We start from the raw sequence: 487,587 nt of genomic DNA, 5'->3' as shown, positions 1-487,587 counted from the left end.
CTTTATCGAGTAATCTATCTCTCCGATCCGCGTCTATCTAATAAATTTAGTTAAGATTCCTATCTAGCTAAAGAATAATCTTTAGTATTAGTACTATAATCTTATTTATTACTTTATTAAAGATAGATCTCTCCTTAGGCTAGATTATCTAATATCGTTTATAATCTAGTAGGATATTATATATAACGAACTATATTCTCCCAAGAATTATATTATACTATCTAAGATTAGCTATAAGTATTAGGGCTTAACGTAAAACCCTTCTATCGACGATAAGAGAGAGAAAGATAATATATATAATAAGCGCTATAAGTTTTTTATTAAAACCCTTTACTAGATATTCCTTTAGTAACTATTCGACTCGGATTCTAAAACGCTTACCTAATAGTGGGATTATCGCTTTATTTATAAATATATAACTATTAGTTCCTATATTACCTAGAGTAGAAATATAAAAGGATTATTCGTTATATATTAATTATATATTAAAAACTAAACTATCTCTAGGGCTACTTACTAGCTTCTATAAGTTTAATAAATAAAGTAATATAGTATTACCGCTTAGGAGGGAGACTTATCCTAAGTATAAGCTTTTCCTTAGTTAGTATCTAATTTAAAAGCTTTAATCTCGTTAGTAATAGGTATAACTTTTATAGTAGTTATAGCTAAATTTACTTTCTTTTTTAGATATTTATAAGTTATATATCCTTACTTCTTATAGTAGAAGTATTATCCTTCCTTTATTAATATCTCTTACTTAGTAGTAGATATTAATCTAGTTATAATAGTATTTAATTCTTACTTAATACGGGTTCCCTAAGACTAAGTAGCTATAGTAGTTATAATACTTCTACTTCCGGTAGTTAAAATTCTAGTTCGGTTCGACTTAGCTTCCTATTATAGATTAATCTCGTACGATATACTCTAATAATACTAAGTAAAGATTTTAAATAGTATATTATCTAAGTTAACTACCTATATAACTTATCTTTAAAGGAGATAAAGAAGCTTTAAGTATAAATTACGCTTCCTATTTTCTTCTATAATAATAGCTTCCTCTACTAACTATATAAATTCCGTAAGGAAATTAGTAAAACTCTTCTTAGACTTTATCTTAAGCTTATAGTATATAGTATATACCTCTACTTATTAATTTAGGTTTATAAAAATACTTCGTAGATAGTTAATTATATTATTTACGTTAATATAAAGGTTTATAAAGTTAGTATTTATCTAAAGAGTAATATATAGCTAAGTCTTTCCTTTATAGTAACTCTATATATAGAGTTTATAGTAGATAGGTAAAGGGTAATAATCCGCGTTAGCTTCTAGTTTCTAATAGATAATAGTTTCCTAAGTCTTAAATCGGACTTCCTTTCTATTACTAAATATTAGAGTATTAGGTATCTTAGTAGTCTTATAAGTAGAAGTCTCTATAGTTAGTATACTCTACTATATATTAATAAAGTAAAAAGTAAAGTCTCCCCGTTTACGGATAGTAAGGTCTTTATAAATAATAGCTTTATCTCGTTCCTATACTACTTATTCTAAGCGGAGCTTTAAGTTAATCTTATTAGCTTAGAGGAAAGAAACTTTCTCTTTAAGTTATTTATATACCCTCGCTAGTTCTATAAAGCGATCCTTAGTAGAAGTCCTCTATAAATATATATATATAGAGGAACCTTCTCTAAGATCGCCTTCTTTTTCTTTAGTATCTTTAAGTCGGATCGTATTATTAATCGGGGTCGTTAGTTAAGGAATATTCTCCTCCTCGGGTTCTTTATTAGAGTTATTTATAGTAGCTTACTACTTACTACGATCTTCGGTTTATCGGGTACCTACTATCTTAATAAGTAGGTCTAGTTTTTAGTTAGGGTTTAGGATCTAATCGGGATTAAAGGTTAGTGCTAAGAGGCGGAAAGTAGGGATAAGGCGGAGCCGGGATTAATTATAATAATAATCCGTATAGCTATGCCGTCTTAAGAAATTAAAGAGTGGTCTTAGTATTATGTTACGAGCTAGATCTTTAATAAAAGAGTGCAATTCAACGAAAAATACTAAGATAGAGAAGGAAAGGAAAAGAGGAAAAGGAAACTCACTATCGCCGAGTTTTGGAGAGTCTTTGGGTTATAAACTTCACAAACCTCGGACCCACTCTGCGATAGCGACAGATACGTGACTCAGTTTCCTGTCCACGATCGTCACATAGCCCAATCATTTATAAAATCTATTACTAGCTCTTTAGTGGTTCCGGGTGTAGTGGAGTTAAATAGGGGTATAGCATCGGTAAGGGATAGCTCTAGCTCGGGGGCTTAAGGGGGCTTAATTTAGACGATTTCGGGGGGGGTCTATAGCTATAAAGAAGTAGAAAGGTATAAAAATAAAGTATAGATAGGAGCACTAGAGGTTAGGAGCGCGGTAGGCTAAGATCTATCGATTAAGTATATCTCCCAAAACAGAGGCTGTTTTGTGATCATATGACTAGTCAAACCCTATATCACCAAACCCCCTTTTTCGGTAGAAAAAAACTCTATTTTTGCACTAGAACTTGATCAAATCAGCATCTGGGAATAGCTTCATTTTTGTACTAAACCCCCTTTTCAGTAGGAAAAAACTCGATCAAATCAGTATCTAGGAATAGCTTCATTTTTGCACCAAACCCCCTTTTCAGTAGGAAAAAACTCGATCAAATTAGCATCTAGGAATAGCTTCATTTTTGCACTAAACCCCCTTTTCAGTAGGAAAAAACTCGATTAAATCAGCATCTGGGAATAGCTTCATTTTTGCATGATAGTATAGATGGCGTGTAAGATTCTACATTCGCGATAGGGTGCCCTAATAAGATTCGGGTACTGTCCGAAATACTAAGGGAGTACCATATTAAATACGATAGTCTATGAATAAATTATGGCCAGCGGGAAATATCCCAAAACGGGTTAGTCAATAGTGTGCCGGTAGTAAAAACAGTATGCCCGTAGTCGGTCTCTTTTTATTAAGAGACTAATATTATTTAGATACTATTCTTTTAGTCCTTTAGGTAATTCTATCTTAATAGGCTCTTTTAGTTTAGTATAAAGAAAAGCTATTATAATATTAATAGAGTATATATTCTAATCTTTAGAGATAGTAATTATAGTAAAGATTTTAAACGATATAGGTTTTATAATAATAGTATAGACCTTATAGAAATTAAGGTCCTTAATCTACTAAAAACTATAGATAACTAGCTAAGCTTTATAGGTTCTATTATACTTAATCTTAAGAGGCCGACTACGGGTATACTATTTTTACTACCGGCACACTATTAACTAAACTCTTTTTAGATATTTCCCGCTAGCTATAATCTATTTATAGGCTATCGTATTTAATATAGTACTCCCTTAGTATTTTGGATAGTACCCGAATCTTATCTAAGTACCCTATCGCGAATATAGAATCTTATACGCTATCTACACTATTATATAAAAATGAAGCTATTCCTAGATATTGATTTAATCGAGTTTTTTTCTACCGAAAAGGGGTTTAGTGCGAAAATAAGGCTATTCCTGGATACTAATTTAATTAAGTTTTTTCTTACTAAAAAAGGGGGTTTAGTGTAAAAATGAGGCTATTCCTAGATGCTGATTTAATCGAGTTTTTTCCTACTGAAAAAGGGGGTTTTATAATTACATGATTAGTTAAACCCTATATTACTAAGCCCCCTTTTTCGGTAGGAAAAAACTCTATTTTTATATAAGAACTCGATCAAATTAGTATCTAGGAATAGCTTCATTTTCGCACTAAACCCCTTTTCGGTAGGAAAAAACTCTATTTGTATAAGAACTCGATTAAATTAGTATCTAGGAATAGCTTTATTTTTACATAATAGTGTAGATAGCGTGTAAGATTCTATATTCGCGATAGGGTACCTAGATAAGATTCGGGTACTATCTAAACTACTAAGGGAGTACTATATTAAATACGATAGCCTATAAATAAATTATAGCTAGCGGGAAATATCCTAAAACGGGTTAGTTAATAGTGTGCCGGTAGTAAAAATAGTGTGCCCGTAGTCGGTCTCTAATCTTAAATACCTATCGTAATATTAGAGATCGATAATCTTTTTTTAATAATCGAGGGATATACCGTTATATACCGTTTTTAAGTTATCGAGCTAGTTCTTTATATACTACTACTAACTATTTATCTTTTTTAATATAAGATATAGCTTTCTTCTAGCTATTTAGTTTAAAGCCTACGTCCTTAGATATTAGGTTAGAGGGAGTATATTAATCTTCTTTAATTATTACTATAGTAAAAAGATTAATTAAGATATTAAGAGAACTCGCTAGATATTATAAGATATTTATATTAAAAAATAATCGACTAGCTAGGTTTTTAATATATACCTAACTAGGTTTCCTAAGTCTTATTAAATATAGTACCCTATCTTAACTAGACTTAGTCTATCGAGTCTTAGTCGGGGGGATAAAATTTAGATCGTCTATATCTTCTAAGAGAGTACCTAAATATAAAAAATCTATAATAAACTACTAGAAAGTAGTCTATAACTCTATAGGAGCCCTAACCCTACTTACGTTAAAGTAGGGACTATTTTCCTACTTTTATCTCCCTATACTACTATCTAGACTACCTACTATTTTATTATTCCTATTATTAAAAGGTAACTTAAAAGAATTAGGGTTCGGAAGGAGATTATTAAGGAAGATATCGAGAGAGATATTATAAGAGATATTATAGGAGGTATCGTATAATTAAATATTAGGCTCTAAGATATAAGGACTAGTAGTATCTAGTAAAGGACTTATTAGAGAATATAAACTAGCTTCTAGGTAGTCTTCTACTACTAGAAGAGATAATATAGAACTAATATAAATCTTAAAAGAATTAATAAATTATAGTATATTATTCTCTAAGAGATCCTTATTTTTCTATATTTTAGTATCTAATAGATCTTTAGTATCTAGTAGATTTTTATATTCGTTATAAATAAAGTTACTTAGAATATATTACTCTTAAGACTAAAATCTAGATTAAGATTAAGATTAACCTTAAGATAGTATCTATAGATTATAAGATAGTATAGATAGTATCTTTAGCGTTAGATTTTTATTAAAAATAATATTTTAAGAACGCTTAATCTTCTTAGTATATATATTATATAGTATATAATTATCTCCTTTATTATAAGTAATTAATCTCGCTTCCTTTATATATATATCTAGCTTTATAGGGCGTTTTTCCTTTAGAATTAAGAACTAATATTAATAACCGAGTATACGTAAATTACTAAGATTAGGCTTCTTCCTATAAAGGGTCTTATAAGGGGATATACTAATCTTTAAAGTAAAAGGTCGATTTATAGTATAGTTAATTCCCCTTAGTAGATAATCCTAAAGGTATTCTAGAAGCTAGCATTTAGATATAATAATAATAAGATATTTAATAAGATATTAATTTTTAATCGTAGTAATACTATTTAGCTATTTTATATAAGGCGGAGTAGGGTCCTAAATAATACTATTTTATAAGAGATATATACTTAAAGGCTAATACTCTAAGATATTATTACTATAAACCCTCTTAACTTAATAGCTAAATTAAGTTTAGATATAATTTTTTAGTTAAATAAACGTCTCTATTATCTACGACTAAGATTTAAGTAGAAAAAGCTAATAAAAGTATATAGCGTTATTAATAAAGATAATAAAGTATTTTTCTCTACTAGCGATCCGACGGCCGTAGGCCGTCGGATAATGGTTGCGGAGCGAAGCGACTAGGTCCGAGGTCATATAGACTAAATGTAAATTAAAGTGGTTACTACTATCCTCTATATAGCTTCTACTCTTTCTCTTTTAAAAGGTTAGTATTTCCTAGTTAAGAAATCTAAATTATACCCTCTATCCGGAGGGGGTTCCGCGCTAGGTATAGTACGACTTAGCCCGCTATCCTTACTCTTAGTAGATCACGTGATCCGATACACCCTAACCCGCTCTCCCTTACTCTAAGTGGATCACGTGACCTTCGAACTTTAAGATATTATACTCTTTTCGGATTAGGCCTAATAGATATCACCTAACATTATTTGCTATAGATTTAGGACCCATTAGAAGGGTCTAGTCACGTGACATACGAAGCCTATAATTTAATTGCGGAGCGAAGCGAAGCAATTATATAATATAATTAAGATTAGACTTTAGATATTAATATATAAATATTCGCCTAGCTTAGATCTAATAGATCTTTCTTTTCTATAACCCTTACTTTTTATATATAGAGTATAGGGAAAAGTAACGTTAGTACTTTTCTTTAATTTAATATCTTTAGTATAGGTCTATATCTTATTATTGAAAGAGAAAGTATTTCTACCTTTTTTATAATTTCCGCTAGACTTCTTATTCTTAGAAGTATTCTTAGTAATAGCCTTCTTAAACTAATATAGCTTAAGTATTTAAGAAGGTATATTATTTATCGAAGTAATATTACGAAGCGCCTCTTTAAACTTCTTTATAAAGTCCGAGGGATATCTATTTTTATACCGTAGGTTAACCTACTTCGAATAGTAGGTATAGGCTTATTAATAAGACTTTATAGTATAGTCGGACCGCAAAAGTTTCTGCGGACCCGCCCGACCATAAATATATATATATCCAACCTACATATCTAAAATATTTACTACCTTAGTAATTATAATGGTAAAATTTCATAAAAATATGTATTTTATAGGGAATTGATAGGTTTATCAAATATATATAGGGGAATACTACCACCACCCCCCCCCTCGGATAAGGCCACCCCCCCTTGGATCTGACCACCCCCCTCTAACCCGATTTAGTAGAAATCCTAACTGCCTTTCTCACCGCCTTTATCTTTGATTGACCGCTTTCGTTAGTCATTTATAGTAATACTAACGGTGCCTCTATTTACTATATAAAACCACCACTAAATGTAAGTACCCCTTATATAACTATATAAAAATTAATTTCGATATCAATTTTATATCTTCTAACCTTAGGGACTACCTCTCTCTCTATTAACTTCTACTTCTTTTCTCCTTTATATCTCCTCTACTCACTATAGGGATTTAATATATAATGAGCACTTATATACGAATAAAACTTTAGTTATATAAGAATTAGTATCTTTTTCTAATATTAAAGGTATGTTTTTTACTATATAAATTAATATTTAAAGAAATAGATATTTAGGTAGTAGAAAACGCGGTAGAAAAAAAAGGTTTCTACCAGAATGTTTAGTTAGACACCCAAAAAATTAGGTAGGGGGGTGGTCAGATCTAAGGGGGGGGTGGCCTCATCCGAGGGGGGGGGTGGTAGTAGTATTCCCCTAACTATAATAGATTCTCGATTTATAACTAATCTATTAAAAAGCTTTTTCCGAGGCTTTATTATAATAATCTATTAATTATATCCGACTCTAATTTAGAACCTAGTTTTATCGAAATTATAGATATCTTTAGATTAGATAGTATACTTAGTAATAACCTTTTTATAGTCGTTAAACTAATATTATACTACCGATTTATCTATTACTTTTCGATATTCGATATTAATTACGCGTTTCCGATAATAGTAATATTAAAGGTTTCGTTAAAGAAAGCGTTTTACCTAATACCCGCTAACTTAGGGGGGCTAGATTATAGGATCGGTATATATAGATATAAGAATAGAATTAGTAGATTTTTTAATCTACTAAGATTTTAGTAGAATACCTACTTTATTAAGGGTTTCGATAAACCTTTTTAAAGTAGCTTCTTACTTATTATTCAGTTTCCGACTATTTAGTGTCCGAGAAAATAATAAATTTCCACTAAAGAAGCGACGCCGGAGGGTTCTTTTAGGAACCACGAACTCTCGCGTAGTTTCGCGAAATCGGGGTTTTTCTTATTGGTTTAAGACGTCGATAGCCTTTTCTAGTTAATCCTTAATAAGTCGAGAGTTACGCGGCATTTTTAGGATGGAAAAATAATAAAAATTAGAAGGGAGTTATAAAAGTGCTAGTTTTTGATAAATAGGGGGGTTTTGATAGCTAGGCGGAGGACCCTCGTTAGCGAGGGTCCGTAATTTTGGGAAAAAATTTTAGGGGCCGGTTAATCTTTAGTATATCATTTATATTATATATAATCTAATAATAGTTTTATTAAACCTTTATATTCTAAGCTAAGTTCTATTTAAACTTACTTTTCTAACTAAAGTTAGTTTATAGCTATTAATCTACCTATTTAGTATATATTATTTAGTTATAAAGGATAAATACTTTCTTTTAATCTAAACTAATATATTAAAGGGAAGATAGAATTAGAGATAGTTTAATCAGATATCTAAAGCTTTTATTAATTATAAAATAGGTTAAGAAGGGAGTAAGTAGTTAAACTAATAGATATAAGATATTATTAGCCTCTTCCTTATAAAAGAATAATACGAAATTAGATTATTAGCTTTAAGATATAATTTAATTATACTAAATAGGATAAGGGTATAGCGAAGGAAGTAAAAGAGAGAGATTATAACTTATAATTAAGAATAGTAGGTAGAGATTAAGGGTAATAGATTAAATAGACTAGGATATTAGTTTTATATTAATTAGCTTATAGAGTATAAAGTAAGTAGGTATTTACATAAAATCTAATTCCTATATTAATTTAGAAAATCACTTAAGAATTTTCTACCTTAAATACTTAGTCTTAACTAAATACTTTGGAATTAGGGGATTATTAAGTAAATATAATAATATCTAGGCACTAATAATATTTATTTTTACTAGAAACTACTTTTTAATAAAGAAGATTTATAAAATTAGACTAATTTACTATTATTCTACTTATTTCTTTAGTATCAGGAAGTCTATACTAAAACTATATATTATAAATATATATTTCTACTACTTAAACATATAAGTTTTCTAACCCTATTAATTATAGTATTATTTTATAAGAAATTTTATATTCTATTAAGTAATTAATATATTACTACAGGGCTTCCAAGAAACAAACGTAGTTCTCCACTATTATTCTGCCAGCAATTTGTCATTTATCGCTGTATTGAATTGTAAGATTTTATACTGTACAGCCCGTCCATATTTCTCAATCACTTCTTGTACCCGCCGCGGTATTGAACATAATAGGCTTTCTAGAATACTAAATGGTAACATGTCCCATCCTTGTTGTATATTACATATTAGATTATGATTTCGAGAATCAGAGGGGCATCGGTCCGATACATATTCTTTCAGCCAGTTCCAGAGGTTCTCCTGTAATGTATAGTAATAACAGGGGGCGGTGTATAATTTAATTGATAGGCGGTGAAAAAGAACTACGTTTGTTTCTTGGAAGCCCTGTAGACCTTAAATACTAATAAATAAGGATATTTTATCAAGTTTAACTTACTATATTACTAAATATTAAAGTCTTTCTCAATATAACTAAAACAAGGAAGAATTATAATGGTTAATTTAGATAAGTAAGGCACTTTATATAGAGAATTATATAAAAGTTAGGTCTAATTAGGTTTTTATTAGGTTATCCGGTGAACCTAACGTTAGGTCCGGTATAGGCCCGGGTCGGGATATTCGACCCAATTCCGGTGCGTGCGGAAGTCTACATTGGGGTGAGTCCTTCAGTTTTTCGCCCTTTGTGGCGGAGAGAATTATTGATGCTTCCATTGTTAGGGTTGGGTGCTGTATAGCCTTAGGGGGCTATTATGCAGCTTCGGAGGTTGCTGTGCAGCTTCAGGCGCTGATAGGCGCTATATCTTGTGAATAGTAGCCTTATTTCGTGCGAACCGGGCTCATAACTGTCAACTGACGTGGTATTCAGTATAATAGGGTCCAATCAATGATGTTGAAATCTAAAGATTATACATCGGAAAGTCAGGTTGTAAAAAATGAACCTTTTCGCTGACTAATACCCGCTCGAGCTTCTTCGAAGGCCGCAGACTATGCGGCCAAATCGACTTGTCTCTGTATTTCTGTATCCACTATTCTAGCAGGAAATATGACTTTCTGACTAATCTCACAGATACTGGATAAACTAAACTTCCGGTATGCCGATCTCTTGCTCCGACATCTCAACAGGGCGGGTCCGTAGAAACTTTCGCGGTCCGACTGTATTTATTAAGGAATAGGCCCCTAATAGGCTCCTACGATAGGCTATGGGCATAAAAAAAAGCCCAAAGCCTATGCGGAAGCCTAGTCCTGACACTCTCTTATCCGCGGAGTTTGACCCTAATAATAATCTAGATAATATACGAAAGATGACAGAAACGAAGCTTAAAATCCTATAGAGATAATAAATGACTTATCGAAAGACTGTATTCTACACTTGAATCTCTGCAAAAATTCCTAGCCACCGAAGAGACCCGGTGTTGTTATAGCGCCTAGAAGAAACCGATCCGATCGGCCCCGTAAGTCACGCTATCAGAAATGTCAAGTTTTAGATTCCCATGATTCTTTCACTGACATTATTTCAAGAACCAGAGGAGTATTCAACAAAACTCCTTTAGCTGCCTCATCACCTGCAGCTGCTTTACTCAAGCCCTGACCTGAACCTAGATACCGTTTGACCCATCCCCACCCAGTCAGATATAAAGCAATGGAAAAAGTCTGTGTGCCACCTTTCTGCTGGGTCGATGGACGCTCCTCGATGTACTCAAGTTTGACATTTTTCCCCATGATCTTCTTAGCAAGTGTCTCCTTGGAGCGCAATTCTCCTTTCTGGTGCCCCAGGTCCTTAATTATCGGCATCCACAGGTCCACCAACCACTGCTCGGCTCTCTCATAGCCACAAACAGGATCGGAGAGTATGATTGCAGCCACGTAGGCTTCGAAAACATCACCCTTGATTTTGGTCCAGCGCTTGGACGGGGTATTGTAGGTTGATGGTACCGAAACCTTAGAGTCAAAACCACAGATTTCTGTGAAGCCGGAGAGAGTCTCGTTCTTGACGAGAATCTCCCGAATCTGTGATATCCGACCTGCCGGTAAGTCTGGAAAGCGTTCCCAGACGAGCTTGGTTGCCATCAGTTCAATGTATGCGTCGCCTAGAATCTCAAGCCGGTCGTAGCTCGCGTTGTTGTTCTTGTTGTTGCTAAGAGCTGGGTGGGTAAAAACGGCGAATTCTAGCTTATCATCCATGATAGGGGGTACCAAAGGGCTAGATGATCCCTTGGGCTCCTTTGAACTGCTGTTTGAGTGGTGTGGTTTTGGGAGTTCATCAGCCATAGGGGATTCTGTGGAAAGCCGTGGGTTTTTTGCCCCATGAAATATGTCATTTAATCTCGAAATTGCCTTCGCGAGTTCTGGCTCAGCGCTCGTGAGACCGGGATTGGTCGATATCTCCCGGACAATACTTTGTAAGAGAAGGAGACGAGAATTGTTGCAGGCCTTGGCCATACTGCGACTAACATCAGCGGATGATCTAGTATTCGATGGATCATCTGAGGGTTGGACCTTCATATTATGGGTCAGCAATGTACTTGAGCCAAGCGCAAAGTGCGTGGTGTGACAAGAACGAGATGTAGATGCACTCACCCTGGGCCGCTTTTGTGACTTGGGCGTGACATCTGAACTCAAGACAGATGCCGATCTTTTCGAATTCATCACTAATCCTTTTAGAGCGCCCACATCTGCCGCCTCTTTGTCTCGAGGCATTTCAATTGATGGATCCAGCTTTAAGTCCGGTCCAGTCCCATCGAGCTCTTTTCTGCCTCCAAGCTTGAAGGTAAGATAATGGATGCACGTAGGCGGTATCCATACTCGGAGATCACATGACTACATGGGCAAACTTGATCTGGTTCCAGATATTTCTCGACCCTCGTTTACCTTCGTTTCGTGCGCTGCTGTGACAGTTGCTCTAGTTATTTCTGGATTACTGAACACGGAAAATGGCGCAAACTCGCATATTGGATCTAGTGAAGGTCCGACAACCCTTCTCATTGCACCCCTGGCAATTGCTAATCAGCAAATCTCTAGACCCAATGCCGCATATTCTCCCTTAATTTTAACCCACAGCGCCTTCGGCTCGGAAATAAGGTCTTGAGACAGCGACTGCGGGGACCGGCGCTTGCAGCCTGGTATCCTAAGAAGACCGTGTCATTCCGAGATTTGCAAAATACATATAAACCGCTTGGATTGACAACATTTGACGAAGCTGAAGACGATAGAGAGGAGGCTATTCAGATGTAAGCACTCATCTTTTATACCAGATGTCGTCGGTTTCCAACTCTAACCTGCTACATAGTGCCAAACTACGAGGGAAGGGCCGACCCAAGAAGAAACGAACTGCTGCAGGTAATTCGCCCTCCACTTGATTGCTCTCTATTTGTTTTAATCTAAAATACCCCAGAATCGAGATCCGCAAAGAAGAAGAAATAATCTCCTACCAAACTTGGCTTTGCTGAGATATTACTCCATCAACATCAGCAAACATTACGTATCACCGATCCACCTCAACTTTCTATGCCCTGGCTGCATCATGGGCCCCGGCCGTGGGTTTGTTTGGTATTTGATTTGTTATTTGAACTTTCGCCGATAATCTAGCCATCAGATTCGACAGCTCTTTTTCTAAATTTTGTACAATACTATCATTTTTTGCTCTCTTTGATTTTCCTCCTTTTTTTTTACAAAAAAAAAAACGCTTAGATGGGAAACTCTGCCCGCAATTTTTCATTGAAGAGTCTTACCAATCCTTTTCCTGTAAATGTAAATGTGTAGCTAAAGCCTAGATGTATGATGTTGTGCACTCCGGATAGATTGCCTAGAAAGCTTGCCTAGGTGGGCGGTAAGGGGGCCCTAGGTTGTCGCACGTGATGGCAATTGAAATGCAATCTATTGTTGGTTTTATTTTACATCCCGAGCTCATCAAGTCTATTCCTCCTCGCGCTTGACCCAACTTGTTAATGCAACATCGCACTTTCCACCCCCCGACTTGGACAAAATTTCCAACTTGACATAGCACTGTATCAGCGCCTGTAAGCCTCCCCGTTCACCATGAAAATGGGCAAAAATCAGCTCAGAAGAGCAAAGAAAAAGGCCCAAAAAGCAGAGGTAAGGCAGTCATGCCCATTTATTTTTCAGCCAAAGATATTCAATCACTGACAGCAACTTATAGAACAACGGTCCCCACATTGACGAAAAGGCGTCACTGCAAACGTTGCCACCGCCAGTGGTCACTTCTCAAGATGCATTGGCTGAAACCGACACCGATCTCTTTCCCGAACCAAATGATCCGCTTTGGGAAATGTACAAGGGAGTTGCTGGAAAGTTTGATGACACGGGGGTTGAGAATCTGCCAACCAAGGAGTCTGATAAACCTGAGGTCTTTTTCGATGATGGCGACGAAATACCCGACGAGGAGCAAGAAAGCGAACCAAAGATCTCCAAAAAGAAACGAAAAGCGATGAACAAGTTGTCAGTTGCCGAGCTCAAAGCAATGGTCCGAAAGCCTGAAATTGTTGAATGGACCGATACATCCGCCCCTGATCCCCGACTACTCATTCACATTAAAGCTCATCGGAATGTGGTTCCAGTTCCCTCTCACTGGTCGCTCAAACGGGAATATCTCTCATCTAAACGTGGTGTAGAGAAGGCGCCCTTTGCTTTACCAAAATTCATACAGGAGACGGGCATATCTGAAATGCGCGACGCTGCTTTAGAGAAGCAGGAACAGGCGAGTTTGAAACAGAAGCAAAGGGAACGAGTGCAACCAAAGATGGGAAAACTGGACATTGACTACCAGAAGCTTTACGAGGCATTCTTTCGCTTCCAAACCAAACCAGAGTTGACTCGCTACGGTGAGATCTACTACGAGGGCAAAGAATATGAAACAAATCTCAAACATCTCCGACCCGGAGAGCTGAGCGACGAGCTAATGGATGCTCTTGGTATGTCATCAGGAGGCCCTACCCCGTGGCTCGTCAACCAGCAACGATTTGGTCCCCCGTCTTCCTATCCAGCATTGAAAGTCCCCGGTCTTAATGCGCCTCCCCCGCCAGGTGCCACGTGGGGTTACCACCCCGGGGGATATGGCAAGCCACCCGTTGATGAACATAATCGTCCACTGTATGGCGGTGATATCTTTGGTGTTTTACAACCACAGCAACACGCTCAGCAAGGAGAGCCGGTCGAAAAAGACCTCTGGGGAGAATTGCAGGAATCAGATGAGTCTGAAGCGGAGAGTGAAGAAGAAGAGGATGGCCATGATGACGACGATGAACAGGATACCGATGAGGATAGCCATGGCGGTGGTGTTCATTCGCCTAGTGGCCGGGAACTCCCAAGTGGAATGGATTCAACAATGCCATCTGAGTTCGTTGGCGCTGAGGATGTCTCTGGGGAGTTTGACGTGCGCAAGCATCATCGCGGTATTGATACAGAGGAGTCTGTTCACCCTCGGAGTGCTTATCAGGTGATACCTGAGAAATCAACCAATGTTGAAGGCTTTTTTGGGGGCGATAGGGCATACGATCTTAGTGTCTCCTCGAGCAAACCCCCTATTCTCGGTGCCGATGATCAGACCCGGAAACGCAAAAAGCCTGGGGATGTTGAAGTGTCAGTCGACTTGGATGAAATTCAATCTGGCGACGGTCTTAGCAAAGAGAACCTTCGGACCATGTACGAGTCGCAGAGGCAGCAGCAGAACCCACCCAGTTGGGGTTTCCAGGAGGACTTGAGTGACATGATTGCACAGGAAAGTCGCAAAAGGTTGCGAAAGGAAGAAGAAAGACGAGGCAAGGCATAAATGCTTCCTCCGATTCTATGTCCACATGTTTCTCCCACATGTTATTTGCCTCTACTTTTTCTCTTTCCTCCTCATGAGCATTGGAGTTTGGCTGCTTTTGTGTGTAAGGTAGGTAGGGTCAGTCAGTTCTTGCTTTTCAGATCATCAATGAAACCTCGAAGTTATAATCATGCCAAGCGCGTAACATTACTCCTGTATATTGGTGCACCCTCAATGGCTAGAGTATCATGCTTTTTGGTAATTTGTGAGATCAAGTATGGACATTAGGTAGGTGACTTTCATGGCACTCCAACACAAGGTACAATTTCTATACCTTAACGTTTCTCAATCTTCTAGGTCGCTCAAGGAGATATAATACTCTTAGTATTAATTTATATGTGATTTTTGATCAATCTGCTATTGTAAACATTCGAACTGATTTGGCCTTCAACATCAGAAGCAGTTAACAAACGACATGGGTAACCTTTGGAAACTTGAGTGTACTGTTTCCTTTAGTGTAGACAATGCAACCAGATTAATCGAGCTTTTTTCATTATACACAAAAGACCTAAAACAGATTATTCTAGTCGTTAGGGAGTTAAGAAAAATGTGTGTTATTGACTTTCATGTGTCGTGTACCGTTTGTACCAGCGTGCCATATGAAAGCTACCTACTCCTAAAAATATGATACTCCACAGCGCATCAAACTATGAAATTAGTGCTCGTCGCTTGTAGTTTGCCCTCTAGATGAATTCTAGAATTGTAAATTCTTGATCCATGTTCCATTTAGAGGTATGTTCTAGGCCCAATCTGGTACAAAGAATACTTGCCTCATGTAGTAAGGTCGCTTCCAAAACAGGTTTAGCTCATATCCTATCTATCACCCTGGGGTCCGTGGACAATCCAACCCTTCAACCTTACCTACATGTAGGTACTTCCCTCGGAAACTAGAAAAAATAGCACTGGATAATTGTGTGCTCCTGTCCATTGTCTTACATTTATAACCTGGGGAGATTTGACCTCATTCCCCCCCCCCATACTTTCTCCTTTGGACTTAGCCAGAATGGACTGGGATCGCAGAAGGTCTGTAGGCGCAAACATGCACGTCCGAGAATTGTCTAACATTTCCTTCGCAGATTTGAGGATCGAAGAGGCGGAGAGAGTTATCGTCCAGCTGAAAGAATTGGCCGTTCCCCTTCCCGTGGATATGATATTCGTCACCGGCATTCACCACCAAGAACCCGAAGCCCTCCTCGACAACGAGCCGACACATGGGTGCCATCATCGAATAGAGGATATGGAAGGGCGCGCAGCCGGTCCCCGCCACCCTTTAGGCGTCGATCACGCACTCCTCCGGCGAGAAATTTTGGTCCAACACCGTACGAACGAAGACGATCCCCACCAAGAAGATTTTCGCCTAGAAGAGATGAAAGGATCAGGTCGCCGCCCCCTCCCCAAACCTGGCGCTCAAAATCTCCCTACAGTGATGGTAGGTCACGCGACGCATCCCGCGCTCGTAAAAGCCCACGAAGAACTCGCGACACGACTCCTAGCAGCCAGGTCTTTCGGTCGCTGAGACGAGATGGTCATGGAGTTTCGACCATTGATAAGCCTCCCGGGGATCCTTCACCAGTGATACAGCCAGAGATATTGCAGCCAAAAAGTCCATCCCATCCCTCTCACCGAGATCATCTGCGTGATGAGATAAAAAAAGATCCAAGTTCATCGCCATCAAGGCACGCTCCACCCACACAAACATCGGGCTCACAACCCGTGGCGATATCTCGGTGCTCGCCTCCACCCACAGAAAAGTTTCTAGTTTCCCACAGAGTTCGCAGCCGGTCGCCGGTTCACTCTTCGGTACCCATCGCACGTTTGTCAAAACTCCCAGTCCCATCTCCGAGCCGGGATCACAGCTATGATATGGAGCCTTCTCGGCCTCAAAGGAGGCTAGAGCACGAAGATCGAGTATCTTTCGGTGGCCATTCATCTTTCTTGATTCCAGAAAAGGGGCTATCCGACCCTCAGACAAGCGGGGCCAGAATTGGTGGCAATATTCCAACTCAGCCGAAAAACCATGGGGCTTGCCCGCTGCCGCCATCAGGACCTTACCAGGGATCGAGACCACCATCTAATCACCATCACGGTGCTCAGAATGTCTCTTTACTAGCAGCACCGACACGCCCTCGCCGCGGACCTGGCCCACGAGAATCTTGGATGGGGACTCCCCCGGCACGCCGCGGACTGCTTGCAACTTCACAAGTCCCACCAGCAGGCCCTCGTGCTTCTTTCTCATCTCCTATATCGAGTAGCGGTTACCGACATCCAACTTCCCGGCAACTTAGTACTCCGTCTATAAATCAGCCCTTGGCTCAGAAGGGGACAAATCATCTTGCAGGGCTTTGTACTGTCATATTGGAAGGCCGGAGTCTTCCATCTCTTCTGGATCCTGCTGCGGAGAAGCGGCTTATTCAACTTGATGTGGACAAAGAGAAACTCCTGGAGCAAATGGCGGAGACACAACGATCTAAGCGAGCGGGGCTTCGGGATTGGGACAAACTTGATCGTGAAAGCTCAATCTGTGCTCTCAAGAGCGAGCTGGCTGAGGGTCATCTTCAGCGAATGGCCGATGAGAGCATTGGATCTGCAACTTTGTTTTAAAGAGATGAATGTAGCCAACGTTAGGTTCTTCTCGCAGTCGGTGGTTGATTGCCAGCCCTTAATCTTGTTTGACATACCTGCACCGACTCACTAAGGTAGTTTGTATCAATATGATGACTTGACGACATTCCGGGCTATAGCCTAGGTACATAGTACTACCCCGATATGCACTCCGTACAGAGTATATGTAATCAGTATGTACCTATATAATACATATGTTCGTACATGTATTCAGATACAAATGTATATACGTATAGAAAGGTATGTAGGGCCATTATCTTTTCAGTGGGTTAGAATTATTGATCGTGGGATCCTCTACACATCTATATATGTAGCATATATACATGTTTCAATAGCTATAAGCCTACATACACTACATGTAGATGGATTGAAAAGTACAATAGTTTAAGGTTTAGATAAGATAATCTATACCTAACATAGGCACCTGGACCATACTCTACATCATGTGAATAAATATAACTATAGATTGTGTATGATCGATGTATAGCCTTGATATCAATTGTACGCCTAGATATTAAATTGCTCATTAGAGATAATGAAATTCAAGGTACGTCTCAGGTACGTGCATCGTACCAAGGTACATATCGCCAGTCATTCTGCGGTATATCGGTAGGTACCTGTAAGTACCGTACACGTCGCGTACATACATAAGTGATCTGCAAGTAATTTAAGTTTCCCTTCCATTTGCCTTCGTGTCAACAACTCAGGTGTTTGTTCCTGATCATCCAACGCGCTTGTCCTTTTTCTTTCACTCGTTTTTCTCTTCTCCTGGTCCAATCTGCAACCTACACACCTTGCACATCCTCCTACCTCTCGACACAATGAATCTTTTTAGGTTATTAGGTACAACACCAAGTCACACACCTTACTGCAACCTACTAACATGACAATATAGGCGACTTCTCTCATTTAGCGTCGATCCTTATGCTGTTGCAAAAGATGAAGACATCAAGCGTATGTTCCTCTATTGTCAAGGTCATTTGCGTCTTGCGACTAACAGGCAGTGCAGAGTTGCTCTGGGTTATCATTTAAGTCGCAGGTGCTATACCTCCTTGTTTTTGTCACTCGGTATCTTGGTAGGTTTTTGATGTCACTGTCAGCTCCTATAGTCCATCATAATCGCTCATGCTCCTTAGATCTGTTCTGGACATTCACAGAGTCCCTCTACCTCACCATATTCAAGCTTCTGTTTATCGGTTCCTCGGCCTACGTCATCTATCTTATGCTTAATGACTATAAACCTACGCGTGATCCCAACATTGATACTTTCAAGGTTCAATACCTCCTTGGAATCAGCGCGGTGCTTGCAATTCTCTTTCCTCGTGATTATCGCATCTCTGAAGTCAGTAGCACAATGGTGGGAGAGATAAAAAGCCCAGGACTGACGTGATCTAGATCCTCTGGACTTTTTCTATTTGGTTGGAGTCAGTTGCAATTTTACCCCAATTATTCATGCTTCAACGTACGGGAGAAGCAGACGCTATCACTACCCACTATCTGTTTGCCCTGGGACTTTACAGGGGACTCTATATCCCGAACTGGATCTTCCGCTACCTCACCGAAGCCTCCTTCCAACGTTCCTTCCAGCCTGTGACTGTTATTGCTGGCATCGTCCAGACATTGCTCTACTCCGATTTCTTCTACATTTACTACAACAAGTGAGCTTGATCATATTCCAAAATCGGCTATCTGCTGATACTGACATCCCACGCTCTATTTAGGGTTTTGAAAGGCAAGAAGTTCTCGCTTCCCGTCTAAAACATCCCCTTCATGCTGCGTGGACCGAGGAATTGATGATATCTCGGATCCGTCCTCCCCTCCAGACCTCATGCGACACGGAGTTATGGGATCCACTAGTTCATTATATTTGCCAGGGCGCTCTGAATATCCAGTCATCTCGAGCAGAGGGCATCCGCCTTGAGCTCACCCAAAGTGCACTGAGCCCGATATTTTCAGGGACCTGTTGACTACGAGTTAATGTTTTCATGTCAATTTCTTATGCATTTCAAAATTGAGTAAGATGAGACTTGAATCTGGTGCAAGACAACCGATTACGAGGGTTGCCACTCAACCCTGATCGATGGATTCTGTGGCAATCTGCCGGGCGACACGACAATGTCACGTGGAGTTGTTGATTATCTTTTCTCATGTGCTGATGAAGCGCTAGACATGGAGTTTTCCTAACTTGCTAGAGAGGAAAGGAAAAGATGGGATTGCCTTTTAAAATCTCCAATATTAACTAGTCTTCCCCGTAACCCAACCCGCCACATCTACATGCATATATGTAGCAGTACCCATGTGTACGGAGTACTCAAGATACTGTTCAAGATTTCGATCCCCAGACCATTTGTTATGATATTGTTCTTTTGAATTGTCGCTCAGTATTATCTTCTTGTTGTTCTCCCCCCTTTCCTCCATTTATTCCTGTCCTAGAGAAACACTGTTTTTTTTTTCTTTTTCCTTTGGCTTTCTTTCTTTCTTTCCTATTGCAACGCCTTGTCCCTTCATACGTTCAAATCACTAGGCAAGGAACATTTTCTCAGCTTGTCCATGTAGGCTTCCTGTAAGGCCCTCGACTGACAGCTAGGAAGCAACCTAGAGGTTTTTGACAAGCTAAACTTTTGCAGAGCACACAATATGTGCACTTCGGTTGATTATATCACATAAAGCAAGATCGCAAGTTGACCAGGGCAGACCATTAGAAGTCTCGGGGTGCAGCTCCATGTGTCGGTACGTATCCCGTTGCATAACTCAACTGGGATGGGGGGATGGATAAATCGCTAGAGAAGGGATCCAGGGTACTGGGAATCGAGTGTGAAAGGTTACCCATAGCACCTTGAAATGACCGAATTCCACCACTTAGGCTTGGACGACCTTGCACATTTTGGTGACTGTCCAGCCAGCCATTGTGACCATGCATATGGCCAAAATAGTCAGGCTGCGTCCTGTCAAGGGACATTTGGCCAAATGTGGATTCCCGTCGCGAGATCGGTGGCGACGGGAGTTTTGGAGATCGAGGAACCATCTCCAGTCTAGGAGAACTTCTTCGCGAATTGGGCGGCGTCAGACGCGAACCCCCACGGCGCACCTGGCAGGTTGGACAAATCTTGACAAAACGAGAGATTAGTTCCTTAGGAACCCTAGTGAGATGGTCAGTGGGTACAAGCCCAACATATCATGTACATGGAATTGCTTGGATTTGCCTACCATGAATAGATCCGCCGGACCTGAGCAGATGTCTTGTCTCGGCCACCATGCTGACATTGTTGATGGGCCCTGGTGAGGATTTTGAATAACTTTTCTCGGATGGCAACGGGCTTTCCCTCATGACAGATCATCTTTTTGTGCTGTAAATTGAGAGAGATTCATTTATCAGCATCAATGGACTCAATAATCGGGATAAGAAAGCTTACATCTGATCCCACAGCTTGCAACTTGAACATTTTCTTGACCCAGAACCTAGTTTGGTTAGTAGGAACATACAAATACCATTTGAATCAAAGTGTTGCATACCGAAATTGAGCCGACTCCACTGCAGTGTCCTTGGGGTCAATCAACACGGTTTTGATATTACGTGCTCGTTTCGCATAAATCAATGCTTTGTCTTGCTTCTTGACGGATAGGTCCTCAACATAGCTATAAAGACGCCATGTCAGTCTCGATAAGTCTGCATAGCTTACTGCAAGCACTCACTTCTGCATCAGCTGATCAAACTCCTTCACATCGGGAAAGCCGCTGGGTGCAGGGATCACAGCCTCCGACAGCAATGTGGCCTCGTTGTGAGACTCTTGGCTTTCAATCTCCGTTTCACCCAGTGGATCGCGGGGCAGGTACCTCGGTCCCTGAAGATAGCGCGATTGGGACATGAATTGCGGCGGGTGGTGCAGCCTGGGATCATCTGGAGTTGTCATTGACGGGATGGAATGCTCCGAGGTATATTGGAGATGTTGTAACCCCGAAGACAGACTTGACTGTGGGCCATAGGGCTGTCCAAATTGAGGCCCATAAGGATTGAAGGAATGTTGAGGGAAGTGATATGAACCAGATCCATGTGGGCTGAAGTCATGGCTCTCTTGCTTGAAATCATGGCTCTCTGGCTGACCATATGAGCCGGGCATTGCCATTTGATGATTCATGATATAAGCGTCGTTCCCATCGCTGCGCCTTGCAAAGCTGCTCATGATTGAAGCCTCGCAGCGTTGAAAAGCCGTTGATTATTCGATCCAAGCCGGTTTACTTCAAACAGATGGGGTAAGGGCAAGAACAATGTCAGTACACGAAGAGTATCTGATGACGGAGAACAGTGTAGGTGACAAATATCGATGGCAATGACAACAAAATGCAGACAGCCACGAGGAAAGCGAGAAGGAAATTGTTCGCATGTACCCCGAGGAAGAATCGCCACGACACCTCCGGTACAACACAGCAAGTACAACAAGTATCACGAAGATGATAGAGCCGTGCCTAGAAGATCACAGTTCAAGAGCAAGGTAGGGAAGGAGAGGAAGAGGGATAGACCACTGGAAGACCATCTAGAGATGGGGTAGTGATTCTATTAAAAAGACCCCAAATGGACGAATGTTGAAGGACTAACATGGCTGACGCCCATGAGGAAGCGCACGAGACCATGTCGAAACAGACATGGACAGAGACAACAGAGGGCATCCCTGGAAGACGAACAGCAAATATTCCACAGAGAAAAAGAAACGATGGAGCCAGGCGAGTCAAGCAGAGCTCTGTAAGGTACGGAAGCATAGGTATTACCAAAGCTTGCAGGGAACAGAGCAGCATGGGTCGAGCAAAAAAGGACTGGGGTTCGTGGTCAATTCCTTCCGACCCACCGAAGGTATCGAAAAGTGGAAGCAGGCTGATACGACAGCGCACAGGAGTCATGGTGATACGGATTCCTGCCTTCGATGCCCTGGAGGTCAACCAGCGCCACCATTTGCCTCAGAGCCACGTTGAGGATATGAGAGTGGACAGCCTATTTGAGGCATCCTATCGGAGACAAATGAAGACAAGGGGTGGACTCATTCGACTCTTCTGATTTGACCGAAGTACAGCGGGGGGCGAGAGCATCATCTCCCCGATTTCGTTCATTTCCCTATACTTAGACCGCGGAACCACTCGACTTCCGCATGGAATGTCCCGACTCGAATCAAGACAAATGGGAATTCCCTTTTTGGCTCTGCAGGTTTGCCTCACGGTCAAACAAATCTGGCAGGAGATTCGGTATAAAGGGATTTGTCCATGCAAGTAGCCGTGCAAATTGGCAAGGAACATGGATTGGGCAAGTCCCACTCCTCTGGGAATTTCTGCATGCTCAAGCTCTTGCCCGTCAAGTTCATTCGGCGAAGAGAGGGAGAATGAGTGCGAGAGAGGGCATCAATAGGGTGTACGAACAACTCTATGGCCATTAACATGAATCGGGTCGAGATTTGATCCTCTAGTGGCAATCCTGGTCACATCGATGTTGTGTGTCTGGGCCATGCTGTCCCACTGGTCTCTCTCTCTCTTGGTTCCCCCTTTCATTTTTCCTTTTCACTTTCCAGGACACATATGCAAGTCAGCTCCCGTTGGAAGATCGGTGTTTCAACATCATTCTTTCGACGTGGCGGTTTCCAAAGCCTCGGGACCTTGGGAAGGACTTTGGGAAAGATCTCAGCCAAGAGCCCGAAACAACGCATTTGGATTGGGTTGACGCATACGGGGCAATCAAATGCAATGCGGGACGGCAGGATTGCATGCGTTTGGCTCCGAGAGTGAGACACACATCTCGGACTTGAAGGCCCAACATGATTTTGCTGATTTCAAGGTTCGGACCCTCGCAGGTCAAAAAGCAATGTCGAAAACAAACCCAAAAAATCCCCAGCAGAAGACAATCTGGCCGGTGTTACTCTGTTGCTTCCCGAGTTTCGATGTTCCCGGAAATTGCGTTCGACTGGACTCTCTGTATTCCCCTGAGTTGGAAGGGGGTTTCCCTTCCCCCCGGAGATATTCACATATAAAAGAATACTCTACGGCGTTGATAAATTGCATAGAACGGATCGGAAAAAGAGGCTAACTCGCCCCATGGATATTAAACAGTATGTACAAAGTACTCGAACAAGATATAGTTACATAGGAGCATCCCAAGATGCTGTCTGAAAGAGAAACCGTGAACTTCATGACATCGACTGGATCATCACAGTCAATGTGGGTCGTAAATTCGTGTTGGACCGTTTTGCCAGTAGAAAAGGAAGGGCGGACATCTGAGGCTATGCTGGTTCTCCTCGATTATTGTCAAAGGCCACTAAATCGCGTATGATCCATCTCCAATGATTTTCATGATCGCCTCGGTTGAAGCCAACCCATTTGTCAACCTTGCGCCTCCACTTGTCCTCCTCGGCACGCTGTCGTCGAATGAATTCTGGACCGACATCGAATTCCTCTGTCATGGGTCCTTCGTCGGACGATTCACCGGCACTTACATCCTCCCCTATTGCTGGGAATTGGTGGTCTTCCAATGCCCCGGATTTTCGTCCATTGATCGTGCTGCTTGTAATCCGATCATCCAAGTCATCCAGGCCGGCAAAAACATCATCTTCATCCGCACCAGATCCAAGGGTGGCAGCCTTGAGCCAACACATCCGATGCGGATCGAAGATCATTCCACCAACGGTCTGAACGTTCTGCATCGCGCCAACATTGGTGATCAGAGCCGGGGCAGGTTTGGGGGATTTTGGAGTAGTGGTGTCAAATTCTTGCACCAAGTTTTCATTTCCTTCCCACCGGAAGTTGACAGGGTTGTAACGCATACCCCTCACAGCTAAAAATAAGGGACGGTAAGCATGGGCAAATAATTCAATCGGAAAACAGAAAGAAAGGCTTACATTTGGCGTCCTGCACGCCAGACCCTAAAGGTTTGATCAAGTGTGGCTTGGGCGTGGACTTGGAGTTTAGCTTACCCTTCCGGCTTCTGATCGTTGCAGAAGCCGGAGGAATCCGTGAGATAGGCTGGGGCTTCCAGTTTGAGCTGAAAGCAGAAAGAGGATTGGTTTCACGACCCTTGGAATTCAGAGCCATGGATGCAATGCGTTGCTCCCTTGCGTTTCGAGAGGCGTTTGTATCTTGAGCAAATCTGGGTGTTGGACTGCGCAATTTGGAGCTTGAGGGAGACGTGAGGGATTGGGCGGTTGATTCATCATGCGATGGATCAATTCGGCCCTGGCTGAGTCGGGCGCGAATGGATCTCGGAGCACCTCGACCGGTAGGGGTTTTGACAAACTTGCTCTCTGCTAAGACTGATGTAGATAAGTCATCAAAGGACTCCAACTCAGTTCCATCTCCGAAATTGCGTCTTTTGGTAGGTCGTGTGATCGTACGTTTTGCTGAGGACCCAAGAGAGTCTGCGTTGATGTCGCCAATTCCACCACGGAAGGTTTCACTACGAGTCGGTCGCGAGAGTCGCGAGGATGTGCCCTGTGGACTCACAAGGCCACTAGAGCTGTCTGAATTGGTGCGACGCGAGGAGCGATACCCCTTCAGACTGGCATGGTGGGACTGAGGTTCCGACACAGTAGCTTGCATGAAAGGTGCTTGTGCCTGGGGCTGTGTCTTACGACCCAACGACCTTCCATCTGTCATGGGGTGGTCCACCGGGGTTTTAGGTCTGGTAGAGGGGAGCCGGACTGGACGATCGGAAAGTGGGCGCTGGGAAATGGACACTGAAGAGGTTGATCCTACGCCGCGAATTGATGGCAGGGAGCGCTTGGGTTTCAATCGTCTCGCCGCGGGGTTCGCCTCGCCTGCCGAGGCAGTGTCCCTAGGATTCCGGGGTCCAAGAAGCCGCCGACTAGAGAGTGTAGGAGTCGGCGATGTTGTATTATTGCTAGAAGCCGGGAGACTTGAAGTCGACGATTGAGAGGAATGCCCCAGACGTGATTGCGATGTCCGAAATTTGGAAAGGGGTGCACCGCTTTCCGACACAGTTTCAAGGTGGGTTGAATGGGTCCGATCATGACCGGACAAGCGTGGGATGCGAGTTCGCGGGGATCCTGTCGCATTTGTGAATGTGAGTGTTGTAGCTGATCGACGAGTCGGGCTAGTTGGCCGCTCTGTTTTGCACTTTATGTTGGGATTGAGAGCTGGCTTCCCGAAAGAGAAGGCCTTCTCATTGTCGATATCAATGCCAGAGAAGAAGTCATCAACCTCAGAGGGAATCTTTGGTGCGTCTATATTTTCAGTTTGCGCTGTCTGTCGCTTCTGAAGAGAAGCGCTAAAATCAAGGGGACCTTCGGGGATAATGAGACCGTCAAGACCGTCGTCCTCACTCTCTGCCGTGAGGCAGCTTGAAACGCTGGGACTGGCGATGGATATAGAAGAACTGGGAACCGAGCGACTATCCCTTGCGGTACCACCGACTCGTACACCAATACTTCCTTCGGACCATTCAAGATCAAAATCCTCCAGAGTGGGGCTAGAAACATAGAAACTATCTTTTCGTTGAGATAATTCGAGAGGTTGATGATTTGCGGGGAGCTCAAAATCCCGGTGGAAGTCATCCTCTGCTTCCTGCTCAATAATGAAACCACTGCCGACATTCACTGTGTTTAATTTCTTCGGAGATCGGGGGTTTGGAGCTTTGAGAGTAGGAATATCTCGGATTTCCGGACCGTCCCTTTCCCTTTCATCTTGAAAAGTGTCAAAAGCTCCCAAGGTGGATTGAAAACGCGTCGAGAATTCGTCATCCCAAGATGGCGAGGCCGTGGATTTCACTGGACTTGTAGTAACAGAGCTTAAATGCCGAAGGGTATCAGGGAAAGTTGTTTCGCGAGTAGTTTTGAGTTGTAATATTGTTTCAGGGTCCGGGAGCTCGACATCTTCTGACCAGTCGTCAACAAAAGTTTGCTTGGTCTTTCGAGTTGACAGGCGCTTGATTGTGCCCCCGATAAGAGCTGATTTGGGAATATCTGGGGGAATAGGAATACCCGCAGTCTTGGCCGAAGCAATGGCATCTTCTTTTGCAAATTCATCGTTGTCATAGAGCGGGACCTGCCAGTCCTCATCACCAGCATTTGAGTCAATATCCGAGCGAGCAGAGCGTCGAGAGGAGATCGAGTCTCGGTGTCCGGAGGGCCGGAATGACGAGTTTGTTATGGATCCGGCACTAGATGCGGTACGAAATTGAATATCCTCGCTAAACTGCAAGTCGTCATCATCGTCCCAGCATTCAATCGGCTCATCGGTCCCCGGTTGTAGGTGGATTGGTACAGATTCCATGATCAGGGAGGCGAGCTGGTTCGGGGCGCACAAAGAACACGGCAGTCATGGGACTATTATAGGCGTCTTGGAGCGTTTGTGCTTAAAGTGACAGGCTCAGAGCTTTGCGACACTGGTGAGGATTCAGGAGGTGCGAACATGAGCGTCATTCCGTGCCGGTCGAGAGACAAAAGATAGGAGCGAGAAAGTAACAAGACTTCACTGACTTCAATATTGATCGGTGATTAGTGAGTTTAGGGAGCGCGAGCTGGGTGCTTGGAGGTGAATAAAGACCGATTTTGCTCTAGAGTCAATTGCGCCGAACGAGCGGGTTTCTAGGTGACCTGATAAATGCCAGGCCCTCACCCAAAAACATTCGTTTGAAGGGGACACGCAAGCATGGGGGACACCCGAAGACAATGTGTTGTCGACCCCTGATAGCTATGTGAGTCGAAAGTTTCAAAGGACGTTAGTACACAGGCGAAAAGGAGACAGGAGAAGATGATGTGTCGGTTGTGGCTGGATCTTACCTAGATTCCTCGTGGAGGAGAGGAGTCTTGAACGTGACGGCCACTCGTATCGGTAACATATTCAGGGATATCGGTATGTACCAGTATGTATTTTACCCGGATGTTTGCTGGGCAGGCATGTCAACAAGTGTTAAATACGCGGTCAGTACGACGTCAATACATGTACTTCTCTCGTAACAGGGAAGATTCAATGTTCTGTCTCCTCAGCGCCTAGTTCCATGTACATGTACTTGGTACGTATGGCTGAAGTATATGTCACATATGTACTCCGACCACTGTGATAATGTCTAAGCCTCGATGCTCTATCAACTCTCCACTATCTCAATCGAATAGCCCACATTATCTCTATATAGAGTGCTGCAGTTTCATACGGAATACAAGTTTGACAACTATTGCCAGTGGTGGTAATCAAAATTCGACCTAAATGTAAGGTAGCCAGTACCTGAAGAACTTAGCGTCCAATATGTGGAGCCCTTGTATCCACTACCTTCAAGGGAGGTACCTGAATTATAATACACCAAGGTGCTTGTGTACTTGTACCTTCAAGCTCTCCCATAATGGTGTAATTGAAGCCAATAACAGATGGGTCCATTAGGTAGGTCCAGTCGATTTCATTTCAGTTGTATCGGTACTCCCTCTCCGTAGGCAGCAAAGCACCTGGGCACTAGGAGTATGAAGTTTGTGCCTTTAATCTCGCTTCGCACCGAGCCGTCTTTTTCTTCCGTTCAAGTTCTCCTACATCCGTGCCTTCATTCCAAAAATGCCTCTCGATTTAACAGAACCCCGGGTCTTGCGGTTTCCCAGATCTGACGAAATTGGAGCCTTTGTACTTGTTCATGTCTCACGTACTAGCCCTGCTCCGCTGGATCTGACTCTGACAGCTACTGAGGGGGAATCGCCGTATATTAGCTTATGTGGGTCTTCGTCAAGTGAGGCCTGATGGTCATGAACTCATATCGCGCAGTGAAACAAACACGGTTGAAAGAACTCAGAGCCAAAAACTATCAAGGATCGAATAATGAATGGATTAAGATCGTCTCTTTCATCTTAGGACAAAGTTCTGCGCCTCCTGACGAATCAGATTGGGGCACTGTTCTTGAGGCCTCTGCCAACGTCTCGGGTTCTGATGAAGACAACAAAGAACTCGTGATAACGATACGGAAACGAGTACAAACTATTACAGTTCGTGTCCCACTCATGAGATTCATTGCCACCCGGACTCCGACTGACTCGGATATAGCAACGCCTCGGTACTTTGATCCTCAAACAAAATGATGAACAAGCTGTCGAGCTCTTCGAATGGACAGGACTTACTGCGGTCAGAGCTCATAGGCTAGAAGAACAGGTATCTAGACTGACAAGTCGCCATCAAATCGCCGAGGAGACTATACATAGGTTGAATGAACAACTCGAAGAGCTCATGCGTGCGAAAGCGCAGCATGAAAATCGGCTGATGGCGAATTTTGTGCAAGTCCTGAATGAGAAAAAGCTCAAGATCCGCAATCAACAACGTCTTCTGACATCAGCGACTGTGGATGCCACCAAGGGTACGTGGGAAATGACAACGGAACTTGGAGATCTTTGGGGTCTTGGATTGACTGACCAAATAGTATATAGTCTCTGAGATTCAAGCTAGCATTCCCAAGGAGTCGTATGGACTTGCTGAGAAATCCTCTTCAATACAGAAAAGCGCGCGCAAGCTGAGCGACACAGAAGATTCTAATGGGTTCGAGGATATTGATCTAATACAAGCTGGTCAAGATGCTATCAACGACCAGGCCACTGGTGATGAAGAGCGTTCGACCCCTCATTTTTTGGGCGATGAACAAGACAATAGCACGACAGATGATGACCTGTTACAGGATGACTCTGCTCGGTTAGGACGATCCTCCACAGCAAGAGACACCGGTCCGCCTCGAAGAAATTTGCCGTTTGTTAGACGAACCAGTCGGGCTATCCAGAAGACAGCGCCGGTCATGGACGAGGAAGATGCTGAAGAGACTGCGGGAGAGACGGATGACGATGAGCTTTAAACTAGTTTCCGAAACAATTCATAAGAAGCAGGTCCATGGACCAGGGTATGAAACTTTCATATTAAATGGATGCATAATGCAGCCTACTTCAGCTAGAATTTCATCGTTTCTCTTGACTTTTTAGGTCTGTAAGACACATGTAGAGCTAAGTATAGGGACCTGCGCACTGATTTTATGAGACATGGACCTGTTTGCCAAGGCAGGCTTGTGCCATTTCCCCTCACTCTTCCCTCCATTGATACTTTATCCTTGCTTCCTCAACGAAATGATCCTCTCCCTTTGAAATGATGGGTTCCATAGCTCCAAGTAGTCTGATATAATTATATCTTAGCAGGCCTATAGACCTCTTCATTTACACCTGTGGACATAGGTATTGATGCACAAGTGAGCTTGAACTCTAAATGGTACCAGCGGCCATAATACGAAAGTAGCACGTATTGATCATCTCCAACACCCATGAACTCGAAATTTTGGAGGTTCAGTCTTTTATGTACAAGGCAATCACTACCGATTAATCCCAGGCGACACCGGAGAATGGCGAAGAGGTCAACAGGAACCGGAAGGGTGTTCAAGATGATAGGGAGAAACACAGAAGATGGAAAGGAAACAGTACATCAAGAGGGAAATTTAAGATGTGGTACAATAAAACGCCTGCAACCATTAGAGAAACACAGAATGGGACCGAAATGGAGCCCGATCTAGCCATACAAAGCCTGAGGAGACATTTCTCCTGCGGCCATAAAGTTAGTCTCAGGGTTTCCAGTGGCCTTGGCAGCGGAGGCGCGGGCCATGGTGGGCGAACTACAGTAGCGGTTAGCAATGCAAATTGAGCATAGATGGATGGCTGGGACATGCAACTAACCTTCTAGAAATAGCGTCAGTGAAGAAGAAGTCTTCGATCACCTTTTTGAAAGGTGCACCAGTAGCGGAAGAACCCTTGTTCTGGTCCACGAGTTGAACTTTGCTCAATGAGCCGACGGAGGTGGGCTCAACAACATCGTAGCGACGCATGACCGGGCTGATTTCTTCCATGCGGTCGCGCAGAGCCTCGATATCATCATAAGGAAGAGGCGCACCAAGGAATTCACTAGCTGCGCGAATAATCTTCCAGTCATCACGAGCCGCGCCAGGGAGAGAAGTGGCAGCGCGGGTAACCTGCACACGACCTTCTGTGTTGATGTATGTACCAGACTTCTCAGTGTATGCCGCACCAGGGAGAACGACATCGGCAAGTTCAGCGCCGCGATCACCATGGTGTCCCTGGTAGACGACAAATGCATCCTTGGGGATCTCGCTTTGGGCAATCTCATCTGCTCCCAAAAGCCACACCATCTTAGGGACGGTCTGAGAAACCTGGGAAGACGGTGCAGTGAAGCCAACTTCATAGGCACCGGCCCGAGACGCCGCACGCTGAAGCACATTGTAACCCTGCCACTCGGGGGTAATGAAGTTGCTTGCATGCTTCTCAACGAAACTGCCCACGGCTTCGAAGATTGCCTTGGAATCAGGGTGCTCTGCAGCAGCGCTGCCGACAACAATCATTGGCCGTTGAGCCGCAGCAAGCTTCTTGCCAAATTCTCCGGACAGAGCGGTTTTCAAGGCAGAGACATCGGAGCCCAGGTGGTTGAAGTCGAAAGTGCTTTCAAATTCCTCGCCGACAAGTCCAATTTCCAAGTCAGATCTGAGATATTGCTTTCGGATACGGGCATTGAGGACGGCAGCTTCGTGGCGAGGGTTTGTTGCAACTAGAAGGATTGCATCTGCCTCTTCAATTCCGTAGATCTTGGAGTTGAACAGGTAGTTGGAACGAACATCAATACCATGAGCAATGGGGGCACCGCCTCCAGGTTGATCGAGGGCAAGGTTATCAGAGCCAAGCTTGTTGGCCAGGTCCTTCATAGCAACGAGCGACTCAGCATCAACCAAGTGCCCAGAAACAGCCTTGAACTCATTGGCCTGTGGCTGCAGTTTCTGGTGAGCTGATGAGATCTCCAGCAGAGCCTGTTCCCAAGTGGCGGGCACAAACTTTCCCTCCCTGCGAATGAGCGGCGTCGTGAGACGCTGGGTCTTCAGCCCATCGCACGCGAACCGTGACTTATCATTGATCCATTCCTCGTTGATATCATCATTCAGCCGCGGAACGACCCGCATCACTTCCAACCCTCTACTGTCAATTCGGATATTAGAGCCAAGAGCGTCGAGGACGTCAATCGATTCGGTGTGTTTGAGTTCCCAAGGACGTGCTCTGAATGCATAGGGCTTCGAAGTAAGTGCGCCGACGGGGCAAAGGTCAATGACGTTGCCCGAAAGTTCTGAGCTGAGGTTCTGCTCCAGGTAGGTTCCAATCTGCATGTCGTTTCCACGACCGGCGGTACCTAGTTCTGGGGCACCGGCAACATCGTTCATGAACCGAACACAACGAGTACAGTGGATGCATCGATTCATCGAGGTCTTGACTAGGGGCCCGATGTTCTTATCCTCCACGGCACGCTTTCCTCCAGTTTCGTGGAATCGACCACGATCGGCGCCGTAACGCATCGACTGGTCTTGAAGATCACACTCTCCTCCTTGGTCGCAGACAGGGCAGTCGAGAGGATGATTGGCGAGAAGGAATTCCATAACACCCTCCCTTGCCTTGTGGACTAGTGGTGAATTCGTCTTGACCACCATGCCGGGCTGTACCGGCCAAGCACAGGAGGCCACCGGCTTCGGGGCACGTTCGACTTCGACAAGGCACATACGACCTTTGTTCTCGATTAATAAATGCATCCATAAAGTATAAATGGGAGGTATGGGTTGCACGTACAGTTTCCTGCAACCAAAAGTTTTCTTGAGGGCTATGGTTAGCAAAAACGACACGCATGTCTCGACTGAATAGACATACTCATGATAACAATATCTGTCCAAGGTTAGTATTGCAAACAAATGTTAAGATTGGCTGGGTCTTATCATACCTAGGGACTGTTGCGCCTGCTTTCTCACAGGCCTGAATAAGAGCCGAACCAGCTATGATGAAAGAGCATGAGTGAAGGCTCAATGGATCATTCCAACGGAAAATTTACCTTCTACCGACACCTTCTTTCCATCTAAAGAGCCATTTGTCAGCTGTCAATCAATTGAGATGAACCAGAGCAAAAGAGGACATACCAATGGTGAGTTCCACCTCGGCCGCGCGAGGGGCTGTCGTCGCAAAGGTCCTGGGGGTGACCTTAGGAACCCGGAGAGACCGGGCGGCCGCACGAAACAGCTGCGGCCGCATCATTAAGAAACAAGCAGAAGTATGAGAGTGGGAGATAGGGTGAAGGAGGGCGAGGGGGATGAGATCCTGGTGACGGCTGGGAGTTCAGAGAGTACTTTGCATCGGAATCTGCGGTTACATAATGAGAGTGCTGACCATCACATTTGCTGACTAAGAATACAGCAAATGGGCTCACGGTAATTGGCTCAATTGGCTCGGTTAGGCGGATAAACCTCCGCTCCGAGTTTCCTTAAAAAGCCAGCCGTCCCTGCGCCTGAACCCCTTCTTTCTCCAAAAAAAATTGTTTTTCAAGGGCATCATTTATTGTAGGAGACAGGTTATTTACTGTTCCTCTTTCCTCTACAGCATGTCCCAAGAGCAGAATCTGCGCCGTAGCTGGAGCTGTCAAGGGTTCGCCTGATGATGACCTTGTTCCTTACCGACGGTAGCTACATCATTCTCATTCTACATATCATTCCCACATTTCCAATGGATTTCAGTTCAATCTTCACATTCTTGAGTTTGTCTATATGCATACATGTGTGTGTAGGTTACGTGATTTTGACTCTCTATTCATGAATTGAGACTTCGGTTTGTAAAACTCAGCTGTGCACCTAGATCCATACGCTACGGGATGACAGAAGAATGCCTGTCTGTCTTGGGGCAGAATGGACACAACAGGGGAAAAATATTAATGTAAAAGCCCTCCAGGCAACACCGCGCTGCCATGATATCGTACACTGAAATAATAAAATACATAAGCTAGGTTGTGGTTGGGGGATCACTAACTTGCCAAGTGGATTCTTGTCTGGTTCCGGGTAACCAAGCAGGAGAAACACTGGCTCCTCTTGGCCGAACGTGCCCAGGCCCATCGTCTTCTTTTTTGGAATTATTGGGTGCAGTATTGGAGTTGTTAGGGGCTCCTTCAAAGACTCCCCTACCCGCAGGAAAGGCATAGCCATTGGAATCCCATGGCTTGCTTGGGTGCCGCACGTTCAACGGAAGAATGGACTTTTGCATGCGGAAATGGTCGGTGTTTGCCCTTTGATCAGCTACATCATCGTGGCTATTGCGATCATAGAGGTAAAGGCCCACGAACGTAAGCCCAATGCCAAATGCTTGGATCAGAGTGGTTGAGCTTCCAAACCATACAATCGCAACCACAATCACAAACACACGCTTGACCAATGATGCAACTGAATATGACACAGGGGAAATCATTGACAGTAACACAAACGCCAGGATGTTTTGGGCGAAGTGTGATACTCCGTTGAACAGAAACTCAAGAGAAAGAGCACCGTGATCCAATGATCCTTGCTTACCCGAGAGTGAGATTACACCATCGTGAATAAAATCAGATACTAGAGGGTATCCCTCAGTGACAAACCAAATAGGCAGGGTGAGAAAAAAAGCCAGGCCGGAGCAATAACAAAGTAAGTTAAGTTTGTCCAACTTACGTCGCCCAGGGTTTTGCAGATCTAATTCTGCGCGATCTGCTTCATTGAACAGCTTCTTCGAGAATATGTTCTGCGAGACGAACACAAGAGCTGCACCGAATGCACAAAATATTCCAAATAAATTTGTAGATACTCCGGTCGAACAGGCAAGCATCACACCCAGGGTGAGAGGGATCAGTGATAGGTAGGTTGCCCGAGCATATCGAATGCGAAACAGAACTCGGTATGCCAAAACAGTGAAAAGAGGCGAAAGACCCTTGATAGTGTGGACCAAGGAGACGGGGATTTGTGCAGTGGCCATGGAGCTGAGAATGTGGCCAGCTAATTGAAATACAGCCAGAGGCAGGGCTGTGGAAATCACGTCACGAGATGGGTAGCGAATTCCATGTTGAAGTATTGGAATACTTTGTCGCAACTGGGGTATCACTGTGGAAAGATACACCAATAGTAAACACCAGAAGGAGACGAATGCAAATTGAATCATTGTCAGTGTGATCGGCATTGGAAGGGCATTCAGTATCGATTTTGAGGACGTATTTGTGAGAGCAGATGTCAGATACCAAACGATACAGAGAGCCTTCAGACACTAGATTAGCAAGCAACCCCAAAAAACTTCAATATTCATCGCTTGCAACATGGATCAACATACAGTCAGTCGGTAGGAGACTGGAGCACGGAGTGCTTCAGCCAATTCATGAGCGTTAGCGCTCATACTGCCATTGCGTGTTCTGATTGTCGTGATGGCTTCACTGATGCTCTTCCGTGGGCGGTGTTTGGGGGTTCTTAATGATCCATTCCCATAGTCTCGAGAGTAGAAGCTTGCTTTTCGAGGATTCCAGAACTCATTCGGGTTATATTTGACCGAAGCACTTCGGTTTGGACGAGTTGACCCCGCGACGGTGTCGAGCGTGTCCTCGTAAGGTGGGAACTTATCGACTGGGCTGCTCGTTGATTGAGGGATGGAGGATTTGGTTGGAATCTGCAATTCAGCCTGACGCATGGAGGAGCGTCGCCCATGACCCGTCACTGTGGTTGTAGCCATATTGCACGGGATCGCCTTAATTATTCTCATAAACGTCAATTCCCCGGGGCTCCTTGGAATAAAACCTGCACTTGTGTCACTCACCCGAAAAGAACGAGGAAGCAGCTGCGGAGAGACAATCCGCTCAGTGATCCCCGGTGAGGATTATGTGTCCGCTTCACAAGACTGAAGAAAAAGGACGGGTTAGTTCGCCGACTTATCGATGACGAATCCCCTTGGGCGAATGAGCGTCGAGTATGGAAAACACACGCTTTCTGTGAATTCAAACAATAACAAGAGGGTATACGAATAATGTAGTGATGCGCAGCTATAATATCGGACTAAGAGAATCGTTGGACCCCGAAATCATTTTAAAACCAAAAAAACAAAAAGAAAAAAAAATTCCACCTTAATCGACACGACCATGGCGATGCACTTAGAATTCCATGTACCGCCACCGGCGATTATTATGCTCACCATTATTTTACATTACAGAGAACCACTAATACCTCCTGCTCCGTACACATTTACCGATTGGATCCATATTATGGATATCCTTATATATATACTTAAGTAAGTAAGTAGTAGTACGGAATCCATGTACCACACAGAAGCGGCTTTTCTCTGCCACCTCTTGGCATTCCCTTTCCGGGGTTGGGCTCACTGGTCGCCGCTTTGGGCTGATTACGGAGTATATGTAGATCAATGGTGTTCTATCGAACCTCTTTATTGGAAGAAAAGAAACATAGAAATCAACGGACACGATCCTCGATCGTCGCCCCTGCAGAACTTTACGGTATGTACTCTGTAGAGTCGTAGGCATCGAAACGGTACCTATGTAATTTCTCAAGGATGACATCGACCCGTTCCCTCTTTCCCTCTACAGGTTCCCTATATATCTTCCCACGTGCCAACCGTGTAGCTGGGCTATTCTGATGGGCATTTTGTGCGTGTGTGGGTCATAGCATAGTATGATTGGTTTTGTGAATAAAAAATATACTAAAGAATGTACTCACTTTTTTCTAATGACCTCACATGGGAAACATTGGAAGGGATAGGTATAAAGAGGAACAAAGCACTAGATAGACCCTCCTACTATGAAGAGGCTAACTTTCTCTCCAGAGGAAAATAATTTCTCCGTGCTCTCAAGGGGCTTCTGCTGTACTCTGGTAATCTATTTGCGATATCTGCGACTGTATGTTGCCTTTGGGCGAAAAAAAAAACGAAAAAGAACTTGGTTTCTTCCAAAAAACAGAGAGATTTTTTGCGGGTTGTAAATATAGCTTGTTGATCCAGCTGATGAGAGATCGATGTTGTAAGTAGCGCCTTGAAATCTTTGAAGCACATGAACCCAGTGTTGACTATGCAGCGCAACTGTAGAATGCTTTGTGGGTAATTCCATCACTCTCCATTCCCCTAGTGTGTACGGAGTACTCCGTACCCCTGCCAAAGATGCAAGGTCACCTCAAGCCCTCATCCTCTGCAATAAGTTTCGATCTCATTTGGTTGTTAAATTTTCAGGTTGAAAAAGCGTGGTTTCTAGACTACACAGGCACACAAGCTATAGACATCGCTTGGAAATCTAGGAGTAGCATGTAGCCAGATTCCCCTTTTATCTAAATGCTTTTTTGATATTCGAATCTTCGCAGGAACAGAAATGACCCCTCTAGGCTCTTCTATTTTGATTGGCCCATCTCGGCCTATCAAGTTTCCCCGGAGAACTGCCACAGTGGCTGTGGTGAGAGGTTCTAGCAAGGGATGTTCCATATGTATATTGGACTATCTTCTTGATGACGAATAACAAAGACTGGTGAAGTCTAAAAATACTAGGACAATGGAAGTGCGAGTTCAACTTTAGCCATCTACATGGGTTTAATTCTGTGTATACATGTAGCGCTCAGTGCTCATCTAGATTTCTGAATATCCAGTATAATGGTATCTCGACCAACTATACTTGATCGGGTAGTCCGCAACGAGCCTGATATAGATGCTTCCAGATTACCCAAGTTGGGAAGGCTTCGTTGCTCCAAGGTCTACATAGGTACATTGCTCCTTCCTGACTTCACAACGTTGTCTCTTTCTGATCCCTTGTATCCCCATCATTCCATTTTCTCTTTTGATCCCAGTTTTCTCTTCTCATCCCTCAAATTAAAATCTTGTTTCTTCTCACAGTCCACTCAGCTTCCTCATCTTCAGAAGATCCTTATGTTTACCGTCATCTCGCAAGAATCTGCTCGGAATCCTTTTCGTTGCATGTAAACTCACTTGGTTTCCAACGAGCGTGTTTTTCCCCACCTCCACGCAGCGACATCATTTCTTTCCTTTCCTTCTTTCCCCCCCCCAGTCTCTATTTGTGTTTCTGTTCGGATCTTTGCTAGTTGATGACATGGCTACCCTAAGTGGACCTTCATCACTTGGCCGCATGGGAAATGGAGGAAGGTTTACCCCCAACGATGGCATTGATATGCGAACTATTTCTTTTGGACATGAATCTTCGGTAAGCTTCCTGAAAAATGGTACCCACATCGACTGTCTAGTCTACTAAATACATCCATCACACTAGAGCCCTCAGAACTCGGCTGCTCATTACGGGTCCTCCGATGCGGCGGAGGCTTCCCGACATGGAAAGTTACAAGTCTTGTCTGGTGAAGGAGCCGAACACTCGTCAAGCAAGGTGTGTCTCTCCCGTGGCATTGATCTATATATACACCTTTATGTGTATATGCATGTGTGTGTGATCTCACAATCCCAGAAGCAGAAGCTAGATCATATCAAAGTTGAAACTTTGAACGGACAAACGTCGGATCTTGACAGAATACTAGCAAAGCTTTCTCCCAAGATGATTCCGCCCACACGTTCTGACATCGATCGTTCCTCTGCGTCATCCCAGAACACACCAGCTACAACACTGCCAGCTTCAACCCTCCCCGAAGGTACTAATTCATACACACAGGAAGACAGAGCGGTAGAACTACTTCGTCTCAAACAGGAGCTAATCGCTGCAAATTCCAAGATTGCTTTACAGGAGCAAGAGCTTGCTCAGACACGTGTGATAAAACATACGTTGGATCAAACCATTGGGCCTTCATCTGAGAGTGATTTCGGCAGCCGTGAGATCACGGAGCAAACAATCAGCCATTTGCAGAATGCTTTTAACGCATCTAGTTCTGCATTTGGTCACTTTCAAGATGCCTGGGGTGGCCAAGATGATTCGCAATCTGACATTTCGGACCCATTGTCTACAGGACCCTACAACAGATCTCGCGGGCTCTGGGTCCAGAACGAGCCTGTGATTGAAAGGGAATACGGAGAGAGCCTTTCAGGCACCAGCAGCTCTGCAAGCCAGGACCCAAATCGGTTTTGGGGAGCCTCAAATGTTTATCCCCCCTTTGGCGGCCCATCGTCTTTGCAATCCCAAAGAGTACACTCGGGATCTTCGACTGGTCCATGTGGATTTTACACTCGTCCCATTGGTGAACAGATGGCGTATCCACCAGGATCAGTTCCTGGGTCTCGTCGCTCCATTCCTCAGAGTAGTAGAGGTGGATCTCTATTCCCAATCCAATCGACTCCTTGGGGTGAATTTGTTTCTGGGTCGTCCAACGAGCCGACTCCTAAGTCCCCTACTTCGCCAGAGAAGCGGCCGCCAAGTACCTTCCAACAGGTTGGGCTTTACTCTGTGCCCTCTTACCTTCCTCGACCAATTGGCAGTCCCCTTTCGCCTACTGCTACTGAGTTTACAGGCGCCAATACGAATGAGAGCACATGGACCAACTCGGTGAGACCTGATTTCGTACCTCGTGTTGTATTTATTCTAATCTCGGACAGATGAGCGGCAATTCCATCCAAACGTACGTGTCACCGCTCGAACCGCTTAACTATCGACGTCTCCTGGACAAAAATGTGTCGTGTGATTGGAAGTACATTGTAGATAAGATCATCTGCAACAACGACCAACAAGCTTCAATTTTCTTACAGCAAAAGCTCAAGGTCGGCACAGCCGAGCAAAAATACGACATTATCGAGTCAATTGTGCATCAAGCCTATCCCCTCATGGTCAATCGCTTTGGAAACTTCCTTATACAGCGTTGTTTTGAACATGGAACGTCAGAGCAAGTTGTCGCCATCGCCGATGCAATCAGAGGGAACACACTGACTCTCAGCATGGATGCATTTGGTTGCCATGTCATTCAAAAGGCGTTTGACTGTGTTTCAGAGGAACATAAGGCTATCATGGTACATGAGCTTCTCCGCAGAATTCCTGAGACAGTGGTTCATCGATATGCGTGTCATGTTTGGCAAAAACTCTTTGAACTCCGATGGAGTGGCGAGCCTCCCCAAGTGATGACCAAAGTAAACGAGGCACTACGTGGAATGTGGCATGAAGTTGCTCTTGGAGAGACAGGAAGTCTGGTCGTCCAAAACATCTTTGAAAATTGTGTCGAGGAGGAAAAGGTGAGCTTCTCCATTATCCTAAGCTTCTGCCATACGCACGCAATCGCTTTCTTTGCTGTCTTGCCTTCCTGTTTGGTTATTTTCTGGATCATGCAAATGCTAACGTTACAAAGCGACCAGCAATCGAAGAAGTACTAGCGAAGATCGATGTGCTCGCCCATGGTCAATTTGGGAACTGGTGCATCCAGCACATTTGCGAGCATGGCGCTCCCCATGATAAGAGCCGTGCTGTCGAGCATGTTATTCGATGGGCTGTGGATTACAGCATGGATCAGTTTGCGTCTAAGATTGTGGAGAAGTGCCTCAAGATTGGTGGTACCGAGTTCATGGACCATTATCTCTCTCGAGTCTGCACGGGTCGTTCTGACCGACCCCGTATGCCGTTGATCGATAGTAAGTTGATCACACTTCATCACAAGGATGACTTCGCTAATTCAAGTTTAGTAGCGGGGGACCAGTATGGGAACTATCTTATACAATGGATTCTGATGAATGCTGCGTCTCATCAGCGAGAACTTGTGGCCACTCACATTCGGTACCATTCACTCGGTTTCCATTTTCAATCCAAATGACTTGAAGACTAACCATTCTTCGAGTAGGAAACATATGGTCTCCCTTCGTGGTTCTAAATTCGGCTCTCGTGTGGCCATGCTTTGTTGTAACCCGTCTCATGCTACACGTCCTGGCCCGGGGGCTGGGATGCAAATCGGCCGTTTCAACAATTTCAATGAAGAAAAATACACCACTGCGAGCCAATCCAGTGGTCGTTTTGGGCGCGGACATCAATGGGGTCCCAATTATGCGCCACTCCATTGAGCCTGTCTATTGATATTTCATCTTCAGTTTTGGCACTGCGCCGAAACCCCAGAGACGACAACGAAAAGCAAGAAAACAGAAAGACAACCGCAAAATAGGAAAGACCAATTGTACCAAGCATTTTTATGTCTTTGCTTCCAGGCATCTGCCTTGCCAGTTTGTTTCACTGCGTTCAGCAACATCTGTCCACCAATCCAAACGTCCGGATTATCCCATCATTTTCGTGTTCCATTATTTCGAGTTATCACTGCTTGTCAAATTATTCTTCCGAGTTTTCAACGTCAATGACTAGCGTTTTATTCAATCTTATGGACTAGAGACTCCATGTTAATTACAAGCCAAATGATATTGTTAGTATTCAATTCCTATTCCATCTCCACCATGTACCTGGTGTAGAAAGGATTTGTTTCAAGGTGTAACACTTGCAGCCTCATCGGAAGCAGTTTTCACTTCATCACTCTCCCATGGTTTCCGGCGCCGTGGTTTCTCACTGGACATATCATGGCCAGTAAGCACTGTGTCTGGTATGTTTTGGATGCCGGGTATTGGTTGACCCGTGGTGATGAGTTCCACAATGTGCGCAAACGACGACGGGTAAGCAGGCTCAGGGTGTATAGAGCTCTCAGGCCCAGGGGTAATTTGCTCTGACAATGATCCAGTTGGAATTTGCGATGAGTCTTCTTTGTTGCCTGTTACTCGGGGGTCCGTTTCCCGCGATGCCAACCACGACTTGAATGTTACAAAGTCAATAGCAGGAGTAAGTCTTTCTTTTCTGTGGGTCATTGACAGATTAGTACTAAACATTCCTATGTTTACACTGCGCAGATTTCCCCGGCATACCGTGAGAAAAAAAAACACTTTGCTTGCAAGACAAGGTCGTCATCCCGATTTATCTCCTCCTCGGTGGCGGGGGTATCGGGGTGACCAAGTATTATTGAGAGGCCATTTGCAAACTCGGGATCCAGACTGAAAGAGTAAGACTGTAATCTCTGAAAGACTTGAGCTTCTGAAGTCGCCATTTTCTGATCTTCAACTGTGATGCTTGGATGAAAGAATCCACATACGCAAGGCTTGGGGTGGGGAGAGTCCAACGTGGGGCCAAGCTAACGACTAACCGAGGCTCATGTCCCCTGTTCTCCAATTCTCCAACTGTGTATGGGATGATTCATCTGAACGTTCTCTAGCTCTTTTGCCTGAGTTGGCGTGTGAAAACTGTGACAAATTTTGCGTATTATGTATACATATATGCCTGTGCCCAATACTACCTTGTGACCGAACGAAAATTCTAAGGATATCTTGCGAGCGACGCCAAACCATGCAATGGTGGTATGATTCCATGGCCCTAACCTGCAGTATCCATTCCCTCTGCCGTTTGCCTGGCTAGGTCAGAATGCAAAAGCGCTGTTTTACTTTGACAACCGGGACAGTTGTGCACGACCTCATGGGCAAAGAGATCACAGTCGATACAGAAGTGGTTATGACAAGCGGTACATTCGTACCGACTGCTCACGCTCATCCCCTTAGTTTGGCTCTCTGTCATTGGCCATTGATCTTGCGAGGGCACGGATGGAAAAGTTAGACCGCAGGCAAAGCAAGCCGAACTTCGTGAGGCCCGACGCCATGGCACCTCGACCCAATTGATTAAGGGAAACAGATGGTGATAAGACCGTGCCAGATGAGTTGAAAGAATCAGTGTAAGCCCGCAGGATGGGCATTCAGCAGGAAGACTACACACTTTGCTGTTGCATCGTGAGCAAAGATAGCCTCCTCGTGAGGGCTTTGAATGACACGCGCAGAGAGAAGGGCTGGATTCCACTGTACGAGAGGGAAACCCCATCATCAGCAGTGAGCTTGCAGATTCTTTCTGTGAATAGGTAGCTGGTGGCGTAGTCACATCCATCATCAGCTCCCGAAAATGTTGCTCATTCAGTGCTACTCCATATGTTGTTTCATCGCCACCGTTGGTTTTCGCACAAAGTTCTCGGCAAATGGCCACCTGGGCTGCGAGGCCCACGATCCCAATCCGAATTTTGTCGCTTATGAGGGTACCTATGGTTTGATGGATATCTCCGGGGTCGGAGGAAAGGAGGGAGCCATATATAATTAATACTTCTCGGGTGCCATGGCTAGGCGTATGGCTAAGTCGATAGGTTAGCTTCGATCAAGGTTTCGGCACTTTATGTAATTGCCACAAGCACATACAAAAGAGCAGCCTGTGCCATTTCCAATCCATTCTGAAGACTAGGTAGACCTTTTGGATCTTGTGTTTTGAGGGCTTGGATGGCTGTGAGATGTTCTGTGGGATTGCCACTTAGATCACTGACTCGGAGCGCGAGACCATCTCTCAGGCCGAGGACACCGAGCTGGGAGATTGGGTTTTGTTCAAAGAATTCTCTGACAAATTCTTGAGCATATCGGAGAGTCAACAAATATCTTGTTGGCCGGAGGTCCTTCTCAGACATAGATTGCGAAAGATCCAGGATTAGGATGAGGTGTCGAATGATTCCGCGCTGTAGAGGTGTCGTGTCTTTCAAGAGCCTGCCGCAACAGAAAAAATTCAGCTAGAGAACATGAAGGGCCCAAATGAAGAAAAAGTCACCTTTTTCGTTTCCCGGCCTCTAGTAGCCCCTCGACAGTCGAGTTGATGGTACCATCTGCACCTTCCACGAGTGTCTCCCAGGTTCTGGATAGCTCCCACTCTGCGCCTCCACGCTGTTTTCTCTTTTTGGCTCGCGTACTATCGCCTCGATTTACCTGTAAATCATCTTCATCTTCCGTCACCTCTCCCACATATTCTTCGTCAGAGTCAGCCATCCTGTTTGTTGATCGGAGCGGAGAGAGACTGAGGATCCAAGGCGGAAGCGTTGAAAATGGTCCAAGCTTCCGACGGAGCTCCGATGGAAACTATGAAGAACCCTTTGCTTTTTCCCTCCTTTCCACTTGCGATTTGTTGTTCGACTGGAATTCACTGGAATCACTAAATTCCCGACGATAGCCGTAGACGGTTTAGCTAGGTCCCGCCGATGTGGGGAAGAAGATCCATTGCGCGAGCTGGCGTAGCAATTGAAGCCCTCGGTCTCCCTGTCCGCCCTACCCCTCCTCTTTCTCGCGCACTACACCAACTTTCTCTCTCGCACTCCTCCCCTCGACTGCGACCTCGACTGCCAACACCTGCTGCTACACTAGATCTGAGTTTCCCGCCAATTAGACATTGTTCCGCCGAAGTCCGCATGATGGCGTCTCAGGACAGAGAGACACTTCCTGACGTGTAAGTGATGCCCCGCTTCGGCTTGTCACGCATTTTTCGCCCTTCTTTTGTCTTCGTTCTTTGCCTTTACTGGGGCTTTCCCTCCATTATATTTTGAAACATTGGAACCTGACACAGGAATAGGGCGAAGCCTGTTAACTACCATGTCTCTCTTTTCGACCTGCAGTTTGGTGGTTCATGGGAATACAAGGGTGCATTAAAAATCGATCTCAAAGTCACCCATGCTTCCAGCAAGATTGTGTTGAACTCGAAGGAGATTGAGGTACACGATGCTGAAATCTTGGGGAAAGACGGTACGTAGAGACCATGCCTTTGATTTGCTATGGAGTCAAAAAAAACCACAAGAAAAACTAACGACCATCCTCACATAGGGAGTCAACTGGCCCGAGCATCCGGCATCACTTACGACAAGCAATCTGAGCGTGTATCTCTCGCTTTTCCCAAAGAGATTGTGCCGGGAGACGTTGTGCTTTCTATCAATTTTACGGGTACCATGAACAACGCCATGGCCGGCTTTTACCGGTCAAAATACAAGCCCGTTGGACAGCCATCTCCCGACACCCCAAAAGAAGATGACTTTTACTACATGCTCAGCACTCAATTCGAGTCTTGCGATGCACGACGGGCCTTCCCTTGTTTCGATGAGCCAAACTTGAAGTCCACTTTCGTTTTTGAAATCGAAGTTCCCAAGGGACAGACAGCACTGAGCAACATGCCTGTCAAATCTGAAAGAGACGGCAACAAGCCCGGCTTGAAGTTTGTTACGTTCGAGCAGACGCCGGTCATGAGCACCTATCTCCTGGCATGGGCAGTTGGTGACTTTGAATACGTTGAGGCTATGACTCAGCGCAAATATCAGGGCAAAAGTATTCCTGTTCGAGTTTACACCACACGAGGCCTGCAAGATCAAGCGCGATTTGCACTGGAGTGTGCTCACCGCACCGTTGACTATTTCTCGGAAGTCTTTGAAATTGAGTACCCACTCCCCAAGGCTGATCTCCTGGCCGTCCATGAATTTGTAAGTCCTCATTCGTTTCCTATAGCTCCCAATTATTTCGATGGAGCTAATCAGGATGTGCTAGGCCATGGGAGCGATGGAAAATTGGGGTCTTGTGACCTACCGAACGACTGCTGTTCTCTTCGATGAAGGAAAATCGGACAACCGTTACAAGAATCGCATTGCCTATGTTGTAGCCCATGGTTAGTTCCCGCGATCAATCGCAAGACCCACGTATGTCAGAATGGCATTAATACCTGATTCGCATGATAGAGCTCGCTCACCAGTGGTTTGGTAATCTCGTCACCATGGACTGGTGGAATGAGTTGTGGTTGAATGAAGGGTTCGCTACATGGGTCGGTTGGTTGGCCGTTGATCATTTCTATCCCGGTGAGCTTCCCCCCACCTCTCTTTCTTCTTTTGATCGATGAAGGTATATTCATACAGTGACTAATACGCAAGCAGAGTGGAACGTCTGGTCCCAGTTTGTCGTACGCAATTCTCGAGGTAACATCCAACATCTCAATACCAATATTGACATTATCACAGGCTGAAGGTGTGCAACAAGCGTTTCACCTCGACTCGCTCCGCGCTTCTCATCCCATCGAAGTACCTGTTCGGAACGCTCTTGAAGTCGACCAGATTTTCGACCATATCAGCTACCTGAAGGGAAGCTCCGTCATTCGCATGCTGAGTGTCCATCTCGGCAGGGAGACTTTCTTGCGTGGAGTTGCAGACTATCTCAAGTCACATGCATATGGTGGGACACCAAATCGGATATCCATTAGAAACACTTGCTGATGGTCTCTAGGCAATGCAACCACTAATGATCTGTGGTCCGCCTTGAGCAAAGCTTCCGGCCAAGACGTGCATTCTTTCATGGTAAGTGAATGCCCAATATGTGGATCTTGATTTGGAATTCCAAGTCTAACTGACCTGCTCAAGGACCCCTGGATTCGAAAGATTGGTTTCCCGGTTGTCACTGTAGCAGAAGAACCTAGCCAGATCAGCGTTAGCCAGAATCGATTCCTATCTACTGGGGATGCAAAGCCAGAGGAAGATGAGACGAAATGGTGGATCCCTCTTGGTATCAAATCCGGATCAAAATTGGCTGATGTTGACACCCGTGCTCTCACCGCGAAATCCGATACTATTGGAGGAATTGGCGAGGACACTTTCTATAAGATCAACAAGGATTTGTCTGGGTTCTACCGCACCAACTATCCTCCTAAGCATTTGGAAAAACTGGGCCAGTCGCTTGATCTTCTGAGCACCGAGGATAAGATCGGTCTGTTAGGTGATGCCGCTGCTCTTGCAGTATCTGGCGAAGGCACCACACCAGCCTTGTTGACTCTTCTGGAAGGGTTCAAGGATGAAAGAAATTACCTGTGAGCAAAAATCACCCATGGCGCTTTTCTAGTATTTTTAACATCTCATGTTGCAGTGTCTGGTCCCAAATCTCTGCGTCTCTGGCCAATCTGCGTTCGGTATTCTCCCAAAACGAAAAGGTTGCCGAGGGGCTAAAGCAGTTTACACGCAAATTGGCTTCCCCGGCTGCAGAACAGATTGGCTGGAAATTCCAACCCAATGAAGATTATCTCGTTGTGCAGCTTCGGAAGCTACTGGTTGGGATGGCCTGCAATGCGGGTCATGAAGAGTGAGCTCATATTCCTCGTCTCTGGATTTTGTGGAACACTCTCTGATATATTCTCAATCATAGATTTGCCTTGGAGGCTAAGCGTCTCTTCGATCTTTGGGCGACTGGAAAAGATACTAATGCCATCCATACGAATTTGCGGTCAGTGATTTTCAGCATCAATGTGTCAGAGGGCGGTCGTAAAGAATATGACGCCGTTAAAGAGGAGTATCTACGGACTGACTCCGTGGACGGCAAAGAAATTTGCCTATCTGCACTTGGACGCACGAAGGATGCTGCACTGGTGACGGACTACTTGGACTTCGTGTTTTCGGATAACGTTGCTATCCAGGACATCCACAGCGGTGCCGCATCTTTGGCCGCCAATTCGAAGGTCCGACACCTACTGTGGCAGTACATCAAGGACAATTGGACTGCTGTCGAAACACGGCTGTCATTTAACAACGTTGTGTTTGAGCGCTTTGTCCGCGTGGGTCTGTCCAAGTTTGCCGATCACCAGATCAGTGACGACATTGCAGCCTTCTTCAAGGATAAGGACACCGGTGCCTATGACCGCGCACTCGTTATTGTCTCGGATAACATTCGAACTAATGCATCCTACAAAGTGCGCGAGGAGACCGTGGTTCTGGAATGGCTACAGGCTCATGGTTATGCTTGAGAGATGTGTGCTAGAACCATTACTTTCTCTTACATTTACAACAATGTATTTGTTTTTGTTCCCTAACTAGGTCCTCATTGTTTCTCTTTCTTTTCTCACTTTTGTTTCCTTTCTCTTTATGCAAATTTCGTTCGAGAGAAAACTACCTAGGTAGTTCATCGTACCGACGAGGTTGAGTCTTTGCACGGGACAAAATCAGTTGGAGGAGCAGGTGATCTTCGGATATCTTGAGAGGCTAGGCGTAATTACAGTAACTACAATCCAACCCTCGTGATATAGATGTTTAGGCAAGTAATGCCCGCGCTCGAGATCATAAGAAATTAAAACCGAGACTATATACATGTAGACACGGCATATGAGAGAAATCTGAAAGAAGCGGTGGGTTGTGACGTGAAACAAAGCTGCGCATCAGGTGCGTCTGCCTTCCTGCACCTCCTATCATTTCAGGCGACTGTTCCATCATTGTCCCCTCCCCCGACTTTCCTAGGAACTTCGACTCTCACTCTTCATCAACTTGCTTTTTTCTTTTTATAATCCTTTGAAGTTGTGTGTCTACGACTGTACTTTCGATATCACCTCTTTGACCATTCCCCTCGTCTCATCATGAATCCCGAGTGGTAAGCGTTCGCCATTTCCCATTCCCAAATTCCTTCCACGTTGCGCCCTGCTCTGATCGACTGTAAAACGTCTCTTTCATTAAGGATTCAAACTGACCTGATGTTGAAATCTAGAGTATCGTCGCGTCGCTGCTTGATTTTACCTTCATCCGACGAAACCCCCGAACTTGCGCATCCCACGGTTCTGGCCTAACCACCGAGATAGATACGATTATCTTTTCAAACTTCTCCTCATCGGTGACTCCGGTGTTGGAAAATCCTGTCTGTTGCTTCGTTTTGCAGATGATACCTACACGGAAAGCTACATCTCGACAATCGGTGTTGACTTCGTACGTCCTGGAATCTGCGGGACATTTAGCTCGAGGAGAAGGGTAGCGCTGATATCTCGACCAATATAGAAAATCCGCACAATCGAACTCGATGGCAAGACCGTGAAACTTCAGATTGTATGACAATCTTCAATACTAATCATTTGAGGCAAAGCTGATGGTATATACAGTGGGACACTGCCGGCCAGGAACGATTCCGTACCATTACATCTTCTTACTACCGAGGTGCTCATGGAATTTGCGTGGTGTACGATGTCACCGACATGGATTCTTTCAACAACGTGAAGCAGTGGCTTCAGGAAATTGACCGGTACGCTACTGAGGGTGTTAACAAGCTGCTCGTTGGCAACAAGAGCGATATGGAGGACAAGAAGGTCGTGGAATACACCGTTGCCAAGGTAAGCTCCATCATAGAACTAACCCTGTCAGTACAGTTGTTGAAAATCAGACCGCTAACATTTGTTGATTCCACCCTCATAGGAGTTTGCTGACAGCCTCGGGATTCCTTTCCTTGAGACTTCAGCCAAAAATGCATCCAATGTCGAGCAGGCATTCTTGACAATGGCACGACAAATCAAGGAACGCATGGGAACGGCCACAGTCAACAACAAGCCGACCGTGCAGGTTGGCCAGGGCCAGGGTGTCCAGTCTGGATCAGCAGGAGGCTGCTGCTAAACGACACAATGTTCTCTCTGTATGATGCGGTGCTTTAATTTGGCGCAATGTTACATCATGAATTGAGGGTTTTCCAGTGGCGTGCTATCTAATCGGCAGAGTCAGACTTGTCCGAAAGTCAGCATAGCTCTGATGACCAAGAAGAAAGTTTCTTCGCGGAGCTGGCAATAGTTACGACAGTGCCGTTAAGGTCCTTTCTTGCCTTCAAGGTGCTTTAGATAGCCTGCGTTTCATCCTCGTTTCTGCGTTTGCTTATGCGATTACCGCTGGTTTTTGCGTTCCCATGATTTCCTGGTCATGTTTCTGACCTTTTACCTTGGCCCATCATTCTGTGTCTTGTTTCTTTTTCCTTCCTTGCTTGCTCGCTTTTTTTTCGTTTTCTATTTTCGCTTTTTTTTCTGTAGGTTGGATCTCTCTTGTGAATGGACTAATGGCGAAACCCTTAAGACTTTTGAGACATATGGCCTCACAAGGAGGCTCTTTATTTTTCCCCCTCTCCTTTTCAAGTCACTCTGTACATTGTAATAGGTACCCATCCTTGCTCAGGATCCCTCTAAAATACTTGGTATTAAATACGTTCATTGCGGTAGATGAATATAGATCTATATACTGAGGTCCGTACGTCAAGCCGAAACCCTGATGCATATAATCACATGCAAATCACAGGTGCCGACCTCAGAACAATACGATGTACTCCGTACTCTATATGGAATATGCTGATCACTATCAGGAGCATGGGTTAGAATAATCCAGATATATTCCTTAGATTGGGTAATAATACCTCTTAGGTACATCCCTGATACTCCGAGATCCCAACTGTCTTGTTTGGTGACATGCAGGTACCGAGGATAGGGATAAGGAAAGGCAGCAAATAATCAAAATTAAATTAAATAAAAAAAAACAGGGGAAAAGGAAACCTCATGTTGAAACTATTGATCTTCACGCGCAACCCTGTCACGGGTTGTATAAGGTGAATATGCATATGGACGTTTCGGAATGTAGTGGAGTTGAGTAGGAGCCGAGGCAGCACTTCGGCAAAACGTCATAAATATCATCCCCCTTCAAGCCGACTCATTATCGCTTTAGTTCTTAGGTTTTGAATTCCCTGAGCTATTTCATTTCTTTCATTCCCTTCACTTATTCGCTCCTTACATGTTACAGCTGAACGTTCACTAGTTGCCAACTCTTCCCCTTCATTATGTCCCAACCCGGAGCCGAGCAGAGAAAGGCGGCATCTGCTACCGTCCAGCAGAGTGATAACATCGCACATGCGCTGGCGGGTGCCGGAGGAGGTGTCTTGTCGATGGTCTTGACGTGCGTTTCCACCGTTTCGTCCTATGAACTGCCGCCACTAACCCCATGTCCACCCCAGATACCCTCTGATCACTTTGTCGACAAGAGCCCAAGTAGAGTCGAAGCGTGCGCACTCAACCACCCTTGATGCCATACGTCGCATTGTACAGAGAGAAGGTATCTCGGGGCTTTACTCCGGACTGGAATCGGCACTGTTTGGAATTAGCGTCACCAACTTCGTGTATTACTATTGGTATGAATTCACTCGTTCGGCCTTCGAGAAGGCCGCTATTCAGGGAGGTCGAGCCTCAAAAAAACTCACGACTATTGAGTCTATGATTGCGGGCGCCATTGCAGGCAGCGCAACGGTGCTGATCACCAACCCGATCTGGGTCATCAACACTCGCATGACTGCCCGCAAGTCTGAGGCGGAGGAAAGCTTGCCCGGTGCCAAGAAGGCAAGGGCATCGACTCTCAGCACTCTGATGGATCTGCTCCGCCAAGAGGGACCCAAGGCCCTATTCGCCGGAGTCCTCCCGGCATTGGTCTTGGTGATCAACCCAATCTTGCAATACACTATCTTTGAGCAATTGAAAAACATAGTGGAGCGCCGCCGGCGTATGACCCCTAAAGATGCGTTTTATCTGGGTGCGCTAGGCAAGATCCTGGCTACCAGCATCACCTACCCCTATATCACCATCAAGAGTCGCGCACATGTTGCCAGCAGAGATGGTCCTAAGGAGAGCTTGAACGGAAGCTTGAAGAGGATCATCCAGGAGGAGGGCTGGAGGGGACTCTACAAGGGTAAGTATTCTTACAGGTCATATTGGGTGACTGTTCACTGACAACATGTTTCAATAAGGTATTGGACCGAAGGTCACTCAGAGCGCCATCACTGCTGCATTCCTCTTTGCATTCAAGGATGTACTGTATGATATGATGGTCTCTGCCCGTAGAAAGGGCCGCATCTCCAAATAAACAGGAATGGTTCCTAGCTCGTCATACCTATATGGCAACTCATATGGTCACGATCTTTGATGGGAACCTGATATTTGGACCTTCAATGCTGTCCATTATACTTGTCTAATTGTGGGCATACTCACTTGACCCTGGAAGTCTCCCGCCCACTTGTACCTCCAGGGCTACCTCCATGTACATGGCCACATGTAAGCAGAGTCATCTCAAAGGTTGGCAAAGGTGATCCCTACGAGTCTCGCAAATATGTAGTTTAATTATGTACTGAAACTCATTTATATCTCTGTATTCACCCTTGCCTAAAGCCCGCTGATCTGTCAGCTCATGCACGTAGCTAGCTAACATGTAGACACTGTGATTCTTGTTGAACTTGCTAGAAAGATTCAAGGTCACTGCATGTGTAGGCTTTTTGGCCCAATGGGATTCTCAACAATTCTTACGTCTTTTGCGACCTAGATACTATATGATCACGTTAATTACTTGGACTTACTTTAGATTCTTCTAACTCGATTTCTATTCCCATCTTGATATTTATTTGATATTTTGATGCTATTTCCAGGGCTCTAGGAGGCCCTAGGCCCAAGGGCTACCAGCATTGATGTCGTAATCCAGACCTGACCGCCTTGCCTTGGTCCACCGCCTACCGCCACTCTTACCCGCGTTATCGCGTTCTCGACGCGATTCTGCTCCATTTCTCCACTCTTTCTCCTATATCTTTTGCAAGCTGCAGATGAGGTATGCTCGATTTCAGCATCGATACCTCTACCCGCCGTCCGGTATTTCTTTGAGCTCCCCAAGGTTGCTTATGCCAGGTATGCTTCCTTTCAATCTCCTTGGGTGTCTATTCGTATTCAAGATAGCATTCAAGCTTGCCTTACCCCATCACATCCCCTCCATTGACTCTTCTAACGTTTGCCTTGATAGATTTGCGCCTCTCAACACGCATAACTCATCCTCTCCACTCAAAACTATTGCTCTGAACGGCTCTATCGCATCTGACCCGAGATACCTAGAGCTCGGGCTGCACCGGCACACTTTGTTTCCCCTCGGGGCTATCTAAGGGCAGAGGCCTGCTTCTGCCGAGTAGAGAGCAGAATTAGACCGAGAAAGCTCGACGGGCTAGGGAGAAACAACACAAATCTCGAGCTCAACTTAAACAAACTGAAAGCGGGTCCGATGTTATGTCTTTCTCACTCTGCGATCGTCCGATAACAGAGCTGAGCGAGTCAAGGTTCACATTAACCGAGTGAAATTTGTGAGTGCTCTTTCTTTCTCGTCCTCTTTTTTTCCCCCTTCTTTCTCAATGTTTATTACTAACTAAAATCACCCTAAGCTCAGAGCATTAGTAGTGCTGCTCAGATGTCTCACGGCTTCTCGAGCATCAATGGCCAGGGTATAGTTCCTGCATTCCCTGGTCTATCAGCTCAAAGTATTCCTGAAAACCCGGATGTTCAAAGAGAAACCCTACGCTTGCTACTACAATATTCTGCGGGTTCTTCTCTGCCAAAGAAAAAAACAAGTCTTGCCATTTCTGGCCATACCAAGCTTGACGAGGTCGAAAATAAGACGAGAGATGCTCAGTCATGGCAGGCTCCACGAACTGAGGCCCTGCGCCCTGAGGTGTCTCTACAAATATCATCTCCACCCCCTCCTTCCCCATGTGGCAGTCAGATCACTCGACTTTCTACCCCTTCCCAATCTGTCGCTCCTTTCTCTGGCAATCAAGTTCGGGTTTCCCCTCGCGCTACTCCTCGTCCTCCCTCCCGCGCTTCTTCTCGACTCAAATCCCCTCAATCTGTTGTTTCTGTTTCTTCTCCCCACGGTATCTCTCCCAGTCATCATGATCGTCAACGGACTCTCAGGGAGAGTGTGGCAATATCAAATGCGAGTAGGAATGATGAATTAGCCGCTCCTTTGGCAAAACAAACTTTCTCTGTACCATCAAACATCATGTCCTCTGGCCCTGTATCTTCTCGATCCTCGCGGTCAATCTCGCCGACCGTTGAACAGAATTTTATTCGTCGCTCTAATCGAAATAGAGCACAGCCGGTCAACTATTATGCCGATCCTTGGGGCAGAGCGCGCCTTGAATCTGAGGAACTTGACACGAATGTTGAAGCCACTCAGGACTCAAACGCATTTCTGCCACAGGAGCCATGTCGTGTCCAGCCTCGTCGTGCCAATGTCCATAAACTCCTCTATAGCCGTGAGCTTGGAGTCGGAAATAATCGGCCCATTGTCAGCGACGTGATTTCAGATCTGAGACCATGGAAGTCATGGCAAGGCGCTTCAGGCGACCTACTCGTTCTGGCCTGGTCGCCTGATGGCACCCAGTTTGCAGCAGGCGCCGCAGCTAAATCCGACGAGCACAATATGATGTACAACAAACCCAACAATCTCCTATTAGGCGATCTTCAGAGCAATGTCCTGAAGGAAATACCGGACCATTGGATTGAGAGGCCGGCATCGTCAACTGTTGATGATCCCCGACTTTTCATGACTGTCAATAATATGCAGTGGATTGACAACCGACTTTACACTGCTAGTTTCGACAAGACCGTCAAAATTTGGGAGGTTGATTCCATTAGCAATATATCGTGTACTCATACTTTGCAGCATGAGTCCCGAGTGGCAACGATGTCTGTCTCGGGGTTTGATCCCAGTATATTGGCCACGGGAACAGAATCAATATTGGTCTGGGATACCCGAAATCCAGAGGATCCGACATCGACCCTCCTTCCTCTTGACCGCGATGCACGATATAAACCCAATATTGGGTTTTCATCGACGGCCTTAGCCTGGGGACATGCTCCGTCAACGAAGGAATTTCTAGCCGGAGGTCTTGCTGAGCTAGGGGAGGATCCAATATACAAAGGTCACCTAGGCATGTGGCGAGCCCGTGAATCTGCCTTCGAGACAATCAGGATTTTATCCAATTCCCAAAATATTTTTGACATCAAGTGGCACTCTTCATTGCCCATTTTTGCAACGGCTAGTCCCGAAGACCCCCACCAGGCACGAATCAAAGGCATCGGTACCGCCATAAAATCTCTTGTGAGAGTTTTCAGCCTTAATTACGATCTTCAAAAGCGTGTGCCGTCGGTCATGGAATTCTCCTGTCCAGCTTTGGATGTCAATGAAGTCAGTTTCTGTCCACTAGATTCCAATGGCACGTACATCACGGCTAGTTGCACAGATGGGAAAACCTATGTTTGGGACAACCGGAAGGGTGATAAAATTCTTCATGAACTTCGACATGGAAAGTCCCTGAACCCACTCGATGACCAACGAACCCGGGAGGCGGCAGATGTGGGAGTCAGGGTAGCTCTCTGGGGTTCGTCCCTAGACCAATTCTACACCGGTGCCTCTGATGGTGTTCTCAAGCGATGGGATATTCGCCGATCGCCGGAAGATGTCCTTGTTGAGAATGTCGCTACTTTCGACGAGGAGATAATGTGCGCTGCCTTCACCGAGGATCATTCCCATCTCCTCATTGGGGGTTCTGGAGGAGGTGTGCATGTGCTGTCATCAGGAACTTGTTCGGATCCTAACAGAACAAGTTTTGACTTTGAACACGCTCCAGAACCCGAAAATCCTGCTGAAAGTGGTGTCGCCGCAGGAACTGAACTCATCTCATCCGGTCAAGTTGTCGAACATGAAGTATTCGGCATGGGTCAAGGTCCATCCTATACAGGGCCATTTGCTTCATGGGCTCGGGACGTCGGAAAAGACGTTTCCGCGGATCGAATCGGGGAACTTCCTTTGCTGAAAGAGTATCAAGACCAGCAACTAGACGGACCACCCCCAGAAGATCGCCATGACCTCGATGTCAATCAACGACGAGAATTAGCAAGACAAATTCAAATTGCAGCGATACGAAATCGAGGTTCAAGGAAGAGAAAACGCCCGATGCCTGATGATGCTTCTAGTGTCCCCCTCCGAGGCCCCACGCCTTTGTCTTCCTTTGACTATTACCGCTTAGAGAAGGAGAGGCGGAGAAGGAAAAAAGCTGAGAGGAGAGAAGTGAAAAAAGAAGCGAAGCGAGAAGATAACGGACAAGATAAAGTGAGAACGAAGACTCGGAAGAAGAAAGTTCGAAAGACTCCGCGTCCAATAATCAGCAACACCGAAAACGTTGATCTCACGCTATTGGATTCGGATACAGAAACGGAGCTGAGAAGTCGATATAGGTTCGATCTCGATGAGCTTCTCGAGGTTCTCGAGGAAGATAACTGGTTCCCAGCCAGTGGAGAAATCAATCCTAACTTCCAAGATGAGATCGTCTGACTTCCTGGATTGGTACTTTTGATGTGTTATGCATACTATGGAAGCGTGGAGTTTTGGTTTATCATCACGTCAAGCGAAGGTGCTGGTATGATGTACTCATGCATATTATTGAATTTGGCTGGTAGTCAATCGAAAGCTTGCATATTCCTATGTATTACCTCGATGTAGTGATGAATGTACGGAGTGTGAAGGTACATTGGATGTAGTAGTTTAAGGTGACATCAGGGCACCGCCACCGAGGCGCAGTCATCATGTTGCCTGAGGCCATCGATCTCCGCTTATTCCTGCCGAGAGTATATATCCATGGAAAGACCGAGAACCTGTTGGCTTCTGTCTAAAATTTAACTTCTTGTTTATTCCTAACGTCTGAGTTATTCTCATCTCTAACTCTTTTGAGTCACTTCAAAATTCCAAGTCTTTCAACATCTTCAGCCTCGTCATACCTATCAGATCATGTCGTTCGCCCCGCCTTCGGGGCCTCCCCCGCCTTCGGTACCCGAGGGGTGGAAAGCTCAGTATGACGACCGGTATCATACTTGGTATGTACATAGGTATTCACATTTTGGTAAGAAGTACTGACAATCACCTAGGTTCTATGTGGACCTTGCTACTGGTAAATCGCAATGGGACCGCCCTGAAGCTCTCCCGCCGCGCGAGGATGGCAACCTTCAGAATTCTCCCCCGCCATCATACAACAATACTGGGCCCGGTGACCCGGCAGTGATAGCCAGCACCGGGGACAAAAAGCAGCACATGGGGTCAAACAACCCCTACAATCCGACAATTACCGGTTCAAGTAACCTCAGCCCTAACACAATAGACGAAGACGCACGACTTGCCGCCAAGCTCCAAGCCGAGGAAGACGCCCGAGCCAGCACACGAGCAAGCGGGGCCGGAACCGGGGATCGCGGCACCTCATCAGACTACTACAATGATGCTTTGCAGCCGCCGTCCTCCGGCCTAAGCGGGTCTGCAGCTAGCCCGGCGTCGCATAGCCCAATACCCGAGCAGGAACAGAAGCGCAGCAAGGGTGGCTTTTTCAGCAAGCTAATGGGAAAGAGCTCAAACTCAAGCAGCAAACCGCCTCGGCCGCAGCAACAATACGCCTCATATGCTCAGCAGGGTCCCCCGCCTGGTCCCTACTACAGTGGTGGTGGCTATCCTGCGCAGCCTGGCCCCCAGCCTGGATACGGATACCCTGGACCAGGGTATGGAGGAGGATATGGCGGATATCCGCAGCAAGGTGGATATTACCAACAGCGACCGCCTCGCAGGCAAGGTGGGGGCATGGGCACTGCGGGTGCCGCTGCTCTGGGTGTTGGCGGTGGTTTGCTTGGCGGTATGCTGATTGCTGATGCTATCAATGATTCTGACCATGACGATTGCGGTGGTGATGACTTTGGAGACGACTTTTAGGCTCGGTTACGTTTCGATTTCTTCTATTGTTCTGCTTTTTCTTTTGTTTTTTACTACCATGTACTTCGGCATAGGAGAAATGTCGCTGTACAGCTGACTTCTAGGCGCTTTGAAACCGGCGGGAATCTGGGAGGATTGCTTTCGTTTCGCCCAAATAACTCTAGTCATTTGGCGACATTGAGCTCCAATTATATGATCCACGAGGAGGTTCGGATGAGCTTGTATCATACAGCTAGTCACAGGACAACGATAAGATTTGATACCACAATTCGGTGTTACAATCCGTAATAATTTCCTATGCACGCCTCCGGGCAGGGCCACTGGTCTCTCGACCAGTTGAACCAGCCTGAGATGCGACATTGGGTGTGGAGTTAGGAGCACCAGTACCTGCCATCCAACCAGCCAGATCAAATCCGCCACCGGCCATAGCATTAGTAGTGGCGCCAGTAATGGGCGAGGAGCGGGAATGCTGCTCAAACTCCGCGCGCATCTCGGGATCCACTAGAAAATCAAGTTAGACGCCAAACACCCAACTGAGGCAAAAAGGGATCAAGCCATAAGACATACTGTTCTCCATGAGCTTGGGCATGGCAAACATGAGACCCAGCGCGACAACTGCAAGTAAGACCATTGGGCTCTTGACAAGACTCAAGGGAGAGACTGCAATTCAGTCTCAGATTAGCGCAATTCCAAGGATTTACAGCAGATCGAGTCTGCGGATAGAAAAAGAAAGAGGTCAAGCTCACATTTAGCACGCTGCTCATAGAAGACCTTCCGTCCGACAACCTTGGCCTCAACTACCACATCAATCTTGTTCTTTCCTGTAACATCCACGATGTATTTCTCTGCGCCACGGTTGTCCCATGGGTTCCCGCGGAAAGTCTCCCAAATCCCAAGGATGGATCCATCAGCCGCAACATCAACACGGTAGGGGGCGAAGATGTAGTCGCCAGTAGAGCGAATATCGAGCAAGTAGGACTCAGGCTGGGCATCTAACCCGTAGGATGGGATATCATGGAACACAAATGTCGCTGAGCGGGTCAGCGATGCAGTCAGGGTGTGGTCTTTCCCAGCGGAGGGGAGAGTAGTGAGAGTGGCATGGCTAGTTGCGGGAAGGACGTGGGGATTTGGGAGGGGACTAGAGGCCGGGATGGTGATAGTTAAAGAACTGGCAGATACCAGGCTACTAGCACCTAGCAGGAGAAGTGATGAAAGCGAAAAATGCATGGCGGCGATATGTTTCTGGAAGACCTCTGGACAGAGGTGGTGAATTACCCAATCGGCAAGCAACGATATAATCACGTGATGCATATCCTCGAGCTCTTTGGATGAACAAGATGCGTATCTTGAAACACCAAGACTATCTTCTGCTCTCCAATTAGACCACTATGCCTGTCTATCTTATTTCCAGGTAAGATATTCCTCCTAAATCACCTCCATTTCAAACGAATCCTCTCATATGACAGACCTAATGTTTAATAGGATCGCAGATCCCCTCTTCGCCTTGGGCATGGGTGTCTCTGCTGCCCTCACTCGCATCCGCCGTGACCAGCGTGATAAGTACCCCGAGCGCGCATCAGAAATCACATACGGAAGCATTGTACAAACGAGTGGCCAGCGGTTGCAGCGGTGGTGGAACGGAGACTTCCAGAGTGTTTAAAAGCGCAACTTGCAATATACCATCTGGAGGTTTGGGGAGTTGGTTTTTGTTGGGCTTGGGGATTCTCATGAAGTGAATCCATATTTATTATTGGGCTCTCGTCTTTTACTTATACATATCACTACGAACCTATCCTTCAGTTGCATGTACCGTTCAACCTCTTCTCAAAGCACTCACTCGCGAGGCGCAGATTGCCAGTCCTGTAGACGTGTTTTTAATTATGAGTTTAGAAATGTGCTAGCAATGAAGGAGGATAACTTCATGTCAATGACATACTAGACCCAAAGGTAGTGCAAGCTATTATGGGTACGTGCTACTGCAATGTACAAGCTAAAGAGGGAAGAAGCATTGAATTAAGAAAGAATTTTGATTCACTGGGGATCATCCCAGGAGAGATAGCCTTGTATCTATGCAATCATGCGCAAAAAGAAACCTTAATACCCCATAAGTTCGTAAAACAAGACGTGAAGGGAAACGAGAGCCAAACGGCAAGAAAAGAATCAATCAGAGCGACATTTAGTCAAGCTCCTCGGGCTTCTCCTCAACCTCATCGGCGGAGCGGGCACCACCCTCAGGGGCAGCGCCAGGGGGAGCCTGGCCACCGTAGGCAGCGGAAATGATGGGGTTGGCAACAGCCTCGAGCTCCTTCTGCTGGGACTCGTACTCGTCCTTCTCAGCAGTCTGGTTGTTGTCGAGCCAGCTGATGACCTCGGAGATCTTGTCCTCGACCTTCTTCTTGTCATCCTCGGAGATCTGGAGCTTGCCCTCAGAAAGGGTGTTCTTGAGGGAGTAGGCGTAGGACTCAAGGCCGTTCTTGGCCTGAATACGGGAGGACTCAGCCTCATCCTCCTCCTTGTACTTCTCGGCCTCAGCAAGCATGCGCTCGATCTCCTCCTTCGAGAGACGGCCCTTGTCGTTGGTGATGGTAATCTTGTTGGACTTGCCGGTACCCTTCTCGAGAGCGGAGACGTTCATGATACCGTTGGCATCAACATCGAAAGTAACCTCAACCTGGGGAACACCGCGGGGGGCGGGGGGAATGCCAGTAAGCTCGAACTTTCCGAGGAGGTTGTTGTCCTTGGTGCGAGCACGCTCACCCTCGAAGACCTGGATCAGAACACCGGGCTGGTTGTCGGAGTAGGTGGAGAAGGTCTCAGACTTCTTGGTAGGGATAGTGGTGTTGCGCTTGATCAGAGGAGTCATGACACCACCGGCAGTCTCAATACCGAGGGAGAGAGGGGCAACATCGAGAAGCAGGATCTCGTTGGTAGACTTAGAAGACTGGTCACCGGACAGGATAGCAGCCTGGACGGCAGCACCGTAGGCAACGGCCTCATCGGGGTTGATGGACTTGTTGGCGTCCTTGTTGAAGAAGTCGGAGACGAGCTTCTGGATCTTAGGGATACGGGTGGAACCACCAACGAGGACAATCTCGTGAACGGAAGACTTATCAATCTTGGCATCACGCAGAACACGCTCAACGGGCTCCATGGTGCCGCGGAAGAGGTCCTGGCAAAGCTCCTCGAAACGGGCACGGGTAATGGAGGTGTAGAAGTCAATACCCTCGAACAGAGAATCAATCTCGATGGAGGTCTGGGCAGCAGAGGACAGGGTGCGCTTAGCACGCTCGCAAGCAGTGCGGAGACGACGGAGGGCACGAGCGTTGGTGGTCAAGTCCTTCTTGTGCTTACGCTTGAACTCGTTGACGAAGTGGTTGACCAGACGGTTGTCGAAGTCCTCACCACCCAAGTGAGTGTCACCAGCAGTGGACTTAACTTCAAAGATACCCTCCTCGATGGTCAGGAGGGAGACATCGAAAGTACCACCACCCAGATCGAAGATCAGGACGTTGCGCTCACCCTCAACCTTCTTGTCGAGACCGTAAGCAATGGCGGCAGCGGTAGGCTCGTTGATGATACGAAGGACGTTAAGGCCGGCAATGAGACCGGCATCCTTGGTGGCCTGACGCTGAGAGTCGTTGAAGTAGGCAGGAACAGTGATGACGGCGTTGTTGACGGTGCCACCGAGGTAGGCCTCAGCGGTCTCACGCATCTTGACGAGGATCATAGCGGAAATCTCCTCAGGGGTGAACTGCTTGGCCTCACCCTTGAACTCGATCTCGATAATGGGCTTGGTGGCCTTATCGACGATCTTGAAAGGCCAGTGCTTCATATCAGCCTGAACCTCAGCATCCTGGAAACGGCGACCAATGAGACGCTTGGCATCGAAGACAGTGTTGTGGGGGTTCATGGCGACTTGGTTCTTGGCGGCATCACCGATGAGACGCTCGCTGTCGGTGAAACCGACGAACGAGGGGGTGGTACGGTTACCCTGGTCGTTGGCGATGATCTCAATGCGGTCATCACGGAAGACACCCACGCAGGAGTAGGTGGTTCCAAGATCGATACCGACAGCGGGAGCCATGGTGAATGTGTGTAATCGTTAAAAAGGTGGGGTGGAAAAAGAAATTCGTGGGTCAAAAAGTGGAAGAAGTAGTGTACAGAGATGTCAAGAGGATTTGGGGTATTTGTAAGTGAGAAAAAAGAAGAAGAAGAAGGGTTGCGGGCAGCGAAAACCTGCTATATAGTGAGCGGTGTATTGTTCAGAAGCTTCTAGAGAGGACTTCCACGGGGATCCATGAGATTCCATAGGCTTCGATGCCCCAGCAACACATCACTACGCCCTTCACCAAGCGCCTAGTAGGTTCCAGATGAGCCCAGTGGAGTTTTCATGCTTACAGATTACTTCATTGTCTCTGGTTTTGTTCAGAACAGTGTCAATTCCTCATTCTTTGCTCTGATTCAGCTTTTCTTTGTCCTGGTCGTTTTTTTATGGCGGGGCTGTATGACGTAATAGTGGGATGACTCCTCAGCACAAAGGGACTGTCACATGATGGTATCAATACCGAATAATACCGTCGCCCCAAGAGACCACCTGTCTGTAGGCTGTATGCAGGGCCTGTCTTGTCCGTATTGGTATGGTCACCCAGATCCCCCAAATTTGGGCAAACTTTGGGCGTCATGATGAATTCATGTCTCTAGAGAATTCTATATCTTAAGAGGATTTCAATTTGAGGTGATAATCCACTCATGGTACATGCTCTACATTGTACGTGTTTCAATTTACTCCGTACTGGATTCTGTTGTATATCGTACAATGTACAATGCCCAGGTGTAGGCTCGCCTATAGCTATAAGCATTCCAACATTCTAAGATAGAATATGGACTACCCTCGCCATCACACATGTAGATATTAGCCATGATGTATTAAATCTTGAGTCTACTAGAAGTGTGTGCATACGCTATGGTTCTATATCTGTACTCCGTATATATATGGCCTACAAGTATAGGGTCAAAAAGGTCGGCATACTTATGCCTTGCCTTACTCGGTCCCTAGTAGCCCGAGTCGTTCAGTTTATCATTCTACTTAGAAAAAAGTTGTATCTAAGGAGTTTAACAGTCTCGCAGTGTGAAAAAGTTATTAAAAAAACTCCGAAGTGGAGTGAAGCGTTCATTGCCAGCCTCAGCACCGCCTCAACTTCATCCTAGGATAGCGCAAAGACATGACCCGGTGATGGTGTGTTGTATTCGTGATAGCCTTTGTTATTCTGATTATTTTCCTCGCACTTAATCCTCTCCCCATTCTAACCTTCAATATTATTTATGGCACTCGTTAGTGCTTCTACTCTTTCATTTTCCATCCCCAACCACGAGCTTAAAACTGGCTCTTTCAACGAAGTCCTCTATATCTATATTCCCTGATCATATAATCCCTATGTACCTATACAAGGTGTACGTGGTTGTCCCCTTATTATCCCCTATTCCTATTGATTATTCTCATGGGTTCAAATTGATTGGCCAACTGTCAAGTATATTTTCTGAAAAGGTTTCTAGCAATTTTCCGCGATAGCAATGCTATCGAAGATATGTCTCCATAAATAGGGACTTTCCATGTTGTGAGATATCTTATGACATGGGGGATAGCCCGGGATAGAGAATCGAGATGAAGGGACCTCGGGAGGTGGGAGGTGGGCAATCCTAACACGATTGTGAAGGTATTGCCACTGGTACTCCGTACTCCGGAGTAATAGTATACTTGGGAATTCCCAACATAATTAAACCAAATAACATTCATTGTCTGTGCAATCAGCTTAAAACACCTTTCTGCCCAAACCGACGTACATGTAGGAACAGATATACGTGTATATATGATACACGGCGCCTTTCTACGCAGTACACCTGGATACTATAAAGGCTTGACAGAACCAGGTAGTTTATCATATCCATATATCAGGATATAATCGTCCATTTCCTTATACTCAGGGCTGATTTCGTCACGGGGATTGATCACCCGCGACAGCCAATCAGACGGCTGGATCTCGCCCTTGCTGGTTGTTTTGGTTCGAGGGGAAGACCTTGCTTGCAGACCGTCTTTTAAACTCCCCTCATCCCCCTTTCATCAACCATTCCTCCTACCAATCTATTCAACTACAATCGTCAACATGAGTGACCAGACAACTTTTTCCAATAACGAGGCGGCTTTTGCCAAGGGAAAGGGCAAGGCCGATCCCGCGCAAGAGATGAGCATGGACGAGGACAGTGAGTCGGAGAGCGAGATCGAGATTGTGAGTCTGCAATTCCCACAGTAATCTACTTATTTTATACTAACTTTGATGCGCTTGTCCAGGCCGACAATGGTGTGTAACCCCGCTATTCCCAAGCAACCCATGTTTGAACAACCCTGTGCGCTATGACCACTATCAATTGCAACCATACTGATCATCTTTCACTCCCAGATGAGGAGGACGATGGACAAGACAACCTCAACGATCCCATCGACCAAAGCAACATTATCCAAGGTGGCCGCCGCACACGCGGCAAGGTCATTGACTACTCAAAGATCTCCACCGATGAGATGGAAGATGACGATGACGATGATGAGGAATATCAGAGCCGCGAGGACATAAATACCAACGACGATGACCAGATGCGCGACTAAGTGGCCTCGATGAATATAAAAATTCCGGTGGCATTGCTTCAATGATAGATGCTACGGACTAGGCGAGGGTCTTCGACGCTTATCTCATAACATGTTACGCAATGCGGTGATGACTATGAATCAATGAATATTTCTTTGGGCGTCTCTATCCAAACTATTATCAATATATTCCCTCACTTCACCGACTGCATGTGTATTGATTGGCCGACGTTGGAGCTATGATGGTATAATTTGTAGATCCAATAAATCCATAGACAATCTAAATTGAAGTCAGGCACTGTTGCATACCGAGCTGACTCTAGCGCAGTCAAAGAATCAAGTTGACCGTATTGGATCTAAAACAGATTCCCACGCGAGCCATACAACTCTCCCGCATGTTGATTTCCAGTACATACCTGAACTATCACGTGTTCAGAGAACGATAACGCTATGGCCACCTTGATGTTTTTATTATCTCCAACACTAGGACTCATACATGGATGGGCTGAAATTTGAATCTTGAACAATGCCACTAAAACACCGCTGAACAGATCATTCACCTGAGACTTACGCTTTTCCTTTCGCTTCACCACGAATCCTAGCTAAATCTCACAGCTGTCATGGCTTCACGGTATAGTTCCATCTTCTATCATTCTCTTGTCGATTTATTCTCGGCCGTCTTTCAGCCAGCTCATCAGTGGAGATATAAACAGATTTCCACGCCAGCGTGATCCCCGTGCCTCATCCTCTCTCTTCGATCAATATGGTGGCGACTCCCGCCAAGCCAGCAGGTCGCCTGCTCAACAACCTGGTGGATACGGGTATGGTGGCTACTCCAGCCCAGGATCCAATGGTTTAGCGAGCAACGGTGCAGCTGGCGCAAGATATCAAACAGCCTCGCCCGATAAGAAGTGCGTTAAGTGGCCCGTCAGCTCGTTGATATTGTCCTAGGGTCTTCCGATGATGTGTCTAGGCTGCTGACACGAGCTTTGCTACAGGGGACACTACTCCGACGCAGTTCTCTCGTCTCTTGAGTCACAAAATGACGCTGAAGTTGAGGGCATCAGTGCCAAGGTCAAAATGTTGAAGGATGTAAGAAGCCCCAGTCTCGTACTTCCAGCGCCAGCAACAGCCGCAGCCCGTTTCTTTAGACAAACTGTTGACATGAGGGTATTTAGATCACACTAGCCATTGGCGATGAAATTCGAGACACTGCACACATAACCGATCTCAACGACTCTTTTGACAATACCCGGGTCCGACTCCGTGGGAATATGACCCGTATGCTTCGCATGGCTGAAAGCACCGGCATCGGCTGGCGAGTCTGGCTCGGTTTCTTCTTCGTTGTCTTCCTCTTGTTCTTCTACGTCTGGATATTCTGATCGTGTACCTCCGCTCTCACTTTACGATATGCACTCGCGCACTACCATGTCGAATCCGCCCGTCCTGCTCGACTGTACGTCTTTACACCGTTTAATCCATCGTCTTATTTCAAGCGAAACTCAGCGACTTCATCTTTTACTTGATTTTATATGAACCGAGTCATGCACAAAATTTATCTTATCATATTCAGTACGCGAACTTTGGGTTGGGCGCTATGAGGCGTTCTGGTTATGAATCCTTCGAGCTATGTATATGAGGAACCCCGAAATTTGCTCAATGTTGTCGATGAACGATTTGTTTTCATAGGGGGACGGGGCATTATATTTGAGTGACGTGAACTCCAGGAAGGGCTCTAGGGCTCGTTTCTTTGGTTACCCAATATACTGAGATTCCAATCCCATGTGTTTACTCGTTAAGTTATCTCGGAAAACCTGATCAATTCATTATAACTTGACGAGGATTTCGCTGTCGAATGCATTATACACACAGCCTACATAGGTAGTGTGTAATATTATATATACACAGGTATCACCCCGAGGAAAGAGGCCTTTGGCCATAGGCCTACATAGGTACTTATAGGGATCGTGGAAGTTCAGTCAACAATACATTATGTATGTATGTTTCTGGGCAGTGTGATGAGCTCGCCCATCGAGCATCTCATAAGTACATATAGGTATCGTAAATCTCCATCAAAACCCCAAGATGATCCTCTAGCTTTCTGTTCTGATACAAAATGCCATAAAAAAGGGCATTTGGAATGGGCTCTCTAGTTCAAGCTATCCCGGGGACCACCAATGTGCCGAGGAAATCTTCGTGCAAACCCGCTTTGTCGACTGCCATGACTGGTTATGGAGGCGCGCAGGTCATCATCGCTGTATAACATGCTACTGGAATCGAACGCATCGCCACCACCACTCCAGCGATTGATGAAACGGCGCTGGGCTTCAGTCTCGGGCTCGCGGCGCAGAGTCGGAGGGGGAGGCAACCCACCGCGACTGTTCGGTGTGCTGGTACGAAAGTTTTCTGCGAACCTGGCCTGCATGACACTGGGTTCGTCTTCCTCCTCATCATCGCTCAAATCCTCCTCGCTGTCCGTGTGCTGCCATTCCCCTTCTTCCTCCGGCCCATGTTCCGCAGCATCGGGAATGTCGTCATCCAAGTCACGCGTCATGCCTTCAATCATGCTTTCACCATCCGCAGAAGGTATGTCCGCATCCAGATCAGGCTGATTGTCAAAATCTTCGTCTTCGTCTTCGTCTTCGTCTTCTTCGTCATCATCATACAGCCCAGAGCCCTCGTAGTCATCATCAGGGAACCCTTCAGGGATGTCATCATCCAAGTCGCGCTCCATGTATCCCTCGTCATCGCCGATATCATCCTCCTCAAGTCCCTCCTCGCCTTCTTCAACGAGCCCCGACGCTTCATCCTCGGCGTTCGGGATATCGTCATCCAGGTCGCGCTCCATGCCTTCGTCCTCTTCTTCACCTTCCCCTCTTTGCATACCCAAATCATCATCCATGATACCTTCTCCCTCAACAGCTTCCATCTCAGCAGCAGCCGCCTGCAATGCCTCTTCACGCTCCGCTTCCTCCTCTTTCATGCCGAGCATTGTCTTCGAACACCCCGCCGGTCTGATCCATGAGTATCCAAACGATGCGATGTTTAATTTGCGAGCACGGAGTAAGCGTTCTTCTGCAGCTAAGGAGGCGACTGTGGTAGCAGAGGATCGAGATGGCATAAACGCGCGATGGCTACTGGGCACGCCGTTGGCATTGCGGCGAGCAAGATGGGTTGCAGCGGCATTGTCGCCGCCTTGTTGATCGGGAAATGAGCCATATGATTGGGTAGATCCAAACCAAAGTTCATGAGACTATCGAGTTGTTAATATCCCAGGTAGTTCAATAGCGGACCTCAGTCAGGGCCTCAGCACTTACGTCACGCGGCGTGATGGACAAAAGTGTTTGCATCATTACGACGACCGTTGTCTTGATTTCAAAATTGCAGATCCTCTGATGACTTGGCCGAGATGTTGGATATTGGGTCTTTGCGGGGATGTCCTGCGACTTGGAGATACAACGCCTTGCAGCTAATGGCGGCGTGCTTGGCACTTTAATGACCGAGGCAGGAGGTGAAGTGGAAATCCAAGGCTCTTAAAGATCCAACGCACTTTGGAATTTAGATAATCAAACAGGCGCAGCAATTGGAAATGCCCAGGTATCTATTCGCGTATGATCCGATCATTGCGGTCAACGGGCAGGCGCGCAGAGAAAAAGCGGCGGGAGCTTCGCAGCCAATCAGAAGCTCGGCTGCTCATAGATGCGGGGAGCCCATCAAGCCTATCCGATGCTTCTATTTACTCCAGTCCACATTTGTACTTAGTTTATAGGTATTCTGGATATTATATATACGAAAATGACATGTATTGGTTGGCTCGGGCTTCAAATACTTTAATACTGCCTCCTGTGTGCGAATTGAAATTGCCAACCTTATCCCTAGCGCGGTCGTTAGTAACATTCAACCCCCAGGGTTATTACTCATATGTATGCAGTCTATGACATTCAATGCTCAGTTTGTGCTTCTCGAGAAGCTGTTATTTCGAAACAGATGTTGACTTCGTGACAAATCTACCAAGAGTCGTTATTGGAAACCTCCAGGGCTTTCATGATCCAGCATGTAATACATCAGCTCTAGTCTTACCTGTTGGTTTACCTACCTATTGTACGTTGAGTAATGTGTACATTTTTGGAGGCTCTGGTTTTTCATAGGGTAATATGATGTGTATGGATGCTGGACAAGCCTAGGACAATGCACCGAGGAAAGATGTAGAAAAGGGGCTACCTAGTCAGTCAGATATGCCCGGTATTGGAACGGACATACATCCTACCTCAGCTGATTGCCCACCGACCAGGACCCAGAGATCTAATGCCTCCGAGATTGAGCAGGGCTTCACCGGTAGTTTGACCGCGACGCTGAGTTTCCGAACCCACCCGAGGTTGAAAGTACCTCGCTCCGCTAGCCGGTGAACCTACCTAGGTAAAGTCGACAACGTGGGAAGAGAATACACGTATGTGATATATCTTGTGAGATACTCGGAAAAAGTCGGGTGGATACCATTAGAGCTTTCCCCAAACTCATGACGTTTGATGTCTACACTGCCAGGACAGCTCGGGCGAGAACGCCACTAGCGCCTTGGCTACACCATGCCTATTTAAGGACTAGCCTTATCGTAATACCAATACCAGCGCAGTCTTATCCCAGTGAGTTCATATAAGAACCTTTGTATCAGCATGAAACATTTTACTAGTGCAGACAGTGGGGTAGTGGAGACTCTCGCCCGAGCTGTCCTGGCAGTGTAGGTACCTATGTTGTAGGTACTCCGTTTATTATTTTCATTTTGCCTTTGATTGGCCTAGGAAAGGCGGGGATCATGTGATATCCACCTTGGTCGTAAATCTGAAAGACAATACGGTAACCATCTGTATATTATACATATGGGGCAACCTTGGAACTTTAGGTGTGATGTATGTGAAGTGTCCACCAGTAACTACGGAGTACAGAGTACTCCGTAGGGAGGTTGAACGATGCATGGAAAAACGCTGCCTATTCCATCCGATCGTGATATACATCTCCGTACTCCGTACCTGAAGAAGAAGAAGAAGAAGAAGAAGAAGGAAAAAATAATGATGGCACGAGGTGATGCCACTTGTGTACAACTAGACAGCTCGGCAAAAAAAAAAAAAGGGCAAGGAATCCTTCAAGTGCAGAAAACCAAGACATTGTTATGTATTCTCATTAGCATCATCTGGCTTATCTACTGATTCTTCACCTGTCGTGGCGGATCACTTTCGCCAAAGTTTTAATCCCGTCCTCGCCGTATCCGTGTGGACATGGTACATTAAACGGAGTAAGCCCTGGAGGTCGTCAGAATAGGTACTAGGAAGATAAAGGACGGGAGAGACATGCAAGTCTATGACTACCCAAGTATTCAGATGACTTTGTTATTCAATTGAGAGTGGAGGTGATTTCCCAATGTTCTGGTTCTGGGTGTGGTGATACTTCAACAGGACTGCGATAAGCAGCTTGGATGACTGTAGAGAATGAGGGGGAAATGGTTGGGGCCAATCCGTAAACAGTTCAAGAATGCTAGGCTAGCCCGAAATCGGGGATCATGTCTATTGACACCTACAGAGCCAATGGAGAACTGATAGAGGGAGAGGAAGATCCCGGAAGGACAGGGGGACTTGGCCGTTGTCGGATGTCACCATTTAAGACGAGCACGGAATATCGGGATGCTTTTTCTTTGTGCTTTTCTTTTCCTTTTTCTTTTCCGTTCTTTCCCCCGTTCTTCCTGTACACGTTTCATAGGCAATTAATACGCACATGCTCGTTTTCTTTCTTTTTCAATAAAAATACATGTACCGAGATTCTCCGTACTCGTATCTACAGTCAGTAGACATAAGTATTTGCACCCCCGCCCCACACCTGTAGTATTACATAATATCCTGCCGGCATAAAAACAATCGCATATATCATGATTGTCTCTAATAACCAGATATCAATGCAGGGAATGGTGCCAGGAGGTAAAAAGATGATAATCTGGGCTATCGATCTCGAAAAAGCAGTTTTATCTACGGTTTGAGGGCGCCCTACTCATAAACACTATCCGTGTCAAGAAGGCGGTGTAGGCGGTGAATGGTGTGGGGCCGATGGGGGTGCAAATACTTATGTCCAGTCACTGTACTTGGAGGTACATGTATCCGTCTACATGTACGGAGTACCCTTGCTGAAATTATTAGGGCTTTTATTCCACCCAGGTACTTTTGGTGTCTCCAGTACTTTGTTCTCCCACTTTCGCCCCCCCTACCCCTGCAAGGTATGTACCAGACTGGATGCAAACCAGCGGCTTGAAACCAAATGGAATAAGCACTGCATCTTGCCCCACTAGGAAGTGCGCCCACTTACTTGGTTCTCCAACATGTGAGGATTGCCTTTCGTTCTGTCCGAGGATAAGTATAGACTGTCCAGTGGGTACTTCGTAGGGCCTATGAGGCCCATCGTATGAGGAAACCAAAAAAAGAGGGCAAAAGGAAGTGAAATACATCTAGATCCAAGAAATCCATACAAGACGTATACACGTATCTATACATGCCACATCGCCTACCTATACATAGACCCATAGGTACCTCGGTACATGGTATAACATACCCAAGATCTTGACGTAGTCGCAAAGCTAACCTTGGCGCAGAAGGTCGTAAAGGGTGGCCTCTGATTGGCCGGGGGATGCTTATCTTGCAATGATTTGCACTCCGTAATCATAATGATTATCATTACTCCGGGGGAACTTTCATCTCATGTCCATCTGTTGACTGTTTCCGGCGTGACCTTTCGAATTGTTTGAATTGTTCGAATGTTCACAGTGTGTCCAAAGCTCTAGGTGGTGTTGGTGGTATTTCCTTTTTTTTCCCTTTCCCCTATTTCTTTATTTTAATAGAGATCCTGTCTCGTTTCTTTTTACCTCCAATCAAAGGAAAACTCCCCTTGCTGTGAAATCCTCTTGGCTGCTTGCACTCTCAAAGCAATTTGCCACGGTAGACTCCCCACCATTGTATTTTTCCCCTTTTGGGTACATCGGGGCTTGCAATTCCCCGGACCTGCTGTCCCGCCGTAATCACCCATCTTCCTTCCTCCCCTCCTTTTATTCTGTTTCTTATTTCTCTTTTCACCTTTGCCTCTCCATTTTTCAACTCTGTTGCAGAAGTCGGGTGACCATTGACACCTTTACTCTTACCCTGCTCACGCTGCGACCTGTGACGACATCACTGCCAACTCCCAAATCAGTGGGGACTTCCTGAAGACAATCAACCCTCGGTTAACATTCCATTCTCTGTCGGCTCCCGGCGGAAGAATGGGTCTTAACTTGGAGGAGCTCTATGGCAAAGATCTAAGTGAAGAACAGACCCAGGAGTATTCTCAATACCAACCCAAACAGGGATATGGCTGGGCCAATACTCTGCCGGAGCGGCAAGGTCTGTATGACCCTGAATATGAGAAGGATGCCTGCGGTGTAGGCTTTGCAGCGTGAGTGAGCTCTCATAATTGGATTAACTGGAGATTGAGGGACCCGTCAAATCCTAACTGATGAATTAGTCACATCAAGGGTAAACCAAGCCATAAGATTGTGAGCGATGGTGAGTGCCAGATGGCGGCTTTGTGGTTCAATATCAGAAGAGATAGAGGAAGCTGACTGGCAAATGGAATAGCTCGCAATCTTCTATGCAATATGACCCACCGAGGAGCCGTTGGCTCCGACGCACGGGACGGTGACGGTGCTGGGGTGATGACCAGCATTCCCCACAAGTTCTTCATTAAGAACTTCGCCCGCGAGGTGGGCGTGGATCTCCCCCCATTGGGTCAATATGCGGTCGGCAACCTGTTCTTTAAGCCCGATGAGGAGGCACTCAAGCAGTCTATAACGAGCTTTGAGGAATTGGCCACAACCCTGGGCCTGCGCGTTCTTGGATGGCGCGAGGTACCACGAGATTCGACCATTCTCGGCCCCGCTGCTCTGTCCCGGGAACCTATTATTATGCAGCCATTTGTGGTGTTGAAATCGGCATACGGCGAAGGCAACGAGCCGGAGATCACTGACACTGACAAATTCGACGCGAGAACCTTCGAGCTTCAGTTGTATGTTCTACGAAAGCGATCAACCCATGTCATTGGCCTCGGAAATTGGTTCTATCTATGCTCTCTCAGTAACCGAAATATCGTGTATAAGGGTCAACTCTCCCCCGTTCAGGTGTACACCTACTATCACGATTTGGTGAACGTGGACTATGAGGGCCACTTTGCCCTGGTGCATTCTCGGTTCTCTACCAACACATTTCCGTCCTGGGACCGTGCCCAACCCTTACGGTGGGCTGCACACAACGGTGAAATTAATACCCTGCGAGGAAACAAAAACTGGATGCGCGCACGAGAGGGTGTTCTGCGGTCCGAGGTCTTTGGCGATGAGCTTGATCAGCTTTATCCCATTGTTGAGGATGGTGGTTCTGACTCGGCTGCCTTTGATAACGTACTTGAACTACTGATGATCAACGGAGTCCTATCTCTTCCCGAGGCAGTAATGATTATGATTCCGGAGGCCTGGCAGGATAACCCAGCAATGGATCCAGCCAAGTCCGCTTTTTATGAGTGGGCTGCCTGTCAGATGGAACCATGGGATGGACCGGCGCTATTCACTTTCTCCGATGGACGCTACTGCGGTGCTAATCTTGATCGGAACGGTCTGCGTCCTTGTCGTTTCTATGTCATGGACGATGACCGTATAGTCTGTGCCTCCGAGGTCGGTGCTATCGATATCGACCCCGAGAGAGTTATTCAAAAGGGTCGCCTACAGCCTGGGAAGATGCTGTTGGTTGACACCGTGGCTGGGCGCATCATTGACGATGCTGAGCTCAAGCAGACAGTTGCTCGCCGCCAAGACTTCGCCGGTTGGCTGGACAAGGAGCTTCTCAAGCTTCCTGCTATTAACAAGACGCTACTTGACTCAAATGTTGACCTATCTTTTGCTTTGGACAACAATACAATTCAAAATGATCCTCGCCTCCGAGTGTTCGGGTACTCTTTTGAACAGGTTAGCTTGATTCTTGGTCCTATGGCCGCTGACTCCAAGGAGGCTTTGGGCTCGATGGGCAATGATGCCCCTCTTGCTTGTATCGCTCAACAGCCCCGTCTGCTGTATGAGTACTTTCGCCAGCTCTTTGCCCAGGTCACCAATCCTCCTATTGATCCTATTAGAGAGGCTGTTGTCATGTCCCTCGAATGTTACGTCGGCCCCCAGGGAAACCTGCTGGAAATGGATCCTACACAATGTCATCGCCTGCTTTTGCCTTCCCCAATCTTGAGTATTCCCGAGTTCAATGCTTTGAAGAATGTCAACCTGGCCCACAAGGATTGGACCGTGCGTATTATCGATATCACATTCGAAAAGCGGAAAGGCACTGCTGGCTACATTGAAGCACTTGATTGCATCTGTGATGATGCCACTGAAGCCATTCAGAATGGCGACAAGGTCATCATTCTCTCCGATCGTGCTACATCAGCCGACCGTGTTCCAGTCTCTGCCTTGTTGGCTACCGGTCTAGTGCATCACCATCTCGTCCGTAACAAGTGGAGATCGCTTGCCGCCTTGGCAGTCGAGACCGCTGAGGCTCGTGAGGTTCACCACCACTGTGTTTTGCTGGGATATGGTGCCGATGCCATCAATCCATACCTGGCCCTGGAATGTATCCTCAAGATGAATCGGGAAAAGTTGATCCGCAAAGATATCCCCGATGAGAAGGTTATCCAGAACTACAAGTCGTCTTGTGATGGTGGTATCCTCAAGGTCATGAGTAAAATGGGTATCTCTACTCTCCAGTCCTACAAGGGGGCACAGATTTTTGAAGCCCTTGGTATTGATGACAGTGTTATCGACCGCTGCTTCTCTGGCACCGCTAGTCGTATCCGTGGTATCACGTTTGATTTGATTGCCCAGGATGCTTTCGCCTTCCATGAGCGCGGTTATCCTTCGCGTCCAATTGTCGAAGTTCCTGGTCTACCCGAATCCGGCGAATATCACTGGCGTGATGGAGGCGAAGCTCATATCAACGATCCAACTAGCATTGCCAATGTGCAAGATGCCGTTCGCACCAAGAATGACAAGTCTTACGAGGCCTATGCTAAGTCTGCCCACGAGCAGATCAAAAACTGCACACTACGAGGGATGCTTGACTTCGATTTCGACCAGCGGACTCCTATCCCTATTGACCAGGTCGAGCCTTGGACCGAAATTGTTCGTCGTTTTGTGACCGGTGCCATGTCCTATGGATCTATCTCCATGGAATCCCATTCTACACTGGCCATTGCCATGAACCGCCTGGGCGGCAAGTCCAACACTGGTGAGGGTGGTGAAGATGCCGAGCGCAGCAAGAGAATGGAGAACGGAGACACAATGCGGTCATCCATCAAGCAGATTGCCTCTGGTCGCTTCGGTGTTACATCAAACTATCTGGCTGACGCTGATGAGCTGCAGATCAAGATGGCTCAGGGTGCCAAGCCAGGAGAGGGTGGTGAATTACCCGGCCACAAGGTCGTCGGCCCCATTGCTCGCACTCGGTTCTCGACGCCGGGTGTCGGTCTTATCTCTCCACCCCCGCACCACGACATTTACTCCATTGAAGACCTGAAACAACTCATCTATGATCTCAAATGCTCTAATCCCCGAGCTCGTGTCTCTGTTAAGCTCGTGTCCGAGGTTGGCGTTGGAATCGTTGCATCTGGTGTGGCTAAAGCCAAGGCTGATCATATCTTAATCTCTGGTCATGACGGTGGTACCGGTGCCTCACGCTGGACTGGTATCAAATATGCTGGTCTTCCTTGGGAACTGGGACTTGCAGAGACCCATCAAACTCTTGTCTTGAATGATCTTCGTGGTCGTGTTGTGGTTCAGACTGATGGTCAAATTCGCACTGGTCGTGATCTCGCCATTGCATGTCTGCTTGGAGCCGAAGAATATGGCTTTGCCACAACCCCTTTGATCGCCTTGGGATGTATAATGATGAGGGTGAGTACATGCAACATCTGTTTTATCTCTGATCTTTTGTCCTTCTTTCTTCTTCTTTATCTTTATCTCATTATTCTGTCTAACAAGACATCTACTAATCATGAATTGCACCTAGAAATGTCATCTGAACACTTGCCCTGTTGGTATCGCCACTCAAGACCCTGAACTGAGAAAGAAATTCAAGGGTACCCCGGAGCATGTCATCAACTTCTTCTACTATGTCGCCAACGAGATGCGTGCTATCATGGCCAAACTGGGCGTTCGCTCTGTGAACGAGATGGTCGGTCGTGCTGAACTGCTCAAGGTCCGGGATGATATTCGCAATGTCAAGCAGGAGCGCATTGACCTGTCGCTCATCTTGACTCCTGCTCACTCACTCCGCCCTGGAGTTGCTACCTACAATGTTCGCAAGCAGGACCATCGCCTTCATACCCGCTTGGACAACAAGTTGATTGCTGAATCGGAGCTCGCTCTTGAGAAGGGCCTTCCCTGTCGAATTGAGTGTGACATCGTAAACACCGACCGCGCTCTGGGTGCAACCCTCTCATACCAAATCAGCAGACGTTATGGGGAAGCTGGTCTTCCGCAGGACACCATTCACGCAAACATCAAGGGCTCTGCGGGTCAATCTTTTGGTGCCTACCTCGCCCCTGGTGTGACTCTTGAACTTGAAGGCGACGCCAACGACTATGTCGGCAAAGGTCTGTCTGGTGGCCGTCTCATTGTCTACCCCCGCGGGGAGCCGCTTTCAAGGCCGAAGAGAACGTCATCGTTGGCAACACCTGTCTCTACGGCGCCACCCGCGGAACTTGCTACTTCCGTGGTATGGCTGCAGAGCGCTTTGCCGTCCGTAACTCTGGCGCCACTGTCGTTGTTGAGGGTGTTGGAGACCACGGATGTGAATATATGACTGGCGGTCGTGTACTCAACCTTGGACCTACTGGCCGCAACTTCGCTGCTGGTATGTCTGGTGGCATTGCATATGTTCTGGATAAGAACCAAGACTTCCATTCCAAGGTCAACTTGGAGATGGTTGAAGTCTCAAGTATTGAGGATCCCTCGGAGATTGCCTTTGTTCGTGGCTTGGTTGAAGATCACCACCATTATACAGGCTCCGAGTTGGCTGCTCGTATCTTGCTTGACTTTACTCGTGCTCTTCCCCACTTTGTCAAGGTTCTACCAACTGACTACAAGCGTGTCATGGAGGAAGAAGCTGCTAAGGCTGAGACCGCGAAGAAGGCTGAGTTCACTCTTCCTCAGCTTCCTAGCGCCCCTGTTAAAGCCGAGAAGGTCAAAGCCGACGACTCCAAGAAGACTGATCTGCTGGACATCGAAGACAGTATTAGTGATTCCAAGACCGAGAAGAAGCGGTCCGCGTTGATTTTGGACAAAACCAGAGGTTTCATGAAATACAGTCGCCGTAGTGAGAAGTATCGCAACGCAACAACCCGTACCCGTGACTGGGGCGAGATATCTAACCGCCTCAGCGAGGACGAGCTCAAATACCAGTCTGCTCGTTGCATGGACTGTGGCGTGCCTTTTTGCCAATCCGACACTGGTTGCCCCATCTCCAACATCATTCCTAAATGGAATGAGTTGGTCTTCCAAAACCAGTGGCAGGACGCTTTGAACCGTCTCCTCATGACCAATAACTTCCCCGAATTCACTGGTCGTGTCTGTCCTGCACCTTGCGAGGGATCCTGTGTGTTAGGCATCAACGAAGACCCCGTTGGTATCAAGTCCATCGAGTGCGCGATCATTGACCGTGGATTTGAGATGGGCTGGATGGTTCCCCGTCCGCCCAAGACCCGGTCCGGCAAGAGTATTGCTATCATTGGATCCGGGCCTGCTGGCCTGGCTGCTGCTGATCAGCTTAACCGTGCTGGCCACAGCGTTACTGTTTACGAGCGTGCCGACCGAATGGGCGGTCTCCTCATGTACGGTATTCCCAACATGAAGCTTGACAAAAAGGTTGTGCAGCGCCGTATCGACCTAATGGCCGCCGAAGGTATAAAATTTATTGCTGGCACTTCTGTTGGCCCCGATTGCGAGGTATCGCTGCAGTCTCTCCGTACCACTAACGATGCTGTCATCATTGCCACCGGTGCAACTGTCGCGCGTGACCTCAAGGTCGCCGGTCGTGAATTGGATGGCGTGCACTTCGCCATGCAGTTCTTGCACAAGAACACGAAGTCCCTCCTTGACTCTGGTTTGTCAGATGGTGAGTATATTTCTGCTAAAGACAAGCACGTTGTCGTCATTGGTGGTGGTGATACTGGCAATGATTGTATCGGTACCTCAGTCCGCCACGGTGCCAAGTCAGTAACCAACTTTGAGTTATTGCCCCAGCCTCCTCCAGAACGGGCTCGTGATAACCCCTGGCCCCAGTGGCCCCGTATCTACCGTGTCGACTATGGTCACACTGAAGTGAAGACGCACATGGGCAAGGACCCACGTGAGTACTGTGTTATGTCGACCGAGTTTGTCGACGATGGCAACAATCACGTCAAGGGTATCAACACCGTCCGTGTTGAGTGGACCAAAAGCGCTACTGGTGGTTGGGATATGAAGACCGTTGAGGGTAGCGAGCAGTTCTTCCCTGCTGACCTTGTCCTTCTCTCCATGGGATTTTTGGGCCCTGAAGATCGTCTCCTTGGAGATGAAATTGACCGTGACCCTCGCAAGAACGTTAAGACTCCTCCTGGTCACTATTCGACCAACCTTCCCGGTGTTTATGCGGCAGGTGATTGCCGCCGTGGACAGTCCTTGATTGTCTGGTAAGTTTGTATCCGGGTTTGACCACCACTTGAGAATGTGTTTACTGATCTCGTCCCAGGGGTATCAACGAAGGTCGCCAATGTGCTCGCGAGGTGGATGCTTTCCTCATCGGAACCAGCTCTCAGCTCCCAGTCACCGGCGGTATTGTCCGTCGTCCTGCCATCGACTCCGTTCCTCAGCCCACTGAGGTTGCTGTTTAATCTGGCGACTATGCGGGAAACTTTTACGACTGTGACGGCCATTACCACGATCAAAATTACATAATGATGCGAAAAGGATCATCAAATGGAACATGTCAGTGACCTCTGATTTAGACCGGATACCATGAGCTTGCAGGGTTCTTTGCGTGACTTAAAAGATCCCAGTACTGCGCTCCGTTGATTTTCCTTGGATTCTTTCATTCTCGATTTTCGTCTTATGCTTTTTTGCCTCAGCGGCTTCTTCTGACTTCCCCCCCTCTGGTTTGTGAGGTGTTTAGAGCGTCTGCCATTCGCTGATCTCTCTTTTTCCACTGTATATAGCCTTTCTGCAAATCTGACATTTTTCCATTCATATTTGAAGCCTGTCAATTAATTCGAGTCCTTCGCCGTTTTCTTTGAAGAAATCTACCTTTGTATGAAGCGACAAGTAAACCGTGAAGAATGAACAATATCTTTATGCGACTATTTTTTGGTTGCTGGTCCTTGTTAGACCTACATGACACGACCGGCTTTGATAGCTGAACTACATAACCATTCTCATATCCCTTGCTTTTCGGACTAATTCCATTCACCCAATTCATCTAATCGAAGCCATCTAGTTCAATCGATCTAATCAATACAAATTGCCAATTTCCCAGACCCACGGATTTTATTTATCGCAAGCATGGCAAATGAGTCGAACCAGACAACTGATGCCGCGAGCGAAGTCAATCCTAATGGCTTCATCACTGATCGCGCAATCGATGGCGAGCGACGTTCTATTCGCCGCTTCAACAACGGTCGAATATCGGCGCGCGGTACAAGTGTTGAACATAGCCTCCGAACAAGAGCCTGCACAATGGACAGCACAATGGACAGCACGAGGGACAGCACGAGGGACAGCACGAGAAACAACACGAGAAACAACACAAGGAGCAACACAAGGAGCAACACAAGGCCTCCGAGTCGTGTCAAATTTCCCATCTCCCTCCGCCAGAATCCGGTTGATCATTCGACTTCAGCTCTTGAGCACAAGCGAGATCCTACTGTGGCTGAGATATCTGCCGCCATGGCTAAGCTCTCTGCTGATCACCCCGCTTGCTCAAAGGTAAAGAAGTCCCGCGAGAAATTGGATTTCGATACCATCTCAAAGACTGAGACAACGGCATTGAAAAACGGCAGCTACTCGTGTGGAGCTAGTGTGACCAGCTCCAATCGTAGCACGAGAACAAACAATTCGGTTAATGCTAGGATAGCGGAGATTGAAGGCAAACTAAGGAGGCATAATACTTCCAAGCTCGAATCCGTGGAGGAGACAGGTTAGGCAGTATAGGAGAAAAAGGAATTGGGCAACTAGAGAATTGCCTAATATCCCTTTCGTGTGATCGGAATACTGTACGCTAACTTGTCGAATTGCTTACGACTATATGTAGTATGTCTCAGAGGCTCATCTCGCAGTCTAGCTTTGATATACGCACCAGCTATCCATCTCTTCCCAGCTTGTTCTGTACTCAATACCATAAAAATAACATTGATTCTAGTCGGGTTGGGTCCCGACTCTTCATTGTTATTGCAATCCGTGTCTCTTCTGTCTGCCGGTTTTTGACATTGTTAAAGAACTACCTAGGTACAAAATATCCCGACCTTCATTCTCGGACTTTGAAGCAATTCTTGAGCAACTCTAGGTGCATGATATCCTTTGTTTCGAATTGGTAGTATAATCAATAACTTGTATACCTACCTGCGAATTGGCGCAGCGAAATTCAACAAATCTTATGAACTGGATCTAACCCACTAGGACACAGACGTAGAAATTTAGCAAGGCAGAGCAAGACGACAACACATCACTAATAAATTCTAGAGTGCTATATGCGAGAATGCGAGGTCCTCCACATGATCATCGAGCAAACGACCAGACACAGGGGAAACGGAGAGAATCCTATTATACATGAGTAAATGAAACAAGAAGGTGGATATCTACATATCAAAACATAAAGAGAACAGAGACCCAAGCAACATCATGAGACCTGTTGTTGCTTCGCTGCTTCCTCTTCGGCCTTTATTTCCCGCCATAGTGCAGCAAAGTCCCCTTTGAATGACTCTTTGGCTGGTTCCAGTCGAACATCCCAGACATCCTCGCTGCTGGGGCCTGTTTTGTACTTGATCGACTTCTTCCGGTTGTGATCTCGGATCGCCTTTTTGCGCAGATCTTCGGGCCAAGTGCGTGTCTTCATGCACAGCCATAGATTATCCCAATGATCGCTGCATGATCGAAGTTCTCCATATCGATAAACATTCACAAATTGCCCCCCGAAAGACTGGCAGAAGAAGGCGTAGTCGAAGGCATTGCGGCAGGACATGGTATCTTGGTAAAGAGATTCGGGAGAGATGGGTGATGAAGGTGTTTCGGATTCCGGCAATACATTGCCATCGGGGGTGAGCCCTGTTCTTTTTGAAAGAGACGCATTTTCAGCTCTGAGATCGGCCAGGATTTGGTTGAATTCCAAGTCGGCTTGTTCATCGGGGGTCAAGGTCTTCGGTGGTGCATTCTGCTGTGCCGGCTCCGCAGGAATTGTGGACGGAACATCTCCAGGGATGTCCTTAGTACTTGAGCCCCACAGCCAGCCCATTGTGTTTTGTGCGAGGGGTTGATTGGTTAATTTGTTGGAACATGTTGACATCGCGAGGTTCTCTTTTTCGCGGCAATGAAGATGTCATGTGACTCGGATAACCGGTGATCACCATGGCACGACGTCATTAATCTGGCTCGATTGATTTAACCAAGTTGATCTCCCTTCCGCTTTTTGAGTTCTCTCTTTGTGAAGTGCCCCTGTAACCAGTATGAGACCGGCACCCTCATCAAAAGCCCCGTTGGCCGTTTGGTCTCCGACACGCTCTCATATCAGCGCCAATGCGTACCGCGGGTGGAGACCTCCACTTTGGGGACGCTCGGCAATACGATGCACATCTTCTATCAAGCTGGGACATATTCCAGTAGGGAGAAATGAAGGGATTATCTACATCAACAGTGAGCGTGGGGCTATTGCAAGCTATGCTCATCCACTAACTAGCTCTAGATATTTTCCCGCACCGCTTACAATGGCTGCTGCGGGGACCGCTCAGCCATATTCAACCTCTCGAGGGGATTTTGGCACGAGTCAACAAACCCGAAATAGCGGCCGCTGATCCAACTCGCATAGTTCACCGAGTCTTGCCCAAAGAATTGGATCTGGAGATCAAAGATGTCGTCACAAGGTATAAAGAGGGTGGTGCATTTGTGAAATATGCCCTCAAGTCAGACATGAGCGAGGAACGTATTCGTGATGCAATTAAGGACCAATTGAAAAACAATCCTATCAAGCCCTGGTTCAATCCGATCCTGAAAGTTGATGCGGACCTTGTTCGCGGAACACCGTGGATCGAAGACCTCTATCGAATTCCAAGCCAGACCTTAAAGGTGGAATTCCTGTCAACATCTCCAGATACCTCAGCGGCCGAATTGACTCAAGAGTCCCTGTACTCGCTGTTCAGACCTTACGGCAAAATTATGGATATTCAAACACAGCCCTCGGATTCGAAGATTGAACCACGATATGCAGTTCTGCGGTTCGAGCGCCCTCGGTACGCTGTCATGGCAAGAAACTGTATGCACGGATTTATTGTTTCAGAAGAAGCAGGAGGTGGCAAGTCCGGTACAAGGTTCAAGATCAATTATGAACGCAGGATTAAGTTGTTTATGATCAAAGATTGGATTCTGAACCATCCAAGACTGGTCATTCCCGCTATAGCAGCATTGATAGCTACGATCACAGTTATCGTTTTCGATCCAATACGCACGTTTTTCATCACATTAAAAATCAAATCGTCTTTCCAGAGTGAAGAGAATCCGGTGCTGCACTGGGTTCGCAAACAGGCCAGCAAAGCGAACATGTTCTCTTTTGGGAAGCGAAAGTCAGATCCGCGAGGTCTGGCGGCTATCTGGGAAGACCGACAAAGCGACATTGCGCAACTGCGAGCCTGGTTGACGGAGACTGCGGAAACTTTCATTGTTGTTTATGGACCTCGAGGCTCAGGAAAACGCGAGTTAGTTTTGGAGCAATCGCTAAAAGAGCACAAATATAAGGTCATAATTGACTGCAAGCAAATCCAAGATGCTCGGGGCGACACGGCCAAGATCTCGCGAGCAGCCGCTCAGGTTGGCTACAGACCGATATTCTCTTGGATGAACAGCATCAGCAGCTTTATCGATCTTGCTGCACAAGGCATTATTGGCACCAAAGCTGGATTTTCCGAGACGCTAGATGCACAGCTGAGCAAGATATGGCAGAATGCCGGTGTCGCCATGAAGCGAGTCGCTTTGGAAGGTAGGCGAAAGGAAGACAAAGATTTCAATATGTCTGAAGATGAATATTTGGAGGCACATCCCGAAAACAGACCTGTTGTGGTAATTGAAAATTTTGTCTACGATGTGGACGACAGTGTCGTACTTGACAAGCTTACTGAGTGGGCAGCCGGTCTTACCTCAGCAAACATTGCCCATGTTGTCTTCTTGACGACCGATTCCTCTTTTGCGAAACCGTTGAGTAAGGCCATGCCCAATCAAGTCTTCCGCACCATTGCCCTGGGTGATTGCTCGCTCGAGGTTGGTCGCCGTTTCGTATTGAGCCATCTGGATGTAGAGACAGGAGGTTCTGAAAATGAACAGAGCGCAAGGTACAAAGAAACGCTTCGTGGCTTGGATGGCTGTATCAAGGTGCTGGGTGGTCGGGTCACTGACTTGGAGTTCATGGCTCATCGGATCGAAGCTGGTGAAACTCCGGAAGGCAAGTTGTATCTTTGAATCTACCTCGAGAATAGTATTAACATGTGTATAGCTGCCGTGAATCGTATCGTTGAGCAGTCGGCGTCGGAAATTCTGAAGATATTCATTATCGGGACAGATTCAACGGCCCCTCAATGGACCCGTGAACAGGCATGGCATCTAATCAAGTCCATAGCCCACTCCAAGGAGGGCACCCTATTGTACAACAAAGTCCTCCTTGGAGATTTGTTCAAAGACAACGGGGAGGCAACTCTTCGGGCTCTGGAGCAAGCAGAGCTCATTTCTGTCGGGACTGACAAAGGATTCCCACGATACATCAAGCCAGGCAAACCTGTGTATCGTGCTGCTTTCCAACGTCTGGTTGAGAACAAGACCTTGCAAGGCCGCCTTGATCTGTTGGTCCTCTCACAACTTATCGGCAACGAAAATACAAGTATCACAAAATATGAGGAAGAGCTGCAGGTCCTCGGCTCGCTGCCCAAATATCCATGGGAGCTCACGTCACGGATTGAATGGCTTCTGCGCAAAATTCACGGATCGCAATCGAAGATCCTCAAGTATGAGGGCGAGAGTGCCACCCTTTCCAAGGCCTTGCAGAAAGAGAACTGAGGATTTAGCTACTGTATATCAATCTTATTCCAATTTCACTCCACTATTGAAATTGTTCCAGCCATCCCAGGGGCAACATAGATAATAGACGTGAACCAAGTCGTTACATCAACTGCCACCCCGACCCTCCATATTGATATTCGCATGAGAATTTCCCACCAGTTATCTCGACATCATAATATACATTGATTGGCAAAATGTTGAAAACCAACCATTTCCAATCGAGAAGACTTCTACTTCGACACCGATCCGTTGGACCCGACCAGACTCGGGCTTAGTAAGCAAGATGGATCCTGCTCAAGTGGATGGATCTCCTCGGTTCACCGTGTCCCTTCGCCCTCCTGGCTCAATGCATATTGGACCGGGAATACCTGGGGTTTTTTTCACATTGGGATCTTCTTTTCTGTCCTTCTATATACCCCAAGCCCCTGTACGGGTGCTGACGCTGTAATACCCGTGTCATCTTGCATGGCATTTGTTTGGGGCAATTCATACTGATTCGCACCCACCATGGAGAGGTACGACACCTCGTCAGGTCTTATACAGACTGCCCGTGGTCTGTTTTTCAATATAAGTTGGTCAAACTTTTTTGCCCTTGTGGTTTTTGTATGTATCATCACCCGGGTTATCTCAGGGTTTCAAAGTCGACCCCGTGAGCAAGACCCTACCAAATCACAAACAGTACGGCTGGCACCTTACTGGTTTCCCTGGATCGGACATGGCCCTGCATTCCTATGGAATCATGTCACTTTCTTCACAAGAACGCGGTTTGTCGTCTGTTACTCTACTATTCTACCCCGTGGCTAATAAGCCTATAGAGAATCTATGAATGAGCCTGTCTTTGGCATCTACCTCCGTGGTGTGAAATACAATGCTGTGGTTTCCCCATCTATGATGAAAACTGTTTTTTCTACCAAAGCTGTTCCCCCGAACAATCAGATGCTTGATCAGGCTCTACAGAACGTCTTTGGTGATCGCAGTCTCATCCACAATCTTGGGTTGGAGCGTAACCAAGGGATCAGCGACAACGCTGCTACCATTCTTAGCGACGAATCCTTCATTGCCGAAGCGTCATCTGCTATCATCCGCTTGGTGCGACGCGACATGCCAAATCTGGTAAGCTTTTGTCGCAGCCTTGTTGACCAAAACTCTTGGGAGCGCGGAATCAGTGGAGTGGAGGTGCCCGATGAAAACGACCAAACGGTTTGCGAGGCCAATTTGTTTGCCCTCACGAGCAACTTTATTGGCCACATCATGACTACCTTCCTGATGGGTGAAGCGTTTGTGGATAACTTTCCCAATCTTTCAGAGGATCTTGGAAGACTTGACCAGTGCTTCGTGACACTATTTGCCGGTATTGCTCGCTGGGCCCCGCATCCCGCGGCTTCAGCAGGGCATGCGGCGAGTGGTCGACTTCGTCATATCATGTCAGTCTTTCACCGAGCGTTCACTGCTTGGGATGATGGGATTGACCCGGGAATTGAATTTCGTGATCTCGACGATGTCTCTGAACTAGTCAAGGATCGGATGCGTACTTTCCGCAAATTAGGGCTATCTCACGGTGCCAGTGCTGCCGGGCACTTGTCTCTATATTACGAGTTGATTGAGTACACAACCAAGATCACTTTTTGGACAGTCACCCATCTCTTTGCCGATCCTACCCTTCTCGGTCAAGTTCGCAAGGAGATAGCCTCGTATGCGGTGGCTTCTAGACTAAGTCGCCAGGAGACTGGTTTCCCCTTCGATGAACCTGCTCGGCTTTCTCTTGATATCGATCGAGTTCTCACGTCTTGCCCGCTGTTCAAATCGTGTTATTATGAGACTGTGCGCCTGCATTCAGCAGGAATCTCAGTCAGGAAGCTGGCATCCAATGTGACACTTTCCGAGTCGGCAGAAGAAGCCGCCTACGGTCTGACGAATCCCCGTACATACAAGATTGCAAAGGGGGAAAATATTATCTTGCCCCATGGCGCCTATCACCATGATGCTCGATACTTCTCAAACCCGGAGCAGTATGATCCCCTACGATTCCTTGTGACCGATCCTGCAACGGGAGCACAACGAGCTGATCCAAGTATCCTTGCTCCGTTTGCGGACGGGCTGTATGGATCGACGAACAATGGCTTCGCCGAGAGAGCTATCTTAACATTCACTGCTGGCATTGTAGCCTTGTGGGAGATTGAGCCGACAAATGGTCAATTCCTTTCAGTTCCAGGGCACAAGACCAGCTGGGGGGCTTTCCGACCGACAAAGGAGTTGAGGGTGAAGATGAAGCAGAGGGTATAATTACATTGGAGCATTGCATATTTCTATAGAAAGCCTTGTTTTTTATCTCATACAGATGCGAATTTAGCAGAATAATACGATTGACATATATGTCCATTTGTGCTGGCCTCGGCTCGGATTAATATCCAGCCTACATCGATGACACCATCCACTAAGAGGAGGGGGATATATAAGTCGCGCGGAGGGGTTTGTACTTATTGTATGTCGAATTGCTCTCCGAATTGTAGAAAATGAACGAACAGCATCCCAACAGGGATTACGACCTCTCAACACCAATCACTTCCACATCTGGACTTCGTCAAGGTCTCACATCATATGGAGATGCTCATTTCTCACTCTTTCTCCGCAAAGTATTTATAAAGGCACTTGGATATTCAGAAGATGCTCTTTCACGTCCAATTGTGGGGATTATCAACACCTTCTCGGGGTTCAATCCCTGCCATGCCAATGTGCCCCAGCTCATTGAAGCCGCCAAGCGCGGTGTGCAACTCAATGGAGGGCTGGCAATAGAATTTCCTACCATTAGTGTTGCTGAGTCTTTCTCGCATCCGACTAGCATGTTCTTGCGGAATCTCATGAGCATGGACACCGAGGAGATGATTCGGGCCCAGCCATTAGATGCATGTATAATGATTGGGGGTGAGTTTCAACACTTCTGCGCTGACGCTGGGGTTTTTTAGTTGACAGATTCTAGGATGTGATAAAACTGTCCCGGCTCAGTTGATGGGTGGCATCTCTGCCAATAAGCCAATCCTGCCACTGATCACTGGCCCGATGCTGCCAGGGAGCCACCGTGGACAGCGTATTGGGGCCTGTACTGACTGTCGGAACAATTGGGCGGCCTTTCGAGCGGGAGAGATTGAAGTTGAGGAGATCTCAGCGATTAACGAAGAGCTTGCCCCGACAGTATGTACAGTGCTCTCTTCAACCACGGAATTATCTAAGTCGCTAATGGCAATCGCAGATAGGGACATGTGGCGTCATGGGAACTGCTAGTACAATGGCATGTATCGCTGCTGCGCTGGGAATGATGCCACTTCGGGGCGCATCTGCGCCGGCAATATCATCCGCGAGATTGCGAATTGCCGAGGAGACTGGCGCAAACGCAGTTGCAATTGCCAAGTCTCAGAGAAAGCCACAAGAGATACTGACTAAGGAGTCATTCTGGAATGCCATCACAGTGCTCCAGGCCATCGGCGGATCCACAAATGCCATTGTACACTTGCTAGCTATTGCAAATAGACACCCAGAATTGCAGGGCGTCATCACTTTGGATACCATCGAGGAGATTGGGCGCAAGACTCCCCTATTGATTGACTTGAAGCCGAGTGGGGATAACTATATGAATGATTTTCACAATGCAGGAGGCATGATGGCACTGCTGCAGGTGCTTCGACCCCTGCTCCATTTATCTGCAGTCACGATCACTGGGCAAACGCTGGGTGAGGTCCTTGATGCGTCTCATTCCAAGCGACTTTCTTTTGCACAACAAATTATTCGGCCAATGTCGGACCCCTTATTCCCCGCATCATCTCTGGCTGTCCTGCGCGGTAACATTGCCCCAGACGGCGCAGTCCTCAAAGCCTCAGCTTCGAAATATCGAGAACTACTTTCCCACACCGGACCGGCTGTAGTCTTTGAGAATTCAGCCGACCTTGCTCGGCGGATCGATGATCCAGCCCTTGTCGTGACGAAGGATAGTGTGTTGGTCTTGAAAAACATCGGCCCAATTGGTAATCCAGGTATGCCAGAAGCTGGTCTCATACCGATTCCAAAGAAACTAGCAAAGGAAGGAGTCAAGGACATGTTGCGGCTTTCTGATGGTCGAATGTCAGGGACCGCAGGCGGAACCATTATACTTCATATTTCGCCTGAAGCCGCATTGCCGGAGTCCCTATTTGGCGTGGTGGAGACAGGTGACCTGATCACATGCAATATTGAGGCTCGTAAATTGCATTTGGAAGTGTCGGAGCCAGTACTGCAGGCCCGAGTCGATAAACGCAAGCAGATCCTTGCAGGAGAGACGCAGGCAAGAAAGCAGAGGCGAGGATACCGAGGATTATATGAACGGTCGGTCAACCAGGCGCAAGACGGAGCAGACTTTGATTTCTTGACAGCTAGAGGTGCCAGCGCGTAGCTTTCACCTCAGAGGACGTTATGGAGCACTCTGTATTAAGTAGTCTATCGTAACTTTGAAGGGGGGAGGCCCTTACCCTGAGCCCTGAGCCCTATTTTATCACCCAATCGGGTTAAATCGATCAAGGCGCGTACCGCGGACGCGTCTGACCTTGTAGATCCCTGGCTGTTGGCGATCCACCAGATTAAGACTGAACGATGACCGAGGCCTTCCAATTGCGACTTGATTGAATATTGAACTTTCTACAACAATCCTAGTCGCAATGAGTTTTGACCCTCTTCGCCCACGGGGGCGGCCAGCCCGTAAGTCATGCTGATGACCTCGGGAGATCATAAGACTTACATATTGCCAACGCGGCTTCTACATAGACACACCCGGCACCACAATTCTAGCATACACGCCTGATGGACGACGGATCATAACTGGTGGCTCCAACTCGGCAATTCGGATTTACACGGTTGGCGAGGATGGAGAGCCCAAGACCATTGACGAAGGTGTTGACGCGCATTTCGGCATTGGTGCTACGGTATGTCGAAGCAGAGAATTCAATGCTTGCCCTGGGAACTAATAAAGTTTTTAGAATCGGACTTTCATCATGGGTGCTGAGGACGGAACGGTCTGGAAGTACGATATTATGTCGGGCAAGATGCAGAACTTGCTTGTACGATGCGCTTTGCCGGTCAGGGATATCGCAGTGACAAGGGACGGAGAATGGGTTGCGGTAGCCAGCGAGTATGTTTTGCATGAATCATGCTGGACGCAGCGTTGAATGCTAATACAAGTGGATAAGTGAGCTCACAGTCAAGATTGTCAAAGTCGACGACATGACACAAGTCAAGTATCTCCGGGAACAATCCAAGGGCACAAAGCACGTCACGTTCGATCCTAGTGGTCGATACGCAACGGTCTCCGGAACAGACGGAATCTTGTACGTCTACTCCATGCACGAAGAAGAGCCGGAGCTAGTTCGCAAACTCGATGGAGTGATCCGGCGACTGGAGCCAGATGCCGAGGCGACATCAAGAGCAGTATGGCACCCTGATGGAACTGCATTTGCTTCTGCGGAAGTGACCAGAGATATCTCTATCTACTCAGTCTCGGAATGGAAAAAAGAAAAAACATTTGCTGGCGGTCATACCGGCGATATCACAGCCTTGAGCTGGGCGCCGAACGGATCCCTCTTAGCATCTGCAGGAGCAGATGGGTATATTGTGCTCTGGGAAGCAAACACACAAAAGGTTTTGCAGCGTTACGAGTTTGGAAATGTCATGAACCTTTCCTGGCACCCGACCAAGAATTCGCTTTCATTCACCACTTCGGACGGAGAGCTTTTTATTTACGATAACTTCGTGCCAAAGGATCACGAGTCCCTGTTGCAAAAACAACTACAGGCCGCTCCTATATTGCCGGGGCCATTAGGCGAAATCTCTAACAATGTTGGGCGAACCACACTGGCGGATCGGTCTAAGCAGGCCATCCAACGAGCGGCGAGAAGAGGAACGCCAGACTCGCTGGATGATATCCTAGGTGGAGATGAAGATATGATAGATTTTGTGGAGGATGATGATGGGGCTGGTTATGCCGATGAGGAGCTCAATCTCTATGGCAAACGGCCTAACGGACACCTCGATGATATTGCCGGTTCCAATAATAAGCGCATTTACTCTGGCGCTGAAAAGCCCAAGGCCCACCCGCCTCTTCAGCCCGGTAGCACTCCTTGGGCCGGCAGCCGAAGATATCTTTGTATGTTCTCGTCTCTACTTGGTTTAAGTGGAATCACTAACATGCCTAGGCCTGAACTTGACTGGAGCTGTGTGGACAGTCGACCAGGAGACGCATCACACTGTTACGGTGGAGTTCTATGATCGGGAAGCTCATCGGGATTTCCATTTCACAGATCCATACATGTACGACAAAGCTTGTCTGAGTGAGTTTCTTGCTGATTTTATATGTGTGCCCGGACTTCTCGCTGATCAAGCATAGATGACAACGGTGCCCTTTTCGCCAATAACCCTTCAGATGGTAGTCTCACCACTATCTTCTACCGTCCACATGAAACATGGACTGCGCGAGCAGACTGGCGGACCCAATTGCCCGAGGGAGAACAAGTCCGAGGTGAGTCTTCACATAACTACATCGAATCTTATCATTCTACTAATGTCTGTTGTCAGCTCTGGCACTCAGTGATTCATACATTGTCGCTGTGACCTCAAACAATTATGTTCGGGTATACACACTCTTTGGGACTCCATTCAAAGTGTATAGACAGAAGAGCCAAGCCGTGACTTGCGCGGCCTGGCGCGATTACATCATGAGTATAGGGAATGGGCCTGTCGGGCCTGATGGTATCTATACGACATTAAAATATACGGTGGAGAACGTCAAACGCGATGAGGTCTGCCAGAACGAAGATACTGTTGCTCTACCGGAAGGGGCGTCGCTCCAGAGTGTTTTCTTCTCTAATAATGGAGTATGTGCCACCCAACCTCACAGTTCAACAATGGAGCTAATTATGTTCTTAGGATCCTTGCATTTACGACTCGACTGGTGTCCTACTGGTCTTACAACACTGGCGTACACCTGGCCAGGCCAAATGGGTTCCTCTCCTGGACACGAAGCAGATGGAACGTCTTGCGGGAGGGCGAAAGGAAGAGACATATTGGCCGGTGGCTGTTGCGGAAAACAAGTTCCACTGCATCATTCTCAAGGGTGGCGACAAGCATCCTTATTTCCCGCGGCCACTGCTCAGTGAATTCGACTTCCAGGTACCGGTAGCCAGTGCTCCTCCCAATGGTTCCAGTGAATCCGAAGACACGGCAGCAGAGAGTGCCCGCTTTGAGGAATCATTCGTACGTGGAAATGTACTTTTGTCGCTTTTCCGTGATCTTCTATCTGCAACCAATGCGACGGCCAGTCAGCGCTCTGATCTGGCGCGGAGAGAGCTCGATTTGGATAAGAACTTGCTGCAGATGCTGGCCATCGAATGCAGAGAGGGCGAGGAACGTGGAATGAAAGCGCTAGAGCTAGTAGCCTTGATGACAGATCGCAATGGTAAGATGCTTGAGGCGGCTGCTAAGATTGCACAACGATACGGACGCGGTGTTCTAGAGGACAAGATTCGCGAGCTGGCAGACCGACGTGTCATGGGAATGGATGATGATGAATTGGCTTAAGTATATTAGCATTTGGGTCTTTTTAGGGTGAAATCGTATTTCTTATTAGTCTACATAATTCTTTGTGATACGGTGAAGATCCGTACAGAGTGCATACTTAGCTGTTAGCTATGAGTATACTTCGTGGGCAAGTTGATACCACAGCCATGTGATTGGCTCCTGCAACGTCATTTTTCCCCCGAACTCCAATTTCCAACTTGCGGTAGAGCAACCTATCTACATCCTACATGGCTTGACGTTCTGTCATCGGCTCACGGCTCGTGAAACGCAGCATGCCGAAGCGGCTATTTCTACACACGTTTCCCCCTAATCGGCTGAAGAATCCTGTCTCTGCGGGGCGGTGCTTTGGTTCAGGTTCGCGACGGCGACTGGCGCAACCCCGGCATGGCCTTCTCAACGAGCCTTGGCTACCTCTGGCTTCAGTATCTACCTTGCCAACTACCCACTTTTCACCAACTGGGATACGGAGGGAGCTGGCTGGGGAAGGCCCTCGGAGAAACGACCACAAATTGCCAGACGAACGAACATTGAAGCTTGGAAAGAGTGAGTACTCCCTTATACATTCCCCTCAACCTGCTAAACTGATTGATAAAAGCTCTACGGATTTTGTCACCTCTCTTGCCAACCCTTCTGTATAACACCTTACCCACCAACATCCTCTCCCCGAGTGTCAATCTCCACCTATTCCCATCCACACATCCACACCTTCCCACAGTCAAGGGGCGCACACTCTACCGTGCAGCGCTATGGACCGTTCCGGTGGCATGGAGCAGTGTGCCACTCGTCGGTAACGTCAAACTGCAAATCCTGAGCGAGCGTATCGTACGCGCCGGCACGCTACTCGACCCGACTCACCACGGCGATCACCACGACTGCGGCGATGAACGCCTGATAGTACGGTGGAACACCGAGGCACGAACAGACAGCCGTCCTTTCCATAGATCGACCTTGTCGAATACCAATTCCGCAACTTTGCCACAAAACACCCCTTCGTCCAACAACCATCTCTCGGGTTCTACGGAAAGCACCAACAAAGGCTTGAGTGTCCTTCTCGGTGGTGACGAGCCTATTTTCAAGCTATCAAAGGAAGAGCAATTTACCGGTCTCTTTATATTCTCTTTCGACGAGGAAGGTCGCATTCTGACTCATACTATTGAACATGCCGATGAAGCTGACGGCTGGGACCGAACTGCTAAATTTGTGACTTTGACTGACTGGCTCATTGGCAAAGCGCGTGGCTCGTTGGAACCAACTTCCAATCCTGGACTTGCCATAGAAAATTGCCAAAACCATGGGTTTGCTCCTGGCAATGACCGGGGCTCCTGAGTCTATCCTGCAGCCTGCTGGCAGATTACAGCGAATGGCCTACTGCATTGAACCTGTCAAGGTAATGGGAGAAGCAGGGGAAAAATTAGAATCACTCTGCTACCTACATGGGTTTCATTCCTTGATATATTCCCGATCTCCGCCTTTTGCTTGTGTTAATCTTTCTGATCTAGGACGCAACGGCGTCGGATTGCTGTCGAATAATGACATTCCCAGCCTTTCCGATATCGAATTGCCCCCTTCATTTAGCCTTGTCGCTTGGCAAGACCATTTAAATGTACACCATCGCTACTCTTCTGTGTATTATACCCTGTCTTCAATGACCTAAAAAGAAATATGAAACAAACAGAAATGATTGAATTGGTCTAATCTACAATTGGAATATGTAATAACCCCAGGCGCCAGGCTTCAAGGCTTCGATTCCTTCCGTTCCAACGCCAATGAACACGATGCAATATGAACCAAGCCAATTACTCGGTCTTTTTGTGCACAGCCGGTGACTTCAAGAATCCAAAAGCTACAACTGCAACGACACACATGGCAAAGCCACCTGCAGTGTATGCAGTCTCACGACCCGCCCACCAAAACAGAGAGCAGAACAAGATGGGACCAGTTGCCCTTCCAGCCTGGCCCCACCCACGTAAGCGACCCATGACCGCACCACGATCTGCGTCTCGCGCCTCGAAGCTACCCAAGCTGTTGAGTGATGTGACAACAGTAGCTGTTGTCACGGCCAGCAGAGCGCCGGCAGCATAGAGACCCATGGGCGAAGAAACATGGGCAAGACAAAAGAAAGAGATGGCACAGGCTACAACACCGGCGCGAAGAGACATCAGCGGTGGGAGACGGCGCACCAGCGTACCCTGAAGGAGGGAGGCGATCAAGCCCATCAGGGACAGGAGGCGTCCATTTAATGCGGCAGGGCTAGTTGTCGTGGCTGTCCCCGCATAGAGGGTCGTGGTCAAGAAGGGGAGAGAGAATTCGAGACCAGAGAAGGGGAGGAGGAAGAGGAAATGGAGGGCATTGAGCAAGGCCGGGCTGTTTGTATAGGCCCGCTTAGCGGCAGCGTTGTCCTTCACTCGGATTTTCGTACTAGACCCATCACGTTTCTCCGTAGCGGTGTCTTCACTCTCAATCTGAAGCTTCGTCAAGCGGGGATGCGTTTCCGGCAAACAAGCCCAGAGATACACAGTCTCGATAACGGTCAGGACCAAAGACACAATGGCAGCGACGATGAAAGGATTCTCGGCAACTAAATGAATGGTACTGAGCGCTGCGCCTAGGGCTGGGCCGAAAGTAAATGCGACACTGAAGCAAGCCCCGACCAATGCCATGGAGGACCCGCGGTGCTTCTCGTCTGTGATATCCGCCACGATGGCGTTGGCCATCTGTACATTTGCCTCGCTCAGGCCACCGACGATGCGGCTGGCAAGGAAAGTCCGAAAGTCCTTGGCTGACACCCAAAGTGCAACGCTCAACAGGTTTCCCAGCATAGAGATGAGCAGGGCGCGACGGCGGCCATGGCGGTCGGAGAGGCGGCCTATGGCGGGCGCGGCAAAAGCTTGGAGGAGAGAGAACAAAGACCCGAGGGCTCCGCCGAGTAGTACAATATCATATCGGGAGTCAATGGGGCGCGCGAACGAGTTCTTATAGGCGTTTAGATAGTGGAAGATGCGGTTAAGGAGGGAATGCGGGGATGGATCTTGCGCGCGATAAAATGATAACAGGGACGGGAAGAGCGGTAAAATAAATGTGAAGGAAATCTAGAGTCATTGTTAAATTTCGACAGGGTGATTAGCTCAAGACGAGTCTTTGATCTTACCAGATCTATCACCAGCGAGAGCATCAACACCTTCAACACCTGCTTCCGTTGGGCTCCAGCAATAGCCATGCCGGCGCCGTATGCACAGTTGAATAGGCAATTGACGGGGAAGAGACGAAGGGTCAGAGAGGATAATAAGAATAACAGAGGTATCGAGAAGTTGACACTTATACAAGAGTCCAAGATCATTTAATCAGATTGAAAGCGCCTCCACTACTCGGCATGTCTTTCCTATCGCGGTTAGTGCCACTGTTATGTATCAGGGTCCGCTGGCAATACGCATTTCCACGTTTCCAATACGCCGCATACATGTACTAGGTACAAGTCAGGTGACAATACGCGCACGTGATCAGCTCCCATCTTGATATCTACCTGTATTGGCCAGGTACGGAATACATACTTTGGATACATAATGTACATACATAAATGAATTACACGTTACCTTCCGCTGACGGGGAGAAGTACCTACCTGTACCTAGGTACCTGGTAACTCCGACAGCCCCGTTTGTTACGACGATACTGTATCATGTGATGACAGGGGTATATCGGTTTAGGTATGTTGTATAGACCTTCATGGTGATCTACTGTTAAATTTGGGCTGTATTCTCACCGTGTCTCATATACCAAAATAAGCGAATAGCTAAGGTCGAACGCTTTTTGTAACTGCATGATCGGATTTTGAGAACAGGTTCAATTCAGAGAGCCGTGCTTAATCATAAGTAGAAGAGCAAGTCCAATCTGCATTTGTATCTAGAGTGCCGATTGAAGACTACCATAATTTACAGCTTTAAGAAACTGTTTGAAGAGTATTGAGGCCACTCAGTTAACACAGTAATGCACATCATAGGCATACAAGATCATGGAAAAACTGGTGCACTCATTATGATCAATTTCGATCTATGCCCCGACCTAAGCCTGTCCACCGGTCCATTCATAAGCGCCGATAAAACAATAGCCATAGAATACATATGTATGTCGTGAGAGAAACTCTCGGAGGATCGGGAATATGCACGCTAAAAAATTGCAGGATATGGTCAACATGACTTTGGCAAAGCCAGACGAAGAATGACTCTCCGTGAAAAAAATTCGTTGCGTTCGTGAGCCATCACATTGGACCGGGGATTGTTGAGATGAGTCTTGAGGCGACAAACTCAGAAGCCCCTCGTTAGAACGCCGGTCCTGAGAGCAAACTTCAAAGCCAGCAGGTTCCAACTGAAATCCTAGGATTGCCACTCCTACTCGCTGGAAACAGGAGCTTCCACCGAGCCAGAGCCATTTCCGTTCCCACTTGCACCACCACGTCCACGACCGTTTCGTCCGCCACGTCCGCCACGTCCACGGCCCTCGCCAGTACGGCCCTCGCCAGTACGACCCTCGCCAGTACGACCCTCGCCAGTACGACTCTCGCTAGAACGCTTAGTATCACCTCGGGCTCGGCCGTTGCGGGTTCCATGTCCACGGCGACGGCGTCCACCAGACTTAGCTGCATTATCCCCTTGGGTTGAAACCTCAGCGCCGGCGGAGCCGTTATTCAGGCCCGCATCAGCACTCGCTGGGGTAGCCTGAAGCCCATTTTCAGTCTCAGCGGGGTTGCGAGGAAGCTTGGCCCATTCGCTCTCATCAGGAGGAGGGGCCCAGCTGTTCTCCGCAATAGTGTTGGCAGCATCAGAAACCAGGGTCTGAGCAGGAGGGGCCAACTGATCAGCCTGAGAGGTTGAAAGCTCGGCCTGAGCATCGAGAGGGGTGTCTTGAACCTCAGTAAGACCAGCGTTGGCCATGGTAGGGTCGGTAGTGGGGTTGGTCTCCGGGGCGACTTCAGCGTTCTCCTCGGGAGGGGCATACTTGTCAGATGCCAACTTCAAATCGCCATCTGACGAGATCCAATGTCAGCAAACAAAAACATATTCGGTGGTTTGTGGCCCATCACTCACAGGTAAAATCGAGTGTATCGCCCTCGACAGCATTGACCTTCTCATCGACACCCTCAGCAATCTTCAGCAGCGAATTGACTGCAGCTTGATTGCCAGCATAGACCTCAAACAGGACACCCTCAAAAGCACGGCTCTCAGTGGTGGTGGCATCACCATCGCGTCGATGGATGGCCGCGGCGCACAGGAACTTGGTCACGTTATAGAACTGCTGGCGCAGTGCCGCCTTGGAGGCCTCGGTCGCATCAGCAATCGCGTTGTTACGGACAGCTTCGAGCTCTGCATCTTGCGCCTTGACAAGCGCAGCCTTTTGGGCAACCAAACGGTCCTCGCACTGAGCAACGACTTGCTTGTAGTGGCCGATCTGCTCTTCGGTCTGGGAGATAGTGGCCTGGAGGGTAGGCTTCTTGAGAACCTGAGCCTTCTGGTCGCTGTTGATCTTCTTCTCTTCAACCAGTTCATCAAGCGATTTATTGGGGTTTTCGGCGATGATTGCGTCGACCTTGGCGAGAGAGTTCTATTGACAAGAGAAAAGTGTCAGATATATCTCCAAGAATTGAAAAGTGTCGCTCAGTTTGATTTCTGAGATAATGACTTACCAGCTTTTTGACGGCATTACGGAGGCTCCTAAATGAGGCTTACGGTTAGCTCACTTTTCAAGAATCCATGCGCAAAAGTGATAGCCAGGCGAGCAGGTTCACAAGATTGCACACATACTTCTGCAGCTCCCTCAAGTAGTTACTCTCATGGCTATCAGAACTAGGGCTCTCTGGTTCAGCCTTCGAGACACTTGAAGCTCGGGAGTTGCCTTTAGTATCCTTGAGCTTCTGGGTAGCGGAAGCGGGAGCCATGATGGAACGTAGGTAACACAGATATTAAGGTATTTGCGGAAAAGCCTGTACAGGTTGAAAAGAAACAAAAGTGAGAATCGTTTGGGGAAAGCTGGGGGTTATGAAGGAAGAATCAACATGCGGGTCGGGAACCCTTTCTTGGTCGGTGAGTCCCACTGGCTTCAAGCGGCCCCAAGTATACTGCTCTACTATGTATTCTACACCTTGCTAAGAGCTTCCACGCAGAAATTGCGGCTGCTACATCTGAATATGTGGAGCTCAGAGATACGATATTCACTCACTAAAATATCTCTTCAATTATATTGTTCAAGGGTATCCTATTCATATTCGCCCAATGCGCCAACGCCGAAATATCACAAAACCCACTCTTGCATCCTTTATCTTTCATACTCACTGATGAGCGCCAGATATGTATTCGCCATAGTGAGGAATTGGGGTTATATCCCAGGGTTGTCTATCCTTGGAATTTGCGCAACGTTTTCTGAAGGAGGCTCTGTGTATTAGCTCTGCGTTCTCATCTTCCAAAGAAGCTTCTAGATCAACACAAAGTAACGCACCTCAGTGACTTTGCGCACCGTGTTAGCCGAGATGTTCTTCTCGCCAGACTTACGCGATCGGATCGATGCCTCGCGCATTAATCTATGAGGTATTAGCTCACCACTGTTTCAAATCAGGTGTCCAGGTGTTGGCGAGAACGCGGATCGAAGGTATGCAACCGGTCAAGCCACAAGAGGATATGAAGACGCACTCTTGCATGAATAGCATGTAGTCTAAAAAAACCTATAGAGCCAGTGAGAGTTAGCAACTCGGAAATGGAGACAGGCTTCATATCGGAGCGACCGCGTACCAAGATGTCAGCGTTCTTGCTCACACTCCGATTGGAGTGGGCTTTGACAATACGCTTAACTGTTCCTCGTGGATAAAGCTTCTGAGCTGCTGCCATGACGAGGAGAACAGCAGAGAGGGTAAAGTTGAAGAAGGTGAGTTCAATCCTCAATGTTTACAGGAAAAAAGGATGCGGGGAGCTCCGGACTCTCATATGACCAAATACCGTAATGATTTGTATGTAATTTGGTAATTCTATTTCCATCTGTAATATTCGTCCAGCTCATAAGATGGACTATGCCTCTAAGTACAATTAATGATGCTTCTTGCTTATGTATATCGCTAATGTGCACTTCAATATGATCGTTGGAAAAGTCGCCACGCAGACACTCCAACAACTGAGCCAACGGCCACACGCCAGGCCAAAAAAATCCAGATGGCCAGGCGCAACCGGTCATAGTACCCATGGAGCATGATTCCCACAGCATAGGAAGTCCCATCTGTCGCTTGATCCGTGGGGCCATAATATCTTCCCACGCCAAGACCACCAATGCCCACTTCGTTATTATCATGTTTGATGTCTGTCTCTTGCACGACGGGGAGGGCAGCCGTTTCGGTGTCAGAGGCTGTGTCACTGGGACGGGCACCAGACATCACTTTGAGCGCGTTGCGCTTCCGTAGATGGTATGTTACAATGCTAACAATCAGCCGCAGATCGGGCACGGTAAATGTCGGATATTTCCACAGCTGTACAGCCTGGTGGGGAGGCAGCATGTCCAAGAAATCAGCTAGAATGCCAAGTGTGAGGCCCCAGAGAAGCAGCGGATGGGCAGTGTCACTCGAATCCGCTTGGCCACTTAAACACCACTCCTTAAAGCGCTGAACCATAGAGGATTTTGATGGGTTCTCCTGGGGAATGAATCCTGGGATCGTAGTGCATTGGTGGGTCTCTGACGGGAGAAGCTTCACAGCCGAGAACTGCATCCAGCCCATCAGAGACCTAACAGCAAGGCGGGCCAGAAATCCACTTTGCCGAGCAAATCGCTGTGACATATCCACGTATTCCACGGTCCGCAGCGATGGTGATAGGAGGGCGCGTAGAGGAATCCAGTGTGTCGATGCTACTTCTGTAGGCTGCAATCTGAGGGTCGGGGAGTCACTGCGAGTTATGAGGAAGACGAAGGGACATAGGACCATCAATCTATCATTTATTAGTGATCAATTGAGTAACAAAAGCGAATGGTACTCATACGGCTGAGATCCCCAGCTTGTGGTGACCACTCGCTCAGGGAGATTGCCCACACTAATGGTGTCCTCTGTTGTTAAATCTAAGCCGATCTCTTCAGAAGCTTCCCTAATGGCTGCATGTCTGTCATCTGCATCCTCCGGATCTCGCTTTCCACCCGGTAATGCAACATGGCCAGTCCATCGGTCCCCCACGCGCGAGGCACGCTTGATGAACAGAACCTCTGGTTCGCCATGTTTGACCCATGACTGCGAAAAGAAACCATCTAGGCGTTCAGGGACTGGCTGAGAGACATCATTTGTGTGGTTGGAGCTAGGCCAATGGTCGTAGGTTGGTCGTACCCGAATGATCAGGGCGACCGAGGCACGTTTCTTGCAGGTTGGGGGATTTGGAACATGAGGATATGGCTGACGATATAGCTCTGCTAAAACGCCATGCAAATGATTTGACAGGCCCAATGTTGGCGCCGAGTTGGGCTCCATCAAGATGTATATCTAGTATGTGCTTTGAGAAGTCAAAAGACCCACGGATACCTTGTACCTGAGTACCTATGGGGAAGGTCGGTATCAGAGAGTCCCCGTGTGCACGTCCCTCTCTCTGGTCCCGACGGGGCGGTATCGGTCTGGTCACAATATCGGAACATCAATTGTCCGGGGGGCTAGTCAGCCCTGGGAGGTCCCGAGGTCCTGGGCTGTGATTGGTCTCGTCCTGAGAGCACGTGCGCCTATCGCTGGCTATCGAATGCTTTCGGTCTGAAGCTACGACATACCTAGGCGCTCATCGCTTAATTTCGAACGGAGAGGCTATTTGGTAGGTGCCTGCACATGTTTTTTTTGCTGGTCAGTTCTTGCATGGTTCCTCTAACTGAAAACCCAGCCTGTTTTTAGGAATTCATCAACTTCCTCTCTTATCTTTTCCTCCCTTCCGAGCCCCCAATCAGAGGTACTACATCACCCAGCCGTGCCTGAGTAACAGCTACACAACACCCTTCACAACTGGACTGGTCAAAAATGCGGTTTGGAAAAACCCTCCGCGCTGCGGTGTATCCTCCCTGGAAAGGGAAATACATTGATTACACCAAGCTTAAGACCTTGTTGAGAGAGAATGATGTCACTGGGAATGGAGAGGATGCCAGCGACTCTGATGACGATCAATGGACCGAGCAAGACGAAGAAGCCTTTGTGCAGGAACTACTGAATGTTCAATTGGATAAAGTGAATTCTTTCCAAGCAGAGACATCGCAGCAACTCCGGCAACGTACAACCGCTTGTGAAGCGAAACTTCGACCCTTGGCGTCTGACCCGGAGCAAGAAACACCGGCCCTTAATGAACAGGAGAAGAGGACAATTGCCTCGGAAGTCCTGCAGGAACTTGATAACATCACCAAGGAGGTCAGTGCCTTGGAAAAATACAGCCGAATCAACTTCACTGGCTTTCTTAAAGCTGCAAAGAAGCATGACCGCAAACGAGGAGCCCGATACCGTGTGAAACCTTTGCTCCAAGTGCGACTGTCACAATTGCCATTCAACTCGGAGGACTATTCGCCATTGGTGCATCAACTCTCGGTGATGTACTCCTTTGTTCGAGAGACTCTAAGCCAAGACATTGTGCAGCCAAAGGAGACAGAGCATGGGTTTGGCCGTGAGACATATTCATCTTACAAATTCTGGGTACACTCAGAGAATATTTTAGAGGTCAAGACTCACATCCTCCGTCGTTTGCCTGTTCTTATATATAGACCGGGAACTTCCAAAGACCTCGATACCATTACCGAAGACCCCACGATTACCTCTCTCTACTTTGATACCCCCCAGTTTGATCTCTATAACCAAAAGGTCGCACGAGCACCCGAAACCGGATCCTTGCGACTGCGCTGGACAGGGTCCCTGAAAGACAAACCTGCAATTCATCTGGAAAAGAAAACTGTCACTGACGACGACGAAAGTCGACAAGTCAAGGTACAACTCAAAGACAAGCACATCAAAGAGTTCTTGGATGGTGAATACCGCTTCGACAAAAAGCTTCACCGCATGGAGGATTCAAACAACGGAGAGTCTCTGGCCGCCGAGGCTTTGAAGAAGGATGTGGATGAGCTCCAGTCCTTTATCAAGGACAATGACATGCAACCCATGCTCCGAGCCAACTACACGCGCACGGCCTTCCAAATCCCTGGCGATGATCGTATTCGCATTTCACTTGATACCAACCTTGCACTCATTCGGGAAGATTCCCTCGACAGCGAACGCCCATGTCGTGACCCAGCTGAGTGGCACCGTGCCGATTTGGACAATGCCGACATGACCTACCCCTTTAGCGCCATCAGAACCGGAGAAATTACTCGCTTTCCTCACGCCTTGCTCGAGATCCAGCTTCGAGGGAAGGCTCATAATACCGAGTGGGTGAAAGACCTGATGGTCTCCCACCTTGTCAAAGATGCTCCCCGTTTCTCCAAGTTCGTCCATGGAGTCGCCTTGCTATTTGAGGACCACGTCAACAGCTTCCCCTTCTGGCTTGGTGCACTTGAAAATGACATTCGCCGTGACCCCGAGACTGCTTTCCATGAAGAGCAAGAGCGACTAGCTCGACGAGCGGAGGAGGACATGGCAGTTGGCAGCTTCATGGGAGGCGCAGGCAGCCCAAGTGTTCGCCAACTGGTGGGATCATCTTACCACCATCCCTCAAGCGCAGGTTCTCCGTCCGCCGTGCGGAGATCCTCGGGGGCCACCGAACTTACAACAGCGCGCCCCTCACGCCCCTCAATTCCAGAGCCCCAGCGCCATGATACTGAGCCCATCCCTGAGATCGAGAGAGAACTTGAGCCACCCACTCGCCTTGAATCCATCTTTCAATCCTTGGGGCTGTCTCCTCAACGCTGGCTTGGGGCAGAATCTGTCTCCCTGCCGCCCGGTGTTCGACACCCCGGCGTCTGGATCAAGGATGCCGGCCCCGTTCGCGTGGAAAGCAAGGTTTACCTTGCTAATCAGCGAACATTCATCAAGTGGCTACACATCAGTATCCTTTTGTCGAGTTTGTCATTGGGTCTTTACAACGCTGCCGGCAAGCACAACCAGGTAGCTCAGACACTGGCTGTAGTCTACACATTCTTTGCCATCTTCGCCGCGGTGTGGGGATGGTTCATGTACGAGAGACGGGCCCGGCTTATTCGTCAACGAAGCGGAAAGGACCTCGATAACACATTTGGTCCTATTGTCGTCTGCACTGGGTTGGCTGTAGCTTTGGTCTTGAACTTCGTTTTTAAGGTTTGATTTCCTTCTCATTCTACTTCGCTCGGCCTTTCTGCTAACCCAGATAATAGTACTCCTCGGCACTAGATCAAAGCCGCAACCACCCGCTTCCTGATGTGCCAGCTCACTCTAATTCCTCTATTGTATCTGACGGCACCTCGGGAGCTTTGTGGAGCAGCCTGAATCAGGTGCAGCAGGTGCTGTAGTAATCTTTCTCTTGATTTCGGTGTAATTATGTTTGTTTGGACTATAGCGTGTACTTCAAATAACATGGTCTTTCGGGGAGTGTTAGTGTGACCCATTCGTCAGTTTCTACTTGGACTTTTTTCTTCAACGTATCGGGGTCCCAATTAACCTAGCGACAACAGAGGGAATGGTTCGATATAAAAAGTACAAAATTATGAAAAATGACCATTCCCCCACTTGGCAAATTGGATCGAAATCGCAAGATCCGCGAGAGAAAGCGAGTATCCTCCATCTCCAACCTGCTTACAAATCGCCTGCCATCCTGGGAATCAAAAGGACGAGGCACGAAAAAGTACCAAAAACAGAATAAAAAACTTACTAAACTCAAACTTCTCTCTGGCATCCCTGATACCATGACGAACTTCCAAATCCAGATAATCTCAGACACCATCTGTCCTGTAAGTATACATGAACATCTATATCAATCTGTTTAACCATCACACTCCACCAAGTCCACATATTAACATAACCAAAACCACAAAACAGTGGTGCTATGTCGGCTACCGGCGCCTTTCGCGGGCAATAATCGCCCATCAAGCTACCTACCCGACAGACACATTCAGTCTGCATTGGAAAGCGTTCTACTTGAACCCCGCGGCCGCCGAGTATCCCGGCGCGAACAAGGCCGAGCTGTACAGCCAGAAATTCGGGGCTGAGCGCATGGCCGCGATATTTGCGCGATTGTCCGCCGTGGGCGAGGGTGAAGGAATCAAGTTTAGTTTTGGCGGGAATACGGGCTCCACGCGGGACTCGCATCGATTGCTTTGGTTTGCTGGGCAAAAGGAGGCTGAAGAGAGGACTACGAAGGGGACGGAGCAAGATGTGGCTGTTGTGGGTGGGCTGCAGACGAGGGTTGCGGAGCAGCTGTTTCGAGCCTATTTTGAGGAAGAGAAGAATATCACTGACTTGAAGGTTCTTGTCGAAGCGGCTGTTGGAGCGGGCTTGAACCGGGATGTCGTGAAGAGCATGCTGGATGAAGATGTTGGCGCTGAGGAGGTTGATTTGGAGGCGAAGATGGCGGCCCAGAGGTTGGTGACTGGTGTCCCATATATCTCGGTGCAGGGAAAATATCATGTTGAAGGGGCTGATGAGCCCGAAGCCTTCTTAGAGATCTTCGAGAAGGTAAAGGCCGAGCAGAAGGAATAAAGATGAGGAGGTTTCTATATGTCTAGTTTCAAGACCCAGACGTTACGTTGCACAATTTCAGTAAGGTTAGACTGGATGGGTCCAATGGTATTTTGCAAGTTAAGCTGTCCTGACGATCGAGCAAAAGCGTCGTAGGTGGTTCTATCCTGATACTCTTGTATAGCAAAAGACGTGTGAGCGAACATGGAATAGAAGTGGAAAGTGGAAAGCCGATGAGTGAGTCACTTCCGAAACCATGCACAAAGCCGGCGAGCATCATGAAAGTACACAAATTAAAACGCCTGAGATGCAACGAAAGTCTGGGTTATCCATGAAAGAAAAAGAAAGAAAAGAAAAGAAAAGAAAAGAGAGAAGAGAAGAGAAGAAGCAAGGACAAAAAGTGGAGAGCAGAGGGCATAAATAATACATGATCAAAATGCAAATGAAATAGAAAATGAGAACTGGGAAGACCCAAAAGAAAAAAAAAGTGAACGTTGATGCAAGGTCAATAATGGCGACTAAACAATGACCGGAGTCTTGGACCCCAGCCAAGGCATGCCGCCAAAAAAAAGGGTCATGATAAATCGTAGCGAGTCAAAGACCTATGAAGCAATCATATTCAGACCCCAGGGGTTCGAATTTACTGGAGCTGGGCTTTGACTTGATGCAGTTCGTAGTCGGGAAGATAATCGAACCAATCCTTCTCGGGATTGTAGCGGTAAGCCTTGAACTCGACCCCATATGGTTTGGGCTCAAGCATGTACAGCACACCCATCGGGACATCGAGGTCGGCAACCTCGTCGCGCTTCAGACCACGGAAGTAGGCCAAGAGTACACGTGCAACGGATCGGTGTCCAACTAGAAGCACATGGTCTGTGGTGCGCTCGATCTCGACGATAACTGTGCGGGACCGGTTGATGATGTCAAGGTAACTTTCCCCTCCAGGTCCGGGATATCGGTAGAAGAGCTTATCCCGCTTGCGGTGGGCATACTCCTCGGGATACTGTTCTTGGATTTCCTTGTATGTCATGCCTTCCATCTTGCCGGAGTGGATTTCATCCAACATTCTCATCTGCTTGACATCATAATCATCTTCGTTGAAATATTCGGCAGTTTGTACGGAACGTTGCATCATTGAAGACCAAACACAGAAGTTGCGCGGTCCTTCCCGAGGAAGATAAGATGGATTGGGGGGTGTGCTGTCACCAGGTCGGGGTGGGAAATGCTTAAGAAGGTCCTTCTGCCGCTGGTATGACTCCCACTGCTGCCGCTGGTGGTCAACGAAACGAGCCAACGCCTTGGCATATCTTTTGCCGTTCTCGCTGAGGTCAGAGTCACCGCCGATGCGGCCGGCGGCATCGTCCAAACTTTCGCCGTGTCGAGTGATCCAAATTTGGCGTGGGGAAAGGTTGAAGTTGAGCAAATAATATACGACCTGAGAGGCAAGGAAGCCATGAGTTTGATGGGCGACAACCTTACGGCCGACATCAATCATCTGAATATAAGCCATGCGATGCCTCTCCTCGTATTCACCAAGAGGCACATAGGACTTTTCATAAAGAGCAACACGTTTCTTGAAGTCGGCAAGTGCCTCGGTTGGGTCCTGGCCTTTATAGTCGGGTCCGGAAAGCTTCAGGCGCATATTAGCCTCGAGCAAATCCTGGTCGACGCAACTACTTTCAAGGAATAAGATATTGAGCTCGGGACCAGCGCGATTGCGAATGTGATCAACAATTGCTTTGCGTCGTTCCATGGTGCTGTTGGTCGCATCAAGGATACCAATGCTGCCGCCTTCATCTAGAATATAGTCAAGCAGCTCATCGAGAGTATCCAGGGCAACTTGCTCTCTCATCTTGACAGCACGTTGGTTCTGCGGGTCAAAGAAACTAGCGGTCTGGTCCATCGGCTCAGGGGATGCCTCGTTGATGGCTTCCTCGTTCTCACAGGATTGTGCAGGGCCCGCGTCAACTGAGGGTACAACTGTGCTCCCATTCTGAGAGGTTTGTTCAGGCTCCTCCCCATTCACTAGGATTTTTGTTGGTACCACTGGAGGAAGTGCAGCCTCATTCTCTGGTGGAGAAGCCTCGGAGTGATTCAACGTGGTGCCGACGCTGACACTCAACCGACGCACTGAGTCAACGAGATCCTTGTGGACAGTGCTTCGTTTCCGATGATGGCCAACACCGAGCGTAGGTGTCGGGGATTTCCCAGCAGCCACACGGCGACGCTGTCCGACATTAAAGATTTCGGTATCATGTTGGAGCCAATTTAAGTAGCGGGCCAACTTCTTGGTAATGTAACTTTTACCCCGGGCGGGGAGACCGACCATGACAATGACAAGTTTTGCGCCAACATCTCGCTGGGCAATTCGGCCATCCGGAGAGACCTTGGACTTGGTCAGTCCGGGAATATCGAGGGTAGTTGCCCTTACTCGACTGGGGGTACCGGCAGGGTGATAAATGCCCGATCTGCGAGAATCATATTAGTAAACCTTCGAACGGGGCAAGCGTTTCAAACTAATCAGAAGACAGCCATGATAGGACAACCGTTGAGGGTCTGGGGTAAATGGGTAAAAACGCTTGGAATAAGGCTTCAACCCATAAAACCGGACTTGTCCCGAGGTGCATAACATTGCCGATCATGCTGGCCTGTTTCTGATAGGCTCAAGGGAAATAAGTCCCCCAAAAAAGAAGGATCCAGGCGTTCTAAACAAAGAAACAATACTCACATCTGTGGAGACGGGGGTGCGGTAGAAACCGGAGTGTCTGTGAGAGTCGTTCCGACTCCGCCCTTGGGCGGCAGTGAAGATTTGTGGGAATCGGAATGCAGGTCATTACCTAGCGCTCGGTTGACCACAGTTTTCGGGGGATGCATAAGAGCTCCTTCTTCTCCCGATCCCGAGCCATCCCCGTTAGATGTGGCGCCGTTGAATCGATTAATATTATTCCTCTGATCCCCCATCAACTCAGGTGCAGTGGCCGACGTCATGATAGCCGACCGGGCGATGTTAGAATGTTGCGCCATCCCCGGCAGGGGATCTGTGTTTTATTAAGAGAAGATACTGTTGCTCTCTCTTGGAGCCAGCAAAAGTTGGTTTGAGATAAGTGTCGAGGACTCTGTTTGAAATCGAGAACAAAGGGTGGTGTGAGCCCTGGAGAGGGGGGGAAAAAGAAAGTGCCCAAGTGGGAGGATTGGATGAGTCAACCACAACGGGACGTCACTGGATGTCTTTCAACCACAAGATTCTTTCTGGAGGTATCCAAGGAGCTCTAGGAGCTTAAGGAGTGGAGGCCAGGGGTCTGTTCTGGTGAGAAGAATATTATTTTGGGTGCTTTTTTACCAAGCCCAGCACTCGATAGCTCGCGCCAAGGACGTCAAACCACGTAAAGGGGATCATTCGTAACCCTACGTGGGAAATGCTGGGGAATGATGAAACCACGCAGCTGTACGAAGTACGGAGTACTGTAAATGCACTGAATCCACTCGGTGGATCGATGGCTTGAAGATCGCCCATATATGATGTCAAAGTGTACTCCGTAGTCCCTGGACGATGTCCCAAGCGCACTCCGTCCAGACTGGGGAGCAAAGTAAGAAGCTACATAGGCTATATAGATGCGATATCCAGGACTTTAGCTCTCCAATTTCACATAGCTTTCAGCTTTCGGGATACATGTATCTTCTACATATGGTTGACAAGAATGGGAGGTCTCACAAAATCATGCGAGATGCATCTGTCCTACCTCTACTCCGTACGGAGTACTCCGTACTCGGTAATAGAGAATGCCTGGCTGCAGCAAACAGATTGGAAGAGAAAAAAAAAAAAAAAAAGAAACTAGAAACATGCCGAAGTACATATCAGAAAGCGTATAATCATACCCCGTGCTTCTCTCTACTCCGTACTTGGCCAACCCTGCTAGATCCGTTGGTTTCTCTGTCTTGGTAGACCCCGGAGAATGCAGATACCCTAGTTGATTTCGGATATGACCAACTCTCAACAAAAAAGCAATTGGAATTGATCCCGGCCTCCCAGTGAACTGAACACCAATTATTGGAACGCCTTGTGATACCCAAGTCTCACCGCTCGAGCTGATCTTTCTTCTCAACGGAGCACACTCGGCTTTCTTGGCGGCTCTAGGCCCTCGACACAGTACTCCCTACTCCGTATATTGATCTCCGACCAACTGTGGGTGTTCGCTGCTGCACACTGATCTCCGCTGCCGTAAGCCCAAAAGTATGACCCATACGCCGTAGTCTGATGCGGAATCTTGGCGCTTGGCGGTATGCAGGGGGTTATCACAAATAGCATATCTGGAAGATAGCGTCCAGGGATATTGGCTACGGTGTGAATGGACGGCATGGAACCATTCACGCAGAATGTTCGTTATCAGTTCCTCAGATTCAAGGTCAAGCCAATCAAGCATGCGTATGCTGCAATACTGAGTGCTGTCAGGACCAATACCGCATTCCCACTGGTGCGGAATTTATGCCGATGGATCCCATCCTCCCCTACTTCGGAAAAGAATTGTTTATTTCCTTGGGAGCGGCGGAAGAGCCCAATAATGAGGACACCCGTGCCATAGATTGCAAACAAGGCCCCAATACTGTAGAACTCGGCGGTGAAGATCTTGAGTACAACGAGGGCGAAGGAGAACTGAGAAAGAGCGGTTCGGACATAGGCACCCTCGAAAGTACGTTGGGCCGCGCGCACTTCGACGATCTCATCTGAGGTCAGTACTGCTGAGCGAGCCCGGTGCATTCGCAGGCGATAGCGATCCCCTGCACGACGCTGAGATAGTCAGACTACATGGTAAGGTAGGACGGGAGAGGTGAGGAATATGAGTTCGGAAGCCCCAGTGGCTTATAGGCAAACATACCTCAAACATGATAAATATCTTGAATAAAAGCTCGAAGGAGGTTTATTAGCACTTGGGATGATGTTTCAACTGCGAAGAAGCAGAAGGGAACTGATTCCGGGGGAGAAAAACACTGAGGGGAAAACATGCGGGTAACACCAGCCTCACGTGGCACACTCATGACCTTGATGACCTTGAGCTTCATGGACTTTTCTACGATACTCTGAATGACTTCCGAGCTTGGGTTATAATGACCAAGAACTACCTAGAGTCCCAATCTTCCACCAATAATGTGGATTCATTTCCAATTTCTTTTGGTCGGCAATCGAAAAGACTCCCAACGAGGAAAAAGCGGCCACCGACGTTCCCCACACTCTCCAATATGGTGTCCGGTATCGTCTCCGATCATTTCTCTCTCCCTTTTCCCCTTTCCTCTCTTTCACATCTCTAATACTCTCCCTGTGTTGATCGCCGATTTTAAATCGCAAGTTTTCCTTTTACGTGCGCCGTGATTGAGTATGGCGAAGCTATTTGACGCAACAGAAGGTATTGGTTCTCCGCACAGGTCCCAGTGACCCCCACGCGGGATGTTGCGACGCTGACTTGAAGAAATAGTCGCGAAACACAACACTCGTGAGAGCTGTTGGGTGATTCTCTATGGCAAGGTCTATGATGTACAGTCCCTTACAGTGTCTCCAATGTGCAGTGCGCATAGCTCATCCAGTAACCGACATCTGACTCTGATCTAGGTCACCGATTTTTTGGGCAGCCATCCTGGCGGTGCAAAAATAATTTTGAAACTTGCAGGCCAAGATGCCACCGAGGAGTATGATCCTATCCACCCGCCGGGCATCTTAGAGGAAGAACTAAAGCCCGGAGCATGTCTGGGGACAGTCGATCCCAGCACATTACCGAAGGAGGAGGCATCCTCCGAATCCCAAGAAGAAGTTGAGGGTCCGCCACCTATGGAGAATCTCCTCAATTTGGATGAGATTGAGGAAGTAGCGACAAAACAAGTGAGCAAGAAAGCTTGGGCTTATTACTACTCCGCATCCGATGACAAAGCCAGCAAACGCTTCAACAATGAAGTTTACCGATCCATTCTCCTGCGACCTAGAGTCTTTGTGGACTGTACAACCTGCGAATTGGACACAGCGGTCCTTGGCCATCAACTCAAAACCCCGATTTACGTGTCTCCTGCGGCCATGGCACGTCTAGGTCATCCGTCCGGCGAGGCTGGCATTGCTGAAGCGTGTCGTAGTTTTGGAGCCATGCAAATCATTTCCAATAACGCTTCCATGACACCGGAACAGATTGTCAAAGACGCCGCGCCAGATCAGATATTTGGTTGGCAACTGTACGTTCAGGTTGACCGTAAGAAGAGCGAGGTTATGCTTGCTCGCATCAACAAGCTCAAGGCGATCAAGTTCATTGTCCTTACCCTCGATGCCCCGGTTCCAGGGAAACGTGAGGATGATGAACGAACTGGGATGACCGGACGGACCACCACTGTGCCAAGTGGCGTCAAGGCGGCTGAGCGCTCGTCAGACGGCACTCCCAATCCAACCGAAGGTTCTGGCGGTGTTGGTCAGCAATTGTTCGCAGGCACCGATCCTTCCTTAACATGGACGAAGACATTGGCTTGGCTTGCCACGCAGACAGATCTCCCCATTGTCTTGAAAGGTTTGCAGACTCACGAAGATGCATACCTCGCGTCACTCCACGCACCTCAGGTCAAAGGTATCATCCTCTCTAATCACGGAGGACGTGCCATGGACACTGCCCCTCCGGCGGTTCACACTCTCTTGGAGATTCGGAGATACTGCCCCGAGGTCTTTGACAAGATTGAGGTATACGTGGATGGAGGTATCCGTCGTGGCACCGATGCGGTCAAAGCTCTCTGCCTGGGTGCGAAAGCAGTTGGCCTTGGACGCTCAGCTCTGTGGGGCCTAGCAGCTGGTGGAGCTGACGGTGTTCGTCGTACTTTACAGAGTAGGTTTAGCTCGTTTTTCGAGCCGATCAGCTTACTAACTCTATGGCAGTTCTGAATGATGAGATGAAGACATGTATGCGGTTACTTGGAGTGGAGCGGGTTGATCAACTAGGGCCCCAACATGTCAGTGTCTTTCCATCATTTTGTTTGACATGCTAACCCTTCTTAGATCAACACCCGAGTGACTGAGCAACAGATCTACGATGGTCCTGCTGGCCTGGAGCCTTTACGCCGCGTATTCCGTGCGAGACTGTAGTTGGAATCAATTACATAATATAAATTGTCTACGGAGTCCGGAATACTTTGTATTGCAATCCATACCTATTTCCATTTCATATACTCCGTACTTCGTACTTCGTCCTCCGTATGGGATCCCGTTTTCTGTCAGAAATGCACAGCCCACACTCTTCTCCACTTCAACGCATCTCCACCTAATCACAAAAAAAAAAAGCCATCATTTCAAAAGGCACAAAAAATAGTTTCCCTGGGAATCGAACCCAGAACCTTTCCGGAACACTTGCTTGAAGCAATTGTTAACGGAAAATCATAACCGCTAGACCAGGAAACTGTTTGATGGAAGAAATGTCCTTATAATACATGGTGATCCAAAACTATCTAAGCCCACCTAAGCAGTCAGCATGTCAACGTAAGAATATCGTACTATTTACGCTCAATGCATGTGGTTTGTTGACCAATGGAACAAATTACCGCGGTATCATCTAAGAGCTGGTTTATCTCACCTAAGAATGTCACAGTCTACAACATAGGTACCTGTACTCCGTACGGAGGACTCCGTAGGGGTCTGTTCATGAGCGGGGTATATAGCCCTGGAGTAATCACAATAAACATATAGGACATCCCTCTCATCCTAGGACTCTTTCATATCCAGATACTTTATCAATTGTACAATGGCCGCAAATATCCTGCAATGGTTTCCCCATACTATTGCTCCGTTTATTGCCTGTGCGCCTATGTATGGATGCACTGACGCCAACTTGGCAACGGCCGTTACAAAGGCCGGGGGATTTGGTACAACAGTCCTACTCACCTACGAATCCGAACACTGACCCTTGACAGGGTTTATTGCCGGGGGTTTTGATTTTCGATCCGGCTCATCCCATCTTTCAGGCCTAGACACCCAGTTGGCAAATGCCCGCTCAATTCTCGGTGTGGATGATGGACAACCATTACCGCTTGGTGTTGGCTTGATTACATTTGGACTAGATGGAATTGTTGAAAACGCTATTCCGATCCTCCAAAAGCACCGCGTAGCAGCTATCTGGCTGTCCTTTCCCGGAGCTGATTCGGATCACCTTCCTATTATACGAGCCATTCGACAGGCTCAAGAAAGCTCTGGATGGGACATCAAGATCTTTGTCCAAGTAGGAACCATCGGTGCTGCAGAGGAAGCAATTCAGCAGGAGGCAGATGTCTTAGTGATTCAAGGATCCGATGCAGGAGGGCATCAGAGGGCCCAGGGTGCTAGTCTGATCGCCCTCTTGCCGGAAGTGCGAGATCTTCTTTCGAAGACTGGGAATACAAGAACTTCGATTCTTGCAGCTGGTGGCATTGTGGATGGGAGGGGCTGTTTGGCTGCTCTCGGCCTTGGTGAGTGCATTCATGTTTGGTTTGTTGCAATTTGTTGACAGATTTAGGCGCCGATGGGATTGCTATGGGTACAAAGGTAAGTGTTGGTTCTTTCGCCATACCTATATTCTTGCTCACCGAATCTAGTTCGTTGCTACCTCGGAATGCCCGGCACCGTCTACGATCAAACAGACCATTATATCGAGCAGGGATGGAGGAGTCTCAACCATCAAATCCATTCGACATGATGTATTCCAGTGCACCGATCTCTTTCCAAGGCAGTATGATGGCAGGGCTGTTATCGGGGTGAATTACCGGGATTCTCAAGAAGGGGTTCCCGACGAGGAAATCATCCGACGATACAATGAAGCCAAGGAGGCTGGTGATCATCAAAGGAGGACTGTGTGGGCGTGAGTATTCCGATTCCGGACCTTTGAACCTCTCACGGACTCCATGTTAATGTCGGGTTCTAATAGGAGTACGAGTATTGGAAGTATCAATGCGATCGTCCCTGCTGAAGATGTTATAAAGACAACTCAACAAGAGGTGAGGGCGATATTGGAGCGAATGAAGGTCGAGCTGTAGGTATGTGTGTTTGGTATCATTATGTGGATGATTTTTTTATCCTATATTCAGGCACATTCTTGTTCAAAAGGAAATAGGAAATCAATGGCTCGCAGATTCGTGTGAAATATAAGCTAGATAGGGGCTTAATATACATCGAGTCATTGACGCCGAGTATATTTAAACAATCAGAGCCGCACGGACAATTTCAAGTCAAGTGAAATAAAATCAATAATATTCCCAAAAATATCTATAACACAAAGATCGTGACTTTTTTCTTTTGAACACCGGAGACATTGAAACCAGCAAGATCGTTGACTGGCAACAGGCCGAATTGAGCACCCCCCCCCCCCCTTCTCCCCCCCCCTTCTCCCCGCCTCTTCAATCCCAATTCTTGATTCTCTCGACCTTCGAACTGGCCTTCTTTCCCTATTGGCTTTCTCTCCCACGTATACTACCTGTTCAAGCGATATCAAGATTCACGGGCGTGTTTGGTCAGTCTTGAAGCTGGGACCTTGGTGTTCCCTTCTGAGCTGCCCGCGATTTAACCCGCGATCTTTTCCTGTCCGCCAAGGCACACATACAGCATCAAATCGCAAATCCTTAACACCTAGGACCTGCGGTGGCCATTTATCTACCCTCAGCAACCCCAAAATACCCGATTCTACTCCCTGCGACGATCAATCTGTTGCGATGAACCAAACTACGCCCTCGCCGAGTCCCGTCCCCAATGCTTCGCCTGGCTCAAAACCCACCCCCTCGCCGACCGCGGGCGCAAAGCGCAAAAGAACTGCCGCTGTCAAATACTATGCCGTCAAAGCAGGTCACAAGCCAGGCATCTACTATGGGTGGAATGACTGCCTGGCTCAAATAACGGGTTTCAAGGGAGCAATCTGTGAGTGCGCACTCTCATGGTGGTTAATGGCGTACCGATTTGGTCAGCGACTGATACATAAACTCCCTAGTCCAATCGTTTCCCTCGCAAGAAGCAGCCAACGCGTTTTTAAATGGTACTAAGCCCCCAGCGGCCGCATCACAGAGCTCGGAGAACACACGATTCTATGGCATCCAAAGGGGCCGGGTTACTGGAGTATACACAGATTGGACGACAGCGCAGGAACAGATCCGTGGGTTCCCACGGCCGCGGTATCGCAAGTTCTCTACCCGCGAAGAGGCAGAGGAATTTGTACGGGAAGGACAGGCCCAACCCCCAGTCGGGTTTGGCGTAGCAACGGCGCCTGCCGGCACAATGATTGAAGAACTAAAGGACGCAGAGGGGGTAGAGTTTGCGCCAGGCGAAGGTCCATTGCCGACAGGAGCTGAGGATGGCTTTGACCCCAACGTCATTTTAGACCCAACTACTGGCAAGGTGGTGTACAAGACTGTGCCCCAGATGGCAGCGACAAAAACACAATCAACAGGTATCCCGGGGATGCTTCGGATATACACCGATGGAAGTTCGTTAAGGAATGGCACCCCATTCGCGTCGGCCGGTGTTGGGGTATACTTCGGGCCTGGCGATTCAAGGTTCGTATACCCGGGGGATACTGTCTGTTGGCTATCAAGTATTCTAACTTCCGTCCCTTACCCCAGCAGAAATGTCTCGGAGCCACTCAAAGGCAGTCGCCAAACGAACCAACGTGCCGAGTTGACAGCCATCCTTCGGGCGATTGATATTGCTCCTCGGCATCGAGATGTCACCATTATCACCGACAGCCGATACTCGATTGATTGTGTCACCGTATGGTTTGTCAACTGGCGACGCAACAATTGGATGACTCGGGACAAGAAACCAGTTGAGAACAAGGACCTGGTTGAGTCAATTCTGGTCAAAATCGAGGAACGCAATGAACTCAAGGTCAAGACCTTATTTGAATGGGTTAAAGGTCATAATAAAGACCCAGGCAATGAAGAGGCTGATAAACTAGCAGTCAATGGAGCCCAGAAGGGAGTTTCTGCTAAGGCAGAGGCGCTCCAAGCCGCCCAAGAGGTGCCCGACGAAGTGTTTGATGAAGATTTTTAGGCATTTCCATCTCTTACACCAATAATGAAACATTTGAAGAGACATATTCGACGGTGTATTCATATATTCTGTTGAAGTAGACCGTACAAACTACATATAGATATGGCCAATGTAACTAGTTGGTGGCCATTCGACCGCGCCAAGAGCGATGTTTTTGGTTGAGAGCTTTTTTTCCCTTCACTTCATATCGACTCATTTCCCCCAGGTCCTGTGAATATCCCCTGTGATCAAGTTATTCCAATTGACCCAGATGATCTCGTCTATCTCATCCAAGGAAATCCGAATTATGATTCAATAACACTTGCCTGTACCGTTCTCCGAATTTGCTGCCAGACTCATCTCAAATGAGACTGCGTCTTGATCGGACTTCATTCAATCCAGGATACAAGATATAGGCTACAGGATACATTTCGACCTTCATCATCCTGTAAATCCGAACATCCTACGAAGTGGGAAAGTACAGGTAAAAATGCCGACACTCTCCCTCATCAACTTCAACATCGTCTGCGCGACCCTGGGAGGTTTCATATCCCTTTTCGGCCTGGTATCTTACCTCTGCAAAGAGCAATTCTACCTTTCTGAAGCCTGTATGTTCCCCGACTCTCAACCGTAGCACCAGAAAACATGTTAATACCAAATCAGTGATTTCTCTGCTAGCCGGAGTGCTTTTCTCTCCCCACGCAGCTAACTTCATCAGACCGGAAGACTATGCACTTCACTCTGAGCAGAACCTCGAGGCAATTACACTGCATTTCACCCGCCTAGTTTTAGGCGTGCAATTAGTCCTAGCCGGAGTCCAACTCCCAAAGCGGTACCTCCAGATCGAATGGAGGAGCTTAGGGCTACTCCTCGGTCCAGGCATGGCTGCCATGTGGATGTGCAGCAGTCTCATCGTCTGGGCAATGGTTCCAAACTTCAAGTTCCTTCATGCCCTGATTGTGGGAGCTTGCGTGACTCCAACCGACCCTGTTCTGTCCAACTCTATCGTCAAGGGCAAGTTCGCCGATAAACATGTTCCCCGTGAATTGCAGAGGATCATTATTGCTGAATCTGGCGCCAACGATGGCCTTGGATACCCGTTCCTCTTCTTTGGAATTTATCTCCTGCAGTATACCGGGATGGGAGGCCAAGCGTATAGCGGTGGCGCGGGCAAGGCCATGGCGTTGTGGTTTTATGAGACTTGGGCCTATGTCATTCTTTTGAGTGTTGTCTATGGGACCTTGATTGGTTGGATTGCAAGAAAACTGCTGCATTGGGCAGAGGAGAAGCGCTATGTGGACCGAGAAAGCTTTTTGGTGTTTGCCATTGCCCTTGCAGTGAGTTTAACTCAAAACCATAGCGATGAGCTTTGCTGATCTCTGGAAATAGCTGTTCATCGTAGGAACCTGCGGCATGATCGGGACAGATGATCTACTTGCTTGTTTTATTGCTGGAAACGTATTCACGCAAGAGTACGTTACTCCATCACAGGCCACATAAAAACGACACCACAAGTGCTAACAGAGAGAACAGTGACTGGTTCCGCCTGGAAACTATCGACGATTCCCTCCAACCGACAATCGACATGCTTCTCAACCTGTCCGTCTTCATGTGGTTTGGAGCGGTTTGCCCATGGTCATCATTCTTGAACAACAGTGTGGTGCCCATCCATCGGCTCATCTTCCTAGGGATTTTAATCCTGTTGGTCCGCCGCCTTCCGGTCGTCTTGGCCATGCATAAATGGATCAAACAGATCGAGCTCGTTTCCCAGGCTGCATTTGTCGGCTTTTTCGGTCCCATCGGAGTCGGCGCCATCTTCTACCTATCAATCAGTCTTGAATTTCTGCGCAAGATCAAAGTCGACGGCGAAATCCCAGAGGACGTAAAGCAAGTTATGGAGACCGTCCAAGTCGTGGTCTGGTTCTTGGTAGTCTGCAGTATCGTAAGTCTTCCACCCAAATAACCGAATCCCTCCCCTCTCCCAGCTGTCTTCTGACCCAACCTAGGTCGTGCACGGTCTCTCAGTTCCCCTTGGAAAAGCCGGATATCATCTCCCGGCAACCATCTCCAGCGTGATCAGCACCAGTACATACGATGAGCAGGAACCGATCCCCATTTCGAACATCCGTCACACGCACAGCACGGCCACACCTCTCACTACAGGAGAAGATGCGAGCTACCGGAGCCGCAAGCGTGGCTTTCGAAGCGGAATCCCGCGCCCGCCAGTCTTCGGCATTGGCCATTCGGTGATCCCTCATTCACCTTCGAACCAGCTTGGAGTGGGCGAGCCCGGGGAGCCGGAGAGACCTATCAATCTGATTATTCACCAGATCAGGAGTGGCGAGGATAAACTTTAGTCTTATTTGGGGGTTGAATGACTGATTGCAAGGATTTAGTCACAGACGCTACACTTTGCGCTGTCTTGAGCTATCCTCTCTATGTAAGGTAACGGCCCAAGTATTGCACGGGTCACTATATCTTTCACGGCTTTCCCTGATTTATTGCTGATGTGGATAGCATCTAGAAGCACATTGTCTCTACCTATATAGTGATGTCGACATCTGCTTTGCATCTTGCACGACTCATATACACAAATATATCAATTAGTTTTTGCAATTGCAATTAATTACGTGCCAATAAGGTTCATCATGACTCGTAAACGACCATGTTGAATATGAGTCTACCGCGGGCACAAGAAGTAGATTTGTACAAGTGAGCACCAGAGATGCAAAGAACAAAACTTTACGCCTGGATCCTTAACAAGTTGCGGTAATATCCATAGATGCCCAATAATCGTCTCATAAAACGCACTCTCCAGCCGCCTGATCATGACAACAAATAGTAAAAAACAAAACAAAAAAAACAAGAGGGTACTGCATTGGGGATTAAAAATGCTTGAATGTCCGTTTCCCTCGCCCCAAAGGCAACTTGATGACTTGGTCAAAATGTTTCCATCTGATAGCCAAGAAAACTGTTTCACACATCCGTAAAGCTAGGGTATCGGACTCCATTTCCTGATAGTCGATTCGTCATGTTTTTTTGTCATTCCCTCGATATCGTTACACGTCATACTAAAAAGCAAAATGATAACATGGTTGATGGGCCGGCACCCAGATCATGAAATCATCGTGATTCTGGATTATTGACCCTGCAAAAATGGGAGAAAGAACAGGCCATTCAAGCCAAGCCGGCGTGCAGTTCGCGGGCACGGCGAGAAAGGGGTGCAATAAGCCGCAGGATGTGGTCGTGTGGGTTGCGATCAACAACTGACATGTACAAGGTGTTGAGGCGCTGGTTCATGATGTCTAGAATGCGTGGTGCGACCTCGCGGAGGTCGGTATCCTATTGAGCCATAATGTTAATGAAAATAGTCCCAAAATGTAAAGTAAGATAATAACATACCCTGGGGTTGACGTTTTGGAGAACCACCTCAAGCCAGTGGAGACGCTGACCAATGTTGGTCTGCAGAGTAGATGTGACAGCAACGGCTACGGATAGCATAACGATCGCAGAAAGTCGAGACAGATAGGCGGGAGACACATGGACAAAGAACTTGTCAAACAAGTCAGCTTGCTGGTTAGATTGGAGCCACTAGAAAATTACATGTTAGCAGGAGGGTTTTGAAAAGCGAATGTTGTAAAACTCACTCTAATGGTGCCCTCCTCAAAGTGGCCAGCATTGATAAGCTGTGCGATATCGCCTAGTTCAGTTTCTTCGGGAGATCGTGCGACATGGGCAGGAGCTGGAACCGGGGCCGAAACCTGAACAGGAGTAGATTGGGACTGAAGCTGAAGCACGGCCTGAGACACCGGCTGTGGCATGCGTACGTGATTTTCGCTTGGGCGTCCGACAGAGCGTTGATGAGTATTCGGGACCTCGCGTTGAGCGATCTCACGCTGCGGGCTCTGAGTCTGCTGGATTGGGTGGCCCTGGTTCGCGGCCAGCAAGGAGACAGTCTTCGACAAGCCACGTAGAATGGCTGACATCTCCTCAATCTTTGCATTGTCATTCAGGCGCTGAGCCTCATAGTGCTTGATCTGTGCCTGGAAATGACGTTCCATATCTGACTCCACTTTCTTCGTGGTACGTGCCAAGCTCTCAATCATAGGAGCAATTGAAGACTGCATGACTCGCGTAACTTCGGTCTCAATGTGGGGCGCGAGCTTCTGTGCGACTGAATCGGAGACAGCCTTCACTACGGGTGGCTGCTGCATAGCATTGATGACCGCCTTGGGAAGAGCGTGTCGCAACTCCTCATTGAATGCACCTCCAAGCTGTTGGGAGACAGCGCCATGCAGTTGCTTGTTGACTGCTGCTGAGGTGGCATCAGTGAGTACAGGAATCACATCGGCTTGGATGCTGCTTGAAACAATGCGGGCCAGGTTCTTCTCGACGTTGTCGGAGAGCGTGCTAGAGACCAAGCGCAATACTTGATCTTGCTTGGCGGACGAGGCAGCATCCCAGCTGCGACGTTCCTCGTCAAAGCGACGGTGAAGGGTTTCAAATTCTTGGCCAAGGCTCTTGTTGAACTCGTTCGATACATGGCCCTGCAGGGTTTGAATGTGCTTGTTGAAGGCTTCACTCGAGACGCCAAGGCCAGACAGGCCGGATTGAAGCCCAACAGGCACTGCGTGATCGGAAGCTTGAGTCGCACCCATAGTAGCAGTGGAAGAGGCAAGAGTCTCGAACTCCCTAGCAGCGGTTGACGGAACGGAAAGAGGTTCGACACCACTAGTAGTGGGGGGCTCCTTTGCCCTGGCGACTTCAGCGGCAGTCTTCTTCTTCTTCTTCTTTTCCGCCCTGTCAGCCACAATGGGTGCCGGTGCTAGCTCAATGGGCTCCTCTTTCTTCTTGGACAACTTGATAGGCGAAGGATTACGCGAGGGAGCGACGCCAGAAGCAGAATCTCCAATCTCTGGTTTCTTCGCAGATTCCTTGGGACCAACACGAGATTGAATAGAGGCAGTGTCACCGTTGACAGATGGCTCATCGGTGGCATACGTGGGGAAAGTTTGAAGATCGCTAATCTCAATCAAACCATGCTCCATCGCATCGATAGGGCGAATGACTTTGTTATCCGCAGTCCAGCCCAAATCCTCTTTCTTGATGTTCAAGCAGGTCACACCACGCGAGTGCATCACGTACAGCTCAAACAGGGAGGAGTCCTCGGTGCCACGCTTGTCAGTAGCGGATTTGGTGATAGGAAGAAGCTCCAGGCTTCTCAGCTGACCCTTAGATCCGAGAGAGATCTCCCGAATTCCACTCAAGCAAGCCGTAGACTCAGGCTTGGGTAGGGTGTTGTCCTTATCATTGAGCTCTCGGATGTAGGCTGCCTGCGACATTTGAGGCAAATTGTACCGAGGAGCCGAAAGATGAGCAAAGTAGATTGAGTTGCGCGTGGGGTGGCCAACAACGATGACCCCTGATGATGGGTGATAAGCCACGCTGCAGATAGCATCCGACTCGTTCTCATGGGGGAACTTCAACTCTTGCACGGCCTTACCCAGCCCAATATCCCAGAGCTGCAAGGTGTGGTTCTGCTTAAGTCCAACCAACACATAACGGAGCGCCATGGATCGCGAATAAGCGCGGAGCTTATCGAGGAAAAGAACCGACGTGGGCCAAGACTTTTCGGTTGGTGAGCCAGTGACAAAGGTAGTCAAGGGAACCCGGATCTCGACAGGAGCAGGGCCCTCCACCAAACTTGCGTCACTAAGCATGTCATTTATATCCCAAAAGCGCAGTCGGCCGGTCTTATCCAGGGAGGCGATGACAGAATCATCATCGCTGAAAGCAAAATCTTTGCCGGCTTTACCAGTGGAGATCTTCAATGCGCGCTCCTTGAAGAATTTCTCGGTATTGACTGTGCGCTGAGTACCGGAAACACCGTAAACAGGGTTCATTGCCGCCTTGGGCGAGATAAGGTAGATGTTTTTACCCCGACCAATGGCAAACAAGTTAGTGTGACGAGTGCTCCGTTTGGCCCGCGTTTTCAGCTGGCCACCAGAGGTGTTCTCGTCTGAGGCTGGGAAAGGCGGGAAGATCAAACTCTCGCTTTCCAGGGCATCCACATCAAAGAAATCCTTCCCTGAGCGTGAGATCAAAGCCCAGTAGACAGAACCACTGACTCCAATACCGAGTATGGCCTGAACTTCAGAGTCACCGGCTGCAGAAGGAGCTGTACACAGGGCGACATTGAACACCCGATCACGGGTGGAGCGGAATACCTGTCGGTCGCTGCCATCGTCCTGTCGAATGATCCTAATTCCACCAGTTTTGGCAAGTGCGTACACGATGTACTCAGATGTTGCCGCAGTCAATGAACGGTCAAGCTGATCGAATTCCTTCTTTAGACGAGCAATATCCATGACATCATCATCACGGAAAGTCGTAAGTTTTCCACATGCAGGTTTCACAGCAATGGAGATAAAAGGCCGCATAGGGAAGTTGTGAACAGAGACAACTCGTTCTTCCTCCTTTTCGGCACTGTCCTCTGCACTCTCCCAGCTGTCTGCCAGAGCCTCGGTATGCTCGGTTACCTTTTGAGCGGCCGGAACTGCAGAAACAACTGTCTCATTCACCAGATCATCGACCTGGGCCACACTAGCTGCTTCTTTAGCTTCAACAGAAGTCTCGCGCAGATGACTAGTAGTTGATGAAATGACTGCCTCAGAGGATTCCTCCTGGACAGTAGAGACTGCTGCTGCTGCTTCCGTAGTGACCTGAGGTTCATTGCCACTGAGAGAGCGGCCGATCTCATCTACGAGTCGACCGACAACTTCATTCACGGCTTCTCGCTGACCGTCACTCAGAATTGGCGATTGAACTCTCTCCTGAGGAGCTGCAGCCTGGGGCACATGCGCAGGCTCCGGTTTGGCGGAAACACTGATCTTTTGCTTCGGCGTGACTTCGACAGTTGGGCTGTGGATGCTAGAAGTAGTCTGCGGAGACTTGTTACGAGGGGAAATGGCGGCCAATTGGTCAAACGGATTAACATAGGTGAACATCGAGTCTTTCGAGCTGGGCGATACGACCGTTTCCGGGTGCGCAGGCGCATTGGGACTTTCATCCACAACTTCCATGAAGACGTTCTGGGACGTCTGATCCCGAGGTTCGTTGACAACAGCCTGCATATACGGCCCCTGCTGAGATGAAGCCAGTGCAGAAGATTCGGAGACACCAGGACCCGGCTGAGAACGGTTGAGCAGGCGGAGCAACATGTCCTGTGTGTTCTCATTAGGGCCCTCGGGTTGTCCAGATTGGAATACCCGGTGAGGGCCAACCGGCGCAGGTGCATGGACCACTGCAGGGGCTGCAGGGGCTTGTGGGCCAAACAAAGTAGCAACTAAGTCAGACGCGGAAATGTTTCGCCCATGCGACGGGGAGGCACCCTGGGCTGGCGGAGACTGCAAGTGCTCGGGGCCTGCAGCAGGGGCCTGTGGCTGGGGGGAAGCACCTGGACGCTGGCTGAATTTAAGGAGGTTCAGGAGATCTACAGAGCCTGGGTTGGTATGCTGCGGTTGCGGCTGTTGGTGCCATTCGCCCCGGGGAGAAGACGTGTTAGGGCTCAGGATATCAGAGCCCTGATGAGGGGGAATATTCATCGGGGAAGGACTCTGGATGGTCGAGGATACTGATGGCTGTTGGTATCCATGCGACTGAGGATGAGGGTAGCTCTGGCCATCGTAGGGTTGCTGCTGAGGGTGCGGCGGGAAAAGACCGGGCTGATAATACGATTGGCGCTGGGCCTGAGAGTTGTCCTGACCAGCAGTATTCGAAGGAGAAGGACGGGGTCGAATGCTGGCCAGGAGAGCCTGGAGATCGGTGGGGGTGGACATTTCTGCCGTCACGCCGTGGTTACAGGCGACCTCCGCCGATAGATTCCAAGCTTTGCAGAGCTCTCAGAAGCTCTCTTTCGAGAGGGACAAAGTGCGAGAATGAAAATCACAGAAACTAGAAAGGGCAACAAAAGAGCAAATCAGAGATAAATGCGAGAAAAGAGAGATGAAATTGAAGAATGTGGTGCAGTAGAGAGGAAGGGTGAAGGAGAGAAGAACTCTCGGTAATATTGTTCAGGCCGTGGGTGTGGCTGAGGCTGCCGAGTTGTGGCGTAGTGTGGCTAGTGTGGCTCTTGCCCGACTCGCGTCATTAGAGAACCCCATTACTGTTACTTCGAAATTCCTCCTATCCCGCTCACTTTTAAGTCGCACATTTTAAAGGTGTTGGACTTATTGGACTATCAAAAGATACCAATATCACCAAACAACACCCGTTGTTCACCTGTCTCTGCGCCCTTCCGCCAGAAGGCAAGCGCCCGCAAACCCCATCATGTTCTGTCTACGAAGGTAAGAGAAACATTTGAACATGGAGGCAACAAAATTAGTGGCTGCAAGCTAATGAAATTGTATCAAACTGCAGCTGGCTACCTCTCTTATTCATACCAACCAACGCCTCACCACTCTTCATCATCTCGTTTGTTGCCTTAACGTACATCATCCACCGGCCATGTATCTACTGCTCAGCACTACTCCTGATTCTCTTCGTCTCGTCATGCCATTGGTCTGATCGCTGCATCTTTGACCTACGGAGCAACTGGTTCGCTCCACGATACAGCTCTGAACCTAGTAACTATGGTGTTGTCTCAGGAAACGCAACCTCTGAAGCAACAGTGCCCGGTGAGGGCTTGACGGAGTTCGTCTTCGATACTATGAATTCCACCGCAAAAGCCCTAGCTAGTGCGGCACTGGAGAGCGTGCAGCAGCGACTTTCCCCCGGTGGCTTGGAGTCAAAACCCGAGGAGTGGACGGGAGTCGGGTTGGAATGGATGCGCAGCCTCTTGGGGAGACGGGAGTGGACTCTTCCCTGTGTGGATGTCAAGGTTCGGCTGTAAAAAGCCCAAAAGTTTTGATTAGACATGTTTCTCCTATTGTTACGACTCTAGTTGCTGTTATTCTTATTATTTTTGAGACTGCAGAACTCAATATCCCCCTCAAGAACTGATGAATAACTGATGTACATATCAAACTCAATGCATATTAATCAATGGATCATTGAAAATAGCCTTGTCAGTAAAGAGAATTATCGAACTGTTGATCCCTCACCTCGATATATACGGTAGATCCCTTGGATAGAAAAACATCAGCTCAGCATCACAGACCGCAAGCTTTCCTCTTTCCTTTTGCATGTATCTATGAAGAACTACAAGGCGACATCTGCGTTGTGAGTCAAACATCGACTTGTAGGGAGCGAGTGAAGTTTCTTCTACTGAGTAACGATGATTCCACGAAGTCTGCTTCTACCCGCAAGTCCACGAGCCCACGAAGTTTAGGGCTAACTAGGTCAGACAGGAAAAGTATAGAATGGGTTGGATTCTTTTAGTCACAGTCCTCATTTGCTATATATGCGTTGGGATTAGGTATGAATGAATCCCTCAGTATAACATGTAATGGCAGGATCCCCAATTTATGTTGTATAGCAGGGTCGCGTGGAAATCACCTCGAAGCAGACTCGGAATTATCGTCGTCATTATTTGATACCGGACAGACACCGAGGGCAATAAGCACGTTGTCAAGCATCGGAACACAAGCGACACACGAGCAGATCTAGACTCAGATCTTAGTGTTTCCCTCGAAACAAATTTAATGAAGGCAGGACAATATATACCTGACTCATAGAAGTTGTCAAGCACTTCTGCAGAGCAGCCGGATCGCCATTGGTGATAGCATTAGCAATGCAAGTAAGCTGGGCAGCCAAGTTAAGACAAGCAGCAAGGCTGCAGGCCTCTGGAAGCTGCCGGACGATATCTAGATTTTGTTGCAGTACTATTTGTGTGCTAAATATTAGTACCTTATCTTCTATACATTCGAAGAATCGAGGCTATAGGGATAGATCTGTACAAGCCTGATGAGTATGATTAATATTAGTTACAGGGGTCATTCCTGCAACTGAGGTCAACCCCGAAGTGCAGAGGAGAGCGATAGTATGAAAACGCATGATCGAGGAGTTTGAGAAAGAACTGACGATAGTAGCTTCGACTTCAGTATCTACAAGGTCGCGGAGGTATCACCTAGGCAGGCCTGCCACAGTTGAATTAATTGGCTGCTTATATACTACCGGCAACTTTTTTTGATCTCAAGTTGCAAAAGAAACACAGATCCAGCTCGAAGCCCGAGCGTCCTCGCCCGGATGTCACATTAGTGGCTAGATGACAGATAGACATAGAGACACTAGCAGATTCGGGTGGTGACACCGGGTCGCATTAGAAGGCTTGTCTCTCCCCAATGTCCATGATGGGCCAGGTATGTCGCATCGGATACTAACAACCTACCTAGCATAAGAGACTTAGGCAGGCGGAGGGGCTAGATGACCGATTCTTTCTGGAAGGAGGGGGTTTTGTGTGGAGATCGGCGAGTTTAAGATATTTGATGAAGTTGGGAAAGGGACATAGCTCAAGCTGATTATTTGATATGAATTACACTAAGTACATTGCGAGAAGGTATCTGACAATAGAGCAAAACAACATGACTGCTAAAAACGGAATGCCCAAATTTTGGGATCTGGCAGAATGAAACTCCCGCAAGTATTTGCAAAAAAAAAAAACAAAGGAAGATAAAACATAGATTTTGGCTGGAACAAGTCACAACACTAGACATAATGGCCACCATGTAAGCAAAGGATGGCAGATGGGTCGTGAAACATAACTCAGAGAAATGGGGTATCACAACGTCGACAGTCCCAGTCCAAGATAAGTCCAAGATATAGACTCGTAACAAGCATGAAGAAAGTAATGTGTCGTAAAGGGAAAAGATTAGAGATGCTAAAATCCGCACGCAAGAAACCGACGAGGCAAAGTCATAGATATCGCACATGGCATAATTATCAGTTGTAACCCCCGCCGCCCACAGGCAGAGGCCAGTCATCTTCGGTGATACTGCTCCAGAAGGTCCAGACCCCAGAGACAGCAAGAAGGGTGAAGAGAGTCTCGAATAGTGCTCCATTAATCTTGCCACCAGAGGCCTGGCACAGGTGGGTACTGATCACATAATTGAAGATCTGACCAATCGCGAACAATACGCCGGCTCCTGTGAGATACACTGTTGCATCATTAACACATGTGGGCATTTTTCAATTTAAGGGGGATAGACTTACACATTGGACGGAACTCGCCTAGAATTCGCAGCACCAGCACGGCTTCCAGGGCATAGAATAAGACAATGCAGATGAGTGGGAAGAGTTGGTACAGGACATAGAGAGCAATGTTGCGATTTGGGGATTGATGACTTGACTGGAAATGACCAGTCCAGTCAAACCCGGTGTCCAAGGCAATATAGCACGTTCCGATAAAGAGGGCTGCAGCAGATGCGCAGATGAGACCGATGGAAGCTGGAGTGCCGTCATCGAGCAACTGGAAACCGACAAGTGCGTTCATCAGAAGAACCCAGCAAGTAGCAGTGATTGCGGCGATATGGACCGCAGAAAATCCCTAGGTAATTCTGTAAGTCGACGCCTTTAGTCAATCGAGTGGAACTTCTTACCTTTCGAACTGCGTCGCTCAGCGGGAAGCCGCCCACGGTGAAGATCTCGCAGATCTCGACGAGGATGAAGCCTAACAAAAACAATTGCATCTCCCTACCCCGTATTGTCAGTCGATATTTCCATGTAGGAACAAGCTATCCATACCTTCGACCGACAGCAGCGTGCTTCTTGTCCGATCTCCATATCATACCCACAGTCAACACAATAGCAATGAACGCTAGCAGAATCGAACCTATCACAAATTAGCAACCCTCCTCGCATCCCGTTCCCCATCGGCCCTCGCTTTGTTGCTCGTACCTAAGTTCCGAAGGTGTCTATTCCCACTCAGAGGGATGCCGGTCAGATCGCACGCGCCGAAGGCAACAATCGCAGTATCATTGGTGAAAAGCTATACACAAGAAAGAACATCAGTGGAAATTCCATGAGAATCATCATAGGAACTGAAACGAATATCACTTACATTGCAGACTGGGAGTGTTGAGTCGCGACAGAAGTCCTGTCATACCCATATGGGTGTGCGGTCAGTATCTGCCCATTGGGCGGAGGTCGGTCTCCAGGTCGACCAGCTCTGCACCTACGTGGAAATTCCCGAATTGAGTTGACCCCATTGTGAATTGAGGCGCGGTTTGAACGAGAGGGGCAGAAAAATAAAAGCCCAGACACCGTTGACTCGCAGAGACTGTTGGGTCTTAACGACTAGGCTCAAGGTGGAAAGTGCCCTAGCCGTCGCGGAGGACTGGTCAAGAGCGACAGCAAATCTCAAGAGGGTAAAACTGGGGAGATGGCAGTAGCGAGAGAGGCGAAGCCGCGTGGATCAGAAGCAAGCTGTACGGAGAGAATCAAGAGGTGATTCCCAGCCGCGGGTTACTCGAACTGGAGGCGCTAGTGTGGCTTAGTCGAGTCAAAACATCTGAACTCTTCGAGACAATGATCCAAACAGGGGAAATATTCAGGTTCCATGGAGTGGCAACGGTGAGTCCTTGGATCCTGACACTAAGAATAGACAATCTTCTCCGCCTACATACTTATCTCATGTTCACACTATTGAATGTATGGAGATGGAGCACAGACCGATTTCTTTTCTACCATGTATGTTGTAGGTATCTCAGTGGATACTGATGTACTCCGTATCCCTAGAGGGCTAAGGTTGTTTTATTATCTTTTCTTTTTTTTTTTTTCCTTTTTTCCGTTTCGTTTGGCTTTGTTGGCTCAACCCTTGCTGGGGGACAACCTGGTCGCCAGGTCGACCAGGCCCAACACTGCGGAGTAGTCTGCCCACACTACATATACACCACCTGTTGGAGCACCCTTGATCACAAGATTTCACACTCATGTTCACTACTCATATAATGTATTATTCCTTCAAAGTCTTTGATCGAGTGAAATTTATTTAGTTTTTTTTTTTTTTTTGAAAAAAAGTAATGCCCGGCAATGTTGAGCCCCTTCGTACACTGTTCCATGCGACCTTGGAATTAGGCAAGACTTGAATATCCCAACGGTTTAGCAAACATCCTCAATCACCAACTTTTGCCCATCATGCTCGCCCAGATCAAGTTTCAATGTACGCCCAAATAGTTCTAGAAGCATTTCGAAGCAAACCTTGGTGATAGCTGGATCGTACCTACCCTTGCTAAGTTCATCACGAATAAAGGCATCTGATGAAGGAGTTTTTTATCAGCATATTGGTGCCTACAATAGTAGCTGTCAATGATGTATTCAACGTACGCTGAGCCCATGCAACTTCGTAAAAGCCGAATAACACACCCTTCTCATGGAGGGTCTTGCGGATGAGATCGCGTCCCTCGGGCGGAACGTGGTTGTCATTTTTACCAAAGATCTAGTCATTATGTTTAGCGGTCGATCGAAACGCAAACAGCACACAGTGATTGCACGATAGCAACAAGGATCAAGATTGAGACATACCATCAGCATCTCACCCTTGATATCTCCAGCTCTGTCCAAGCTATCATCATTTTTGCCCAGGGCAAGGGTTTTGCTGTGGATATCGGTAGCGAAGTAACACACGCTTGCCTTAACCCGGCTATCCAGCGCACAACGGTAGGCCAGATGGCCACCCAGACACATGCCCGTGGCACCAATTTGGCCATTGCATGTTGCCAGTGAGAGCAGATAATCTACACTGATACGAGCGTCTTCATCATAAGCTGCTAGTTTCTGATGGACAGTCAGCGTCGGAAATCAGAGAAAACAGTAAACATGCAAGTGATGCATGAACAGCATATATATTGCCTACCTTGCCAATCTTCCATGCGTTACCCTTGTCCGTGTCCTCTGCGTCATACTTCAGAGGTTCCGGGCCAGTGAATTCATGGTAGCTCGAGGGAGCAGCACATATGTACCCCTGACCTGCAATCTGACGTGCAAAACGTGCCACAGGACCGGTTACTGCAGACAGCATTATGAGTTGAGGTGCTTGGACATGATTCCAATAGAGGGGCATACAAACCCTGATAGATCTCACTAAAGACTACGACGCCAGGGAATCGCGCTTTGGGGTAACCTGGGATTGTCGGATGAAAGACATAGATGCCTACATGTAGCAGTTCGTTAGAAGGATATTGCCAAGTAGCAATGGCTCTTTAGAGAGCAGGTGCAAGTTTCACAGTAGGAATCATAATGTACATACGCATCGTCCCCTGTCCATCCGCTTTAGTAGGAACATCATAGTAGGATTCCTGGATTAGCATGATGTCTTTCTTTTGTTTCCAAAGATGTGATTATGTCGTAACAGAACAGAAAATTCAATTGGTACGAACACAGTGCTATGACCGAACGGCGAAGCCATGACCGATAACACGATAACAGGCGGGGCAGTCATGTGCTGATACTGGCTATTGTCTCAACGCATGTGCTTTATGTAGGCATATCCATTTCTTCTAGAAAATGCAAGTTATGAGTTCAGAAATGCAGCTCAATGGGCTATTTAATATCCTAAGGGTTTCAAATCTGGGTGGCCAATCGCATAGTTGCAACAGAGAGTGGGAATAAAATGGATGGCCGCGGTTTTAGGATCATCAACAAAAATCTACTGCATTATTGGTGCAGGAATTAAGAATCTATTTAACATTTTGTACATAGAATATTCTAAAGTTCTGCCGTTGAACGAGAGTCTGATCGGACCTCAAAAGAAAGAGAGAGAGAAAAACTTGGAAGCGCCTGGGGATTGAACTCTCGAGCCCCCGACAAGCCGAATGGAAAGCAGCGGGCTGCGATTAAAAGACGTACTATATAGCATACATAGTCAGCCACAAGTCCTGGCAAAAACCAAAAAAAAATTGAATCACTCACAGGGATAAACAGGTAAGGCACCTGTCGTTCATATTCAAGCCAGGTCTCCCCGTACTTGATGCGACACCGCTGAATATCACGAAGAGCACGGTGGCTGATCATGCAGGCGAAGAAGACGGGGTAGAACCAGGGGAACGGGCTTGAGAATCCGGTAATCAAGCCCCAGTTCAAGGCGAAGTAGAGATCACACGTGTAGTGAATCTTGCGGGCCTTGCCGTCTGTAAAGCTGTTAATATCGGGGCTTGTACAGTTTGGGATTTGTTGGATACACATACACCACCCATCAATAAGAATCTTGGAGCCATCAGCGGCAGTGAGAGTCTTGGGGTTCTTGACTGTTTGCCAGGGAAGCTGGGGGAACGTGTTGCGGGTAACCATGGTGCCACGTTCCTGTTGACGGAAACGATTCTTCTGGCTGTTGGTGGTATCCCACACCCAGTAGACAAAGAGATAGGCGACGTAAAGGAAGGCAAGGAAGTAGCGGTTCCACCGGTATTCGGCAGGGTCGTGGTTAGCGAGATAAATGGTACAGTGGCAGTAGCTCAGAGGCACACCCGCCAAGTTCCAGAAGATCAGCATGAAGCCCCACTTCTCGTAGTACATGTCCCTGCGAGATGTTAGAAAGTAAAGCTTTGATTGGAAGCATGGAGTAATCCTACCAGGTGGATACAATGCATTCCTCACCCTTGGAGCAAGCATTGGCGTAAAGGAAATGAGCCATAACGAGGAACATAACTTCACCGGACACATAACCGTACATCTCCCACTGGCGCGCAGCGGCACCCATAGACAGACCTAGCAGGATGTACCAGGGCAGGCGAACCTCGAAGAACATTTTGAAGTCAAGGATCTTGAACATGCGGGGGTTAAGTTCAGCGCCCATGAAAAAGTCATAGATCGGATAGCCGGTCATACGGTGCTCCGCACCACGCGCCAATGCAGAGAAGTAGGCAATGAAGGAGACGATGTATCCGGACAGGATGGCAACGCTAAGCAAAGGGCCAAACTCATCAATGATAGTGTACAGCTTGAAGAACCCAGTTACATGCGCAAGGAGTGCCAGCCCAATGCTAGTGTAGAAAGACCACACACCAGAGCAGTAATATGGCAGCTGCTTGCCACCCATATGCGGCAGCGGGCGTCCCGAGACCGACACACCGGGAAGTAGTACGTAACAGGCGCCCTCGAAGATGAAGAAAACCCAGTAAATAGTCCATGCCTTGACTGAGGGGAAAGCACCGGTGTATACCAGGTTGACCAAGTGTGCCAAAAAGTCGCCATAGCTCTCGTTCGCGGCGGGGCGAGGGAACTTGCCATCATAGTAGGTGGCACCAATCCACATGTAGTACATGAGCATGGGGAATCCGATCATCATGGATAACACACCCCACGATCCACCAAATTCGAAATGCCCGCTGTAATCTACCTTGGGATCAAGACCCTCCTCCCAGCCGTCCACTATACGCGACTGAGACTGAGGTGCGGACTTGGGGGGTATGTTCTTGCCATTGACCGCGGTCTTCGCCGGAGTACCATTCTCCTCGGTCTTGGATTTGCCTGAGGCGCGACGACGGGTGCTGGACTTAGATCCCTCTAGGGAGGGGGTATTGGAGGCCTCGTTCTCGCTGCTGCCATCCACGACAGAGGTATTGCGGGTGGTGCGGCGGCCAGGGGTCTCAATGAAGCCGGGGCGGTCCATTTTCCTAATGGAAGAAAGAAATTCGAATTAGCTTTACAAAACCTTACACTGGAGACGTCGAGGGATTGGCAAAATATAACCCTAGGGAACCCAGGATGTGGATACGTCGCAACTGAAATGAGGTGGGAACTACTCACTTGGGGGTCTTCCCCGTTTGAGAGCGGGTTAAAGTCATGGTCGCTTAATCCCAAGACCAAGGTCCCGATTGCAATTGAGGGTAAGGCGAGCAAGTGAAGAGGGTAAAAAGGAGTGAAGGCGAAAAAACAAGAGTGTCCTGAATGTTTACTTTGCGCTCCATTTGATTACATAATAATTAATTTTGAAATCATCTGCAACAACTACGCCCATGAACAGCCAACGTGCATAGATATGTATGGATATTTGTACTCTGCACTTAAACAGGGAAATACCTATCCAATCTCTACAATGCAGATGGTATTCATATCGCAAGAAAAGCAAGGAAATGTGATAGTTTGTACGGAGTAAATATCCTAGAGAAACGTGGAGGAAAGCTTCCGTTCTCTTTACGGAGTATGGAGTATACATTATGTACCTAGATAAAGGGGCTAAATAGGTAGTTCCCCTGTTTTCCTTCACAATCACCCTACATCGATAGATACAACTACTGCCCAGGTGACATTAGTCCTAATTACCGCAAATTACACCTAGGATCCCAACAAATAAGGCGATCTACAACTAATTTACAACCGATGTCCGAAAGGGCGTTCGGTTTATCCACAGATGGCTGCGTGGCTGTGTCCCTGTGAGGGGAACACTCGGCATCAACTGCCCTAAAGAGAGACAATTTACCCCTATCTTGATACCTAGGTAATCTGCTTTTATTGGGTCTATATCGGGTCGGAATTAGATTCTTTCTGCCAATTATTTCCCGATCCCTTCAGATTATGGCAGTGCTATGTTGCCGACTGTGTAAACAACTTCCCTTATATACATGTTCCTATGTTGTAGGTACATCCATGGACACCTTGGTAGCCTTCGGTAATAAGAAATGTTAGTAATAGAGATAATAACGATGTATTTATTTTGATTCAAATATGACAGAAAATCCAACAGCATATAGAATGCGGACACAACCGAGAACAGTAGGCACTAAAACAACCCGATGAACCGCTGGTGAACTGAAAGATATATGATAATATAGTAGTACATAATTGGGAAAACAAAACTCCAGATACATGCTCTTTCATACGCCAAACCTCGGGCACGGTGTAAACAATGAGGGTGAACCCTCTTGATCAAGACCTATGCCCCTCTTTGGCTGCTAGTGGCCATCAATGTAATTTTCGTCTTGTTTTTCTTTTTTTTCTTGCCTCCACTGGCCGACGGTCCATTATGTTGGTCTCCAGATGCTGTTTGAGCGAGTAGATCAGACTCCTGCTGGGCAAACAGTTCATCTTCCCAGTCCAGCCTCCATCCATCGCTGGGAGTGGCTCGTTGAGCTCCAAGGCTTGGTGACAGTGAACCCACTGCCGTTGTGCCCCAGACGGTGCGAGTTCCCGGAGGGCTTGTGGAAGGAGAGGCCAAAGCACTGAAACCAGAAGATGGGCGTGGGGGAGAGGCCGAGGAAATGCTGGCGTCGAATACCGTCGATTCAACATGGTTAGGCAGTGGTTGGAAATCACGAGCAGAAAACGGAGCTTCACTAGCGCTTCCAATGCTTGGTCGCTTGCGCCGAGCAGCAGCCCAACGTTTGTCATCCTCCTCCTTCTCCGCGCGAATGCGATCCTTTTCTTCCCGGGCTTCTTTTTCCCGATTGCGCTTTCTCCGTCTATCGGTTTCTGTGCGGAAACGCGCCAAAACCTCGGGAACAACCACGTCTCTCCAGTCGCACTCTAGAAAATTTACCTCACAACCCTGCGGAAGGTGTCCGAGATATTTCACACGCTTGCGTAGCTCATTATCCACGATATGGCCCGTTGATATGTGTTCCACTCGCGGTAGAATGGTTGCAGGGAATAGAGAATATTCTCCAAATGCAGCCTTGAGGATACGAATATCCAAAGACGAGAGATAGAACTGAGGCAAAGCCTGATAAAAATGATATGGATGGTCTGATCCGGAAGACGCCGGGGTTTGTTTGCTGCGGCCCTTCCCTTCAGATTTGGCACTAGATCCGGGATCAAGTTGGACTTCATCCATAGCTTCGGAGAGATGATCCGCTTGGTGTGGGGTAGCCGCTATCACCGTGGAGGGCGAAGAGGAGCTACTGGTGGCAATAATTGTGGCAATGCGTTCCTTGACCGGGCGGATCTCAGGCGGATTGCCAATGCCTTTCAGCTTTTCTTTGGCATCCGTGATAGAACAAATAGCCTTTCGAGTCCAAGTGTTCTCATCACCAAAAAGAAGCTCGTCTTCAACTTCCTGTCTGCTAAGGTCTTCGATTTCAGCATCATACTGAGCAGTCATATATTCTTCGCCGCCTTTCATGATTCGAGCATAGTCAGCGACTTCTGGCACATGATACCATGGGACGTCCTCGCCAGCGCCAAGCGTTTCAGATACATCACGAGGCAGAGCAAGGGTGCTACCTGACTCTCGCTTTACAAGTCTCAATACAACATCACCACCTTCGACGGGAAGATCGCCTTCTTGACCACGGAACCATCTAACAGGTCGAGTCTCGGAGATGTACACGGAGTCCCAACAGATAGGACATTTCTTCCAACGGTGCCGTTTTTCAGGGACCAGATTTTCGTCGTCAGATGAGTGCATGTATCGTATAAGGCACGGGAGACAAAAAATGTGACCACACCGTGCCATTCGAGGCGCAACCGGAGTAGACAGACAAATGGGACAGCTGGCAGCTTGGGTTTGAGCAGATACCAACACCTGAAGAACCGAGGCCCAATCGAGATGGACGTCAGCATTGGCTGCCTGGGCATGGAAATTTTGATTTGGCATCACAATGAATCGGTAATTTGCATGGACATATCGCGATTTGTCTACTGGGCCTGTTCCCCAGGATGTATAACGTCGAATGGTGCGAGATGGCGCTTGGTATTGCGGGCGAGGCGGGAGTGAAAAGTTCATTAAGTGAGTGATGGACGTCTGTCCCTTCCGACTGGTAGTTGATTTCATGGCGGCCTAGATAACGGCTTCAGGATCAGCAGGTGGCTCTTGAGCAAGATAAACCTGTTAACCCACCGATTCGTTGTACTCGTCATCATCTAAAAGCCGAGGTTTTCTCTGGCGGTTATGCTGACTCTTCCGAGCTTGATTATTCCTTGGACTCGCCGAAGTCTTCGATGGTAACCCTGGCCGAGAACTCCCAGAGCCGCCTACGCGTCTTTGGGAGCTGTTATCCGCCGGGGCCGTTGAATGAAACGGAGCAGATGGTGTTGTATTCGAAATGTTCACCGCTTTGGAAGGAGGCGGGTTTTGTCCTGCATTGGATGACATATCCCTGTAACACTTGTCGCGTATTACAGCACTTATGCTTTGCCGGATACAAAAAGGAAGATAGATGAGACAAGCCCAGTGGGTGGCTGAATGCAAGACGAGGGGGTACTATGGGGACTGGATGAACCCAGGACTGATAAGATGTCAATCAGCAAGCGGGCACCGGATCGAGCGATCCACCAGATACTTCAATTCGGATCGAAGACGTTTGCGCAGTCTGAGCAAAAGAAAGAGAACAGAACAGCGGCCATAAAGGCCATGTAAAAATAGAGTGAGGTCGAGGGACGGCCCTCAAGGTGCCAGTTGATGTAAGTGAAGGCCAATTCGCCCCTCTCTGGTTACAAATCGCAAGGTCACGTGATCCAACAGTCCCGATCCAATTCGGTCCCTTCAGCTTCATTTCACTTGATGGTGGATCGAGGCCTCCTGCACTTTTATCTTTTATTTCCCTCCATTTCTCTTCATTAGCCTCTCATTCAACTTGTTGACTCTCTCCGCCTAGAGAGTGACTTGTACAGCAATCTTTTCCTCTCCTGCCCCCAACTTGCTTTGCCAGTCTCCTTCGACCACCTAGTCACAGCAACCCAACAGCTCTCCCGACCCGGTCCTCCCTCAACTCTCTCTCTTCAACACATTCAAAAGCTCCCATTGAAGCCACGATGGCTGCCTAAATGCGCCAGCAGCTCCAGATCTTTTCTTACTCTTGACTGCTATCGCGCATGGCGCTCATTTGAGGCAACGCGTGACCGAACGTCAAGACAACTTTTCCCTCCAGCCAAGTCAAGATGAATCACCACCTACCTGCCATGCCTCATGGGCAGCCGCCTATGCCTTCCTCGAGACGCCAGCAAGAATTTTCTTACAACTCGGTGCCTCCTAACATGCGCTCCCCACAGTACATGGGGTACCCTCCTCACATGAATGGCCACATGCCTCAACCCTTTCCACCGCAGCAATATCCTTACTGGTATCCGCCTTATGGACATATGCAGGTCCCTCCACGTCCATATCAGCCAAACTATGGACCGATGATTGTATCTTCTTACCCTCACTCGCAGCCTGTCATGGCGCCCACCCATCTTCCTCATTCAATGCCCATGCATCAAAGAACTCCGACACCACTGCAACCAATTATGTCGCCATCTATCTTGCATCCATCGATACAGCCGATTCAGCCCGAAATTCAGGAGTACCCCGTGGCTCTGCCTCACTCGACTCAAGGATATCCTATCGCTTCTCCACCACCACGATGGGAGCCAAAAGCTAGCCTGCCGCCGAAGCCCACATTTACCCCACCAGTAAGTACTCATCCTTATTATAAGTTAAGCCCGAATGATTTTTTGACCGCGGATCTAGCTTCCTTGGCTCTCTGTTCCAGAGCAGACCTTCCCGGCCAGAATCCCGCGCAGACCTCGCAAGGACCGTGTTATGCAATCGGCGGTCGAACTTCCTACCAAAGACACAAAAAAGGTCGCCGAAAAAGATGAAGCTCTACCGTCGTGTTCATCTGTCCAAGAATCTTCGGAACCCCAAACCCCAACGACTACATTCCAACAGTCAGATACAGACTCGACACAGCCTACCACTCCTTCGTCAGTTGCGAAATCACAAGCCCACTCGAAAAGCTCGAAGCCTGCTCCGGTTGTTCCAGTTGTGCCCAATGTTCCATCCACCCCACGCCGCCATGCCAAAGATGGCAGTGTTGCATCTGGAACCCCCAAATCAACCGCACCTGCTACTCCTGCCCAGGTGCTAGAATCGGACAAAGCTTCTTCCATTGAAGTCAAAGCAAGCTCGCCTATTTCTGCTGCACCCAAGTCTTGGGCCGATTTGGTCCGCTCCAAGGCGTCAGCAAAAGCTGCAAGTGCTGCTGCTGCTGCTGCTGCTGCTGCTCTGGCCGAGCCAAACGGAGTACCTGCACAGAAGAATGAATCTCTTGCGCATGTTCTGAGCACCTTGGGAGAAGATGTTACACAATACAGTGATAGGATCGCATTCCTTGAACCTCGGGGGCTGGTCAACACTGGAAATATGTGCTACATGAATTCTGTGTTACAAATTCTTGTTTCTTGTACCCCATTCTACCAGTTCCTTGATCATCTTGGCCGACGTGCTGCCCACACCTTCCACAGTGATCTTCCCTTGATTGATGCAATGATCATGTTCATGAAAGAATTCCGTGTTATCGATGCGGCCACATCGGAAGATCAACTTCGTCTCAGATTGAAGCCCAATGAGTTGGAACAATATGGCGACGCCTTTGTTCCTGAGTTTGTTTATGAAATGGTCCGACAACTACCCCGGTTCAGAGATATGCGACGCGGACATCAACAGGATGCTCAAGAGTTTTTAGGATTCCTTCTTGAGGAGATGCACGAGGAGTGCGCTCGTGCTGAAAAGCATACTCTCACAAAGGAAGGTGGTGAATCTTCTGTCGATGGCTGGTTAGAGGTTGGCCATAAGCAAAAACCGGCTGTCACCCAACTTTCTGGCTCTCTTGCCGCTGAGTCGCCAGTCACTCGAATCTTTGGGGGCAAGCTTCGATCGGAATTCAAAGTACCTGGAAACAAGACTTCTGTCACGTTGGAACCCTATCAACCTTTGCAGCTTGACATCGGGTCACATGATGTTCACAACATTCTTGATGCGCTTAAAGGATTAACGAAGCCGGAAAGCATCCAGGGTGATTTCAACTCGTCACGCGGTCCTAACATCACTGCGACCAAACAAATTTTCATTGAGACCTTGCCGCCTGTCCTCATTCTTCACCTCAAGCGCTTCCAGTACGATAATGTTACAGGAGCTACCCAGAAGATATGGAAGAAGGTTGGATACCCTCTGGATTTGGAGCTTCCGCGGGAAGTTTTCCCAGCTCATCGGCGTAATGCCATGGCGGCCCAAGGAGGCCCCCCCAAATATCGCCTCATGGGTGTCATTTATCACCACGGAAAGAATGCTAGCGGCGGACACTACACTGTTGATGTCCGACGCCAGGAAGGTCTGGAATGGATCCGTATGGATGATACTGTTATTCGTCGCGTTCGCAGCGAGGATGTGGCTGAAGCTGGTGGCGAGGAAGATCCTAAGGTTCTCGCTGCTGCCCTTGAACAACACAAGCACAGCAAGATCCCCAACGGCAATATTTTCGACCACATCGATCAGGATGAGATGGATTCAACTGACAGCGACAAGGGATGGAGCCAGGTCAATGGCAATGGCACTAGCGGGCATTCAAGCAAGAAGTCTGTGAACGGAGTCACTCCATCCCCCGGTCATTCCTCAGGCATCCGAACTCCACTGGGCCGCTACGGCTCGCGTGACAACAAAGTTGCCTATCTATTGTTCTACCAGCGAATGGATTGAGACTTCTCGTCCAAAAGCTTCGCCATTGGGCTGGGCGTCCGCTCTTCACCGACGCATTGAAAAAGCTCCTTATCCATACATCACCAGACACATCAAGTCTTGTGTCTTTCACAAATTCATGCATTTTGACCCTCATTTGCAAGGATTTCCTCCTGCATGCATCGCAGGCCATACATAACGTCCATGGACCCCAGAGTCTGGTCCATTTTCGTGTTTACAGCTCACGTTTGCACATGAAACACACATCAAGCTGAAGTCATCTTGGAGAGAGGATTACAGTCTAGGGGATGGCGGTCCCTTGATATGCACCTCTTGCCAAATGCTCGTTCATCATATCCCACTTATCCCACTTCTACTTCAAAAAAGGCATTTACCCAGGCCCCGTTTTGACATCTTTGCTTTCCCCCCTCCCCCTCGGTGTCACGAACAAAGTCATTTGATATTCCATAACTCCTTGTCTTTGGGCCACTTGTTTTTTTCTTTTCCCCGCCCATTTTTCTATCTATCTCTGGGCTGTATTCTATGGGGTGTCAACGCGGTTTATACCCTTCTCCGTTTGCTCATGGATACATTCTTCAAAGCCATCTCAGTTCTGTCACCATCCACAGACAGAAAAGAATTGGTCTCCGCGGGCTATTCCTAGCAAATTCACTTTTCATGTGCTTTGCCATGTCGTTCGACTAATGGCGTGGACACAGGAGATATTGTGATGAAGTCACGAATTTCCTTGTCTTGATCTTGATCTCTTTGTCTGCATAGAAGGCGGGGTGTTGATGAAGGCTGTGGATTCAGCCTGGTGCGTCGAGGCATTATTGCTCTTGGGGGGAAAGAGGGAGGAGTTGAACAGCGAAGTCGGGGATGAAGGGAGGAGTGGTGGATATTGGCTTGTGCGAGAATAGTACCAGGTGTGGTATGTCCAAAAAGCCTGATTTTACCAAAAAAAAAATTTCAAATGAAGTTTCTCTCAAGTCCCTTCTTTCATCATAAGACATAGTTTGATTTGCTTTAGGACCTACATACCTAACTCTGTCTAGTAGTATGTTATTCATACACGGTATCACATAAAATGACCTACAAAACTGGACATTTAAAATCAAGCATGGAAGACAGGCATTGTAGCCTCATCTGGTATTTCCACGGCCTCATCCTCCACAAATTCAAACCCGAGAGCCCTCCAATTAAGCTCCTTTCTCCAATGCAGCCCATAGTATTCCCTCTCATGCTGTCCATCAACTATGCAAGTCCCCGCTGATGCAGCTTGACCAAGCTCGTCGACTACAGGAGCAACAACTGGCTCAGAAGCAAGCCCGCCACTTTTCAATCTCCCGCGTCTGGGGAAGATAACAGCCCGGAACCGGGATAGAAGCAGGCCCATAGAGCAGCATAGACAGGGTTCATGGGAGAGATAGACGTCGAGGTCTGTGCAAAGGTAACCGCCTTGCGAACGGGTGCGGATACGCCGAGTATCAGGAGTTGTAGCCGAGATTGGAGGCTCTGCAAGAACCGTGGTGGATGGGGGAGGACCCGGAAGCGGTGCGTGGTAGAGTTGAGATTTGGAAGGATCTGCGGAGGGGTCGATAGCTAAGTCGGATTCGGGGTTTGGATCTTCGTGCTTTCTTTTCAACGGAGAAGATGGGGACTGAGAAGGGTTGGGGGGATCGGGACGGTAGCGATATAGAAAGTATGATTCGAGGGCACTCAGTTTGGCGAGTGTCTCTGGCTGTTGCTGTTCTTGTTCTGACTTCAACGATTCTGACGCAGATGTCGATACGGGTATGCCATCAAGAGGATCATGTTCCCGTCGCCAGCGAGCAACCAGGTCAACTGCACGCATTAGTGCGTGCAGCTCAGGCCCACCTTCGACATCCGCATTGTAAGTCTTGCTCGCTGGGTTTGGCGCCACCTCACCATGCAGCTGTGCTTGGGATGGCGCCCCCGCCTCGGGGCGGGAATACCGCGCATCACCGGCAACTGCGATAACAGCCTCGTCCCATTCAGCTGTAGTGTCCTCATACCCGGCCTCATAGCTTGCCTCGACCATTTCTTCTTCAATGGCAGGGTCAACTATCACTGCGCCTACGCCGCGGCCGAGTCCAGATTGCTCTGCTTCATCTGCTACTTTGCGTGCGAGGGAAAGATAGTACCCTGCCCGCGGTTCAATTGATTCCTGCGCGCGTTTCAGGGTCTGAGGGGGAGGCGCGACAGTTGAGCGGGGTGCGGCCGGATTGAAGACGACAGGCCAGAGTGTCTTGGTCCATGTTTCAGCTTGAGTTAGGTTGAAGGGGGGATAGAGGGGGATTTTTATGGAGTGAAGATGAATGTTCGGTGCTGAGGAATCGGAAGACGATGTCTCATCTGATATTTTTTCTGTGATGGGAGAATCGCTTGTAGCGGCCGGCGTTGTGTTCGGCGCAAACGGAGCGAGCAGGGCTTTGAGTGTGGCGAGATCAGGTAAAGGTGGTGAGATGAGAACGAAGATAGTCTGTGCTGGGGCTGATGAATTTATGCTGAGGCTTTCAATTGTTGTCCTCAACGGTAGTGGGAGTATCTCTTTTTTGGCGAAGCGACGGAGGTGGGCTAGCGGAAGAGAAGGATCTCTAGGGAAAGCCGAGTCGAGAGCCCTAAACAAGGACTTAGGACAGTGTCCAAATCAGTGAAGCACCAGAGATCATAACTTACTTGATCACTTTGGAGGCAGACTTCACATTAACTTCTGCGACAAACGCATCGGCTATCTCGTTGGTCAATCAATCGTGCCGCAAGAAATTGATGATGTGGGCCATACCGAATTCTTCTTGGGGTCTTGTCTCTTGGACTGTTCGAATTGGGACCACTTCTCCAGCTAGAGGCTTCAAATCCCTGATTGCTTCTTCGATATCCATCTTTGCCATCCCAATTGGTGCACTCTCCGCGCGGGGTTGAGATAAAGTATTGGTATGCTGGACAGGTATAAGCAATGGCACCAGAGAAGTAACTGCAATTGACAATGCCTTTGAACTGAACGCGTAGACCCCAAAATCACACATTGACCTCAATCATTCCGCAAAAGAGAAGGTATTCCGGCGAGGACATGAAGAAAAGCAAGAACGTTATACAAAGTTGGAAGCAAACAGTGCAAATCCTGCCTTATATTGCCGCTAGACCGCTTTGGGTCATTATAGCCCATACATTTTCAGCCTTTTTACATGTGCGCAATGTCTAGATGTGCTTCGAGGAAAAGAAAATGGCCCTCTGAGATAAAGAGTCACCGGTGAGTAAGACATTAGACGAGAGGCTTGATCACTGGAAATGGATATGAGCATGTAGCAATGGCAATTGCTGTAGTTGTACCCCACACTCTCAGCCCTATAGAACAAAGAATGAACATGAGAGCAAATCTACGGCAGAGAAAGCCTTTTCTAATTAAATGCTCGGGTTTTGAGTATTAGTGTCCATGTGGAAATTTTATATGTATCTAGAAGCAGAAGAAGAAGAATGTGAAGACGACTGGTAATTAGCTCATAGATATCACCCCATCATCCCACAAGACATCAAACGCCGGATGCGCTGGTGAGAAAAAAAAAAAGAAAAACATTCGCTGAAAACAAGGAACAAGAAATTGCCCATCAACCTTTAGTATGTTTAGATAGACCCCTGTTCTAAAGCGCCATATCCGATGCGTGTGCTCCTCGATATTAGGATAAAGAAAAGCAATGGTGCATCAAAAGCTAACACCATCACCCCCCCTTAATGCAAGTGGTATGTATTAAATGACACCGCCAATGGCTCGGCGGGCAACGGACAGAAAAATCCATTCATCTATGGCTGACTCGAGACCGGCCCGAGTGGTCCAGGGTAGAATGTAATTTGTGCAGATTCCGCAACGGCATTGTCATTGCGGCGCATTGAAACCAGCCTTACGCTGGAACAGGACCGGCTGCTGGGGCGATACCAGTTACACCGGATTTAGCACTGCCATTTTCACAGATGCCTTCGATTTCGAACCCGTCGCATCGATCAACGAGGCTCTGATAGTAGTCCACCAACACTTCTGGCTGTGGAACTATGCGCCATTCGACCCGGAACAAGAAATCAAGTTCGAGCATGGCTAATTCCGCCATGCCAATTCCGCCAACTCGAGCATAGGTCTTGTTCGTCCAAAAACTATCGCTGAGTCCCTTGCTAGCAACTGTGGCGCTGGTAATTAGGAACCGATGGATAGTCAAACTGGAAACGGTGAAAGCGGGATACAAAGCGCAGAGCCGATCGATATAGTACACCATGCTGAGGAGAATCGGAGGCGAGAGAGTGGCGTGCGTCGTCAAGCGCTGCAAGTAGTCTAGCACGGAGATTCGGGGAGGAGAGCGCGAGTGGAATCGAGTCAAACGACCCTGATGCAGTGGGATCTTATCGTTGAATCGAATCAACTCCATGAGCATGCTGGAGATCAGCACCACCATGTCACGGGGATCGGCTAGTTCGTATTGGGTGGGCAACATCTTTACATCCGGTCTAGAGGGTCGCAGGCGCTTGGACTGCGACCTCTCTAGATCGTGACCATCGTAGTTCGCCGGCGTCGCATCGGATGAGTGATGGTCGCTTTGGCTGTTGCGCTTATTGGAACCCGAAGTAGGGGCGGGCATCGTAGGGGCGGAGGAAACTGGGGGTGGATTTGTAGGGGCGGCAGTCACCGTTGTGACCGCAGCAGGGGTGGAAATAATGGCTGATTGGGGTACGGAAGCCAAGGCCGGATTGTTGGCAACTGTCTTCAGGGTGTCGGTAGATGTAGATGCGCGTCTGCGTTGAAGATCCCCTGAAGTCTCAGGAGAAGTGGGATCGACAGTGTGCCGATTCAAGGCCGAACGAAGTTCCTCAATGGCCAAACGTGAGGATCGAGGACTATTGAATTGTGGAGCACCAGTAGGCTCATAGTGGGAATGCGAATGCGTCCCCGAGGTTGAGGGAAGTGGGGAGCGCAATGCGGCCGCTGAAGGCGAGGGCGAAGATGCCAACATGATTTTGGGGTGATTAAGTTAGTAAGGAATGCTGGGAATCCGAGCATTCACAGTGTAAGGTTAGACCACGTGGGTGCACAGTCAACGGGGCGCTGACGCTGTGTATGGTATGGGTGCACGGCCGGCCTCATCCTCAGAGGCTTAAAGGTCGAGAGGAAAGTAAAGCAAAAGAGCAGGGTTGTTGGGGTAGATGTAAAGAAAGAGGAGAAGAGGGGGTGTGGCCTGGGAATATTACTCCGAATGACCTTGGACAAAAGAAAACCAGAAAGGGGGCGAATGCCTTGAAAATCTTGTTCGTTGGTGAGGTAATTACGCTCATGTTGTCAGTGGCTGGATTGCTTTCGGTGACCATACCGTTACAGTACAAATGTATTTTTGTTATAAATCGCTCTTACAGTCAGTAGACATAAGTATTTGCACCCCCGCCCCACACCTGTAGTATTACATAATATTCTGCCGGCATAAAAACAATCGCACATATCATGATTGTCTCTAATAACCAGATATAAATGCAGGGAATTGTGCCAGGAGGTAAAAAGATGATAATCTGGGCTATCGATCTCGAAAAAGCAGTTTTATCTACAGTTTGAGGGCGCTCTACTCATAAACACTATCCGTGTCAAGAAGGCGGTGTAGGCGGTGAATGGTGTGGGGCCGATGGGGGTGCAAATACTTATGTCCAGTCACTGTATATTAAATGTATTGCACAGTACGGAGTACCTGCTCTGTACATGTAAATGCATACACGATAGGTATTCAATATTAGTCCTATGTGTAATAAGAAATCTACATAGCTGACCCATTGGGGTAAGTTGGTCTATATGGCTGCTGGAAAGATCCCAATGACCCAAATCATACCTAGGTAGTTCTGAATCTCTGTTTAACCTGTGCTTTTTCTCCTTGAGTACGGAGTAAATGCATCGTTAATACAAGGTGTACCCTTTTTTTAAAATCTCTTTGGGCAAGAAAACAGTAATCAGTCGTACTATCGAGAGAGAGCTTAGCTAGCTCCATAGTTTAATATGTAACTGTATTGGGTACTCGACCATCTTAGGTATGCACCTAGGTACTTCTAGCAGATTGAGGATCTCACGACAAGCGGGAGTGCCTTGGGCTATCATACTCTAGCTGCATCTAGTTAGACTGCCAAGGATTTTCATTTATCAAATCCTGGTCCCTCCGATGGATGTATATACACTGTACGGAGTACTTCAAGTAGCACCTACATGCAGGTAGGTATGTACGGAATATGTGAAGAGGAGTTTCTGATCTATGATGGCTGATAATCCTCTCCATGTGTCTCATTAGCCACATAAAACTTGAATAGAAACATGAGATAACAACCTCAACACATATGGTGTGCACTGTGCGGTGTATATCTACTCCTTATGGAGTACATGGCATGCAAATATTGGGGGAGTACATACTCCATATTCACTATATATGTAGAACATAGGAAGAAAGAGTGTGTAATCAAAGTAGAGAAGCCTGGTGAGACCAGAAAATCAAAACATTGCGAGGTATCGGAGTACAACAAAGTGTATAGGTGCAAAGGTGAATGTGTGGAAGGAAATCTGGGGACCGCTTTTCGAGGCGGTGTCAGGCAGCAGAACCAAAGTGCGGAGTACCTTAGGCCCCGGTCTACAGTTCCGGCTTGCCACCAGACACCCTGTTCTACATAATCTTCATATTGACGCATTCAATATTCTTTACCATTCAATCATAACTTGCCAACCTCGATTAACGCAAAAGGTGCAACGCTGAGAACTCCCAGTCGGGAGGGGGTGATCGCCGGATGATGACGCGAGCTGCCGTACCGCCCATTCTGCTGGAACTACAGAGCGCTGAATCGGCCTGCTCTCAGATTGTAGCTTTGCGAACACTGAAGAATGAATTAATTGGTCATGATCAACGCAAGGAAGCCTACATTGCCGGGGGAATCATCCCGGCTCTGGCACACGTGCTGAGCTCGAGATGGCCAGGAACGGGAGACTTTGATGAATCAATATTGCATCAAGACCAGTTCACACCAAAAACCGCAGATGATTATGAAGCATGCCTACAGGCAATTCTAATTATCGGAAGCTTAGCACAAGGTATGTCAACGCCAGGTTCACATTCGAAGAAGCTTGCTGAGACATTGACTTTACTGAGCAGGTGGCCCGACATTTCTCACCCCACTATTTGCCAGCGATATACCCCCCAACCCTACTTACAGTTCTCTCGTCCTCCGATTGCCCAGATTCATTTTGTCTGCCCATTTTGCGACTTTTGAACACAATTGCGGATCGGATACCGCTACAGAGCCAGGAACAGTGGCCCCGGGATACACAGCTTGCGGATCTTGTTTTTGCTCCTGCAAATATCACCTCTCTCAAACGTATCATCTCGCAGGAGTACAAGAGCTTGCGTAGCCAGACTGCCATCGAATTTGCAGCTGCCCTGATCGGCAAGCTATGCACGGAGGAAACTCACAAGACTGCATTAGCAGAATCTGGGGTGCTAGACGCTTTGGCGCTCAAAATCGCCTCCTTCGTTGTGGCCAAGGGTTTCGTTCTGCCTGGCGCGGAGGATCATCTTCGAGAACCCGGTGCATTGGAAAATCTGCCACTCCCGGCTCCTGAATCTGCCCAACTAGCACCGATCCTGCGCGCAGTTGCTGTCATTATTGAACAGTCTAAATGGAGAGCCGAGCACTTCTTGTCATCACCTGGTATTGTAACTGTGTTCCCGAAACAAATTCCTGGGTTTGCCCCATCAGACATCAAGAAAGGTCCATGGGGATCCACATATTTATCGGGCTCCGCAGTACCCCGTCATCTTGGCGCCAACCCCATGGAACAGCTTCTGCCTTCGGTGCCTTTGGCACACACAAAATCCTCATCCAACTCTGCCAACTTTCCACCTTTGGGACATGGGGGCTCACAGCGCCGACACAGCCATTCTTACCCCACGCCCTTTTCGCTGCCTGAGACTCCTATTCCAGAAGATGAAGAGAATCCTATTGTTCCATGGCTTCTCTGTATTCTCCGCTCAGAAAGTGGAATGGTACGGTTGGTGTCTGCGCGTCTTGTCACAGTGCTTTTCCGGTTAGGATTGGCGAAGAAACACCGCATCCCAATGTTCAGTTATTTGTTGATCCCTATCTTGATTCGCATGCTTGACAAGGACTTTCGACTGCCAGATGAAGAGGGGGCTAATTACGATGGGCTACTCTCGCCGACCCAGCGCTTAAAGGAAGAGGCGCCTGCCGTGTTAGCAAACTTGGTCATGGACGACCAGGAGTTGCAGAGACATGCAGTAGAAGGCAATGCGCTCAAGCGACTGTCACAACTTCTCAAGGAGACATACAACCCAATCACGGAGCATTCGCGGCCGATGTGGCATGCCGAGGATGCCCCAGCCCGGGATCCCGAGTCCCTGTCACCGGAATGCCGACTCGGGCCTTCCGGTTATTCCCCGACCCTTTGCCATGTAATGCGCTATCGAGAGAATATTCTCAAGGCTTTGGCAGCACTTGTCCCATTCAAGGACGAGTACCGCAAAGCAATTTGCGAGCATGGTGTAGTTCCTTACATCATTGATGCTCTTAAGCCAAGACCTAGTGATGCATTGGCTAATGCTTCAATGCCCAGAAATACTGCGGAGGACGGGAATCCAATTCCAACAATCCTGGCTGCTTGCGGTACAGCCCGAATGCTGACCAGATCTGTGAGCGTGCTGAGAACCAGTCTCATTGATGCTGGGGTGGCCAAACCGCTGTTTGCTCTTCTTAGCCATTCTGACTTGGAGGTGCAAATTGCAGCGACGGCTGCGATCTGTAATTTGGCTTTGGACTTTAGTCCCATGAAAGAGGTTTGTCGATGCCTGTTATTTTGTCCACGAACTTGGTAACTAACATCATTTTCTTAGGCCATCATCTCCTGCAATATCATCCCCATTCTTTGTGAACACGCCCATTCATCAAACATCAAGTTACAGATTGAATCACTATGGGCTCTTAAGCATATGGTTTATGACACCGCAAATGATATCAGAATGAACATCATCGAGACTTTAGGTCCTGACTGGATCATGGGGATCATCTCTCAAAATCCGGTCCAGGCAGTGGCTCGACGGGAAGAGGAAACAGAAACCGAAACAGACCTCAATTCGGGGTTCGCCATGGGACGCTCTAACTCAGCAGGTGAACAGGTAGATATTCTCAATCCCATGAGTGATGCAGTGAAGTGGGACGAAGACCTCAAAATGACCGATACGATGCCCCCATCCAAGATGAGCCTGGATATGTTCCTTCCCGATGCAAGGCGTAGACGCAAGCTCGCCCTACACGGCACTTTGGCCCAAACTACCCAGTCTCGACAAGACGATATTGCCGTCCAAGAGCAGACGTTCGATTTGCTGCGCAACATGATCTGCGGCCGGGATGCGCCTGAGATGATTGAATATCTCTTCCAAAAGCTCGGTCAAAATGACTTCCTCGATACCATCGCAGATACTCTGCGGCCACGCACCATCCAACTTCCTCATCGTCGGGATTCCGGTAGTCAAACCGTCCAGGTCCCCAATGAGATCATCAATGCAGCCGCCGCTCTTATTATTCACTTGGCAGCCGGACACCCCCGCCACCGGCGTATTGTTACATTCCACCGCGACTTATTGCTGTCCTTGAGCAACTATTTCAATCATTCTCACAAAGATATTCGGTCGAACTGTGTCTGGGTGGTTATCAATCTCATCTATGAAGAAGACCAGAGTGACCATGAAGGTTGTCGGGAACGCGCAGCTAGACTTCGTTCTCTTGGTTTTGCAGAACGCTTGGCTAGTCTTGAAGATGACGCGGAGTTGGACACGAAGGAGCGCACAAAGACTGCACTGCATTTGTTGAACAAACTATCCCCTGCTTAGTTAATATTGTTGCCATTCGGGGGAAGTTCTGGGTGGGTGGAGTATTTCGTGGAACAGATGGGCCTTTCTTTTACTGTGACTAACATGTCTCATAATACAAATGAGGATAGGATTTAGTAAGGTTTCAAATGCATATTTGTCCGAAAGCCGTGGGAATTCTCTCTCGAGGGACGACGCACGTTGCAGGGCCTTTAAGATTTACTCATTTCCTCGATCGTTCCAATTCTAGTGCCTCCTGCTCGCCTAGCATTCCCGAGACCAATCTCCTCTTCCCTTCGCTTGTCGAGTATAAGAAAGAGCCTTTAAAGTTCCCCTTGCAAGCTCCACCCATATTGGCAGATATTAAGTCATTCCTAAAGCAAAGCATGCCAGGATACTGAAAGTGAGTGCTGCCATCTCCTTGGCTCTCACGTCTAGATGGGTCCGGGATTATTCCAAGCTAGCTGGATACATCTATGTAGAAAACGTTTGAACCAATCTCGTTTTCTCTTTGAGATCCGTAATATTCACCATTTTGGTGTTTTGATTGGCCCTAGCAATCAGGTCTACCATCCGTAGTTGTGTCATTATGAAGTATCAGGTACATATGGGTTGTATTTCAAAGCCAACCTTCATATGGGGTGTCTTTCTTGATCCTCTTCCCCTTCTTCCACCAGCCATCCGACAACTTCGAGCATTGCTTCCAGAATAGTCTTCAGCTTTTATCTCAGTCTCACCAAGATGGCGAAACAGCAAGAAATCCGCAGCATGGATTGTGATCGTGATAGCAACCACAACCTTGATTTTGATGGCACTTTCCTTGAAAGCCTACCACCTTCCATCACAAGACATACGTACTACAACGAGGAGCAATTGTTTGATACTTTGGAATATGAATTCGCTCGCTTCGAAGCCTCATCAACTGAAGCGAGTTCATCCTTTTCCATGCAAGCAAAAATACCATCGAAGCCCTTTTCAATCCGCCAAACGAAGAAAGTCCTATTTCCAAACTTTGTACCTCATTTGATACCAATGAACAGCTGTTCCTTATCAGGATGCCTTTGACACCACATGGTGCAGCAACCACTGTTGTACACACTATGCTAACCCACTCCCTGATACCAATGGGACTTTCTCTTTCTCTCCAAGGATATCCAGGCGTGACCGTTAGAGGAGGTAGCCGAGGAAAACAACCCGACCATGGCTGGGCCCCAAAAAGAAGAGCGCGTGGTGCATTTAATTCGCCCTCGGTTGTTCTGGAGGTTGCATACTCAGAATCGGACGCGAAATTGAAATCGGATGTCCGATTTTGGCTCAATCCTAACGAGTGCAGGGCCAACCTATGCTTAACACTCCGGATTCACAAGTCGCGCCGGGAAATCCGTATTGAATCCTGGACTACACAGAATAATAGAATCCACCGCTCTCATGTCACTTATATCACAAAAAAAGGGAGACACACCAATGTCAGTGTCACCCATCATCCCTTCACCATCCCATTCGAAAGCCTCTTCTGTCACCGACCATCTCGTCCCGGTGAGAAGGATATTGAGTTCTCACAAATACAACTTGAGGAAATCGCAGACTCGATTTGGCAAGCCCAGGGCTGGTAGATGACAAAAAATATAACAAGTTTGGCTAGCTCTTGAGGAGAAAAAGATCCCACATCCGGGATTACTAGGTAACCTCCCGTATCATCCCATCCTTTCATTGTTTCTTGCAGTAACAGGCTGCAGACGATAGTGCGCCAGATACACATGCAGGGTTGGATCAGGCTCGGCAAGAACTTCTGAATCATCCCAAAGGCACTGCACCCGTGGGTGTTTGACGAGTTTAAGCATGGTGGACTGGGAATACCTGGGAAGGGAGATGGTCAACATGAAGCAATCTGGAACCGCTGGAGAATCTAGCTGATTGCTATAGAGAGCAGAAAAAGTATCAAGGAGACCACCAGTGATTTGAGCATTATCTTCTCATCTATAAGAGATCTGCGGACAACACGGCTCAAACCGAGCTGGCTAAGGCAACAAGGGGTAGTCGCGGGGTTCCCCAAAGCACCAGTAAAACCATAGATTACCAGAGAAAGACAGCAATTCTATGCTATTTGTGTCTCTTTCATACAATCAAATCGTTTATGATTTCTCGTTCAGCGCGTAGGTACTAGGTACACTTCGGGATACGGGACAATGCATTTCCGATAGGTTGGCACGTGACCCAGCATCCCCAGCTTAGCACGTGATCGCGATATCGATTCAATCACTTGTTGCGCATCTTCTGCTTGCAACTTCCAAGAACGTTGCTCAATAATCTCATCTACCTAGCAGTGTCGAAAAGCTATCATGGCACGAAAACTGAGGGATGAATCTCCCCGTGGGGGCTCAATGCTGGAATCCCACTTGGCACCTCCAGCCATCCATCCGTCTTTTATACAGGTGGCCAACCCATATATCTTCGAACAAACAGTTGAAAATTGTATCGAAGCGATGGGTGTCAATCCTATTCGTGAGACTTCACTTCGCCTGCAGGGCGTCGCATGGATCGACGGCGTGCGGAGAGCACTCAATCTGTAAGTTGACTCCAAGCCAAGCAAAAGGCATCATTGGACTGACTGAACACTTAGGCCCATTCGAACTTTTGATACGGCGGTAGGATACTACCACCGCTTTCGGTTGGTACACCCAGATAACGAGTATAACTTCACAGTGAGTTTCCCTCAGAGTCTCCCCAAGTACATTTATCTAACCAAGCAAATAGGATGCTGCTGCAGCTGCTCTATTTACAGCATGCAAGATCGAAGATACGCTCAAAAAGTCACGAGACATCGTTTGCGCAGCCTACAACTTAAAATTAGCACCCTCAGAGCACTTGTCGGCTGATGATCCTGTAAGTCATGATGCCCGATCTGACCAGACAGGGGATTAACGCTTGTCATAAGATGTTTGAAGCCAGTGCGCGTGGCATCATCGGCCTTGAACGACTCATGTTAGAAGCATCCGGCTTTGATTTTCGAACACGACATCCCCAGAAGACTCTCATGAAGTTGGGTCGGCACTATGGACTTCCCCAGAATTCGGAGGTCTCCAATCTTGCCTACCGTATTTCGTCAGATCTCTATCGTACATTCTCACCTATCAAGCAAAATTCATCGACGATGGCTTTTAGCTGCCTTGAGCTTGCAGGTCGACTCTTGGATCAGCGTATTGAACAAGTGGAGTCCGGAGTGGATTATGCACAATGGAACACAGGCCGTGCAGAGATTATGGGTATGTTCCGCTCTACACTTGCCTTGAAGATCCCACTTGCTGATAATGCTCTAGAAACTCTCTTCGATATTCTAGAGCTTTATACCCATCATCGGTCACAAACCACCGTGGGCTCCGAGTTCCCAGCAGATCGGTTCCTAACAGTCCGCATCCCACTCAATCAAGAAGCCAGCGAACAACATATTCCACGATATAGTCCGTGGATTGAGCAGCCGCAAAAACAAGCGAACGGCACCGATGGCACACACCAGGAGGCCCCGCGACTAGCTCATCCTTTAACACCAGTTGCGGCGAATGGGGACCGCCAGGGAACAGGTGAGCGAGGTCGTGATGCGGCTGTGCGATTCATGCTCGATCCTGCATGTGCAGACGAGGAGAGACGACAGGTAGCAACATATTTCAATGTGGAAATGGAAGAATATGAAGTCGAGGGGGTAAGAAAATGGTCTTTGAATGTGCGTTTCCCGGCACCTGGCGTGCCAAATGCAGCGAATCGAAGCCCCACGAATATCTTGCTTGTTTTTCTGAATCAACATCATGGAATGCCAGAAGGAGCTTGGTATGCAATGAGTTGGGACGATACCTGAAACTTCTATATATTCTATGCATTATTGGATTTCACTGAAGACACCCCGGCAATAGTGACTCGGTATCCTCCGATCACCTAGCTTGGCGTTGGGATATGGCATTTTCGCTACTCCCAGATGGAGATCTTATCCGCTCTACTCCAAACAGACGGGCGAAACCTTCGAACTTTTGTTCAACAATTTCGGACCTGATCTGTGTCGGAGATCCCAGAAAAATGGTCAGGATCTGGAACAACATGCCCATCTGTCTCCATATGCTACACGAATTCCTGATACCCCAACCATCTATGACCCGCGACGAAATATCAATGGCCACTTATGTATGTAGTGCAATGACAATAAATACCTATTACTGATAATTTACGTCTTTCTGTGCTCGACATAGGGTATCAGAAGCATTACAAAGAGAGTTTTATTATATTATTACAACGAACTTAAGGGTTCTTATCAGCCTTGAAAATAGAGCTATATAGCATCTGGCCAGACTAACACGAACCATAAAACACCCTTTATACAATACCTAGACAGAGGAAATGACGACATAAATGAGCAAGATGTCAGAATATCCGCGGTTAAAAGCAAAAGAAAAAGGATTTATATTATACAAGAGACGACTATGCCATCGGTATCATATGATCAGCTTCAACATGTGAATTGACAGCTATGTACAAATCTACACTCTGTCCCCTCCACGCATCCAAAAATAGCGAAGGTAGAGACGAGAGTGCTGGGGCAAAACACAGACATGCCCCCGACATCTCCGTTTTTCTACCGCTCCTGTAGAGAGATGATTCCATTCCACACACCAAAAAATATAGCAGAGCTCCAGGTCAAGATCGACCGAGCGGCACACGAGTCATCAAAGTTGGGTTCGGTCCAGGGCCCGGCATAATCAGAAAGAGAAAAGAAGAGAAGAGAAATAGTACTAAACAAAGGTACAAGAACACAAACTAGGACACGAAGAGAAAGAGAAAAAGTCGTCCCCGTGCCTCCGGCGTGGAAGACTTTCGGTCTTGACAGTAATTAGGGTCCTTGCCATAGATCATTTTATTGAGGGTTGATGCCGTGTTGAAAGGCGAGTAAGGCGGGCGGGGCGCATATATGTACATGACATGCATGCGATATCGAGGCTTGCATGCATATTCGGTGAACCCAAATCAAGTCCCGAATGAAGCAAGAAGAAAGAGGAGTGAGGAGAGTCGACACGACAGAAACAATCAAAGGAGGAAATGCAAGGGGAAGCACGGGGTTGAAGGGTCGTCCTCGGATAGGGAAGTTGAAAGTAAAAGAACAGTGTCATAAAGTTGGGTGGTTTTTTTTCGGTCTGAATGCCGGACAGCCTTTTCAAGCTCATCGACGCTTAAGCTCGGTGACAAGGCACTCCAAAATCTAGGGGAAGTTAGCCACACGATCAATCAGTTGTAGCCGGTGCGAAAACATACCGATTCCGAGACGGCACCTTGATTGTACAAATATTTGCCCAAGCCACGGACGACCTCAAGCTGCTCGTCAACCGTGAGGCCGTTGATGGCTGTCTCGATAATGTCACCAACACTGGCCTTGTAGATAGCAATGAAGCTGTGGAAGTACATGTAAGAGAAAAAGCCCATGATGAACTGGCAGTCCATGCGGTCAGTGATACCGCCGTGGCCCGGAATGGACTCGCCGAAGTCCTTAATCTTGAAGGTACGCTTCAGGCCGGATGCAAAGAATCCACCGAACGGAGCGATCAGCGAAGCAAATGTGGCGAAAGCCAGGATGTGGAACTGAATGGGCTCCACCCAGAAGGTCTTGTCCAAGCCAAAGAAATCAAGAGAGTAGGGTTGCGCCGTAAAGACAGGGTTAGGAACACACTCCAGACCGGTCAGAACGTTTGAGCCCAGGTCATTGACAGGGCAAATGAAGTACTTATAGCGGATGAGCAGGTTAGTCATGAAGTAACCAAAGCCAACGGTGCAAATCCACGCGCCCACGAAACCCTCGACGGTTTTCTTGGGGGAAAGCTGAATGAGCTGGGTTCGCCCAAAGCTGATACCGCACACGTAGGCAAAGATATCGTTGGTGATGACTAGTGCAGCAGGGAGGAAGAACCAGATCATGCCCTCGAAAATGTTGTTCATCACAAAATGGGCTTGGACAATAATCAGATACAAAGCCATATGAGTCCAAGCAAATTGAGTGAATTGGAATCGATAGTGTCCCTTCTGTAGAGATCCGACAAAGAACACGAATCCTATCCAGCGATGTTAGCAGAGAAAAAAAAGGGGGGGGGGGGGAGGGGGGGGGAAGGTCGAGACACTTACCCATGACGTAAAGCGTGAAGCTGATGAAGCGGTGGTGGTTCGCTAACGGAAGCAGCACCTTATCAACAAGCAAAATGTGCTTGAAGTAGTAAATCACACTCTCTCCGTACAGAAAGTACATGGTTGTCGCCAAGAAATACCAATTTAACGATTTTGTGAACCGCAAGTTCTTCTCCTTATTGGGGATATTGGCGATAGCGATGACTTCCTTGAATGAGATGATCTGAATCCCAGTAATGAGAGCAATGATATAGATGTGACCAGAGAACAAAGCAACGAAGAAACCGGCAATCATCACAAAAGTCCATATCGTTCGAGTGATGAAAGTCTGCTTCTTCTTCTCATATTCAGACTGAGGAGCCTTCTAGACATAAACATTGTGTCAGACATGTACTTTAAGGCCATATATCGAGCGCCACTCAAAACTGACCTCTTCAGCAACAGTGGGTGATTTGGCCCCATTGCCATTTTTGCTGGGGCTAGTGGGCTCTGAGGGTGCATCGCTGATGTCGGAGGATACACTGAGGCGTCGCTCATCATTTGACCGGTGTTGGAACCGGACATTGCGGCGGGATTTCGACATGGTGCGAAAAGGGGGGCCAGAAACTGAATCTGGAAAGGAGAGTGGAGAGTGCAGAGAGCGAGAGAGGACCGTCGGATTAGAAGTTGATGAGCTCATGTGAAGTGCTCCGAAAGCGGTCAGTTCCAGCTTGCCCCGTGTTTACTTGATTTCTTTCTTTCTATTTTTTTTAAGCCCCGAGTAGTCCTTGGATAATAAGATTCCATACCCGTTGTCTTTTTTTTTCTTTTCAATCTTTCTCGAGAAAAATCAGTACTGTGTATTTGGACACTATTAGGTGCATAGAAATTGAAATTGAACGCGCAGGGGGTTTGGCGTCGGCCTTGAACTGCCGTGCCTCTCTCCAAACCACGGAACCACGCGAGATCAAGAACCTTCCTCGAAACACATAATTGAACACCTCCCAGTACTCCATTCATGGCGGGGGCATGGAAGACGACGACGACGAATACGGCTCCGATGAGTTCGACTCCCTGCCAGCGAGGACGTTGTATGAGCTGGAACAGAAAGCCTTTCAGGCAACCCAGGCACCAGCCTCACAGTACCACGCACAACCGATAAACAGCAACCCTGTACTGCGCTCCCAACCCAGGCAATTACTCGGCAATGTTGGATCCTTGAGACCGCCGCCTCGGTTACACACCGGATTGACGAATGACTATAATACACTGGAGGTGGGGGAATTGGAGGCCGAGGTGTACGATAATGCCGATGGGCAGCATATAATTCCGCATGGTCACCATGTGCTCGCCGCAGATCCTAGTTGGGCTACCGATGGGCAGCTAGACGATGCAATGGATGTCGACGAGCACTATGGGCAAGCGGACACTGCTGTGGAGATTAATGCACGTCTAGTACAGGTTAGTTGGTTGGAAATTTCCTCTGGATTAATTCTAATAGCCCATCTAGTTGGAGGAAGAAAGAAACCAAATGATACAGGAGTTGGCTGAAGCCAGGATGCAAGTGGAAACGAAAGCCGGGGAAATCTCCATCATTCGCAAGAAACAGGCCATGATGGCACAAGACTATGACCAACAACTGGCGACTCTACGTGAAACGATGGCCGATGAAATCGAAAAACACCAACAAGAGGTTGAACGAGCCATGTCCGAAGGCAAGGCCCTGGCGATGGAAAATGTGTTTCTTCAACAAGATCTCGTGGATGAATCTTACCAGTCTCGGCACTATAAATCAAAGTATCGCGAAAGGGAACCCCCGGTCACTCCTAGAAAGTCCCGCGTGCTTCCCTTTCGCGATGGATTTGACGACGATGAGATCGTTATGGTATCGCCCAGCAAGTCAGCCGCGCGTTCCAAGCGAGCCACGCCAACAGTTCCTGGAAAGCGCAAACGAGAATCGAGCCAAGATGGCTCTGTGCCATTAGAACTAAATCCTGCTGGTGCAGAGCTCGTTGAGACCGATGCTCCGGCCAAAATCGCTGAGGTGGAGCGCAAAGCTGCAGAGTCCAGTCGAAACCAGCGGTTCATGATGCGGCTGTTGAGCCATCGTACGCATCTCGACCAAGACTCCGATTTCGAGGCAATGGCCAAGCTTGCATTTCCTTCAGATCCTCATCGACATATGTCCAGCATTATCATGGATGATATGGCTCGTGTTGGCACAGGTAGTTACATACTAGAATATACGCAAACGATCGCCTCACTATGGCAGCGCGCCATCAACGAGAAGTTCTACGAACCGATCCCCCGATTTGAAGCTATCATTCGATGCAGCCTGATGTCGGATGACGTCCGACCCTCGGAGCTGATCGCACCCTTGGTTGCACTCCTACAGGACACAGTCGAAGTGAATGCGGTTCCTCGCTTCAAATATGCCCCAGCATCACGAGATAAACGGGTGACTCGACAGACACCACAATCAGATCTGCAGCCGTTAATTGACTCGACTGGGGCCATGAGTCTACTTTATCAAATCGCCTGTGGAGTGTTGCACATCAAGAGTGCGATGGAAACATTCTGGCAAAACATTCGGATCTCTTTCATACTCGTGATGCTCCACCCGTCACACCCACTAGGTGACATTGTGCTCTTGATGAATCTTCTGTCAACGAGTATCCGGTCAAACTCCTTTGGGCCAATTAGATCATCCGACCAAGATCAACTGGACGTTCAAAAATGGATTGTGGATCGTCTCACACACATGTTGAGCGAGCCTGCAATACCCGATGAAGGCGTAGAGCCATATACTGCATATGACATTTGCGCTATGCGACTCGAAGTCCTGCTACTGCTGGAGTCGTTAGCGTTCAACCCTATTCCCCCAACTCAGAAACATGCAAGTACAATTCTTGCGTTGCATCCAAATGCACTTGCTCGCTTATTCAGATCAATGCACGACGAGCTGGATGCACTGTACTCCTCCCCACCCGAGTCAGAACTCCGTGTTGCACTTGTCAATGGACTCATGCGGCTTATTTTCGGGGTTATGCGGCAACATGGACATTTGATTAACATGCAGGAGAAATTGGAGTGTGTCCCCGGTAGCAAACAGAAGCATCTAGTTGTGTTGACTCGACTGGCATTTTGCGATGGAACCGTGCTGGAGGCGGGTATTGATGATGAGACTGTCGATATGGCACACGAGCTACTTGAGGAATGGACCAATCCTCAAGAAGCAGAGTCATTAGCAGAGGCGTTTCCAAGTTCTAGGCGAGAGTAATGGGTGGGGATATAACCTTATCAATGTTGTATGACTAAAGATTCTGTATGCATTTAAAACGGCGTGGTAGGTGGTCCTTGGAGTTTATCCACTTGTTTGTTTATACTAAATATCAAAACATTTAATTTCATGACCCAATAATGTGAATTTGAGAAACAAACACTGCACATACATAGCACGATTGGGACAGGTGTGCTCTGTAGGCGTCGCTGGACTGCTAGCCCCAGATATATCCATGGGTGGTTGGGAGAGGGTTGAAAAGCCATATCACGAAGACAGAAAAGAGATGGAATACGATTCTGCAAGACCAAGCTTTATATGTATGTCTGCGGGCTTCAAACAAACTAGTCCGTACATGTCCGGAATATTGAGATCACAATCATCAATGGAATTACATCGTCAACACGAGTGAAGGGTAAACAACAAGTGTAGAGATCAAATTATGTGATGGGTGCTGACAAGACACAAGCTTGAGGTATTACCGGCATCATGGCACTAAAGATACATACGCCGAAATGATTCCCTTCTCCAAGCCCGAGCCACTGGCCCAGGGATTGATGAAAAGAAATTCCACAAGAGTGGGGGGTGCCAAAGAATACGCCTGTCAATGACCCGAAAGCCATTGAACAGCTTGTTCCGCCGCGATGTGCAATGCAGGGACCAGACTGTGGTGAACCGCCTTCATGATCGCAGTCACCCAAACAAGGTAAGTATGAAGAAGAAAAAAAAGAAGAGGAAGAAGTGGGGGAGGAAGGGATATTTATATAAATGATCAATGGCGGTGAAGGCAGGTACTGCCACTAGGTCAATTTGGCATACAGACCAAACAAGTCAAATAAAGCAAACCAAGCACATGATCAGACATCCTTAGGATTCAGGCACCTGATTACACATCACGTGCCCTGAAGTTTTGAGACTCGGCCAATTTAGACTGGGTACCATATTATTCGCTACAGCATTGTGTCTACATAGTCGCCACGATGAGAAACAGGGCTAGCAACACGTTGTCTAAAGGCGTATGTCCCCATCACTGTACTTGATTCACCCAATTTCACCGAACTAACAGAACACCCTGCTAGAAAATCCGTCAATCATGGAGCAAATACAATCTCTATAACCTCCAACGATTCCGCAGCCCACCTACCGCCAATCGCACTTTCTTCCAGCAGAAATGGTCTGCAAAGGCTGCCTCTCGTGCTTATCACGGCGAGCAGGTCCGTGAGGGACAATGGAAACGCATGTTCAACCATCGCATCCGTAGTGTCATCCCTATGAATGCCTCCGATTTGGCTGCCGATGACGGATCCCTGGTTTCAGCCGGCCGAGGCTCTGGACTCGATCAGGATGGAAAGCCCACGCATCAGACCCGTCCTACACCTTACACCCACATGGCCTTTGCGCCCTTGGAACGCCGTTTGGATGTGGCCATCTTCCGGGCTCTATTTGCTAGCAGTGCGAGACAGGCAAGACAGTTTGTCATCCACGGAGCAGTCACTGTGAACGGACAAAAGGTATGACATGATTATAATAACAACTAGGTTCTTACTGATTGTCACTAGATGAGACACCCCAGCTACCTCCTTAACCCTGGTGACCTCTTCCAGGTTGAGCCGGATCGTGTCATGTTCGCTACCGGTACCCCGAAGAATAAGCTTGAGCGACGTGAAGGCCGATTAGCCCAAAGAAAGGAGCCAGAGCAAGCCGAGGACACCGAAGCCGCCGAAGCCGCCGAAGCCGCCCCAGAAGTCGAAGCAAAGCCGAAAGAGACTGTGAAGGAAGATAAGAAGGAGACCCTCAAAGCACTTATGGCGCAGGCTAAGTCTGTCATGTCGAATGACAAGGACAGTCTTCCGGCCAAGCGCAAGCAGGAGCTCCGTGGCTTCCAAAAGGCCGTCCGCCGTGTGCTATCTCGCTCTGAGTCTAGCACCGTCCTCACAGACAGCCTGGAGGCACAATTCTCCCAGCTGACGCTACTCCTCAACGCCAAGCGTGCCGAGCAGAAGCCGGAAAAGAAGGAGCAGAAGGATGGAAAGGATGCGACGCGCCGTCCAGATGACGCCTCCGCATCCAACACAGGAGAGAAAGATGTGGCAGCTAGCGATAAGCTCTCTGAAGCCTTCGCACAAGCAACACAAGGCAACGAGGTCGACGCGTCGGAGCTTAGCGATGAAGAGTTTGACACGCTCAAGCGTGCTCTCACACAAATGCGCGACAACCCCATCGACAACACTAAGTCCTATGCCACCCCCTGGCGCCCACGCGATTACATGTCCGCCTTTGCCTTCATCCCGCGCTACCTTGAGGTCAACCAGAACATTTGTGCAGCCGTCTACCTCCGCCACCCTGTGGCCCGCCCTGGCTCCGCCGAGGTTCCCACTCCCTTCGGCGAGTCTATTGCTACCCCGGCCTATGGCTGGTACCTGAGGAGACGGTGGTAGAGGATGCGACTGACGCTATATCTTTCTGCCTACTCTGCCCCTTCCTCATTTGTCTTTCCTATCCTACTATTTCCCCCCTAACTTCCCATCTGTGTATTAGTGGGCGCTTAGATTTCCCTCCTCCCTTCCTGCATATTTCTGGATCATGTTGACCATGGTGTTGGTTCCTGTTTTGCTTGTCTTCGGGGCTTTTTTTTGAGTCAGCTCCATCCCCTGTACCACCATAGCCATGATGTGTTGTAAATGGATATATTATTGATGCTATTCTCTTTCTGCTGTAGTTTTATATGATCATTATTCATCCTACTGCAAGATGGCAAGTGACCAACCAAAGAAAGCCCAGGGGCGGTCTCAGATATACTGCTTTGAGGTGGTGCCTATAAAGATGTTGGTGAGAGAGGCCAGTGAAGTGGCTTATACTCCATCGGCCCTGGAATATATGGTGGGCGCACGGACCGCCCGTAGAAAACCCTCTGGGAAATCCATCGCAGCTTTATCTTTATCCCCGCAGATCGACAAGGACATTGTGGATTAGTCTGCTGGATTACTGAACCCATTGATGGCCATTTCAACTTACGGAGGTTATTCCCTGGGTCCATAGACCACCCAACTTGCAATCGCTGTTGGTTTCTCCATCCCGACGGCTACAACTACCGCGCAAGCAATCGTCCTCATGCCGCGCATTCAAACTCACGACTACAGCCACCCTTCATATCACCCTGCTTCAAATTCCACAGCAATACCATCATCTCTGCGCTCAGGTTTCAGCTCAGCTTCCCGATCCGTGTCCGTGGTAGTAAGGAATCGACCTGCGGCAACCGATAACGTATCAGCGAGCAGCGTGGAGACACCGGGGGGAGCAGACATACGCGGAAACGATCCACAAGAATCAGGAGATATCATAGGCAGCGACCTTTATTATGCGCCGATGCCAATGGGCGTAGCTCAACCCAGCGAAAGAAATGATACGTCGGCGCTGATGTCGGGATCAACTAACAGAGGCACTAAGCGCGGCCACAGCGGGGATGATGAACTTGATGGCGACAATTCACGACAACACAGGCGCCTTACGACCAAGGAAGAAGTAGCGCTCTTTGATATTTGCAACCAAAACGCAGACACATTTGGTAGTCGCAGTAATCTGTGCAAGTGGTGGATATCCATCGCCGCTGAGTTCAAACGCACCCATGACGGCCGCTCATACTCATGGCACTCGGTGCGGCGCAAAGTCGAAATGGTCACGAGACAGCGCATCAAGTTTCTGGAAGATCAACGACAGCGGGGTTCAAACGCACCCGGCTCTACCGCCGAGGAACTGATGAACCCTCAATGGCTTGCCGCTGTCGATGCCTGGATCCCAACATGGCAGCGGTGGGAAGAGGCGGAGAACCGACGAATTGCAAAACGAGATGAACTTAAGAAACGCAGACAGCCACAGCCTTGGCGCCAGAACCCAAAGAACGGCGACCAGGATCCATGGCGGAACCTGCCTAGGTCGTCTGTCACCAGTCCGACGGATGCCGGGACAGCAATGATGGGCGTTCTCCACCAACCTGGCGCGAGCTCCGTCGTTGATGCCACTGTCACAGCTAGCCCGACACCCTCGCCCTCGGTCACCGGCCCTGGAACACATGTGCATTTCCTTGAACCACCATCCACCCCCATCTCTACCCCCACATCGATGAAACTACCGCCGGGTTTTGAAAATATGTTCTCCATTCCACAAGTTCCCCCACAAGCCACACCTGTTACCACCGTATCCGCACCACCAGTCTCCCAATCCGACGGCCGTATGGTTTCGGCCGTTCTCGAAACCCTGGGCAAGCTCAACAAACACCTCGATGCCGCATCTGGGGGTGATGCTGATACCAGTACCACCTCGCCTGTGATTTCGGCTTTAGTTCAGGCGGCTTCGGAATCATCCACTCTGGCTTCTCCCGGGCAATCAAAACATCCGTCGCAGCCACCGTCACCTCAGAGTCCTACTGCCGCTCAAATCGAGCAAATGAAGGAAGAGCTTCGCAACGAGATGCAAGCCCAATTCCGCCGTGAATTGGAACGGGAACGTACCGCAATGGAAGAGAAGCTGGATGCTTTACAGCGGACCCAGGACCTGATTCTGGAAATGTTGAGACAGGAACCTGCTTGATGGAGATATCTGATTTTGATTATGATGCTTTTTTACTCTAGACATGGCTCGGTGTTCTTTTGCTATCTTTCTTGCCTGTATATTTCACTTTTTCCCCCGATATGATACCCACTATCGATTGCCAAGGATGGCGTGCCAACGTACAATCAAGAGGATCGATATTGCTACCTAAAAAAAGAAGAAGAAAATTAAAAAAAAGAACTAGCTGCTTTCTTGATACTCAAAACATTGCAAAAATGGTTTTTATTATTTTGATGCAATGAACTTGGACAGGATCCAGACGATGGCAATTGCTCTCTACTCTAGAACAGGAAACAAGTAAACAAACATAAGAGGAAATAGTCATCGGGCTAAATTACAGATAAATACTAGGATGACCCAAGAACGTATTCCTGGACCTTTCACACAACGATTAAGGCGCTTCTAAGGGCTTTCACAAGAGGACCTATAGCGAGACATGATCTAGTAGTAGAAAGTCTCATCAACGGTACGGCCACGCATCCACTTGGGCTCGGAGCCACGGACGTAGATGTCCTCGAAGAGAATGCGAGCAGTGTTATCGGGGACGGGCATCTGCTCAGCCTCGGCAACCTCAGCATCGACGTTGGCACGGGCAGTCTTGTCGAGACCCTTGAGCTCCTCCTCGGAGGTAACGCCCCACTCGAGCATCTTCTGCTTGAGACCAGCAATGGGGTCGTTGGTGCTGCGCATGCGCTGGATCTCCTCACGGCTACGGTAGGTGGTACCGGGATCGGACATGGAGTGACCACCGTAGCGGTAGGTGACGTACTCAAGGACAAGGGGTCCGTTGCCGGAGATGGCGTAGTTCTTGCTGTACTGAACGGCGGCCTTGGTGGCGAGGACGTCCATGCCGTTGACCTTCAGACCGGGAATGTACTGGCCACGCTTGTAGTACTCGGTCAGAGCGGAGGAGCGGGAGGCGGAGGTACCCATGCCGTACTTGTTGTCTAGAGAAAAAAGATTAGCACTCTTGCGCTGGAAATGAGTCGCAAAGGAAGAAGAGAGACGTGGCACATACTCTCACAACCGAAGAGAACGGGAAGATTCCATAGCTTGGCCATGTTGAAGGCCTCGAAGACCTGGCCCTGGTTGGAAGCACCGTCACCGTAGAGAACGATGGAGGTGTTGGGCTGCTCGTTGTACTGCTGGGCGAAAGCCAGACCGGCGCCGACAGGCACCTGGGCACCGACGATACCGTTGCCACCGTAGAAGTTTTCGGCGAACATGTGCATAGAACCACCCTTGCCGTACGCGATACCCTCGCGGCGGCCGAGAAGCTCACCAATGATGGACTTGACGGTACCACCGCGCATCATAGCAAAACCGTGGCAACGGTAAGCAGTGATAATCTTGTCCATGCGAGTAATAGCGTGCTCAATACCGACGGCAACGGCCTCCTGTCCGGTCGACAGATGGCAGAAACCCCGGATCTTCTTCTCCTTGTACAAACGATCGGCGGCCATCTCCATACGTCTGTAAGATAGCAAGCATACAATCAGCTCATATTCAGGATATTAAATTTCAAGATGATTTATTATCATACCTCATGGCGACCATGTCGTAGTACATCTGCTTGAGCTCCTTCTTAGAGGTCTCGAGGGTGTACGGAGGTGGGTCGAGCTCATAGGTCTCGAAGCTCTCATCGGAGAGACGGACAGTAAAGAGCTTGTCATCTTCCTATTAGAGTGCAAGTAAAATCATCAGCATTGATACTCCGGAAGCTCTCCAGCGCGAACTTTTAGTTTTCCGGGCAGGGTTCAACAAACCTGGGGGATTGGGCTCTCGACGTTGGCGGAAGCGGCATCGGTAGTGACAGTACGACGGGCAAGAGGAGTGAAGGCCTGTCGCCGCAAAGGCGCAGACTGACGAACTGCAGCACGGAAGAGCATTTTGTGAAAGAATTGAAGATGGAACGATGAAGGAGCCCAGGTGCTATGCACCTTTTTCCCAACAACTTCATTTTTGCCGTCTTAGTCAGCTTCCAGATCGGGGCCGCCCGGTGAGGAACTTAGGCCGGCTCCGTTGACTTCATATTTACTGCTTGTGCAGTCTGAACTTGCTACTATATACGGAGTATCTAGATGGTTTCTATTGAACTATATATGTTATCCAGAGATGCAAAGGTTGCCTCAGTGAGAAAATCAAACATCTGTCTCTCAAACCGTTATGGTTTGTCTCCATGAGCTCTGTGATGACACACCGGTGTATACTCCGTACTCCGGTTTCCATCTCCGACCCACCTACAACATACGGGGTAGCTTTTGTCCATAGCAACCTCAGTCCTTTGGCTTTTCCGGTGAGAGAACAACGACAAGCCTTTCATTTTTCTCTATGTTGTAGAAGCCTTGCACTGCTCTTCAAGACATCTAATACACAAGAAGTCTAAAAAAGAAGTCTCAAAAGTAGTTGAAAATAACGGTGTGGGTATCTATAACTATCAGCCTAAACATGGGACTTAGTATAGCCAAAATTGAAAAAGAGCAACATACCTAATTGAACTAATGCTCAAACGGGTAAACATTGAAAATGGTAATAAAATTATGAAGCCACAGCATCAATTGTCAAAATCAAGCCCAAGTCTTGAGCAGCTATTGAGGCCTAGATATAGCATGGTCAGGAGTGACCACCCTGTTGTACTTCAATGCAGCAGAATCAAGGCAGCACACATTGATAGCCATGTGAATAAAAGCTGAAAAGAACCATCTATTGTGCCAGATATAATAATAGTACACTTGACAATACCAGGCAGGCTATTCTGAAAGGCAAGTGCTTTATTGACGAGTTTCCAAATTCGGAAATGCAGTTTGCTGTGTGTCAATATGTTGATCACTGAACCTCACTGTTCTCCGTGTCCCGCTTTTTTCTTCCTCTCAGTAACCATATTTCTTTTATTCGTTTGATTTGCCCTCTTGCGCAGCTTTCGAACCACTGTGATCAAGGTAATGCTGTCTATACCTCCTCTCCCCTCAAAAGGCACTTAGAGATCTAATAAATCAAGAAGCAGCATCAACGTCAACATGGACGAGCCACGGCTGATTGTCATCAGGGAACCTGCTGACCCCAACGCACCTCCCCCTCCAGGGCCTCTTGTTGTGTTTGTTGCTCGCGGCGCTCCGGCTCCTACAATCTCCAGTCTGGGCCAGCAGAAGTACTGGCTCGAACCCGCCATGAAGGAAGTCCAAGAAGCATTTGAGCGCATGTACGGCAGGGTGGGAACTCGGCCCTACCACTGCTGCCCATTGATACACAAATACTCCACCCCCCTGGATCCAACGAGCGATTCGTTCCGGTCTATGACCGATATGCTCAATTGGGGTCGAGGACTCGGTAGCGATATCATTCTTGTCCTCGCCCATTGGGACTCCATTACCACTCATGGCCCGACATTTGCCAATATTTTCAAGGACTTCAAAGATGTCAAGGTCACCATTCGCGTCTTCGGCGTGGTTTCGGCTACCAGCATGCGCAGGTTCTATGAATTCGACGCCCACCGAGTCAGTGACCATTTCCAGGGCTTGATCAAACTCGAGAATGAGCCTGTTATCGACGAATCGCTGTGTTTTGTGAACAAACTCAAGGATATCTATGAAGTCAGGCTTAGCGTGGAGAACTCAATCGGTATGATGGCACGAATGACAGGCCAGCCAGAGGCAGAGTTGAGCGAAAATGTACTGTGGGCACTTTGATTCGGGGAAAGGAAGAGAAATTTTCATGATGAGGTGATAGTCCTCAGTGATGAATGTTGTCCCCTCGACGCACATTGGACTTTGTCTCTATGTTTATTTGCTCGAGATCTAAAGCATTGATGTATCTTTCTCTCGGTTGATGAAACATCTGAACCTAGTTGTTTGGCTTTCACATTGATAAGAGAAGGTTTGAATGCTTCGTGCTTGTCTTTGGGGTCAGGGGTTGAGTGATAATGAAATCAATGAAAGGATGCACTCCATTGTTACTGATATGTATGCGTTAGTATATTTTGAGCACAGTTGGAGGCATGTTGTTTGTTTGACACGCCTCCTTCTCTAGTAGTCCACAGTTTTCATTCCTAAATTATAAATCACATCGGTAATAGCATATAAAGAGCGTAAAGCACTCTTTTGGGCACCGTGCTAGAGTGCGGTGTCTGGTGGACGATTGCTCTAACATCACCCGTCCTAGGTGCAGTTAGTACTATGAGGGCTGCATGATATGATGGTGTACATATGTTTATAACGACAACTTAGTGTGTTCAATGTCCATGAAAGCCGATCAAATAATCGATACCCCAGATAAAAGTCTCGTCATTGGAGTTCTTCAAGCGCTAAGGAGGTTGACTTGGGAACATGGTGGTCTGTTGTCAATGCGCCTATGAGTTTGTTCAAGAAAACACAAATCAGATTCTCATATCAGATAAGTTGGTTACTCCACCATATGCCGAATTCAACCAAGAAGATCAAAGCAGCTCAGAATTCATCCAGATTTTGTCCTACAAACCAATCGGACGACACCCGTTCATCAAGCATTTATGCGCTGTTACGCCAAGCTATGCACAACGAGCTCAGCAGAAACCTACATTCAACTCTGTGTATCAGGTTATGGAGTACGGAGTAGCCATTTGCGAGCAATGTGCCAACTTGATACATCACAATGGCGCAATCGGACGTGGAGCAGATGCAAATCATCCCGTACTCCGTAGATTAAACAAATCCGTCGTGCATATCAATTTGACATGTCAAAAGTAGGACTTTGGAAATCAAGGTAGACACAACCTAAGGATACCCCATGGATGCGGATGCACAAGACGATCATGTCTCAAGACCTGACACCAGTCGTCAGCTCTATCAGGTTGAAGCGATGAGAGCTTCCAGCGTAGAGTAGTCTCTGGAGTAAAGCTCTAGGGAATGGTCCGATCTCCATAAGTTCGCGCACTGGCTCAAATTTGTCTAGCAATTAGATTGATTTTTTCAGCCATGGATGCTACGCCTCATGTGTATCTAATAAACCCGAAACACCGAATCGATCCAAAATGGCTGAGATCGGTTGTCGGAGGCCCCCAGTGGCCCGGGCTGAGGGTTCCAACAGGTCGGGGTTACGGACTACCGTGTCCTAGTTGAGGTGTTTTGCCTACCCCTACGGAGTACGGAGTACATCTTAATGTTCTGCGAAATAAAGAGAAGATCAGAGTTGTTTCAGGGGGGTTCAGGGGTTGCTGGTGTGTGACGAGATACTTACGGAGTACAGGCCTGATAAAAACGTAAGGGGGTTAATTCGCCTTTGACACAATGTCCACTTTGAACCTGACTAGTATTGGATAGGATCCTTCTCGACCGGTATCTTTAATGCCATTGGACCCAAATCCTGAATTGGCTTGTGATAAAAGTCTGCCGGTCAATAAGCCCGAAAAGGAGCTAGTCTACTCCGTACGCAGTACTGCATCTACGGAGTATTGAACATTGATTATTCCCGAGTCATTCCATGCAGTTAAACGACGAGTCTCGGGGACCAATGGGACTTCCCTTTAAATGCACTCGGTTGCATCCAGAAACTAGAGGGTTGCATCGAGGAAATTTTTGTAGGTGAACAGACCGCAGGTATGCGTTTCTGTCGTTTCCAACGGTCAATTCTGTAAGAGGGATCAGTTCACATCCTGAAACACTGGTTTGAAGAGATGCTCCATGACTGCAGGGTTAAAAGCATGAAAAAAAAATCACTCCGATAAATGGAGGTTCTGGTATTGTAATATCTGTTTTAGAAAGTCTCAACGGCGATCATTAGACGCGATGTATGCAGATAATGCACACATCGATCCGAAAAACGAGGCGAGCAATGATCCACAAAGAGATGCCCCGGAGGATTAGTGCGAAGGTTGCGGAAGGATATCCAGCGACTCTGTCGGTGAGGTCAATACATGATCTAGGCCAGGATAGCCAGCCACTGGGCTGTCACTTAGAGTTGCCACACGTACGGAGTAGATGTCTCCATATGACAGCTCCAGAGATGAGCAGTATCAAGGCTTTGTTCCCAGTCGACTCCGACTCTGTTCATTTTTTTCTGACACTGGAATCAATCTTGGTTTTAGTTTGCATTAATTCCCCCACGATTGACGTGCAGACAAGCATGGGGGCAAATAGCGTTTGCGATAGATCCAATATCAAACCTCAAACCTCCGTCCACATCAAAAGGGGGAGGCGCTACTAATTCTCACCTGCCAAGCTTGCGTGGGCAGGTTTCCAGGATTTCACCATTGGCAACCGTTGGCGAGTCCGGTAGCAAGAAATTTGAGACCTTGGAAGGAGCTAAAGCTGACACGGACACTCTGCAGCACCCGACAAGCAGGATCACGTTGATCACAACGTAACAACAATTGACACTGACCCCAGCAACGGCACGGTGTGATCCATAAACGGGGGTATGGGGTCAATGATGTGCAAAATAAATTTCTCCTAGGTTCGCCTGTCTCTTATTATTCCCAGGACAAAGGAGGTTGAGCGCTGATAAGTGGGACAGACAGACCCGCTGGGTTGAATGTAGCTGCGACGAGGAAGATCAGGAGTTGAAGGTGAGCCAAAGACCTATGGGGCTATAGCAGAAAATCTCCGTTGCAAGGGGCGATCGTCACTACAGAAATGCCAACGCAACTCCAAAATCTCCGACAACGTCGACTAAAACGGGTCCCGCTGACCTGGACTTACTGGGGTTCCAATCCGGGGGGGGGATAACCTTGAAAATAGATGAAGAGAAACTGCGTCATTGCAGAATAGTTGCCCCAAAAAATGGCACCAAAATTTCCCGAACTCTTCTCCCGAACTCTTCTCCAGACCCAACTTCTCTCCTGACAGCAATGTGGGCAGCAATGTGGGCCGTTTAGAGGATCGGCAGTCGGCAGTGGAAATTGCCACTGGTCGTGGTTTTTAGCACATTTAGGCGGTGGGTTTAGGTTGGGTAAATGAGCCGCGCGAGAGCCCAGAACCTTACGGGCAAACCGAGACACGGGAGATTCAGTTCGCCCGATCCGAACTAAATCCCACGGGAGCACCTTGTTATCACCACTCACTAATCCGGGGTTTCCCATGTTGCTTCGAACCTTGGCTCGTCTGGATCCCAAATTCAAGATCCGGAATCCATGGAAGAGCAGTCGCTGGTACAGATCGAAAATGACAATGAACGAGTTCTGGACGTCGGTTTAAGCAGAAGGGCCAATAGGCCGATAGAATTATTAAATTAACCATAATTTCCACTTCGATCTCAGAAGCAGATCCTCTCCGAGTTATCAATGTCCATTTATCTTACTTGGATCACGAATGCGAGGTACATACTCCGAACGGAGGACAACATACGAAGTACATCCATGTGGTTACGTAGTGGTATACATATGGTAGTATGTATCCATGGATCGGTACTCCATAGCTGTCGGTACCTGCCTTTGTTATTTTAGGTACCTAAGGTACTCCGTACTCCTTGTTCTGCCGAGCTCCGTAATATAATCAAGATAGATTGCAATGGCACACGTTTTTGATCCACCTCTTCAAGGTTACTATGTATAGGGCGGATCATCAGGGATCTCATGCCATACAGCATACAATATACGCTAGTTCTCCGGCAAGATTTTCCTTTTTCTTTTCTTTTTTTCTTTTTTTTTTTTTATTTATTTCAGGGGATCTCCACCTCCTGATCCATGGCTCGCAGTGGAACTATCGAGATCTGACCCTTTTGAGCTTTTTGATCTTTTTGACCTTTCTGACCTTTTTGATGCGACCTTTTTTCTTCAAACTTTTCCCCCTTTAGCGTCTCTTAGTCTCCCCCCTGTTCATCTCCAGGACCCCGTATGGAGTATACTCTCCATCCTCGAACTGGTTTTACAACATAATTATTATTCTGATTTGGGCTTAATTAATTGTTTTATTGTTCTATTATCTTCCTTTCTCTTTTGGCTATTCTCCTTTCTTTTTTTCCCTTTTTTTCTATTTTTTTTTCCTTTTTCTTCACCCCCACCTCTTTGTTCCCTTTGAGTCGATGTGGAAACGTTCACCTAGATCGGAGGACAGCTCTGGGAACGACTCAACTCATCACCATCTATCTGAGCTGGGTTTCCTAGGCCGCTCCAAAAAGTCCAAAAGTAAGTCGCGTTCGTATCTGGTCTGCTTCCGGACCCGATGTCCTAGATCTGAGACTCTTGTGGCCTGTTCTAGATGCCTCATGGAGAGAAGTTGGAAGCCAACCTTACTCCCCTGAGTGTCTCTTGACCCTTTCCCTACCCTCCTGCAAGACTTCTTGCGAACATCTGATATTAACCCGCCAGTTACCGATATTGAAGAGGCTCCCCACCTTGCTAACCAGCTATCTCTGACGTACAGAATTCCAATCGCAGCCGGAATCATCCTCTCGTTCGCCTCTCCGTTCATTTCGTTCATTTACCCGTGGCGTGGTAGACCGGCCCGGTAGCAGTGTTTCCAACCAGACCGATCCCACCCGGCCACGAACAACCTCAACTGTCGCCGGCTCCATTCACTCTGCCTACCCCGAATCCGCCGATCAGCCTGCCCATTCAAATCGTTCGCGGGTATCGGTTCATTCAAGATCGGGACAGACCACCGGTGCAATGGAGATTGATCGCACCCGCACTCGGAGGGAGAGGACCTTTGTCGGCAGTGAATGCGCCGTCTGCGAGGAACCATTAGAGCATACCCTGCGCGGCGAACGTGTTCTTCAGCTCTCGTGCTCCCATGTCTCCCACGAGGCCTGTTTTTATGAATATCTACGGGAATTCGAATCACAAGACTGCCCAACATGCAATGCGCCATTGGCTTTGGAGACAAGTCGCGGCGGCAATGTTCTGGATATTGGTGTGTCTCTCGTCTCTCGTGCGGGGCTCAGCGCGGCCAAAAAAGCTAACTTTACGTTTTCCCCTTCAGAGAAAATCAGTAACATCGTTCGCTCAGTGACTTCCAATGATACCGCTACAGTGCGTAGTGGTTTGACAAACCCGACTCCATGGGAGCAATCGTCGGGTCGACGACCACCGAGCGATGCTGGGAGTCGGTACACGTCCGGTACCCGGGAGCCACCCTACACACCTTCGAGGGAGCCATCCTACAACCCTTCAGCAAGGGATTCGACCTATAACCGAAGAGATAGTCGTGATGCCAGTAGCCAACGCGAACGCGTAGAACGATTGACCGTGGGCTCCAATCCTCGTCAACCCCACTCCCGGAGTGGCAGCGCGGCCGGTTCGTCGGGCGATTACAATGAAGGCCAACACATCAGCAGTGGGCGACGCCACGATTATGATGTTCAGGCTATGGAATCGGATGTCGGATCACGGCCCGGAGTCGCCAAAAACCCTATTCCTGCACCGATAGTTACTGTTCGAAGCGAGTTTCCTACTATGAACCGATCCCGTCAACAGCAGACCCTCACCTGTCTAATCACGGTTGAGGTGCCAGACGCCGATTGGCGTCCTGATGCAGATGACCTGCGCCACACATCTTCCAGACAGTCGCAGCCGGATGAGCCATACCCCGGGCGATTCAGCGGTGGCGGGCGGGATGCTCGATCGATCCAGTACGAACCAACGGAGAATATGGAAGAAATTGCTGAGGAACTACGAAACAGGGTGGACAACTGGCACGGCCTTGAATTCCAACGGTTTGGCAAGCTGCGCCTCCATGGACAAATGCGCGTGGGCAAGGATCGGGATTCCTGGCAGGAGCTGGAATGCTACCTCTTCGGAGAGATGCTTATCTGCGTCAAAGAAAAGAAGTCATCCGACCCGAATCACTTCGACGCGAACGGGCGACGCAAGCCTGTCCGTTGCAGTCTGAAGGGCTCAATCTTGATCAAAAAGCATCTCAAGTCGCTAGAAGTGTCACCAGATGAACCCATTCTTTCCCTGAATCTTTCTGTTAGCGAGCTTCCATGCTTCTATCTTCGCTTCCAGAGCCGTAACCAGCTTGAGACTTGGCGGCGCTCTCTGATCGATTTGCATCCGGAGGCCATTTCGCGCCACAGTGACTATGAGTATGACAACTCGGGGGCGGAGGAGGATGACTACCGTGGCAGCCGTGGGATTCAGCGACAGGCTTCTATCAACTCTTCGTATGGTGCAGGCAAATCTATCAACACCGCCATTACAGACTACACCAACCCCGACGCAGACTATCCTTCAATCAACACTATTCACATCCCCCTCGACCTTGTCGTGGTCATTCCGGTATCCTCCTCCATGCAAGGATTGAAAATCACTCTTCTGCGTGATGCCCTCAAATTCCTCGTGCAGAATCTAGGCCCTCGGGATCGGATGGGCCTAGTGACTTTGGTTCGAGTGGTGGAGGTGTCCCTCTTGTTGGCATGACCACTAAGTCCTGGGCCGGGTGGCCCAAGATTCTCGAATCAATCCGGCCGGTAGGCCAAAAGAGTCTCCGTGCGGACGTGGTCGAGGGTGCCAATGTTGCCATGGATCTTCTGATGCAGCGAAAAGTCAATAACCCCGTCTCGACCATTCTGCTGATCAGCGACTCATCCATCTCAGACCCCGAAAGCGTCGATTTTGTGGTCTCTCGCGCAGAAGCTGCCAAAGTTAGCATTCACTCGTTTGGTCTTGGTCTGACTCACAAACCCGATACCATGATTGAGCTGTCCACCCGCACAAAAGGTTCTTATTCATACGTGAAGGATTGGATGATGTTGCGGGAATGCGTTGCTGGATGTCTGGGTGCATTGCAGACAACGTCCCACCAAAACGTCAAGTTAAAGCTCCGCCTACCTGAAGGCTCACCAGCCAAATTTGTTAAGATCAGTGGGGCTCTCCACACCACGAAGCGTGCGACTGGCAAAGACGCTGAAGCCGCCCTAGGGGATCTCCGGTTCGGTGACAAGCGCGACGTCTTGGTTCAATTGGTGATTCAGCCCGACAATGCCACGCAGGAAAACATGCCCCAGGATCCGTGGGAGAGTCTGGTATCTGGATTGGAAGCTCTCGGTGGTGGCTCGGATGGAGACGAGGCACGAGTGTCGAGTGTCGAGGAGGTACCATTGATCCAAGCCGATCTAACTTACGGCGACTTGCTCCGTGATGGGCATCTTACCCATTCTCCCCGCCCTTCTCTTCTAGCGATTACAATGCTTCCTCCTAATCCTAGGGCCAAGGGCCAGCGGCCCTCAACTCCTCCAATTCCTCCCCATCCTTCGATTGTGCAGCGCCGCATGGAGCTACTCACTTCCGATATGTTGACCCGGGCTCTCACCCTGATTTCTCGGGGCCAGAATGATCGCGCTATGCATCTCCTCAATGAAACCCGCAGCATCCTCAAGGGCTTGGGCAAGGGTGGCCTACCGCCTCTGCCCCCAGGTGCTTCTCGGGCTGAGAGCGACGCCGACAGCCGTGGTGATACCCCGGTCTCTGCTTCCTCTCCCAAATCTTCTATGTTTGGTGGAACCCATTCATCTACATCTGATACCAACACCATAACATCACCCTCGGCAGTTGATGCTCAGACCTTGCTTGCTCTCAACGCAGATCTCGAATCGGCATTGGAGTGGATCAATCACCCGGCTGTCTTCGGCCGTGATTCACGCAAGGCAGTGCTGCAGAGCATTGGCGTCATCTCCTCCCAGCGAGCCTACACCTTCCGCACCCCATCAGAAGCTCACTGGGCTCAGCGCGTGTCTGGGGTTCGTCGTTTAACGGAGCGGTCCCAAGACTGGCGTGAGACGGGTGACGATGCTTTGACCGAGGAGTAGAGTCAGCTCTACGCCACGGTTTAGTCTTCCTTGGTTCTTTTCTTTTTGTCCTCTTCATGTTTCCTCTTTATGCAACGTTCTCCTTTTGTATTTCAGACTTGTACATATCGAGTCGATGTGTTATCTTGCCTTTTTTTCCTTTTTCGCGGTCTCCTTTTTCCATCCTATGATACCATTTTGTTCCCACCATGACTACGCATCATGATACCAGGGGCTTTGTTCTTGATATGTTTCCGCTCATCCAGTTGGATTTATGCTGTATTTGGACATAACATCTCTGTTTCTATGTAATTGCTCTAACGGTCTCGGCTATGACGCGCAGGTTGGATGGGGGGGGTTTGTTGGATATTTGCTTGTTTGAACATATGATGATTACCCAACTTGATTTTTCTATAAACATAGCCTTGCATAATTTACTTGGGCCTATTCTTTGTCTTGAATTAGTACGCTGTAGATGATTAGTTAGGTTGATACATATATGTATGTAGGGACTTTTGTTCTTTCATCTTGCTTGCTATGTTTGCTTCCTAAAGAACCAGGCTATTATGTATATTTAGCTTATGCACATGTATCTGGTGTCTTACCTCAGAAATCACTTGTGTCTTTGTCTTTGTTTAGTTCTCCTTTGATCAGCTTTCAGCATTGGTCTCGAAGTTGCCAGTTGAGGTTCCCGAGGTCGGAGAAGTGCTTGCTTATCTCCGCGGCCTCAGATCAACCTTCCCACCTTGCAACATCCCGACAAACGTCTGAACTTTTTCTTTGACTTCTGCATACCTCCTTCTATCTCATAACATTTGCATAGCATCATCAACTGCTTCTGACTATGCTCCGTCGCGCGACAGGCGCGTTGCGCAGCGCATGCGCATACCCTTTCTTATCGCCGATGCCCTCCACTCACATCAAGACCGTCTCACTGGCTGCTCAAATGTCGCGCCCGTACAGTACACCAGGACCCTGGTTACTTTCTCGCAGGACTACCTCCCTGTCCTCTCAGCCCGTACCTCCGCGACAACCCAAACCCCAGCTCATCTCATCCCGCACTCCTTCCCCAACCAGCCGATGCACCTTCTCCAGTCACCACTACCGCCAGAGGCAAAGCCAGTACAACCGATTCCGAGGCGGCGCTCGTCAGGATTTCGTATATCGTTTGGTGCAAAATGCGAAACCGCGCCACTTCGTGATCATTGGTGTGGGGATATCTGGGGTTTATCTATACAACACGGAGAAAGTGGAGATGACCGGGCGACGACAATTCATCTGCATCTCTCGCGATCAAGAGCTAAAAATGGGTGAAGAGAGCTACCGTGAGGTTCTCAGGTCCGAGCGTGGGAAGGTCCTACCTGATAACCATCCTCTTACTCGCATGGTTGATGGTGTGTTGCAAAGGCTGATCCCGCAAGCGCCCCTTGAGGGTGCTAATTGGAGAGTTCATGTTATCAATGATGATAGAATGGTGAATGCTTTTGTACTTCCTGGGTAATATCTAACCTTCTGGCCTCAATGTTTTGTAATAGACTAGTTGTGGACATCACTGACATTGTTTCTTTTGCTTCTAGGGGAAAGGTATTTGTCTATACCGGCATCTTGCCCATTTGCAAAGACGAAGATGGCCTAGCTGCTGTGCTGGGACATGAGATTGCTCATGTCGTGGCCCACCACCCTGCAGAGCGCGTGAGCACCAGCTTCATTCAGTTGGGAGCTATCTTCGCAGTATCGTTCTTGTTCGATGTCTCCGGACATTTTCCCTCTTTCCTCTTGAATCTTATGTACAGCTTGCCAAACTCCCGGACACAAGAGGTAGGGCTGCCACTATATCTATTGTTTGATGGAGTCGTTAACTCTCACTACAGGCTGAAGCAGATAATATCGGGCTAAGTATGGGATCGAAGTTGGATCTGGGGAACAACTTGTGATTGTGCCGCTAACAGTTGCTCTTTAGTGATGATGTCCAAAGCCTGTTTTAAACCTCAAGCGGCCGTTCAACTGTGAGTCGATAAGACTGAATGGGTCGCCCAGGTGGTCTATTGGACTTTGCTAATCATTGCTAGATGGGCTCGCATGCATGAACAAGAGAAACAGGCACCTCCACAGTTCATGTCGACTCACCCATCGGTAAGTTCGGGGAAGTTTTCGATCAATATGATGACTAACTAGCAGCAGAGTTACAATCGAATGGAAGCCATTCAAGGATGGTACGAACACTCCTATTGCATCGGATTATCTGTTACTGACATCAAATACCAGGCTCGACAAGGCCGAAGCAATCTACGAGGAGAATGGATGCAATGATATTAAAGGATACAGTAAGAGCTTGTCCCCCTTCATTATCGATACCACTTCATTGACCCCTTTAGTGCCTGGCTTCCTAAGTGCTTACAATTCAATTCGCAAGTCTCCTTATAGTTGAGGCGCACATGGGCAGAGCATTCAGGTCGATAGCGCATTGCTTGCAACTGTACAATATCAGCTATGAATTAGCGAGTGTATCATCAAATCCAAAAGACCTCTCCTATGATAAATGAAAAGAATAAACCAATAAATTAGAATGTTCAGCCTCTGAGATTCACCCATAGCATCGTTGATCTATAAACACACAGCGTGGCTGCCAAGCAACTGGCGGGCTCCCCCCTCGTGCAAACGGAGCAAACCCACCACCGCAGCTCCAAAAATTGCCCGGCACAACAGCTCCATCCACTCCCTTACATCAACCACTTTGATATCCAGTCGCATTTCTCTCGGACGCGACCTAATATCATGTCACTATCAATTCCAGGTCCCTCCCAAGCGGGGCTCTTCAAGCCCGGGTACCAGAGGTGAGTTCGAAAAGTCGGGAAGCCCGAAAACCCACCGCAATAGGGACCTCCTTATCTCGCGCTACTCTAAAAAGAACCAAATCAATTGACTGACTTGTTGTTTTGTCACTATCTAGCCACGATGCCGAAGATGGAGCCGTCATCCGTAACATCGAAGCCTGCCAGGCTATCTCAGGCACCGTCCAGACTTCCCTGGGCCCCTATGGCCGCAACAAGATCGTCATCAACCACTTGCAGAAGATGATCCTGACCTCCGATGCTGCCACTATCCTCCGTGAGCTGGATGTTGTTCACCCCGCTGCCAAACTGCTTGTTATGGCGAGTCAGCAGCAAGATGCGGAGATGGGCGATGGCACCAACTTGGTTATTGTTCTGGCCGGCGAGCTGTTGAAGAAGGCAGAGGAGTTGATCCGTATGGGTCTTAAGACGAGTGATATTGTTTCTGGATATGAGAAGGCTCAGAACTTTGCCTTGTCCGTTCTAGAGGGTATGTACTTCCCCTGATGGGTTATCGATACACAGGCGGGGAACTGTTTCTGACTTCGTCTAGAGCTCGAGGTCGACAGACTCCAGGATATGCGATCGGCAACAGAATTGAGCAAGGCTCTCCGCACAGTGGTGGCTTCTAAGCAGTCCGGCACAGAGGATACTCTGGCTGCGTTGGTTGCGGAGGCAGTTCTGACTGTGTTGCCCAAGAACCCCGCTAACTTTAACGTCGACAATGTGCGAGTCGTTAAGATCATGGGCGGTGGCTTGGAACAATCGAAAGTGGTGAAGGGTATGGTCTTCCCCGGGAACCGGATGGAATTATCAAGAAGGCCAGCAAGGCCAAGGTTGGTGTTTTCAGCTGTCCCATCGATATCAGCCAGACCGAGACCAAGGGCACAGTTCTGCTGAAGAACGCCCAGGAGATGATGGACTTCACCACAGGCGAGGAGGATCGTTTGGAGACTGCTATTAAGGAGCTCTACGACTCCGGCCTCCGTGTGGTTGTTGCTGGCTCCACTGTTGGTGATCTGGCCATGCACTACCTTAACCGTTTCAACATTCTGGTTATCAAGATTCTTTCTAAGTTCGAGCTCCGTCGCTTGTGCCGCGTTGTCGGTGCCACACCTTTGGCCCGTCTGGGTGCCCCCATGCCCGATGAGATGGGACAGATCGACGTGGTCGAGACAACCGAGATTGGCGGTGACCGAGTCACTGTCTTCCGTCAGGAGGATTCCAACGCCATCACCCGCACAGCTACCATTGTCTTGCGCGGTGCCACTCAGAACCACCTGGAGGATGTCGAGCGTGCCATCGATGACGGTGTCAATGTCGTCAAGGCCATCACCAAGGACCCCCGTCTCGTGCCCGGTGCCGGTGCCACGGAGATCCAACTTGTCGAGCGCATTTCCAACTTTGCTGACCGAACTCCCGGTCTGCCCCAGCACGCCATCCGCAAGTTCGCTGAGGCCTTCGAGGTCGTCCCCCGCACACTCGCCGAGTCTGCTGGTCTCGATGCCACCGAAGTGCTCTCGCGTCTGTACACCGCACACCACCGCGCTCCTGTTGCCGGTGAGACCTCTTCCGAAGATGACGAGGAGGGTAGCTCTTCTGAAGAGGAGGAACCTTATTGGACTACAGGTGTGGATCTTGAGATTGGCAATTCTGACGGAACTCTTGACACTGTCGAGGAAGGTATCCTGGATCTGTTGGCCTCTAAGATGTCTGCAATCCGCCTGGCCAGTGAGTCTGCTCGGACAGTGTTGAGCGTTGACCAAATCATTGTCTCGAGACAGGCTGGAGGTCCTAAGCCTCCGCAGGGTGGAGGTGATTGGGATCAGGACTAAATTTATTAAAAAAAGGAGCAGGGTCTGGATGCTATTTGATAATATGAGGCCTGATAGATCTTCGTACGATGATACGCTTTTTGAGAACCATTGTAAATTGGACTACTTTTCTCTTCCAGTAACTAAATTGGCTGTTACACCATCTAGAATGTACAAATATCTTTTCTATATACATAATGTGTCCAAAAAAAATTGAATCGATCATGTTATATCCAAAATGCGTCGAGCGAGCATCCATGATGTTTGCTTGATAGATAAACATAAATGCCTGAGGCCCTAATTGTCACGTGCCATTCCCAGATTTTCCTCGAGTGTTTCCCTTCGGTCTTGATATCAACGAGCCGCGATTCCAATCCCCACCACTTTCCTCTAATTTCCCTTTCTCTGGAACTTCCCACCCCATCCTACCTCCGCCATGTCCTTCACCACTCAGGCCGCAGCCCGCTGCGCCAGACAGCTCTCCGGCTCCGTCCGCCCGTCTTCCCTGCGCATCGCGACCTCCGCTACATACCTCACAGCCCGTCGCACACCCAGCAGCCGGCGATGCGAATCCACCCAGGCAGCCCCTGCTGCTACCAACCCCAAGATCTCCCAGATTGTCGACCAGATCAGCACATTGACCCTGCTTGAGACTGCCGACCTGGTGTCCAGCTTGAAGGTAGGTTTTGACAATCTGCATAATCGATGAATGTCTAAACAGGGCATGCGATCTTGCATATTCCCCTGGATTCATCAATATTTTATCCAATTGAGTCCTTCAATTCAAACCAATGCTGATTATATCCTTGCACAGACCCGCCTGAACATCCCCGACCTTCCCGTTGGCGGCTTCGCCGTGGCCGCCGGTGGTGCCCCCGGTGCCGCTGCTGCTGTCGAGGAGGAGGAGGCCGCTCCTGCCGCCGCTGAGAAGACTCTGTTCAACCTGAAGCTCGAGTCTTTCGAGCCTACCTCCAAGCCCAAGGTCATCAAGGAGATCAAGACCATGCTCGGCCTGTCGCTTGTGGACAGCAAGAAGTTCGTCGAGTCCGCACCCAAGGTCCTGAAGGAGTCTGTGCCCAAGGAGGAGGCGGAGAAGATCATCGAGACATTCAAGGCGCTCGGTGCTAAGGCTACCATGGAGTAAAAACTGTTTATTATTAGGAAACGGGGAGGGAATAGATTGGGAAAACAGCGAAGGGGAGAGATGTCGTCCTTGTCTTTTCCGCTTTTCTCTTTTGATTTCTTGCTTTGAGGGATCTTGTTGAGCATTTATTGTGTTTGGCCTGGCAGATCAAGGCAAAATGTACATTATACGCATTGTGTTCTGGGACCGTCTGGTACAGAGGGCTCGTTTGGTTAATTGATGCATTTAGCATACTGATGCTTTCCCTCCCTAATTACTCTAGATCTAGTAATCCGTAGATGGCTCTTTAATTCCTGGTATGACTGTAGAGAGGCTGGCATGTCAACGTGGTGGCAGATCTGAATGTCGGAGCTGCTTCGCGGATTTCCCGATTTCCAGAACTTCAACCAAGCAAACGTCCCCTCACCTCCAACCCCCACCAGCTCCCCTCGACGCCCTCTTTTATGGCTAGGTCATCAGTTGCCTCATCACAATGGCGCCAATTGTGTCAAGCCGTCTCCCCGAAAGCCCATACGCTGCGTTACCAAGGCGCCCAAGCCTGCACCACTCGCGCTATCACCCACAATAGCAACACAACTTTATTGAAACGACCCTTCCATACCACCCAAAGTCGATCGGTAATTAGGCCCACTCGCCGATCACCGTCTGTCCAAAGAAGCCAGAGAATCCCTGCTACTCCGGATGTGTATAATATTAAGGGTGGATTGATACTGGACCGCGATGGGTTCTTCAACTATTATCTCAAGCCCGATCGTCTCGATGGGGTGCTAGCTCAATTTGACGAATCAAAAGTGATATTATATGAGACTGCTGGGCCCATGATGCCGCCGGGTGTCAACCTCGCGACGTTCGAGGATGTATCTATACAGTTGATTAAACTATCGCACTCGGTGTTTCCTTCGGCCAGTGCTGTCCGCAGTATCTCAGTAGGCAAGTTTCAAAAATGTGCACGATTACAGAGATCTTAATACTAACAATCCACTTTGTTGTAGATGTTGACGCCGTCTATCGAATCTCGCTTAGTCTTTTCAGGCTGCCTCGTAACGGCGCAGGCATCTACGAATGGGCGTTGACCAGCTGCGCCAAAGCCAATTCGCGTCGAGCACTTGTCCAACTCGTGAACCGGTACCTCAATCTGGAAGGCGTGGATATACACCGGAATACCGAGTGGATCGCGATGATCAAAGATCTCGCTCTCGTAGACGAATTCCCTCCAGCGATCCTTACCTACGTCAAGCTACTCAGTTGGCGCGGCGAGAACGCAGCCGCGGCCGAGCTTTTGGAGCAGAAGATTCTCCCGTATATCAAACCGACCCGTATACGCCCTGTGCCATATGAGGATCTAACGATGGGGGGCGCTATGGACTCGCCTCTGCGCATGTACGGTCTTGCTATTGCGGAGACGCAGGGAGTCGAGGGTGTGAAGAATGCCATGCGCCGAGCGGCGTTGGAATTCCACGAACCAATCGCTCTGACCGAATTGGCCATCATTCAATTGGAATCAGAAGACTGGGACTTGTACGAACAATATATGAGTCTGGCTGCGGTGAGCGCATACATCCCGGCCTGCTTTTATCTTGCCAACTTCTATTACCGCATCTCCCAGGGTGAAATTCCCAGCCGAGAAGAGAGGGTCAAAAAGAGACTGGAAGAGAAAAGTGCTGCCAAACCCTGGACGCGACTATTTGAACCTCTGTCCAAGTGGATCGATAGGACGGCCAACAAGCCCATGGATCGTCAGACATACCGCAAGCTCGCTATGGATTGGTATGAGCTTGCTTTTGAACTGGGGAAAAACGATGCCGGATTTATCCTGGCCATGCTCTTCCGCGAGGATGGTCAGATGGAACTGAGCCGTGCAATCTATGACAACGTTATCCAGCAGGGTCTTCCGACCTCCGTGTCGAAAAAGGGCTTACTGGAGATGGAGAGCAAGTGGAATGACCCGACCTTCAACCCTGGCCTGCCGCCTCAGCTCTTGAAGATGAGCTAACTGGGCTGATGCTGTTGGTGGTACTGATATATCTAATGTAAAGCAACTGGTTGGATCCCCACCTTGTATCATAAAAATGTGTCTCTTCTGGGCCTTGATCGATTCCTTTTGTTCTTTTTGTTCTATATTCCCCCTTTTTCATCAGACATTCATATCTCATATCGCATCGTGTACCATGTAAGATTTGACAGCAAGAAATCAAAATAAGAAATCAAATCCGTCATGAATGAACAAACATCAAATGCCAACATTGCATCCCAATCGCTGAACGGGATACCCATGCCAAATCCCCACAGACAAAAACCCTATGCAGACTCCAAACTGACAATCATAATATTTGAAGGATGATATCAACACAACAGAAGAAGGGAATAAAGAACATAACAAAAGAGAGAGAGAGAGAGAGAGAGAGAAAATAACTCGCAATAGATCATTGTCGCTTCTTCCCCTTCCCTTTCCCATGTCCTCTCGTTTTCAACTCCACAAACCCAAGCTCCTTCAACCCCTCAGCAAGCAGCGACGAGTCCTTCATTCCAGGAAAATCCTTTGCAGGATACACACGGAATGGAGCAGACCACGCCTCGGCAAGAATCGGCATCGATTGTCCCGTATCTTCAACAGAGCCCCAATTCATCAATCGGAATTGAAGTCGGTAGAGACCCGCCGAACGGATGGAAAGGTCTGCAAAGATGAAGAAGGTAGCGGGTTGGTGGAGGCGTGAAGCGGCGTCGCTATAGTGGGAAGGGCTGGAGAGAGTTAGGGAGGATGGATGGGAGGGGGCAGAGTTTGGATCTGGGTCGGCCTCGACATAGAAGGGGGACATGAAAGCTTTGCCGGATAATAATGGGATTGATAAGTCGTCGTCTGTGCGAGCGATGCCGTCTGTTTCTCTTTCTCTTTCTCTTTCTTTATCGCGATTTCGGTCCCGGTCTCGGTCTCGCGGACCGGTTTCTGTTTCGGTCCATGAGGTTGAGACGGGGAAGAGTAGACAGCCTACTGTGAAGCGTGGGTCTTGGAGGAGATCTCGGTCTTCTTGGGAATTGGAGTCGAAATCGGTGAGAAGGATCTGTACGATTGGGGGTGGGTCGACGGGTCGACGATCCCGATCACCTGCGCCGCAGGCTCTTGCGGCGATCGGCTGTTGCCGGATGTGAAGATGATATCGAGACTGGGCGGATGGTCGCCGGGATTGTGGTTGTATAGGGGGAGATTCAGGTTCTGGTTCGTGGTGGAGGAGCTTGTCGAAGCCATGTGGCATTCTGTAGCTCGCACTCCGAGATTGGGGTTTCAGTTCTTGATGAGTGCTGGGTAGTATAGGGTTGAATGGATGGGTAGCTGTGCTTTTATCTGACCAGACGGGACTAGACATGGTTGTGGAACTGTTGCTGTGTCTATATGGAGGTTCTTGGTCAGAATATGGTTCTTTGCATCAATCTCTCTCTCTATACGTTGTGTAACCTGTCACCGATGTGACATGAGAGGGCTGTGTGCAAGAATCTCCAGCCAAAAAAAAAACACCATCAGGACCACTGACAAATTGAGATGGTTCGGATCGACAAAAAACGAAAAAGAGAGGGACTTTACTGGGACTCCACGTCGTACGTCCGGCTCCGGTGACTATCATAGCCCCGAGCATGGCCCAGAGATGGGTTGACTCTCTCATCATAAGCGTTGTAATAGCCACGGGTATCATGGCTTGCCTGGGGTTGATAGGATGGCAGCGGGAGGGCTTGCGGCACGGGTTGGCTCATGTATACATTATCGGAGGAAAGCATATAGCGTGGGTCTGCGCTTCTTTCGGGAACCAAGGCCGGAAGCCGAGGACCAAGGGGCGCGAGTATAGGGCGCTCATAGTCTGTGCCCTGGGAAAGGATCTGTCGAGGCTCATGTCGGTACGGATACGGCATGGGTATCGGACCGCGATGTTGAGAGCGGGGGACCGAGTCAATGTACGGCCGTTCCGGTGTGGGATGCCCACATTGTTGTGGCGGTGGCCTCGACATCGATTCCACTTCCAGAGCTGTTATAGTTTAGATATTGCGTCCGGATTTTGGGGCATTGAACACAAGCGGTCAAGTAGTCCGAGTCAATGCCCCTCTTCGGGTAGAATTATATATATGCCCCAAGAGAAATTGCGCTGAACAAACACGTCAAGCTTGAATGCATATCCTGGATCTGCCTGCGCTCAAAACGAAGGCATCTGATAAGCCGCATGTGAATGCAGACACCAAGTCATGACACTTAGGACTGTTGTTTTTTTTGTTTTTTTTGTTTTGTTTTGTTTTTTGTTTTTTTTCTTTTGCCTCTGTTGAATCTATACTTCCCTCGGGAGATTCCCTGACCACAGCTGTTCTCCAAAAGAAAAAAAAGTCCGCAAATTTAGTAGTGTGCCCGAGATATCCAATCGCTCAAAAACTGGAATATAACCGAGACTGAAGGGAAGAGCATCAGTACTTTTTTTTTTAATTATAATTCCACCCTCTCTACGATTGGCGTATCCACCGGTAAAAAAAAGGGAAGAGCCGGGGGAATAGGCCGAGCTTTGGAAAAGACGTGGGTTGTGGGCTGTGCGTGTAGTGCGAGGGATGAACCCACTACGTCTGTTCCTGACAGAAATTGGCGTCCGGGTGTCTGATCTCTCGAAAGACGGTCAGGAAATCGGATGTGAGTGGAAGTCAGGGTGCATTGACTTGAGGGTTTCTTAAGTATCTCGTGTTATCATCTTCCGAGGTTTTCGACCTATCAGGAGAATGTAAAATGAGTACTCCCTACAAACTTCTGGTCATAATTTTGTGCTTTTTTGCGAATCGGTCTGGCCGAAATCGGATCCTGCCTCTTACTCGACTTAAGAGTAAGCCGGAGTACGGTGAAACACGTTTCGCAGCAAACTCAAGAGATCTGCTTCATAGGGAGTAATTTTGTGGACATTCGTCGATTTTTCAGGTGCTGACCGACAAGCCTTCGAGCAGTACGGCGTACTCCGTACGGAATACGTTGATGTACAACGCAGGGCTACCAGCTGGTACTCCGTACCCTGTCTTCGAAGCCGTAAGCTGCGATGATTGGCGTTCAACCATTGCTTGGCAATCATTCAGAGAAATGATCTTCCCCCTACTCCAGACAGAGTCGGATGCAGTATGGGGTGCAATGGGGGGAATCACGATAGCACACTTCATCGCGAGAGCTTGGATTGTATACGATGTACGAGATGCTTCGGAGCATAGGCTTGGGTGACAAATAACAAGCAGAAGATATTCCTCAGTCCGGAGTAGCTTTTCCCGGAATTCAAAGTCAATTGGCGTTGCTTCATACGCCATTGTTGCTTCATACGCCATTGTCTCTTAATTCCAATCGGGAAGACAATGTCAGATCGATCGGTATCAGGCAGCATTTGGCAGAGTGGGGTTAAGTTTGGATAGACGAGTTCGAATGGGCCCAAGCGCAAGAAGCAATCTATTCGAATAAGAATGCTGCGCTATACTCCCATATCCCGGACAACGTACTCCGTAGTACGGAGTACATACATTGCATCCGAAAATTGGGCATTTGTGGCGCTCTGCCGATGTGGGCCGTGCTTTTCTCCATTTTGAATTGAAACTAAGAAATACGGAGTAAGTATTTCTCATCGGGAAAAGAACCAGTCCAATCATCGACTGGGAATTCCATGAGTTGCAGCAAGTCGGGTGGCTCAGGGCGGGTTGAGCTCCTCTTCTCGGCTGTCACCGTACAGCATTCATGCCCTGAACATGTATCGAGGTTTCTAGCCAATCCTTCTTTTTCTTTTCTGTTTCTTTTCTGTTTCTCTTCTTTTTCTTTCCCCTCGGTATGCACTGTCAAAGGATGTGGCTGCGCTGCATTTTCCCAACAAGGTGATTGTCTCGTTGCGGAGCTGTACGGAGTACAGAGTACTAGGTAGTTGCTGTAGGTGTGCTCGTCGCGCCTCAAATAGGAAGAGATATTCCGATAGACTGCCGTTCGTAGTCAGGCCCATCCAAGATCTCAAAGGGACTCGTTTCTCTGTCGATCCGGGACCTGCCAATTGCGTGGGTGGCTTGACCGATCTGTGGTGTGGAAACTTCATTTCAGTACGTGTCGCTGGCAGGCAGGGAATGGGAACAAATGAAGTGAGGATCAACATCCCAGATGATCGGGCATGTTGATCAATAGCACTTCAGATTTATCAATCAAAGATAATAGCAATCTTGAACTGTCATGGTCATATAGAAAACCCACCCTATTCAATGCACCCGATTTGGAACGGCTGTGGGCGCGACGCCCTGCATACAACCGCCCATGACCACAGGCAATGGATTGGTTATCCCGCATTTGATATTTAATAGACTGTATGGAGATGGACTTGAACTCTCAGGGCTCGGAACCCTCATTCTTTCCACCATATCCTCAGGGTGAACCTGAAGTAGCTAGAGGAAATGAAATCCTCTCCTGTCAAGTCAATTCCCACTCAGGAGGGCCCTGGAGAGTCAGAACTTGGGATAAGTGGCAGGTTGTCGACATTACTTTGAGGAATACTGACCATTCCACTGCTATTTAGAAGCGGATCTTCCTTGGAAACCGGAGGATCGCACAGTTTGCCGCTTTCAGCGCATTGCGTCTTACAATTGTCATGTGAACTCACCATTGCGGGCAGGTGGCGAAATGCTGATCTTCGAAGTGGATTATGCACCATGTACACTTAATAGTTCGCAGCGGAATGAAGCCGTGTTTGGTGGCAAGACACGGCTACCTGGTTTAGTTTGGTCGGGGCCTTTCAAGCCGAAATATCCAGCTCTTCTGCATAGGCTGGGATCGACTGTATATTAGGTCCATGCTCTGTTGGACTTACACTCGTGATACAGGCCCAGCTCCGATAAAAGTGAATGAGAGCTTCCTTTTCTAGTGAGAGAGCGGTTGATAGTGGGATTAGATTTATAACTCGGTAATGCAGACACAAGTTTCTGTTTATACAAAAGTAAAAGTATCACCTCCCTTCTCACGTAGCATGTTTCCAATACGAGACGTGCCAACAATGCGTTCCAACTTCAGCGCATCCCACTTGGAGAACAGCGCACGCACACCACCTTCAGCTGCCTCAATCAATGCTGCTGGATCAAGACCAAGGAATCCAACAATCTCACTGTAGAACAACGCATTATCTGGAAGTCCGTACATGACCACACGCTTGACGCCGCGGACCTGGTAACGACGGAAGTGGTGCGCACGCTCGGTATAGAGCAACACGGAGTGGCGGCCGGACACGAAATGACTGCGGGCACGGTTGGCCTCCTTTGGCTCGGTGTACTCAGAGATCGCGCCGAAGGACACGTTTGTTGTCTGCATGGAGGTGGCGAAGTGGTTACGCACGCGGACGAAGTCGAGGTAAGAAGGGATGAAGATGAGAGTGCCAGCGCCGCCCTTGCCGCGGCCGTGGGTGATGTTCTTCACCAATGTGGACAAGATGGTTGTGATGAAGTGCTTGAAGCGCGCGTCGGGGTCTTTAATAGGCGACAGACTGTCGATGCGAGTGAAGGTCTGCTTGACGGAGACTGGGAGCGGCAGCTCGGTGATGGCGCCGGCGTAGGTTGGGGTGGCTTTAAGGCGGCCGGAGGCGTTCTGCATTTGAGATGAGAAGAGGGCGTTGATCTCCGGGGTGATGCATGATGACAGCACGACAGTTTGTCGAACGTGGCGGGCTTGATTGTCCAGATACCAGTTGCGGACGCGGCCGAAGTCGCAGCCGTGCGCTTCTTTCGGTTGCAAGTTTAGGTGCTGGAAGATGAAGTCCATGTGGTCCCAGTTTTGCATGAGCAGGGCGTCGGCGTGGTCGACAATCACCACCTCAATCGAGGAGAGGAAGTCATGATCGCGTTTCTTGGCGTCAGATTGGTCCATGATCGTTCGCAGACCAAGAGGACTAGCCAGAATGATGTCGGAGCTGTAGAATTGCGCGAAATATTTGACCGTCTTGCGAGTGAATTTGAGACCTAGTCGGAACATGTCGTCGTCATTGCCACCAAAAAGCTCCCGAAAATCTTCAGTCTTGTGCTCCCACGCATCGTCTTCTGGCGCCGAGAAGGAGTCGGTGAAGCGCTTTTTGTTTTCTTGCTGCTCAGGCTGATAAATTCGAGTGATTGCATCGAGAACCTTCACACACGCCTGTCGGGTCGGCAAAATATAAAGCACCTTGGGTCGAGTGAATCCCTGGTCACGGCACTCGATGTCGGTGTCCGGGTCCTTGGCTAGACGGGCATTGTTCTTCAGGACCTGGTCTCGGGTCTTCAGAAGATGGTTGACGGCGTGCAGCGCCATAATGTCACGCATCTCGTTTGCGTTCGAAACAGATCGGGCACCATAGAGAACATCTTGGTAGTCGAACACATATGGCGCAATCGTCTGGGCTTGGCCGGTGATTTTAGGTAGGATGTCAGCCGCACGAGATTTCAATTTTTGTTTAAGCTGCGCGATTGAAGGTCAGTACTGGAACCAGCACAGAGATTCAAAGGTGCGATATGTACCTTAATGTTGGCTGTGCTCTTCATTGGTGGAAGGAATGATGCGTTGTTGGCTCCAGTGTCGGGAATAGAATGTACTAGCCGCAGCCCATCGATCTCTTTCTTAGTGGATGCCCATTGGTTCGACTGAATGATCTCGATCTGCTTGGTTAGGTCGGCACTCTGGGGGAGATTGAAGTGCTTTTCGAAAGCAGCAGTTGGGTCCTCATCCTCGTCTGCCTCCTCTTCTTCGTCGTCGGAGGGCGCTTGAGCTTCTAAATCGTCATCGCCCTGCTCCGGTTCCTGCGCAGTACTTGCTATTTGTATTTCCTCATTCGAGTCGAAGACAATCCTGCGCTTCTTCCGAGCTGGCCCATTGGACTCATTGGATTCATTGGTGTGAAGTAGCTGAAGGAGTTCGTTATATGGGCGTTCGGTGTTCTCTTCTTCTTCGTCGCTGCTGGACGAACCCTCGTCCATAAGGGAATCATCACCCAGTTCCTCTTGGGATTGCTCGCTAGCATCATCTTCTCCGCTAGAAGAATCATCTGACCTAGTGATTATTAGATAGAGTGATTAAGGATTAGAGGGTAAGCAGAAAAGAACTCACTCAGACTCGTTCAGTCGGGAAGTAGCAAAGGAGTTGCGACCACCACGACCACGACCCCCATGAGCTCCGCGACCACGGCCACGGCCACGACCACCGCGGCCTCGAGCTCCTCTAAAAGAACCACCACGAGGACCAGGCATCTTTTGGTCGGGTTAAAGGAGGTTTGTAGTTTCCAATTAGTTTGTTCTGGCCGAAATGAGAATTTCGGGCTTATCTTATCTTAGCGCGAAATTTCCCACACACAAAGAATCGGAACAATCAGAGCGGCTCACTCCACTTCAAGGAAAAATTGAACCTCCGAGAAAGGTTGAGTTTGGCTTGATCTTGAACCTGCAAGATATTCATCCCCAAATTAATCATGGCCGAAGATTCTTTCCTTCATCTTGCTCGCCCCCTGGGCCCCGTCAGCGTGGGGACCGCTCCCACTACTGCCCCTCTTAACGTGGTCATTCAACCCCAGGTATGTTATATGTCGGCTATGATCTGAGGGGTAAAGCTCATCATTCTCCCAAGGCAATCTTCTCCGTTCTCGACCACTCTCTTCGCCGTAATGCCGACCAGGAACGAGTCATCGGTACACTGTTGGGAACACGCTCCGAGGACGGAAGCGAGGTTGAGGTCCGCTCCGCCTTCGCCGTCGGCCACTCCGAGGCTGAGGACCAGGTCGAGGTCGACATGGAATATCACAAGCAGATGCTCGCTCTGCACCTGAAGGCCAACCCCCGCGAGGTCCTGGTTGGTTGGTACGCCACTGCCTCCGAGCTCAACACTTTCTCCGCCTTGATCCAGAACTTCTACAGCGGCCAGGGTGATGGTACCTGGCCTCACCCCGCCGTCCACCTGACTGTCTCCACCGAGGCTGGCAAGGACCTCGAGACCCGCGCCTATATCTCCGCCCCCGTTGGTGTCACCGCCGAGCGTGCCGCTGACAGCGCCGCTTTCATTCCCGTTCCCTACGAACTTCGATACGGCGAGGCCGACAAGAGCGGTCTTGAGTCTATCGCTAACGCCAAGGATGCCGAGGACCGTTCCGCCACTATCACTTCCGATATTGAATCATTGGAGCGCGCTGTTGAGGAGGTTCTTTCCATGGTTGACCGTGTCTCGCGCTACGTCGAGTCTGTGATCGATGAGGAGACCCCCGCATCGACCGCCATGGGCCAGTTCCTGCTTAACGCTCTCGCTCTCGCTCCCAAGGTCGAGCCTGCCGACATTGAGCGTGACTTGTATGTTGAATATAAATTCTTCCTTGTGTTATATCTAGTCACTAATTATCTACAGCAACAACCACATCCAGGACGTCCTGGTCGTTTCTTACCTCGCCAACACCGTTCGCACACAGATGGAGCTTTCTACTCGACTAGCAACCGCCCAGCTTACTCTCGGTGGCGGCGATGGCCCCGCCACCGGCGAGGGCAACCAGCGCAACCAGCGCGGTGGAAAGGGCAACAACCAAGGCGGCCGCCAGCGCCAGGATCGCACCGAGGAGGCCCGCGCATGAGAGCTTCCCACAGCATATAATGCTGATGCATAATGTGACCAATTGCGAGAGGACTTCCCCCACCCTTCAAGGGAACGTGGATATCTCATCTCACGTTCTCTTTCCTTTCTATCCCATTCCTCCTTGACGTTATTACTTTTGGGTCTTTCGCTGCTTTGTTAACTCTCCCTCAACCGCCTTCATCCCTTTTCCTTTTTCCCCCTCGGTTCCCTCCTTTTTTTTCTCTCTCTCTCTCTTTCTCTCTTGCGAGACTTGCATGTTCTCTCCGGAGCCTACGAACTGCGGGCTGGTCACAGAATCACGCCCCCAACAACAGCGTCTGGGCTCGGGTTGTCTCAAGGACCAAACACTGTCTCCAATACGAGGTGTTGTGGGGTTGTGACGATTTAACATCATTATGATTGATATATCGAGTGGTGCCAGTTGTAAACGAGGCTGGTGAGGACGGATCGTTCTGCGATAGAGAAAATCGGGGGTGATGAGTCTAGACAGTTTGAAGACGAGAGATGGATTCGCTGTGAGCCGATCTCTCCAGGTTACGAAGTCGCATCATTCTAGGCGCGGCGTTTTCAGTTATGATGAAATGGACATAAAAGTTCTAGAGCTTCTTCGTATTGTTCAGCATATTGACATGATCATTTCCATCCGTCTCCGCCAGCAGTGCCCCCGGAGGAGATAGATACAATCGGATAGACAGGATCCCTCTCATGGCGTCACCAGTGGAAGAGAGATGGATGATACGGGCCAACAGTATCGAATCCAACCACGCAGATATAGACTCTGATGGGCAATTCCGTAGGAAAGGAAGGAAACATGAAATCGAAGAAAAGAAGGGGGGGGGGGTTTTATACCGCGGAAAATTGGGAAATTGAAAAGAGCCGAACAAGGAAGGAACGATGAATCCAGCGAGTAGAGGAGGAACGACCGGGCTGGGCGACCAGGACTGAAGACACCAGTGCCCGCCAGAAGCAGGTCATTCATACACCATTCGGCCGTGGCGCGAATACATAGGGCGAACGCCCCGTTGAGAACCACGGCAGCGGATCCCAATCAGTCAAGGTATCATCGGGAAATGCATGCAACAGCATCGGATGTGGTTAGAGAATCTCCCAGTTAACCTGTCCATGGAAGTATCAGCAAGAACATTGGAAAATCCTAACGTGGCCATAATATTCTTGTTATGTGTATGCAAATCACGCTGTCGGAAAGGATGATTTGACCGGATTGTTGATGATTGTGTACAGTCTTCAGTATCAGGTGTCGAATGGCTATAACGGTAGGGATCTAGCTATCTGAGTTTGCTGCCAGAGGAATTGATCCTTCTCCATATCTTCAATACTTCAACGATATCCACTTCCATCAACCTACATATCTATACCATATCAAAATTCTATACTCCAGGGTGCTTATATATTACACCTTCATCTTTCTGGTCTTCTATGCTATACCACTACCCACCGAGATCATGCACATCTCATTATGATTGTATTGCAATCGCCAACCCGCATGATACCGTGGATTGATAAAGCGTGGACTGCTCTTGAAAACAATACAGTCAGCGGAATCCGAAATGTTGGACAGCGGCAGCTCGGATTAAGTGGGAGCATATCATCGCTCAGGACATGTCGTGTCCCTTGCTGGATTACGAACGTAGGCGAAGTAAATTACCTTCCCAACCATCTCCGGCAATTTATTAGGGCTGGGGTACTTCCCCATCGCCAAATCGATCCAGCACCAGCGTGGTGAAAGGCTCCCTTGTCTGAGAGGAAGTGGAGTTGGGTCCTCTTACTCTTTCTCGCTCGGTGGTGGTAAGTTCTTCCATTCAGAGATAGATGTAGACAACAATGTGATCTGAAATACATAGTGCTGCAGAGAGAAAGACCAAGAACAACACTGTAAGCAACGAAGAGAGCTTTCAAGGTCCTTCCCTGTCTGGGAATACACATGAGCCCCGAAGGAATTGTTCAGTTGTATTGAATATAACGAGAATTTTCGGTGGCAGTCATCAATAGCATATACGGGATTGCCTTTCCTCGTCTGCACATGCTACTGATGCGCTGGATAGTCTCATGCTTGACTATTCTCGATAAGACATGCTGAGCCAGGATGTGAAAATCAATCAGCCAATGCAGGGTTCTCTTTTTTTTTGAATGACAAATTCATTGATTGATCAAATGGATGCCGAGTTCAGTGTCGAGTTCATATTCACACGTTTTTGGATTATGAGAACGGTGCTCCGTACTTATAAACTGTTAATTTGCGGGGTGACTTGATGGATTTACTTGCCATGAAAGGCAGACAGACCTGGGCTGAGATGCTGTCGCATGGGACAAAGGTGATGTCGAGGAAGTTGACACAAAAATCGCACTCGTTGCTTCTTTTTTTGAAAAAAAAAAAAAAAAAAAAAAAAACCAAGGTTCCCGAAAGACCCAACATGCCTAAGAAACACATCACGGTGCAGTCGCGTAGAGAGAGATTGGAGAGTAGGTATTGTGTTCAATTGTATGGAGTAATCCCAAGGGATCTCGGATCTCCCAAGATTTATTATCCAGTGCCTCACTATATTGTAAACGGATTATTGGGTCATGCTAAAACTCCAAAGGAAGGTATAATTGTAAATCGGCATCTTGTACGGAGTAATGGACTAAGGATAACAGGAGCGAGGGGTGGAAATTTCCAGGCGTAAAAATACCTAGGCAGCAGGGCTGTTTGAGATCAGATGCAAGTCAAAGGAGTGGGCTATAAAGGGGGATTGAGGAAATAGACTGTGGGATGACGAGTGAGACTCTAGAGACAACAAAGGGAAAGCTGAGGGCCGATGCTCAAGGTCACGATCGATGCCCCGGTGCCTCCAGGGCGTTTCCCAAGTGGGGGCTGACGGCGCCAAAGCTTATTTACTTTAATTTGACTGGGGACTACTTCCAGGGCGAGTGACCATTCTTGTTCCCAGGGGCAGTTCGGTAAAACTTCAATGTGTCTCATGTTTGGTAATGCCGTCGATATTTGTGGGCAAATCATGGGGAAAAAAAAAGAGAAAAAGAACGCAGGCCTAGCGCCATGACAAGTAAATTACACAGACAAGAAAGAAATAAAAAGTCGTATCTCATGATCCCATTCATATTCAGCCAATGGTCTTGCGCTTCTTTGGAACCGACTCCTCGGTCGCATCAGATCCACGGCGGGTCGCAGCACCCCTTTTTCCTTTACCTTTGCTCTTCTTGGTAACATTGGCTGTAGCGGCGGCTTCAGCAGCCTCCGGATCCTCGCCAGCGGCTGCGGCTGCGGCTGCAGCAGCAGCACCCTTCTTTCCAGCTTCCTTAGCAACCTGGTCATCATTCTGATCAAATGCCTTGCGGGCCTCCTTCAGCTCGCGCTCCATACGCAGCAGCTCCTGGACACGGCCGAGCTTGTTCGGGTCGCGGCGCAGTGCGAAACGGAAGTCCTCAACTTTGATCTTCTGGCGGCGGGCGTGATGCGCGACTTGTGCGGCGCCGTGGCTAACTTCCAGCACAAAATCGGTGACAATTTCATCCAAGACACGGATTGTTTCGGGGAGGGGCTCATTTGGGAAACTTGGGTGTGGGCTTGGGTCGCCATAGGCAAGAAGGAGCAGGCGGACTATGTAAGATATTGTGGTTAGTCTTGCGCTTGCTTTGGTTGCACCCGTGAGGGAATAAATGCGCATAGGTTGTCGGAACTTACGCTCGTTTTGAAAGTTCATTTGGCCTTTGTGGCGGGCCATGCGGGCGCGTGGTTCGGCCATGGTGGATTGGGTTGCTGGGTTTTTCTTGCTCTTTTCTGTTGCAATCGAGGTTGGGTCGGGTGGTTTAGGGGTCCACTGGGGTTCGTATCCCGCGCGGATCAATGCTGTGTCTTGCTCATTGAAGTACCAATTAGGCGAGAGAGCGGAGGAGAGATTTCTGGTGCTAGGCTGCCGAGTCGGAGTGCGAGTCGCAGTGGGCAAGCCAGTATTCGGACTTGGTGAGGAGTGAGGCGGAGCTTGAAAACGAGCGTTCGAAGTCGATGAGCAGTTGTTTGAGGGTTGCGAGCGAGAATTTAAGAATAGCGAAGATCTGATCGGAATTCGAGGGCCACTGATTGGAGTTGGCAAGTAACGTGTCGGAGTTGGTGAGGGAGTTGGCGGAGCTGCTGCGACCTCCGGCTGAAACGATATCCGCCTGGGCGTTTGGACCGTGCGTTTGGCGGACATGGCGGGCAGAATACAGTGGACTGGGGTTGATTAGACTGACCTGGCAACATCAACTGTTGCAATTTTGCTCTGCCCCAAGCAACGGGCGGGGATTCGACAGCTGCTCAAAATGGTGAGTCCATGGACATGGCATGACTGATGCCTGTGTTTACTTGTCGCTGTTGCGGGGTACGAACCCAATGGCAATAGGATTGCAATGCGCTGACCGTCACACTTGCCTAGTCTGCTCTTTTCAACTTTCAGTCTTTGCTCCTCGTGATTCTTCTCATAATCTGCACCAGCAGTTATGCGCACTCGATAATGCCAGGGATTATGGACCGGAACCAGACTGGGTAGGTACTCACTTTAAAATGCGGACCCGGGCATCGAGTTAGTTGGCAAGGAGACTAACAATTGGTCGATGTAGCATTTTTGGGATCTTCTGGAAGTGCGCACGGGTCGGAGAGCGACTTAGTCCATATGTCAGCATATGCTGTGTCTTGATGGCAGTGAGTATCCTCTTCTACAAATAGAGAGAGAGATGTATGAAGAGAGATACTAATGCTGCTTTATAGGTCTCGATCTTTTTCGGTGGTTGAATAGCTCAATGGACTCAATAGTAATCTGAATGGGAGTTACAATGGGAATTATCATTTGACCAGTTGCATTGTGACAACTCAATGGAACCCATGAGTTGACAATAGAAGTTCACGTAATTCCCAAGTGAGCATCACAATATCGAAGAGCCCTACTTACTACGATGGACTCTAGATGCAATGAGCTTTTAAAATGAACAATAAGTTCATGGTGATGCAATGTATTGTACATGATATCCAAATTTACAAAAAAAAGTTCAAAGTCCACTTCGTCAAACACCGATCCGTCCAAAATGCTTCAAGGTTGCTTGGCCCACAAGAGGCAACAATAAAAGACAAAAGGGTATCCTATCTTACATTTAAGGCGCTCACATTTTAGGTTTGAACTTTGACTCCAGCTTCTCGAGCCCACTGTCAATCAGCTTGTCACGCTCCTTCTGGTCACTGTGCACATCAGAAGTGGGCCCCAGAGCAAGGGACAATTGGGCCCCATCTGAGTCAGACCTCTGATCCATCTCCTCAATCGCTACCCAAAGGCGTTCGGGGTCGCGGAGATAGCGCAGACTTTTCATCGTATAATGGTCAATTGAAAAGCCTTCCCTTTCCATCATCGTGATTGCAGCAGCGGTTTCGGGGATATCTTGTGCGTTTGCGAAACCGTTGATAATAGTGTTCCAGGTCACCTGGTTGTATTCCACGTTGTGCTTAGACATCATCTCCTTCACCTTCTGAGCGGCTTCGGGTTGGCGACTATAATTGAAGGCACTGAGGAGGATGGTCCAAGTGCGAGGCGTGGGTGAGATGTGCTTGAGAGGCTTGCCATCGGTAGTCTCTTTCGGCAGGAGGGATGCGTCAAGCATATCTTCGACTAGACGCACGCTCGACCGCAGTCCATGACTGCTTTTGCGGAAGGCGATGAGGAATTCATTGTAAACGTGGTCGGTTTCGACTAGAGGAGCGATGGATGGATGGCCTTGCTGAACAAGCTCGCGGAATCTGTCATACATGTGATGCACTTGTGCTATCCGATTTCTGCAGCGGAAAAATGTTGCAATCATGAGGAACAAAGATACTGGAGAAGGCGGAGATTTGAGCTCCGGTCTTTGGGTTGTCGGTGGAGTATATTGTGGAGGGAGGAGAAGAAGTTCTTTGAGAGGAGTGACGTCGTGGATTCTGGTGTACATGTCAAGCATGGAGTAGAAGACCCCCGAGGGATCGCTCTCGGGATCGATATGCTTGGCGGTGAAGGTGAAATGGGCATGGAAGATTTTGCTGAAAATGTATGGGTTCTTCCGTAGTTCCTCTTGCATCTCGACTTCTTGTACTAGCTCATCCACGCGACCCCGATCACCTCGAGATACGGCATCAGTGAGGAGGGTCAGATAGGTATAGGAGTCGAATTGGTGGTGATGATTCTTCATGAATTGAAGCATATCCGACCCAAGCTGGGGATCTCCGGTTTTATAAGCATTAGCAAGCACGAGATTCATCATGTCCCTATCCGGCTGGACACCCATCTTGAGAAGCCGTGGAAGAATCCGGAAATTGCGTCCTTCTGGTTTATCCTCGACTGTATCCAAGGTCAGGAGCTTGCAACAATGCCGCAGGACACCTTCAGAATCCATGGAAAATTCAGGGGCATTAATCTTGCGAACATATGCCAGGGCTTTGAAAGCATATTCCACGTCATTGAGGTGTATGAATTGGTTCATGTAGCAAAGTGCAGTTTGCGCTTCCATTGTAGTGCCTCGTTCGCCCATTAACCGAAAACTCTCGTAGACGCCCAGGAAGCCTGCTCGGCGAATATATAACCGTATGCCCTTTTGTGGTGGGGAAATAATTGGCCAATCCTTTGGATCCAGGGAAGTCGCAACCACCGATTCGAAGGTGTGGGCACCACTCTTCCAACCCTGGAGCTCGTCATAATGAAATTTCTCCAAGTATGCCAAGCAATCAACGACCATAGTCATGTCTGGCTTCTCCTGAGGCTCAGTTGTGACGATTAGAAACTCCAAGACAAGTGCCGGATTGTTTTGCAACAGCCAAATGGCCAGGCGTTGCCAGGCCCAGGCCCTGGAAGCTCGATTCATTGCAAGCCATGCCTCCCGGAATTTGCCTTGACAGTCATCAAGAAGCACAGCTAGCAGTTGTTCCCCATCTTCTTTCAGTTTCGGCAATGCAGACAGGTGCAAGACCTCGCGTCGATATGTCTTGGCGTTATAGATCGCTCCATATGCCTCCTTCCATTGACGAAGTCCCAGCTCACGCGTGTAAATCGAATTTAATCGTGTCGCAAGCGCCAAGTATAACCCTCGATCGGTCAGGTATTTACCCTTTCTTAAAATTTCGCGGTTGACTCTCTCGGCCGCCATGGCCACAAGCTTGGGGTCAGCATGTCGCACATATGCAACCTTTTTCATTTTGTCCTTCGTTATAATCGGCGTGGACGAATTTTTTCGTGGCTGTGATGTTCGTGGCTGGGTGGAAAGCTGCGAATGCCCATTGTCCATACCATACTGATCTGTTGCGATTTGATCTGATTGTTGACTTGCTGCGGGTTGTGAAGTGTTGAGTTTATGGCTGGCGTTTCGAGATAGCGTAGGGTTTGGAGTATCAGGTGTCATTCCAGGTTCTAGTATTGCCGGGGCATGGTGCGTTGAAAGGAGCGCTCTATGGCCAACGTTCGCCGTTCCTGGCTCCCGATACCATCGGCCTGGGCTTCGACATTGCGGCGAGAGCAACCCGTTCAAACGGGACCGAACGAGTTGGTGTGGACACGATGACATTCAGGAATATATGGTCGGATACATCTGGCGAAAACGACGAAGACAAAGACAATGGACTCAATGGCTCGTGGAAAAGAGAGTCGAAGTCCAATGCCGGACCGAAAGTTGAATTCCGCCCGATTTTGCCGTGGCTAGTGTGTGGCGCACCAAACCTACTTTTATCACTCTATCGTCTTCAACTTCCATGGAGCAGAGGAGCTTAGGTTTCCTTCAGGTCACTTCAGTCACGATTCTTTCTGCCCCCTGGGATCGGATATTCTCCTAGCACCCCATTCAATCTTTGCTTGAAAATATGTCATCAAACCACGCCAATCTTGATGCGGCGTCCACCGACCGCAAAGCCCGCCTCGCCAAGCTCGCAGCTCTAAAGCGCAAGCAACCCGAGCCAGACACAAATGAGGCTGCCGCAAAAGACATTGAGCTTCCTGATGCCGATGCTACGCCAGATGTAACCACAAAATTCCTGTCTGGTCGCAACTACGACGCCGAAACTCGCGGGCCGAAGCTGGGCTTCGAACAAGGTCCGCAGGAGGGCCAGGTGACGTTGGAAGCCCAGGCGGCAGAAATCGCACAGGCCACAGCCGAGCAAGGGAAGAAAGATGCAGATGGTGATGAGCCGCTCAATCTATACAACCTACGACCAAAGAAACCCAACTGGGATTTGAAGCGGGATCTGGACGAAAAGCTCAAGATTCTCAATGTACGGACGGACAATGCAATCGCCCGGCTCGTGCGACAACGGATAGATGACGCGAAACGGGCTGCGAAGGAACGTGGGACTACACTCACTGGGGATGAACAGGGTGAGGAATTGGGTATCGAGGGTGAGGCGCTCGTTGAGGGCATCCATATGCGTGAACGAGAGGAAGAAAAAAGCGATGAAGAAACGATCTGAACATGATACCCTTTGTTGCAGGACTGCGCGCTGTTTGGCTTTTCTGCCTTCCCTTTTACTATCTGTATTCTGTCTTTCCTATCTTTCCTATCTTCATTTTTATGTTGGTTGAGGGCGTCCAATTGATGCCAAGAGCATATTGCACACAAAATCAGGTGTTGAGGCGTTTTCAGATAACATTTTTCAATTCGTATTCCTGTCTTATTGTATGTTGAGAATCATCATTGACGATGTTTCCCCTTGAATTGTTCGGGGAGACATGTGTTCTGTTCAACATCCCGAGGGAATTAAATGCTAATAATACACTTGTTCGTATTTCGATGGAATATGAGTTGGCACTGTGCAGAGACTTGCGCCGTAAAAATCTCCAATTGTAAAGAACAATTTTTTTTAGTTCAATTTACCTTCCATGGTTCATGGCTTCGGTCAAACGAAGCCGCTTGCTGAAAGGACTCAGGCTTCGCTCTCGGGGAGGCTGGTTCTGTGTTCTGGTGTCAGTCCTAGACCGTCCGGGCTGAGACTGGCGTGGTGGGCTGGCTCGATCCCGGTATGAGCGGTCACGAGGAACATCTGGAGTCATAGAACGCATGTCTTTCGCTCGCTCTTGGTCCATACTCTTGCTTCGGCGGTCTCGTCGGTCACTATGCCTTCCTGCGCCACGGTGCCGACCTCGTTCTTCGGGGCTAGACTCTCGACGTCGTCGCCGTGTGTTTCGGTCATCAGTTCGCTCCCGGGACGGCGAACGATTCTTTGGTCTTGTTTGAGCCGGACTAGATCGGCCCTCTGTGGAATCACTATAGCGTCTCTTTCGGGACTTGGTAGGTGAGGATGAGTCGGCTCGGCGGCCACTATCGATTGCGCCGTATTTGTTATGACGGGGAGAGGAGTCACAAGATCGATTGGTGGATATCGTTGCCACTGAGATCGACCTAGATCGCTTCGGAGAGTGGGAACGGCGGTCTGTCATATCCCCAGGTCTCTTCCGACCACGCTCTTCCTCCCGGTTGGCAAGTAACTCATCCGCCAAACCCTCTCTGTAAACAAGTCAGCGAGTATTTCTAATTGAATGTACAGAGATCATAGATGGCTCAATGGGTGGCTTACGTCCGTAAAAGCTCGTTTGGGTTATCACTGGAGAGCTTGGGTATCAATTCTGGGTTCTGTAGCTGTTGAGTCCTTGAAGGTCGCGGGATGTATGGGCGCTCTTGCGCAGGTGCCTTGCAATCAAAACTGTAGTGCCGTGAACCGGAGTTAGTCAGATATCTGGATAGCATACAGAGAATTGTACGTATCTCGTTTGAGGCATTTCTGACACAGTGTGTTCGCGGTGGCTTTGTCGGAGCGTCGGAGCGTCGGGGCGTTTCGATATCGGTTCATTGTAGCTCGCGATGCTCCGGATTTATGTGTAAATCTGAAATTATGGATTCTCAATTCTCAGATCAAGGGTTTTGGTACGATCGCAATCAGAAACACAGGCGACATCCGACGTAAAGTAGACCGGCGCAAAGTTGGCGGCTGTTAGCATCGCAAGCCCAAGGGACTATGGTAGGCGCGCGCCAGGGGCGGTCGGGCGCGGCATAATGCACCCACGAATCTTCAGGCAATCAAGAATCAGACTTCGGATTCCCAACGCTCCTTCTGGATCTCGGGCTTCATTGTCAACGCTCACGTCATCCATTTCCGGTGATCTCGAGTTGATCGGATACCAAAAAGCCCATCAGATCTGGAGTTCTCCCCCAAACTCTGTACGAGGCCTTCATCTCCCTATGAGCCAGCTTTGATATCATGTAAGGCACCGCTGCCTGGTCTGTCTGGGATTTCTGCTTCCTTGAAGTGGAGTCTCTCCCCATTGACCCTGCTTGTTCTGTTCTACTCCGCATGGTACTAATGCACATTGTCCGCAGCTTTCTCCATGGCGATCGCCCTCTCCCAGAGATATGTCTTTCGTTTTGGGCTTGTGTGAAACGAAATTACGCAGCGACCTACCGTTCAATCAAACAACCTTCAACATTTTTCACATTTGCGAATCCGTGGCGCGTTGAGTGCAGTTGTGTCTATCTTGATCTCGGAATTTCAGTTTTTTGTCCTTTTGTGAAATCTAAGCAATTTCGACGACCATCCGGCAGGGCATCGTCATGGCGTCAAAAAGTCCCCCGGGCGGAGATGGTCCTCTCTCGTTTGCAAAGGTAAGCGAAACTCTTCGAAATTCCGTGGCTCATCGCTGACTTGGCCATCAGATTGCCGCTATGCCAGCACCACCCAACCAACAAGCTTCCTCGGTATCTAGTGAGAACGAAATATGCCAGTCAGAAGAACAGTCACCTTGCTCGGAAACAAATGGCTCCGGGGCAGCCTTATCTAGCCAGCACAATCTCGATAAAACACCGGAGGCTCATTCCATCGATCTAGCTGTCGATGATCTTGGTAGAGGCGTGCAAGATATCAGTCTCGCCCTGAAGAAACAAAACGATGGCTCAGAGTCATTCCTTGGTGGTCAAAATAATAAGGGCTTGCTCAAGCGGGAGAACTCTTTTGAAGATGATCGCACTCATCTATCTACTTCGTCCACAAAAATGACCAGTTTTGATTCCAAAAGTCTTGCCTCAGTGACTACTTTCGCGATGGATGAAAAGGATTCTGTACGTCCCGATGACAGTGCTAGTGTTCAAGCCATTGATGAAGAGGAGTCGCTTTCCGGACATGCTTCTGGGACTGCAAACTCCGTGGCAGGCTCTGAGGCTGGCAGTCGCGTATTTCGCGACCAGTACCGAGATGGTGTTCCTACACGGCCACGCGGGATTCTGCCTGTACCTCCTCTCTTCAACGGTGCTCAACCAGTGAATGGCGCAATTCCTCTAGATGCAGTCGCGAACAATTTTGTGATTCCAGCCAATTCTGATGGCATTGAAGATGCTCAGAACTTGCATGGCTTTCCTTTAGAGCCGGACGAAAAGCTCTTGGAGGCAATGAAGTCACCAAAAGATCGGCTCCTGATTCTTCAGCTGGAGGAAAAAATCCGGTATTTTATCAAGGACTGTAATGGGCAGTCTCTAGAATTGCCTCCCTCAAACGCCTTTGGACGACTTCTTGCCCACAAGCTAGGAGACTACTATCATTTAACACACTTCGTCGACAATAATGTGACCTCAGTCAGGCTCCATCGAACACCATTTTGCCGGCTACCCACTCCTTTGTCTGCTGTGCATGCTGCTTGCAATAGCACTCCGCCTCCAGCTGTTCCAGCGATGAAAATCATGCGTCGAAACGATGGGGGACAGTTTGAAGGAAGTATCGGTGGCTCCACGAACCCTTCCAAGGCTAATTCGGAGGCTGGTGATAGTGGATTCGATGGAGAACGCCATGGGTCTTCATCTGGCGCTACGCCTGCCAAAGATCGAATGGCATTGACAAGGGAGGAACGGGAAGCGAAATACCATGAAGTACGTGAACGAATCTTCCGTGATTTCCCTGATTCGGCCAAATCGGACCCGGCCAGCGGCGACTCAAATCCCAACATGTCGCGCTCCAGCTCCGCGAACGGCCGCAAGAAGAATCAGAGGCAGCGGACTCCTCATGATGACAGTTTTGAGGTTCGCTCGCAGTTTAATGCCTATTACCCAGGAACGCAGTACGGGAATGGTCCTGCTCCGTACAATGCTCCTGTCAATGACAGCTCCTATCCAAGTCAAGTACCTTACTTGGTCGGACCTGGCGTGCCGCCACCCACTGGTGGTTATTTACCATCTGGTCAAAATGGTTCTTTCCACTCGGGACAAATGAATATGAACATGAATGGTGTCTCCCAGTACTCGGTGGCAATGCCGCCCCAGATGGCCTCCAATGGCTCGTGGCAAGGAGGAAACATAACCCAGCAGTCTCCATATTCCGGTTATGCTTCAATGAACCAGCAAGGAATTATGAATCAGCCATCCTCGAATTCATCCTCGCCGGCAATGAACAACTACGCCGTGCCCAATCCCACCACATACCAACCACAGAACACCAGTTGGAACTCACCTCCATTCCCCACAAACTTTCAGCCGCCTCCACATCAGCGAAATGGACCGCCTGTCCATTGGCCCAACTATCCCCAGCAGTCAATCGCTTCCAATATGCCGTCTAATATGGCCCCCAACATGCCACCTAACGTGAACTCTAACATGAACTCCAACATGAATGGATATCCTTGTTTTCCTGGGCAGCATTTGAATTCCGCTCTCCAAAGCTCCGCTGGATCCCATGCAGCAATGCAAGCAAACTATGCCAGGTCACACTTCAACCCGCAGACACGCTCATTCATCCCTGGAGGTGGTTCTCTCAGTCGCCACCCGAACAAAGGCCAGCACACAATGCAGCCTTATGGTAATATGCAACCTGGTTCGCAGCCACAGTGGAATGGGTATCCCGACCCCGTTCCTACCCGTACCATAGACTCAACCCCAGCTATGATTCCCAATCGAATCCCCACTGGTCCTCGGGATTCCATTGCCAAGTGGGGCACGCCGTCTCATCTTCCGCCAAAACCCCCACCATCCGAAGTCCCCTCCGACTTTGAGCTGAAGAATCGCCCTGTTCCATCCTCGGTCCCTGCAGCAACATATGGCAGCAACGGAGTTCCCACTGTTGGCAGTGGGCCTCTTGTGATCTCGGGAGGCACGACACTCCCCAAACAAAACTAAGGCCTATTGATGATTGAGTCACGTACTATGATTCAGTAGTGTCTGTATGTGATGTGATGCTTGCAGCTTTAATAGTGAAAATAGGACGGATTTCCCTTGAACTACATTCATCTGTCCACGTGTGGCAGCTGTGTTTCAAGGTTGCATGTACACTCAGTGCTATGCGTGACGAGATGAGTTATTGGGTGTGTATCTTGCTCTCAGCTAGACATGGATCTGCATTTCCAACCGGTTTTTTTCTCTTCGATATTAGTATTCCAACTGGTATGATCTTGTACTCAGAATGAAATATTATAGTGGACAGCTTGACTTGTATAGGTAAACAAATAGAGGCAATAGTACTTCCGACATCAGAGCCTAGTGAAGACATATCAAATGTTCAACCCATTCACTTAGATCATTCACGGTCTTTACCTGTCAATTGGCGTAGTCCAGACATTAGATTGCCAATCAGGTACTTGCGTTAGAAGCCATCAAATCACATATATTTCAAATTAAGGTATTAAACCGGAGGAAAACCCAACATATAACTCCTCTTATTACACACCAATTCTCCTGGCTGTCAGTCCATATATCCAGATCACGTCATATACAAACTCCCACCATCTCATGGAGTATACGGATTCGGAGGCGGCTTGTGCTGAGGTCTGGAATGACGAATCCCAAATATAACAGAGGGAACAATGATCACAACAAGAAGGACAACGGCACCAAGAGCTGAACCAAGGATAATCCACTCCCGTCGACGAGACTTGTGACTTTTGACCGTCCCCGTCACAGACTCCAACTCCGGATCTTGTTTCCCGTCTGCTGTAGACTGTCGCCCATTTCCATCTTCCTGATCTTCAATTCCAAGCCCAGCCTCGGCCTGCTTGTCTGTGTGTTCGTTGTCGGTGTATTGGTGAAGATCCAGGTTGTAGTCCCGATCACTGAACTCTAATGTACATTCCTTGTCGCTGACTTGCAGGGTGCATTCATCATTGAGGTTATCTTCGGTGATTGTTTCGGGTGAATATGGTGCTGCGACTTCTTTGTATGCATCGGCGTTCGGGACGGTCTGCCCAGCTTGATGCGACTTATGCGTTTCGAGTGACATATCTGGAGCCTGAGACTGTTTCCCTGGCTATATCTTTATTCTGGCCTGGTAGAATGTTAGCAAACATTGAGCTATATCGAACATAGTCGGATATCAGGTGTCACATACTTCACATAAGAAGATCTTAGCGTGGTAAGAACAGTATTTCCAAATTCTGGGTAGTAGGTAATTCAATTTTCAATCTCATTGATCAGAGTATAGGATCCATCAAGCACTGGAGTATTGCAAGAAGGAAAATCGAAGCCTCGAGTATCTACCTAGGACTGAGCCAAATGACCCCTTTGGTAAGACTGGCTTAGCCAGTAATAGTGTTCACGTAGATCATATGCTAGAGACCTTGACTATCGATAATTCTGCATTGAAACCTAGTGTCCCTTGATTATGACTGTCGTGTGCGGCACTAGTCTTTACGTCGAAGCCAGAAGTGATATGTCAGATCTTGCCTTCCACTGCAGGGGATAACCGTCAAGGGCCTACGGGAAATCTTTGATCATTATTTATGGATATGGGACAGTCAAGGGAGGCTTTGGATATCATGTCAATTTGAAGTCTAGCTAGCTAGAGATAAAAATTATATTAGCAGAGAAAACACTGTATATCATATATATACGTAGGTAGTTGCTTGGTTTCGCACCAAGATTGGCAGCATGACCATTAGCCCATGCAAAAAGCCTCTAGTACGATGATAAAATGCAATAAGTACACCTATTAATTGCGGTGAGCTTGGTGAATTGACCTACATTGCAGTTCATAGCGTTTTCGTGAAGAGTGTTGAGGTTCATATACTGATACAGCCTGAACCAGGAAGATTGTCAAAGACACCTCCAGTTCTGTTAAAACACGATGTACCTATCCGTATACAAGTACTTATCAAAAAAATACTGACCACCTTATGATTCCTCGTTTAGCAAGGTAGTGAGGTTAAGGGTTGGAGGGCTAGCCCTTCTTCTACCACGATCGTCACCAGTATGATTTGACACATGCATTTAATTTACCCAAATGCCAAAGAAAGCTTATAAAGAGGTATCAAAATCTTTTATACAGAGGCTATGTCACATGCGCGAGTGCAAACGAAGACGAGATGCCATAATAAACAGGAAGAAGACAGAACTCCTGGTACAAAAACAACCTTGTAAGCAAATTACAATGGAGTCGACCTCGAGGACCAGATAGGATGGTGCCGACATGAAGCACGCTCATCAAGCTCAGGAAAAAGAACTTCTGCGCCCAATTAGATCCCGGAGCCCACTCCCATACCGAGGATTCTAATACAGAAATCCCCACGAAAGAGAGTTAACCCTCCCCACATTTAATCACTCGACTCCTTCTTGGCGAGCTTGTCACTCTCCTTCTTGGCAAGACTGAGCTTAGCGATTGCCCGCTCCAAAACCTCAACACCATCCTTTCGGAACTGTGTAACTTTCTTCACATTCAATCGCGTGAGCGAGTGCACCAAATCCCGGCCCTGCTCGCGCTCACGTGCCACTGTACGTGCAGTCATGGCAAAACGCATGTCCTTCGGGCCATCGACTAGCTCGAGGATGGCGGTGGGAGCCTTGACCTGAGGTTTGCGCTCGGGAACGGCATTTTTGTCGCCCTTCTTGACGGAAAAGTACTCGTTCTTTTCGCGGGGTTCTACGCGAAGAACTCGTGTGTAACCGCCGGGTCGGTCTGCGTAGCGTTCGCGGAGGGGACCGAACAGTTTGGGAATCATTTCGTGTGGTGTCTGGGCAATGTTAGTTTGGTATTGATTTATTGATTCCCCCCTGCGAGGAATGAGGAATTGAGGGATTGATGAGATTATCCAGAATCAACGAGCATAAGGTGTCTTGTGGCTAGACTGGATCTCATTCTCTTGATTGCAATCGACGTAGGCTTCTTCCTCAGAAATTGAACATACATAGAAAATCTCCAATGCACGTCGCCGACTCGCTTCGGTATTCTTCTTGCCCAAAGTAATCAACTTTTCAGCCAAACGCTGGGCCTCTTTGGCCTTAGGCCACGTCGTTGTGATGGTCTCATGCTGGAAGAGGGAGGTCACCAGGTTTCGGAGCAGGGCTTGTCGATGCGCGGAGTCGCGGCTCAAGTGTCGGTATTTGCCTCCTCCGCCGGCCATGGTGAATTTTTCTGAGAGGGAAAAATAGAAGGGGGTATAGAGAGTAGAGTGGGAATTGCGAGGTCAATTGCTAAACCCAGATGATTAAGTTGTTGAACGTGAAGGAGACAGGATGTTCGGCCCAGAAGAATTGTCCCGACCTCCCGGCCAATCGGAGCGCTTCCACTGTCCGTCCGACTTCGGTTTTCCGCGTTCACTTTGCAAGTTGCTGAGGACAATCAGCTTTTTGACATACCTTTCGATTTGGACACTTTCCACTTGCAGGAGAAACAATACGTCCATAATCAAGAATCACTTGGGTGTTTTGCGGTTTCCCTCACAATCTTCTACACACAGATAAGCAATTCTGTGACTCCAAACACCGCAATCAACATGGGTTTCTTGACGGGCTTTGTACGGTTCAGTCCCAGATCTAGAACAGCAACATATGGCTAACATCTATCTGCACTGGAATAGCTTGGCGGCTTTGCCCTCACCTCCTCCGCCCTCTACATTACCATCCAAGTCCACCGCTCAACACGCATATCGCAACGCAAAGCCATCCACGAAGAAGTCGCGCAAATAGATTGGCTGACCTCCTCTGCTGGTGCTTATGATCGACGTTTCCTGCCAGAAGATATACCGCGATGGCGGCGCGAAGAATTACAGGCACAGAATCGAGCTGAGCCAACTATGAAAGAGATTCTCAAGCATAAATGGAATAAAGAAGTTGAAATCTTGACAAGGAAGGCTTACGAAGTGACGTGGGAGGATATGAGGAATACTGCTGCAGGTGGTTGGAAAACCATTGTGCAAGTAGTGAAGCGGGAATGAAATATTGTCTTTGGGACTATAGCAATTGCTTTGGATCCAAGATACCTTTGGATGCATTATCATGTCAGCTTATTTGGGTTTGGGTTTGAGTAGCGGAGTTTGGATACCCTTGATTTAGTGATGTCATAATGTACATGTATTAGTATATCGATTTCCCCGAGGGTTTGTAGATGCGCTCAGCGCACCCTCTGGCCGGATGGAGGTATCAATGCGCCCTGGGAAGACCGAGTCATAACTCGGTCAATCCTGGGTCCTTCACAATGGCCCGCTGAAAATGAGAAAAATGATGGATTGCAGCGATGACTTCGGAATTCAATTTGTATGAGTCGATGATGGCGCCGTTGTCGTCACACTCCCTGTATCACTCCAGATATCTTTGCTTTCCCGCTCAACAGTGCGCATGGCCTGGGCGACCTCTTCCAATTTAGCAACAACGTCCAAGACGCCCTGGTTGACCCGATCGAAGTACCGGTCATTAGCCTCGCGGCGTTTGCGCGCAAGGCGAATGTCTTGCTCAGTTTCCTCATCCAGCGTAGGATGCGAGACAGAACCGCGGCCTGCGCTATGTTCAGTGGCTGCATCAGCCGGGGGATTCACTTCTCCAGCACCTTGCCGCGGGGAGCTGGCCTTTCCACCAGCTCCATCTGCACCGGTATGGCTGGGATCCACGACTTCATCGTCTGCCTCACTGCGTGCCCAAGCCTGGGCAAGTTTTAACTGCTTCATACGTAAATCTTCTAATGCCTCTGAATGTTTCGCGCCGAAGACATTCTCGCTCGTCACAGCGCTGAGCTCCACTTCTGACAAGGCGCTCTGCATCTCCTGCCAGATGGCATCGGATCCATCAACATCATTTTTGGATGGATGACGCGATACAAATGGTGACAACAAGCTTGAATTCGCAAATTTGTCGCCCTCAGCTCCTCGCGGTGACCGGTTTCGATTCAGAGGCGGAGGCTGGCTGCCAGATGGTGTTGCTAAGGTTGAGGCTGGTGGTGGTACAGATAAGGAAAGATTAGAAGCATTATGCGATGGTGGGCCTTGGAAAAGAGCAGGGGGAGGCAATCGCTGAGGATTAGGATTTGTCAATTTTCTTGACAAGTCCATGTTCAAGAGGTATTGGCAAGAACAATACGGGATACACTCGGAATGTTCGATTGGGGCTACTTGATGCAGTTGACTGATAACGTTATCGGCCTTATCAGCATGATAACATAATCGCATGTGGGGGCTACAGATGATCCCGTGACTCGCTTAGGGCTAAGCCGCACAAAGTCACCTGAGGTACGTCCAAAGCGTGTGGTCAAGGGAAATCCGGAACTCTTCGACTTTTCGACATTCGACCCTCAGCCCCTTTGGCCGACAACACCCCTCCCAGTCGGTACGTATTCGATTTCCTGCTCTGTCTCCTGCATTGTTTGTGCTTTCCGGAAATATTTGATTTGTGGCACTGCGAGATTCCTCAAACGATCGCATCTATCTGCACGCACAAAAAAATCGACCTTAGCCAAACCTCGAACAACCATCGAAACACCAACACCAACGTTGCACTCAACACGAGGCTAACTTTTCTTTTTCTCGCTCAGTTGACCGTCGAACACATAAATCGCCAACATGGGTAAAGGACAACCCCGTGGTTTGAACGCCGCCCGCAAGCTCCAGTCGCACCGCAAGGATCAGCGCTGGGCTGATGACCACTTCAAGAAGCGCCTCCTCGGAACCGCCTACAAGTCCTCTCCCTTCGGTGGTGCTTCCCACGCCAAGGGTATCGTTCTCGAGAAGGTCGGTGTTGAGGCCAAGCAGCCCAACTCCGCCATTCGCAAGTGTGTCAAGGTCCAGCTCATCAAGAACGGCAAGAAGGTCGCTGCTTTCGGTGGGTAACCCATTCCGTTTTTCTATCGCTGTGTTCGTGGTGGAGAAGGTCTATACGAGTTGGAATTGAGACTAGATGGAAACCGCCACACATCAACATAACACCATCATACAACATGTGCTAACCAGGCATCTTACTACAGTCCCCAATGACGGTTGCTTGAACTTCATCGATGAGAACGACGAGGTTCTCCTCGCCGGTTTCGGTCGCAAGGGTAAGGCCAAGGGTGATATTCCCGGTGTCCGTTTCAAGGTCGTCAAGGTCTCCGGTGTCGGTCTCGCCGCTCTGTGGAAGGAGAAGAAGGAGAAGCCCCGCTCTTAAACAACTCGACGCGTTCTGTTCGAAATCAAAAATGCAGCGACCGGGAGCCTTGGAGTGTGGGAACGGTACCGGACGGAAAGCCCGCCTCATCAGCGCCTTGATTTCATGAGATCTTTTCTTTTTGGGGAGTCCCCCGGCGGGCTTTCGTCCGGAACGTGGTGGATACGCTTATTTGCGAATTAAACACGATTGATACAACCTCCAAAAGATTATGGCGCCATGACTTTCTATCTCTCCTCCGGGTCTCAACCCTTATCGTATACTGCTCCTTTATCATTGTACGCTTTAGCAAGCTACGCCTGTACGGGGATGCAAAGTACATGTAAATTTTAGGATTGTAGGACATAATGTTACTATTACACATAGTAGGTATGTATGGGGCACGTGGGTCGATCTTTCATGTGGCTGTGGAGTTGTGCCATAAAGATTTGCTATAGAAGACTACAATGGATGGGCGCATTACTCTAGACCTCCGGGTATTATCGTGGAATACATGTCATACTCAAGTGGAGTTTCCATAAATTCAAGATTCACTAAGCACCTGCTTGTAAATGGTATGACTTACTTTGCACATCTAAATGTACATAACCCACGTGGTTTGCTCAATCTTCACGCCAAAAATCGACTCAGTACTGATAAATACATTGTTGAAATGAGAAGGTTGTTTGCCTCCAGTCCTTTTGGGCCATATAGGGTTGGAGGACCTTTGAAGCTTAAGAGGAAACTACAGACAGTGTACATAGGTATATTCATCAGTGCTATGCCCGGAAAGTGATTTCTCCACTAGGAATTAGGTACCTAAGATCCATACACCTACATGTAGGTATGTATCTAGAGCGTATGTTACGCTTATAAGTTTCTATGTGGTGTCTTCATGTCAATCTTTATATACCTATACACTGTAGGCAATATGAAAACATTTTACACCAAATTCGATAGAAGGCATAGCCCTAGTGGAGCTATTATGCTACATACTCTATAAATTGGCATAAGAGAAAATCGAAGACTTTTTTTTTTGGAAAATTCATTACTCCCGTGCATCAATCATCAAAGTAATTCCTCGGGTATCGTTCATGCACATGTCCCTCAAAGATCCTTTTTTTCTTTTTCAAAAGTTTTTTGTTAACCTGTTTGACACGATTGCCTGAAGCAATCTCATCTTAGAAGCTAATATCTTCCTTACGATAATGGTCCGACACAATGCGGTAGAGGTATGATGGGGCATGACCACCGCTGGAGAGAGAGAGTTAAGTTAGTATTGCAAACCGAGATAGGTGAATATAGTAGGGTGGCTGATTTGAACTTACAGGTTAGTGATGTAGAGATCGACGAGCTCTGCGGGCACGTAATCATAGATGGGGTTCTGAACATCGATCTGATCGACGAGGTCACCATCTTCGTATGGAAGAACCTTGCTCGGGTCACCGTATTCAATGAGAGAGTCGAAGTCGAATGGGTAGACAGGACTGAGCTTGTAGACACCACTCACAACCACCACAGGGGTCTGGTGGACCTTGGCGGCACGGGCAATGACACGGGTACCAGCTGCGGCAACAAGGCCGCCGTTAGCGAGAACAGAGTGTGTACCGAGGATGACCTTGTTGACTCGCGACATGAGAGCGAAGACAGCAGAGTCTGGGATGAGAATGACGGTGATGCCGTGCTCGATTAATGGCTTCTGGAATGCCTCCAGGCCGAGGTTGTCATCGTCGCCGATAGCACTGCCACTAACGGTGGCATGTGTGGCCTCGTGGTTATTCGGGTACGACTCAGCATGGATAACGGTGAACTTGCGCTTCGCAGCGGCTTTGAGCAGGAATTTTTGAACAGTGGTAGAGGATGTGTGCGTGAGAATAATTTCGTTGGAGTGAATGTGGTCCAAAGCGTAGGCGGCAATCTGGTCGTCAACTTGACCTAGCTCATCAATAATCTCGCCAATGCCCTCTAGCACTTCAGCCCGTACATCTTTGGATGGGGTGTAACCGAGGAGGCGTCCACTCGGAGAAGCCGATCCCGGGGTGCTAGGAAGTGAGTGCTCGGGTTCGGGGTGGGAGAGGAGACTGAACATGGAAGTCAGAGGAGGTCGAGAGGATCTGTCATCGGAACGAAGGCCAAGCGCATCGCGATCCAAGGGCACTGATGAATCTATGAATCTGTGAGTCACCGCCGTGTGGACTTTTGGAGAGAGCTCGAACTCACCATCATAAGCCCGGGGTGTCTGTGGCTGACTCTCCGAACCCACGTCACTAAGAGCGAACTCGGCATCTCGATCATCTTCTGCTTCGTCACGAATAAGACCTAGGACTCGGCGCACAATATTACCCACAACCATCTCGCGCGGTTGCGCAGCCATCAGACGCCTTCCCACACTCTGCACCCGCTCAATAAGCTTTGCTGAATCGGTTGTACGGCATGCCGAGATTACACTCCGTAGCAAGTAGGCAGTTGCTGTGGCACATGAGCGCGAATGGCGGATTTGACGTCGCTTGAGCAATCTGATCAAAACATACTCTGTTAGCGGTCGAATTGTCAACGGGAGTAGCCGGCTATGACAGGCACCAATATACGCACGAGATCAAAGTCTCAATAGAAGTATCGATCGGATTTGTCTTGAGGTACTTGAGGAACGACCCCAAGCCCGGTGTAAGGGCCAGCGAAGTAGACGGCATGAGGAAGGTGGGATGAAGGAAATCTGCATGATATCAGCGGGGTTCAAGGGACAGAAATGTGCAGTCCCCGATAATCAGCATACCAGGTCTCAAATCTAATGCACGCCGATCAGGTTGTAATCAGGAAGTTTTTGTGATTCAGAGGCTCGCGGACGAAGAGCAAAAGAGTGGGAGACAAAGAATGATTTTCTGCCGTTTGATCCTGTCCGCTTCCCCACACTCTCTATTGATTCTCATTCTATTGTTTCAGCTTCGGCGGTCTTTTTTTGGGTATCTTTCTTTTAGTTTCGCATCTATGTCATTCGAGTTTCTCTTTTGAAGTGGTTTGCATTGTTCTCCGGCGTTGGACTTGTGACATATACCGGATTTTGGAGTTGCGGAAGTAGTTCCGAGGCAACGGGTGACTGGCGCATTGAGGTTAGAACGACAGCTTACACCTCCTTGCGATTCCCCTCTTTCCCCCAGACAGCCCCCATACTCTATACTCCCATCTCATGGGCCGCTCCAAGTGGGTTTGATGATTTGCTCACGATCCATTTGTCTATAGATCCCTGTCTCCCGTGGCGCTTCGAGGGAAGATGAACTCGCTGAATATCCTGTCCTCGCGAGTCATTGGCCAGTCTTCCAGCTCTTCACGCCATCGATCGCAGTCCCAAGGCGACAAGAAGCGCACACCTCTACCACCAGACTTCTCGAAACTTCGGTCCTACAGTGAGGATAATTTCCGGTCCCTCGACTCCACCGAGAAGAGCTATGACGGATCATCACTTGTGGACGAACGTGGAGAGGCGGATGGGGGATACGACTTAGATGAGAAAACACCATTACTGCATGAAGTTCACAAAAATGGAACGCTTACTGCTCGAAGCACTTGGTGGCTACTTACCCAACGGCTTTTTGATGCTATCACGGAAACCATCAAATTCATCATGTCTACACTTGCTGCACCCGGTGTGTACCTGGCCCAATGTTTTCAGGCTGCCGACGGTGACTATTCTCTCCTTGAGCCTATTCGAAAGTTACGGCGCTCATCTGCCGACGCAACGACCCGGTCGGACAAAGGAGCCACCAGGGTAGAGGGTAGGCGTCGCAGTGGTTCCACCCGGAAGCTCCGATCTCAAATCTCCAACGAATCCATAGTGTCAACAACGTCAGACTCGGACACAGATCGACGACACATCAGAAATTTGACAAGCGCGAAGAATCGGTCGACCAAATCAAAAGGGCACGATCCTGATTCAATCCCAGAAGCAGAAGAACATGGGCACACCCCTCGTCGGTCTATACGAATCAAGCTCCATCACGAAGAATCTCTCAGGCGACAGAAGCAACGAAGGTCTCAAAGCGCCGATATAGGTCCACCGATGCCCGAGGGTGTTTCGCGAGTCCAGGGTGCCGTCCACCTCGACAGCCTGAAGTCCCCCACTTCTCCTAGCGTCCACCGATTGACAAGATATCCACATTCTCCAACTCCGCCGCGCCCCCTTCTTCCCCCACGAGTGCCTTCATATACCGCGGCTCCCCGTATCGCCAGGCCTCCGCAGAAGACCTTGGTGCTAGATCTCGATGAGACCCTCATTCACTCGCTCGCCAAGGGGGGGCGAATGTCGAGTGGTCACATGGTTGAGGTCAAGCTCTCGATGCCCGCATCCACTTCATTGAACCCCGGCGAATCATCGACGACAATGGGCCCTCAACATCCCATTTTATACTATGTCCATAAACGACCGCACTGCGATGAATTCCTGCGCAAGGTCAGCAAGTGGTATAAGTTGGTCATCTTCACGGCTAGTGTTCAGGAATATGCCGACCCCGTCATCGACTGGCTCGAGCAGGAACGGAAATACTTCCAGGACCGTTTATACCGGCAGAGTTGCACATTCCGCAACGGCGCATACATCAAAGACCTCAGTTGCGTGGAGCCGGATTTGAGCCGGGTTATGATTTTGGACAATAGCCCAATGAGCTATATCTTCCACGAAGGTAAAGTCTACCTTACTTATTTTGGTACTCCGAGACTGATATCCATCTCCAGATAATGCAATACCTATTGAAGGCTGGATCAATGACCCCACAGACAACGGTCTCCTCCACTTGATTCCTATGCTTGAAGCCCTACAGTATGCCACGGATGTCCGTGCTTTCCTAGCCCTTCGCCGCGGTGAACTGGAGTCATGATTGTTTCCCACCATCTGTGTTCAGGAATGTGCATGTAGGTGTATGGATTCTGTGTTTTTAGACGTGAGGTCACACCTTCCAACCAGAAATTAGATAAAAAAAAAGAAGACATATCTCAGCGCAATGGAGGAATCCGGTGACCTACCGACATGATCATGCAGGTGCAGTTATTCATAATGACATTCAATGTCTTGCTTTGTTCCTAGCAGTTGAATGGAAGCCCGTACATATGACTTTGTCTTCTCATGATACACGGATGCTTTGTGCGGATGTTCAAGAGGCCTCATGTCGTTCTGATGTACTGATATTCGACAAGCAGAGCTTACTAGACAGATAAAACCAACACCCTAAGCTCCAACAGAAACTGCCATTACTTTGCCCCCTCTGGTATTGGTTCGGTGCACAGGATTCCTTGTCTCCCCTCCAGTAGTCACATAAAGGACATTCCAATCATTTTGTGTTCTCCCAAAAGCCGCTGCTGTAGCAGTCATGAAATCCCTCGAGCCCTTCAAGCCCGCAATAATCTCATGATACCCATTAGGAAAAACCCGAGTAACGACATCATCCATCCAACCAGCCAGATATCCAATCCCAGCCGGGTCAATGGCAAAGTCATCAGCCAACATATCGTGACTGATCACTTCATAAGCACTCAGAGCTCGACCGGTACGCGTATCAATACGTACACGGCAGAAGATTCGCTTTGGAGTGTTGGTGTAGTACATGTAATTGTTTACTATCTTCAACCCGTTGATCCCAAGTAAGAAACCAACGTCGTTATTCGCAGCCATGGTCTCGTGCTGATGAATTACGCCGTACTCCCCGGTACGGACATCGAGACGCCATACAAGACCTAGTTGCGAGTCTGTGATTGCAACTGCCTGTCCTTCGTTCAGGGTAGCCATGCCGTTTAAAAAGCCGGCGGGAAGTTTGGCAACAAGAACCGGATTGGACGCGCTTCCAGGGTCTCTGAGATCGATTGTCCAAACCGAGTTGGATACGATAACAGCATAGATATCCGGTGAAAGCTCTGTGATTCCATCCACGTCTTCAGCGCCATCAAAGTGGTGGACTAAATGTGCTGGGCTATCGCGTGTTCCGTTTAAAGGGGAAGGATCGATCTCCCAGAGCTCTGGCGTACTTAATAGAGCGACAAGGAGGTTGCCATTTGGTCGTACCGCGATGTTCTCAACCCAGGTTCCGTTGGGGAACCTATAAATCTCGTGGACATTGGGGGAGTGAGGGAGACACACTATGTGGACGGATGCAAGGAGGAATATCAAAGAGCCCAGAAGAGTGGTCATGCTCGAATGGTTGAAAAACACCACAAGACGACTACCAAGAGCCACAGTTTGGAAAACATGACAGTTTAAGTAATTGAATACAGACAAGTTGTTCTTTCTCGTGCAACCGTACGGAGTAGTCCGGACAGCGAGCTGAGTTCCCCGGAAACCGAGTGGTCCTGTAAGTTTAAAAGCAGACTGATTATCGCTAATTATACCACCTACTTCGTATGCTATTGCAGAGAGTATCCTAGAATATGAGATCTGCAGAGAGATGTAGGCATAAGGTGGATGGAGAGTGCGTATAAGAGTACTCCGTAGGCTGAGCTAAATGGCGATGCATGGTCTATACTCCGAGTAGAAGTAATGCCAGGGATGGGCCTGGCTGACTTGAGGAAATTGAGAGGTAACCAAAGGCCCGGGATAATGCATTGAAGGGAAAGGGGACAGACACGAAGGGGAACAGGAGGGAGGGACGCAAGGAGCGGGACGCGAAGGGCTAACCATATTCCTCAGGGGACATTGTGCAGGATACAACCTACGAACAAGACTCTCTTCTCCAAGCCCGAGCCACTGGCCCAAGGAATGATGAAAAGAAATTCCACAAGAGTGGGGGGTGCCAAAGAATACGCCTGTCAATGACCCGAAAGCCATTGAACAGCTTGTTCCGCCGCGATGTGCAATGCAGGGACCAGACTGTGGTGAACCGCCTTCATGATCGCAGTCACCCAAACAAGGTAAGTATGAAGAAGAAAGAAAAGAACAGGAAGAACTGGGGGGAGGAGGCGTTATTTATACACCTCACACAGGGCGGTGGCACAATCCAAAAGGGTGAAGGCGGGAAGGTGCGAATCAAGGGTTGGGATCCGTAACTGCTGCAATGTTATGAACCCCAAATCAATGGACAACTGGCCAATGCAGGTGATATTCACTGTAAGGTCACACTGCTATGTTCATATATACCCTGCGCTCTAGTCTTCGACGTCGGGAGAGATGGACTAGTGCACCGAAAGCACTCTACGATATAGGGGTACGACAGTCTGATACCCCGTGAAAAAGTCTACCGAGTCTTGAATCGATACACACGAAATGTGCTGCATACCCTGTCTCCGTGAACGCGATGAATATGTATTGAGAATGGATCGAGTTGCATTGCTAATCATTGCTAATCATTGCTAATCATGACAAGGGGATCTTGATTAATAGCATTCTGCACTGGCTGATTGAGCTGTGACGTCAACGATAGTCTAGCCTTCGAGTACAGTCAGTGCCCAGCATCGCCGAGCCTTTATGGACCACCTCAGCCACCGTCCAGATCCGTCTTCTGGAGATGACCAACTCCACAAGCAGAGCATAATCGATGTTCATAGGTCGATCGACTGCTTCCGAGTGGTTGGTCCATAGTCTTTGTCGCAAAAGTTTCCCGATGTGAGAGCGATCTCATTGCGCAGAGTTCCCATACCGGCCGAGTCGGACAATAGTGCGGAGCATATGTGGCGGATATTTTGTGACACGGAAGGCAATCATATGGAAGTCCCCTTCTCCCGACGTATCTCATTCTATCCCGATTCCAAGGCGCTTGGAATCTCTGCGTTATCTTCTCCGTGGGTCAAAACACGGGAATTCAATTGGGATGATTGATCTGAAGGACCAATGGCCAAAGACTAAAGCTAAGATGGGGGTCCCACTTTGAGGGTAGCCCTGGAGGTTAAAGTAACCTCTTGGCCATGACGTAGAACAAGCAGCCTGCATGATGCTAAAGGAGATAGGTGAACCCGAATTCTGAAGGTTGACCTTGGCATTCAAGGCACCAGTTTTCTGGCGCTTCAGTATTGCTGTTGGAAAAGCCCAGATCACATAATTTCACCGTAACGGCTTGGCCGATTAGACGTAGGTTTTGAGAGCACGCAATGATGGGGGAAATAGCCAATCAGCGAGTTGTGAGCTTGATGAGCCTCCTTGGTATCTTAATCATAGACCTTGGTTCACTGGGGAGCCGAGTCTTTTCTCTTCACTGGGCCTTGCCAGCGCCGTCTCGGCAAGGTTGCATTTCATCATCCAAGACTTGCTATCACCATGGTAGGTTCTTCTTGGGCTTGGGAAGATGTTGGAAAATTGCCCTCAAGCCTGGGAAAGGGTACTGAAAACCGCGGATCCCCCCATTTCCTCCTGCTGGCACTGCATTTATCTTGAGTTCACTGCAAACATATACGACGATGCCAATTCACAAGTCATTATCTTTGGACCGACGTCGCGCCCAAGATAAAAAGCTGCAATTTACTGAGAATGGAAAATTCCAAATTTCGGTCTTCAGCGACTTGCATTTTGCGGAAGGTGCTAAGATAGCGTCGAACAATGTTTCCAACATACTGACTATGTTCATAGATGAGAAAGCGGATAACAAGACAGCGAGCGTAATGGACTCCGTCCTATCCTCGGAGCAAGTGCAACTTGTCGTACTCAACGGAGATTTGGTCTCGGGCGAGGTAACGCAAAGGTCAAATTCTAGTCTCTACATTGATCAGATCGTCGCACCACTAGTCGACCATGATGTACTATGGGCATCAGCGTATGGGAATCATGACAGTGACATGAATCTAGACCCCGAAGAGATGTTCCTCCAAGAGAAGACGCATCCAAACAGCTTGACACAAAACATGGTTTCAGGTTCCACTGCTGGCATCACAAACTATTATTTGCCAGTATTTCCGCATGAAGCTTCAGCTTCCAACCATAGTATCCCTGAACTCATACTATGGTTTTTCGATAGTCGAGGTGGTCATTATGTCGGGTCTCAGAATGAAGATGGCCAACCGATCCCGAGAGACAATTGGATAGATGAGAAGGTAAGTATTATTGCTTTAATGTACTCCAAATGGGCTTATACATCTTCCCATGGATGAAACGGCGAGGTCTGATGTTGAGCCTGGCATCCACGTATTGACTTACTCCAGGTTATTGAATGGTTCATAAAAACCAATGCCAACTTGACAACCACCTACGACAGAGAAATCCCCTCGTTAGCTTTCGTCCATATACCCGCTTATCCCATGCGCGCGTTCCAGAAGTCTGGTGTCAGCCCAAAAACCGAACCTGGTATCAATGGAGAACGAGTCCAGCAGCAAGGCTACAGCCCTAATACTGGTTACAATTCACAAGATCTTCCATTTATTGAGGCTTTATTGAACACTACTGGATTGATTGCAACCTTCAGCGGCCATGATCACGATAATGACTGGTATGAACCCGATGATGTTAAACAATATACTGTCAAAGCCGGACGAGAGAGCATAACAAGATCTGATTTGGCTAACTTGCGGATTGTATAGGTGTTTTAAATGGAACACTAAGCTTCCTGGCCTGAATGTCACGGGGAACGGGATGAACATGTGCTACGGCCGGCATACAGGGTATGGAGGGTATGGAGATTGGGCGCGGGGCGGGAGGCAGATCTTGCTGGATGAGAAATTGCTTGGGGATGAAGTACAAACTTGGATTCGGATGGAAGATGGTACCATCTCAGGTGCTGTTTATCTCAATGCGACGTACGGTCATGATCGGTATGATTTGGCAGAAAGAAGCACAAGCTGGCAAAGTGGTGATGTTTCTCCTCAATACGTTAGTACTTTTTATTTGTGGATAGTCGTCTTGTCAGTTCTCATATCTGGTATTCGGTGATAATCGAGGATCTGATTATCTCGTCCATGGCATGCGAAGAACAATAGAATAGACAATCAAAAAATTGAATGGCTCATGATGATTCGCTTTCAGGAATATTGCGGATATACAGACTTTCTCGGGCAGGACACTGCACCTGTGATTGTATATGAGGCATAAGCCCCGAGAACATCGACTTGTGATGAGATATCGGAAAATCAGATGTTGTGACATGGATATATAGCCGAGACCTAGCTTTCATTGTAGACACGGTGTCAAAAAGGTACGGGATTGACTGCTATCCATCTCGTTATGTTATACCCTGCATTAGCTTTCAGGAGGTGAGGATATTGTTATTCGAAGCTTGGGCTGGAATTTCCTCGCGTAGTCCTCGCGTGACCCTCGCCTTAGCTCGCGGACAACTCGAAAGTAGCTCGATGACGGCTCGAGGACAACCGACGCATTGCCTTGTGACTGCGATTACTGACGACTCGGCAGGTCTTTCAGGTATTCCACTGTAGCCTTGTAGCGTCGCTTATCCCTACACTGCCGCCAATCGTTCTCGTCTCTTGTATCCTCGGGAATATCTTCGAAATGACTCGCATGACATCCACATCCCTCTCATGAATCTTCGGCAAGGCTCAACAGACGAGGCGTTGAACGAAGAACGTTTTGTCTAGAACATATAGATGCCCAATTGAACTCGGCGATGCAGTGAGCGAAACCCCTTGGTTTCCAGTGGGTCGAAACACAGCCCTTTAAGAGATCGACAGAGCGAACTGGCTCTCCCGTCCCCTGACGTCAGAGACCCCTGGGCCTATTGTTTTCGGTGCTTTGCCCAGTGCGGTTGTCTGAAGACGGAAACAAGCAAGACTGATTCACGACATTGAAAAGGTAAACACTTTTGATTATGGAAGCTCTGGAGTGGAAATCCTCCCGGCTAACAAATGACCTCATCAGGGACACGCGACAAGAACTGTGCAATACTCCGTAATAAAGCGAAACATTACCTGATTGGCTCGACAGCATAAGCCAAGAGGTCCAAATTCCTTGGTTCAGATCCATTTAATAGCTTGTCTTGTCGGCCTTACACGCGTTTTATGGCTTGGCACACGCCAGACTCGAATTGACCTCAGGAACCCTTACTCATCTGAAAACGAGAGTAGTTGCAAACATTCCCTTCTCATATAGCAAGAACATGATATATGATCTGCCAACATTCAGCCAATGGACGTGACTGTACACACACGAACAACACGAGCTCATCCCCAACCAGTGGCGAGGAACATGATAGATCCACACGTGCTGGTTGATCGTCGGTCAAGTCTTTGCGAATCAACCACCAAAAGCTTGCAATTCATCCCAAGCCCACAGAAAAGTGGGCAGAGTCCTGAAACTATTTTTAATATGGAATTTTGGACTGGGAGGGTCGTCTGTCTAACGTACATCATTACTGTCGCATCCGCAAGCCACCAACCTTCCTCTGACAGGCAACATCTCACTGAATTTCCACCTTGAGCCAAGAACAGTTTCCACTGCCGGTTTAGATCGATACTGTCTATGATTGATCTAAGTCAAAATGCAATTGTCTGGCACATGGTCCTTCCTTAATGGCCTCATCGCAACCCTACTCTTCTCAAATTTAACGTTTGCGATCGAAATAGACATCAACGATAAAGGTACGTCGCATAGGACTAACACAGACTCATAACCTGGCTAGAAGGTGGTAGAGGTCTGACTTTACTTTTGCTGGACAGAGTCAATCAAAGATGCCGCAAGTACGAGTACTTATGCTATGATGGGGTGGTATGCCGGTAATGAGACTGGACAAATCCCTGGCTCATTCCCAGAAAAATGGTGGGAAGGGTCTACTCTCTTCCTCGCGCTACTTCAATACTGGCATTTCACCGGCGACGAGACATATAACCCTCAGGTGAGCCAAGGAATGCAGTGGCAATCTGGCGATGAGGGTAACTACATGCCAAGCAACTACAGTAGCTACCTGGTGAGAGACTCATTGATATCATTGATTGAAAAAAAACCCCCAAGATTTATGTTTATCTAACAAGTTTTGGATCCATAGGGAAATGACGACCAAATGTTCTGGGGACTTGCAGCCATGATGGCCGCCGAGCTAAAATTCCCCGATGTTGAAGACGGATTCTCGTGGCTTTCGCTAGCACAGGGTGTATTCAACACGCAAACTGCCCGGTGGGATACGACAACATGTGGTGGCGGTCTGCGTTGGCAGCTTTTCCCTTACCAGGACGGATATACCATGAAGAATTCCATATCGAATGGCGGTTTATTCCAGCTGGCTGCACGCCTAGCCCGCTACACGAATGACGACAAGTATATCAAGTGGGCCGAGAAGATTTGGGATTGGTCCACTTCCTCTGTTCTGGTGAACAACAAGACGTGGAGCGTCGCCGACTCAACGGACATGGCCAATGATTGTGCTGATTCTGGTGACTACCAGTGGTCCTATAATTATGGCACCTATTTGATGGGTGCTGCCTATATGTACAATTTTGTAAGTGAAAGCTGACCAACTCGCGCACCATGCGATCATCTCTCCTATTATCAAGTACTCATCGTCCATCGCATACAGACAGATGGAGCTGAAAAATGGAAGAAGCCAGTGGATGGTCTTTTAGGCAAAACATTCAAGACCTTCTTCCCGCACGGCGATGTCTTCGAAGACATCACCTGCGAGCCGATCAAAAAGTGCAACTTCAACGAAATTCTCTTCAAGGGTCTCACCTCATCATGGCTCGCATTCACCGCGCTCTTGGTCCCCGATACAGCAGAGCTGATCAAACCGAAACTCGCAAGTTCTGCCGAAGCCGCTGCAAAGTCCTGCACAGGAAACAACAATCAGTCATGCGGAATCACCTGGTACCAGAACAAGTGGGACGGGACAACTGGCATGGAGCAAGAGATCAGCGTAACGAATGTCTTCCTTGCAAATATGATTAACTTTGACACCGGCACGTTTGGCCCTGTCACATCCAAGACTGGTGGACGCAGCTCTAGTGATCCTAATGCCGGTGACGGCAAGGGGAAGGACGGCGATGACTCCGAGGATAAGCCTATTACGACTGGGGACAGGGCTGGTGCTGGTATTTTGACGGTGATCTTTATCGCTGGATGGGCTGGATCCATGGCATGGATGATGATTGGTGCCTGATTGTTTAGTATCTATTATTTCTTGTTTCTATTGGTATCGGCTATGGGAGGATTGGAGTTTATAGAGGGCACTCAATAATGTTTATATATAGCATCTTAAAATCGCTTTTACTCCCCCTGTTGTGCATATTATGTGGGCTTGTAGGCTTACGATATCAACGTCAAATCTTGAAGTTTTGGATACATTGTCTGGCAACTGGTTGGCATGGGAAAGTTGCTGGTTAAGAAGTATCTTGATCATCTGAGAGGGTGAGGTGCGTGCATCTATCAACTACCTTTGCGACACACAAGCTTAGCAGATGTTAGAAGACTAGTAGATTATTTACCAATAGAACTCCGACATACCCTAACCAGAAAGGATAATAAGTATTTCGCATGGACAAAGCAGTGTCGGCCTTTGCATTCGCATCACAATATGGGGAAAACCCTGTGGTTTAGGGCCAAAAACCCAAATCAAGGCATCCATATGTATAGTACAAATTATAGATCCTGATTCCTTCATGTTTCCTTCTCCAAGGACCAACCCTTACTTGTCCAAACCGTCCAAAATTGTTCCGAATTCCTTCGTACTATGTCAGAAGGGAAGAATTCCGACAGGGATTTCGGACTATACCATATCTTTTAGATGTCGATGATATTTCCCAGCTGTAAAATATACATTAAAATTCTATCACCCGGTGATTTTCAATAATTGATGGGTTGATTGACTAACCAATTTTCCGAGTTTGCCCTTCTCGGCCTTGGGCTTCTCCTCCTTTGCCTTCGGATCGTTGACTTCATCTGCCAGCTATTCAGAAGAGTTCTGTCAGTAACAGCCAGAGTGGCATTTGTGATATCCAATATTTGGTGAAGTGGTTTGCTCACCGTCTGGAGAGTGTGTTAGTTTCTTCGCTTGGGTTAAATCTGAAGATTCCATTATTCTCACCCCCTATTATCGAATATGTGTAAGTATTGCACAAATATTGTTGCATATAAATCAGCTTTTTGCATCAAACAAACTCACAATCTGAATAGTTAGCTTTTAGAAACGCCCGAGCGTTGACAGTGCACTCACTTGCTAATTATCGTGATTTTTGTCAGCTCTGTACATCAAAGTGCTTCTCACAAGCCCAGAATCATCACTTACATTCTGAATAGCGGCCAAATCAGTCATGTGGTCAAAGACAGCTTTCGTCGAGAGCAAAACTTACGAGCTGCTCAAGCCAATCTTGTCAGAACCATGTTCTCATAGTGAGAATATAGAGGGAAATTACTCACAACCTATGATCGTAAGACAGTCATTTCAAACCAGATAATAGGAATAGCCGAGTTTGTCTCGATTTACTCACAGTCTTTTAACGGTCGTTAGCATTTAATGGCGCATTTAGTCTCGCTGCAGATTTGTGTTTACTCACATCCTGACTTGTGTTAGTTTTCAACTCAATACAGACAGCAATCAATATCGCAATACTTACTAACTGTACAGATGAAGCAATTACACCCATTAGTCTTGCAATCCGTAGTTTGGGCTCAACATATCTTCACTCACAACCTATAGGTCCCAACTGATGTCAATTTCTAGCCAGAAAAGGATCCGAGGTTAATTGATGACTTACAGGCTTTTTCTCAGTAGAGTCAGCTCTCAGGTGTCTTTGTAGTATGTTGGGATAGTCCGAGGAACATTGCTTTACTCACAACCTAGATTTTCCGGGTTGGTGAGACCAGTGATAGCTATATAGCGGTGGTGATACTCACAAGCTAGTCGGGCATTAGTAAGTTATGCCACAAATTATCTAAAATGCAATAGGAAAGGTTTGGCTCACGGGTCGATCAACATCTTTTGCGGTTGAATTGTCGGAAGTGGTGAAAATCGGGCTTGCGAGTGTGAAGCCGAGAAGCATCATAATCAAAAAAGCAATAGGCTGCATGTCTGCGAACGATGAACTACCTGCGAATTGTTAGAAGTTTGAAGGGAAGGAAAAGGGACTCGTGGGGTCAATATGTCGTGTGAATGTCGGTAACCTGCGAATATCCTCAGCCCGAAGGTGAGTCTCTCTCTGCCTTTAAATATTCCTGTCTGCTATTATTACAACAAAAAAAATGTAATATCCTATCCCTTGATGTGGCACATTTCAACAATGGGGAAAACGAATAGAACAGGCTGATAAATGCCGTTGACACGTTGAATAATTTTTCGGCTGCATATTTGGATACTTCATCCAGTAGTTAGCTTTCCAGGGACTATTACGAGCCTTTTTCCATGCCCGAGCTTAAAAGATAGAGGCACGGTGTATAGTGGTAAGCTAATTTTTGAAGCATTCTTTGGGATCTAATATGTACTCCACAAACATTCCAACGGCTGGTAGTTCCATTGTAACATTTTGGATCATGCATTCTCGACTCGTCTGTCATAATTCACCATCGGAGATGGGAAAGAAGAAGCGATTCATCGTGGACCGTAATGTCTGGATCTCTACTCAGTACGCCATACAAACATGTATATAGATTGTTAGCTGGTACTCAAGGGGACCCGTGATTCTTAGGTCTTGGTGAGTCAAATCAGTATACCGCTGTTTTCCCTGTGCCACTAAACACTGTTCCCACAGACCTTCCAGAGTCAGGTTCAAAGTCTAAAAGATATAGGTCAGCATATAACGGCAAAAAGACTTAGTAAGAACTCTGCGGCCGTTTGCTCAATAGCGAGGTAGAGAAGTAGTACTCCGTACCCCTACTGAAAATCCAATACGGGTTGAGGCATTCCTGGGGTCGCTCATGGCGCCTACTAAAAATGCCCCCTATATCACTAGGGCTGATAAATACTGTTCCCCTGCCCATAATAAAAATTTCCCAATTCTATGGGAATCGCTGCAGTGTACAGTGATATATTGGCAGCGAAAGGATACCTGTGAAGACTGAGTGTCAGGAAAATTAATTGGAAAGACGCATCCCTACAAATTGACAGTGTAATAGAATCAAGAGATCACAATCAGTGATTTCAGGTAGATTTCACCGCGAGATGAATGCATGCCTTTTCAAGGAGGGGATAGTAAGGGCTCAGTCCAGGTAGTTGGAAGAATGGAAAGGATAATTCCAAAGTGGAGACAGTCTGCAGCTGGACCCACAACCCTATTTTGGCCAAGACGTTAAGGTTGTTTATACAAACCCAAGTCTTTGGCCACCCAACCCCAAGTCCTCTACTCCATTTGCCACTCCCCAGCTGATCTTGAATCCACTTACACCAGCGCCATAGCAATGGATTAGCGGGAGGGCATTGTTGGGATGATTGGGTAGGCTGTCCATGGCAAGACGGAAACCACCATGTCTCAGAGGACGCCGAGCAACGTAGACTTGCTTCACATCGAAGCCGCTAGTCTATTATATCAGGACAAAGATTCTTCACCCTCTCTAGAATAAGTTTTATGGAGGCATCGGAAATATCCCCAGACCTGAGGAGATTAGTGTCACTTCCTTCAACTGGGGCATTGATTTGATCATAACACACCATCCTCGAGGCTACTTAGTACCGCCGATTACAATACCGCCACCCAGAGGTCGCGGTATGATTACCGTCGAAGATTCATCACTCCAGTGATGACTAATGGTTTTATCACACTGGTTTGACGCGATGCTGAATTGACCCCGCGATGGGAATGAAACGGGATCATTAAATCCCCGGCCACTTGCATCGACTATAGCCATGGCATTCTCGGTATCACCCTGAGCTCTATTCTCCTGGTAGACAGATACAGCCTGCTGCAAGTCTGTCAACTGTGCTCGAATGAAATGAACCTCTTTCTCCTCTGCGCGCATTTGCAGCCATTTCAGATAAATCGGCGAGTTGACGACCCGGCTTCGATATGTGACCCAAATTTGAATCATTGCATGCTTGGGAGGGTACTCCCAAGACTCGAGAATCCGAAAATCTGGCCGTGTTGTGTAGCCATTCTCCTCTGTCGGTAAAGTGGTTGCATTAGCAGCGTCGAAATAATCAACCGCAGGGACAAAGTCCACGCCTACTTCAGGATAGTGTTTTGCAATCCCCTCAAGCTCTTTGTAGGTTTCCCGCATTAGACGCTGTTCCCATCGCTCCTCCTGGGTCTTTGCGGCGGTGGGGCGAAAATGTGCTCCCGCCCATGGGGAGGCGTAGTCGATGTCGACATCACTAGGCAACTCTCTCGCGATGACGGTAAATTTGTAGCCCTGTGATAGCTTTACTGCAATTCTGAGACCAATCACTCCGGCTTTGTATATAGGCTTATTATCAGAAGAGAGGGAATGAACCTCGGAGGTGGGTAGACTTCCCAGGTGGATTCTTGCCCGACGATGACGACACGTCCTTGAGTCATGTTGTGCAGGCTCGTTTATTGTCCGGAGTTTCAAATCACGGTGTTTTATGTGGTGTACTCCGTACATGGAAATAAGCTCATAAGTTCATCCCTTATTCACTCGCTCAAGCGACAAGTGAGTCATTTGAATGCGAGGGCGTGAAGTCACACCGGACAGTCGTATTGGTGAACCGAGGCAATTAAGTCGAGAAGAAATAAGCGAAAAAGAACTGAGTCACACGCATCGATTGCCCTGAGTGAGTATACTTCGTATTCCGTATCTCCTTTGAAGCGGTTTACGCGGTTGTTCGCCGAGCCGGGAGATGCTCCGGAATGCGGCTGTGGAACAACGACCAAGTATACGTAGGATCTGATAAAACAATCAGAGGCTCTCGTATAGACTAAAATTAACTGCCATTCGCCTGATAAATACCTTTTCACTCTGCGACATATCGCAGTTACGCGCGCCACGCGAAAGCGGTGTGGGCCCTGAATGGATTCTCATCTTCAACTTTCAATTCTTTGCAAGTCAACATCGTCGGCTCTTGTGTCTAGTTATGGTCGCCATCACACCACGGACAGACCGCAAGCATGATGCAGTTTCCCAGACAAATTCAGTTGCCGAACTGGGCGAGGCAAGGGAGCATGTAGATGAGACCACGGCTCTCTTAGGTTCAAACAAGGCCCAATATGATGATGTGTACGCATCGGAAAATCCCGAAGGCTCGTCCGCGACAAACAGAGATGACGAAAATGTTGATGAAGAAAAGCCATTGCCCGGACTTCAAATCTTGCTGCTCTGCTACGCCCGAGTAGTCGAGCCCCTGGCCTTCTTCTCCATCTTCCCGTATGTCAGCCAAATGGTTCAGGACAACGGGGGCGTTGCAGACTCGGATATCGGTTTCTATAGCGGAGTTATCGAGTCCATGTTCTCCCTCACCCAGGCTATTGTGATGATATTCTGGGGCCGCGCAGCCGACCGACTCGGTCGCAAGCCGGTTCTGGTCTCCTCTTTATTCGGCGTAACCGTGGCAACCGGCCTTTTTGGGCTGGCAAAGACTATACCACAAATGATCATTTTCAGATGTCTTGCCGGAGTCTTCGCTGGTACCATCGTCACCATCCGCACCATGATAGCCGAGCATAGTACGCCCAGTACACAGGCCCGGGCCTTCAGCTGGTTCGCCTTCAGTGGGAACCTGGGCCTATTCCTCGGCCCTCTGTTAGGCGGTGCTCTGGCTGACCCTGTACAGCAGTATCCGGGCGCTTTTAGCGGCATTCACTTTTTTGAAAAGTATCCCTATGCGCTCTCGAGTTTTGTGGTGGCACTGGTGGCAGCTACCGCTTCCTTAACATCCGCTTTCTTGATCCAAGAGACTTTGAAAAAGGACCCCGTCATCTCACCCCATGATGGGGAGGAGGCGGCTTCTGAGTTGCCGGCTCGGCGCGGCGATATGTCGACATGGCAACTTTTACAATCGCCAGGGGTTGGTATGATCCTATATACATATGGACATCTCATGGTCCTCGCCTTTGCCTACACCGCCATCATCCCTGTCTTTTGGTTCACTCCGATTTACCTCGGAGGATATGACTTCACGCCCCTTGAAATATCATTGATGATGGGCCTGAATGGGGCTGCCCAAGCTATGTGGCTCCTCCTGGTGTTCCCGCCGTTGCAGCGCAAGATAGGGACGAACGGAGTGATACGCCTTTGTGCCTGTGTCTATCCGTTCTTTTTCCTGGCTTGCCCCCTGGGTAATGTCCTCCTACGACTGGATACCGAAGGATCCATCAAAACATTCTGGATTTTCGCGCCGATAGCGCTGACTATCGGCAGCGGAGTGAGCATGAGTTTCACGGCAATCCAACTTGCCCTGAACGACGCCGCGCCTTCCCCGAAGGTGCTGGGCACGCTTAATGCGCTGGCCTTAACTGGTGTCAGCGGGCTGAGGGCCTTCTGTCCGGCCCTCTTTACCAGTCTCTTTGCCCTCAGCGCGAGGACCCAACTGGCTGGGGGCCATGCCATCTGGATCCTTATGGTTTTGCTTGCTTGCGGGCTATCGTTCACGGTAAGATATCTTCCCGAGCCTCAAAAGCCTCGCAAACGCCGTAACGAGCAGAGATGAAAGACTTCTGAACATCCCCCTCGACAATGGCAAGATCATGTCCAGTCCAAAAAGCTGGTTATATTCTCATGAGCGAGAGGGAGAGAGAGTTGCTCGACAGATTGAGTTAAGAGCACAACACACAAAAGTTGCACCAATACCAAAAGTTGTATCAAGCGATAATGGGCCACTGTATGAAAATCAACCTATCGTCCTATTTGATAACCATTTTATAACCATTATATCGACAAGACATTGTTTAAATCAACAGCAGTATTATGTCACCCAGACGACACCAAAATTACTGGCTTCTAAAACTGCAGGGCTTCATAAAACCTTTTTTTCGTAAAATAAACTAGAACCAAAACCATCAACTGACAAGTTTACTGAAAACAGAGACAATTACGATACCTAGGTACTTTGTCCGTTTTGCAAAACATAGAGCTCCCTGCATGCGCAGGTGGTACCTAGATATGTGCAACAACTTAAACCAGTTGATGCGCGATGATTCATGTTCTTGACTACGAATAAGTGCCTAATGTACAATAGTCTCAGCAATCTGATTGGTGAGATGGCAAGATGGTAACCCTTTTAGGCAAGCACCACATGGGATCCTGCTACATGTGCAGGCAACTACGTACTTTCTATGGACGTCTGAACGAGATCGCACTTGCCCCCGGAGTTTCGGGGCTACTGCCGGGCTCCCCGGCACCGCCTTGGGGGCGACCGTTGTATATATACGGGCCTCCCTCCCCGGATCCTTCTTCTTCTTCTTCTTCTTCTTCTCTCTCCATGCCTTTTGGCTTGTATGAGGTAAGTGTTCCTACTCCGCTTGTGATAGCTTCCAACTGTGGAACTACATTCGGTTTGACCACTGAATACCTTTATCTTTGTTTTTTTGACCCCGCGACTTGACCCCCGCGCTTGCGCATGTCTCGTTGCACCGTGTCATTGGGCTTACACTGCTCCCGAATCGACGCAACCTCCTTTTTTTCATCAACTGTGTTGGCTTGTCCGACCGTTTGGAGAAGAAAAGAAATGTTGTAGTCGTCATGCAACCATTGATGGGTCACTTTGTTGTCATCTTGAGGCTTGTTGACATCCTGTCTTCGCGCCTTGGAGACCCTGGCAAGTCACCATCCAACCCTCCCCAGGCCCATGAATCACCCCTACGTAAATTATCCATGAGTCTATTGAATCATCTACCACAAAGACCGAATCCATGCGCATCTTCAAGTTACTAGACTACGTACTCCGTAATCAGCTCGATGTAGTTAATGTAGATCGACCCGAGACCCACCTAAGTCGATGCCCGTCGATCATGTCCATCCCAGAATGCCAATAAGGCCTTGCGGCATTCTGGGCAGATGCAGGGGGCAAGGGATCGAGCCGAATGGCCATGTTGTCGCTACAAATTTCCCTCGTCGCGTTCGTCCAAGGGTCTATTCGATACTACCAGGGTCAGTCCAAGACGACCTAGTCCCTCCCCAAGCCACACACGATGCCGATGCCCCCGGAGAACGAGAAGAAGGTCATAGTTGTGGACTTTGAGGATGACCACCCCCAAGACTGGCCCGCGTTACGAAAATGGGTCATCATGGCCACCATTGCGGTCCCCTTGTTCCTCATGCCCTTGTCGTCAACAATCACAGCACCAACCGTCAATGCAATTGCAGATGAGTTCCATACCACGTCGACCATCACAGGTCCTCTGGCGTTATCCCTGTTCCTGCTCATGTACTCCATGGGACCAATCTTACTCGGCCCATGCAGTGAGCTATATGGCCGGTGGCCGGTGTTGCAGGCTGGAGGCGTCTTTTACCTGGCCTTCAACCTTGGTGCTGGGTTCTGCACAAGCATGACACAATTGTTGATCTTCCGGTTGCTGAGCGGTATTGGAGCAAGCGCATCTCTAGCTGTGAGTTCTACCTATTCTCCTTGTTGACAACTATAGTCTAACACCATCGACTACCAGGTCGGCGCAAGTATGGTAGGAGATGTCTTCCGCAAAGAGGAGCGTGGACTACCAGTTGCTCTCGTCAGCCTTGGCCCTGTTCTAGGATCGTGTCTCGGCCCTATTGTGGGCGGGTTCATTGCAGATTACACCAGCTGGCGATGGGCATTCTGGTCAACTTCGCTTGCCACAGGAGTATATTTGGTACTATCATTCATTCTCGCGCGGGAAACATACGCACCCATCCTACTGCTTCGCAAGAAGACAGCACTGATTGCAGAGGCAAAGAGCGTGGGGAAGGACGACCAATACATCTGGAAGACCCCCTTTGAGAAGGACGAGACAATCGGCCAGCTGTACCGACGCACCATCTCCCGGTCCTTGTATTTTCTTGGCACGCAACCCATTATTCAAGCTCTAGCTTGCTACTATGGGTATCTCTATGGGATTGTCTATCTCCTCCTCTCCAGCTTCTCGGATCTTTGGTCAATGCGGTACAATATGAAGATCAGCACGGGTGTCCTCAATTACATTGCTCCCTGCATAGGCTACGCTATTGGAGCACAGATCTGTGCCTTCTTGACCGACCGACTATACCGATATCAAGTAGCCAAAAACAACGGCGTCGGGAAGCCCGAGTTCCGGCTACCCATTATGGTGCCAGCTTCTTTTCTGGTCCCCATTGGGCTGTTCATTTACGGCTGGAGTGCAGAGTACAAAACCCATTGGATTATACCAGATATTGGAATCGCCCTGCCATTGATGGGGGCAACTGTCATCTTTCAGTGTTGCACTGCCTACATATTGGATACATTCCCTTTCTACGCCGCCAGTGCCAATGGTGCTGTCTACATTGTGCGAGGGTTGACTGGCTTTGGATTCCCGTTGTTCAGTCCGGAGATGTACGCGAAGCTTGGATATGGATGGGGGAACAATGTTCTGGCATTCTTGGCCTTGGTGATTGGATGTCCCATCCCATTCATCTTGTGGAGATACGGAGAGAGATTGAGAGCCGGGAGTACCTTCGCAGATCAGTTAAAATAGCTATGTAGTTATCACATTCACTATATAATCAGTGTCTAGAGATCCAGAATGACATTCTATGAAGTGTTCCTCATTCCTTATTCATCTGTACAATCTCCTTCATCATGTCATAGCAGACGCTCTCACTAACATGACTGTCCTGCTGATAGTCCTTGTGCGAACGCACAAACTCCCTCATCCATCTTGCCGGTGTCGGGTTCTCGCCGCTGGCCCGCTTGGTGATCAGATCAAGGTACGGAGCAATCTTCGCCTGCGCCACTGCTGACATTTTGCTTTGATCCAGGTAATACCGCACAATAGCCACCAAGCCCGGGAACCCACTTGGATCGCCTTCACCGTTGAAGATCTGGTCTGCCGTCATGAGAGCGAATTCCTCACCTCTACTCTCGTCACTCAAATGTCCGTGCGACTGGTCTTTACACATCGACCGCGAGGGCCTGATAGTGTGAGAACCGGACAACCACCCGGACCGACGGAACCACATCTTCTCTTGTCGAACAGCATCACGCTCCTTGGCGAATTCCATCGACTCGCCCACCTTGTCGATTGGGATATAAAAGTTCAAATGCAGAGTGACAATTGCCCGGGACAGAAGGTACGCGAAGATAGCAAACGCCGCATTCTCTTTATCTGTGAGCTGGGATTCCATTGTGCGGAACTCGATGCACCATCCTGGCCCTGTGTCGGCGGTTGGAACCTTGAAGCGGACTGCATGCCAGACACAACTCTGGAGAAGCTCAAAGAGCTTGGTATTCTCGGTATTGAAGTTTTCCATATCATCTTGGGTTAGAACGAGTGGGTCGCGCGAGAGGATGGATGCGAAGTGTGTCGCTAGGGATTCATCCATGTCGCCATCGAGGAGACGCTGTTTGATTGCGGGATCCATGGGTTGGAGAGGCTCGCTGCTATCAAGACCTGGAGGTCTAGCTTCTGAGAGGTATGTGCGGTTCCAAGTCCAGCGTGGGGGCTGTGAGGGTTGTCAGTTAGTCTGTTGAGGTTCTCTGCTTTGGAGGCTGGACACATACAGTGGTAGCCATCTCCTCTGGTCGGCGATCATCTAGGATGTCTCCAAATCGCTGCCAGCGGATATCCGTATCAACCAGGTATCCTTTCCAAATTGGGACCGCGGCTGTCATGGCGAGGAAAATTGGGGCGAGAGGAATTAGCTGGTCGTGCAGCCATCGGGCCTCTGACTCGCTTGATGCCTGGAATGTTGTTTGCAGACTGCAACAGCCAATTCCAATCTCGAGATCGCTCAAACAGAGGTGGTCCTGGACTGTTTCTCCCGAGGGTAAAGTATCATGGAATGATGTCGGCGTTTGGGTATCTTGGTATATTGGGTAGTGTGTCTGTTTGCGAGTTTGGCATCGGCCGAGCACGTTCTCGGGGACGATTCTATACCGCGGCAGTGAGCACACCGAGTGGTTTGTCTGGTGCGGGCCATGGGGAGTTGTCCACTGGTCATCCACTCCAGTACGAGGAAAGAGAGATAGTGAAAGGGTGTGTTGATTCGGTGAGAGCGAGCGATTGATGATTTCTCGTCTGGTTGATTGAGTTAGATACTGATCTCTAGGCGAGCTAAGAGCAACTTACCTTCTCTTCATATTTTGCTGAACACTCAGCAGATCCTCGATGCTTCCAGTGTAAGGCTTTGCTGGCGTCGTCTCCACGACATATTTCGCCCATTCCCATTGGAGCACGACCCTGTTGAGGCATTAGCTGAGTTACTTTTAATGCGGCCGATAGACTCACGGCTCATCCTTGCTGACGGAGCTCTCTTGCCATTGCCGAATTACCCTCTCCTGGTCCAATAGCAAAGTTGCTCGCTCGGCATTTGGATTCAAGTCGATCAGACTATACTCAATCTTCATGCCACGTCAGCATGTAAAACCTCCTTCACAGTTTGATTCAATACGCACCTCATCGCCCCACGAAGCGACATTATCGCTACGATATCGCTGCTTGCGCCAAAGGTGAAGCAATTGCTATGAACGTTAGCAATGTCCGGAATGGCACGAATCAGCGGAACACACCTCGGTTGCCCATCTCCGAACATTTGGCGCAGCTTGCTCAGTCTCAGGCCAGCCTATCGATGGTCCTTGCACGCTATACAGAGTTAGAAATTGCCATTGTCTGGGATGCAAAGAGTACATACGGTAAACCCATATTGAGGTGATTTCGATGTGTGATTTAAAGCTATCAAGCTCCGAAGTAAAACTTAGAGACTGCAACTGAAGTAGAGCCTTGAAGTGTTTATAACATCTATTGGAATTGTAATATTGACTGCAACGTCATTTGCAAGGGTATCGACGGCGATCTACTGAACATCGGAGCGATCATCGACTAACTTGTCCAAGCTCATGGAATGCTCTTCGCGTCCCTGAGACGCTCTCTGTCCATCCACAGATGTTTCAAGACCAGGGAAGCATGCTTGGCAGAGTTAGCTCCCAGCCCTACTCTTTCTACAAGTCCTCCATATGACGCGGCACGTTGTAGGGATGCAAGGGGTAAATCAAGTTTCTTGCTCGCAATACTATTTTCGAGTTCCCCCGACCAATCGACAAGCCTTTTCTTTTTTTTTGCCCCTAGTTAATGAGAATTTGAAAGTCGCATCGGTTGACGTAGGAGCCAATAAGCAAATGGCCCATGGATTAATCAACCCAGAATGCTTGTTTAGTGCACAGTACGACGATAGGAACAATTCACCGCGACGTGAGTTTCTCATACATGATTTCCAATACTGAGATGTGGTGGTTTCTCAAAATAGAGCCTCTCAATCCTTTTTACAATTCTGCATCCACCGTCACAGAATACAAAATATGGAGTCAACTGGTCACTAAGATCCAGTAGTTTTCAAGGCCCTTCAAGACGTGGACCACATTCTTTAATGCAATATACTATCTCACATCCCATACTCATGCACGGGTGTCCCAATTATCGGTGTGACTTACGCTCAGATTTCATATGCCGACTGTTCTCAAATTCCTGGTCGTCCCAGGACTTCAAAAACTCTGAATTCGTGTATTCTGAGGCTATCAATATCCCTGTACTTTCTCAAGAGTCAACCCTTGGAAGCCCTACCCTGCCTTGGAAGATCAGAGAAAACCCATGTGGCGTGAGGAACTCAGAACATCCCGAAATATTTAATCCCATCGTCGGGGTGATCAGTTAGGTCAATTCTTGAAGTTGTGAATCCTGGCGAATCATATCAACCGCTTAGTCTCATTTTCTTTACAGAAGAACTAAAAGATCTTCCAGTCCGATCGCAGCGGTGTAGTCGTATCCATCGCCTCACTGGGTGCATATGAAGACTAAGAGTGAAAAACACTAAGCAGTTTCCTCTGGAATTTGTTCAAGATTATCAAGCTCTGACTCCCTCCGTTCAACTTCATCCCAAAACCGAGATTCTGCTCATCCACGGATGAGTATTGAACTGACTAATAATAGTGTATGCATACTTTAGGAGAAGAAGATAGTTCTTTTCGCTGAATAAAAATGAGTGGAGCTCCAGTGACTATAATACACTATGCTGTTGTATCTAAGAGTCACGAAGCCGCCCCGATAGAGAGAAAAGGTGCAACGGCGGAATCAAGACCAACCCCTGAAAGGATTTATGGCTGCTTTCAATCCAAGACATATCTCAGGAAGATACCTCTCATTTTAGGTCTTCGGTTGTCGAATCAATCCCTTGAAAGGGCGGAACTCATGTGCAGTTATCCGTATATAAGCACCCAGGTACTACTTCCTCTTACGCTGTACGGAGTAATGTACCTATCCAAATACATTTTATGTGTACAAAGTATCCCCACTCCACAGACTTATCTGATTGGTTCAGCCTTGAATAGAGTTTCGGGCCGCTAATTAAATTAGCCGCAAGTTCCCCGCGCCTGATTTCTGTATTAAGTTGGTACATCCAGACATGCACACGTACTTCAACTCTGCTCTGCCCAGGTGTCTAAGGTGAAATCCTTTACAGGCCGGGGAATATTACTCAACTCATCTACAAAATAGATTGCTATATCACCCATGAGTGCGTATCGATTGGTGTTACTTACCTTGTGTGCAACTAGGCACTTCAAATGGATAACCTGAGATGACCACGGGATAGTAGAGACTGAACGGCATTAGCTGGATAATTGATCACTGGTTCTGAACACTCTGGTAAATTGCGCGTCATGCTTTACTGACGAATCACTCATTCAGAAACGACCTGATGTTTTTTTCATTATTTACTTTTAAATGGCATGGCTCATAAGATGGGAGTCCACTTTTGTTCTCCCCCACACAAAATTCAATATTCCGCGCTGGATTATAGAAATGCGCAAGGGTGGGTGTGATATATACATGTTGGCCTTGGTGTAGAGAGGTGGAATAGATAAGGAAACAGATAATAGATGCATCGCTAAGTTGTTGGAGTATACGATTGACGAGTCTAGTTGCAGGCGGTGCTTGATCGGTTATGACATATATATCCCAAATGGAGTTGAGAATCCTATTCGTCTACTCCGTATACGGCCTAATATTGCAGAGAACTTTGGTATTTCTAATCTTGTCAGCAGTAAAACGTAACTCCATTGGATAGAAAACAGGGGTCGATGTACAGGGGAAAAAACAAAGAAATCGCCATGACAAATACAACAACCAATAGATAGCAAAGAAAGACATTGTGGAATGAACCTAGCAGATGAAACCAGATAACCGACCCAAAAATCAAAGACGAGACTTAAAGTGGTGGTCGGTAATGTGATTTGAACAAAATGCAAAGAAGTTTGTAATGGAGGAAGTTCCATGATTTTTGCTACGTATAAAAATCAATACAGAACGAGTGTGGGGAGAGCTAGGGGGTGTATATATAGCCAGAGGCCGGTAAATGTGGACAGGAACAACGAAAGGTTGGACCTGAGCTAAAACCAAAATCAACAACATTGATCCTCATTCCAGGACAAGGAACAAAGAAAGGGAGGAATGATCGAAGAAGAAAAGGGCAATCACCATAGATGTGTTCGGCCCTTCCCGCCTTATGTTCCAATCCTAGCTCCGATCTAACCCAGAGGTCCAGAGAATCAGGGATTGAAGGTCGGGTTGGTTGGCTTGTAAGAAAGAGGGAAGGAGAGAGAAAAAAAGAGCCTCATGAGAAGTAGGGGTTACATTTAAAAGAGAACAAGACCAAGAATCCAGAACAGGAGAGGGAATAAATCCTGCATTGCACGCTGCTGCAAGGAAGGTAAGAGATAAAGAACCAGGTACAGTATAGGCATAGTAGAGGAACAGTAACAGACACTCTATTCTTGTCCAAAGCCAAGCGTTTCCTCCACAGCGATAGACATTTTGTGCTCGAGGGCTTCGTGCGTCTTGTAAGGAGGAAGATCAAGACGATTGAAGCTGTGACAAGAAAAACGGTTAGCAATCTTACGCAAGACACAAGAACCAGGTTGGATACATACCAAGTGTGGGATTTGGGCAACGCAGCAGGATCACCAGACTTCTCAATAGTAAAGCGCCTGGGACCATCAGAGCCCTGCAGATCCTTGAATCCATTGACGGGGATACGCGAGGTACCAGTGGTGAACTGGAGAAGACGAGACTTTTGCTCAGCATCCCAGGTGCGAACGATCTTCCAGAAGTTCTGGATGACCTCGTCCTGCTCCTGGTAACCGCGGTAGTCGGTGTGTTTCTTCCAATCCTCGACATCAATATCGGCGATACCACCGATGAGCAACTCGAGCTCACGCTCGTCAAAGACGTTGACAAGGTCGGGAGGAATCAGCTCATTGAATCCTGACATGAAGGCATTGAACTGCTCCTCGACTCGCTTCACGATCTTCCATTCCGTAACCAACCTAAAATATCATCAGTGTGGGTTCATCGGGTAGAAAGACTGGATTAATTTCACTCACTCAATGTACTGTGGCTTGTTCTCATTGGTGACGGGAATATCCCGGCCACCGGGTATCAAATCAATAGTGCGACGCTCGCCAAACTTCTCATCGTCGACCGAGAATGTGAGTTCCACAATTCCGTCAATGTCATTATCCCTGCCATGGTGTTAACGGCACAGTTTTTTTTTATATGAGATTTCACGGATCAAACTTACAGTGTCCATGCCAAGTTCCGGTGCAGATCCTCGTCCACACCCTCCATATCCTGAAGAGTAACCTTCTTCCGCAACATCATTTTGTAGAAAGCTCCAATGAAGAAGGAGTCCAAGAAACGACGGTGGAAGATAGCCAGACCAACCACTCGACCGATGAACTTGAAGTAATTGAGATGCTCGGGGTTCACGCCCGAGTGGGGATTAATCTGCAAGGTATAATTATCGTGGGCAGAATATTCGAAGAGACAGTAGAAAGGATTGAACATTTCGTGAGAGAGAAGGAAGAAGAATTCACTGGGAAAGTTAGTATCGATTTGAATAACCATCTAAAAGAAGAGAATCCATCATACCGTGAAAGACCGCCATAGTCGAGACCATCTTCACCATCGAACTTGATCATTAAGCGCTTCTTAAGATCGGAGGCGCTCTGCCGCATAATCTCGGCATAGGAATCCTCGAAAATGTTATTACGACGAACCTTGACGTGGCATTGTCCGGACATGATGCGCAACGCGGGTTGGGATCGGAAGTAGATAAGCTTGCGTCGGAAGTCACGCTTGTACTGAGGCACGCCTTGATCCAAGGAGGATGGCAACCGTGGGTCATCCCATGTAGTTGTCTTGGTGTTGTGGTCAACGAAATATACTCGCGCAGTGTTGGTCAGACGCATCTCCCAACCGCTTGGGAGAGGACCCAATTGGGATACGGGCTGCTGTTGAATAGTGGTATTGTTCGCGCCTCCAGTGGTCTGGCCCTGGCCATACATGCGAATGTACTGTTGTCGGCGAGGATCAACCCATGTCGTAGTGCGCGTGTTGTGGTCCACAAAGTAGGGTCGTCCCTCGGGCGTCACTCTTCGTTCCCACCCTGGTGGAAGCTCCCCTGTACCTGCAGTGGTGGCTCCCGTTGCCATCATGGAGACCGCAGCAGCGTTGGAGCCAGCCGGGGCTCCAGTTGCGAGAGAGGTTCCTGCGGTAGGCCCGGGCGGTGGCGTAGGTATCTGCTGTGCATCCGGTAGGTTCGGTGAACTGGCGCCAGTTCGGTCTTCCGGAAGCATTCTGCTCTGATGGGCCCGACGTTCGAGCTGCATGTTGGCTTCGCGCTGCGAACGCTGGGCATGCTCGTTGTAGTTGGCGGATGGTCGTGACCAAGTCGTGGTGCGAGTGTTGTGATCCACATAATATGTTCGTCCCAAGTTGTCCTCGCGACGCTCATAACCGGCAGGGAGTCGACCCTGGCTATCCTCAAAGGAGCTGAGGTTGGCGCGAGAAGGGGCGCTGGGTCCAGGGGGATTAGTAGGAGCTCCATTCGACGGGGGAGGGGCGCCGGCTGGCGGAGCGGTCGACGGGCTACGCTGGTTCAATGATAAGCTTGAAAGGGCGGCTGTTAAACTCGAATCTGCGGCAGTAGATGAATCAAGATTGCTCGGGCCTGCTTGCGATTGCGGAGTTGATGCGGCAACCTGAGGCACAAGGCCGCTCGATGTCGACGTCTGGGCCTGTTGACGCTGGAGGCCATTCTGATTGGGGTGCGGAGTGCTGAGGTTTGATGATAGATTAATGATCAATTTTCCGTGGACCACAAGGTTATCATTTGACTTTTTCAAATCACGCGTGAGCATTTCTGTGGTGGGGGGAGCACGAAGCCGTCAGGTCAGTCCACGTTGCGATGTCTCGCGATCGGCATTTTTGGGGACATACCATCACCACCCATCGACAAATCAATGACATCGCCGATGCGAACATTGATGACTCCGAGGAAACCCTGGTCCTTCTTCTTGAATTTCTTCTGGTCGAAGATCTGGATCGCGAGAATACTGTCCTCATTGACTTTCCTGTTGCGATCGATACACGGTCAACACGTCCCATTTCATGAGAACGGCGGAAATTACATACAAGTCGAATGGCTCATTCCAATAAGGATTGAGGGTCTTCTTAATCACGGAAGTTGTATGTGTTTGCTCTCCTCCAACAGTAGCCACGGCGAACGGATCGGGGAATCCTAGAAAAGAGGGGGTCAGCTCAACCCCGCGGTATTTGATCGACCGATCCCAAGATCGAAAGATGGGGATACACATACGAAAGACATCTCGTTTGTACAAGCCGTCAGCCGCGATAACTATAGTCAGAAAGGTTAGTCTTGTCCCGACGCGGAACCCCGCAGAATCGATGAATCGACGATGACCAGGGCAATCTTACTCGTGACCCGGAGATTTGGCTGGCTGCAATTCATGAAATTAGCGATGATCTCAAGATCTCAAGAGGTCACCAAGTCCACCTACGCTGGGAGATTTGACGCCATGATGCGAAGCGATCAATCACGCCCAAAGAATAGCGCGGGCGCGCACATCCACGAGGGGGAGAAGGGCCAAACCAAGTTCGCCCAGGGTCAAAGCCTGGAAAGAGTGGGTAGGAGAGGTGATTTGCAGGGTGTGGATGGGGTAGTGTTGAGAGAGGAGAAGGAAGAGAAAGGAAGGGTTAGGCGTTTAGGTGCGCCCGGGTTTGTATGGCGCAGGTACTCGGACTACGTATTTCACTATTACAAGATACCCGGTCAGTACTTCCTGGGGCTGAGCACGGGAGATCAACTCATACACCAAACCGAGCTATTACTTTCTCCATTTTTTTTTTATTCCCACGATCTTTCATTTTCTGGTCTACTGGGCATATGTAATATTGGAGGATTCACTGGCTGCGGGTGCGGGCGGGTAGAGTGGCGATATAATCGTGTCCAGGCAGCCAGATTCAGGTCTCGATGTACGGAGTAGGCAGTCTTTTCGATCTGGTCTCCGGAGTATAGAATATCTAGATGGTCATATAGGCCAGCATAGTCCCTCATTCCTCTATGGGTTCCAAAAGTCCACGGTTGCTTCTATATCATCCAAATTGCTAGTACTAGCGTACATTCGTCAAATACAACCCTCTCCACCCCCAATAGTCATGAGCCTCTTCCTCTCTGTTCATCTTTGTTTTTGCTTTGTTTTTTTCTTTTCTTTGCTAAGTCTCTGTTGATTGCCCGGAAATTATTGTACAGCACACATCCCACAACTCCAAAGCCACACCTAGCGAAATGAGGAAAGGATCAGTTCGGATTGTCGTGAACTCTGACGGGGCTGTCAAAGCACCTTCACCAAACACACTTAGTAGGGCGAGAAGCCACGTCCCCTGCCCCGGAAGCCACCACGATATCCACCACCACGAGGGAAGCCACGACCACGACCGCGGTAGGCTCCCCGACCACGGCCACGGTGCATACCGGGCAGGTTGGTGCGCTTGGGAACCACCTATCATTGGATGTCAGCAGCTATAAAGGGAATAGTAACAGTCTTCAGAACTGACCTTCAAGTTGCGACCGCGGAAGACGCTCTCGTTCAACACCAGAGCCTGCGCGACCAGGCTGGGTTCCGCAAATTCAACGTAGGCATAACTGTAGGGCCTATTAGCACACCTCAATCTGTATGTACCTTCTGGAAGTTCGATTCTCACCCTTTCGGCTGGCCAGAGAACTTGTCCAACAAGATGGTGACCCGGTTGATGGAACCACAGCTCTGGAAGTGAGCCTGGATCTCTTCAGGCGAAGCACCGTAATCGACATTGCCGACGAAAATACTACGCGCGTCAATATCTTCCTTGTTCTCCTGGAGGCTTTCGGACTGCTGGTCGAGATCGGCCTGCATCTCACGCAGCTTGGCAGCCTCTGATTCCATCTCGGCCACTCGACGCTTCATGGCCTCAATCTCCTCCTGTAGGAATCAATCATGTTAGCGGGTAGGTCTCATATATAAGGGGGAACAAAATACGCAGCGCGACCATAAAAGAGAAAAACTCAAAGATCTTGAACAAAGAATCGGATTGCTTTCAGTGCAGCGGAATGGACCTGATCACACCCTACCTCGTCATCTGCGCCATCTTCCTGAGCTGGGATCTGCTCTGGCTTGATCTCCTCCGGAATCTCCTGGCCCTCTGCAGCCATTTTGTCGTTCAAAATAAAAGGTCTCGCGGGTGGGCGGTAATCGAAAGGGTCGGTGAAAGCGCCGGGGATATCGATGAGGGGAGCAATCAGAGCTCTCCGAGGATCTGTTTAATCTGCGCGCTCCAAATTCGGCAAAGGAAAGGGGAATATTTGGATCGCTGGGGATTGGGAGCTGCGCAGATGATTTGGATTTGAAAGGAAGTAAGTAGACCTCTCTCTTGAGGATCTCTAGGCGGGAGAGAATTGCAGTTCTGGGATTTGGCAATGAGAGGCCTTCTATTTTGGGAATAGCGTCTTTTTTGGCTGATGAATGGGCGGTATACTGCCGGGCGGTGTGTACTCCATACTACATCGGTGGGTACATACATACATGCAGAAGCCATAGATCTCTCGAGGTATTTCAAAATTACAGAAGAAACCCCCGGATGATACTCTTCTTCCTCGATTTTGCGCTACCCTAAAAGTACTTGCCAATCTGCTACAGGTGCAAGTCTTGTTGCTCTAGGAACGAGAGTCTTGAGCATAACCAGCACTATGAGCATATCAAAGAACAAGCGTATTCAATTCTCTAGATGTATAGCATACTGGATAGATATCAGGCCAAATAATTCAACTGGTGAGCCTGGGAATGCAACATCATGACTCTAAGGAAATGACTCGATTTGAGGTATCATGTATCAAATTAAAACAAAAAGCTTGGAATCGGCAAAAGGGAAAGCGAGAAGAACGCTGCCCAGGCAAACAACAATACAAATATTTACACGGCAGAAAGAGGAAGTGAGGGGGATGGAAGACATTGTGACAACGTCACGAAGCCGGGGGATGGTTCTTGCGGAAGGAGACCTTCTCCACGGCTACGTTTTCCACACCATTGGCATCGGTCTTCAATTGGTAAACGTACAACACAAGGACGTCCCCTTGGATCTATTCAGAGTCAGCATGTCCACAACTCTCAAGCCCATCGGAGCCACTCACGTCCATCAAGCAGAAACTCGGCGTAGGCTCCTCTCCATCTGGCCAGAAGCCCGAGCTCATGGCCCCCGTTGCACTTCCCGGGTTGATAAAGAATCGGCCCTCCATCTCAAATGCCTCAAAGCGATGGGTACCTCCCCACAACAAGACATCAACATCCATCTGGCGGGCTGCGATGAGCAATGCATCAGCGTCAGCGGGTGGTACGATGGTGTGGCCATGAGTGAAGCCGATTCGTAGGCTGCCATGGTTCACAATTTTGGAGAGAGGGAGATTGGGAGAGTCAACATCGAAGTCGCCCTTCACCATCTGCAGATCCGGGGCTACTTCGCGGAGGAATTCATAGGTCTCGCGATCGGTCAGGTTTCCGAGGCATAATGTCTGACCGATCTTCCCGGGTGTCAGGAGTTTGCGGAACTAGTATTGAAGAAAGGTATCAGTAGGGCTGCAAAATCGTGTCTCTTAACTTCAAGACGAACCTTGGCTGGAAGATCCTAGACAATGTGTTAGCGGACGTAAAGAAGCTGAGCTGAGGACAGCTTACAGGAGCTCGGTCAGGGATGAACAGGTCACCAATGACCAATACCAAACGGGCGGTCATCCTGAATGGTGCGTGTGGGGTAAATGGAGATCAATGAACCATCTACTGTGAACAGAAATCAGAGAAAGCCAGATAGAAACAATGCCTGTTGGCTTCAGCCTGATGGAGCTTCCCGTCGCGGGGAAGAGCACTACGCAATGCCCTAAGCCCTATAGCGCGGGCCTAACCTGGCTAGCGCTATCTGGTCTATGAAGCCATCCCCCGATCTTTGTTTTTGCTTTAGCATTGGCTTGTTAGGCCGAATGTCTCGTCCGAATGCTGCCCGGGTTAATAAGTCCAGCCCACAATCTACCCCATACTCCTTCGGAAGTTTCCTAATCCTTTGCGGAGGTCACCGTGAGGGGTTCAGGACATAGTATACTGCGCAATCTCCGGGCTGCATTGGGATCTAAGAGTCGAATTGATTGACAGATGCCTGCAGACATCGGCCTTTAGATTGATAGATGGAATAGATTGGCCAGTACGGATGGATATGTGTTCAAAGGAGAAAGCGAATTTTCATACCGTGTACGGAGTACTATATAAGAAACTCCATCTTCAACAATAGATAGCCAAACAATACTCCGTAGACATACCACCAATTCCATTGCTCATAAAATACCATACGATATAAATTGGAAGGATCACATACATTACCCCAGATATTGATCAATTGATATACCAAATCCAAATATAGAATAACCCCTACAGCGTATCTCGTAGGCTGTTGGAGTCACTCGGTAGGGCCCGGCATTCTCTTCTCCGACGTGGAAACGCCCAGCCAAAAAAAAAAAGGAAAAAAAAAAAAAAACAGACAGATCTAGAGACACAGGCACTTGATTCATGAATATCCGGATTCTCACATCTTCACATTCACCTTCGGTCTCATCCGAATAAACAAATCATCGAATCCCAATCGGTCCTTCACCCGATCAATCCACCTGTCGGCGGCGATCCCCGAGAGTCGAAAGTTACCCTCGGGAACTCCTCCAATCCCCTTTCACGCGAAGGTACCCCGCGGCTCGCCGCACTCGGAAAGCTGGCGTCCAAGTCGACTACGCAGCGTCTGAGCCTGATTTCCAGACACCTGGACCAGAGCCTTCCGTTGCCCGACCTCAATACACCATTCTCGACCGAGAGAGATTCGCTATTTCCCGACGATATCGAATATAAACCTATCGATCGCTCCGTTCCTGCCCCTCTTCCAAACCCAACTCCCACCATGTCTGCTCAAGCCCCTCACAACACCCTCCTTATCCCCGGTCCCATCGAATTCGACGATGCCGTCCTCCAGTCGATGTCCCACTATGCGTGAGTGTCCAAGTCTCAATGCTTAGATGCTGCGATGAAATAAACTAACTCCCACAGTGAGAGCCATGTCGCTCCCGGCTTCGTGAAGGTCTTCGGCGAGACTCTGACTCTCGTGCGCAAGCTCTTCCAGTCCACCAACCCCACCGCGCAACCCTTCATCATCTCCGGAAGCGGCACCCTTGGCTGGGATCTCGTCTCCGCGAACCTGATCGAGCGTGGCGAGAATGCTCTCATCCTCAACACCGGCTACTTTGGTGACTCATTCGGCAAGTGTCTGGAGATCTACGGTGCCAATGTGACACACCTCACGGCGCCCATTGGTGAACGCCCATCGTTGGAGGAAGTGGAGCAGGCGTTGAAGCAGAAGCAGTACAAGCTCATCACGCTTACACACGTCGATACCTCGACCGGCGTCCTTTCGGATGTCAAGGGTGTGGCGCAATTGGTTCGCCGCGTCAGCCCAGAGACCCTCGTCGTTGTGGACGGCGTGTGCAGTGTCGGCTCGGAGGAGATCGCTTTTGACGAGTGGGATCTCGACGCCGTCCTCACAGCCTCACAGAAGGCCATCGGCTGCCCGCCCGGTCTGAGCATCGTCATGACCTCCGGCCGCGCCATCCAGGCTGCCCAATCGCGCAAGACCCCTCCTGGCGCTTACTACGCTTCCATCGCCAACTGGCTCCCTATCATGAAGAACTACGAGAACAACAAGCCCTCCTACTTCGCTACCCCGCCCACCCAGCTCGTCCACGCCTTGCACACCACCCTCAGCCAGATCACCGTTGATGTCCCCGGCCGCTTCGCCATCCACACCGAGATCTCGGATAAGGTCAAGGCTGCTGCTGCGGCGCTTGGTCTCAAGCAGCTCGCTCCTCGGCCTGAATGCCAGGCCCATGGTATGACTGCCATGTACCTGCCTGACGGTCTGTCCGCTCCCGATGTTCTGCCTGGTCTGCTCAAGCGTGGTGTCATCTTTGCAGCTGGTCTGCACAAGGACATTGCTACCAAGTACATCCGTTTCGGCCACATGGGTGTCAGTGTCACTGATTCCAACCGCGGCGACGTTGACAAAGCCCTCGCGGCGCTTAAGGAGGCTCTTGCCGAAGCTAAGCAAGCCAAGGGTCTGTAAAATTTTTACCTCGGCAGGTTTGATGTATATAGCATCACTATGGCTTATGGTAAGCCTTGTGGATTTTCTTTTGGGTAAAATTACTGCAATGAATTATTGATTATAGACAACTTTTTTCTTATTACATATCCTCTTGTTTGGGGGCAAGCCCGACAACATTAGTTATGCCTATAGGTATATTTGAGAATCAGTGTAGAATGATGTAGGTATTCTTGGGTATAAAAGCAGGCCTATTGCTTTTGGTGTTGTCTATTCCTTTCTTTCTATCCAACTGATGGAGAAAGGTCACAGCTCAACTTGGCAAGAAAACAGTAGTTACATACATTTTGTAATGGACTACCTGGCTAGGTACCTAGTCCATAGTATAGTGGAGCAAAGGCCAACCACCTCAATTAACGTTGATCTAACATTCCTCAGATCTCGACACAAAATAATCCTCGAAACAAAATAACCAAAATAATATGCAGGTATCTACCTCCTTCACCTACTGCCCAGGAAAAATTCTCCTTATTGGCGCGTGCGCAGAACAAAGATGCCAGGGATGCAGCACAACAACCTTGAACCATCAGGGACAAGAATGTAACGGTGTGCTAGGAATTAATCTCGCCCCTTCCTGTCCTCCTCCAACCCCTTAGCTCGAATTCTGTTTACTCCGTAGGGTCAGATAGCTCGAGATTATGTTGAGGGATGGGCATTTAACCAGGAATTCCACGCCCCGACCCATCCCTTTCTTGCCAGACCTGGAGACCCAATTGGTCTCTGGATTTTGAGCGTTGAGCTTCGACAATATGGCCTTCTACGTTGTCATTCAATCTACTCCGTAGATGATCAAGATATTCCCTTCACACATGGAAACTCGCGTGGTCATCCATCACATTTGGAAGGGGGCCAGGTTATATACAGAACCGAAGCAGACGTCGGGGATGGAATGTTTTGTCTTTGATAGAAATGCAGCAATGGACACATTATGCTTATAATATTCTGGGTTTCTTTAATCATACTTCCGAATTTCATCTCACTCCTACTGTGCCAGTTGATTAAATTTGCGGGACGGTCTTCGCCTTTCTAGTATAGGACTGCCAAAATGCATTACTTGAAATCCACGATCCCACTGATGCTACTCGCGACGCTCGCCTCAGCAGACACAACGGCAGCGACATCGGCAATCGGCGTAGTAAAAACTACCTGTGCTACAGACAAGTAGGTCGAGTCCAACGTCCACGTGGATACATCCATTCGTGAATGTGTTTTTAATCCACCCGGGGCCCAAATACTAACATTCAACTGCAATAGTACCATCGCACAATGTATCCAATCAATGCAGTCTATTTTGAACACATGCGCACTGGGCGACTGGGCCTGTCAGTGTACTAGTAGCACGAACATGGTGAAGTAAGTCCAATACCTAACCTGCAAACCATCACCATGCATCCCAAACACATTGCAATGCTGATATAGTTTCAGTTGCTATAAAGACTGTCCTGATGACCCATCCCGGGTATATGCAGAGTCCACGCGCCAACAAAAATGTGCCAGGACCAAACCATCCGTGCGGATATCGACACCTGCATTGGCTATGCGCTCGGGTGCAGCTTCTGTCATTCCAAGTGCCAGCGCTACTGCTGGTGCTTCCAGAGCCTTGGCTACGGAGACCAGCAATAATGATGAGGACAATGATGGTTCCAACTCTGATGCTGATGATGATTTTAACGAAGGAGTCCCGACTAAATCGTATAGTGGGTTAGAAGCCAATTCGATTGCAAGTCTAAAAGAGGGGAGTGCTTCTGATATCAAGGCTTTGACTTGGGTAAGCTTGCTAGGACTCGGGGTAGCGGTGCTGTTTTGAGATCTTTAGGTGCTACCTGTTTTTCAATATTTGCTGTACATTAGCGGTTGCATTTGAGATGAGATACCCAAAATGAAGACTATCTTTCAATATATGTATGGGCTTGCTATCACTTGAGTTGAGCAATCTAAATGTTGAGCATGGAGAAATGACAAATCTGAGAGAACTAAGAAGACTACCTAGGTATATTCTATTCAGTACCAATGAGGTATCATTTCTGAGACTTCAAAGGTAGTGAACGTCCCGATTGGCAGTCGGCGTAAACCAACAAATACCTCGACAAGCATATATCCTCGAGCACTAACATACAAGACGATTACGGGAAGAATGATACCAACTTCCCAAAGTAAGATAGGCTTTGCCTCTTTTTGCTCTTTTTCAAAGGCGTCCAAACGACTAACGGTGTCCTGACGTGCTAGAGTAGCTTCTGCATCAATATGTCGATGTGGGTGCGGTTTTTTCAGGCGCAGCCAGATTAAATATTTGTCCCATCTCCCATAACGCTGACGAGCAGCTATTGTTTCGAGAACCCAATATAACACGGTTGCTCCCGTTACAATCGAGCTTGAAATCCGCCAAAGAATCTGCTCAACTCGAGATGGAAAGGCGAAATACCATCCTATGAGGTGAAAGGAGGCGAATGCCGAGGTCAGACAAAACAATGTGAATTTTTCGAATGTTCCGATATCCGGGAACCTATCATTTGGAAAGCGTCGCAGGGGTCTCTCGCGGTCATCAAAACGTAGACCGAAGAATCCCATCACCTCATAACCACAAGTGAATGATTGTTTAGCAACAAAGTCGAGAGGTGTATGGCGGTAAGGTGCAGCAGCGGCATCACCAGCTTTGAGGAGAATCTCGGCTATGCTAACGTCCATGCTTAGCACAATGCCGGTGTGTACGTCGCTTGGCTTGTGCATCCAACAGATAAACGTCCCAAAGGTACAAATCACAATCGCCCCGGCGGATAGTTCAAGTGTAGTAATTGGAAGCTTGAGGATGAGGCGGCCAAAGAGTTGAATCATGAGCCAGATGGATTGCCCTAAGCTGAGAAGCCTGGCGAGTGTATCCGTTTTTGACTTGTCCCATATCTCACTTTGAGTGATTGGTGGGCATTCCAAGTACTGCTTCTCGACCAGATACACCAATTGACGGCTATTGACCAGAAAAGGTGTGCTGTCGACAGGCTGAAGGAGCATCCCACCCATGTCGGCATAGAAACCATGACGGAGGGTCCATCTGTTTTGATCCACTCCGAGCTTGCGGAAACGCTTCACAGATCGTCGTGCCGATGCATATTGGCCTATGGCTACTGACAGGACCAACTCCGGGGAGACAATCGCCCAAAACATCCATTTCGTCCGGCGGCAAAAGATTTGAAATGGAGTATCTTTAGGATTGGGAAGATTCAAACAGACTGCCGTCCAAGTACAAAGAAAGACTGTCAATAACGAGGACCAAACAATGTCCATCGTTCCCCGTGTATTGGGTCCTGAAACCCAGCCTGCGGTGCCATTGTTTGTCGTGACATCCATAGTGCAAGGACAAACACAATAAGGAATGGGTTAAGTGTAAGGATGGGGAAATGGGGAAATTGTGTCAATATAGTTATTATATGGATGATAAACATTTGTTTTATGTTTAACGACATTGTAGAAAATGCAGGCGCATATAGGAGCCCCAAGCCTATGCGTTCTACTCCAGGATCAGTCTTCTTGCTGCGACTGGTCAACCACCACAGATAAAAATATACCTGCATGCATTCAGCCCTGCTTTCAGGCTGAGAAATTATGTCCATTGCCATGGAGCCGCCGGGCAAATGTCCAAATAGTCCCTGAAACGAGCGATGTGCTGCTCGAGGACACGCTAACTTGAGACTGGTAAATCTATAATATTCTAAACCTAGAACGGTATGTAAGCGTTAATTTTAGTCAAATTCGTTAGGTTTTATCTTAGCTCTGGAAGTGGTCATAAAGATCTATACAACTGAGACTCGTAGATTAATTTGCTTTGGCACGAGGAACCCACTACAAAGTGGCTAACATAGCATCAAAATTATGCTAACGCTGGTAAGATTGTTACGTACCTAATTATGTCGTTTATCAAGAACTTTTTGGAGTGTCTCTCCGAGGTTAATGATCGATCTGCTAGTCCTGACACGTGTTCGGTGTGATGAGTTTCACAGTCGCGTGTTGCGGCGCCAGGGTGGGCGCTTAGAGACTTAGGAGAAACATATGCACCCCCGCCAAGTTGTTTCATTTCTCAACATATCTCCAAAATTTCTAGGCAATCTTCCAGTTGCTCGTTCCTTGAGACCTCGACCTTGACAGCTTCAGATGCCGCTGGATGACTGCAAGGATGACCCGTCGCGCGATGTCTTCATCCCCGCTCAAAGATCCCCAGTTGACGGAGAGCCCGCCAGCTTCATCCAAGCTAGATAATCAATCATACTGGCCCGCCATTGGAAGCAAAGAACAGATTCCAGGATGGCTGCGCGATAATGACTATATTTTGGAAGGCCACCCGATGCCCACATATTCCTACACGCGATCTTTGCGCCTGTGGCGCTGTTTACATATGGAAACAATGAACATATGGACCCATTTATTAAGCTCCATGGGCTTTATTGCTGTTGCAATTGCATTCAATTACTCGGTATCGCTTTCAAAGGACTTTGATGTCACCCGCGCCGATGTTCTTGCTTTCGGGTCCTTCTTGTCCTCGGCAACTATCTGCTTTGGCCTCAGTGCTGGGTTTCACACCCTCAGAAGCCACTCTTACAACATTCATCATCTCTGGGGCAAGATGGATATCCTCGGCATCTGCTTCCTTGCCCTTGGAGCCGGTACCTCTATGACTTATTACGCGTTTTACTGCAGACCCTTGGTTCAACGGGTATATTGGGGACTCAATATTCTCTCGGCAATTGGCGCTGCCATCACGTTGTTCGATACCGGTGGTGGAGGGAACAAAATGAGAACTTTGCGAGGAGGTGTTTTCTCTTTACTCGCTATCTCTGCCATGTTGCCTATCCTGCAGAGTGTGATTGAACTAGGCTGGACTCGCGCGAGTAATGAGATCGGGGCTGGGTGGTATCTCGCAGAAGCGCTCACCCTTTTAGTCGGAGTGAGTGTTTTTGTCTATCGATTTCCAGAAAGACTGAGTCCTGGCACCTTTGATATTTGGGGCCATTCACATCAGCTTTGGCATATCTTCGCGGTGATTGGCAGTGCTTTCCACGTTGTTGCTTTGGTTGGCGCATACAACTATCGTCGAGAAAACAAGATATGTTGAGTTGTCTTCCAAGGTTGCATCGTGGTTGTACTATCCATGCTGATCTGTAAATTAATCGAAAGAGAGCAAACGTCATAGAATTGACTCTTCTTCGGACAATTTGATCTGTCCATTTAGGTTCCTAGGTAGCCCTCTGGGCCTATTGTAATATAGTACCGTAAGTTACCATGCTCAGCGTGTAAAATACAAGCCATGACACCGATATTACAATGGCTTACCAGCTTCCGACGCCGCGATAACGACCAGCTTTATCTCCACGCTCCATTCCCTCCATCTTCACAGTCGCGGTCTTCAACCATGGTCAAGAAACCAAATACAGTAACAGCTGCTGTCCAAAAAATTCAAGTTCGAGGCAAAGCAGGTAGTGATCAAAATGATGGTAACAAGCCATGCGTCTCTTTCCATCCGCACCATATCACCCCTGCAACATTCCGCGAGCTGCTATCACGCTACTCGTCGACGGTGGAGCAAGCGCACAGCCACAAGATCAAGCTGAAGCTGCAGTCGAAGTCGAAGTCAGCAAAAGGATCAAAGCGCAAGGCAGAAACAAAAGATAGCGCGGCATCAACCGCAAAGACAGACCTCGATCCATCCGAGGACAAGCATATCCGCGAAGAAACAAACAAGTATCTTCAACTCGATCAATGGCGGTATGAAACCCTGCCGAAGATTATTGCGGAGCGGAAAGATAGTGAATCGAGAGATAATGAGAAGGGAGCATACCTGCTCAGAGAGGAATTGATTGATATCATGGAATGGAAGCTGTAAGTGACCAGTTGCCTTTGAGAAGACGGTCTCGAAGTCCATCTGACCGATTTCTCCAGGAAACACGGAGTTTCTCGTCCCATGCTCATGGGGATGATCAAAAATAACCAGGACACGACAGTCATCAATTCCACATCAACGGCTTTTGCTGCCCTACCAAATGCAGACCCCGTGCTCGCGCCGAATGACGCGTTTCCAAAGACCAGTCTGGATGCTCTCACTGGGCCTCTCCGTGGCGTTGGGCCAGCCACGGCATCACTGATTTTGTCTATTTCTACCGTTATCGGTGACGCAGAGAGACAAGTCCCATTCTACAGCGATGATGTTTATCTCTGGCTGTGTCTGATGGATTTCCCTGGACTTGGAGACCCCGAGCTCAAAGCGTCCACTGGTGATAGTAGGGAGGGCTTCAGGGAACAGAAAGGGTCGCAATACAAAAAGCCCAATGGAGACTTGATTGCCAAGTACAATATGAATGAGTATCGAGATCTGTGGAATGCGGTACAGGAGCTGCGGGCGCGACTGAACAAGGACATTGGCGAGTCTGGGGATGGACCTATCTCTCTCATTGACATTGAGAGGGTCGCGTATGTGCTTCGCAATATCACTTTTTCGGGTTACTATACTGGTCAATATCCCGGGTTGGCTGTTGAGCCGGTGAAGTCAGTGAACAGTCCACCCAAGGTACCAGAGAACAATGTTCGCAAGCTTGGAACAAGAAGTAGCAAGAGGCTAAAACAATGAGTTGTGAAAACTAGGGATGTGGTATATGTACAAATCAAATATAATTCAAGTCGAGTGAAGGACGTTAGAACAAAGAACATGTACTCCGTACACCCTAGCCACACGCCTCACTTTCCATCCCAGACACAAATCATCAACCTCAAATCACAAACTTTATCACCTGAACTCCAACCTCTCTTCATCTAACATCCCCCTCAAATCATATCAGACCTCCCCTGGAGCCTGTCTGGCATGACCCAAGGATAGATGCAATTAGTTGCAGATCAACCTGTGGCATGGCTATCCTAACACACATCACCTGTCACTACCAGCTCTAGCAGCTCTCAACCACCCTGTGACTCTTCTACCAGGTATCACATCTACACTACATCACACAAATCTGACTATGTCAATATCCAGGACGGGACTCATCTATGCAAACCAGTCGCATTTTTTTTTCTTTCGAACTTATCGCTATGTACAAATTGACGGCCGTGAAGTCTTGATTAGAAGCAGATATCAGATACAGGAGAGGACGCATGCATCACGAAGAATAAAAGGTGGGGGGAGGGGAGAGACAGAGGAAATTCATCAAATCATCATGCAATCCATGCATCACAGGCCATCGTCAAGATGGCCGAGGTTTCCAGTGAATTTTGTTTTCGGCATGACGAACAAAAGGAAGAAAGAGGCATAGATTTCTCACGAGGGAAAAAGTCGAGAGAAACATCAGGAGGGAGCAACAGGAGGAGACTCAACATCTGCCGTTGAAGGAAGAACTGGGACAAGGGGCAAGGAAGAGGAGGTGAAACGAAAGAAGGGACGGTAACAGTTGGAACAGTCGCGGTTCAAATCGCATCAAGGCACCAGGTAGGTACTGGTATCAAATAGGGTGTTATAGCCCTGAAGTGGTTTGTTTTGGGAAAGACTTTTGTTTGACGTGTCAACAACCAGATGGTCGTGATATCAACGCTTGGATGGATGGAGCTGGCGCTCGGGGGTGCGTTTGGCCTGAGTGGCAGTATCATCGGACTGGATATAGCCCACGCGATGGCTATCCTTGTCACTGAACGGGACCATGGAGGATATTTTCTTGGGGCGATTGCGCTTCAATGGCTGAGACAAGTGCTGCGCAGATTGTGGGGCGGGGCTCGCAAGAGAAGAGCTTGACTTAGCGTCAGCAGCAGCCGAGGGAGCCGCGGCACGCTCGTCGTCTTCAACGTGGATGTGTCGGAACTCTTGTTCTTCTTCATCTGCCTCGGACGAGGAAGGACTGTCGGAGTCGGAGGCCGCTTCGTAGTCATCCTCGTCGTCACTGACCAGACTAGGAGCTTGGTTAGATTCGATCGCGTGAGGGCTGAGAGTTTGATGTTCCAGACTGTCCGAGTCCCGAGACTGAAATGACTGAGACTGCCCTGCGAGTGAAAGGTCCAGGTAAGATTGTGGGCGCGACGGGGTAGCTTGCTCCATGGTCGGGCTATGTGCTCGGCCGAAGTCCTTTCGGCTCTCTGGCTCTGCAGCAGCTTGACCAACAGGCATACGCATTGGCTGGCGACCGGCGCGAGCACCGATTGTGGCCTGGCTGGTCTCCGTCGAGGAGCGGCGAGAATCATCGGTTTCCGAGTCATCACTGAAGATACTGCTAAGATCAACAGGCCTTCGGGATTCTTCCACCAACTTGTCCATATTCAGACCAGCGCCACGGGATTTCATGAGAGCTGAAAGATGAGGAGTCGCGGGAGAAGCCAGGAATCGCGGGTTTGGAGGCAGGGCGACAGGCTTAGAACGTCTTTGGGAAGCTGGTTCGGCAGAGGTGGGAGGAGTGGCAACGGCGGGTGTGGTCGCCGCAGTTGGCTTGCAAGGTGTGGCAGAGTCCTTGGCGAGCGTACGGAGACGCTTCCAAGGCGTAGTAGCAACATGGTCCGACCGATTCAGAGGATGCACAAAGCCCGGAGTGGTCGGGTTGGCAGTAGGTTCCGCAGAGCCGCCGACGACAATGCCAGCGTCGTCCACCTGAACAGATTGACCACATGCCATGGCAGCGGCATCGTGGCTGGCAAAGTTTCGGTTGTGCGCAATGCGACAGTGATTGATGAACCCCTGGGTGCTGGAGAAGTTGTCGCGCCGGCAGTCCAGACAGACCAGCTTGACCAGAACACCGTCCGACTTGCGCCGGATGAGCATCGGCCCGGATTTCTCCTTGACCACGGGATAACCACTCGACAACGATGTATGCTTGGTACCGGTTGAGCCTCGTTGAGGACGCATCTTGCCGGCCAACATGCCCATATCACCAGGATTACCACGCGTGGAGCGACCCTCAACCAGCGAGTTGGCCATCCGAGAATCGGACTCTCCGCCGTCAAAGCGTGGATCGGGCAGCAACCACCGAGCATAGTGGCGTGCATACGGACCTTCTGTCACTCCCCACGGCGCGGGCGACATCGGTGCCGGACCATTTCCAGGTGCCAGCAACGAGGCGCCAGTGCCAGAGCTCACGTCGGATGAGATACCAGCGACACGGGATCCAGGGTAGGGGATTTCGCCACAGCGTCGCAGCTGTTCCAGAGCGACTTGACACTTGGCAATCTCCTGATCAATGAGACGAAGTTCATTGTGCTTGAGCAGCACTTCCAAGCTCAGTTGAGCGGTGATGGTCTCGCGAAGTAGAGTCACACTAGGTCCAGCGGCGACGGCGTCCTGCGCCGACGGACACGCGGACGCGACCGGTGGATTTGACGAGGATTCAGTTGACGTGGACGCGACTGGTTCAGTTGGCACGGTCGGGATTGAGCGCGTAGAAAGCGAATCCGCGCAGACTTTCGTCGGGGCGGGCGCATCGGTCGCGTCCGAATCGGAGCGTTTGCGCTTTAGCTGGGGCAGTGGTAGGGTATTGATTGCAGTGCAGTTGGGGGCCAGCATCTTGACCTCTTCCATCACCTTATTCCCTCCTATTGCAGAGGGCCAGGGAAGCAAGCGAAACATGCCATGTGAGTGCATAGAGGTGTTGAATTAGTTGGCAGTTGGTCCATGCGCTTATTACGAGAAAAGAATGGATGTCGCGCGACAGTTGATTACGGAAGGCGGAGAAAATCTATTAATAAGAGGAGGAGAAGCGAGTACAAGGAAAAGAAAAAAGGGAAGAGAAAAGGTGTGTACACAAGATAATGGGGCGAAATGGGAAAAAAAGAGAAAGGGGAAGAAAGGGGGATTTTGAGAAACCAAAAAAGGGCAATTGGAAAGAAGAAAGGGTGTGGAGTTCATGATGTGATACTTGTTCTTCTGCTACTAATTATATGGTCCGATCATGTACCCCCTTTCTAGGCATACAACTATTGGATCAGTCTCATTCATCTGCGACACGTCATACATTTATGAACTGTGTGTCTTTTTGGGGATTTCTTTTGTTTTGGAAGATCTCTATTCATATTGTCTATTTAGACAATACCCTCTATTCAACGAATACTGAATGTTCTCTCTTCCCTTTCGCATTCACAAGTACATAGTATGGTCGGATGCATACGGCTGAAGGTACCCATCGTACCCAACATACCCAACAAGCAAACCGGGCTGATTACCATTCGCCCATCGCCAAGCCAATAACGGTCTGGGCCTTAGTTGCCCTGGGATTGGTGCCTAAGTCAGTTGTGTCTGCGATCTGGGAGATCCCCAGCAAATCAGCATCTACTCCGTATATCTACCATTTTTGCAGGGGGCCCGGCTAGAAACAGGTTCTGACTGCGCCTTGAGCAAATAGGGGAAGCCGTTCAAAAGTACGGAAACCCATACACAGGTCAGATGTGGCTGAGAAAGTGAATCGAAAGTTGTGGAACTTGGTCGAAAAGCCAGCAGATCGGACAATTCCGCACTTTCCCCGGATCTTCACGTGGACACGATACCCTAATATATCCTTATAGCCACGTATTCTTATATCCAGTACGGAGTCCTCCGTACTCCGTATGGAGGAGCTACTTTCTCTCGGAGATCCCGATCATTCATTCCACACTCGGATTGTTGTGCCCCCGAGAACATTCCTTCGGGTTAACCCGCCGATCTGGATGATTCAAACTAAGCTCCCCCGTTTTGTGCTCCACCCCCTTTTTCCTTAGCCACTTTATACATACTCCGTACGGGGTATGAAGTATGGAGAACTCCGTACACTAAGCCCAGTTACTCCTATCTAAGTCCACTGGCTAGATTGTGCTTTACACTGCCATTCCAAGATTAGCGGAGTACTGAGCCACTCCGGAATCTGTACGGAGTACGGAGTATTCCGTATTGAATATCCCTACTCCGTACAGAGCACTTCGTATATGCTGAGATTTAATTCTATCCCTAAAATACCACGGCGAATATACGGAATACTCCGTACGGAGTATATAAACGTCTGTTAAAATTACTATCGAAAAACTCCACATTTCCCACAATATGCCCACAAGGATAGAATCGGGGTTTGTAGGCCAGTTTTGCTCAACAGAGACCCTTGAGCCAGGCATAGGTCGAAGTTCAGTTGAGCGTTATTGTGTCCATGTGGTAGGAACTACATATGTTGTAGGGGCTACTCACGGAGGACGGAGTACGGTGTGCGGTGTACATGATACTCCGTACCATACATATGTGAGGTACCACATTGAGGATAGCGATGTTTTCAAATTTAGAGATCCGATCGAGATCCACCGTCTATAACCATTAATTTTCGGTTCCATTGTCTCTTTCCGGGCCGATCACTGCAACAATGTGCATTATATTTCTTGGAAGGTTCCAAGGTTGCCCAGGTGCCCCCAGTGGAACGCGCGTGTTAACGTCAGCACCGAGGTAACCTTAACAACTGGAAAGCTTCGCCACTCTGACCAACCAACGAGAGGTCGCATAAAACCACCCAGAAAGATTTAATGGTTTTTTGGGGATTTTGCCACGGGATATGACCTTATCCTGCACTACGCTAACTACGCTAGCGGAACAACACAACCGATTACACTCGTAGTTCCAATATGTTCGCTCTCTGAGAGCAGAGTCTCAAGGGACGTACTTGGCAGGGGTACCAATACTTGCCTTCAAGTGAATACCAAGATAAGCGATGTGAAATGAGAATTGAATTCAAGTTCATTCGTTCAATCTCTTTGTTTTTCGCTTGTCAGACAAGCCAAACCCAAGACTCCAGTTGCAATGAAATGACAGACCCTCGAAACTCGATGTGAATAAGAAAGAACCGTTCAGGTCTCATAAGCATAAAGCAGACCAATATACGCCAAATGGATACATAAAATAAAAGCACAACGTGGCTAGCAATGAAACATAGACAGGAAATGAACGGGGGTTGACCAACGCCATCAGTGGTATTCAGATGGCCAAACAATAAGCTCTTCAATCCAAAATAATCAAGGCAAAGAGAGGTAGGGAATAATTCTTATAATATATCCAAATCCTAGTTCATCTGCCCGTCCTTGATCCGCAGGATGAAGTTGACAACCACTGCAGCCAGGAGCGCAATGGCGAGGATTGTAGGGCCGAAGCGGTCATCAATGCCGCTCTGCCCACGGCGGCGAATGCTCTGCGCACGCCAATGGAACGTTACTAGAGCGTAGATCATCGCCCCCATGGCGATAACGGTGAAGAGGGCGGCGGAGATGCGGCCGATGCGGTCGCCGAAGTTAAGAAGGCCGACGGCTAGACCACCGAGGATGACAGTGAAATTGAGCCATGAGAGGAAGGTGCGCTCGTTGGCGAAGAAGACTTTGGGCTCGACTCGGGTTGGGAGAGCAATTCGCTTGCCTGTTGGATGTTAACTAAGCTCGGAATGAAGGGGTTGAAAGATTGGAGGGGATGGCTGGGATTTGAGGGGGCAGTTGAGGCAATGGCCTTGTTTGGCGGCTTGTTCTCTTACCAAGCTGCTGAGCTTGGAGAATTGTCGGACTTACCTGGGGCGGTTTGGAGGAGAGGTTGGCTGGACATGGTGGATCGGATGAAGAGGTGACGTTGGCGGGTTGGAGTTGTGGGCGGAGAATGCGATCGGAGGTTGATAGAAGGGAAATCTCAGAAGAAAAACCCGAAACCGATGCAGCTACGGAAATTGAGTCAAAGCCAAAGGAAATTGAAGAAGCGAGCTGGAGTCGAGAGCGATGACTTTCCGCCCTGGGACTAGCGGATACAGCTCTGTTGCACGTGCGCCCGTGATTTGATGAGAGGATCAGGTGACTAAGTATATTACGGACTAGCGCGGGTTCTGGCTTATGATGGAAATCTTAAATATTAGACGATCTAATGCAGATAGCAGGAATCATTCCAGGCCAAAACTGTGAGAACAGCGAGAAGAGCGAGGTTTCTACGGAAAGTGGACTGGTTCTCTCCGTATTATGTGCTACAGAACTACCTAAATACAACGTTCCCCGCAAATAGCAATGGGCCGAGACCCTTAAGAGGTCTCAAGCTATAATATCGAACATCTACAATAGAGTAAACCTTTGATAGATTATTTATGGGACTTGATACGCATAGCCGGCATCATTGTCGTAAGGCACTACCAAAGTATACAAAGGTGCTAATTCATCTACATGTGAAAATAAAAGTAGTATCATTTACCGCGGCCTTTTGTCTCAATTGCTCTAGCATTTTCCATGATCCAACCTGTAGAAGCATTCAGCCCAACAGTGGCCAAATGCGTAGCTCAAGAAATAGTTACTTGATTCATAGGGACTGGTTTTTTGAAATGCCATACTATCTCATTAACGAATAACCAAAACAAGACATGAAGTGCAATCCTACCGGGGGACCAAAAGTCCTACATCATACGTCATATGTCATCCAATAGCCCTAAAGAGCTGAATCCTCACGAATCATATCGGCCGCCTTCTCCGCAACAGCGTATACACTGCTGACAATATTGCCAGAAACATTGTTCGGGAATACCGACGCATCCACAACACGCAGTCCTTCGACGCCCTTGACCCGCAATCTACTATCTACAGCGTCACCCATAGCGACAGACCCGTTGATATGGTACACACCCGCAACCAGGTCTTCCACTGATTTTCGGTTCGCATCCATATCCTGTAGGTCGATACTGGGCTCTGGACACGCACGCCGGAGGATTGATGGCTTCAGGTGCTTTGATTCCGCGACTTGGTCGATCCAACGGAGGCACGCGGCAAGGAGAGTCACGTCGGCGGGGTGTGCGCCGTAATTTGGCTGGATAATGGGGGTCTGGTTTGGGTCTGAATACTGGTTAGGATTTCATGTGGCTCATATAGAGGATCAGGCGGGATTCTTCGGGTTAGTTGCAACATACCTGCGCTCTCGATGTGGATAGACCCTCTGGCTGCAGGGTACTGCAGACCAAGTGTGAAGGTCACACCACCCGGTTTGGTTGGATCGGGTGGAGCGGCTGGATTCATCTTGTCACCGTCTATCATCGTCTTCGTATCCATGTTAGAGGGAACCGTAATTAGCTGCAGGTTGGCCGAGTGGTCACTTTGCAGATGCGCAATGACCTGGGCGAGTTGTTTCTCGTGGAATGCGCTGGTCGGCTTGACATCTCGAATGCTCTGGATCACATCTGCCAGCTCATCTTCCAAGAGGATCTTCTTCGCTGGGAAGAAGCCTTGCATATTAAAGATGGAGCTGAGTGGGCCTTCACCGGTCTCAGCATACTGCTTGCCGGCAGCTTGCATTGCCTCGGGCACTTGCAGAAGCGTATTTGCGGTGATTACGTGTGGCTTTACTTCCACCACTGCGAGAGTGATTATGTGGTCTTGGACATTTGCGCCGACGCCATTATTGGCGACTTTGCATTCGACGCCGGCGGCTTTCAAAATCTCCGGATTCCCGATTCCTGATAGCTCCAATATCTGCGGGGTCTTTATCGTACCACCGCTGACGATGACCTCGCGCCGTGCCGAGACCTGGTACTCGACTCCATTGTGAGTGAGAATTGCACCGGTGGCTTTTGTGCCGTCTAGCACTACCCTGTTGACAAGGGCCTCGCAAAGCACTTTGAGATTGGGGCGAGTTGCGCGGTTGTCCTCATAGTATCCGCGTGCAGCGTAGCTACGTTTTCCCTTGTTTGGTCCAGTTCGAGTCACAGAGCCGAGAGTGTGGTAGAAGCCGATGTGATCGCCATTCCACGGATCAGTGGGCTTGGTCGGGATCCCAGTTACCTCTTCACAGGCTTTGATGATATCATTTTCAATGGACAAAACTGAATCGTTGAATCCAGTGCGTATGGGCCCGCTTGTGCCATGGAACTCATCTACCAATGGCATCGTAGAGCGATCAATTATGGAATTGACTGGTTCGAGTGTCTGTTGATTCCGTAAGATTTCATCCAACACGACAGCGAATGAGATTAGAAATTCAGTGTACTTGGATCGTACCTGATGCTTCTTCATATAATGCTGCATATTCTTGGCAGACCATCCATCATCCTCCACCAATGCTGCCCAATCGTCGAAATCCTGAAGCGATGGCCGCACGTATATCATATAGTTGATGCCGCTGGATCCACCGAGAAGCTTTCCTCGCGTGATCTGGTGCTTTCGGTCATGATTGCCTTTCTACAGACAAACGAAACAGTTGGCAAATTGACAACAGACAGGCGATGTGGAGGAAACTTACCTGCGGTGCCGTATACATACACCAGTCGTAGTCGGGATTGCCCATCATATGCGAAGATGCCGCCGGGGTGTCAACCAATGGATCCCCGATGCGATACTTTCCTGCCTCAATGACACCGACGGTCACATTAGGGTCCTCACTGAGGCGTGATGCCACAGTAAGGCCAGCAGTTCCACCACCGCAGACCACATAGTCGAATGTGGTGCGTGTAAATTCCTCAATGGTGCAAGTTGGGGACGCCATTTTGCCCGGTATGTAAGAGAATGATTTTCCAGGAGAGTTATAATGGGGATATACACCTGTTAAATATTCTCCGGGACAATGGTATGTACAGTCTCTTGATTAAACTTATGCTTAGGGGCTGAAGGGTCAGTTTCAATCTCTTGGCTTACAGATGAGGCGACCAAAGCTAGGGTTAAGGCGTTCCCCTGGACTGCGCAGTCGTGAGGCTTATTCCTGATCTCGCGAATCTCGAGGATTTTCCGGATTTAGGATGAGAAGGAATCTTACAATTATGTAGAAGGGGTTGTGGACAAAGGCCTGTATTCTATAAACTTGAAGCCGCTTCTGTAACATTGCTACAACTCTTCTTCAACTCCAAATGCTTACATGCCCTTCGATCTCAATTATGTCCCTTCAAAGATCCCTAGTAGTTGAGTTGTTAGAGTAAGAGTGTACCCACCAAGCTCCTCCGGTGCAAAGCCCTAACCCATACATACTCCGGTCATCACTCATTGTACCTCCATACGAACATATACTTGCTCGGAGATCAGACCTGTTTCGGCGAAATCATTGACCAAAAGATGGCTCCATTTTCTCAGCTCTAAACTATACCGGCATATCTGACACCCCGCCGAGACTATCGTTTCAGCCGCATTGATCCGATCAGGCAATATATTTGTATGCAAGGTCCACCGCGGCTGAGAAACAACGCTCATGCTAAGTGACGATTCTCAGCTCCGTCTCTCAGCTGCGGAAAAACGCCCGCTAGTCCCCATTTCGCTCCATCGTGCGTGGGATCAGCAGCCACCACTTGGCCCACCGTCGGGGCTTGCAGCTCGCCCACTGTTGAGGTCTACTGTGTGGGACTCAGAGAGAGGAGGAGGGGGGAGTTGTATTAGGAAGGAGACGGAGCTCCCGACTAGCTATCTATCTAGGGTGATGCCTGCTACATCACATGACTCCTGTCTCAACACCCACATCGCTAAGTTATCATCCCGAAAATTTTGATCGATTTTGCCTGAGGGTCAGACTGCAAGTATTGAGTTTTTCCTCTGCGCCCCGATAATCTAACGAATACAACAGTTCGCCGTCAGATTATTGATATACGTCATCTGGATACCCTTAATGTGTTGGCTGACCCAACAGCGGAATCGGTTTAGGCCCCAATAATGTCATATTTTGTTCTGATTCATCAGTCGCGTAGTCTAGTCATGCGAGCAGACGTACGACAGAGATATCCACGCGTTGATGGTTGGAAAGTACCATAGTAACCGTAGAGAGAATGGCCCTGAATACTTTATCCCAGGTTTCTGACGTGAATCTGCGCTCGCTGCAATTCTCAGTCCTGACCAGTTCCCGAAAAGAGAAATAGATTCGTAGATTTGAATAAACCGCTTCAAAAATGCTATATGTACAATAAATTAGTCCCAAGTGTCGCTTTGAGCTTAAGTCATGCTGCGACTTTAAGCCTGATTCCAGTATATCTCCTTCTGATAATTAAAGCCGTAGCTTTCCCTGCACCCAAGTAAGAGCGCCCTCCCACCGCGGATCCCCATCTCTTAGAGCTTCGAACAACTCCCAGACCAGTGCTCTCCCTGCATTCCGTGCCCACCACCGCTTCCCATCGAGTTCCATCAGTAGCACACCCCAGTACATAAGAATGAGCAATGAAAACGGCTGCCGACATTTCAGACTATCCACAAAATCCTTTTGAATAGCCCCCAACCAAGCAAGTACAGGCGCCGGATCCGGCGAGCGCGCAAACTTGGCATAACAATGTCGCAAGTGCGTGATAACATCCTTATTAATACGGTGCTGTTCAGAGTAAATCCCGATCATAACCAGGTCGTTGAGCGCAGCTAGATGTGCCAGCGCTGCCCCAGTATCAGGGTCTACTTCAACAGGGGTGGTCTTCCAGTACTCGCCTTGCGAGAACAGTTGCAGATTAATCCATGACTTGCTGACCTGCAGAATCTTCTTCACGCCTTGCAATAGCTCAAACAGAACGACAATGTTCTCCGTGATGCTAGTACTCTCGTCCTTCGTGGCGGTCAGTCGCGGCGAGGCAATGCTGACAGCAATCATCACTATCGAATGCGCGAAGACGGCATTGCAGTTTTGTGGTGTGATGCTGTCAATCGCGTTGCGGAATGGCGTTATGCTGCGGTTGTAGTACTGCAGTCCTGTGTCAAGATAGAGCTGTGCTTCATATGGTGCAAGGCAGGTTGTTGCGATGTGCATTGAGGCTAGTGCCAAGATGCCATTCATTAAGTAGGGGTGTTTGAGGGCCAGCCTGGGGATGGCTGTTTGCCAGACTTTGCTCTCCGAGTCGCTGATACAGAGACTTGCATATGTTTCTGTTGCGAATTGGTGCATCAGTTCTAGGTTGTCAATGCCGAATGAGTTGCTTTGCGCTAGAGCAGTTGCGACTGGGGCTGATCCTCTCACGACTGGGCCTGGGCCAGGTGGCGCGGCTACGGGCCAGTCGTGGCCATCGAACGACCGGGGTGGGGGCACATCGGATGTTGAACTAGGTGGGGTAACCATATTGGCCGTCGTGCGACGAGCGGCGGCGACTTTCAGGTATGTGCATTTTAACTCGCGTGTTGTGCAGTTTGAGCATGGTGGCCCCTGCTCATCACATTTAACCCGCCTGCTTCTACATTGATCGCACCCGTTGCGAGATTTTGTGTGCGCTCGGAGAGGGGGCATATTCAAAGTTCATTGACATCCCGGTGAGCCCAAGAAGCCCCAATCATGAACATGGGCTGTGGACAAATGCGAGGGAACTATCCGAGATTAAGATTGACATCTTTTCCGTGTATCATGTGACTCGGGTCTAGAACAGTAGAAGTATACAGGTCGAATGGAACTTCTGCTATTTATGGTTCCATGGTACTTTTGTTATGTGATATGTATGGGCATTACGGAGTAGAATTGTCCAAATTGTCATACAATTACTCCGTACGGTACGGAGTATGTGCATCGTGGATGTGTTCGTGGTCTGGAAAATATATCCCGAGGCTTCCAGAGAGAGGCAAGGAACTATTATTCGAAGGAATCAAAAAAGCAGATCCCCACCCAAAGCATTTGAATGGAAACTCGAGGTACATACCTGACGTATTTAAAAGACAGCAGCTACAGCGAGATTTGTACGGCCACTATTAACCAAGCGACCAGACATCTTCCGAGCAGCACTAGTGTACTCCGTAGAATGGAGAAGATGAAGCAGCCACCCTAGCAGAAGAGCTACTCCAGGACCCATACATAGACTTGGAAGAAGTACGGAGTAGGCAGAGTCATATTCTTCTTACAACCTATGCCTGTAGTAGTCTTTTCTCAACCTATCAACATAAGCAATATCACCCCCCCTCACGGGCCCCGGGGAGCGGGAATAGAGGACAAAGAAGTACCAACAATAAAACAACCTTGGAGCCTCCCAAGGTTCCAATAGTTGATCTTACCTCAGCGATAGCTGGACCGATAACCGCAATACCCTTGGGTACGGCCCCAGTGAATTTTCCACGGCCCATGAATTCAACAGTAGTCTAGGTGGAGCCGCCGTCGGTGACTAGCCGAATCTGCGCGGTAATCACAGTGTTCATCGGCCCCGCCGGAAGAACGGGGGAAGCCTTCACGGACAGGAGACGATGAAGGGTGAGGCGATAGTATACGCGTCATCGAAGCAGATAGGGTTGTCAGAGGCCTCGGGGAAGTCTCCGTCGCTGATGACGGCCCGTAAATAGGCAATGTAACTGGCTTCTGTAGTCAAGTTGCCACCAGCTGCGATAAAATAGGCACCGCCTCCAAAGGCTGCAGAGAATGTTGATTCTAGTTGATAAAGGTCGGGCTTTGGGTGTTTTGAGACGCTTAAGAGGCACTGTCAAAGGCCAGGAAGATTTTGTCGTCGGTGGACCGGGGGAAATAGACCCAGCGTGTAACAGGAGAGGCCCTGAAAGCTCAGAACATGTCAAGATCTTATCCAATATTTAATTGGATGAAAGTGCTTGCATTCGAGGGTGGAGGCAAAGAACCTCTCGTCCTCCTTCTCATCAGAATAAAACCCGCCTTCGAGTTAGCGTAGAAGGGAATTCCATAATAACGTTGGAGAATACTCCTGAACGTAGTTCTTGAGTTCCTTCCCGTAGAAAGAACCCTCAAGATTCTCGATGGTAAAAATCATAGTTGAGAATGTCGGCTGGAAAAAAAGGTAATCTAGATGCTGATGGAATGATAGCCTCGGATATTAGATACCTTGGATATTAGATATCCACTGATGGTAGTACCCTAGAGGACAGAGCCAGCGCTAGCTAGGCCAATGACACCACCGGTGGGTATAAGATCAGTGACCTTCAGTTTGAGGATAGTATGTATAGTTCTGAATATTGGGAGTCTGCGTGTAAGTCAGGTGTAGCGGTAGGGAAACTGATTCTTTTATAGCCTTCAGGCTAGCAATTTGGTGAACCGATGGAGGAATCCATTTTTTGAGGGTAACAATGTCCTTGATCAAGCTCGGGCTAATCGTTCCTTGTCTTATTTTATGATTTTCGTGTCTGATTTGGACGACATCCTAGGTGGAAAAGTTGTCATCGGCGAGCAGGGTAGATGGGAAGATTTAAGTGAACACTCGCGGAGAGGTCAAAAATAACTCTGGTGGCACAAGAGCAGAGCGCAGGTGCCACACGATATCAACCGCAGTGACCACGATGGATCAAGGTAAGGTCAGAGAGAGATGCAACTCTACTGATGAGCTATAGACCGAGACCGAAACCGAGACCGAGACCGATGCGGGGACTTTCGCATACCATACATGTATGTACCTATACATACCGGATTGTCCCTGGTGGGTGGGGCTTTCCTATTTGAGCTGCCATCCCTTTTATGAGGGTGCTCAGGCTCAGGCTCACTGAGTAGATGTCAGCACGGGCTCAGATCAGTGATCATACTCAGACCAGTCACGTGTAAAATGACTGATGCTCAGTGAGCGGTCAGTGAGTGCTCATTAGCCCTATGTTGTAGATAAGATAAATTAAATCTAATTAGACTTTATAAAATAAAGATTCACAGCATTTGATAAGATTGTAAACTGATAGAAAGATACACTTACCTAAAGTTGAACCCCCGAATTAGGTGACGGGCCGAGATCTTCCGCTGTAAGCTTACAGACTGAAATATGCGTAAAGAATAGGGATTAATTAGTAGGTTTATAAGCGCTAAGACTATGCTTATGCATATAAACAGGCTTTGTTGGGGGCCTCATGGGCCCCATTAATGGGCCGTGGGCTTGGTTGGGCTTCGAGGGTAGGGCCCATAGCCCACTGCTGGTTGGGCCGTGGGCCTGAAGTCCGGGCCCAACCAGGCCCATTGCGGAGGTCTACAGCGGACGACGTACTCGGACTGGTTTTCCCGTCTCATCTGTTCTCATCCGCTCGATGCAGATCGATGGGTGTATGGCGATCAGTAGTCCGCATGTTATGGCGAACCCGATCCAGAGACATGTTTTGCCGACTGTTGGGAGGTAGTCGGTTATCCAGGCAAAAATGAATGATCCGATGAAGATGTATGAGTAGAAGAATGGTTTATAGTATGGGACTGTGTAGTATATTTTGTATGGCTTTCGTGGGCGCTCGTCGTGGGATTTGTTGGGGAGTAGGTGAGTGTTGTCTGACATTGTGAATATTTGGGGAGATAGATGGGGGAGTGCCTGACGAGCTGGAGGCCAAGCTAAGAAACGACTTTTGGAGTCGGAGCAAGGATCAGCGATCAGCAAACAAGCTATTTTCACTACACAATTTCGGGCAACAGGGGTCAGATTTTCCACAACTTGTCATCAGTCCGTCGCATCTTCATGTGATTCTCCAGGGCTAAGCAAAATCGCGCACGCTAGGCTTCTCCTATCCCCATAGTGCCTGAATTAAATCCAAGACCTCCATGGATGGTTGGGGGCGGCGAGGTCATATTATATATAACGTTGTTGAAGCACCTAGTCCGGGCTGCATGTACTATCGCAGACATGCTATAAACTTGACTATATCACGTCGTTTTCCCGTAATTGTTCCTACTTAGACGTTCATCTATTAGCACTTCAAACAATGCTGGTTTAGTTCCGTGGGAAAAGCGACCATCGTCTCGCGAAGAAGGACTTTGGTAATCACCCTCTTGTGCTGATGTTTCGATTCGATCCTTTCAAGCAATACGCTCATTATGAGGTAACTCAACCCGATCACTTAAGAGAGCTTTTTCTTTTCGCATCCCAACGAACTTTTCTCCATTGGCATCTAGTTTTCCCAGACATCAATACTAGGAAAACGCATACTTCACAATGACGGGATACGAAAGTGAGGTGGAGGAGTTCCTGGGCGACCTGCCTCCTTCCACAAACAGATACACCTACGAAGGGAAAGAGCAATTCCAAAGAATTTTGAAAATTGAACATGAGCGCCTATGCATATTGCCCCGTGACCCTTCAAGTTTCGATCCCACTCTCGAGATAAACGAACACTTCCTTATTTCCATTGATCCCTCCTCTTTCGAGCAAGACTTTCTTCTCCTTGATCCAATCACTGGTGATCGTCTTTTTTACAACGCGGCCTTACACCTCCTTCTCCTCAGAATGACAACGCCTGAACATGCTCAAGTTGCCGGTGAATTGCACGGTGCAGTCTTAAGAGCTTTGTTACCCATGCAGCTTGATAAAGCAATTCAAGTATATGGAACAGTGAACGTTCCCGTCGGCAACGGAAACGTGAAACAGCCAGATGGGGGCTGGGGCCCCATTCGGCGTCCTCGTGGTGTCGCCAATAGACCTGGGGTCGTCGTTGAGGTTGGCGTTTCTGAGTCTGAAAGAAAATTGCGCAACAACGCAAGAATGTGGGTGGATCCCGACAGAGGCGAAGCAAATATGGCAATCACCGTGAAGGTCAACCGAAAGAAGGCACAGATCAAAATCGACACTTGGGAATGGGACTCGGGTGCCCAAAATCCCCGTCCACGTGTCACCCAAGCCTGTGTGATCGAAACGGCCGGAGATAAGACCACAGTCTCGCAGTACCCACTTACAATACCCTTCCAGCACATCTTCCGACGATCCCCAGAAATCCCCAGAGAGACCGATGTCCGGCTTGACAAGCAGTGCCTCACCGACATGGCAACTTCGATTTGGGCTGCCCAAGGGGCGTGAGTTCCGTGAGAAAGAATCCCACCGCCTGAGAGTTGTTCATGTAGCGGCAAGACAGATCCAGACAATTGTCTATAGCGATAGACATGTGCATGACTTCTCTTGGAGTATTAGAACCAGAAGAGAGCTGTTGTATCAGTATTCAGAAGAATCAATCTTCCCTCGCTCACCATGTTTAAGGATCCAACTAGATGCTAGCGAGATCAATGGAAATTGAAAATCATATTTACAATATACTAAGGATCTGGTCCAGCTGCTTCGATGTTAAATCCAAGCATTTCATGAAACTACATATGTACATGTAGTCTAATCTAGAGTTTTGAGGACTCGCTCAAAGACCGATGCCCAAATACCACCCTAGAGGGTAATTCAACACCCCAAGCGATCTTACAATCCAACCGTGTATGTTCCTCACTCCCCAAAGTCGGATCGGAGGCCTGATATGGCTTGATAATATCCCGGCAGACGAACTCGCCCACACCACCCTCCCCTAACAGAATCCATCTGCGAGCGATTTCTATCGCTGCCTCATCCCTATCACGTTCCGCATCTAAAGTCAAGAGAGCTCCGGTAAGAATCTAGGCGAAGGTAAAAATAACTCTCCGGGTATCGGCTAGTAGCGTAGCGTGCGGACGAGTAGACATCACGCGAGAAAGGAAGGAAGTTAGAGCCTACTTTAATATTGTAAAGGAATACTAGGTTTTCAGGCTAGCACCTATTGGTCAGGCAAGAAAGATAGATGGAAGGGAAGACAGTATAGTGTTCTTCGTGCAGAGACTAATTCTTGCCAAGATCAGGATTGGGGAGAGAAGGGGACCACCTTTTACCTCTTCGTCCCTGACCCGTACCCATCATAATGAGAAGCTCACTTTCGTCACATTGAGAGCCTCACCTTGCTTCCATGACTCATTGCTGTCATAATGAGAGTTCCACCTTACTCTCGAGTCAGGGTATCACATGATATCAGGACCAAGGGTCCTATTAACAAAGGGGTCAGGCACACATGTGAACTCCATTTTCCATGGTCCTTTTCTCTTACAGCCAGTCCTTTTTTGATGGGCGATCTAAATGAGAAGGGTTGCACGTGATGGGCTTAGCGTGTCGCATTTTATTGATGTAGCTTACTCAGGGCGCTCATCCCTACAGTGGACTCAGTGAGCACTTAGTGAGCAAATCAGAGTGCTCAGATGATCATCAGTGACTGGACCAGGGTGCTCAGGGGATGATCAGGTGATGCTCAATGATCAAAAAGCGGCAAGGGGTGAGCACTAAAACGGAAAGGGAAAGGTCTCGAGTGCCAGGCATTATCCGGCACATATGTATCATACAACAGATATGTTGTATGTAGTAGATCGATCCAACTCGCAAACGGTGTGATGTTACAATATTTCCCACAACACATTTGATGGGATTCATTCAATTTGTTTCGGTTCTCTCCGGTTTCCGAATTTATGTCCCCAGCCTCCAATTAAATATACATGGGACCCCGTCTTACGAGACACCCTTTTTAGCCATACAACATATAGTCTTTCTATGTAAAACTCAGTACATACGACCATAGGGTGTGGAAAACAGGGCTTCCCGTCCGCTCAGCCGTACTTAAGCCACACGCCGGTGAGTTAGTAGTTGGGTGGGTGACCACCAGCGAATCCTCACTGTTGTATGTTTTCTTTTTTTCTTTTTGCTTGTTATTTTATAATTCATTTTGGAGTAAGGATCATTATTGATGGAAGCAGGATAAACACAACTTGAAGAGCATTGAGTTTGATATAGATCGAATCCAAGTCTTTATAGTCACTGTATCAAGGGAACACCAAAGAAGTAGAAAGTGGAAACCGAACTAGGAAAGCTTCTTTCCCTCTCAGGATACATACTCCTTCAGTTCAAAAAGTCTCCCCCCGTCTCCTTCAAAACCAATTGGTATTCGGGTTCGAATTGCATATACATGACCTCGGGAGTGCTTGTTCCTTTCTTGGTGTAGAGTGCAACTTCATCATCAACCAGAGTCTTCTTTAAAACTCCTTCGGTCGCCCCAATTGACCCAGGTGCTGTCGAAGATTCCACTAGAATCTGCGTCTGACAAGCTCTCTCCAGGGCGATAAAAAAGGCGGCCGCTTCCGCAACCGTCCCTCCAGAAGTGAGAAGTCCATGGTTCTGCATTATCAGGTTCTTGTTTTTGGGGCCAAGGTAATCAGCTATCCGTTGGCCCTCTCCCTCTGCGAAGACAACGCCTCCAAAAGCTGGATATACTGAAAGATCATCGTAGAACATGCAGGTATATAAATTTTGACAAGAGTGTCAGTAAGACTGCGGGTACCCTTTGTGTACTAAATATTACCTTGATTCAACATTTCAATTCCCCTACCAAAGGTACTCCAGGATCTTCCAAAGGGGCTATGCATATGGCAAGCTGCATGAATATCGGGTCGCCGCTGGTGAATTGCTGAATGAATAATAAAGCCGGCCGTATTGATAGGCTTATTTGCGCCAGCAACCCTGTTTCCTTTCTCGTCTACTCGAACCATATCAGAAACCTTGAGAAGAGCGAAGTGTACTCCGTATGGGTTGATCCAGAACGTGCGGGGTTCGATGGGGTCTGGAAATGTCAGAATCTCTAGATGGACAACGAGCAATATCTCCAGAGCACAAGAACTTCAATTAGACGAACATGACATAACTCTCACACTGATATGGCCACTGCTACAATCTGAGAATCCCAGTTTCGCGAATATGCGAAAAGCGCCCGCCATCTGCTCGAGAAGCCATTTCCGCTCTGTTTCTTTATCGCTAGGCCGCGGGATGTGGTGAAGCCTTTTACTTCTCCATTGGTGCCGCTTTCTGTGTTCAAGGCAGAAATATTCGTTGGTGGTTCAACAGTGGGCAAGACTGACGACATTTTGTGTATCTTGTGCTTTGGATGATAATGATAATCGCGAATCTGGGCTGATGATGCGAACGATAGCCAAGGTAGGTAAATGTTAGCCCCGCAAACCCATGAACAGGTACATTGCATTTTGTATTAGTTGTCAGAATCAACAGAAGCACGTAATTGCCCAGTCAGAATTCCTGAAATTCCTGAGACACAACAGAAAGATGAGCCATAACTTCCCTCATCGACCAATTGAAATTGCTTTTGTAAAGACACTAAAGAAACAGTGACAAAAACAGTACCTTGGTACAACTAATCGAAACCATAAGTAAATGAAGAAGTGTTGGATAGGTGGATCTGCCTTGAGTGGGAAGGAATCGGAAGGACTTCGTAAAAGTCTAGGTGGAACGGCATGCTACTATAATCTCCCAGATTTAGACAAATGTGTTATAAGTTGAGGGAGTTTTAATTGAAACTGACTTGTAGTGCCTCCAACGTGTGAGTGACTTGAGAGGTCGGATATCCTCTTCGGTTCCCCAACGCGGGAATCCTCCGACCTCCAATGTAAGGCGATAAGCTAGATACCTCGTCTTTTGCCACATCGTATCCTCATCTTCGGGCCTAGGAACTCCCAAGATGGGAAGCGTCATAATTCTGTTCGTTTGTTCTTGGAGCTTCGTAGCTTCTTCAGCCATCATATTCTTCTCATGGCGTTGCAACATCTCAGCAGACCAAGGCGAGAAGGATCGAGCTGTTACTGGCTAAATATCTTCTTCAGGGTTAAATTTGTGAACTTGTGCACAAGAAAGACTGTCAGAGTCAAAAGATAATTCCGTGGCGTCACTCAGATTATCAAATAGTTGTCGCAGGCGTTCGAAGTTGCGGCCATGGGTATGGGCTGTAGTGTCAGAGCTCTTGAGACTGGCGAAGTGCCTGAAGCTGCAGAGACTGCAAAGGGTGGAATGTTGACGGGAAGTCATGTTGAGGTTTGGTGGGAGGGAAGTCGTGAGAGTCAAATAGCTGGAGTGAAGTGGTGGAAGTGAAGTAAGTGCTGGGGGTAAACCTTAGAAGTGTTTAGATCAAACGAATGTTCCAAATTTAGTCAAAGTCAACCTTATGTATTTGTAGGCTGTTTTATAGCACAGAGAAATGGTTTGATTTTATCTACTACTCGCACCACTCAAAGTTCACACAGAACAAAGCCCCATGGAAACTCGGGCTTCATTCAATAACTAGCAGTACAAGTCTTCAGCCACATTATTACATCTTGAATAGACAATAGCCATTCTCACAAATTCTTAAACCTTGACTGAAGCCACTCTTGCTGTCAGATTTCGAACAGCGCCGAAGGGGATCGGGACTTTCGGCTTCCTGTATCCCTCGAGATATGGAATGCGATCTTCTTCTGTCGGGTAGTCAGCATCAACTTGTCGCAACAATCAATTATTCAGCGAGAAAAAACCACAAAACATACCAAAGAAAGGCCGAACCCAGCTCTTTGGCGCTGCACCAAATTTATGACGCTGATGGCATTTTCGGAATTGTTGAAGCTTGGATTGACCCTCATGGCCTCTACCACGCGTGCTGCGCGAGTCTTGGCTGCCACCTCGACAGTGACATATTGATTCTCTACAGAACCTAGCGTGTCGTAAAGGTGGAGGTCCTTGGCAACTTTCGCCCAGATATTAGGGTCGAAGTGCACATTGTCGCCGAAGTAGATGTCGTTCCGTGAGAGCGACCCGTCAATTTCAATATCGTCATATCTAGCCAAATCAACGAGACTCTAGGTCGATAAGTTTCCTGTAGTCGTGAGGTTGAAGTTCACGGCTAGCTCGAAAACACTGTCCATCGAAGGAAGCTCGTAGTTATAACCACCCGAAATGGCGTGTTGGAAGGTGGACAAGTCGATGTTTTTTCCTAAGCGAGGAAGCCAGCCGTGGTTGGCCAAGGCGTTGAGACTAGGGCATGGAGACCGACCTGCAATATCTGTTTAGTGGCTTTATGGGGAAATTGGATGGTGATTCTGAATGACTCACTGTCAGTTGGTAGTTGTGCACGGTATTCATGGCCTTCAGGCTCCCAGCCGTACGAGCTGGCTGCAAGGCTGAACTAAACTGTCTTGAGCAAGTCGAGCTTCATGGTTTTTATGTTGTTATTTACGTTGAACTTGGTTGAATTGGATTGTGAGAACGACGTGTAGGTCTCCTAAGTCAGAAATTGATTATCTCTTATATATCTTCAAGCCATCTTGGAGTATTGTAGACTGATTCTTTGTCAATGAGCGTATCCATCTGGGAAAGGCTAGCCCGATAATCCCGGAGCGTATCCTATACGCAAAAAATGCAGCGTATATTCGAAATGTTGACGCATTCTCAGCCTCGTCAATGCCCCGCCGTGCTGATTGGCATAAAACCATACTAACAGGTACTGTGTGCAGTTTGGATTATCTCTGGGAGTAAGACTGCTGCGGCACAGCTCAAGCTCATGAGGCTTGTCAAATCAATTTCAAAGATCAAGAAGGATCCGCTTTTTATCTTCTGGATGAAAAGTTTAATTAGCACCTTGTCTTCTCTATAACTACACATACTCTTGATTTCGAAAGATTGATAATGGAATTATAAGTCATCTACTTGAAGAAGGCAAAGTACCCACGTATTTTGATTTACAGTACTCCGCACTGTCAACTCCATCGCTGCAAAGGTATTCACTATGCTTAGATCCTTGGATTGTCATAGAGAGATCACGCAAAAAAAAGATTCCAAATTCCGTAGCATTCAATAGGATTCTTCGGATTGTCATCAGCTTATCTCATAGGGATGAATTAGGTTTGTAGAATCCGAGGTATACGAAGTGTAGAAGATGATCACAGATGGTGTACGGCTAAAGTGAGTTTGTCGTCAGAAATAACTTATTCCTCGAGGGGGTATTATTTGGGGAGTTGACATCCTTTTTCTTTTTCCTTCTTTTTTTTGGGGGGGGGCACAACACAGTGTGTAATTGAGCCCTACAAAATAAGGATTCTCAAGATAACCAATAAGCACTATACAGAGTACTCCGTAGCTGGATATACGATGTATTTGTCAACCCCCTGACTCCTACCTGGGCACCTAAGCGAATACGCACTTGCATGAAGCTTATTCTCTTGGCATTTAGTGCGAGAGATCCCTAATCAAACGGCAATTGCAGATCATTCAAAGGGGCATCTCATCTCCTAACTACTTATATTAAACACTCGGACAAACCTGCTAGGGACCAGAAAACTAAAATCTGACCTATCTACATATGTTGTACTCCGTATATCATAGGCATGAAACACCTGAAACGTCGCGTGTAAGCAGAAAGACTTTTTGACCGTGGGGTCTGAACGCCAAGCGTGAACACATGGGGGCGCAGCTTCTAAGCTGTTGTCATGCTTCACGACATATTCGGAGATATGTTATCTTCAGGGGCTGCGACCGGGCTGTGATTCACAGCCTCAACTCCCGTTTTTTGGGGCAAATTGAATTTTCCTCACCAATCTCACCTCACATGCTCAGTGATAACCTTGAGGAGATGTTCGATTTCCGAATTAGTGGCCCACGTCGCTGATGTCCAGCATAACGATATAGGGCTGAGTACCCTATATCCCGTAATGTTCTAAGTAAGGGCAACTATTTGGAATCGTCAGGGATATGCTGTTGGCTAAGACACTAGATGATCGACTGGGAATGACCAACCTAGAATGGAGTCCCAACATAACCATCCTTATAAGCTTCGGCTGAAAGAGCCTTAGACATTTCGTTGTTATAACTTTCTTCGCTTACCATTTTCAATTGTCAAGCATGGATAAATCAGACCAAGGCAGTACCTGCACAAACTATAAGGCGCGTAGATCTCACAGAAAGTCGCGATTTGGTTGCGAAAAATGCAAGTTACGCAGAATCAAAGTACGCATGATATCCAATGAGAATTTAAGATATAATTTTGCTAAAGACAGTATACAGTGTGACGAACAAAAGCCAAAATGCTCAAGATGCAATAAAATGAACTTGATTTGCAAATATCCCACAAAGAGCTGTGATACAAAAACACTAGAGCCAACCTTCGGACAAGAGATAGAGATATTCGAATTCTCTCAAATAGATTTTGATGAAATCAGCTCTAAGACTTCTCGTGGCTCATCTACGGCTATAGGAAGCCCAAGATCGTCTCTATTATATATACCTACGCAGTGACCATTGAGCTTGCCGAGACACAATATAATTCCCGACAATTTCTTACTATCCTAGACAAAACTGCTGCCATCTATAGAAGCTTTATTGTTCAATCACTATCTCGAGCACACTAGCAAAGATACGACCGTTAACGATAAAGAACAGTATATTTTATAGATCGGCATTCCTAGTCTCGCCTTCGAATATAAGCTACTTATGAAATCTGTACTCGTATTCTCGGGAGTATATAAATGCTACGATATAATCAACTAGGCGAGGATAGAACGCGAATAAGTTCAGTTACTACTCTCTATCGTAGATCGTTATTATATAGAATCACTACGGAAAATCTAAACCACTCTCTCTAAAACCAAATAATACGACTATATCCTTGTAAAAGCGGCTATAATAGGAATGTACGGGTCGAGCAGTGTTAAGGCAAGTGGGCCTGACACCACTTGCAAAACTAGGAAGTAATGGTAAGGTAGAGCGTTTACCAAAAGAGCCACTATGACGACTAACTAGTCGTCTTGTCAGGTTACCAACCTAAATACCCAATATGTGCTACGAGATATACGCACCATATTCGTGCTCCGCACGTTAGGTTGAAACAAGCAGCTACCGCATTCGAATCTAGTTATTAGAAATAGTATCCTTCGACGATCCTAACCTAGGCGCTTTTATACCTAAGAGTTATTAATAGATAAGTCTCTTTAGCGCTATACGTATCGCTTATATAGGTCTGCTTAATAATAGGCTTAGAACTAAGGATATAGTATAGCTTACCACGGCGACTTCCCCTATGTTACGACCCTCTGCTAGGAGAGTGCCTCACAGGCTGGATCCCGCCTGGTCCTGTGACCCAGAACCCGTGACTAGACCTGGCAGTGACCCGCGGGTGACCCTCACGACCCTCGAACCGCCCCGCCACTGGGGCGGTTCGAGGGTCCAACCTTCCGACCCGGAGGGTAGTCCACCTAGAGGTTGGACCCTCGGAGGGTCACCCGCGGGTGACCCTAAGGGTCGTCAAACAGGACAAACAAGCAAGTTTTATGATAAAAATAAATTTTATGAAAATAATTATGAAGATCCTATTATATAAGCAGATCTATACATCCTAATTTGGCTTAGCTCTGTATATTTATGCATCCGAGGGTCGCTGCGGGTCATGGAGGGTCACCCGCATGCGACCCTCATAGAACCAGGGTCAGGGTCAGGGTCGCTCACAAGCGACCCTGACCCTCGGAGGGGCGGGTGGAGGGTCCAAGATCATGGACCACCCGGAGGGTCACTGCCAGGTCTACCCGTGACCCAGCAAGGGTAGCACGACCCCCCGCCAGAGACTGCACTAGGAAGACTGAGTCCTGCCGGGTCAGGTGACCTAATCCCGTGACCCGCCAAAGGTCATCTATATAGAGACTGCTAGGGGAACTTAGCTCTTTAGCGATTAGTTTATAAATATACTAGCACCCTACTATTCCTTCACTCTAGTTCTATATTACCTACTAGGACCCGCTAGTACGCCGGTCCTAACATTCTAATCGCTAAATCTCAATTAAACTAGACCGTTAGAATACGTAATATTAACGACCTAACGTACGAGCGACCGCCTAAGGGGAGCCTTAGCCCCGATCGCGGAAACGAACGACGTCCCGGGACCCCTATAACCCCTACTAGAAGAGGTAGAGATATAGGGAGTCGACGATAACCCTTAGGAGAAAACCCGCCGGATCCGATAACCCCGACTAAGGTAGACGAGGAGGCGGAACTCTAAGAGTTAGAGACCCTTAAAAGACGTCTAGCTCTAGTAAAGGAGAAAAATAGAATCCGCGCGGAGCTATAGGACGAAGAAGAAAATATAGTAATCTTATAGGCGAAAATATAAGGATCTAGGATCCGTTAGGGTTCGCTAGATAGTACTACTAGCTAAACTACTTACTAACTACCTAATATTACCTATATAAACTTAATTATATTATAAGGAAGTACCGGAGGCTATCTATCCTATTAAAAGAAAGTAAGAGAACTATAAATATCTTATAATATAATAATATATAGAGCTAAGAGTTTAGACGAATATAATCTCTTTAAATCGAACTAGGAAGCTTTCTAGAATAAATACCCTAACTAATTCACTAACGATATATATAAAGTAGACCGAGTAATTAAGTTCCTAACGCTAAAGGTTAATATAATATAGATAGAATACTATAGGAATAATCTAGGTATAATATTTACTTAGTTAGTCTTTAAAATATAGGCGCTCGCTTAGGTTACTAACCCTATCGAGATATAATAAGAAGCTAAATATAACTAATAGTAGATAATATAAGCTAAGTACTAAGATATATACTAATATACCTTAAAACTTACTAGACTCTATAACCGCTTAAAAGATATACTAACTAAATAGATAAGAATTAACTATTTAGAGATAGGTATTATTAAGGAGATATAAGACGAAATAAGGAGATTTATAGCCCCTATTATAGATTAATAGAATAACTAGGTAGCTTTCTATAACTAAATTAAGAAAGTAATACTAGGTAGGATATTATATCTTAGGGAGGCTAGGAAGATAATACTAAGAAATACTATAGACTTATAAGGATCTAGTAGAAGGCCCTTTAAAGGAAATAGTATCTTCCCTATATAGTAAGCTACGACTACTATAGAGAGTAGAAAAGCTACTATAAGGTCTAAATAAGACTAGAGCGGAGATAGTAAATTCTATAACTTCTATAGTATATTACGAGCTAGATCTTTAAAGAAAGAGTGTAATTTAACGAAAATACTAAGATAGAGAAAGAAAGGAAAAGAGGAAAAGGAAAACTTACTATTACTAAGTTTTAGAGAGTCTTCGAGTTATAAACCTTATAAACCTCGGACCTACTCTACGATAGCTATAGTTACGTAACTTAGTTTCTTATCTATAATCGTTATATACTCCCCTATCTAAATTATATTTAGTCCCTAAATACTAGCTTATCGTTATCTTCGTAATCTTATAATAACTTCTCGCTTTCTATAGCTTTAATCTAGTAGTGTAGACATACTAAGGGTCCGGGCTTTATAGGATATTTTTTATAGAATTCCTTAACCTTTTCTAGTATATTTTTTAGATTACCTACTAGATACTATTATAGGTCTATATTATATCTTATCTACTCTACTTAGTATTAAAGCTTCTTATAATATATATAAGTATCTAAGATCTTACTAACTTTCTATTTATTAGTTTTATTTATCGTAATAGGTAGTATTAGATCTTTATATTACCCTTATAGTAGCTTAGTTTTCGATACTTTATATAGTTTACTAGGATAGAAAATAGGGTATATCTTTATTAATCCTAGAAGATCTAACTTATATAAATTCCTAACTTTCTCTATAATTATATACGGTCTACTTATAAAGTAAGATAATTTCTAACTTAGTCTATTAAGTAACTAATCCTTTATTATAATAAAAACTTAATCTCCTATCCTAAAATCCTCTTTCTAACGATATTTATTTACTTATTAGATCTAAAGTTTCTAGGACTTATTAATCTATTTCTTTATCTTAGACTATATATCTTATAATTATAAGAATATATCTATTATATCTTATTTATTAGCGGAGATATATTTAGGATCTTTCTAGTTAAAGGTTATTATAGGCTTATACCCCCTCTTTATAAAGAAAAGAGATTTCTTAGTAGTATTTTATAGTAGAATAGATATTATAAAGTTAATTATAAGTAAAATCTTTAACTAATTATCTTAATTTAGTTCTATATATAAATAAAAACGCTAAACTATATACTAATTTATAATCTTACTCTAGTTATTAGTTTAAAAATAGTATATAGTTAATAGTTTTTTTTTAATTCTTAGTATTTAATAGAACTCTATCTAGAACTTAGAGATAAACTATTTATCTTAATCTAATATAATAGTCTCTAATATTCTTAAAATACGAATAATATAGTCTATAAAAAGTTAGACTATCTATTATATATTTATATCTTTATAATAAGGAATTAAGATTAGTCGCTTACTTAGATAGTCTATAACTATAAATACTATATTAAAGTTATATCGATCTTTTAGAAACGATCTAAAATCTATTAAAATATACTATTAGAGTCGATTAAGGATAGATAAAGGATAGAGAAATCTAAGTATTTTATCCTTCTATAACTTTATCTTTTTATATACTAAATAGTTATCTATATATTATTATATATTATTAGTCTATTTAGACTAATAATAATAGATAGAGACTAGCTTCTTTATTTTCTTAACGCTTAGATATATAACTAAAGGCTAGTAATAGACTTTATCTAATAACTAAGTATATAGATCCTCTTAATTAGGTACCTCTAGCTTATTATTAAATAGTAAGAGTCCTTTCTCTAACTACTAATAAAGATTTTCTTTATCTTATATCTTTTATTTTAACTCTTTAAGATCTATATCTATATAGTTTACTTATTTTATATAGTTAATAATCTCTTCTATAGCTATCTATATTAGCGCTAATAAGATAGGGTAGATACCTTCTTTAAGATAATTATAAAGAAGTAGAGTAATAAACTTACTTCTATCTTTATATAGTATATCCTTCCTTAAGAGGGCGTTAGTAATAATATTTCACTTTCTAGGATAATATTTAATTATAAAATAGAATTAAGAGAGGAATTCACTCTATTAAATCTATTATTAATTTAGATATCTTACTATTATAAAATACTCTAAGGACTAATAGTCTATAAGGATTCTAAAACGATCCCTTTAAGTAAGACTTTCTAACTTTACGCGTTACTTCTATAAGGTTTATATAATTATAAATAACTTTTTATTATATACTTTATAGTTAAATTCTATAGACTATATTAATTTTAAAAAGAAAGTAATAAAATACTAGAAACTATCTTTATAATATTATATTAAGATACCTCTAAGAATACTATTAGAGATATTAGTCTTAACTTAGGTAGGTAACGCTAGATTATAGTATTATAAGATTAGAGTAGTTATTAGTAGCTTCTTTAGCTTATTAAAAGCTTCTTTATATAGCGGTATCTATTTAAACTAAGTATCTTATTATTAGGACCGGCGTGCTAGCGGGTCCTAGTAGGTAATATAGAACTAGAGTGAAGGAATAGTAGGGTGCTAGTATATTTATAAACTAATCGCTAAAGAGCTAAGTTCCCTTAGTAGTCTCTATATAGATAACCTTTAGCGGGTTATAGGACTAGGTCACCTAACCCGGTAGGACTTAGTCTCTCTAGTGCGGTCTCTAGCGGGGGGTTATACTACCCCTACTAGGTCACGGGTTCTAGATTACTAGACTAGGCGGGATCTAGCCTATAAGGCACTCTCTTAGTAGAGGGTCGTAATATTTTCCCCCTCCTTAAAGAGCTACGTCCTCGTAGCTAAGGGTCGGGGGTCGAGAGTCTCTTATAGTCGAGATAGGGAGGGTTCGAAAATAGTATATATATCTAGCTATCTAAAAGAGGGTAATCTATCTTTATAGTAGAAGGTATAGATAGACTTAGAGCTTTAAGCGTTATCTCTCTTTATCGCGTATAATCTAAGTTCTTTATATATTTTTTACTTATCTCTTTTCGAGTTATAGCTTTCTTCTTTCTATACTTCCTCGTCCTTTCGCTTTTTCTTCTTATAGCTTTTCGTCGCTTTACTTTTCTTCTTATAGCTTTTCGTCGTCTCGCTTTTCTTACTATAGGTTATTTCGACTTATTATAGTAGCTCCCTTTCCTCCGGTCGTAAGTACGACGTATATCTCTATTAATAATTACGCCCTTCCGGCTATCGTCTCCCCTACTAACCCTATAAGTATATAGTATTAGTGTTATATAGACTATCTTAGATATAACCTAAAGTATATATATATCCCTCCGCCTAGCGGGATTAACGTTAATACTCCCCGGTATAACTATTATATAAGAAAGCGGTAGTCTTATATAATAGTAAGTATAGACCTCCGCTTATATTAGCGGTTATTAAAGTTCCTTAGGTTAATTCTAGACTCGACGCTTAAGCTAATACTTATATCTTAGCGCCCTATACTACCCCCGCGTAGAATATATCGTTTCTTACGATTATATAGGGGTTTTAAGATACGCGGAATACTTTAACTCGAGATATCTATATAGGTATAGTTACGCCTTTCGGTTCTTCTTACGCTACGCCCTCTCTATCTTCCCTATCTTTTCTACCCTCTTTAACGTAGGTTTTATTAATAAGTCGGGTTATAGGTTAGCTTTAGGCGCCTCCTCGGACTAGGTTATATATATAGCGGTAAGGATATAGATATATCTCGGAGGTTACTTATCTAGTATAGGTAGTTATTACGTTATACCTTTAAAAAGTATTAGCTATATTACTTTTCGTTCTATTTTTCGGTAATAAACTCTTATATATCCTTATCCTATATCTATAGTCTCTTTAGGATATTTTTCGTCCGCTCTTTATCTTTACTAGTATTCTAGATCCTCCTCTAATCTATCTATAGCGTATACTAGCGTAGCTAGTTATTTTTTAGAGGTCTATTCGGTAGTTAGCTATTAGGTTCGGTATTCTTAAGTCTACTCCGGTCCTTCTAACCTTTCCGGAACGTATCTAGCGGTAGATCCTAGATTATATTAACTTCTTCTTTATAGATCTTCCTCAGTATATTATACACTCTAGCCGTTCTTTCTTCTTATTATAGTAGCTCTTAAATACTAGTATATCTTCTACGTTTTCTCTCGGCTCTTAAGTATTTTCCTTATACCCGTATCCTCTCTATTTAATAAGGTATTTAGCGCTTTTATAGTTATTAATAAGGATCTCCTTAATCTCTTATTTAGGTTAGTTATCTACTAGTATAGGATTAGGCCGCTTTTAAGCTTTTAGCGGATCTCTATAGTATAGCTCTAATATTAAAGTATATTATATAAGGTAGATCTTACGGTATCTTAGCGTAAGGATTAGCTAATATACCTATTATCCTACTATACCTACTATCGCGAAGGGTCCTATATAGCGGTTATCTAGCTTTTTATATAGTCGTCTTAAGTTAATATATTTATTTCTTAGTATAACCTATTATCTAATTATAAAAGACTTCTCTATATATTTCCTATCGTAGGCTTACTTTATTATAGTTTTTAACTCTTCTAGGCGCTTTCTTAGTATTTCTCGTATCTTTAGTATTTCCTTTATATAGCTTTTAGCGTTATTATAGGTTTCTATCTTCCTATCTAGTACTAACGTTCTTAGTTCTAGTTAGAATCCTAGTAATACTTCGGCTAGGGATATTTTTAGTACGCTATAGGTAGTAATATTATAGATAATCTATATAAAGGGGATCTATCTTATCTAATTATCTTAGTACTAACTTACTATATTATATAGGTAATACTTAATACTTTAGTTTTATCTCTCTATCTACCTATTAGTTTATAGGTAATAGGCTATTAATAGTCTATATCTTATAGCGAGGAGGTAGTAGAAATAGCTCTAGAATTTTAATATAAAGATAGTGCCTCTATTACTAATAAGGTTTTCTAGTATTCCCTATAGGGGTATAATCTTTTCGTAAAATAAGATTACGAGTTCTAGCGAGTCTATATCCTTAGTATAAGAAATATAGAGGGAATATTTTAAGAATAGATCGACTACGACTATAATTACGTTATAGGCCTTCCCCTCCTATTTTAAGGGTAGTAGGCCTATAATAAAGTCTACGCTTATTTACTAGCCTAGTCTCTTTAGTATTAGTAGTAGTTCGAGTAGTCTATATAGCTTATAGTATTTAATAGTATTAGACTAATAAATCTAGTATATAAGGACGTAGTCCTATATATCCTTAATAAGGGTTTTCTACTAGTATTTATATCTAATAGCTTATAGCGTTCTTTTCCTTATATAATAGCCTATTTATAGATTATTATAGTAGATCCTTATAATTTCCTAGTAGATTATAGATTCGCCTTTAGGAATATAGACGTAGTTATTATATCTTAGTAGTCTATCTTAGCTTCTTACGCTCTATTATATCTTCGGGGGTTATTTAAAGTCGCCGGTTTCCTATACCCTTCTAAGCGTATTCCTATAGAACTTATTCTTCGCCTATATATTAAGTATAAGTTCTACTATAGTTTTTAGCGGCTCGTAGGTATATATAGTTTCTTCTTTAGCTACTTTACGTACCTTCTTTTAACTTAGTAGTCTATTTATTACGGGCTTAGTAGGGATCTCTATATGTATTATAGTTATTATAGCGCTTAAGTATATTATATCCTATAGATCCCTTTAGTAACTAGCGTCTTTACTAATAGTCTCCTTAAGTCTCTATATAAAGATATTACGACTTATAGCGTCTAGTAGCTCGTCTATTATATAGTTAGGTCGTCTACTAAGAGCGTCTATAGGGTTCGTTTTCCCTAGGCGGAATATAATAACGAAGTTAAAACCTATAAGGTATTCTACTTAGTATACTTAGTATCTTATAAGCTCCTTAGTTATTATAAATTAGATAAGATTAGCGTAATCCGTTATTATTACGATTAGGTACTTATTTCCTTCGAGGAAGTAGCGCTATTCCTTAAACCTTATAAAGATTACTAGTATTTCCTAGTTACCGACTTAGTAATTTCTCTCTACTACTAGTATCTTCTAAGAGTAGAAGGTAATAGGGTACTAGTATCTATCTTTATAGAGCTATAATATAATTATATAGATAGCGGCTCCTAATATATCTATTTCTATTATAGTTTTTAATATAGCGTCGAAGTATATAAGTATCGGCGTAGTTTAGAAAGCGGTCTTAGTCCTTTTAAAAGCTTCTCACGTTTCTTCTATAAAAATAAACCCTTTCTAACGCTTATTTCTTTCCTTCTTTTATATATCTAGCCCCTTAATTAGATTATTAAGGGGGGCGCTAATTATCGACTATTTCCTAATAAAACGTTAGTAGAAGTTAGCGAAGCCTATAAACTACTATATATTAAAGATATAGGTCGGCTCTAGCTATTAGCTTATCGTTTCTACTCGGGTAGGGTCTATAGTAACTCCGTAGCGGGAGATAATAAAGCCTAAAAAGTCGACTCTCTCTATATAGAACGTATACTTACTAGGTTTAATAAATAACCTCTACTTAATTAGGCGTTCTAATATTTCTCGGATGTAATATATATAGGTCTCCTTATCCTTTAAGAAGATTAGTATATTATTAAGATATACTACTAGGTAGACGTTAATAAGTCCTACTAAGGCTCTATTAACGTACGTTTAGAAAGTAACGAGAGTATTCGCGAGTCTAAATAGTATTACTATATATTCGAAATATCTATAGCGGTATCTAAATACTATTTTCTACTTATCTCCCTATTTTATACGGATCCTATAGTAGGTATCTTATAGATCTAGTTTAGTATAGATCTATACTCCTAATAATCTTACTAAGGACTTATTAATTAGTAGTAGAGGGTAGTAGTTCTTAATAGTAATCGCGTTTAACTCTCTATAGTCTATATAGAGTCTAAGCTTACTATCTTTCTTCGGTATAAAAAGGATAGGTATACCCGATTAACTCTTTAAGTATCGGATCTAGCCTTTTTCGAGATTCTCTTTAATATATTAGCGGAGGACTTCTAACTCCTTAGTAGATAGTATATATACTAGCCTCTAAGGGGGTATCTTACCTAGTATTAGCTCGATTATATAATTATACTTTACATAGATTAGAAGGGCTATAGTACCTTCTTTACTCGCTACGATAGCTAGATCTTAGTATTCTAGCGGGAGTTTAGTTAGGGGTTATACTAGATAGGAGGTCTTATCCGAGCTTTATATTACCCTTAGTATTACTATAAACTCCCCGGTAACCTTATCGTTATCTAAGTATAGCTCTCCGAGTATACTTTATAGTCTTACTTCTTCCTTAAAGTCTTCTAGCGGGAGGGTTTTAACCTTTAGCGGGGTTATATTTCTATACACCTACTTACTAGTTACTTAGTTAATATCCGGATTTACTAATCTAAGCTAATCTATTCCTAGGATTATATCGTAGATTATTATATCTATAGCTTCGTAGGTTATTTTAATAACTCTACGAGTTCTATTCCGGTCTATTAGACTAAGCTATACTTCTCGGCTTCTATATAAAGGGATCTTACGCCTATCTATAGCTTTTACTAGGCGGGTACTTATTATATACGTCTTTTCTAGATTCTCTTTTACCTATTTTTAGTTTACGAAGCTCTAGGTTACACTACTATCTATTAGCGTTTTAGCTACCCCCGTCGGGGCTCTAGTCTTAATATCTAATATTAGTACGTTATAGACGAGTACTTAATATACTCTCTTACGTTCTCCGAAGAGAATTATCCCTAATACTACGAGAGTCTATAGTATAGGGTTATCTATTTTTTTAACTCTTCCGCGGCTATAGCGTTTATTATAGCTTTCTTATAGTAGTCCTTTATATAGTGGCCTAGCTTACTATAGAAGTTATAGAATTTACTATCTCCGCTCTAGTCTTATTTAGACCCTATAGTAGCTTTTCTACCCTCCGTAGTAGTCGTAGCTTATTATATAGGGAAGGCGCTATTTCCCTTAAAGGGTCTTTTATTAGATCTATACGAGTTTTGTTAGGACCGGCGTGCTAGCGGGTCCTAGTAGGTAATATAGAACTAGAGTAAAGGAATAGTAGGGTACTAGTATATTTATAAACTAATCGCTAAAGAGCTAAGTTCCCCTAGTAGTCTCTATATAGATAACCTTTAGCGGGTCATAGGACTAGGTTACCTAACCCGGTAGGACTTAGTCTCCCTAGTGCGGTCTCTAGCGGGGGGTCATACTACCCCTACTAGGTCACGGGTTCTAGGTCACTAGACTAGGCGGGATCCAGCCTATAAGGCACTCTCTTAGTAGAGGGTCGTAACATTTTCCCCCTCCTTAAAGAGCTACGTCCTCGTAGCTAAGGGTCGGGGGTCGAGGGTCTCTTATAGTCGAGATAGGGAGGGTTCGAAAATAGTATATATATCTAGCTATCTAAAAGAGGGTAATTTATCTTTATAGTGGAAGGTATAGATAGACTCGGAGCTTTAAGCGTTATCTCTCTTCGTCGCGTATAATCTAAATTCTTTATATATTTTTCACTTATCTCTCTTCGAGTTATAGCTTTCTTCTTTCTACACTTCCTCGTCCTTTCGCTTTTTCTTCTTATAGCTTTTCGTCGCTTTGCTTTTCTTCTTATAGCTTTTCGTCGTCTCGCTTTTCTTACTATAGGTCATTTCGACTTATTATAGTAGCTCCCTTTCCTCCGGTCGCGAGTGCGACGTATACCTCTATTAATAATTACGCCCCTCCGGCCGTCGTCTCCCCTACTAACCCTATAAGTACGTAGTATCGGTATTATATAGACTGTCTTAGATATAACCCGGGGTATATATATATCCCTCCGCCTAGCGGGATTAACGTTAATACTCCCTAGTATAACTATTATATAAGGAAGCGGTAGTCTTATATAATAGTAAGTATAGACCTCCGCTTATATTAGCGGTTATTAACGTTCCTTAGGTCGATTCTAGGCTCGACGCTTAAGCTAATACTTATATCTTAGCGCCCCGTACTACCCCTACGTAGAATATATCGTTCCTTACGATTATATAGGGGTTTTAAGGTACGCGGAACACTTTAACTCGAGATATCTATACGGGTATAGTTACGCCTTTCGGTCCTCCTCGCGCTACGCCCCCTCTACCTCCCCTACCCCCTCCGCCCCCTTCGGCGTAGGTTTTATTAATAAGTCGGGTTATAGGTTAGCTTCGGGCGCCTCCTCGGGCTAGGTTATATATATAGCGGTAAGGATATAGACGTATCTTAGAGGTTACTCGTCTAGTATAGGTAGTTATTACGTTATACCCTTAGAGAGTATTAGCTATATTACTTTTTATCCTATTTTTCGGCGATAAACTCCTACGTATCCTTATTATACGTCTATAGTCTCTTTAGGATATTTTTCGTCCGCTCCTTATCTTTACTAGTATTCTAGATCCTCCCCTAACTTATCTATAGCGTATACTTATATAGCTAGTTATTTTCTAGGGGTCCGTTTAGTAGTTAGCTATCGGGTTCGGCGTTCTTAAGCCTACTCTAGTCCTTCTAACCTTCCTAGAACGTATCTAATAGTAGATCCTAGGTTATATTAACTTCTTCTTTACGGATCTTCCTTAGCGTATTATATACTCTAGCCGTTCTTTCTTCTTATTATAGTAGCTCTCGAATACTAGTATATCTTCTACGTTTTCTCTCGGCTCCTAAGTATTTTCCTCGTGCCTATATCCTCTCTATTTAATAAGGTATTCGGCGCCCTTATAGTTATCGGTAAGGATCTCCTCGATCTCCTATTTAGGTTAGTTATCTACTAGTATAGGATTAGGCCGCTCTTAAGCTTTTAGCGGATCTCTATAGTATAGCTCTAGTATTAAAGTATATTATATAGGGTAGATCTTACGGTATCTCGGCGTAAGGATTAGCTAGTATACCTATTATCCTACCGTACCTACTATCGCGAAGGGTCCTATATAGCGGTTATCTAGCTTTTTATACGGTCGTCCTAAGTTAATATACTTATTTCTTAGTATAACCTATTATCCGATTATAAAAGACTTCTCTATATATTTCCTATTATAGGCTCGCTTTATTATAGTTTTCGACTCTTCTAGGCGCTTCCTTAGTATTTCTCGTATCTTTAGTATTTCTTTTACGCGGCTTTCGGCGTTATTATAGATTTCTATCTTCCTATTTAGCACTAACGTTCTTAGTTCCGGTCGGAATCCTAGTAATACTTCGGCTAGGGATATTTTTAGTATACTATAGATAGTAGTATTATAGACGATCTATATAAGGGGGATCTATCTTATCTAGTCGTCTTAGCACTAGCTTACTATATTACGTAGGTAATACTTAATACTCTAGTTTTATCTCTCTATCTACCTATTAGTTTATAGGTAATAGACTATTAATAGTCTACGTCTTATAGCGAGAAGGTAGTAGAAATAGCTCTAGAATTTTAATATAAAGACGGTACCTTTATTACTAATAAGGTTTTCTAGTATTCCCTATAGGGGTATAACCTTTTCGTAAAATAAGATTACGAGTTCTAGCGAGTCTACGTCCTTAGTGTAGGAAATATAGAGGGAATATTTTAAGAATAGATCGACTATAACTATAATTACGTCGTAGGCCTTCCCCTCCTATTTTAAGGGTAGTAGGCCTATAATAAAGTCTACGCTTATCTACTAGCCTAGTCTCTCTAATACTAGTAGTAGTTCGAGTAATCTATATAGCTTATAGCGTTTAATAGTATTAGACTAGTAAATCTAGTATATAAGGACGTAGTCCTATATATCCTTAATAAGGGTTTTCTATTAGTATTTACGTCTAATAGCCTATAGCGTTCTCTTCTTTATATAATAGCCTACCTATAGATCGTCGTAGTAGATCCTTATAATTTCCTAGTAGATTATAGGTTCGCCTTCGGGAATATAGACGTAGTTATTATATCTTAGTAGTCTATCCTAGCTCTTTATACTCTATCGTGTCTTCGGGGGTTATTTAAAGTCGCCGGTTTCCTATACCCTTCTAAGCGTATTCCTATAGAACTTATTCTTCGCCTATATCTTAAGTATAAGTTCTACTATAGTTTCTAGCGGCTTATAGATATATATAGTTTCTCCTTTAGCTACTTCGCGTACCTCTTTTTAACTTAGTAGTCTATTTATCGCGGGCTTAGTAGAGATCTCTATATATACTATAGTTATTATAGCGCCTAGGTATATTATATCCCGTAGATCCCTTTAGTAACTAGCGTCTTTACTAATAGTCTCCTCTAGTCTCTATATAAAGATATTACGACTTATAGCGTCCGGTAGCTCGTCTACTATATAGTTAGGTCGTCTACTAGGAGCGTCTACGGGGTTCGTTTTCCCTAGGCGGAATATAATAACGAAGTTAAAACCTATAAGGTATTCTACCTAGTATACCTAACGTCTTATAAGCTCCTTAGTCGTTATAAATTAGATAAGATTAGCGTAATCCGTTATTACTATAATTAAGTACTTATTTCCTTCGAGGAAATAGCGCTATTCCTTAAACCCCGTAAAGATTATTAGTATTTCCTAGTCACCGACCTAGTAATTTCTCTCTACTACTAGTATCTTCCGGGAGTAGAAGGCGATAGGGTGCTAGTATCTATCTTTATAGAGCTATAATATAATTATATAGATAGCGGCTCCTAACGTATCCGTTTCTATTATAGTTTTTAGCGTAGCGTCGAAGTATATAAGTATCGGCGTAGTCTAGAAAGCGGTCTTAGTCCTTTTAAAAGCTTCTTACGCTTCTTCTATAAAGACGAACCTTTCTTAGCGCTTATTTCTTCCCTTCTTTTATATATCTAGCCCCTTAATTAGATCGTTAAGGGGGGCGCTAATTATCGACTATTTCCTAATAAAACGTTAGTAGAAGTTAGCGAAGCCTACGAACTACTATACATTAAAGATATAGGTCGGCTCTAGTTACTAGCTTATCGTTTCTACTCGGGTAAGGTCTATAGTAACTCTATAGCGGGAGACGATAAAGCTTAAGAAGTTAACCCTCTCTACGTAGAATATATATTTACTAGGTTTAATAAATAACCTCCACTTAATTAGGCGTTCTAACACTTCTCGGATATAGTATATATAAGTCTCCTCGTCCTTCGAGAAGATTAGTATATTATTAAGATATACTACTAGGTAGACGTTAATAAGTCCTACTAAGGCTCTATTAACGTACGCCTAGAAGGTAGCGGGAGTATTCGCGAGTCTAAACGGTATTACTATATATTTAAAATATCCGTAGCGGTATCTAAACGCTATTTTCTATTTATCTCCCTATTTTATACGGATCCTATAGTAGGTATCTTATAGATCTAGTTTAGTATAGATCTATACTCCTAATAATCTTACTAGGGACTTATTAATTAGTAGTAGAGAGTAGCGGTTCTTAATAGTAATCGCGTTTAACCCTCTATAGTCTACGTAGAGTCTAAGCTTACCGTCTTTCTTTAGTATAAAGAGGATAGGTATACCCGATTAACTCTTTAAGTATCGGATCTAGCCTTTTTCGAGGTTCTCCTTAATATACTAGCGGAGGACTTCTAACTTCTTAGCGGATAGTATATATACTAACCTCTAAAAGGGTATCTTACCTAGTATTAGCTTAATTACGTAATTATACTCTACGTAGGTTAGAAGGGCTATAATACCTTCTTTACTCGCTATAATAGCTAGATCTTAGTATTCTAGCGGGAGTTTAGTTAGGGGTTATACTAGATAGAGGGTCCTATCTAAGCTTTATATTACCCCTAGTATTACTATAAACTCCCCGGTAACCTTATCGACGTCTAAGCGTAGCTCTCCGAGTATACCTTATAGTCTTACTTCTTCCTCGAAGTCTTCTAGCGGGAGGGTTTTAACCTCTAGCGGGGCTATATTTCTATACGCCTACTTACTAGTTACCTAGTTAATATCCGGATTTATTAGTCTAAGCTAATCTATTCCTAGGATTATATCGTAGATCGTTATATCTACGGCTTCGTAGGTTATTTTAATAACTCTATAGATTCTATTCCGGTCTATTAGACTAAGCTACACTTCTCGGCTTCTATATAAAGGGATCTTACGCCTATCTACGGCTTCTACTAGGTAGGTACTTATTATATACGTCTCTTCTAGGTTCTCTTTTACCTATTTCTAGCTTACGAAGCTCTAGGTTACGCTACTATCTATTAGCGTCTTAGCTACCCCCGTTAGGGCTCTAGTCTTAACGTCTAATATTAGTACGTTATAGACGAGTACTCGGTATACTCCCTTACGTTCTCCGAAGAGAACTATCCCTAACACTACGGGAGTCTATAGTATAGGGTTATCTATTTTTTTAACTCTTCTACGGCTATAGCGTTTACTATAACTTTCTTACGGTAGTCCTTCGTATAGTAGCCTAGCTTACTATAGAAGTTATAGAATTTATTATCTCCGCTCTAGTCTCGTTTAGACCCTATAGTAGCTTTTCTACCCTCTATAGTAGTCGTAGCTTACTATATAGGGAAGGCGCTATTTCCCTTAAAGGGTTTTCTACTAGATCCTTATAAGTCTATAGCATTTCTTAGCGCTATCTTCTTAGCCTCCCTAAGATATAATATCCTACCTAGTATTACTTTCTTAATTTAGTTATAGAAGGCTACCTAGTTATCCTATTAATCTATAGCGGGGGCTATAAACCTCCTTACTTCGTCTCGTACCTCCTTAACGATACCTATCTCTAAATAGTCGATTCTTATCTATCTAGTCAGCGTATCTTTTAGGCGGTTATAGAGTCTAGTAAGCTTTAAGGCGTATTAGTATATATCCTAATACTTAGCTTACGTTATCTACTACTAGTCGTATTTAGCTTCTCGCTATATCTTAATAGGGTCGGTAATCTAAGCGAGCGCCTATATTTCGAAGACTAACTAGATAAACGTCGTACCTAGGTTATTCCTACGGTATTCTATCTATATTATATTAACCTTCGGCGCTAGGAACTTAGTCACTTAGTCTACTTTATATACGTCGCTAGCGAACTAATCGGGGTATCTATTCTAAAAGGCTTCTTAGTTCGACTTAAAGAGATTATATTCGCCCGAACTCTCGGCTCTATACGTTATTATATTATAGGGTATATATAGTTCCCTCACTTCCTTCTAATAGGATAGGTAGCCTCCGGTACTTTCTTACGATATAATCGAGTTCGTATAGGTAGTATTAGGTAGTTAGTAGATAGTTTAGCTAGTAGTACTACCTAGCGAACCCCGATAGATCCTAGATCCTTATATTCTCGCCTATAGGATTACTACGTTTTCTTCTTTATCCTATAGCTCTACGCGGATCCTATTCTTCTCCTTTACTAGAGCTAGACGTCTTTTAAGGGTCTCTAACTCTCGGAGTTCTGCCTCCTCGTCTACCTCGGTTAGGGTTATCGGATCCGGCGGGTTTCCTCCCTAAGGGTTATCGTCGACTCCCTATATCTCTATCTCTTCTAGTAGGGGTTATAGGGGTCCCGGGACGTCGTTCGTTTCCGCGATCGGGGCTAAGGTTCCCCTTAGGCGGTCGCTCGTGCGTCGAGTTATCGATATTACGTATTCTAATAGTCTAGTTCAATTGAGATTTAGTGATTAGAATATTAGGACCGGTATGCTAGCGGGTCCTAGTAGGTAATATAGAACTAGAGTGAAGGAATAGTAGGGTGCTAGTATATTTATAAACTAATCGCTAAAGAGCTAAGTTCCCCTAGCAGTCTCTATATAGATGACCTTTAGCGGGTCACGGGACTAGGTCACCTGACCCGGCAGGACTTAGTCTCCCTAGTGCGGTCTCTAGTGGGGGGTCATGCTACCCCTGCTAGGTCACGGGTTCTGGGTCACTAGACCAGGCGGGATCTAGCCTATGAGGCACTCTCCTAGTAGAGGGTCGTAACAAGTTTATAGTATTTCTTAGCGCTATCTTCCTAGCCTCCCTAAGATATAATATCCTATCTAGTATTACTTTCTTAATTTAGTTATAGAAGGCTACCTAGTTATCCTATTAATCTATAACGGGGGTTATAAACCTCCTTACTTTGTCTTATACCTTCTTAATAATATCTATCTCTAAATAGTCGATTCTTATCTATCTAGTCGGTATATCTTTTAGGCGGTTATAGAGTCTAATAAGTTTTAAGGCGTATTAGTATATATCCTAATACTTAGCTTATATTATCTATTACTAGTTATATTTAGTTTCTTACTATATCTCGATAAAGTCGGTAATCTAAGCGAGCGCCTATATTTCGAAGACCGACTAGGTAAACGTTATACCTAGGTTATTCCTATAGTATTCTATCTATATTATATTAACCTTCGGCGCTAAGAACTCGGTTACTTAGTCTATCTTACGTATATCACTAGCGAACTAGTCGGGGTATCTATTCTAGAAGGCTTCCTAGTTTAACTTAAAGAGATTATATTCGCCCGAACTCTTAGCTCTATACGTTATTATATTATAGGGTATATATAGTTCCCTTACTTCCTTTTAATAGGATAGGTAGCCTCCGGCACTTCCTTATAATATAATTAAGTTCGTATAGGTAGTATTAGGTAGTTAGTAGGTAGTTTAGCTAGTAGTACTACCTAGCGAACCCTAACGGATCTTAGATCCTTATATTCTCGCCTATAGGATTACTACGTTTTCTTCTTCGTCCTATAGCTCCGCGCGGATTCTATTTTTCTCCTTTACTAGAGCTAGACGTCTTTTAAGGGTCTCTAACTCTCGGAGTTCCGCCTCCTTATCTATCTTAGTCGGGGTTATCGGATCCGGCGGGTTTCCTCCCCTAAGGGTTATCGTCGACTCCCTATATCTCTACCTCTTCTAGTAGGGGTTATAGGGGTCCCGGGACGTTATTCGTTTCCGCGATTAGGGCTAAGGTTCCCCTTAGGCGGTCGCTCGTGCGTCGAGTCGTCGATATTACGTATTCTAACGGTCTAGTTCAATTAAGATTTAGCGATTAGAATATTAGGACTAGCGTGCTAGCGGGTCCTAGTAGGTAATATAGAACTAGAGTGAAGGAATAGTAGGGTGCTAGTATATTTATAAACTAATCGCTAAAGAGCTAAGTTCCCCTAGTAGTCTCTATATAGATGACCTTTAGCGGGTCACGGGACTAGGTTACCTGACCCGGTAGGACTTAGTCTCCCTAGTGCGGTCTCTAGCGGGGGGTCATGCTACCCCTACTAGGTCACGGGTTCTAGGTCACTAGACTAGGTGGGATCTAGCCTATGAGGCACTCTCCTAGCAGAGGGTCGTAACACTTATCTAGTTAGATAGTAAAGAGGCTTTATAATCTTATTATATTTTAGAATAAACCTTCGGTAAAAATTAGAGAAACTAAGGAAAGACTAAACCCTTTTAATAGTAGTAGGGATTTTCTAGTCTTTTATAACGCTAATCTTTTTTAGGTTAACTTTAATTCCTTTAGTATTAATAATAAAGCCTAAGAACTTAGTTTCCTAGACTCTAAACTTATATTTATATAGTACTACTTAAAGTCCTATCTTTTATAGGTAGTTTAATATCTTCTATATATACTTCTAGTAGTCCTTAAGATTCTCGCTATAGATTAGAATATTATTAATAAATACTATAGTATATTTATCTAAATATTTATATAATATATTATTTATAAACCTTTAGAAAGTTATAAATCTATTAGTTAATCTAAATAGTATTATCTTATATTTAAAAGATCCGTAACGAGTTTAGAAGATAGTTAGTTCCTTAGTAGCTTAAGTTAGATATATAACGATCGTAGATAAGAAACTAAGTCACGTGACTATAACTGTCGTAGAGTGGGTCCGAGGTTTATGAGGTTTATAACTCGAAGACTCTCTAAAACTCGGTGATAGTGAGTTTTCCTTTTCCTCTTTTCCTTTCTTTCTCTATCTTAGTATTTTCGTTAAATTACACTCTTTCTTTAAAAGATCTAGCTCGTAATATAATACTAAGACCACTCTTTAAATTTTATAAGACGGTATAGCTATACGGATTATTATTATAATTAATCCCGGCTCCGCCTTATCCCTACTTTTTGCCTCTTAGCACTAACCTTTAATCCTAATTAGATCCCGAACCCTAACCGAAAACTAGATCTACTTATTAAGATAGTAGGTACCCGACGAACCGAAGATTATAGTAAGTAGCGAGCTACTATAAATAACTCTAATAAAGAACCTAAGGAGGAGAATATTCCTTAACTAACGACCCTAATTAACGATATAATCCGATTTAAAGATACTAAAGAAGAGGAAGGCGATATTAGAGAAGATTCCTCTATATATATATATCTATAGAGGACTCTTACTAAAGATCGTTTTATAGAACTAACGAGGGTATATAAATAACTCGAAAAGAAGGTTTCTTTCCTCTAAGCTAATAAGATTAACCTAGAGCTCCGCTTAGAATAAGTAATATAGAAATAAGATAAAGCTATTACTTATAGAGACCTTACTATCTATAAATAGGGAGACCTTACTTTCTATTTTATTAATATATAGTAGAGTATACTAACTATAGAGACTTCTACTTATAAGACTACTAAGATACCTAACGCTCTAATACTTAGTAATAGAAAGGAAGTCTAATTCGAGACTTAGGAAACTATTATCTATTAGAAACTAGAAGCTAATATAGATTATTACCTCTTATTTATTTACTATAAACTCTATATATAGAGTCACTATAAAGAAAAGACTTAGCTATATATCGCTTCTTAGATAAACGCTAACTCTATAAACCCTTATACTAACGTAAATAATATAATTAATTATCTATAAAGCGTTTTTACGAACCTAAATCGATAAGCGGAGGCGTATACTATATACTATAAGCTTAAGATAAAGCCTAAAGAGAGTTTTACTAATTTCCTTATAGAATTTATATAGTTAGTAGAGGAAGCTATTATTATTAAAGAAAATAGGAAGCGTAATTTATACTTAAAGCTTCCTTACCTTCTTTAAGGATAAGTTATATAGGTAGTTAACTTAGATAATATACTATTTAAAACCTTTACTTAGTATTATTAGAGTATATTATATAAGATTAATCTATAATAGGAAGCTAAGTCGAACCGAACTAGAATTTTAACTACTAAAAGTAGAAATACTATAACTACTACGACTACTTAGTCTTAGGGAACCTATATTAAGCGGGAATTAAATACTATTATAACTAGATTAATATCCGCTATAGAGCGAGAGACGTTAATAAAGAAAGGATAATATTTCTACTATAAGAAGTAAGGATATATAATTTATAAATACCTAAAAAAGAAGGTAAATCTAGCTATAACTACTATAAAGGTTATACCTATTACCGACGAGATTAAAGCTCTTAAATTAAATACCGACTAAGGAAAAGCTTATATTTAGGATAAGTCTCTCTTCTAAGCGGTAATACTATATTACTTTATCTATTAAACTTATAGAAGCTAGTAAGTAGCCTTAGGGATAGTTTAGTTTTTAATATATAATTAATATATAATAGATAATCCTTTTATATTTCTACTTTAGATAATATAAAAGCTAATAGTTATATATTTATAAATAAAGTAATAATCCTACTATTAGATAAGTATTTTAGAATCCGAGTTAAACGGTTACTAAAGGAATATCTAGTAAAGGGATTTAATAGTAAACTTATAGCGCTTATTATATATATTACCTTTCTCTCTCTTATTATTAATAAAAGGGTTCTACGTTAAGCCCTAATACTCGTAGCCGACCTTAGATAGTATAATATAATTCTCGGAAGAATATAGTTCGTTATATATAATATCCTATTAGATTATAAGTAATATTAGATAATCTAGCCTAAAGAGAGATCTCTCTTTAATAAAGTAGTAAGTAAAATTATAGTACTAATACTAAGGATTATCCTTTAGCCGGATAGGAATCTCGACTAAATTTATTAGATAGATATAGATTAGAGAGATAGATTACTTAAAAAAAATATTAAAAGAGAGCTATTAAGTAGTCTACTTCCTAGTTAGAGGAGAGGAAGGAACTAGAACTACTAGCGTTAACTACTATTAATATTTATATAATTAGAAAGTCTATATTTAATAGGTATAAGATCTAACGATAAGCGGGTATAAAGGATATCGAAATCTTTCTAACCTCTCTTAATAACCTAGATCGTACTCTTAATATAAAGAAGAAGGCTACTAGAATGGAGAAGGATAATAATCTCGAAATCTTTAAGATTCTCTAAAAACTACTAAAGAAGTACTATAACCTAGTATCTATATTTTTAAAGAGACGATCTAACGAGCTTCCTCCTTATTATCTAGGCGTAGATTATAACGTAATCCTAGAAGAAAAGGCTCAATCTAGATACTATCTACTTTATAAACTTTTTATTAAGGAATTATAAGCGGTAAAGAAATATATTATAGAAAACCTTAATAAAGGCTTTATTATACTTAGCTTATCTCTATATATATCTCTAATACTAATAGCGAAGAAGCCTAATAGAGGTTTACGTTTCTACGTAGACTTTAGGAAACTAAATAGTATTATAAAGAAAGACTATTACCTATTACTTCTAATCGATAAGATATTATAATAAACTAATAAGGTAAAGTTTTTTATAAAGCTCGATATCTAATAGGGGTTCTATTAGATCTATCTAACTCGAGCTACTAAGGAACTAACTACCTTCCGAACTCGTTATAGATCTTTTAAGTATAAAGTAATACCGTTTAGGTTAACTAATAGATCTATAACTTTCTAGAGATTTATAAATAATATATTACGTAAATATTTAGATAAATATACTATAGTATTTATTAATAATATTCTAATCTATAGCGAGAACCTTAAGGACTACCGGAAATATATATAGAAGGTATTAAACCGCCTATAAAAAGTAGGACTTTAAGTAGTATTATATAAGTATAAGTTTAGAGTCTAAGAAACTAAGTTCTTAGGCTTTATTATTAGTACTAAAAGAATTAAAGTTAACCTAGAAAAGATTAGCGTTATAAAAGACTAAAAAATCCCTACTACTATTAAAGGGATTTAGTCTTTCCTTAGTTTCTCTAATTTTTACTAAAGGTTTATTCTAAAATATAGTAAAGTTATAAAGCCTCTTTACTATCTAACTAGACGAGATACTTAGTTTAAATAGATACCGCTATACGAAGAAGCTTTTAATAAGCTAAAGGAGCTACTAATAACTACTCTAATCTTACGGTACTATAATCTAGTATTACCTACCTAAGTCGAGACTAATACCTCTAATAGTATCCTCGGTAGCGTCTTAATATAATATTACGAAGATAGTTTCTAGTATCCTATTATCTTCTTCTCGAAGTTAATATAGTCCGCGGAATTTAACTATAAAGTATATAATAAGGAGTTACTCGTAATTATATAAGCCTTATAGGAGTAACGTGTAGAGTTAGAAGGTTTTACTCGAGTAGATCGTTTCGGAATCCTTATAGACTATTAGTCCTTAGAGTATTTTATAATAGTAAGATATCTAAATTAATAATAGATTCGATAGAGTAAATTCCTCTCTTAATTCTATTTCGTAATTAAATATTATTCTAGAAAGCGAAATATTATCGCTAACGCCCTCTTAAGGAAGGATATACTATATAAGGATAGGAGTAAGTTCGTTACTCTACTCCTTTATAATTATCTTAAGGAAAGTATCTACTCTAGCTCGTTAGCGCTAATATAGATAGCTATAGAAGAGATCGTTAACTATATAAAACGAGTAAACTATATAGATATAGGTCTCGAAGAGTTAAGATAAAAGGTATAAGATAGAGAGGATCTTTATTAGTAGTTAAAGGAAGGACTCTTACTATTTAATAATAAGCTAAAGGTACCTAATTAAGAGGATCTACGTACTCGGTTATTAAATAAAGTCTATCGCTAGCCTCTAGTTATATACCTAGGCGTTAAGAAGATAAAGAAGCTAGTCTCTATCTATTATTATTAGCCTAGATAGGCTAATAATATATAACGATACGTAGATAACTATCTAGTATATAAAAGGATAAAGTTATAGAGAGATAAGATACTTAGACTTCTCTATCCTTTATCTATCTCTAATCGATCTTAGTAGTATATTTTAATAGATTTTAGATCGTTTCTAAAAGATTAATATAGTTTTAATATAATATTTATAGTCGTAGACTATCTAAGTAAGCGACTAATCTCGATTCTTTATTATAAAGATATAAATATATAGTAGATAGCCTAACTCTTTATAGACTACGTTATTTATATTTTAGGAATACTAGAAACTATCGTATTAGATTAAGGTAGATAGTTTATCTCTAAGTTCTAGATAGAGTTCTATCGAATACTAGGAATTAAAAGAAAACTATTAACTATATACTATCCCTAAACTAATAGCTAGAGTAAGATTATAAATTAGTATATAGCTTAGTATCTTCGTCTATATATAGAACTAAATTAAGATAATTAGTTAGAGGTTTTACTTATAATTAACTTTATAGCGTCTATTCTACTATAAAATACTACTAAGAAATCTCCTTTCTTTATAGAGAGGGGGTATAAGCCTATAATAACCTTTAACTAAAAAGATCCCGAGTATATCTCCGCTAATAAATAAGGTATAGTAGATATACTCTTATAACTATAAGATATATAGTCTAAGATAAAGGAGTAGATTAATAAGTCCTAGAAACTCTAGATCTAATAAATAAATAAATATCGTTAGGAAGAGGATTTCGGGGTAGGAGATCGAGTTTTTATTATAATAAAGGATTAGTTACCTAGCGGACCGAGTCGGAAGTTATCTTACTCTATAAGTAGACTATATATAATTATAGAGAAGGTTAGAAATTTATATAAGTTAGATCTCTTAGGATCGATAAAGATATACTCTATTTTCTATCCTAGTAAACTACGTAAAGCGTTGAAAACTAAGCTACTACGAGGGTAATATAAAGATCTAATACTACCTATTATAATAAATAAAACTAACGAATAGGAAGTTAGTAAGATCTTAGATACTTATACGTATTATAGGAAGCTTTAGTACCGAGTAGAGTAGGTAGGATATAATATAGACCTATAATAGTATCTAGTAGGTAACCTAAAAAACGTACCGGAGAAGGTTAAGGAATTCTATAAAAAATATCCTATAAAGCGCGGACCCCTAGTACGTCTATACTACTAGATTAAAGCTATAAAAAGCGAGAAGTTATTATAGGATTACGAAGATAACGATAAGCTAGTATTTAGGGACTAAATATAATTTAGATAGGGGAGTATATAACGATCGTAGATAAGAAACTAAGTTATATAACTATAACTATCGTAGAGTAGGTTAGAGGTTTATAAGGTTTATAACTCGAAGACTCTCTAAAACTTAGCGATAGTAAGTTTTCCTTTTCCTCTTTTCCTTTCTTTCTCTATCTTAGTATTTTCGTTGAATTACACTCTTTCTTTAAAAGATCTAGCTCGTAATAAGATAGATCTAATAGAATCCTTATCGGATATCGAGCTTTATAAAAAACTTTACTTTACTAGTTTATTATAATATCTTATTAATTAGAGATAATAGATAATAATCTTTCTTTATAATACTATTTAGTTTCCTAAAGTCTATATAGAAATATAAACCTTTATTAGGCTTCTTTATTATTAGTATTAGAGATATATATAAAGATAAGCTAAGTATAATAAAGTCTTTATTAAGATTTTCTATAATATATTTCTTTACTACTTATAATTCTTTAATAGAAAGTTTATAAAGTAGATAGTATCTAGGTCTAGCCTTTTCTTCTAGGATTATATTATAATCTACGCCTAGACGATAGGGAGGAAGCTTATTAGATTATTTTTTTAAAAATATAGATATTAGATTATAGTACTCCTTTAGTAGTTTTTAGAGAATCTTAGAGATTTTAAGATTATTATTCTTCTCTATTCCGGTAGCCTTCTTCTTTATATTAAGAGTATAATCTAGGTTATTAAGAGAGATTAGAAAGATTTCGATATTCTTTATACCTATTTATTATCGGACTTTATACCTATTAAATATAGACCTTCTAATTATATAAATATTAATAGTAATTAACTCTAGTAGTTTTAGTTCTTTCTTTCTCTCTAACTAAAAAGTAGACTATTTAGTAGCTCTTTTTTTAATATCTTTATTAATTAATCTATCTCTCTAATCTACGTCTATCTAATAAATTTAGTCGAGATTCCTATCCAGCTAAAGAATAACCCTTAGTATTAGTACTATAATCTTACTTACTACTTTATTAAAGAGAGATCTCTCTTTAGACTAGATTATCTAATATCGCTTATAATCTAGTAGAATATTATATATAATAAACTATATTCTTCTAAGAATTATATTATATTATCTAAAGTTAGCTACGAGTATTAAGGCTTAACGTAAAACCCTCCTATTAATAATAAGAGAGAAAAAGATAATATATATAATAGGCGCTATAAGTTTACTATTAAAATCTTTTATTAGATATTCTTTTAGTAACTATTTAATTTAGATTCTAAAATACTTATCTAGTAGTAGGATTATCGCTTTATTTATAAATATATAACTATTAGCTTTTATATTACCTAAAGTAGAAATATAAAAGGATTATCTATTATATATTAATTATATATTAAAAACTAAACTATTCTTAGGGCTACCTATTAGTTTTTATAAGTTTAATAGATAAAGTAATATAATATTACCGCTTAAGAGAGAGACTTATCTTAAGTATAAGCTTTTCCCTAATTAGTATCTAATTTAAGAGCTTTAATCTTATTAGTAATAGATATAACCTTTATAATAGTTATAGCTAGATTTATTTTCTTTTTTAGATATTTATAAGTTATATATTCTTACTCTTTATAGTAAAAGTATTATCTTTCTTTTATTAACGTCTCTTACTTAATAATAGATATTAATCTAGTTATAATAGTATTTAATTCCCGCTTAATATAGGTTCCCTAAGACTAAGTAATCGTAATAGTTATAGTACTTCTACTTCCTATAGTTAAAATTCTAGTTCGGTTCGACTTAGCTTCTTATTATAGATTAATCTTATATAATATATTCTAATAATACTAAGTAAAGGTTTTAAATAGTATATTATCTAAGTTAACTACCTATATAACTTATCTTTAAAAAAGGTAAGGAAGCTTTAAGTATAAATTATACTTCTTATTTTCTTCTATAATAATAGCTTCCTCTACTAACTATATAAATTCTATAAGGAAATTAGTAAAACTCTTTTTAGGCTTTATCTTAAGCTTATAGTATATAGTATATACCTCCGCTTATTAATTTAGGTTTATAAAAACGCTTTATAGATAGTTAATTATATTATTTACATTAATATAAGGGTTTATAGAGTTAGTATTTATCTAAGGAGCGATATATAGCTAAGCCTTTCTTTTATAGCGACTTTATATATAGAGTTTATAGTAGATAGATAAGAGGTAATAATCCGCGTTAGCTTCTAGTTTCTAATAGATAATAGTTTCCTAAGTCTTAAATTAGACTTCTTTTCTATTACTAAGTATTAGAACGTTAGGTATCTTAGTAGTCTTATAAGTAGAAGTCTCTATAGTTAGTATACTCTACTATATATTAATAAAGCGGAAAGTAAGGTCTCCCTATTTATAGATAGCGAGGTCTTTATAAGTAATAGCTTTATCTTATTCCTATACTATTTATTCTAAGCGGAGCTCTAGATTAATCTTATCGGCTTAGAGGAAAGAAACCTTCTCTTTAAGTTATTTATATACCCTCGCTAGTTCTATAAAGCGATCCTTTATAGGAGTCCTCTATAGATATATATATATAAAGGAACCTTCTCTAATATCGCCTTTCTTTTCTTTAGTATCTTTAAGTCGGATCGTATCGTTAATCGGGGTCGTCGGTTAAGGAATATTCTCCTCCTTAGGTTCTTTATTAGAGTTATTTATAGTAACTCGCTACTTACTACGATCTTCGGTTCGTCGGGTACCTACTATCTTAATAAGTGGATCTAGTTTTCGGTCGGGGTTCGGGATCTAATCGGGATTAAAGGTTAGTACTAAAAGGCGAAAAGTAGAGATAAGGCGGAACTAGAATTAATTATTATTACGACCCTCTGCTAGGAGAGTGCCTTATAGGCTAGATCCCGCCTAGTCCTATGACCTAGAACCTATAACCTAGTAGGGGTAGTATGACCCCCCGCTAGAGACCGCACTAGGGAGACTAAGTCCTACCGGGTTAGGTGACCTAGTCCTATAACCCGCTAAAGGTCATCTATATAGAGACTACTAGGGGAACTTAGCTCTTTAGCGATTAGTTTATAAATATACTAGTACCCTACTATTCCTTTACTCTAGTTCTATATTATCTACTAGGACCCGCTAGTACGCCGGTCCTAATATTCTAATCGCTAAATCTTAATTAAACTAGACCGTTAGAATACGTAATATCGACGACTTAATATATAAGCGACCGCCTAAGGGGAACCTTAGCCCTAATCGCGGAAACGAATAACGTCCTAGGACCCCTACGACCCCTACTAGAAGAGGTAGAGATATAGAGAGTCGACGATAACCCTTAGGGAGGAAACCCGCTAGATCCGATAACCCCGATTAAGGTAGATAAGGAGGCGGAACTCCGAGAGTTAGAGACCCTTAAAAGACGTCTAGCTCTAGTAAAGGAGAAAAATAGGATCCGCGCGGAGCTATAAGATAAAGAAGAAAACGTAGTAATCCTATAGGCGAGAATATAAGGATCTAGAATCTATTAGGGTTCGCTAGGTAGTATTACTAGCTAAACTACCTACTAATTACCCGATATTACCTATATAAACTCGATTATATTATAAGAAAGTACCGGAGGCTACCTATCTTATTAGAAGGAAGCGAGGAAACTATATATACTCTATAATATAATAATATATAGAGCTAAGAGTTTAGGTAAATATAATCTCTTTAAATTAAACTAGGAAGCCTTCTAAAATAGATATCCTAACTAGTTCGCTAACGATATATATAAAGTAGACTAAGTAACTAAGTTCTTAGCGCTAAAGGTTAATATAATATAGATAAAATACTATAGGAATAACCTAGATATAACGTTTACTTAGTTAGTCTTCGAAATATAGGCGCTTACTTAGGTTACTAACCTTATTAAGATATAGTAAGAAGCTAAATACGATTAATAGTAGATAATATAAGCTAAGTACTAAGATATATACTAATATATCTTAAAGCTTATCGGACTTTATAACTACCTAAAAGATATACTAACTAAATAGATAAGAATTAACTATTTAGAGATAGGTATTATTAAAGAGATATAAGATAAAGTAAAGAGGTTTATAGCCCCCGTTATAGATTAATAGGATAACTAGATAGCCTTCTATAACTAAATTAAGAAAGTAATACTAAGTAGGATATTATATCTTAGAGAGGCTAAAAAGATAACGCTAAGAAATACTATAGACTTATAAGGATCTAATAGAAGACCTTTTAAAGGAAATAGCGCCTTCCCTATATAGTAAGCTACGACTACTACGGAGGGTAGAAAAGCTACTATAGAGTCTAAATAAGACTAGAGCGGAGATAGTAAATTCTATAACTTCTATAGTAAGCTAGGCTACTATATAAAAGACTACTATAAGAAAGTTATAGTAAACCTTATAGTTATAGAAAAGTTAAAAAAATAGATAACCCTATATTATAGACTCCTATAGTATTAGGGATAGTTCTCTTCGAAGAATATAAAAGAGTATACTAAGTACTTATCTATAATATACTAATATTAGATATTAAGACTAGAGCCCTAATAAGGGTAGCTAAGATACTAATAGATAGTAGCGTAACTTAGAGTTTCGTAAACTAGAAATAGATAAAAGAGAACCTAGAAGAGATATATATAATAAGTACCCGCTTAGTAAAAACTATAGATAGGCGTAAGATCTCTTTATATAGAAGCTAAGAAGTATAGCTTAGTCTAATAAACCGGAATAGAACCTATAGAGTTATTAAAATAACCTATAAAGCCGTAGATATAACGATCTATAATATAATTCTAGAAATAGATTAGCTTAGACTAATAAATCCGGATATTAACTAAGTAATTAGTAAATAGATATATAAAAATATAGCCCCGCTAAAGGTTAAAACCCTTCTATTAGAAGACTTTAAAGAAGAAGTAAGACTATAAGGTATACTTAGAGAGCTATACTTAGATATTAATAAGGTTACTAAGGAGTTTATAGTAATACTAAGGGTAATATAAAATTCGGATAGGACCTCTTATCCGGTATAACCTCTAACTAAACTCCCGCTAGAATACTAAGATCTAGCTATTATAATAAGTAAAAAAGATACTATAGCCTTTCTAATCTATATAGAGTATAATTATATAATCGAGCTAATACTAGGTAAGATACCCCCTTAGAGACTAGTATATATACTATCCGCTAAGGAGTTAGAAGTCCTCTATTAGTATATTAAGAAGAACCTCGAAAAAGACTAGATCCGATATTTAAAGAGTTAATCGGGTATACCTATTCTCTTTATACCGAAGAAAGATAGTAAGCTTAGACTCTATATAGATTATAGAGAGTTAAATACGATTACTATTAAGAACTACTACCCTCTACTACTAATTAATAAGTCCCTAATAAGATTATTAGGAGTATAGATCTATACTAAACTAGATCTATAAGATACCTACTATAGGATCTATATAAAATAAAGAGATAAGTAGAAGATAGTATTTAGATACCGCTATAGATATTTCGAATATATAGTAATATTATTTAGACTTATAAATACTCCCGCTACTTTCTAAGTATATATTAATAGAGCCTTAGTAGGACTTATTAATATCTATTTAGTAGTATATCTTAATAATATACTAATCTTCTTAAAGGATAAGGAGACCTATATATACTACGTCCGAGAAGTACTAGAACGCCTAATTAAGTAGAGGTTATTTATTAAACCTAGTAAGTATATATTCTATATAAAAAGAGTTAACTTCTTAGATTTTATCGTTTTCTACTATAGAGTTACTATAGACCCTACCTAAATAGAGATAATAAGCTAGTAACTAGAGCTAACCTATATCTTCGATATATAGTAGTTTATAGGCTTCGCTAACTTCTACTAACGTTTTATTAGGAAATAGTTAATAATTAGCGCCCCTTTTAATAATCTAATTAAGGGGCTAGATATATAAAAGAAAGGAAGAAATAAGCGCTAAGAAAGGTTTATCTTTATAGAAGAAACGCGAGAAGCTTTTAAAAGGACTAAGACCGCTTTTTAGACTATACTAATACTTATATACTTCGATACTATATTAAAAACTATAATAGAAATAGATACGTTAGAAGCCGCTATTTATATAATTATATTATAGTTCTATAAAGATAAATATTAGTATCCTATCGTCTTCTACTCTTAGAAAATACTAGTAGTAGAGAGAAATTACTAAGTTAGCGATTAAGAAATACTAATAATTTTTATAAGGTTTAAAGAATAATACTATTTCCTTAAAGGAAATAAGTACCTAATTATAGTAATAATAGATTATATTAATCTTATCTAATTTATAATAACTAAAAAGCTTATAAAACGCTAGATACGCTAAGTAGAATACCTCGTAGGTTTTAACTTTATTATTATATTCCGCCTAAGGAAAATAAACCCTATAAACGCTTTTAGTAGACGACCTAACTATATAGTAGATAAGCTACTAGACGCTATAAGTCGTAATATCTTTATATAGAGACTTAAGGAGACTATTAGTAAAGGCGCTAGTTACTAAAGGGATCTATAGGATATAATATATCTAGACGCTATAATAACTATAATACGCGTAGAGATCCCTATTAAGCCCGCGACGAATAGACTATTAAGTTAAAAGGAGGTATATAAAGTAGCTAAAGAAGAAACTATATATACCTATAAGCTACTAGAAACTATAGTAGAACTTATACTTAAGATATAGGCGAAGAATAAGTTCTATAGGAATACGCTTAGAAAGGTATAGGAAACCGGCGACTTTAAATAACCCCCGAAGATACGATAGAGTATAAGGAGCTAAGATAGACTACTAAGATATAATAACTACGTCTATATTCCTAAAGGCGAACCTATAATCTACTAAGAAATTATAAGGATTTACTATAACGATCTATAGGTAGGCTATTATATAAGAAAAAAAACGCTATAAATTATTAGATATAAATACTAATAGAAAACCTTTATTAAGGATATATAGGACTATATCTTTATATACTAGATCTATTAGTCTAATACTATTAAATACTATAAGTTATATAGACTACTCGAACTACTATTAGTACTAGAGAGACTAAGCTAGTAGATAAGTATAGACTTTATTATAGGCCTACTACCTTTAAAATAGGAGGGGAAGGCTTATAATACGATTATAGTTATAGTCGATCTATTCTTAAAATATTCCCTCTATATTTCCTATACTAAGAATATAGACTTGCTAGAACTCGTAATCTTATTTTATAAAAAGGTTATACCCTTATAGGGAATACTAGAAAACCTTATTAGTAATAGAGGTATTATCTTTATATTAAAATTCTAAAGTTACTTCTACTATCTTCTTACTATAAGATATAGACTATTAATAGCCTATTACCTATAAACTAATAGGTAGATAGAGAGATAAAACTAAAGTATTAAGTATTATCTATATAATATAATAAGCTAGTACTAAAATAATTAGATAAGATAGATCCCCCCTTATATAGATTATCTATAATATTACTATCTATAGTATACTAAAAATATCTCTAGCCGAAATATTACTAGGATTCCGACTAAAACTAAGAATATTAGTACTAGATAGGAAGATAAAAACCTATAATAACGCTAAAAGCCGTATAGAGGAAATACTAAAGATATAAGAAATACTAAGAAAACGCCTAGAAGAGTCGAAAACTATAATAAAATAAGCTTATAATAGGAAATATATAGAGAAGTCTTTTATAATTAGATAATAGGTTATACTAAGAAATAAATATATTAACTTAGGATAACTATATAAAAAGCTAGATAACCGCTATATAGGACCCTTCGTAATAATAAATATAGTAGAATAATAGATATACTAGCTAATCCTTATACTAAAATATCGTAAGATCTACCCTATATAATATACTTTAATACTAAAGCTATATTATAGAGATCCGCTAAAAGCTTAAGAGCGGCCTAATCCTATACTAATAGATAACTAACCTAAATAGGAGATTAAGAAGATCCTTACCGATAACTATAAGAGTACTAAATACCTTATTAAATAGAGAGGATATAGGTATAAGGAAAATACTTAGGAGCTAAGAGAAAATATAGAAGATATACTAGTATTTAAGAGCTACTATAATAAGAAGAAAGAATAGCTAGAGTATATAATATACCGAGGAAGATCTATAAAAAAGAAGTTAATATAACCTAGGATCTACCGCTAGATACGTTCTAGAAAAATTAGAAGGACTAGAGTAGGCTTAAGAACGCTAAATCTAATAGCTAACTACTAAATAGACCCCTAGAAAATAACTAGCTATACTAATATACGCTATAGATAGATTAGGGGAGGATCTAGAATACTAGTAAAGATAAGAAGCGGACGAAAAATATCCTAAAGAGATTATAGACGTATAATAAGGATATATAAGAGTTTATCGCTAAAAAATAGGATAAAAAGTAATATAGCTAATACTCTCTAAGAGTATAACGTAATAACTACCTATACTAGATAAGTAACCTCTAAGATATACCTATATTCTTACCGCTATATACGTAATCTAATCTAAGAAGGCGCCCGAAGCTAACTTATAACCCGACTTATTAATAAAACCTACGTTAAAGGGGGCGGAGGGGGTAGAGGAGATAGAGAGGGCGTAGCGCGAGAAGGACTAAAAGGCGTAACTATACCTTTATAGATATCTCGAGTTAAAGTATTCCGCGTACCTTAAAACCCCTATATAATCGTAAGGAACGATATATTCTACGCGGGGGTAGTATAGGGCGCTAAGATATAAGTATTAGCTTAAGTATTAAGCCTAGAATCGACCTAAGGAATATTAATAACCGCTAATATAAGCGGAGGTCTATACTTACTATTATATAAAACTACCGCTTCCTTATATAATAGTTATACTAGGGAGTATTAACGTTAATCCCGCTAGGCGGAGGGATATATATATACCCCGGGTTATATCTAAGATAGTCTATATAATACCGATACTATATACTCGTAGGGTTAGTAAGGGAGACGACGGCCGGAGGGGCGTAATTATTAATAGAGGTATACGTCGTACTTACGACCGGAGGAAACGGAGCTACTATAATAAGTCGAAATGACCTATAGTAAGAAAAGCGAGACGACGAAAAAGCTATAGCGAAAGGACGAGGAAGTATAGGAAGAAGAAAGCTATAACTCGAAGAGAGATAAGTGAAAAATACACAAAGAACTTAGATTATACGCGACGAAGAGAGATAACGCTTAAAGCTCCGAGTCTAGCTATACCTTCCACTATAAAGATAAATTACCCTCTTTTAGACAGCTAGATATATATACTATTTTCGAACCCTCCCTACCTTAACTATAAGAGACCCTCGACCCCCGACCCTTAGCTACGAGGACGTAACTCTTTAAGGAGGGGGAAAATGTTACGACCCTCTACTAGGAGAGTGCCTTATAGGCTAGATCCCGCCTAGTCCTATGACCTAGAACCCGTGACCTAGTAGGGGTAGTATGACCCCCCGCTAGAGACCGTACTAGGGAGACTGAGTCCTGCCGGGTTAGGTGACCTAGTCCCGTGACCCGCTAAAGGTCATCTATATAGAGACTGCTAGGGGAACTTAGCTCTTTAGCGATTAGTTTATAAATATACTAGCACCCTGCTATTCCTTCACTCTAGTTCTATATTACCTGCTAGGACCCGCTAGCACGCCGGTCCTAATAATTATAATAATGATCTATATAGCTATACCGTCTTATAAAATTAAAAGAGTGGTCTTAGTATTATATTACGAGCTAGATCTTTAAAGAAAGAGTGTAATTTAACGAAAATACTAAGATAGAGAAAGAAAGGAAAAGAGGAAAAGGAAAACTCACTATCGCCGAGTTTTAGAGAGTCTTCGAGTTATAAACCTTATAAACCTCGGACCCACTCTGCGATAGCCATAGTCACGTGACTTAGTTTCTTGTCCACGATCGTCATAATAAGAATATAAGAGTTAATATATTCGATACCTATATATCGGTTAATAAAGAAGATAATATTAGGAAAAATAATATATAGCTATCTTAAGTAAAGTCTTAATATTTAGTCTTCTTAATACGAATTTTATATAATTAACTCCCTTCCGGTACTTATTTATAGATAAAGTGCCTATATAAGTAGCTATAGGATAATTAAGAACCTTTTAACACTATTTATATATTATATTTAGCTTCCTATCTTTTATATTCGCTACTTAATTAAAAGACTTCTAGTATTTAGCTTAATAGCGTATATCCTAGTTAATACGCTTAGACTTCCTAAATTCTATCTAAAGCTATTATTTAATAAATTCCTTACTTATTATATTACTATATAGAGCGAAGGAATTAATATAGTTAGGATTAAGTATCGTAATAAAGGGAGGTAAAGATAGACGTTATAAAGGGCTTAGAGGAGCGAATCGAGAATTATCGTATACCGATATTAAGGTTTATTAACTACCTAACGCGTAAGGGGTTATAAATAGAGTATCGTCTAGAATAAGATATTAAAGAGTATCTAGTAGTGCCCCCTCGTAGTTTAAGGAAGTATAAGTGTCAGAAAATTACGATATACTTAATATAGATATATAAATAGAAAGATAGTAAGGAGTAGACGACCTATAGTTAATTATTTTCTTAAAGTTAAGTACGAGAGGTATAAATATACGATTTACTAAGTTAATATATCGTGTTCTTAAATAAGCTATTATTATTAGTTAGTTTATTATATATTACTTATAGTAAACCTTAACGAACCTTATTTTAACCCTTAACGAACCTTATAGACCCTCTATAACCCTTATTCTAACCCTTAACGAACCTTATAGACCCTCTATAAACCTTATTTTAACCCTTAGTGACCCTTTTAGACTCTCTACGAACCTTATTCTAACCCTTAGTGAACCTTAGACCCCTAATAAACCTTTTAATTAATATAATATATACTATAGATATATATCTCTACTCTATTATAGACTAATAACTTCTACTACCTATTATACTTCTTTCCTACGGTCGTATAACGTAAAAGAAGTATAAAACTAATAGAACTATTAGCGAAAAATAATATTATTAAAACAATTTAAGACATTCTATAGCTTTAATAGTTAAGTGTTAGTGTTTATAGTCTAATAGACAAAATAGGTATAAATAATAGTATTTTATTAAGATAAGTAATCAGTTTTATCTACCTATATTAGGTTTAGCGCTAGAAATTTATGTATCCGAGGGTCGCTGCGGGTCATTAAGGGTCACCCGCATGCGACCCTCATAGAACTAGGGTTAGGGTCAGGGTCGCTCATGAGCGACCCTGAACCTCGGAGGGGCGGGTGGAGGGTCCAAGGTCATGGACCACCCGGAGGGTCACTGCCAGGTCTAATGTTAAGAATGATAGATATAAGCTATCTAATAGTAGGGGTCATTTGATAAGCAAGGGAAGGAAAATAGTATACCGACTAGGGTGTAGGAAGTAGCTAGACCATACTAGCCTAGCTAAGGTGGTGTGTCGGAGCAAGAGATCGGTATACCGGAAGTTTAGTTTATCCTATCTATATAGTATTTTTGATATTAGTTAGAAAGTCATATTTCCTGCTAGAATAGTGGATACAGAAATACAGAGATTTCAACATCCTTGATTGGACCCCTATTATACTGAATACCACATCAGTTGACAAGCCTCAACATTAGAGCAAAACATTCCTAACCTTGGAACCTTAGAAGGATAACGTGATTATATATAATAACCTCTGGCATCGACCTCGGGAGTGGCGGAAGTCTGTCTCAACTGCATGCCCTTTTGGCTTGAATCTTTTTGTGAGCTGGCCGTCATAATGTCTAATTCAAATACCACTAACTTTAATCCTGAGTCTTCTGAATCTACCCGCATTATTCAGTCCCAACCCTTTAGGCCTCGTCCCCCAATCACCACTGAGGAGCGTATTGCCGTTTTTAAACGATTGCTTGATCCGAATGATTCCCTCTATACCCCATCTCAGCTGAACAATGTAACTGCTGTGGTACATCTTTACCAGCAAGGTAACATCACAGTTGACGATGAGATCTTTGTGGTCGATGGACATATCGCTAGTGAAGAAGAATGTATCGCGGCGAAAAACCCATATTTTTGGGAGGCTAGTTGAATTTGATCTATATTTGTCTGATCCACTATAGCTAACATCGATACGTAGCGGGGCAATCTCGTTGGGAACCAGTTAGCTCAAAAAGCTAGCTACAGACATGCTCAGACTTCTCCCTCAGTCCATAGCCTAGCTTAGTTCTCAACTTCATCAACCATCTTCATGATGCATATCAGATGCCTTCCTCAGTCCATACCTTCCTAGTTTAGTCTTCTTCCTCAATCAACATCTTCATGATGCATTTCGACGTCTCTCCCTCAGTAGACCCTGACACAAGTGCTAGATAATAGAAACTACCTAAAGGGCATCCAATCAGATGTGTGAAATAAAAAGTATGTTTCAAGTTTACGGCAAACAAACATGAAAAGAAAGAAAAACAGACAAAGAAGAGCGTTTCAAAAGTACTGTGGCTGGCAACCCTAGCATTCGTCTCACCTCAGCTCGTGAAGTGATTTGAACGCACGGAGTACTCCGTACTAGATTCCTTACTTGTAATTTGAGCTGGGATCTTACCAGATCATGAAAGGCAGTGGGGTGGTTTATCTATTTTGGTGTATTTCAACCTCCCTAACTCGGACCTAGCTCGGCACTTCTAACTGCCCATGAGTTTTGTTTGCACTGCGTCTCTAAATCAAGTTAAAGACTGGGTGTAATTGTTTTTGCGAAATTCGAAATCTCGTATGCTCTATAGTTGGAATGAAAGGGAAGTCGGAAAAAAGCTCTAATCCTAGCAGTGAGATGCAGTGAAGCTAAACCCAAACGAATCGGGCATCAACCTAGTCACATTAGCCTCATCTTTCTTTCAATAATGAGGAATCTTCGAGCCTTCACATGTAAGAGTAAACATTTCAATGAGACGATCGGTCTTTAAGCGTGAAATCGAAAACAATCCACGAACACCTGGTGGCAGCTGGAACGATGGCCCCCCAAGATAAATATAGTTCGATATCAGGTGATGTCAGGTGATGATCGGCTTTCTGCCCCAACCAATCCAATTGACTCGTATTCGCCTGCGCGATTTGGAACTACCGAGTCCAAACTCCATCTGGGCCTCGCTTCATATCTATCGCTCGGCACGATTGACCACAATAAATTTCTGAAGCGCCAATGAACGCTGTCAGTCAGGGAAATAGTGGGGGCTTTCATGCGAAGCCGGTTTTAGTAATTCACGTGCGGCACCCGCCCATGGGGGATTTGGGTCTCGGATTTAAGATTCCTTTTCTTTTAGAATTGCTATAACTAGTGAGCTATGAGCCCGAGAATATGAATTCCGCAGGCGTACGCGCCTTTCATCCAACCCCGGAGGAAGATCAGGAGCGCGAGCGGATCCGTGATTTGTCGAGGTTTGTGGCGTTCCGCCAATGCCCCTGTTCCACTGATCATCACTGATCATTCCCTGAAATAGGTATTATTGTACAGTGACTCGGGCATTTCCAGCACCTAATGCGACGACTTCTGAGGGCGAAGAGACGCCTGCAGCACCGACTGGAGATGAACAGCCCACAGGCTGTGAGTTAGCCAAGGATATTACTCTCACGGCACTCGCTCAGCTCGGCGTCCTCCGTTTCAAAGCCAATCGGTGCTTTGTGTCCATTATTGACGGCGAAACTCAGCATATTATTGCAGAAGCGACTAGTTCGATCTCTTTACGAAATAAGGATCGCCATCGGCCTGGAGATGGTATCTATCTCGGGGCACGATCACTGGATCTACTCTGGGGGGTATGTCCACATACTGTCCAATTGTTCACAGGACGCTCATCGAACGACATCGACACCGAAAATGTAACCGCCAATCGTACGCGCTATATCATTCGTGATTTCACCCTTGAAGACAGTTTCAAGGACCGACCTTATGTTCGAGAATGGCCGCACATGCGCTTTTACGCAGAGGTGCCTCTATTCAGTGCATCCGGATACGTCCTAGGCTCCTACTGCATCGTCGATGACAAACCATGGACCGAATTTGGGGATGAACAGGTTAATGACCTCCAGGAAGTGGCAGATGCCATCGGATTGCACCTGGAGAATGTACGAATGAGCCAGGCTCATATTCGTACCGAAAAATTGGTAAAGGGCTTGACAAACTTCGTCAAAGACCATGCAGACTTTGATCCCACCGAGGTCTCTAATCATGGTCGTCTCCAATCCAGTGTTATTGCTGCAAACCTTCTACCTCATGAAATCGCTGCTGGTGCCGCAAACGTTAGCTGTGATGCGACTCCGGAGGTCGTTGTGCCGTTGGATGACCCCGCTGAAGACGCCACTCCCAACCCCAGACTATCAATTTCTTCAATTGTGACGGAGAAAGAATCCATATTCTTCTTGCCAGATCGGCCGTGCACGACAGACCCATCCTCTCTATATTCGGGCCTTTCTGATCGGCCGATGGCGATGAGCCCCGGTGAAGAAAAATCACCGGGAGAAGTATTGAAGTCCGCAGAGACCGGTGTCCCCCAGAATATCGATAAGAGCTTCTCGCAATTGTCATTAACAGAGAGCATGCCTATTTCCGAACGGATTGCATCTATTTATTCTCGAGCGAGTGTGCTACTTCGGGACTCCATGGATCTAGATGGGGTCACATTTCTTGATGCCTGTCCAATTAATTTTACCTTGTGAGTATAACTTATCGATGCGTTGCTCTTGCTATCGGATGATTCTCATCGACAACCTTGTTAGTGTCCCTGAAGCGTCAGAGAGCTGGGAGCCGTTACCAACAACTGCAGATCCCGGATTCTCGACCATGGCCCTACCCAGTCCCCTTGGGTTGCCTCGAGTTGTGTCGCGAGACTTTGACCTTCCATGCGATAACTTGAGCTGCGCATTGAAATCTCCATCCAAAGGTGCCGGTGTCTCAACAAGTCATCCTCATATACCACAGGGACTGCTGCATCAAATGCTTCGGACTTTCCCACAAGGGCAAATCCTGAGTCTGAATGAAACCAACGATGAAGAAAACTATTTGTTCAATAAAGAAGCTGGCACTTGTGATTCTCAGCAGGAGCCCAACCTCCAGAACTGTTCAGAACACCTTGCACGGTGTCTTCCTGGAGCTAAGTCCGCACTTTTCCTGCCTTTGTGGGATTGGAACAAGTCACGTTGGCTTTCTGGGGTGCTTGTATGGACTGCAAGCAGTTTTCGGGCGCTTGGGCCAGAGGAGCTGCACTATTTCAAAGTATTTGGCGATTCTTTGATCTCAGAAGTGTCCAGAATTCATTGGGCAAGCACCGAGAGATCTAAATTCGATTTCATATCCTCTGTTAGCCATGAACTCCGTTCTCCACTCCACGGCATATTGGCGAGTGCCGAATTACTCGATGCCACCACTCTCACTCCAGCACAAGAAGAGATGGTGAAGATGATTGAAAAGTCCGGATTGACATTGCTAGATACAACGAATCACATGTAAGTCTATCCTAATCGATATCTCCAGATTTCGAAACAAACTCCTAATGCCTAATAGGTTGGAGTTCTGCAAGGTCAACAATCTGAGACACACAAACAAGATGAATGAAATGATTTCGGAAAATGATACAGCCAATCTGGTCTCCGATTTTAACATCAGTCATTTAGTGGAAGAGGTTGCGAATATTTTGTACACCGGTCAGCGAGCACCTGAGCAGGTGAGTAAGCTGGCAAACCGAATGTCATCCAACTTGGAAGCCACGGATTCGATCAATACGGATTTCAGTGCAAGAAACCAAATATCAGTTGTCATAAGGGTGGACCAGACGGACACTTGGGTGATTCGATCCCTTGCAGGTGCCTGGAGGAGAATCGTCATGAACTTGTTGGGCAATGCGATGAAGTGGACTCCCATCGGCTTCATCGAAATCGCGTTATCAAAGGCTAGGGACCGATCTGATGCCCAACCCCCGCTTGTTCACCTGTCCATCACTGATACTGGGCGTGGAATCGCGGCCGATTTCATTAAGCACAAACTATTTGCCCCTTTCTCGCAAGAAGATCCGCTCTCTGAAGGTGTCGGGTTGGGTTTGAGCACTGTACAGCAACTGGTGATGTCGCTCGGGGGTCATGTGAATGTCAGGAGTGAAATGGGCGTTGGCACTCAGGCTGATGTCTATATTCCTGTTCAATGTCTACCGGCCAGCTACAGTCCAGCGGCTAGCCTGGCTCCAACAAGTACTCCAGAAGGAAATTCCCCTATGCATGCATGCCTAGTGGGCTTCAATGGTTACCCCGACCTCACAGAAACGCCAACTGGAATCCTCACTGTCGAGGGCAAGCGAAAACTCTCCATTCAAAGCACACTCGCCAGCATCTTCATGACAAAGATGAAATGGAACATATCTTTGGCCGACACCATCGGAGAGGCTCGTGGGCAGGTTATAGTCATCGAAGAAGAGCTGCTCAGGCAAGCCATGAATGAAAATGATCAACATGTCTCGGAAATCGCGGCACAGAATGGCTTTGACTTCTTCATCGTCCTGAGCGGCAATGTACCAATCATTCTCGATAGCCTTTCTGTTAACATCATCCGCGTTGCCCAGCCGTAAGTTCCAACGCCAATAGCTTTCGAGTAAGGCTGCTAACATCTGACACAGATTTGGACCCCAGAAGATATACAAAGCGGTTGAGAAGATCATGAAGTGGCGTGAGATACAAATACCACCTGCTTCTTCTGATCCTGAGCCCGACGCTGCTTTCTCCCTCATCTCTCCACCGACCCAAATAGCAAGCAATCCAGAGCCAGAGCCGGGAGTTTATGAAAGAGTCATCTCTGAGTATCCAACCGAAGCATTGAGTTCATCGGAAGGATCAAATACTTCCACACCCCGACCCTCTAGCAAACAAGCACTGGCGCATGTGCTCATTGTGGATGATAATGAAATCAATGTCAAGGTACTATACTCTACCCTGCACCCTGGATTTGAACATCACTAACCCCTAAGCTAGATTATGGCCACCTTCATGCGCAAAATTAACTGTAGCTACGATACCGCGCACAATGGCCTAGTTGCACTGGAGAAATACAAATCTTCCAACATCTACTACGACTTTGTCTTAATGGACATCTCAATGCCAGTAATGGACGGTCTTGTCTCAACGAGCAAGATTCGTGAATATGAACGCGAAAATGGCATCAGGCCATCTTGCATCATGGCTGTTACTGGAGTTTCCTCAGCTGCCTTTCAGCACCAAGCTTACACGGCCGGTATTGATAATTACCTCATCAAACCACTCTCGCTTCACGAGCTCAAAACTCTTATGAAACTTGCATGATATCATCTCTTTCTTTTTTTTTTGGATAGCAGGTCTTCGGGCTGCAATGCACAGCGTGGTGTTCATGGCTCTTTTGTTTCTATGCATAGCAACTCGATGGAACGTGAAAAAAAACATAGTTCAGTCCTTTCTTCCAATACACTGCGGGATTTTGTTTCAAGGGAGCCTAAAGGCTTGCGCAACGCATACTCCGTACTGACCAAGGATTAGATGCCAAGGATGTCCGTGCCTTGCAGAGAACATGATCCCTGCCATAATGACTACGAATCAGAATGACTCGGATTTGTCTGCTCCGTCTTGGCCCCATTGATGCTCAGCTTTTACCCCCGCGTTCCCGCTTTAGCTATGCGTCGTATGTTGTGCATGAGTAAATTGAGCTGGTCTCCAAATGGACATTCTTTTCCGTTCGAAATGCAACCTTGGAAGGAGGAACAGACACGGGAAAATGCACCACGTACACAGAAAGTATACTAGCAAGAGGGCTCTGAGGATCTTAATATGACTTGATATGTCTGCGATTTATTAATTTAATTATGTTCTAAGAATGAAAACTGGCTTTCGCGTAGGATCGAGTTCATCGGGTGCCTATTGTTGCATGGGAATCGAGGGTGTTGAAAGGCCCTCTTTGGGTGTCGCATTGGAGGTAGTTAAATACCAATCAATCGGTGTTGCAAGGGCATGATGTCGCTCGGGGCTTTGTGTCGTGATATATCATGGTTCGGTTCAGGTGCGATCGATCTTCTCTAGAATAAGCAGCACAGCCTTGTCGCCGTGCCCCTTTACATAGTCTATAAGCTCCTCGGTGACGACCCTCACCAGGCCTTCGGCCTCTAACTTCTCGGCCTCGGCCTTGAACCCTCCAGGTACCCAGATCTCTTGGAGGATTGTTGAAACAACGACACCCTTCTTCTTGGTAACCCGGATGAGTTCTCGTAGTGCCGGATCTGGCCCAACATGACCGAGCGTGAAAGTCCCCACGCAGGACACAAGGTCGTATGTTCCATCGGCCTTATCAATTGGTCGGTTCATGTCTGCGATGGTGAGATCTCGGTAGGCAGATGTCTTCCTTGCGACGTCGAGCATGGCAGGCGACAAGTCAATACCGTCGATTGCTTTGGCCTGCGCCATTCCAAGAGCCACTCCCACTAGCCCAGTCCCGCAACCGGCATCTAGGATCACACTGTTGCGGGCACCGTTCGAGAGCCCGTATTTGACGGCCGCTTGGGCGACAAGGACCGGAGCCACGTAGTTTTGGGCGCTGTCCCCGACTTCTTCGTCGTATGTCGAGGCCCATTTCTCGTATAAGACTTTGCAATCCTCAGTGCTGGTGAGAGCACGAGCTTGACTGAGATATAATTCGGTAGCGGAGCTTGAGGCCTTAGCCGCAAGGGGGGTCTGGGGCCAACATCGTGGAGGATGGAGGTTGAGTGTTGAAAATGGGGGTTCTGTAAGACTTGGGAAAGAGATCCCGGGGCTTTGCGTGCTGCTTTGAGGGGTTCTGTCTGACCTTAGAGATTAGAATCAAGCGGGGGATAACTGGACTTGAGCCCTGGTGCGGACGCCCTTCTTATAGGAATTTCCACTTGGACATCATTACGGATATAGATCGTGGGTAGCTTGCAGAGAGCCCCGGGCTAATTGCGTGATGCGGGGTTATTGAGGAATGGTTCCCAAAGAAGTGAGGTTTCGTCGATCAATGATGTCGGTGGGTTATACTTCCAGTCGCGCTGAGCCTGGGCCTGAATATGATGCATGTTCCTGCGCTAAGTATGTACCCTTCTAAGAAGTTACCAGGCTTTCCAAGCAAGAGGGATCACTGTGCTCTGTACTTTTGTTCAATATCAAGCCTTGCTGACGAGACAGCGGAAACGAAGAGATCTCGAAGATGGATTCGAGCTTCTGCCTGATGCGTAGGCGAGAGGATGGGCGAAGAACCCATGGAACATCTGACAAACCTTGTTTTCAATCTGGAACACACCTCAGCCCATGCCAAGGGAGTCTATTCCTGGCCAATCACTTGGTCATGTTCGAGCACACAACCTCTCGAGATGATTCCACATTCTAGTAAATCAAGTAAATCGAGATTAGATTGACGTGGATGGGCCCCACTGATTACCACTTGTGTGTGTCGATCCCCTTCCCAGTTAGGTATAGCCTCATCTTAGCCTCAATCCATTCCATGGCTCAAGTGGGGGAGCTGTAGGGTCATCAGCCTCGTTGCCTTTTCTCGTCTTCTCCCATGCTCTCTGATGGATTAGGATATTCTTCTGCGTGCACACTGCACAGTATGTCTGTCGTCCAATTCTACTCGCGTCTCATATTTTCCCCAACCTTGAATTCCGGGACAGCTTTGGTTCGATAGCCGAATATGCATGGGTTTCACGACCGTATGACAATAATAGGTTGCCGCGGTAGCCAGTGAATCTACTTGGGGACACCTTTGTCGGACTCCGGGTGCAGGCAGTTGAGTCTGTGCTGGGGCTTGGCCTCTTGGGGCCTGAATTGTAAGGCTCACCCGTCTCTCCTTTTTGGGAACACAACTCCATCGCCATCCCCTGATATCTTATAACCCTTGACATTGTACCCGAATTTGAAATATCCGATGTAATAGCCATTGATGAAGTGGTCGATACCTCGAGCCATCTGCTTGAGATGGCCGTAAGTCCGACACAACCGCGCATAGCTCAAGTGGGTCCATCGGACTCATGATTGACATCCCGATCTGATCGTCGAGAGCTGCTCGAGTGGAGCGCGGAGAATGGACCGTGTATTGCTGTCCGTGCACTCTGTTTAATCAGTGGCGAACAAGGTCCTGTGCGATATGCGGCTATTGAGCGGCTGTTTCGATGATTATCTCCCTTGAACAATCGCTACGTAGGCATTTCTGTAACGGGATTGGAGCGATGAGATCGATGACTTGGCGGTAGTTGATAGTTTGCTGAGCCGCGGGCAGTTGGGTGGCAGATTGGATCATTTGGAAGCAAGACAGCTTGATGTGGTTACTTCTGCTATACACGGTTATAAACCGATGCACCTTGGTTTTGGTTTATATACTGCGCTGCCAGATTGGCCTTCGGGGGCGGGTTGAAGGATCTTTCTAAGGTTATCTGTCAGCCTTCCATCAACGGTATGTGGAAATTACGGCTGTGCTATCCGTGAGGGTTGCTATGGAGATCGTCTCTTCTGTCATGGAATAGTGTTATCTCTACGGAGTACTGCCAGGCATGTGTAAGAAATGATTCACAAATATTACATTATGATGTCAACACTTTGCTCTTATGGAGAAGACATTTAAAATACAACGGCGCAGAACAAGGCCGGTTTCTTTGCCCTGACATCTAGAACGGGGGAGTCTTAGGAGTACCATCGAGCTTGAAGTATCCAGGTTGGAGAGTCTGGTAAACCTCACGTGGGTCGTACTTCTTGGCAATGCTCTTCAGCTTAGCCTTGTTCTCGGCGCCGTATCCAGAAACGGCGTCCTGGTAGATGCCGGCGTAGTTCATGTAGATGTACTCATCAAAGATGCCAAGGGTCTTGGCCTGGGCTGTCACCTTCTCCATGAAGCTGTGGATGAAAGCGTAGACAGTGTCATCGTCAGAGATATCGCTCCAGCGGAAGGAAATGTGCATGAGATGAAGGGGGGCAGTCTTATCCGCGAGACCGAGAGGGTTGCCGCCGTAGTTCTTCATGTTCTTCAGCATGGGCTCGGTGATGGCTTGGTAGATCAGCACGGGCTGGGAGCCGGCGAGATGGAGAACTTCGGGGATCGCCTCGAACCAGCGATCAACGACCCACTTGGAGAATTCCTCATCCAACTGTGCGCTGATGGGCCAGTACGCCTGACGATAGCCGAAGGGGTTCTCGCTCTCCAGGTACTTGACGTACTCGACCAGGGTCTTGGTGCTGGTACCATCGGCAATGGCGGAGATGTTGCGGTATTCCTTGAAGATTTCCGGGTTGGACTCGTCCTTGTTGTAGGTCAGCTCGGCGGTGGCAATGTACATTCCATTGCTCTCGAGGAAGGCGACGAATTGCTGAGCATTGGGGTCGACGGAGGCGTTGTGAGCCACGTTGACGAAGGCAGTGACGACGTCGTGGAACTGGGGCTGGAGGTAGATTCTGGCACCTCCGTACATTGTCGGGGCGGGGATTGTGTACAGGTTGTACTTGGTAATAAGACCGAAGTTGTTGCCGCCACCACGCAGAGCCCAGTACAGGTCGGGGTAAGAAGTCTCACTGGCAGTCACAATCAAACCACTAGCAGTGACGACCTGGACTATGTCAGTAAATGTCTTTTTGTTTTATTGAGATCATATCATGAACAGGAACTCACCTCGAAACTCTCGGTATTGTCGCAAGTCCATCCGTACAGGTTAGAGTGGTAGGAGATGCCACCACCCAGAACGAAACCACCAATACCGATGCTAGAGGCACGACCTCCAACGACAGCCAAGCCATAGGGCTCAAGAGCGGAGTAAGTGGACAGCCAGTTATTTCCAGGACCAATGGAAGCGACCGACTTATCCGCGTTAAGCGTGACCGCGTTCATATCCTTGAACCAAATGCTGATTCCGCCAGGGGCGCTGGACGCGCCCGTGAAGGCAGCATGGCCACCACTTCTAGCGGCAAAGTGACAGCCGGTGAAACGGGCCAGCAGGACTGCAGCGCTGACATCCGTGTTCTTGGTAGGACGGAACACACAGAAAGGCTCGACCTCCTCTTGCTGCACGGACCAGAATGAATCGGTGAAGTTGCTGTGTCCAGCGCTCGATTGGGCGGAGACCTTGGAGCCGAACAAGAAGCTCAGACTCGAACACTGCAGTCATTGAAATTAGCAAATTGCATAGAGATCTTGTTTTCGTCTAGGTTGTCCCATACAGCAACTGAACAAGCCTTGTCGGTTGATCGCGCCTCGATTGCGGAGAAGGACTCTAAGGCAGGGATCTCGGTCACATCGATACCCAAGTCACTCAATGCACCGGTGACGGTGAAGTCCTCGGGCTCGATATCAACTTCGCCGACAGTAGTGGCGGCCAGGGTCAGGCCGCTAATCGCGGTTAACCCGCCAAGAAGGGTTGGAAGATGCATGACGGAGAAAGCACCAAAAACGCAAGACTTAAAGAGGAGATGGAGAAGAAAAAAGAAAAACAGATTGCAAGTGGAGGATTGGTCTCTTTTTAACTACAGCATACGTTAGTCACTATTCTGGTCCCATATCGTTGGGATATTATTTATGCCAGGCGTAATTCAGGGGGCCACTATGCATCCGTAGACAACGGTCTTCGACTACAATCTCGCTTGACTTAAGCGAAGCGGCCCGTTGAAGCTAACCCGAAAGACCGAGACGATGGATTTATATATGGAGTACGCAGTATTCGGGAAAGCCTCAGCCTCTGAAGATTTAAAAGCGCTAGTTCGTGACTTCTGGACTTCCAAGATCCTTCCTCTCGGCTACAGATGCTCTCTTTATCCCTCGTGTTTCATTTCCCCCCCCTCATCCTTCTTATTTCGGTGGAGACGGAGTAAACCACATGAAAGATCCCCCGTCGATTACGGAACGGCCGGGTGCAGAGATATTGCCTTGCTATAGTACAACGCGGAAATGGGGCGAATTGCGACAATCCGATTGCCCCGTTCCCAGTCTACTCCATACGGAGTAGAGGTATATTAGATGCGTGAAATCACACTTGGACCGCTTAATTAATCTAAAGAAGCCCTAAGAAAATGAAAAGGGGAAGTTTAGTCAGACACTCTGAAGCGGGGGCTGACAGAATGCAGGAACAGTCGCCGGGGCTTATGCGTTAGCACGTTAGTCGGAGACGCCCAAACTCAATTGCAAATCCGTCACTCCGTATTGTTCATTTGACGAGATGAGCTTGGATTTTCTTCCTCTTTTTTTGGTTCAGATCATAGCACCGCTGAGGACGAAGAGAAAAGAACCCAGAAAGAGGAAGAGAATAGGCCCCTCTCTGGAGTGTGCGGCCCGTCGCTTTCCACGCGCACGGACCCCCCGTCGTTGCGGGTCACTTGACGCCACCGGGAGTTGGTCTCGACGTGACGCTGTCGTTCTGTTCCTCTGTTACTATCTTACTCTGTTACCCTGTTACTCTGTTACTCCGTTACTACCTTGTTACTATCTTACTACGCCGGACAGAGTATAGTGCAATACTCCGTACTGCAACCGTACACACCATGCGAAACAACTCTGCATGCCCGGTAATGTCTGCCTCCACTTTGGAACATACTCCGAATTCTGTGGAGTGGCTGCAGATAGTAAGCTGGTGTGAATCTTAAACTGAGAGATTGCAATGCCATGTGGCAACTAACCCCCGGTAAAATGACTTTGTATTGTTTAATAGCTGTTGAGATGCCTCTCGGTGCCTGTTTGTCCAAGACTCTCTTTGTGCAGCACCCTTCGAGAGTTGTTTGCTAGCTCGGAGGCTATAAAGCCAAGCCCCAGCTTTCCCAGAGACAGAAGAAGAAGACTTTCTCCTTCTCCCTCTTCCCTAGTAGTCTCAATGCTTGGTTTCCTGGAATCTCACCTGTATTGAGTGATGGGAGACCTTTCTAAAGGCACTTTTGGGCCCGACACCATCAAAGCAACCGGCATCGCTTTGATTGTGCTCACCTCGCTGGTTCTGGGTATACGGTTTGCGGGTTCCATTCGGAGCCTTAAGGATCTCAGGGCCGAGGACTATCTGCTCCTAGTCAGCTATCTGTTCTTTTTGACGCTGAGCATTCTTTACATCTATATCGCCCCCGCCGTCTTTCGCTTAGCTGCGGTGAGTGCTGGAACGCTTGCGCCTTATGCCACCATCAAGGAAGATGGGCGTCAAATGCAGATTGTCTTTTTTGTCACGACGTCCTCGCTATGGTTCTGTCTGTGGATGATCAAGTTCTCCCTCTTAGCGATGTATAAACGGCTCCTGGTCGGGAAAAAATACACCATCGCCTGGTGGATTATCCTAGGAGGCTGTATCGTGGTGAGCATGTCCTGACTCGCTCTCAATACAAGTCTCCCCATTAATGAGTGCTCTGGTAGTTTATCTTTGGCTGCCTTCTCTCATCATGGTTGTCGTGCGCGAACTTCCAAGCGTGGTTTACATCGGGCGGATGCGGTCGACCACAGGACCACCGTGCCGCCATCATCAGCTTGTACTTTTCATACGCGGCGGACATCATCACCGATCTAGCTAGTACGTTGAATTTTGATTAATACTTGAGGTTTTCCTTCTAATACCAGGTCCAGTCATGATCCTTCCTCTCCGCCTCATCTGGAACTTACAAATGAAACGGCGCCAAAAACTCAGCATTGGCGGACTGTTCTGCTTCGGTTGGGTGTGCATCCTTATTTCGACCATCCGTGTCGTCCAGCTCGGAAAGACCGAGAACGGCAGCCCGGCCCCATCATGGCTAGCGCTATGGGGAACGATCGAAGCCTCAATCGGTAAATTTATACCCTCCTCTGGCCCCCACTTCCATACTTATCATACTAATGACCGCCCTTGGTAGCCGTTATGATCGGCTGCTGCCCCGGTCTCTATCGTGTCATCAAAACCGCAGTCTCGCCCTCCACGATTTCCTACCCCTACGACTCATACACAATGCGTGGACGCGGTGCCAGTGGTATGCCGTCGCATCGATCGGCTCGATCGAACGGGCTTGGGGGCCCGGATATCGCGTTGCATAGCTTTTCGGGGAAAGGCGAGTCGTACCAGTCAACGAGTGCATATCGATCGACCAGTCCGGCTAGCAGTCAGGAGAAACTGGCCCCTCCGAATGACCGAGGCAATATCATGGTTAATTATGGCGTTGCAGTCACGATTGAAGATCGATCGAGTGATTATGGCCGGACTACCGGTTTTGTATGATAGAATGAATAATCCTTTTGCGTCTAATGAAGTTTTTGCTTCATGGACTTGGTAATGAATGATGATCGGTATATGATAGGTTTACAGTGGGAAAGTGGTTTCCGGTATAGACTTCATAGATTGGTATCAGACTTTATTGACTGAATGGTTTGATAGCTACAAATATCCTGTTTATTTGGAATGTAGAAATTTGGAAGTTCTAGTCTCGTCCCTTTTTCATAAATTCCCATTCGCTGTTTCACACTCTAGACAGAACTTTGAGCTGATCTCGATGTAAGGCGCTAGGGACTCACATTGACAAGAAGAGATCCACGCAGAACATGTGACAGAACATGTGACAGAACCTTGGAAGTTTGGCAAGAACTCCAAGAGGTGTTCTCCTCGACCCAAGACCAGCCCCAGGGCTCACAATTCTTGATAAACATGATAAAAGTCCGGTCAATTTCCCGTTTCTGCTCCTTCGGTTCGGGACGCAATCGGATCTTTTGCCAAACAACCATCATAGAACGTGACTTCAGTCCATTCTTGTTCCCGAAAAGGGCACGCGGGGGTAATTGGTCCGCGCTATTGAGTACTTTAGAGAAATGGGAAGACAAACTTAAGTCTCCATCTTCACATTTCTCCAAGTTCCGGATTTACGGACGGCAACGCTGTGGTGGTCGTATTTGTTGACATGAACGGTCGAGTCCGCTGCTCAGAGCGGGTCACCGTTCCTGGGATGCATGATCATCTTGGCTGCGGTCATCGTGTACTTTTGCGATGGAATTATAACACTGGGTGTTGGGGTAGTGCCCGATGTGGGCGATCGTATAGAAACGTAGGGCACTAGAGGCTTGGTTAAGTAAATGCAAGTTCATGGCTCATGGGTTTTTCTTCGTGGATATAAACGCAGTGCGGAGACATACTTGCCGTCTAGCGATTTTGGGAGCTAGTTTTCATTGAAGCAAGACTGTTGATCGAAATCGGTCGCATTTATGCCCCTGGAAGGGGGATTTGGTATATAGAGGGAATTTTTGATTATACAGGGAGAGAAAAGAAGAGGAGTGTGATGATGATAGGAGTGCCGACCTCTAGGGGCTATATATGTTAGCCCATGCAGACAAACAAGGACCAATGGCCCAGGACCGTAATGGGACATCTGATGCAATCATGCGCAGTACCTAGCTACCCTGATTTCTTTGTATTCCGAAAGGACATGTCCATTACATGTATGCAATCTTTGGCTCCAAACAATTGCCCAAAACTCCACCATGAATCATAATCAGCAGATCATTGATCTAAAGGCATATGCTAAATTCATGCCCATCTTTATATATGCCAACGCCGAAGACATGGTTATTTGATAGAAGAGAAGAAGCTTGAATTACTTCAAAGGACTAGCTAGCAAGTCTTGGAGAAGTACATAAAGGTACCTACTCCGTACATAGTACTCACATTCAATGCGGGTCTCTTAGTAGCCGAGTCTCGGATTCCTTCTCCGTGGTTTGATTGGCGTTAAGGTACTCCACTCTACACGCCAAAAGATACGATAAAAAAGACATATTGCCAGGAAACAAAAAGATCTGGACTCGCGGGGAATCGAACCCCGGACCACTCCCATGCTAAGGGAGTATTATACCACTAAACCACAAGCCCAGTTGATTGGTAGACGCTCGCATAAAGTGAATAGTAAAGGGTTACCGAAAATAAGTAGCAGATTGTCAGCGCGAACCACAGAGGATAGTTGATGTGCCACTCGAAGACTGATCTGCAGTCAATATACTCCGTACATGTTTCCAATTACCTCTGGACTGCACCTTATCCCTCTTTCTTGGCCAGTCTCGTGTGCGAAGGTGTATAGCGCTCAGGGGGTGGTTTAAAAATGCCTGGATTTATGCTGAAAACTATATGTAGAATATCTGAATTACTATGACAGGGACATTAGCAAGTGTCTAATCAATGGATCTGTGTCCAACCTTGGAAATCGGGCAAAATGAGGCTGTTCATATAGTTGGAAACGCGGCCTTGCGATGTCTTTTTAGTGGTCTTTTGAGAAGTCATTTTTACAGATAATTTTCTCCTTCTCAGTAGCTTGAACTAGAGGCTTCGATTTACCATCCAGTAAGAGCGGCTCAAACTCAGGCATATTGAGGCGGCATATTCGATTATCATGTATATCCCTGGGCGCTTTACACCTTCGCATACGAGAATGCTGAGGTTCTCTCTACAGCCAAACAATTTAACCGCCCGCATTTATCCCTGCTTGTCGGGTCTCTACCCAAAACCCAGTAGGGTAGACTCATACTGCCCAGACCCATCATCTGGGCCAGCGCAGACGCTTGGCCGCGATTTAGCGAATATATCTTTTTTGGCAAAATGTGCTTGACATTTAACCGGCTCTACGGGGAAAGCAACAGCTTGTATACTCCTAACCCCGCCATTGATCATCTCAACATCTCCCCCTCGTGTCTTGAGCAACAGAATTCGCAACCATATCATCCTACATTTGCTCATCATGTTCTTTCCCAAAGATATACCCGACTGGAACAACCTCAGGGTCATTCACAGGGGCACATTACCACCTCGGGCGCACTTCTACAGCTATGCTTCAGAAAAGCAAGCTCTCACATTTGATCGCGACCAGAGTGAATATATTTCCCTGAATGGAACATGGAAATTCCATCATGATGCATCCCCTTTCGAGGCACCTGACTGGTCCTCTGCGGATATCTTCAGCTGGAATGACATCAAAGTCCCAGGGATGTGGCAACTCCAAGGCTACTCCCATCCAACCTACACCAACGTGAACTATCCATTCCATGTGAATCCTCCTCAAGTGCCACTCCTCAATGAGACTGGATCTTATTGGAGACAGTTTGTAACACCTTCCAAATGGGATGGACTGCAGATCCGCATCCGCTTTGAGGGTGTCGACAGCGCGTTCCATCTTTGGGTCAATGGAGAGAAAGTTGGGTACTCGCAAGGCTCACGCAATCCTAGCGAGTTTGACATAACCCCTCTAATCAAACCTGCCGGCTCTGTAAATACCATCGCAGTGCGCGTATACGAGTTCTGCGACGGCTCGTACATAGAGCGACAAGATCAGTGGCTCCTCAGTGGCATCTTTCGAGACGTTGGTTTATTGGCTTTCCCAAAGGACTCAGTCATCGACTTCAATGCTTCTGCAACGCTCAGCAACAATCTATCTACAGGGCAGCTACTTACAGATGTCAAAACGCAGGGTCAAGATGGGGAGGTCCAGGCTAAGTTGTATAGACCAGATGGAACACTCCTAAAGGATTTGATGTTCAATTCCACTGTCATTGGAAGTATCGATGTATCTGGAGATGAGTTGAAGCTATGGTCGGCCGAAGATCCCATCCTTTACACTTTGACCATAACGTTCAACGGTCGTACAATCCCCCAGCGCATTGGATTCCGGCACATCGAGCTAAAAGATTCAAACTTCTTGGTAAACGGTCAACCCATCATTCTATACGGCATGAACCGCCACGAACACCATCATCTCCACGGTCGCGCCGTGCCGTACGAGAATATGCGTGCCGATTTGATTCTCATGAAGAAGCACAACATCAATGCTTTGCGGTGCTGTCACCAACCCAATGATCCTAGACTATATGAGGTCTGTGATGAGCTCGGTCTTTATGTCATGGCCGAGGCAGATCTCGAGACACATGGTTTTGACCCTGTGGAACGATCCAACATCGCAAATCAGCACCTAATGACCGAATATGAAATTCAAGAGACGTCCTACAAGATGGCCGCCAAATGGACATCCGATAACCTTGAATGGAAAGATGCTTACATTGATCGTGCTGTTGAGCTTGTTCAGCGCTTGAAGAACTTTTCATGTATCATCATGTGGTCCCTTGGAAATGAGGCATTTTACGGCCAGAACCACGCAAGCATGTACAGGTGGATCAAAGAGGCAGACCCGACCCGTCTTGTTCACTATGAGGGTGACCGGGAAGCCATAAGCGCTGATATTTACTCCACCATGTATTGGGATATCGATGGCCTAAAAAGGCACATCAGTGAAAATCCCGATAGGCCATTGATTCAATGCGAGTATGGCCATGCCAGTAAGTTTGAGCTCTAATATTGCTGGAAGCCCTACTATTCTTTTTCTCATGCATGTTGCATAGTGGGCAACGGCCCTGGTGGCTTAATAGAATACATACAGGCGTATCGCACCGAAAATCACCTTCAGGGAGGTTTCATCTGGGAGTGGTGTAACCATGGTCTGCTGAAGAGGGATGGGGATATACTGTATTATGCATACGGTGGTGACTTTGGTGACGAGCCTAATGATGCAGATTTCATTCTTGATGGGATGGTATTTTCAGACCACACCCCCACACCAGGGTTGATTGAGTATAAAAAGGCGATCGAGCCTGTCACGCTGTCACTGAAGGGACATCGGCTGGAGATAGTGAATCACTACGACTTCAGTACGCTCGATCACCTGTACGTTTCATGGCATATTGTGAGGGAGAGTGGAAAATCCGCTGCAACTCCATGGCAGTTACCACAGATCATGCCCGGAGAATCGAAGATGCTAGATCTGCCTGACGGTGTTAAGTTTGATTCTGAGCCTAGCTGGCTCACAATCAATTTTGAGCTCAAAGCGGCCACAGCCTGGGCTCCACAGGGACATGAGATTGCCTGGGCCCAGATCTCTTTATTTGAGCAAAAGAAACTCATAATTCTACCAGAATTAATTCCGACACACTCCAGACTTTCAGTACAGGAGGGACCAGGCCGACTGTATATCAACTCAAACAACTTCTCGTCCCACTTCACCTATGATCTTATTCGGGGAAACTTGGCGTGGTCCACCGACGCGGGCAAGATCTTCCACAGTGGACCACAGCTAGGGATATACCGCGCTCTCACACAGAACGACCTCGGGGCAGCGGGCCCATGTGTCGAGTGGGACCGCTTCCGGGTGAAGAGCAGTCGCATGCTAGTCGAGTCGGCCAACTGGCATGCCAATGACGATGGAAGCATATCGGTGATAACCAACGTGCGGGTTGCGCCGACTGTCCTCGAATGGGCACTCGAATCTACACTCACTTACACCATAACCGACTCATCCGTCCGTCTCCACGTCAAGGGCGATTTCACGGGCACACACCCAAAATACATTCCAAGAATCGGACTTACCCTCCGTCTGCCCCGACAATACGACGCAGCAACATGGTTCGGCCGAGGACCAGGCGAATCTTATCGTGACACGAAGAGTGCCGCGCGGTTCGGGACGTACACGGCCTCTCTTGAAAGCGGCCTCCAGACACCGTATGAATGGCCCCAGGAGAATGGCAATCGTATCGATACGCGCTGGTTGCGTATTCACTCCTCCCCTCCCGAGATCTCTTATGCTGCCTCGGGTGGAGCCCTTGCGCCTCTCCCGCAGATTGAAGCTCTCATGGACACTCCGTTCAGTTTCTCCCTTCGAAAGTATGCTACGGCGGAGCTTGATCGCGCAAAGCATCCTCACGAGCTTTCCGAGTTAGAGGGTGAGACGGAGCTCAATCTCGATTACGCGCACCATGGAATCGGGACAGCAAGCTGTGGGCCTGGTCCTTTCGAGGGTCATAGACTTGAAACTGGACCGTTTGAGTTTACGACTATGTTCTGTCTGACCGATCTCAGTGTAGATTGAGGTGACATTATGATTATAGTTGCTTTATGTTGTGTAATAGCCCACAGCTCGGTTGATTTTATTTTCACTTCTGTTTTGTTGGTAGGTGATGAGAGTTCACGCGAATTGATTCGGTAAATTGCACTTTCATTTCCTCATTTTCGAACATATAGTATGAACTTCTTTATCTTCATCCATTGAAGGAAGCTTGGCCATTTACACAGTATTCCAGCAGCAATTCGATCTCATGTCGGAAATAATCGTTTCCAGGCGGTTATGCCCGCTATGGTAGATCCTTAAATATCATGTATTCGAACATTTGATCTGTGTATAATTCGAATATCGGGTGTGAGCACCTATATACACGTCTGGTCAAGGGTGGTATCTGCTGAATGAATTCAAGCCCCCTGGCATAGGAGATTGCAGATGTATATATATGTGGCCGGAAGGGAATGTTCTTTGTCTATGCATCCAGTTGTGGGTAGAAATCGGCTTATTAAGAGCTTGGCAAAGCTAGGTAGCGATTTTGGATGTTTGATCGAAAAATATCGTTGGACTTATTTCAAGTGTAAATTCTTCTTATATGATCGACTAATCACTCCATCGCCTCCAAACTTGTTCAGATTGGTGAATATATTCCTTGCTCTTGTAACCACAGGCACATACGACCATAGGGTGTGGAAAACAGGGCTTCCCGTCCGCTCAGCCGTACTTAAGCCACACGCCGGTGAGTTAGTAGTTGGGTGGGTGACCACCAGCGAATCCTCACTGTTGTATGTTTATATTTTTGCTTTTTGCCTTCTCGTCACCTTTGGATTCTCCCACGACACTGCAAAACAGTTCCAATGCTGTGGGGGTTTCCCCGCAGTCCTCGCAATTGCCCTGCATAGCCTACCTCCCTACATAGTCTGGTCATATAACCTCCAGTGAGCTTGCCACCTAACTCAACCATAAAGATATACTAAATTAGCTATTCTAGTCATATAGCTATTCTAGTCATATAAGATCCCCGCTGATTCCAGACATAATTCTATCTATCGCCCCCCTGGAACACATGAAAATGAACAGTACCACTCCGCTGGTTTATCTCTTGCATGTTGAAAAAGAGAGGTCGTGAGCTTCTAAGCCCTACAGCAAATGTTTCTGCCGCTGTTATGTGCATTATATGCAAAACACGGGCTACGCAATCATGGCCCACAACCCAGTCGAATAAATCAAGGAAACTGATCCGTTCTTCAATTTGTCAGACTGATCTAATACCGTTTCTGGGGTGCAGAGTACCTTGTAGGTACATACTTGGTTGCCTCTAAAGTATATTGTATTTGTGCTCTATTGATTGTAGTCAACATGCTAGAATGCCGTGTAAGCATGAAGTTCATATACACGAGCAATCATAAATCAGCTCATGTATCTACGATATGATTCGCGGAATGCCACAAGAATCATACCCCAGGCCAAAGTTATTGCCACAATAGTCGTCGGAAGAGCGACTTTTATAGTGATATTGAATTACTGTAATCAGAAGGAAGCCAACCTACCAGTCTCTAAAATCCGAGCCAAGGCACGTGTTAAATGGTTTGGTCGATAAAGGACTACTAGGAGCATTGATGAGATCGTTTTCACCAAAAATTACCCAGTTGTAGAGTATCTGCACCAGGCAAAGACAACCGCTGAGAGTGGGACCGGTCTAAAAACTCACTACTCCGTAATTGTTCAAGGACCGTTTCTGGGTTTATCTGAGGAAATACTGGGTCGCTCTCAGCTAAACCGGGTGCTAGAAAGGAAGGGCAGATTGAGCGTTAGCAATATAAACAGAGTACTCCGTACATAACTGATTATTAAATGGCAAAAGCAAAAAAGCAAAAACATACAACAGTGAGGATTCGCTGGTGGTCACCCACCCAACTACTAACTCACCGGCGTGTGGCTTAAGTACGGCTGAGCGGACGGGAAGCCCTGTTTTCCACACCCTATGGTCGTATGTACTTAGCTTCCCATAGAAAAGAAATATGTTGTAAAGGAAATTAGAAGTAGTACTGTGGCTAGTAAGGGACCCCGGGACAGAGATGGGTAGCTGCCGCTTTAGCATCGCGCGACCAGGTGTGATAAGAATGAGTGCGCTACAAACAGTTTGAGAATTTGAGTGGGAATCACCCAGTTCACTGACCATTGCATTATCGCCGTTAGATCTCTATTTCCCTGTTTCGCTACCCTGCGAAGGATCCTAACTGTCTGCCACTAGTATACAATCACCTGGCATGTCTGCTATGCCAATAATTAGACAAATATCACCCATGGATGGTTTATATACACAAAGTATGTTCGAATTCAATTCTGCGGCACTGGTTGTGGTGTTGACATAAATTTTGATGGCATTGGTCTTCCGAGTGGCTCGGGGTATATACCTGAGAACCAGATATATAATATAGACATCATCCAAGTGTATCAATAAACGGAACTAAAGGTAGCAAAGCACAGCCAACTGCACGCGCATATGACCACGGAATAACAGCTTGGTCAAATATCTATATCGACTATAATCGTTCTGATTGCTAAGATCTGGTGTTCACCTCGAAGATCAGATGTCCAACTTAAGGCAAGGATACAGCGAATAATTCATCACCAAGCAGATTACCACGTAAACTACTTGATACGCATCCGAGTTAAACAATATAAGGATATCGTTGAAACCAAGAAACAATCAAACGGTGCAGTTTTGGTGAAGAGATCGGCATACAACATCCCCTAATGTGGTTATGTCCGAGGAAGCCCTGAATATGACGTCACAGGCCACTTAAATAAACAAACAAGAAATCAGGGGGCTGTCGTCCTTAACCCCACCGCCGGATTCCAACGTCAAAATGATTACTCGTCGGCAATTGAAGCCCTATGTGGCTGAATTTCTCGGCACTGCTCTTCTCATTGTGATCGGAGATGGAGTTGTCGCCCAGTGCCTGCTCTCCGACTACAACTATGGTACCTGGTTGTCCATCAACCTCGCCTGGGCGTCGGCTGTGTGCCTCTCCAGCTACCTGTCCGATCCCAGCCCGGCCATAAACCCAGCTGTGACTATTTGTTTTGCCCTTGTGCGTCCGTCTGAGGGACAATGGAGACAGATCCCAGGGAAATTGGGTGCGCAATTCCTGGGCGGTTTCGTCGGTGCAGCGATCGTGTATATCAACTACCGATCTGCAATCAAAGCTTGGGATCCTGAGTACACGATTCCTGGTGGATCAATTCTGAGTCCGATGGGTCATCATTCGGCGGGTATCTTCTCCACCTACCCTGGTGCCTTTTTCGAGTCGAACTGGGAGGCTGTGTTCTCCGAGGCGCTGGGATCGGCTGTGTTGATGTTCGGCATTCTCAGTATTTCCGATCCAGCAAATGCTCGCCGATTCCCTGCTCCGCAGATCGCTACGTTTTTGCTGCTGCTTATGATCGGAGCGGCGATCGGATGGCAGACTGGCTATGTATGTTCACTAAGCTATTAGGCAGAATTTCTTTTGTACTAATGAAACTAGGCTATTAACCCCGCCAGAGACTTTGGCCCAAGATTGTTCTCCGCTATTGTGTATGGTCGAGAGGTGTTCACCGCGGCTAACTACTATTTCGTTGTTCCTCTCTTCGCCCCTGTTGTTGGCTGTGTGATAGGCGCAGCTACTTATGACAGCATGCTCTTTGAGGGAGAGGGATCACGCGTTGCAGATGCGCTGGACAAGGTTGAGTCTCACGAGTCTCTTTCGCACGGGTCTCTTCGACTGGACTGAGATTTGGGTTTCAATGGCTGGCAGGCTTGCTAACCCAGAGTTAACGAGGAGCCTAGAGTTAACGATTATGATGATGAATAGATACAGATGATGTGATTGTGCTAGATAAAGAACATATGCGAAACTCAAGATTTTGTGCTTCGCCGCGAAAAGGCAGCATTGCTGCCACGTCCGCCTACCTGGATATACACTTGACAGGAATATGAACCATGTCACTTTACACGAGAGACCGATGATAGTATCAATGCTATTCTATCCCTTTACATGTTTCCAAGCTTTGTTAGTGTCGTGGTGTGATAGTACCAGAGGGCAGAAATATGACGCCTGAGTCACCGCATAAAAAATGACGGCAAATATGATAAGGTCATGGATCATGACTTCGACTGGAAATCCAATATGAGAAGCTCTAGGGTTCGTAACCGCAAGTGAATAAGGTTATCTCAGAGCCTCATGACTCGTGCTACATTTTTCGATTTAGCGCTCTCATTTTCTTCTTCCTGATACCCTGACCATGACTATTGGGATCAAAATAGTATATATAGTGTACTGCAGCCTCTTTGGCCCACATCAAGACTCGAGTCCTGGTGTTTTCTGATACACACGGACCTAATAGCCTCCAATAATCAACTGCTTCCATAGGCACCTTCACAAATTCACCGACTACTTCGGATGGACGCAACGATAGGAGGATCTTTGGAGGTCTGCCTATTTGACCCTTTAGCATATTACCTCGCTGTATGGTCGTTGATCTAATGCATAAAGTCAAGGACATTACTCACATACCTCCCCTTGAGTAGATTACAATTTCAGTCATTGAAAATTCAAACAATATTTGGTTTACCAAAGACCATACAAACTGTTGAGATGCCTCTGACGAGTCTTTTATGTCGGCGGCATTAAAGGTAGGTTACGTGACAGCGTATTGGGGTGCTAAGCCCAAAGGGGCAAAGCTAGCCGGATACAGTAATTCACAGGTCCACTGTTTAGAGAATATATTTCTCTCCTTTACAATACCCTGTACATACGACCATAGGGTGTGGAAAACAGGGCTTCCCGTCCGCTTAGCCGTACTTAAGCCACACGCCGGTGAGTTAGTAGTTAGGTGGGTGACCACTAGCGAATCCTCACTGTTATATGTTTTTATTTTTGATATTCTTTCTTGAATCGCTTAGAAAACCCCTCTTTCCGCACTATAGTCTCGCGACTAACTTTCGATAAACCTAGAGTTTATTAAAGCCACTAAGCTACGATATAGAGCTATCTATGACGTAAAGGGTAAGATCCCCTATATTTTACACTAGAGATGATATTAGAAGAGCTATAATACGTTCTAGATTCGAAGAGTTTCCTTAATATTAAAATCTATAAGAATACGGTAAAAGCCCTATTAATAGAGTACTATCGATCTCTATTAGTATACTATATTAATCGAGGATTAAATTAAACTTAAGGATATTAATTCCTACGGAAGTATACTATCTATAGTTCCGAGCCTTAGTCCCCTATACCTTAAGAAAGTAAAATTTAGTGGCTATTAGTAGTATAGTAGCTAAATTTTCCGTATTTAAAGGAGCTATATAAGAAGCTCTCTATCTAATAAAGATAATTCGCCGATTAAGATTATAAGAAGGCTACTAAGTACCGATCTATATAAATAGTAATAACGTATTTACTATACTATAGAAAGATTTATAGTATAAACCTACTAAATACCTAAATATTAAATACGAATTTACTAAATATATAATAAAGGAGAAGCTAGTAGAGATCTAGCTTATTACTAGTAAGAATAATATTATAGATACGTTAATAACGGTACTTCTAATTAAGGAGACGAGAAAGAGACTAACTACTAAGTTTAAAAATTAACTAAAAAGGTATTTTAAGACTATAATTTTTACTCGATTTTACTTTAGAAGATTATATTAATTTTAATAATTTTAGTAGATAATGATTCTATATTTTTTTATAGCTTAGTCTTTAGGGGAGCTATTAAAATACCTCCTAATACCTAATCCTAAGGTATCGATATATTTAATAGACTAAGTATCTTATTTATTAGTTTATAAGTTTCTATAGACTATAAAATCCCTTATTTTCCTAGATCTAGAGAATCGTAGCTTCTTCTTTTCTTCCTCCTCTCCGCTAGTAGTAGTCTTATTAACCTCGTTTTAGGTTCGGCCGGCTTTAATAGAGAGCCGTACTTATATTTCTTTTTTCTTCGCGACGCTTTACGATAATCTACCTAAGTGGTTAATATCTCCTTAGAGAATATCTACTAATTCGTAGCCGGTATCTTAACTAGTAAGATAGGTAATAATAATAGCCGTTATATTCGTAGGTTCTAGCTAAAACCTAACTATATAAATTCTAGTATTATAGGCTAGAAGATCTATTAGTAATGTAATTTGATAGAGATGATCCTATACGACTACTTATAAAAAGGAGTGGACTGGAAAATCTTATATTGAGTTACGTAGAGAGAGAAAAGGAAGAAGAGGGAAAGCTAGCTAGACTAATGTACTGGGAGATCACGTGTTCGTAACACAATTATATTTCATTACCTTCTCCATAAGTTAGTCCTATACTTCAAGAGTCTTTCCCACGCTGAATCAAGTACATACGACCATAGGGTGTGGAAAATAGGGCTTCCCGTCCGCTCAGCCGTACTCAAGCCACACGCCGGTGAGTTAGTAGTTGGGTGGGTGACCACCAGCGAATCCTCACTGTTGTATGTTTTTGCTTTTTTGCTTTGTTTTTGCTATTGGATGAGGCTCCTTGCATCCCTGATTCTTAATTCGCGCTCTCCTTTTATAGGGGTTTCTTCTTTCTTCTGTTATTCTTTCGTCATATTCGCGAATATGCGATACAAGTAACCTAGCACTTGAGCACTCGAAAGAACGCTGATCAGGTTCGCGAATTTTGAAGAACATTCTATTCCCCGGCGAAAACCAAAATTAATCAAATGGGATACCGGCTTAGCACGGTATGCTTTCATTTGACTCTTAGTTAGAATATTTCAACAAGTCTTTTTGCCCAGTTCAGAAGTATATCCAATCTTCCAAATCGTCCTTTTTATTAACTATATCGAAATGCTTCCCCTTCCCTCCCCCAATCAAAGATGACAATCATTTATCTCAGATCTAAGACCTACGTGAATTGGATATGTGGGGATAAAACTTGCCATCCAAAAAGCATTGAATGGTATGGCAATCGCGAATTCTATCCATAATAATATATATGTAGCATTGCTGGAGACATGTTACTAGGAAATTCTAGAGATTAGGAAAGAAGCAGATGAATGAAACTTGGGCTTTGTCTTATTGGCGGAACAGGTATCATGCGCGAGGACAGCTCAATACTTTGCGAGGACATATTATCCCAGCGCGAGGACAACTCGATTTCCTGCGACAAAGTTACTGATTCTGGTGATTGGTCGCGACAACAACACATAAAAGAAAAAAGAGAAAAAAACATACGATTCCACGAACATTCCTATCTAGTAGAATGTATATATTCTAAACTCGAAATTACCTTTACTCGCCTATCTAAAACTGATGCATATAGATGAAAGTTAGCAAAAACGATCCAAAGTCCCATGGAGACGAGAGTCGACGAAGGAACATTCTCAGATATCCTCAATATCGAACCGGACATTGACCTGACTAATCTTAGCTCCAGTATGGAAAGTAAAGATCTTTCCGATTCGCTTCTTACCTTGGCCCCAAGCGCCCAAAACAACGGCTGACGCAATTTTTCCAATCCTAGTGCCCAGGAGGGCATGATACTCCGGCGACGAGGGCATCCAGCTCTGCGGCTCATTGGAAGGGAACTCTAGTCCTTCACGAGATTTGTAAATATCCATAATACACGGCAAAGTGCCATTTTCCATGATGTCAGCAAAAAACAGGTATTGTAGACTATCGATGGGAAAGTCCATCTCGTATACAGCTTTTGTGAATTCCGAGATGAATGGACTGATACGTTGGCTCGATCTACAGATCCAGTCAATCAAAATCATCCCTAGTGCCGTACGTCCCTCCCACTCTAATTTCCGACCTACTTCATTTGTGATCTCCCTCCTTTCAATTGTAGTCGGTAAGCCAAGGGGTACAGTCCATACCTGCCACACTTTCTCTAGTCCATCTGATTCGTGAGTTATGAGCCAGTCAGAAGATTCTGGAGTGATGGCGAATGTGGACCTGGGGTATGGGCACCCTGGCTCGTTAGGATTTTCCATCCATTGTTGCAGTTTCCGCCCACTTTCCTCCCTCTGCAGATATTGATCAGCCATTGCGCAATAGTGATAGAACTTTTTGAGTAGTTGATAGAGTAGAGTGCTTACGAGCGTATAATCTTGTATGAGAATGTTTCTCAAGAAGCCTTTAGAGCGTGTCCATGGCAATAGCTTATATAGTAGAGAATAGAATAATCAAAACAAGAGTTACAGCAGGGTCAATCAATACCTTTGTCTGCGAAGATCTAAGAAGGAAGGGAAACCGAGGGAAGAAGCATAATGAGCTGAAAGACGGGCAATTAGGCCAGATAGAACAAAGAGTCGACCGCCGTAATGGGCTTGGTTGGGCCTTACCTTCGAAGCCAAATAAGCCCACGGCCCATTATTAGGGGTCATAAGGCCCCCAATAAAGCCCTTTTGTATGCATAAACACAGACTTAGCGCTTATAGAGCTACTGTTTAATGCCTGTATTTCACGCATCTTCGAGTCTATGAGCCTACCGCAGAAGAACTCGGTCAAGTTAGGGCTTAGAAGGTAATCTGAATACCTAAAAATACTAGAAAATTCTATATGACTTATGTATCTGCCAAGATCTAGCATGTTTGTATTGTTCGAGGCCCATAGTCCATCGATGGGCCTAGGGACCGGGCCCAAAGCCCAGTCCATTTCTAGGTTGGGGCGGGTTGGGCCTTGGGCTTTGTGGGCTGGTGGGGAGGTCTAACAAAGAGTATATCACTAAGTGGGAGCTTTCGTGTGATATGAAACCTTAAATGACAGTGAGATTCTATGAATACATGTGCGATCTATATCAACAATTAAATGTACAGGTTCGATCTATCGTCATATCGTTGAGGATATTCGGAACAGACCGTGATGCGCAAGAGTTGTTCAGGCGTTGTTTGCGCAGGAGAAGGGTTTGTGTGCAGTCTGCGCATTGATACGAATACTGGTTCCTGACGACCAAAGACCCATTCCACACTAATATCGTTAGTATATCAACTTGTCATGAACCAAAAAGTAGGAGAACTTACGATCAGACAACTCAAGGCCACAAGGAAGATGTTAAGCGCAGTCAAGGCCATCTTTCGTTTGCTTGAAAGATATTTTCCGCGGTTCATGCTCAACCAGAAGAGGCCTTCCAGACCGAATGAGAACCAGCTGCAGAATGCCGCCGCGATCATGTTGAGCAGATCGTTGAACACAGGAATCGCGTTGGCGATCAACCACGCAATAACCCACATGAGGAAAGTGATCAGTACCCAAGTGCCATATGAAAGGAAAGATCTCTCGCTCATCCTATGGGTGCCACGGAAGATCCGCACGTAAATGCACTTTGCACCGACGTGGCAAATGACCACACCAGCAATGACGATCGTACCGATGGAGATACCGAATGCAATTTTCGAAACGAGTTCGCTTGCACTCAACAGGGCGGGGCTGAGGACGTTCGGCCCGCCGTATCGGTAAATAACGAGGGCAGTGATGAGGTATAGCGATGTATCCGTTGCTTGGAAGGTAATTAGCGCCTTGGGGTAGTCTTTCGGGTCTGCTAGCTCCGACTGGAAGACGAAAAAGGACATATGGCCGGAATAAGCAAGCACAATGTTGAGAGTAGCGGAGAAGCCGTTCATCAGAGTTGGGTGGGTGATGGCGTATGCTCTGGGATCGGGTGCTTCAACACCAATAGCGATCATGGTGATCATCACGGCGATGAAGATTGACAGTGAGGCTAGTGATGGTTAGTTTGGTTCCAACAGCAGAGAAGAGTTCTGACATACAGATAATGCCCAAGTATGAAACTTCCTCCAGACGCCTTGAGAGAGTCAGGAAAAAGCAGAGGATGGCTCCCACCAGACAGAAAATGATGGTACAAGCACCATGATTGCTAAGGGTGTTCATCATGATAGAGAATGTCAAGACATGAGCGCCCATAAGGAAAACGAAGCAAATGACCTGGGCAGCCCCAACAAGTTCGCGACCCCAAGCGCCGAACAAGATATCTGCGGCATCTGCCATGTTATGCACGTGAGGGTATCGCATTTTGAACTGGCCGATCACATATCCAGTGTAGGTAGTCAAAGCTCCGATACCAATAATAATGATACAACCACTGCCAGGATTAGCATCAATCTAGAAACAAAACGCGGACAGATTGTCATCGGACGTACGGGACTAAACCCAAAACTGCCATCGACGACGGGAGGGAGAGAACTCCCAGTGAGACCGACTGGGCAATCATCACTGTTGACTGTTTAGCTGTGGTTCATGATTGAATATAGTCCGATCGGGGTGAATGTACAAATTGCGCAGTTCCTAAACGCATGATTAGTACTCTATGATGAATTGCTGCGTATTCCCTGAGTGTCGACTTACCACCACTTCATACTCTTGTAACGCACCCCCCAGCAATTTCCTCGCCAAAGGGATCGTCTGACTTCTCCAGATCGATGGCAACCTCCGTGACCTTCTCCATGTCCTTCTCCATATCCTTTTCTGTGTTTTTCTCCATGTTGTTGTTGTCAAAGGGTTGATGATAAGTTGATGTTGACTCATTGAGCACAGGTTCTAAGTCGCCGCAGGAAAAATCTGCCATTTGCCATGGCCCCACTATTTCGCTAGAATGATTTCGGGCTGATTGAAGTATGGATTAAAAGATATAAGAGAGAGGTTAGATTTGAGAGGAAAGTACAGAATATCTGAGACTGAGATGGTCTATTTCGTCACTGTTTTCTTTTATATCAATCAGCGAGGGGGAGGATGGTCACTCCAGGCATTCTGGGGCCTTGTGCCTGAATCATGTCTCATAGAACATTAAAAGAGCTATAAAAAACCCCGGATTCTTGGACGCTTCTTCCCCGCGTTAGGTGGAGTGTAAACTGGAACAAATACCACTTTAATCTCACCTATGAAAAGATATGTCGTCTTCGAAGGAGCATTAAGCATGAGTTCCTGTTCCGCTCCTGTTCCGGGCCCACTTTCCGTGTCCAACGCAGAAAATGCGCCGTCGGTCTCTCCGGAAGCGGATGTCCCTTTCCGTGTTCCGCCTGTTTGCCGAATAAGATATACAAGAGCTTGTCACTCCTTTTGTTCACCGGGTGCCGAGGGACCGTGAGATTCTAGAAGGCCTGCCCTGTACAGGCCCAGAAAAGACATCTTCAAATGAAGGACCTGATCTATCATCATATATTCCATAGAAATGTGTCTGAGTCCAAAATCATATCGGCGTGGTGTGGTTGGGCAATGGCGGAAATCTCAAAAACTCACCGATTACCTCCCAGCTACCCGGTATATAGTGATTGTGGTTGGGTGTCCTCGGAGCAAATCTCAGATCCCAGCTGGAACACCGTGTTAGGGGCACCGTAGGAATTGGAACGAAGAATCATTATGTCGATGGCAAAAACAAAGAGAATAAATCAAAAAATAAAAACATACAACAGTGAGGATTCGCTGGTGGTCACCCACCCAACTACTAACTCACCGGCGTGTGGCTTAAGTACGGCTGAGCGGACGGGAAGCCCTGTTTTCCACACCCTATGGTCGTATGTATTAGATGCTACACGGGCTTGGATCATATCATGACTGTACAGAAGAGATCACAGTGTGCAAGTCAGGCCCGGGTTCCAGCTCGGAAGGGTTCGGGATGTTCTCCGTAGGACCCAGGAGATTATCCGTGAATTCTGCCTCCTTCTTAGGTCCCGGGGGCTCAGAATTCATTGATTATCTCATCTTCTTCAACCAATCACACTACGAAAAAGCTACTTACACATACTGTACTGTCTATACATTTCTGCATCACCATAAAAAAACCTTATGTTTACCACTATATCTAGATACATACCTACTGTATAGATGATTTAAATAATTTAACATGTATTTCTCTACTACTATAAGTTACATTTAAGTCTAAATATCCATTATATAGCTTCAGAACATATACTTAACATGATATATATTTGCTCCTACCTGAAGTGGAACACCAGTGCTCCTCCCTCAACAACATGAACTGAGATTTTATTTGTTTACATTTTCCATGTTGACATCTTCTTCTTCCATCATTCTCCCTCACGTATTTTTCACATATGCGTAACATATGATCACCATGTCTCTGTCAATTAACCTCGGACATACCTGCAATTAAATCATATTATATAATTAATAAGTTCTGAGTCCTTCTTAGGTTCCACCCTTCTATAACAAATGCAAGACGGCAAAAAAAGGCTAGAAAGGCTAGGTCAATCAGAGCTAAGGAGAAAACTATGTCTTGCTGAGCTAGCCAGAGGGAGCAGGACGGGAGAAAAAGAGAGAGAGAGAGGAAGGAGGAAGAAGGAACTATTTATCTGATGGGCTCTGTCGGCCCGAGGCAGCAGGCCTCAACAAGAAGGAAAAAACAAACAAACAACAGTGTTCACTGGTGGACCGTGGTCATCCACTGACTTACTGGCGTGTGGCTTATACGCAGTCAGTAGTTCGGTGGGTGTCGCCCGGCCGAGAAACAGATGGGCGCCGCTTTACGGTCGCGTGACTCGGGGTGATAAAGCTGAGCGCACTATAAATAGTCTGAGAATCGGGATGAGGTTTATCTTTATCTTCGATTTGGCTCTCAAGTCAATCCCGCCTTGTCAACCTTGAAAGTGGCATACTGGCGACAAGGGGTTTACCTAGATTACGTTCTTCGTTTCCCCTTCGCAATGGATGTCAAGTAGAGTCTTTGAATCTCTAACAGTTTGTATCTTGTTTCTTTTTCTAGCTGTGGAGACAATCCTGCTCTATCCATCTGAAAGAAATATTGTTCTATTAACAGAGTTTGTTCGGCATTATTGATCCATTCACGGCTTTATTCCGAAGAAAGACAAAGTGTATACAATAAATAATGCCAATGAAGATGGGAAATAACAATGTAATCATCGCCTTGGCTTTGGTAAAGAGTCCTCGGACCTCCGGTATTTAATGATCCACAGAGCCCAGCTCAACCCTTGATAACCACCACCAACAACAAAAACAACAACCGAAAACAACTGTGAACTTGACGACTTAAACATTTTGAATACTAGGGTTCTATTCTCTTCCAATATGCCTCGCACAACTATGAGGCTCTACCTTGGTATGAGCGGATCCGTCGCGAATATACGAAGAATTTGGATGCCTCTATACCTTCATTTAGACACCGACGGTGTGGCAAACGCTCGTATGCGCCAGGAAACCCTCGATGTCATTCGCTCTGTCTATGAACCTATGTTAGTAGCTTGGCTCGCTGACCCAACCCACACCTGGAACAGGATGTTTGCGAGAGCAAATGGTGGCCATGACTTTGAACAAGCCATTCTCGCTAGGAGGGCCGAACTGCCACCATCAGTTCAATCGGCAGAGACTGATGATGTCCTAGGTGGAATCCTCTTTGATATTCTTAGATTCCACCGTTTCGTCGATCCTACCTGGCGGGTCCCTTTGCCTCCTCCTCCACCACCTCCACCACCTCCTCCTCCACCACCACCACCTCCCCCTCCCCCTCCCCCTCTGGGAGGCGCTCCTGCAGCTGACGATGACTCCGATGATTCCACATCTTCTGAATCTATAGATATTTATAGATCATCTGACTCTATGGATACTTCTAGCCCTTCCAACTCTATGTGCTATTCTACCTCTCCCGACTCCATGCTCAATTATCCCTCTTCTGACGCTATGGACGATTCTAGATCTTCCGACGCAGAGGTTAATTCTACCTCTTCCACCTCTTCTGAATCCATTGACATTTATAGATCATCTGACTCTATGGATACTTCTAGCTCTTCCAACTCTATGGGTCGTTCTACCTCTTCTGACGCTATGGACGATTCTAGATCTTCTGAAGCAGAAGTTAATTCTACCTCTTCCACCTCTTCTGAATCCATTGACATTTATAGATCATCTGACTCTATGGATACTTCTAGCTCTTCCAACTCTATGGGTCGTTCTACCTCTTCTGACGCTATGGACGATTCTAGATCTTCTGAAGCAGAAGTTAATTCTACCTCTTCCACCTCTTCTGAATCCATTGACATTTATAGATCATCTGACTCTATGGATACCTCTAGCTCCTCCAACTCTATGGATGTTTCTACCTCTTCCGACTCTGTAGATAACCATGGCTCTTCTGACCCTATGGATATTTATAGATCTTCTGACTCTATGGACGCTTCTAGCTCCTCCTCCCCCGAAGACGGTTCTAGCTCTTCTGAAGCGGAAGAGGATTCTAGCTCCCCCGAAGCAGAAGACACCGGTGCTGCTCCCCCTCCGCCACCACCACCTCCTCCGGCTGCCGAACTTGCAGCTGACCCCGACCCCGAGAATTTGGAATCCTCCGACTCTATCAGTGTTCCTAGCTTCTCTGTCACTTCTTCGTCTTCCTCCGAAGCAGAAGATAGATCAGGCCTAGATATGCTTGCACTGGCTGCACAAGTTGTTGCTGCTGCTCCTGTCCCTTTCCCAGCCCCAGCCCCAGCTCCCACTAAGAAGCCTGACCCTGCTACTAACCCCCTATTTATACTCGCAGAAGCTGCGGAACTGAGGCGAAAAAGACCACACGATTTTGATGACGACGCAGATTTTGACGAGCGGCCACCGCAGAAGCGTGCACGGTAATCTGACCACTGTTAGACCTTGATTTAAGTCGGATGTAATTTTTACTTTCCTCCGTTTCTGTTCTTATAGCCTGGCAAATATAGGGATCCATTATCCATTTTATAAAGTATGACGAAACTTCTTGTTACTTCTCAATATACTATATCCTGTAACATGTAGGTTCAGTTGATTCATCTACCCATGGGTCTCTCCAACTTACGTATTGGTGAGACAGTACACTGGGATGTACTAGGTATCTACATACAGGTGTTGCTCATCAGACCTCCTATTTTGGGGATCTGACGAGGGATCACAGAGAGTGGTGAGGTATATCACCCTCTGAAACTTAACAATAAGGAATACTTATTACTCACAGCTTGTAGAAATGCTGTAGCTTAGCTTCTTAGCTTGATCAGCAATTTTCATCATGAATTTCGATGTCCTTCTCAGTAGAGTCCGCCCAAAGCTATCCACCATTAGACCTCCGGGCCCAAAGCTCAACCAGCAGTGGGCTATGGGCTTAATCTTTGAAGCCCAACCCAGCCCATAGGGACCACCATCAGGTCGCCCCAGAATTCGCTGCCGATTCGCTTCCCCCGAGCTTCCAGGATAGCGCACAGAATTGCTTGATACTGCATCATATCGATACAACCCTCTAGCCTAGAAGGATACCAGAGCGCATATCCGGCACCATCCCCTTTTCAACAAGAGTTGCAATGGTTCCAAATCTCAGAATTGAATTCGAAAATTATAGCATGAAACTGTCTTGCACTTGGGTGCCTCGGTAACTTCACCGAAAATCATTGCTGTCTGCTCCATACATGCGGAGAAGCGAGGAAACAGAGTAGGTGCGATAAAAACGGGTGCTAATGAGATAATAGGTTTGGTGCCTTCAGGAGAGACCAGGTAGGAAGGTATATAGCGCTCAGGTGTCGATTTCCATTGGAATCGAATCTTTCAATATACCTGGAGTTGGGGCTGGCAAACGGATAGAATATCTGAATCACTATCATAAAGACCTTAATAAATATCTAGTCAAGGGAACTATGTCCAACCTTGGAAAGCAAGCAAACTGAAGCTTTTCATATCGTCGGCTGTGCTTGCGGGCTTGCAATTATTTTTTAGTAGTCTTTTTCGTAGTCATTTCAACAGATATCTTCTTCTATTCTTAAGATATATAGGGCATGGACCGGTTCAATTACATAAGGACTACGATGTATGATATAGTAATGCGCGGAGTCAAGAATAGTTCAAAGTCGAGCATATTCAACAGATTCGATTTCGATTGAAATCAACACTTGGAGCGCTATACACCTCGGCAGATCAGTTCAACTGCGTAACAGCTCAAAAACTTCCCTTCCGATTTCATCTATGATTTCATTAGGGTCAATCTGTCGTAGTCCACTGACGCGGGCAAGAGCTTCCACAGCAGACCGTGGCTAGGGATCAATGTGGAGATTCCCTTCATTTTACTAAGCCCCAGTAGATAAGTAGCAACATCGAGCACGCTAGATTGTTTAGAGTAAAAAAATTGCTAAGATGGAATAACACTGAAAATATCATTGCAAGGAAAAAGGACTTCATAGCTAACGTCTCCAAAAGTGCCAGGAGTAGGCCGAACAACCGGAGTCACAAAAACGATGCTACTACCAAAACAATTCCACTGGCTCACTTCAAATAAACAAGTCCTAACGATCATGAATAACCATTAGGTTGCCCTTGCCAGAGTGCCGTTTCAGGGGTTGTGGCAAAGATGGAGCGAGACAGATCGCCATTTGGGGGTATCAACATATTTAGTCTTGATTGAGACCTCCGTAGCCTTGACAGATTTGTCAAAGATATCGATCTTCTTATGGCCAATACTTGTTCCATTTGAAACAAGCTGGAATTCGCCATTACCACCTTCGATTTTCGCATGGACCTCGTAGGACCGAATCACTTGGCCGTTTGTTTGATCCTCCATCATCACAATGCGATCGATTTCAGTGGGCTTGCTAAGCTTGATATTATACTCGCCATTTTCGTTGGAATCGTGTGTCGCATCATCCGCAACAGTCTTGCCATAGCACGCGTTGATGAAATCGCCAAGTTCCTTGTAACGGGTTGCGTGTTCCTTGGGGATAGCTCCTGTTCGATCCGGGGCGAGATCCAGCTCGAGGATGCAGTTTCGGCCAACAGTCTTGTGGTAGACACCGATCATCTCGTCAAGAGATCTTAACGGTTGGTCAACACCGAAGAACCAACGATCCTCTGTCTGCAGGGTGGTATCGCATTCGGCAGGGCAGAAATACGGGCTCGTAGAGTCTCCGCCATCGTTTGTCAGGCCACTATAACAGTCAATATTTCTTTTCAACAGCACCTCACAGGGAATTTTGCCTTGCATACCTAGACCAGTTCTCCTCCGGGGCCTCTCCAGCTTCTGTTCCGATCCATCGAACTAGAATGAATGTAAGAAGGCTATTGTCTCCCGAGGCCATCCAGTCACAGAGTGCAACTTACTGGAATTGGCCGACACACACGTTCCATCCGTTCCGCAGCCACCGAAAATGACTGCTTGGGGCTGAGTCTCCTGCAAGAGACTCTCAATCTTGTCTTTCTGCGAGGCGCTGTAACCTCCATCAAACCAGATCTTCGGAGCGGGAAAAGATATAGTTAGCCATGTGAATCTGTAGTTGCTAATGTTCCATTCATACCTCAGTCAAGCTGCCATAGTTCTTCCACAGTTCGCTCAATTGGTCATAGACGATTTGGTCGTATGTACCGTCGGTAATGTTCACTTGGCCGGGAGCCCAAGCGTCAGGACGAACTCCCGAGTCCTGCACATTCAGGTAGTTATTCCACACAACACTGTAGTAGAATCCATGCCCGATATTGTGTTTCTTGGCCGAGTCCACAAAACTCTGGACGACGTTCTGGCCATGGACTGGTGATTGGCCGATCGTATAATTGTATGGGACAGTCTCGTTTTCCCGGTCTGGGAAAGTCACTTCACTCGGCCACATCGCAAACCCGCAGTTGTGTTTGGCGACAAGCGTGGCGTATTTTGCGCCCAGCGCAGCGGCTGAGTCCATCCATCCATCAGTGTCGATGTTGCTCGGGTTGAACAGGTCGATGTCAGGAACAAGGTCGGGGACCTTATTGCAGCCGTCGATGTCGAGGTAGGTTGCTATCTCATAATGAATGAGAACTCCAATCTCCTTATCTTGGAAAGCCAATTGCTCTTTCGTTGGAAGCGCAATCTTCGAGCCGTCAATTGGAGAAGTGCGAAACTTGGGCTGGTAGGAACCAGCCAACGCGCCTGTTGCGGCGCCTAGGCCAAATAATACATTGTTAGGGAATCTCATGGTTCCACGAGGTGATCAGGGATTGTTTGAAACCAAGAGTGGAAAACGTGATTGATCCAGAGTCCAATGTTTTATCATGAACATGGCACTATTGCTCACATTATATGTGCATTTCTTCGTGATGTAACATACGAAAGGTGCTCCTACGGTAGGATGAAGAACAACCGGCTGAGCGGAGAAGAAACTATTCCAGGAGATCGACATCAGGCACGTCATTTGCATGAATACTATAGTTGCACTCTTCGGGCATGCCCCGATGCCCTTAAAGGAGAGGCATCTCTACTCGCTAATGGGTAAATAGATCTCATTCGTTCTCGATTGCATGGCGAACCTTCCGATCCGTATTCGTCGTTGATCTTCAAGGAGATTATCCCGAGAGGAGCAGGATCTCTCTTTTAATATATTTTCATCGTTAGGAGTCAATCACCTCTCTATCCAATGATGCGGGGTCAATATAGACAAGTTGTAACGTCACACTGGCCCCCTACATATGGTTGTATGAACCATGCTACTTCCCAAATTAATCGGAATCAACATCGAAGTGAGAGCAGTCTACATGATCGGAGATGGCCCGGTTTGCCCAATTGCAATAGCTTGATATGGTTTTACCCAAACGCTACCTGGGGCATTGCTCAACGCCCCCAAGTCTATACACTCCAACCTTCTTCGTCGCGCGAAGCAACTGAAAGCAAAGAGACTAATAAAATCCGAGAGAGCAAGTTCAAGGTATTGATCACCTACAACATAGCTGAAAATAGCCGGAGTAGAAAGTGAGAGGGAGCCGAGAGATCAAAACAGAGGTTTGTTCGACCCAAGGCACCAAGGCCACAATACATCATGTGACAGAAAATACACCCGCAAGTCCATATCACCTGATCCGCAAAAGAGACTCCAACTGAGCCATTACTCGGCTGAGGACAAATTTTGGCTGGCATATTTCGCGAGTTGATTTGAGGCCATTTCACTTGGGATAAGTGAAGGACCCCTTCATTACCGAGACCAAAACATGATCCAATGATCAAAGTCCTCATCATCCAGTTTATCAATGCTTCCAACGCGATCTTCAAGAGGGACGATGCTGTTAAAAATCTCAAGAGCCGTGTCCATTTCCTTTTCGGCTTCTTCTTCTTGTTCCATTTTCCTCAGGACGTTCCCTTTCTTATAGTGAGCCCGGGCGGCTTCTGGTTTGTGGTATGGGTCAAGTTTGAAGATTTTGAGAGCTTGGTCCAGCAACGCCCTTTACGAATGATAAGTCAGTGGCTATATTGACGGACTCAAAATGGTGAAACTTACAGCGCTGTGGGATCATCTCCTGTGCGAGCAAAATGGTCCGATGCTTTTACACATCCATCACCAGTTCGGTGGTGGAAGTTGCCAACAGAACGCTTGTAATGCTCCAGACATTTGACGTGGAATTTAAAGCTGTCGTCAAGTCGACCCTGTGCAGCCAGGACATTCCCCCAGCCCATATACAATTTCCCGTTCCTATAGAATTAGTATTGCAACATAGAAGCATCTTTTCTTCAACTTACACAAACGAAGAATAGTCATCCTGACCAAGCTCTCTGTGACGATCCCTCAATGCAGCTTTGAAGATCTCCAGAGCCTCATCGTACCGACCAAGATAACCATATACAAATCCCACATTGATTTGTGCCATACTCGTTTCCTGCGCTGAGGGGTGTTTCAGGTTCTGTAGAATCGTGGCTGATCTCTCGAATTGAACCAGACCGTCCTCTTCGTTCCAGTTCATCAAATAGGCGCAACCGAGCTCATTCACCGCGGCACCAAAGAACGAATCAGCCTTCTTAGCATCATCGTCAAGTAATGAATCTAGCTGCTCGACGCATTTGGCAAAATCAGGCAAAGGATATTCACGGTCGTTGGTATGTAACCCGAGTTCTCCTCGGCAGTAGAGGAAGAAGATATCCATCATTTGTAGCTCGAAATTTGGCTCGTTCTGGTGAATTGAGCCTCTCAAGAAACCGTAGAATATTAGCATGGTTGGCGAGGCGCTGAATCGGGAATCGACTATGCTAAACCTGGTCTATGTGTCAGTTCCGTTCATCATACACCAAGCGTGTCGTTTACATACATTAAAACATCCAGGGCGAAGTTCATCCGCTTGATCGAAACGGCAAGATTAGCAGTGGTGGGGTCAAAGCGATCACGATACTTGAACAATGACAGAATATGGGCCCAGAGCTCAGAATTCCGTTGCCAGTCAGTTTGTACATTCCCGAAGCCTTTGAAGACTCGCGGCCATCGTGCACCGATCATATCCAACACTCGTGAGTATACTTCAGTGAATGTTGCATCATCCATCTGGGTTCTCACTGTGTCCTGTATCAGTCGGTGGATACGCAAGGTCTTCTTGCCCCGGTTCCTGTATATCAGTGACCTCGAAAGTAGCTCAGCACGAGCCTTTGAGTATTCCAACGAGGTTTGAGGATAGCGATTCCAATCCTTGCAAGCCGGATTATTTTCGAGGAGTGTTTCAGGGATGCTATCGGGATCAAGAAATGATATGGCTTCGAGTAATGCTCTGCCGTCTTTCAGATCATCTAATGCCCAAACAGTACCAAGCGTCTGGTTGTACCGACGAAGAGAAGCTGATTGTCCTTCTGAAATCCCAAGCATTTCTCTTCGTTCTGTTTCCTCGGAATACAGTGCGAGAAATTCGTTAAATCCAAGGTCTCGAGCTAGTATGACGCCAGACATTTGTGCAATGGCAAGGGGGTATCTACCCAAGGCTTGAACCACCTCAGGAGCCTTTTTGGTATCATCTTCATCGCTCTCTCGATGAGTGAGTCGAAGGAGTAGGGCTACCCCCTCTTCTTCCAATAGCTCGGGAACAATAGTTCCGGTATTTCTCAGATAGATGGAGCTTTTGATCAATGGATCACGACAAGTGACTAGTACCGAGCCAGCAGCGTCTTTCGGCCAAAAATCCTCCAGTGTATCAGCGCGATCCACATTGTCAAACACAATGAGCCAAGATGCTCTTTCTGGTTTGACATGGTCCATGTGCTCATATGACCGAAGAGGGTTGGCGAGCCATGCCAAGAGCTTTTCTCGGATTGCTGGGAGATCTTTGCCATCGGCGTTAGAAATAATCCCAAGCTTGAGAGCGATCTCTCGAAAGCTATTGAAGAGCTTGGTCTCCTCATCCGCTGCAACCCAGAAAACGGCATCAAAGTCCTTCTCATACCTGTGGACAAATTCATTGGCAATCGAAGTTTTCCCCATTCCTCCTGGCCCACAGAGAGAATAAACATTCAACGGGGCGATGATCTCACTAAGAGAACTATTGGATCCATCTTCGATCTCCTGCACAGAGGCTAGAAGTTCTTGCCGAATGCTTGCTAGTGTATCCTCTCGTCCGGAAAAAACAGGATCTCGAGGTAATGGAATGTACTTGCAAGGCAAGATAGGATCTCGCTGATCAGTATTGAAATCCGTAAAATCCTTCAAGGCGGAAAGAGCTTCAGGATTGATCTTATCACTGCCTGCTGTAGCGTCCTTCGTCCATGATCCACGGTTGGTGGAAGAGGCATGTTCTGATGGTGTCAAAATGGACCGACCAGCACCTCGAAGAAGATCCTGGCCTTCAGGGAAATCAGTAAATAAATATTTGTGCGTTAATATATGAGTTCTCAACTGACCTGATAGGGATTCAGTTATCACCCCTAAGATATTCTCTTCGTCGCTACTTTGGTCTCTGACAGTGGATGCATCAAAGACCGAAGGTCTATTGGCTAGTTTATTGTAAGCACACGTCCAGCATGTCGCAGGAGGGGGTACTCACTTCGTGGAGAATCCTTCGCGATAGCTCTCCTTGTGTCATCTAGTGCTAGATGAAGAAAACCAACAATCTTGTCAAGAGTTGCGCTCCCGGCGGACATCATGCAAAGATCCCGATGATTAGAATTATCCTCTATCACAGTCTCTTGATTATGGCCAATAGTTGCCGAATTCGTGTCAACGAACTGTTCTTTGTTAGCCTCGTACTCATGGAATGAGCGATAGTCAGCAAGGAGACCCACTATATGCTTCTTTCCAATCAACTGCTTGCTCATTCCTTTCTTCTCGCTCATGGTCAGCACTGGCTTTTTGTCTCCAGCTAAGATGAGTTGGAAGCTTTCACAGTCCACAGCCAAGCTTTGAACACACTGCGGATCGAGGAGATTATTCCTCCCCTTGGTGAATTTTTGAAGAATGTTTTCTACCCCAGTCCAATCTTCCAGGTCGCGAGAGCAAGAATGCGGGCAACCCATAAATACGAATCCTGCGATCCTGCGTATCACATTCCGGAAAGTTCTAGGACTTTGCTTTGCTAGACAGATGGCCTAGATAGTTGGATGGTTTAGCCAGAATATCGCAAACAGATCACGTAGCCAGAGGCATACCCTTTTCACAACCAAGCCACCTAAGCTATGAGCGACCATCACGATTGGAGCTCGTATCACCTAGAGCAGTTAGACTTGCCCTGCTTCCTGGGGGACAGCCATACGGTCTCATCTTCAACGAGACGACGCAACTCAGTCAAAAGAGAAGTGCCTTCTTGTTCAATATCCCGTTCGAAGAGAACGCCATTTATCGCTAGTCGATTTGGGAAAGACAGAAGACCGATGTCAGGCGCACTTTGAGCATCCAGTGTGCCCAGCCATAGCTCGCCTTTCGAGTTCGTCCAATGCTCTGGAGGAGTTGTTCCGACTCCACCTACTGCGAGTAGACTGCGACAATCAGTTATTGTTGCTTTTGTTTGTTTTTGGGTGCGAAATCGACCTACAGAGTCCCAACTTTCGGACCGACTCGAATCTGTTGCAACCCCCCTGTCTGGGTAGCTCTGGCACTGGACGTTGGTTCGGCCATAGTGGCCGGTGAAAGAGCTATCCTCAGAAGGCCGATATCTTGAGTTAAGATACAATGTTCATTGTCATTGCGAAGGAAGAGCCTCAAAAGGTGAACGAGACGAGATCCCCGCTCGAGCTTCTCCAGATTGGTCATCTAGAGCCCTCCTCCAATGACCACGCGACACGGGGATACCGAGAGACAGGGATCATACGAGATACGAGACACTCGGAAAGGAGCGGACTCTCGCTCTCCAGATATGTGTTCATCCAAAGAAATGGTTTCCAAAGTAGAATACATTATATATCAAGGTCCAGATCGCTTTCAAGCCAGGTACGGTGGTTCCCGATACGCAATACGCAAGACTCGCAAGACTCTCCTGATCGTTTCCGCATCCAACGCAAAAATGCCCATAGTGACAAGCATCAGCGGCAAAGAGGCAGCAAAAAAGATCCATAGAGGAATAGTACCACTCCCCAGCTCCTTAAAATTCATACCAAAGAACCCAGCCGTGAACGTGAATGGCAGATACACAAAAGCAACAATTGTGAGTTTTGTAATTGACTTCGCCTGTTGAATGGCACGCTCAGACTCTGCGAGCATGCTGTTGTTACTAATGACAGTCATTTCTTGAGTGCACCTTTCCTGGAGCGACTGTGCCTGCGAGTGCAGATCTTCGAATAGAGCATGCGCTTCAGCCACGGCGTAATCGGTTACACCTCTCTGGTCAGTCGATATGATAATAGAGGGCCGACGACCGTTTTGGAGGATGTTGTTCTGGTTATTTGTCAACTGCAGCATATGCGATATGTTGCTCAGTTGGTCTTGCAGGATATCCCGAAAGTAGAGCAGATTAGCCAATGTTGGATTCTCATTCCCAAGAGACAGGCGATTCGTTTCAGTCGTGATTTTTTCTTTCATAACATTAAGAAGCTGCTTTTGAGAGAATGCAGCTAGTCTGAATAGATCGGACAAGATATGGAAACGGTCGGATTTTGCGAGCGACCAATCCAGACCACGCCCATAGTCTTCTGGAAAGACGGCGAGACTTTGGGTATTCCTCCCTTTCTTTGGCTCAGCGGTGCCATTGTTTATACTGCGAGACTTCAAGGCACATTTCGGTCTGTACTGAAAGATTGGGAGGAGGGTGATAGGCAATGATTCCACCCCAGTCGTGAGCCAGGGAAATCGTGGTCCCTGGGCGAGGTCATGCCCTGCATCCGTGCAGGCAATAGCTGTAGTTGTCAGTCAAATTATATCCCAAAATTATGCTGGAGATCATACCCATCCATGTTTTTCCCACATCGAATATCGAGATCACGATCTCTTGTTCGATAAGGCAATGCCGTTCATCCAGTACGTGGAAATTCCGCACAATCGAGTCTCCTGGTTTCAAAGCCCAATTTCCCTTTATCTCAGCCTGGTACCTCTGGAACTCGTTGGCTGCCTTTCGGCGCAAGGCGTCTATCTCCCGCTGGGACGATCGATATAGACGATTCTTAGATCCGATGGTAAAGAATTTGAAGCGGAATATGTTGCTCATCGTAGAAGGAGCGGAATCAAAATAATAATCGCTCCCTGGTCCGGCGCGATATCTGAGAAACCAGCGAAATAGCTCAGGGTCGACGTAACAAAAGGCGCCAATCTTGGAAAGCCAACTCGGCGAAGGATGGCCTCGTAGAAACAGTATTTGCGGATGTGATATCTCGATTTTACTTCTCAGGGCCTCTATACACGAGTCTGGATCCGTGAATCCCTCAAGCTGTCTCTGGTTGGTATTTGTTTCCGAGATCGAGTGCCTTTCTGACAGAGACTGCCTGTCTGACGAAGCTTGCTGACCAGACTGGCCAGGGCTGATAAGCCAAGCAAAATCACTGGACGGTGGACAGTTTGCAGTGTTTGGTAGAATGTTTGGCTTCAGCTCCAGGAACTGTGTTAGGGTATCATAGATGTCCCCAGGGTATAACGTCTCGGCACTGGATTGCTGAGAATGGTGAGCGATAGCTTTGATGTATTCCTCGGGTGTGCCTAGTCCGTGATCAGAATCATCTCGTCGTCGTGGCTATCAAGATCAAGAACTTACATTTGGGTGTGTATGATACTGGTTTGGTTTCTGGTATGGTAGGAGTGGTGCTGCCGTTGCTTTTGGATCGCAGAGGACGCTGTGGACTTCTGGACGCCATTATTGTTCAGTTCATCTGTGGTCGCCCAGAACTCTTGATCGACAGTGAATCGCAGTTTGTAGTCAATGATAATGGCATATGGGACCCTTTTCAGGTTTTATTCGAGCCATGAGCGAGCTGCCTTATATGAGACTAAGGTTGGAGACTGATTTACCTCGACATTTCGACTGTGTCATTGAGGCGCAGACAAAAAGCCCAGGCGGCAAGATTTTATTTTGTTTTTGCGTGCACCCGGGCGTTGAAGCTGATCGAAAAGGAAGTTGGCCTTGAGCTAGTTCTTCACAGCCACACTATCGCCCTGTCCACATATGGGAACCGTGCGTCTCAACACTCATCCCGCACTCTTTTCCCCCCTTCTTTTTCCCTCTTTCTTTTGTTTGTGTTAATATGTAATTTAATAGAAGTCATGGTCAAATCCAGAGTCCCTTCCACACCTAATTGCTGAAGGGCAGTGTACAATTGTTTTATCTTACAGTTAACACCCAACGCTAGCCTCGTAACAAAGGAACATGTGACATGGAGAGAGGAGCCCAGTTGGTTGGCAAGTCGGTTCTCGACTTTGATTCATTTTATTACATTATAAGATCTCTTAATGATCTGACTGTAGAAGGATACCACATACCGTAGAAGGTAACAAGAAGCAGAGTATAACCATGAGTTGTCCTCAACCCGTCTATCCATGCACAATCACGTAGTGGTAATGTTGTAATAAATTAGATATACACCTGCATCTAGGGAAGTAGGGGAAATTCAAGCCCCAAATAACACGAGCATTCAACTAGACTTGATATTGCCCGAGACCTGTGTCAGAGCCTACTGAGAGAGACCTCAAAATGCGCCATGAAGATGTTGATTGAAGAAGAAGACTAAACTAGGAAGCTATGGATTGAGGGAGACGCCTGACAACCTGTCCTAGCATTGTGAAAGTTGTAAGTGTGTCTAGATGGGAGTCTCCAAGGCTTTCCCTGCGGGCCTTGAAGTTTGTTTGGAATATTCCTTCGGCCTCGATGTATCCTCACTGGCGAAAGAGTGCTACTCCTAGCCAATATTGAGAGTTCATCGTGAATCGATGGTTTGGTATAAGCGTCTTCTTGCGATCCTCAAGGACCCGTCGAAATACTGCTTCGGCTCTGGCATACTTGTGTTGGCGTATGGAGGTCATGCCTAGCCAATGTAGCGAGTTAAGCGTGAATTCATGGGCTGGTCCCAGAGTTTGTTCGCGACCCTCAAAGGCTTGTCGACATGCTCCTTCAGCTTTGGCAAAATTTCCTTGACGGACGAGAATCACTCCAAGCCAATGAACCGAGTGGAGAGTGTCTTCGTGAGTTAGTCCAAGCACTTTCTCACGACTCGTAAAGGCCTGTCGGAACACAGGCTCCGCTTTGGAAACCTTTTTTTGGTGTGCTAGAGCGATGCCTATCCAATGTAACGAGTTGAGCGTTCTTTCGTGGATTGGTCCAAGAGCTCGTTCGCGACCTTCGAACGCCCGTTGAAATACTTTTTCGGCTTCGGCGTACTTCTCTCGGCGAATAAGAGCCTCTCCTAACCAATGCAGCGACTTTAACGTGTTCTCGTGGGCTGATCCAAGAACTTGCTCGCAAGTGTGGAAGGTCTGTCGGAACACTGCTTCCGCTTCGGTACATTTTTTCCATAATGAAGAGATTTGCCTATTTCCAAGAGACACTCGATTGTTTCTGGGTGGCTTGGCCCAAAGCTGTCTCTGCGTTCCTCATAAACCTGTTTGAACCCCGCTTCAGCCTGCTTATATCTTCCTTCATCGAAGAGGAGCTTTCCTTCCTCGTAGGCAGATTTTGAACCCCTCCGGAACGTCCGCCTGTAAGCAATCAGAAAGTTGCGTGACTGGAAGGCGAGACGATGGACAAAATCGGAGTGAAACTCCACTCGAAACTTCGTATCGGCTACTAAATCCGTGGTATTGGACTGCATGATAACGGTTTCTGTATTTTGTTATTCAGCAGTTAACGGATCGTCCCTCAGGGGTTGACATAAAAGAAAGGTGCGAGGATCGTGACTGAAGTTGAGCTGCCTAATGAAGCCCGCCCCCAGCCTCATTGGCAGAGGGAATCATGTCTTGTCGTGTGCGACAAGGCTCATCAGCACCAATCTGAGACAGGCATCGGCTTATGCACTGCGGTGGATCTCCCCTCTGATTGTAACTAGCTGGGCCAAATCGAGATATACGAATCGGGGGGCAGTTCTCGTGGCATTTTTGCGTTTTCGGCTCATCGGTGGTCCTGTGTTAGCCTGAAGAAGACTCGGATCTGTTTCTCACCGGTGATATGAGATAATTCGCTGGTGAGATTCAACAGCTTTACCCTTTACTGGCTCGGAATATGTACCTTGTCAATGCGCTTGACTCATGACAAGTGAAGAGATTGTCGAAACAGGCTCAAACTGTATCGAGATTCTAACAAAAGATCACACTAAGACACGTCGTTCTAATACATATTTCCACAATATAGTGATGGTATGGTGTTATGGAGAAGTAGAGAGAAGTAGGATTCCTATCTCACAATGTAGCTATGTAGCTACTGGTCACAAGCGTGTAAAGTCCCGTGACACCTGCTTACTCGAACATCCCATGAGATACGGAGTATGGTGTCTTAGGTAGCTCTTGTTGTACTTTGTATGTCCTCTTATCTCATTTCTTGGCCAAAGAAAACATCCCTCCAAACCAACCATAGGCTCGATTAAGCCTACGGCCATACAGACGTGCAACCCTAAAGGGTAATTTCCCGCGGGGATGAGGTTCATGGAACTGGATGTTTCTTTCAACATCCAAGTTGGTCGGCTGGAACTGCCAGACAGACCCGTAGAGCTTCATGGCTTTAAAGCCGACCGAGGCCATTGCATGCAGGAAGTCATTCCATGGAACTTCACCTGGCGTAGATGTCATAGTGGGGTTGAAAAAAATGGTCTTGAAGACCTTTAGTGCACGCCCATCAACAGAAAACGTAGGTTGCTGATCAGTAGGATTGGACCGCAGGAGCCTTTCGGCTTCTGTGATGGGGACAGCAGACGCTTGGGGTGTCCCACGGGTCTTGACTTTCGTTTTGGGCTGTGCAACATCGAGTTTCTTTGTCGGGATGTCGGTATAGAACCGAGAAAGAGGTTCATAGATAGAGTAAAGATCGACTTCAGCTTCTTTGCCCCGTGCAGGTGCTGCAGGCGCGGGCTTTGTCGGCTCGACCCACTCTCGAGTACGCTGCAAGGTACGCGGCTGGGACAGGACATTTCGCACAGCTGTGCCACTCAAATCACCCGCTTTTGCGACCATAACTTGGTCAACAGCGGCCCAAAAATCATCCAAATGTCTTTCGGCGCTGCGAAGTGCCGCCACATTCTCAATAGTGCGGCGCTTTTCGACAGGATAGGCGAATTTTCCACCTGTAGGGTTACCGAGATTAACGACTCGATTTGGCATGCTCGTCTCATGAAGCACGGCCAAAATCCGGGCCCATCCCTGGGTTCGCTCCGCATAGTCTTGCTTGAGTTGATCATCACGGTCAAGAAGGTCATTCTCAAATGATTGGGCCCATGGGTGATAAAGATTCAACTGGTTTAAACACTGAGAGATGATAGAAAGGTCACCAATCACCGCATTGGTAAATGAGGAGAGCAATTCTCGAGCTTGCAGCTCCGATTGAAGTAGTCGTTCTAGCTCGTCCACGACGCCAGACATACTAACGAGGAACAAGAGCTGACCATCCTCCCAGAGAGTGGAAAGCAGCCACATCAATTGTTTCTCTATGTTGTTCAGTTTAAGGCCGGGCTTTGAAACAGTAACGATCTTTGGCGTATGAGAATTTGGTGGTGGCTCACGAACAAACATTCTTCGCAAAGGTGGTGAGGCGGGAGCTCCAAGTTTGAGTTGTAGCAACGGTCCTTTAGCTCCTTGGTTGAGGTAATGACGGAATCTAAGCAAGGCGTCTAGATACTCCTGGGGTAGATCTCTCTCGGGCGATATATCGCTAGCATATTTCCTTTGCAAGGAGACCAATTTCTTAGCTTGACTGCTGAGTTCAGAGAACAACTCTAGCTCAAGGTACGCATCCGCCACAACAGAGCCAACAACACGCGCCCACAGAACCTCAGACCGACCATGACTGAATACTGGATGATCATTACCATCAAGGTCCTTCATATTCTCCTGGCGATGGTCTTTGGCCTCGAGGACAGCCTTAGAAAAATATTGGGGATCCTCCCGCAGAGCCCACAGATGATCTTCTGCAGCAGATGCCCGTGCTGCAAGCAGCGACTCAACAAGACCGAGATCAAGTTTTTCTGGGACACGATATGGGGCTTCTGCAGCCATTACACCCAGAGACTTGAAACCGCTTATCTCGCTTTCGGGCTTGAGATCTGGTTCTGGCAAGATAGGGTAAGAGTCGCTGATCAAGCTGGTTTTTGGAATGTCGTGAAGCAGCTGGGTGCAGCATTCAAGAAGGAAGCTCAAAAGTCGCTCCTGTACTTCCAAGATCACTAAGCCCTCCCCGGGAATGAATTGTTTCTGTTTGACCATCCAGTCGAAAACATCTGGGTGGTCACTCCAGGCCACGAGCGTACCATACTCCGTGGTATTTTCAGTCACACCGTTCAGAATCATGATATGCTTGTTCAGAAAGATGGGCACAATTGCATGGGTAACCAAGCCCATATGCATGGCAGCGATGTCGGCTGCAGCAAAGTGTGAAGGATGGTGGCGACCTCTTGCATTGAGCAACAGCGGGAGTGTCTTGGTGTTCAAGAGATCCTCTTGATTTATGTACGGCCACATGAAGGAATCTCGATATTTAGTACCCCGGCCACGGGCAGATGCGCTCTCATTCCGGAAAGCTTCGAAGTCGGGGCGATGCATTGCCGGCATGTTCGGCCAAGCATTGAGCAGGATCTTTAATCTCTGCTGTCGGGTCTTTTTGGACCAGCGCTTCCGAATGGAAGCCTCATGACGCTCTAGGATATCACACAAAGTCTGATAGACGGTGGAAATATTGCGTGATCTTGCCGCGGCCTCTTGACGAACGTCTGCCGGTGACTTCAACTTCGGCATGGGGAGTGCACCGGGTCCACCAGCACCAAGAGCCTTGAAGAAGGATGCAGGGTCATTCCAGTCGATATTGGCCATATCAAGATTGAGATCGTCGAGTGCTGCTGCATCGGGGCCGAAGGGGTCAAATCGATGATCCGGTCTGAGCTCCATATTTGCCTTGGTGATGAGACAGAGTAGACGATTGAGTAGATAGAGTAGATGAGTGCACAGATATGACCCCTCACGAGTCAGGAAATTGGGGCTTACCCGACTGCGGGATAGTCATGGCAGTCAACCTTGGAACGTCAGGACTTACATTGTCATAATCTGGAAATCACCCCGTATACAATGAGCCCAAACAATTTCTACTCCCTACTGTGTCACCGGGGTATATTTGGAGTTCCATCTCTTGGGTTAATTAAATACCCTAATGTTCATTGGACTTGCTGATAGACGTTTAAGCAAGAAATAACGATGCATAAGAAGCAGAGAATCCAAAAAAAGAAAATACAAAAAAAGAATGAGGGCCCGAAGCGCGATTCGAACACGCGGCCTCTCCGAGATTGAGCTGTGACCCAAACGGAGAATCATACCACTAGACCATCCGGGCGTGATGATGGAATGTGGGGAACGACATGTTGTCATAGATCGAGGATAACAAAGAGAAAGAAGATTACTCCTGAGCTTCATGCGGGGTAAGTAAATATTGAAATATTCCAAGGTTCAACATGCAACTTAATAAAACTTGAAAAATAGTGCTTCTCCTATAACCATACAATCCCCTCCCACCTGGATTATCTCATCCAATGCCCGGATGGTCTAGTGGTATGATTCTCCGTTTGGGTCACAGCTCAATCTCGGAGAGGCCGCGTGTTCGAATCGCGCTTCGGGCCCTCATTCTTTTTGGTCTTTTCTTATTTTTTGGTTCCGGACCTAATATCACGGCCCCATGCAGAACTAACTATATGCAGCAGTGAATCAAAGCTCTCGATGAGAACGCATGGGCTCTTTAAAGGCGATCATATTGATCAGTGTTCTGGGCTGTTGGCAGGAAAGAACAACTCCCCCCGTTTCTTTCATATCATCCAAGAGGTGATGTAATATTGTCTACAGAGCTTTGTCGAATCATTTCTTCCCTGTCTTTTATGGCCAACATCCATTGCCATATTTCCACCATAAGCAGAATGAATCTCTGTCTCCGGAGGTCTCTTCTTAGTCTCTTCTCGTCAATGTTGTTCTTGTTCCAGATGGACGTTGATAGTTGGCGATCGGGCACTTGTCGGGGGTCATACTCGAGAGGACCAGTCTTTCCTTCAACTGCTTCAGGCCTTCTACCATGGACCGATAATTGAATCCAGGGTCCTATGCCTCTTCATAGCCTTGTTTCCCTCAACTTTCACGTCGAGCGGGCTGATAATCTGCTTTAGAGACCGACCGGTCCACCAAGCAGCTGGATACCCGTTTGGCTTTCTGCGAATGTATCTCCACCACAAGGGGCCGTGCTTGGGTTGGGAGATACCTCACATATGCTTCAGCTTTTTGCTTCAATCAAATCAAGCTCGGGGGGTTTGGGGTTGGCTGGAAATGGCGAGTACAGAACAGCTTCGACAGGTTGCAAAGGAATGTCAGTTGTAAACAGCAGCGAAGGAGCTTGTTGTGGATAATAATAGCCTAGGGATTGTATAGAAGTTATATAGAAGGCCATAAATGCCCTTTATCGAAAAGCAGGAGATGTAAGAAACATATATTGAGGCAGCTTTATATTATATAAAGCAGCTGGATGCGGTAGTGAAACTGCTTTGCAGAAAGAGGGAAACTAGACTTCCAGAAGGACCTCTTGTACCCGAGGTGGATTTGTTGGTATGAAATCTGGAACATTCTGAGATTGTTGATCATACCATAATGAGACAACTAGCAAGATACGAAGTTAGAATGTCCAATGGAATATTATCGATGAGTCGTGACCGCGAAAAGGTCTAACACTGGGAATCAAAGCATCAAGCTGCATGATCTAGATTAGATCCCTAAGCTTCTCCGCTATGGCAGGCTACTATGACAGGCATAAGATTCTCTGTCTCTCATTTTCATCTCTCGTTTATAACATATGTGAGCTCCAAAGCTTGGAAGTCTTCCTATTTCCTGAGTGATCCTCGAATGGGGTCTAGTTTGAGGTTTCAATAGTGTGTAGCGATGAGATATATCTACGGCTAATCACAACATCTTCTGTAATACAGCCTTCTTAGGTATATGCTCAAGCCACCATCTGCATTATTTTACCTCCTGCTCTTTCTATCTGTGTAGACAGAAAAAACCGAAACAAAGTACCTAGGTTGTACACCAAGAACCAAGACGCTTCAAGACCGCCGCACTCCACCGCCGTGGCAGAACCAAGATCGCGCCAAACCTCTTTAGGTCAAGCGCCCCTATGATGCCAAACATCCAAACAATCCACGTTGAATTGCCAGGTCAGTCCTACAGACATCCCGCAATCATAGTCCTCTCTACTATCCAGGCTCAATCAAGGTATGGGGACACTCTTGCCCTATTTGAACAAGGCATCCCACGCCGAGATTCGCCACCAATCGTGCCCTATCTCCCCGCATTGCTTGCGCATACCCCGTCCACGGGTGCTATCTTGAACATGATTTCAGCCCAATGCAGACTATACGCGTTCAGGCCAGAGTTATTCCACGTGCGGTGCTAATACAACCTTTTATATAGAAATCTCAACCCGTTTCAAACCTTATATATCCAACTCATTCACAATGGCTGTCGAAGGCGCCTCCACATCGGTATGTTGATGGCCAGTAACACCGCAGCAGCACCATATCGCAATTACGTACTGCACTGAGGACGTTAATATTATGAACCATACTAATGGCTCTCTAGCCCATTCCTATTGAGGAACTCACCAAGATCACCACCGAGGTATGTCCCCTCCAGAATTGCCCCGTGGGATACAACCCCACGCTAACTTGCCCATCCAGGCTTGCAACGATGCCTTGAAGGACACAAAAGGCTACGATCATGAGAACGTCGGCACCTGGAACTCCCAGATCATCGTAAGTGCCACCATACCCCAGCGACTAGCGACCAACGGCCGCCCCGAATGCGAATGGCAAGCTCGATGCTAATAATCCTCTGCACAGAACACCGTCCTCAAGGCCTTGATCACTGCCACTACTCCCACCGAAGCCTCCAAGCCCCCTCCCTACCGTTTCACCGTGAACAGCACAATTGTGCAGCAGGGCGTGATTGACGAGTCTGTTGCCGCAGACGGTGCCCTCAGCAATGCCGGCAAGCGCGGTATGCACTCTGCCTCCGGTGCATTCTGGGATGTGAACCGTGACGGCATGTGGACTTACAAGTATACTGGTGCTGAGGAACGGGGATTGGACATTGTTGTGTGTGTGACATGGTTTGCCGTCGTATAAGGACGGATCTGACTGTTAATTGTCTCGTTCTGTGCTGTGAATGTGTTAATGCATGGAATAAAAGTCCATGGGCGGAGGTCATGCTTTTCTTTGGGAGGGTTCTATTTCACTCTCCATTGATATGTCTCACAGGCTTCATTTTTCTTATTCTTATATGTACTTGAACATTTGTGTTTAGTTTTCTGGGTATCTCCAGATCTGTTCTTTTTTCTTTTTCCTGTGATTTGATTCGAGTTAAGCCTGGGCATGGTGTTGTGTCTTCTTGAGTTTATGGATACTTATCTAAGTTGTTCGAGAAATTGGATGGCCTTGTAAAAGTAAGTTGGATGGGCATATTCCAACACAGGAGAAATGGTTCTCATATTTCATATGATCATACTATATAGACCGATGCAGTATCCTCTATATAGCTAAATAGGGACTAGCCAAAAAAAAATGGGAAAGAAGAAGCGACCTGCGAGATGGTAGATAACTTCCGAAATCCATCCATTGACCAAAACAGAATACGCCATGTAACTAAAGAGATTATGAAGGTGCCTGTCAATACTTGCGCCGTGCCATGTGTAGATTACCTAGGATAAAGCCAACGCCGATAGAGACCCATGAGCCCATGAAAGCAAAACGCCAGTCAGTACAGACAATCCAAACCTGCGTCCTGTCTCTAACGGGGCTCCGAGTAGTCGTTCAAAGCAACACAGACCGCACCGCGGTGATGGCCGCTATACTGGCGAATGATATTGCCAGTACTAAGCTCCCACAGACGAGCGTAGTGATCGCTGGAGACAGTCACAAGATATGCAGAATCTGCAGAGAACGCGCAGTCCCAGACCCAGCGTTGGTGATTGGCGAGAGTGGTCTCTAAAAACAATGTGTGGTTGACCGGATCCATAGGAGGTCCGTCGGGGGATGAGGTAAATGTTTGTTGCGGTGTCTCCTGGCGAGGAGGATTGTCAGTGATGCGGAGGAGGTCACGGTCCTGCGCGGGTGTGTCGAAAATTCGGAGCAGATCCCGGGACTTAGGGGGAGCCTCTATGGGGGCTACCGGAGGCTCGACCGGAGCTTCAACTGGGGGGTTCAAGGCTTCCTTCTCCTTCCATTGCTTGAGTGCCGCCTTGGCAGGTGGGAACTCGGCATCCAGATTCCAAACTTTGGCAGTATGATCTGCGGAGCAGGTTGCAAGATGCTTGACATCGGGAGAAAGGAGAACACGGGTAAGGTAGTCCTTATGAGCTTGGAAGGTACAAACGGGAATTATACGAGTCGTTTCATCGGTCTGGACCATGCGCCATAGATAGACGTTGCCCTGTCGAGAGATTAGTAAAGAGACATACATTTCTGTGGGAAATGAACAGCACACACCTTCTTGTTTCCAGCACAGAGTAATGATCCATCGCTTGCGACACTGACGCTGAGAACCGCCGTGTCCTCCTCCGGAATCAATTGGTGAGTACAGACACTCTCGCCCAAGTCCCAGACACGGACCATCCCAGCATGGTCACCACTGATAAGCTCGCCTTGATTGGGATGAATAACCACATCATTGACCGGAGCCCGATGAGCGTAGTTACGCTGCAAACTACCCGTACGAGTATCCCAGACCTTGACAGTTCCATCCTCGGAGCTTGTGACCATCCATTTCCCCTCACAATGGAATGCCACGCCGGTGATGTTGTTCGTGTGACCTTCAAAAGTGATCACGGGATTCGGGTTGGTCGACTTGATATCAAACAGCTTAACAGTGTTGTGGCCAGCGGCAGCCAAGAATCTCTTATCCGGGGTGATGCAAAGGCGGTTGACCTGGGAATCTGGGTGCTGGATTGTTCGCGAACAGATACCCGAGAGCGCTTCCCAAAAGCTAATGGAGGGAAAGGTCAGCACAAGTTTTGATCAATCGATACTCTGCATGTGCTGGGTAAATATAGTAGGCGACCTTTTAAGCCTCAACTTACCGAATGGTATGGTCATACCCCGCTAAAACATGCAACCCAAGTAATTAGCTCAATGTCTAGAAAGAATGCGGGGAGATTCTCATGATGGATTGGCGTACCAGTACATAAAATGACGCTCATATTTGATATTGCGTGGGCAAAAGGAGTGTAATGAGAGAAATAACCAGTCTTTGTGATGTCCTCGTCTTGGGAACTACTAAAGTTCCTAGAGAAGTTATGGGAGCTGGCAGGGCGATGCGGCCCAGACCGAGCGTCGGATGGAGTCCCCTTTTCTGCCATGACAAACACGTGACTGTTATGTACACGTGAGCAGAGCGGTGTATATGTAGATAAGCTCAGGGCGGTGGGGAGATAAGATGGTGATCGACAGGAACGAGAAGGCGGTCAGGCTTCATGAGCAAAAGACATGGAGTTCTTAAGCTCTACAGCCTTGGAGACAAATGGGGAAGAAACAAAATACTTGATCCTGATTGTTGTGCTAATTATCATGTTTTTTTTATTCTCGTGATCTTTGTGAATTCTTTCACATGCTACAGAATATTGCAATTTGGCTATTGTGAGTCGTGAATTAGATTTGGCGGTACGTTGCGCGGTGAGTCGCAAGCTGGGGAATGACGTATGATTGGCCGGCAGAAACGGGTAAACTGATTGGCAAAATAGCTGATTGGCCGGCAGAAAAAAAAAACATATTCCTAGTATGAAGGTAATTGAGGAAGCGTGACACGATTGTCGACTCATTGATCTATTGACTCGCCAGAAAACAATAGCAATGTTATTTTCTTTGTTCTTCTTTGTTCTTCTTTGTTTCCTTTGTTCTCGTCCATGAGTACTAAGCTCCTTTTGGATGGGTATACAATTATATCTATGCATCCTCGACCCTTCTCCTTCGATATTGTCTCTCTTTTCACAACCTCTGCTTTGTCCAATTCCCCTTGATGTTTCAAAACTTGATGCCTATTTCCAGCCAATATGGATTCAATTGATCTCAACAATCCTGTCTCCGAGCTTGGCCAGCCTGGTTCTGACTGCTTCACCATGGAATCCTCTTTTACTGGCCTTAACCAGTTTGATCTTGACATGATTTCCCGTGATCTAAGTGGTTTCGATCAGTCCACCTTTGATTTTCTTTCCGATAATACGAACCAGCTCGGTTTGAAGGCGTCTGACAATGGCCTCATGAAGCCCGGATCGGACATGCTTCCCCCGCATGCTCCGTACATGCCAATGACTTACGACCCCTCAATTGACGTTGCATACGCCCCGAACGACACTGATGCCGACAAAGTTAAAAAATGGGAGAACCTGATTGCCCAGGCTAATCTGGCTGGTGCTTGTCTCCCGCCAACAGGTCCTCAACCCAATCAACAAGACGTGGCTGCTCAAAGCCCTCAGACGATGGATTCGCCGAACTCCCTGTTTGACTCTCCTCGCTCCTCATCAGTTGAGATGATAGAGCCATCCAGCCCTACCCTTGCGGCTACCTTTACTCCCAAAACTCCTGTTGCTTCCTTGGGCACCAAGACTCTTGCCACAGCTGCCAATCCCAATCCTTCTATTCCGAGCTTCAATTCCAATGTTGCTGGTGCAGGTTTCAATCCCAAACCCTCTGCCACAGCCCTCAACAATGCTGCTTCTGCGAGCTTCAATTCCACTGCCTCTGCTATGGCCCTGAACAATGTTGCTGCCGCGAGTTTCCATCCAAACCCTTCTGCCACATCTATTGACAATGGTGCTGTCGCGAGCTTCAATTCCAATGCTGCTGTCGCGGGTTTTATTCCCAGTGCCGCGGGTTTCATTCCGAATGCTACTGTCGCTGGTTTCAATCCCAACCCTTCTGCCATGGCTTTCAACAATGGTGCTACCACCAGCTTCAATTCCAATGCTGCTGTCGCGGGTCTCAATCCCAACCCTTCTGCCATGGCTTTCAACAATGCTGCTGCCGCCAGCTTCAATTCCAATGCTGCTGTCGCGGGTCTCAATCCCACCGCCTCTGCCACAGCCCTCCACAATGCTGCTGTCGCTGGTTTCAATCCCAACCCTTCTGCTATGGCTTTCAACAATGGTGCTACCACCAGCTTCAATTCCAATGCTGCTGTCGCGGGTCGCAATCCCAACCCTTCTGCCATGGCTTTCAACAATGGTGCTACCACCAGCTTCAATTCCAATGCTGCTGTCGCGGGTCTCAATCCCAACCATTCTGCCATGGCTTTCAACAATGGTGCTACCACCAGCTTCAATTCCAATGCTGTTGTCGCGGGTCTCAATCCCAACCCTTCTGCCATGGCTTTCAACAATGCTGCTGCCGCCAGCTTCAATTCCAATGCTTCTATCGCAAATTTCATTCCCAATTCTTCTGCTGGTTGCATCTCTAATGCTGCTGTCGCGGGCTTTGATCCCAACCATTTTGCCACGGCTGTCAACAACGCTGCTGCTGCAGGTTTCAACCCTAACCCTCCTCTGGAGCCCTTGCCTCCCCTGCCTCCTATCACCCCTAAGTCTTCTGCCGCGCGCAAGACTCCTGCCCCACGCAAGACTCCTGCCTCCCGCAAGACCCCCGCCTCTCGCAAGACTCCTACTACCCGCAAGACCCCCGCCTCCCACAAGGCTCCTGTGACCCCGATCACCCCCAAGACTCCTGCCGCTTCACTGGTTTCTTCGATGCATGCTGCGCAGCTGCCGGTACGTCCCTCTGGACCATCCATTGATGCATCCACAAAGAAATTCACTAACCGTATGTGACATGCCATGCAGGTTTCTCGAGGCTTTTCCCAAGAGGATTACGCCAAACATGTGTCCCCCTTTGCTCCCATCGCTGGTGTCCAGAGCACCCCCGCCCCCGCTGAGCCGCTCACCCCGCTTCCCCTCCAGCGAGCCCGTCAGCGCATCCAGAGCCTGTCAAAGGAACGCGACTACTACCAACGTAGCTTGCGCAAGGCCACCGCCATTGACCCAAAGACGGGCAAGACCAGTCTCCAGATGCTGCAGGCTGACAACACCTCCCTGCGCCGGACCAACGCCAACCAGGCGAAGGAGCTGCAGGAGCTCAAGGAACAAGCTCAGCAGGCCAAGAACCAGTACGCCGCTCTTGCTGACTTGTACAACGCCAACATCAAGCGGCTTCACGAGGCCCAGCTTGAGCTCCTGCAGCCCAAGCGTGTGTAGGGGTAGCAAGTGCCCGGGCTGAATTTGAGGGAGAATTTGAGAGAAAGGCAATGCAAAGCAACAATTGAAAATAAAAAAATTGTAAAAAAAAAGTCAAATGAAACTGATCTCTCAATATCATCTTCGGACACTCCACTTGTAAATGAACATTCGTACCTAGGTAGTTTGGTGGTGGCATTCTTGAACTGGGAAAGCTGGAATATACCGGTTGTCTGTGGATGCGACTTGAGAAGGTTCGATGTGTGAATAGCCTCGTCTCCTGAACTCTCCTGGTTTTTCACATTGTTTCGAACCCATGTCCATATGTACCTGGCACATTGACATCCGCCACGAACCGAGAAAACAGGAATATGACGACGCTTAGCTGCATCAAGACACAGGTCGAAATACAAAATCAAGGCAGAGTCTGGCCATCTCTGGTCGATGGTCCAAGAATAACAAAAGACATAAAACAAAGGTGGCACGCTAATACTATCTACGAAATCTATGGCAGTGGCGCTGGAAGCAAGAAACCAGCCTTGTCCCAGTGCATCCGATGGACTTCATTGGACTCACAGTGCATGATTTTCCCCATATCAGCCAAATAAACGGGATGTTAGTCTGGTATCGGCAGTTCGGCATGCCGATCTTTTCGGGATTCTCGGATTCGGCATTGGATGATGCAAGTCTAGTCTCCTGTTATCAGAATCAATTGATATCATTGTCTCTATAATCAATATGTGGCAGATTTTGTCCTCTTTTTATTCATTATCTTTGTTTACGTTCTTTCCCTTGACCGGCCTTGCATTTATACAGGTCCGCTGAGCAGAGATGAAGGGAAAATTGAGCAGTTTGCTCGCCATGGCCAACCATGATGAGAACTATCGCAATCCACCCGAACAGCCCGATGCCACAAAAAAAAAACAGAAAAAGTCAGAGCTAATAGACAAGTCGGTATTTTCATTACCTCCCATGGCAAAGCAACGAAAATATACTGGCGCTCATGATATTCCAGACTCGGACGAATGTTAAATCGAGATGTCCGCGAAGAGATGCCCGCATCCGAAGACATCGAAATACACACCTGGCATGGCCCTGATGACCCAGAGAATCCCTTCAAGTAAAAATAGTTACCTAACTGACCATCACTGTATGCTTCATGTACGAGACCACAAAACTGAATCCACACAATAAACAAAGAATTTACTGACAAGGAGACCAATAGCTCCGTCTTGACCGGTCTTCCTGCAGGAACATATGGCTCAGCCAACGACTGGATTGAGAAAGAATTCAACGTCCCGAAATCTCCCTTCCCTAACCTTTACTGGGTGACCACATCCTGGAATATGAGACCTGCCTTCTGGCCACTGATCTTCGTGCCGCTGACTGGTCCGCAGATTCGAGAGCGAAGTACGTTTATGAGGGAGGCTATGTGGGAGGATGAGATTGATACATCTAAGAATGAGGGTCTTGGGCCTGATTCTGATAACACCGTGTGAGGTTGGGATGTCTTGTGGTTTTCTTGAGGCATTGCGTGGTGTGGTTCTGTTTGGGGTGTTGCTCTCAATTCTTTCCCGGCCCGCATGTACAAAGATTCATAGAGTATAAAAGTGATGATACTAATGGAATACCTAGGTAAATGTTGTTATATTTTGTTTTTATGTCCATCTGGCGGTTGTTCTCTATTGTATCTGATAATGGCAAGAGGGTAGTTGAGAAAGACAAGAAACCAAAAGAATCACAACATCTTCCATATGGTCGGTCAAGTCTGAGCCCAAGGTGGAAATGATAGTGAAGAGGGTATCAGGGCGAAAGGGGTGAGGGTCAGAGGTATATGACCATCCACATGGATGTTGCTTTTGGAGAAACACCTTCGCTATCAAACATTCAACTACGACAATCGCGACAAACTTACTCGCCGCGCATGTTGCGGAAGAAGTCCATGACACCAGTGAAGACAACAAGCAGAATACCACCACCAGGGCCAAGACGGAGGACCTTAGGGGTGAAGCCCTTGTACAGGGCAGAGAAGCCCTCCTCCTTCATAACGGTGCCAAGGGCAGGCCAAGCCCAATTGTACTTGGGAGCCTGACCGGCGACCTTGGAGGTGTTCTGGATGCGAGACTTGACGACGTCCATGGGGGTGTTCAGGATAGTACCGGTGATACCACCAATGGTACCGGCGATCAAGTCGTTGCGGGTCTGCTGGTTCTTGTTGCCGGGCTCAACAGCGGGCAGCTGTGCGCGGACCTGGAAGATACAGCCGAAGTAGCCTGCATTCCACAGGATGTGGCGCCACATAGTAGACTCCAAACCGTTGTACAATGCCAGGGGACCTTCGGCGGCCACAATCTTCTTAACGACATCGAGCATGCCGTTGTACTTGTGAGCCTGGGCCTTGTCTTGGAGACGGATCTTGACCAGCTCGAATGGAACCACCACGAAAGATTCAGTTGCTCCGGCTGTGGCTCCGGTCAAAACGGCCAGTCCTTGGGTCTGCTTATCAACGCCGAACAGGTTGCGGTAGAAGGCGCCCCAGCTGTCATTAGCGGCGAACTTGGTCGCACGCTTGGGTGCCTCCATCAGAATGGGCGCAGAGATACCACGGTACAGACGCGAGGCACTATACACGTTTTCCACAGGTTAGAGGCAGAGCTGATGCTGGTTCGCTATGTGATGACATACCCCTCATTCTTAACGATCTTGCGGAAGCAGTCGAACATGCCATTGTAGTGGTCAACACCGGGAACAGGAGCTCCTGTTTGAAGTTGGCTGCAAAAGGGGAAGTATCATTAGCCCATGCCACGTTAGGTCAATGTTTATCGCGACCAGCGGTGTGCTTACATTCGAGTCTTGAGCACATCCAGAGGGTACCTGCGAGTCAAAAATTGTCAACTGAGTCCGGTTTTCACATTATAGCAGGCATGTCTTCGACAGAAGTGACGATGCGACCATGGGACCGGATGGAGCGGGCGTACATAATCAGGATCTGTTCGTGCGGGGAGAGACGCGTTAGCTCCTGGAGCACCTTGTGGGGGTTTCCGACTCAACGAATCCCGTCGAATCCGCTTCTCAAGGCAAAAAAAAAACATACCTCGGAGACACCAGCCACCGCACCGGCGGCGAACTGGTAGACGAAGGGAAGGGGCTTTTGAGGAGCGTCGGACATGATGGCGGCTCAATGACCTGGGGAAACGTTAGTATGGGCCAGAATTTGGCAAAAATGGGATCGCAAAGTGATCAGTACGCTCATCTTTGCGATCAAATCACCAGAAATCAACTCACAAGACCAAAAAAGAACGAGGTTTAGAAAAAAGAAGATGTGAGGAGAAGAGAGAAGGTTCACCGGTGTCGGCGAGTTTCGGGGATCAGCTCCGAGTGCAGCAGCCGGCCGGCTGGACGTTTAGCCCCGTCACTTGCCGGCGATTACTAAACCCCCGTGGGGGATCTATAAAAATCACATTCCAGAGGACATTGTGGCTGTTTTCAGCTGAAACATTCTTTTCTTGTCATCAACTCATGTGTCTCATCTCTTGTGTCTCTATTGCAATACCGACCAGATCCCCACATTAATCCCAAACATCATCCCCAACATGATCTTGTTCACCGGGTGCACCATACCATCTGCGCTGGTTGGTTGTTCCTTGGCAACCGTTGCCGCAGACGCAGTGTCAGTTGCAGTGCAGCTGGAGCCACAGGCAAATCCCATGGGACAACATCCTCCGCCGACGGTGTCAGCACAGTGAAACCAGCCCTTGGCACACTGGTTTCCACCAGGGTGCTCTGTTGTCGTTGCGACGGGTGCGACAATTGTAACATCGCCTGATATGAAGGTCGTCGAAGACGTGGTTGGGCATGAGGTCGTATCGCAGTCTCGTCCAGTGCGGCAGCAGCCACCGTGGTAGACGGCGGAGCAGGCATAGAACCCAGTCGGGCAGACATCATCGCCGCGAGTAATGCTGGTTGCCGTCGAAAGACCTGTCGGACGCCCCGGTGCTGCCAGACTGTCGTTCGTAGTCGTAGGAATGCTGCTATGAGAGGAGGCTGTCGAGCACGAGCTAGATGCGGATGCAGTATCCTGCGGTTTGGTCGAGTAGGTCACAGTAGAGAGTACCGCTGTTGAATGGAGAGTCACAGTAATAACAGTAACATACGCACCTGCCGGAGCAATTAGTAAGATATAGCTACATCCCACTTTCGGATGTCCATGTCCATCAGTAATGGCCCGGAGATTACTCACAGCCTCCTTCAACACACTGATACCCTGGAATACAACACCCACCCCCCAAAGCCGTTGAGCAAGCTGTATACCCACGCTCGCATGACCCAATCATCCCAGAGCATTTTTTCCAGCTAGGACAGCAACCCACATTGCCATGCCCTGTGTCTACGACAAGCTGGCACGTCTCCTCAGACCCACAGCAGCGGTCAGATCGGCCTATAGATAGGCATGCCGATGTTCCAGCGGGGCATTTGAAGTTCCGGGCCTCGAGATGACTTGTTTCACTGTCACCGCTCTTCCGGGGAAACAAATCTGGGTTATCAGAGAATGAGGAATATGATGGATCAAAAGGGTATGATTGGGCCATGAAGCGCGCAGGAGAGAAGGCATCTTCGTCAGAATAGCTTCTCTCTGATAAATTCCCCGAGGCAGTGGTATCCATGAAACTCCAGTAGTCGAGAAAGAATTTTTCGCCTTCGTCGTCGCTCATCTTTTTCACGCCATGGACTGGTCCCGCAGCGAGCCGAGAGGCTATCTGAGCATTGCGCTGGAGAATGAGGTCCGATGGCAGTGAACTAGGATCAGCCTCTACAGGCTCTCGGTCCGCCGAGGAATTTGTGTAAGCTGTAGAGGCCAGTGTTGTAAAATGGGACATCGATAAAAACAAAGAGAGGACATGAAGATGCTGCATACTGCCACTGAGTCTGGCGACAATAATCAATCTGGAATTTGTTTCAGTTGAGACTGGTGGGAATAGTCGGGTTGGAGGCTAGTAGTGGGAGAATGGTCTCAAAGGTGTGTCTCACCAAAGCTGCGGATGGGTTGGCTCAGAATGGAATTTCGAGGCCGGAGATTCAACAGCCTAAACCTATATAATGGAGTACCTCAGACTGATCGGTGTGAATTGGACGAATTTTGGATCTGGTTGATCCATCAGAAATCAGAATAAACCCATTGGAGTGCTCATGAAGCTGCAAGCTGCACAGGACAAAGATGGCTGGGAATGCACCGCTATGCATCGGGCCACAAGATGGATACCTTATAACCAATGGGAAGGACTATGCTGTTGAAACGGGACGATCTGCTGGAGTTTCTCCGTCCTTGAGTCCAGGTTCCCTCCTAGAATACGGAGTGCACTTTATCTACTCCGTAGTATGTCAACATCTACTCCGTACTCGATATTTCCAGAAGCTCTATTCATGTTCTACAAAAACCCCTTCTCCCACCGTACAGGCCAGATAGCCCCGGCTGCGAGACTCGTTTTTGTGCATGCTATTTGGGCACATTTCCCTATGTGTAGGGAGTAGGGAATATCAACATAGGCCAGACCACTTTCTATTACAGTCAATAGTATAAGGAGATATAGGGCAATAATTCAAAACGCGTGCTCATATCATTTGCAAAATCAAGGGCAAAATGCTAATAGCACACCACAGAGTGTGGCAGGGTATCGTCAATAATTGACATAAATAAGCACAAGAAACACGCCAAAGGTATCAACGGAAATGACACAAAATCAAGGCCCCAATGCGATGTCCAATGCAAAACAAACAGAAATAAAAACAAAAATGTACCGACTTCACTTGGAGTTGGTGATGGTAAAAAAACGTTGCAGGGGAGGGGATGATAAAATAGAAGTCGAGGCCGAGAATGACTGGATATCTGAACATCGGAGAGTCATGCAGGCTCAAGCAGAGGGCTGTTCAGGGGCAGCGTTGTCTTCCTCCTCGGGCGACTTGGGGGATGGCTTCTCCGCGTCGGCAGATGGAGATTTGGGTTCTTCTGTCTTCTCCTCCTTGTCTTCATCCTCCGGAGTCGTTTCATTTGCACTTACCGGCTGACCATCATCACTCCCGCCCTCATTGTTTTGCTCTGCGGCCTGGGCAGCAGCCGCTTCCGCTTCCGCCTTCTCCATTTCAGCATTGCGGGCCTGCTGCCTTTCCCAAACTTCTTTGCGGATGCGCTCATCCTTGGCAGTACGAAGCCGCTCGGTCTCTTCAAAACCACCGCTCTTCTTCAATTTGCCTTCATCGACGAAAGCGCCGAGCTCCTTCTGGAAAAGACCGATGCGTCGAGTCTCCAGTTCAATCTTTCGTGCTTTCTCAGCTCGTTCAATGGCCTCGATCCGACTCTCATGGTTAGGCTGCAAGGCACGAACCTCACCCAAGACACCGTCCTTGGCTTTCATAGGATCAATGGTTGGGTCAATGCCAAGAGTCCTGGATGGGGCGCGAACAGCAGTACCGCTGCCTGGCGTGTTTGTCATGACCTGCTCCTTGGTTGCTTGCTCCACCAGGGCGAAGGTTTGGGTTGCTTTCTCGAGATCATCTTGCAAGTCGGCAGCCAGGTCTTCTTGCATGGTAAGCTGGTCTCGTTCTTCACAAACCAGCTGCAGTTCCTTCTCCCAGATCTTGGTCCAAATCGGCTTCTCGCGACCCAGGAAGTCCTGCATTTTCTTGATTTCTTTCATGACGGTGCTAATGTCGCGACTGACACCCTCCAGTTGTCTGGGGAGAGGACGAACGCCACGAGTTACAACATCCTTCCTAAGATCCTCAACCAAATCTTGAAGATCATCGACGCGGGCAACCAGTCGCTCTGACTCATTAGCAAGTTCCTTCTTGCCAGTGTTGACACGAGCACGACCGGCATCCCCTTCATAGGAGGGAGTAGCAACGTTATCAGCGGCAGTTTTGACCTTGCTTGCCTTGGCACGGACTGCGCTCATCGAGCCAGTGATATCGGCAGTGAAGTTGGAGTAGGTCTGTCGGAGAACAGCCAAGTCACGACGTAGGCTCTGCAGCTCAGCAATTTGACTTCCGCTGCCAGAAATTGAGACTTTGGCATTTCCTCCAGCGGTAGCCGGAGGAGCAGCAGCCAGCCGAGCGATTTCTTTAGCAGCCTCAAGCTGGCGGTCCGAAACCCGCTGAATGATATTTTCTTGGCCAGAAAGTGCCTCCTTGACACCTTCAACGAGGAGGCGCACGCTGCCAAGACCCTCGTCGAAATGCTTTTTGACCTCATCGAGATTATCGATGTTGAGTACCAATACAGATCGATCTTTCACGTCATTGAGGTCTTCAAGCTCATGTCGAATTCCTGAAATTGGATCTTGGATGTAGATTTCCGGCAAATCGACGCCATTGTCATGAGTATTCCATGCAAACTTTTCAATAAAAGCGAGTTGCAAGCGCCCAATGGTGAGATCTGCGATGCCATCTGGTAGAACATATTTCTTGATCTTGCTCTTGTATTGCAGAAACAGCGTCAATTCTTTGCCTGGGGAGCCTGGGGAGGGTTGCTCAGCGCTGAATTGAGAAGCAGAGGGAGGTGTTGCTATTTGGGTAGACGGTCCAAAGGAGTCCGCTTTTGGGGTTCGAGGTGCTGACTTCCCAGGCTCAAAGGCGTCCTCTAGCATTGGCTTCTCTTGCGGTAGGGGGTTTATCGGAGGAGAAACGCTGGTAGATTCGTCGGATTCCCTTTTCTGACCAGGAGCGTGTGCTTCACGAGATGTCTCGGAGGATACAGCTTTGACACCCTCAGGGTCCGACGGTGTGGCTGCAGCCAACGAGGTACGTCCTTCTTCCACAACGCCGGGGATGGTCGCTGACGGACGGGCTTGTGCACTCTTGGCAGTTTCCTGTACGCGGTTGTTGGATCGCTGTCTGGCATGAGTATATGAGCCACGTAGACGAACTGCGTTCAAAGATTCGCGGACATCACGACCACGATTGGGGATCGGGGAGTTTTGGGTGGGCAGAACCGGGACTCCGCTGGTAGATGTGCCCAGGTGTTTCTGGATTTGATATGCAGAGAATCGACGCGAGGCACGTCGCTCAAGTTCTCCACTTCTCTGTAAAGCCCCCAACGCGTCATCTTCTTTCGGTGGAGGTGGAGGGGGAGGGGCGGGGAACCCAGCGGGTGTGGTATATGTAGGAGGCGCTGTGGTATTGGAGGTGGTGGCTCGAGGGGTTGTTTCATTATCCAAGGAGGAGGGCTGAGACAGCATCTGCTGGGCCTCCCGCCGTGATGATTCTCTTTCTGAGTGATTCGTTGTTCGCGGGTCCGTCGCTGAAGGTGCCGAGGAAGTTCGAGCAATGGCGGGTTGATCCTCCACAGATCCATTGCTACCATATCGTCGGTTCGATTTTCTAGGAGACTGGGCTGTTGGCGGCATACTAGACACCGCAGCATCGTCGTACAGGATTCCGATTGCCTGTCCACTGGCGATGCTCCCGGCACTGGCCTGCCGTCCTGTCGAGGGCCGACCGTCATCGCGTTGGTGTCGAGACCTTAAGCGAGCTTGCTTCTTCTTCAGCCCGTGTAATAAGTTGATGATTATATCTCGAATTCGCGGGAGGTATCGATCGAGACTCTGGGAAGATGCATCTTGACTCAAGGTGTCTTCAAGAATGGTGCGGAGCAGATCAGGTACAGGACCCAGGTCTGAAGTGTCGACTCCGATGGCACTGAAGGCCCGACACGCCAAGTTGAACTCATAACCCAGTCGCACGTATACATCTGACACGTCATTTTCCGATGCTTGTTTCCGGGACCATTGGGTGAGAGTTTCGAGGAGTTGTTTTGTCGCAACCAAGAGATGTGTCACACTCTTCTCAATTTGGGATATTTGCTTATCGGGCTGTGTGGCGGGGAAAAAAAAACACTCGGCGGTTAGGGACTAAAACGCATGGAATTGAAAGGCAGCCAGAGATTTACCTGATTCTTGCTGGACTGGGATCGAGACGAAGCAGAGGAACTGCGACCGGACTGCTGAGCAGACATGGATGCGTCGGCACTCCCAGACCCCGAGGGTCGGTCGTGGGGGAATGTTTGTTGATCGGAGGGTTCGGAATAGGGGAACTGGGATCTTGAGGTATCTGAAGATTGCATAGGTGTGAAAGGCTAAACCACCGAGGAGGTGAGACCAGAAAGTGAGAAATAGGTCAGAAGCGAGTGGGTGCCAAGCATGTGTGAAGATGATGCCCAGCCTCCTGTCAACTTGGAGCCTTACCGCGCCTGAACCGGTGATCACCAGCGTTCAACCCCCCGATACCGTAGATACCGTAGATTACCGTATAGCACTGTAATTCTATACAAGGGAACGTGTTCAGACGTTAGGGCGCAGTCACTAGTACCATTTCATTGATCACCAAGCCTCAGAATATACCAAGGCTGTACCTACCCAAAGACCGAGATCCTTTCTTTCTTCTACCTCTATTTCTAGGTAGCTTCGGACTTATACATAGTGTGTATATCATGCATGTGACCTCGCACTGGCTCCTTTCTGCCAGCTCCCTCCAATCCACTGATAAGTACCCGCGATAACGTTGGTTATTTCGAGTCCACTTCTCCACTTCCTCTGAAAGACATAGATATGTATATATCGTCCTCAGTGACTGGACAGCCGTTATTTGGATTTATTGTTCTCGTTGGACCCAGTGGGAAATGCGGCTTAGAAATACCGTGACTGTTCTGGAATAGGCCCTCAACCACTTTGCTTTTCTCGGTGACGCTGATGCAGTGAGACGGTGGGAAAACAGCACCCCGAAGGAGGACTCCAGAATGTACAGAGGGGACTAGTGCGAGATCATATATAGACGTTACTTGTCTGTATTGCTACTTATGTAGGGAGGGAGCTCATCTGGTCGAGAAATATACATGTATATTTTCTGGCAAAACAATCGACGGGGATCTGGAACAATCATGGATCAATGACATATGTGAAAGAAGAAAAAGAAAAAGAACAGGCCAAGGAGGCTCTGGGGAATATCTGACTAACCAGACAAGCCTGAGCAGGCCTTAGGCTGCCCGTCACACGTCACGTATTTGCTCAGATCGAGAAGATCCATGCTCATCCCGAAGTATGATGGCGTAGGGGAAGCTTGGAAGTCCCTTGCGTATTTATCATTATTATATGAAAGTAAAATAAATTGAACAAGGTTCCGGCTCAAAGGGCTGGGGACATATTTTGCAAAGCATCAACCTGGAAGTTGGCTTAGTCTACATAGAATATTCGGTAAGACCCGCTATCCACTCTTTCATTTATGAACCCTACATACATGTAGTTACCCCAGGACATCAAGACCGTAACAACCTTGGAATATGTATGGAATACCTAGGTATATCCCCCATGATCTATCGATACTAGGGTGGTTCTCGCTACATACGTCCACAGGTACGGTTCACCGTAATGTTTCATTTTGAGTCATTCCCATCTTCGATACCCGTGTTGAACTCGAACTATTTTTATAACAAAGCAGAAATGGGAACAAAGAGTAGTGTAAAGATGTCCGCATGGATATATAGTATGTCACTATTAAATTGTACGTAGGTACATAGTAGCTAAGTATACGACAAGGCAACATATCAATGATCCGGGCAGATGACACAAGGCCATTGAGATGCTGTGAATGGCCCGATAATGTAGTTCATCGTACCAGACGGTGTCGACCCATGCGTGTCTGCTTGTTTTCATTGGTCGTTCGCCCCCTGGGTTCTCTTATGCATCAGATGTAAATCGTGTATGGAATCTGTAGATCTAATTGGGCATGGAATGTTTCCGGGTGTTGTCACCCTACATCGCACAAATGCCATTAGGTAGAATATGGTTAAAATGGCTCAGTAAAAAGGCTAGGGTGTATGAGGGGGAGACGTGGAGCTACCTCAGCCTGACCCGTACTTGGTTAGTACATAGTACCTAGTAGGATTCGCAATTGACCTATCCCAGGGTCGGCTAAGAACAATACTTGCAATAGAGATATTATTCAAGATGCTTCTGTAGAAAAAAAAATACAATAATATTGGAATTCAAAAGTCTCCCAAAAGATTAAAAAAGAAGAGCAAAAAGAACAGAACTAACAGTTTGGAGCCAAAAAAAGCAGGGTGTAACACGAATACATTACCATACGCGTGACTACTCCAGCTTCCCCCATCAACTTGCGACAAGTCCATTTCTCTTTCCTTCATTTTCTCTCTTTCTGTTCTTTGATCCCTCATTCTTCCTTCCCTATTTTCCTACCATTGGCATTCCGGTATCTCCGCAGTGTGGTGGTTGCTTATCCTTCCCCCTCACTTTCCCACCCCCAGTCCTATTTGTGCAGGCGGTGTGTTGTGGCTTCGTGCCTCATCCCAGCGGCTTTCCGCCGTGTGAAGTTCCACGACGCAAGCTTGCCCTGACTGACACCAAAGTCAATCAATGGCTTCCGCTCTCAACTCTGTGCCGGCCAACAACGCGCCTGGCAATGCCAACGCAGCCGTGCCGAACCCGGGCAGATCTACCCTGAGATCCAGCAACAGCACCAAGGGGTCCGACAACCGACGACAGTCGGGCAGCCCTATTGATGGCGGACAACGGTATGTTCAGCCTCTCCTTCTGGATAGACCTTGTTGAACCAGAATTTGGAATTCCCTTGCCTTTGAACCTGGGAAATGCCCCCTTGGCGTTCTCATCCCCTTCCCTTGTCCTCTCAGCTATTGACCTTGTGCACGTGCCTTGGAGCTGGTGAGCTCTGTTGGCCTGCATCAAGTCGTGCGCCAACGAGAGCCAATTGAAGACATCGGATTCGATGGCATGACGTCTTTGCCTTTTGCTGCTTGGTTATCATCGTCCGCTAACGCAAGCATGTTCTACTGCATAGGCGCACAAACTCCCACAAGGCCTGGACCCAAGGGACCAACCCCATCACCCAACGATCTTCATACTCCTCATCCAACGGCAATATGACCCACCAGAGACAATCTGGCTCTCCAAGACCCAACCAGAAGGAGTCAAACACGCCTGATAGTCATGCTCATGATCGCCTTCTCTTCTTATTCGCCAGCTTTATTGTAAGCCTAATCTTACCGCCATTCTGTCGATTAGTTTTAACCTACTATTCAGGGCCTGCATACAACTATAACTACCAAGAACGGAGAAAAGTATACTGGTATCTTCTCTTCATCGACCATGGAGACCAACGAACTCTCCTTCCTGCTCAAAATGGTCCAGCGAAGCTCGCAAGAGGCCCAATCCCGAGTGAACGGCATCAGCGAAGTCGCAACTCCGTATCTGGGCTCCGCACCCGAGCACATCATGTCGTTTGACATTAAAGATGTTGTCGACATTTCCGTTCCAAACGTTACTACAGCAGAAGTTTCAGCCAAGGAATCAAACGGTATGCGTTGCTTTGTAAACGAAGTTCGTTTGTGTATACGCTAATCCCGACCATAGGTGCTTCCCAAGGTTTTAGAACCGACAGTGATATCTCGGGAAACCTAGCCATGCGCGAGCGTACCTTGCAGCGTTGGGAACCCGCCGAGACTGACATTGATATGTCGCTTGAGACGAGCAACAACACTGCTGGATGGGACCAGTTTGAGGCAAATGAGCGTCTTTTCGGTGCCAAGACTAATTACGACGAGAATATCTACACCACTCGTCTCGATCGTTCCGATCCTAATTACAAACAAAAGCAAGCGGAAGCAGCTCGAATCGCCCGTGAGATTGAGGGTCAGGACGTGGAAAATTCCCACATGCGGGAGGAACGCGGCCTTGTGGCACCAGATACTGGCGATCAAGACGAAGAAGACAAGTACAGCGGTGTCCGACGCGAGGAAAAGGCCTTCCCGCCCTTGATTTCTGGCCAACCAAACAAGTACATGCCCCCTGGACGCCGTCAAGCAGCCCCGCAGCCTGCTGCAGCACCCAGTGCACCCCCCTCCAAGCAACCTATGGCTTCACCTACCCCCACTGCTCCTATCCCTGTCCCCTCTCAGACTGCGGCGAAGGATTCGGCACCCTCGGCCAAGCAGCCTGAACTGGTCGCAACCCTGCAATGCCCGGCAGAACCCGAGCAGAAGTCTGCCTCTGGCAAAGGTGCCTCGCCTGCAGTGCCTGCAGTGCCTACTGTGCCCACTGCAAAGCGCGCTATACCTGAAAATGCGACTGCAAATGTGGAGGCAGAGGTGCTGGATCACTTCCGCCAGTTCGCAAACAGCGAGAAGATTAAGATGCAGGAGCGTCGTCGCAACCAAGCCTCATATGACCGAACCATGAAGCTGAATGAGCTGATGAAGTTTTCCAAGAGCTTTAAACTTTCCACTCCCGTGCCGAAAGACCTTGTTCCCATCCTGGCCAAGGATCGACTAAAGCAGGAAGCAATCATGCAACGAACCCTGCAACAAGGGGAGGACAAGACTACACCCAAAGTTACCACACCTCCCACGGAGCACAAGCCCCCTGCCCGTGGCGTAGGACCCACCGGAGCAGTACCCCCATCGGCCCCTGCTGATCGCCAGAATTACAACCGCGCTCGCCAGGGCTATCCTCCCACTGGGCCTCTCGGTGCTGGTGGACGATTCCCCCAGCAAGTAGTTCCTCCCGGACGTCCCGGTGTCGGCATGCTTGGCCCTCGACTTGCGGACAACATGCAACAACGCAAAGGCGCGGGAATGGGACCTATTCCCACTCCCCTTCCCATCCAAGAAGCCCGTGGACCGCCGACTGGTCCTGCGAGCGAACAGCAGAGAATCACTAGCCCTGTCAGGTCGCAGGCTGGTTCTTCTGCGGCAACCAAGTTCAATGTCAAAGCCATGGAGTTCAAGCCGAACCCGGCGGCGAGTACCTTCACTCCTGGTGGTACCTCCGTGGCAACCGCAAGCCCACGCTCATTCTCTCGCAATCGATCTGTCTCGCGCGCCACAACTCCAACCGCATTTTTTGGTCCAAGGAAGCCCCTTCCTGTCTCCGAGCGACCCTCTATTAGTGATCAATTCAATCCCATCAAACGCATGAAGAAGGAGAGCGCAGAACAGACCGACAAGTCCTTTTTGTTGATTGGAGGTATCCCTCCACCCTACAAGACTTTGCCAACCTGGGACATCATAGACGGCAGCGAGGATAAAACCTACGATCAGATGTTCAAACAACCCGTCGGTGTCCATTCCGTCCCGTCTCAAGGTCGTTCTACTTCCAACAACAGCAACGTATCTCAACATCAGGTGCCCTTCCCTTTCCACCAGGGTACCCCTGGCATGACGCCTTCTTCTGGTCCTCCGAATGGACCCCATAGCCTTCACTCACAGGGCCTTCATGGCCCGTCCCATGTGGAGGATCATCACCGCATGCAGTTGTCCGCATCGAACTCCCAGGTTTTCCCGTCTCCGCGTTCGCAACACGGATATCCGTCCCCTATGGCTCCACCTAATGCCCAGCTTTCGTTTGGCCAACCGATGTCGCAGTACTATGGTGGCCCTCAGCCCGCCCACATGAGACCGTTCCAGGGCGGTGGCCCTCAATTTGTTAACGGAGCCCCGATGATGGTGCAGCAGCCCTCCAACGGGCCCTATATGGGAGTTCCTCAAGGCATGACTCCGTATAACGCACAGATGCCCATGTATTCCCCTAATCTAGGCCACGCCTATCCCCAACATGCACCTGCACCTCAGCCGCATAGTGGATACCCAAGCCCGAGCCGCGGTGCACCCATGATGATGCACCAGAACTCGCAATCTGGACAGCCTCCTCAGCCTATGATGTTCTTGCCCGGTCAACCCGGATATCCTCAGCCGTCGGGACATAGTGAGTTTTCGAACAATCTCCGCTCGAATCATTCCAGTTGTTAACCCACCTCAGTGCCTCCCAACCGTGGCAGCTACTCCCAACAGCCACATTTTTCCTCGAGTCCTCATCAATCGCATCATTTCCCCCCTAACCAGCACCGCACTCCCAGCAATGGCTTCAACCAAATGCCACAAATGCCTGCCCAAATGTCTGCTAATACTCCAGCAACAACCCCTGGAGCCTCACACTCGGCTGAGGCAACGGATGAAGGAAAATGAACTACACGAATCATGAAGCCCGTCGGCGGTTCTCTCGAATGACACTCTATCTTATCATTCCGCTGTGACTAGCCCGCGCACTGCATTGTTGGCAACCATCACCTCAAATACCCCGGTTCCATTTCCACACCGCGTCTTCGTGTGTTGTTCCGTCATCAAGGCGGCCATCAAAACACTTGAATCCTGCGGTCAATTTCATGTCATTTCAAGACTTCCTCGGTGGGTTCCTATTCTAAATGCGACCACACAATCATCGCTAACTTTTTCAATCAGACATGATGGATCAATCTACCAGCTGTGCCTATCTCTTCTCCAGATCTTGATCTGGTGCATATGGAAACTTACTTTCGGGGCGATGAACCCATCGAAATCGAGCTCTTGATATCCGGTCTAGCTCATCGTCATATCCTCGACTAGTACACAACTTTACCATGTCATGATTGAGTTGAAGCCTTGATGATTCCATTTCATCGAAATGGCCTCTTCCTTCAGATTTTCTCCGATCCCGTTTCTTTTCTCTTTTTTTTTGTTCTTTTGTGCTCTAAATTTCTTCTCCCTTGTGGGTCGGGGGTCTGTGGGTCTTCGGTGGGCTCACATGGCCTTCGTATCTTCTATGGTTGAAAGCAAGGTCTGCGATCAGTTATGTCTTGGCCAGGCGACGGTGGTAAGATGGTGACATGTATGTGGATGGTCAATTCGGGGAGCGAATCAAGCAGTGGATGTGGTTGAAGATGGGTGAACTTGATAGTGGAGATAGCTCCAACGGATCAAGTAGACAGCAATGAAATGGTTATATTTTGAAAAAAATTAACGAAACAAAGCAAGTAAATATATAAAAAAGAACCATACTCTCTCTGTCGCATAGACGTGTTTACAGATATTCAAAAACTGCTTGTCATACTGTACACAACCCTGCCAGACCCCAACAGCTAGACTCCAAAGCCAATTCAACCCTAAGGACAGCGCAAGATCTATGACAGACATTAGCCGTGGACTTCTTCTTCAACCAAATCATTCGAATGTGAAGCGAAGAATCTCCTCAGGGTTTGTTTCGTTAGTGTCATCACGCAAGCCACAGACACCAGACATCAACCCATCGCGGTGCTTTATCCCATTGCAAACCCATCAATCCACCCTCCAGCCATGGACAAGACCCAGAAAAACCCCCAAAGCACTACCTAGCACCACAAAGACCAACTACCTCCAGCCCACATTTCAACCAACACTCACAACTTCCAAACCCCGTCACAGCATTCCCACACCGCCCTTCACAGCAGATAAAAGAGATAAAGGGGAGTGAGAGGAAAGAAGAAACGGCAAAGCCAGACGCAATAGTCAAAGTAAAGACCAGGAAGAAGTCCGTATTCGACAGACAGCAGAACGCTGCCAGCAAGAATCCGCACGACCTCAAGACCTCCTCAATGAGCACCGGTTGAATGACCCCACCTGTGACACCAATCCTCACTTCTCCTGTTTCTCAAACCCTCGTACCCTTTACGCCACAGCCATTGGTCGCCGAACTGTCCTCATGGAAACGAAGCGGACACGGCAACCCCAGATAGCGGCGTCACCTCCCCGTTTCCCGAGCTTTCGTGCCCAAAGGGCATGCTCATGGCAGCCTAGTTGCACTACTGGCGAGGGACGGCCGGAAGTATAGATGTACACAAATTCTCCCTATGATCCTGGACCCAGCCGCTTTGTCTCGGCGTGGGTTTTCAGCCATGGTTCTGTGGCCAGGATCTTCGCTGCTGCCTGCCAGCGTATCCCACCGGAAGATAGTTTGTGCTCTGCTGTGTAAAGTGGGGAGAATGTAGTGCTGCGGAAATGGTCCTCGCGAGCCCCCCGAAAGGGTATGTGGTTGTGATAAGGGCGCAGCTGTGGTCTTGCGACCATGGCTGCTCCAGGCGAGCAAAAAGCTCACTAGGGAAGAGGTTGTCTATCCTTGTATGCCTAGTTGTAACCCTCGAAGTTTGTACCAGGACCGGTCTGTGGTGTTGGGTGGATTTTTGGAGCTTGCGGGAGTACCATCGAATTTTGCTGGGTGAGTCTTTGTTTTGACGGTGTTATGGTCTTAGTCTGACCTTTTACCAGAGTTCGCATCATTGGAGTGAGTGACTGGAGTCACTGGGGGGATTGCGTACTGGTACACAGAAGGGAAAGGAACTGGGAGTCTTACCACGGTGGAGGGTGTTAATTTTGTAGATGAGACTGTGAATTCGAGTAGTAAGTATTGGCGAAAATATTTATGGCAAGAGGGAAGGTATTGGAAGCTCCGAGTCCATTTGGCGACAAAATAAGACGCGTGGGACCGGTATGGAGAAGACGATGACAAGATGAAGCGGAGCTGTTGTGTATTTATATTAGCCTGTTACGGCCTCAGGCACCGGTGGTTATCGCGATAAGGCGGGGGGTGAAAGGAGATCCAAACTTGGAAGTGTTCAGGTCTCCGAAGTACAAGAACACTGTGTCTGGTCTCTCATTGTTCCTAGTCCCCTGCTCGGTCTAGTTGTTCTACCCTTTCGCCGAATAATCACACCTTGGCCATTGCGTACATCGACTCGCGCATCCCCGATACCCCAAACATCTCCCGGCCTGCCACATCAGCCACATTGCTGCCATGGATTTCTTGAAATCCGCCATCGGATCAGCCATCGCGAAGGGCAGCGGACTGCCATTCTCCCTCGGCGACAGGGTCGACATTGGCGACTCAGTCTGGGCACTCCACAACGGTACGAAACGGGTACGGTGGCTTTTTGGTTCCTTATTTCAAACAAGAGGCGCTTTGATGATTGACGCTGTAGCGGCACATTTAGGATGACGGTTCCGTCTGCAGTGTTTTTACATTCGATGTCAATGCGAACAAATCGCGCCTACCCCTGGCGAAAAATGCCATCCGCAAGTGTCGGACGTTACGGCATCCCGGTGTTATCAAAGTTTTGGATACAATTGAGGTATACTTGGTTCTTCACGGATTTTTGATCTGAAGATGGAAGTGTGGTGCGGGCACTTACGTCTTGATAGACAGATTACAATCTTTACATTGTCACGGAACGAGTTGTGCCGCTCAGCTGGCCGGTGAAGAGGAGGAGCTTGACCGAGGAGACTGCTAAGTGGGGGTTGTATACTGTGGCAGTATGATATTCCCGGGAATCTGCTGTCATGGCATTGCTGACTGGAATTGGGCTGGATAGTCTACTCTCAAGTTCATCAACGAGGATGCTTCCTCGGTCCACGGTGCCGTGCGCGCATCTTCCGTGTTCACCAGTGAGAGCGGGGAATGGAAGCTAGGAGGATTCGATATCCTGAGCTCCATGAAAGAGGACGATGCTATTATATATGTCAGTGGCCCAGCGTCAGATCTACTAAGAAACCGCCACAAACTGTACCTTATACTGACTTTCATTCTCAGACTTACGGAAGCAGTGTGCCCGATGCCGCCCGATACACACCCCCAGAAGTGGTTAAAGGTGGATGGGATACTATCAAGCGCAATCCTCTAGCAGCAGTGGATGCCTATGGATTGGGTATCTTAATCTTTGAGGTTTTCAATGGGAATTTCTCAAGTGCCGACCAAGCTGGCAAGACAACAAACATTCCTCCTAGCATGCAGCAAAGCTATAAGCGCCTTTGCACCGCTAACCCAAAGCTCCGACTGAGCCCAGGGCATTTTGTTGAACAGGGAAAGAAACATGGCGGATTCTTCCAAACACCACTTATTCGGATGACTGAGGACATCGACAGCTTGGGGCTCAAGAGTGATGCTGAGCGTGAAGAGTTTATCAAGTGCGTACATCTCCATGATTTAAATGGCAACCTATGAGCTAACGTGGCACTGTTGCAGTGAACTTGATAATCTTTCTGGGGACTTCCCAGAAGACTTCTTTAAAATGAAGGTACTGCCTGAGCTACTCAAATCCGTCGAATTCGGCGGTGGTGGTCCGAAAGTCCTTGGGGCCACCTTTAAAATTGGAGCAAAGTTATCGACAGAAGAGTTCAACTCTAAGCTGACCCCCGTGGTTGTGCGTTTATTTGGCAATCCTGATCGAGCATTGCGTGTCTGCCTCTTGGATCACCTCCCGTTAATGATTGACAACCTTCCACAGAAGGTTGTCAACGACAAGATCTTCCCTCAAATGGTAGGTTTCTTTTTTCTTTTTTTGAAAGCTGGCAGTATGCGTTGGTCTAACATGTCTTAGACTTCTGGTTTCACCGACGTCGCGCCAGTGGTTAGAGAACAAACGGTAAAGGCCGTTCTTACGGTCATCAACAAACTTAATGACAGGATCATCAATGGAGAACTGTTGAAATTCCTCGCCCGCACTGCTAACGACGAGCAACCTGGAATTCGGACGAATACTACGATTTGCCTGGGTCGGATCGCTAAGAACCTGGGGCAAAGTGTAAGTGAATTTTTGTGCAATCTTAGACTTAGTGGCTGACTCGTGATAGACTCGCTCCAAAGTGCTTATTGCGGCATTTACCAGATCGATTCGAGATCCTTTTGTTCACGCTCGAAACGCAGGACTGTTGGCTTTAGCTGCGACTATTGATGTGTTCACTGAGGAAGACTGCGCTGTCAGAATTTTGCCTGCCATTTGTCCCGGACTTCTGGACAAGGAAAAGTGAGCAATGAATACCTCCCTGAGTTGTGTCCCGGGGTCCTATATTAATCATTGAATAGATTGATCCGAGACCAAGCAAATAAGACATTGGACTTATATGTTCAGCGGGTGCGGAAGCATGCCAGCACAATGCCAGCCACTGTGATACCACCTGTCGCACCTGCAGAAGCCAACAAACCTGATGCTCGTGTTGAAACTCCCAGTGACAACTCCTGGGCCGGGTGGGCCATCTCATCATTCACAAACAAAATCGCAACTGCCAACGGCGAGATTGAACCCACAGCCAACAGCAGTAAGACTGTTGATCCAGATACTGCACGCTCTGCGTCAGTTCCTCGCCCGGCCAAACCATCACCCTCAACCCAATCAGAACTGCCTAAACAAGTTCTTCGGCCCGCAGCCCAGCCCTTGAATCGGTCGATGTCAGATCGTGCAGCTCCAGTTGTTCACGACGACGAGCCCGAAGTAGAAGGCGACAATGTCTTTGATGCCTGGGGTGCTATGGATGATGACGATGATCAAAATGAAGTTGATCCATTCACTGCTGCTGTCACGTCCCCCAAACCCACATCTCCTGTTCCCTCGCCGAACAAAGCTCCTGCTGTACCCTACGATGATGGGGGTGAACCCGATTTCGCTGGCTGGCTGGCCGCAAAGTCTCAAACAAAGGCCAAACCCCTTTTACCAAAGGGCCTGACCAAGGCTGCATCTACGAACACCGTAGTCACACGATCTACGGCAAGCACAGCCAAACCTCGCCCTGTGGCTGTGGCCAAGAAGATTGATACTAAACCAAAAAATGAAGATGCTGATGATGATTGGGGAGATGCATGGGATTAACCTGGAAATATGCCTTGCTCTTTTCTTTTGGTTGTCTATGTCCATGTCTTGTCTACTGTGAGTCTAACGTGTTAACACATAACCTTGGCTATCAAGGGTATTTGGAGCCCGTGCCACGTTTCCTCTGTTGTGCATTGATGATATCCCGTGTATTTATCTCTAATATATCCATTAACCTGACCGCTCATAAAGGGTGTACTTGGTACTTCTCTTTGTGCGATCCTAGGATGCCAGCTTTATGTTGTAGAGGCACTAAAGGAGATAGTCTCAATTGGGTACATCTAGTGAAGAGTCCAGGCTGGTAAGAAGGCACTTGTAACACTGTGTATAACCCGACTTCCCTTCTATGAATATCAATTCCATTCAAACATCCGTACAGCGCCATAACGGCAAGTCATGCCCGCTTTGAGGAAGACGATTCGGATATTTTGTAATATACATCCCACCTCTTCAGTGATACTGATGAGGATGCCTTGATCTTCTAGCAAACAATCTGGTCTTCATCCCCCTTCAAAACACCCCCGAATCTCGATGCCCGGTCATGCATCTGCCCCAACTGCCTCCAAATGGTGGATATCTCGTTGAACCCCATTCCGTCCGTTATTGATTTGGTTCATCGAACAGGGGCGGACAAGTCTGGATGCTCTTCTCCGATATTCGAGACTGAGACCGTGGTTAACCCCCATACGTAGTTGCGCAGGCGGCTTCGATTGTACTGTCAGTAGCCTGTCGCGTTTTAACACCTCCTCCAAGGAATCAGAATTATCCTGCGGTCTCCTATTCCTCAGTTCTTGCTGCTCTTGTCGTCGCTTCTGGGCGTGCAATTCCCGTTTCCTCTTTGTCTCTCGCTCTTCTCTTTGTTTCTCCTTCTGCTCTCGCAGTCGCCTCGCTTGCTCTTTATTTCTTTCGATGGTGCGCTTGCGCTGCTCTTCCGATTCACGTTTCTTTTGTAATGAGATAGCTTTTGCTTTTTTCCGTTCCCGTTCCAAATTTCCAGCGTCCGATGATATCTGGGCCCAGAGTCGTGCCAGCTCTTGGGATGACAGTCCCTCAATCTCCGCAGAGCCATCATAGTTCGTGGATACTTCGTTGTCTGAGGACAAGTCGGGTTCCGCTGACCCAGCCATCCCTGGACTCATATCCATATTTATCGAACGTTCTGAAGATTGCAATGTAGGCCGCCGGGCCGCTGAAATCTCGGAAACAGAATCCACAAACTCCAGACCATCTGAATCATCCGAATCATCCGAATCATCCGAATCGCCAGAACTATCAGAATAATCATGATCACCGGGATCGTCCGGACAATCGGTATCATCAGACTCGGCACTGTCATTATTATCGGGAAGCTCCGCAGATATGTGATTGTCCTGTCCCTGGCCACCAAAGGGTATGCCTTTATACAAAAATCGCAGTTTTGTTATGTGATCTATTGTGCTCGAGGACTGCGCAGGTTTTGTCGAGCTGGGATGGGGACGAGAAGTCCGTTTTTTTGTAGAACTTGATGGTCGTGACTTTGATACTGTGCGTCTCACTGGTTTGTATCGAGAGGATGGACTTGCTGGCGTTGGACATGGCAATGGTTCTCGATCTGATTCCGGACCAGAGTGTGGTAGCCATTCAGTTGGGGCCACGGAATCTCCGGAGGATGATTCAGTCCCTATAATGGAACCATATTCTGACAAGGTCTGCCTTACAACGCTGGGATTCTCACGGGCCTGGCGCCAAAATTTGCCTCCAGGCGCTCTCGAGGACGATGCCAACCCTGGGCTTGGGAGGAATGGTGGTAGGCTGGGTTCTGGTGCGCAGGATGATTCTGGTTGAGACATGTCGAGTATCAAGGAGGAAGGTGGCAATGTGCTTGTCCTCTCACTTTCACTCCTGTCGCCTCGGCGGGAGATGGGAGTGTTAACCGTTAGGTCAATGATCCCCGTTTGCGACTGTCGAGGCGACGAGCCGAGCAATATCGGTTCTTGTGCTTGTTGCAACTCTATCCCGACATCAGAGTCCAAGTCCATTCTCGACCTCGATCCAGAGCTAGATTCGGATTCGGATTCAGAGTCGGATTCAGAGTCGAATTCCGAGGACGAGTCTGACAAAACTTCCAGATTGGATTCGGATATTGGTTGTGACAATCCATCCGGTTTGTGTTTGTTGTCGTCACTGGACACTTCTTCGGCATTTAATTTCTTTGTGGACTGTTTCTTTGCAGAAAAGGATGACGTCGAAGTTGATTCCCGACTCGATTGGGATCCCGAATCAGGGTCAGAGTCAGAGTCAGCTTCAGAGTCCGATGGCGATGGGCTACAAGTTTGGCGTCCCATAACATGGTGGCGATTTGGGGTGGTCGGATTGAGGGACATAAACTTTTGTGGTGAGGATGATACAGGCGACGGGATTCTTGACAGTGGTTGAGACATCGATAGATTGGCCAATTGAGATTTTGACCCTAAATCATGGCTCCTTTCGACTGTAGATGAACGCTGGAAGGGCTTTGACGAAGGGTTGCAGGATGAGTCTTGAGGCTTGTGACTCTTGGCCTGGGGCCTCTGAGAGGAACCTGGGTTGGTTCCCCTGCGGCCTGCCAACGCATTGTTTGACGCCTTGGTTGCTGGTGCTGAGCCGTTCGATCGACGTTTCTTGAAAACTTTCGATGGGCAATGTGGCTGCGTAGTGGCATTTTTTCTTTTGCCATGTTGTACGCGTGCAGATGCATTTCTTGGAGCAGACGAAGGAGCAGAGGGACCAGAAGAAATAGTTGTTGCCGAGGGTGTTGATTGCCCACTTTGTTTTTGCTGGAATCCAGCGTTTGGCTTGCCCTTTTTTGTGGTCATTGGCGTTGGCATTGACGCAGTTTGGTTTGCGTTGCCAGGACCATTGCGATTGCGATTGCGATTGCGCTTTGACTTTGATTTTGACATGGTAGTTGGGCTCGATGTAGGAGATATTGTGTCTGAGACTGGGGATTGTCGATGTTATATAGCTAAACAGACACAGTCTGAAGGTGGATTATAGCTCCGGCTCAGCAATGGGTCCGTTTAAATGAAAAAAAGACAAGAGATTTATTGGAAGTGGATTAGAGACTGTGGCCCATAACATACTTCCTCATTTGGCTCTATGAGCGGTTATATGTGGCATCGGCACCCTTTGGCTGTCTTCCTCATGTCGGATTTCCAGGAAACATAGGAGCCTTGGAATCCTTTCCAGCTCCTGTTTGTGCTTCTACACATTCTCCGAAGAAAATAACCCGACTCTGGTCCAAATCGCCCAGTCGAACGTCAAAAGGGGGAAAGTGGGGATTCTGGCGAATTCTGCGTCGACGGGACCACAGCAAAATGGACAGCCCCCATCACCTGGGAGCATAGCCTTACTCCATAATCCTGGTGTTGACTTGAATATGGAATTGGAAATACCCTTGGAATTGGAGTAAATTTGGTGTAGAACCCCCCCCGGGGCTTAGGATGTCACATATAAATCCCAAGAATCCCGACGACTTTCGGACATCCTTTACAGAACATCAAGAGAAATCCATCGCAGAAAAAGCCCCTTAATGGAATCCACAGTCAAAACAGGAGCTCAGTATCTCCCCGGCAACGCGTTCCCCTGAGGCAATAGCTCCATCCATATATCCAATCCATCTTAGTGAAGTCTCCGTGCCAGCAAAATGGATCCCCCCGACTGGGGCGCGCAAATGGGACCCATATTGTGTCAGAACCCCCGGCGGCATGAAAGCCCCCGGGCCACCGCGGGAAAACTCTTCAAGATCCCATCGTTGAATGAGGATATCGGTAGCAGTTTCCACCCGCGGACCAAATAGATTTGTAAAACTCTGCTTGACTTGGCGCTTGACCTCTTCCTCGCTGGCAGTATCAAGTTTGCGCATCTCGTCCGCCTCAATAAACCCCATTAGCGCTCCGAAGGATGCATCCGCCGGGGTGTTGTCGTACGTCACCCGGATCACGCCGGTATCGCTGACACCTGCTCCATTAAGTCCCTGGCCCCGCCACCAGGGCCGCGGAAAGATGGCAATTGCTTTTCCGATGGATCCCATCGGCATGCGTTGGTTCAATTGATCTCGCCCAGCAGGCAGTGGTGGCTCGAATATAATCCGACTTACCAGCGGTGGAGACATGGCAACGATAACATATCTAGCGGAGATAATTCCGGTGTCTGCGGTGATGGTATACTTGCCCTTTTCGCGCTTGACTTTGCGCACAGGTGTGTTGAGAATGATCTTTTGCGATCCTAGTTTCTCGGCAAGCTTGATGGCAAGTAATTGACTCCCACCTTGAATTCGACTGTCCTGGGCACCCCCGTCTACACCGATGAGACGATTGATGGTCCCGGGTCCGGTTTCATCTCCAGCGGCCGCGATGCACCACAGTGCATACAGCAATGACGGCTCTTTCACCTCGGTCGACAGGATAGCTGGGATGGCGATGTCAAGAAGGGCGCGTGAGTCAGGGGTGGATAGTTTAGAGTTGATATACGTTTCTAGAGTCATCGAATCCAGCACCGTAGCATTTGGGGTCTTCCACGGGGCTTCCAGGTCGACTTTGCTTGCAAGGGTGTTGATATCGTTCATGAAAAGTGCAAGTTCGACAAGCGAGTTTATGGGAACGGGCGGAACACCACCCAGCTGATCTTGATAATGACGCACTGTGCCATTGCGATAAAAGGTTGATTGTCCTACTGTGTATGTCTTATACGTCGGCAGGCCAAGCGCGGCTGCGAGAGCGAGAACGCGGTCTTGAGTGGGCCCCACGTACTCGGCGCCTAGCTCTTCGGCGTGTTCTCCTGGCAATTCGGCGTTGAGCACACGGCCACCCACTCGATCTCGTGCTTCGAGTATGGCAAAGGTCTTGTTGGCGGCTGCAAGATCCTTGGCGGCCGAGAGACCGGCCAGTCCGCCGCCAATGATGGCGACATCTACTTCGTAGATATTGGGCTGTGCGACCAGTGCATGGCAAAGAGGAACTATGGCTGGAAGTAACTGAACTCCAGGGAAAAAGTGTGCGATGTGGAGCAGCTTCATGCTTAGTGTTGGTCCTTGGCCTGGCGGATCGTTCGATAGCGAGTCTCACTGAGATGACTTTGTATGCAATTACTTTCGCTTCAAAGAGTCCAGACATGTTCCGCTATAAGCCAGCTCACCTCATTGCCGACTGCTACCCAACGTCAAAAAGTACAGGATCCAATCAAATTGATTTAAAGCGCTCAGAAGCAACATCTCGCGATTCGAGTAGCACAGACGAGGGGGAGGGATGCATTAGTGAGTGTAGCTAAATAGAACAGAAGCAACAAACAAACAATAACACAGATAAACGAAGCCCGGAAAACACACTGCTACATTATCACTGTTAACATAACCTCTTGCGTCCTTGGTGGTGTTTTGGACACCTATATCTCCTCGCGCGAATCACTCGATGTATCGTATGACGATGCACCAGAGGAAGATTCGACATCTTTCTCTATCGTTTCCACCACCGTTTCTTTGACTTCTTTTCGGACTTCGTGTTTCGGTTGGACCAATTCTATCGGCCTTGCCTCGTACTTCCCCGGCGGGTTCTTTGTTGCTGGTTGTTCCTCCGATCCTTCTTCTGATTCTTGTTCCGAAGTATCTTCTCCAGATGATTCTTCTCCCGAGGACTCATCTTCGGATGCAGAGAGGTATGAGTTGCTATCATCTTCCTCTGATTCAATGCCTTCTTGGGGGTTCACTTCAGGTTTGTCATGCGATGACTGGGTTGTGGCCTGCGTTTTCACTGGATGTGCGGCATTTTTGGGAGTCGGTTCTTCTTCGGACTCTTCCCCGTCTGACTCTTCATCTGACCCTACTTCTGACGTAGATGAGTATGATTGATCATCCTCTTCTTCCTCGTGTTGAATTGTCTCCCTGGACTGTTTTACCCACGCTGGTTTTGGTGACCGAGTTTGTGCCAGCTGGGCCGAGAATTTGGTCACCAACGTAGGTGATGGTTGCTCTGATTCCTCTTCCGAAGAGCCATACTCCGACGAAGACGAGTATGAATCGTTATCCGCCGCTTCTTGTCGGATCGTTTCTTCTGAAGTGTCTTTGTCTTGCTCTGGCGATGAAGGCTTTACTGCAAGCACTTCCACTATTTCTTCGTCTTCTTCGGAAGAGGACTCGCTCGTTCCGTCCTCCATTTCTGCTTCCGAGGACTGTTCCTCGGACGAAGACATGGATTCTTCATATTCTTCCTCTGATTCAATCACGGCTCCGGATTCCGTCTTACGGTCCACTGTCACCTGATTTGGCTGATGAGGAGATTGTTCCGGACTATTCGCTGACAGTTCGTTTGGCACCACTTCTGCTTCGTCTTCTTCGTCAGAACGTGCCGACGACCGCGAAGACACCTCGTCTTCCGCAACTTGCTGGTCATCTTGTTCCCTCCGCTCTAGCTTAGGTTCGTGTCGTGATTGGTATGTTCGCTGTCTTTTGGATATAGGTTGCTGCTCCTCTATATCCTGCTGGGCTCGCTTTAATCTCATTTGTTGCTGTCGGATCTCCGTAATTGAAGGAGATAGAGGCATTTCCAGCAGATCCGATGCCTCAAAGAACGCATTCAAGAATCGCTCCCTTTCTATGGATGCATCGCCATTTTGAGCAGCAAGATCCAAGTCCATTTTACACCGCATCATCACCCCTGTCTTGCTCAATGGAGTCTATTCGCTTCTTAGTACGATGGCATTCCACAGTACATATTAGTACTTACCATTATACAGGTCGTATGGATGCTAATGCAATACTTGCATGTCTTCCGCCCTGGGACCGGCTCGCACGGCGGGATCGCGCTTTCACTTCGCCAGCGCCTTTGCCAGCGGCCAAAGCACTCGTAACAGATTCGACCAGGTTGCTGGGAAGATTCACCCGGTGCATCAAAATCAAGTACAGAATGTGGATCGGCCAGCTCGGCTTGATCAATTTGTTGCTGCTGAGGTTCCGATTGCCCGTGGTGCATAAGCACAGACGCGGGAGGACTTTGAGATTCAATGGCATGTTGCTGACCCTCCTGAGACACGGGCGTTCTCTCCCGAAGATCATCAAGCACCTGCACACCCTCCATGCCATCTATTGGCAGTGGAGCAGATGCCTCCGTGGCATCCGACTCAGCCTGCGGTCCCCATATTTGCTTGATACTCTCCGCAAAGTCGAATGTACCCGCAGCAAATGTCTGCACAGCCTCTGCCACTGCGTGCACAGTCCGCGCAAATCTCTGATCACTGGCCATATTGGAACATGAAAATTGAAACTACCCCTGTGCGCGTCAATGTGATGTACCTGTCTTGATACCCGGCTTCCGGCCGAGGTTTTTCTCCGGGACCCACTTTGGTCAACAGCCACATCCTGCGACCTGGGCATCGCATGAGTTTGACCTTGCAAAATAGAAAGTTGAGATGATCGAGGACCAGTAATGTCCGCATCAATTGAAGTGCATTGCAAAATATTTCAGCGCGCCATCGGTTGTGGGGCACTTCCCGGGTCAGGATATAGGACGACACTGTAGGTAACTGGCCAGTTACCCCTTAACCTTACATATGGACTTTTATGGGGAATCTGGGTATCTATTGTAGTATCAAAAGGTAGCTACCACCCCTTTATATATGCTTATATCTAGATTGAGGGTCAGAGGGGATTCTCCGCTCTCAAAGTCGACATGTTCGTACTCAGATCAAAGTCAACTGGCGAATCCAACAATCCAATTGTTTGTTAGGCTATACAAATGGCTGCGACCGCCCATATGTCCCTGTATAGGAGATTGAGGTAGACTTGATGTTCTAAGACCATGAGACAGCTCCGCCTTTAACTTCCAATGCTCGTTCGTGAAACTCCGTTCCTGGGCATGTCATTAGATGACGATATTTCCGCATCCAAGCATTGGACTGATGCCTATAGAAAGGAAGAAACAACCATATCGACTGATTGCGTTGCAAAAGCCTGCAAAGCAGGGCTTGAAATGATACCTACATGTAAGTAATCTGTCGTTCCCTCGATCCAAGAGCGGTTCGTCAATGATCCTTGCAAAGCCGCAGGCTTAGTTCACCTCATTCTTGGTTCTCATTTGCTTTTTGCTCTTCTTGTCATTATTAACACAACGTAGAGATGTGGCTCTATAGACAAATGTAGCATTACTTGACCCCGAGGGCTTCTACAGACCGTCACGGCAATGCACGTTTCATCACTCACAGTAGGCTTCATACAATCCTCATCTTTCACGGTTATTGGAGAGTAATATCAGGCATATTCAGTTTAATGGCTTATAGGCATAGGTTTTGGACGCATGCTTGAGGGAGTCCTTCGGTCCCCGTTATGATTCGGTGCTGAGAGACGACAGTAAAAGAACAAAGCAGTCTGATGAACTCGACAGACCATTCCACTTCGGGCCTCTTCAGACCTCCTCAAATTCAAGGACTATGATAATTCCTCAAGCCAGCCGTATCAACCATCGCTTTATTGTTTGCTTCTCTCGAACAGCTCCTACGTCTATACGTTTCCCTTCTTTTGAATCTCTTCCCCTCACTCGTCTCCACAATTCCTATCCTCCTCTTCATATCTGTCTGCTCTGTTATGTCCCATTTTCAAACCTTTGGACCTTGACAAAAGTACTCATCACCCATCGCTTCGTGTCTTGTACTGTCAGAGAAAGACAGTGGACCTGCTGAACATCTCCAAGCATCCTCCAGTCTACCACCCCAGTTGACCGTGTCGCCTCAACTGGCTTCAGATTGATACTCACACAAGTTATCCAACCTGCAGGATGGATTCTCCCACATCATCTTCCCTCTCATCTGGTTCAAGTACACCCTTGGCCGACGTGCGTTTCAGCCACGAGCTTGCCAAGTTCAACCCATGGGTCCAAACCCAGGCCACCGATCTGCCTCCAGACCCAATCATCAAGATCTATGTGAAGGCTCCTATGCTAACCAAGCCTGAACAATTCGAGTGGTGGTTCGCAAACATCGAGCGCATCTTGCGTGACTTAGGCCTCGACAGCCTGGTCTCGAGTCTCCCATATCCCGCATCCAACGACCCCGCCAGAACTCAATGGTTTGAGCTCTCCAAGGTGGTCCACACCTGGCTTGAAAAGCAAGTCAGCAACGAAATTCTGCGAAAGATTGACAGACGGAACCCGAATATCGTCCTAGCCCACCAGTTCGCATGTGAAGTCCAAACTCTGATGCAAGAGATGAGAGAGTGGCAGGTTCAGAACGCGCATTTTGCATTCTACCACCTCAGACGATGCGATTGCAGTAGCATTCAGGAGTTTGTTGAGACTGCCAAAGAGCGGTTCCGGATAGCCTGGGATCTGGATGCTGGCGTCGCTCCGTGGGCAGCTATCAGTCTGGTCGCGAGGGGAATTACATCTGTGCCAGAAACCAAATGTTTTTATTCTTTCGTTGATGGTGACTACCCGGATGAGGTAACAGCTCGTGATAGTCGCACTGCTGCTGATTTCTATGAGTTCTGTGACGACGTGCTTAATTCACTGTATGAGAGCGATGGGGAAGAGGACGAATCCCCATTCGAAAACGTGCTGGCGTTCACCGTGCCGAAGAAGAGATGGACTTAGTGGACTAGCAAGGATAACCTTTCGAAACCCCGGGATATTGAAGGGAGATTTGTCACTTCACGTACTATCTGTTCCTTTGAAAGTTTGCATCTTCGCAGTACCTTGGGACATGATGACTCAAGACGCTGCTTTACAAGTTATTGCTGTACTCATTAGTTTCTCAAATGGAAAGTCTCTTTATCAAACCCTATCTGATAGCTCTAGTCTAGATGGCCCTTTGTTTCTTCTCGCCCTTTCTGCCATTTCGTGCATTTTCACGTCTCTATCAACCCTTTGTCCACCAGCAGCCAAATATCTTCGAGGACGGATCTAGGAAAGTATTCTGAGATACCTAGTATCTACCTACCTACATGTAGACAAACACGAATTTTTGGACTGTAATATCAGGTGTTGTATGCTTCTATTACCGGCGATCACTAGTAGGCCCCCTATGGTCATACCTACCTCTGCCATCTCTTCTATCTCACTCCATAGGGACTACCCATCATGGATAAAACTGGTGGCTCTACAGGCCCGGTTATTCCTCTTTCCAATTTCGTTTCTCGCACCATTCCTACCTGATCTTCTATCATGAGCAATGTTCCAGGTGGATGTGCCATCCACCGCTGTGCCAGTCTCAAGTTGCTGTGCAGCTATTGAGAGACCGCAACACAATGATAGGATATTTGAAGGCTTATTATTAGCCAAATTTCTAGAAAGGCAGTCAGAAAGGCTCATAGACAAACCAAAATATGTTGTCTCATTTGTGAATTCAAACGGTGGCCTTTTGTTATGTGTCTCGGCCACATGATATGTTCCTTTTCGAATTGTTGAGCCGGGCCTTTTTCTTGTTCTTTCTCCTCCTCCCTGATCTTCAGTCATCTCGGTCAATTACTCTTCTCTCGGCGCCTGTGGTCTTCTTCTTCTAAACCTCAATCTCCCTCATTCGAGCTTTGATCTCGCCAACATCAATCCACACACCACTCTTACCCGGGGGAGACGACTATAATCATGGGTCGATGGGGATGGCGTTAGTCCCACTGCCCCTCCTGTCCCCTTTGGCACATCTCATGACTTACTAACCCCTATTCCAGGTCTCTTCGAAGGCGACCAGGACCTCGATGTCGCTGCAACTATCATGAAAGACTTAGGTATCGAGGAAAATGACTGGGATTTCAAGATCGACGCAACCATCAACCAAACCGACCTGCTAGCCGGCTCAGAGGCCCATACCTACTACAAAACCCCCAATTTTGCCCAGAAATTAGCCACTACTATCATCCCCTACATCCGCGGAAAGCTCGATACCGATAATCTGGGAGACACACTCTTCGCAGCAAGCAAAGCCAAGGAAGCTACTGGCTCAATAGATTTCTTCCAGACGAACAAGTATCGCACCATCATCCTAGTTGCGTTGATGCTCCGCGTCGGTGCTCGTGTCAAGGAAGAGCACCTCCAGTATGTGCGTGATCTAGTACCCCAGATCAACTGCAACTCGCGCCACATGCTCTTGGCCGACCATGGCTTCAGAACACCGGGTCGGGCTCAGTTCCTCGCTGCGTTAGATTACTGCAAGCCTGGTGTGCCGCGTAATTTTCAGGAAGCTAGGTTGATTTTCTCTTGAAATACTGGATTTCAGTGTCTTGTGCTAACGACTTTGACAGCTGCTTCGGATGTGGAAAGATTGAAGCTGATCTCGGTCATAAGCCCCTGATATGCAAGAAATGCAAGTTTGCAACTTACTGTGGCCAGGTAAGCAATATAGAGGACTTAATCACGTATTAGGTCTGTGGTTTTAATATCTTCTAGGTTTGTCAGCGTGAACAGTGGCGCGAGCACCGAGTCAGCTGTGTGGCCCCCGAAAAACGCTTTATGCTGAATGTTTGAGTAAATCGATTCAAGGATCCATGCTTGTTAGACTGGGTTTGCATGAAGGCTCACTCTAGTATTTCTAGCTGCCTTGTATCTGAATTGCGCTCTCCAGTTCGGAAATATCGAATGCCCATCGCTGCTTGAGATTTCGGCTGACTTTCTTCCCCTTCCGGAAGTTTTCTTTCTTACCGTGAAGATCCATCAATGAAACTCCTTGCTACAATATGTAAACTAAGCAGGCAGTCCTTGCTAGTAAAGCAAATAAAGCATAGACATAATGTAAAGCAAAGCCGTGGTAATGTCCAAAAAGGAAAAGAGAAGAAAGTTCTTGTATATTTCAGATGAAAAGAGGATACTTTCTTGGTACAGACAGGCTATGGACAGACCTTTTGGGGCTTAAAGTCCCTGAGGCCAAGTATCAGCACGTCTAATTTTGTCCTGTAGCATCGAACATCAAAGCGTTACCACTTGCTTTTCCACCAAGAGCCGGAAAAAGGGCGCCGGACAACCACCAACCATGTCCATCGTGATGCGTTGAATCAAGCGTGCGAACTTGAGTTTTCTTCTCCTTTTGATTGCAGCTGTTGGGATGGGGTAGCTTTTGTGTTGGATCATTCAGAGGCCATGTAGTCGACTGAACACAGCGCAAGCTTGATTGATTGCTGTTGGTATGGATTCAATGCCTGGTAAAACGAAGTACCGTCAGCCAAAGCTGGTAAGGCACTTCATCGCGGAACGTTATCTAAACTATCTAAGGAGGTTGAAACAAGCCCCCTCCCCCAACCTCCATTCAAAAAAATGTCCACTCGGGAACCTTACCTGGTTCTGAAGGAGTATTCTGTGCATATGCCATGTGCATATGCCAGTAGGTGGAACTGCGAGATGCCCCATCGCATTTCGACAGTCTCCCGGGGTTGGTGATTGGCTGGAATCAGATGCCTAGAAGAATCCAATAACCGTCAGCCGAAGCTGGTAAGGCCCTTCATCGCGGAACGTTATCTAAACTATCTAAGGAGGTTGGATCAAGCCCCTCCCCCAACCTCCATTCAAAAGATGTCCACTCGGGAACCTTACCTGAATATAAGCCAATTGTCTGTGCATATAGTATATGACTATCGGTGGGATTCCAGGGTGCTCAATTCCCAATCGATGTGGGTCTCGGGATTGGTGGTTGATCCGAAGATTGTACCTGGAAAGATCCAATAACCGTCAGCCGAAACTGGTAAGACCCTTCATCGCAGAACTCTATCTAAAATATCTAATGGGGGTTGGGGGAGGGGGAGTCAACCCCCTTTCTATCTGTATCCGCTCGGGAACCTTACCTTGATGTGGTAGTGTGCCATGTAGATGAGCAGAGGCATTTTGGCATCGATCTGGACTCCGGAGAATAGTTCAAGCAAAGCAGTGGGGTCGTGAAGATGGATGCTTCGTGCGTATAGCGAACGGTTGGGCAGTAGATAATGGATGGTGGATGTAATGTGACAAATGATGGTCACATAGATGGTGATGGTGGGTCGTGGCTGAAATCACAAGTTTTCTGATGATATGTGATGACATACCTTTTCTTGGTATGGTGTACTAAGATGAATCATGGGAAAAATAAAAATGAATCATGATAGGAGTCGTTGTTGTGGACAGTCAAGGTGGAATCTCCCAGGTTGAACGATTGTATGTCGCCGACACCGTGAAGAGCCCCACCGAGGCTCGAAGGACGCGTCAGCTTGTTTATCGTTTTAGATTCAAGATAGAACATTTATGTGCTTCATACTTATCACATCAGATAAGACAGAGGGTCTGCATGATGGGAGACCTAGACGGCTATCACAGTGTACAGTGGACCGGATGGGTGGAGGATGAAGAAGGAGAAGATTGTGATGATGAAGGATGAAGGGCAGAAACGATGGTCATGTGTGGCCTGAGACGTGTTATTGTTCAGAAAGATTGGATTGATGATTTTCCCAAAGTGGAAGGCGCCTAGGGATGTATTCACGTTCGATTCGTTCTACCTAGGTAGGTGAGGCAGAAGAAGAAGTCTTTCTCTGAAATGCGATATTCCATTCCAATTACTATTCCATTCTTTTTTGGCTTTTTTCAAGAGAAGGTCCGTTTCCATTTACGGAGTCGGAGCTAGCATCCTACTACTATCCTGGCACGGACTGTGTATAGAAGGACTGTCACGTCGAGATACCTGCATAAGGTTTATGCATGCAACCTTATTCATTTATGCCAAATTATGCAGCCACCACGCTCTAAATTTGACGATCCCCGTCCTTTAACCAACCTCAGACCACTAAGCATGTCTTCCACCGAGAAAAAGCGCCTTCGGGATCGTCGGTCGCAACAGACCCTCCGTGAAAAAAAGCTGCGACATGCAGCCCAGCTCGAAGAACGAGTGGCGCACTGCGAAAAGCATCACAGCGACCAAGGTGTGCAGCGACTTGTGCAAGTAATCAAAGGGCTCCGCCAGCAAAATGAGACTCTCCTTATGCGTCAAAGGAGCTTGAAATGCCTTGTCAACTCCTGGGAGATAGAACAAGAGGAACCGGCTGCCACCAATGACTCCAGCTATGACTGGTCCTCTCTGTACAAACAGATGATCAACCGAGAAGCCCAGTTCTCCCTGCAGACGAACTTCAATGTGTCAATACCCCAGAATGGGATAAGCAGTCCGCTGAATGTATCCATGTCTAATTCAGCCACACCTCCGCAAATACAACTCTCACCTCTGGCATCGCTTTCATCTCTTTCATCTCTTTCATCGGAAACTACACCATTGTGGAAGCAAATCCCACCACACAACGACGACTTCTCCAGCCCACGAACAATAATCTCCTGTCCCTGGTTCATTTACCCAGAGCTTATAACACCATGTCCGGACATCCCCGATTCTCCTCTGGATTTCTTGTACGGCACGAAAACAAACGCCCTAGCCGATATGATTCACAAAACCTTGCTACGCCGCCCGCTCCGCGCTCCGGAGCGACTAAGCACCGGCTGGCTGACCTATCACTTCTCGAGATGGGTTCTTGCCCCCAGCCCTGAAACCTATAGCAGACTTCCTATCTTCCTCCGGCCTGTGCAGGGCCAGATGGCCGTTCAGCATCCAATGGTGTTGGATTTCTTGCCTTGGCCGAGAATGAGGCTAAACCTGATCCGGCGGTGGCATTTGTATTCCGATGACCGGGACGATCTGTTCGGGATGTTTGCTTGTTGTGTCAAGATCCGATGGCCATGGGGTGAGGAGATCCTTGAGAGGGATGATCGGAACGAGCTACGCATCAAAAAAGAGTTTTATGAGACTTTCATGAGCGAGAGTGGATGGGGACTTACGCCGGAGTTTATTAGGCGATATCCTGATCTTTTAGAAGGGATCGATATCAGTCAAATTGTATTTGAGCTTTCGTGAGAATAGATTATTTGATGCATCATAAATCTTTGTCTATTATGTTCCATGATTTCTATTATGTTCCATGATTTCTATTATGTTCCAAGATTATGTACGTAAGAAAAGTTTTGTACGCTTGTTTTTTTCGCAAGACATGGTGCCTGTCTCGGAGACCGGCAAGCTCAATGAAGAGGCGGGAACTCTAATGATATCTCTTCAGGCTTTCTTGCCATCAAGATTAACAGGCCACTTCAATCTGATATCCTTGCCCCACTTGATGAAGACAATTGGAATCGGCATGAATGCCAAAGCGAGGAATCCGAGCAACGAGTTACCCCATCCAAGACCCAAAGCATCGAACATCGCCGGTCCAGCCAGGGGAAGCAAAGCTCCAACCAGGGAGCGAGTCGCGGTCAAAGTGGCATTGGCAGAGGCTGCATATTTGGGATAGCAATCGATCACATATGTCTGGATGGGCATATAGACGCCCATCATGCCAACTCCGAAGGGCAACATGCCGATAATAGGCACAATCCAGAAAACGTGCTTTTCAGCCGACCAACCATACCAGAAAAAGCTGATGGGAAGAATGCAGGCGAAAATGATCATCATTGGGAGACGCATTTCGGGTTCGAACTTGCCACCATTCTTAGCTGTTGCTGCCATAACCATCCGGTCATTTGTGAAGGCCATGATTGCAAGACCGAGAATGAAACCGAGACCAATGCCGAGATATGCAAGTCCCGAGAGACCGTATGAGAAGCCGTACTGTCCAGTGAAGACGCTGGAAATAGTGGTGAAGAAGAGGTAAAGCAACCCGTAAACGAACGACTGGAAAGATCATGTCAGCAAATCACACTGTTAGCTAAATAGGACTTTCGACTCACCATGTAAACACACAAAAGGAGCACAATGGGGGACTTGAACAACAGCAGCATCGGCCTCTTGAAACTTTGCACTAGGACATCTGACACATTAGTGGGCTCATCATCCTCATCGTAGGCACTGCGCAAATCCGTTCTCCCCGTCTCCTTGGCGAGTTTCTCGGTTTTCGCTTTGATAAGAACAACAGCGTACGTCTCTTCGTTAAGAAACTCGACACCAATAGACAACAAGCCTCCTGCAATAAGCAGAATCCAGAAAACCCACCGCCAGCCGATTTCCTGGCCGATGAATCCACCAGCAATGGGACCCATCACGGGCCCAATCAAGGGTCCCATGGCCCAGATGGAAGTTGCCATGCCACGCTGTTCGCGAGGGAACATGTCTGCAATGACACCTGCTCCGAGTGTCAAACAACCCGAGCCTCCAATTCCAGCGAACAGGCGGCAGATGATAAGAGTCTCGATGTTGTTTGCGAGTGCGCAGCCAATTTGCCAGACGACGAAACACCAGTTTGCGGCGCTGAAGACAATACGGCGACCGTAGACTTCACTCAGAGGAGCTAGCAGAAGCGGACCGAACTAGATAGTCATGTCAGATGGGAGAAACCACATAGATAGTGAAGCGGGGCAGAACTTACGGCATATCCGAGAATGTAGATGCTGACACTGAAAGACAAGATTGTTTGGTCGGTTTCCTTGAACTCTCTTGCCATATATGAGATGGCTGGTGCGAACATGCTCGAGGCCAGTGGGGAGACTAGTGTCATGGCACTGATCAACCCAAGCAAGCCATATTTCTTGCCAGAGGAGAAGTTCTGAGGGTTTTTTGGATCATCTTGTCCTTCCCAGCCAACTATCCCACGGCTGAGGTCTGTTTCCGGGAATATTTCTGGGCCTTGCGTTTGTGTCTTGGTGGTCTGGTTTGTTGGCTGTCTTTCAAGGTCTGGCGTCTGGTTTGATGGTTGTTTTTCGAGTTCTGAGGGCTGGTTTTGAATGCTATCTCCTTCGTTGAGGGTTGGTTGGTTTGAGTGAAACTCTTTCTGTGGAGTTTCCATGACGGGCGACAAGTGTGTACAGCACAATCGACCCAAATATATCGCAATGGACGTTTTTGGCGTGTGGGAATAGTATAAGGAAAGTAAAAAGATGGACACGCCAAGGAGGGGCAAGATTAAATAGTTTCAAAAGAGTGGAAGAAAAGAATAAATCAGATATAAGAGCACGGAGTACTCCGTACGAAAAATGCAAGTAAAAATATGGAGTAGGCTATGATCAGCGAGGAGAAGGGGTTTTGTATAAATTTCCGGAGCACGCCAGTTCTCCGGTTTGCTTAAATTTACACAGTCCATAGGGGGCATAACGGTGGTGGAGTTCATAAAACAGCATAAATCGAGAGAATTGGGCAATCAGACGAAGGATCAGGTTTCAGACAGCCCCTGTTGGCGACCAAATGCCATCGAAGGTCATTGCCATGTCCCTTTTCCCACGTTCCCCCCAGACGATGATTCAGTGCCCCATTTTTCTCCCACCGCAGCCAATCAGCGGCCTCTAAAATTGCCAATCTCCAGACGCTGAATCAGTGCTTTAGAGTGCCTTCAGGACTGGGCCTATCGCATGTTTATCTGACATGTCACGCATAACTTGGGAAGGGCTCTCGTACGGAGTACTCCGTACGCCATAAGAGAAGGTTCCTCTGCATAAAATTAAGCGTTCATGGCTTAATGGTCGAGATATACGGAGTGATCCGTACAGCTGATTTGGATGCTACTTTTCACCTCGATGTTGGAAGTATAACCATATGTACCTCATAAACGGAGTAGCCATGACGGAGTACCTATATTGTAGGTACATCCTAGGTATGGCTTCACATCGGGTCAAGGTGATCAAGCAATACATGTTGCCGATGGTAACTTCGGTCCTCTACTCGGATTATTTACCTTTTGTGCCATCAATTTCCACATCTTACGCGTCATCTGATTGAATTTAGGCGCTTTGATGGAATGCCTATCTGCAGTTCTGGAGGTTCATAACTATATACTACGGTGTATCGACTTATGAATTTCTCGCACCTTAGAGCATCCGATCTGGAAGCCACCCGAGGCTATGTTGGGCATCGGCATCCAACTTAAAAAACGCCCACGGCGTTTTTCCGTGACCTGAAAGGTAAGCTTATGCTGGATTGAATTATGTTAGGCTCACGCTGTATCTATGTGAGGTATTGCAAGACTATTCCTCTTTCGTTCATAATAACAACTTTGGAAGAATGAGAAATGCATACAACATGCGGAGTACTCCGTTGCAGTTCCACCCTCGTCCTAGCTCTCACTCCCTGCCTCGTACATACAAGGAACACTCCGTATTTTGAATGGCTAATGTGGTGTTTGTAACTAGAAAATCCAATACCTCTATTGTTAGACTTTGTTAGCATTGGACCTGATCTCGGGATAATAGCGTATCTTATGTTTGTATACTCCTGGGGATGTATATATTTTGTACCTCCTATTCGAAGTGATTATGTCTGATCCCAACATCCTAAGGTGAAGATGTTGAGGCTCATACTCTTTGATCTTGGACAATCCAAAATTATATACCCCATGTTTGACTTGATGCTCATACTCCACTGAGAGCGTTGAAACCTGGGGAACGGTGGGATGCCAGTCCGCCATCGAGCTTATCTTATCGTCGCCAATCTCCCGTCACTTCACTTCTTTCTCCGTTCTCCTTTCTGGACTCTTTGCCACTACGGGTATCACCCCAGTAAATATATCCTTCAGGTTAGATAGTTCGATATATCTCTCCAAGATGATGTGCCAAGTCTTCTCTGCTGACGGTGTCCCCCTTTTATAGTAATCCTGCTGCCTTCGTCCGTCCCTCGTGGTTATCTTATCACACCATGGAGATTCAGGTCTGACAGAATATTTGCAATCGTTCCTAGGCCTTTGCTGCTCTTTGTTTCCACCTGACCCTGCCGCCCGCTCCAAAATGGAGGAGGAGGCGCCACCTCCCCCGTACTCGGCCGTCGACCCATTACTTGCACCGGCGAATACCCGGAACAATCCCGCTTCCCCGGCCCCAATTCCTCTTGCGGGAAATGTATCCCTGTCGCAAGATGCCAGTAGTTCTCGTGTTCCTGCACAGCCCACGGTCGTACCTACACATTTTACATCCGCAGCTGCGTACTTCGACGAACGGCTTCCCTCAACCTTGGACGAGAGCCGGGCAATTTTGCAACATCATATGACCATCTACCCCCGGAGCCAAGCCAAGGATTTCCCGCGACGGCCGCGGTGCTGGGCCACGCGTTTAAACGAGATCACCCAGCAGGACTGGGATATCTTTCTGAAATATCTCTTCCCCCCGCAATTGGGGCTTGCGGCGTCTTCTCAACATCTACCGCGTCAACTGCGAGCGGAAATTAGACGAGATCGCAAAGATCGCCCGCAAGAGACCGACGAGCAGCGGAAAGCTCGCATTGCTGCCGTTGTTGCAGAATGGAACGAATGCTTCTTTGGGTTCCGCTCTACTCGGATTGTTTTCGTCTACGTAGGCGAGCCTGATTCTGCGCCGTCTTCCGCTCTATGTCCCCGATGCTACCCAGCAGCAACCGGGTCAGTCGAAGGCCAAGCAGCTCGAGATCCGAATACTTCCTCACCTGTCCCTGGGCAATATGTCCCTCCACCAACTCCCTGGCCGATGCCTCATCCTCCCTTCCACCATCCGCATGTACATGTGCCGCCAGCTCCGTATGGACTTTATGGTGTCCCCCCATACCCTCCTCCTGTATCTCCCAACCAACCACCTCAATACTACCCCCATCCACAGCCACATGGCCCATTACAATGGAACAATTGGACATATCCGCGACAACCACAGCAAACCCAGTACCAAGACAACAGCGCCTCCAAGGGTGGGTCCTTTGGATGGATTTCGCAGCTCGCATCACAAGCACAGAAGTATGGAGAGCGCTTTAGCGAACAGGCACAACATTATGGAGACCAGATCAGTGCTCAGGCTCAGCATTATGGACGGCAGGTGGAGGAGCAGGCTCTTGCACATGGCCGCTGGATTGAAGAGCAAGCAGGGCTTCATAGCCGCAAAGCTCCGATGGCTGCGGCCCCATACGGTGGTTATTACGGCCGGCCGGCCTGGGATAATTCACCTCGGCCGATGACCAGCATTCCAATGACACATGTTCAGAGCCCGAGTCCTGTGACAACCCCCAACACGACGGCTCGCCCTGAAGTAAGCAATCACATCATGGATAGTGATAAACCCAAACCTCTGGCGCAACAACCTCCGGTAGTGGCTCCCGTCACTGAGCGCACTCGACGAGTATCAGTGAGCTCCGTCTCATCCGAATCCTCCTTCAGCTCAATCGATTCTATCTCTACCACATCGGACCTAGGAGTCACAGATCTTGCCACAGTGCGCATTCAGCTCGAACTGCTGGACGATCGACATGACCGAGTACTATATGAGGCCGCCGTCGATCTCCGCCGGCAACTCGCAGTTCTACAAGAATCCCGGCGAGAATCCAAGTTTTCTGGCAAAAACAACTGGCGACCGGGCTTCAGCCAAAGCCAGCAAAACAATCAACCATCCGGCGATGCCGACTGGGGCCGCTGGGAGTCGCCCGAGCAGCAACAACGTACCTCCGCCGACAGGCGTGCCATGAAAGAAGAAATGCGCGCTACCAAAAAGGCGTTCCGAGACACACTCCGCAGAGCACGCGATGAACAGCGCGAACGTCGCCGCACTCGCCGGCGCCAGGCTCGACAAGCCCGCGCCCATGATGGCAACCAGGCGAAACAGCAACACGACCAGCCGCTAGATCAACAGCTTAGAACAATGCGGTTGGAAGATTCTCGGCAATCGTATGAGTCTGTGTCTGCACGTTCAGTCAACACACCGTCACAACCTAGTCCGGTTGCTGTTCCAAATAACCTAAATGTCGGTTTTGGGTTTGCCTCTAACCCCCCTTCTATCTCGCGGGCAAGCACAGAGGAATCTATGTCTACTAGGGGCTCTACGGGGACAGGAAAGAATGAAAAGGCAGCTGATGCGTCGAGTCGATTGAAAGATATGCTTTTATCACGCAAGACGAAGAAACAACAATCGAAGGAGGAGGAAGATGCGGGAAGCAACTAAGCCGACCAAGTTGGATGCTGTTGGGTCCATATTCTCTATATTCCCTTTTATAATTTTAGCCGGGAGTTCAGTGTTCATTTCGGGAGGGTTACAAATATGATCTTTTCTTCTGATTTTCGATGTACTGTCTGACATCTTTGGCCAGATCCAGGCTAACGACGTTGTGATTTGTATTGATCCACAGCAACATTCGCCAGGATATACCTACGTACATATAGGTCGTTTCCATCCATCTCCATATACACCTAATCTCTATACCACAAAACTACCACAACTCCAAACCCGAACAAATATGAAATGAAACAGTTTTCCCCCAATAAATCTCTATACATACACAGATTATCCGCGATTTGCATCTATCTGCATATCACACAGTGTTTCCATACAAAATCCACAGCCCTAAGCCTGAGCCTGAGCCTCATTCTTCTCAACCAAATCACCAACACCAAGTCCCCTCCCAACCTTGACCCGAATCATCTTCTCCGCATCCTTCTTCCCAAGCTCTCCAACCTCCTCACCCTCATCCTCATTCCCCTCCTCCCCGTTCTCCTTATTATTCTCCCGATCCCGCTTCTCAATCGCCTTCCAATCAAGCCACATGTTCTCCAAATTCAATCGCATCGCATACGCATCCTCCCCATCAGCATAGTATCCCGCCTCGACCTTCTCAACCTCAAAGCCCAGCGTATCACGATACAACCGCAAAGCAGCAACATTCGACATGCGCACATGCAACGAGACGAAGTGCGCACGGTGAGACTCGGCCATTGCGCGTTCTATCAACAATCCGCATATTAGAATTCCAATTCCTAGAAACTTCCCCCCAAAAAAAAAAAACCAAAAAGAAGAAACTCACGACTCATCCGCATCAATCTCTCCGCAATACCCAATCGTCGATGCGTGCGCATCACACTCAGACTGGTAATGTGTCCATGTTGTTTTCCGTCTGTTGGCTCCTCTTCCATCTTTGCGAGTACGTAGCCTACTACTTTGGGGTACTCGCCTGAGACATCACCGGCCATACCGGCGCCGGAGGACTTGGTTTTGTATCCTCCGCGCGGGCGCACGACCGCCACGAAGCTCAGTTGGGGCCATGTCAGCGCGTGGTAGAGGTAGTATTTCAGGAAGTAGTTCTCCGGCAGGTTGGTGATGTTGCAGGTTTGGATTGATGGGAGGAGGTCGATGTACGAGGGGTAACTGCTGAGGGGGACGATGTCGACCATGTTGGGCGGTGTGGTGGGAGGGATTGGTGACCCTCGCCGGAGATTTTTGGGATTTCGAGGTGTTTGGGAGGTGAGGGGTGGATGGTTGGAGTTGCGAGTGGATGGAGTTGGTTTGCGGTGGGGGAAGAGGTCATGTGATGGGGGGTTTGTGCCTGGGGAATATACTCTCTCTCTCTACAAGTGTCTACAGAGTGACCATATGGTTCATATTAGCACTCCGTAGAGCAGATAACTACAATTTGGTATATAAGTTGTAAATACAATGTCAAAAGTCATATCCCGTACAATGTAATATGTATGGCCAGAAAGAGAGAAAAGAAAAGAAAAAGCCTAGCGCCGACATGCACCCAAAAGATAATCGTATATTCGTGGAAATCAGAACACAGACATGACCATCTGTACTCCTACTGCCACTAGAAGCACCGTCGACATACCAGCGACAGAAACCTCCCGCAGTGCGCCAGAGGTCTTACCGCAGCATTTACGGTTGTAAGTGACGTTGTTCATCTGGGCAGCAACCTCGAAGACGGAGCCGTTGAAATTACCATAATTGTAGTAATCAACCAGAAGGAAGTTGGGGGGACGGCCCCAGGTATCTGGTTCGAGTTAGCAATGCAAGATATCGAATTGAGAAGATTGATAGGTATGAACCCACCGGTACAGTTCTCCGCCATGGCACCTAGACTGCCACTGCCGTTCACCGCATTGGTTTGCGCCACCTGGGCAGTGTTGGGGATCAACATGCTCAATGAACCCAGATTCAGCTGCAGGTTGAGATTATGATTGGCCATGTACATGCGCTTCTTAGCGGCTGCTTTGGACAACCCGGGTGGGCGTTGCTGCGTGCAGGGGAATGTGACGTCGGTCGGCGAGAAGGGTGTCTCCCAGACTTGCGAGAATTGATCCATCAGCCATGGGTGCGAGGTCTGGTTGGCTTCGTAGTCCATGAAAAAGACAGCGCGCTTCTGTTTGAGAATCATCTCGGAAAGGGTGGGCCAGTCGTTCAACCCCATTGGCACCTTGGGAGGTGTGTAAATCAGGTCCTTGAGACCGGAGTCGTAGATTGGAATGGTAAGGTTCTCAGGGCTCACATAGTCGAAGTTGCCGATGATGAAGGAAACCACGTCGTAGGGATTCCTTCGCATCCATTTATTCACTTTGTTCAGGTAAGCCTCGAGGGTGCCGACGTCGAGCAATTCGCAAGTGCTGTGGCAAAGGTACATGGTGCCATTCACGTAGTGGGTTTGGAATTGCACTAAAGAAGTGAAAAAGAAGGTCAGTGGCTATTTCTTTCCCTAAGCAAGTCCTTCAACTTACACATGCGAATTCCGTCATCCAATTGTTGCGTCACATCCAGCACCTGGTTGGCCCCGAGGTTGTTCGGGCGCACGAACGGGCTGTTGTGCGCGGCGATCATAGTAATATTGGAATACTTCCTGTTACAGAACTCAGCGTAGTGGTTACAAGGCCGTGTGTTGACCACCGGTGTCTTTGACGCAGTGCTAGTCGTAGTCGCAGTCGCATTCATGCTGCTGTTGCCGATAACCGTTGTTCCACCACCCCCCACCAGCAAAGTCAAGGATTGGGAAGTTGTGGTGATTGCCGTCTGGTTGGAGGCAGTCATTGAGCTGTTGTAATGGGTGGTCGAGGCCACCACGGATGTTTCGCCATCACTCAATGTGATGGTTGTGCTGACATCTTGGTAGGTACCTGAAGGAAGAGCCACGGGAGTTGTCACCGACACAACCGTGGCTCCATCGGTGGTTCGTCCAGACTCTGTGGTCGAGTCGGTGGTCGAGCCGGTGATCGAGTCGGTTATCGAGCCGGTAGTTGTGGTCTCCTGGGCCAGGGCGACGGCCAGGAAGGCGAGAGCAAAAGTAGGCCACCTCATGCCGTCGTGATATGAGGATAGGGACAATGGCAGAAAGGAGAGAACTCGGAATTGGGCAAAGATATTTACCTAAGCGGGCGAGGTCTGCAGGGTTCCAGAAGTGTGACGTTGACACAGCCATCGGGCCAATGACATTTTGTTTCGCGGGTTTTGATAATGGAGACAGTGGATATTAACTGCTGCCTGGTTTATCTTTAGCTTCTTGCTTTTGACGCGTCTGTTTCATATTCTGGGCGTCGACTGAGGCGCCGTTCGCTTCTCCTGCTCCCAGGTCATTCCCAATCCCGACTACAGAGGACGGCGTACTCCATACTCCATACTCCATACTCCATACTCCATACCCATACCCATATCCGGTACGGAGTACTCATAGCCAGTTCATCGAAGTGATCGTCACAGGCCAGGGGCCACGCCACTAGTGTCCCGCCACTGACGATCTCACGGCAGACACGACGATCTGGTGAAATTTCTAAATTCAAATCCCTTTACCATCGCGATCTCGTATTGGGGGCCTTGGAAGGTGATACGGACATTTGATGGCCTAACGTCATCCCAGGCATCTTGAGCCTAATTCTCTTTCTCTCCCTCCCCTCTCTCCCGCTGGGAGCCTTCCTTTGTATTATTTCCTATCATCATGAATGGAACGGAGAATGGCACTGGCAAGCGAAAGCTCCCCTTTTTTCGCTCCACTACGCCAATTGACCGCCGGCGCCAGTCCACCGTCCACTGGCATCGGGTCCTACGTTCCTTGCTGTATCTGATCGCTTGGATCTTTTTGGTGCTGGTGGCTATTGGCAATATTGCAGATAAACCAGTCCTGCGAGATACCTATTTCCTTTATCTTGATCTCTCCAGCATTATCCCCGTCTCCATCCCCAATGCCGTTCTTATCAATTCCATCGCACAAACCATTGGGCTGCATGACTTTTATACGGTCGGCCTATGGAACTTCTGCGAAGGATATTATGGACAAGGTATTACCTACTGCTCCAAACCGGAGACTCTCTATGCCTTCAATCCAGTGGAAATTATCCTAAACGAGCTATTGTCCGGTGCTACAAGTACGTCACTCATTGAGTCCCTGGACTGCACAACTTGGTAGAATGCTAATATCCCCCATCTAGTTGCTCTCCCATCGGACATTGAGAGTCCATTGGAATTGGCGCGCCTCGCCTCCCACTGGATGTTCGGACTGCTTCTCGCCGCCGCAGTTCTCAACTTCGTCATGATTTTTGTCGGTCCACTTGCCGTGTCTTCGCGACACCCGCGCAGCATTAAAGCCTGGGCCGCAGGTTACAGCCCCGCCAATGGCAGTGAGAGCCACGCGCCCGTCGGGAAGCCACCTCACCGCCGGCGCACTTTTGTCTGGCTACGCGCCCTGCCCCTGCTTATTCTGACGTTCTTCACCGCGCTGGTGACTATCGTTGGCTCCGCTGTCGCAACGGTCTTGTTCGTGATCTTTGCCAACGTCTTCTCCAATGCCGACCCCAGCATCAACATCAAGGCCAACGTCGGCACGCAGATGCTCGTCTTCATGTGGATCGCCTCTGCATTTAGTCTGATTGCATTCATCATCCAGATCGGCTCGTGCTGTGCTGCCTGCTGCCGTGGCCGTCGTGCTCGCAAGCAGCTCAAGTCGCAGGGTATCAATTGGCGCGAGAAGGGATCAGCCCATACCAATGATCCTGATACCCCTGTCGAGCATCGTGCTGTCTCATCGGGTAGAGACATCAGCGCTGTTAATGGAGAGCGCCGTCTGAGCTCGAGCGGTCAGGCGTTCTCGAACGAGCATGAGCAGTACTCCGGCAATGGAAATGGCTACGCGAACCACTATCCCACCAACGGAAATAATATCTCATCTCAGCAGCACTCCCCCTACTCCTCAACTGAGCCCCATGCAATCTCGAACTGATCTTACTCTCAATCTTGCTGGTTTTTGGATATCCCCACGGCGGTCTTGTTTCCTTTCTACTATATTCACTTTTTTTTTTCTCTCTGTGGAATTCTGTCTCCATCCACATCTTGTGCTATAAAGCTGCGACTTTGGACATTTACCCATATCTTACCTATTCCCTTAAACTAGGTACGATTTCACGAATCTACTCATGTAAAGAAATAGAGGCTCAACATATTCTCTGCATCTCACGATACTTGTTTTTTACTCTCGGATTTTGATAAAACCTGAAATACATAAATTCTCATTCTCCATTCTCCACTCTCCACTCTCCACAGTTCCCACTTCCAGATCCTTTACTCTGTACGGCGTAGTCTCAATGGCCTCGAACCCGTTCCCCGCATTAGATACGTCACAGATCCCTACTCCGTACGGAGTACGCGTAGTAGGGTTGTGTGCTATTCGCCACAGTTGACTCTCATGAGTTCATTAAGTTCTTCTAATCTAATTCGTCCGTCAATTCTGTACGAGGTCCTCCGTAGAATGGCTGATGCCCGGAACGAGCTCAAAACTCCACAGTTCTTGGCCATGGCCCCCTACTGTAGCCTCGTCACATCACAGCCTTATCCCCAGCCTCGAGATCAGCACGCGAACTACTCCGCACGGAGTATACTCGCTGTGAGCAATTTCGGTCCGAAGAAGCTAGCCCTTGTCTATCAAGGACAGACTGGCTAATAACCCCCACGATCGCCAACCCCCAAATCCTGCGATGGACAGGTGCCCGATCAGATGGTCACTACATGCAGGTCTTATACAATTTTTGTAGTCCATATCCCAGTCCCCGACATCGTGCACCCATATTTCCATCCCTGCGTTGATGAGCAAAGACACACATACAGACTAGAATGTCTTTGAAGAACATGGGGAGATGCCAATCAGAGACTAACCAAGTGACAATAGCTTATTATGCTCATTCTCACATCGGTAGATGGTTTTTGATATACTATTGGTGTGTAATACACATGTAGAGATTGTCATACGTTTATATAGGAGATCATAGATTGACTGGTAGATAATTTGCATCAGGAGAAGTAGAAAAGGGGGTATTAGGGGATATGCATTCATGTTTATTATGCAAAAGATGCAGAAGACAACCGACAAGACATGCTCGATTGGATGAAGTAGATCGAATTGAAGAAAATAAAAATCAAATTTCAAAGCTGGGTTCAAATCCTGGACATCAGATAGATAAACAAGACATGCACAGACGAAGATCAAGACCGCAATCACCATTCAAAGGTAGGATCATCTGGGGGTAGATCAAGTCAAGGCGAAAGGAAGATAAAAAGGAAAGGAAAGGAACAGGGTATCGATATGAAATAGGAATAAGGCAAAAGTAAAAACCGAAATACACACACAAGACCCAGACAATAACAAAAAAAAAAACAAGTTGAGAAGAGAAGGGCAAAGAGAACTAATCGCATTAACACCGATGGATCAATGACAAAGCCAAAGTAATAAACGAAATTCAGGGGGGAAATAAATAGAATCATGAGTCTGTGTCTTTCACTCCTGGTACGCCGACTGATCGGTCCCCATATTCAGACGCCGTGTATGCAAAGGTCAACTCGGGTGACCAAATATGAAAGGCAGGGATAAGTTGTTTAGCCCATGTCCATGCCGTACTCGTCCTCCTCCTTGAAGCTCATAGCAGCATGGCCAGCACTATTCCAGTACTGCGGCTGACCAGCGCCATTGGCACTGCTGGCACCGCTGTGGAAGGAAGGGCTCAGGCTGGGAGGGGTCAGGCCCGACATGTCGCCGCCCTGCACGGCATCGCCGGCGATGTTAGTGTGCTTGGGGACACGCAGACCGCTACCTGGTCCGCGGGTATAACTGAAAGAAGTTGGATCGTTCTTCTCCAGTGCATCGAGGATCTCACTGCGCATTCGTTTCTCTTCTTCGGTTTGCTCAAATGGCCAGGTTCCACCGAGGCTGGCGATCAGCTCGGCAAGTTCCGCCTCCTGTTGGTACTTCACGTGCAGGGCCCACATAAGATCGCGCGTCCAGCTGACAGCACCATTGAGGATGTCACCCTTGTTGGGGCCTTTCTCCTTCTCTTCAATCGGGAGACCCATTGTGATGTTACCGGGTGTTGCGCGGCGACCGTTCCCTCCGGCGAGAAGAGATGTGGCGGCACTTCCGCCTGCGCCGGCCATGGAAAGAGCGCTGCTGTTCACCAGTTGCTTTCGGACCTTGTCGTCTTCCAGTCGGTGCTGTGGGACGAGGTGAGAGAGATCCTGGATGCGTTCGTTGATGTTGTCGCGTCTTCGGCGTTCGACCAGGTTGTGTGAGGCACGGCGTCGTCGGCGCTTAGCTTCCTGGGATTCGAGATCTCCACCACTGCCAGGGAGATGGGTGTCCACCTTAGCAGGCAGCGAAGCATGCTTGCCGGACTTGAGGATCTCCGAGATGCCGGTGTGGTGTGATTGCAGAGGAGGAGATGAGATTGGAGAGGACTCGACATACGATTGGGCACTACCGGGGGTTCCGTCCCACTGATTGGAGAGGTTTTTCTGGTGGCGAGCTTGGAGGCCGGTTCGGATCGGCTGAGATGGGAAGCTGCCTGATTCAGGAGTACCCAAAGTCAAGGAGCCCAGTGCTGGAGTCTTCGGGGTCATCGGGCTGCGACCGTCAGATGAAGTGCGGTCCATGCCATGCAAGCTCTGGCGTTTTGCGCCGAGGTAGTTCTGGTCGAAAGAACTGGCATTATGAATGTGAGAATTTTGCTGGTTCATCCGGTACTGCTCATAGTTGAAGCTGTTCTGAACAAATGGACTGGCCATCGGAGCGTTGTCGGGGGTATTTGAATACATGTGTGACATCTGGCTCTGGTGACTCATGGCGATGCCACCGGCAGACTGGTCCTGAAGATAGTTCACGTTATCTCGCTGATGACCATTCTGACCACTGATCTCGAGATCCAGCAGCTCGTCTGTGTCAATACCAGAGTTTCCGAAGTTGAAACTGGATGACATATTCTGTTGCGAACCATAAGAGTAAGGCATGAAGCCATTCTGTTGCTGCATGGTCAAGTCCGATGGGTCGACTCCATCGTTGGGGAATTGATTACCCATCGAATAACCAGTGTGCGACATTATGAAGGGTGTGCGGTCGTCGGATTCGTGTTTGATGAAGAGACTCGCTTCAGCCATATCATGGGAAAACAATATTGACGTTTGGGTTGGTGTAGATCGGCGAGGGGTTAAGGGAGGAGTTGTAGTGCCGATCCTACAGACTCCGTGCTATTTGTCAAAGATAGGCGGTCCGCTTTCGCCTAGTATCGAAACTGAACGGTACGAGAAATATCAGGTGTTGGATGTGACAGTGTCAGGATCTGTGTATGAAAAGATGTTAGTCAAGACTCGACCCCGCCCGTAGGCGATTTGAAGATGTGTCCTCCGTGCGCAAGGCAGACCAGGCAACTCCATAGAATGCAAGATAGTCTGGAGGATTAAGTAAGAAGGAATGTTGATATTTACCCTTGAAACAATGAGGACTGGAGGAATGAAGTCCGGGGGATTGGGGCGACGTGCTAAAAAGCCGGGGAAAATTCCTCGGTCCTAAAGCCGGATGAGTCGACAACTCGGGGGACAACTGTCCGTGCAGATCGTGACCACAAACGTGTGTCGCAAGGCAATCGGAAGACGCAAGGTGCGCAGTGACAAAAACGTTCTAATGAACTCTGTCAGCGATGACAGACCCCAATCTGAGAGATAAAGTGGCCGATCAGCGCGCAAATGAGAGAGAATGAGAAAAGATGAGAGATCAAAATAAGCACTGAACGGAGACGAGACGATGAGAGGCACGGCCAGGGAAAAAGCCAAGCCCGAGTCAGGCAGTCAATCCCAGTTCAATGCCAGTACAAATCCAATACAATCCCTGATGCAAAACAAAGAGCGTGGAGAAGAGAGCGAGTGGGGGAAACAAGAGGCGGTGGGAGGGCGGTGAAGAGTGGCGATCCGGAGATATTCGAGAACATTGGCTCTGTTCTCTTCATGTTCGGGTTTCTGTTCATGGATTCCTCTTTGGTGAAGTTGTCTTTGCTCGGATTCATGTCCCCGGTGTATTGCGCCTTGACCCCCAGGTTTTACCCGGGCTTGATACCCCTCACGCTCGGATTGCAATCGCAATACGAGTTTCCACAAGCGCTTACCCTCTCTCTCTCTTCACGGATAACAAAAGAAACATCTTTGGGACGATGTGGGACGATGTGGGCTTGAAATAGCTGCTAAGATGATGAAATGTTTGCAAACGTACCTAGGATGAAGAGGTGTATATGGTAAAGTCGTGGTAGGTATATATGTATGTCGAGATATAGATACCGAGTCTAGGTTGATATTAATACATGTCAACGAAGAAGGCAGAGCATGTCCAAGGCGATGTCCACAAGCACAACATGAGCACCATAGAGTATGTCATGGATGATATAGGACGCCTCATGCGCAGAGCCCCAGCTACACGTGGGAGACCTGATTCATGACAGGCAGCAGTCATAGATCACGCAGGAACAATGGTATAGGGCAGCATGTCATGGATGAGAGGCTCCAACACCCTTGGGCATCTCGGGCTAGACTCGACAGTTGCACACGTACCTGGATCTTTCCAAACCAAGCTTGAGCTCACGGGGTAAAGTGTGATGGATGCCGACAGTGCGAATCGGGAGTTCAAGAAGAGTATGCAGTGACAACTCAGCAACACGCGAAGAGGAAAGCACTCGCAGACTTCGCGAGGGAATGGAGACTTTATGAACTCAAGCGGCGCTCTCCTGCATCTCTCATTTGATATATTACAACATCGGTCATGCAGCCCGTCGATCGGTGGGAATCGATGAGGTTCACCTACGCCATCGGGCCTTGAATATTCTTTTCTTGGGAAAAAAGAAATAAAAGAAATAAAATATCCAGGTAACTACTACCGTCTAGATAAGGTCAGGAAAACCAAAACCGATAAAAAGGAGGAAAAGGGGGGTGTGAGTGTCCAGGAGTGTGAGTGGGTTTTGGGTGAAGGAGGGGTGACAACGGTAAACCCCCGAGCCTCTCTCTACATTTCCTTTTTGAGAAGTGTGTATGTGTACTATACATAGATAAAATGACAAACGCGGAGGCAGAAAAGGGAAAAAGAGTAAATCATATTCATAACCCAAAATAAAAAACACACTTGGACAAAGGAGGGAAGGGTGATACAGCCGAATCGAGTAAAACGGCTATCCCATGATACCCATTAGGGTGTTTGTCACCTGTGACTCCAGTCATGACTCACGGATGTCTTGGACAGAGCAAGAATGTATCAGATGAGGCCTTGGGGTTACAAGCATACCAAAACCCATGAGGAAACCCTAATTTATCCGGTTTAGAGGGGAATCCGCGGACTCGACTTATTTCTACATCCTCGAATGAGACCATGTGGATGGACATGGAGGGTTGATCTCCGTCAAGTATGCAGAAGTATACCGCAATGTATTCATACGTGATGGAGGGACACCGGATATAGTAGAGATCATCGACACAGGACTACGAGTCGCAAATATCATCCGGAGAATATCACAATATCACATCCATGCAGAGTCATCCCTATACCTTGGCAATACCAGTAAGCCAGATCCCGGGATATACGTGAAGAAGGAAATAAGAAAAGAAAACCAATAGTAAAATATCGCCCACGGACCGCATCCGCCGTACGCTCTATCATCTCCGCAAGAGGATCAGTGCGGTCTGGGTTTTCATGTGCGATGTCGTGCAGAGGAGACTGAGGGGAACGATCCTACTGTGATCGTCAAGGGAGCTTGGACCTTCATACTGCTCCGCTCCGACTGCACGCCGGGTCTTGGATCTCGTCTTTGGTTTTGGTTCGACGTAGGGGGGCGGATTTGCAGTTATTGATTTGGGTTAGAGCGGCAAAGAGGATAATGAATTTCCAGGGCTTGCAATCAGGTCGAGAGGGAATCCACGGCCACACAGTTCACACTTGGAGTTTATCGTTCATTGTCTCAAGCAAGCAGTTAGAATGTGGCGGAGAGACACCATTGGAGGGGTTGGAATGTGTCTTCAGACCCCGCCAATCGTGAGTCAGAGCAATACACCTCATCTTGACCATGACTGTGCCGAGCCACATCGCTAAACTTTCCTCCTCTCTGCGAGCCATTCTAAACAGAAGAATCAAGAATCCTGATCGACGGGGGGGTGATCTCCGGGATTTGAGAGGAAATGGATCTGACGTCCCGTCCCGTCAAGGTTCGGCGATACACGCCGAATACTATGTATCCACGGTTGACGCAAGGGAGACGGTTGGTTGTTATCAAGGTGTTTCTTTTCCATGCACAGGACCCTGATATGACGGCATCACGATGCATGGTGGAGGTCGCACTCCATTCCGGGGGTCACGGATAAACTGACTTGTGTGCATCAGACATTCTACGGAGTAACTCTTGGTCAATCATAACCCAACATCTAAAAAAAAAAGCATACAAAAACAGGGAAAAGCAACAGAAAGCAACGGCTGGAACTGAAAAAGGAAAAGCAAAAAGCAAATATCGAGAGAAATATTGCGGCTAGTGCCAATGTTACCCTCGGTGCAGTCCGGAGTGCAGCTTGCTGCTTGGCGTCCTTTTGGCTATCGGACATTTCCCCCAAAGTAGTACACGGGTAGCTACATACATATGGTCAAGCGAGGGTACGATAGTTATGCAACAGTGTCTCCCTGGAGTTCTTCCGATACGCCGTGATCGCTGGGACTGAGCACAACTGTTTGAGGCTGCCCGCTGTCCAATACAAGAAATGTGCCATGATTTGCTTACAGTTACGGCTCCTGCGATCGCCGCAGGGTGCGCACCAGCCATGGAGGATCGACATTGAGACGGCCACTAAGGAATGGAATATGCAGCAAGAGGGGGGCACTATGAATGGTGGTCATGAGTCTATATTGAGTCTAGTAAAGATGAGACAAGCACGGAGTACTATATTGTATATTGATATTCTCGCGGTGGTTCTCATCCTTAGAGCATGCTAATTTGGTTGAATCTTCGAAGATATTGTAAATGATCATTGGTTTCAAACCTACATATACAAACAAGGTGCACATTGTATGTGGTCCCGGATAGCCTCGAGGGTTGTGACAAATTCCAGCGGTTACAGCGCAAAAGAAAAACAGAGAGAAACAATGCTAGAGTTATGCTTACACTATAGTCAAAATAGATTATCAATAAGCACCACCGATGATCCGGAAATAATCGAATACCTAGGTCATCCCTCCCCCATGCTTATAGGCGGGTTGTATACTTGATGCCAACTCACGCTAAACCCCATTGAGCATTAGTCCCCTTTCCCCAACTTCGTGCAGAACGGGGACCTCCAATATACACTCCCCGTGTTGTATACCCTCAACCTATCGACGTGTCTATTTCTCTGGTAAGTGCTTGTACTTCTTCCAATCCCTCAGTTACTCTCCCATGAAGGGTGATCCTGGTCAAAAGCTGCACAGGGCTCGGTCCGAGAGACTTGTACCCCAACTTTGGAAACCTCATCATCTGACAGCTTCAGCACTTCACGCCGATCGGGTTGGTCGCATCGGTAGCTTCGCGCCATCTCGTCATTTGCCTTGGTTTTTCCCATCTTCCCCCCCTCCCTCATCGATAGCGCAGCGCTTCCTGGCCCAATCAACTCCCGCCGACTTTGTCGTGTCCGCTCCCCACTCTTCTCGGATCGTGATTGCAAGGTTCAACGCTTCGTATCTTTCTTCCGCTTGGCCTACCTCGCCGGGCCCTTGCACGTCGCAGCCTCGATTGCGGTTCACCCACGCCGACGCTAGAAACCCCCAAGCCACGCCGGTCATCATCGCCGACTCCGCAGAGATAGTTGCAGATCCCGTTAGGTGGACGCCTGTCACAGTGCAAATAGGCAGCTCGATTTTTTCTTTCTTTCTTTTTGCATGAGGACAATATTTATCAGATTCGCTATCAGCCTTTCATATACAGAATTTTCTGGCTTTCATTCTTGGCGGCGTATCTTTGAATCGGCGGGGTTTCCACGATAAAGGGCAGATACGAATCACGGCGTGCCCTAGTTCATCGGAAGCCGAATCCACTTTCGGCGCAGTCATCATCTGCTCTTCTGTTGGCTTAACTAGTCCTTCACATTCGAGCCAATCCTTGTCGACCATTCATCACCCGGCGCAGATCATCTGCACTCCATCTCGCATAGTCCCTGCAGACGTTTCTCTCGGTCTTGACTTCCTAGACCACGGGCCTTTCTGCAGACGCAGAAGTGCACGCTCCTCCTCCGCTCCTCCCAATTGGAGTCTTAAAATCGACTAAAGCTCCTCTCTCAAACATGGCGAATAACTCGTTTCGAGACTCCGTCAACTCGCTAGGATGGTCGCGTAGAGATCCGGATCTGCCCGTACGCACTGGCGCGTCATCGAACACCTCGTTCTTTTCCCGTCTGCAGACTTACAACCCGTTCGGTGAAGGAGGTTATGTTCAACTGCCCACTCACAATGAAGGTCCCGGTGCCCCGTTACCGGCACCCAATCGACGGGAAGAAGAAGAGGGCTTTTTTGCTTGTAAGTTTCTCCCCTAGGTCTTGTGACCCTCTGATCCCCCGATCCTCCCGTACACCGTTTCGTGAGATCCAGGTGATGAATGTGTAGTTCCTGCGCCGGGAGGATTCATTCTCGCTATGCTTGTTTGTGGTTGCAAGCCGACAGGGAAAGAAAATGAAACACACTGACACGGACTTCGTATAGTGAGTCGGTGGGACCGCATGCTCATCTTTGGTGCATGTAATTTGGGCGCAGCCGTCTGTTTCATGCTCTGCTTCTTCCTGTTCCCTGTCTTGACACTGAAGCCCCGCAAATTCGCAGTCCTGTAAGTTGCCCTTGCGACGGTCCGCATTATCGTGGCCTATTTTTTTGCCGGCTTGCTTTGGCCTTTCCACCGTTCTCTCTTTTTTTTCAATTACCCTATGTTGCCAGAGGACCGACCAAATCCCGAGCTTGGATAATCCAGGTCATCAGTCGATTGTGGTTAGGGCCATGTGCGCGTTCGTGCCTCATCTGGCGACCTGATTCGTTCTACCCTCAACCTATATCTGCGCCTCACGCCAAGAGACTTGGTCTCTCCGATTCTGGCTATCTCTTGCTAACCGGTTTTTCTAGATGGTCTGTCGGCTCAGTCCTGTTTTTGATATCATGGGCGGTTCTCATGGGACCGCGGACATACGCTAAGCATCTGATCTCTGGAGCACGACTGCCATTCACAGCAGCCTATTTCGGATCGATTGCGCTCACACTATACTTTGCTATCGGGGTAAGTGAAAATGTGTTCTTTGTTTTGTTGGCTTTTTGGTTTTTTGGGTTATTTGTCTGTGGACTTTACGCTTTATCGCGTCCCACGCCGGCGATCCCTTCCTCCCTCATGATACTTTCCCTCGGATTTCCTTGTTTGTTGCACATTCCCTCGCCCTCGCTCTACCCCATTCCGGAAGTATGGTCGCACTGCACAACCGGGAAAGAGGGAATCTTGCAGCCTTCGCATCTATCGCGCAGTCCCACTTGCGGAGCACGGTTTCTCATGTCCGCTGTTGGCTACAGCCGATCTTGCTCCCTCGACACATCCCACCCTGTACTCGGTTGGGCTATGTGCTCTTGCTGCATCTTGCATCTGTGCCACGTCCCACGGCAGCGCGGGACTTGGAGGCGGCTTTCTTTGCTTTACCCTGTCCGACGCATCCCGGTGTTACAGAGCGCGGAATCCAGAGCCATCGAGATCAATCTATGTCTTACCGTTCCTGGCCGCTCAGTTATCTTGTTCTACCTGCATATCACAACTACACACCATCCACTTGCCGCATTCGGTAACACGACCTCTTTCTAGAAACTCTTGCTGACTTCTTCTCTTATTTGGTACGTTCTAGCTTCAGTCGCTCTTCCTTACCCTCATTTCCTCCATCCTCCAGCTCGTCGCCCTGGTCTGGTACCTTGTCAGCTATTTCCCTATGGGCAGCACCGGTCTGCAATATGTCGGTCGTTTCGGAGCTTCGCGTGTTACCTCCTGGATCAATGGTTGATTCCCTCATTGCTTTAACGAGTATACACTTTGATTGGGCCTCGCATATATCCTATGGTTGCGGTGGACGGTTACTTACGATACTGGATGCGGTCTGGGCGTTTCTTTGTGTATACCGACCAAGAGACTATAGGTTGTTTCTAGTGCCTTGTCTCCGTCTTAGTTCAAATACTTTCACTTGCATAGGGACTTCATGCTTGCATAGTACATTAGTCGATACTGATATTAAATGAGGAGGGACATTCTACCTAGGTAGGTTTTCCAGCTACCAGTACACTGAAATCATTTTTAAAAGTGACGATACATGCCTGTCCACTGCACCTTACATCAATGCCGCTGCTTGCTGTGGGGAATAAGTATGCATTTCGTACTAGCTATTAAGAAACCAATATGAATGAGAACAAGCAGATATAAAACCTGCAAGATAAGGCAAAAGGCACCATAAAAATGCAAAGCAGAGAGCCGAAGTCGCAACCGTAGCCACACTTGAACCGAGAACGATGAACCAAAATCAGCTTCCCGCCATGAATTTTCGATCATCGATCACCCATCCCTAAATCCAGATTCACTTTAATACTTTCCCCGACTCATAACCAACCCCACTGTTCCATCGACAACTTTAACGCCTGTAATCTCTGCCTCGAAAATGCCCGTGTCACCTCCAGACCCGACCTCAACCCATCGGCGCAGAAGATCATTGCTCTCCTTCGGCTTGACATCCTGCGAAGCGGTGCCGACCGTGATGTGCGGGATGGAATTCGCGCAAGGCCACTGAGCAGCATTGGCCGCTTCCATACCCTCCGCTTCAGACCCCTCGGCTGGCAAGATGCGCACGACGAAGGCCATGATGCGGTTGTCCCAGACGAGGCGTTCGAGACGCACGCGTGCGGACCCGAGAGTTGGTGGGTACTGGATTGGCTTTGGGACGGGGGAGGTGGTCTGCTCGTTGATGTAGCGGTCTGCGAGACTGGCCCAGGTTTCTGGGTGGTCCTTTTTGGATGCGCGGTGGATGAGTGTGACGTGGAAGGCTGCTTGGAGGCGGCGGGAATTTACGAGTTGGTGGTAAAGGCGGGCTGTTTGGGCTGGTGTTGTCGGAGGAAAGAGGGAGTGGAGAACTGAGGTGATTTCGGTTGCCGGGAGGGAGATATTGAAGTATTCGATCTTTTGGGCGAGGGCTTCTGGGGAGAAAGGAGAGTCCGTTGGTTGCGGGAGGAGGGGTCCATTTTGTCCGTTGCCTGGACTTTTGGACTTGACCTTTTGCTTTGATGGCCGGTCGTAGCTGTAGCTCAGGTCTGTCTCGACGCGGTAGTCGTTCAGAGAGGCGTCGATGGCCGCATCGAGCTCCTCTGCTGTCGGCATGGTCGGGACTAGACGGGGGTATGCGGCGTGCATGGCTTTGACGACGGTTTCGAGGTTCTCGCGAGATGAGGCACACACGTCGAGGTCGATTACGTGGTCGAAGTATTGGTCTGGATCGCGGTTCGTGTCAACTGCTTCGAAGCGGCCCAGGAATCCTTCCATGATCCCGATTGTTTCCTCTCGGGCGTTTGTGCCGGCGCGAATGGATTGGTGGTTGTCGCCACGGTCCAGCACACGCTTGCGAGTGACCTCTCTGATGATAGGGAGCCGTTGTTCCTTGGGCTCGTGGATGTAATGCATTGCGACAAACTGCGCATCTGGGAGCACAGGATAGATGTCGTCCATGAGCTGCTTGCGTTCGCGTCGTTGGTGGTTGTTGCGATCAGCGATAACAACGCCATGCTCTCCCAGCGAATGGCTGACTTCGAAAGCGAACTTCTTGGGCTTGTTCTTCTGTTTGGGGATATTATCGTTCTGAACATGTCCCCATCCGAACAGTCGCACTAGGGCCAAAGCAACAGTCGTTTTGCCACATCCCAGCGAAGCAACTGGTTCGAGGATGACATTTCGATTGACCTCCTTCGATTCAGTCAGCTTTCTCGCCTCCTGGGCGATAATCTCAAATCCATTCATTCCTCGTTCCTTCAGGAACGCCTCCCGCAAAGCGATGATACCATGGTTATGCATGTACTCAGTTGCTACCTTGGGGTTTTTCATCAGAGTCCGCCGAGCAAATTGTAGGTATTCTTCGGTAATCTGCTCATGCTTTCTGATCTTGGGATGTTTCCCTGAGATGACGGCTTTGGTGCATTCGCGCCATTGGCGGTACATCAAGTACGGCTCCTCGAACTTGTACTTGAAGAACCAATGCCGGTAAGGCTCCGTTCCATTGTCACTCAGCTGACATCTAATGACGAAACCTTCAGTCTCACGCCCATCCCATGTGCCAGTTTCTGCGCATCCTTCTAGGAAGCTCTGTACCCTGAAGATATCGTCGAAGACCTCAAATTTGGCCTTCTTGAAGCCCCACTCATCTGCAAACTTGTGTACCTGGTCACAAGACATCGTTTCAAAATTAGGCTGGTTGTAGTTGAGACCGTGGAGGTAGATGCCGGAAGATGCTTCATCGTAGGCCAATACATGCTCCTCGAAGCTGTCATCGCAGAGCTCTCCAACAACTGTGACGTTCATCTCTCGTAAAGTGCGAGCGAGATCCTTGACAGATCGATTCACGGATGAGACATGACGTTCCGTCCAGCGTTCTCCTGCCTGGGCGTGGCTGAGCTTGACATCTTCGCGGACACCAGTCGAGTGCTTGCTGCAGACCAGCAACTTGTCATCCTCCAAGGCGGAGATGAAAATAATGCAACCATTCTCTTTTACACTCAGCTCGTAAGGGCCTCGTGTGTTCTTCTCAATGTTACGCCACTCGGTGGTCTTCGTCTCGCCCACGTTGAAGAACTTGTCGTATCCACGCGTCACAATTTCGGGAATGTTGTCTTTCCTTCTGGCAGTGAACAGACCACGGGCATATGTCGGCAGATCAGGGCGCTTATAATCCCAATCCTGGAACTTCCATGAGTCCACCGTCACATTCTGGGTGCCGGCCACTGTGAAGGTGTTCTTTTTGCAGGAGTACCTCGTCTCGCCCTTTTTAGCCTTGCGAGCCTCCTCCAGGGAGTTCACTAGCTGCGCGATCACCTGTGGATCTTGAGTCGCCATATCTGTGTGTTGTGTATCTCTAAGATCTGCGGGACGGAGAGGACGGAGAGGAGGGGCAGGCGAAAGTGGGGGGGAACGAAGACAAAAAAGAAAAGAAAACGTTGAGGGGTTTCTGTTGATTGTCGGGCTGACGAGGTATTTGTAGAATCAAGCCAAGCCAAAGGAGAGCAAGAAATGATTGAATGAAAAGACAAGAGCCAGAGGCCGGAAGAGTCGAACTGTGTGTCACAGTGCGGGGAGCCAAAAAGGAAAAGCGGCGTTTTTTTCCTCTGCGATTTTAAAAAGTGAACTCCATTCTCGACACCAACCTCACCTTTGACTCACTTATTTACCACTTTGGATTATATCTCTGACTCATAATGGCCCAAAACCCTTACCTATTGGCCTGCGATAATCCCTCGGCCCTTCTGGACCTGTTGCGCGCCAATCCTTCGATCGCATCCAGCCAAGATGAGTCCGGCTACTCATTGCTACACGCCGCATCCTCCTACGGTCACGTCGATCTCCTACGCGCTTTAGTAAAAGAATTCAATGTCGATGTCAATCTTCTCGATGAAGACGGCGAAACATGTCTCTTTGTCGCCGAGCACACCAAGATCGCACGCTGTTTAGTTGAGGAGCTGGGCGTGGACGTCAATAAGAAGAATGCCGAAGAACTTACCGCCGTGGAAAAGATGGAGGCCGAGGATGAGTTCCCGCAGGTTGCTGCCTACCTCCGCGAAGTCGTCGGGGGTGCTCCTGCCTCGGCAGCGCAGGCTGTCAGCCCGGCCGACGTTCTGAACTCCCCCGGACCCATCCCCGGCAGCGATATGAGGGTTAACATTGGCACAATGACGGAGGAAGAGGCCACTGGGGGTATGAGTGAACCTGATCCAGAGTTCAAGAGGCGCATTGAGGAGCTTGCTACTCGCGAGGATTACTACAGTGAGGAGGTACAGAATGAAGTGCGAGAATTGGTCAAGGATGCCATGGCTGGCTCAAATATCGAAGCCATGGAGCGAGACATTCGGAGACGAACTGAATAAGCAAAAGCATTGCGACCGTTTGGAGCCGTTCCACTACTACGTTGAGCTTGCGCCTCGGAGTTCCCTCTCGCGTTTGAGGATGCGAACCACTGGGAGCCATTCATCCAGTGCTTCTCTCAAAATCTCAAGCTTCATACTGATTGAACCGGGCACGAAGAAGAAATTCACTCCCGTCTCAGAAAGGCTATATGTTTTGAGCCGTGATATCAGAGCCCTCGATGTCGAGGCCCATCCTGACGTTGGATTGGAGACGCAAAGGGAGCTTCTATATGACGTTGTAACTAGGACTAAATTATGAAATACCCATGAAATACTGATTGAAACAATTTGTTAATACTCCCAAAGCATACAACGGTGTATCAATCTCAAACTAACGTGCTGCGCGTACTTGTGTAGATCGCGGGTCAAGTCTCCGCCAAGCTCGTGGTCATCCCGCATCATGTTTCCAACGTAGCTCTTGACAACATCCTAACTCCAAATCATGTCTCAACCACCGTCCCCCTTTCCTCCACAGTCTCAGTTCCATTCACCGCAAATAATGAATCCAGACACACCCCCTCCACCACCTCCAAAACCCAGCAGCCACGAGGCCAGTCGAGGCGGCACCCCGCAAAACACTTCTGCTGCACAGTACCATCCAGACAACCAAACAAAGACACAGCAGGGCGCATTTCCCACAAATCCTCAACAGACCTATCTCCCTGACCCTCCAACAATTGAGGAGGGCTGGCTACCGGACTTGGTGACCGATAAATCGTGAGTCCCGCGCAAACCCCCCAGAAACGAGGACAATAGCTCCATTCTAACCCACTTAATTCTAGAACAACCGACCTTCAAACAATCCTCCAAGACCCAATCTTGCTCTCCGCTCTCTCAAGCCAACACCCCTCTTATACAGCTCGCCAGCAATCCCTCGAGGCCCTAATCCAAACGAATAAAGAGCTCGCAACCCGCGTCCTGGAGATGCAGAACCACCTCGCAGAAGTCCGCGCTTCCACTGAAACAATGCTCATCACACATCAATCCCTGGAGGTCTCCTGGCGCAAGAAGCAGGCCGAGATGGACGCCGCCCTGGCCCCGTGGTCGCCCAAAGCACTATACCAGCGCTTTAGCGCAGCGATCACGGAACAGGAGGCTGTGTGCCATGCCGTTGAGGAGAGCTTCCTGGATGAAGATCACCACGGCCGAGCCACGGAGAAGGAGATTGCCGATTGGGTCAGGCGCGTGCGGGCCGAGGCATCCAAGTTGGCGGCTAGGAAGGAGGCTAAGGCCCGGTGGGATGAAGGACGGGTTGGGGGCTGGCGATGATCTTGAGACAACCTTTCCATATAAAATGGCGCTGGGTTGAATCTACCATTAACGATATCATGTTGCCTCCGATTTATGCTCTGCTCATTATACACTATACAATACAGTCTATACAATACTTCAGGAGTTTAGGCTTCCCCCGCCCGCCCCCCCGAGGTTTCGCGATCACCCATCTTCAATGCCCAGGAAAGTGACATATCATCACTCATATCTAACACCATTCCCTTCACTTCTTTCCGGCTTTACATGACCTCCGAATGGTGCCCCGGGCATGACAGGCGCATTCTCCACATCCACGCCCTTCTGCGTATCAAGTGCCCAGCCATCTGTCCCAAGCGAGCTAGGGAACCCAACACCACGCATAAATGCACGGCGCCGGCTGCGCGCACCCCAAGCCCAGCCTGCACCGCGCCGGATCGGGAGATGGTACATGTTGAAGCCGATATAAGCGAAGAAGATGCCGACCGCTGACCCAAAAAGCACGTCGAATCCATGATGGCGGTAATCGAACCAGCGCGACGCAGCAATGAAGCACGCAGTCGCGGTCGGCACGAACGCAATCAACATCAAGTACACCGGGGGTGCGGCGCCTCGTTTCCGCACCGATGAGCCGTCATCCGTGTAGGTCTGGCCTTCGACAGGGTAGTGCGGTAGATACGGGAACCCGACGGAGAATTTGGCGCAGAACCACAAGGTCAGATAAGCAAGACCGGCGAAGGAGACTATTGGCATATTAGCCTGCGATTCGAATGCGTACTTCTCTGTTTTTGCATTCTTTCGGTCGTATGACATCCGAACATGCACACCAAACCTATAAACATGCAAATGAGAAACTTACAAGAAGCATGTCCACTAGGAAAACTCGCAAATCCATCAATTCGCAACGAATCCGAAGTCGACCGACAAATCTCCCATGAAACCAGCGTCGCCGCTCCACGCACTCGATCCCCCAGTCCGCCAACGGTGAACTCCGCCACGCGTGCTATATCCGGATCACAGCGTGCGAGTAGATCAGGGCGCGGTTTACCCACTAATACCTTCAATCCTTGTGTTGCGGTCCATGCGCTGGCCAGTGCCAGTGCCAGTCCCATCCATCCTACATGCCATTCCCAGAACTTGCGGCGAATGTATTGCGCTGCGTGGGGCTTGGGGATCGTGGGAGAGGTGGTGACGGTTGCTGGGATGAGGAGCCACGCGCCTAGGAAGACTAGTATGGCTGGTGCGAAAAGGCAGACTAGGATAAGGGTTTTAGCTGTGACGGTTTCTTTGGTATGTGGGAAGCTGATTGTCGGATCTGCGAGGCTGAAGGGATGGTGGTTTGGGGTTTGTTTGTAGAAGCCGTAGCCGATTAGGGCGATGCCGCTGCATTGGTTTAGTTTGAAGCTAATGAATTGGTGTTTTTGGTGGACGTACATGATGAAGACCCAGTCGATGATGTAGGACAGCACTAGGAGCTTGGAGATGATGGCGAGTCGTACCACCGTGTCTTTGACGGGGATGCGCATGGTATGATGTTACGAGGAGATGAGGATCACGATGATGATACAGCAACAATTAGACTTCAGAAGATAATAAGGATGATACTGGACTTATTGTCTCCCCCCTTGCTAGATGGGCGATGATGAAGGCCGAGAGAGAGAGAGGGAGAGAGAGAGAGAGAAAGTCTGAAGAACAACATATGGCTACCGGAGGATTATGTACTCGGTGGATATTCCAAGACAGAAGCAAGACCAGTTATCTACTCAGGTCACGCCAATGGTGGCGGAGTAGCGGCAAGCGAGGCTAATCTCGGCGGCTATTGTGGTTTCATACTACACTATATATAGTATATACGTCACAAAGAAGAAAACAAGGATAGAACTAGTAGGAGGAACAATCTTAATAGGAGCTTTGTAGCAATCCCTAATGAGAGAGCAAAGCACAACACTCGAGAGATCAGACATCATCCATACATCCCCCGAGTCGAACCATTTCAATGCTGATACACTGGAAGCCAAAGAATAAGAAAAATGGGTATTGTAATGTCTGAAAATGTATGTTATCCGCAGCTACAGGCCGCTCTCATAAAGAGGCGGGGAAATCACGTCGTCGTGACCCTATCCTGTCGCTAGTCGGTAACCAAGAGTATGGAGTAGTCTCTGCATTCTGATTCAAGAGTTGAAGAACCAGCTAGAATCCAGTGATCATCCTGCGGCCCATGATAGCATCGTTCAACTGTCTGTGGACCTGCTGTACACCCTCGAAGCGGATGTATCCACAGGATTCACTCTCCAAGTGGCTGAACAGACTAGCCATAGAGACAAATTCCTTGGGACATCCCCTCTTCAGGCAATGATAGACCTTCTCCTTGTGTACGGACGAATTAAGATGCGATTCCAGTGATTTTGGCGCGTTGAAACATTTCTTGCAGATATAGCACACCCAGTTGTGACCATTGAAGGCATGTTGGGTGACTAAGTACTGCACATTCTCTTCATCATGCCATCCAATCTGCTTCTTGCAGATAATACCATTAGGATCGAGCTGTTGAATCATGCGGTGGATCATGTCACGGTTCATTGTCGGGGCTTGGGGGCAGGCTCCAGTTTCCAGGTGGTGGGAGACGCCGCTCGGGGTGACAAATTTAGCGGGACAGAAAAAGCACGAGATCCCAGTGCCACGATGGATCTTCGAGTTCAGATGCTAGGAGACAGAGGTGAGTGGAACAGGTTCAGAATATGTCTCAAGTCAAGTTAGCTCTTGCCTACCTGGCGTAAACAGTTCTCGTTCTTGAAACGACGATCACATTCACGGCAATAGTTCTTGTAATGTCCTAGGCTCTCCATGTGATTATCGGCACTGTGTTGGGTCTGGAACTTCATCGTGCACGTCTCACAGGGGACAGTGGGCAGCCAATGGCCCTTGGAGTTCATATGCTGGTTGGCGGCGGACTGACTCTCGAACTCCCGAGAGCAAGTTTCACAGTCAAAGGTGGGTGCCCAGTGATCCAAGGAGTTCATATGCTGGTTACAAGCATTCTGAGTGCGGAACTCTCTGTCGCATGTCTGGCACTCGATCCAATGACGTTCCTCATCCATGTGGTTCTCGCAGTCCTCCCAAAAGTAGAAGACTTCGGTGCAAGTACTGCATTCATTCATCTTGGAATCTTGGATGGCAAGTAGATTGGGGTTGAGAGAGAGAAAGGGCCGGAGAGGAGGAGACAAGCTAAGAAGAGGGGAAGAGTCTGAAGGATTTCCTCAGATCGGATCGATCATATCTTATCTCGCGACCCATCGCGTGCATGAGATGGCCCTCCGTAGATCACAACCCCTCCATGCACGTAAGACGTATTCATATCTACCACATACAACAAAGAATCAATATTCCATACTCCGTACTCCGTCTGGTATCTCTTGTCCTTCTGAAGCTGTAGGGGTCCACTCCCTGCGGTTCCCACACATCTCTCTCCACTTCGACCAGGAATCTGATGATTCCTTTTTCTCTACTATCTACTTCATAACTAAACACATACTCCTAGAAGCTCGAGTTGCTCTCATGAAGCTCATTCCATCAACGTTCTACCCGTTTGAGCCGTGAAATCCGTCGGTGATCGCAACCTGCCGCTCTCCATGCGGTTTGCTTTGAGATATGCAAACCTCATTACCAAGCATCGTCCGTTTCCAAGGTTGAAGGCCGTATTCTAGATTGACAGCGTGCGATGGAACTAGACTGAATCGAGAGATCTCGTATGTATGAACTTTAAGGTAGGAAACAGGGCTCCAAACGAGGTTCATGGCTATGGAGTCGATCCCTGGCATTAGTTACGTGCAGTTCGCATTCTCTGAAATTCTCGAGTCCATACCAAATGAGTATTCTATAAAATCAAGTTCCAATTTCCACAGCGAGCTAGGTATTATGACGAATTTGTTGAGGAATATCCATAATCCTGCCCCGTAGGCCGTCAACGCTCCGCCCATTTGAGCCCTTATAGCCGTCCCGGAATCCCGTCGGTTATATGCATTTTTATATACCCGAAAATGCTACCCCGTATCACCAATCCATGAATATATTTCCAAAGTTGGGTTTGAAATCATCCATCCACCTCACATTTCCGAGCCTTCTGACTCTTGCCAAGAATAACCGTGCTCAGATCGCCCACTGGAAGTGAGATCGGGAAATCGACTGCATCGAGAATCTGGGCGATGAAAATGTGCCAGATTGGGACGCAAAGCGCAAAGTTGAAGGCGCCGGCGGCCTAGTAAAGAGATCAGCATATGCACAATACATCGAAGAGTGGTGTGCGTTATTGCACCGTACTTTCTGTAATTTGGCTGCTAACTCTAGATTACCCAGCGCCGTTTGGAAATATGTGCCTGCAAATAGTCCAAATGTAATCACGAGGAGGAAGAATGCGACGAAGAGGCAGATATTGGTGCGAAGGGAGCAAATCATGTATACGAAAGTGAGCATTGCGAGGGTCACGTAATAGAAACCTGTGCAATTTGTAAGTAAGGAACTGCATCTAGACGTAGTCAACGGGATGGAAGACACTCACCAACAGTGGCGCTGTATTCAGCTGTCTCCATGCCCTCCAGTGTGTTGCCCTCAGGTGAGTACATTGTGCCAACGGCGAAAAATGGCATGAGTGATGTACCTTGGACCAGCCAGAAGGTACCTATAACGCGATTAGACTTGATTAGCAAAGGTCTTCAACATTGGAACGAATTGCACACACCATATGTAAAGAATACCGCACAGGAAAATGTATTCCCTAGGATCCATTCGCCAACCGCTCCAAAGATCTGTACCATTGCACCGAAGAAGATATAAACCGGTCTAGTAGAGAGCATGGTTAGTAACTGGAAGGGAGTGCCCTCGTGGCATCTCATATTGCCCTTGCTCTTACAAAATGGCACCGCCATTCCCACCAGCTCCCCTCCAGCCCATAGTGAGCATTGCCGTTGGTGTGGCAGCCAGCAAGAAGCCCATCAATGAGACAGGTGTGGGATTCCCAAAAGTGGACCGCAGCTTTCCTGCATTTGGCGTCTTGGGGCTTAGGTATAGCTTTTCGAAGGCATCTCGCGGTATAGGAAGCAAGACGCTTTCGGCAGTTTGGTAGCGACGAAGAATCTCCGCCGTGGAGGTCTCGTGGTTATGGCTGTTGTCATCGGACATGTTCAGGCCTAAATGACAGTTATTTTCAACAAGATATCAAAAATCACAAGGTCAATCAATGTCTGAACTGTGTTTGTTGCAAGAAGATAGGGAGTTGACGAAACCAAGGGAACCAGGAGAAAAGCAGGACAAACCAGGGCCATGATTCACAGTCTCCTTTATGCTTCGTGGTCAGGTACCTCGTCTATCTGTTTCTCGTACCCACCTTCTTGTTTAGACCATATCTCCGTAAAACACCCACAACTCTAGACACCTTTCACGACCAAACCACGGATTTCCTCGGATGACTCGCCGCCAAACCTGCTAGAACCCGATTTCGACATCAACGCCAAGACTCGAAGCAGCCTAATGTGTCTCAAAGGTGTAGCAATCGAGTAGTATGATTTGCCAGTCGATCCGCACCAGACCCAGAACAGGCTGGAGTAACCACGTACTGTCTCCAGGTCTCCACGTTGGTGTGGGGAAGACTGCGCGGGGGATATCGGGGATATCCTCTTCCATTCTGTGTACCGGACCCGCTCGCCCCTAAGATTGTATTCATTCCCCGCAAATATGTCCGGGACCCAGAGAGTTTGCGAGTCAGTTGCTTGGTAGTTGTGCAGTATTCACGGCGCTCGATGAACCTAGACGTTGCAATTGCTCCCCGACACAGGCTCGTCTAGATCTGGGACAGGCTTTCTTGGCTGACTGGTGGCGTTTGGAAAAAAGCATATTTAGCAAAGCTTACTTGAGTCAAGCCATCTGGGCAGATCCTGGTCTGGTTCAGCCTCGGCAGTTGGTATCTTCTGTCCGGGCTTCACTGAAACGGAAGGGATTCCGTCCGTGTGGGGGCGTGGGTTGGGAGAAATCCTGGGGTGTGTTCTGGTGGAGTTTGAGAGTTGGGGTATGACGTGGGGGTCTGACAACCGATATCATTCATGGCTACTGCATTTATCATTGCTTCAGTTTGAGTGGAATTTGTGCGGAAATTCTAGAACAGTATAGGTTGTTTTACATCTTGGGGGAAGAAAAGGTGCGTTGAGACATACCTAGGTACATTCACGGTACATAAATGGATGAACAAACTGTGCCATCTCTAGGTGGAGAAACGTTCGACATACCTATAGACAAGACTGGCGTTGTGCAACATAGTGCATATAAGAGGCATCAATATGGACTACAGGGGATATGGACACAAGTAGACATCTTCTCCAAGTGCCCGGTCAAGCCGAACAGTTGATGGAAATGGGTTCGCATCCTTTGGGGACAGTGTAAGCCCAATGACACAGTGCAACAAGACCTGTACAGAGGCACAGTCAAGTCGCGAGGTTCAAAAATTGAAATAATGGCAGAGTCTGAAAAAAACAGAGAGCGAAGCCCCCAATATTTTTGGGGAAAAAAAGAAAAGAAGAAAGGGAAAGTCTTGGCGAAGGCCGCTTTATACCCCAGATCCACGTGATACCCACCTTCCCGATTGGGAAGTATGTTTGCCCTGGCTCCCTTAAGTAAAAGGACAACACCCTCTCTTTTCAACGGCTCCGACCGGTGGCTGTGTGGTTGTCCTGGCTTAAACATCCTACTCTTCCTTAAAAGGGTATGTCCTGCCTCAAAGGGACTGTCCCAAAATGGGACTGGTGCCAGATTCGATTCGCGCAGTCTTCTACCGAGAAAGGACTGCTAGGAGCCATCTTTTTTTTATTTTTATTTTGGTGGGTTGGATTTTATTTTCTATATTGATACCATTTTTTGACATGTAATATTTATTCCATCCTCTTTCATTGTAAACCTTGGAATGAGGGGGAGGATAGCCCGGTGCGCAGGCATAAGTGTAGCATCAATATATCTGTGGAAAAACAAAACACGAGCACGATCGACCCCTTCTTTTGAGCGAGTCACATAGCCTATTTATCTATCCCTCGCTCTTTTGAATCTCTTCTCGTGTACATGCTCCAAGGTCAGTCCAGGAATATGCCGTCGAACAATCAAGGCTGATACATAACTAAGTATCCAAAAGGGCAAGTCGAAGTCTCAGGCTATGCGACCCTGCGCAGACCAGTCACCACTCACAGCCTCCCAATCGTATCAGCAAGATCATCCATGTTCTCCAAGAACACGTCAAACTCCACCTTAATCTTCTCCATATCCTCGTCAATATCATCAGTCCATCGGTGGATATAAACCGTCCTCAGTCCACACTGCTTTGCACCCCGCAAGTCATACGCATGCGCCGCAACCAGCACCACCTCCTGTGGCCGAAGCTTGACAAGCTCTAGTCCCTTCTCATATGCCTCCGGACGAGGCTTATAAGCACCTAGCAACTGGCTCGAGAACAACATGTTGAACTCCAACCCCGAAGATCGAGTCAGGTCTAGTTGGAGACGAGTGGTACCGTTTGCATGGACAAAGACTTCCAGACCTCGGTCTCGTCGGAGACTCTTGATAGCGTCGGCGACTTCGGGCCATGCTTGCTGCGAATGCCAGGCTTGCACAGCCTGTCTCTTGATTTCAGAGTCAAACTGGTGTGTGTGATCGGGCCACTGGTTGAGGATGACTTCCAGAGTGCGGGCTAGGGTGATGTCGATGTCCTCCGGGTGAAGATTCTGGCTAACGCGCTTGCTATTTTCAAGGAAATATTCTCTACGCCACTCTAGAGCCAGCTTCGAGGCTTCGTCTGTGGGAATTGCGGATGGCAATGCCTGCACAACGCTACTATGCCAGTCGAGACAAGTTCCCATGAAGTCGAAAAAGACGGCTTTGATTTTCGGCGGAGACATGACTGTGGTAGGTGGTTGATACATGTTTAAGACTGCTAAGAGGTTGAGACAGGCTATGGAAATTTAACTAAAGCAGACCTTAGAAGCCATGCTCCTCTTTTAAAAGAAGTCAAGAGTAAGCTTACTAGACCCCCAGGGCCGATTCTCTTGGCGCCCTCGAGGGGAAAAGCGGATTGCGAGTTGATTAGAAATCCAAAGGCTTCAGCCCCAATTTCGAATGCTTCTCGTATTCTTCCTCTTTTCTGGTCGAAGATCTACAGTCGATACGCTATCTTGACCGAATACACGATGTATGTTGATGGGTAGATCCAAAAGGCCCCTAAACGGCATCCCTAACTCATCTACTCCGTAAACAGATCCACCGAGCGTCTGCGGAAAATATAACACCGGTTAACGACAAATGCCCCTGACAAAATTTGGTTGTAAAAATAGTCCACCATTGCTTCAGCGACTTCGAAGACTGCATCGGCGTCAGGAAGGGACCCGGCGATACGGACTGAGAGACAATGTGAGTATCTGTGATGCATAGGTAGAGCATCGACCTCGGCCTGGCGGTTCACGACTCGGTACATCATCAGACGGACCAATTCTACGTCGTTGAGACCGGAATCTTCGGGGTCAAAGTATATCGTGGCCCACTGAACATCCGGTGCACATGGTCCATCGGCTACGGGGACATTGTCGCGAGTCCTGAATGCGGTTCGAGTAGACATTTTGTAGCTTTCTAGTGGTTTATTTTAGTCTTTGGTTTCAGTAGGAGTGATTGAAGTAAGTGTTTGATATTTGGGCGGAGGATGCAGGTGCTTAACTACTTATGCCCGAACAGGATTGCAATTTATAGGCGTTGATCAGAATAGCTTACTCGAGCCTGTGATAGAGACAATGCTTCTTTATCAACAAGTGCTTTGTCGAGTCCATTATACTGTCGGTTTCCGGACTAAATACGGGAACATAAATTTGGATCTTTCATCCTTTGAGCCCCGATATCAAAGGGGTACCAAGATCTAGCATCACTGTCTATTGGTGACTCTTAAGCCTCTTGAAGCCTTTTCAGTGCCTATGCGGGACCGTCAAAATTGTGAACAGCATCAGCCTAAACCCAGGTCCTTTGTCTTCATCTTGGTTTTGACATACCGAGCTAAGAAAGGAAATACTATCATCAGTCTCATAGTCAGCTGTAACCATCGAAGTCTTTGTTTACATTGTATACAGAGTTTATTCCCACATGTACCTAGACCACCATGGTCAAAAAGCATCAACACGCAAATGATGAAACCGAAACAGTCGCTCCCGATCAATCTGGACCCTCCCTGCAGCACACTCTGCCTGGTAAAAAAGCGCCAGTTGTAAGGCGTCCTTGAAAAAGGCATCTAGATATAAATCTCGATACCGTGCAAATGCCCAGAAATCTCCACGGGCTGGCAACGAGAGACACCCCATCACTCTGTGGTGCATAGCCTCCGGGGTAACGGAGACATTGCTGAGTTGGGGTATTCTCTTGGAGATTTTGGCATGAATGGCGTCGGCTACAAGGTCCATGAAATCTGCGTCTGCTTTGCTGCGATTCTCTGGGATCGCGAGGAATACATTCACCCATACTATGGGCCCGTAGATGTTGCATTTCTCGTCGATGTATACGCCGTTAGAGGTGAACATACCTTCGTGTACCATTTTGAATATCACTAGATCAACCTATAGCGATGGTTGTGAGAGGTTCTTTTTTAATTAAATGGAGTAGCATTTGATTTTTGGTAGCTGCTATCAAAGGTGCTTAGATTACATATAGGAGATAGCGGAATACATTCATAGCAACATATCAAGGTGTCTTCAGGCATTTGTTTGTTCATTTTGAAAAGGGGTTTGTTACTACAATGAAACAAAGACCATTGGGAGACTAGCTGTGCTTTGACGGCTTTATGGTCGACTGATTGACTGAGTGGGACACCATGCAAACAACAGTAGTATTGGTAATGGATACTCTAGCTTCATATTAGTATATTGACATGTTACGACGTTTCTCATCCAATGAATAGCTGCTTTGACAGAAGCGCTCTCTATACATCCCGTCACAGCTTAATCCATCTCCCCATCCAAGTCTCGACAACAGCTTTAGCCTCATCCACAAGCCCGAGATCAAGCAACAACTGCGTCGTCCCCCGAACAGCCGAATCCAACGCTGAGAAAATCCAAGCATGAGTATAACTGGTGTGCTCTCCAATAAAGATGGTCTTAAACTCCGTTTGGTAGTAAGCAGGCAGATAAAGCTCCTGTTGTCCAACAAGCGGACTAGCCCAGGCTCCCGCCTGGTGTTGATCAAACTCCCAGCATTGTCGATTGTAGATGCCTGTAAATTGGTCTGCTGCAACTTCTCCATGAACTTCCACCATCGTGCGCTGGATCAGCGCAACGTGTTCCTCTTCGCTCAGAGCGGCTGTTGACCGAGCCGGTGTGCCAGAGATATAAGACGCTAGGATCACTCCTGGTCCTGTGCCGTTCATGTTGTAGGATGGGTAGCAGACATTCCCGACGCCTGATACGTCGACTGAACCGCATCCGCCGAAGATTGGCTCTTCCATGTGTTCCCAGAAGCGTGTCTTGTAGAGGAGGGCCATCTTGCAGGAAGGTTCGTAATTCATCGATGAGATCGCGCGGCTGAGCAGCGAAGAGTACCGCGGTAGATCCCACAGTCGCACTTTACTAAATGGGGTGGCGACAATGGCATAGTCGTATTCCTTGGTTTCTGGGATCATCTGGAATGGGTCGTCTCGCCACGCGACGGCAACCTTTCCGGTTGTTTCGTTGTAGATCAGTCCCTGTACTGTGCGATTGAGGGTGGTTTTCTCTGCGACGTGTGGGTAAAATGCTCGTGGGAGTGACTCGAGACCCTTGTCGATGGTGCGCCATTCGGTAGCTGCAAAGTAGACATCGTCGTACAAGGCGCCCCAAATTGGCGAGACTTCAGTGCCCGCTACGTAGTCGGTGAGGTTGGCGTCGTAGCCCATGGCATATCGCAGGTAGCCGGCTTCGGACCAGTGGAACATGCCATCATCTACGGCTTGCCTGTGAGCCTGATACATGTTTGTTGCCAGTCTGCGAATGGTTTCCCTATCGTTGATCGTGGTGTAGTTGTCGAAGGCGGATTTTGCCTCTGCGACGGCTGTTGCATTGGAATATAGGGCCGTGTTAACCAGCGATGCATTTGCGGCGACCTGGGCAGCACTGGGGATGCGGCCGTTTGAGAGACGGTTACCGCCAGAGGCTGCGGGGACATTGGGACTCCTCTGGATCCAGGGAATAAAGTTGACCTGGAGATCTGGCTTGTGTGTATTCATCTTGTTGAGAACATTGGCTAGTTGGAAGACCATGTGATGGTCTTGGATTTGGAGTGTCTCGCTTGTGTCAGCATAGGTGATGCTTACAGGAAATCGCATCGGTCCCATCTCCTGGTATTGATACTCATCGGGTCTTGTGTTGTTGAGGTACTTGGTACGAATGCGACCGCCGACGCGCCCGGACGATTCGTAGATGTGCCAGTTGTGAATGCCAACAGACTCGAGCAGCAAGCTCGTCATCAAGCCAGACATTCCACCGCCGAGAATGGCAACCGAGGTATTCTTGGCTTTGGAGACAAATGCCTTGTTGTTCTTCTTTGACTTCATGTAAGCGACTCCGTCAAACCACGGACCCATGGCATCTGCCACATCGGCGATGCTCTCGCGCTTCTTGACTACTGATGAGACCATGATGGGAGAAGAGCGGCCCACAAGGGTCGGTCCAGAGAAAGCATGCAAGCAGTGTGCATGGGGTGCGTCAGATGGTGTGGTCCATACGAATCGTTCCGGTTTCGCTTCACGTTTCACGAACGTGCTCCCGATCTCATGGTGACTCTGCGTCGGATCTTGGATCCCGCAGTCCCCGTAGACGAGCTGCAGATGACCCTCGAACTGTTCATCCAGGAACTCTACATGGATGTTGTGCAATGAGTCGGCGGTTACACCCCCGGGGCTGTGGAACCGTATCACCTCGACGTCTCTCCCTGCGACACCAGCTAAGCTCAGGCCTGATAGACTCAGTCCCAAAAGGGTATGTTGTAGATAAACCTTCATTCTCACTTCGCGTAGCAAGGCTTGTGGAAATAGAAAACGAGCGCTTGACAATAATCAATTCATCCCATTCGTGTCTCATGGATACATTTTATATGTTCTTCCCTTCCTGCACCGAGTATTTCCCGGGTCCCTATCCTGATATCCCGTTGTCAATATCATGGAGATGATGATAGACTGCAACATGCTTATCTGCCGGTCTAATCGCATTCACAGATACATGAAGCGATATCGTATACTCCATACAGAAGCACTAGGCTCCTTGTTAGTACTGGGAAATCATGGATCTGTATCATAGCTGTTACGTAAAACGGCAGGATTGAGAGCTTGCATCGGGATTCCACATCCTATATCGCAGAGGCTCGGAATGCGTCCAGTGTAGCTCCCAACCACGCAGCTTCTGGGGCCGTCTTCTCTTATCGAGGCGGGATTTTGTCCGACACTAATCTACTCGGAAGTGTAAATATGTAGAGATTATGGAAGGGCGTTATCTCTGGGGTATCCAATCCGGGGTTGTGCATTATAAATCCTGGGGGAGGGGAATTCGGATTTTTCCTATCGAAATCAAGCACTTTGATCGACAATCTCGTTATCAGCAACGACATAGCCGGGAATACCGGATAAGATATCTGAATATGGCCTGTGAAAGAGAGAAACGCCGATTAGCGCGGATTCGCGATGGGGACGGAGTGTGCGGATCGGAGAAAAGCCCGGCTGGACTTGCTGTTTTCGTCCCGGAAACCCCCATCTGGGCCCTAAACTCTTGACCTGGGGATGCGTCGTGCTTCTACCTCTCTTCATTGAAGCTAGAGGGATATATTATTTGTTCTCGACCAACACGGTTCCGGCAACGTGGGCAAAGGGGCCCCAGAAGTGCATGCACCTAACCAAAGTGGTTCGAACCTCCTCCGAGTTACGTGGATCGTAGACATTGTAGATGGCTCTTATATCAGAACACGCAAGCCAACGTGCGTCACCCACGGCATGAGATTTGGGTTGCATAGTTTCCCACTTGTTTTCCACTTCATAAAATGCCTGACAGCCCGCACTAGAGGGCTCTTTGGTGTTTCTTGTTAGTGCGACTCTCAGAAGCAGCACCGATTACAGAGTGTTCCCATTTGACGAGAAGAACAATGGTATGATGAATTCACATACTGGGGGTATAGGCAAAGCATTGGACGAAATCAAGTCCTGTCCCAATACTCCGTAGACGCTGAAAAGGCAAGGTATATACAAAAGTTCATGTCGAGTCATTATCAATCACAACATATCGTTGTCTCCTCCAATTTGCGAATATCCTCCGGTACGTCATCGATTCCCACAGTGACGACCATCCAATCACACAAGAACTTGCCCAGACCCGCCCCGATGAAGATGCAGATAATCACATAGACATTGAAGTACATGGCCAACAGCATCGTGATATAAGCGCCCGCAAAGGTCACCGCATGGATCACAGACCTCGTCAATTGCTGCAATGGCGTCGCGCGAAAGGTCACGGCCGTCCGAGCCGATTCCCAATTCTTGGCGAAGGTGCAGTGCGCGGCTTGGCGCTGGAACTGGCGGGTCAGGAAGTTGTCGTATTCGCGTCCAAGGCGTCGACAGAACTCAACCAGCACCACGAGTAAGATGGTACCAATGCAGGTCGCGGCAAACATGCCATTGTTCTTGATCTGCCATCCTGTGGACAGAAAACAAGCATCGATGGTGTGGAAATTGAACAGCATCTGATTGGGTTAGCGACACCCTGGGGAGTGCTCCAGTGGCACACTCACGGAGATTTTGCAGCTGCTCTCGCTGTGGTCCATATCCATGCCCTCCATTGTGACGGGTAGCTGTCAGAGGAAACGAGAAAGACGCGCTCTGATAGTGAGTCTTATAACCCGGTCGCATGGCCTCCACCTGCGCTAAGGCGAAGTGGAGAAAACCAGCGATGGCGTTGGAGAAATGTGCTCAAATCGCCTCAAATGCGAAATGGCCACTTTAAACCGGCAAATCGCCGTCATCTGAGAGATGACATTCATTTCTTCTCCTGACACTTGCTTCCCGCCTCGCCATGACCAAGTAACCCCGGGCCATCGCAGGGTTTTTTCTGTCAGGGCCAAGGTGTCGCTCTGATCTCGAAAAGTTGGCCAAAAGATCATACACCTTCCATTGTCGAATACAGCCCACTGCACTGCGCAGTTCAAGATACCATGTCGTTCTCAAAATTGGATGTGCGTCACATCCAAGACATGTCAAAGGCGACATCATTAGAGCCTCACTGGGGATATTACGATCGCGCCCTTCCATGCACCAACGACCCTGGATCTTGCGAATATCTCGACGAGGTATACGCCTCCCATGACCGGGGGATGCTCTATTCGGGGATTATCTGGTGTGTCATCTGCGCAGTCCTGCTGCTCTGGATCGTCTTGAACCAATTCGGTGCGCCAACCTTATCGCCGGCCCTGGCAGCGCCAGAACTCGCCGGCCTATACAAAGTTCGTCGCTCAATTGCCTCATTCACTCGGAGATATCTCCTACCCGATGCGGCGCGCCTGATCTTCGGCCGCACAACGCGCCTCCAAGTCCTCACCCTTGCCTTGTTATCTGGCTACCTCCTGATCTTCAGTTTTGTCGGCATTCTCTACAATACCTGGGTTACGCCTGTCTCAGACATGCCCGGTGTATACAACACTCGAAGCAGCGTCGGCCCATGGGCAGATCGCATTGGCACGCTCGCCTACGCCCTCACGCCACTTTCTGTGCTGCTGAGCAGCCGGGAATCCTTTCTCTCTCTCATCACTGGCCTGCCATACCAGAGCTTCAATTTCCTTCATCGCTGGCTGGGCTACATCATCTTCCTGCAAAGCTCTCTCCATACAATCAGTTGGTGTGTGGTCGAGCTGAGACTATACCAGCCGCAACCCACTGTCGGAATCGAGTGGATCACCCAGACATACATGATCTGGGGCCTCGTCGCTATGATTCTCATGTTCCTCCTAGTTGTGCTGAGCACGCCGTGGGGAATCAGACTCACCGGTTACGAGACCTTCCGCAAACTACACTATATTCTCGCCATGGTCTACATTGGCGCCTGTTGGGCCCACTGGAAGCAATTGAAATGTTTCATGTGGCCCTCGCTGATCTTCTGGTTCCTCGATCGTGGAGCTCGCCTTGTCCGTACAGCCCTCCTCCATTACCATCCGGACCATTCCAACGCGTTTGGTCTCAGCTTCAAATCCGCGGATGCCACCATCACCCGCTTCCCGGACTCGGAACACGGCGATGTCATCCGTCTCGATCTGCACAACAACCAAGACCCCTGGGCCATCGGTCAGCACTACTACCTGTCCTTCACCCAGTGTAGCATCTGGCAATCTCACCCCTTCACTCCTCTCAACCTTCCCCTGGAGTCAAAAGGCAGAGTCAAACACTCCTACATTCTCAGAGCGAAAAGTGGCGAAACGAAGAAGATCGCAGATCTCGCTGCCACCGGAATCGCGACCACCCCCGTCATCCTCACCGGCGCATACGGCGAGTCCATCACCACCCATTTAACACCAAACACCAATATCATCTGCGTCGCCGGCGGGACCGGCATCACCTACGTCCTCCCTGTTCTGCTCGAGCTTGCCCGCCAAAAGCCCTCCTCAGACCGTAAGGTCGAGCTCATCTGGGCGGTTCGTCACACGGCAAATACGGCGTGGGTAGCGGCAGAGCTGGATCTCTTGCAAAAAGCGCGGAAGACATTGAACCTGAAGATCCGAGTTTTCGCCACCCGTGATACGCAGAGCAAGATGCCGTCAATCCAAAGCTCGGATGCGGAGAATTGCAACCTGGAAGTTCCCAAACTCGAGGAGAAGGTCGTGCAGGTCTCGCCTTCCGAATCGGATTCGGCGTGCTGTGGTTGTGACAAGCCTACTGCTGTCGAGCGGCTCGGTGGTGCTGATGAAGATCCCAGTAGGCATCCTGATCTGCCGACGTTGGTGAAAACTTTCGTGGCGGATACGGTGCGCGGTCCGACCAGCGTCTTTGCCAGTGGACCTGGTGGTATGATCAGTGACCTGCGGGATATTGTTGCATCTTGTAACTCTGGGGAGAAGGTCTGGAAGGGACAAGAGAGATTCGATGTCAGTCTCATTTGCGATGATCGGTTGGAGTGGTAATTGGATTGAAAGGGAACCTTGTACATATGGGTAACGTTCACGGGTATATAAGCTTGAAGGGTCTTGGATTCGATGTACATATTTATTTTGATGAATTCAATGGCTTGCACATATTTCAGTGTCATATTTAAAGCACCCTCTTGATGTATCTCTGAGGATTCACCAGATTTCATCGGCCTTGCGTTCTCCAAATGACATTGGACATCCTCGTCACAGCGTGGAATCGATAACCCACCTGTGCTGTCTGGCGAAAGCTCTAACATCAGCTCCCCAGCATATTCTGTAGCGGCAATCATTATCCGCGATACCCCGATCTCCGACTTGTTGACAACGACTTTCGCTTGTTCTCGCCCTGGGCTGTGTGCCGATGGGTAGACGACGTGTCGCGTGTTGAAAACCGGTACAAGGCTCTACCTAGAGTGCCTGGATGGGTGGGAGGAGGTGTCGGGGCAATCTAAGTAGAAATATCAGATGTCTCACTCAGTATAGCTCTTGACTTCTGGAGGTATTTAGTGTCACGCACATCGATACTTCTCCCTATAAATGTGCGAGGCTCCCGTGGCGTGAGATGAAAAACTCTGGAGTGTGTGAACGGCGAGTAGATAAATGCAAGGGGAAAGAGATATATTTTCTAATTCGTAAATCCACAAAATAAAAAAAAAGATGGGGACGATAGGCTCCTAGCAGTCCTTTCTCGGTAGAAGACTGCGCGAATCGAATCTGGCACCAGTCCCATTTTGGGACAGTCCCTTTTAGGTAGGACATACCCTTTTAAGGAAGGGTAGGACGTTTAAGCCAGGACAACCGCACAGCCACCGGTCGGAGCCGTCGAAAGGAGAGGATGTTGTCCTTTTACTTAAGGGAACCAGGGCAAACATACTTCCCCATCGGGAAGGTGGGTCTGCATCACGTGTTACTGCCTGAGCATGTGCTTTCTGCCTGCGGATCATGAAGCTATGTACGGAGTACCTACATGTACATAGTGAATACCTAATGTATACTCCATACCACACCCTCTCTTCTATATTGATTTTTTGTCACTACCACGTAACTTTCTTTGCCGGTATCTAGGACTCTTCAAGGATTGACAATCTCACTGCTTTTCAACTAACGATCCTTCCGGTTATATTTCCAAGGCCCGTCGCCTAGCACGTTGGATGTCGACACCTTTGAGGAACTCAAGTCGGGGGAACTTTGCGGTCTTGCAACTGAGCCACATCAGCCACCGGACGACGCTCTCCAACACACAGTAGCCCGCAGTTCGGCTCTCTAATTGACCTATGTGTTCAACACTTGCTTCGCTTAATCGCCATTTGGCGTCTCTTCAGGGGGTGCTCATCAAGCCTTCCGGGTGCCGAACGCAGACCAGTGCCGACCAAGAGCACGGAATACCTCCATTCTGACATGTCCTTCCAGTCTCGAGTGCAAGTTCATTGAACAGAGGATCCAATCGGATGTGAAGGAGATGACTCCACTCCCAACGGCAGTTGAGGTTAGCGCCATCAACACTGATGCCACGGCGACCACTAATTGGCTCTCGGCTACAATAGTCCTGAATGTGAGGACCACGTTGGTATAAATAGACATAGTAAGTTCTAGAATCAAAAAAACGGTGTAGATAGCTCTCAATACACTCACGCCCCTTAATTTGGGATGGAAAATTTTCTCTTCAAAAAGCCTCTGGACAGATTGGTGGCCAACCCAGACAGCATCGTGTTCTCGACAATCTACATACCTAGGTAGTATATAATATGCAAAGAGAATACAATCGCAGCACTCAACGGCATCAAGTTCGCTTCAATGTTTCCTGACCATGTTCCCGGCCATGTTCATGACATCCAGGAGCTTTCCCCTGATGAGCGCACTCTCTCCGCGCAGAAGTGCCGCAAATATCTCCACCATATAGCCCAAGCCGCAATATGGATCACCTACGTCTACTTTGCGGTCCGGTTGTTCTTCGTGGTGATGACCCCGGAACAAACATGGAAAATGTGGGGAATGCTTGGTGTTGAGAGTCTATTTGCCCGTAAGTCGTTTTCCCGTCAACATTCTAGGACAACGCTGACCCTTGTCAGATATATCCCTGAAGCACCAACGCTTGTCATTGGCAGCAACGAAGTCTTCACTTGATTCAACACCCTGCAAGAGATTATGCAGCTCCGAAAATCTCCCCAGAGTGGATGTGCTCGTCACCTGCTGCGGGGAGCCAGTCGAGATCATCCTAGACACAGTCCGCGCAGCATGTGCTTTGGACTACCCAGCTTCTCGGTTCCGAGTCCGTCTCCTGGATGACGGAGCATCGACTGACCTGCGCGACGCGATTGCAAAGCTGTCCTTGAAATGGAGTCACCTCTCCTATCATACCCGCGGCAAGCAATCCGGTCAATCTTTTGCAAAAGCAGGAAATCTCAACTACGCCTTGTTCTCCCTACAGACCGAGGACCCACCGGAGTTCTGTTCAGTAGTCGACGCAGACTCCATCCTCATGCCGGAGTTCCTACGCGCAACACTGCCTCATCTACTCGCTGACCCCGAGGCCGCGCTACTAACCACGCGCCAGTATTTCTACAATCTACCTCGTGGCGATCCCCTCTCTCAATCACGCGCGTACTTCTATAATTGTGAGAACACCGAGCTCGATCTTCTTGGCCATGCGCTGGATGCCGGTTCTGGTGCGGTCTTCCGTCGTGATGCGATTCTGGAGGCGGGTGGATATCCGACGTATTCTTTCTCCGAGGATTGGCAGTTGTCACTGATCCTCCGAGGACTGGGAAAACGCACGATGCAAGTGCAGGAGGTTTTACAGTTTGGATTGGTTCCGACTTCTCTTGCTGGGCATCTCAAGCAGCGCAATCGGTGGCATATTGGTCACTCTCAGCAGATTTCCGTTCTGTTTCCTTCGGTGAACAAGGCAATTCCAGAGCATCTGCGTTGGGATATCGCCCTTGGGGGACTGTCTATCATGGCTGGTCTTTTGAGTTATTCCATCGGCTTTTTTGCTCTGCCTGTCCTTCTTGTCTCCGATGGTGGTTTCATTCCTGCGGGATCTTCACTTGAAGTCAAAACCCAGCTTGTGCTGGCGATCGCTCATGTCGCTTCTACGTGGGCCTACGATTGGGCTCGCAGTGCTCACGCGGGCGTTCCATTTGCGCCATTTGCTCATGCAGAGAACAGTTGGCTTGCTGCTGGTAAGTTCGATCTAAAGCTTCCCCATCTCCCCGGTTGTACTTGTACTGATCCTAATATGCTTTCATCGCAGCTCATTTGTATGCCGTCACTCGATTCCACTTATTCGGAAGCAAGCCAAAGGGCTCATTTGTTACCGGAAGTACTGCCAACTCGAGCGAAAACGCTACATCAATCTCGTCAGTCCAAAGGGCATACCGGGATACTCTTCAAAGCGGTATTTTGTTCAATGTGTGCCTTTTCATCGGAACCATTGGGGCCATGGTCTTTGCAGTCGGGACGGTCATCACTGCACCTGGATGGACAATTCCAAGTGTGCTCACCACAATCGCCTGGCCACCATTGCTGCATTTGTTCTTGTTAGCGATTGTCAACAATTGGGTACCCATCGCCCATATCTTCAACTCTCCGGTTTATCACCCTAGAGACTCGAGGTTGGTCACCACAGAGCAGGGAATAGCCTATCCAATCGCGGAGGTTGAAGGCGAACTGAGCTCCGAGGATTCTTTGCTTGGACTCTGTTGCTCCTTCATGGTACCACTTGTGCTCTTTGGTACGCTTATGGGTGCACTATTATCTTAGTCCTTGAAGACCAGTCCCATGGTGTTGTAGTCATATATCAGCTCGGCTCCGTCCGTTCGGGAGATGATACCTAGAATAAAAATCAATATTTACTCAATCAAACATCATTGCATGGCACCATCGCTACCTCGAACTTCAATTCTTGAACGAAGCAGCGTTGCCTAAAGCGAGTGTCAAGATGGTGCTTCTGGCGCTTTTGCGATATCCTCTTTTGCTCTACTCTCCATTCCTGTTTGTTGTTTCATTCCTAGTGTCCCCAATCGCCCGGTATCATGACTAAATTCGTATATCGAAGGTTGGAAGCGGGGAATTACGGGGGATTACGCAATGATAGCAGACATTGACTTGGTGCCTTCGGGATACATTCCTTTTGATGAATATCTCGTGGAGACATCAGTTGTAGCGAGCAATAGCCTCTGCTGTACTTTCAATTCACCAACTTGGTCTCTAGAAAAGCCGGGTCCTTGATGTGTTCCTTGTCTCCGTGGTATTCCCTGGTTATATGCTCTCCTTTTCCATTTGGGAGTCAATGCTACTATCTTGGGATATTAACCTCTTGCAACATTCAGGGAATTGTCAAGTTAAGAACACATACCCCTCTGTAGAGGGCCTGAGCTCAGATCGTGTCAGACCAGCGCCGACCTCCTCGGGAGTGCTCAGGCCCAAGCGCCTCAGGTTCGTTCGCCCTGCATGCCCAAAATGGAAAGATGCCTAGTTCCCTGGATGATCCCTAGAAGCATGTGATTTCCAAGATTCTAGGGCATGGTCTCTCGGCTTTGGTATGGCGTACCTGAATGGCATCTGCCAAGATCGCTCTACTCCACAGCTCCCATGCTGCTTGCGAAGCGGATCGCCGCACGCATGTGAAGTTGTCTGGATTGGAAAGGGGTATGAAGGCGAAGCTCCTTGTTTGATTTTTTATTCTTTATCACAGTTTTGTTTGTATCGTGCACCGCGGACTTGAATGACTGGAACCCTATCATAACTCTGAGAATATATCGTTGACGAAATCCCGACGCCCGTAGTCTTCAGTATAATGCAAGATCATTTCATCTTCAGCCTCGCGGCTCTATGTTTTAGAAGTCCGAGGGTGAAAGACGGCAAAGGAACCAAAATTGATCCCTTGCGAGCGACGATCATCCCCGCAATGCGGGGGATCGTCACTTCCATCACTCCTCACCCTCCTGCAAGGTCCACTCAGGTCCGTTCATCGGGGCTATTCTACCACCCCTCAAAATGATAGTAAGGAGCCTGGGATCCAGATGTCTCCACGATGGACGATTGCGGTATACACCGAGGCATTCGCTGGGATTCGTTCGTGTGCCCGGGGCCTGACCACGGCACAGCCCCGCTAGTCATATGGTGCCGCCGGTATCGTAGCATCGAACAAGAGATTATCACCAGCAGGTAAGCAGCTGAAATCTGATTTAAAATCCCAATTCCCAGCTTGAGTTTGAATTTTGCCCACGGTTCACGCCATGTCTCCAACTCCCGACTTGATTTCCGGTCATCTCGACCACCTTACCCCCGAACAGGAAGCAAAGCTGCGTGAACTTTGGACCATCATCCTCACATCTGTTGCGAGTGTTCTGTCGGCAGTCTGTGAAGTCCCGATCCCAGAAGATCATCCAAGCAAGCTGTTTGAGGCACTGGACAAAATCAATGAGCCGACAGTTGATGCCATTATAAATGCATTGAAGGGCATAGACAGAAATGTGCAGACTTCAGATGGGGCCGCACCTGTGAATCTAAATGGCGGGATCAATGGCGAATCTACCATGAAAGCCCATGTCGACAACATAGAACAGAAATCTCTCGGCAAGGTGGACTCGCTTATGAGCAAAAACGCCCAAGAAACCATCATCTCAGAAATGGCCAATCGAAAGATTACTGCAGAGCACTTTGGTTCGCTTTTCTCGCTCCTGCAAAGGCTAGGCGTCCACGAGGGGGAATTGAAGTCCATGGAGCATATTCTGTCTGATATGACACCTCAGGAAATGTGCATTACGATTTTGAAGATGAACAAGCAGGAAAGTCCGGATAGTCTGTTACTCCGATTCCTACGGGCCCGGAAGTGGAATGTCGGTAAGGCATTTGAAATGTTGACTGCGAATATTCTTTGGCGCAGGGAAGCAGATGTCGATAACGAGATTGTACCCTGGGGAGAAAGATATGCTTTGGAGCAATCCCGCAGTATGAAGGCTTCCCCGAAGGAGAAGAAGGCAGGTGCCGATTTTATCAACCAGCTCAAGGCTGGTAAAAGCTTCCTCCATGGCGTTGACAGGGATGGTCGACCTGTTATCTATATTAGAGTCAAGATTCACAAGCCAGGTGATCAGAGCGAGGAGGCTCTTGAGCGGTTCATCATTCATGTTATTGAGTCAACAAGACTCATCGTGGTACCTCCAGTTGCAACCGGGGTATGTCCAAGCAATCCACTGAGGTGTATTTGCATCTATTGACATTTTCACAGACAATTGTATTCGATATGACAGGGTTTGGATTGTCCAACATGGTAGGCCCTCCCCTGGCACACCCAGTTTGAAGTGACGGGGCCGGCTCTGATTGTTCTGTCACAGGATTTCCCACCAGTCAAGTTCATCATCAGATGCTTTGAAGCAAACTACCCCGAGTGTCTGGGTCTATTATTGATCCACAACGCACCCTGGATTTTCTCCGGTAAGTTTTACCTTGAGATCCCCCAGCGTCCGGCTTGTAGAGCATACTCATTAGGCAATTTTGCGTCAATCAGGAATTTGGAAACTCATCCACGGCTTGATGGACCCTGTCGTTGCTTCCAAAGTGCATTTCACCCGATCGGTCGCCGACCTAGACGAGTTTATTCCTCGCAACAAGATTCCCAAGGAGTTCTCGGGCGACGAAAACTGGAGCTATGACTATGTCGAGCCTGTGAAAGACGAGAACGCGACCATGGAGGACACCGACACACGCGATTCGCTCATGTACGACCGTATGCTGATTGGTATCCGAATCCTCGCTGCCACTGCGGCCTGGGTGTCTGCCAGCTCGGTCTCAGACGGAGGGAAAGAGGCCTCGAAGGTGGAGGAGCTCAAGTCACGACGGAATGCTGTTATCGATGAGTTCCGTCTCAACTACTGGAGACTCGACCCTTATATTCGAGCTCGGGGGTTCATTGATCGGACTGGTATTCTTTTGCCTGGTGGTGTGCTTGCGGGTGATGCTAGTGGTAATGGTCAGGTGAAGTAAGCATGTTTCCAAGGTTAAGACTTGAAGCTGAGGATTTGGGTGCGAAAGTGTATTGCGCTCAGATGTCGGTTTCAATTGTGATCGAATGTGCTGCCTAGATAAGTCCGATTTTGGAACCCTCTTGCCACTGCCCATTACTGTTTTGTAAATCGTAGTCCTACATCAAAGATATTCCCGGAATCAAAGCTATCCATGCCATATAAATCCTAAGAATGGAAGAACCTTAGAATATATATCTGTACCAAAGACTACCAAAAGGACGACTAAAAAGACGTCAAGAACGGAATCACACGGCCATAAACGCGACCGTCTTTCTGAAAATCTTCGTTTGACCTGCCTGCCCAGGTGCCTTCCAAGGTTGGAGCTAGGTATCTTGAACACCTACATACATAGTAGGCACTCATTAAGGTCCGTGTCATAGTAACTCAGATATTCTAGCTTTCTGCCAGCTTGAAAGCAGTGCAGGTGACTACCAATCTTAATTCCACATATCTCTATTGGCCTAGAGCAAAAGAACAAGAAGATCGTACTAAATTAAAATTGTCTGCTCAATGCTGCGTATCAGGCAGGTGCGTGCCCATAGAGACAGCCCTACTTCTTTCCCATTTAGGCAGGAACGGAATCTGGAGACCCCCGGCTCTCCTTCTCCAGAGCTGCTCTCCGTCCTGCTGTCTCTCCATCTTTCTATCTCCCTTCTCCTTCTCTTTCTTCCTTTTTCATCCATCTCTGTTTTCATCTTCATCTTCATCTTCCTATTCTTCTCATCCCAACGGTTTTACAGCTTATTCCCTCCTGTATTTCCTTGGTTGAGAATTCACTGTCTCATCCATAGAAATTCTCCATCGTGTTTCTGTGGTATTTCTCAAATTTGCAGAGTCTTTCTCTGTCCACTGTGTTCACGATGTCGGAAGAACTGAAGCGCTATCTCCTCTCGCACGTCTTCCTTCCTCCGAGGCTGCCCCAGAAGGATGATTATAGCGCGACCCTTGAAGGTCTAATGCTAAATGAGATCCTCGAGGCATTGCGCAAGTTTGGCGCTCTCGTGTCCAAAGAAGATGCTATGACTGTGACCATGGCCATCGACATGATCAGTCGTTTGAAGTCTAACCATGGTCTCAGTGGGGATATTAGTGAGAGCGAGCTGATCAACGCTCTGAAAGACTTGAAAGGTCATGGTGAGGATACCCTTTGTGTATGTCGACCTCATATTGCCGTTGTTAATAATGTTTGCAGGTGACAATCTTCCGATCTATGTTCGAGCCCAGAACGCCGGGATCCTGATGACCCACCGTGGCCATGTAGTCGAGATAGAGTCCTTCGAGCTATCTGCACGTAACGAAGCTATCATGGCTACGGCGGGTCGCCTTCAGCGACAGTTCCCTGGTCCCACCCTTGCGTTGGAAATCGGAACATTCGATGACCCAGACTTCCAAACCGAGTTAGCACGCATGCTCTCCAAAATGAGCCACCAGCCCGTGACAAACACGCTGTTGAAGGTGAAGAAGGCTGGCCAGTATCATGATGAGGACCGAGACACCGTTCACCCAAAGATGGTCACCGAGTTCCTGATGGCCCTTCTCCGCCCTCGCTCCCAAGAAGTACAGTCGGTCCAGATAGCAAAGAACACCAGGGAGGAGGTCATTTGGCAAGATTGCAGATCACCATGGCGGCGGTCTGCCCTGTGGCTTTTAGTTCGTGTTGCCCTTCAGTTGACCTTTTCCAGGTTTTCCTTCCAACTGGGCCCCGACAAATTGTACAAGGGATTTATGGTGTTCTTCATGGCTCATGTCTTGAGCCTGCCTTGTCCCTCCATGTCCAGCGAGGATTTGCAGCTGATGATGGCAAAGGTTGGTCGGCGTTTGCTCAAAATGGATATCCAGGACGAGCCTGAATGGTTCGGAGCTGTACAAGAAGCTCTGCGCCGAGCAAATGGCACTATCCAAGGGCGATGGGAATTGATCAATCGCCAGAGTGACTCTTTTGTGACAACAGATATGTTGGTCGGATCGTCCTTCCATGCAGATACCTGTTTTCCGTTGCCTGCGCTAGACAGCTACCTGGAGACCAACAAACGTCGTGTCTACGAGCAGCCAGCTGTTTGCACAACGTACCAGCCACGGTCGAAACTCATCAACTACCATACGCAGGAGCTCCCGTCTGATCTGCCTTTGGATTGTGGTGAATACCAAATCCACAATATCGCTGCGTTTGAGAATTGGGTGGCATTGAATCTCAACGCATGGCTCGATCGCAACCTGGACGATGGGCGTACCTGCAGTCGGCTTCGTGTGTTAATGACTGTGTATCACCACACTGTTTCCGAGTCCAGTGGCAACAATCCTGAAGCAGTATCAGTAATGCTACTAACTTTGTTGGAGCTTTGGATTGCATGCGACAGGTCGGCCCTTGTTGCGCATGATTTTTTAAGTGACTACGACGCATGTGTCCCTGCTGATATGTTCCAATCTCTCCTGTTGCCTGTCGAGTTTCAGATGATGAGATTGGCTCGCGCCGAAGAATATCTACGCATACGCCAGCAGAATAGCATACACTGTGGATCTTGTATTTTCCGAGACTTTGGTACTGCAGCTTGCTTCTCGGTCCGATACTTTGACCAGTCCCACGGGCATCAGAGTTTGTACGCACGCATCCACCAAAAGGCGTCTGAGGATAAAGAGAAAAAGATTGTAGAGTTTCGGGACAAGCGACAACTTTGGCATCAGTATCAAGATAAGGCCAATGAGATTGAATGCAGTTACAACGAAGTCAGCATATATGGCAGTCCAGAATCGTGCCATAGCGACACCTGCTCCCGGTGCGATTACGAACGCCGGGCAAACGAGATGAATATCGAGGTTCATGAATGGCCTTTGCCCTTCAATGAACTACAAGCAAAGTCCACTGTTTTTGAGCTCAATGTGCCTCAATCGTTTGCTTCTTGGAGGGATGCCACCATCTATTTCCTGGTTGACGTTCTAGGGGCCGGGTATACCGCCAAGGTACACCCAAGAGCCACATATCCTCTCAGAGCATACAAAGGGCTTCGAGCTTATTTTTCTCCCAATATTGAAAGCCAACGCATTGTTCTGCTCTCTCAAATCAAGCCTCATATTGGTACGCACCGTCGGGAAAAACCGATTTCGACTGCAACAGAGGAAGATGTTTTCCTCGGGAACGGTTTGCAATTCCAGTATTTTGACAATCATTTGGAATGCTTCACCGACGATTTGAATCACTCATTCGATATCCCCAAGATGTGCACATATAAGTTGCCTCCCAAGAGCTCCTGGTTAGACCAATTCCTGTTCCGTCCGTCGGGAGAGCCCAATGGGCCCTCTCCAAACACAGTCATTGCAACGCAGTCAGTTGCCCCGGAGCATATGGCTCTTAGCGAGTATAAATCCCTCGCATCAATGCCCCTCGGAGTAGAGATACAGTGGCAAAATGTTCTCTTGGAGCTCTCTTCGCCGTCAATGGATCTCAAGAAAATTGAGACCGGAATATTCTTGCGGCAAGTCATCCACCAAACTGGCCCGGCAAAAAAGGGCACACATTTGCGAAAAGCCCATTCAATCCTCGGAGATGAAAGGTTTGCAAGAACGATACTTGTGCAAGTCAAAAAAGGCTCACAAAGGCTGAAGGAAAACTGGGAGTCAATCCACGGTCTCAGCAGCTTAATCTCACTAGTTCTCAGGATCCTGTCCCTCTCCCCTTCCTCGACTGTTCATACTATATGCTATGGCCTGCTTCGATATCTACGTAAGATCGCTTGTCACTGGATTGATTCGATTAAGGACAGGGCCATTGAGTCGGACAATGACATGAGCAAGTCTGATTTGATCGCAAAATGTGTTCACATCTCACTGGTGTGTACGGAGACATTCGGCGCAGAAGATCTAGGTCCAATATTTGCCAACTCATCAGATGTGTCGATCTTTATTCAGTGCTGTATACTGATTCATGACTGGAAGGACACCTGTACCTTTGAATCTGATCCTGCTTTATGCAGTCTGTATCATCGATGGCAAAATCTGGCCTATCGCTGTCATAATGTGCTGGCAGATAAAGTCAGCCTTCAAAGAGACGAAGGTCTAGACATGGCCATCCAAAAAGCCTGGACAGCATATCGGCCCGCATCGGGTTGGTCTAAAATACTGGGTTGGGATGATTGCTGGCTCGTATCTAGACGGCCGTCTCAGCATGGTCCTGAAACAGGGAGTCTTGTGCATTTCAATTTGTTGACGGGTGAGCTCCTTGTGAATGGTTTTCCACTCTCTCGGCTGCCAGCAGAATATGATGGCAACAGCTCCTACAGAACTTTGTTTGGAAATTCTCACTTAGATGTGATGCCCAGCGATGATCCAAAAATGCACTTCGCTTGTCAAAGACCACATATGGGACATACTGTTTATCTGAAGATGGAGGATATCCCTGGTACAGGTGCTTCTCGGCTTTCTGTCAAGGCAATCAATGAGAATGGGACCTGGGACCTTGTTCCGTCAAAACTTCTAGTAGGTCTATTGCCTCAGAGTTTCATTGACGACTTCGTCCACTGGTACAACATCGAAAAAGATTGTGTGGAGTTCCGGCAAAAGGACGCTGCCTGGCAGGCTTCCCAAAATGATTGGAGGTTACAAAGAGACAAATCCTCAGGCATGTGGTGTATGTTTCAACAAGGAAGGAACTTGCTTGGGATGAGAACACCAACCGCGCAGTCCGTTTCTGCAATATTTGCGCCCATTGAAAGGAAAGCGGCAATACATTGCAGTCTACAAAGTTCAATTGGTGACTTGCACATTGAACTTCCATGTCTGCGACTGGGGTTCAACGTGCACCCAAACTGCTCTTCTCTATGGTGTCAGCAGTATCCAGGAATGGTCATCGATCCTAACCAGACATTGGATACCTTGACTGGCCTGCAAAGCAAGATGGTGCTCATAAATCCCCACACAAAAGAGCGATTGTTGTTGATTCCAGATGGCGATATAAGCTGGGATAGGAATGGAGAGCATATCAATGTTCAAATTACACGTGGACCAGGAAGCAAACTTCATGCCTACTGGATTGACGACCATCTGGGAAGACTAGTCGATAACGGCAACATTGGAAGCAAACTGTTGCTTGCCTATCTACACCCCTTGACCTCTTTCTGCCTTCCAGATCTCTTGACGGCTAGAACTGGAACAGAGCAAGGTCTTTCGATCCTGCGCTCGGCGTCCGTCAGATCTTTCGACCGTCTCACTCAGGGGGACCGGAAGATGCTCGCAAAAATTGCAGCACTCACCCCCGAAAGACGATACTACCCTTCAGATGAGCGAATTATGCAAAAGGTCTCGTGGAAAAACAACCTCGCCAGCCTGTGTCAGCACAACGACTTTCACAAAGAGGTGGAAGAGATCTTCGATCAAGATCGCCGTATGAATATCTTTTACCCGGACGCGGATGCGACTTATCCGCCCCTACCATTTGTTGACAAGCTGCTCTTGATGCGTGATCGAATCCGTGTTTCTGCATTTCATCTCTCAGGATTCGGAGCAGAGAACCACACATCCGATTTGGATCGTCCATACAAAGCCTTGGATGCTGCGCGAAACTCTTCTGGTGCAAATCGAGTCTATTCAATATGTAAAATGCTGTACGATGAACACCCTCGCATTCGAGAGATTGTGGTACAGGACACAGTCCAAGACCTTTGGAGGGCTTTCTCGAAAATTGATACTGTGCATGGAACCAGTGTCAACATCGACGTTTCGGTGATGAGGTATGACTCGGAATGGATCCAGAATCCAGTTGAATTTATTCTCAGTCATTGGTGTGGCCTTCATGAGTTCATTCGCTCGCGAAGGTCCTCATTGAACAAATTCCAGTTCATGGCCTGGCTTTCAAGTATGGCATTCTCAGATGATACCGAGTTGATTCTTCTTGAAATACTAGCTTTTCTTTTCCTAGCTCATGAAATTGCTGATGTATCACCGCCTGTCCGAGAATCCTTCTCCCCGCGGGAAGATTGTGGGTTGGATCGGAATGCCCTCAGAACACAAATCAAAACAGCATACAGTGGCAACACGCCAGAATCTAAATTCACAGCCAGAAGTAACGAGACAGCTTCCCAACTCAAAGCCCGAAAAAGACAGTCACTGAAGATGAATCGGGAAATCGTTACGGAAAGGATGATACGGGATCTGGAGTCCCAGTGGCCAACCCGGTCACCCGCATCTCCCAACCTACACGACGTTCCAAAATGCACCGACTATTTCAACATATCAAAAGTGACGGTGTGTATACGGAAACTGTTTGCAACCTGGCATGACAATGCAGAGCTCCGAGCCTATCTTATCAATTTCATGGCACGAATCAGCTGCGAAACAGCCTGTACTATCATAATGCCCTCCTATAACCCTGGAATCCCAGCACAATCAAAAAAGCAGACACGCACTTTTGTCGGGCCTAATGACTTGTTTTGTGAGTTCCCCATTTTAGATTTGGCAAGGCCAGAGTTGGAAAGCTCTTTCGCAGAATCCCGGGTGCGAAAGAGACAGTATCCCCGTCTCTCGGCTTTCATACAGTCTCTAGACTTGCAAGCTACATCTCAGTATGAGAGAGAGTACGTTGCACACCTGCATAACAGTGCCACCTCTCTACAACTTTGGGATAAGGAAGTACGATTTGTTACCAACGCTAGCGAGCTAGAACAAAGGATCATCAATTATCTCCAGCAATGCCAGCTATACCACGAGAGAGTTTACACCGCGATTGTCTCTCGGATATCTTCATCAAATGGATCGACTATCTATTCTCAAGCGAATGATTCCATCAGTGTCAATATTCTCAGGACATTGGCCGACGTAAATCTGTTGCCAAGGCCTTCGCCAATGTTTTTCCTTGAGCAACTGTCGCGTTCTCGGTGGTTCCATCTGTCAGAGGGATGGAAAAGCTCGCTATGTTCATACGCCCGTTCAATCACAGATCTACAACGGGCTAAGCGCCTCTTCAAGCTCATCGGCAACCCCGAGCAGTTATTGAGCGAACTCCAAACGCCAGGTCATGCAAACTGGAAGCCGATCGATCACCCAGAATCAATTTTGCTAGAGATAGAGAACGATATCATGATACGAAGCATTCAAGAGGAGACCGCCAGCTACATGAGAAACCTTGAGCCTGGAGAGAATGTCGTGACGCAGTTAAACATGGGCGAGGGCAAGTCGTCCGTGATTGTCCCCATCGTTGCAGCAGATCTTGCGAATGCCTCTCGTCTCGTTCGTGTGCTTGTGGCGAAACCGCAATCCCGCCAAATGTCACAAATGCTGGTCTCCAAGTTGGGTGGCTTACTGGGCCGCCGCGTGTACCACATGCCAGTGTCGCGCTCTCATAAGCTTGGCAGCATGGAGGCTGATGAGATTCTAAGGATGTGCCAGGAATGTATGTCGCACGGCGGAGTTCTACTCACTCAGCCTGAATACATACTTTCTTTGAAGCTGATGTGCATTGAGAACTTCATTGGCGGGAAACTCGACGCCGGTCGATCTCTCTTGCAGTGTCTCAGATTCTTCCATGAATATTCACGCGATATTGTCGACGAAAGTGACGAGAATTTCAGTGTGAAGTTTGAGCAAATCTACACGATGGGAGCTCAAGCCCCGGTCGAGTTCAGTCCACAAAGGTGGGCAATAGTCCATGAAGTTTTGGCGATTCTGCAAAGTCACGCACCTGGTGTGATACAAGATTACCCTCACTCGATTGAGCTGGAGTCCCAGGGATTAGCTAGAGTCTCTAGAATACGCTTGCTCCATCGCGATGCCGAAATAGTGCTGATAGAACGAGTTGCAGCTCATATATGTGCAAAAGGAATCGTCTCGCTACCAATGTTCAGACAGCCTGAGACGATCCGGCAAGCCGTACTCAAGTACGTGACACTGCAAGATTTGACTCCAGAGGATATTGATGCCGTGGAGAACCCTGTTGAACACAATTTCTGGACAGAGGATACCATGAATGCACTTCTATTATTGCGTGGTCTGTTGGCTGGAGGAGTGTTGGGTTTCTGTTTTGGCCAGAAACGTTGGCGTGTTAACTACGGTTCTGATCCAAATCGATCACCCCCTACAAAGCTTGCTGTGCCATTCAGAGCCAAGGATAATCCTTCCCTCAAGTCTGAGTTCAGTCATCCGGACGTAATCATCATTCTGACGTCTCTGAACTATTATTATGCTGGACTTGCCGACGAGGATCTTTTCCTAACATTCAACCATCTCGTGAACTCCGACCACGCCGACACAGAGTACCAAGAATGGGTCAAGGACGTTCCAGGGCTTCCTCTCGCATACTGCCAACTGGTAGGGATCAATCTCGACGACCGACACCATTGTGCAGCACATATATTCCCTGCCCTTCGATTCTCAAAAACCGTGATTGACTATTTTCTGTCCCATATTGTGTTTCCCAAAGAGCTGAGAGGGTTCCCTCACAAACTGTCTGCGTCTGGTTGGGACATTGGTGAGATCAAAAATGAACCCACTGTTGGATTTAGCGGCACAAACGATTCACGAAAAACACTACCTCTGAGTGTCAGGCAATTGGATCGACTGGAGCAAAGCCATACCAATGCTTTGGTTCTGGATTACTTGCTTCAGCCAGAGAACACCGTGGCTGTGGAGCCGGATGGAGTAGGACCTGGAAAGTCCAACTCACTGGTCCTGTTTGATTTGATGTTGTGCTTGGATCCTCCAATCCAAGTGATCATTGACGTTGGCGCACAAATCTTAGAGCTGACCAATCTAGAAGTCGCAAGATACTGGTTGGAATCTTTGCCTAGGGATGGACCAATTCAAGCTATCGTTTTTGTCAATAACAACGATGATATTTGTGTCCTAGATCAGAAAGGGGCAGTTGAGTCATTGCAAAGCTCACCTTTTGCCCGCCAAATGGAAGCGTGCTACGTTTTTCTCGATGAAGCACACACGCGCGGGATTGACTTAAGGCTTCCCCCTGACTATCGCGCAGCAGTCACACTAGGACCCAACGTAACAAAAGATAAGCTTGTTCAAGGTGAGTTATTTAGAGGCTGCTGTATATTATTGCTTCAGAGCTGACGATGTGAATAGCATGCATGAGGATGAGGAGGTTGGGCAAGGGGCAGTCCGTGGTGTTCTGTATTCCAAGAGAGATCCAGTGCAAAATCTTGACACTCAGTGGGAAACAAATGAACTCTGAAATCACCGTCTCAGAGGTCCTTTGCTGGGCAGTGTCTGAAACATGGTCTGAAACTCGCCATAACATGCCTCTGTGGGCAGTTCAAGGCAGGCGTTATGAGAGGCAACAAGAGGCATGGCACAAGGTCTACCTCAACGATTCCTTTGAGTCGCTCAAAAACCAAGTTGGGAGCTTTCTCGAACCCGAATGTCAAAGTCTCCAACATCGGTATCAGCCTGGCTATGCAGAGAATCTTGCGTTAAATGCCCCAGGTAACGGAAACCGAAATTTGGACTTGATTTCTGATCGCTGCCGTGAGTTTGAGTCTCTCAACTTTGCTCGTTACGCACTTTTTGAAGAACAAGAGCGTGAACTTGCACCAGAAATTGAACTTGAGCGCCATGTCCAAAGCCTCGTAGTAATGAGCCCCAGTGAACATCACCTCCACGCCGATTTGCAATCTTTTGTGGCCACAGGGCACCTTACGCAGCCCTCCGATGCTTACAAACCTGCTTTTTCCTCACTCGCCAGAACATCCGTGTCTTCAGCCATGGATTTAGACTTCTTATCAACGGGGCTTCTGGTAACTACTGACTTTGCCACCACCGTCAGTGATCCTCATAGGCTGGAAGGAGAGAATGGCTCTCTAGATGCATTCCAACGACCCATCAGATGGATTCTGACAAGCTCAACCTCTCCATCTTCCGACAATGTGAGAAGAGTGATACAAATGATAATCATCAGCCCTTTCGAGGCTGAGCACCTCCTTCCCGCCATACGCCAATCAACCTGCGTCACACTTCACCAGTATGCACCCCGGCAGAACTTTGCTTTCGATTCTCTCGACAGGCTCACACTGTACAATGTTCCTGGGGATTTGGGCATCATCGAGATTCCCGATGGACTTCGCATCCAGCTCAACCTTTTTGCAGGACAGCTTTATCTTGGCTCGTATTCCGAGTATCAGCGACTCTGTGACTTCCTTGGGATGGCATCCGTTGCAACGTATGGCACCGTTCCTGTCGATGCCGATGGCTGGATTTTAGACAAACATCGACGTCCAGAATCACCATTCGACCAAAGCCCGGTAAAGTTTCTGAAAATTCTCATGTCACAGATCCGGAAGGACTCTCGGAATATTGCCAGGACCCATGTTGGACGAATTCTCAACGGCATGCTACTATTGCCGTCCGATTTCACCAACGCTGCCTAGATGATCGGTCGCGCATGGCTTGACTATCTAGCACATTTCTTCTGTTGTTGAAGCTTTGGCGTTGCCTTTCTATAATCTTCTCGCCTTTTCTCGAAGCATCCTTCAAGACTGATGTACGAACCGGTTGACTCTTCGCTTCTATCTATTGTAACCTGATGACATGATGTTCAATTTACTTTTCTTGATTTCCTTTTAAGACTTATCTGTTTCCATGTAGATAAATCTGGCACAAGCTCTTGGAATACCGTTATGAGAACATTTGTCTATTCTTCTTAAGCTTTAAATGTAAGTTGGAACGAGCTGGCGAAGCTAGCGTTTCTTCTTAAAGCGAAACATGAGTGAGACTCTTTCTTGCATTGGTACCTTGACATCCCTAGTACCAGCTGGAAGATGAGGTTCCCTCAGACTCCTAGGTTTTATATTAGCTTTGTTAGAGAGGCATGGATACAAGAATGCATGATATCTCAGAGTACACAAACCCAGTCAGCCACTTATTAAATATTGGGCTTTCATGCAAAAGGTCATGGTAATAATCTATTGCAGCAGACCTTTCTCTCTCTCTCATACAGGTTTTTTCAATATGGACGGGAGGCAGTCGCTCACATACTCTTAGTCCGGACGAACATGACGAATAATTTGGTTTGGTTACTTTTTACCTAGTCCCAAACAAGAGGGAGCAAAAACTCAGGGCAAATATCGTTCATATATATGAATGTCAAAAAAAGCAAAAGAAGAAAAAAAGATGGGGGGCGACAGGCTCCTAGCAGTCCTTTCTCGGTAGAAGACTGCGCGAATCGAATCTGGCACCAGTCCCATTTTGGGACAGTCCCTTTGAGGCAGGACATACCCTTTTAAGGAAGAGTAGGACGCTTAAGCCAGGACAACCACACAGCCACCGGTCGGAGCCGTCGGAAAGAGAGGGTGTTGTCCTTTTACTTAAGGGAACCAGGGCAAGCATACTTCCCCATCGGGAAGGTGGTATCACGTGGGTCCTCTTTGTTAAACATCACATCCCCGAGGTTGGATACACCTACGATACACCCTGCTTTATCATTCAAGACTTTAATGCTGACTTTGAGGCTACGGAGCTGATCATCTATACAGGGACTTCGACGTGGGTCTCCTGATCCGTTGCTTGATGCCACCTGGGCAGCCACAAACCACCAACTCCCCCACCTCTTCCCGGCCTTTGGAATTGAGCGTATCAATAGAATTTTTCAGTTGATTCATTCCCACACATCTTTCCTCTCGTCACTACAAGCTCCGGATGTCTCACAGACCACATATACAATGAAATATCTCCTTCCTTCGATCCTGGTATCCGTCGATCCCCCGTCGCTAGCCTCAAGCAGCATCCCCATTCCGTTTACGGGTCTTTCAAACTGGTCATATCGCACACTTGTTGGCTTTCAGACTCAGAAAGGGTGGCCCGGTGCAGTTCCTGGTTTTGTCAAATTGTTGAGCAAACCAGAGAGGCATGTTTACGGGAAACACTTGAAGAGGAGCAACAATGGAAACTTTAGCAACACAGTGAGATGTCTAGTGACCGATCGGACTACGCGTCTCCTACCAAGGTATGACTCCATCGACAGACTCACTTGCCAACAGTGAATGCTGCTCATACGCTCTGGGCCCACTAGACACTCAACAGCTGCGCATACACCGTGGAGACATGGTGATGATTCCTCTTCTTTTGATCCTGGTGAGCTTCCAACCAATCGATGGATTTCCCAAGCATGCTGACATCGATAAATGGACTTTTTCTTTGATTTCGCATTTCCGAGAGTCGGTCCTAATACAATCGTCGATTCCAATACGTCCAATGATTGAAAAGGCACATTCAGAATACCGTCGTTGCATGGATAGTGTGTGCGATTCAACCCATGCAAATACAGGCAAATCAATTTCCAATGCTACACTATACGCACTGCTGATTGCGTGGATGATCTGTTTCGGACTGTTAAGGTCGAAGGGTGGCGAAACGCGCAGTCAACCCCAACTGACTGCCTCTCAATATTAACAGCTACTCTTTGCTCGGGCAAGGAAATACCATACAAGCTTGTCATATCTATCTCTTGCTATGTGAGAATTGATCTAGCTGATGTGGTTACTTGATTACTTTACTCCTCGTTGTCCGAGGCCGTCTCGCCCCGCAGAAAAACTCGGAATCAACTGATCATTGGAACCCACGCCAGCAGATGCTTCTCAAATGGGAAGAAACCAAAGCCCTCGCAGCGTACATCGATCCCACATGGCCTTAGAGAGGATGCCCTTGCAGTCCAACGGACGTACAACATATATACAACATACACAGTGTGAATGGATCCCGGAACCTCGGGAGATCGGGATGGTATTCCACCGGGTGGATCTTCTTCGGTGACTTTTCTTTTTTTTTCTTCTTTTTTCTCTTGGGCCGTTGGAGATCTGACAAATGAGCATATCAAAAGGGGGGCTCTAGGTAATCAAATGCCGTGGATGCTCTGCCAATTGCTGCAATTCGATGGCAGCGAAGATCCAACTATGTATTCCGATGATAAATCAATTCTTCGACTTCCCCACTGTAAATCCATACATAAACTAGAAGCGCCCCCTACAAGATGAAATCATTTAGACCTATAATATCCATTCGAGCGCATCAAAATGACCTGGCCTGACGTCCCCAGCAAGCCCGCCGAGGGCATCTCATACTTCACCCCGGCCCAGAGCCCCCCGCAGGCACAGCTCGGGACCCCCAAACGAGCGGAAAGCCCATTCCCAAGCTGTTCAAGCCTCTCACCATCAGAGGAGTGACTTTCCAAAATCGTCTGGGCGTACGTAATTCCCACAATTAAGACCTTTGCACAGCTAACAATCTCCAGCTGGCGCCCATGTGCCAATACAGTGCCGAAGATGGACACATGACTGCATGGCATTTGGCGCACTACGGCGCCATTGCCCAACGCGGTCCAGGAAACCTGATCATTGAAGCTACCGGAGTTGTGCCCGAAGGCCGTATCACACCGCACTGCGTGGGCCTCTGGAAGGACTCGCAGATCGCGCCGCTCAAGCAGGTCGTTGAGTTTGCGCACAGTCAGGGCCAGAAGATCGGTATCCAGCTTGCTCACGCTGGCCGCAAGGCATCATCTGTCGCCCCTTGGCTCGGCGGCGTCGTCGCCAACAACTCCGTCGGCGGTTGGACTGATAACATCAAGGCTCCCAGCGCCATTCCTTTCTCCGAGGGCGATCCCATTCCCATCGCCATGACCTTGGAGGATATTGCCGGACTCAAGACTGCCTGGGTTGCTGCTGTTAAGCGTGCTATCGCTGCTGGCTGTGATTTCATCGAAATCCACAACGCGCACGGTTATCTCCTCTCGTCTTTCCTCAGCCCCTCGTGCAACCAGCGTACCGACCACTACGGTGGTAGCTTCGAGAACCGCATTCGTCTGTCTTTGGAAATCGCTCAGTTGACCCGTGACACCGTCGGTGACGATGTGCCCGTCTTCCTGCGCGTCTCGGCGACCGACTGGCTCGAGAACAGCATGCCAGCTGAGAAGGGCTGGAAGCTCGAGGATACCGTGGAGTTCGCTCGGGCGCTTGCTGCGCAGGGTGCCGTCGATCTCATCGATATCAGTACTGGTGGTGTCCACTCTGCTCAGAAGATTACCTCCGGCCCTGCTTTCCAGGTTCCTCACGCTGCTGCTGTCAAGAAGGCGGTTGGTGATAAGATGCTCGTTGCTGCTGTTGGTATGATCAACAATGGCAACTTGGCGGAGAAGATCCTTAACGAGGATGATATCGATGTCATCCTTGTTGGTCGTGCGTTCCAGCGTGATACTGGTCTTGCGTGGCAGTTTGCTAAGGACTTGGATGTTGAGATTGCCATGGCGGGACAGATTCGTTGGGGCTTCACCAGCTTCCGCAATGCGTCTGAATACATTCAGCCTAACTCGATGAAGGCTTGCATTTTTGATTAGATTTAGATATACCAGCTGTTGACCGGCCACTGGAGTCGGCTTGCATTGCATTATATAGAATAGAAGATAGAAATAGACTTGATGGTTCGAAGAGGACATTATCGAGTACAAATAATGATCAATCCAATACAAATGTTTCCCCTGTGCAGTAGGTAGTGTGTAGGGAATCCCAGTCGGCCGAGAGGTCTACACAAGGGAATGCAATGTGAACAAAAATTTGAATTAGCAATGGAATGGATTCAGATTGTGCGAGATTAACGATCTAGATTATTGAAGATAAAGTGCATGGGGAAATTTGATCTCAATTGATATCTAGCTAACCTAGCTAAGTTGATGATTCAAGACTGGGAACTATGTGATTGGAAGCACAAGTTCAGCTCCTGTCTCGTGGCATGGCCGCAATGGCAGTGGTTTGTTTCAAGTTGAGAACATGGCAAGAGAGTTGCTGCTTTCATGAGACTTGGTGATATTCAGAGCTCCAGTGCTATGACCCCTTCAGCGTACACCGAAAACCATTTTATGATTCTCAATGGACGCTGAAGAGGCCATAACATTGCAGATCTGAACGTTACCAAGGTCGTCACCAAAGGAATGGGAAATGAAACTCTCCATCCAGTGAGCAAGCCATGGCCTCAACCCAAAAAATCCCCCCCCTATGAGCGCTCAGGGGTTCAAAAAAAGGATAATGGATCAGCGGAGATGGTGTGAGAGAGAAATGACATGACCGGAGCCGAAAAGCACACTCGCAAGGAGGCCGCGATGCCTCAAAGGAATGCCCGGGTCTGTCTGTCAAGCACTCGACAAGCTTCAGCGAACGGTAGCGAGCCGTTTCATCGGCTCGTACTCGAGGGACTTGTTTTTTCTCGCTCAGCACCAGTCCGAGAACCAACACCTCTGGGGGAGCTGGACATGGGCATTTCCACGCCAGACTCCACTCTTTACTTCTAGTTTCCCATAAAGAAAACACACTGTTCTCGGTCGCTTCGTGGCACCTTTCGGCATCAGCAGACTTCGATTGCACATGTAATCCAGGATCGCTGAACTTGAAAATGCCAAGTTCAGGCGTGGTCCATGGATTCCTCTTCTTTCCCAAAGGGAAAACACATCGCAGGGATTAACCCTGACTCTTTCCTCTTCATGGAGTACATTGGGAGGTGGCGAAGGTTTTGAGAGCGGTTCCATAAAGGCACCATGAAGGCTGATCCTCTGGTATCTCGTCGTCACAATTCCAACAAAGCGCCAAATACACATCTTGACTTGAGTGACGTCAGATTCTTCAGCTCAAAGGACTTCAACGTCCGGAGGTTCGAGCCTGGAGGCGCAACCTTGCGGTAAATTTCAATTTACCGTTCTACCGGTTACTCCACCCAGCCCGCCGTGAGGAGCTTGGGGTTTCGCAGCGGTCAGAAACAGCAAAAGTGGTGGCTTTGGCTTTCAAATCAATCTCTTCACATCAGTTTCGATCAACAATTTCGACAGGCTGTAACACAGGATCCGATCGTGTGTGCAGCATATGATCTCAAGGGACGACCAGGTATTTAACCGCGCTGGCCGCGGACGATGATGCACTTCTAGCAGGCCAGAATGCTATAAAACATCCGGATTACTGCAGAGCATATCGTAAGGATGTAGCAATGTGTACGCAGATCCCATCTGACCACACAGAATTTCCAACAAGAAGCATCCATCTTCGAATCCAGCTTCTAATTTCTCAACGGTACGGCATTCAAAGGACCGATCAGGCAAGGGGGGCTGGGGTCACAACAAGCGTATATCGAAGATCAACTTTCCACGAGGATAACTCAGAGAAGACGCTTGAAAGGGACGATCCCACAGAGAAGTCTAGGATCTCGCCTTCGACGCACCATCTCGAGTTGCTCGTGCAATCAAATTGCGACTTTTTCTCATCGGTGATTTCAGGCGAGATCTTTCAACGAAAAGCCAACATCAAACGCTTCCGGCAAAGAACATAAGGTGTGAACCTGTAATATTTTGCCGGTCGCTCATGAGGAACAAACGGGACAAAACCAAGACGAAGGCCATCTTGGCAAGAGCAGGCGAGATCGTGGGTGACAAAGTCCACCGAAATCAACAGAGTATGTATCCGAAGCCAGATCTTTCAGAGCCTCAACCCAGGAAGCGGTACAGCCGAGTTCATGAACTATCTGACAATGGACATTCAACCCCACTGAGATCAAAGATCTATCCGAAGCCAGGTATTTCAGTGGGCCTTAGCCGAAGGATGGGACAGCAAAGTTCGTGATGTACCTGACAATGAATATCCAACCCCAGTGAAATCAACGAAGGATGTATCCCAAGTCAGGTTATTTTGGTGAGCCTCGGCCGTCCTGCCATCTGGCCGAGTGCGTGAAACCACCTGACAATATACATCCAACCCCCGAGTGAAATCAAAGAAGTCTATTCAAAGTCAGGTATCTTGGTGAGCATTAGCTGAAGAGCCCCGCGGCTGAGTTCGTGAAGCTACCTGACAACAGATATCCAGTCCCACCGAACCGCCCGTGAGATACGGGCTATCCCAGTGAGATGGTGTCTGGTGAGAGAACTTCTTCCCCATGCAGGTGTGAGGAGCTAAGTAGCTCCAGCACCCGCTCCTTGGTGGACAAGGTCAAGGAGGCACGGTTTGAAAGAACTCTGATCAAAAGAATTGTAAAGGAGGCTGGAGGGGATATTTATATTCGCCCACACGCGTCCTGGGTGCCGAAGTAACGTGGCTCCACGCGCGCATTACCTAATATTTTCTCCAAAGGCACGTCTACTCGGTCTTGGCCTCCCAACCTCCTATTCTTTCTGCTCAATCACATTTGGTCATTTTTAGTTGATTCTTTTAGTCATAGATGCATGGCATGTATCACAGGTGGATATCCACGGCATCTCGGAGTCCAAGTTGAATCCTCGAGTCGATCATGAGTTTTGGAAGGTCCTTGACCCGTTGCCTCATGTCTGTGTCTGTACGGAGTAATATATCTCTCAAAGCACTTGCCCATTGCTCGGTATAGCTCGTAGAATTCACGTTTGATCATTTATCTTCTTGTGCCAGTATCATTCCCCGTTCTGGCTGCATGCTCCCATCTTCGGCCTATACGGCTACAGCACATTATTAATTTGTGCTACTAATAACCAGTGTACGATTCCTATTCCGGTATCACCCAATCACTTTACTCACGGTGACCACTTTGCTATCCTGTACAACAGTACAAAACATCACCGGACTCTGAACGTAGTCATGGCAAAACCTCCTTCCCCTTCCAATCCCAGCATCTCCCTCGCCCCCCTTGGACATCCGATGACAACCCGACAACAAACTCCAACAGTTTTCCAGTTGCATCAACCGGGTCCAACATGTCCCTTCCACTCCAAAACTCCTTGGTGAAATCTGTACGCACGGTTCCAGGATGCAACGCCACTGCGATCCCCCTCTGCCCACTCCTCGTCCGTAAATACAAATCAAATGACTTCGCCAATTGGAATACAGCTGCCTTGCTTGCCCGGTAGGAATACCATCCGCCCGAGGCATTGTCGGATATGGAGCCAACTCGGGCGGCCATCATTGCATAGATGGCATGCGAAGGCAGCTGCAATGGTCTGTGAGAATTGATTGCAGAGCTGGACTCCGTTGTTGGGAATGCCGGTGCAGATTTACATGGGACAAATTGAGAAAGATGCTTCATGAGCAGCAAGGGACCGAGGGAGTTGATTTTGAAGCTTTCCAGTGCCTTGGCGGAGTTGATGTGACTGGGTGATTTTTCCACATGCAAGATGCCTGGGACTGTCAGTCCAATCCTGAGTGGCGTTTTGGGATATTCCTGGCGGATTGTCTCTGCCATGTCTGATAGTGTGGATTCGTCTAGGAAGTTGGTTAGCTTTTTGCTGTCTAGAAAGCATGTTTCTCTAGCTTGGAGGTGCGTTGATTACCCGTCACATCTACCTGGAGAATGCGCAGTCTTTTCTCTGCATTTTTGGGCATGTCATTGCTAGACAGTAATCGTTCTTGAAGTTCATCGCAGTTCTTACGAGCTGTGGCGATCACAGGAAGGTCAGTCCGTGTCAGCAGCTGCTGTGTGAAGGCAAACCCCAGTCCTCGCGAGGCAGGAGTTACCAGTGCAAACCCATGAGCTGCTGATGACATGGCTCAATTGGGCAAATGATGTATCTCTCAAGTGCAAAGTGCAGGAAACGAGTTGGTGGAATTACTCCTTGATGTCCGGCTAGCGCATGACGTCACGTTCCGTCCCTGGCTCTGTCCAACTTCGATCTTATTTCAATGCAATTAACCTACAACTACCCAGTGTGCATACTCTCAGTGGGCAGAGATTTACCTACTTAGACAGGTAAGTTTGATTTGATTTGCAATGACTACCTACATATGAGGATGTACGTATCTCCCAATAATCTCGCTTCAAGTCTTTCCTTCCAACCCAGTAAAGAACTCCCTGCCAAACTCACCACTGCTATCATTGAAACGGACCTTCTTGTTGAGCTTTGCAATTTTCTCCATGTCCTGTGGGCTCAGTTTGAAGTCACCTCCCAAATTGGTTCTGATCCTCGATGGTGTTTTGGACTTCGGCAACACCGAATGGCCTTGCGATACTCCCCAAGCTGTTAAGGTACTGAAGTCAGCGCCTTGCAGATAACGCCTGGACATAGCTAACTCACCGAGAGCAACTTGAGCAGCAGTCTTCTCATACTGTTCTCCTATCTCCGCTAGTACAGGCTCATCGATCAGTTTCCCTAGGCCACCTTTCTCGCCGTAGTGAGCGTTTTGGTTCCCAAACGGCGAGTACTGTGTAACGTGTATTCCATTCTTTCGATGCCATTCTGTGAAATCATGCTGCTGTAGCCACGGGTGGCATTCCATTTGGTGTACGGCCGGAACAATGGAAGCATTCTTTATCAGGCGGTCCATCTCAGACTTGTCGAAGTTCGAGACGCCGATCGCCTTGGTCTTGCCGTCTTTCAGAAGTTGTTCCATTGCCTTGTAAGTCTACTACGTGTCAGCACTCTTGTCATTAAGGGAATTCTGAGAGAACAAGAGAACAGCATACATCGACAATATCAATATTCTCCATGATGGGGTTCCCATTCTCCTTCGGAAAGAGATCTTCGCCTCGCTTCCAGGCTACGGGCCAGTGCATCAAGAACAGATCAACATAATCCATCCCCAAATCGTCCAGCGATTGCTGTATAGCCGATGCTACATCGTCTGGGTGGTGTTTATTGCTCCAGAGCTTGGTTGTAATGAAGAGATCTTTTCGCGGGACGCCGCTTTTCTTCACGCCTCTGCCAACAGCTCTCTCGGTACCGTAGCTATCATAGAGTCAACATTTCATGCTTGATATTGTTTGATCGTTCGTGGCAGGAAGTACTTACACGCGTGCAGTGTCAATGTGACGATATCCTGCTTTGATTGCCTCCGCAACGGCATCTTCCTGCTCTCCTTCATCTTGCCAGGTACCAAACCCAATTGCTGGGATCTCTGCCCCAGTGTTCAACTTCCATCTCGTAGTCATTGTGGCTTGGTCGATGTTGAAATGTTTCTTTATGTTTCGGGCTCTAATGTCAATTCAATCCGGATATAAGCAAAATGCAAGATAGGTTAACAGGCATTCCAGCCTATCTATGTATGATCAAAAACACGTTGACGTGACGTGGTTAGATTGCCACATTGGTGACGTGACAATGAGGCGTCGGAAGCCTGGGAGGTATTTCCGAAAGTTTGCAGGATACATATATGTGTAACTCCCCGCAGCGTCAGTACCTTGTTCCTTTTCGCGCTTCACACCTCCGAATCAAACCCTTCTGTCTGTTGCAATGGGCCTAGTGGTTCGAATGGCGACCTATCTTGGCCGTCATTGAAGTATCAGAATCGCCGTTGCAAACCACTCTACTATTGATACGGGATATCGAGTGTCTACGAACTTTAACTTCTAGGAGGTGGTCATTATGTTACCTAGTGGTCTGATGACAGACTAGCGCTCAATCAAACAGCTTGAGAAAGAGCGCAATGTACTCCCTAGTCTTCGCGTCAACTACCGACATGACTTTGCTCTGAAGTTCAAGATAGCCTTTGGCAGATTGTGAGACAATATTACTCGCAAGGAAAATTTGGGCTGCAGATCTGCAGAGACCAGATTGATGCAGATTGATGGCCTTCTGTATTGTGGAGACGTGAAGTTATCGCTACTCTCGGCCCTGTTGTTTCGCCGATGTTTGACGCCAAAGCAAACAGCACCGAAGGTCGAACACGTCTACCGTAGTCTACCGCTTTAGTTTATATAGCGAGCTCCACTCGCAAATTTTTTCCTTCCTTCTACATCGCTTGGAATTCTCCAGCCCTCACTCTTTTCTTGATTTTTCTTTCCAGCTTGGACTGTGTCGAATGATGGCACACACTCCAGCTGTACTCAATGCCTGTTGTCACAGTGCTACGAGTAACTCTCTCTAATAATTCATTCAAAAGGTAAGGATCAAATTCTCCTCTCTCAACCCCAACCCCCGGGGATGATTATATTATAGACATGCAAAGGCATTCCTCAAGCAGAAGATCCATGTTGAATCTGTCATACTTTTAAGTTTCAGCCTTGTCTGACCCAACACAACAATCTCATTATGATTTACAACCCATTTATTGAGTGACTTTTGACTAACAATATGTTGCTCAGGTAAATCACCACTGCATTCATTCCCATCTTTCCATCGCGGCTATTGCCTAGCATGAAGAAATCTTGAACGAACGGGCGGACATAACGTACCCATCTCCCATGCATCCGACAAAAACGGAGCGTACAAACTCTGTGGGTGTATGGGAAGTGGATTACTTGTTGAGAATTCGTCACCTGAACCATTGCCCTTGTCATAAATTTATCATGTCACGTCGACAAGTTGAGATCAGTGTTTCTAACAGAAGCTCTAGGTAATTCACTACTCATCTCGTTTCTCCCTTTCTCAACATGGTCATACCTATCATGATGAATGTGTTATTCACACTGTTGGACTTGGACCTTGTGTCCGGGAATGAACATTTATACAAAAATCTGATTTAATGAGGTATGTGTTTCTCGATCCAAATTCTCCGTGTTTCATGCTGACTGACTTGAAGCCTGACTTAGTTGCCATGTCTTGATTTCGCTTTTGCTTCATTCATTTTGCTTGAATGCCATCGCTAACTCGACTTAAGTGAATAAATAGGAATGTTTCGGGTCTGTCATTTGGCTCGTTGACCGTGAGTTTGCTCTATCTCCATTCCCTGCCTCGTTGCCTGATGAACCCTTAATATTCGCTGTGTTATTCCTGAATTGCCGTGTCGATACAATATTATTTCACCTTGGAGAACTGATATTTCCTTGACTGCCATCATGTCACTCATGCTGTGATTTGATCAATTGCTAACTTGCATTTCCAGGGGCCAAATGTCATACCATCAATAGCTTAATATTAATTCATAATCTCTTACACGCTTTCCTCCGTATATTCTTGAATCTGTAGCTTTGGTGCATGACCTTTCTTCTCATTACCCCGAACCTGATCTCTCGTACTCCGTAATTGTAAACGAAAATTCTACTCGACAAAGAGTCCATGTCGCTTGTGCCATCCCTCGAGACTATCTCCACCATGTAGCTGGTGCACAGTCTTCTTGCCCTCCGGCCATCTTGCCCAAGCCGGCTTCGATCCCTCCATAATGCACACCATCTCATCCGGCACTGGCAACTCGGTATCAATTGCGGAAGCAAACGGATGAATCAATTCAGGCCAGTGGTAGTCCCAAAGCCACAGCATGGTACTGCAGTTCGAACAATAGTTCCGTTCAGAGGTGCAGAGCTGTTCGTCTGATGTTCCGCGGTCTTTTATGGCTGAATACTTCCTGGGTACGACGTCAGTGTATGCTTAAGTCATCTTATTGAGGCGTCGAATATATGCGTCTTCCAATATACAAAGTATGGTGGGGCATCAATGGGCTTCATATAGTCGGTTGATATGAATGGGTCGTACTTGATCAAATATTTGCCCTTGATGATATTCAGACTGTCGGTAATGCCGCCGAGGTTCACGGCACCGAGATACCCGCCTGCTTTACGGCATATACTGCATGCGCAAAGCTGGTAGGGGACCGGTGTTTGCGACTGAAGGGTAAATTGAACGCTGCCGCATTGGCAACTCCCTTCGAGTTTCCTATATAGCTAGTCAAGACGTCGTCCCAATGGAAGTAGAGATAGTGTAAAACTCCACCTACATAGGCATGACTAGGGGTATTTAGGGTGGTGCTGAAAGTCTATAAATAGTACTATGAAGATGGTGGAAGGTCGATCAAATATGGAAGCCAATGTTTATTGGGACGGAAGAGGTGCAGCTTGATATATATAGTTTGTACTCAACTACAGAGTGGTCAATTTGACCAAAACCAACAACACCAACAGAACAAACAAACTACGAAAACAAAGCGCCATGAATGGGATTAACTGAATTCACTTAGTCTCCATCCAACTATAATTCGGTCTTTGAAGGTCGAAGTTCTCTCCATCCCGGAACGACCCTGTGCATCATCGACCGCATTCCACAACAGTGATTGGTTCCCTGTGTGTTTGTCTGGTTTGTCTGGTTTATCTAGTTTGTCTGGACCGTCTCTCGGACTTCGCCTCGTTTGCGCCGGCTGATGCTTTGTGACCCGACCATCTCGCTTCGATTAAAGCAGGTTCTTGTCTTGTTGTTATTCAAACCGGGATATCAACTCAAATTCATCAAAAATGAGTTTCGGAGCCCCTGGTGGCGGATCGGTAAACTACAAGCCCTCACCGTGAGTTGGACTGTCTCAATCGTTCATATTCATGCCGGAAACTCGTCGCCCGGGGAGTGATGAGGGCCTGACCTCTTGCTCCACAGAATAACTGACGCATTAAATGTATCTACAGGCCCGAGCGCGGTAGCTTTCCTCTGGACCACGAAGGTACGCCGGTCCGCACCCACATGGTCCATCTCCACAAAGATCCCAGCAAGACCAGCCACAAAAATCGAGCTAATCGCAAACCATGACGCTACAGGGGAATGCAAGCACATCATCTCAGGATATCTGAAATGCATCAAACTCAACAAAGGCACCAACGACGAGGCGTGTCGCAAATTGGCCAAAGAGTACCTTGCCTGCCGAATGGACAAGTAGGTTAACCCGATACATCAATGTGCTGGATACTGCCGTTACAGGAGGAACTATATCCAGGATGGACGCTGGGATAACATACTGATTGAGTCAATTCGCCTTGAGTAATAGAAACCTCATGGCGCCAGATAATTTCGAGAACCTCGGTCTGGTGTTCAAGGACGGCGAAGGGAAAGACCAGAGCGCCAATTCGTCAACTGCAGGTGCAAAAAATTCGCAACAGAAAAGCTAATACGGGCCTTCGAGATGTTGAACGATATTGTACGATATGAAAGAGTGGCACTAGTTCGTGAGAATCGGGTAGTGCTGGCATTATTCAAGGCGTTGCACATAACATAATGTATTTGATATTTACATATACATTGGACACATGAAATAAGTCAATCCTACCAGATAAACAAAGGTATCGGCGTAAATATTTCAATTTAGTATTCTCAGAACTTCCCGAGTCTAAACGCCGATGACCGTTGGTTCTCGCCCCATGTGGTTCCCCGCATGGAAACCGCTTCCGCCCAGCCACTCCCACGATCTCCAACCCCACGCAACCCCAAGACGCCAAATGTCATCGATCGCCCGACCACCAGACCCGTGTCTCGTGGCAATTATTCTCATTGTGCGCTCGCGCACCGGTCCACGTCTCGTCTTCCACTATCCTCCGAATCCTCTTAGTGAGAACCGTATCAAAACCACCACCAAGAGCGGCCGGCGCCTCTCGCGCACACGCACGCGACAGGGATCAAAGAATACCGACTCGAGCTCGAGTGATGAAAGCAGCTCAAGTTCAGATGAAGACGAGGAGGAAAGAGAAACCCAGAGCCATGCTGGTGGCAGCTCCGTGTTGACGGGCCGCCGCGCGAGCAATTTTGGCCTCGACGATCATTTCCCCACTGCTGGGTCTCCTGCTACCGGTGAGGCCCAGCGACCTGGGTCACTGGGCTCTGGCCGTGGCTCATCAGTCCGGAAACGCGGTGCAGGCTCCGAGCTGGATCCCGAGGACGATGCGGGGATGGCCTCTGATCGACCCGATGACGGCCCAGCAAGTTCTAGACCGCCCTGGGAATCACTTCTGGGGTTGCCCGGCAGTGTGTGGGAGAAGCTTCTCAGTCCGTCTCGATCCTGGCATAAGAGGCGCTTCGAGGTTGGGATTAATGATCTGGCGCTTATTGGATGGCCGGTTTTTGTGCGTGAAGATGGATCTTGGCGCAAACAACGACGCAAGAAGAAAAAAAAGCCCCGGGCTGAATGGGATGGTGGGGAGTTGGGTCACAACGAGAGCGCTGAAGAGGGTCAGAAAGACCAGAAGGACGAGCGATTTGTTACTTCGCCTGATCTGGGTGCCAGTGTCGCTTCCATTGCAGAATCACTGACATCGCCAACAGACAGCAAACGAGGCTCGACTAGTGGAAAACCTGGGAAGCCAGATGGCCTGTTAGACCCAGAGGACAAAGATCATATGACGATGTTCAATGTGGTATTTGTTGTGGATCCTCCTTTGCTGGAATACTCTATGCGCGTGAAGGAAATATATGAAAACATCATCAAGAAGTTTGCCAAGGCCCTCAAATGGGAACAGGCTCGGAACGACTATGTGTGGAAGGAATCTCAACACATCCTACAGGTCAGGAGAAGAGCCCGAGAGACTAGTATGTTCCCTGCTAATAGTCATTCTGCTGGAGCTAACCATTGGACTGGGCAGAAACATCGACCCATAACCTTTACTCCGAATTAATATCTCAATCGTCTCTAGCGCGGGCTATCTATACAGTCTATACTAGCATATCAGCGTCTAAGATCGCATCCGTTTCGCTCAGCCCGGATGTTTCCATCTCGCTCCAGATCCCACCACTGACCTCCACACCATATCTTACTGGTCCCATGGATAAAGCATATCCAGGGCTGTGGCTCACGACATCGGATAGCGCAACCCCAGTTGATGACCCTGGTATTGATGAAAATAATATCCCGCACCAGGTTCTTGCAAAGCACTTTGCTCTACTCTTGTTGGACAGCGAAGCTGCCATTATCAAGGACGTCGAGGCATCTGGTGGAGCGCTTGCTCCCGCTCTTGCGCATTATATCCGATGCTCCAAGCCAACCAAATCATTTGCGCAGATATCAGTATCATCAGGAATCCCGCTATCACATATTCAGATGCTCTCGAGTCATCTCGTATACTGGCGTCGTGCTCGTGCTATCCCGCCAATTCACCAGCGAGATACATACATTGTCTCCCCGAACTGTGACTTGAGCAAGCTGGAAATCGCCACGATCGCTTACCAGACGGCATTCCCAACGTATCCCAGTTTGCCAAAGATGCTCTCCACCCTCAGTGGCACCCCTCGCCCTTACAGCAATTTTATCCCGAGCAAGGATCACAAGGAGATATATTTCACTATTCTGGCTTGGCTCTTGCGCGGTGGTTGGGTTACCCAGCTTCGTACCTTCGCGCGCATCAAAGTCTCACCTGAGATCAAGATGGCCGTGGAACTTGCCTTGCGCAAGGAGGAAGTTGACCGGTATCTGGCCAAGGGCATTTCAAATTGTATACCGGTTGAGGAAGATACCGACTCGGACGATGAGGATGACGATACGCACTCCTCCTCGTCATCTTCCCTCGAAAGCCACGGTAGTGGAGATGAAACGCCCATGCCTGGTCGACTCGACCCACACGCCCAGCTGCGCTCTTCCCATAAACTGCTCGATCAATCAACCGCTCTCCGGTTGTCCTCTTTCATCCTCTCCCCACACCGTGCATCCCCACTTGAGTCCCGCTGGCTTGACGAGATCGTCTCCCGATTCCCCGACAATCCCAGAAGCGACCGGAGCGACGCAACTGCCAGCCCGGATATCACGCCTCATGATGTCCAGACCCTGCACAAAAAGTATTGGCCTGTCTTCCTTAAGTATTTCAATGGCTACGATGCTCTTGAGAAGATCTGTGTGCGCGAAAATCTCAAGCGCAAGCTCGTTTGGCAGGTTCTCATGCGTCTAGGCTTAGTGACGGGTCCGCTGGGCTCGATGGAACTTGATCCGCGTGAACAGGTGTTGGTTGGTGTTCGGCATTGGTAGATCATGTTGCTATAGTGTGTTCAGTCTTGAAAATGAGTAATGGACGTTGTTCTTAGTTCCCCGAATGATATCCCTCTTTGATATAGGCATAGCTCACAGTCTATATATATGTTCCTGGGCATCCTCCACAGGTCTAATGATATGTGGAATGTATAGATCCCGAACACCTGAGGCAGCCATCGGTATCTGTGTGACCAGGGTAACGTACAGCGTATGGTGATTACATACCCACTCTCCCATTCCGATGGTTTCCGCGTGCCCTCAGCCCTAATCACTGCCGAAAGCACAACAGATTAATTACCTAGCTAGATGAGGGTAGTAGAGAAGGATTCGAATTCAAACGGTTCAGCCCATTGGATATGTTGGTCTAGGATGATGAATAACGAGAGGGACAGTGTGTAGCAATGATCTTGTTCACGTGTGGGAAGTATACGATAATCACATTCTTTCGTCGCACAGTGATCAACATGACAGTCCTGGGTACCTAGGTAATTTTCTAATTTTCTCTCTCTCGCGCAGGGGTAATCTCCTAATACCTCATCGAGTTTCATGTGTAATCATATGTATTACCTTTACTCCGAGGATTTCATCACCGGCTCGTATATCCGAACAATCAACGGCCCAACGGGATGAAGAAAGATTACATACATGACCGGGGATTGGACGGTAAGTACGGAGTACGGAGGAGAGAGCTGACTACTCCAATTTGGTGACGATAATACGTCTCCTTCTCTGTCCTCGATGTGATGGTTCTTGATGTTATGGCAGACTGGTTGTCATGCAGAGAAAAACTCGACTCTCCCACGTCAGATGTTTTATTGTGCGCCAATGGCCGGTCTCCGGTGGACCCCGCTATATTCAGATGTATTTTTCTCCCGAGTGGATGAGCCGATTACGTAGTCTGGTAGGTATGGTAGGTATGGCGGGCGTGGTGGTGTATGTTGTTTAGTGTCGTATGCCATCATTGTCACTGGATATCGAAGCTTTATGAAAGGGAACGGTCTGTGGAGGCAAGTCCAGAACAGTCCAGCCATAGTGTTATCCAATTGGCTGGACATGGTTGCTTGAGATCTCAGAACCCTGAAGTATCGCCACGCTGATAGCTATTTTCGTCCCTGGTCGCCTGAGCTGTGATCGTTATTGGGCCAGTGACTTTTAAAGAATGCTGAGGCTCAATCACGTTGGTTCGAGGAGACATAGGGATCAAGGACATTGTACTGCCCATTAAGTACATGCCAAGATGGTTGACCTCGGCAACGCAGTTATATACCTTGAAAGGGGACATATCCTCATTCATAATCTCAGGGATCCGGTCCTCTCGGGTACAGTAAGTACAACGTTGTATCAATTGGCGTACATGGACTCCGTAAGTACCATGGGAAAGGTATGGCTCAATTGACTAGTACAGATCCAGGATGGAATTTTACTCGAGATGTACCTAGGTCCCTCCCTAGGTATATCTAGAACGCGAAAGGAGGAAACTGCTGGAGATGATCGAGGTCCAAAGGAAAAAAAAAACGACCAAAGAGAAGAAGCCCAAATCCATTTATGCGAAATTCCACAAAAAGAAAAGGGAAAAATAGGGAAAAAAAGGAAAAAAAAGCAGTTACAAAAAACCCATTAATTACGTGTAAAGAAAAAACCCCGCTACCAGTTCTGCCCTGAACCAAATAATTTTGTGTCTTCTCTCTCTCTTCTCTCTTACAATCTTTCCTCATCGGGCTGTTTCCCTTCTTCCGCGACTTCCTTTTGATATTTCCTGCGGTGCACCTCTCCGCAGAGAGAATTCCCATCAATCGCGTCTTTTTTTTTTCCTATTCAAGGGACACTTCTTGCACCCTTGTGCCTATCTCGAATTACACAGACTTCCTGTGAATCCGACTCGCGCCCTTTGACTTCGATCCTCCATCGCGACGTCTACAGGGCAGTGCCTTTGTAGCCTGGAAAACCCTTCTCACCTTCATCTTTGTTCCCTTGACCGGTGTGCTCGCAAACGCTTGCTGAGATCGCCCCTCTACCCCGAGAAATTGACAGCCCATTCATCAATGCGATTTGTGGTCTAGACGATCCCTCTCAGCAGCTTCAACTCCTTCGATTGCACCTTTGCGACCCAAATACCCCCGTGGTCCTTCGTCTCACTTACGCACGAAACCACCCGTTTCAACACACAACGGAAGGTCTCTTCTGAAAGACGGAGAGTTTCAGATTTAGCGGGTTACAAGAAGGTGGAAAATTTCCCTCTCTTGATCCCCATTCGCGCAGGAACCATCTCGCTCCTAGCAGGTGCAGACTCAGATATCCAGAGTCACCAGACTCTTTTTTTTTTAACTCAAATCACTCAAGCAGAGCTACGCTCTCAATCCGATATGTCTACGTTTTCGTACGCACAAGCCGCCAAGGGCGTCTCCGGGACACCGAGCCCGTCCAAGGCACCATCAGAATCAGAGAAGACCGAGTCCAAACTGGAGGAGCAGACTCCTGCTGAGACTACAACGGATGTCACACCAGCCCCTACCGAGCCTGAGGCCTCTCAAAAACCCGAGCTCGTCGCGGAGGAGTCCAAGGATGATGACTTCACCACTGTCACCAGCAAGCATGCCGCCAAGTCGAAGGCTATCCACTCTCGAACATCAAGCCCCAGTGTTCGCACAGCTTCAAAGGCCCGCAAGTCAAAGGAGGATGACTCAAATACCCCTAATGGCAATGCAGATGCCACCGCCGAGAAACAGGCTCCTAAGGAGGGACAGACCGAGAAGGCCGAAGGTGCCGCAGAGAAATTAACCGAAAAATCCGAGGATTCCGAGAAGACCGCACCACCGCCAAAGGAGCTGAAGGCTGCTCCTCTTCCCTCAGTCAACATCTGGCAACAGAGAAGGGAGGCCCAGGACGCCAAGGCTAAGGCTGCCCCCAAGCCCTCTACCAACAAGGCCGCCTCCGACAAGGACGCCTCGACTGCCGATGAAGCCCAAGACTCAAAGACCGGCTCCAAGAAGAAGGGTGGCGATAGCACACAAGAAGGTGCCAAGGATCGCAAGAAGACCGAAGGTGGAAAGGGACGTGATGCCGGTAAGATCGCTGCCTTTCACGTGCGACGCCTGTCAACCATGCCATCCGACTTTGTTCGGTTGGACATGCGTGATGGTGCATATTTGCGACTTTGACTTTCAGAAGCTAACTCCTAGGATTAGTCCCTTCAGTAGAGGATGCCACCGCCTGGCCTACTCCCCAAGTTGCACTCGGCGAAGAGAAGAAAAAAGCCCACGAGAAGACCGACAAGAGCCCCGTCATCAGACCCCACGGAAAGGAGAAGTGGACCCCCGTTCCTTACGTTCCCACCGCCGTTTTCAACACCCCGCTTCCATCCGCCGGCGCGCGTGGAGGCAGACGCGCCACCCGTGGTGGCCGTGACAGTGGCCGTGGAGCTCATGGTAATGGTGCCGCTGCCACCGACAAGGCTGCCTCTGGACAGGCCGCTCAAGGCGTGAAGCAGACATCCGGAGAGCGAGGACGCCAGGAGTCAGGCACCGGACGTGCTGCCTCCCTTCCTGCGCAGTCGAGACGGTCTAACAGCACCGACGCTGCTGCTGCAACTGATGCACGTAAGACTTCCCAGGCACCCGAGCGAAGCCGCGCAGCTCGCAATGGCGAGGACAACACGTCTGGCAAGCAGGTGAATGGCGGAGAGAACGTTCCCCGCTCACAACGCGAGGGAAAGCCTTTCGGAAGAAACCAGGATGCTCGCGCAGGCAACCAGAAGGGCGGAAGCTTGGCTGTTGACTCTCAGGCTGCGGCCCGTAACAACGACCGTCGCTTCGAAGCTGGATCGAAGTCTGCTGATCCCACTGGCTTCAATGACCTCAACCGGGAACGCGGTGAATTCCGCTCTGAGCGTGGAGGTCGCGGATCCAACCGCGGCCGTGGCGGCCCTTACTCCAACTTCGGCGGCCAGAACGCCCAGTTCAATGCGTCTATGTCCAACAACTCATTCGGTTCCTCCAAGGCCTTCTTCAACGATCGTCAGCGGTCACAGCAGCATGGTCTTGCCAATGGCTCTCAACAAAACCGTATGCCCCTCCGATCGCCCTCTTTGCCCACCTCTGGAAATGTGTATGGTGGTGTTTATGCTTTCCCAGGTGACATCAACACAATGTATGGCTACCAGGCTGTGAACCCGGCACCGATGAGTGCTATGCCCTACCAACAATACATGGAGCCCTTCTCGCTCATGAGCATGCTGTCCATGCAATTGGAGTACTACTTCTCGGTCGACAACATGTGCAAGGATATGTTCCTCCGGAAACAGATGGATTCTCAGGGCTTCGTGCCTCTTAACGTGCTTGCCAGCTTCAAGCGTGTGAAGTCTCTCACCGAGGACTTTGAACTCCTTCGCCACGTGTCCCGTCAGCTTCGCAACGTTGAGTGCCAAACCGGTGAGGACGGCATCGACCGTCTGCGTCCCAGAGAAAAGTGGCAACAATGGGTCCTCCCCGTGGACCAGCGTGAACCCGCCGCGCAGTATGACGGCACTGTCCCTGCTGGAAAGACCGACGAAAACACACCGATTACTAGCCACACCGAGACCGCCATCAACGGATCCGCTCGCCAGTTCGTTCCCAATGGAGTTGCCGATGGCCCCAAGACTTCGCTTTCGTCTACCGCCCCAGAATTCATGCCCTCAATGCCCACCGCAGTGAACGAAATTGCCAATGTAGGATACCCCCTGGATCACCCAAACTCCCCTGATGACTCGACAATGTCCTTTTTTTCATCGTCTTCCTCCTTTCCCATGGACAGTTCAATTATTGACACATCTTATTCAGCGTGCGGATTAGATTCGCAGTCCGAGCCCCCTTTCCTGTCTGATTTGGAATCTGTGGCGCCCCCGATGAGGTAAGCTGATCTTTCCACATGCTCCTTGTTTTATATGAACCATTGACTGACTTTTCGTGAATAGTTATGATGCAGAATATTTCCCATACCAACCTGGCGGTGCTGATTGGTTGATGAGTCAGTATCTCGCCAAAGCACATCAACCGCCCAAGTCAAAGGGAAAGGCCCGTTCGTTCCAAGAAACGTCCAATCATGTCCCAAAAACTTCCAATATGTTTCACAATCAAAATTTCAAAGGCCGAGGTCAATCGATGGCCAGAAGGTATAGCCCGTCTATGCCCTACCACTTCTGGTCATTGAGCTTGACCAACAGCTTGAAAACCCATTTCGACTCGCACTTGTACAATGAATTTAGGCGCTCAGCCCTTGATGATCTTCTTACACGACACGTTGACAAAGGTTTCAACGAGCTCATGCAATTTTATCGGAACTGTCTGCTGCACCGTTGCTCTGTTCCTGACTCGGTGATGTGTGACATGTACCATCTTTCACAAGAGGAAAGCTCGCACCATCATACTCTTGTCTTGAATATGATCCGTGGAACTATTGCCAGTGGACAGATGAAATCATACAATCAGCGAAAAGCCAGCAAATATTTCAATACCCAGCACGGCACGCCTGGAGAAAAGTTATCATGAGCCCTTTTGCATTTCTGTTTGAATTTTGCTTCTTCGCGACACATTTCCTTCTGCTTGTTCATTCATCCAGGACCAGCATTCTTTTCTGTTCAAAAGACTTTTTTCTCCCTTTCTCGCATGCATATCCGCCAACTTTTCTTCTAGAGTTCCAAGTGACCCTTTCATTGCAATATTACGGTCTGACTTTTTTTTGGTTCACTTGCAGCTCCGGAGTTTCTCCCCATCTCCTTCTTTGTTTAATTTCCATTGCTTTTCAGTCATGGGAGGGTTTCAAAACGTTCTGGCGTCCGGTCATGACTTTACTGGCAGTATCTCTCTTTTTCGATGCCTACCGCTACGGTGTGCTGGGGCCCAAAAAAAAAACGTTTTCCACCTTTGATATAGAGATTCGCCTTTCTTTTCCCGTTTTCCTTCCGAGGTCATGATTTTTCTTTATTGATCCAGTCAATTTACGACTCAGGCCTTGCATCGGTCCTGGATCTTAGCAAGTACCAGCTGGGCAATGACCTTAAGAAAAGCAAATATCTTGAAAGTCTGGTCTGATGTCCTCTCTATGTGTTCTCAGTCACTCTCGTGGTTCTAATCGGAGAAAACAAATCCAGCATATTTACAACGCCTTAACTGAGTGACCACCCCTTGGTCCAGTTGCCCCTGGGTTTGATCTCCTTCTGAAGTGCCTTGGTCCATTTCAATGCTTTATGCTTTTTAACTAGGTGCCCTGCAGACTGTGTTCCGTGTATTTTCTTCTTTGCATAAAACGAGGTTTCAGGTCTTTGTGGAGTAATATGATTGATATGCATACTATGAGCCTATGGACTCTTTATGACGTGCACTGCACTCTGTTGGGGATTCTCAACTGTAGACCAGGTATCTAGGCAGACTTATGCTGGTACATGGAACCAAAAACAATCAATTCTTCATAGTTGGCTACATAATGTACTGAGGGTCTGAAAGATTGACCTCGGAAGTAGACAGTTTCTGCCTCAGGCAGCCAGACCTTACAACGACACGGGGGCATAAGATCAATCCCGAACCGATGCCGACAGCTCCCCCCTCTCTAGCTTGCCTCTTCTCTTCCAGTCCACTGCGCTTCTTCTCCTTTGTTCAATCCAACAATCTATCCTTTCATCAAGATGGGGGGTGTATCCCACCAAACGTCAAGGCTACTCCGGCCTCGTGGCCAGAAGCTCCTTCCCCAACGTCTTCCACGAAACTCCGCAGTGAGCGCCACACCCTTCATCCAGATCCAACGACGCGCCCTGTCAAATTCCCGTCGAGCTCTAGCTCCAGATTCTATTTTCAATGGCTTCAAATCTGGCGGCTCATACAACGAGGGCCCAACCACTTATTTTTCCAACCGACAATCCCTCCCCGCGAACACCGTAGTGCGATTCGTACCACAGCAGACAGCATGGATTGTCGAGCGCATGGGAAAGTTTGACCGGATTCTAGAACCTGGTCTGGCGATTCTCGTGCCGTTCTTGGACCGCATCGCTTACGTGAAGAGCTTGAAGGAGGCGGCCATTGAGATCCCCAGTCAGAATGCCATCACGGCAGACAATGTCACCCTCGAGCTAGACGGCGTGCTGTATACACGGGTT

At 47.3% G+C, this 487,587-nt stretch overlaps 164 protein-coding genes across 164 annotated transcripts in view, besides 2 other annotated features; 83 read left to right on the top strand and 81 right to left on the bottom strand.

Moving 5' to 3' along the window:
- Nucleotides 1-10,440: 10,440 nt before the first annotated feature.
- On the bottom strand, nt 10,441-11,664 carry N7457_001043 (ribonuclease III; the record flags this gene model as incomplete). Its single annotated transcript, XM_057172089.1, has 2 exons — nt 10,441-11,463; nt 11,545-11,664. The coding sequence occupies 2 exons, from the start codon at nt 11,662-11,664 to the stop codon at nt 10,441-10,443; spliced, it is 1,143 nt and encodes a 380-aa protein (XP_057035992.1).
- Nucleotides 11,665-11,897: 233 nt separating this feature from the next.
- Nucleotides 11,898-12,323, top strand: N7457_001042 (mitochondrial 37S ribosomal protein mS33; the record flags this gene model as incomplete). The annotated part of the gene is made up of 3 exons (XM_057172088.1): nt 11,898-11,930; nt 11,986-12,194; nt 12,254-12,323. The coding sequence occupies 3 exons, from the start codon at nt 11,898-11,900 to the stop codon at nt 12,321-12,323; spliced, it is 312 nt and encodes a 103-aa protein (XP_057035991.1).
- Nucleotides 12,324-13,002: 679 nt separating this feature from the next.
- N7457_001041 (U2 snRNP complex subunit CUS1) lies at nt 13,003-14,752 on the top strand (the record flags this gene model as incomplete). The annotated part of the gene is made up of 2 exons (XM_057172087.1): nt 13,003-13,059; nt 13,124-14,752. 2 exons carry the CDS (start codon nt 13,003-13,005, stop codon nt 14,750-14,752), a joined length of 1,686 nt encoding a protein of 561 aa, XP_057035990.1.
- A 1,078-nt stretch (nt 14,753-15,830) lies between these two features.
- On the top strand, nt 15,831-16,307 carry N7457_001040 (uncharacterized protein; the record flags this gene model as incomplete). The annotated part of the gene is made up of 1 exon (XM_057172086.1): nt 15,831-16,307. One exon carries the CDS (start codon nt 15,831-15,833, stop codon nt 16,305-16,307), a length of 477 nt encoding a protein of 158 aa, XP_057035989.1.
- Nucleotides 16,308-16,654: 347 nt separating this feature from the next.
- Nucleotides 16,655-17,392, top strand: N7457_001039 (uncharacterized protein; the record flags this gene model as incomplete). Its single annotated transcript, XM_057172085.1, has 1 exon — nt 16,655-17,392. One exon carries the CDS (start codon nt 16,655-16,657, stop codon nt 17,390-17,392), a length of 738 nt encoding a protein of 245 aa, XP_057035988.1.
- Nucleotides 17,393-18,234: 842 nt separating this feature from the next.
- N7457_001038 (ER lumen protein-retaining receptor) lies at nt 18,235-19,171 on the top strand (the record flags this gene model as incomplete). The annotated part of the gene is made up of 6 exons (XM_057172084.1): nt 18,235-18,248; nt 18,309-18,367; nt 18,418-18,489; nt 18,550-18,755; nt 18,809-19,071; nt 19,135-19,171. 6 exons carry the CDS (start codon nt 18,235-18,237, stop codon nt 19,169-19,171), a joined length of 651 nt encoding a protein of 216 aa, XP_057035987.1.
- A 940-nt stretch (nt 19,172-20,111) lies between these two features.
- N7457_001037 (integrase zinc binding domain-containing protein) lies at nt 20,112-21,594 on the bottom strand (the record flags this gene model as incomplete). Its single annotated transcript, XM_057172083.1, has 5 exons — nt 20,112-20,553; nt 20,621-20,760; nt 20,827-20,872; nt 20,927-21,049; nt 21,107-21,594. 5 exons carry the CDS (start codon nt 21,592-21,594, stop codon nt 20,112-20,114), a joined length of 1,239 nt encoding a protein of 412 aa, XP_057035986.1.
- A 413-nt stretch (nt 21,595-22,007) lies between these two features.
- N7457_001036 (uncharacterized protein) lies at nt 22,008-22,460 on the top strand (the record flags this gene model as incomplete). Its single annotated transcript, XM_057172082.1, has 2 exons — nt 22,008-22,156; nt 22,190-22,460. The coding sequence occupies 2 exons, from the start codon at nt 22,008-22,010 to the stop codon at nt 22,458-22,460; spliced, it is 420 nt and encodes a 139-aa protein (XP_057035985.1).
- Nucleotides 22,461-23,670: 1,210 nt separating this feature from the next.
- Nucleotides 23,671-26,674, bottom strand: N7457_001035 (putative cytokinesis regulator (Byr4); the record flags this gene model as incomplete). The annotated part of the gene is made up of 2 exons (XM_057172081.1): nt 23,671-24,221; nt 24,286-26,674. 2 exons carry the CDS (start codon nt 26,672-26,674, stop codon nt 23,671-23,673), a joined length of 2,940 nt encoding a protein of 979 aa, XP_057035984.1.
- Nucleotides 26,675-27,943: 1,269 nt separating this feature from the next.
- On the top strand, nt 27,944-29,216 carry N7457_001034 (uncharacterized protein; the record flags this gene model as incomplete). Its single annotated transcript, XM_057172080.1, has 4 exons — nt 27,944-28,097; nt 28,148-28,365; nt 28,424-28,730; nt 28,801-29,216. 4 exons carry the CDS (start codon nt 27,944-27,946, stop codon nt 29,214-29,216), a joined length of 1,095 nt encoding a protein of 364 aa, XP_057035983.1.
- A 698-nt stretch (nt 29,217-29,914) lies between these two features.
- Nucleotides 29,915-32,478, bottom strand: N7457_001033 (putative NADH-ubiquinone oxidoreductase, subunit G; the record flags this gene model as incomplete). Its single annotated transcript, XM_057172079.1, has 7 exons — nt 29,915-30,017; nt 30,079-31,960; nt 32,023-32,045; nt 32,101-32,115; nt 32,171-32,222; nt 32,279-32,302; nt 32,364-32,478. 7 exons carry the CDS (start codon nt 32,476-32,478, stop codon nt 29,915-29,917), a joined length of 2,214 nt encoding a protein of 737 aa, XP_057035982.1.
- Nucleotides 32,479-33,216: 738 nt separating this feature from the next.
- On the bottom strand, nt 33,217-34,953 carry N7457_001032 (putative ER to Golgi transport protein (Sly41); the record flags this gene model as incomplete). Its single annotated transcript, XM_057172078.1, has 3 exons — nt 33,217-33,815; nt 33,912-34,488; nt 34,561-34,953. The coding sequence occupies 3 exons, from the start codon at nt 34,951-34,953 to the stop codon at nt 33,217-33,219; spliced, it is 1,569 nt and encodes a 522-aa protein (XP_057035981.1).
- A 2,401-nt stretch (nt 34,954-37,354) lies between these two features.
- N7457_001031 (Pumilio-family RNA binding repeat-containing protein) lies at nt 37,355-40,203 on the top strand (the record flags this gene model as incomplete). The annotated part of the gene is made up of 7 exons (XM_057172077.1): nt 37,355-37,429; nt 37,496-37,606; nt 37,685-38,710; nt 38,761-39,387; nt 39,501-39,780; nt 39,832-39,922; nt 39,987-40,203. 7 exons carry the CDS (start codon nt 37,355-37,357, stop codon nt 40,201-40,203), a joined length of 2,427 nt encoding a protein of 808 aa, XP_057035980.1.
- Nucleotides 40,204-40,611: 408 nt separating this feature from the next.
- N7457_001030 (DUF5572 domain-containing protein) lies at nt 40,612-41,222 on the bottom strand (the record flags this gene model as incomplete). Its single annotated transcript, XM_057172076.1, has 2 exons — nt 40,612-40,975; nt 41,044-41,222. The coding sequence occupies 2 exons, from the start codon at nt 41,220-41,222 to the stop codon at nt 40,612-40,614; spliced, it is 543 nt and encodes a 180-aa protein (XP_057035979.1).
- Nucleotides 41,223-41,545: 323 nt separating this feature from the next.
- N7457_001029 (TFIIH/NER complex subunit SSL1) lies at nt 41,546-43,017 on the bottom strand (the record flags this gene model as incomplete). Its single annotated transcript, XM_057172075.1, has 3 exons — nt 41,546-42,341; nt 42,406-42,741; nt 42,803-43,017. The coding sequence occupies 3 exons, from the start codon at nt 43,015-43,017 to the stop codon at nt 41,546-41,548; spliced, it is 1,347 nt and encodes a 448-aa protein (XP_057035978.1).
- A 209-nt stretch (nt 43,018-43,226) lies between these two features.
- N7457_001028 (M1 family metallopeptidase) lies at nt 43,227-46,783 on the top strand (the record flags this gene model as incomplete). The annotated part of the gene is made up of 11 exons (XM_057172074.1): nt 43,227-43,471; nt 43,595-43,764; nt 43,843-44,489; nt 44,554-44,671; nt 44,742-44,858; nt 44,934-44,959; nt 45,018-45,228; nt 45,280-45,350; nt 45,414-45,856; nt 45,913-46,125; nt 46,189-46,783. The coding sequence occupies 11 exons, from the start codon at nt 43,227-43,229 to the stop codon at nt 46,781-46,783; spliced, it is 2,856 nt and encodes a 951-aa protein (XP_057035977.1).
- An 823-nt stretch (nt 46,784-47,606) lies between these two features.
- On the top strand, nt 47,607-48,404 carry N7457_001027 (Rab family GTPase YPT1; the record flags this gene model as incomplete). The annotated part of the gene is made up of 4 exons (XM_057172073.1): nt 47,607-47,729; nt 47,799-47,846; nt 47,900-48,127; nt 48,210-48,404. Coding segments are annotated over 4 exons (594 nt in total), but the record flags the coding sequence as incomplete, so codon positions are not given.
- A 1,198-nt stretch (nt 48,405-49,602) lies between these two features.
- pmp47 (putative peroxisomal membrane protein Pmp47) lies at nt 49,603-50,675 on the top strand (the record flags this gene model as incomplete). The annotated part of the gene is made up of 3 exons (XM_057172072.1): nt 49,603-49,718; nt 49,777-50,501; nt 50,560-50,675. 3 exons carry the CDS (start codon nt 49,603-49,605, stop codon nt 50,673-50,675), a joined length of 957 nt encoding a protein of 318 aa, XP_057035975.1.
- A 1,356-nt stretch (nt 50,676-52,031) lies between these two features.
- N7457_001025 (WD repeat protein) lies at nt 52,032-54,959 on the top strand (the record flags this gene model as incomplete). Its single annotated transcript, XM_057172071.1, has 1 exon — nt 52,032-54,959. The coding sequence occupies one exon, from the start codon at nt 52,032-52,034 to the stop codon at nt 54,957-54,959; it is 2,928 nt and encodes a 975-aa protein (XP_057035974.1).
- Nucleotides 54,960-55,412: 453 nt separating this feature from the next.
- N7457_001024 (WW domain-containing protein) lies at nt 55,413-56,375 on the top strand (the record flags this gene model as incomplete). The annotated part of the gene is made up of 2 exons (XM_057172070.1): nt 55,413-55,498; nt 55,550-56,375. The coding sequence occupies 2 exons, from the start codon at nt 55,413-55,415 to the stop codon at nt 56,373-56,375; spliced, it is 912 nt and encodes a 303-aa protein (XP_057035973.1).
- A 295-nt stretch (nt 56,376-56,670) lies between these two features.
- On the bottom strand, nt 56,671-57,686 carry N7457_001023 (uncharacterized protein; the record flags this gene model as incomplete). The annotated part of the gene is made up of 3 exons (XM_057172069.1): nt 56,671-56,876; nt 56,943-57,035; nt 57,122-57,686. The coding sequence occupies 3 exons, from the start codon at nt 57,684-57,686 to the stop codon at nt 56,671-56,673; spliced, it is 864 nt and encodes a 287-aa protein (XP_057035972.1).
- A 77-nt stretch (nt 57,687-57,763) lies between these two features.
- On the top strand, nt 57,764-58,035 carry N7457_001022 (uncharacterized protein; the record flags this gene model as incomplete). The annotated part of the gene is made up of 2 exons (XM_057172068.1): nt 57,764-57,786; nt 57,858-58,035. The coding sequence occupies 2 exons, from the start codon at nt 57,764-57,766 to the stop codon at nt 58,033-58,035; spliced, it is 201 nt and encodes a 66-aa protein (XP_057035971.1).
- Nucleotides 58,036-58,551: 516 nt separating this feature from the next.
- On the bottom strand, nt 58,552-60,459 carry hsp70 (molecular chaperone Hsp70; the record flags this gene model as incomplete). Its single annotated transcript, XM_057172067.1, has 1 exon — nt 58,552-60,459. The coding sequence occupies one exon, from the start codon at nt 60,457-60,459 to the stop codon at nt 58,552-58,554; it is 1,908 nt and encodes a 635-aa protein (XP_057035970.1).
- Nucleotides 60,460-62,536: 2,077 nt separating this feature from the next.
- On the top strand, nt 62,537-63,033 carry N7457_001020 (histone H2A.Z-specific chaperone CHZ1; the record flags this gene model as incomplete). The annotated part of the gene is made up of 3 exons (XM_057172066.1): nt 62,537-62,659; nt 62,722-62,731; nt 62,831-63,033. The coding sequence occupies 3 exons, from the start codon at nt 62,537-62,539 to the stop codon at nt 63,031-63,033; spliced, it is 336 nt and encodes a 111-aa protein (XP_057035969.1).
- Nucleotides 63,034-63,632: 599 nt separating this feature from the next.
- N7457_001019 (SNARE domain- containing protein) lies at nt 63,633-64,394 on the top strand (the record flags this gene model as incomplete). Its single annotated transcript, XM_057172065.1, has 4 exons — nt 63,633-63,643; nt 63,699-63,923; nt 64,011-64,104; nt 64,191-64,394. The coding sequence occupies 4 exons, from the start codon at nt 63,633-63,635 to the stop codon at nt 64,392-64,394; spliced, it is 534 nt and encodes a 177-aa protein (XP_057035968.1).
- A 767-nt stretch (nt 64,395-65,161) lies between these two features.
- Nucleotides 65,162-66,365, bottom strand: N7457_001018 (uncharacterized protein; the record flags this gene model as incomplete). Its single annotated transcript, XM_057172064.1, has 2 exons — nt 65,162-66,265; nt 66,330-66,365. 2 exons carry the CDS (start codon nt 66,363-66,365, stop codon nt 65,162-65,164), a joined length of 1,140 nt encoding a protein of 379 aa, XP_057035967.1.
- A 3,935-nt stretch (nt 66,366-70,300) lies between these two features.
- N7457_001017 (glutamate synthase (NADH)) lies at nt 70,301-76,980 on the top strand (the record flags this gene model as incomplete). Its single annotated transcript, XM_057172063.1, has 6 exons — nt 70,301-70,473; nt 70,543-70,583; nt 70,656-74,002; nt 74,118-74,703; nt 74,745-76,779; nt 76,839-76,980. The coding sequence occupies 6 exons, from the start codon at nt 70,301-70,303 to the stop codon at nt 76,978-76,980; spliced, it is 6,324 nt and encodes a 2,107-aa protein (XP_057035966.1).
- A 664-nt stretch (nt 76,981-77,644) lies between these two features.
- On the top strand, nt 77,645-78,283 carry N7457_001016 (uncharacterized protein; the record flags this gene model as incomplete). Its single annotated transcript, XM_057172062.1, has 1 exon — nt 77,645-78,283. The coding sequence occupies one exon, from the start codon at nt 77,645-77,647 to the stop codon at nt 78,281-78,283; it is 639 nt and encodes a 212-aa protein (XP_057035965.1).
- A 694-nt stretch (nt 78,284-78,977) lies between these two features.
- On the bottom strand, nt 78,978-79,589 carry N7457_001015 (EMI1 family protein; the record flags this gene model as incomplete). Its single annotated transcript, XM_057172061.1, has 1 exon — nt 78,978-79,589. The coding sequence occupies one exon, from the start codon at nt 79,587-79,589 to the stop codon at nt 78,978-78,980; it is 612 nt and encodes a 203-aa protein (XP_057035964.1).
- A 211-nt stretch (nt 79,590-79,800) lies between these two features.
- yme2 (uncharacterized protein) lies at nt 79,801-82,390 on the top strand (the record flags this gene model as incomplete). The annotated part of the gene is made up of 3 exons (XM_057172060.1): nt 79,801-79,987; nt 80,037-81,782; nt 81,834-82,390. 3 exons carry the CDS (start codon nt 79,801-79,803, stop codon nt 82,388-82,390), a joined length of 2,490 nt encoding a protein of 829 aa, XP_057035963.1.
- An 825-nt stretch (nt 82,391-83,215) lies between these two features.
- N7457_001013 (Cytochrome P450) lies at nt 83,216-84,676 on the top strand (the record flags this gene model as incomplete). The annotated part of the gene is made up of 1 exon (XM_057172059.1): nt 83,216-84,676. One exon carries the CDS (start codon nt 83,216-83,218, stop codon nt 84,674-84,676), a length of 1,461 nt encoding a protein of 486 aa, XP_057035962.1.
- A 230-nt stretch (nt 84,677-84,906) lies between these two features.
- ilv3C (putative dihydroxy-acid dehydratase) lies at nt 84,907-86,813 on the top strand (the record flags this gene model as incomplete). Its single annotated transcript, XM_057172058.1, has 2 exons — nt 84,907-85,315; nt 85,645-86,813. 2 exons carry the CDS (start codon nt 84,907-84,909, stop codon nt 86,811-86,813), a joined length of 1,578 nt encoding a protein of 525 aa, XP_057035961.1.
- A 262-nt stretch (nt 86,814-87,075) lies between these two features.
- N7457_001011 (Dihydroxy-acid/6-phosphogluconate dehydratase) lies at nt 87,076-89,986 on the top strand (the record flags this gene model as incomplete). The annotated part of the gene is made up of 8 exons (XM_057172057.1): nt 87,076-87,115; nt 87,182-87,339; nt 87,394-87,545; nt 87,604-88,556; nt 88,606-88,740; nt 88,797-88,928; nt 88,985-89,283; nt 89,336-89,986. The coding sequence occupies 8 exons, from the start codon at nt 87,076-87,078 to the stop codon at nt 89,984-89,986; spliced, it is 2,520 nt and encodes an 839-aa protein (XP_057035960.1).
- A 272-nt stretch (nt 89,987-90,258) lies between these two features.
- Nucleotides 90,259-91,312, top strand: N7457_001010 (uncharacterized protein; the record flags this gene model as incomplete). Its single annotated transcript, XM_057172056.1, has 2 exons — nt 90,259-90,529; nt 90,582-91,312. 2 exons carry the CDS (start codon nt 90,259-90,261, stop codon nt 91,310-91,312), a joined length of 1,002 nt encoding a protein of 333 aa, XP_057035959.1.
- Nucleotides 91,313-91,782: 470 nt separating this feature from the next.
- N7457_001009 (putative tetracycline transporter) lies at nt 91,783-93,203 on the bottom strand (the record flags this gene model as incomplete). The annotated part of the gene is made up of 2 exons (XM_057172055.1): nt 91,783-93,075; nt 93,135-93,203. The coding sequence occupies 2 exons, from the start codon at nt 93,201-93,203 to the stop codon at nt 91,783-91,785; spliced, it is 1,362 nt and encodes a 453-aa protein (XP_057035958.1).
- A 1,166-nt stretch (nt 93,204-94,369) lies between these two features.
- Nucleotides 94,370-95,913, bottom strand: N7457_001008 (uncharacterized protein; the record flags this gene model as incomplete). The annotated part of the gene is made up of 4 exons (XM_057172054.1): nt 94,370-95,004; nt 95,066-95,579; nt 95,662-95,689; nt 95,780-95,913. 4 exons carry the CDS (start codon nt 95,911-95,913, stop codon nt 94,370-94,372), a joined length of 1,311 nt encoding a protein of 436 aa, XP_057035957.1.
- A 533-nt stretch (nt 95,914-96,446) lies between these two features.
- Nucleotides 96,447-96,856, bottom strand: N7457_001007 (uncharacterized protein; the record flags this gene model as incomplete). Its single annotated transcript, XM_057172053.1, has 2 exons — nt 96,447-96,552; nt 96,720-96,856. The coding sequence occupies 2 exons, from the start codon at nt 96,854-96,856 to the stop codon at nt 96,447-96,449; spliced, it is 243 nt and encodes an 80-aa protein (XP_057035956.1).
- Nucleotides 96,857-97,092: 236 nt separating this feature from the next.
- Nucleotides 97,093-98,466, bottom strand: N7457_001006 (NUDIX hydrolase; the record flags this gene model as incomplete). Its single annotated transcript, XM_057172052.1, has 2 exons — nt 97,093-97,939; nt 97,991-98,466. 2 exons carry the CDS (start codon nt 98,464-98,466, stop codon nt 97,093-97,095), a joined length of 1,323 nt encoding a protein of 440 aa, XP_057035955.1.
- Nucleotides 98,467-98,994: 528 nt separating this feature from the next.
- On the top strand, nt 98,995-102,621 carry N7457_001005 (uncharacterized protein; the record flags this gene model as incomplete). Its single annotated transcript, XM_057172051.1, has 4 exons — nt 98,995-101,244; nt 101,301-101,426; nt 101,850-101,873; nt 101,962-102,621. 4 exons carry the CDS (start codon nt 98,995-98,997, stop codon nt 102,619-102,621), a joined length of 3,060 nt encoding a protein of 1,019 aa, XP_057035954.1.
- Nucleotides 102,622-103,240: 619 nt separating this feature from the next.
- N7457_001004 (6-phosphofructo-2-kinase PFK26) lies at nt 103,241-105,624 on the bottom strand (the record flags this gene model as incomplete). Its single annotated transcript, XM_057172050.1, has 2 exons — nt 103,241-105,068; nt 105,329-105,624. The coding sequence occupies 2 exons, from the start codon at nt 105,622-105,624 to the stop codon at nt 103,241-103,243; spliced, it is 2,124 nt and encodes a 707-aa protein (XP_057035953.1).
- A 1,322-nt stretch (nt 105,625-106,946) lies between these two features.
- N7457_001003 (FMN-dependent alpha-hydroxy acid dehydrogenase) lies at nt 106,947-109,702 on the top strand (the record flags this gene model as incomplete). The annotated part of the gene is made up of 6 exons (XM_057172049.1): nt 106,947-106,976; nt 107,051-107,288; nt 108,069-108,127; nt 108,203-109,445; nt 109,496-109,569; nt 109,616-109,702. 6 exons carry the CDS (start codon nt 106,947-106,949, stop codon nt 109,700-109,702), a joined length of 1,731 nt encoding a protein of 576 aa, XP_057035952.1.
- A 652-nt stretch (nt 109,703-110,354) lies between these two features.
- On the top strand, nt 110,355-111,612 carry N7457_001002 (nitronate monooxygenase; the record flags this gene model as incomplete). The annotated part of the gene is made up of 5 exons (XM_057172048.1): nt 110,355-110,475; nt 110,524-111,054; nt 111,102-111,130; nt 111,181-111,443; nt 111,510-111,612. Coding segments are annotated over 5 exons (1,047 nt in total), but the record flags the coding sequence as incomplete, so codon positions are not given.
- Nucleotides 111,613-112,290: 678 nt separating this feature from the next.
- Nucleotides 112,291-113,620, top strand: N7457_001001 (RNA-DNA hybrid ribonuclease; the record flags this gene model as incomplete). The annotated part of the gene is made up of 2 exons (XM_057172047.1): nt 112,291-112,492; nt 112,563-113,620. 2 exons carry the CDS (start codon nt 112,291-112,293, stop codon nt 113,618-113,620), a joined length of 1,260 nt encoding a protein of 419 aa, XP_057035950.1.
- Nucleotides 113,621-114,089: 469 nt separating this feature from the next.
- N7457_001000 (putative Na/H antiporter) lies at nt 114,090-115,956 on the top strand (the record flags this gene model as incomplete). The annotated part of the gene is made up of 5 exons (XM_057172046.1): nt 114,090-114,207; nt 114,263-114,936; nt 114,989-115,071; nt 115,133-115,541; nt 115,606-115,956. The coding sequence occupies 5 exons, from the start codon at nt 114,090-114,092 to the stop codon at nt 115,954-115,956; spliced, it is 1,635 nt and encodes a 544-aa protein (XP_057035949.1).
- Nucleotides 115,957-116,776: 820 nt separating this feature from the next.
- Nucleotides 116,777-121,437, bottom strand: N7457_000999 (uncharacterized protein; the record flags this gene model as incomplete). The annotated part of the gene is made up of 3 exons (XM_057172045.1): nt 116,777-116,941; nt 117,002-117,190; nt 117,247-121,437. 3 exons carry the CDS (start codon nt 121,435-121,437, stop codon nt 116,777-116,779), a joined length of 4,545 nt encoding a protein of 1,514 aa, XP_057035948.1.
- A 490-nt stretch (nt 121,438-121,927) lies between these two features.
- N7457_000998 (uncharacterized protein) lies at nt 121,928-122,489 on the top strand (the record flags this gene model as incomplete). Its single annotated transcript, XM_057172044.1, has 2 exons — nt 121,928-121,944; nt 122,018-122,489. 2 exons carry the CDS (start codon nt 121,928-121,930, stop codon nt 122,487-122,489), a joined length of 489 nt encoding a protein of 162 aa, XP_057035947.1.
- A 1,988-nt stretch (nt 122,490-124,477) lies between these two features.
- On the bottom strand, nt 124,478-125,742 carry N7457_000997 (chitin synthase export chaperone; the record flags this gene model as incomplete). The annotated part of the gene is made up of 7 exons (XM_057172043.1): nt 124,478-124,692; nt 124,748-125,081; nt 125,134-125,227; nt 125,279-125,366; nt 125,432-125,522; nt 125,595-125,630; nt 125,713-125,742. The coding sequence occupies 7 exons, from the start codon at nt 125,740-125,742 to the stop codon at nt 124,478-124,480; spliced, it is 888 nt and encodes a 295-aa protein (XP_057035946.1).
- Nucleotides 125,743-126,634: 892 nt separating this feature from the next.
- N7457_000996 (C-24(28) sterol reductase) lies at nt 126,635-130,317 on the bottom strand (the record flags this gene model as incomplete). The annotated part of the gene is made up of 11 exons (XM_057172042.1): nt 126,635-126,789; nt 126,860-126,971; nt 127,058-127,309; nt 127,389-127,540; nt 127,602-127,685; nt 127,782-127,830; nt 128,444-128,661; nt 128,719-128,794; nt 128,819-129,050; nt 129,103-130,146; nt 130,280-130,317. The coding sequence occupies 11 exons, from the start codon at nt 130,315-130,317 to the stop codon at nt 126,635-126,637; spliced, it is 2,412 nt and encodes an 803-aa protein (XP_057035945.1).
- A 1,088-nt stretch (nt 130,318-131,405) lies between these two features.
- On the bottom strand, nt 131,406-133,241 carry N7457_000995 (RING-type E3 ubiquitin transferase MAG2; the record flags this gene model as incomplete). Its single annotated transcript, XM_057172041.1, has 1 exon — nt 131,406-133,241. One exon carries the CDS (start codon nt 133,239-133,241, stop codon nt 131,406-131,408), a length of 1,836 nt encoding a protein of 611 aa, XP_057035944.1.
- A 1,106-nt stretch (nt 133,242-134,347) lies between these two features.
- On the top strand, nt 134,348-136,925 carry N7457_000994 (mRNA-binding ubiquitin-specific protease UBP3; the record flags this gene model as incomplete). The annotated part of the gene is made up of 2 exons (XM_057172040.1): nt 134,348-134,860; nt 134,919-136,925. The coding sequence occupies 2 exons, from the start codon at nt 134,348-134,350 to the stop codon at nt 136,923-136,925; spliced, it is 2,520 nt and encodes an 839-aa protein (XP_057035943.1).
- Nucleotides 136,926-138,018: 1,093 nt separating this feature from the next.
- Nucleotides 138,019-139,807, bottom strand: N7457_000993 (putative tRNA-specific adenosine-34 deaminase subunit Tad3; the record flags this gene model as incomplete). The annotated part of the gene is made up of 3 exons (XM_057172039.1): nt 138,019-139,546; nt 139,605-139,656; nt 139,711-139,807. The coding sequence occupies 3 exons, from the start codon at nt 139,805-139,807 to the stop codon at nt 138,019-138,021; spliced, it is 1,677 nt and encodes a 558-aa protein (XP_057035942.1).
- A 1,014-nt stretch (nt 139,808-140,821) lies between these two features.
- Nucleotides 140,822-141,919, bottom strand: phoB (regulatory cyclin phoB; the record flags this gene model as incomplete). The annotated part of the gene is made up of 1 exon (XM_057172038.1): nt 140,822-141,919. One exon carries the CDS (start codon nt 141,917-141,919, stop codon nt 140,822-140,824), a length of 1,098 nt encoding a protein of 365 aa, XP_057035941.1.
- Nucleotides 141,920-143,717: 1,798 nt separating this feature from the next.
- On the top strand, nt 143,718-146,827 carry N7457_000991 (armadillo repeat protein; the record flags this gene model as incomplete). The annotated part of the gene is made up of 3 exons (XM_057172037.1): nt 143,718-144,015; nt 144,057-145,774; nt 145,832-146,827. The coding sequence occupies 3 exons, from the start codon at nt 143,718-143,720 to the stop codon at nt 146,825-146,827; spliced, it is 3,012 nt and encodes a 1,003-aa protein (XP_057035940.1).
- A 720-nt stretch (nt 146,828-147,547) lies between these two features.
- Nucleotides 147,548-150,656, top strand: N7457_000990 (putative cyclin; the record flags this gene model as incomplete). The annotated part of the gene is made up of 9 exons (XM_057172036.1): nt 147,548-147,820; nt 147,847-148,415; nt 148,570-148,678; nt 148,791-148,839; nt 149,141-149,372; nt 149,427-149,508; nt 149,561-149,689; nt 149,742-150,069; nt 150,124-150,656. The coding sequence occupies 9 exons, from the start codon at nt 147,548-147,550 to the stop codon at nt 150,654-150,656; spliced, it is 2,304 nt and encodes a 767-aa protein (XP_057035939.1).
- A 1,350-nt stretch (nt 150,657-152,006) lies between these two features.
- On the bottom strand, nt 152,007-153,542 carry cds1 (phosphatidate cytidylyltransferase; the record flags this gene model as incomplete). Its single annotated transcript, XM_057172035.1, has 4 exons — nt 152,007-152,045; nt 152,099-152,889; nt 152,960-153,323; nt 153,390-153,542. The coding sequence occupies 4 exons, from the start codon at nt 153,540-153,542 to the stop codon at nt 152,007-152,009; spliced, it is 1,347 nt and encodes a 448-aa protein (XP_057035938.1).
- Nucleotides 153,543-153,967: 425 nt separating this feature from the next.
- Nucleotides 153,968-156,218, top strand: N7457_000988 (uncharacterized protein; the record flags this gene model as incomplete). Its single annotated transcript, XM_057172034.1, has 2 exons — nt 153,968-154,399; nt 154,449-156,218. The coding sequence occupies 2 exons, from the start codon at nt 153,968-153,970 to the stop codon at nt 156,216-156,218; spliced, it is 2,202 nt and encodes a 733-aa protein (XP_057035937.1).
- A 980-nt stretch (nt 156,219-157,198) lies between these two features.
- N7457_000987 (mitochondrial 37S ribosomal protein uS4m) lies at nt 157,199-158,656 on the top strand (the record flags this gene model as incomplete). The annotated part of the gene is made up of 3 exons (XM_057172033.1): nt 157,199-157,234; nt 157,298-157,729; nt 157,778-158,656. The coding sequence occupies 3 exons, from the start codon at nt 157,199-157,201 to the stop codon at nt 158,654-158,656; spliced, it is 1,347 nt and encodes a 448-aa protein (XP_057035936.1).
- Nucleotides 158,657-159,329: 673 nt separating this feature from the next.
- Nucleotides 159,330-160,805, top strand: N7457_000986 (uncharacterized protein; the record flags this gene model as incomplete). Its single annotated transcript, XM_057172032.1, has 1 exon — nt 159,330-160,805. One exon carries the CDS (start codon nt 159,330-159,332, stop codon nt 160,803-160,805), a length of 1,476 nt encoding a protein of 491 aa, XP_057035935.1.
- A 462-nt stretch (nt 160,806-161,267) lies between these two features.
- N7457_000985 (pyruvate dehydrogenase (acetyl-transferring) subunit E1 alpha) lies at nt 161,268-162,715 on the bottom strand (the record flags this gene model as incomplete). Its single annotated transcript, XM_057172031.1, has 4 exons — nt 161,268-161,773; nt 161,845-162,299; nt 162,370-162,503; nt 162,593-162,715. 4 exons carry the CDS (start codon nt 162,713-162,715, stop codon nt 161,268-161,270), a joined length of 1,218 nt encoding a protein of 405 aa, XP_057035934.1.
- Nucleotides 162,716-163,843: 1,128 nt separating this feature from the next.
- Nucleotides 163,844-164,512, top strand: N7457_000984 (uncharacterized protein; the record flags this gene model as incomplete). Its single annotated transcript, XM_057172030.1, has 1 exon — nt 163,844-164,512. The coding sequence occupies one exon, from the start codon at nt 163,844-163,846 to the stop codon at nt 164,510-164,512; it is 669 nt and encodes a 222-aa protein (XP_057035933.1).
- A 4,306-nt stretch (nt 164,513-168,818) lies between these two features.
- Nucleotides 168,819-172,544, top strand: N7457_000983 (VWA and PH domain-containing RING finger protein; the record flags this gene model as incomplete). The annotated part of the gene is made up of 3 exons (XM_057172029.1): nt 168,819-168,921; nt 169,160-171,111; nt 171,165-172,544. 3 exons carry the CDS (start codon nt 168,819-168,821, stop codon nt 172,542-172,544), a joined length of 3,435 nt encoding a protein of 1,144 aa, XP_057035932.1.
- An 823-nt stretch (nt 172,545-173,367) lies between these two features.
- N7457_000982 (chaperonin-containing T-complex subunit CCT8) lies at nt 173,368-177,189 on the top strand (the record flags this gene model as incomplete). The annotated part of the gene is made up of 11 exons (XM_057172028.1): nt 173,368-174,020; nt 174,101-174,341; nt 174,395-174,419; nt 174,484-174,529; nt 174,593-174,656; nt 174,705-174,736; nt 174,789-174,935; nt 175,142-175,357; nt 175,474-175,844; nt 175,908-176,128; nt 176,173-177,189. The coding sequence occupies 11 exons, from the start codon at nt 173,368-173,370 to the stop codon at nt 177,187-177,189; spliced, it is 3,033 nt and encodes a 1,010-aa protein (XP_057035931.1).
- A 415-nt stretch (nt 177,190-177,604) lies between these two features.
- N7457_000981 (mitochondrial 54S ribosomal protein bL12m) lies at nt 177,605-178,312 on the top strand (the record flags this gene model as incomplete). The annotated part of the gene is made up of 2 exons (XM_057172027.1): nt 177,605-177,847; nt 177,983-178,312. 2 exons carry the CDS (start codon nt 177,605-177,607, stop codon nt 178,310-178,312), a joined length of 573 nt encoding a protein of 190 aa, XP_057035930.1.
- A 943-nt stretch (nt 178,313-179,255) lies between these two features.
- N7457_000980 (uncharacterized protein) lies at nt 179,256-180,305 on the top strand (the record flags this gene model as incomplete). Its single annotated transcript, XM_057172026.1, has 1 exon — nt 179,256-180,305. The coding sequence occupies one exon, from the start codon at nt 179,256-179,258 to the stop codon at nt 180,303-180,305; it is 1,050 nt and encodes a 349-aa protein (XP_057035929.1).
- Nucleotides 180,306-180,735: 430 nt separating this feature from the next.
- Nucleotides 180,736-181,674, bottom strand: N7457_000979 (velvet factor family protein; the record flags this gene model as incomplete). The annotated part of the gene is made up of 1 exon (XM_057172025.1): nt 180,736-181,674. One exon carries the CDS (start codon nt 181,672-181,674, stop codon nt 180,736-180,738), a length of 939 nt encoding a protein of 312 aa, XP_057035928.1.
- Nucleotides 181,675-181,885: 211 nt separating this feature from the next.
- N7457_000978 (uncharacterized protein) lies at nt 181,886-182,212 on the bottom strand (the record flags this gene model as incomplete). The annotated part of the gene is made up of 1 exon (XM_057172024.1): nt 181,886-182,212. One exon carries the CDS (start codon nt 182,210-182,212, stop codon nt 181,886-181,888), a length of 327 nt encoding a protein of 108 aa, XP_057035927.1.
- Nucleotides 182,213-185,264: 3,052 nt separating this feature from the next.
- Nucleotides 185,265-187,543, bottom strand: N7457_000977 (UTP25 family protein; the record flags this gene model as incomplete). The annotated part of the gene is made up of 3 exons (XM_057172023.1): nt 185,265-186,758; nt 186,818-187,346; nt 187,404-187,543. The coding sequence occupies 3 exons, from the start codon at nt 187,541-187,543 to the stop codon at nt 185,265-185,267; spliced, it is 2,163 nt and encodes a 720-aa protein (XP_057035926.1).
- A 218-nt stretch (nt 187,544-187,761) lies between these two features.
- Nucleotides 187,762-188,904, top strand: N7457_000976 (eukaryotic translation initiation factor 3 subunit F; the record flags this gene model as incomplete). The annotated part of the gene is made up of 3 exons (XM_057172022.1): nt 187,762-187,863; nt 187,917-188,629; nt 188,685-188,904. The coding sequence occupies 3 exons, from the start codon at nt 187,762-187,764 to the stop codon at nt 188,902-188,904; spliced, it is 1,035 nt and encodes a 344-aa protein (XP_057035925.1).
- A 3,121-nt stretch (nt 188,905-192,025) lies between these two features.
- N7457_000975 (putative transcription initiation factor TFIID subunit 13) lies at nt 192,026-193,114 on the bottom strand (the record flags this gene model as incomplete). The annotated part of the gene is made up of 1 exon (XM_057172021.1): nt 192,026-193,114. One exon carries the CDS (start codon nt 193,112-193,114, stop codon nt 192,026-192,028), a length of 1,089 nt encoding a protein of 362 aa, XP_057035924.1.
- Nucleotides 193,115-193,336: 222 nt separating this feature from the next.
- N7457_000974 (protein kish) lies at nt 193,337-193,692 on the top strand (the record flags this gene model as incomplete). Its single annotated transcript, XM_057172020.1, has 3 exons — nt 193,337-193,446; nt 193,521-193,602; nt 193,669-193,692. Coding segments are annotated over 3 exons (216 nt in total), but the record flags the coding sequence as incomplete, so codon positions are not given.
- Nucleotides 193,693-194,057: 365 nt separating this feature from the next.
- On the bottom strand, nt 194,058-196,475 carry N7457_000973 (pentatricopeptide repeat protein; the record flags this gene model as incomplete). Its single annotated transcript, XM_057172019.1, has 1 exon — nt 194,058-196,475. The coding sequence occupies one exon, from the start codon at nt 196,473-196,475 to the stop codon at nt 194,058-194,060; it is 2,418 nt and encodes an 805-aa protein (XP_057035922.1).
- A 292-nt stretch (nt 196,476-196,767) lies between these two features.
- On the top strand, nt 196,768-197,370 carry N7457_000972 (CCDC12/cwf18 family protein; the record flags this gene model as incomplete). The annotated part of the gene is made up of 1 exon (XM_057172018.1): nt 196,768-197,370. One exon carries the CDS (start codon nt 196,768-196,770, stop codon nt 197,368-197,370), a length of 603 nt encoding a protein of 200 aa, XP_057035921.1.
- A 400-nt stretch (nt 197,371-197,770) lies between these two features.
- N7457_000971 (zinc finger CCHC-type containing 10) lies at nt 197,771-198,747 on the bottom strand (the record flags this gene model as incomplete). The annotated part of the gene is given in 3 exon segments (XM_057172017.1): nt 197,771-198,404; nt 198,475-198,633; nt 198,647-198,747. 3 exon segments carry the CDS (start codon nt 198,745-198,747, stop codon nt 197,771-197,773), a joined length of 894 nt encoding a protein of 297 aa, XP_057035920.1.
- A 40-nt stretch (nt 198,748-198,787) lies between these two features.
- Nucleotides 198,788-199,048, bottom strand: N7457_000970 (uncharacterized protein; the record flags this gene model as incomplete). The annotated part of the gene is made up of 2 exons (XM_057172016.1): nt 198,788-198,885; nt 198,961-199,048. The coding sequence occupies 2 exons, from the start codon at nt 199,046-199,048 to the stop codon at nt 198,788-198,790; spliced, it is 186 nt and encodes a 61-aa protein (XP_057035919.1).
- Nucleotides 199,049-199,505: 457 nt separating this feature from the next.
- Nucleotides 199,506-202,049, top strand: N7457_000969 (putative R3H domain protein; the record flags this gene model as incomplete). Its single annotated transcript, XM_057172015.1, has 2 exons — nt 199,506-199,556; nt 199,608-202,049. The coding sequence occupies 2 exons, from the start codon at nt 199,506-199,508 to the stop codon at nt 202,047-202,049; spliced, it is 2,493 nt and encodes an 830-aa protein (XP_057035918.1).
- Nucleotides 202,050-202,656: 607 nt separating this feature from the next.
- On the bottom strand, nt 202,657-203,145 carry N7457_000968 (uncharacterized protein; the record flags this gene model as incomplete). The annotated part of the gene is made up of 1 exon (XM_057172014.1): nt 202,657-203,145. One exon carries the CDS (start codon nt 203,143-203,145, stop codon nt 202,657-202,659), a length of 489 nt encoding a protein of 162 aa, XP_057035917.1.
- Nucleotides 203,146-204,454: 1,309 nt separating this feature from the next.
- N7457_000967 (mitochondrial 54S ribosomal protein bL17m) lies at nt 204,455-205,261 on the bottom strand (the record flags this gene model as incomplete). Its single annotated transcript, XM_057172013.1, has 2 exons — nt 204,455-204,871; nt 205,046-205,261. The coding sequence occupies 2 exons, from the start codon at nt 205,259-205,261 to the stop codon at nt 204,455-204,457; spliced, it is 633 nt and encodes a 210-aa protein (XP_057035916.1).
- Nucleotides 205,262-205,633: 372 nt separating this feature from the next.
- N7457_000966 (MICOS complex subunit Mic12 family protein) lies at nt 205,634-206,074 on the top strand (the record flags this gene model as incomplete). The annotated part of the gene is made up of 2 exons (XM_057172012.1): nt 205,634-205,654; nt 205,718-206,074. 2 exons carry the CDS (start codon nt 205,634-205,636, stop codon nt 206,072-206,074), a joined length of 378 nt encoding a protein of 125 aa, XP_057035915.1.
- Nucleotides 206,075-206,386: 312 nt separating this feature from the next.
- On the bottom strand, nt 206,387-207,181 carry N7457_000965 (DUF5315 domain-containing protein; the record flags this gene model as incomplete). Its single annotated transcript, XM_057172011.1, has 1 exon — nt 206,387-207,181. One exon carries the CDS (start codon nt 207,179-207,181, stop codon nt 206,387-206,389), a length of 795 nt encoding a protein of 264 aa, XP_057035914.1.
- A 507-nt stretch (nt 207,182-207,688) lies between these two features.
- Nucleotides 207,689-208,268, top strand: rps23 (40S ribosomal protein uS12; the record flags this gene model as incomplete). The annotated part of the gene is made up of 2 exons (XM_057172010.1): nt 207,689-207,947; nt 208,090-208,268. 2 exons carry the CDS (start codon nt 207,689-207,691, stop codon nt 208,266-208,268), a joined length of 438 nt encoding a protein of 145 aa, XP_057035913.1.
- A 1,160-nt stretch (nt 208,269-209,428) lies between these two features.
- N7457_000963 (translation initiation factor eIF2B subunit beta) lies at nt 209,429-210,937 on the bottom strand (the record flags this gene model as incomplete). The annotated part of the gene is made up of 4 exons (XM_057172009.1): nt 209,429-209,501; nt 209,576-210,413; nt 210,468-210,763; nt 210,840-210,937. The coding sequence occupies 4 exons, from the start codon at nt 210,935-210,937 to the stop codon at nt 209,429-209,431; spliced, it is 1,305 nt and encodes a 434-aa protein (XP_057035912.1).
- Nucleotides 210,938-211,515: 578 nt separating this feature from the next.
- On the top strand, nt 211,516-213,115 carry nemA (Nem1-Spo7 phosphatase catalytic subunit NEM1; the record flags this gene model as incomplete). Its single annotated transcript, XM_057172008.1, has 2 exons — nt 211,516-212,920; nt 212,973-213,115. The coding sequence occupies 2 exons, from the start codon at nt 211,516-211,518 to the stop codon at nt 213,113-213,115; spliced, it is 1,548 nt and encodes a 515-aa protein (XP_057035911.1).
- Nucleotides 213,116-213,462: 347 nt separating this feature from the next.
- N7457_000961 (uncharacterized protein) lies at nt 213,463-214,419 on the bottom strand (the record flags this gene model as incomplete). The annotated part of the gene is made up of 1 exon (XM_057172007.1): nt 213,463-214,419. One exon carries the CDS (start codon nt 214,417-214,419, stop codon nt 213,463-213,465), a length of 957 nt encoding a protein of 318 aa, XP_057035910.1.
- Nucleotides 214,420-216,593: 2,174 nt separating this feature from the next.
- On the top strand, nt 216,594-218,076 carry N7457_000960 (metallophosphoesterase family protein; the record flags this gene model as incomplete). Its single annotated transcript, XM_057172006.1, has 3 exons — nt 216,594-217,244; nt 217,353-217,636; nt 217,728-218,076. Coding segments are annotated over 3 exons (1,284 nt in total), but the record flags the coding sequence as incomplete, so codon positions are not given.
- Nucleotides 218,077-219,634: 1,558 nt separating this feature from the next.
- Nucleotides 219,635-221,245, top strand: N7457_000959 (glycoside hydrolase family 76 protein; the record flags this gene model as incomplete). Its single annotated transcript, XM_057172005.1, has 4 exons — nt 219,635-219,734; nt 219,813-220,060; nt 220,139-220,588; nt 220,667-221,245. 4 exons carry the CDS (start codon nt 219,635-219,637, stop codon nt 221,243-221,245), a joined length of 1,377 nt encoding a protein of 458 aa, XP_057035908.1.
- Nucleotides 221,246-221,865: 620 nt separating this feature from the next.
- N7457_000958 (uncharacterized protein) lies at nt 221,866-223,151 on the bottom strand (the record flags this gene model as incomplete). Its single annotated transcript, XM_057172004.1, has 3 exons — nt 221,866-221,889; nt 221,957-222,031; nt 223,047-223,151. 3 exons carry the CDS (start codon nt 223,149-223,151, stop codon nt 221,866-221,868), a joined length of 204 nt encoding a protein of 67 aa, XP_057035907.1.
- Nucleotides 223,152-224,736: 1,585 nt separating this feature from the next.
- Nucleotides 224,737-225,569, bottom strand: N7457_000957 (uncharacterized protein; the record flags this gene model as incomplete). The annotated part of the gene is made up of 2 exons (XM_057172003.1): nt 224,737-225,445; nt 225,505-225,569. The coding sequence occupies 2 exons, from the start codon at nt 225,567-225,569 to the stop codon at nt 224,737-224,739; spliced, it is 774 nt and encodes a 257-aa protein (XP_057035906.1).
- Nucleotides 225,570-226,105: 536 nt separating this feature from the next.
- N7457_000956 (MFS transporter) lies at nt 226,106-227,677 on the top strand (the record flags this gene model as incomplete). Its single annotated transcript, XM_057172002.1, has 1 exon — nt 226,106-227,677. The coding sequence occupies one exon, from the start codon at nt 226,106-226,108 to the stop codon at nt 227,675-227,677; it is 1,572 nt and encodes a 523-aa protein (XP_057035905.1).
- Nucleotides 227,678-229,157: 1,480 nt separating this feature from the next.
- N7457_000955 (MFS transporter) lies at nt 229,158-230,654 on the top strand (the record flags this gene model as incomplete). The annotated part of the gene is made up of 2 exons (XM_057172001.1): nt 229,158-229,574; nt 229,632-230,654. The coding sequence occupies 2 exons, from the start codon at nt 229,158-229,160 to the stop codon at nt 230,652-230,654; spliced, it is 1,440 nt and encodes a 479-aa protein (XP_057035904.1).
- Nucleotides 230,655-230,724: 70 nt separating this feature from the next.
- On the bottom strand, nt 230,725-232,820 carry N7457_000954 (glutamate--cysteine ligase; the record flags this gene model as incomplete). Its single annotated transcript, XM_057172000.1, has 7 exons — nt 230,725-231,621; nt 231,680-232,196; nt 232,248-232,358; nt 232,407-232,519; nt 232,574-232,639; nt 232,688-232,760; nt 232,810-232,820. The coding sequence occupies 7 exons, from the start codon at nt 232,818-232,820 to the stop codon at nt 230,725-230,727; spliced, it is 1,788 nt and encodes a 595-aa protein (XP_057035903.1).
- A 3,116-nt stretch (nt 232,821-235,936) lies between these two features.
- Nucleotides 235,937-239,049, bottom strand: N7457_000953 (NEDD4 family E3 ubiquitin-protein ligase; the record flags this gene model as incomplete). The annotated part of the gene is made up of 10 exons (XM_057171999.1): nt 235,937-236,036; nt 236,099-236,494; nt 236,552-236,689; nt 236,749-237,042; nt 237,099-238,371; nt 238,449-238,582; nt 238,644-238,749; nt 238,828-238,866; nt 238,947-238,969; nt 239,030-239,049. The coding sequence occupies 10 exons, from the start codon at nt 239,047-239,049 to the stop codon at nt 235,937-235,939; spliced, it is 2,523 nt and encodes an 840-aa protein (XP_057035902.1).
- An 838-nt stretch (nt 239,050-239,887) lies between these two features.
- Nucleotides 239,888-240,720, bottom strand: N7457_000952 (polyadenylate-binding protein; the record flags this gene model as incomplete). The annotated part of the gene is made up of 4 exons (XM_057171998.1): nt 239,888-240,031; nt 240,087-240,174; nt 240,234-240,490; nt 240,640-240,720. The coding sequence occupies 4 exons, from the start codon at nt 240,718-240,720 to the stop codon at nt 239,888-239,890; spliced, it is 570 nt and encodes a 189-aa protein (XP_057035901.1).
- An 807-nt stretch (nt 240,721-241,527) lies between these two features.
- On the bottom strand, nt 241,528-242,293 carry N7457_000951 (vacuolar protein sorting-associated protein 29; the record flags this gene model as incomplete). Its single annotated transcript, XM_057171997.1, has 4 exons — nt 241,528-241,644; nt 241,696-242,109; nt 242,172-242,186; nt 242,237-242,293. 4 exons carry the CDS (start codon nt 242,291-242,293, stop codon nt 241,528-241,530), a joined length of 603 nt encoding a protein of 200 aa, XP_057035900.1.
- Nucleotides 242,294-243,494: 1,201 nt separating this feature from the next.
- On the top strand, nt 243,495-244,709 carry N7457_000950 (alanine--glyoxylate transaminase; the record flags this gene model as incomplete). The annotated part of the gene is made up of 2 exons (XM_057171996.1): nt 243,495-243,583; nt 243,641-244,709. 2 exons carry the CDS (start codon nt 243,495-243,497, stop codon nt 244,707-244,709), a joined length of 1,158 nt encoding a protein of 385 aa, XP_057035899.1.
- Nucleotides 244,710-246,093: 1,384 nt separating this feature from the next.
- On the top strand, nt 246,094-246,555 carry N7457_000949 (GPI anchored serine-threonine rich protein; the record flags this gene model as incomplete). The annotated part of the gene is made up of 2 exons (XM_057171995.1): nt 246,094-246,101; nt 246,174-246,555. 2 exons carry the CDS (start codon nt 246,094-246,096, stop codon nt 246,553-246,555), a joined length of 390 nt encoding a protein of 129 aa, XP_057035898.1.
- A 194-nt stretch (nt 246,556-246,749) lies between these two features.
- On the bottom strand, nt 246,750-248,090 carry N7457_000948 (uncharacterized protein; the record flags this gene model as incomplete). Its single annotated transcript, XM_057171994.1, has 1 exon — nt 246,750-248,090. The coding sequence occupies one exon, from the start codon at nt 248,088-248,090 to the stop codon at nt 246,750-246,752; it is 1,341 nt and encodes a 446-aa protein (XP_057035897.1).
- Nucleotides 248,091-248,913: 823 nt separating this feature from the next.
- N7457_000947 (hemolysin III family protein) lies at nt 248,914-249,849 on the top strand (the record flags this gene model as incomplete). The annotated part of the gene is made up of 1 exon (XM_057171993.1): nt 248,914-249,849. One exon carries the CDS (start codon nt 248,914-248,916, stop codon nt 249,847-249,849), a length of 936 nt encoding a protein of 311 aa, XP_057035896.1.
- Nucleotides 249,850-250,041: 192 nt separating this feature from the next.
- N7457_000946 (uncharacterized protein) lies at nt 250,042-251,358 on the top strand (the record flags this gene model as incomplete). The annotated part of the gene is made up of 2 exons (XM_057171992.1): nt 250,042-250,613; nt 250,674-251,358. The coding sequence occupies 2 exons, from the start codon at nt 250,042-250,044 to the stop codon at nt 251,356-251,358; spliced, it is 1,257 nt and encodes a 418-aa protein (XP_057035895.1).
- Nucleotides 251,359-252,303: 945 nt separating this feature from the next.
- Nucleotides 252,304-254,322, bottom strand: N7457_000945 (uncharacterized protein; the record flags this gene model as incomplete). Its single annotated transcript, XM_057171991.1, has 1 exon — nt 252,304-254,322. One exon carries the CDS (start codon nt 254,320-254,322, stop codon nt 252,304-252,306), a length of 2,019 nt encoding a protein of 672 aa, XP_057035894.1.
- Nucleotides 254,323-256,762: 2,440 nt separating this feature from the next.
- On the bottom strand, nt 256,763-257,289 carry N7457_000944 (putative vacuolar transporter chaperon Vtc1; the record flags this gene model as incomplete). Its single annotated transcript, XM_057171990.1, has 2 exons — nt 256,763-257,109; nt 257,256-257,289. The coding sequence occupies 2 exons, from the start codon at nt 257,287-257,289 to the stop codon at nt 256,763-256,765; spliced, it is 381 nt and encodes a 126-aa protein (XP_057035893.1).
- An 858-nt stretch (nt 257,290-258,147) lies between these two features.
- N7457_000943 (GMC family oxidoreductase) lies at nt 258,148-260,190 on the bottom strand (the record flags this gene model as incomplete). Its single annotated transcript, XM_057171989.1, has 3 exons — nt 258,148-258,548; nt 258,623-259,886; nt 259,948-260,190. The coding sequence occupies 3 exons, from the start codon at nt 260,188-260,190 to the stop codon at nt 258,148-258,150; spliced, it is 1,908 nt and encodes a 635-aa protein (XP_057035892.1).
- Nucleotides 260,191-261,666: 1,476 nt separating this feature from the next.
- On the bottom strand, nt 261,667-262,716 carry N7457_000942 (uncharacterized protein; the record flags this gene model as incomplete). Its single annotated transcript, XM_057171988.1, has 1 exon — nt 261,667-262,716. One exon carries the CDS (start codon nt 262,714-262,716, stop codon nt 261,667-261,669), a length of 1,050 nt encoding a protein of 349 aa, XP_057035891.1.
- Nucleotides 262,717-266,491: 3,775 nt separating this feature from the next.
- N7457_000941 (uncharacterized protein) lies at nt 266,492-267,349 on the top strand (the record flags this gene model as incomplete). The annotated part of the gene is made up of 1 exon (XM_057171987.1): nt 266,492-267,349. One exon carries the CDS (start codon nt 266,492-266,494, stop codon nt 267,347-267,349), a length of 858 nt encoding a protein of 285 aa, XP_057035890.1.
- A 1,875-nt stretch (nt 267,350-269,224) lies between these two features.
- On the bottom strand, nt 269,225-269,617 carry N7457_000940 (uncharacterized protein; the record flags this gene model as incomplete). The annotated part of the gene is made up of 1 exon (XM_057171986.1): nt 269,225-269,617. The coding sequence occupies one exon, from the start codon at nt 269,615-269,617 to the stop codon at nt 269,225-269,227; it is 393 nt and encodes a 130-aa protein (XP_057035889.1).
- A 409-nt stretch (nt 269,618-270,026) lies between these two features.
- On the bottom strand, nt 270,027-270,242 carry N7457_000939 (uncharacterized protein; the record flags this gene model as incomplete). Its single annotated transcript, XM_057171985.1, has 1 exon — nt 270,027-270,242. One exon carries the CDS (start codon nt 270,240-270,242, stop codon nt 270,027-270,029), a length of 216 nt encoding a protein of 71 aa, XP_057035888.1.
- A 1,300-nt stretch (nt 270,243-271,542) lies between these two features.
- N7457_000938 (Chloroperoxidase) lies at nt 271,543-272,506 on the bottom strand (the record flags this gene model as incomplete). The annotated part of the gene is made up of 6 exons (XM_057171984.1): nt 271,543-271,620; nt 271,690-271,998; nt 272,041-272,192; nt 272,252-272,324; nt 272,376-272,420; nt 272,480-272,506. The coding sequence occupies 6 exons, from the start codon at nt 272,504-272,506 to the stop codon at nt 271,543-271,545; spliced, it is 684 nt and encodes a 227-aa protein (XP_057035887.1).
- A 38,664-nt stretch (nt 272,507-311,170) lies between these two features.
- On the top strand, nt 311,171-311,479 carry N7457_000937 (uncharacterized protein; the record flags this gene model as incomplete). Its single annotated transcript, XM_057171983.1, has 1 exon — nt 311,171-311,479. One exon carries the CDS (start codon nt 311,171-311,173, stop codon nt 311,477-311,479), a length of 309 nt encoding a protein of 102 aa, XP_057035886.1.
- Nucleotides 311,480-312,739: 1,260 nt separating this feature from the next.
- On the top strand, nt 312,740-316,722 carry N7457_000936 (hybrid sensor histidine kinase/response regulator; the record flags this gene model as incomplete). The annotated part of the gene is made up of 6 exons (XM_057171982.1): nt 312,740-312,819; nt 312,882-314,093; nt 314,158-314,883; nt 314,942-315,991; nt 316,044-316,341; nt 316,396-316,722. The coding sequence occupies 6 exons, from the start codon at nt 312,740-312,742 to the stop codon at nt 316,720-316,722; spliced, it is 3,693 nt and encodes a 1,230-aa protein (XP_057035885.1).
- Nucleotides 316,723-317,445: 723 nt separating this feature from the next.
- Nucleotides 317,446-318,313, bottom strand: N7457_000935 (class I SAM-dependent DNA methyltransferase; the record flags this gene model as incomplete). The annotated part of the gene is made up of 2 exons (XM_057171981.1): nt 317,446-318,220; nt 318,306-318,313. 2 exons carry the CDS (start codon nt 318,311-318,313, stop codon nt 317,446-317,448), a joined length of 783 nt encoding a protein of 260 aa, XP_057035884.1.
- A 1,747-nt stretch (nt 318,314-320,060) lies between these two features.
- N7457_000934 (FAD-binding oxidoreductase) lies at nt 320,061-321,810 on the bottom strand (the record flags this gene model as incomplete). The annotated part of the gene is made up of 3 exons (XM_057171980.1): nt 320,061-320,993; nt 321,056-321,538; nt 321,601-321,810. 3 exons carry the CDS (start codon nt 321,808-321,810, stop codon nt 320,061-320,063), a joined length of 1,626 nt encoding a protein of 541 aa, XP_057035883.1.
- A 1,466-nt stretch (nt 321,811-323,276) lies between these two features.
- Nucleotides 323,277-324,593, top strand: N7457_000933 (uncharacterized protein; the record flags this gene model as incomplete). The annotated part of the gene is made up of 4 exons (XM_057171979.1): nt 323,277-323,705; nt 323,765-323,918; nt 323,972-324,169; nt 324,235-324,593. The coding sequence occupies 4 exons, from the start codon at nt 323,277-323,279 to the stop codon at nt 324,591-324,593; spliced, it is 1,140 nt and encodes a 379-aa protein (XP_057035882.1).
- Nucleotides 324,594-327,087: 2,494 nt separating this feature from the next.
- N7457_000932 (putative beta-galactosidase) lies at nt 327,088-330,258 on the top strand (the record flags this gene model as incomplete). Its single annotated transcript, XM_057171978.1, has 2 exons — nt 327,088-328,675; nt 328,739-330,258. The coding sequence occupies 2 exons, from the start codon at nt 327,088-327,090 to the stop codon at nt 330,256-330,258; spliced, it is 3,108 nt and encodes a 1,035-aa protein (XP_057035881.1).
- Nucleotides 330,259-330,794: 536 nt separating this feature from the next.
- Nucleotides 330,795-331,005: a sequence feature (Protein overlapping with rRNA (N7457_000931, KAJ5794332.1) was converted to a misc_feature.).
- Nucleotides 331,006-331,046: 41 nt separating this feature from the next.
- Nucleotides 331,047-331,189: a sequence feature (Protein overlapping with rRNA (N7457_000931, KAJ5794332.1) was converted to a misc_feature.).
- Nucleotides 331,190-333,098: 1,909 nt separating this feature from the next.
- Nucleotides 333,099-334,004, top strand: N7457_000930 (uncharacterized protein; the record flags this gene model as incomplete). Its single annotated transcript, XM_057171976.1, has 2 exons — nt 333,099-333,707; nt 333,759-334,004. The coding sequence occupies 2 exons, from the start codon at nt 333,099-333,101 to the stop codon at nt 334,002-334,004; spliced, it is 855 nt and encodes a 284-aa protein (XP_057035879.1).
- A 3,628-nt stretch (nt 334,005-337,632) lies between these two features.
- Nucleotides 337,633-338,298, bottom strand: N7457_000929 (uncharacterized protein; the record flags this gene model as incomplete). Its single annotated transcript, XM_057171975.1, has 1 exon — nt 337,633-338,298. One exon carries the CDS (start codon nt 338,296-338,298, stop codon nt 337,633-337,635), a length of 666 nt encoding a protein of 221 aa, XP_057035878.1.
- Nucleotides 338,299-339,130: 832 nt separating this feature from the next.
- Nucleotides 339,131-340,751, bottom strand: N7457_000928 (uncharacterized protein; the record flags this gene model as incomplete). The annotated part of the gene is made up of 6 exons (XM_057171974.1): nt 339,131-339,220; nt 339,274-339,971; nt 340,021-340,352; nt 340,411-340,483; nt 340,542-340,555; nt 340,642-340,751. The coding sequence occupies 6 exons, from the start codon at nt 340,749-340,751 to the stop codon at nt 339,131-339,133; spliced, it is 1,317 nt and encodes a 438-aa protein (XP_057035877.1).
- Nucleotides 340,752-343,312: 2,561 nt separating this feature from the next.
- N7457_000927 (uncharacterized protein) lies at nt 343,313-344,860 on the top strand (the record flags this gene model as incomplete). The annotated part of the gene is made up of 1 exon (XM_057171973.1): nt 343,313-344,860. The coding sequence occupies one exon, from the start codon at nt 343,313-343,315 to the stop codon at nt 344,858-344,860; it is 1,548 nt and encodes a 515-aa protein (XP_057035876.1).
- A 1,714-nt stretch (nt 344,861-346,574) lies between these two features.
- N7457_000926 (Glycoside hydrolase family 29) lies at nt 346,575-348,183 on the bottom strand (the record flags this gene model as incomplete). The annotated part of the gene is made up of 4 exons (XM_057171972.1): nt 346,575-347,166; nt 347,225-347,276; nt 347,339-347,468; nt 347,533-348,183. The coding sequence occupies 4 exons, from the start codon at nt 348,181-348,183 to the stop codon at nt 346,575-346,577; spliced, it is 1,425 nt and encodes a 474-aa protein (XP_057035875.1).
- Nucleotides 348,184-349,173: 990 nt separating this feature from the next.
- Nucleotides 349,174-353,058, bottom strand: N7457_000925 (uncharacterized protein; the record flags this gene model as incomplete). Its single annotated transcript, XM_057171971.1, has 9 exons — nt 349,174-349,420; nt 349,477-349,668; nt 349,716-350,225; nt 350,279-351,791; nt 351,849-351,941; nt 351,992-352,532; nt 352,593-352,652; nt 352,697-352,919; nt 352,976-353,058. The coding sequence occupies 9 exons, from the start codon at nt 353,056-353,058 to the stop codon at nt 349,174-349,176; spliced, it is 3,462 nt and encodes a 1,153-aa protein (XP_057035874.1).
- Nucleotides 353,059-353,361: 303 nt separating this feature from the next.
- Nucleotides 353,362-355,220, bottom strand: N7457_000924 (uncharacterized protein; the record flags this gene model as incomplete). The annotated part of the gene is made up of 3 exons (XM_057171970.1): nt 353,362-354,272; nt 354,322-355,065; nt 355,121-355,220. The coding sequence occupies 3 exons, from the start codon at nt 355,218-355,220 to the stop codon at nt 353,362-353,364; spliced, it is 1,755 nt and encodes a 584-aa protein (XP_057035873.1).
- A 1,015-nt stretch (nt 355,221-356,235) lies between these two features.
- Nucleotides 356,236-357,167, bottom strand: N7457_000923 (uncharacterized protein; the record flags this gene model as incomplete). The annotated part of the gene is given in 2 exon segments (XM_057171969.1): nt 356,236-356,887; nt 356,905-357,167. 2 exon segments carry the CDS (start codon nt 357,165-357,167, stop codon nt 356,236-356,238), a joined length of 915 nt encoding a protein of 304 aa, XP_057035872.1.
- Nucleotides 357,168-357,882: 715 nt separating this feature from the next.
- N7457_000922 (uncharacterized protein) lies at nt 357,883-360,441 on the bottom strand (the record flags this gene model as incomplete). The annotated part of the gene is made up of 1 exon (XM_057171968.1): nt 357,883-360,441. The coding sequence occupies one exon, from the start codon at nt 360,439-360,441 to the stop codon at nt 357,883-357,885; it is 2,559 nt and encodes an 852-aa protein (XP_057035871.1).
- Nucleotides 360,442-363,035: 2,594 nt separating this feature from the next.
- On the top strand, nt 363,036-363,704 carry N7457_000921 (dynein light chain Tctex-type family protein; the record flags this gene model as incomplete). The annotated part of the gene is made up of 4 exons (XM_057171967.1): nt 363,036-363,062; nt 363,160-363,198; nt 363,258-363,332; nt 363,420-363,704. The coding sequence occupies 4 exons, from the start codon at nt 363,036-363,038 to the stop codon at nt 363,702-363,704; spliced, it is 426 nt and encodes a 141-aa protein (XP_057035870.1).
- Nucleotides 363,705-364,365: 661 nt separating this feature from the next.
- N7457_000920 (WD40 repeat domain-containing protein) lies at nt 364,366-365,932 on the bottom strand (the record flags this gene model as incomplete). Its single annotated transcript, XM_057171966.1, has 4 exons — nt 364,366-365,007; nt 365,064-365,559; nt 365,654-365,675; nt 365,752-365,932. The coding sequence occupies 4 exons, from the start codon at nt 365,930-365,932 to the stop codon at nt 364,366-364,368; spliced, it is 1,341 nt and encodes a 446-aa protein (XP_057035869.1).
- A 690-nt stretch (nt 365,933-366,622) lies between these two features.
- Nucleotides 366,623-368,815, top strand: N7457_000919 (uncharacterized protein; the record flags this gene model as incomplete). The annotated part of the gene is made up of 2 exons (XM_057171965.1): nt 366,623-368,332; nt 368,405-368,815. 2 exons carry the CDS (start codon nt 366,623-366,625, stop codon nt 368,813-368,815), a joined length of 2,121 nt encoding a protein of 706 aa, XP_057035868.1.
- An 810-nt stretch (nt 368,816-369,625) lies between these two features.
- Nucleotides 369,626-370,293, top strand: N7457_000918 (uncharacterized protein; the record flags this gene model as incomplete). The annotated part of the gene is made up of 3 exons (XM_057171964.1): nt 369,626-369,744; nt 369,810-369,914; nt 370,020-370,293. The coding sequence occupies 3 exons, from the start codon at nt 369,626-369,628 to the stop codon at nt 370,291-370,293; spliced, it is 498 nt and encodes a 165-aa protein (XP_057035867.1).
- A 412-nt stretch (nt 370,294-370,705) lies between these two features.
- N7457_000917 (uncharacterized protein) lies at nt 370,706-373,707 on the bottom strand (the record flags this gene model as incomplete). Its single annotated transcript, XM_057171963.1, has 8 exons — nt 370,706-371,417; nt 371,480-371,566; nt 371,639-371,668; nt 371,707-371,783; nt 371,889-371,921; nt 372,141-372,189; nt 372,352-372,952; nt 373,035-373,707. 8 exons carry the CDS (start codon nt 373,705-373,707, stop codon nt 370,706-370,708), a joined length of 2,262 nt encoding a protein of 753 aa, XP_057035866.1.
- A 996-nt stretch (nt 373,708-374,703) lies between these two features.
- Nucleotides 374,704-377,909, bottom strand: N7457_000916 (formin-mediated actin nucleation enhancer; the record flags this gene model as incomplete). Its single annotated transcript, XM_057171962.1, has 2 exons — nt 374,704-377,658; nt 377,736-377,909. The coding sequence occupies 2 exons, from the start codon at nt 377,907-377,909 to the stop codon at nt 374,704-374,706; spliced, it is 3,129 nt and encodes a 1,042-aa protein (XP_057035865.1).
- Nucleotides 377,910-380,214: 2,305 nt separating this feature from the next.
- On the top strand, nt 380,215-383,837 carry N7457_000915 (putative PAB1 binding protein (Pbp1); the record flags this gene model as incomplete). Its single annotated transcript, XM_057171961.1, has 5 exons — nt 380,215-380,372; nt 380,657-380,846; nt 380,899-381,172; nt 381,229-383,577; nt 383,632-383,837. The coding sequence occupies 5 exons, from the start codon at nt 380,215-380,217 to the stop codon at nt 383,835-383,837; spliced, it is 3,177 nt and encodes a 1,058-aa protein (XP_057035864.1).
- A 1,674-nt stretch (nt 383,838-385,511) lies between these two features.
- On the bottom strand, nt 385,512-385,730 carry N7457_000914 (uncharacterized protein; the record flags this gene model as incomplete). The annotated part of the gene is made up of 1 exon (XM_057171960.1): nt 385,512-385,730. One exon carries the CDS (start codon nt 385,728-385,730, stop codon nt 385,512-385,514), a length of 219 nt encoding a protein of 72 aa, XP_057035863.1.
- A 724-nt stretch (nt 385,731-386,454) lies between these two features.
- Nucleotides 386,455-389,299, top strand: N7457_000913 (COPI-interacting protein CEX1; the record flags this gene model as incomplete). Its single annotated transcript, XM_057171959.1, has 9 exons — nt 386,455-386,577; nt 386,651-386,788; nt 386,859-386,969; nt 387,029-387,175; nt 387,247-387,620; nt 387,679-387,973; nt 388,034-388,237; nt 388,287-388,459; nt 388,519-389,299. 9 exons carry the CDS (start codon nt 386,455-386,457, stop codon nt 389,297-389,299), a joined length of 2,346 nt encoding a protein of 781 aa, XP_057035862.1.
- Nucleotides 389,300-389,838: 539 nt separating this feature from the next.
- N7457_000912 (uncharacterized protein) lies at nt 389,839-392,220 on the bottom strand (the record flags this gene model as incomplete). The annotated part of the gene is made up of 1 exon (XM_057171958.1): nt 389,839-392,220. One exon carries the CDS (start codon nt 392,218-392,220, stop codon nt 389,839-389,841), a length of 2,382 nt encoding a protein of 793 aa, XP_057035861.1.
- Nucleotides 392,221-392,846: 626 nt separating this feature from the next.
- Nucleotides 392,847-394,334, bottom strand: N7457_000911 (flavin monoamine oxidase family protein; the record flags this gene model as incomplete). The annotated part of the gene is made up of 1 exon (XM_057171957.1): nt 392,847-394,334. The coding sequence occupies one exon, from the start codon at nt 394,332-394,334 to the stop codon at nt 392,847-392,849; it is 1,488 nt and encodes a 495-aa protein (XP_057035860.1).
- A 365-nt stretch (nt 394,335-394,699) lies between these two features.
- Nucleotides 394,700-396,552, bottom strand: N7457_000910 (uncharacterized protein; the record flags this gene model as incomplete). Its single annotated transcript, XM_057171956.1, has 2 exons — nt 394,700-395,986; nt 396,037-396,552. 2 exons carry the CDS (start codon nt 396,550-396,552, stop codon nt 394,700-394,702), a joined length of 1,803 nt encoding a protein of 600 aa, XP_057035859.1.
- Nucleotides 396,553-398,079: 1,527 nt separating this feature from the next.
- N7457_000909 (uncharacterized protein) lies at nt 398,080-398,892 on the top strand (the record flags this gene model as incomplete). The annotated part of the gene is made up of 1 exon (XM_057171955.1): nt 398,080-398,892. The coding sequence occupies one exon, from the start codon at nt 398,080-398,082 to the stop codon at nt 398,890-398,892; it is 813 nt and encodes a 270-aa protein (XP_057035858.1).
- Nucleotides 398,893-399,882: 990 nt separating this feature from the next.
- N7457_000908 (zinc finger MYND domain-containing protein) lies at nt 399,883-400,758 on the top strand (the record flags this gene model as incomplete). Its single annotated transcript, XM_057171954.1, has 4 exons — nt 399,883-399,901; nt 399,966-400,479; nt 400,536-400,623; nt 400,681-400,758. The coding sequence occupies 4 exons, from the start codon at nt 399,883-399,885 to the stop codon at nt 400,756-400,758; spliced, it is 699 nt and encodes a 232-aa protein (XP_057035857.1).
- Nucleotides 400,759-403,039: 2,281 nt separating this feature from the next.
- Nucleotides 403,040-404,149, top strand: N7457_000907 (bZIP transcription factor; the record flags this gene model as incomplete). Its single annotated transcript, XM_057171953.1, has 1 exon — nt 403,040-404,149. The coding sequence occupies one exon, from the start codon at nt 403,040-403,042 to the stop codon at nt 404,147-404,149; it is 1,110 nt and encodes a 369-aa protein (XP_057035856.1).
- Nucleotides 404,150-404,344: 195 nt separating this feature from the next.
- N7457_000906 (MFS transporter) lies at nt 404,345-406,067 on the bottom strand (the record flags this gene model as incomplete). Its single annotated transcript, XM_057171952.1, has 3 exons — nt 404,345-404,959; nt 405,016-405,591; nt 405,651-406,067. The coding sequence occupies 3 exons, from the start codon at nt 406,065-406,067 to the stop codon at nt 404,345-404,347; spliced, it is 1,608 nt and encodes a 535-aa protein (XP_057035855.1).
- A 1,927-nt stretch (nt 406,068-407,994) lies between these two features.
- Nucleotides 407,995-410,160, top strand: N7457_000905 (uncharacterized protein; the record flags this gene model as incomplete). Its single annotated transcript, XM_057171951.1, has 1 exon — nt 407,995-410,160. One exon carries the CDS (start codon nt 407,995-407,997, stop codon nt 410,158-410,160), a length of 2,166 nt encoding a protein of 721 aa, XP_057035854.1.
- Nucleotides 410,161-410,559: 399 nt separating this feature from the next.
- On the bottom strand, nt 410,560-413,274 carry N7457_000904 (uncharacterized protein; the record flags this gene model as incomplete). The annotated part of the gene is made up of 5 exons (XM_057171950.1): nt 410,560-410,936; nt 411,017-411,535; nt 411,818-411,979; nt 412,039-412,638; nt 412,701-413,274. The coding sequence occupies 5 exons, from the start codon at nt 413,272-413,274 to the stop codon at nt 410,560-410,562; spliced, it is 2,232 nt and encodes a 743-aa protein (XP_057035853.1).
- A 634-nt stretch (nt 413,275-413,908) lies between these two features.
- Nucleotides 413,909-415,186, top strand: N7457_000903 (SUR7/PalI family protein; the record flags this gene model as incomplete). Its single annotated transcript, XM_057171949.1, has 2 exons — nt 413,909-414,335; nt 414,399-415,186. 2 exons carry the CDS (start codon nt 413,909-413,911, stop codon nt 415,184-415,186), a joined length of 1,215 nt encoding a protein of 404 aa, XP_057035852.1.
- Nucleotides 415,187-416,832: 1,646 nt separating this feature from the next.
- On the bottom strand, nt 416,833-418,383 carry N7457_000902 (basic helix-loop-helix domain-containing protein; the record flags this gene model as incomplete). Its single annotated transcript, XM_057171948.1, has 1 exon — nt 416,833-418,383. The coding sequence occupies one exon, from the start codon at nt 418,381-418,383 to the stop codon at nt 416,833-416,835; it is 1,551 nt and encodes a 516-aa protein (XP_057035851.1).
- Nucleotides 418,384-418,791: 408 nt separating this feature from the next.
- On the bottom strand, nt 418,792-419,285 carry N7457_000901 (uncharacterized protein; the record flags this gene model as incomplete). Its single annotated transcript, XM_057171947.1, has 2 exons — nt 418,792-419,008; nt 419,095-419,285. The coding sequence occupies 2 exons, from the start codon at nt 419,283-419,285 to the stop codon at nt 418,792-418,794; spliced, it is 408 nt and encodes a 135-aa protein (XP_057035850.1).
- Nucleotides 419,286-423,555: 4,270 nt separating this feature from the next.
- Nucleotides 423,556-425,292, top strand: N7457_000900 (putative Golgi traffic protein SFT2; the record flags this gene model as incomplete). The annotated part of the gene is made up of 4 exons (XM_057171946.1): nt 423,556-423,787; nt 423,971-424,091; nt 424,382-424,532; nt 425,140-425,292. 4 exons carry the CDS (start codon nt 423,556-423,558, stop codon nt 425,290-425,292), a joined length of 657 nt encoding a protein of 218 aa, XP_057035849.1.
- A 569-nt stretch (nt 425,293-425,861) lies between these two features.
- Nucleotides 425,862-428,372, bottom strand: N7457_000899 (tRNA ligase; the record flags this gene model as incomplete). The annotated part of the gene is made up of 1 exon (XM_057171945.1): nt 425,862-428,372. The coding sequence occupies one exon, from the start codon at nt 428,370-428,372 to the stop codon at nt 425,862-425,864; it is 2,511 nt and encodes an 836-aa protein (XP_057035848.1).
- A 359-nt stretch (nt 428,373-428,731) lies between these two features.
- N7457_000898 (ankyrin repeat protein) lies at nt 428,732-429,397 on the top strand (the record flags this gene model as incomplete). The annotated part of the gene is made up of 1 exon (XM_057171944.1): nt 428,732-429,397. The coding sequence occupies one exon, from the start codon at nt 428,732-428,734 to the stop codon at nt 429,395-429,397; it is 666 nt and encodes a 221-aa protein (XP_057035847.1).
- Nucleotides 429,398-429,878: 481 nt separating this feature from the next.
- Nucleotides 429,879-430,705, top strand: N7457_000897 (vacuolar protein sorting family 37 protein; the record flags this gene model as incomplete). Its single annotated transcript, XM_057171943.1, has 2 exons — nt 429,879-430,153; nt 430,219-430,705. 2 exons carry the CDS (start codon nt 429,879-429,881, stop codon nt 430,703-430,705), a joined length of 762 nt encoding a protein of 253 aa, XP_057035846.1.
- A 201-nt stretch (nt 430,706-430,906) lies between these two features.
- Nucleotides 430,907-432,210, bottom strand: N7457_000896 (phosphatase PAP2 family protein; the record flags this gene model as incomplete). The annotated part of the gene is made up of 2 exons (XM_057171942.1): nt 430,907-431,427; nt 431,544-432,210. The coding sequence occupies 2 exons, from the start codon at nt 432,208-432,210 to the stop codon at nt 430,907-430,909; spliced, it is 1,188 nt and encodes a 395-aa protein (XP_057035845.1).
- Nucleotides 432,211-432,874: 664 nt separating this feature from the next.
- On the bottom strand, nt 432,875-433,842 carry N7457_000895 (C2H2-type zinc finger protein; the record flags this gene model as incomplete). Its single annotated transcript, XM_057171941.1, has 2 exons — nt 432,875-433,387; nt 433,453-433,842. The coding sequence occupies 2 exons, from the start codon at nt 433,840-433,842 to the stop codon at nt 432,875-432,877; spliced, it is 903 nt and encodes a 300-aa protein (XP_057035844.1).
- Nucleotides 433,843-434,774: 932 nt separating this feature from the next.
- On the bottom strand, nt 434,775-435,859 carry N7457_000894 (putative plasma membrane ammonium transporter (Ato3); the record flags this gene model as incomplete). The annotated part of the gene is made up of 5 exons (XM_057171940.1): nt 434,775-434,939; nt 435,002-435,177; nt 435,240-435,359; nt 435,420-435,520; nt 435,591-435,859. The coding sequence occupies 5 exons, from the start codon at nt 435,857-435,859 to the stop codon at nt 434,775-434,777; spliced, it is 831 nt and encodes a 276-aa protein (XP_057035843.1).
- A 2,042-nt stretch (nt 435,860-437,901) lies between these two features.
- On the bottom strand, nt 437,902-438,612 carry N7457_000893 (Haloacid dehalogenase type II; the record flags this gene model as incomplete). Its single annotated transcript, XM_057171939.1, has 1 exon — nt 437,902-438,612. The coding sequence occupies one exon, from the start codon at nt 438,610-438,612 to the stop codon at nt 437,902-437,904; it is 711 nt and encodes a 236-aa protein (XP_057035842.1).
- A 341-nt stretch (nt 438,613-438,953) lies between these two features.
- N7457_000892 (uncharacterized protein) lies at nt 438,954-439,325 on the bottom strand (the record flags this gene model as incomplete). The annotated part of the gene is made up of 1 exon (XM_057171938.1): nt 438,954-439,325. One exon carries the CDS (start codon nt 439,323-439,325, stop codon nt 438,954-438,956), a length of 372 nt encoding a protein of 123 aa, XP_057035841.1.
- Nucleotides 439,326-439,857: 532 nt separating this feature from the next.
- Nucleotides 439,858-440,283, bottom strand: N7457_000891 (uncharacterized protein; the record flags this gene model as incomplete). The annotated part of the gene is made up of 2 exons (XM_057171937.1): nt 439,858-440,210; nt 440,271-440,283. The coding sequence occupies 2 exons, from the start codon at nt 440,281-440,283 to the stop codon at nt 439,858-439,860; spliced, it is 366 nt and encodes a 121-aa protein (XP_057035840.1).
- Nucleotides 440,284-440,678: 395 nt separating this feature from the next.
- Nucleotides 440,679-442,718, bottom strand: N7457_000890 (flavin monoamine oxidase family protein; the record flags this gene model as incomplete). The annotated part of the gene is made up of 1 exon (XM_057171936.1): nt 440,679-442,718. One exon carries the CDS (start codon nt 442,716-442,718, stop codon nt 440,679-440,681), a length of 2,040 nt encoding a protein of 679 aa, XP_057035839.1.
- A 1,253-nt stretch (nt 442,719-443,971) lies between these two features.
- Nucleotides 443,972-444,538, bottom strand: N7457_000889 (copper transporter family protein; the record flags this gene model as incomplete). The annotated part of the gene is made up of 2 exons (XM_057171935.1): nt 443,972-444,442; nt 444,491-444,538. The coding sequence occupies 2 exons, from the start codon at nt 444,536-444,538 to the stop codon at nt 443,972-443,974; spliced, it is 519 nt and encodes a 172-aa protein (XP_057035838.1).
- Nucleotides 444,539-444,910: 372 nt separating this feature from the next.
- Nucleotides 444,911-446,866, top strand: N7457_000888 (ferric reductase family protein; the record flags this gene model as incomplete). Its single annotated transcript, XM_057171934.1, has 1 exon — nt 444,911-446,866. One exon carries the CDS (start codon nt 444,911-444,913, stop codon nt 446,864-446,866), a length of 1,956 nt encoding a protein of 651 aa, XP_057035837.1.
- Nucleotides 446,867-448,519: 1,653 nt separating this feature from the next.
- N7457_000887 (glycosyltransferase family 2 protein) lies at nt 448,520-450,634 on the top strand (the record flags this gene model as incomplete). The annotated part of the gene is made up of 4 exons (XM_057171933.1): nt 448,520-448,579; nt 448,610-448,892; nt 448,942-450,054; nt 450,126-450,634. The coding sequence occupies 4 exons, from the start codon at nt 448,520-448,522 to the stop codon at nt 450,632-450,634; spliced, it is 1,965 nt and encodes a 654-aa protein (XP_057035836.1).
- Nucleotides 450,635-452,112: 1,478 nt separating this feature from the next.
- Nucleotides 452,113-464,264, top strand: N7457_000886 (uncharacterized protein; the record flags this gene model as incomplete). Its single annotated transcript, XM_057171932.1, has 7 exons — nt 452,113-453,054; nt 453,108-453,149; nt 453,214-453,313; nt 453,387-453,842; nt 454,774-455,037; nt 455,096-462,907; nt 462,964-464,264. 7 exons carry the CDS (start codon nt 452,113-452,115, stop codon nt 464,262-464,264), a joined length of 10,917 nt encoding a protein of 3,638 aa, XP_057035835.1.
- A 2,319-nt stretch (nt 464,265-466,583) lies between these two features.
- N7457_000885 (NADH:flavin oxidoreductase/NADH oxidase) lies at nt 466,584-468,220 on the top strand (the record flags this gene model as incomplete). Its single annotated transcript, XM_057171931.1, has 3 exons — nt 466,584-466,640; nt 466,928-467,074; nt 467,123-468,220. The coding sequence occupies 3 exons, from the start codon at nt 466,584-466,586 to the stop codon at nt 468,218-468,220; spliced, it is 1,302 nt and encodes a 433-aa protein (XP_057035834.1).
- Nucleotides 468,221-471,462: 3,242 nt separating this feature from the next.
- N7457_000884 (Short-chain dehydrogenase/reductase SDR) lies at nt 471,463-473,748 on the bottom strand (the record flags this gene model as incomplete). Its single annotated transcript, XM_057171930.1, has 6 exons — nt 471,463-472,085; nt 472,154-472,357; nt 472,685-472,837; nt 472,895-473,222; nt 473,284-473,545; nt 473,609-473,748. The coding sequence occupies 6 exons, from the start codon at nt 473,746-473,748 to the stop codon at nt 471,463-471,465; spliced, it is 1,710 nt and encodes a 569-aa protein (XP_057035833.1).
- A 2,047-nt stretch (nt 473,749-475,795) lies between these two features.
- Nucleotides 475,796-476,476, bottom strand: N7457_000883 (GFA family protein; the record flags this gene model as incomplete). The annotated part of the gene is made up of 3 exons (XM_057171929.1): nt 475,796-476,099; nt 476,228-476,407; nt 476,469-476,476. The coding sequence occupies 3 exons, from the start codon at nt 476,474-476,476 to the stop codon at nt 475,796-475,798; spliced, it is 492 nt and encodes a 163-aa protein (XP_057035832.1).
- A 503-nt stretch (nt 476,477-476,979) lies between these two features.
- On the top strand, nt 476,980-477,497 carry N7457_000882 (coiled-coil-helix-coiled-coil-helix domain-containing protein; the record flags this gene model as incomplete). Its single annotated transcript, XM_057171928.1, has 4 exons — nt 476,980-477,029; nt 477,145-477,179; nt 477,274-477,388; nt 477,434-477,497. 4 exons carry the CDS (start codon nt 476,980-476,982, stop codon nt 477,495-477,497), a joined length of 264 nt encoding a protein of 87 aa, XP_057035831.1.
- Nucleotides 477,498-477,849: 352 nt separating this feature from the next.
- Nucleotides 477,850-480,458, top strand: N7457_000881 (nitrogen permease regulator 3 family protein; the record flags this gene model as incomplete). The annotated part of the gene is made up of 2 exons (XM_057171927.1): nt 477,850-479,032; nt 479,086-480,458. The coding sequence occupies 2 exons, from the start codon at nt 477,850-477,852 to the stop codon at nt 480,456-480,458; spliced, it is 2,556 nt and encodes an 851-aa protein (XP_057035830.1).
- Nucleotides 480,459-482,824: 2,366 nt separating this feature from the next.
- Nucleotides 482,825-485,986, top strand: N7457_000880 (La domain family; the record flags this gene model as incomplete). The annotated part of the gene is made up of 3 exons (XM_057171926.1): nt 482,825-483,599; nt 483,647-485,348; nt 485,413-485,986. The coding sequence occupies 3 exons, from the start codon at nt 482,825-482,827 to the stop codon at nt 485,984-485,986; spliced, it is 3,051 nt and encodes a 1,016-aa protein (XP_057035829.1).
- A 1,133-nt stretch (nt 485,987-487,119) lies between these two features.
- Nucleotides 487,120-487,587, top strand: part of N7457_000879 (SPFH domain-containing protein) — a gene marked incomplete at both ends in the record, with an annotated part of 1,406 nt that continues 938 nt past the window's right edge. Inside the window, one exon of the mRNA XM_057171925.1 lies at nt 487,120-487,587. This exon is cut by the window's right edge and continues 20 nt beyond it. Coding sequence (XP_057035828.1) covers nt 487,120-487,587 — 468 coding nt within the window.

The sequence above is a fragment of the Penicillium paradoxum genome (assembly GCF_028828445.1).
Source record: "Penicillium paradoxum strain IBT 22861 chromosome Unknown utg000002l_segment0_segment0, whole genome shotgun sequence".
In the NCBI taxonomy this organism is placed as follows: domain Eukaryota; kingdom Fungi; phylum Ascomycota; class Eurotiomycetes; order Eurotiales; family Aspergillaceae; genus Penicillium; species Penicillium paradoxum.
Note: the sequence above shows the minus strand (reverse complement) of the source record. Positions and strands in the feature narration are given on the sequence as shown.